At 47.4% G+C, this 556,841-nt stretch overlaps 27 protein-coding genes, 2 long non-coding RNA genes, 54 other non-coding genes and 4 pseudogenes across 112 annotated transcripts in view; 49 read left to right on the top strand and 38 right to left on the bottom strand.

The window, feature by feature from the left end:
* Nucleotides 1-5,461, bottom strand: part of PFDN2 (prefoldin subunit 2) — an 11,528-nt gene extending 6,067 nt beyond the window's left edge. The window contains exon 1 of the mRNA XM_004443666.3: nucleotides 5,346-5,461. Coding sequence (XP_004443723.1) covers nucleotides 5,346-5,420 — 75 coding nt within the window. The 5' untranslated portion in view covers nucleotides 5,421-5,461. The remainder of the gene's footprint in view (nucleotides 1-5,345) is intronic.
* A 6-nt stretch (nucleotides 5,462-5,467) lies between these two features.
* Nucleotides 5,468-8,469, top strand: NIT1 (nitrilase 1). Of its 2 annotated transcripts, XM_004443673.3 has the most exons (7): nucleotides 5,468-5,604; nucleotides 6,166-6,264; nucleotides 6,516-6,770; nucleotides 6,880-6,983; nucleotides 7,209-7,342; nucleotides 7,510-7,635; nucleotides 7,911-8,469. In XM_004443673.3, the coding sequence occupies exons 1-7, from the start codon at nucleotides 5,552-5,554 to the stop codon at nucleotides 8,175-8,177; spliced, it is 1,038 nt and encodes a 345-aa protein (XP_004443730.1). In that variant the 5' UTR covers nucleotides 5,468-5,551; the 3' UTR covers nucleotides 8,178-8,469. The 2 variants fall into 2 exon arrangements, with proteins under 2 accessions (XP_004443730.1, XP_087296675.1); XM_087440549.1 differs by lacking the exon at nucleotides 5,468-5,604 and having other exon boundaries at nucleotides 5,606-6,264; nucleotides 6,412-6,770.
* A 263-nt stretch (nucleotides 8,470-8,732) lies between these two features.
* DEDD (death effector domain containing) lies at nucleotides 8,733-20,584 on the bottom strand. Of its 5 annotated transcripts, XM_087440541.1 has the most exons (7): nucleotides 20,477-20,584; nucleotides 18,666-18,698; nucleotides 11,441-11,627; nucleotides 11,239-11,311; nucleotides 10,928-11,035; nucleotides 10,483-10,629; nucleotides 8,733-9,931 (listed from the first exon to the last, which is right to left on the bottom strand). In XM_087440541.1, the coding sequence occupies exons 3-7, from the start codon at nucleotides 11,561-11,563 to the stop codon at nucleotides 9,555-9,557; spliced, it is 828 nt and encodes a 275-aa protein (XP_087296667.1). In that variant the 5' UTR covers nucleotides 11,564-11,627; nucleotides 18,666-18,698; nucleotides 20,477-20,584; the 3' UTR covers nucleotides 8,733-9,554. The 5 variants fall into 5 exon arrangements, with proteins under 5 accessions (XP_087296667.1, XP_004443726.2, XP_087296659.1 ...); XM_004443669.3 differs by having other exon boundaries at nucleotides 11,239-11,627; XM_087440533.1 differs by having other exon boundaries at nucleotides 10,483-10,590; nucleotides 11,239-11,627.
* A 15,027-nt stretch (nucleotides 20,585-35,611) lies between these two features.
* On the top strand, nucleotides 35,612-39,365 carry UFC1 (ubiquitin-fold modifier conjugating enzyme 1). The gene is made up of 6 exons (XM_004443678.3): nucleotides 35,612-35,754; nucleotides 37,643-37,710; nucleotides 37,951-38,014; nucleotides 38,302-38,378; nucleotides 38,628-38,718; nucleotides 38,922-39,365. The coding sequence occupies exons 1-6, from the start codon at nucleotides 35,632-35,634 to the stop codon at nucleotides 39,000-39,002; spliced, it is 504 nt and encodes a 167-aa protein (XP_004443735.1). The 5' UTR covers nucleotides 35,612-35,631; the 3' UTR covers nucleotides 39,003-39,365.
* Nucleotides 35,748-47,689, bottom strand: LOC147917871 (uncharacterized). The gene is made up of 3 exons (XR_015554637.1): nucleotides 47,552-47,689; nucleotides 37,137-37,200; nucleotides 35,748-36,338 (listed from the first exon to the last, which is right to left on the bottom strand). It is a non-coding gene; the product is annotated as an uncharacterized LOC147917871 (long non-coding RNA).
* Nucleotides 40,018-46,166, top strand: USP21 (ubiquitin specific peptidase 21). Of its 2 annotated transcripts, XM_004443679.3 has the most exons (13): nucleotides 40,019-40,200; nucleotides 41,026-41,646; nucleotides 42,447-42,506; nucleotides 42,651-42,771; nucleotides 42,994-43,105; nucleotides 43,295-43,450; nucleotides 43,956-44,020; nucleotides 44,275-44,378; nucleotides 44,563-44,649; nucleotides 44,934-45,012; nucleotides 45,243-45,350; nucleotides 45,452-45,566; nucleotides 45,779-46,165. In XM_004443679.3, exons 2-13 carry the CDS (start codon nucleotides 41,047-41,049, stop codon nucleotides 45,867-45,869), a joined length of 1,698 nt encoding a protein of 565 aa, XP_004443736.1. In that variant the 5' UTR covers nucleotides 40,019-40,200; nucleotides 41,026-41,046; the 3' UTR covers nucleotides 45,870-46,165. The 2 variants fall into 2 exon arrangements, with proteins under 2 accessions (XP_087296553.1, XP_004443736.1); XM_087440427.1 differs by lacking the exon at nucleotides 44,563-44,649 and having other exon boundaries at nucleotides 40,018-40,200; nucleotides 45,779-46,166.
* On the top strand, nucleotides 46,882-51,027 carry PPOX (protoporphyrinogen oxidase). 6 transcript variants are annotated; one of them, XM_014779675.2, is made up of 13 exons: nucleotides 46,895-47,169; nucleotides 47,343-47,437; nucleotides 47,597-47,731; nucleotides 47,870-47,985; nucleotides 48,168-48,300; nucleotides 48,597-48,741; nucleotides 48,851-49,041; nucleotides 49,499-49,559; nucleotides 49,757-49,875; nucleotides 49,953-50,063; nucleotides 50,163-50,312; nucleotides 50,681-50,723; nucleotides 50,808-51,027. In XM_014779675.2, exons 2-13 carry the CDS (start codon nucleotides 47,351-47,353, stop codon nucleotides 50,948-50,950), a joined length of 1,434 nt encoding a protein of 477 aa, XP_014635161.1. In that variant the 5' UTR covers nucleotides 46,895-47,169; nucleotides 47,343-47,350; the 3' UTR covers nucleotides 50,951-51,027. The 6 variants fall into 6 exon arrangements, with proteins under 6 accessions (XP_087296577.1, XP_087296562.1, XP_014635161.1 ...); XM_087440451.1 differs by having other exon boundaries at nucleotides 46,882-47,169; nucleotides 47,343-47,731; nucleotides 50,144-50,312; XM_087440436.1 differs by having other exon boundaries at nucleotides 46,888-47,169; nucleotides 47,343-47,731.
* Nucleotides 51,028-51,118: 91 nt separating this feature from the next.
* Nucleotides 51,119-56,876, bottom strand: B4GALT3 (beta-1,4-galactosyltransferase 3). 3 transcript variants are annotated; one of them, XM_087440487.1, is made up of 8 exons: nucleotides 56,790-56,876; nucleotides 55,821-55,895; nucleotides 55,179-55,527; nucleotides 54,370-54,605; nucleotides 53,601-53,791; nucleotides 53,350-53,472; nucleotides 52,029-52,133; nucleotides 51,119-51,895 (listed from the first exon to the last, which is right to left on the bottom strand). In XM_087440487.1, the coding sequence occupies exons 3-8, from the start codon at nucleotides 55,438-55,440 to the stop codon at nucleotides 51,622-51,624; spliced, it is 1,191 nt and encodes a 396-aa protein (XP_087296613.1). In that variant the 5' UTR covers nucleotides 55,441-55,527; nucleotides 55,821-55,895; nucleotides 56,790-56,876; the 3' UTR covers nucleotides 51,119-51,621. The 3 variants fall into 3 exon arrangements, with proteins under 3 accessions (XP_087296613.1, XP_014635166.1, XP_004443740.1); XM_014779680.2 differs by having other exon boundaries at nucleotides 55,179-55,453; XM_004443683.3 differs by lacking the exon at nucleotides 56,790-56,876 and having other exon boundaries at nucleotides 55,179-55,453; nucleotides 55,821-55,978.
* Nucleotides 56,877-64,157: 7,281 nt separating this feature from the next.
* Nucleotides 64,158-73,187, bottom strand: ADAMTS4 (ADAM metallopeptidase with thrombospondin type 1 motif 4). The gene is made up of 9 exons (XM_004443685.3): nucleotides 71,398-73,187; nucleotides 69,973-70,296; nucleotides 69,584-69,716; nucleotides 68,849-69,019; nucleotides 67,780-68,066; nucleotides 67,487-67,673; nucleotides 67,057-67,232; nucleotides 65,895-66,070; nucleotides 64,158-65,381 (listed from the first exon to the last, which is right to left on the bottom strand). Exons 1-9 carry the CDS (start codon nucleotides 72,133-72,135, stop codon nucleotides 64,955-64,957), a joined length of 2,619 nt encoding a protein of 872 aa, XP_004443742.1. The 5' UTR covers nucleotides 72,136-73,187; the 3' UTR covers nucleotides 64,158-64,954.
* Nucleotides 73,188-75,546: 2,359 nt separating this feature from the next.
* On the top strand, nucleotides 75,547-83,829 carry NDUFS2 (NADH:ubiquinone oxidoreductase core subunit S2). Its single transcript, XM_004443686.3, has 14 exons — nucleotides 75,547-75,877; nucleotides 76,638-76,744; nucleotides 78,182-78,372; nucleotides 79,948-80,068; nucleotides 80,248-80,360; nucleotides 80,622-80,696; nucleotides 80,873-80,950; nucleotides 81,094-81,179; nucleotides 81,392-81,511; nucleotides 82,205-82,334; nucleotides 82,877-82,972; nucleotides 83,146-83,229; nucleotides 83,370-83,427; nucleotides 83,614-83,829. Exons 1-14 carry the CDS (start codon nucleotides 75,783-75,785, stop codon nucleotides 83,649-83,651), a joined length of 1,392 nt encoding a protein of 463 aa, XP_004443743.1. The 5' UTR covers nucleotides 75,547-75,782; the 3' UTR covers nucleotides 83,652-83,829.
* A 536-nt stretch (nucleotides 83,830-84,365) lies between these two features.
* FCER1G (Fc epsilon receptor Ig) lies at nucleotides 84,366-87,703 on the top strand. The gene is made up of 5 exons (XM_004443688.3): nucleotides 84,366-84,520; nucleotides 86,416-86,507; nucleotides 86,669-86,704; nucleotides 87,162-87,182; nucleotides 87,343-87,703. Exons 1-5 carry the CDS (start codon nucleotides 84,472-84,474, stop codon nucleotides 87,403-87,405), a joined length of 261 nt encoding a protein of 86 aa, XP_004443745.1. The 5' UTR covers nucleotides 84,366-84,471; the 3' UTR covers nucleotides 87,406-87,703.
* A 5,217-nt stretch (nucleotides 87,704-92,920) lies between these two features.
* On the top strand, nucleotides 92,921-97,475 carry TOMM40L (translocase of outer mitochondrial membrane 40 like). 4 transcript variants are annotated; one of them, XM_004443690.3, is made up of 10 exons: nucleotides 92,921-92,995; nucleotides 93,216-93,466; nucleotides 93,757-93,824; nucleotides 94,113-94,205; nucleotides 94,487-94,588; nucleotides 94,737-94,842; nucleotides 95,038-95,160; nucleotides 95,274-95,350; nucleotides 95,556-95,658; nucleotides 95,796-97,475. In XM_004443690.3, exons 2-10 carry the CDS (start codon nucleotides 93,352-93,354, stop codon nucleotides 95,933-95,935), a joined length of 927 nt encoding a protein of 308 aa, XP_004443747.1. In that variant the 5' UTR covers nucleotides 92,921-92,995; nucleotides 93,216-93,351; the 3' UTR covers nucleotides 95,936-97,475. The 4 variants fall into 4 exon arrangements, with proteins under 4 accessions (XP_004443747.1, XP_087296497.1, XP_087296503.1 ...); XM_087440371.1 differs by having other exon boundaries at nucleotides 92,940-92,995; nucleotides 93,316-93,466; XM_087440377.1 differs by lacking the exons at nucleotides 92,921-92,995; nucleotides 94,487-94,588 and having other exon boundaries at nucleotides 93,148-93,466.
* On the bottom strand, nucleotides 96,632-100,973 carry NR1I3 (nuclear receptor subfamily 1 group I member 3). 2 transcript variants are annotated; one of them, XM_004443691.3, is made up of 8 exons: nucleotides 100,825-100,973; nucleotides 100,234-100,364; nucleotides 98,899-99,068; nucleotides 98,536-98,675; nucleotides 98,160-98,305; nucleotides 97,948-98,064; nucleotides 97,653-97,758; nucleotides 96,632-96,782 (listed from the first exon to the last, which is right to left on the bottom strand). In XM_004443691.3, exons 1-8 carry the CDS (start codon nucleotides 100,929-100,931, stop codon nucleotides 96,653-96,655), a joined length of 1,047 nt encoding a protein of 348 aa, XP_004443748.1. In that variant the 5' UTR covers nucleotides 100,932-100,973; the 3' UTR covers nucleotides 96,632-96,652. The 2 variants fall into 2 exon arrangements, with proteins under 2 accessions (XP_004443748.1, XP_087296522.1); XM_087440396.1 differs by having other exon boundaries at nucleotides 97,653-97,781; nucleotides 97,956-98,076; nucleotides 100,825-100,948.
* Nucleotides 100,974-111,363: 10,390 nt separating this feature from the next.
* On the top strand, nucleotides 111,364-132,985 carry PCP4L1 (Purkinje cell protein 4 like 1). The gene is made up of 3 exons (XM_014779659.2): nucleotides 111,364-111,588; nucleotides 130,735-130,789; nucleotides 131,405-132,985. Exons 1-3 carry the CDS (start codon nucleotides 111,580-111,582, stop codon nucleotides 131,545-131,547), a joined length of 207 nt encoding a protein of 68 aa, XP_014635145.2. The 5' UTR covers nucleotides 111,364-111,579; the 3' UTR covers nucleotides 131,548-132,985.
* Nucleotides 132,986-145,754: 12,769 nt separating this feature from the next.
* Nucleotides 145,755-150,156, bottom strand: MPZ (myelin protein zero). Its single transcript, XM_004443696.3, is given in 6 exon segments — nucleotides 145,755-146,093; nucleotides 146,221-146,281; nucleotides 146,443-146,578; nucleotides 146,821-147,034; nucleotides 147,287-147,453; nucleotides 150,090-150,156. Coding segments are annotated over 6 exon segments (939 nt in total). The 3' UTR covers nucleotides 145,755-145,799.
* A 3,593-nt stretch (nucleotides 150,157-153,749) lies between these two features.
* On the top strand, nucleotides 153,750-182,759 carry SDHC (succinate dehydrogenase complex subunit C). Its single transcript, XM_004443697.3, has 6 exons — nucleotides 153,750-153,793; nucleotides 157,822-157,878; nucleotides 160,029-160,130; nucleotides 167,326-167,387; nucleotides 179,664-179,827; nucleotides 181,900-182,759. Exons 1-6 carry the CDS (start codon nucleotides 153,774-153,776, stop codon nucleotides 182,002-182,004), a joined length of 510 nt encoding a protein of 169 aa, XP_004443754.1. The 5' UTR covers nucleotides 153,750-153,773; the 3' UTR covers nucleotides 182,005-182,759.
* LOC101400324 (large ribosomal subunit protein P1 pseudogene) lies at nucleotides 176,587-176,925 on the bottom strand (annotated as a pseudogene).
* Nucleotides 182,760-184,840: 2,081 nt separating the features above from the next.
* Nucleotides 184,841-259,232, bottom strand: CFAP126 (cilia and flagella associated protein 126). Of its 4 annotated transcripts, XM_087440298.1 has the most exons (6): nucleotides 259,144-259,232; nucleotides 240,748-240,886; nucleotides 186,571-186,633; nucleotides 186,284-186,364; nucleotides 185,588-185,764; nucleotides 184,841-185,225 (listed from the first exon to the last, which is right to left on the bottom strand). In XM_087440298.1, the coding sequence occupies exons 2-6, from the start codon at nucleotides 240,751-240,753 to the stop codon at nucleotides 184,932-184,934; spliced, it is 621 nt and encodes a 206-aa protein (XP_087296424.1). In that variant the 5' UTR covers nucleotides 240,754-240,886; nucleotides 259,144-259,232; the 3' UTR covers nucleotides 184,841-184,931. The 4 variants fall into 4 exon arrangements, 2 of the variants coding, with proteins under 2 accessions (XP_087296424.1, XP_087296432.1); XM_087440306.1 differs by lacking the exon at nucleotides 184,841-185,225 and having other exon boundaries at nucleotides 185,376-185,764; XR_015554609.1 differs by lacking the exons at nucleotides 184,841-185,225; nucleotides 185,588-185,764; nucleotides 186,284-186,364; nucleotides 186,571-186,633 and adding exons at nucleotides 229,366-230,122; nucleotides 232,040-232,204.
* Nucleotides 199,663-201,691, top strand: LOC147917870 (uncharacterized). Its single transcript, XR_015548896.1, has 2 exons — nucleotides 199,663-200,055; nucleotides 201,440-201,691. It is a non-coding gene; the product is annotated as an uncharacterized LOC147917870 (long non-coding RNA).
* Nucleotides 228,734-228,806, bottom strand: TRNAV-CAC (transfer RNA valine (anticodon CAC)). Its single transcript has one exon. It is a non-coding gene; the product is annotated as a tRNA-Val (tRNA).
* Nucleotides 244,099-244,170, top strand: TRNAE-UUC (transfer RNA glutamic acid (anticodon UUC)). Its single transcript has one exon. It is a non-coding gene; the product is annotated as a tRNA-Glu (tRNA).
* TRNAE-UUC (transfer RNA glutamic acid (anticodon UUC)) lies at nucleotides 244,956-245,027 on the bottom strand. Its single transcript has one exon. It is a non-coding gene; the product is annotated as a tRNA-Glu (tRNA).
* Nucleotides 259,233-259,552: 320 nt separating the features above from the next.
* Nucleotides 259,553-259,624, bottom strand: TRNAE-CUC (transfer RNA glutamic acid (anticodon CUC)). Its single transcript has one exon. It is a non-coding gene; the product is annotated as a tRNA-Glu (tRNA).
* A 302-nt stretch (nucleotides 259,625-259,926) lies between these two features.
* TRNAG-UCC (transfer RNA glycine (anticodon UCC)) lies at nucleotides 259,927-259,998 on the bottom strand. The gene has a single exon. It is a non-coding gene; the product is annotated as a tRNA-Gly (tRNA).
* A 680-nt stretch (nucleotides 259,999-260,678) lies between these two features.
* TRNAD-GUC (transfer RNA aspartic acid (anticodon GUC)) lies at nucleotides 260,679-260,750 on the bottom strand. Its single transcript has one exon. It is a non-coding gene; the product is annotated as a tRNA-Asp (tRNA).
* A 576-nt stretch (nucleotides 260,751-261,326) lies between these two features.
* Nucleotides 261,327-261,407, top strand: TRNAL-CAG (transfer RNA leucine (anticodon CAG)). Its single transcript has one exon. It is a non-coding gene; the product is annotated as a tRNA-Leu (tRNA).
* A 1,720-nt stretch (nucleotides 261,408-263,127) lies between these two features.
* TRNAG-GCC (transfer RNA glycine (anticodon GCC)) lies at nucleotides 263,128-263,198 on the top strand. Its single transcript has one exon. It is a non-coding gene; the product is annotated as a tRNA-Gly (tRNA).
* Nucleotides 263,199-266,201: 3,003 nt separating this feature from the next.
* Nucleotides 266,202-266,273, bottom strand: TRNAE-CUC (transfer RNA glutamic acid (anticodon CUC)). The gene has a single exon. It is a non-coding gene; the product is annotated as a tRNA-Glu (tRNA).
* Nucleotides 266,274-266,579: 306 nt separating this feature from the next.
* TRNAG-UCC (transfer RNA glycine (anticodon UCC)) lies at nucleotides 266,580-266,651 on the bottom strand. The gene has a single exon. It is a non-coding gene; the product is annotated as a tRNA-Gly (tRNA).
* A 679-nt stretch (nucleotides 266,652-267,330) lies between these two features.
* On the bottom strand, nucleotides 267,331-267,402 carry TRNAD-GUC (transfer RNA aspartic acid (anticodon GUC)). The gene has a single exon. It is a non-coding gene; the product is annotated as a tRNA-Asp (tRNA).
* A 582-nt stretch (nucleotides 267,403-267,984) lies between these two features.
* TRNAL-CAG (transfer RNA leucine (anticodon CAG)) lies at nucleotides 267,985-268,067 on the top strand. The gene has a single exon. It is a non-coding gene; the product is annotated as a tRNA-Leu (tRNA).
* A 1,714-nt stretch (nucleotides 268,068-269,781) lies between these two features.
* TRNAG-GCC (transfer RNA glycine (anticodon GCC)) lies at nucleotides 269,782-269,852 on the top strand. Its single transcript has one exon. It is a non-coding gene; the product is annotated as a tRNA-Gly (tRNA).
* Nucleotides 269,853-273,225: 3,373 nt separating this feature from the next.
* TRNAG-UCC (transfer RNA glycine (anticodon UCC)) lies at nucleotides 273,226-273,297 on the bottom strand. Its single transcript has one exon. It is a non-coding gene; the product is annotated as a tRNA-Gly (tRNA).
* A 680-nt stretch (nucleotides 273,298-273,977) lies between these two features.
* TRNAD-GUC (transfer RNA aspartic acid (anticodon GUC)) lies at nucleotides 273,978-274,049 on the bottom strand. Its single transcript has one exon. It is a non-coding gene; the product is annotated as a tRNA-Asp (tRNA).
* A 582-nt stretch (nucleotides 274,050-274,631) lies between these two features.
* On the top strand, nucleotides 274,632-274,714 carry TRNAL-CAG (transfer RNA leucine (anticodon CAG)). Its single transcript has one exon. It is a non-coding gene; the product is annotated as a tRNA-Leu (tRNA).
* A 1,712-nt stretch (nucleotides 274,715-276,426) lies between these two features.
* Nucleotides 276,427-276,497, top strand: TRNAG-GCC (transfer RNA glycine (anticodon GCC)). The gene has a single exon. It is a non-coding gene; the product is annotated as a tRNA-Gly (tRNA).
* A 2,974-nt stretch (nucleotides 276,498-279,471) lies between these two features.
* On the bottom strand, nucleotides 279,472-279,542 carry TRNAE-CUC (transfer RNA glutamic acid (anticodon CUC)). Its single transcript has one exon. It is a non-coding gene; the product is annotated as a tRNA-Glu (tRNA).
* A 308-nt stretch (nucleotides 279,543-279,850) lies between these two features.
* Nucleotides 279,851-279,922, bottom strand: TRNAG-UCC (transfer RNA glycine (anticodon UCC)). Its single transcript has one exon. It is a non-coding gene; the product is annotated as a tRNA-Gly (tRNA).
* A 680-nt stretch (nucleotides 279,923-280,602) lies between these two features.
* Nucleotides 280,603-280,674, bottom strand: TRNAD-GUC (transfer RNA aspartic acid (anticodon GUC)). The gene has a single exon. It is a non-coding gene; the product is annotated as a tRNA-Asp (tRNA).
* A 577-nt stretch (nucleotides 280,675-281,251) lies between these two features.
* TRNAL-CAG (transfer RNA leucine (anticodon CAG)) lies at nucleotides 281,252-281,334 on the top strand. Its single transcript has one exon. It is a non-coding gene; the product is annotated as a tRNA-Leu (tRNA).
* A 1,722-nt stretch (nucleotides 281,335-283,056) lies between these two features.
* On the top strand, nucleotides 283,057-283,127 carry TRNAG-GCC (transfer RNA glycine (anticodon GCC)). Its single transcript has one exon. It is a non-coding gene; the product is annotated as a tRNA-Gly (tRNA).
* Nucleotides 283,128-286,146: 3,019 nt separating this feature from the next.
* On the bottom strand, nucleotides 286,147-286,218 carry TRNAE-CUC (transfer RNA glutamic acid (anticodon CUC)). The gene has a single exon. It is a non-coding gene; the product is annotated as a tRNA-Glu (tRNA).
* Nucleotides 286,219-286,520: 302 nt separating this feature from the next.
* TRNAG-UCC (transfer RNA glycine (anticodon UCC)) lies at nucleotides 286,521-286,592 on the bottom strand. Its single transcript has one exon. It is a non-coding gene; the product is annotated as a tRNA-Gly (tRNA).
* Nucleotides 286,593-287,275: 683 nt separating this feature from the next.
* On the bottom strand, nucleotides 287,276-287,347 carry TRNAD-GUC (transfer RNA aspartic acid (anticodon GUC)). Its single transcript has one exon. It is a non-coding gene; the product is annotated as a tRNA-Asp (tRNA).
* Nucleotides 287,348-287,928: 581 nt separating this feature from the next.
* On the top strand, nucleotides 287,929-288,010 carry TRNAL-CAG (transfer RNA leucine (anticodon CAG)). The gene has a single exon. It is a non-coding gene; the product is annotated as a tRNA-Leu (tRNA).
* Nucleotides 288,011-289,718: 1,708 nt separating this feature from the next.
* Nucleotides 289,719-289,789, top strand: TRNAG-GCC (transfer RNA glycine (anticodon GCC)). The gene has a single exon. It is a non-coding gene; the product is annotated as a tRNA-Gly (tRNA).
* A 2,134-nt stretch (nucleotides 289,790-291,923) lies between these two features.
* LOC147917840 (uncharacterized) lies at nucleotides 291,924-294,193 on the top strand. Its single transcript, XM_087417307.1, has 3 exons — nucleotides 291,924-292,653; nucleotides 293,545-293,813; nucleotides 293,938-294,193. The coding sequence occupies exons 1-3, from the start codon at nucleotides 291,991-291,993 to the stop codon at nucleotides 294,191-294,193; spliced, it is 1,188 nt and encodes a 395-aa protein (XP_087273433.1). The 5' UTR covers nucleotides 291,924-291,990.
* TRNAE-CUC (transfer RNA glutamic acid (anticodon CUC)) lies at nucleotides 292,815-292,886 on the bottom strand. The gene has a single exon. It is a non-coding gene; the product is annotated as a tRNA-Glu (tRNA).
* On the bottom strand, nucleotides 293,196-293,267 carry TRNAG-UCC (transfer RNA glycine (anticodon UCC)). The gene has a single exon. It is a non-coding gene; the product is annotated as a tRNA-Gly (tRNA).
* A 404-nt stretch (nucleotides 294,194-294,597) lies between the features above and the next one.
* TRNAL-CAG (transfer RNA leucine (anticodon CAG)) lies at nucleotides 294,598-294,679 on the top strand. The gene has a single exon. It is a non-coding gene; the product is annotated as a tRNA-Leu (tRNA).
* A 1,705-nt stretch (nucleotides 294,680-296,384) lies between these two features.
* Nucleotides 296,385-296,455, top strand: TRNAG-GCC (transfer RNA glycine (anticodon GCC)). The gene has a single exon. It is a non-coding gene; the product is annotated as a tRNA-Gly (tRNA).
* A 3,005-nt stretch (nucleotides 296,456-299,460) lies between these two features.
* TRNAE-CUC (transfer RNA glutamic acid (anticodon CUC)) lies at nucleotides 299,461-299,532 on the bottom strand. The gene has a single exon. It is a non-coding gene; the product is annotated as a tRNA-Glu (tRNA).
* A 299-nt stretch (nucleotides 299,533-299,831) lies between these two features.
* Nucleotides 299,832-299,903, bottom strand: TRNAG-UCC (transfer RNA glycine (anticodon UCC)). The gene has a single exon. It is a non-coding gene; the product is annotated as a tRNA-Gly (tRNA).
* A 1,327-nt stretch (nucleotides 299,904-301,230) lies between these two features.
* On the top strand, nucleotides 301,231-301,313 carry TRNAL-CAG (transfer RNA leucine (anticodon CAG)). Its single transcript has one exon. It is a non-coding gene; the product is annotated as a tRNA-Leu (tRNA).
* A 1,702-nt stretch (nucleotides 301,314-303,015) lies between these two features.
* Nucleotides 303,016-303,086, top strand: TRNAG-GCC (transfer RNA glycine (anticodon GCC)). The gene has a single exon. It is a non-coding gene; the product is annotated as a tRNA-Gly (tRNA).
* A 2,997-nt stretch (nucleotides 303,087-306,083) lies between these two features.
* Nucleotides 306,084-306,155, bottom strand: TRNAE-CUC (transfer RNA glutamic acid (anticodon CUC)). The gene has a single exon. It is a non-coding gene; the product is annotated as a tRNA-Glu (tRNA).
* Nucleotides 306,156-306,471: 316 nt separating this feature from the next.
* On the bottom strand, nucleotides 306,472-306,543 carry TRNAG-UCC (transfer RNA glycine (anticodon UCC)). Its single transcript has one exon. It is a non-coding gene; the product is annotated as a tRNA-Gly (tRNA).
* Nucleotides 306,544-307,872: 1,329 nt separating this feature from the next.
* TRNAL-CAG (transfer RNA leucine (anticodon CAG)) lies at nucleotides 307,873-307,954 on the top strand. Its single transcript has one exon. It is a non-coding gene; the product is annotated as a tRNA-Leu (tRNA).
* Nucleotides 307,955-309,660: 1,706 nt separating this feature from the next.
* On the top strand, nucleotides 309,661-309,731 carry TRNAG-GCC (transfer RNA glycine (anticodon GCC)). The gene has a single exon. It is a non-coding gene; the product is annotated as a tRNA-Gly (tRNA).
* A 2,145-nt stretch (nucleotides 309,732-311,876) lies between these two features.
* LOC147917827 (uncharacterized) lies at nucleotides 311,877-314,159 on the top strand. Its single transcript, XM_087417302.1, has 2 exons — nucleotides 311,877-312,602; nucleotides 313,478-314,159. Exons 1-2 carry the CDS (start codon nucleotides 311,941-311,943, stop codon nucleotides 314,157-314,159), a joined length of 1,344 nt encoding a protein of 447 aa, XP_087273428.1. The 5' UTR covers nucleotides 311,877-311,940.
* On the bottom strand, nucleotides 312,764-312,835 carry TRNAE-CUC (transfer RNA glutamic acid (anticodon CUC)). The gene has a single exon. It is a non-coding gene; the product is annotated as a tRNA-Glu (tRNA).
* TRNAG-UCC (transfer RNA glycine (anticodon UCC)) lies at nucleotides 313,131-313,202 on the bottom strand. Its single transcript has one exon. It is a non-coding gene; the product is annotated as a tRNA-Gly (tRNA).
* A 7,056-nt stretch (nucleotides 314,160-321,215) lies between the features above and the next one.
* TRNAG-GCC (transfer RNA glycine (anticodon GCC)) lies at nucleotides 321,216-321,286 on the bottom strand. Its single transcript has one exon. It is a non-coding gene; the product is annotated as a tRNA-Gly (tRNA).
* Nucleotides 321,287-321,949: 663 nt separating this feature from the next.
* On the top strand, nucleotides 321,950-322,021 carry TRNAD-GUC (transfer RNA aspartic acid (anticodon GUC)). Its single transcript has one exon. It is a non-coding gene; the product is annotated as a tRNA-Asp (tRNA).
* A 680-nt stretch (nucleotides 322,022-322,701) lies between these two features.
* Nucleotides 322,702-322,773, top strand: TRNAG-UCC (transfer RNA glycine (anticodon UCC)). The gene has a single exon. It is a non-coding gene; the product is annotated as a tRNA-Gly (tRNA).
* A 293-nt stretch (nucleotides 322,774-323,066) lies between these two features.
* On the top strand, nucleotides 323,067-323,138 carry TRNAE-CUC (transfer RNA glutamic acid (anticodon CUC)). Its single transcript has one exon. It is a non-coding gene; the product is annotated as a tRNA-Glu (tRNA).
* Nucleotides 323,139-326,136: 2,998 nt separating this feature from the next.
* On the bottom strand, nucleotides 326,137-326,207 carry TRNAG-GCC (transfer RNA glycine (anticodon GCC)). The gene has a single exon. It is a non-coding gene; the product is annotated as a tRNA-Gly (tRNA).
* Nucleotides 326,208-327,922: 1,715 nt separating this feature from the next.
* TRNAL-CAG (transfer RNA leucine (anticodon CAG)) lies at nucleotides 327,923-328,004 on the bottom strand. The gene has a single exon. It is a non-coding gene; the product is annotated as a tRNA-Leu (tRNA).
* A 570-nt stretch (nucleotides 328,005-328,574) lies between these two features.
* TRNAD-GUC (transfer RNA aspartic acid (anticodon GUC)) lies at nucleotides 328,575-328,646 on the top strand. The gene has a single exon. It is a non-coding gene; the product is annotated as a tRNA-Asp (tRNA).
* A 680-nt stretch (nucleotides 328,647-329,326) lies between these two features.
* Nucleotides 329,327-329,398, top strand: TRNAG-UCC (transfer RNA glycine (anticodon UCC)). The gene has a single exon. It is a non-coding gene; the product is annotated as a tRNA-Gly (tRNA).
* A 309-nt stretch (nucleotides 329,399-329,707) lies between these two features.
* TRNAE-CUC (transfer RNA glutamic acid (anticodon CUC)) lies at nucleotides 329,708-329,779 on the top strand. Its single transcript has one exon. It is a non-coding gene; the product is annotated as a tRNA-Glu (tRNA).
* A 13,410-nt stretch (nucleotides 329,780-343,189) lies between these two features.
* Nucleotides 343,190-370,134, top strand: LOC101392866 (low affinity immunoglobulin gamma Fc region receptor III-like). Its single transcript, XM_087440291.1, is given in 8 exon segments — nucleotides 343,190-343,409; nucleotides 343,485-343,676; nucleotides 344,121-344,141; nucleotides 344,487-344,744; nucleotides 348,424-348,543; nucleotides 348,546-348,692; nucleotides 364,579-364,836; nucleotides 368,255-370,134. Coding segments are annotated over 7 exon segments (1,194 nt in total). The 5' UTR covers nucleotides 343,190-343,409; nucleotides 343,485-343,591; the 3' UTR covers nucleotides 368,560-370,134.
* LOC101407761 (heat shock 70 kDa protein 6-like) lies at nucleotides 352,562-355,874 on the top strand (annotated as a pseudogene).
* Nucleotides 370,135-372,385: 2,251 nt separating the features above from the next.
* On the top strand, nucleotides 372,386-375,710 carry LOC101408018 (heat shock 70 kDa protein 6-like; annotated as a pseudogene).
* A 7,894-nt stretch (nucleotides 375,711-383,604) lies between these two features.
* On the top strand, nucleotides 383,605-391,238 carry FCGR2A (Fc gamma receptor IIa). The gene is given in 5 exon segments (XM_087440279.1): nucleotides 383,605-383,774; nucleotides 384,219-384,239; nucleotides 384,585-384,842; nucleotides 388,261-388,516; nucleotides 389,624-391,238. Coding segments are annotated over 5 exon segments (798 nt in total). The 5' UTR covers nucleotides 383,605-383,689; the 3' UTR covers nucleotides 389,802-391,238.
* Nucleotides 391,239-395,489: 4,251 nt separating this feature from the next.
* Nucleotides 395,490-429,908, top strand: LOC101393362 (uncharacterized). The gene is made up of 8 exons (XM_087440273.1): nucleotides 395,490-395,592; nucleotides 396,036-396,056; nucleotides 396,402-396,659; nucleotides 400,077-400,331; nucleotides 415,884-415,904; nucleotides 416,249-416,506; nucleotides 419,927-420,181; nucleotides 428,844-429,908. Exons 1-8 carry the CDS (start codon nucleotides 395,508-395,510, stop codon nucleotides 429,038-429,040), a joined length of 1,350 nt encoding a protein of 449 aa, XP_087296399.1. The 5' UTR covers nucleotides 395,490-395,507; the 3' UTR covers nucleotides 429,041-429,908.
* Nucleotides 405,108-408,040, top strand: LOC147917816 (heat shock 70 kDa protein 6-like; the record flags this gene model as incomplete). The annotated part of the gene is given in 4 exon segments (XM_087420395.1): nucleotides 405,108-405,813; nucleotides 405,816-406,268; nucleotides 406,271-406,684; nucleotides 406,687-408,040. Coding segments are annotated over 4 exon segments (2,082 nt in total), but the record flags the coding sequence as incomplete, so codon positions are not given.
* A 1,381-nt stretch (nucleotides 429,909-431,289) lies between the features above and the next one.
* On the bottom strand, nucleotides 431,290-431,372 carry TRNAL-CAG (transfer RNA leucine (anticodon CAG)). The gene has a single exon. It is a non-coding gene; the product is annotated as a tRNA-Leu (tRNA).
* A 662-nt stretch (nucleotides 431,373-432,034) lies between these two features.
* Nucleotides 432,035-432,106, top strand: TRNAG-UCC (transfer RNA glycine (anticodon UCC)). Its single transcript has one exon. It is a non-coding gene; the product is annotated as a tRNA-Gly (tRNA).
* Nucleotides 432,107-433,055: 949 nt separating this feature from the next.
* Nucleotides 433,056-433,127, top strand: TRNAD-GUC (transfer RNA aspartic acid (anticodon GUC)). The gene has a single exon. It is a non-coding gene; the product is annotated as a tRNA-Asp (tRNA).
* Nucleotides 433,128-437,996: 4,869 nt separating this feature from the next.
* TRNAN-GUU (transfer RNA asparagine (anticodon GUU)) lies at nucleotides 437,997-438,070 on the top strand. The gene has a single exon. It is a non-coding gene; the product is annotated as a tRNA-Asn (tRNA).
* Nucleotides 438,071-439,507: 1,437 nt separating this feature from the next.
* On the bottom strand, nucleotides 439,508-446,966 carry LOC101393618 (low affinity immunoglobulin gamma Fc region receptor III-A-like). The gene is made up of 5 exons (XM_014783274.2): nucleotides 446,829-446,966; nucleotides 446,141-446,161; nucleotides 445,540-445,797; nucleotides 442,637-442,891; nucleotides 439,508-440,907 (listed from the first exon to the last, which is right to left on the bottom strand). Exons 1-5 carry the CDS (start codon nucleotides 446,866-446,868, stop codon nucleotides 440,765-440,767), a joined length of 717 nt encoding a protein of 238 aa, XP_014638760.1. The 5' UTR covers nucleotides 446,869-446,966; the 3' UTR covers nucleotides 439,508-440,764.
* Nucleotides 446,967-473,620: 26,654 nt separating this feature from the next.
* LOC101393878 (low affinity immunoglobulin gamma Fc region receptor II-b) lies at nucleotides 473,621-493,086 on the top strand. Of its 4 annotated transcripts, none has more exons than XM_087440245.1 (8): nucleotides 473,621-477,193; nucleotides 481,234-481,254; nucleotides 482,430-482,687; nucleotides 487,621-487,875; nucleotides 488,630-488,746; nucleotides 490,358-490,414; nucleotides 492,352-492,389; nucleotides 492,505-493,086. In XM_087440245.1, exons 1-8 carry the CDS (start codon nucleotides 477,082-477,084, stop codon nucleotides 492,589-492,591), a joined length of 945 nt encoding a protein of 314 aa, XP_087296371.1. In that variant the 5' UTR covers nucleotides 473,621-477,081; the 3' UTR covers nucleotides 492,592-493,086. The 4 variants fall into 4 exon arrangements, with proteins under 4 accessions (XP_087296371.1, XP_087296368.1, XP_087296377.1 ...); XM_087440242.1 differs by having other exon boundaries at nucleotides 490,358-490,498; XM_087440251.1 differs by lacking the exon at nucleotides 482,430-482,687 and having other exon boundaries at nucleotides 490,358-490,498.
* LOC106800985 (polyhomeotic-like protein 1) lies at nucleotides 483,748-487,599 on the top strand (annotated as a pseudogene).
* Nucleotides 493,087-512,796: 19,710 nt separating the features above from the next.
* FCRLA (Fc receptor like A) lies at nucleotides 512,797-522,611 on the top strand. Of its 5 annotated transcripts, XM_087440234.1 has the most exons (7): nucleotides 512,818-512,923; nucleotides 515,834-515,851; nucleotides 516,092-516,283; nucleotides 516,606-516,872; nucleotides 517,338-517,622; nucleotides 518,475-518,623; nucleotides 520,023-522,611. In XM_087440234.1, the coding sequence occupies exons 1-7, from the start codon at nucleotides 512,845-512,847 to the stop codon at nucleotides 520,053-520,055; spliced, it is 1,023 nt and encodes a 340-aa protein (XP_087296360.1). In that variant the 5' UTR covers nucleotides 512,818-512,844; the 3' UTR covers nucleotides 520,056-522,611. The 5 variants fall into 5 exon arrangements, with proteins under 5 accessions (XP_004425213.1, XP_087296363.1, XP_087296360.1 ...); XM_004425156.3 differs by lacking the exon at nucleotides 520,023-522,611 and having other exon boundaries at nucleotides 512,797-512,923; nucleotides 516,131-516,283; nucleotides 518,475-519,989; XM_087440237.1 differs by lacking the exon at nucleotides 520,023-522,611 and having other exon boundaries at nucleotides 512,797-512,923; nucleotides 518,475-519,989.
* A 4,385-nt stretch (nucleotides 522,612-526,996) lies between these two features.
* FCRLB (Fc receptor like B) lies at nucleotides 526,997-531,636 on the top strand. Of its 3 annotated transcripts, none has more exons than XM_087418677.1 (6): nucleotides 526,997-527,150; nucleotides 527,436-527,456; nucleotides 527,820-528,074; nucleotides 529,671-529,937; nucleotides 530,628-530,906; nucleotides 531,221-531,636. In XM_087418677.1, exons 1-6 carry the CDS (start codon nucleotides 526,997-526,999, stop codon nucleotides 531,634-531,636), a joined length of 1,392 nt encoding a protein of 463 aa, XP_087274803.1. The 3 variants fall into 3 exon arrangements, with proteins under 3 accessions (XP_087274803.1, XP_087274813.1, XP_087274821.1); XM_087418687.1 differs by having other exon boundaries at nucleotides 527,120-527,150; nucleotides 530,761-530,906; nucleotides 531,221-531,537; XM_087418695.1 differs by lacking the exon at nucleotides 527,436-527,456 and having other exon boundaries at nucleotides 527,120-527,150; nucleotides 530,761-530,906; nucleotides 531,221-531,537.
* Nucleotides 531,637-546,458: 14,822 nt separating this feature from the next.
* DUSP12 (dual specificity phosphatase 12) lies at nucleotides 546,459-551,722 on the top strand. The gene is made up of 6 exons (XM_004424821.3): nucleotides 546,459-546,817; nucleotides 547,882-547,995; nucleotides 548,081-548,199; nucleotides 548,591-548,687; nucleotides 548,991-549,177; nucleotides 551,299-551,722. Exons 1-6 carry the CDS (start codon nucleotides 546,474-546,476, stop codon nucleotides 551,458-551,460), a joined length of 1,023 nt encoding a protein of 340 aa, XP_004424878.2. The 5' UTR covers nucleotides 546,459-546,473; the 3' UTR covers nucleotides 551,461-551,722.
* Nucleotides 551,723-556,841: the final 5,119 nt, after the last annotated feature.

Genomic DNA, 556,841 nt, shown 5'->3' with positions numbered 1-556,841 from the left:
GTAAAGGAACACTACTATGTGCTAGGCACTGTGCTAGACTCTTTATCTCATTCAACTCTAACACAAACAAAAAAACACTATTATAAGACATGTACCTTGATTTTACAGATTAGGAGACCAAGACTGGTGGAGTAGTGGGGGGGTAAAATAACACAGTGAGTTGAAGAACTGGTAATGGTACCCAGGTTTGTCTAATTCTAAGCATCCATTTCTTTTTTTTTTTGTGACAAAGATTAGTCCTGAGCTAACCTCTGTTGCTAATCTTTCTCTTTTTGCTGAGGAAGATTGGCCCTGAGCTAACACCTGTGCCCATCGTCCTCTACTTTATGTGGGACGCCTGCCACAGCATGGCTTGATAAGTAGTGCGTAGGTCCACGCCCGGGATCTGAACCTGTGAACCCCTGCCGCCGAAGCACAGTGCGCGAACTTAACCACTACGCCACCAGGCTGGCCCCCTAAGAATCCATTTCTATTGATGCATTACTCCTGGCTGCCATATATAATCTCTTATAAAAGTCAAACTATTTCCATTTGACTTATTTTCTTGTTTTCTTTTTTGTTTAATCAATACCATATAGTTTGGATAACTTCAGGAAAAATCTACAATCATTACCTTGATCCCCAAAACGTCCTCTGGCCTTCTTTCCTACATATTTACTCTTATTGGGTTCAACAGCAGAATAGATAGAAGAGGTAGAGAATTATGATTGGATGCATCGGGAAAAGCATTTTATGGGGTATTGCTCCACTAAACATCTTCTTTTCAATTCAGTACCCCCTTTCTGACAAACATACTCAACTCTAAAAACTTCTCTGACCTTACTACTCACTCCATCCACTATTCCATCAATAATGCTTCTCATCCCTTTTCTTCATCAAATTTTTTTAGGACTAGTCTATACTCACTGCCTCTACTTCCTTACCTCCCATTCACTCCTAACCCACTTTAAATTCCCTTTTAATTGTCTTCTATCTATACCAGTTATTAAACTATTGTTAGTTATTAAACTATCTTCTCAAAGATCATGAATGGGCTGCTACCTAACTGCATGATCCAACGACCTTTTCTCAATCTTCAATCTGCTTCTTGAAATTCTCTTCCTTAAGTAGCACCATGATATGGTGGAAAGAGCTCAAACTTTAGAGTCGACCTGGGTTCAAATAGTTTTGCCATTTACTTGCTAGATAACTGAGTTACTTAACTCCTCTTGGTTTCCTCATTTATAAAACGAAGCTAATATACCATAGAGCAGGGTTTCTCAACATCAGCACTACTGATATTTTGGGCTGGATAATTCTTTGTTATGGGGGGCTGTCCTGTGCATTGTAGGATATTTAGCAACATCCCTGGCTTCTACCCACTAAAAGCCAGTAGCAACTCCTACTTGTGACAACCAAAATGTCTCCAGGCATCGCCAAATGCTTCCTAGGGGGTAAAATCACACCCGGCTGAGAACCACTGCCAAATGGTAACAATGATAACTAAATTGAGATAACATGGCAAGTGCCTGACACAATGCAGGTCCCCTACTCTCCTGTAGTTTCCAGGACCCTTCAGTTCTCTGGTTCTGTTACTTCTCTCAACTCTCCTTTCTCCCTTCTGAACGTTCTTCCGCTCACTCCTACAATGGAGACAGGATCTAAGATTCTGTTCATAATATTTCTCCCTTTATTACCTACACTACTTCAACTGGTATTCTTAGCTACTTCTATGGTTTCAACAATTGCCTTTACTATAATTGCCTGCAAACCCAAGCCTTCTCAGAAATTCTAAACCCAATTTCCAAGTTAGAGGAAGGAGCTTTGGAGTCAGACAGAAATGGCTTCCAAGTCTGACCATGAGCAAGTTACTTCTTTTTTGAATCTAAGTTTCTTTACCAATAAAGTAGAGATAATATCTGTCTCACAGGATGTTGTGAGGATTAATTAATTACATCAAGGACTTAGGACAACATCCAGCATATAACAAGTTGTCAATAAATAGTAGCTGCTATTATTACAGAACATCTCCACCTAAATGTCCTATGGATACCTTAAACTCAGGTCATTCAAAAGCTGAACTGATCGTCTTTTACCTTGTTTTAACTGTTGCTCTTCTTGTCTCCCCTATTTCTGCTAACGACACCACTTTAGCCCTTCAGGTAGGAAACCCTGGTTTCATCTTCGAACACACCTTTATCCCATCAACTGCTAGATTTATTGCATCAGCAATTTTTCCTAGGCTCACTGACATCACCCTAGTTCAGGTCTTCATCACCTCTTGTCTGAACTACTGCAAGAGTCTTCTAAATTATCTCCCTATTTTTGGACTCTCCAAATCCATCCTACACACTACTGCTAATTTAATTTTCCTAACACTTGGATGACACAGAAAAATGTTCATGATATATTATTAGGCTTAAAAAGTAGATTACAAAACAGTATATACTGTATAATACTAATTTTATAAAACAAAATATATAAATACATAAAATACACATGCCTTCTCTTTCCATCTACACACACATATACCAAAATATAAAGGAGGGAGGAAAAACCTCTCAAAGGATATACTCCAAAATGGTAAGAACAGTTATCTCTGGATACTACTAGTACCATCATGGGTAATTTATTTCTTATTTTGTACTTTTTCCTGTGCTTTTACATTTTCTACAATGAACATGTATTATTTTATGTAATAGGGAAAAAAAGTCAATAGTATAATATATATCGTTCTGTGACTCCCTCACTGCTTACATTAAAAAGTCCTAAATTCTCTGCCATGCAAAGACTCAGCTTGCCTTAATGGCCACATCTTTCTGACTTATACCTCATGATTTAGCTAAACAAATTTAGCAGTCACTGCACTTTGTGTCAAGTTAAGCTTTCCCTAGCTCTCCTCTTCCTACTCTGTCCCTACATTCTATTTCCATTGCCACCTGTTCAAATCTATCCAATCCTTCAGGCTCAGCCCAAATATCTCTAATATGATCATAGTATAGACGGAAAAAATAGGTCTGCTTCTCAAGTCCCTCAATTAAAAGCCCTGCACTTCCAGTTACTGACTTTGGGTAAATTCACTGAAGCCCCTGAAACTCAAATGTCCTTATCTATAAAGGGAGGACAATACAACCTACTTCAAATGGCTGTAATTAAATAACAGAAGATAAAACAAGTGAAGAGCCTAGCACAATGTTACTTGCTTCCATCTTGTTTATAAGGGACATATGTGGATCAAACTTGCAGCAGTGATAAATCTTCTATTTTTTACCCAGTGTTCTCTCTGGAACACAAGCACAAAGGCAAGAGAATGTTAAGCAAGGAACAGCCTCAGAGCTCAATTATCACAACTCCTCAGTCCCTTCTGAGGGCTCTCTTTCTTTAACCCCTTAAATATTCGTTCCACCCTTGTTCTGCTTCTTTTTTCACTTTCTGTACAAATCCCAGATGACTTCATCAACAATCATGGTTTCATCTACCATTCATAAACTCATAGTTCTCTAATCTGAATCTCCAACTCAGATTTCTTTCTGTAATTCAAGATTTATAAATCAAACCGCCTTCTAAATGTCTCTACCAGGATGTCCCACAAGAAACCCAAACTCAAAATCCTAAAATGAACTTATTTTCCCCCCAAACTGGTCCATCTTCCTACATTCCCTATGGCACCAGCATCCATCAAAGACAAAAACTTGAGACACATCCTAGATTCCTCTTTTATCCCTTTTTCTCCACATTCAAGTCTGGTAGTCCATCCTAAACTTTAACTCCACCTGCACTCCAAACATGTCAGGCAGTTTCATGCCTTAGTGCTCTTAAACACATTATTCTCTCTAGCTAGAAAATCCTTCACTTCCTTCTTTGCTTGACTAACTTCTCTCATCCTTTAGAATTGAGCTGAAGGATTATTTCCTCTAGAAAACAAAATAACTAGCACTTATTAAATACACAGTATATTACAGTCACTGTGCAAAACACTGCATGCATTGTCTTGCCTAATAATCAAACGCAGTGATGAGGTAGGTACCATTATGTTTTTATAGGAGGGGAAGGTGGAGAGAATTAACTCATGGGAGGTCATCTATAGACAGTAAACAGGAGAAATGTGATTCAAACACAGGTTTGACCGACCCCACTGACCCCAGTGCACTTCTGACACTCTTGGCCACCCCACTATACCACAGCTTGCCTTCTCCACCCATGCCTCAAATCCCATAACCTCCTGCTTAGTTAGAGGTCCCTCCTCTAGCTGCCATAAAGAAGGGCCTTTGTGTAACCCTGTACATCTTATTGTTTCGTTTGTCTTTTCTCAAATGAGTCTGGAGCTAACTTGAAAACAAAGTCTATTTCATTTATCTGTTTCCCTGTACCCACCAGAGCTCCTGGCACATGGCAGACCCTCAAAAAGGGTATTAGGTTCCCTCTCCCTTCCCTTTTTTCCCTTAAGCCAGAAACTCTCTCTTTCCCCCCTCCCCAAAACCCCATAGCACTTTATACCTCTCTTACAAAATTTATCTTCTGCCTCATATTAGCATTTTGTATGTCTTATTTTCCCACCAGACTATGAGCTCTTTGACTGCATAGGTCAGTTTGAAAAATCTTTATGCAGATACCCTCGCCTGTAGTAATTGTTCAACAAATAACTGATAAATAAAACTATAATTTAAAGAGCTGTTGTTTAACTGTGTTTTTCTTTATATTATGTAGGTTTCTTACCTCTATTAAACACTAGCCCCACTATCAGCAAACCATGGTTTCCCAAGCCATAAAGGGCTTTCTAATTAATTTATCAAACGTTTCTCGATGTCAGGCACTGGGGGAGATGCAAACTCGGATTAAAAACGGTTTCCGGTCTCTAAAGAAATTCAATCTAACAATGACTCCCAAATTAAAATAGTATGGAACACTAGACTTATCGAGTATGTGAGTCACGCACGTGGCTCTGCAGAGTGACGGCGACTGTCAACGTGGTTTCAGGGTCACGTAACAAACTACACAACCAGCCCGTTGACTAATACCCTGAGATCCGTTACCAGCTGCCTTGCCCTGCCATACACACCCTGTCTGAGGGTGCGGAGAGGTGGGGAAAGTGACGACTATCTCCCCTCAGACCTGTGCATCCTCCCAGACCCTGCATCTCAGGGCTTTCCCCTCCCCCACGCTCACCAACACCCCAAGGGGGGCGTGGCTTTCACCCACCAACCCGCCCACTCTCTCCCCGGGGGTTCGGCTAGCTTCTCCAAGTACCCTCCCCTCTCTCGGCGGCCACGCAAATGTGGGCCTGCACCAGCCTCAGGCTCCCCGCTCTTCTCGCATCGACTCCGCGCCCAGCCGCGTTGGCCCCCTCCGCGTTCTCCGCGCCTCACCTGCTCTGCCGACACCGCCCCCTTCCCCGCGCCACTCCCGCTGCTCTTGCCGGCGCGACCGCTGCTCTCCGCCATCTTCGCCGCCTGCTGGCTTCCCGGCGTGCGCAGCTCAGCCCCCGCCTTGCGTCACGTCCGGTCTCGGAGTTACCGCCCACTCGCCCCCGGCGCCTCTGCTTCCAGGCCGCTTTTCGGTTCGGATCCTGCGAATGGTTTTGGCAGTACCTTCATGTAGGACGTACTTCCTAGCCCGCTGGCCGCGGTGAATTCCACCTGTGGTGCTTTAACTTGTGCAGCAGAGACGCTACCCCTGAGGGAGGCGGGGAAGAACGGGCCAACTGGAGAGTGGGGGCGCGGGTTGGGATTCGGGTGCCGGTGCCCCTTGCCTACCACGGGGTGGTGGGGAACCAGGGAGGGTGAACTTCCACTCAGAGATTGTGGTGTAATGGGGGAAATATGCTTTGAGTCAGTAAGGCTGTGCAGGTGCACAGTCAAGGAGAGAGGCTGGGAAAACCAAGGAAATTTCTCGGGGGTGACTTTTGAACTGCAGAAACGTTTGGCAGAGGACAAGGGCTTCAGGTTAATGTGAGATCACTAGAAGTCGAGGTATTCAGGTGCCGAGCAGAGCCCTTTTCTCCATCTTCCCACTTTATGATCTCTTCCTGTAGCCCATAATTATTTATAGTAAAGAGTGTTTTGAAGACGGGAGTTTTTACTGGCAGAGCCCTGATTTAGCCTCACAGTATGAAGAGAGAAGTCAGAAAATCCCAGAGATTTATCGCTTGAGGGACGGGTTGGTTTCCTGATTTCTCATCTTCCTCAGGCTGGGCTTCATCATCAGGCCTCCTCACCAGCTCCTGTCCCTTCTTTTGTGTCCTGGACTCCGGCTACCTCGACTCTCAGTACTTTGTGCTCAGCCCAGGTAACCGTGTTTTGTTGTGTCCTCAATGCCTGGCGCATCGCAGATGCTCAATAAATGTTTGTTAAATGAATGGATGGTGGGAAACACTGGGGTACCAGCCATCCACAGAACATTTGATTGGTGGGTCATTGTGCCTTGTGAGAACAGAATCAAAGGGCAGTCCAGCCTTCCTTCCTCCCCATTTGATCCCTTCATCATCAAACTTGGATTTCCCCATGCTGGGAAGTGAGTCCTGCCTGTGCCATCCACAGACCCAGAGCCATGGCTATCTCTTCCTCCTCCTGTGAACTGCCCCTTGTGGCTGTGTGCCAGGTAACATCGACACCTGACAAACAGCAGAACTTTAAAACTTGTGCTGAGCTAGTTCGAGAGGCTGCCAGACTGGGCTCTTGCCTGGCTTTTCTGCCTGAGGCATTTGACTTCATTGCACGAGATCCTGCAGAGACGCTACGCCTGTCTGAGCCACTGGATGGGAACCTTTTGGGAGAATATACCCAGCTTGCCAGGTATCAGGGAAAGGGGGAGGGAGAGGTAGTTTCTTTGTTGGGCAGTGTCCCTGGATTGCCAGATATGAGTAGAGCCTTGAGAAGAGTTGTCAGTGTCCCTTCCTCCCAGGGAATGTGGACTCTGGCTGTCCTTGGGTGGTTTCCATGAGCGTGGCCAAGACTGGGAGCAGACTCAGAAAATCTACAATTGTCATGTGCTTCTGAACAGCAAGGGTGAGACTTCATAACTCTTTAGCCTGCCTCTTCGCAGGCTCTTCTACCTAAACTAAGATTCTCCAGAATTCTGTTTTGTTTCTCCACTCTATTTCCTCGGCCTAGGGTTTTAGGGTGTTTGTACTTCTGTTCATACCTATAAACTGTCTCCTCCTTGGGAGAAGAACAACTAAGCTGGGCTTCTAAAGCACCAGCACTGAGTATTCCTTCTCTCTCTTATTCTAGGGTCAGTAGTGGCCACTTACAGGAAGACACATCTGTGTGACGTAGAGATTCCAGGGCAGGGGCCTATGCGTGAAAGCAATTCTACCCTGCCTGGGCCCAGTCTTGAGTCACCTGTCAGCACACCAGCAGGCAAGGTGGGAGTTGTGAAAGGATAAGGGTGGGCAAACAAGAGGGAGGGGAATTAGGAATACTTTGACCTGGTAGTAGAGGATAGGAAGCCCTAAGGAATGGGTAGCAGGGGTATAACTAGATGCTGTGACACACAGGACAGGGGGGCTAAGTAAGCTCGTTTTCTTTCCAGGTTGGTCTAGCTATCTGCTATGACATGCGGTTCCCTGAACTGTCTCTGGCATTGGCTCAGGCTGGAGCAGAAATACTTACCTACCCTTCAGCTTTTGGATCTGTAACAGGCCCAGCCCACTGGGAGGTAAGAGGACACCTCTTCAAAATATAAGGGCCTTCTCTTGACCTCATTCTTCTCCCTTGGCCCTACCAGTTGAAAGACTTTCCTCCCCTTCCCAGCTAGTGAGAAAATTCATTCCCCAAATCGTTGCCTAACTTATGTTAAAGAATAAATAAATCATTCCTAAACAATTATCAGAATGGCCCCGATGGGTATATTGGCCTGTAATGTCCATTGCTTATCACTTCCCCACTAGCACCTGTGTCTACTTACGCGAACACACATCTCCTCATCCCCAGGTGTTGCTGCGGGCACGTGCCATTGAAACCCAGTGCTATGTAGTGGCAGCAGCACAGTGTGGACGCCACCATGAGAAGAGATCAAGTTATGGCCAGAGCATGGTGGTGGATCCCTGGGGAACAGTGGTGGCCCGCTGCTCTGAGGGACAAGGCCTCTGCCTTGCCCGAATTGACCTCAATTATCTGCGACAGTTGCGCCAACACCTGCCTGTATTCCAGCATCGCAGGCCTGACCTCTATGGCAATCTGGGTCACCCACGGTCTTAAGACTTTTGACTTCTGTGAGTTGAGACCCCCATTGTGAGCTGGTGTTGCTGTGACTTGTAGGCAGGACCCAGGCACAGCTCCCCTCACTTGGGGAACCTTGACTCTCTTGATGGAACACAGGCTCAGCTTCTTGGGAAAGAAGAAACTTGCACCTGAGCTCAGATTTCAGTTTCAGAAAAGTGGAATTTTATGTAGTCACTGTTTATTTCATGAAAACTGAAGTTACGCTGAGGGCTGAGCAGCACTGGCATTGAAAAAAATATAATCATAAAGTCTGTGTCTGGACATCTCCTCTGGGAGCTGAAAGGGAGGTGGTATTGTACCAGCTGGACTGGGCTCCAGTTCTAGGCTTCCTGGCTCACTCAACATGCCTCCCCACCTAAATAAAAGTGCAACACTCAGTGCATGTCCCAGCCCCATGCTCCCAAGCTTGGGAGTGGGATTGGGGGTAGAGGATGGGGAAGGAAAAAGAAGAAAGGAGTTGATATTGAATTACTTCACTTTCACCTATGATGCCCTTTGCCCAAGTCATAAGAAAGCAAAGGGGAAAAGGGCTGCAGGGTACATTATTTATTTTCACTTGAACATGGAAGGAAAGTGTCACACTCCCCCTTCCCCTTTTTAGGGGGAGTGTATTTTAATTAGCAACAACTTCTCCATCCACCCTGTGTATGTGTGTACACACACACACCACAGTTGGGAGAGGTGACTAGGCTGACCTAGTCCTCTTACCTATTACTCCCTTGAAGAGGGTTTGACAAAGGAAGAAAAGGAACCACACCAGGCAGAGGTTTCAAGCCATGGAATGGAGGAAACAAGGCAGAGAGGAGCAGCACCAGAGGCCAGGAGAGTGGAAAGGGCCACAGCTTCTTTGTTTTTTAAAAATTCTATAATTTGGGAGAGGGTGGTGATTAATTTCCAAAATACACTTCAGAGTCCCACCTTCCACATAGCTCCCTTACTCACAGCCCTTTGGTTTTTCAGACAAAATTTAAGAGCCCCCATAAAGCCAGAAGTACTGATAACCCCTCAATGCACCCAAAAGCAGTGTTCACTTCAATCCCTTACAAAGACTATGTTCTATAGACTTTGCTTCTCTCTATACATTTGTCTTACGGCTCAGTGGCAAGGTGGCTGTAGAGACATACATTAGGGGGATAAGTGGAAAAGGGGAACAAAGGGGAAGCCCAGGCACATGGGTGCAGGGAGGGGTGGGGAACACCACTTCCATTTTCCTTTGTCTTTTCCTTTAAAAAAAAAAAAAAAGGCAGGGGTGTGATTGGTTGAAAGGGTAGAGAACAAACCCCAGAACAGTATGTAAGCTCCAGAGGTGGGTGGTGGGAACAGTCCCCCAGAGAAGTGAGAAGGGGGAAAAGGTCAGGGCAATGCTTGCAGCATCAAGTTCCTCAGGAGTTTCTGTCGGCCCAGCTCATAGTCCTCCTCATCCACATTCACCAGCAGCTTAATGGCTTCATGGCCCACAGCCTGCTTGAGGGAGTCTGTGATAAAGACACCTTTAAGTGCCTCTAGTAATGAGCCATTGATGTAGTCGCGCCAGAATGCATCGAGGTAGGTGAGCTCAGAGAACTTGATATCACAGATGATGGAGCCCAGGTCCCGGGACTTGAGGATGGTGTTGGCCTGGTTAAAGCGCTCAAACTGGCGCTCAAGTGGGTCCTGCTTGTTAGAGAAGACATTGCCCTGCAGAGCAGTCTCGTGCTGGCAGTATTCAGCTCGAACCCGCAGTCTGATGTCTGTGGGGAAGAGAAGATACATAAGAGTGGTTGCAGTAAGGGGTGAGTTTACAACCCAAGTTTGAAAGGTTAAACAGCAGAGTAGCACAGTCGGGAACATCACCGGACAGCAGCTCTACCTCTTCCCCAGGACTAGTTCTTTTCTATGTACCTCTGAAATCCTTGCCTGAATGCAGAAGGTTCCCTTGATTGGGCCATGCCCAAGTCAGGTTATTCCCATCACTCAAACAGCACCTTTTGCTTCTAGGAGATATCTTCCCAATTAACAGGCACAGAAGTTCATTTTAATACTCTAGCATGACTTGGTTCACCCTACCATAAGGATATCATAACGGCATCCTTTGGATCTAGTATTAACTAAAACAGCTGAAATGTACTCTGCCACAAAGATAGAGGAATTCTCCCCCCAGAGACTAAACCACTCAACCTCACTTTGCAACAGCAATCAAAGTGAACCTTGCACTGAATAGCATAAACTGCCCAGCATCCCAGCAGTTCTTTACATTTCCCCTCAAGTCTACTCCACCTCTGGAACCTCTGAACTTCCTCACCACATGTCTGCTTTTCCTTGGGATCTGGTGTCACTGACTTCCGGCGTTTTCGCTGGCTCCCAAGTGTGGCTCTCCCTCGAGCTGGCCGCTTGCTACACATCTGAGGGCCTGAAGTGGGGCAGCACACCACAGGATAGTGGGGAGGCACTGACCAGAGGGCAAAAGGGGAGAAGATATAGTAGGGTAAAGGCAGCACTTCAAACACTTCTCTTGGAATGAGGAAGGAATCATTTACACTTAGCATTAAAAGCAATAGCAATAATGTGATCGAAAGGCAGACACACTGTGGGAATAATTATAGGACCTAAGTGAAGCATTAACGCCTCACCTGATTTTTATGGGGCTAGATATGGGGGGACAGTGTCCTTTAAGCTGGCAAAGCTAGGAATATGATGGGTTCAGTGTCCTCTTTCTTGATTATGGAAATAAGTTAATGTCTTCTCACCTGTTTTAGGAGGTTGGGGAGGCCTCGGTTCTGGATTGCTGAGGGCTCTGGGGGTCACATAGCGAATTGATGTCTCCTCCAGATACTTGTCTACAAGATCAGGGCACACTGTAGGGGGAGAGGGAGTCATTCAGGAAAAGATACACCCCTCCCTTCTCCTAGTCCAACTGTCCAACGGGCCTCATAACTTACTCTCCTAGGTACTCCCCAGAATCAATGTCTCCTCCCACTTGGACTCCTATGCTGCTCACTCCTGGGTTCCCACAACTCTTGCCTGATTCCTGTGTCCCCAGCCCCCAGTGCACCCTCACCAGCCCGTCTCCTCTTGAGGGTGACGTAGGGAAGCAGGTCATGGCGAGTGATGATGCGCAGCAGCTGCAGCACCTGGCGGAAGTTACTCTCATCACAGCGGCCCTGGCGCTCCAGTGCCAATAAGAAGTCACGTCCATTTCGGATGAGGCCACGCTCGTGGTCATCAATGACGTCAACAAAGAGGAAGGAAAGAACACGCACATCTCTGTGTGTCAGGTGGGTGCCCACGATGTCAAACATGCGGTGCAGGCTATACAGCCCATGCTCCTGCTCACCATGCTCTTCTGGCCACACCTGGCTTGCCCGCCGCTTTAGGCCCGCCATGCTGGGGGCTCAGGTACGCAATGCTTTCCAGAATCCCTGCTCAGCAGCTGCAATCCCCACTATACTGTAAGGAAAGGAAAAAACCTATGAGCCACTCAATGGCAAGAACTGGTCTTGTTCATTCCTATATTCCCATTGCCTAACACAATGCCTGGTGCAGTGTAGTGCTTAGTAAGTATTTATTAAATTTTAAAAAGTGTTTATTGGGGGCCAGCCCAGTGGCATAGTGGTTAAGTTCACGTGCTCTGCTTTGGTGGCCTGGGGTTCACAGGTTCGGATCCCGGGCACAGACCTACACATGGCTTATCAAGCCATGCTGCGGCAGGCGTCCCACATATAAAGTAGAGGAAGATAGGCACTGATGTTAGCCCAGGGCCAATCTTCCTCAGCAAAAAGAGGAGGATTGGCAGCAGATGTTAGCTCAGGGCTAATCTTCCTTACCCCCCCCCAAAAATGTGTTTATTAAAAAAAGCCTAGAGCTCTCCATACCCAGCAGATGCTACTGCAGAAATATAGTCCAAACCCTACTGGAGAAATATAGTCACTTCCTCTAAGTGAGACTGTTATATGCAATTTTAGTGCTATATATCCAGCAGAAGGTGCTATTAGACATTACCTCAATTGTTCCTCCTGCCACCAAAACACTGCTTTTGGTCCCTTGAGAACTGTGCTCTCCCCACCGCCCCCAACCAGTTCACGTCTTAAATGTAGGCAAAATTGAGTAGTAGAAGAGAATTCACTCTCATTTCTAATATGAAAGCTGCAGCAGACGAACTTAAGGACCGATAGTAGGGAAACTGAAAATCTTTAGGGTTAGAACTAGTTTCAGGGCAAGCCCGGTGGCGTAGCGGTTAAGTGCGCACACTCTGCTTCTGGCAGCCCGGGGTTCACAGGTTCGGATGCCCGGCACGCACCAATGCACCCCTTGTCGAGCCATGCTGTGGCAGTGTCCCATATAAAGTAAAGGAAGATGGGCACGGATGTTAGCCCAGGGCCAATCTTCCTCAGCAAAAAAGAGGAGGATAGGCATCAGATGTTAGCTCAGGGCTGATCTTCCTCACACACACACACACACACACAAAAAAACTAGTTTCAATTCTGTCTGTATCATTAACAAGCTGTGTGACCGTAAGCAAGTCACTTAACTTCAAAGTCTCACTGCCCTCATCTACAAAACAGGGATGAAACAAACCACTACTCAGACTTGTTAGGAATCCAATGAGAAAATACATGTGAAATCACCTTGTAAGCCTTATATAAATGGTGGTGAAAGAGATTTCAAAGAGATAAGCATCCTTGACCTCTGCAGCCCAGACCCATCCTTCCACAAACCTATCCTCATTTTTCCCATAATCCAACCAAATCCAGAAGCATAACTGCTCAGGTTATTAATATTCACCAAAACTCATAGATTTAAATCAAATGTTATTAAGCTTCTATGTTGAGCATGCTTATAATCCTCCTATGCCACTTGTACACCCTTGATGTTCAGACACCATTTGGATATACCACCTTCTAATCTTTCCTCATGGTTGTCATTTACCAATCTGTCAATGACCAATCAGGGCCAGCCCGGTGGCACAAACGGTTAAGTGCACGCGCTCCGCTGCGGCAGCCCGGGGTTCACAGGTTCGGATCCCGGGAGTGCCCCGACACACCGCTTGGCAAGCCATGCTGTGGCGGCGTCCCATATAAAGTGGAGGAGGATAGAGGGCCAGCCCCGTGGCTTAGCGGTTAAGTGAGCGCGCTCCACTGCTGGCGACCCAGGTTCGGATCCCAGGCGCGCACCGACGCACCGCTTCTCCGGCCATGCTGAGGCCGTGTCCCACATACAGCAACCAGAAGGATGTGCAGCTATGACATACAACTATCTACTGGGGCTTTGGGGGGAAAAATAAATAAATAAATAAAATCTTTAAAAATAAAAAAAAATAAAAAAGAAAAAAAAAGTGGAGGAGGATAGGCATGGATGTTAGCCCAGGGCCAGTCTTCCTCAGCAAAAAAAAAGAGGAGGATTGGCAAATGTTAGCTCAGGGCCGATCTTCCTCATTAAAAAAAAAAAATGACCAATCATAGCCCTACATTCATTATATAATTTGGGACTTGATTCACAAAGTTCCTCCATCATCCTGGGTAATGTCAATGACCCAGCCAATATCCAATCCTGAAGTCCAACAACTTTCACCTCCACTGCAGTCACTTATACTGGCCAGCCCTTGTGGTCTAATGGTTAAGATTCAGCACTCTCACTGCCATGGCCCTGGTTCATTTCCCAGTCAGGGAACCACACCTCCCATCTGTCAGTTGTCATACTGTGGCAGCTGCGTGTTACTGTGATGCTGAAAGCTATGCCACTGGTATTTCAAATACCAGCAGGATCACCCATGATGGACAGATTTCAGCAAAGCTTCCAGACTAAGAAGAAGGACCTCACCACCCACTTCTGAAAAAATTGGCCATGAAAACCCTATGAATAGCAGCGGAGCATTGTCTGACATAGCGCCAGAAGGTGAGAGGATGGAACAAAAAGACTTGGCAGAGTTCCGCTCTACTATACCCAGGATCACTACAAGTCAGAATCAATTCAACGGCACTAATAACAACTAGTCAGTCATACTTACTGCCCCACCAGATAGTACTACCCAACACTGCTCCACCCTCTGACCACAACCTTCAGTCACCCAATCAATTATAAATTCCTGTTGATGCTACTTCCAAATATTCCTTAAACTGCCTCACCCTTCTACCTCCACTGCCACTGCCCTGGTTCAGGTCCAATAATGTCTCACCTGGACTATTACCACAGCTTCTTTAAGGGCTCTCCATACCACCAGTCTTAGCCCACCTAAATCCATCCTCCACATCCAGCTGAATTAGCTATCCAAAATGCACAACTGATCACATCACTTTTCTGCTTAAGACCTATAAGAACACTCCCAAGTCCTTACACAACACACTAAACCTTCCAAGATTGGGCCTTGCCTACCTTTCAACCTCATAACCCACTTTTTATTCTCTAACTTTATCAGCTTGTTTATCATTCACATACATCATACAATTCATTTCTCTTTACCTTTCTTCAGGCTACTCCCTTTGCCTGAATGCCCCTCTCCCTTCTCTATTCCTCACCCCCATCACCACCCTTTTTCAGATGGCTAACTCCTACTCATCCTTTAAGAGTCAGCTCACAAGCCATCTTCAAATTCATTCTCTACACCCCCATGCTGGTATAAGTAGACCTCCTCTGTGTGCCTATGGAACACTGCATAATTCCTTTAAACCATTTATCAAAGTGTACTAGAATCATTTGTGTATTTATTATCCCATTAGATCTGAAGCAACTCATGTAGAGGAACTAAGTCATATTCATCTTTATATCCCTAGTGCCTAGTAATGGATAGAGGCTGGCACATAGTAGGAGCAACCTATTTTTGAACTGAACTTAATCTCCAAGAGATCACCATGAACGATACCAATTAAGAAACAAACTCACATAGGTCCAAAAATGAGAGGACCCCATTAAAAATAGATACCTGCAACTCACTTACCATGCATATACAGTCATGCACCACATAATGACATTTTGGTCAATGATGGACCACATGGACAATGGTGGTCCCATAAGATTAGTACCAGACAGCCTTGGTGTGTAGTAGGCTATACCACCTAGGTTCAGGTAAGTACATTCTATGATGTTCCCATGACAAAATCGCCTAATGACCCATTTCTCAGAAAATAACCCTATTGTTAAGTGATATATGACTGTACTGTACTCTAGCTATAACCTCCCCTACACTGTGCAGAACTACCCACACCACAGCACCCTACTCAACAATGACACAGGCTGTTCTGTCCATTTTAAGCACCAAGAAACTGAGGCTAGGTTAAGAAAGAGAATAAAATGATTAAGTTACGAAGAACCAAGCTGACGGAGTCTTGGAAAACTGAAGAGCAAGTAGGACCTGGTCCTCTCTGAAGAGCAAGTAGGACCTGGTCCTCTCTTCCTCAGTAATCCTCAAGTGGAAGCACAGAAAGACTTGTACCCTTAAGAAAAGGGGAGGTCCACCCTGGAATCACTTAGCCCCATACCATGGGTTCTGATATGTGGACAGGAAATATAGCCCATGTCTAGCTATGAGAGCCCAAATGCCCCACCCAGAGCATGAGAAATAGCTGGGAAAATAGCTATTCAACTATAGACTGGTCTTCCCTGTCTCTTCCTTTCTTGTTTCACCTGCTACAGTCACTGGGTACAAATGGAAGGGACTGAAGGAAGATAACTTCTAGCTCATAGCAGGCAACATGAGAAACCTGAGCCTCCTTAGAGCCCCTACAATTTCTCGTTGTTCCCTATGCCACCTGTTCCCTTTGGCCAGCTGTTGATTATGAGGATCCCAGAAAAAGCAGATGGGCAGATTTTATATTCAACCAATCAGAAGAGCAGGTTGCTCCAGAGCTCCCTAATTCAAAGTGTACTGACTATAAACCCCAGGAAAGGAATAAATATTGTCCCCACATACCTGGCCACTGGAAAATGAGGCACAACACAGGAAAGCACTATGGTCCTAATTATTCATCAATGGATACAATTCTACAATAGGCCTCAATCCTCTCAGGATTAACTCCCTACATTTGAGGGGAAAAGAAAAACAGCCACTTTTAAGGCCTAGATTCCCAGGCTGGACCATTCAAGGTGCCAGGAATTATCAGAGCTTCTAGGTCAGTAGTTCTCAACGAGGAGTGACTCTGCCCCCTAGGAGACATTTGCCAATGTCTGGAGATATTTTAGATTGTCCTGACTAGGGGGGTTAGGGAGGGTGCTACTAGCATACAGTAAGTAGAGACCATGGATGCCACTAAACATCCTATAACGCACAGGACAGTCCCCCACAACAAAAAATTATCCAGCCCAAAATGTCAATAATGCTGAGGATGAGAAACTGTTCTACATGGAGCATGATGACAGGTCAAAAGGAAAAGAGACAGCATTGTCACTTGCCACCCTAGATCTGGAGAAGGAAGCCATTTGGTCCCTCTGACCCTAACTCATCAAACAATATTCCGGAAGTAAAGAAAAGCCAGTCAGACATAGGCTCATTTAACTCTTAAGTCCAACTAGCACTAATGAGTTCCATCCCACTCCAACCCTGGCTTCTCTATCACCTGCTGTTGCCATTCAGGTGAACAGCAGGTTGATAGGGCTACACTCCCTTCTGCCCCATCCCAGGAGGTCTCATTTGACCTAGTTCAATCTGGATCTCTGTGAAGATAAGAAAAATGCCATCCTCTGCAAGACAGACAAAAAGGATCCTGCACTTAACCCTCACAGCCATCTTTAAAGTCCTGAAACTAGATCAGTAGCAGACCCTCCCTTGTTAGGTTACTAAACAGACTTATACTGCTTATTCAATAAGGGGCATAAGTTTCCCAAGGCCATGTCCTTGGGAGAACTGTCAGAAGGCTGGCATATAGGCTAGTAGGCAGCCTTCCCCACTTAATTATCGTCTAGGATGGTGAGTTCACTCACTCAGCAATCCAGATAGGGGTTCCAAGAATCTACTGAACTTCAGCATTAAAAGAACGAGGCCAACTTCCTCTTAAACCAAAATATACTCAGCTTTCTGTGGCAGTGAAGTAAGGGAACTCAGCTTAAATTATACAGTGATCCTAGATGAAAGGTATCAGAGTAGCGAGAAGAATGTACCCCCTCTAAACAGAAGATCAGGAGGCCGGCTCGGCGGCGCAAGTGGTTAAGTGCGCGCGCTCTGCTTCGGCGGCCTGGGTTCGCAGGTTTGGATCCCGGGCGTGCACCGATGCACCGCTTGGTAGGCCATGCTGTGGCAGCGTCCCATATAAAGTGGAGGAAGATGGGCACGGATGTTAGCTCAGGGCCACTCTTCCTCGAGAAAAAAGGGGAGGATTGGCATCGAATGTTAGCTCAGGGCTAGTCCTCCTCACAAAAAAATAAAAATAAAAAAATAAACAGAAGATCAAAAGGAACTCTTGAGTCTTGGTGTCTGAAATATTGCCAGATACCAAGAGACAAACACTCCAGTAGACAAGAGTTCTGATCCCGCTGGCTGGTTTGAGTCCATTTGAGATCCTAACATATGGGTCCCCCCTACAGTTTCCCAAGAATAATTCTTTATTCTGATGAATTGCAGCATTTCCTAGAGTTGTAGTTTGTTTGTTTGTTTGTTTGTTTTCTTTAGGAAGCTCCAAGCCAGTCAAGGGCCAATGGACAGTCTGTATGTATCTACAGGATTTCCTCTTGATTGGTCATTCTGTATTAGGTTTCTATTTCCAAGCAAAGTGTAGTCTCACCCCAACCAGGGAGGATATCTGTATTTTTTGAGGTATCTGACTGTCTCGGAAGCCCTTAGAGGAAAGTCCTGTGGAAGAAATAATCAAGAGTGATGCCTTGAAATGAAAACGATAGTCTAGTTTCATCCCAACAGGGGTGATATCTGTATCTTCACAGGACTAGAGGTATTTGACTCTCTCAGAAGCTCTTAAAGAGGAAAGTCATGTGGAAGAACTAAAAAAGAGTTATGTCTTGAAACTTGAAATGAAAACAACATGGAAAACTTAAAGATGGCTAAGAGTACATAAAGAACCCTCTTCCTGGTGGGATAGGAAAATGTAACCAAGTATCTGGAAGTCAGAATTACATAAGTATGTTTTCAAAAGGAAGATTCCAGGAACCCTGAACAACTAGAAAAAGAGTAAGCTAGAGGAAAAGCCTTCCCATCGAAGGCACCTCAGCGACCCTCCAAGGGTAGTATTTAGTAGACACTGTACTAGAGAGTACAATGTTGCATATGTTAAAATAAAAATAAATGTTTCTCTCAGAGCTAACCAAGAAGACTAGATAACAACAAAACAAAGCTGGGGGCTTGCCCCCAAACACCTAATTTCTGCTCTTCTTTCCCTCCTACCAATCTCTAGTAACCCAAAGAGACAGTGACTGCAACAGATCTTACGCCCTCAGCTAGGTGGCTGAAACTCATTTTCCCCGGCATCTACCCCATTACTGGGCTGAACTGCCATGCATTTCTATTCCCTTCCATCGTTTGAAAGCAATAAAAAGTTCCAGACTTACCTCGGCAAGAAACTTAATTTCCCAGGTCTCTTCCTAGCACAAGGTTCAAAGCCAGCAGCAAAACAAAAACAAATAAGGGGGAAAAGAGAGTCAATTTTCAAGCTTTATTTTGAAACCTCACAGGCCCAAAGCGTTAGTCAATCTCAGTTGCCAAAAATACACAGACAAGCCTAAAGCCGTTTCTGTTGAAATGATCTACTCCAAGCTAAATGAGAGAACTCACCCTCAACAAAGTCCCAGGCTTCCCTACCTCTCTACTAGCCAATTCACAAGACAATACCAACTCTGAGAATTTCCAGCCTCAATGGCTCATAGCAACAACGGTCCCAAATTCAACAACTTGTGGGAAAACCAATTATCCTCTGACAGCTTCTCACCTGACTCCTCAATTCCTTATGAAACTCACCTATTTTGTTACAATATTAACCTTGACTTTCAACTTTAGGTAGAAGTGGGAGGAAAGTGGTTACAGCAAAAGAAAGCACTTTCTTTCCATCACCTCCCTTTTCAGACCAGAACTATCCTCCAAATTCTATCTTTGCCCTTTCCCTTACCTAGCACACAGTGAGAACAAAATATCCACCAGGGCAGCATCCCCTCATACATCTACATTTCACCAGGAAATGTTTTCTGTCTATGAATACCGATCCCTCCCTCCTAGCACTTAAGCAGCAAAAGAAGGGTCTGGAAACTAAAACACTCATTTAATTAGCCTGGCTGCCTAGATGCCATCCTGTGTTTTCTGCTCCCTTTCTCAGACTTCCAGAGCCTCCACCTTAGCGTATACGGCTCCAACAGAGCATGGCTGTTTCCCCATTCTTGCATTGCTAATTGCTAAAAACTACAAAAGTCCTTTACTCCTTCCACACACTGGCGGCGACACCAGCTTCCCCATTTTCCGTTCTTCTCGTAACCAGGAAAAACAAGGGAGCAGTAAGCTAGAGAGCCTTTGGAAAGCAAATCCAGTTGAACCCTCATCCAACCCCAATTCTCCAAACCCACATGACCATTCCTTTCTGCCCTTCCCACCCCATTAAAAGCTAAAGGCCTAGCAATTAGAATTGGCTGCAACCGATGGTGCTTAACTCTGCTCTCTCTTCCTTTCCACAGGGGAAAGGGAAACCCCCGAACCTCTACCACCCGTGCAGCTCCACTGTCCTATCTCCCATCCCATTCCCTTTCCTCCCAAACTTTCCTCCTAGTCTCTCACTTTCTCCATTACCTCGTCACACCGACACGCTCTCCATTCCCCAAACCTCCGTTCTCTCGTTTTCCACCCAAATTCTCCCCTAGGCCCTTCCCCCTCCCACCTCCAATTTAACACTTTCAAAACCTCCCCCAAACGTCTTAAGTCCAATTCTCACCTCTTCCCACCTCTTCCCAACACCCTTCAGAGTCCCGTCCTCCTCCCAACCACAAGCCACAAGCCCCTTCCCCTTCTCACCCTCAGCCCCTCAATCCCGCTCCTACCCCCTCAACCCGCCGGGATCGCAGCCCCACTCCCCACCTCGGCCTCTCTAATACCCCCAGCCTGGCCCAGCCTCGGCCCTTGTTTACGCCCCTCCCCATGCCCCCTCCTCCGCCTCGACCCCTGCCCTCTGCCACAGTTGCCACCTCCCCGCACGCCCCCTCGGCCGCTCCCCTCCCCCCCCTCGCCGCCTCCCGTCACCTCCCTCTCTTGAGGTGCTCAGGCTGGACGTCGCCACCGCCTCCCCCTCCACTTTCCTTCCCCAAGCCCTTTGCGGCCCCGCCCGGCCCCGCCCCGTCCCGCTCGACTCCCCCTCCCCACTCCGGCCGCCCCGCCGCCTCACTCTCGGCTCAGACTCGGCGCCGCCATGTTGGATCCATCCGCGCCGCTCTCCCGGGGCTGTCTCACCGCGCCGCATCCGGGCTCCAGCCGCCGCCGCCGCCGCCGCCGCCGCGGGCGTGGGGGAGGGGAGAGGCGGGCGGGGGTGGCTGCATCCTGAACAGCGCCTCCCGGAACCTGGCCGGTTCGTGGTGGCTTCGAGACCATAGTGAGGCATGAGCTGGAGTAGCCATGCTAGGTGAGGGCAGCCTGGCAGCGGCGTTAAACGGGGAGTGGATAGCTTCACTTCGGGAGGAGAGAATAGACAATGGCAGCCATCTTGCTTTGGGGCAAGCTGGCAACGCAAGTTTTTCTGGACGGCGGCTTCAGGGCCGTAGTAATGAGAGAGGATTGCATTCTTGAGTTTAGAAACATTGGTGGCGCCAGAGCTGGTTGGTGTCGACTTCAAGACCCATCGAAAGACTGGCATTGGCAGCCATGACGCATAAGGGCGGAATATTACGGGGGTCGGCTGGCCCCGCGAACTTGGGGGAAGGTTCATGATCTGGATTTGACCTTTGCTCTGAGCTTCCTGGTAACCCGGACGTTCCATAAACCTGGGTCTGGAGCAGAAAGCGCTGCTCAGGTGCCCTCTCGGATTTCATGCTTTGAGCATTTGCTTTTTGAGCACTAGCTTCCTGAAGGAAGTGTCTCCTAAGCTGAATCCTGGACTATTGGGATTGGGGGGTGGGGGCTGGGTACTTTCTGGAGCCGCTAGTATCCTGGTGTGGTTTTAAGAGAGATAATAGATGAGGCCTGTGAGATTGAGAGGGGCCGGTTTACGCAAGGCCTTGTAAATTAGTTGATTTTATCCTAAGGGCAATGAATAGGCATTGAAGAGTCTTAGCAGAGGTGTGACAAATTATATTTGGATTTTGGAAAGATCACTGGTTGCCGTGGGGAGAATGGATTAGAAGGGACGAAGTTAGAGACAAGGAGAACAATTGGGAAGATCTTTTCTAGGCAAGAGACGACTGTGTTCTCTCCAATAGAAAGGGAAGTGCAGACGGGGAAAATAGATGGGAAATGAGAATAAGGCAGAGGGAGGAATCCCAGATATTTCCCGCTGTTCTGACTTGAGCAACTGAGCAATAATGATGCCATTTTCTTTTTTGTTTGGGGGAGAGAATGAGTTTTAGGTGCCTGTGAGATATCTATTAGACGACTGAATATTAGATAATTTGGGTTGGGGACCCAAAAGAAAGGTTTGAGGGGTGTGCGCTCGAGTGCCTGTGAATATGGATGGTTGTTGAAGTCGTGGAAGTGGATAAGATGGCCTAGTGAGAGGAATATCTGCCTTTGAGGGATGAGATGAGGGAAAGAAGCCGAAAAGAGAACACTGAGCAGGGGCAAACAGAAAGGAAAGAATGTAACCAGGAGAGAAATATCAAAGAAACTGGTCAAAGTGTTAAACGTTACAGATCAGGTAAGATGTGGACTAAAATGTGTCCATTGGATTTTGCAACAAGGAAGTCATTTAGTAATTTTGGAGAAAGCTGTTTCAGAGATACGGTGGGCTGGAAACCAGACTGAGGTAAAGTGTGTCTGGAAAGGCACAATGTATAAAGACAATTTTTTTAATGGTGTTGACTGTAAAAAGAGGCTAACAGTAGAATGAGGGAGAATTCCAGAGAAAGGGAAGGAGTTTTAGGTGCCTGTGGGGCAGCCAGATGGAGATGTCTTAATGGCAGTTGAATATACAGATCTAAAATGTAGGAGAGGGCCGGCTCCGTGGCTTAGCGGTTAAGTGAGCGCGCTCTGATGCTGGCGGCCCGGGTTCGGATCCCGGGCAAGCCCCAAGGCGCCACTTCTCGGTCCAACGCGAGGCCGAGTCCCACGTGCAGCAACTAGAAGGATGTGAACCTATGACATACAACTGTCTACTGGGGCTTTGGGGGGAAAAAGTGAATAAATAAAATCTTAAAAAAAAAAAAAAAAAAAAATGTAGGAGAGGGCCGGCCCCGTGGCTTAGAGGTTAAGTGCGTGGGTTCCGCTGCTGGCGGCCCTGGTTCGGTCCCCGGGGCGCACACTGCACACGACGCACTGCTTCTCCGGCCATGCTGAGGCCGTGTCCCACATACAGCAACTAGAAGGATGTGCAGCTATGACATACAACTATCTACTGGAGCTTTGGGGGAAAAGTAAATAAATAAAATTTTTTTAAATAAAAAATAAAATGTAGGAGAAAAAATATATTAAACCGGAAAAAAGCTAGTGCAGAAGAATACATATGGCACATTTACATGGGCATTGAAAAGTTAACCATGAAGAGTGGGCCTAGGAGGGATGAAACGTATACTTTTTATTTTAGATGTGTCTTTACAGTTGGGATTGGTTTTACTGTGTATGTATATTACTTTTATAGAAAAGTACTTTTTAAAAACTTCAATGTATATAGCCAGAAATTCTGATGAGATCAGATGTATCAGAGTAGTATGGCCATAGGCTGTAGCCAGAAATTTTGAATCACGAACATCTCAGTGGTAGTTGAAGCCATAGATTTATAGAAGCTCCCCAGAGAACAGCAGAGGGCTAAGAAGAGTGCTCTGGGGAATTCCAACATTTAAGGCACGAGTAGAAGAAGAGCCACTGGAGAATCTTTGAAAAGGAATAGCCAATAAGGAAGAACAAAAACTGGGTGATAAATTGGCACAAAATCAGAGGGAAGAGAGTGTTTCAAGAGGATGGAAGTTGTTAAAAGTGTTAGATGGCTCCAGAAAGACAGCTAACAGGAAAGGTGCTTTTAGCTCCAGACCCAGGTTTCCTGGAAGCTTGGCACAAAGGTGAAATCCAGATCTTGAACCTTCCCCCAAGTATCATGTGGAATCTGACCCCCATGCTATTCCACCCTTATGCATCGTGGCTGCCAGTCCCAGTCTTTCAATGGGTTTTGAAGTCAACACCAGCCAGCTCTGGCATCATCAGTGTTTCCACACTCAAGAATGCTACCTCTCCCATTCCTTACTATGGCCTTGAAGCTGCCATCAAGAAAAACCTGTGTTGCCAAAATGTGAAGTTAAGGATTTGAAAGTAGGAGTATAAATTGGAGTTGAGGAGGTCAGGAAGTAACTAGGGATCACATGGATTTTCCTAAAACCACCTTGAAAGATAGGAAGAGTTGGCACAGAGAGGTTATTTAATAGGTGCTGAAGTCCTCAGTAAGCTTGAGGGCTAAAGGGTAGTTGAGCCAAATGGCATAAGCTTAAAGAGGGAAGAGTTTTTGCAAGAGGATGGAAGCACAGTAGTCTAAAAGTAGCAGTGGATAGCAAAGAGAAGGATGATACTCTGTCACCCTTTCCTACAGGAGTGCTAGAATGAACAGCCTCTATTTTAGAAGGTTGAGGGAAGAAGTGTCCGTTAGAAAAAGCCAAAAATTTCTACCCTACCCATCTTTCCCCCTATACCCACTGCAACTCTGTTCCTTTGTAAACAACCTCCCCTATATCCTAATTTTCCTCACAGATTGCTCCCTAGCTTTTCCTAGAGGAAGAGTCATCAGGACAGAGGTAGCCATGGTGTATGGAAGTGGGATGTGCCCCACCCACATAAGTCCACGAAAGAGGCAGGCACAGGCACTACTTCCTAAAATAGAATCATATTCTCTCCGTATCCATATTCTGAAGTGGTTTGACACGTAGTAATCTTGGCATCATGGTAGTAATTCCTTTCTGTGAGCCCACCTCTCCTCTCCAAAGCTAACCCAACCCCATTTAGAGGATTAGAAAGAAAAGTCCATACTGAAGACGGCCTTCTCTAATAGTGTGGTGTCCAGTCCACTCATTGCAGCCTATGGGGGCAAAAACACATTGCCCTCTTCACTCAGAATGGAAAGGTAAAGGAAGGGCTGGGATTTGTCTTCATCAGCCTTTCAAAATAATCCCTCTGCCTTTACAGGACTCGTAGGACTCAATCTTTTTCCCTGGAGCTATACCTTAACAACTAAATTTTACGAATTCCAGACAGTTGGGACAGACATTGTCTGGCCAGCTGTTCCTAAGCTAATCAGTCCACTCATGGTTGCATTTGTAGGAGTGTTTTCTGTTTGAGTGGCCCTGGGAGTTCACTTGAGATTTAATAGGTGCTGAAGAGATCATAATGCCAATAAGAGAGCTGAGCAGATTTCCTGAGGTGAAATGGAGTAACAACTAGCTAAACCAAGGAGACCTGTGTAGAGATGGGCATAGAAATCTTTCAAACACTTTAAAGATTTTTCATTAGCCATAGCTAAACACCTGTTCCCCCTTGGCTTAAACTATACATCAATAGTTACAGCAAAAACTTCCTCTTTTGCCTTATGTTCTTTTTCCATCCTCTCCTTGATTCATCTAAAAACTTGAGAAAACTCCACTGAGAAGATTGAGAACCCTGTGTATGATTTTCTTGTTACTCAAAGTCCTCTGTCTTTCACATCCCTTCCTTTACATCAATTCCTGTCTCTTCCTTGGAACCTCAGTGGAGAAAACTCCCTCCAGCTTTCAAAGACTGGCCCCTTCAGCCTGACGCTGATTCCCATGCTTTTCTGCTTCTCAACACACTCTATTCCCACCATTATCTCTTCCTTCACTAACTCTTTAACCTGACATCCTTCAGCTACCTTTCACATGCTCTATTTCCACTACGTCCTGTGCTATAGTTCTCAACTAACTGTAATTCTCAGTGATTAGAAAAGCCCCTTTCTGTACTTAGAAAAATCTATCTCTTTGTAACTTCCATTTATTGGTCCTATTTTTTCTCTGTGGATCAACATATCATAGCTATATGTCAACCCTTAAGATAACTACTGTGTCCTTACTAAATATTTTTTTCCACAGCAGTGGTAGTACCAATTCAAAGTATAGTAGATCCGTTATCTTTCTTGATCTGAATACTCTATTAAGGCTACTTGTCCCAGTTCATGCTGTTCTCCAGCTCTGCCAGAATTAAGATCATTTCAAACCAGACATTCCCTTAAAAAAGTCTATACCCTGTTAGCAACCTGTGCGGACGAGTATCCTCTTGATGCTTCCAGGCCCACTCTGATCCCTGTGTCCCTGCCTGGGCTTTCCTCTTGAACTTTATCCTACAGTGACTTATTGACCTGACATTCCTCTCTAGTTCTTGGCTCCCCGTTAACTCCAAGCTGCTCTGGTTATTCATTTTCACCCAGACTTCGTACTGGCTCCTAATTTCAGTTGAGCTTCAAACCTAGCTGTAAGCCCTTAGCTAGAATTCTGATGTCTCCTGGCTCCTGAATAGAATAGGGACCACAATCAGTCACTGAATCCTAATGATCTGCTGTCTAGAATTCTCCTTAACCTGTTTTATTTTCTTCATTCACCAGCTCTGACCCTCACTAATATGACTTTGGGCAAATTCCTTAACTTCTCTGAGCTTGTTTTCTTACCTGTAAAAGGGGCAAATATAACATCCACCTCATAGGTCATTGTTTTAATGATTATGTTAAATAATATATATGAATTGTTAACACAGGGCCTAACTTATTGTAAGTGCTCGATAACTGTTACCTAGTATTTATATGTAACAGTATATATGTTTCAGGTTTCAGAAATTCAGTAGGTTCTTTATCAATGCTCTCTGCTGCCCCCATGGGGATGACTTTTCAAGTCCTGCAGGCCCCGACAAAAACAGCCCTGTCTCACCAACCCCACCAGCTAATTAGGAAATTAATCAGTTCTTCTTTGGTTTGTTGTTCAATCAAATAAAAATGCTTCTATATTCTATCCCATTGTCTATGTTTTTCAAAAAACATCAGGAAACTGTTATGTTTTTCTGCAATCAGGATATACTGTCTCTATGATGTTCTCCTAGTTTGCTTATAGAGTAACACTGGCAAGGAAAGTCACTCAGTCATTCACTTAATTAATATATGTGAAGCATTTACTAATGTCAGGTACTGTGATAGACATATAGGATAGGATACACAGTGGTGAACAAAACAGACATGTCGTCTTGGAGCTCACTCTTTACATAGGTAGACAGACACTAAGAAAATAACAAATATATCATTCTGAGTTGAGATAGGTGCTATGAAGGAAAAGAACAGCATGCTGTGACAGAAAAATGAATGATCAGGGAAAGCGTCTCTTTGAGGAGGTGACATGGAAGCTGAGACGCAAAGGACATGAAGGAGCCAGCCATCTTTCGGAGAATGGGGAGGAGTATCCTGGGCTGAAAGGACATCTGCAAAAAACCTGGACGCAAGGAAGATCTGACGCCCTGGGAGACTGAATCACATCATGATGAACCACTGTAGACATCTGGGGATCGCTGCTTGCTTTTCTCATTGCTCATAAATTGCTCTTTAATAATTGTCCTATAGTTTTACTAAGAATTAATCTTAGTTTTTTAGTTTCCAGAATTCACCATCTAGAATTTCCCTCTTTGCAATGTGGACATTTGCCATATTGTGAGTTCCTCAGATTACTTAAAGGGGACACAATTTCACTTATGTAATACTTCTTATTTCTAGAATACCATGTGTCCAGGCCCTGAACTCATTTAAAATGCTAAGAATCCTGTTACTATTTTAGTTAATCATTAATGAACTTATAACTAACAAAAAGAATTTTCCTAACTCCTTGCGTTACCTCATTTCTTCATGTGTTCTTCCAAGCTTTAGCTATTTATACATTTTTATGTAGCTAAAATAATAATATAATTATCATTATAGCAGATGATAGCTTATTTACCTACATAACTCATGAGAATCAACTTAAAAATTATTGCAAATAATAACAGAATTTAGTAAGGTGGGGGGAAGTAACATGCAGAAATAAATATCCTTTATATATACAAACAGTAAGTTAAAGATATAATTGAAGAAAATACCCAATAGCAACAAAACAAAATGCCTAGGAATAACCTTAACAAGAATGTGAAATATCTATATGAATGAAATTTTAAAATGCTACCCGTATAAGAGAAAACTTGAACAAATGGAAAGTAACACCTGTCCTTGGATACAGAGAACATATAATGATGTTAATTTATAGATTTATATGATCTAGATCAAAATACCTGCAAGATTTTTAAAAATAAAACAAGCTTGTTTTAAGTTCACATGGAAAAATAAGGAAGAATTAAAAGGAAAATTCTGAAAAAGACAAGCGATGAATAGAAGCCAGCCCAACCAGATATAAGATGTGTTATAGAGCCGGCCAGGTGGCGTAGTGGTTAAGTGCGCACGCTCCGCTGCACCGGCCCAGGGTTTGGATCCCAGGCACGCACCAATGCACCGATTGTCAAGCCATGCTGTGACAGGTGTCCCACATATAAAGTGGAGGAAGATGGGCACAGATGTTAGCCCAGGGCCAGTCTTCCTCAGCAAAAAGAGGAAGATTGGCAACAGATGTTAGCTCGGGGCTAACCTTCCTCACAAAAAAAAAAACACAAAAAACAGATGTGTTATAAAGCTACAATGATTACAACAGTAGAGTAATGCCCTGTGAATAGACAAATTGATGGCAGAGAATAGAAGGCCCAGTGACAGGCCCAAATACGTATGGAAATTTTGTATTGACAAAGGTGTCACCTTAGATCAGTGGAAAGAATATGCAGTATTTAATAAATGGTGTTGAAACAACTGAATAGACATCTAAGGAAAAAATGTTGGATCCCTTGATCATACCCTTCACCAAAATTAATTCCATATGGATTAATAGCCAGTCATAATTAATATAAAATACTTATATATAACATATAAAATAGCATCTAAAACATAAGGGTACAAAAAGGTTGAAAGTAAAAGTGGGAAAAGATATACTATGTAAACATAAACCAAAAGAAAATTATATAATAACAGATATAGTAGACTTGCAGGCAAAAAGCATTACTAGAAATAAAGAAGGACATTCATATCAATAAGTGCAATTTACCAAGAAGTTATAAATTTGTATGCACTTAATAGAATAACCTCAAATTATATAGAGCTACGGAACTACAAGAAAAAATAGACAAATTCATGATCATAATAGGAGATTTAACACATCTGTCATTCACTGATAGAGCATGCCTCTTTCAGAACCAAGAGACCCCCCAAAAAAAAAAATCAGTGAGGATATAAAAAAAATAACATCTGAGCAGAAAATTGGATTCAACAAGCATATATAGTCCACTGTACCCAACAACTGCAAATTACAAATTATTTTCAGGCACACTTGGAACATTTTAAAAACTGACCATGTTGTGCTATAAAGCAAGTTTCAACAAATTTCAAAGGACTGAAATTATACAAAGTTCCTTGCCTTCATTGCAGTTAAGCTAGAAATCAGTAACAAAAAGATAACTATAAAGTCTCTGTATTTAGAAGTTATAAAATACACTTCTAAATAACCCCCCCCAAAAAAAGAAAAGAAATCACAATTGGAGTTAGAAAATAATTTGAATTGAATGATGATAAAAATACTACATACCAAAACTTATGGGATGTGGCTAAAGCTGTGCTTACAAGAAAATGTATAGTAAGTGTACATATTTGAGAAAAAGAAAAGCTGAAAATTCAAGAGTTTTGCATCCATCTCAAGAATGTGTAACAGTCAAACCCCCCAAAAAAATAGAAGAAAGGAAATGTGCACATAGAAGTATCTGGAAGGATATATACTTAAAATGATAGCAGTTTTTCTCTCGTAGGGAAGGAATATGAATTAATTTTATTTTTCTGTATTGTTTAAATAAGCTGGAACAAACAAAACCATTTTCATTTTAGGGGAAAAAGTACTAGAGGAAAACATAATATAATTTTTTTTTAATTCTAGACTATTCTGGTGACACACACCAGAAGCTATAAGCAAAAAGACTGATAAACTCAACTTCATATATGAAAATTTTCCATGTGGTTAAAAATACCATGAATTGGGGCCAGCCTGGTGGCGCAAGCAGTTAAGTGCACGGTGCTCCGCTGCGGGGGCCGGGGGTTCGCTGGTTCGGATCCCAGGCATGCACCGACGCACCGCTTGTTAAGCCATGCTGTGGTGGAGTCCCATATAAAGTGGAGGAAGATGGGCATGGATGTTAGCCCAGGGCCAGTCTTCCTCAGCAAAAAAGAGGAGGATTGGCATTGGATGTTAGCTCAGGGCTGGTCCTCCTCACAAAAAAAAAAAAAAAAAAAAAAAAAATACCAGGAACAAAAGCAAAAAGACAAATGACAAACTGGGAAAAATATTTACAACTTATCACAAATGGCTAATCTCTTTCATTAAAAAAAAAAAACCTCATACAAATCAGTAAGAAAAAAAATCAATGACAATTTATAAGGAGCAAAGGATACAAGAATTTACAGAAAAGGAAATACAAAATGGATACCAAACCTATGAAAAGATATTCAGCCTTACTCATAATAAGAGAAATGGATGTTAAAATCGTCTTCAAATTCTATTTCTGTCATGGAATCGGCAAAAACAACTCTGTTGTTAATACTCTGATTTGCTTTTGGGGAAACCTCGTCATTTTATATATTGCTAATAGTAATACAAATTGGTTTAATCTTTATGGAGGGCAATTTGGCAACATTTGGCAATTTGGCAAATCTAAAATGCATAAGTTTTTTGAGGCAACAGTTCCATATCTAAGTATTTATTGCACATGTACAAAATGATGAGATGACATGGCTATTAACTGCAGCACTGTTTGTAATAGCAAAAGACTGAACATAATCTAAATATCCATCCATGTGCATCTGGTTGAATAAATTATGGTAGATCCATATAATGGGATGCATCTGTTAAAGAAGGAAGAAAGGGAGGGAGAGAAGGAAAAAAGAATGAGGTAGTTCTATATGCATTGCTATGGAGCAGCCTCCAAGATACATTATTCAGTGAAAAAGCAAGGTGCAGAAACGTGTATAGTATGCTACCGTTTGTATAAAAAGTTTTAAAAGAATGTATATGTGTAAATGGTAAATGCATTGATATGTGTATTGGTAAATGCATAGAATATACCTGGAAGGATATACAAAAAACTAGCTGGAGGGGAGGGGGCCCTGGGGAAGGGAACTAAGCAGCTAAGGAATGGGGTTAAGAGGGAAACTTATGTTTCACTCTACATCCTTTTGCACCTTTTGAATTTTGAGCAGGTGCATGGGTTACCTATTCAAAAATAAATATTTTAAAACCACATGTATGTAAAATTTTGTTCTGATTTTATATTTATCTTGCAAATATTTCCATATAGCATATTGCATAGAATTGATACTATAACATTAATGGTTTCTAGGAGCTTTTTTCCCGTCTCTTATAAGTAATGCACTGGATATTTGCTTTTATTAATATAATACTATATTCCTTCATGCCTTCCTGCCTTATACATGCTCTTTTGTCTGCCTAGAATGCTGTACTTCCCCTGATCTCTCCTTGCCTGCATGTCCAATGGACGCATCCTAAGAGTTCCAGTTCAAATGCTATCAGCCTTACTCAATTCTCTTAGGCATACTTACTCAGACAGTACTTTGTATGCCTCCAGAATAGAGATTTCTTATTTTATGGTAATTCTCTGCATATTAGTTTCTCCTCCCCAAAGACTATGTCTTTCCATCTTTGTTAACCAAACCTTCTGGCACCCCCAACCCTTGCCCAGATCTTACTAGCTAGTCAGTAGAGGTGAAATCACATTAACAGTTCAACTCAGAGTCCACAGTTCCACCCTGTGGGTGATACCAACACCTCAGAGGGTCCTGTGCACACTTTAGCCCATTCCAGGGAGGGGGTTGGTTGTCTCATATGTGTTCCTGAAGCTCTACTCTGCTTGCTTTAGAATCACCAGTGACTCTTTGTGTTTTCAGAAACAGGTTCATTACTGATAGCTGTCTGCCCTTTGAGGGCCATCATTAGTCCCCCGCCGCCACCTCCAACCCCTCAGACTCCTGCTGCTAATTTCACATTGGCCTGGAAATGATAAAAAGGCATATCAGCTGGTTAAGGATGTGATCTCTAGAGCCCAACTATGCCTGGGATTGAATTCCAGTTCTACTATTTACCGGCTGTGTGATATAAGGCTTTCTTTCATTTGACCTTGTTGTTTCTCAAATGTTGTTCCTCAAAAATTATTTCTTCAAATGTAAATGAGGATAACGAGAGTACCTATCTTAAGGTTGTTGCCAGAATTAAAGGAGCTAATTTTGTAAAATGTTTAGGACAGTGTCTAGCACATAGTAAGCACTGTTAGTGTTTATCATTCTCTTTACCAAGTTCTTCTAAATGTGGACCTAATTCCCCACAGTGTAACAGAAGCCAAGTTATAATTTACAATAACTCTTTGCTGAAGTCTCCAGAATAATTAAAGGAAATAACAAAAGAGAACATTTTCCAAAACTGGCTACCCATCTACATTGATCCTCTATAGGGTGGCTCCCTCCCTGCAGTAGAGCCGGCATTTCCCTCACCATTCTGAGGTATCTTCCAGCATATTGGAGTCCAGACCAACTCTTTAAAGACCAGAGGGAGAGGGGCCGGCTGGGTGGGGTAGTGGTTGAGTTCGCACGCTCTGCTTTGCTGGCCTGGGGTTTGCAGGTTCAGATCCCAGGCACAGACCTACATACAACTTATCAAGCCATGCTGTGGCAGGCGTCCCACATATAAAGTAGAGGAAGATGGGCACGGATGTTAGCCCAGGGCCAATCTTCCTCAGCAAAAAGAGGAGGATTGGCAACAGATGTTAGCTCAGGGCTAATCTTCCTCACCAAAATTAGATAAAATAAAATAAAGACCAGAGGGAGGAGGGCCGGCCCTGTGGCTTAGCGGTTAAGTGCACGTGCTCTGCTACTGGCGGCCCGGGTTCGGATCCCAGGCGCACACCGACGCACTGCTTGTTTGGCTATGCTGAGGCCGCGTCCCACATACAGCAACTAGGAGGATGTGCAGCTATGACCTACAACTATCTACTGGGGCTTTGGGGGAAAAAAAAAGGAGGAGGATTGGCAATAGATGTTAGTTCAGAGCCGGTCTTCCTCAGCAAAAAGAAGAGGATTAGCATGGATGTTAGCTCAGGGCTGATCTTCCTCAAAAAAAAAAAAGACCAGATGGAGGAAAATTTTCAATTCCTTCCGTAATCCAGGGTTTATTTCCCTAATCCAGTGTTTATTTCTCCTTCTGTCCCAGGGCTACCTTTTCCCATGGTGACTGACGGTGGGAACTTAAACTACTTTCAGGGGCTCCCCCATACTCAATTGTACTATCCCATCAAAACAATGGTCTGACATCAGTGTATTTCCGAGAATTGAGTTATCTGATCAGTCCTGCCCAATTCCTTTTTATAACTGTTTTAGGATAATTTCCATGAGGGCAAGGACTCTGCCTGCCTTGTGCACTACATATTTCCAATGCCTGGATGTAGTAGGAACCCCATAAACATTTGCTTATGAATGAGCTCTTCCTTTGAAAAAGGATGCAGTTCAGGCCTACACACTCTTCTTTAAGTCTTCTTGATCTTAGCTTCTGATCTCTTGTGAGAACTAATTAAGCTAGATCCATAATTTAAAAATAAACACTTATCTAAAAGAAATATACTCTACAGAGACACGACTATGCCTACAATAGAGACAGCCATATGTTCATAATAGAAACAGCCCTTTGTATTATCATACATATTATGAGCTCTGCTTTACTAAGGTGGTCTAATAAGGCAATTTTCCAAAACAATGCAAGAAAAATAAAATGCAGATTTAAAAAGACAGATTTTCTGGCGCATACCTTACTCATCAAGCTATTCATTTATTTTTAAAATATTGATTACTTCCTTTGTACCAGGCATTACAGTATTAGGTTTTAGAAATACAGCAATGAATAAGATACACACAATCCCTACCCTGAGCTTCCAGTCTTTCAAGACAATTAAACAATTAATAAAGTGTGATGAGTGGTTACCATAGGAGAAGTATTCTTTTTTTATTATTTTATTTATTTATTTTCCCCCCAAAGCCCCAGTAGATAGTTGCATGTCATAGATGCACATCCTTCCAGCTGCTGTAGGTGGGACTTGGCCTCAGCATGGCCGGAGAAGTGGTGCATCGGCGCGCGCCGATCCGGGATCCGAACCCGGGGCGCCAGCAGCAGAGCGCGCGCACTCAACTGCTAAGCCACGGGGTCGGCCCAGGGGAAGTATTCTAAGGAATGGAGGTTTTCTGCCTGCGCTTGAATGAGAGCAGCTCTGCATTGATCACTTTTGTATTTTGAGATTCCAAGTAAGATTTTGTTTATAAACCTGGCTCCACTACTAAAAAACGTTTGAAAATTACTGCCATATATTGAATCTGAATTTCATCCTGAAAGTCTATTGTGTGACTGAATGAAAAGACATTGTATATATAGTTACAACTAACCCTATAAGCATTACTATCCTCCTTTTATAGGTGAGAAAATGCATTTCACAGAGTTAAAGTAATTCTCCAAAGTCTTTTTTCGCCCCAACTTTGAGGAATAATTAACAAATATAATTGTATATATTTAAAGTGATGATTTGATATACATGTACATGTATATCATATACATATACACCTGATGATTTTATAGACATAACATTGTGGAATGATTACTAAGATCAAGATAATTAACACATCAATCACCACACATAGTTAACTCTTTTTTGTGTGTGTATCTGTGGTGAGAAAGCTTAAGATCTACTCTCAGCAACTTTCAAATATACAATACCGTATTATTAACTGTAGTCACTATGCTGTACAGTAGATCCTCAGAATTTATTCTTCTTATAACTGAAAGTTTGTATCGTTTGACCTACATTTACCCATTTCTCCCTCCCCCATCTCCAAATTCTTATGACGTTTAAATCAAAAAGTCTCATTCCAAATTTCTGCACTCTGTAGCACACCACAGTGCCTACACCCAAAAGGGAATAAATCTTTTTTTCCCATAGGAGAGAGATCTCTAGTGAGATATTACAAAGCTTTGCCTTAGCCTTATCTAATAACCAATATTTTTAAGAAAGAAATATATAGCATGCCAATAAAAGACAAAAACCACATCATCTCAATGAAAAAAAAATTTGGAAAAGAATCCAACATCCATTCACGATAAAAACCCTCAACACTAGGAACAGAAGAGAACTTTCTTAACCTGATAAAGGGCATCTATGAAAAGCCTACAGCTAAAATTGTACTTGATGAAGAAAGGCAATGTTTTCCCCCCTCAAATCAGAACAAGACAAGAATATCTGCTCCCAACACTTTTATTCAACATTGTACTGGAGGTCTCAGCCATTAGAAATTAAGATATAATATGCTTATCAAATTTGTAGATGGACTATAGAATTTGATGATTAATAGAATCTGATCCAAAATTACTGCCACAGGCTGGAAGGATTAACGGAGTAAACAAGATATTAAATTAAAGCCAAAATTAATGTATTTAGGGTTAAAAACCAACTAAAAGATACAAAATTCTGCAAAAGGATTACTGGGTACCGACTGCGTGCCATTCACTAGAGATAGAGATATGATTCCTTCCTAGGTGAGTTAATTCCAGACCCGAACATGTCTAGGCTAGACTAAGGCAAGCCTTCCTGTGACCTCTAAACTCCTTTGGCACTTAAGAATTCTCTAATTCGATTGTGTTAATTTTTCAGGGCCGAGAATATATATTATACTTTGATTCTTCATGGTTTCCAATAATGATCAGGAGTACAATACCCTTCCATCAGACGAGTGCATTGGCCTCTGCTAATTCAGCCGGACTACATGGAAGCTAAGTAAGCTTATTCCAAGCGGAAACATAAGAATCGCGCGTTTTAGGAAACCAGTGCCCGGAACAGCGCCTAGAACAGCCTGCAATTCTAACGGCTCTCCAAGTTTGGGAAGGTGTCCGGAAGGGTTTTCTGAGGTTACTTCTCTGAGCATGAGCGGAAGTCAGCCTTGGAGTAGTCTGCGTTTTGTTTTTTTTTAAATGATAGGTGCCATATTCAGGACAGAGCAATCCGTTTCCATTCTGTTCTTCCTGTTGTACCCACAAGCAGGTGATCAGGTGACGAATTTGCCTTTGTTACTAGAATATAAAGATCGAATTCAAAGACGTCTTAAGGTAGCCCAACTACTCATCTTCCCATAGTAAAGATGGCGGCACCTCCAATGTAAACCACACGTAATACCACTTCCGCATTTCTCTTACGCCCTCGTCCAAGATGGCGGACGAGGCTACCCGGCGTGTCGTGTCCGAGATCCCGGTGCTGAAGACTAACGCCGGACCTCGAGATCGGGAGTTGTGGGTGCAGCGACTCAAGGAGGAATATCAGTCTCTTATCCGGGTCAGTTGTGCTTCCGCGCCCGACTGCGTCTCAGAAGTTTTGGGGGTAATCAGGTGTCCTTAGGAATAGGCTCCGTGTGGAAGCCGCTTCCGGTTTTAAAGTTTATCTCCACAAATCATAGAAACTGGACGATTGCGGGGCTGGGGGACTGAGTGGGGAATGGTAGGGAGGTGGCAGAAGAGACTCAGTTTAGAAGTCACAGTGGGGCCAGACTTGCTGGCTGAAAGCAGCAGTTATTCTAGGGATATGCCTCCACAGAAGGTGACGTGTCCCTCTGGCTCCAGGTGTTCGCTCTCCTGGATGTAGGGGAGGTGGTCAGAAGGAATTTCTGGGGCCCTAAGTCCCGGTCTGCATCTCTCTGCTCCCTCCTTCGCTCTTCCTGAGGGAGAGAGACACGTTATAGTTGAAAATTCAAGTAGGTCTTGGTTGCAGAGAGTTGAGAGTTGAGGAGCTGAGCATACAGGAGCGAGACATCTTCTCTGCTAATCTCCCTTCTGTGGACGGAGAAGAAGTTTGTCTTCCTTGCAGTGGTCTCTGTCTGTTTCAAAAGCCAGCAGCTCTCCTGCTGCATGTATTCATATTCACTAAAAAAAAAAAAAAAAAAAGACACATTTATTGTAGACCTAGTCCTAGGAAGAGGATCCAAAGCCGACTAAGGTGGAGCCTACTGAGGTAGACAGAAATCATTATAATACAGGAGGTGGCAAGAGACAGGGAGAGGGAGACAGAGAAATTGCTAGGATGTTTTGAAGTAGGAGGTGAGATACTTAATCCAGCTTGGGTCTAGTCAGAGAAGGCTTTCTAAAAGAGGCAATGCTTGAGCTGAGACTTAAAGGGTAAACGTAAATCAACCTGATAAAACATGAGGGTAAGAGAAGGACATTCAAGTCAAAAGGAACAGCATGAGCAAAGGCATAGAAGCTAGAAATACCATGATGTGTACAAAGAAACACAAGTAGTTCAGAGTTGCTAGAGCATCAAATGTGTGGCAGGGAGTGGTAGACAAGGCTTGAGAGAGAGGTTTGAGCACTTGAATTTTATCTTGGAGGCATTGGGATACCTTTAAAGGATTTTAAGCTGAGGAGTGACATGGTCAGATTTGGGTTTAGATCAATCACAGTGGCGGTAAAGAGGAAAATAGAATTGACAGGGAGAAGATTGAAGGTAGACAAGTTAGGAGGCTGTCATTAATCCAGGCAAAAGAAAGATGATATCTAAACTCAGCAGTTATGGTGAGGATAGAGAGGAAAGGTCGATTTGAAGAATATTCAGAAGATAAAATCAGCAGGACGTCATGAAGGATTGATGAAGTAGAGAGAGAGGGTCAAGGATGATTCCAAGGTTTTTGGCTTGAGTGACTGAGTGAATATTAATACTGCTACCTGAGATTGATGCAATGAAGAAACCGGTCTGAAGGATGAGGAGGAAATGCTGAGTTTGAGGTATCTGTGAAATAAAGGTAGAAATTTCGATATATAGTTGGATACTAGAGCCTGAAGCTCTAAGAAAATGTCTGGATTAAAGATAAAGATTTGGAAGTCATCAGCATGTGGGTGCTAGTCAAAACCAGGACTATATGGTCCTCTGTGGAGGGGATATACCATAAAATGAGTTGTGGGCTGAGGGCAGACACTATCAGAAGGGAGAAAAGAACCCAGGCGATATCATCGAGTCTTTTGGGCCTGCTAAATTGAGTGGAACCCAAGCATTCTCTTCTCTGCCCAGGGCAAATCCACTACTTATCAGCATAGCTTTGTCTTCAGGTTTGCTTATGTCAGAAAAGTTGGGTAAACATATTGAGAGAAAGTAATCACACTTTTCTTTTGAGGGAAGGGGGACTGCCTTTGGCCCCAACTCCTTCCTCAAAGACCTCATTCTCTGCTTTTAGTATGTGGAAAACAACAAGAATGCGGACAATGATTGGTTCCGACTGGAGTCCAACAAGGAAGGGACTCGGTAGGCAGACCCTCTCGGGAGGTGTGGGGGTGGGAATCTTACATGGCTTGAGCATTTTAGTGTCCCAAAGCCCACTGCCAGGCCTTCTCTGCCTGATATTAGCTGTCTCCACTCCCACGGCTCCGGAGTTCTCCAATTCCCATCCCATAAGTCTCCCAGGCTGGTCGCCTAAGTGAAGAACATGTCATTTGAGTATGAGAAGAATGGGCAAATTGGACTGAGGTTTGGTCTTTGTTACAGGTGGTTTGGAAAATGCTGGTACATCCATGACCTCCTCAAATATGAGTTTGACATCGAGTTTGACGTGAGTATGATAGAGTGGGAAACATGGAGGGGAGAGATTAGGTGATTGTTAACAAGCTAACCTTTCTTGGAGGGACCAAAGAAAACTTTTAAAATGGGAGGGAAAAGCTGAGATTCGAAGCAAGCATAGGTTACAGTTACTCATCTCCATGTCCAGAATCCTAGTGTGTACATGCTGCTTGGGGAGTTTGCCAGACATTTCAGTTCAACCAAGAAATGTGTATGTCTGATTAGATTAGTTCCTTTCTATCCTGATTCTATTTTATTGAGGCTTTATAATTCCTCCAGATTCCTATCACATATCCCACTACTGCTCCAGAAATTGCTGTCCCTGAACTGGATGGAAAAACAGCAAAGATGTACAGGTAGGACTGAATAGGAGATGGGAAAAGGTCAAAGAAGGCCTTAGGGAAGAACTGTGGGAGGCAGGAATTTTCCCAGAGTCTGCTGACCTAGAGGGGCTCCAGGCCTCCCTCTGCTAAGCCTGGGCAAACTACTTAGCAGACTTTGTTCTCAATTCTGATTACAAGTAGTCTTCCTGTGCTCCCAAGAGGCTGCTATGCTATATGGTAAACCTTGCATGTCAACACCTTCTTCTCTTGTCCCTCTCATAGGGGTGGCAAAATATGCCTGACAGATCACTTTAAGCCTTTGTGGGCCAGGAACGTGCCCAAGTTTGGACTAGCTCATCTCATGGCTCTGGGGGTAAGTTTGGAGTATTTGGTATATAAGGGGACAAATAGGTTAGAGCCTGAGTGGTGTAAGAAAAGTATCTGAGAGTAAACAAAGAATAACAGTGTCTTCCTTTGGGCATGTTCCCCTAGAATCTCTCTAGGAAGGAGCTTCTGATGAAATAAAAGGCATTGACTCGGTGGTAGTAATCTCACAGGGTCTCCCTTGTATTTCAGCTGGGTCCATGGCTGGCAGTGGAAATCCCGGATCTGATTCAGAAGGGTGTGATTCAGCATAAAGAGAAATGCAACCAATGAAGGATCAAGCCACTGAGGCAGGACAGAGGGACCTTTGATTGGCTACGTTCCTGTTTTCCTGTACATTACTCTTCTTGCTCATCTAGCTGCTTCCCCCCACACCCATTCACTCGTAATTGTTATGAAGTGGCTGCAGCAGGCAGTGCTGGGAAAAAAAACCCAACAGTGTTCCTACTGAATTTCTAAGTTTGGCTACACAGGGAGGAGAAGGACTGGGACTTTGGAAAACCAAAAGGCAATTTATATCCCTTTCCCAGGTGGAACAATGTGAGATCCTGGAGGGACAGGGGATGACTGAAAGTGGGTACATAGTCTTTTTGGTTTCTGAAGATAACTCATCAATAAAAGCTGCTTCCTCTGGTGGCCTATGGTTCTCATTGGTGGCTGTTGACAGAGGGTGAGCAGGTTAAGGGTGAGCAGGCCAAGACCCAAAGCACATGTACAACTACACTAGTTTGGGAGGGAGGGGGAAATGGAGGATGTTCCTGTCAGGAGCTGGGGAATGAAAGGAAATCTTGACTGCTCTCCCTGCTGCTGAGATCTGCCTCTGTCCTTTAGCAAGGAGCCTGCTTTGGCCTGCAAGGTGCCTGATGAATGATTTTGCAGGGCCAACATTCCCTGCCCTCCAGGGATCTTCCCATTCCTGTGTGGAGTGCTGGATGCTTCCCCAGGGGTCCGCTGGCTGGACCCGGGCCCTGCAGCCTCCCACACTCGCACCCCTGCTCCCTGGGAAGGATCTGTGCTGCAAGCCTGGGGGCCATACTACGATTGTCAGATCTACGTCCCTATGGACTACAGGATGGGGCGACGGAAACCTATCCTTCAGGAACTTGCTTTGGAGCGATGGTTTAAAGAAATCCCGGGCAGAGCTGGGAACTGGCTGTCCTAAAGTTGGCTGCGTTTCCATGGTGTCGGCAGCGAAGCCAAGGGGGCGGGCTCACGCAAGCGCCAAGGAAGCAGGTGGGTGGAGTCCGAGTGTGGGTGCGCAGGCGCTGTGAGAGACGGTGAAGCCGGTGGCCGGTGGCTGGGCGGGACCAGCAAAGATGGCGGCGGCCCCTGCGGCGGGAGAGATCTGGGCAAGAGCTGCGGCTAAAGCTGCAGCCGGGCCCGCGGGGGGGCTGCACAGGGGTAGTAGGGGGTGGCCCTGAGCTGGGGCCTGGTCCTGGCTGGCCTCCCCCGCCGCCTCACCGGGGGACAGGTACGGGCCGGGGCGCTATGGCGTGGGGGGCCGAGGGAAGACTGCTCCAGACCCGAGGCGACGCCCTCCACAAAGGCAGATGCGCGGGGGGCCCAGCAGGCCTGGGAGAACTGGGCTGGAGGGACAGCGTCCATGGACCGCGGGGAATACGCCGCCAGATCCCGTAGCCAATCAGCGGCCTCGGCCTTTCTGCCCTCGAGGGGGGCGGACCCGACTAAAGCACTGCTGTGGTGGGAGATGTGCAGAGATAAGGGGCCAGGGAGTTGTTTGTCCTCCCTCTCCGCCACTGCCCCTGAGCCCCGACAACACGTAGGCGCTCAAAGGTGGGGGAGGGAGTGATTCGCAAGTCACCCATTTAGTCAGCTTCATTTGCAACCCGGGGTGGGGGTCCGGGGTTTGAGGGTGGAATGCTGTCTTTTGGACTCTTATCCTTGCATCCACACCCCCATTTGGCCAGAGGTCTTAAGTGACCCAGGGCACATCCCACTTGACTAGCCAGGTATGGGGGCCCTTGTCATGAGTGTTTAGATTATAGACAGACAAGATAGGGACTATCAGTCATTGGCTTTTCAGTAAAGATGTATTTTGCAGGAAGGGGGTGAGGAATATAAAGTCAAAGCCATGGGCTGCTATCTTTCATTCATTTATTTACTCAATGGATACTGAGTATTTACTTTGTGCCACATACTATGCTAGGTACTGGGGAATGCAATGACTGATATGGTACACGTGGTTCCTACCCTCAGTGCCTGTAGAAGCTAATATGGTAGCCTAGGTTCTTACCTCCCTCCATATTCAAATTCTGACCCTCTCTTCTCCTCCCAGGTCCAGCCTGTGGTGTCCGCAATGCCCCAGGCCTCTGAGCACCGCCTGGGCCGGACCCGAGAGCCACCTGTTAATGTCCAGCCCAGAGTGGGATCCAAGCTACCATTTGCCCCCCGGGCCCGCAGCAAGGAGCGCCGAAACCCAGCCCCTGGGCCGAACCCCGTGTTCCGACCTCTGCCTCCCCGGCCAGGTCCTCCTGAGGAACGGCTCAAGAAACTGGAGCTGGGACGAGGACGGACCTCAGGCCCTCGTCCCAGAGGCCCCCTTCGGGCAGATCATGGAGTTCCCCTTCCTGGCTCACCACCCCCAACTGTGGCTCTGCCTGTCCCATCCAGGACCAACCTAGCCCGTTCCAAGTCTGTGAGCAGTGGAGACTTGCGTCCAATGGGGATTGCCTTGGGAGGGCACCGTGGCGCTGGAGAGCTAGGGGCTGCACTGAGCCGCTTGGCACTCCGACCTGAGCCACCCACTTTGAGACGTAGCACCTCTCTCCGCCGCCTCGGGGGCTTTCCTGGGCCCCCCACCTTGCTCAGCATACGGACGGAGCCCCCTACTTCCCATGGCTCCTTCCATGTGATATCTGCCCGGCCCTCTGAGCCTTTCTACTTCGATGACAAGATGGTGAGGACTTGCCAACACATGTGGCCTTCCATGCCGGTGTTCCTCCATGCCTCCAGCTTTCTTGCCATCATATGGCTTTCCTTTCCCCCTTTACTCCAAGCTCCTTTCTCAACCCCTAGTTACAGCAGTTTGGACTCTCTTCTCCCTTACTTAAGTACTCTGGAGCCTCATAGACCCTTTTCGGGGTTGTCTGTGACTTCCCAGCATGGTGTGCCATTTTAGTCCCCAGGGAATTAACCCAGCTGTTTGGAATTCTTCTTTGGGTCTCCGGGCCCTTACTTTCCCTTGCTGCACCTTCTCTCCTAGGACGCTGCCTAGGCCTAATTAATCTCTGGAGCTGAAGAGGGGCGGGCTCAGAACAGCTGAGATAGTGTGGTTGCCCATTTCCCGAGCTAAGTGAGCAAGGCTGATTGCAGTCGGAGCCATCAGGAAAGGGTGCAGGAAGGGGCCACGGGGGCAGGAGGGGGCCTTGGGGGCAGCAAGGTGGGGGTGGGGAGCAGCTGGGCAACCATGCCAGTGCTTGGGGAGTTGCCCCAGGAGCTGCAACGCCGGCTAGCTGGGCAGAGGAGTAAGTGGTGGACAGGTGGGACAGCCATGGCTGAGTCCGTGGTACACTCAGCTGTGATGGGCTTACTGCTCATGGCCAGTGAGGTAGGGAGACCCCAATACCCAGTGAGGGAAAGAGGGTAGAGTTTGGGGGTGAAGTAGGGGTGGGGGAGGCAGTGGGCAATGTGCTGTTGAAAGGGTGAAGTGCCAGCTGGGACATATGGGAACCTGCTGACTGTACTCTGACCTTCCAGGCTCACCACACACTGCTTCTGGGCTCTGGCCATGTTGGCCTCCGAAATCTGGGAAACACGGTGAGAGTCATTCTCCTGTCCTTCCTCTCTAACAGGAATGTGAAATGGTGCTGGGGGCAGGGGGAAGGAGAGCACTGAAGCTCTTCTGAGGCTTCCTGGGCACTGGTCTGGAGAGATAATGGCAGTGTCTCTGCTGCTCCCCAGTGCTTCCTGAATGCTGTGCTACAGTGTTTGAGCAGCACTCGGCCTCTTCGGGACTTCTGTCTGCGAAGGGACTTCCGGCAAGAGGTGCCTGGAGGGGGCCGAGCCCAAGAGCTCACTGAAGGTGGGGCAACAACTCCTGCGCCTCCTTTCAAGTCCTCTTTTCCCCAGCCCCTTTCAGATCCATCTGCCAGTGCTAGTGGCCCCAACCCTTAAATCTGGCATTTGCATCTGTTTTTCCCAATACCTGCTTTCCTAGAGGTTGTTTTCCACCCTCTGAGCCTCCTCTTGCTTGTCTCTTCCAGTCATTAACCTTTGTTTCCCTTCCCTACTCCCACCCCAATAGCCTTTGCAGATGTGATTGGTGCCCTGTGGCACCCTGACTCCTGCGAAGCTGTGAATCCTACTCGATTCCGAGCTGTCTTCCAGAAATACGTTCCCTCCTTCTCTGGATACAGGTGGGAGAGCTGAAGGGTATGGGATTTCTCTCTGGCCATATCTGGGGGTAGGGCCGATCAGGGGCCCTGGCAGCATTGTTCTGAGCCTTGAGATGTTCTTCATCCAGGAAGTGGGGACCAATGTCTAGGTAGGGGATAGTGTCTGTGGACTAGGCAGGGGCCAGTTGCCCATACTTTGTCCGGCTGTAGCCAGCAGGATGCCCAAGAGTTCCTGAAGCTCCTCATGGAGCGTCTACACCTTGAAATCAACCGACGAGGCCGCCGGGCTCCACCAATCTTGGCCAACAGTCCAGCTCCCTCTGCACCCCGCCGTGGAGGGGCTCTGCTAGAAGAACCTGAGTTAAGGTAAGGTTGCCCTCCCTCCCTCTTCTCCCCAGTAGTTTATCAGCAGCATTCATATTCACAGAACTGAGCTAGTCAAGATTGAGGAGGTAGGGTCTAGGGAAACACTTTGCCTAGGAAATGGTTTGAGAAGCAGTGCAGAAGTAGGAGGAAGCTAGGAGGAGGAGGGAGGCTGAGGGGTGCAGATGGAGGCAGAGGAGAGTGCTAGGGATGTCACCATATTGAGGGAGGAGGGGATAATTAATTTACAACCGGGTACATAAAGGGTTTGAGGCCAGGTAGAGGAAGACAGCACGTTCTTCCTTTGTCTACATGCCTTTCTCTTCTTCTCACCTTGGATTCCCCCAAAGTCCTCCAAAGCATTACTCCTTTGACTCTTCCTTGAAATTTAGAGAAGGAGCTGGGGTATGGATGGGGTACAGGGCTCTGTGGATCATTTCAGTGGTGTTGGGGGCCCAGTGTTCCTGCTGTCTCATGGGTGCTCCCCACTTCCCTTGATCTGTGGTAGTGATGATGACCGAGCCAACCTAATGTGGAAGCGTTACCTGGAGCGAGAGGACAGCAAGATTGTGGGTATGGAATGGGGCAGAGCAGTGGCGGAAAATTAGTGTGTGGGGATGCAGGCTTGGGAGAAAAACTGCTGCTGTTAAGGGGTGTGAGAACAAGACTGGATGATGAAAATGTGGAAAAGGTGTGAGGGCTTTGTTAGGAGTGGTGGTGGTGGGAAAGGAAGGGTCAGGCGGAGGGATGGGAAGAGGCGGGAATCCAAGGAAGCATCTTAGGCATCCCACAGTGACTGTTTCTCCTGCCTGTTTGCTTCTGTCTAGACCTGTTTGTGGGCCAGTTGAAAAGTTGTCTCAAGTGCCAGGCCTGTGGGTATCGCTCCACGACCTTCGAGGTTTTTTGTGACCTGTCCCTGCCCATCCCCAAGGTGGGATTCCAGAGGATTCCAGGGGTGGATGGGACATGGGCTCTGTGACCCAACCCTACCCACCCCCAGAGTGTGGGAGGGAACCCTGTGGGTCTCTGAAGCAGAATCGAATCCTGGATTGATTGAGAAGAGTTGGAAAAGGAAATTCAGAACATGCTGACCCTTCATTCCCCTTCCCCCCCAGAAAGGATTTGCTGGGGGCAAGGTGTCTCTGCGGGATTGTTTCAGCCTTTTCACCAAGGAAGAAGAGCTAGAGTCGGAGAATGCCCCAGTATGTGGGGGTTCACAAGGGATATAGTAGGGGTGGGAGACCTGGGGTAGGGAGCTGCATATGGGTAAAAGGGATTCCATGATGCTTTAGTATAGGGAATAATATATGTCTGGATTTGTGTTGGAGTCTCAGATATGTCCTCATACTTCTAGGGCAAAGGGGGAGTGGCCCAGAGGATACAGAAGTATTGGGGAGCATAGTAAATTGGTATGTGAGTCAGGGTGTTGGAAAAGCCAATTGAAGTGAGGAGTACATTAACGGAACCTTATTTGACATTTATTCAGGTGTGTGACCGATGTCGGCAGAAAACACGAAGTACCAAAAAGTTGACAGTACAAAGATTCCCCCGAATCCTCGTGCTCCGTATCCTAATCTTCAAATTCTTATTTCTCCCATCCATTCTTTTTTCTCATTCTCCACGTTTGCGGAGGCTGGACATTTGGGCATTGAAATTTCCTTAGGAAAAGCCTGCCACTCCACCTTTCCCTACCGTGCTCCCAGTGTGTGTTCAGGGAGGGGAGTGGGCAGCATTCAAGACCTCAGTCCTCCTCAGGGGCCCTCTGCCTCCCAGATGCTCCTTAACCAGGGCTTAGATCTTAATCGATTTTCAGCCTCCCGAGGCTCCATCAAGAAAAGTTCAATAGGTGTAGACTTCCCGTTGCAGCGACTGAGCCTAGGGGACTTTGCTAGTGACAAAGCCGGTGAGTCTGGTAGGGAAGGTCCTAAGGAGCCCCACGAAGGGGAGGGAGAGAGTGGGAGTGGGGCACAGCTCTGAGGAATTTGACCATCTCTAACCCTGCAGGAAGCCCCATATATCAGCTGTACGCCCTTTGCAACCACTCGGGCAGTGTCCACTATGGCCACTACACAGCCCTGTGCCGGTGCCAGTCTGGTTGGCATGTCTACAATGACTCTCGGTGAGAACAGCCTCCTATTCAACTCCTGTCCCGTTCCCACTGCAGCCCTCACCCCTCTCCCTAATATGAAGCCCCAGGAGAACAGAGTGCCTGGTGAAAGGACAGGTGGGGTCTCTCCTGATCTCTTCCTGTTTACTGTGAGATTGATCTTGTGGGGAGGAGGGAATATACAGGAATGATCACAACCCCCTCCCCATCTCCCTTCTTCCTAGTGTCTCCCCTGTCAGTGAAAACCAGGTGGCATCCAGTGAAGGCTACGTGCTGTTCTACCAACTGATGCAGGAGCCACCCCGGTGCCTGTGACACCCCCTTTAAGCCCTGGCACCTGTGAAACCCTTTCAACACTCTTAAGCCCCAGGCTCCCCGTTTACCTCAGAGACGTCTATTTTTGTGTCTTTTTAATCGGGGAGGGGGGAGGGGGTGGTTGTAGCTCCCATTATTTTTATTAAAAAGTACCTTTCCATCTGGAGGGTCCTTTGTCTCCCGGCCCCATCTACAGAGCTCCCCAGGCCCCTGCCCGTGTACAGCCCCCAGAACCTCTACAATCTCACTTTTTGTGAATAAATTTATTAAGAAAAAATGATGTCACTTATGTTTGTGCTTAGGGTGTGGAGATACAGAACTGGGCCGAATTGGAGTCTTCCTGGGACCCAGTTCCCTCTCTGAACAGATGGGGGTGCTCTCGGAGCCGGGCGGGCGTGGGGATGGTGGTGCCGGACCCGGACACGTTTATGCCAACGTTTGCCCAAGCAATGAATGTTTACGTTGGGAGGAAAAAAGGGAAGGCAAACTTGAGACTTGTGAAGCTGCGGGAAAGCCTGGAACTAGAGTGCAGGCACTGGGGCGACGGGTTTTGCAGGTAAAGGGGCTGCCCCTCGAGGGCGAGCCACCCAAGGACCCATGTTGACAAACACTGGGTACGTTGCCGGGCGGCCCTGGCTCCCGTAGGCCCAGGCTGTTGCTAATATCAAGGAGCTGTTTATGGAGCCGCCTCCCCACGGACCAGCCTCCAGTGCCCCTATCCACTCTCCCTACAACCAAAGCTCATGAGGCCCTCCCTCCAGGGTTCTCACCCTAGCTGGGCCTGGGAAGTTTGAGCTGGGGAATGCTAACCCCGATTCAGCTCTCCCCGCCCCAGCCCTGGGGGAGGGCAGCGCCAGATACAGCTGCTCACTCTAACCCGGCACGGAACCAGTTAAGCTCCAGCTCCACCGAGCAGCCCCTTGCAGACGCCGTCCCTCCGCCTACGCTGGGGCACTGGCAGCCTAGCGTTTTCATTGGTGAATGTGATCCGGGGCTTTCCAGGACCCACCAATGGAGGAGCAGGAAAGACAGCGGCGGGAGCGTGCCGCGAGAATAGAGTGGACGGAATGTCGGAGAGGCCGAAAGGGTTGGGGGAGGAGGTAGCGGACTCAAAGCACTAGGCCTAGTGAGGCGCGGCAGGCAGAGCGCCTCAGAGCTCAGGCGGCCGATCGGCGCCCCGAGCCCCGCGCCGGCAGATAGCGTGGGTGTGGCCCTTATCGGCCTCCCCGCGGAGTGCCGGCTGGGTGAAGTCTTGAGACTTCTACCTCTTTCTCCTTCCTTTTCTCTCGTCCCTCTCGTGGTGAGTCATGGGCTCTGGGCGGGGACTTCACCGTTCCACCACCCCGTTCTCCGGCTCTGCCTTAGTTTCCCCTAAAGCAGTGAATGACCGGGGGTGGAACGCGGTATCGGCCGGGCTTCTGGAGAGCAGGGTGTCCCCCGGTCAGCCTGTCTTTATCGCTCCTTCTCCCTCAGGCTTCCCAATGGGTCGGACTGTGGTCGTGCTGGGCGGAGGCATCAGCGGCTTGGCCGCCAGTTACCACCTGAGCCGGGCCCCCTGTCCACCCAAGGTGAGTGCCCTACTGTGCCCGAGGGAGGCCCCTTTAATACCCTTCTCCCATTTCCAGCAAAAGGTGGATCCTGGCCCGCGGAATCGCCGCCCCCTTCCCCTCCACACTTTTTACCCCACGGCTGTAGGCGGTGCTGCAGTGGCTCCGTCTCGTCCCCAGGTGGTCCTGGTGGAGGGCAGCGAGCGTCTGGGAGGCTGGATCCGCTCAGTACGAGGTCCGGATGGTGCTATCTTTGAACTTGGACCTCGAGGAATTCGGCCGGCGGGAGCCCTGGGAGCCCGGACCTTGCTCATGGTGAGAGGCTTCTGGAATGCCAGGAGAGGTTCCCAAGGGCCTTCACTAGAGGATAGAGGTGAGGGGAGGCGAAAAAGTATATTTGGTGGTCAGTCGTTTCCTTAGTTTCTCCTCTTCTTGAGGATGTGCGGAGAGCAGATTTCTGAGCTTGGCTTGGACTCAGAAGTGTTACCTGTCCGGGGAGACCATCCAGCTGCCCAGAACAGGTTCCTGTATGTAGGCGGTGCCCTGCACGCCCTGCCCACTGGTCTCAGGTAACACTATCACCTCCTTACTGCACATTCTTCTACTGTGCCCCCATCCTCATATTCCTTCCATTTTCTCATCTCCCAGTTTGTCAGCCCTCCCAGCAAAAGGGGCCAAGTGAATGGAAATGACCCCCTGGAGCTGGGAGGTAAATCAGAGCTCCCTCCTCATTATGCCTTCCTCCATGCAGGGGGCTACTCCGCCCTTCACCTCCCTTCTCCAAACCTCTGTTCTGGGCTGGACTGAGGGAGTTGATCACGCCCCGAGGCAAAGACCCTGATGAGACTGTGCACAGTTTTACCCAGCGCCGCCTTGGACCTGAGGTGATGCTGCCAGGAGGCCCCAAATCCCTCCCCTCCTAAACCAGCTGCAGAGCCCCCTGCTCAAACCTGCTACCTAGGAGCTCTTCTGTATCATTTGGGAATGCCATCTTCTCTTTCTACCCAGTAGTCCCCAAAACTCAGTGGTAGCAGTGAATGCCTTCACTTCCTTCTCATAAGTTATAGTGGGACTGCTCCCCAAACCAAACCCTACCCCACCCCCATTCCCTACCAAGTAGGGGCAGTGGAAACCAGTGTAGCTTATTCCTTGGCCTCTCAGTCCCAGTCTCACCCTTAAGGTGGCGTCTCTAGCCATGGACAGTCTTTGCCGTGGAGTGTTTGCAGGCAACAGCCGTGAGCTCAGCATCAGGTCCTGCTTTCCCAGTCTCTTCCAAGCTGAGCAAACCCATCGTTCCGTGTTACTGGGGCTGCTGCTGGGGGCAGGTGAGGGGGGGATTGGTTCAAGGGGTGAAGATATTAAGGACTGCCAGAGTGAGGGAATGAAGGCAAGGGATGCTATTTTATTGATTCTTCTCTGCTTCCTCCTCTGCAGGGCGGAGCCCACAGCCAGACTCAGCACTCATTCGCCAGGCCCGAGCTGAGCGCTGGAGCCAGTGGTCACTCCGTGGAGGATTGGAGACGTTGCCCCAGGCCCTTAACACCCACCTGACTAGTAGGGGGGTCAGTGTTCTCAGAGGCCGGCCGGTCTGTGGGCTCAGCCTCCAGGCAGAAGGGCGCTGGAAGGTAGGAGAGCCCCCTTGAGTGTAATGAACCTGTGTGTTAGAGTTTCCATCTTTGCCTAAATGTTTTAACCAGGCCAGGGCTGGCAGGACCAGGCTTACTCATTGTTTTCTTGCCCTAGAAACTATTTAACATGGGCTCCCCCAGGTTCTTAGGCCTTACTGTTGGACCTTCCTCCAAGACCTGTATGATCCAAGTCTGTGGATAGAAGTAGTGCTTATAAGTGGCTCAGAGATAGGGGAAGAAACAACCCAGCTCCATTAAACATTTCAGAGTGGCCACACTGGCCTCAGTCTGGCCCACTTCCTAGAGTAATAGGGGAGTGATTTTTGTGCTGACTGCACATCACTTATCTCTTCATCCTGGGTCAGTACCAGTCTGTCCTGCCACTTGGGTGCCTGGGAAACTGAGGCAAAATTTCCATTATCTCTGTCTCTCTCAAATGTTTTCATCCTCTTAGGTGTCTCTAGGGGACAGCAGTCTGGATGCTGACCACATCATTAGTGCTGTTCCAGCTTCAGGTAATGGGGTAGCTGCCCCACCCCCCACCCCCCACCCCCGCCATTGCCAGGTTGAGGCAAGCTGTAGCTCTCTGGGCCAGCAGGACCATACCATGCCCCTGAATTGGTCATCCCTATGGGAGTCTCATCCCAAGGAGGGTTGATGAAACTGCAGTGTGAATGCCTTCTAAGGCAGGTCTCTGCCTGCTCTCTTCCAGTGTTGAGCCAGCTACTCCCTGTTGAGGCTGCGCCTCTGGCTCGTGCCCTGAGTACCATCACTGCTGTGTCTGTGGCTGTGGTGAATCTGCAGTACCGAGGAGCTCGTCTGCCTGTCCAGGTGTGACCCAGAGGAAGGGGAGACATGGGCTCAACTGGGACCCTCCCCACTTGACCCGGTCTCTTCCTTTTCTCCAGGGATTTGGACATTTGGTGCCATCCTCAGAAGACCCAAGCACCCTGGGAATTGTGTACGACTCAGTTGCTTTCCCTGAGCAGGATGGGAGCCCCCCTGGCCTCAGAGTGACTGTGAGAGAAGGCAGCTTTGTTTATGGGGGTTTCCCAAGGGACCTTCTGTGCCCCAGTGTAGGTAAGGCCAGGCTGGTCAGTGCTATATTCCCTCCCTAGGTGATGCTGGGAGGTTCCTGGTTACAGACACTGGAAGCCAGGGGCTGTGTATTATCTCGGGAGCTATTCCAACAGCAAGCACAGGAAGCAGCTGCCACACAATTAGGACTGAAGGAGCCACCAAGTCACTGTTTGGTCCATCTACACAAGGTGAGTTGGGGTAAACGCCCCTCAGCTCCCCACTGAAGGCCTTGAAGGCAGGGACTGGTATCTTTGTCACTGTCCACCAAGACCTGGGACATCAATAATAAACTTTTCCCGGGCCGGCCCCGTGGGTTAGCGGTTAAGTGCGTGCGCTCTGCTGCTGGTGGCCTGGGTTCAGATCCTGGGTGCGTACCAACACACCGCTTCTCCGGCCATGCTGAGGCCGCGTCCCACATACAGCAAATAGAAGGATGTGCAGCTATGACATACAACTATCTACTGGGGCTTTGGGGGAAAAAATAAATAAATAAAATTATTTAAAAAAAATAATAATAATAATAAATTTTTCCCTGTATCTCCTCTTCTTCCCGCAGAACTGCATCCCCCAGTATACACTAGGCCACTGGCAAAAACTAGGTAAGTTGGGAAAGCACCTGGGTTGTGGAGGACCAAGGAAATTAGACCCCCAGCTGTAACTTTCCTTTTATCCTTTCTTTCCAGAGTCAGCTACCCAATTCCTGGCTGCTCAAAGGCTGCCCCTGACTCTGGCTGGAGCCTCCTATGAGGGGGTTGCTGTCAATGACTGTATAGAGAGTGGGCGCCAGGCAGCATTTCGAGTCCTGGGCACAGAACCTAATAGCTAATCCGCAGCTCTCACCTCTTCCTGCCCCTGCTGGCGGGGATTCTCTCACCCATGAAAATAAAAGTTGCTGGAACTTGGCGTGGTCTGGCTGTTCTGTCACCCGTAGGCTTGTGGGGTGGGGGGCAAAGACAGGCAAAGGGTGCCTGGGACTCACAAAGCAGGAGCAGAGGCGAGACCAAGTCCTTTATTAGAAAATATATCAAAATCCCAGCCCCCTGAGCCAGGTCCAGAAGAGGGAGCTATTCCAGCACTGGCAGAAAGTACCCAGGGAGGGGCTTCCTTCAACAAACACACTTCCTGGGAACCATAAATAGAATAAATATTCACAGAGGTCCCTCCAGAAGCCAGATCACTCTTCTCTCCACTGAAGAGGAAGGGACTTGGGGTCCAGCCCTCCTTCTGCCCCAGGGGCAGGAGACTCCCAGGAGTCATCACATAAAATCATGACACCAAGGATTCACAGTCTTAAGCCCTGGCAAGTGACCCTAGAAAGAGGGACTCCCAGGTCTAGAGGAGCCCAGCTCCAGTCCAGCAGTGGGGAGAGGCCCCTGCCCCCAGCACAGCACTAGAGTTCAGTTCCCCCACATCTCTCTGAGCAGTGAGGAGCTGAGGGTGGGGAGAATACAACCCCTCTGATTCGGTTTCATGATTAAGGTAGGCAGGAAGGAGGAGTCAGTGTGAACCATGGGGGGCTGTGTGGTTGGCAGTAGGTGGCGGGTCAGGCCTGGCTGGGGGCCGGCGCTGCAGCATCTCTTGACGGAAGGCCTGGGAGGAACCAGGTGGATAACGGGGACCAGAGAGAGTCCGAGGACCCCGAGGGTCTGTTCCAATGTCTGCTGTGATGTTAGTATAGAGAGGGCCCAGCTCTCGAGCCAGCAATCGGTAGGTCAGTGAGTTCATCCCATCTTGCGTCCATGAATTCTGGGTACGGACCAGGAGGTCAAATCTGAGGGTTAGAGGTTGGAGACTAAGACCCAGAAAGGAATAGCCAGGAATCTAGGGACCTTTAGGAACTTCCTGGCTAGGATGCAGAACCCCAAGGATCCAGAAACAATTCCCAGGCAGTCCTCCCTTCCTACCTGTGTGGATTTTCCTCGTTGCCCTTATCTCCTCGGTGCTTCACCATCTTATAGTGTCCCACAGACGTGGGGGGGCGAGAGATCTTCATCCCAGCCAGGCGTACCCTATGGGAAAAGTGAGGGCACCTTGGAGGATCCAGAGTGGAGGAAAGCTGCTGACAGGCGAGCAAGAAGAACTAATGCCAGCAAGGAAGGGATGGCATGTTTCTGTACACAAAGAGCAACTCTTACTAGTTAGACAAAAAAGTGCCCAGTACTGGAAGGGGAGAGAGTTAAACAAAGAAGGAAATGGCTGAAGAGAATGTAAAAGCTGGATGTATCGAAATCCTCAGGGCCTAGTGCCAGGCACCCTGGGGCCTTTAAACAATTGGCAGAGGTAGGTTTGCACCTCCCATCTTTGTTTCCTAACTGGCGCCCAGAGCTGCCCTTGCAGTCTGGGAAGGACAGGGAGAGGAGCCATTTTGTCAAAAGGACAGGACAAGACTGAGAGTTTAAGACCCAAGCTCAGCAATTCTTATTTAGAATAGTGGCTGGTCTGCCTCAACTCCTCTGCCCAGCAGCCCCTGCCCGCCCCCCCCCCCACCCCGGCCCCACCACAATGTTAAGAAAAGCGCGGAAGCAGGTAATCAGGACCGAGAAACAAATCCCAACTCTGACACACAGAAGCAAGACGTGAAGATGGCCTGGGAAGGTACTGAAAGAATACATACATTTAGAAATTGCTGGGTACTTTACACACATACAGAGGACCAGAATTCACAGAGATGTCATCCCAAAGGACACAGGGAGAGGGCAGGCAATGGATCCACCATATCAAGCCCAAATATTCACACCACACCACAGATATGAAATTAGGTCAGCTGAGGCTGAAGGTCAAAATGTTTCACATGCTAAAAATGAGTTGACATTATGACAATGGCACAGGCTTAAAAAAAAAAAGTGATTCTGGGCTCTATGGAGGAGAGCCCTTCCTCCCCCAGCCCCATAGGAAGTGCTCTGGATGCAACCCTAGCAGAAGGCAGGACTAAACTATCTCTAGGCCCCTTTCCAGCTCTGGAATCCCATGACACTATAGCCTATTGATCTTATCCTTTCTCGTAGGAACATAATTAACCAGATCTGGGAGACTGAAGGATGACAGAATGGGGGGCTGCATGCAAAGCCTGACCTGGGTAGACTGAAAAGACTAAGAAGGAGGAATGGGCACAGTGCAGGATCAGGGAGCTAAAAGTTAGTGTTAAAAGGCTATGGCCAGGGGTGGTCTCAGAGGACAGGGATCCAGGCTGGGGTGAGGGAGGGAGGCCATGGCAGGAAGTCTGACCTGGTAGCAATGTCGTCATCTTCACCACCCCAGCCCCAATATTCATTGGGGAAGCCATTTATCTTCAGGTACTGGTCAGGAGTGAGCGCCGAGACCCCTCCAAAGTACTGGGGGTACGGGAGGCTAGAGAGAGAAAGATCCTTGAATTCCACAAGTCTGGGGAGACACTCCTACCCACAATCCCCTCGGCTCTCCTCCTTCCAATGGATAGTGGGTTTACCTCCTTTCCAGCACCCTCTCATGCCCTCTACCTGTATCCAAACTTGTTCATGGCAACAGCAACATGCCGGGGTCCCCGGGGATCACACACATACAGATTGTGGTCATTCTCTGGCAGGAGGTCAACATCATGCAAGAACAGGCAGTCCCACTCTTCATCACGCAGGGCCTCCCGCACTCCAACGTTCAGCAGCTTTGCCCTGTTAAATGTTCCATTTCCAGCCTGGAATATAATAATGGAAGAGGACCAGACTATGTCTGTAGGTAGCAGGGAGAAGAGGGGGCAGAGTATAAAAGTGAAAAGAGAGAAACCAAAGTGGGCTGTGGGGCAAGGAGAATCAAGAGAAAGACAAACTATCTTTCATTTTTTTATTCAACAAAATTTTTTTGAGCATCGTTATGTGCCTGATACTTACATGCTGCTGTTTAGCATTTAATCCTGACAACCATGGGAAACAGATGTATATTAGTTATCGTTCTTTGCCTCATTTTAGGGGGTTAAACGTCTTGCTCAAGGTCACATATGGGACAAATGGAAGAAATAGAATTTTAGCCCAAATCTGTCCAATTCCAAATTTGCACAATTCCAAATTCAACAAAGGAAAAATCATGGGAGAGTACAGGACAGTGGGAATACCCTAAACAGAATAACTAACAAGTCGGCAGAGCAGTGCCAGGTGCTTTCCCACATTCAACAGTCTGACTTTTAAAATTATTCCCGGGACCCACTATATGAGAGTGGAGTGGCATTTACTTGAAGTTGCCTTACAAAAAAGAGAGTGGAGTGGGGACTGGGGATACCTGGTGGATGACATAGATGCCGTAAGCAAGCTGCTGGCGCTGCAAGAAGGGGTGCAGGTGGTAGAGCAGCAGGCGCAGGTGGTGCTCCCGGGCACGGTGGGGCACAATGATGGCTGTTCTGGAGCGGGGCTCACACCCTGCGGGGTGGTACCGGCCCCCCGGTTCCACTCGGGGATTCCTCTCCACAATCTCTGCCAGCGACGGCACTGGACTAAAGGACACGGACACGGGACCCACTGTTGGGAGGGAATGGCAAGGTCAGGGATTAGAGGGGCAGGGAGAAAAGAAGGACCGCCAGGGCCTGGGAACACCTCAGGCCCCCACAGTCTGGTTCTGAGGCTCAGCTCCCCTAAGGGCTGACTCAGAAATTTCACAGCCTTGAGTTCACCATCATTGGGAGAGCTTTGCAAAGTCTGGAAGATGCAGGCTCCTTAACCTAGTCTACCTTTGTATTTTAGGGTTCCATAACTCTCTCCTGCCTCACAAGGTTGGAAGCTATAGTTAAGGGATGGAGAGAACAGAAGGACTTCCAACTAACTAACTAAGCCTGGGCTCATCTACTAAGGAAGCAATTCTTAACCCAAGGCAGGAAGAGCTCATAAATGGGCAGGCAATAGAAAGTTGTGGCTCAATCCAAGAGCCCAATCTAAACTCTAAATTCAGAGTCCACTATATCTCAGCCTCGGCCCATCTTGCAATTGCATTAACCTCCTGTTCTGAGTCCTACTTCTGCCACCCTCTGCCTGCCCAAGCCTCCTTGCCCCCACATCTCGGCTTTCCCTTCACTTCCTCGTTCCTTCCGCACTCACCTAAGAGAGGAGATCGTTCTGGACAGTATGGCAGACCTTGAGGAGCTGGAGGGCCCCCTGGGGCAGCAGGGGCTCCAGGCAGGTGACTGAGGTTACTGTAGACATCATGGGGATGAGAATAGTCAAATGTCGGCCCCTGCTCTCGGCCAAATAGGGCACTGAGGCTTCGGAAGCCCCCCAGTGACAGGTACATCATGACGGCCAGCTGGGAGCCCACAAGCAGGGCCAGTGTACAGGGCCTCTCCAACAGCCTCCGCAACATCCTGGGGTGAGGTCTGAAGAGGGAGAGAGGAGAGTTCTGGAGGTGGGCAGGAAGAGATCAAGCCAGCACAGAAATCATCGGGTAGGGCTGAAGGTGGTGCCAGGGGTAAAGAGGAAAAAGAAGCAAAAAATAAAGTCACAGAAGGGACCACAAAGGTGTCCGGTCATGCAAGAAAAAGAAATAGAATGTAACCACCAGCAGCCCTACCACCTGTCACTTCAGCCCAAGTTTCACTCTCCTCCACCCCCTTCTCAAACCACTCCTGCATCTACTCAGTCCCCACTCTCAAGAATGCTTACATCATTCAGGTCCCAAGTCCATATCAGAGGAGTCTCTGGAGAACCTCTCTTCCAGTTTTAGAGGGGAAGAGAAAGACTCACCTAGGTTCAAGCTGTCTTCTTCTGGATCATGGGGGCTCCAGGAGGTCCCGGGGGGACAGAGATGTGAGGCATTATCTAAAATTGGGAATGTCACAGAGGACAGAGAAAGGCTCCATCTAGCACTCCAACAGTGATCCTGGGACCAGCTGGAACAGAAGCTGGTCAAGGATAACCAGCCACCCACAGAGGGGCAGAGATCAGGATCAGGGTGAAGCCGGTTTCCCAGCAGGGGATGTGAGGGAAAGTGGTTGGAAAGAAAAGAGGGGGGAGCAGGAGAGGTTAGGTCGCTGGCCTCTCCCCGGGGCTATCCTGGAGTGTCAGGTTCAATCGGTACTTAACCATTCCCCTACCCCAACAGGACCAACCTGTTTGGGGAGTGGGGACAGGGCAGCTAATGGAGACATTTTCGACAGGGGGTGAGGCAGTCATGACAGGACTGTAGAGTGGCCTCAAGAGAACCCAGGGTGGAGTAGGAAACAGGCTCCTTTCCGTTCTTCACGTGCCTGGGAGCTAGCTCCGCAGGTGCAGGGAGTGTGACCACCTGGGAGCTGCAAGCAAACAGCCCTGGAGCGCGGCGGGGAGTAGGGTGGGGGAGGCGTCCTCTACCTTTTCTACCCTTCCTCAGTCCTGGGGGGTGGGGAGGAGGGTTACTGCTAAAGGAAGATAGGGAGAGGGCGGGCTGGACAGAACCTGTCCAGAGTACCTGGGCTAACTCTCCTAGAGGGGCGTGGTCAGCGCTCTGCAGCGGGTTACAGCCCAGTTCTTTCGCAGCACCCCCATTCCACCCCAACCTCCTCTTGCGTTTGCCCTACCTTGCAATGTGAGCCCACCCGGCCTCTGTCCATACTTCCATCTGGGACCCCCTCCCTGCTCAAGCTTGTCTTCAGCCTTTACCCAAAACTTCTCATCCTCCCAATCGCCCGAACCTTTCTCCCGGGCCCCTCACCCCACCACCCCGAGCCCACATACCTGATTTTCAGCTTCCCGTCGTCACCGCCACTCTGACAGCCGGGCAGGCATCGCTGCCGCCATCTTGGAAGCTGGCGCTGCGGGGGCGGGGCCTCGCGTCACGGGGCGGGGCCTCGGGTGGGGCCGCCCGGGCTGGTGGAGCGCGGGATCTGAGCATCCCGCGGCCGGGCATGGGGGTGGCGGAGCGCTGCCCGGCGGGGCTGGGAGGAGGCTGGTCCGCGGGCCGGAAAGGGCTCGACCCCTTGGGGAGGCTGCGCGGCGGCTCATCCCCACAGGACCGACTCCTAGGGGGATTCCATTTCCCACCCCGCAGACTTGTAAAAACAGCAGCTCAAACCAGGACTTTCCTCTGGGCCGAGACTGACCGAGAGGCCGGTGGGACAATTTCGGGCGCTTCCCAAGGCCTCACTATCACCCCGGGCTTGCAACCAAGCGCCACTTAGTTTCAAAATTGTTTCTTGTCAGGGTGCATCACTGCTGACTGCTCTGGAGCGTTTTTGTATCCCATGGTATTCTGCAGGCCTTAAAATAGAAACAGTTAATAAAACAAGGAAACATTGAGTGTGGAGAGAAGAAGCGCGTCTGCTTTAATGTAAAAATGTGTTTCCCCAGATATTAGAGTAAAATGGACACTCCATTAATATGCAATATGTTTATCTTGTGGCTTCCACTACTCCGTTAGCATATTGTGTTCCTTAGAAGCAGATGTTCACACTGAGGAAACTTGAATAACTCACAGTGTCTGCCTCAGAAAGCTCATGGTCTTGTGTGCTTGTATGGGAGGAACGGAGTGTTGTAACCAATAGTGTGATAAATATGATAGCCCAGAAGTTGCACTTCATTCACATGTGGAAATCCGGAAAGCCTTCCCAGAAGAAGTGATGGCTAATGGGAAACCTGAAGGACTTGTCTATTGCACATCCTTATGCTTTATAAGATTCAGTTTCTAGTTTCCATGGGGATTTTACAGCTCTATGTAGGAAATTGATAGACATGCAAATTCCAGTCCTGTCTCATAGAGGTTCAGTTAACCCCCTACTCCCCACATTGTGGAAAAAAGTTTTTGCCTCCATTTTCATATTGGTTTCTGTATTCTCGATCTGTAAATGTGTCTCTTCTTTAGATATTCTTTTGAACCAGTAATAACATCGTCCAGTTCCTCACAAGTTAAATAAAATCTTTATGGGGCAGGCCCGTGGCTTAGCGGTTAAGTGCGGGCCTCTACTGCTGGCGGCACCGGTTTGGATCCCACGTAGCCACCGACGTACCGCGTCTCTGGCCATGCTGAGGCCGCGACCCACATACAGCAACTAGAAGGATGTGCAGCTATGACATACAACTATCTACTGGGGCTTTGGGGGAAAAAATAAATAAAATTATAAAAAAATTTTTTTTCAAAAATAAATAAATAAAATCTTTAATATGTGTTCTTTTTTATGTAAGTATTGACAAAAACTCTCCTTGACCAAACTTTAGACAGGCTCCTTTGAGCCCTGCTTTCAACAGGACTCGTCTTTGGGCCCCTAGCCACTTTTAGCTAGAATCCTGCTGAGTCAGTTTAGTGAGAATCACCCACCCTTAACATCTAATCACCCTGGCCTGCTGTCAGCAAGAATTTTAAGTCAGTTTAGCAAGAATTTCCCTACCCTTGATGTAATTTTCCATCCATTGACTCTCATTTTGTTCATTGGCTATAAATATCTACTTATCCGTGCTGTGTTCAGAGTTGAGCCCAATTTCTCTGCGACTGGGACAGTCTTGACACCTATGGCAACACCCCTGAATGAAGTCTTCCCTACCATTTTAACAAGTGTCAGAATAATTCTTCCTTTAACAGTGTGAGAGTCATAATTTTACCTTTTTCTGAAAATTGCATTTCGACAGATGAATAGTGTTCTGGGCAGAGGAAACCATAAACCTCATTTCCTGGAAATGAGGAAGAAATTAAGGAGTTTGGTAAATTAAAAATGGATCAGTAAGGCTGGACAATAGAGTGAAGGGAATAGAGAGTTGAGACTGGAGAGGCAAATAGGTGCCAGATAATGAAAGACTCCATAAATCACATTAAAAGAGTTTGAGTTTGATCCTGAGGGCAAGAGGAAGGCATTAAAGTGCTCTAAACAGAGAGTATGCTCAGAACTTTAGGAAGTTAACTCTGGTGGAAATGTGGAGCGTTAATTAAAGTGGTCAAGACCGGAAGCAGGGACACCATTTAGGAGGTTACTGCGGAAATCCAGAAGTGAGGTGAAGCTAATGCAAAATAAGGTAATATCAGTGGGACTAGAGGAAAGAGGATGTCTTTGAGAGTTTTTAGGAGGCAAACAGGATTTGGTGACTGTCTGGATGTGCCACATCAGGCAGTTAGAGGACTCCAAGATGACTCCCAGATTTCTATTGTGGACCACTGGATGGATGATGGTGCCATTTAATGAGAAACAAAACTTAGAAAAGGCACATTTAGGGGGAAATGGTAGAGATGACAAGTAAATTTTGGACTTCGTGAGTCTGAGGTAACTGTGGAGGCTCAAAATGAGATAATACTGGGTTTGAGTACAATGCCAGCTTTGGAATCCACTGGCTGTGTGATGCTGAGCAATACACTCTCTGGGTTTCATCTGTAAAATGCACCCCACCTTAAAGGGTTTTGTGATAATTAGTGAGAACTATGGAAAAGTGCCAACAGGCAGCAGATATTCAGTACATCTGAATTTTGAAGACAAAGTAGGAGTTGAGTAAAAGCCCTGATTTTTTTTAAGGAGCTCACTGTGTAGTGGAAAAGACAGACCCATACAGATAGTTGAAATGTGGTTCTCCTAGAGGACCCTTCTTCTGAGCCTCTACTCCTCCATAGTGTTCTGTTCTTATAAAACTGACCTTCACCTTCTATCCCTCCTCTGTATCTACCATTTTCTGATAACTCCCCTACCTTCATTTGTAAGCTCCCAGTTTTCAAGAAACTTCACCTCCATTCCATCTCACCCTGGCCACACCCTGGACTTAGTCATCATCTAGAATTGCTACATTTCTGAAAACTTAAATTCTAGTATGCTGGTTTCCACCACAACATCCTGTATTTCTATATTCTGAATAAATCCTGGGGCCCCTAGTGGCCCAGTCATGACACACAACACAATAGAAGAAACCCAGTCTAGTAATCAAAAACTATTTTAAAATAATATAAATCTCTACTTAGTTTCTCAAGGAAACATCAGAGGCGTGGGGGAGGGCAGAGTGGAGCAGGAGCACATTTTAATGCACAGCCCAATGTCTTTAAAATCCTCTCTCTCCCATTCAACATTGTCCACCTAGATGGTAGCTTCTCCCCAAACCTATCCCTTTGAATCCCACTCAAGTCCTTACAGTATTATCTTCCAGCTTCAAGTATGTTGTCTTTACTTCACTTTGGTTTTGCGTAACAGAGAAAGGCACTGGAGCTGACCTAGCAAGCTGAAATTCTTTATTCCTCCACATCACCCTACTCTCCAGGGGGTCCCTGCAGGTTTACAGCTTACTTCTAAAAGGGGAGGCAGACACCTTCTCCAGGAACACTTCTGTGAGCCCATATTCTATGCTAGGTGTGCCTCCTTTATCATGGCATCTATCACACAGGTTTGGAATTTTTGTCTTACCTGTCTCAGCCACCAGATCGTGAACTCTCTGAGGACAGGGACAGTGTCTTCCCTTTTATCATCTCCTGAATGTAACTCAGACCTTTTGCACACAAAATAGCCCACCTTAGATCCAACAGTTCCTTGGTATAATTATTTTCTCATGCTAATACAGGAGTGGGAAGGGGACAAAGGAAGAGATTTTGAAAAAGAGAATCAGCATGTATTGACACTTACTGGAAGCCAGACATAGGGCCAAGTATTTACATCATTATATTCTTAAATTCTGACAGCCTCTCCATAAGACAGGTAGTAATATACCTGTTTTACAGATAAAGAAACTGAAGCTCACAGAGATCAAGTAATTTAAGATCACATTACATGTAAGTAGCAAAGCTTAGACTCAGTCTGACTCCAAAAATCTGTGTCCTTTCCAGATGCTGAGAGAGCATGATTTGATTCCAATTTGTAACCCAATGGTTTATTTATTGAGCAAATAAATGGAATAAACAGTTAATTCTAATTGGGAAATTAGGTCAATTAATATAGTTTCCTCAGACTCATTTTCAGGCCAAAATTCTCAGCTTCTCAGTGCTTATTTGCATCTACATTATCAATGTGCCAGTGTATCTCTATGAAGTGGGACATGTGTATGTCAATGTGTTTCGCTGTTTGTATACTTGTTTATTACTGGGTTTGTAGGGCCTGCTGCTGGTTGCCCAAAGACTGTGGAGGATGCCTGAAATCTACTTCCTCCCCTCCCTTTCTTTCCTAAGGCTGCTTAAGTAGTCTGGGCCTGTCCCCATATAAGGTCCTGTCTGGGGAAGTTGCTCAGTATAGCTGCTCTGCTCCCTCCCTCCCCTCACCCGCCTCTTTCTGAGCATTTTTTAGAACTGGTGGTTTCTCCCAGCTGTCAGCTGGTTACTCTTGCTGCCAAAGATTTTGGCTTCCCCCCAGCAACAGTCAATGGGGAAGGTATTCAATTGGTTCAGAAGCAACCTCTTAGCCAATAAAATGTTAATACATTGAGTTCCACTTTCTTCTCTCTTCCTCCCCCACAAGCCCTGACCAATGAGATGCTGGTTTTGTCACTTACTGTCAATCTGCTATTTTAGAAAACAAAATACTGTAATACTATATGGAGATTAAAGGAGTGGGGCTAGTGATGGAGTAGAAGTGTAAATGAGTAGCCCATTCCACAACACCCTCCAGAAAAGCTGGCTCTCCCACCTCCACCGCAAAAATAGTCTTTGGACAAATGCCCAGATTTCCTCTGCTTGAACCACAGAGGCAGAGAATCTCAGAGGCAGAAAGAGCTTCAAGAAATTGGCCCAACTCACAGTTATTGCTTCAACCTCCTCTCCCACTTCAAATGCACATGCACGGTACTTGCCATCACATAAAATGGTAGTCCAAACTCTGCTTAAACTTCTCCAGGGACAGGGCACTCACTGCCTCAGCAGTCATTGGTTCTTCTTTCTCCACCTCGTCATTGTTCCCTCTTTTCCCCTCTAAGACCAGACCAGATACTTGAACTGTCTTGGTGCCACTTTCCTGCCTGTTATTCTTGTTACTCCTCCTGTTGATACACCCACACCCCAGCTTAGGCCCATGAAGGCAATAAGTAGGCAGACAGGAGAAAAAGAGCTCATCTTGGCTCTTGGAGGGAGGTATGCACTCCCCACATCCATAGCAAGAACTTGTTGGACCCCTGACTTCAGGATATTAGGCAGAGTCTATAGTCTGGGTCTGGGAAGGGTGATATGGGGCAGAGCACTCCCAAAAGGGGTCAGGCTTTGCCTGGGCCTGAGGGCTGGGACACCCATCACTTCTCTTTGAGGAGCTAGTTCACTCTCTCCTCCTCTTTCACCCACCTAAGCAATCACAGACGTGGCCTCTAAGCTCAGTCCTTTTCTAGGAAAAACTTCTTTATGCCAGTCAGTGAATAAAGAGCTTCCTCTTAAAATAACACATATGAAAGTGATTTACAAAGGGTGAATTACCATGAGCACTAAAGAAAGGTAAGAAGGGCTATCATGATGACGTGTTGCTCAGGGCCCAGCCCAAGACTCACCCTCCAGAAGCCTCATAGCCCTTTAAGCCCAGGCTCAGTCTCTGCACAGTTCATTTGGCCCTTATCAGACAGTTCTTTGTACTATCTCATTGTTTCTCTTCGTGGAGGTACAGTACACAACCTCCCCAGGCACACAGTGAGTTTCTTTGGTCATATCTTGTGTTTGTACCTCACATCTACTTAGCACAGAGCTCTGCTTACTGGACCATGAGCTCATAGTATTAAGGTCTGTAAACATGTTATGGGTGGTCCAATTTTGCTAACTAGATGAAACAGTTGAAGATCACTCTGGCCTTGTCCACTCTCCTCTTTCTACCTCTTCTGGCCTGGTTGGTAGGAGGACAGGAGGAAGGGCCAGGGGCCAAGAACAGCAGTGGAGGCCATGTATACCGGAGAGAGGAGAGGGTGTGGCCCTGTTCCCATTGCTGCCGAGGGAGTAGGCGCTGTGTTGGGTGGCGTAACGTACAGGGCACTGTGTAAGGCACTGCCTGGTACAGAACTTGATCAGCAAAGCCCAGCCCCAGTGCACACAGCACACACAACCGCCACAACCTCCACAGCCTGCCTCAACCCCCTAGTCCCAGCTCCAGATCCCAAGCAATGTTTGGCAGCCCAGCCAGGAGCTGTTAACGGCAGAGTGAAGCATTCTATTCCCCCACTCTCCCCTCTTCCATCCCCAACTCAGGGTCTTCTTTACCTCCTCGTTCCCTCACCTCCACATTCAGTCCCTTCCCGAATCCCTAGCAGTCCCGGTACCGCCACTCAAGAATTTTTGCAGGGTCCACCTGCCCCCCTTTCCCAACCCTGTTCCCACCATGACACACACAGGACTGCCCAAGTTCTTTCTTAAGCAAAGTCACCTGCTCAGAAGGAAAAGTAGACCAGTTTCTAGTACCCTACTGCCCTTCAGGTGTTCTGCCACCACTGAACACCTGGCTCCCCCTCACCTCAGATCCTTCTCCATGCCATTCTTCTTACCCTCCTGACTATCCCCTACCAAACCATGTCCTGTTCCTCTTATTAAATTCCATTCTAATCTCACATCTTCAAAGTCTGCTGGGTTTACAATGGCTGATTCTGGGGATCCTGTCCCAGGCACTCAGTAGTCCTAGTGCCCATGGGTAACCTGACCCATGGGCACAGCCTGTACTATTTTGAAAATATTGTAACATTTGTTCCCAGAACACCCTGTGGGAACAGGTGTTATTAGCCCCCTTGCACATATGAGCAACCTAAGGCACAGCATCAGTGACTTCCCAACACTACCAGCTAATAAGATGCTGAACCCCAACTCAAATTCAGACCCAGCGGCTCCCACTCCGGTGCTCTTGCTACCACAACAGTTCCCCCAGAGCCCTTGACTCGCACTCACTACGCTGCTTGTTTGTGTTGAAGTAGTTGTTCTTGTTATCTTTGCACCTTCACCGTTCTTATCAATTGTGCTTGTAGCCAAGTGTTTATCATGTCTCCATGATCAGGAGCCTCCAGAGATCAGGACAGAATCGTCCTTTTCTGACAGTCCCTTAGAACCCACGATAGCGTTCTGCCAACCAAAGGAACTGAGCCTGGGGTAAAGGCAGGCACCACTGAAGTGGATCTTCACCACCTTCAAGTGCATTGCAAACTCCATGGACAGTGAAGGTGGACAGAAAGGTGACGACAATAACTAACGGTACCTGCTATCTGTTGAGCACTTATCAAGTGCAAGGCATTATGCTAGTTCTTTATTTACATTATTTAATCCTCACAACAAATTTCCAAGGGAGGTATTATTATTGACAAGTAAGAAAACTAATCTTCAGAGATGAGGAGCCAGGGTACAACCCACATCTGTCTGACTCCAAAAGGAGAACATAAATAGCAGAATTCAATTTATACTTTAAAAATATGATAATCTCTTACTCCCTGAAGGCCTATCCTACCCTTGACTCTTCCTTTCCCAGAAAATAAAATTCAGGGAGAGGAAAGCAGGGCAGGATGTACCTCATACCTAAACATACACCCACCCACATACACACACACACATTTTCTCACACGCAAACACACACAGATCACTTATGCCTATCATTACCACCCTGGATTTCCTAGCCAGAGTGAGGGCTATGAGGGGTGGGGGTCAGTTTTCCCAGGACCGTAGCCCTCATCTCCTTCCCTGGCGCTAAATAAAAGTGAATAAATACTAAATAAATACAACTGGGGCCCACCCTGCCTTCCCCCTCCCTCCTGTGACCAGCAGGGCAGAGGGGGCAGTTTAGATAGAAGACTGTCTCCCAGCCGCTTCCATCCATCACCCATCACTGCCTTCCAGGGCAGAAAACCAGGGCAGGACCAGCCTGCGAATTAGGAATAGAGGAGGGGCGGGGCTCACCCTCACAGTCCCTCCCCCCACTGAGTCGTAGCGTGAGGCAGCTGCAGAAGCCCCTTCTTTCTCCCAGCTAAGTCCGAGGCCCCGGTGCCCAGAAAGGGCAGCCGGGATGGTGAGGTTATTTCCTGCCCGCCCAGGGGCGCCGCCGGAGGATCTCCAGAATCTGTGCCTTGCGGTGCAGCCAGTCCTGGGGAGGGGGGCGTGGCGTTGAAGGGGCTGGCCGGGGCACGAAGAAGCTGTATCGGAGGCGTGCCTTCTGGGGGTTGCCAGCCACCAGGACCTGCAGTGTTAAGGGCTGGGCCAGTGGCCCGTGGCCTGACAATGTCTCGGAGGCTGCAGTGGCCCCACTGTAGCGCAAGCTGACTGCTCCGGGCAGTGCCACGTCTGTGGGGGAGGGCATCAGCGTGTATTCACCATTGAGTGCATAGGAGCCATCTGCGAGCTTCAGGGCCAGGTAGAGGCTCCGGAGACCAGGGGTCCCCTGCTGCCGGACAAGGATGTGGGTGGCCCCCGCAGGAATAGTGACCACATCATTGTATCCGTACCTATGTGGAAGGAGTAGAGGGGGGCTCAGCATCTTCCTAGGTCTCCTCAGCCTTTCTGAGCTGTGTTTGTATGATCATATGCATGTATATGGGTTTTGTAGAGGGTTGTCTCCCCAGACCTATGTGGGCCATCCAGCCTAGATCTGAGCTACATGCAAATATGCCCTCCTCCCTCTCCTTCTTATCTCTGGGGCTTTACACCTGCTGCCTCCTTATTGAGATGCCCTTCTAAGCCCACTTTCTTGGTGCCTGTCCAATTCCCACTCTCCCTCCAGGAAGAAGGTCACCTCTTGGGGAAGCCTTCCCTGATGCTCACAAGGGCCCTCACAGCAGCCCAGGCTGACACCTGTTGAATAGGTGGGACATTGTGCCGAACCTGCTTATTTGCCTGTGTCCCCCACCCCAGATTTTAAGCTCTTTGAGAGGACAAACAGTGTTGAGTTCACCTCTGTATCCCCAGGGCCCAGAACAGTGTCCAGGAAGGTGGGAGGAGGAAACAAATAGTGAACGAACCTGAATTTTTTGAAGGAGCCAGACTGCTTGCTGCAGCCAGAACCATCCCCACCGCACACCATGCACTTGTCAAACTTCTTTTTGGAGCCAATGACGCGATCACAGCCGGCATGGATACAACGGCCCTGGACACAGACCGAGGAGCTGTCCGGGGAACAGGGGGTCCCGTCTACCACCTGAGGAGAAGAGAAAAAGTGATGCAAAAGGTTATTGCTAAGTCAAGAGGGGATGGTAAGCCAAGCAAGACCCACATCCCATCAGGCAGAGGATGTCAGGAAAGTCGGGTGAGGGAGGGGATGTGGACGGAGTGTGTGGAGTGAGCGGCAGTCACTAAAGGATGATAATTGTAATGACAATAATGATGATAAAAGCTGCCATTTTCAGAGCACTCACTATGAATCAGGCACTGTGCTAAGGGCTTTATAAACATGAATATAAATCTCACAACCACTATTTGAGGTTTCTAGAGACGGAACACTGAGGTTTAGAAAGATTAAGGAACTTGCAGGCAACTGGCAAGTGGAGGAGCCAAGATGGGAACAGCAGGTCTGTCTGAGTCTGAATACCAAGCCCTAAACCTTGATGGTAGCATCCCAGATGGACACTAGAGGGCAGCCAACATGTAGGAATTCTCCCCAGGGAAGGGGTGAGGGAGCAAAACTGCTAGGGCTTGTTCTTTCTTCTTCAGCCTCCAACCTCCCACCCTATCACAGAGAGGGAGTACAGGGACTGTCTCCAACAGGCCTGTCCAGTGAGGGGCGGGCCGTCCCTGAGCTGAATGAGACCACCACTGTAATTTGACAGAGGAGCCCAAGGAAAGGGGGTTGAAGACTTGCCCAGAAAGGTACATACTTCCCTTCTCACTGGAAGTGAGATAGAGCACTGGAGATAGAGCACTGGAAGATAGGGAGAGAGAGGAAAAGAAACCGAGGGAGATGGGGCAGGCAAGAGCAGCCTGACTGGCAACTTCTCCAGAGTCCCGGGCTAACAGGTTTTCCAAATACCCATGGATGGATGAGTCTGAGTGGCCCCCCGGGCTGGCCTGGCCTGGTTGTGGGAATGCCAGCAGTGATGCTGTTTGGGAGGATCTTTACCAACAGAAAGCAGAGGGACTGCTGGGGAATGTGTGAGCAGAGGGGCCTGGGGGCATCTTGGTCCTCACCCGTGGCTCCAGCACATAATAGTAGCCCAGTGCCTGGGCCTGGCAGGTGAGTTTGCACTGGTCCCGGGGGGCCACACCCGCATAGCGAGGGACCCAGTCCATAGGCCCTGGGAAGCTCTTGAAGAGGTCAGTGCGGTGGTTGTAGGCAGCACACTGCTCTTCACGGAAGGTCAATGCTGTAGGGGTAGAATGCACAGTCAGAATCCTCTCTCCTCACACTGCCCCACCAGCGCCTCCAGCTCGCCCCTCAGACCTCCAGACAGCATGGCACCTCTCTCTCCCCCAAACTGCCAGGGAAGGTTCCTGAAGGGTAGAGTCACTCCCCTCAACAGCAGGGACAGTCAATACCTCCTTGGTCCCCACACTCAAGCAACAATCGTTCCTGCTCTACCAATCCCTCTCAAGGGCTCCCAGGCCTCCCATTCCTCACCTGAGCCAGTTGGGCAGTCCTGGGTGTTGCAGGAACGGAAGCGGGTTCGGCGACCCTCACAGTACTTGCCACCATTTCGGGGGACGGGCCGCGTGCAGTCGCGGGAGGAGAACTGGACACCACCCCCACAGCTCCGAGAGCAGTCGCCCCATGATCCCCAGGGACCCCAGCCACCAGCCTGTGGGATCTGCAAAAGCACAGAAGGGAAGGGTGGGATAAATATACTCTTCTGGGCTCAGGGCCAGTCCCCACTCCCCCAGGCCCTCTGCCCCACCCCTGCCCTGGGATCTCACATTGAAGTCCTGCAGCTGGTCCATGTGGAGGCAGCGGCCACCCATGCAAGCCTGTGCAGGCCCGCAGGGGGTGCCATCGGCCCAGGGTGAATGCTTGGTCTGGCACATGGCATGGCCATTGAGATGGCCAGAGCACCAGAGGGCAGCACAGGGCGGTGGCAGCTGCGGACAATGGCGTGAGTCAGGCCCAAAAGTCAGCTGGCACTGGCGGTCAGCATCATAGTCCTTGCCAGGGAAAGTCACCGGCAGATGCAGGGGAGCCTCTGGCTTGTCTAAGAGACAGTGCCCTGGGAAGGAGGTAGGGGTATGATGTCAGCGATGGGTTGAGGGGTGTCAACTGATTGCCACCAAAGGCTTGGGCTCCCTGGGGCCTGAGGGATCCTAAAATCCAAATCCTAGGGCTGGAAGAAGCTTAAAATAGCAGCTACAATTTATTGGTTACTTATTATGTGATAAGCATTGGCTAAATGCTTGACCAACACTATTTCATTTAATCATGGCCAACACTTATGAGGTAGTTACCATTATAATGCCTATTGTATAGACCAGCTACACAGGGATGAAGTAACTTACTCACAGTCACATCTACACAGTCACACATCTACACATTCACACATCTACACAGTCACACAGCTAAAGGACAGAATCAGGATAGGAGCCCAAAGCACTAAGTCTCCCAACCTCTTCTAACCAGCTACAGAATTCTTGAGTCTGCTTCTCATCAACAACCCCGCCCAGTAGTAGTCATCCTGCTGGGCTTGCACACCTCAAGTGACAAGGCAGTCACCTCCTTCACAGCCAGCCCAGTCCAGTGTTGGATAGTTCTGGCCCTTAGAAAGTCAGTTCTAATTCTATTGAGCCAAATTTTGCCTCCTTTAGCTGTGCTATTTATTCTGGGAGGAAGTGGGAACCACGCAATGACAGTAGCATTTGTCACTCCAGCCCATACTGCAGAGGGAGCACATTTGAGGGAGTCAATTTGGCTTAGGAAAAATGCAGCGGAAGAGACAGTACAGTGGGGGCCATGAACTGAGTCCTGCACAGGGAAAGGGGAGTGCCATCTACTTACCATAGCCATTGTCCAGGAAGTCAGTGATGAAGCGGGCACTGCAGGGGGACCAAGGCTCCTCAGGATCCACATGAGCCATCACAGGAGCCATGACATGGCGGGAGGTGCCCCCAGGCCCATTCAGACCGACACATGGCTTTGAGTTGTCATGGAGCATGTTGAAGACGTGGCCTGTGAGAGCAGGGGCTCTGTTAGGGTCCAAGGGTCCCATCCCTGTGCCCTCAGGTGGCTGCAGGCCCATCATAAACCTGGTTGCAGCTGTGGACAGTCAGATCCATTCCCCATCCCACCCTGATCCCAATCCCCTTCTGGTGCTCTGAGGGCTCCTCAATATGTAGCCCCCACTGCTCTGTCTCCTGTTCCTCCAACATACACTCAGGGCCTTTTCTACCAACTTTTCCTTGTAGTCAACATTACCAACGCTGAACCCATCCATTTCCATCACTGACTCTTGTGAATAATATCTCTCTCAATACTATGCCATCCCCCTCCAAACACATATACACACAGAACTCACAGTAGGTTTCCATACACTATCTCATTTAATAGAAAAATCTAAATGTTTGTCTACACCCAGAACAGAGAAGGATAATGGCCCTGGACCTAGGCCTGGGGAGGAGAAAGAAACACCATGTGATCCCCATTTGCACTCTGGTGAGCTCACTGTCTCCTCACCTCACCCCTGATACCTCTCCCATCCATCCCAGGTGCCCACTGACCCCACCCCCACCTTACCCAGTTCATGAGCAGCAGTGAAGGCCGATTGGAGCCCATCATCCTCCACAATAGCACAGCTCCGAGCTGGGTCACACACAGTGCCCACATCAGCCATGCCCAGAGTGTCACAAGTAGAGACCCCACACAGGTCCTGTGGAGAGGGATCATAGAAGATGCATGAGGAACCAAGACACTATTGGGTTCAGTCCATTGGGCTGGGATCCTGATTAATGGGGACCTGGGCACTGAGTACCCAGCACCGCCAGGGCCCAGACAGCATTGGTGGTATGGCTGGGCCCAGGCACTATGTTGCACAACTCCAGGGGCACCATTTACATCACAGTCTACGCAGTGGTGCTTCTTGGAGTTGTGCAGTGGGTGGCCTGTGATGCTGATGGGGGCCTCACCTGACGGGTAAACAGAATGGCTGTGTCAAAGTGGTCAGGGTCCGAGTCCTCAGGGGTGTTGAGACCTCGCTGCCAGGCACAGAAGCTGCGCAGGGTCTGGGCGGCACTGGGTCCCACTTGGGGCCCTTCCTCGCCAGGTCCCAGAATCACTAGCCGAGTCACCACCAAGCTGACAGGGTTGCGGATGCTTGGGTGCTTGAAGGCCTTGGCTGCTGCTGCCATAACTGTCAGCAGGTAGCGCTTTAGCCCCGCACCGTGAAATGCTGCCATCTTGTCATCTGCCACCACCAGGGTCTCCACAAACCTGCTCAGTGAAGCAAAGCGCTGGAGAGACAAAAGGAGAGGAAGATCCTGAAATAGCCTTCCAGACCCATGGATCGCTTCTCCCCTCCCTTACTCCCTGGGTCTGGAACTCAGCAGAGCCAGCTGGGCTGCACATACCCCACAGGATTCTTGATGGGTCTTGGTTGGGCCCTCCCCCCAACCCCAAATCCCAGGGCTTCTGTGGTAACTCTGAGAAATCAGCTGTTGCTTCTGAGAAGGGGAGGAGGGGGAGGTGCCACGTCCCAGGGCTGTGTGGGCCCCAGAGGTGAAAAGCAGCTGGGACTGCCTCTAGGAGGGGCTTTGGGGTCCCCCAGGCCTGAATGTGGCTGGGGGCCTGCAGGACTGGGGCTAGAGGGCTGGGCTGCAACGTGTCTGCTCTGTGTGGTTGGAGGAACAATTCAGTCAGCAGCTAGGGCGAGGGCCAGATCTCAGCGTGGCGGGTGTAGAGGGAGCGTCTGGTCTGGATTAAAGCTAGAGAGGGAGGGAGGGAAGAAGGGGGAGACCGGCAGCGGGAGAGAGGAAAGGATGGAGCCTCAGGCAGCCCTGCAGTCAGTCCACAGTGTGGGAAAGGGACCGACCAGAAGGGGGAATGGGATGCCTTTCCTGCTCTGTTCACTCCTACCCTAGTTTGCAGTTTGTCAAAGCAATTTTGAAGGCAGCATCAGAAGCCAGAGGCTAATCCCTTGGGCCTCAAACTTCACTTCTTTAGCTGGTGGGGTAAAAATCAAATCTGGGGCATAGAAAAGAGTCAAGGCCAATGGGCCGTTAGGAGAGCCTTATGCTGGGGACTGTGCCGGTAGGATGCCATGGCCAGGCAGAGGAGGGGTGGGGAGAGGGAGCAGTCATTCCCAGCACAGAGGCTCTGACCCACCTCTGGGAACCCTCCTTGGAATCAGTGGTCTCGCCAGGAGAAGGGTTGGGCCAGGGAGAAGCCAGAGCCTTCCCAAGAAAGGAAACTAGTGCAAAGAGGAAAGGCAGGCAGAAGGGAGGGAAGCAGCAGAATGGCCAGAAGTGGAAGTGGGTGGAGAGAGGGTGAATAGGGGTCAGTAGGACAGATATGGCGGGAGGACACTGCAGGACACAGACTCCAGGGCTGCCTACCTTGGCTCTTCGGGGCCTGGGACTGGGGTTCCCGTGAGGAGCCTGGACGTTGCACATGGGGCCCTGGTCGCTGGCAGGACTCTTCCGGCGTAGAATGTGAGCCCCAGGTCCCCCGGCAGAGTTCGGGGTGCCTCCGTCCAGGGGCTGGATGTGGAGTTCGGTCCCCCGATACTGCAGCACCCCTAACAGGGCTCCCCCATCCCAGTGCAGAGATGCCACTGACTCCGGATCTCCGTTGATGGTGCCGGTGAGGTAGGTGCCCGGCTCTGCCCCGCCAAGCAGCTCAGGTGCCCGGCCCAGGTACTGCACCGTCAGCCCCTCGACCCGCACGCCGGGATCCTGCTCCAGCTCTAGTAGCAGCGTCTCCCCAAAGGCAGGCAAGCGGTACAACAGCCTGGCAGGGGCACCCAAACCAGGCAGGACGCTACCGTTGAGCTTCTCTGGAAACACGATCTCCTCCTCCCGGGGGAGGGGGCTGGCTGGCCGGGCTGAGGGCAGGAGGCAGGCCAGCAGCAGCAGAAGCAGCTGCGCCAGCCCAGAGACGGGCACGGTGGGGAGCAGCAGGCAGGGTTGGACTCCCCACAGCCAGCAGCCCGCCAAGCCCCTCCCGGGATGCGAGTCCGACCGGGACATGGCACTGATGCTGCAGCTGGGAGGGACCGAGGCCGTCTGGGCACTAAGTCCTTCACACCCTGGCTTTGGAAAGCTCCTCTCTGCAGGTTGGGGGCTCAGACTCATGCCAGAGTCAGAGACAGAGTTTTCAGAAGGGCTGGGGACCTTCAGAGGAGATGGAGAAAACTTAGCCCTTAGGCTTAGGAGCAGTGCCTAGTGGCCTTACTCCTCCAAACTCTCTTCCCACACCCTCCTCTCCTGGATCTTTGTCTCTCCCTGCCTGTGCCTTCTGCAGCTTCTCTGGCCTCTCCCTCTGTACTCCCTCAGACTCTTTCTGGCTTCGCCTCTGTGCCTGCCCTTTCTCTGCCTCCTTCCGCTGTGCCTTTGTCTCTGTCTCTCTCCTCCTCTCTCTCCCGTGTCTATGTGTCTGTGGGTCTCCCTGTAGGTCCTTCCCAGCCTCTCTCCGCGCCAGCTCTTTTAAGCACACTGAGCCTCTGCGATTGGCTGAGCTATAAGCCATTCAGCCAGGAGCTCTGCTGGTAGGACTCAGATGGGTGTCTCATTGCTTCCCAAAAATCCTAGTTTTTGTTTTCCTTTAAAAAAAAAATGGGACTTGCCCAGGGGAGGGGAATCTCTAGCAGCCGGATGGATCATAGGCACTGGGCCAACTGATGACATAGGCTTTTCCCAAACCCCACAGTCGGCTCTCAGCTGTCTCTTTCCCTTTTTGGTGGGACAGAGCCCCAGGAGGAGTAGGATGTCAGGGAAAGGGCCTGGCCAACACGCACAGAAAGGACCATGGTCCTGGGAGAATTCTTGCTCCCACTGTCTAACCTGGCATGGCCTCCCTTTTCCCAGGGCTCCCTCAAGCTGCCCTCTGCCCTGAGAGACTGGTGTCCAGGGCTGAGGCAACTGAGTGAGCTGCAAGGGAAAGACAGTGGGGAACAGGTAAGGAAGCATCAAGGGGGCAGAACAAAGAAAGGAGGTGGTCTGATATGGCTCAGGATGGGACCAGGCAGTTGGAGAGAGTACAGGAGGCAGGAGATGGGACAGGCAAGGAGACAGTGATCGGGGAGTACTGCCCAAGGGTAGGATGAGTCTGCTTAGAATGGGCATGTGGAGTGGGCAGAGGATAAGGCGGGAGGGGTTAATCACTTTTCCTTTTATAGGAGGATCCAGGGTGGCACCTCCTCTTTTCTAATGTCCAGTCCCTTCTCTCCCTCAGGCTCCCCCTTCCTGAGTTACCACTACCTGCCCCCTCCAAAGCCTGAACAGCCATTCCGCCTCCACTCCCCCCAAAGCTCCCCCTCCCCACTTCCTGACTCCCCATTTCCCTGGCCCAGCTCCCAGTAGCTTCCCCCAGGCTCTTGGCCCTGCTCCTACCCACTCCCAACTGCCCTAAACCCTCCCCCAGCCTCAAGTCAGCCAGCCCTCAGCACCGGAAAGACTTGCTTTCTCAGGAACCCAGAGGCACCAAGTGTCAATCTATCTGAGGGAATCCCCATCTGGCTCCTTTTTCTGGCCCCACCTCGTCCTGAGAACCCAATCGTTCCTGGAATATCTAGTAATCTTTTATTTCTCATTCCCAATGGGACAAGGAGAGGGTGGAGGCAGCATTGTGTATACAGGGAAATTAGGGTACTGAGAGAAATGGAACCCAGTGCCCGGGATGGGGACAGTGCCTGGGGAGGAAGAGGTAGTGCTACGGAGAAGAAGCAAACTGATTCCCTTGGTTCTGGAGCAGAGAGAACTCAGCAAAGAGGTCTTGGGGGCGGACTATCAAGGCAAGGAAGGAAAGGGTTCAGAAGTAGGGGCACTTTCTGCTCACCCCATGCTCTGGCCACTCCTTTCCCCAGGATATCCCCAGGAAGGAGAGGGCAGTCAGCAGTCCCTTTCCTTTCCCAGAGGCAGACCACCTGTCCCTGCCCCCATTCCTCTAGTCACTCTCTGCCTTGTCACCTCCTGTCCCCCACATCATATCCGCCAGAATACTTCCCTTTCCCCTCCTTTCCTGCTCAGGTCACTAATATCTGCCCTGGTGCCCATCACTTCCTGTATCACCCACCCCCTTGTAACTGCCAGACCCACCTCTTGACCCACCACACGCCCTGACCCTGGCCCTAAGTGGAGGGGGTTGGGGCTTCACGAGTCAGACAAAGGATGGGAGACCAGAAGGGGCAGGGGCAAGAGGAGCTATCACCAGAGGACTCTTATGGCCTCTTTCCACCCCCCCATCTGAGATGAGGACAAAGGGGGTGACTAAGCAGTGAGAGACAAAGGGTCTTAGAGTTGCAGCAGCAGTGTGTGGGGGGGTGTTGGCAGCAGGGAGAAGGCACAAAAGATGCAGTGTCCTAGGCAGCCCCCCCAGGAGCCCTCACCCCAGTCCCAGCTCAAGTTGCCCCCACGGCCAAGCAGCCCAGAGTCTATCCTGACTTCTCTCAGGCTGGCTTAGGGCAAATAAATGCAGTCCCCCCATCGCCCTCCCCCACCATCACATTTACTGTGTTCCAACTACAGAGGGAGAGAAGGCCCAGGGAAGGGGGGATGAGAGGTCCAGGGAGGCAGAGCCTCTGCAGGGCTCTGTGGGGGCTGCCCAGTCTACCCAGGTCCCAGTCAGTTCCCACAGCCAGGGATATGGCCTCACCCTTTGGTACGGTTCCCATTAGGTCAACTCCCAGGCTAGAAGTCTGGCTTTCCCCTCTTTCCCGGTAGCTAAGAGTTCCCTGTCTCTGCCACTTGCCTGGTTTGTCTGCCCCACCCTGCTGCACTGCTGGTGGGCTGTGTCCCAGGGACCCTGTTGGGGGAGATCTGGGGAAGGCCTCTTTCCAGGCTCAGAGTGGGAGGGCTGTGCAAACTCAACGGGTGGCCCAGCTGGAGCTGGGCTTGGAGGCAGAGGGCAAGAACAGGAACTAGCCTCCAAGGCTGGAAAACTCTTTGTACCTTCCATACAGAATTGGGATCAGACTCCTGGTGCTACCACATTTCTATGCCTTTGGCCAGGACTGAGACAGAGTCAGAAAGACAGGAGGGAAAAGAGACTGACCCAGGATGGAATTGGGGTGCGAGGCATTTCTAAGGGCACTTCCTGGGTCTGTAATTCTGTAGGTTCTGGAAGCCTGGCAGGTATTAGGGTCACCCATAGGGGACCTCCCCGCCTCATCTGGGGAGCGGTGGCCCCTACACACCCCGGCAGCCCGCTTCAATGCTGGTGGCCTTGGCTTCCTACTTTTTTCGTTGGTTTGACGGGAGCTCTCGGACTCGCCCAGCTCCACTTTGGCCCTTTTCCCTAACCTATTAAGCCATCTGGAAATTAGCTAGCTTCCCCTGCTCCGAATCTTTTGGGTTCGGGGACGAGGAGGTAATTGGCAAGGCCTGGGGCTACCCCGCGCTTGCTCGGACACAACGCGAAAGCAGGACTACAACACAAGGCGGCCAGGCGGGGGAGTGGGGAAGGACTCTGCGCGCGTGCGCCGGGCCGGCGCCGGGCACTTTCTAAGGCACACGGGCGGGCTCTGCGGGAGAGCGCGGTGCAGCGTTGCTCCTGGCAGCAGTGCCTCGAGCTCACGCTTGGAAAAGCCAGTCGGAGGAGTGCGCAGAACCGCCCTCAGCCTCCGGTATTTAAACGAAAGTGACGCCGAGGCGCAGAACCCGGTCGGCGACCCCGCCAGCTTCCAAGAGGGCGGCTGCATTGTGCCAATAGACGAGAAGCCCTCAGGGAGGCGCGCAGGAGGCACTTCCGGCCGGTTCTCCTCCCCTCAGTCTGCAGCGGTAAGATGGCGGCGCTGCGGGCTCTGTGCAGCCTCCGCGGCATCGCGGCCCAAGGGCTGCGGCCCGGGGCTGGGGCCAGACTGCCGCTTCAGCCCAGCAGGTGAGACCCAGGGCAGCCCTCGACGCGCTGTCCCCAAGGCTAGAGTTTCTCGAATCTGGGGGCTGCACAGGCCCTGTGACCCCCTAGGAAAGAATGACTCAGGCCTGTGACCCCTCGCCCAGGTCGGCTGTCTCGAGCTCCAGGATGCAGTGGCGCCTGCTCTGGTTGAGGGAGGGAAGAGGGTCTTGAGCTCGTCCTGCCAGGGGTGAAATCAGTTGAGCGGAGACCCTGCCCCTCAATGTTAGTGATGGTGTCACCTTCACCTTACTCTCTGCTGCTTCTCGCAAACCCCGAACTCCATCACGGGCGGGTTGCGGCTGGTGAAAAGTCTCCTTAAACACTGTGGGAGAAGAGGAAAGCACCGCTGCTGCTCTGGGCGGACTTGAGCTGAGCCAAGGAGCCAGCATGCCCCACCCCCCGTTTCTTTTCTTAGTCTTCGGTTGACCTTGACTAAACACCTTTCTCGCATTCATATTCACCAGAAGGAAATATGAATATGAGGAGAATTTGAAGGAGCTAGGATTCCCAGCCTTGCACGCACAGGGATGAGGGGTGAGGAGATTCCAGGAATAAGTTGTTTGTAGGAATGGAACCTCCAGAGTTGCAGCTTGTTCTGCCAAAGCTACACTAACTCTGTGTGACTGACTTGGCGTTGACGAATCCAAGACACCCTTCCCTGGGCCGACTTGCGAGTGAATGGGAATAGAGGAACCAAGAACTGTTCAGGCCCTTTGTCTAGGATCTGTCTTTAACTCCCCAGAGGTGCTCGGCAATGGCAGCCAGATGTGGAATGGGCAGAGCAGTTTGGGGGAGCTGTCATGTATCCCACCAAGGAAACAGCCCACTGGAAGCCTCCACCTTGGAATGGTAAGTGCCCACAGCTGCTGTCCCAACCCACACCGACGCCGGCCCGAGATGATTTGTAAGCGCTCTTGAGCTCTCTGTCTTAGGCAAGTTTTAGCCCCCACCCTTTTTGCTTCTTTCACCATGCAATTCAACAAACATAATAATACTGATACTAGAAAGTATTTGTCAAGTAGAGAAGGAAAGGAAGAACATTCCAGGAGAAAAGAAAGAGTAGATTCCAGCCAACCCTTGAAGGTACCTACTAAATTTATACCTTTAGCTTTATCTTTTTCCAGAGGTTCAGTATATTTCCATTTCCCTCAATGGACAAGGTGATTTTCCCGCTGGCACCCAAATGAAACCTTCCTGAATACAAAACATTTTTTTCCCCATCAAAACTAGCTCTTCCTTGTGACTTTTTGATTTTGATCTGTGGCACCCCCTTTCTTCTATTCCCTCAGGATTGAAACTTTTTAGTCATCTTTGGCTCTTTTCTCTCTCTTGCCCTCCATGTCTACGTCCAATAAGTCACCAAACCATGCAGATTCTTTCATAATATTTCACATCTGGTCATCTCTGCCTCTCTTGTTCAGATTTATTTGTATTAGACCTTCATTTTTTGAGGAGTCTTTTCCTTGCGTTCCTGCCATTGATCTAGTCCCCCTCCAGCTATCCTATACAATGTCGTCACCTTCATCTTCCCCAAACATCATTTTACCATGTCAGTCATTCTCTTGCTAAAAAACTTTCAAAGGCATTTCCAGTTACCTTTCAATACGTACTAGCTAGGCCGCTTACTTGGTAACTTGTAAATTGGACCTGTGTTACTAGTTTCTCACGTGTACTTATTTCCCAAATTAAATTATAAGCTTCTTGAGGGTAAAAACTGTCATTTGGTAGTGGTAAGAATTAAGTATACATTTTGTGCTTGGTTGGCCATTCATCAAATACATTTGGAGGGCAGTATATCATAATGGTTACGAGTGTGGACCCTGGAGCTGAACAGACTAGTTAAATCCTGGCTCTGCCACTTACTAACTCTATGAGAAGTCACTTACCCTTCCTGGCCTTAGTTTCTCCAATAAAATGGGGATAATAATAGTACCTACTACTCATATGATTGTTGTGAGAATTAAATTAATTAAAATAAGTAAGTGCTTAGATTAGTACCTGGCATGTAATAAGGGCTATATAAGTTTTATCTATTATCATTATTATTATTATTTTTAAAAAAGTATTCTGGGAGACATGGAAAGATGTTCATGGTCCCCCTCATCAGAAAGCTTAGATCTCCCTTCCCTTTTTCCCATCTAATGGGCTTCCTGGTTATGTTGGAGATGAGGAAATTAACAGAGTATGGAATGGTGAGATGGAAGATCTATAGGGAGAGGTCCTGCTGTCTCTTGGGGGTTCTCAAGGGAATTACCATTTGGCTCTGAACTATTTCCCACTTCTCAGATGTGGACCCTCCAAAGGACACAATGGTGTCGAACCTGACCCTGAACTTTGGCCCCCAGCACCCAGCAGCCCATGGAGTCCTGCGACTAGTGATGGAATTGAGTGGGGAAATGGTGCGGAAGTGTGACCCTCACATCGGGCTGCTGCACCGAGGCACTGAGAAGCTCATTGAATACAAGACCTATCTGCAGGTGTGGGGGGTGCACAGGGGCCTGTTGACACGACCTGGGGATGCTTTAGCCTGGGACTTTGCCAGTTTGCTGCCCCAAAACCCCAGAGGAGGAAGGTGTTGAGGGGAGTAGCCCGTTGAGGTTATTAGGACGGTCTTGGTTGGGAAGATGAAGGGATGTGGCAGGCGATGATGCTTGACTTGAATCATCTGGATTTGATTTATCCAGCGGAAATGCTTGGAGTCAGAGCTACATGCCCAGCTTTTCTCTGGCTGACTTTTGGCTGGCCCCGTTACCCTTACTCTAGTGCCTCAGTTTCCCTGCTCTTCTGTCATACTAGTACGTCAAAGCTGGCGTCCCTAGGGGCAGGGAAAGAGGAGAGAGACGTCAGCTTCCAAGGATTAACAGCTGATTCTTGTATCTTCCAGCTGTCTAAGTTTGTTTTCGAAATACTCAGTGAGTCAGAGTGACCGGGAGGGAGTTTATGACAGAGTTTGCCGTTTTTAAGAGAACTCTGTGACCCTAGTGGTGAGGGTCAGATTTGAAGGAATTGAATCTGGGATAGGAATCTGAAGTTTTTTTCTTACTGTCATGAAGAAAGTTCTTGATAACAGAGGATGATGGGGTTAAGATTTAGAATGAGCTGACTAGAATGTGATTCCCCCAGAGAGTCCAGGCAGTGATGGTTTCTGGTCCCAGAGTCCATGGAGTTAACCCCAGTAGCATTATCCCATGTCACAATGACATCAGGACGAGAACTGGCTGTCCCAAAGAAGGATGTCTTAGATCCGCCTCCTTCCTGTAAGCTGAAGCTAGTTTGGCGCACAATGAGGACTTAGCTTTTCTTGGCATTCTGGGGGAAGAACCATTTCTACCCAACCATTCCTACCAGAAACCAATCCCATCCTTCTCGGTGCTCTGTTTTCCTCAAGTCCCTCACTTCCAGATAGTCCTAAGACTGATTAACCTTTCTCCTTCAGTATCTCAGAGGAGCACTCCTCTTTGACAGAGGCGTCACTCGGACCAGGACTGTTGGCAGTGGTGTACTGGAGCCAGCTCATCCTGGCTTATAAGAACAGATTGTTAATTTTCAGGAATTTTGTGAGTCAATTGTTAAACACAGCCATTATTAAAAAGTAAATTATATTAGCTTACGATTTAATACATGATATTAAAAACCAAAGTAAGAAGTACTCAAAACTTATCACTTCCTTATTTTACTACATTTTACTATGCTGTGCTCTTGAGATATTTACTTTTATTGTATTTGTATGGTGGAAATACTTTATAACAGTGTGCTACTCTGCCCAGTGCTGTGTTCAGTTATGTAATCTTGGTAGCTTAAAATTGGCTCTGGTAGGAGTATTTTCACCATGGAAATTGGCAAACACGACCTCTTTGGAGAGCTGGCTTTTAAACATTTACTAGTATACCACTGGATATTGGGATGTTTCATCTGGCCTTGCCAGGGCTCCTGAGACTGGGAAGGCTTGTGCAGTACCGACCTTTTATGCCCACTGAGAGCAATGCTTCTGGCAGCCAGGCTGAGGGCTCCTGGGCCTGTTATATGTGACCCAGACTTCCCCCTCTTCACAGGCCCTTCCATACTTTGACCGGCTAGACTATGTGTCCATGATGTGTAATGAACAGGCCTACTCACTGGCTGTGGAGAAGTTGCTTAACATCCAGCCTCCACCCCGGGCACAGTGGATCCGAGGTATGCCCCATCCCCTTCTACGGTCCACTATGAGTACAGCAGTGCCCCCACCACCCTTCCATTCTCCGTCTTAGGAGCACTGAACTCAAGCTTAGTATGCAGACCCCGGGCTCTTACCCAGAACTGCTCTGTCAGCCTGGATCCTTGGCTCCTATATCCTTGTCTTCACCTCTCTACAGTGCTGTTTGGAGAAATCACACGACTTTTGAACCACATCATGGCTGTGACCACACATGCCCTGGACATTGGGGCCATGACTCCTTTCTTCTGGATGTTTGAAGAAAGGGAGAAGGTAAGAGGAGGAAAGGGTAGAAACAGGGAAGGAGATAAGGGAAATGGAGAAGGTATGAAGGAGACAAGATTAAAAAGAGAGAGAGAACATAGGGAGAACATTTAGGAGGAGAAGATATTTAACCTGGGTTATATTCTTAAGGAACTCTGTCCTGAGGGGTTGGTTGGGCACAAGAAGGCAGGGGGCGGAGAAGTGCACCACCATGTTGTTGGACTTAGGGGGCCAGGACTTTGTCACTAATTCCCAGTGTGTCCTATCAAGATGTTTGAATTCTACGAGCGAGTGTCTGGGGCGCGGATGCATGCTGCTTACATCCGGCCAGGAGGTGTGCACCAGGTGAGCAGGCTCCCCTGCCTCCCTGAACTTCCAGTCCATGCCTGTATCCTCTGTGGCCACTGGAGGGCAGTGCTGGCTGATGGAACTGCTAATCTTGTAGCCCTGGGCTGGGAGGCTGAGCTGGCCCTCAGTGGAGGCTCTGCTGTACTCACTATCATCCTTCATTTGGCTTCTAGGACCTACCTCTTGGGCTTATGGATGACATTTATGAGTTTTCTAAGAACTTCTCTCTTCGAATTGATGAGTTAGAGGAGGTAAGAGAGGAGTCAGTGGGAAAAATCCCCCTTTTCCCCTCAAGAAGGGCTTGTGGGGTTTTAGTCCCCAGTTGTAAAGAAATACAGAGGTGTTTGAAGGGAGTTATGAAGAGTGTTCACACACCAATTTTCTTGATCAACAGATGCTGACCAACAATAGAATCTGGCGAAATCGGACAGTCGACATTGGGGTTGTAACAGCAGAAGACGCACTTAACTATGGTTTTAGGTGGGAGGAATAAGACTTCCCTCCTTAGGGATGGGGGGTGGTTCCGGCCTGACATTTTGGCTTCAGGAGTATGTGGCACCTTCCTTGCCATGTTCTGAGTTTGTATCCCATGCCCAGAGTATGGGGGAGGGAAAGGGAAGACCAAGGAAGACAGTGTGCCTCTTTTCCTGGTTTGTGGAAAGTGACCCTTGTTCCCATTATACTCTCTACAGTGGAGTGATGCTCCGGGGTTCAGGCATCCAGTGGGACCTGCGGAAGACCCAGCCCTATGATGTTTATGACCAAGTGGAGTTTGATGTTCCTCTTGGCTCTAGAGGGGACTGCTATGATAGGTGAGGCCCAAATCCTTTCTTAGCTCATTGTCGAGCTAGTTGCCCCTATTTAATTTTTCTCTTGGCTACTTTCTTCTTTCCCATACATTCCAATATCTATTGGAGCTCTTATGTGTGTTAAACTAGGTTGCTTTTCAAAGCACTTTGACATATGTGATGCCTTATTTTACCCTCACGTTATCCTTATGTCTTAGATAGAACTAGTTTTGGCTGCACTTGATAGCTAAGAAAGCTGAGGCATAAAAGTTCGAGATTAGCCTGGAATTATTCTGTCAGTAGTGCTTGAGACTAGAATCCTCCTGATCCAGTACTCTTTCCACTAGATTCTAAGCTTCAAATTCCATTCTTGTTTACTGGCCCTGAATAAGACTTGCTACTGTTTTCTTTAAGCATCAGTTTTTCTCTCACCCATTCCGTAGTCCAGAAAGTGTTTGAGGGTAATTAAAGTGGGGAAATACTACAGGACATGGCCTGAGAAAATTAGGAGAGGATTTGGGGAAGGACCCAAAACTAGAATCAGAAGACTGTTGGTTTTATATGGGTGTCCAAGCCAAGCAGAGATGCTGTTGTAGGAGAAAAAAATGAGGCAAGTTAACTAGCACTTTTCAGGTTGGCCAAGGGCATCCCTCCCAGCCTCATATCTGATCCTCTGACAGTTGTTCTCTTGTTCTGAATCTGTCTCATCTACTTCAGGTACCTGTGTCGGGTGGAGGAGATGCGCCAGTCTCTTCGAATCATCTCACAGTGTCTGAACAAGATGCCTGCTGGAGAGATCAAAGTTGATGATGCCAAAGTGTCTCCACCTAAGCGAGCGGAGATGAAGGTTGGCTACAGGGAGAGGGAAAAGAGGTCTTGGAAAGGGGCCAGCAACCGGGGAGAAGTATCTTTGGATTAAATCCTACTTTTCAGTTTTGTTTTTTCAAAGAACCCACTGTATAAGATTCTTAACCTCCCATAGTCTCCTCTCTTATTCTGATCTTCTCTGCTCACTGACTTACATGTGGGTTTTGAGTCTCCCTAAGGGTAGAGATTATTTCCTGTGCTGGGGGAAGGCCTACGAAACAGTTTGGATATGGCTTGTCTTTTTTTTGTGAGGAAGATCAGCCCTGAGCTAACATCCAATGCCAGTCCTCCTCTTTTTGCCGAGGAAGATTGGCCCTGGGCTAACATCCGTGCCCATCTTCCTCTACTTTATATGGGACGCCGCCACGGGATGGCTTGACAAGCCGTGCGTAGGTGCGTGCCTGGGATCCGAACCTGTGACCCCTCGGGCCGCCGTAGCGGAGCACACACACTTAACCGCTATATTACCGGTCCGGCCCTTGGATCTGGCTTATTGATGCTCTTGTTTTTCTCTCTCTCCAGACTTCTATGGAGTCACTGATTCATCACTTTAAGTTGTATACTGAGGGCTACCAAGTTCCTCCAGGGGCCACATACACTGCCATTGAGGCTCCTAAGGTGAGGAGAAAAGGGAAGAAAAAGACAGTATGTGGAGTTGGTGACTGGAGACAGATGTTCAAATAAATGCTTGTTCATCAGTGACAGGACATGAGGGTGAAAGGAGAGGTTTTGTTGGCAGAGAAAAATGTTCTTCCTGTTGATGGAGGCAGCCAACCTTCTTTCTTGGACAGGGAGAGTTTGGGGTGTACCTGGTGTCTGATGGCAGCAGCCGCCCTTATCGGTGCAAGATCAAGGCTCCTGGTTTTGCCCATCTGGTAAGAACCAACCCAAATGACTCTAACTCCAATAAAGGAATCCAATAATTACTGACCTCGGTTGAGATTTTTATGAACCTTCCTTCCTTCTCCGACCCTGCTAATCTTGCCTAACATTGTTGCTATCTCAATCTCTCCAGGCCGGTTTGGACAAGATGTCTAAGGGACACATGTTGGCAGACGTCGTTGCCATCATAGGTACAAGGCCTATTGTAGAGATGTCCTAGACAAGGGGTTTGAGACCCTAATTGGGAACAGAAACTGAACACTTCCTGTTCAGCAGAGACTATGGGCATGGCCTTAGATCCTTAATCTTTTGGGCACAGTATTGAGTTCTGGATTCTTTGTAACACCACTTTTTCTCTCCTCCCCCTGACCTCCTAGGTACCCAAGATATTGTGTTTGGAGAAGTAGATCGGTGAGCAGAGGAAAGCATTTGATCTCCCTGCCCGTCAGCTTCCTCTGTGGAGCCTGCCTGTCGTTGGAAATGGGACTCTGTGTGTACATGTACGTGAACATGAGCACTGAGCTGTCAGGCTTTCTGTGCATGTATTAGAAAAGGAGACATTAAAATAAATTAGCCACCTTCTGGCCCCTATGCCCAAACTTCTAGTATGTCTTTTTCAGTATCTTATTGTCTTTCATTTTGATGGAAAACTTAGTGTTGTTTGACCCTCCACTTCTCTGTTAGACTGAGTTCTTAGCAGTTTTTCCTGTTCATCTCCGCCCCTTTCTCTGACTCTTGTCCTTTCCACTTCTCCATTCTCCATTTCCTCTTTTCCCCTTAGTTCCCCCCTGCCCAAGCTCTGCTGTCTATACAAATTGGTAAACTCAAATCAAGACTGGGGGTAAAGTTCCAGGGGGTAGGGATAGGGCTATCGTGGGGTCTCAGGGAATCTCGAGGGGCAGTTTATCACATGAGTGATAACATGTGGTACAGGGCTGGAGAGAGATGGCAGATTTAGACAGCCTTTCCCAAGCACGGGAGTCCCCGCTTTCTGTGGCAGTAGGACCTTGGTCACTGAAGGACTGAGGCGTGAGAGCTCAGATCTAGCTCCCTTAGTTGGCCCTTCCGGGAGCCGCCCGGCCTCTAGTGCAGGAAGGGGAAGGGGCCAAAGCTTGGGGGAAGGCGTGGCAGGAAGGGGGGAACTCTGTGGTCAGGGAGGCGCTCGCCGAGCACAGCTGCGCAGTGCCAGCAGAGCGTCCGATCCTGGCTCTCGGCCCTTCAGCCGCCTGCCCAAGATGGTTCCAGCAGTGGTCTTGCTCTTACTCCTTTTGGTTGACCAAGCAGGTGAGAGGGTTTGGTGAGGGACAGTGAGCTGGGCTCCAGGGTGGGAATCGAGGGCATGTTTCTGAGGGCCAAGGCAGGGAAAGACAGAGGAAGGCGGGCAGTGGGCCAATGGGCCCAGAGACCCTGAGCCTGGTCATATCGAGTCCCCGTCAGGGTGCAAGAGACATAGTTCCCTCCTTTCTTGTCCCCTTAACTTTTTCAGGATTGATGTGTAAGGCTTCCATTTGGCAAGGGAGGAGAGTGGTGGTATGACTTGAAAAGCTGGTCTGGGGAAAAGCTCCATTTCCCATGACCAGCATTTCCTGTGGGTGCCTTTGGTCTTGTCCACTGGGAGCTGACCTCTAGCTGGTTAAATAATATTTATAAAACCCCCTTTAGGAAGGCAGGGGCCTGTCCTTGTGCTTGGGAGTGAGGCAAGGATAGTCAAGATGCACAGATGGTATTGCTGCTTCTGTGGGTCATCACTAACATACCATCCTGTCAAGAGCTGATGTGAGGGTGGGCAGCGTGAAGTGCCCAATTCTAGTGACCTGAGCACCAGCTGAGAAATAGAGGCAGAAATGGGAAGGTCTCAACAGCTCTAAGGCTCCGCTCCTCTATTTACAAACTCTCACTTCTTGCTCTCTGGGTTGTCTATACTGGAAGGGCGTGTGTGTATGTGTTTTGAAGAGGGATCGTTACAGCTGGGTGTTGGGGAGGAAGGGTTAGTGAAACTTAAGGGAAACTGGGGAGATTGAAAGAGATCGACTGGGGAGATCCACCAGGCCAGCTGTGAAGCTAGAGGGAAGGGCTAAGTGAGCAGCCAGTCTGCTGCCATGAGATGAGGAGGGAGCAGGGGCTCTGAGGCATGAAGGAAAAGGCACGAGCTTTGAAAGCAGAAAACCTGGATTTGAGTTCCAGCTCTGTTACTAACTCTGGCCCCAAATGAGTTACTTAGCTTTTCCCGGCCTTGGTTTCGTCATCGGTAAAATGGCGATGATGTTTCCCTCACAGGGTAGTTTTGAGATTTATGCAATAGCGTATGTGAAGGAACGTCACAGGATAAAAAGTACTCTACCGATATCAGTCACATGACCATGAGCCCTGATAGGGGCCTGCAGCAGATAGGGGCTGGAGCTCAGACCCTATTTGATTTTTTTCATTGCACAAAACTTCCTCTCTCAGTGGCCCAGAATGAGTAACAGGGCAGAGTACCCAGAGACGGAATCCATACAGCTTGTGGTCATTCCCTGGAGCCTGGGCTAAGACACTCGCCCAGCCTTGTGTGCAGAGCCATCAGCATCTGTAAGGCCTGGGAAAGCAGACACCTTGTTTTTACACATTTATGTGTCTTGTGGTGGGACAGAAAGCAATAAGGGTGAGGCTATGAGGTGACCAATAATAGAGTAATTGCCTTCCCTCTCTTCCCCAGCTCACATCCTTCCTGTCCAGCCCTCAGCCACAGGTCACAGGACTTAGCAGAGACACTCCTGTGGTTTCTTTGCTGAAATTTATCACTGCCTCCCCTCACCCTACCCCTCTGGGCTGAGGTTTTGGTCTTAGGCCATTGAACTCAGATGTGTCCCTTGAGGGCTGTGAAGTGCTCAATGGTGCCTGAGGAACCAGCAGTGCAAAAAGGGGAGAGAGGGGGCTGAGAGGGAAGTCCTCAACACTTAGTACATGTCAGCCCCATCCCAACAGAACCCTTCACAATTCCTGCCCTACCCCTACCCTAGGGTGAGAGAGAAGAGGGATAGGTCAGAGAAATAGGAAGCCAGAGGGGAAGATCAAGTTTTCTCCTTTGGAACGCTCCCCTCCAGGCCGTGTCCTACCTCCCAGAACCCTTTCCCTCTCTCCTCTGGGCACTAGATCTTCCCTGATTCCTCTGACCCCATGGACACTCTCTTTCCCCTCAGCGGCCCTGGGAGAGCCTCAGCTCTGCTATATCCTGGATGCCATCCTGTTTTTGTATGGTATTGTCCTCACCCTGCTCTACTGTCGACTCAAGGTAAAGCTGGGGGAGGGTGGGGTGACGGCTGGAAGGAGAAGTCGGAGGGTGGTGGCAGCATGGCTTCAAGGAGAGGGAATAAAAGAGATTTCCCCACAGTTTTGAGGGGAGGGGGATGGGCCGCTAACTTCGCCTTACTCATTACCTTTCCCCTACTCCAGATCCAGGTGCGAAAGGCAGCTGTAGCCAACTATGAGGTATGGACCCTCCCACACCTGGGTATCAACAATTTTGCAGATTCTCAGCCCTTTTGGGGTTCAGCCTTGGGGTCTGGGGCCTCTGGGAGGGCATGAGTCTCAGGTGCTGATCTGCATAAGTTTCAAAGGAAGCTTTCTCCCTCCCACCCTCCCCCTGCCACATTACCCTACCCACCCTGCCACCTAGCAAAGTCACAAGTAAAATATTCAGCAGGTAACAAGGACGAGTCAAGTGCAGAGTGACACTGAGTATGTGAGAGAGTTGTATGTTGTGTGTATATGTGTGTTTGTGGCCCTGTGGACAAATGTGCATTCACACCCCAGAGTATCCATGTGAGTGCCTTCTAGCCCAAGGGGGCTAGCTACCCCTGGCCAGATAGCTCCCTGGGTGAAGAAGATGCTGAGGGGCCCTGAAGGAGGTGTGGGTGTCTAATGCCTTGCCCTTTTGCCTCTGCAGAAATCAGATGGCATTTACACGGTGAGTAAACCTGCCTCCCCCTCCTACCCCCCAGTCGCAGGAAGTCAGTAGAAGAGGGTGGGATTTTGAGTGACCTTCAGAAGGGGTAGGGTCTGTGGGGGTGGGTGGGAGCCCTGTGATGGGCTGAAGTTCCTGACTATCCTCTGGCCTCCACCTCCAGGGCTTGAGCACCCGGAACCAGGAGACATATGAGACCCTGAAGCATGAGAAACCGTCACAGTAACTTTAGAACAGATGCCCTTGGTCACATCCTTCTTCCGCTCCTGGTTCTCCTCCCAGCCCTCATGGTTGGCATCACACGTCTCCCTGCTGGTAATGCCAGCTGACCCTACCCCTGTAATGACGCTATGCCCCCATTAATGGACATCAGTGGTTCCTCCTCCCTGTCAAAGACCTATGCTCAGATGCTATTCATTAATGTTTATATTCTAGTCTCACCCCCGCACTCCACCCTTCCCCATCCCCAACTCGCTGTAAACAATGTAAAGGGAGTACCACCAATAAAGCCACCACAGACTGGACTCTATTCTTTCATTCATTTATTGTATATTTATTCAGTCTCCACTAGGCACTAGGCTAGATACTGTTTTGAGTAAGGCAGACTCAGTTCCTGACCTTGCAGAGCTCAAGTCTAATAGACTTCAGGCCTATTTTGCTCAATTGAGGGATGAATGCTGACTGTGACTGGGGGAAGGATGAGATCCTTGACCCCCAGGTTCTCTAGCCTGGAGCTGGAGCGGGGAGTAATGTGTTGGGCATCTAGGCACATTCAGAGACATTCGAACCTAACAAATGACTTCTGCATCCAGTTGGGCCTTCTGTGTCTGGCAACTGAACCAAGGTTGAGTTGTGAGGAAGCCTGGCTGTCCAACCCCAAATAGTCACCAATCTGGATCAGAGTGGGCTTCAGCACAGCTCACAATGTACATGCATAGGGGCATGAGCGTAGCTGAAAAGCCAAATGTGCAGAAGGGGTGGTATGACAAAGGCTTGTGTGATGTTCCTAATGGAAGGTTTTACGGGAACAATGAGTTTTCAGTGGGTTCTGGGGCAAGAGGGACCTTAGAGGGCCAGGTAGGGGTTGGAGGTGAGTAAGGCAAAGGGGAACAAGTCAGGTTCAGATGGGAGATTGGCTCCTCCAAGCACATAGGTGAGGGGCTAAGGAATCCCCCTTGTCAGTGCCTATCCTGTTTCCAGCTCTGCCAGGAGGCAGGATTCCTTGGAAGTATTTGAATCCCATCAGATGCTGCCAGTCCTCCCTCTGACCCAGCAGCCCTGTCAGAATGGGTCAGGAGTCCCCAGGCTTACCCCTGACAACACCCTGTGCTGGACAATACTTTGCACTGCATAGTGACTTCAACTTTTCAGTCTATTTTCCAGCTTATTGTACCATTTGATCTGCTCACTAACCCTGTGAGGAAATTCAGGGTCTTTGAAGTTAATTAACCTGTCCAAGTGACAGACTGAGATCTCTTTGTCCCCATACGTTTTGCCACATGAGAAAAAAATGGATACTGGGAAAGAAAGGGGAGGCAAGTAATTATAAGTGGTAAGGGTTTTGAAGGCCAGACTGAAGAGACTGATCAATATACAGAAGAAATTGGAGCCATCTCCAGTATTCGAAGAAAATATCTCATCTCAGATGAGATATGAGCAATGAGACAGGGTAGGGAAGTAACTATTTTAAAGGTAAAGTGGGAATAAACTTTTATTGGAAAATGCCTCATTTTCCCTTGCCCTACATTTTGGGATTGTGAGTCTCCTGCGTCAACCCAGACCGATTTCTATTCCATTTTGATTTAATCCAGGTATCACAGCTCCCAAAGTTTTTCTACTCCCACATGTCCACCAAGTTGGAGACCTGTCAGGCCTTTAACTGGCTATCATGTCTACTAGTTCCAGGCTCTAAGATGGCTACCAGGCCCGTTCTATGAATAGCACCCAGATAATAATGGGAGAGAGGCTTGGAATGGGTGTTCCCCAGACGGGGTCTAGGTGAGAGGTTTTTAATGGAAGGATTAGAGCACTTTTAGGGAGAGGAGTGAACCTACCACATCTTTTATTGTCAGATGGGGGAAAGCACAGTGTTCCCCTGGCTCAGAAGGGAAGGGAGGGTCTTGGGTGACACTTTTGGGTTCATTTTTTTGGGAAGCTTTCTCCTCTTCATAGAATAATGAAGAGGAAATTCTGAGGGGTGCCCTTATTTCCTGTGACCTCCAGGAGTCCAGAGAGTCAGTTCGTGAATCTTTCATGCCTTTCACAGTTCCATGTCCAATGCAAAGGCTCTTTAGTCTCCACTGCAGAGCCGTTCCCAGGCCTGTAGGAAGATTCCTCGGGTTTGGAGAATTGCAGGCACTTCCACCCTGTCATTTCCATCCTTTGTCTCTTCAACCCTTTCTCTACCCTTTCATACCAAAACCCCTCTCCTACTAGAAGCAGATTTCTTCTTGTCCTCCCTCCTACTCCTCCCCCACTACCCTGACTTCTCCCAGTCCCCAAGCACACCAGGCTCACAAATTGACTCCTTCAATATTTATTGTAGAAAACAAGGAGTGGGTAGGGAGACGGGCTCTAGGCCTGGCCACTGGGTGTTCTAGGGCCCAGCTGGGGATGGAAGACAATAGTCTGGATACCTCACTTGGTGGCAGGCTGTGTTTTGAGTTCCATGAAACTGCTCAAGAAGTTAATCAGATCATTTCCAGCCTTCTTGACCAAGGGTGTCAGCTGCTCCTGTGTCTTCTCAAAGTAAGCCCTGGATAGATGAGGGATTAGAGGTCAGTATGAGGGATCCTAGGCACTGGCAGGGGCCTTGGTGGTGGTGGAAAGTGAGACCCAAGTCCCCAAACTCTAGTGCCTGCTCCATCCTGGCATGGCAAAGCTCCTAGGAGGAGATGCAAGCCCTCCACTGGGCAGAAGAACAGACTCTAGAGATAGAAATTCAAAGCCCAGTTCCTGCTGCCCCTATCGGTCCAAGAGGTCAGTGGGATCTGTGGAGTGACGAAGGAATTTTTATCTCCAATTTAAATTTCATCCTTCCTAAACCTCACCCCCAAGCTCAGTCTTCTGTGGGACCTCCCATCTTCCCTTCTTTCTCTCTACAGCCCCCCAGTCCCTGAACCCCTTTCACTGAGACTTACTTGGCACGAGCCTGGAGCTCCGGGGTCTTGGCCTTCTCCACTAGGTCCTTGCCATAGTCGGTCACGATGTGCAAGTATTGAGAGATCAGGCTCTGCAGACTCTGCTCCTCCACCTGTCTCCGAACCAAAGACCCTGTACACACAGAGAAACATACACGCATACGTCGTCTCAGCTGGGTCCCCAGCAATGAGTCCTGGCCTCCCTGCCACACTTCTGCCAGTACCCAGCCACGGCTCTCAGCACCCTCCCCAAACAGGTTTCTAGTTCCAGGTCTTTGGAAGGCTTTCTGGGCTTTAGAGAGGAAAGGATCTTCCTTTCGAGCCCTCTAGTTGCCAGACCTGGGCATAGGAGCACAGACAGATGGGTAGCCAGGACCCCTAGCATCTTCTTCCCCTTGGCACCCCCTCCATATCACACCCACCTTCAAGGCTGCAGATGGTGAGGAGCAGCACGGTCACTGCAAGCAGCTTCATGGTGGTAATGGTGGGAAAGGTGGCCTGGGGAGAGTCAGGCATAGGGGAGAACACTGAAGCCAAATGGACTTCAGCCCCTCCGCAGTGATCCCTACCTAGGTGCCCACTCCAACCTGGTTCCCTCCCTTCCCACAATTAAAACTTGGTCCTCTTTGGATGCTGCCCACACCTCTTGCTCCCTTACCCTACCTTGTCAGTGTCTCTGTCCTTGCTGTCTGTGCCTGGCCTGGCTGGGGAGGAAGGGGCTATATACCTGTCTGCTTCCCCACTCCCTGTCAAGTGATAAGGACTGTGGAGGGGTCAGGTGGGGCAGAGGCCATGTTGGAGTAAACAAGTTGGAGAAATGGGGGAGGAGAGGACAAGCACATGGGGGACTTGTGATGGGTGGGAGGCAGGGAAGTCTTCCTGGAGGCCAAGGGAGAAATACTTCACGCCTATTTGAGATTCATTCTTTTGGGGTCTGGGGCTAGCAGTCCTTGGATTTGAATGCTGCAGGAAGCAGGCTTCCTAGTTTTTCTCTGGAAAGCTCTGACATATCAAGCCCTCTGTCCTTGGTATCTTTGTCCCATTATGGGTAGATTTCATCTCCCCAACCGTACCCCCCTTCACTGCAACTTGTTAGAGAGGTATTGGGGAACAGAAGAAAGGAGAAAGGAGTTGAAATCAGGGGCAGGGGCGAAGGAGATGAGGGTTAGGGGAATAAGTATTAGGGTCAGAGGGCAGGAGTGGTTGACTTTGTCCCTGTTTGAGTTAATGTGTAATGAGATGGGGAAGAAAACATGAGAGCCCAGAGTGACCCTCCTGAGTACAGATCAATGAGTACACCCTACCTCCAATAAAATAAATTCAGAAAACAGCCTCTGCCCTCTCCCTCCCAATTGGAGGGCTCTGGCAGAAGAAGAGGTGAATGAGAGGCTTCCACCAAGAACAAAGGTTGAAGGTGTCTGGTGATTGGATCCCCTTATCAGTTCTAGGTGGTGGTCAGCCAATATGAGCCAGCAGAGACCATAGCATCCCTCTGACCAAGGTCCCAGCCCTTCTTCCACCCCTGATTGTGAGGGGGGGCAGAGGTACATTCTCCAGGCCCAAGGCATTTGGGTGAAATCAGCTAATTAGATATCAGAAGCATCTGTATCTTCACCCTTTGCCCTCAAAGTGTATGTAGAACATTTCTGAGAGATGGGGGTGGAGATGTGAGGGCTAGTGAGGGAGGTGACCAGAACCCAAGAAATCTTATTCCATCTTCAATTATTCCCCTGTGGAGCGCTTAGTACTTGAAGGGCTCTCCATTGTCTTGTCCCTGGCTCTAGAGTGGAGCACATTTCGGGGCGGGAGTCCATATCGCTAGATTTTATTTGCCAACTCTGCCTGGGGAATCAAGGAAGGAAGGACTAACTGCAGGGGGCAGATGTTTCAGTGAGTAGTTCCGCTAGAACTTTGGCTGCAGCCCCTGCTCCTCCACCCCAAACTCTCATGCCCGTTCCCATTCCACCAAGAGGAGGAGAGGGCCAACTTTGAGAGGTGTAGATCTCCAGGAGGGAGGTGTGGGTCCATGTCTTAGGGAAAGCCGTACTTGTGAGTAGTACTTATTTGGAGGTGTACTGCGGACTGTGGTGTACCGTAGAGGGCTGTGAGGAGTTCTCAGGGTTTCGTGGGGAGAGGGAGGGAGCGCCTAGGAGCTATATGAACCAGGGTTCGAAAGAAGTTTTCTCAGTTGTTTCCTCTGCCACCCTTCACAAAACGAGTCTCCAGGCTGTACGGTGGATGCAGCCTCAGTGGCCCAAGCTCCAAGATGCTCCCTCTAGTGTCTTGTACGCTCACAGGTTTTTCCCGACCTTGGAGAGGCCGGGCGATCTAAGGCCACCTACTACAGTAAATCTAAGGAGCTTCCAATCAAGTCCCGCGCGCCTCTGCAGTGCCGGGGTTGGAGCTCTCTGGACGTAAGGTCTGCCATTCGTTTGCTTCCTCCCCTCCCATTGGCCCCTGGGAGATCGAGGCAGCTTTTTTTTACCGATTGGGCGGGGCCCAACCGAGGGAGGGTCGGGTCTTTGATATCTTTTTTGCCCGGTTCCAAGATGGCGTTCAGGACCACGCTGGGAATGCAGCGTGAAGCCGCAGTGCTGCCATCACTCAAGATGGCTGCCCCCATCAAGATGACCGGGGTGTGCCGGGGGGAAAGGGGTAGCATGATGGTCTGAGACGGTAAGGGCTACTGCTCCATTGCAAGCCTCGTCTTGGGGCCTAGGAATGAAGTGTGGAAAGATTAGGAAGCTGGATGAGGTCTGTGGTGGGAGCTAGGATTAGAGAGTGGGGGAGGGAACAGTGGTGACTGGTGGGGGTGAAGGATTAAAGATGGGACGGGGGAGTGCCTGGGGTTCACTCTCCCCATCGGTGCCCTCTCCCCCCACTCTTCCTGTTCCAGGTCTAGCGTCGGACCATGTGGAAGTTTCTGGGAGTGGGGAGTCGGATGATGGCGGGTGGGGCCCGTGGGGGGTAGCGGGAGCAATAGCGTCCTTTCCCAGGATAACCACGGCCCATCCCTTGTCCTCTGGACTGAAATGGGGAACACGTTGGGCCTGGCACCGATGGGGGCTTTGCCCCGGCGGAGCCCCCGTCGAGAGGAACCTCTGCCCAACCCTGGGAGCTTCGATGAGCTGCACCGGCTATGCAAAGGTGAGAACTTGGTATTTGAGCGTCTCAAGTTGAAGGGGCAGAGGAGGGGAGGGTCTTGAATGCTGGGTGTCCAGTGATGGGAGTAGGAAAGGGGAGATCACAGCCAGGGCATCCAGCCTCAGGGAGGATCAGGTGCCAGAATGGAGTGGAGCGTTTCATGACAGGACTTGAAAGGAGGTCAGTTCCTTCAAAGCGCTTTCTGTGGGATTGAAAGGGGAGACTATTTCTGGGGGTAGGGGTTCCTTGTCTGTGCTTATTCCTTCCCTTCCCCTCCCCTCCACCCCCTTCAGATGTATTCCCAGCACAGATGGAGGGAGTGAAGCTCGTTGTCAACAAGGTTCTGAGCAGCCATTTCCAGGTGCTCCCACTTCTCTGGCCCCTCCTTACTATTCCTCCCGCCTGTCCCTGGATCCTCTTCTCCTTTCCTTTCTACTCCAGCCTTAGCCAGGCTATATGGCACAAATGAGGGAGGATTAGGGGCTCTCTTTACTTCCCTTGCCTGTGGGACTTGTTGCTTTTAACCTGTATATGTTGGAATATTTGGGATTCTTAAAAGGCCTTCTGGATGGGGAGAAGATGAAGGGTGGGATGGGGGATTGAAATGGAGCAGGAATGCTCTCTCCTCCATTGACTTCTCTTTCCTCAGGTGGCTCACACTGTGCACATGAGTGCTCTGGGCTTGCCCGGCTATCACCTCCATGCGGCCTATGCAGGGGACTGGCAACTTAGCCCCACAGAGGTGAGGGCTTCACACACCTGGGTCATCTCGCTAAAAGCTCACTGGGACACAGGCCCAGAGGAGGAGAAAATATGTGTGTTACGGGGAAGAATGGGCAGGGCACCTGCTTCTCTGTGTTTCTTCTGAATGGGAGAGGGTGGGGAAACATTTCTCTGTAGTGAGTAGGAGTTTGTCTTTGTGGCTCCACTAGGGGGCGCTGGGTACTGTTAAAGAAATCCTACATTGGCTTTTGGCTGAGTGGTGCCACCCACCTCAGTCTTACTGTCTGCACTCTTCAACAGGTGTTCCCCACTGTGGTAGGGGATATGGACAGCAGTGGCAGCCTCAACGCCCAGGTCCTGCTCCTCTTGGCAGAGCGGCTCCGAGCCAAGGCTGTCTTCCAGGTGACCCATGGTTCCTGCCTCCATCCACTAAAGCATTTCCTCTTTCTCCTCCATGAGTGTCCTGCTCTGGGGGCTCCAGGGAGACGAGCAGAGGCAATAGTGATGGTAAAAAGGGAGGGAGATTTTACTTCTTGCTCTCCCTACCCAGACACAGCAGGCCAAGTTCCTGACGTGGCAGTTTGATGGCGAGTATCGGGGAGATGACTACACAGCCACTCTGACCCTAGGAAATCCTGACCTGATTGGGGAATCAGGTGAGGAATTGGGACAGGGTTCTTTTTATCTTGGCTGCCACTTGCTAATGTTGCCTATGCCTCTTGATGGTTTGTACAGTTCAGGGATTAGAAAAGAAACGTCTTGGGCAGGCTGGGATGGGGGCTACTCGGGGTGAGGGAACGGCCTAGGTGTTGTTTCTGTGACTGATTCCATGTCTCCCCACTCCCCCACAGTGATCATGGTCGCTCACTTCCTGCAGAGCCTCACTCATCGGCTGGTGCTGGGAGGAGAGCTAGTTTATCACCGGCGGCCAGGCGAAGAGGGGGCCATCTTGACACTGGCTGGGAAGTACTCAGGTATGGGTGAGGAGGAATAGTGATGGGGAGGGAAAATTCTGGACTTGGCTGGGTTCCTGGCCTGTGTCCTACTACAGTAACGCTCCTTTTCTCCTGTACTTTGGTTTTTACAGCTGTACACTGGGTAGCTACATTGAATGTGGGATCAGGTGGGGCCCATGCAAGTTATTACCACAGAGCAAATGAACAGGTGAGACTACCGATCCCATCTCCCACACCACAAGTCAGTCATGAACGTTTGCCCCTCCAGGCCTCCACAGGCCTTGCTGACCTACTATTCTTCCTACCCATACTACACATACATTTCATGTATGCCTTCACTCTGCTGATCCCCTGTGAGGACTCTAGTCTTCACTGAGACAGATCCCTCTCCCATCTTTGCCCATGGTTCTCAGGTTCAGGTTGGAGTGGAGTTTGAGGCAAACACGAGGCTACAAGACACAACCTTCTCCTTTGGTTACCACCTGACTCTGCCCCAGGCCAACATGGTGTTTAGAGGTAAGGGTTATTAAGATGACATTCAGAGGTGCTGAGGGATTGGGAGGGACAGTGAGAGGGAAGCTCCACCTTACTTCTGCTGATCCCTTTCTCCAAGCCCTGTTAAGTAACCTAGTCTATATTCTCTTCCCCAACAGGCTTGGTGGATAGTAACTGGTGTGTGGGTGCTGTGCTGGAGAAGAAGATGCCCCCGCTGCCTGTCACCCTAGCCCTCGGAGCCTTCCTTAATCACTGGCGCAACAGATTCCATTGTGGCTTCAGCATCACTGTGGGCTGAGGTTGTCCTAGAGCCTCCCCTCACAGCAGCTGGAACCTCTGAGTCAGGTGCCCTAGGGCCAGAGACTAGGCCTCTTTCCAGAGCCCACCTTGCTGGGTGACCTTTAGGTCCCAGGACCAGAGTGGGGGACAGGACCATGCCCTCCTCAGAACTGGAGCTGCCACAGGGACAGCTGACGAGGCAATGGTTTGAGGCTCCCACATCTGCCACCAGCCCTGATATCATCTTCCCAGGCTCTTGTGGCTCTAAAGACTAAGGGAGAAGGATTAAGGGGTATGTCTGGCTGAATTGTCTCCCCTCACTCGCCCCTTCTTCGTTTCCCTGTCAATTAAAGCTCCTAGCCTCTTCCTCTTCAGAGCAGAAAATTCTGCATGGGATTAGCTGCCCATCCTGTTTTCCATCCCAGAGCCTCCCAAGGCTGGGAAAGAAGGGCTGACCTTTGACCTCAGAAAGTGGGGCCCACCCATTCCCAGAAGGAGCTTCTTTACCTCTTAGCACTGAGGCTTCCTCCTTCCCCATCTTCTGTGCTTCCAGAGAACAACTTTGTCCCCAAGGTCACCCCCTCTCCTCCCCATGACTGCATGAAGAGGCAGTTATTACTTTAATCTTTCATTGCAACCACTGGGCTTTCTCCTGGTCCCAACCTCTGGTCCCAGCCTTTTCCCCTTTCCAGTCCAGTGTGTCCAGATGGGCTGGGGAAGGAGGTGAGCTGGGGCCTCAGCTGAAGATCTCCTGGAGCAGTGGCATCATGGCGAACAGTCCCTGGATGTGCTGGATTTGGTATCCATATGCGTTGTTAAGGCTCCGGAGCTCAGCCAACAGGCCCAGCAGTTTTGCATACAGAAACCTTGGAGGAAGTAGTGGGATCACCAGGGAAAGAGGAAAGAAATAAGGCAGCTGAGGGTCTTGTCCTGAGGCCCAGATCCCTTGAACCCCTCAGTGAAGCTAGGTTTGAACACTAAAGAAAATCATGCTCTGGTATGACAAATTTATCAAAGCTTCCCAAGGTCCCCAAGGGAGCCTCTGTCTGACATTGTCTTATCTCACCACGCCCAGTTTTTCTTGAACACAGAGCTCTGAGGACCAAGTGTGAAGAAAGCCTCAGACTTTCCAGAACTTCAATGGTGTGGAATCTGGGGGTCCGGCCTTCTAGAGCAGGTTCTAGAATGTGGGTGTGTTCTATGGTATAAAGCATTCCTCTTCTGGCCGAACTGGCTCATTGAGGGATGAGGGAGAACAGAAGTGGAGCATACCTCAGAGCCTGGAGAGATCATGAACTGTTGAGCCAGGGACTGGCTTTGGCCATGAAACTGTGAATGACTATAACCTCAAGGGGAATGAAAAAGGAATTGTCCCAATGGAGAGGAGGGGAAGGGCCAAAGAAAGAGTGAGGAAGAGTCATGAAAGCCTGCTTTGGTCTGGAGAAGTTGGATTGGTGAGGAGATGGATGTCATCAATCTCAGGAATGCTATTATACAGAGCCTGTGAGCTACTACTTTGCATCTACTGAATAAAAAAATCTGGAAGGAGTGAGATGAAACAGTGGTAGGAGCAATTTGGATGCTGGAACCATATGAGATGGGAGGGGAGGACTAGACCCCCAAGGGACCTGGTTTCCCAAAGGAAAGGACAGGAAAAGCATTCATTCTCGGCTCAGCATTTCCCCAACCCCTTCCTGCCCTGGTGCAGCCTCCAAGCCCCCAGTCTCCCACTGTACCGATCCTGGGGCCTTGGCTGCTGGTCTTTGATGTAGCTGTACAGAGTGAGTGCCATCTCCTCTTGGAGCTGACCAATCTCCTCCCTCTGGGTAACCCCAGGCCGGTCTGTAAGATAGGGAGCAGGGGAAGGACAAGGTAGGGACTGGGGGCGGGCCTGCACTGTGCTCCAGGGGCTGGGATAGACCCATTCCACAGGTTTGAAGATTAAAAGGCCTGGGATGGATGGATTCAAGGAGCTGAGAGTTTGGGCAGACGTGGTGGAACAAAAGCTTCTGGGCTTTGGGGGATGCTCACCAGGAGAGAAGAGGGCCATGGCAGCCATGAGAACATACTCAGGCTCCTGGAGCTGCAGCCGGCGCAGTGTCCCGTGGAAGCGAAAGAACAACTCGAGATATTCTTCCTGGAACCCCACTGCGGGAGATACTAGGCTTAGGAGCCTTCAGGTCACCTTGCCACATACCGTACCACAGGGACACATGCCCTCTACTGTTCTAGCACCATCTCACCTTGGGCTCCATCTTCTATTGTGTAGCGAAGAGGCCCACAGAGAAAGTTTTGTGTTTGGAGACAGAAAGTGGTATTGAGTGCAATCTGACAGATTTCTAGAGCTGCTCCCTTGAGAAGGGAGATCTGGTCCTCCATGGGCAAGGACCTGTGGGGAACATTCAACAAGGGCACTTTAGATTCTAGCCTGAACTTCAGAGAGGGAGAGGAACTCCCAGTTCTGATTGAGATACTTAGAAAGAAAGTTGGGAATTCAAGACCTGGTGCGTGGAAAGGCTGAGGGATGGGTTAGTATGGTCAGTGACTTTTTTGGCAGTGGGGAGGGATTATAATTTGCTGGAGTGTTTTCTTCTTGAGAGGAAAGGGAAGGTCACGCACCGGAAGAGGGGTAGATCCTTGGTGAACTTGATGACTTGCTGTACCATGAAAGTGTTGATGTCTGCAAAGTGTATGAGGAGAGGCAGTCCAGGGACCAGGGTGGGCAAGCGTTGGTGATGGATGAACAGATGAGCCGGAGGCTGCAGAGATCAGAGCCTGAGTCTGAGGCCCTGGTCCTAGGGGCCTCCTTTAGGCCTCTCCAGCCTTATCTTGGAAGGGTTCTGGGCTGAGGAGCCTGCATAGGCTGGGGTTCTGAAGTCCTGTCCTCTGTATTGGTGCATGGTACACAGCCCCCTCCCTCAGGCTAGCCTCCTTGGGCACCGTTTTGATCACATTCCAGCCCAAATACCGTTAAGTGCTCACCCTGAACTGCACAAACTGGTCAAACATGGTGCCCACGTGGCGGTTGTGGGCTCCCAGGAGTATCTGGACTAGCTCTTTCTGCTCCTTACTCAGCTGCGTAGGTGCTTGCTGTGCCCGCCGCTGGGCCTGCTTTGCTCGCCGCAATGCCAGGGCTTCTGCCGACAGGATCACTGTGCCCAGGCAAGAGATGTGACAAAGCTATTGAGACTGGCAGAGAGCACCTCTCTCTGTCAGCCTCTGGTCTGGGACCCCTCAGGCACCCTGCACAATGAAGGATGCAGGGAGGGAGGAGAGTTCCCGAGTCCTCCTTGGGATTGGCTGAAGTCCCAGAGGCTCCAGGTGGTAGGGGATTCCTGTGCACTTTCCCCAACCTGTGAGGCACTGCAGCAGAAAACAATGCACTGTGGGAGAGAAAGGAAGGGTGGAGAGTCAAGTGGGAATAGTGTAAGGAGAAGTTTGGCTTCTGGGGGAACATTGAAGAGGGAGGGCTCTTATACCTAAAACATCATCTTATGTTTGCATGGCATTAGACAAAGGTTCTGAGGTTAAATCTCGCTGGATGAAACAATCCTGTGGGTAGACAGGGCAGGTATTATTATCCATATTTTTAAGAAATGTAAACAGGCTGAGATTCCAGTAATAGGTTCAAGGTCACAAAATCCTTAAGTGATGTAGATTGAATTCAAACCAAGATTTTTTGACTTTTACAGTGTCCTTTTCACTGCTGCATATTGAAAAGTAGTGTGATGTCATGAAAAAAGCAAGAGTTTGGCAGTCAGACAAGTTTGAATACTGACTGTATAACTTTTTAGCTGAGTGAACTTGGGCAAGTTGACTTCTGTGAGCCCCAGTTACATTATCTGTTGGGAGCATAGCCTGATTACCAGGCACAGAGAAAAGGCATTAAATAAGTAATTCAACAGTTATTAAATACCTGTATGACAGGCACTATGCTTGAAAGAAAGAAGAGAAAGAGCCAGCCATGTGGATATCTGGGGGAAGAGCGTTCCTGGTAGAGGGAATGGCAGGTGCAATTGTGAAAGTACTGAAGAGAGTGTGCTTGGTGTGTCTGATGATGGCATTGCAGTCAGTGTGGCTGGGATGGATTGAGCAAGGGAGAAAGAGTAGTAAATAAAATTGGAGAGGTGGTCTGGGGGAGCTAGACCGGGAGGTCATGGACTGCAAGAGAGATGAGCCATTGGAGGTTTTGAGCAGAATAGTGACATCGTCTGACTTCTTTCAAAAAGCTGCCTGCTGTGTGGAAAATACACCGTGGGAACAAGGGCAAAGCAGAGAGACATAGTGATTTCTTGGGATGGTAGGGGGCCAACTCACTGTCCTTCTTCATGCCAGCATCTAGGCACTTCTGCAACCTGCAGGCTGGGCAGTGGCGCCTCTGGGCCTTGCTGACCTTACAGCTTCCAGCAAAGGGGCAGGTGAGATCAATTTTTTTGTTGACTGTTCGTCTGTGAGAGACAGACATTGTGAGGGTTGGAGATGGCAGTGAACAGTGGGTCTGTGAGGGGCTGAGATGGCATGGTCTGAAAGAATCTATGGTGACATGGGCTAATCTGAGCTATGCCCAAAGGATAGGGTACAACACATCTCAAGCATTTCCATGGGGGCACAGGATCACTCAGGAAAGCCTAGTTGACATAGTACTAGCTTGGGGCCCCGTAGGCAGTGAGTACATGCTAAGTGCTCTTGACTAATGAGTTGTGTCCACCGGACAAACACTCGGCCTTTCCTCTATTTATACAGTGTTGAGGTCGGCAAGGGTAGCTGCTCAACCACTTTAGCCATGGGGTAGTTAGGCTCTAGGATGCAGGAGTAATATAGTGGGATAAGCCTGGGCGTGTGCCAGGGCTTAAAGGCAGGCTGGCAGGTGGTTTGGGAGGTGGTTTCTATTGGGGAGGGGGCTCTTACCTGAAGAAACTCTTGCAGCCCTCACAAGTCAGGGCATGGAAGTGATAGCCTGTGGCTCGGTCCCCACATACCACACAGTTCCTGGGCTCATCTTCCTCACTGGCCATGGCTTCAGATGTTGGGGTGGCTGTCACAGGCCCCTGAATGTAGGAGGAGTTAGCAGTCAGCTCTGGGCCACCCTTGACCCTCTTCTCCCCCTTCTGCAGAGCTTCTTCCCAAACCTGCCCTGGGCCTGAGCCCCTGCATTCAGTATCTATATTGCTTTTAGTCTCTGGCCCCCAAAAGATTTCCTACCTGCTCCTCTTAGGCAGCATGTCACCTGCAGTCCACGGAATCTGGTGTGGGATGCCTCTCCCTAAACTCCCACTCAGCTGCTGCTTTCCCCTTGATCTCAGGAGCTGTCAGTGTTTGGAGTGAGGGATTATGACCCTCAGTACCTGGAAAACAGAACTTCTGCTGTGTGTGGCCTCCAGTTGTCCTCAGTGACTACCTAGATAGGGCACAGCCTCTGGACCCAGGGCAAAGGCCTGGGTGAGAGGTTTTCCCAGAATGCCCATGGTGCTGGTTGCTGGCACATGGGGAGGGACTCTGGTGGGTGGGGACCTCGTGGCTCATTAGAAACTGCTCCTTTTGAGACCCATGGAGATTTTCCCTAATGCTTAGCTTCAGGCTAGATCTGTAGCCTCCTCTGTACATGGATCCTGGACAAACTGGGAAGAGAGAGGGAGAGAGCAAGCTTTTTCACATGCAGTATGTCAATAGTAAAAGAATATGTGTAACAATTACACAAGGACCCCAAAAGGAAAGTTCTTAAAAAGAGACTGGAGTCTAATTAAGAACTTATGCAAGAGCTAAAAGAGGTCTGACTTCTTCACTAAAAAAGGCTGAAAATTAAATCAGAGAGGCCTCCAATCAATTAGAGGTGAGTGAGATTGATTTGGGGACTCTGGTGCCAGAGCTGGTTTCATGGGTGTGTGACCTGTGCAGTCACACAAGGCCCTCCGCTCAGAGGAGTCTTAGGCTTGGTTTAATGCCTGCTGTTGCTCTTTTGAAATTCATAATGATTTTTGGACAAGAAGCTCTGCATTTTTGTACCTGGTGCTGTCTGGAGCCAAGACAAAGGACTTCTGATTAATAAGTTTAAGGATCAGAAGTAAGAGTCTTCACTGGGGTTGTCTAGTGCTCCATTGACATTGAAGAACATTTTTGCAAGTGTGAAAAATACATATATATACTCTCCCAACATTTATGAACAGAAAAAGTAATTTCAAAAGCTATTTGGATGTTTTGGGGATGGGCAATATGTTGGATATGTCTATTTGGATAAATATCCCCCACACACTGGAATATAAAAATAATTAATGTTGCTCTAAAAGTGAGTTAAAAACCCAAGTGCAGGCTAGAGTCATAAAAACACATACAGAGAGAGACAGAGACAGAGAGAAGAGACTGAGTTAACAGGAGCCTTGTTTAGGTTCCTAGAATGAGTTGGTGAAACCCTTAATCTTATGTGGTACAACATCCAACTATGCAAAACTTATTGCATTTTGAAAGAAGCTGAGTTCTGGAGAGCACAGGTGCTTAGATCTGGTCCCTGGAAGATGGTAAGTGTATTGATGTGTATGCATCTGGTGGTATCTTTGCTTGAGTGTGACTGAGAATTCATACTTATTCATTCAATCAACAAATATCGACTGAGAGTCTACTATGTGTTAGATACTATGGATAAAAAGATGAATAAGATGCTCTCCTTCCCTCATAGGGTTTAACCACACTAGTTGGAGAGATAGACCTTTAAACAGATATAAAGAAATATAGTCAGATTAATGACGGTGCTCTGCACAGAGCATTATGGGACCACAGGTGAGGGGCACCTAATGCTGCTATGGCAAAGGGATGTTGAGGAGGAGGCAGGAAAGGCTTCCTGGAGGAATGACGACTGAGTTAATTTTTAAAGGATAATGAGGAGTTAGGAGAAAAGTAAAAGGCAGCTCAGGCAGAGGGTGCAACCTGAGAAGTTCAAGAAGCCAGATATGAAAAAGTGGACATGGTAGCACTACAAACAGGCCTCTCTTGCTAGAGCATTAACATTTCAGTCTGGGAGTGGGAAGAGAGAAGTTTAGAGAGAGGGGGTTTGAGGTTGAGACGTAGGCAGGGCCAGTTTATGGGAGACCTCATGTGCCAGACTAAGCAGCTTGAGGCTATCAGAAAGCTTTTAAAGGGTAACTTGGGAAATGACATGGTCAGATCTATTCTAGATAGATTTATCTTATTCTAGATATCTTACTCTGCTGGCTGTTTGGAAGATGGATTTGAGGGGGCAGGACTGGAGGCAAAGAGAAACAGTTAGAAAGCTATTGCCGGGCCCGCCCCGTGGCTTAGCGGTTAAGTGCGCGCACTCCGCTGCTGGCGGCCTGGGTTCGGATCCTGGGCGCGCACTGACGCACCGCTTCTCCGGCCATGCTGAGGCTGCGTCCCACATACAGCGACTAGAAGGATATGCAGCTATGACATACAACTATCTACTGGGGCTTTGGAGGAAAAATAAATAAATAAATAAAATTATTAAAAAAAAAAAAAAAAAGAAAGCTATTGCCATAAGGTAGGTGAGAGAAGATTAAGCTTGAGCTCGGATGGTGGAAGGATGTAGAGGAGGAGAGGGTTTTGAGAAATACATGGGAGGTGAAATAATTGGAACTTGGTGACTACTAGAATTTCTGGGTTGAGAAAGAGGAAAAGGAGTTAAAGTTGACACCAGGTTTCTAGCACCGGGTGATCGACTGGATGGTGGTACCACCAACTGGGAGAGAGACTACAGGAGGAGAACAGGGTCCTCCATACTTGGGCCCCTATCCACTTCCATGGTTGCTAACTTACTCTAGCAATCAGCTATTAAGTGCCCACTCCGTTGAGAGGCACTATAGGGAGGGACAAAGGAGAGGGTCCCTATTACCGAGGAATTTACTGTCTAATTAGGGAGACCGCATAAACAAATTGAACTCCTAGATCTTAAGAGGAAATATATAATTAAACTCTAAATTGTGTGGTAAAGATTATAATATTATAGGCATTAATTGCTTAATTAATTTTTTCTTATTGAGTGCCCAATATGAACAGAGTACTGTGTAAGAATCCTTACCTGTGTTAACGTGATATGATAGGTATCACCATTTTACAGATGAGGAAACTGAGGCTCAGAGAGTTGAAATAACTTGTACAAGGATCAATATACCCAACAGTTTATTAGATGACTTCATTTGGATATCACAGAGGCATCTCAAATTCGGTATGTCTAAAATGGAGTTCTATGATACCTAAAGCACAAGCAACAAAATAAAAAATAAACAAATGGGACTGCATCAAACTAAAAAGCTTCTGCACAGCAAAAGAAATGATCAACCAACATGATAAGGCAGCCTACTGAAGGGGAGAAAATATTTGCAAATCACACATCTGATAAGGAGATAATATCCAAAATATGTAAGAACTCATACAACTCAATAGCAAAAAAACAAATAATCCAATTTAAAAAAATGGGCAAAGGACCTGAATAGACATTTTCCCAAAGAAGATATTCAAATGGCCAACAGGTACATGAAAAGGTGCTCAACATTACTAATCATCAGGGAAATGCAAATCAAAATCACAATGAGATATCGCCTCACACCTGTTAGAATGGCTATCATTGAAAAGACGAGATAACAAATGCTGGCAAGGATGTGGAGAAAAGGGAACTCTTGTGCACTGGGAAGGTGAAAATTTGGTGGGAATGTAAATTGGTGCAACCACTACGGAATACAGTATGGAGGTTCCTCAAAAACTTGAAAATAGGACTACCATATGATCGAGCAATTCCACTTCTGGGTATATAGCTGAAGGAAATAAAATCACTGTCTCAGATATCTGCACCCCCATATTCATTGCAGCATTGTTTACAATAGCCAAGACGTGAAAACAACTTAAGTGTTCACCAGTGGATGAATAAAGGAGATGTGAGATCAATTGATCTATCTATGTATCTATCTATCTATCCATCCATCTAATGGAATACTATTCAGTCATAAAAAAGAAGGAAACCCTGCCATTTGTGAAAACCTGGATGGACCTAGAGGACATTATGCTAAGTGAAATAAGTTAGAGAAAGACAAATACTATATGATCTCACTTATATGTGGAATCTAGAAAGAACCCAAACACACAGAAAAGAGATCAGATTTGTGGTTGCCAGATGTGGGCGGTGAATGGGGGATAATTGGGTGAAGGGGGTCAAAAGGTACAAGCTCCCAGTTATAAGATTAATAAGTTCTGAGGATGTAATGTACAACATGATGGCTCTAGTTAACAAGACTGTATTGTATGTTTGAAAGTTGCTAAAAGAGTAGATCTTAAAAGTTTTCATCACAAAGAAAAACATTTATTAACAATATGAGATGAATCATTTCACAATATATACATATATCAAATCATTGTGTTGTACACCTTAAACTTATACAATGTCATATGTCAGTTGTATTTCAATGAAACTGGAAAAAATAGAACAGAAATCATTGCCACCCTTCCACAAACTAACTTCTATATTACCTAACTTGGTAACTATCCCAATATGAGAAGGTGGAGAATATGGGCTCTGGAGTCATACAGACTTAGGTTCAAATTCTGATGCTGGCTCTTGCTAGCTGCCTTACTTTTATTGCTCCTTCCCTAATTATTTGACATCGCTGAGATCCAGCTCCGCGCGAGTCAGATATCATCAGGCTGGGCCAATCCCATATGGGGAGTGGGAGGCTAACTTCCTCTCCCTAAATCAGTTTTGAATACTTAGGGAGGAGTTCAGGCTGGAGGAGGGATGCTCTTGTCCAGGACTGACCCTTCACCTGGGGCCCAAGGATTGCCCTGAGCCTTATTCTTCAAGGAGAAATCCACCTGGCAGTTCTTTGAGATGGGGTTGCCTTGGGGACACACCTCTCTGAGCTTGCTCTTCTATGTACAGAAATGCTCCCTCAGCCTCAGGATCTCTCCCATAGAGTAGACTGAGACTGGGATCTGCTGCAGGATGTCCCTAGCATCCACAGTGTACAGGCTTTCAGAGTTAACTGATGTCCCTACACTCTTCCAACATGCCCATTCCAGGTCAGGGTCTGAAAAACATCTGTGTTGGTTGTGGCCTGGTGGGTTAAATTCTCTGAACTCCAGTTTTCTTATCTGGAAAAGGGGGTTAATAAAACCCACTAGCCAGGTCTGTTGTGAAGATTAAATAAAGTAATATATGTAGAGTTTCTTACACAGTGCTTCGAACATGGAAGGAAGTTGATACATATTCATTCTTTTACCCTCTTCCTTTTCTTCCTCTCCACTGCCATCCTGTCCCAGATGCCAAGCCAAAATCTTGGGAGTCACCTAGCCTAGCCCTAAAAATGATCAAATGCTATGTCCTGTCCTTCCTGTCTCCTGACCCCTACATGCCCACTACTTCTTAGCTGAGTTCAAGCCCTCATCATTTTCCACTTATTACTGCAGGAGCCTATTAAATTATTCTCCCTACAACCAGCCTCATCTCCTTCCAACCCATCCTCCACGCTGTTGCTATTTCTAAAATGCAAATTTGATCATGTCTCTCCCCTGCTTAAAATTCTTCATTTGCTTCACATCACCTTCAGGGTAAAATCCAATCCCTTTAGCATGTCACACAAAGTCCTTTGTGATCTGGCCCCTATTTATCACTTTGGTCTCACCTATTCCAACCCCACTTCCCTCCCCTGACCTAACACATCACACTTTGGCTCTAGATATGCTTAAGCATTTAGAGTTCCCTGAACAAGCTGCGTTCACTCACCCCTGAACATCTGCCCTTGTTATTCTGTCTGGTTGGAATTGCCACATATCCCCTCTCCTGGTCCTCCTGATCCTCTTGGCCCTTCAGGCCTGAGCACAACAGATCACCTCTGGGAGCCTGTGGGTTAGAGCTACATCTCTGCACACACATTTGTCATAGCACTTATCACATTGCAGAGCACTTGTCTGTTTCTTTCTGATCTGTCCATCAACTGTGAGTTGTTGAAGTCAAGAGCTGCCTCTTTTATTTTTGGATCCTTAGGGTCTTGTATACTCCAGGCACATATAATAAATATTTATGGAATTAATAAATGGTCTAGGATATGAATTAAGGTCTGATTCCAAACTCATGTTCTTTCCATGTGGCATCGTATGGTATTATTTGTGAAAGCATCCGTTCATTCAACAAATGTTTAATGGGTATCTTCTTTATGCCAGGCATTTTCTAGCAATGTAGGTTCCATGGTTTCATCTGGTTACATTCCTGTTTCCCTTTTAGCTGCTGTCTTCCACAGCTGATTATCCTTTGCTGTCCTGACTCTCTGACAGGATACCCATTAGTTTTCTAGTCTGATTCCTGACTCTTCTGACTTCTGAACCATTGCTACCTGCTGTTCCTACCTGCCGTATTTGCATTTGACATCTGGCCAACCTCCCACAGGTGTCCACTGAGCCAAATTTCCAGTGTGGGCCTGCTCTATCCTGTTTGGCTTCCCAGGTTCTGGCACAAACACTTCTTCGACCAGAAAGGGTTCAGGCTACCTCTTTTTCTTTCCACCTTGTAATTTGGTTTTAATCTTCTTTCTCTAAACTCACCAATGGTCTCCTGTGGCCTGTTGAATTCAATGGGCTTTCTCTTATGTTTCTCCCAATCAACCTCCCTACTGCTTTTGACTCTGTAACAACCACCTTATCTCCTTTGAAACTCTTTTTCTCCCTAGCCTCTAGGATGTTATGCATTCCTGGTTCACCACCTGCATTTCTAATAGCTATTTTTCCTTTCTCCTCTATTGGAGTCTCCTTTTTTCCTAAACCTATGGATTAGGAAAAACTATGGGTTTCTCTCTCTCTCTTTTTTTTTTTTGCTGAGGAGGATCAGCCCTGGGCTAACATTCATGCCCATCTTCCTCTACTTTATGGGATGCTGCCACGGCGTGGCTTGACAAGCGGTGCATCTGTGCGCACCCAGGATCTGAACCTGCGAACCCCAGGCCGCCAAAGCGGTGCGTGTGCACTTACCCGTTGAGCCACAGGCCAGCCCCTCTGGGTGTTTCTCTAAGGCTCAATTTCAACCTCTCTACCTTTCTTCTTCTATGTTCCTCCCTAACAGTTCATGTATTCACAAGGCTCCAGTAAAATGTAAAAATAGCTAACATTTTAACATTACAAGTGTACGGAGCACATTTGCATACCTGATTTCATTCATCCTCATTCTAGTACGTGAGTGTCTCCAAAATCTACAACTCCAGTTCCATGGGATCTTCCTATTCCTAGTAGTTCCTTCTGATGCCTGTTCAGGTTAAATCTCATTCTATTCCCTTCTCTGGACTCCCACTGCGCTTGCCCAGACTTCTATCACAGCATCTATAACAATATTGCACCTTTGTGTTCACGTGACTGTCTCTAGGGAGACTGTAAGCTCTGTTTCATGTGGATTTTCTTTTCCCAACACCCAGTATAGGTCCTGCCATAACATGTGCTTAATAGCCAACGAATAATTAAATAACATTCCCAATTTCCTTGTCCTGAATTCCAAGAGTCACTTTGAATCCTCTCCTAAATCTTGTTAGTTACCAAGTATTATTGATTCCTTATGCCTTATGTTTCTTGATGTTGTCTCTTCTCTTCTGTTGCTATCACTACGCTCGCCCAGGCTCTTACACTTTGTACAACTGCAATATCCCCATCTTGGTTTCCCTGCTCTTAGTCCTTCTTTTGTCAGATCAGTCCTATATTTCCACTACAAGAATAATCTAAAAATGCTATTTGTCCCAGGGTCAGGTTTATTTTTTATTTATTTATTTATTTTGTGAGGCAGATCAGCCCTGAGCTAACATTCATGCTAATCCTCCTCTTTTTGCTGAGGAAGACCGGCTCTGAGCTAACATCTATTGCCAATCCTCCTTTTTTTTTCCCCCCAAAGCCCCAGTAGATAGTTGTATGTCATAGTTGCACATCCTTCTAGTTGCTGTATGTGGGACGCAGCCTCAGCATGGCCGGAGAAACGGTGCGTCTGTCGGCATGCGCCTGGGATCCGAACCCGGGCTGCCGGTAGTGGAGCAGGCGCACTTAACTGCCAAGCCACGGGGCCAGCCCCAGGGTCAGGTTTAAATTCCTTATTCTGATATTTAAGGCCTTCACACATCTCCTGCAACTTCCCCATCATAAACCTCAGTCTTCTTTCATCATTTTTCTCTTATTATCACCCAAATGCTAGATAGACACATCTTTTTACCTTCCTCCCTTCCTTCCACCATTTTTCTAAATTTTACCCTTTCTTTAAAGCCCAACCCAAATCCCATTTCCCCCCAGGAAGCTTTTGACTCTTTTGGTCCTAGACAATGTCTTTCTTCTCTGACCTACTATTATTTACTATTATACAACTTACTGCTGTTGCATACTTGGGCATTTAATCATCTATGTCAGGGATTGGCAATTTATGGCCTGTGAGCCAAAACTGGCCTGCTGCCTGTTTTTGCACAGCCTGTGAGCTAAGAATGGTTTTTACATTAAAATTTAAAAAGAAGAAAAAGAATATTTCATGACACATGAAAATGATAGGAAATTCACACTTTAGTGTCTACGAGTAAAGTTTTATTAGAATATAGCCACATCTATTTGTTTACATATTGTCTATGACTGCTTTCAAGATATAATGGGAGACTTGAGTAGTTTCAACAGAGACCATAAGGCCTGCAAAGCCTAAAATATTTACTATCTGGCTGTTACAGAAAAAGCTTGCTGACCTCTGATCTAGGATCTTGAATTCTCTTTATAATCTTGCATAGCTGTTTGAGAACTTTGGAGAGGTCTGCTTCACAAAAGACAATATTTTCAATGCTAATTGACTGTTCATTAAAAAGATGGGGGAAGCCACAAGAGTAGGCTGCATAGAGTGAGTAGGAGCTAGCCTAGTTAGAAACTTAGTAACTTAGGCAACCAGATTCCCACTGGAAAGTGCGAGTCAGAGGATCTCAGGTGGATGGGGGAAAAGATGTGATCTTTTTTCCATCTTCTCTGTTTCTGACCCAGCAGAGAAAATGTCAAAGCACAGAGAGTCTAGCTAGAGAAAGGGCTATTTGAGGTCTTATCTGAATCTGGTTGTTGAGAACAGATCAGTGGTTGCTGGCTGAGAGAAGCTCAGCTATTAGTGACTCAGTTATTACAGACCATGAAAGAAACTACCAAAAGAGGGTAACAGCTGAAGGTGAAAGTGTTTAGCTTTGGCTGACTGAAGATTTAAGTAGGCTAAGAGGTTTTACAATGCCTAGAAATATCACAGGCCAGAAAATTTAAAGCATTTTCTTAAAGTAGAAATGAAAGCTAGATATCTGATAAACAGGAATAGCAGTTAAAGTTATCAGAAAGTTTACGACTTTTACCTAGGTGTTCTATTGTTTTTCATCTTGCTCTAATCATGTATTTTTTGTAAAACTTATACAACATAGTAATTATTTAGTAAAGTTCCATCTTGTTGAAAAATAATATATATAGATTGGACTGTGGGCTTCATCTTTCACATCTGCTCCCTACACCTGGGCAGAATCCACTTGGCTAGCTTTGGTACTCAGATGTGGACCACCAAATGGGTTGCTACCTGAATTGTAGGAAGAAACAAGCTAGACTCTAGGAAATAGAACTTGCATATCGATACCTATTTTAATGTTAACAATAGGTACAAGGTCATAAGTGTGTTTCCTTTTTTTATAGCTTCACCACCACACCTGGCACAGTGCAGGGCACATTGTCAGATTGAGATCGAATGAATAAGCAGCTGTAAGTTAAATTGGGGGGGGAGCTCATTACCTATTCAAGTGGACACTAGGGGACCATCATTTTGTTGGAGAGGAATTTTTGCATTATGTGGGAGGTAGGATTGATGAATCCTAAAATGTCTTTCAACTCCTAAGATCTATGATCTTCCAAATCAAACAGGCACTTCACAGTTTCCCTCTTTGCCACGGAATATCGTCCACTTGCTTCTCTCTCTCTCTCTCCCCTCTCTTTTTCTCTCTCTCTCCTTCCCTTCCTCCCTTGAGCCCTTCTCTTGTCCAGACTGCCATCCTATTACTAAATCTTAATCTGCAACATCTCTTGGCTTTACCCCTTTCAATCACTGTCTCCTGCTTCTGATGTACCCTCTTGATTTCCTTCCAGCTCTTCTTTCTTCGCTTTCTCAAACTCACATGCCCCTTCCTTCCCTCTCCCTCCTTCCCTCCTTCGTGTGCTACTCCTTCCTCTCCCTCCTTTGCTCCCCCTACTTCATTTTCCGTGCTTTCATCCACCGGCGGTCTCCCCCTCCTTCCCGCTCTCTGTCTGTCTTACCCTAGTTTGGAAATACAGCAGACCTCTAAGCCTGCCACCATTGGATGCAAGAGGCTGTCACTCTGCGGCAGAAGGGGCTCCTATTGGTCGGGCTAGAGGAGGACGAGCTGACTATAAAAGGTGGGGCAGGAGGAGGCGCGCGGAGAGCCTCTGACAGGACCGGGTCGCAAGGAGACGCCTGGCGGGAAGCTGAGCGCCGAGAGCCGGGGTGCGGGCACCGGAGCACCGGCTCTCCGCACTAACTCTCCTCCGCTTGTCAGCCGGGGCCCCTGCCTCGGAGCCCGGCAACTCTCGGCCGTCGCCCGCGCAGCCCCGAGGGCCCCTCGCCTCGCCTCACCTGCACGTGCCGCGCCCCGCGCGCCCCGTCTGGCCGCAGCAATGAGCGAGGTGAGCGGCGCTGCCCGGCCCCCTGCTCCGGGCGAGGGCTGTGGCGGGGGCAAGCCGCGGCTCCGGGTCCCAGGGAGGGAGCGGCAGCCCAGAGCGGCGGAGAACCCTCCGAGGGCGCTCCACTGCCCCCCTGGGAATGCTCCCACCTCGGGCCGCTGGGAAGCGATAGAAGAGGGAGGCTTTAAGTCTCCCGGCTGTGGATGGCGCTTCTGGGGGGACTGGAATCGGGTGTAAAGTGGGGAGGCTGAGGTGTTGGGTGTAAGTCGTCTCCTCGGGATACTGTCCTCTCCATCTCGCTTACTGCTCCGAGGTTACTCAGGCTTCCCACTCCCCTGACTTCTGAGAAAACGTTCGCCTCTATCCTTCCTCTTTTAGGGCTGTATTGCTCTTCACTCCTTAGCATTCAACAAGAACCCCAGCCCTCGCCCCGTGGGGTGTCCACTTTTCCCCTTTTAGGAAGGCGGCATCCTAACCCTCCACTCATTCAGTCTAACGGGACCAACCATTGGAAGGACCATTTCTGATATTCAGAAGCCCCAGTGAAGAGGGCATGTTCAGCTCCTGGGGAGATGTCCCCTTCGAGAGCAGACCTCCCTCTGCAGTGCTGGCTACATCCTAGGTCTTTTGGCAGGCTGCGTCGTGTTCATCCGAGCCAGACCCAGTCCATTAACTGTGATTTCCTCTTTTCAGAGAACACTGTCCATTGGTGGGGGTCAAAGCAGAGACTTGGAAAGATCTCTCCCATTGTTTGATTGCATTTGTAGGCATCCAGAAACAAGGATCTTCCTTCCTAAGTGAAGTCAGTCTGGGCAGTGGCATCAGAAGCTTGCTCTCTGCAATCCCTTTCCTAGTGCCCAGGATCTTGTGTTAAACCCAACCTCTCAGCTATATGCCAGATCCCAGCTCTGCAACGTACTAGCTATGTGGCCTTAGGCAGGTTACTAAACTTTTCTCTGCTTCAGTGCTTTATCAGTAAAATGGGGATAATACTGGTTGTTCTAATGATTAAATGAGATAATATATACAAAGTACTTAGAACAGTACCTGGCACAGAGTAGGCACTCAAACTATGTTAGCTATTGTTATTATCTCCCTGTCCTTTTTTCTCTTTTAGAGTGTTACAGAAAGCTAGCGCAAGAATTCTCAAGGATACCAGGTTAGTGAAGGGATAGGACCCTGGAAACTGGGTCTCAGTTTCGATCTTCATTTTTAGTAGGAGCTCTGCTGGCTCCTACCAAAAGTTGTCACCCAGGGAGCCAATTAGTGACAACTTCTGTGTTTTCTTGGTTGCCATGTCCACTAAGTGTATCCTGGAAAATTCAGCTAGTCTGGGGGCTGCAGAAGAACTCAGGTGGTTTCTAGTCCCTCAGCTAGTTGTGACTGTGACCATGGCAGCCTTTCAGAAAGAAAAGAAAAAAAAAAATAGTTCAATCTTTTTCCCTCTTGCCTCTTTCAGCCCTACTATGAGAAGAGAGGTTTTCTTTGCCCTCTTTTCACTGAGGTCTAGAGTTCAGCACCCCCTCTAGTGTTTCTAAATCTGAAAGTTGCAATTCAAGCCATCCCCTGGGAGTTTGTGATCTGAAGGCTATGCCAACAGGAAGACGTGTGGTTAGCCTGTGCTTTTTGGGGGAAGTGCTCAGCCTCTCTGTAGGACACGCTACAGGGGCTGGCGTTTAGGGTGGCATGTGGTGGGGTGACAAAGGTGTTTCAATGACAAGGAAAGCAATTTGGTGTTTGAGAGGAAGGGTCAAGTCTTGACTTAGCAGCTGAACTTGGTTAGCCTCAATCAGGAGCTCAGTAGAAAGATGAAAGTAGGATCCTTGGATGGGGACTAGCTGTCAGTGTTTGTAGGGCTGCCCAGCCCCCCAGGCTGTCAGAGTGAACTGGTTCTAACTAGCAATTTAGCCGTGGAAGCTGCCTCCTAACATGGAGCTGAGCCTGGCTTCAGGGATGAGTATTTATAAGATCCAGAAGCAGCCACCTGGGTGTACACAGAGACGAGCTGTCTCTGAACCAGATCCCCAAAGGGACCCTGCTTCCCTAGAGGCCAAGACCCAGCCTGTTTTCTTCCTCTTGTAAAAGCTATGAGGAAAAGCGGAAGTATTGCCCAGAGCTCTGGAACTCTGGGGAGACTCCAAACTGCTTCATTTCTCTCAGCCCAGCCCCAGGGGTCTCCTCTTTCAGGCCGAAGTGCCTAGCCCAGTAAAGCCCTGTGCACCCTGAATCTTATATAAGCTTCACCTCCCCCACCCCTATTTTCTTGCTTCAGAGAACCTGCATGAAATGAGAGGATTTGGGATCTCTTTAAGCGATTCCCATTTCAACTGAAGGAGAAAAACTAGGAAGGAGTCTCCAGACCTAGAACAACTAAAATTGTAGGGGCTCTGGTGGGGCTGCTTGGGAGGATCTCCAGCCCTACTTCGCCTTGGTGGCTCTTTGCTGTCACTCAGTACTGCAGCAGAGCGTTTCCCTGTAAGTGTGTGTGTTCCTGAGCAGAGGAGCTGCAGGGGCTCATCACCAGCAGGGGCTCATCACCAGCTTGTCTGCATTCACAGCTGCAGGCAGGACTTGATTGCTGTGAATCACAGTCTAGCTCTGATAGTTTAATAACTTTTTGCTAGTTTCAGTGAAGGATGGGAGTGAGAGATGCATTCAGAACCTGAGGGCTCTTTCCTATAATCCTTTGTCATAGCGGGTAGCTGGCTGCTTAAAGCACAATTGCAAGTTCTTCTGTGATCCTGTTGCTTGTCTCAACTGTGAGGAGCCTAGCTGGAGGAATCCCTTGGTTCAGCAGTCATTCTGTTGAAATGCGGGTCATGGATGACTAGTGATTATCCTCCTAGTGTCTGTCCGGTGTTTTGGCTGGCAGGGGCTGGAGCAAGGGACAGATCAATTAGAAATCTCATTAGGGGAGAACTTAGAACTGGTGCTCCCTCCTTTATTATTCTGCTTGCTGTCCTCTTAGGTAGTAGGAATGGGGATCCCACACCTTGGGGATCACAGTCTCTTCCCTTTGCATGTCTGTCTGAATCTGCAACCTTCCCCTCAATGAAAGTTTGGTCAGGGTGAAATCATTCTGTTATGTCTTCTGTGACCCAGTTGTTAGGGAACCTGGTAGGGACTTGGAGGAAATCCCAGTTTATTATGGTAATATTGGACATATGAAATTGAAGGGCTAGCTACTTGATATTGGAATGCCTTCCACCTCTGGAAATATCTGTCTTCCGAAGTAAGGGAAATGAGAACTTGGTTTTCGAAATTGCTCATCTTTTTGTTAGTCACCATTCAGGTTGTTGGCTTTTGCTGCTTGAGCAGGAGCCTCTGGCTGGTAGAAGTGGATGACTTTGTCACCCTGTGACCTGGGAATATGGATGACTTTTTCCTAAGCTGCAGCTGTGATCAGTTACCTCTTAGGATGTCAAGTCTCTATAGGCTGCAGGCACCCATAAGTAATGTGGCTGGAGTCCAAATACGCAAACCTGATGCATCTTTCATGTTGGCCTGTGGAGGGTCTTAACTGATGCAAGCGAAGGAGATAGGATTGCAGAGGGAGAGGAGGAAGAAGGATCAGGTCAATACTTGTCTTTTCAAGGTAGTGTTCTATGAATGTCTCCTCCCGCTTTCTTTCTATTTTTCTGTAGTTCCAAATTGTCTTTCATGAGTCTATTTTATCATGGAAAAAAAATAAACTTAGTTTTGCAAAAATTCTTCAAGAAAGAAATACAAGTATATCTTTCACCAAGAAAATCTCAAATAATATATCAAAACATTTTAGTGATATAATTTTAGATTTGTTAAGGAACCCTAAAGATCATCTGGTCCAATCTTCTCATTTTACAGATGAGGAAACTGAGGCCCAAAGTTTATCCAAGTTTACACACTACTAGAACCAAGACTAGGGCACAGAATTGCTGACTTCTCATCACAAAAGAACTTTCCATAAGACTCTAACATGTTACCCCAATGAATATAGAATGATTTAATTTACATGCAACTTTTAAAGTATATTAATTATTATAATTTAAGTATATTACAAATACTTTCTATAGGGAATCTAAGCAGTGTGATTTAGTAAATGCTGAGCAAGAGGATAGAGAGAGAGGAGAGACCAACATGGGATGATATTTATCAACGGGGTACATTTTGGTAGAATAATAGGCGGGGCAAGTACTATCCTTCCTTATCCGTATGCCAAGTCACCTTAAAAATAGGTGTGATGAACGTGATGCAGTGGAGTTGGTAAGCTAATAGGAATGAAGGAAAGGGGAAGCCTGGGGGCCCTTTTGTCGTGGGTTCTTAGTTTCTGGTGTCCATTATTGACTCACATAACTGCAGAGCATCAGGGACCAAAAGGAGAGGTTTTCTTTTTGAAAAGAAAGAAATGAAAGCAATTCTCTTAACTCGAAAGTATTTGACTTGGAGGATCCAGGGCAGGACTGGTTCAAAATGGCTTGACTTGCCTCAGAATTATGTTATTATTTTACCTGCAAGAGTAAGCTAAATCAGAAGCACATCCAAAACTACTTTTTCTAAGAGAGCCACAACCCTGCAGGTGCCTATAAACAAGTGCCTAAAAACCTAGACCATGTCACCTTCTCCTCCCTGAGCCTGATTATTGCTTCATTCCAGGCTAACTCCTGACTGAGTGCCCAGCCAGGTTTCCCAAACCCCCACCCAGGGAAAAGAGGTGCCATTTACAGTTCTCTTGTCTTTGGTGCTGCCTCCCTCCCACACAAAGCCCTCCAGCTGAGTGTTTGCTTTGTAGGCTGTGGGGGGATTAATACCTTTATTTTGGGACATTAACGCCATGGGTGGGATGCACATTGGAGATTATAGTAGTAAATGATACTTTGACACATACTCTCTCTCCCCCACTGCTACCCCCAGTATGGGGTGAAGGCACAGCTCCAAGCTGTGTGCAAAGCACCACAAATAACCACTCATTAAACCGTGGCAGCCCATGCTGGGGGGAAAGGGCCGGGGCTGTTGACTCACTGCATACCATGAGCTGGCGTGGCCAAGGAATTCTGCCTCTGACTCCAGTGGGGGGTACTGCTATTCCAGGCAACGGGTGTGGTTGCCAAGGGGAGTGGGACAGACCAGGGGGCTTGGGAACTCGGACTGCTTAGATTCTGTTCCTGGCTTAGGAGGCATCTGAGATATGGGGTATTTGGGTTATATTCCATATATGAGGAGAGGAATGTGTGCATGTAGAACCCTGAGGAAGGATTCCTGGTTCTTTTTCTGTTATTATCTTGAGGGTGACCTTGAGCAAGTCTTTCTGAAGCTGTTTGAGGACTGCAGCTGGTTGCTGCACTGAAAGAATTGAAACAGTTCCAACAGTGCTCCAAAAACAGCAGTCTAGGGTCTTTCAGGGGCACCAGGGGATCCCAGAGGCTCTCTAAGGTGCTTGAGCAGTGACTTTCATTTAACATTGGGAAAGAATATGTCAGCAGGGATAGGAGGGTCCCTGGGGGACCGAAGTCTCTTTGGCACCACTTGAAAGCAGATGCACTAACTCCTGTCTCCCTTCACTTTCCGCGCCTCTCAAGCAAGCAGGGAGCTTACAAAGCCTGGAATTTATGTCAATACAAAGGCAAGAAAGGAGTCTTTTGGGGCTCATATTTAGGATTTTTAGGATTCAGGCCGTTTTTAGGTTTCCCTGCCCGGGCCTGTAGGACAGGATTCTGAGTGCCTGTGCCTATTCATCTGGACTAAGTGATTCTGGCAGTACTGTAATGTGTTTATGCTGTGTTTTCACTTGCACAGCATCCAGGCTGTGTCATGCAAATGCAGGGTATATGTGGTCCAGGTATTGGGCCTTTGTTCTTGTCTGTGGCTGCTGTTAACAGCCTATGATCCCTCTTTAAAGAGTTGGATGAGGAGTGTGGGGACATCTGGGTAGTTTACCTTTCCCTAGGTTAGGTCTCACTTGCTGCTTGGAGTGGAAGAGGTGACACTATCTTGCCTGTTCTGGTGACAATGGTTGCTGTGGCAACATCATTAAAGATAAAAGAGATAAAAAGGAAGGAAGAAATGTCAGCCCGAAAAGGGGGCAGGGTGAGTTGGGCCTGGAGTTATAGGGTACTTATTCCCCAATAGTGGCAGCAGGAGACAGCACCTAAGTTGCTACTGCTTTGACAGTTTTTAGGTGCTTTGCCAAGACAATACTCACAAACTGTCCTTCTGAGGCAAAGAACAGATTTACACAATCACGTTTGTGATGCAAAGGTGGGTGAAAGAACTTGATCAAGGAGATACGGTTTGTTTGCTCCTGAGCACTAATCTCCTTCTCCCTGTGGTCTAGAACTGAAAAAAAAAAAAAATTGTGTCTAAGGGTTCTCTGAAATGAAACATGAACATGTTTGGAGGTGCTGTACTGGAGGGCCCCTCCTATACACCCCTAACCCGGGAGTGGTTCCAGGAGGCTCCAGGGCTACAGACCTGGACACTTGCAGTGACTGTACAGAATATGGTTTCTGTCCAAGCAGACTATTTTGGGGCCCTTTACCAGAGATTTAGAGCCATTGTCAGCATTTGGGGGACAGGCATTGGGAAGAAAGGGAGTTTGTGATTTCCAGGGTTGGTTTAGAGTAAAAACAGATCAGCTATGAAGCTCCTATGGTGGCAGAAAAAGCCTCAAGGGCCCTTAGAGCAATCCCAGGTATTCTCTTCCTCCTTCAGTTCCACTTAGTGGAAATGTACTCTGGCATCTCCACTCTTTGACTCCAGGACTTCAACCATGCAATACCCCAGGAACTTGACCTAGTCTTTTGCTCAACCCAGAGTTACATTACTTCAAAATAATAACTACTTACTTTAATATGTGCTAGGTGTTTTATATACCTTTTCTCTAGTTCTTTTCACCCTTCAGGATAAATATTATCTCTCTTCTGCAGATGAGAGGTGTGAGCACAGCAAGGCTAAGTGATTTACCCGATGTCACACAGCTAGGAATGGCAGAGCTGGGATTTGAACAGATAGTCAATGTAGATCTAGGGTATCAACCCAGATCTGTCTGACTCCACCTAATATGCCATATTGCTTCTCCTAGGAATTTGAGGCTTGAGAAAATTTTAATTCACATAAACAGATATCTATTGTGTACTTACTATGTGCGAGACGTGTTGCAGTTACTGTAAGTGATACACAAATAAATGGGAAATATGGACTGTGCTTTCGAGGAAATAGAATCTGGTGGGGTGGTGAGGGTGGGGAAGGGAAGGCAAGACAATGGTAATATGAAATACACTTCTAGAGAAGTTCTTCCCCATCATCCTCAGCTTTTTATGGCACATATGCTGAAGTGAGGAAAAGCAATGACCTGTCTCCTGAAACCGTTTTCACCATCTCTGAACTAGCTACAGAATGGAGGCCCTCAGCTCTCTGAAAACAAATTTGATTTCAGAAATCTAGACAAGGTGGCAAATAAAGCAGAGTGGGAGCTCCCGTCATTCTTTCAACAAATACTGAGTGTGTATCATGTATAAGGCATTGTGCTAGACCCTGGGAATACGCTAGTGAATAAGATAGACACTACCCCTACCCTAATGGGAACTTGCACAGAAATGGAGAAGACAGACGTTCAATATCTAACCACAAAATTATTATTTAATTACATTACATATGTGCTACCAAGGAGAAATACCAGATGCTGTGAAGACTTGTAATGAGGGCCCTCGCCTAGTCAGGGGAACTAAGAGTTTCCTGGAAGAAGGAACCCTTGAAGAGAATGCTGAAGGATAAGCAGGAATTAACTAGATAAAAGGGAAGCAGAGATAAGAGAACCATGTACCAAGGTCCTGAGGTGGGAAGGAACCTGGTATGTTCCAGAGATGAGGTTACTGAGGTGATCAGAGGCTGCATAATATAGGGCCTGTAGACCATGTTAAGAATTTTGTTCTTTATCCTGAGAGCATTGGTAACCACTCGGGCTATTGTGGTGGTTCCCATAAGAAACAACTGTATTAGGCTGGTAGCGGTAGAGAGAAGTGAATGGATAAGAGATGTTTGGGAGATAAAGTTAACAGGACTTAGTATTTACATTGGATATGCAATGTGAAGGAAAGAAAGGTGTCAAGAACAATTCCAGGTTTCTGGCTGGATGAGATAGAGAATACTTATAGAGGATGAGGTTGGGTAGCATTATAAATTCCATTTGAGACACATAGAGTTTGAGGTTTCGGGAAAACATCCAAATGGAGAAGTTTTAAAGCTTAGAGGAGAGGTCTGGGATGGAGATATACATTCGAGTCCTCAGTGGCATTCTGTGCTGTTCGGTATGGTAGCCACTGACCACATGTAGCTATTCAACTTATTAATTATTAATTAAAATTAAATAAAATTATAAATTTTATTCCTCAGTCACATTAGCCACATTTCAAAGTACTCAATAGCCACATGTCCTTGTTGTTGTTAGTGCCATCAAGTGGATTCCAACTCCCTGAGTACAGCAGAACGGAACCCTGCCCAGTCTTCTTGTGCCATCCTCTCACCTTCCAGCACTATATCAGACAATGCTCCACTGCTATCCATAGGGTTTTCATGAGCGATTTTTTTGGAAGTGGGTGGCCAGCTTCTTCTTCCTGGTCTGCCCTAGTTTGGAAGCTCTTCTGAAACCTGTCCACCATGGGTGGCCCTGCTGGTACTTGAAATACTGGTGGCATAGCTTTCATGCATCACAGCAACATGCAGCTGCCAAGATATGACAACTGACAGACAGGTAGTGGTTCCCTGACCAGGAAACAACCCTGGGCCCTGGCAGTGAGAGCACTGAATCTTAACCACTAGACCACCAGAGCTAGCTACATGTGCCTAGTGGATACCATGTATTGGACCGCACAAATATAAAACATTTCTATCATTGCACAAAGTTCTATTGCCGGTGTCTACAAATGTTTTCTGTAATGGGCCAGGTAGTAAATATTTTTGGCTTTGTGGGCCATATGGTTTCTGTTGCAACTACTCAACTCTGCTGTTGTAGTGCCAGAGCAGCCACAGATAATATGTAAACAATGGGCATGGCTGTGTTCTAATAAAACTTTATTTACAGAAACAGGCTGTGGACCAATTTGGCAGTGGGCTATAGTTTTCCCACCCCTGTTCTATTGGATGGTGCTGGTATAAATGATAACTGAAGTCATAGGTACAGATAAGATCATCTAGGAAGAGAGAACAAGAGAGAGCCCTAAACCTTGAGAGCCTCCAATACTTAAATGTTGGACAGAAGTGTCCAGAAAGATAGGAGTAAAACCAGAAAAAACCATGATGTCCCAGGAGCCGAGGAAAGAATATGTGTCAAGAAAGGTGAAATGATTGAGTGTCAAATGCTTCAAGAGATCAAGGCAGATGGAGCTGAAACTTCTGCATTTGATTTAGTATCATAGAGAGCATTGGTTATCTAAAGAAGACTCAGTTAAGTGGAGGAGGAGTACAAGCTAGGATTTCAGTGGGTTGGAGGATGTGTGGGAGGCGAGGAAATGGAGACAGTGTTCTCAGAGGTCTAGCTATGAAAAGAAGAGAGACATGAGAGGCCCTGGCACCCCACCCCCACCACAGTCACCTTTGTGCCTACCTGCCTGCCTTCCTTCCTTCTTCCTTTCTTCCTTTCTTAGCTCTGAGCTAACATCTGTTGCCAATCCTCCTCTTTTTGTTGAGGAAGATTGACCCTGGGCTAACATCCATGCCCATCTTCCTCTACTTTTTTTTTTTTAAGTGTGGGATGCCTGCCACAGCATGGCTTGATAACCTGCCACAGCATGGCTTGATAAGCGGTGCGTAGGTCTGCGCCCGGGATCTGAACCTGCGAACCCCAGGCTGCCAAAGCTGAGTGTGCAAACTTAACCACTACGCCACTGGGCCGCCCCCCTACCCTGCCTTTCTAACTGCTCCTTCTCAGTCTTCGCTAGCTTCTTGACCTCTCCCTAACCTTTTTCCCTGTTTTAAAAATTGGGGTATAATTTACATGCAGTAAAATGTACCCGTATCAGTGTATGGTTCTGTGAATTTTGACAAACCTATACAGTCCTGTAACCACCACCACAATCAAGATATAGAGCGGTTGCATTATCCAAAAATTCCCTCATTCAACTTTGTAGTCACCCTTTCCATGATCTCAGCCCTTAGCAGCCACTGATCAGTCTGCTGTCCCTACAATTTTGCCTTTACAAGAAATGTCATATAATCGGAATCATATAATATATATGTAGCCTTTAGGGTCTGGCTTCTTTTACTTAGCATAATGTATTTGAGGTTCACCCATATTGTTGTGTGTTTCAGTAGTTCATTCCCTCTTTCAATTGCTGAATAGTATTACATTGTATGGACGTACCAAAATCTGTTTATTCATTCCTCAGTTGAGGGACATTTGGCTTGTTTCCAGTTTTTGGTGATTACAGGTAAAGCTGTTATAAACATTCACTTAGAGGTTTACACGTAGACATAAGTTTTAATATCCCTTGGGTAAATACCTAGGAGTAGATTGCTGGGTTGAATGATAAACATATGCTTAAGAAACTGCCAAAGTAGCTATACCATTTTGCAGTCCCACCAGCAATGTAGGAGAGTGCCAGACGCTCCATATCTTTGCCAGCACATGGTATTGTCATTTTAAAAAAATGTTCTAATAGGTGTGTAATGGTATCTCATTGTGGTTTTAATTTGAATTTCCCAAATGACTAATGATGTTATACATCTTATCATGTCCTTATTTGCCATCCATGTATCTTCTTTGGTGAAGTGTCCAAATATCTTGCCCATTTTTACAAATTGTATTCATATTATTGAGATTTGAAAGTTCTTTATATATTCTGGATATAAGTCCTTTATCAGATATGTGATTTGCAAATATTTTCTTCCAGTCTGTAGCTTGTCTCTTCATTCTCTTAGGAGTGTCTTTTAAAGGGGAGTTCTTAATTTTGATGAGGTCTAATTTATAATTTTTTTTGTTTTATATATTGTGCTTTTGGTATATCCAAGAAATCTTTGCCTACCCCAAAGTCGCAAACATTTTTTTTCCTATATTTTCTTCTAGAAGTTTTACAATTTTGGGTTTTATATCCATTTTGAGTTAATTTTTGTATAGGGTACAATGTATGGATTGAGGTTTTTTGTGTGTGGCTGCCCAATCATTTCAGCACTATTTGTTGAAAAGATCTCCCTAACCTTTTGATATGGGGGTTCAAGCCTTGGTCCTAGACCTGCTTCTTTTCACTTTAATGGTAGTTGAAGAAGCAATTCAGATTGAGAAAGCCTTTTTTTTTTTTTTTAAGAAAGGGAGAGGTGTTATATATAAGAGAGTGAAGGGAATTGATTGTAAAGATTCCCAAGAAGCAGAAAAGGAGAATGGGATCTAAAGGGCAGATGGAAGGAAAAGACATCATCTGAATGCTGATAAATGCCCTGGGAGGATGTATCAGATAGGGAAAGGGAGGATATTGCTGTATCACATCCCTCTCTGCAATCTTAAAGCCTGAAGAAAAAACACCCCTAAGCCAGCAGGCCTCTCCTTTTCCTCCTTCCCCATGGGAAGGGAGAGTCCACATCTTTGAACTGCAGAGGAAACAAAAGTAGACTCATGGGGAATTGGCAGGTACCGCCAAGATGGTGGAATGGAACATTGGAGTACCTCAGGCCCAGAGGTGAGGAGAAAAGGAATACAGGATGGTAGGCAAGGAAAGAAACTAGGGCCCTCTGGGGAAAGGCAAGAGTTGATGGGCCTCACAGTTGCTAATTAGTGTTTGGTGTGTGTTAGGAAGTGAGAAACATTTAATCCTATATGGGCAGTGAGGCTGAACTGAACCAAGCTTCAAGCTCACTAGAAACTTGGAATAATAGGCTTGAAGGTAAGCGAGGGAGTCATTAGAAATGGAAACCAGTGAGATGATCCTGCACATGGAATTCTCAGAATCTGAAGGGCTAGCATCTGGCCCTGGGAGTGAAGAACACACACATAGGCTATGGCTATCCCTCAGGGTCAGCCTGGTGTGTGTCAGGAGGCCCACTGAGCAAACGGCAAGATAAAAGCCAGTATCAGGGTGTTTAGCTCAACTAGCAGAGCAAGAATCTGAGTCAGTAGGCATGGTCTGGGATCAGGTTCTTAAATAACATAAGATTTCCCCATAATGGGAGGACAGAACCTTGTTCCCCATGTTCCCTGTAGAGTGTACATGAAGAAAGTGTTGGAGACTGTGGATTGAGAGACTGGTCCTTGAATACAATTTCCTTATCCATAAAATGAGAATAGTAACAATACCTGTCTTATAGGGCTGTTATAAGGATTCAATGTGTTAATGTTTATAAAGTGCTTAGAAAAGTGACTGGCACATAGTAAGTATTATATATGTGATTATTAATCAAATAAGGTTAGGAGCGTTCTGAAATTCTTGATTTCTTCCAGTTCTCCAAGCTGGGTCCTATAGGGAAAAGGCAGGATTTGCTAAACCATGGCACTGCTGTTATTTCTTGTCGGAAGAGCTCAGTATTGAAGGAAGTAGAAGAGCACCTGAGAGTTTGTAATCCATACCTGGCTAGAATGAGAGCCGAGAGAGAGAGTCTGAGAAATGCTCATCTGTCAGAGCTCTTGTGGGTTAGCTTCAATCCTCTGGAGGTGTGAGTTTTTGTAAGAGATACTCTTATACAGCATATGGTTTCTGGTTCACCCAGAGTGGACCTCCCTGGCTCCTTGGTTTACCTGAAGTATGGTTAGTCTGATGGCTTTCAGATGGATATACCAGAGGATCTTGATTCACCTAAAATTGCTGAGTTTCTGGAAAACAAACAGGAGAGTTGGGGCAGAAACCAGGGACCAGTAAAGGGCTGATTGCTATATACAGGGTGGGAGCTAACAACCTGTGATCTAACTGCCTCCATCCCCAACCTCAGCAAATCGCTAACAACTAAATCCAGAAATTCAGAGTGTCCAGAGTGGCTATTTTGAGTATTGGCTGGAGAGGGTGGAGGTAGGAGGGGCAGGAGGTTACAGCCCCAGTGTACTACATTTTAGCAGAAGGTGCGAGGGAGATTTCAAGGGGCATTGTGAGTAGTAGGGGTTTTCTTCCCCTTACAGCATCCTTTTCTGGTCTTCCCAGCGACCGCTCATAAATTTAAGCCAAATGGAGCTGGGAACCCCTGGGGGGCCAGACAGCAGCTGAGCCATGGCTCCATTCCAGGGTCAGCAATCTTGGGAGAGACTCAGGAAGGGGCACAGCTGGCAGGGCAGAGGGGAAGGGGTGGCCTGTGTGGTGCAGTCTTGACACATATTCCCACTTAGAGGATTCTCAAGGTTAGCTGATCTGAGGAGGAAAATAGAGGAAGAGACAGCCACCTGAGGGGAGATATTTAGAATTGGAGTCCAGATTTTCCTCCTAAGGGGAGGGGGTGGGGTGAGAGAAAAGAACTGATGGATTAAGGGAACACGCTTAGAGTCAGACAGAGGGATAATGGTTAAAGCAAGGGTCAGAATCAGGGATTTGCTGGCAATAGAGAAAGTAGCATTTGAAGTCAGAGATTGTGGCACTGTAGAACTTGCCTCTTGACCCCATGACCCTCTTGTCTGGACTGTTGACGGTTATCCTATTACCAAACACCCCATCCATGTCCTGCTTTTGCAGTGTGGACTAAACTCTTGTGATGATGTTATACCAGAGTGGAAGGTGTCGCCTATGTAACTACTGGGCCATTATTATTGATTATAATTATATAATTATATATAATTATTGATTATATAAAAAAATTTTTTTGACCACAGGAGGATCATGAGGAAAGAAAGAGTAATGACTGGCCAGTCTCCCAAGAGTCTCAGGAACAACATTTCCTCTCATGGAACCTTTCTTTTTGGTCAAAGGGGGACTAGCAGGAATTCCATAGGGTTTCAGGAATACTTTTGTGCATGTTCTTCCAGATTGTTAAATAAAAATTTATATATACATAGATAAGCAATCTATATCTTTTCAAAAATTGGGCCTTATCAATTTATAACCTACTTTAAAAAAATATTGGATAATTATTTTATAACTGTCTGCTATCTCCAGGACTTTGCGAGATGCTAGGAATACACAAATAAATCACAAGACTTGAAAAAGTGGTAAAAATGTGACCAATATATCCTTTGAAAATCACATGTGATCAATGAAGCCATCTTGGTTTGGCCCCAGATTTTCACAGTAACATCCAAAAGGATGGGATTGTCCATCTACCTAACAATTTTTAAATTTGTAACCTACTTTTAAAGACACTTTCCCTGTCAAATACAGCTCTGTATCAGCATTTTTTATCTTAATAATTTTTGTTTTTCTTTATATTATTATTTTTTTATTTCTAACTTTTTATTAGAAAAGCTTACCAGAGTTGAAAGAATAATTCAATGCACATCCATATGCTTTCCACCTAGATTCAGTAATTGTTAACATATTAGCATATTTATGTCAGCATGTGACAATATTCCATCTTGTGGAGATAATACAGCCTGGTGGTTAAGAGTGTGGAGTCAGGGCCGGCCCCGTGGCTTAGCGGTTAAGTGTGCGCACTCCGCCGCTGGCGGCCCAGGTTCGGATCCCGGGCGCGCACCGACGCACTGCTTCTCCGGCCAAGCTGAGGCTGCGTCCCACATACAGCAACTAGAAGGATGTGCAGCTATGACATACAACTATCTACTGGGGCTTTGGGGGGAAAAATAAATAAATAAAAAAAGTCTTTAAAAAAAAAAAAAAGAGTGTGGAGTCAGTCGGCCTGGGTCCCAAACCAGTTCCACTGTTTTCTAGTACTGTGACTTGACCTTGGGCAAGATTTTTAACATCTCTAAGTCTGTTTCCTCAACTATAAAATAGGGATGACGTCTCAGAGATTTCAGAGGATTAAATGGGATAATGTTTGGCACATGATAAATGCTCAGTAAATATTATTTGGGTACTTGTCTTATCTCCTCCCTGAGCCTGGAAGAGAGAGATAATATCTTGACTGGTTTCACTTTAAATCCATGTCCGTTAACCTCAAGTGGGCTGCCTGGTAATCCTACCACATCTCACCAGTCATTTACTCTCTTACTTTCTTAGATGATTATTCCACTCATTCTCTTCTCTCCTCAAACCTTTAATAATTCCTGCCTCTTCTTCTCTCTTAGCTGACAACTGTGCTTTTTGTTTCACTGAGAAGATAGAAGCAATTCAAGAGAAACTTCATACATTCACATTACATCTGCCACTTTGCTTGCATCTATACCCATATTCTATGCCTTCATTCCTATATTGTGGATGAACTGTCCATATTTCTATTTAAGGCTATCCCCTCTACTTGTGCACTAGATCCATTCCCTTTTGCCTATTCAAGACTCACTCTAGTAATTGTGCCCTCTCTCTCCTGCATCATCAATTTTTCCTTCTCTACTAAATCATTCCCATTTTACCAAAACACTCCTCAAGCTACTGTCTAATTTCACTGCTGCTCTTTAAAGCAAAGCTCTTTGAAAGAGCTGTCTTTACTCACACATCCATCAAAAAATCCAACTTATTCTACCATGAAAATTGTCTCAAGTCCGAATACTTCCTATCACCTCCATCACTACCACTCTCATCTAAACCGCCATGATCTGGCTTGTACCACTGCAGGACCTTCATGATTGTTTTCCCTGGTTTCTCACTTGCCTCCCTATAGTCTATTCTGCACCCAACAGTCGAAGTGATCCTTTAAAAACATGTCAGACCATCTTTCCCTCTGCCTCAAACCTTGTAATGCCTTTCTACCAACTCAGAAGAAAATCCAAAGTCTTTGCCCTGCGTCCAAAGACATTCATATTCTGACTACCTACTCAACTTCATTCCTTATATTCTTTCCCTTACTCACTCAGCTCCAGCCATGCTGATTTTCTTACTCTTCCTTGAACATACCAGGCACAAAACCTGCCTCGGGGACTTTCCGCTTGATGTCTTATCTGCCTGGAAGGCTCTTCTCCCAGACATTCACATGGCTTGCTCTTATATGTCATTCAAACCTCTATTCAAATATCATTTATCAGAGAGCCTTCCTAGACTACTCTGTTTTATTTTCCTTCTTGGCACTTATCACTCACTGGCATAATTGTTTAATGAGTTCAGGGACTTTATTTTGCTCACTGCTATATCACCATGTCTAGAACAATTTTTGGCATGTGTTAGCCACTGATATATTTGTTGAATGAATGAATCTGTGTTTCTTCTATACCCTGTTAGTGCACAGAACAGTGCTGAACACAAGTAAGTGCTTGATAAGCATTTATCAAAATAGGGTAGAAACAGCATAATCTACATAACATAAACTGGATTCTATCAGTTTCTTAAAGCAGAACACATATCTGGCAGTCATTCAACAAAGGTTTGCATCTATAAAATGAGGGCTAATACTTTATACTTCATTGAGCAAATGTTCCAAGAATGAGATGAGAAAACATTTATGGAAGCATCCAGTTCCTGGATTTTGGCAAATATCAAGTACTTAAAATTGTGAAATGGGGGCCAGCCTAGTGGCATAGTGGTTAAGTTCGTGCTCCCTGCTTTGGTCATCTGGGGTTTGCGGTTTGGATCCCTGGAACGGACCTACACACCACTCATCAAGCCATACTGTGGGAGCGTCCCACATATAAAGTGGAGGAAGATTGGCACAGATGTTAGCTCAGGACCAATCTTCCTCACACACAAAAATAAATAAATAAATAAATAAAAATTGTGAAATGAATAAACAGACTCCAAGGGCACCCAGGAGCCTACAGAAGTGACTCTGTCTCACGAGGAATTGTACCTTGAGACTGAGGAATGTCCAGATGAAGTAGCTCCATTGATATGATTCTGCAGAAAGGGAATTACTATTATGTTAAATCTAACACTCCATCTGAGCAGAGAGGCTGGAAAAAAGCACACATATCAATTGACTAGTCTCACTTCAAATTCATGACCTTGGGCTTGTGAGGGGCCTTAATGCTTCCCAGCAATCTTATTACTGTTCCCTAGTCCATTCACTCTCCTATTTTCCTAGATGAGTATTTCATACCTTCTTTCTCCCTCCTTCCTTCAATAATTCTTCCTTCCTCCTCTTAGACAATGACCTTGTTACCTATTTTACTTCAAAAACAGAAGCAACTGGAGGAGACCTTGCAAATGTTCCCACCTGCCTACATCTGGGCCTCTATGCTCTGCCTTCCCTCCAGTTATTGTGGATGTTCTGTTCTTGGCTCCTATTCAAGGCCACCCTTCTACTTACCACACTAGATCTCATCCCCTTTCTCCTTTCCAGCAATGATCCTCTTTCTCTCCTATAGTTTTTCCTTCTCCACTGGATTATTTCCATAAGAACACAAACATTCTGGGCTGGCCCTGTGGCTTAGGGTTAAGTGCGCGCGCTCCGCTTCTGGCGGCCTGGGTTCGGATCCCGGGCGCGCACCGAGGCACCGCTTCTCCCGCCATGCTGAGGCCGCGTCCCACATACAGCAACTAGAAGGATGTGCAACTGTGACATACAACTATCTACTGGGGCTTTGTGGAAGGAAAAAAAAAAAAAGAACACAAACATTCTGCAATTTCTGCCATCTTAAATAAAATCTTGTGACCCCATATCCTGCTCAAGCCACACGCCCCATCCTCATTTCTTTGGAACTCCTATGTTTGCTGCTTCGCTTCCTTTCCTCCTTTTCTCTCATGAGTCCACTACAGACTTTTGCTCCCTTCCTGTACTGTAACTTCTCTTGTCAATGTCTCCAGTGATCTCCATGTAGCAAAACCGGGTGGTCAATTCTCAGTCCTCATCTTACTAGGCCTACTTACAGAGCTTGACGCAATTAATCACTCTCTTCTCCTTGAAATAGTTTCTTTACATGACTTCTAAACTATAATCTCTTGGCTTTTCTCCTACCTGACTTCTCAATTTTCCTTGTTGATTTTTTTCTCATTTCTACAACCTCTAATCCCTGGAATGTCACCAGGATTTGACCCTTTTCTTTATCTGAACTCACACCTTTGGTGATCTCACCCAGTCTCATGGCTTTTAATACCATCCATATATTACTAACGCCCTCATTTATATCTCTAGGCCAGATCCTTCTCCTTAGCTCCTCTTGAATATCCAACAGCTTTATAAAAGCATCTCCTCTCGGATAATTGATAGGCATCTCCAACTTGTCCAAAAACAAGCTCCTGATCCTTTCTCTAAAATCTGTTCCTCCTGCTGTCTTCTCCATTTCAGGAAATGGCAACTCAATTTTTAACGGTTCCTCAGGCCAAATACTTTGGAGTTATTCTTGACTCCTTTCTCACAATACCACTTATCCAATCAACCAATCATGTTGGTCATAGCTTGAAAATATACCCAAAGATTGAACCACTTCTCACCACCTCCACTGCTGCCATGCTGATCCAAGCAGCCATTATCTCGTGCCTAGTTTTCTACAATAACCTCATAACAGGTTTTTCTGCTTCCTCCCTCATGCCCCTTTTGTGCAAATTGAAGATCTCCGATGGCTTCCCATCTCACTGGTAGTAAAAGTCAGAGTCTTTAAAAAAGACTTCCAAGGCCCTACATAATCTGCCCCCACCCCAAGTTATCTCTGATCTCATCTCCATCCGTCTTTCCTCCTTCCTCTCTCCACTCCAGTTACACTGGTCTCTTGCTATTCCTCAAGCAGGCTAGTCCCACTTCCACCCCAGGCCCTTGCAGGTTCTTGCCTGGACAACCACAACCTTTACCCCCTGAGCCCCTTCAGCTCTTGGCTCAAATGCCATCTTTCAGAGAGGCTTCTCCTGACCACTCTGTGTAAAACTATATTTTCCCATTCACACCCCAGCACTTACTACCTCCCTTCCCTATATTTTCTCTACAGCACTTATCACCACTTAACATAATAATCATTTTCTTTATTCATTTGTCTATGTATAGACCAGAATGCAAACTCCATAAGGGCGGGGTTTTTATCTGTTTTGTCCTCTACAATTTCCCTAGCACCAATAAATACTTGTTGAATGAATTGTGATGACTTTTCCCCCGCTCTATGATCTCAAGACCCACTTCTTCAAAAGACTAAGGAATGTACCTGGTAACAGGAGGGCTTGAAAGTAATGATGGTGAGTTTACGGAGATGGTACCTTAATACTTCCATGAATATCTAATATTCTGATTTTTCTCTTCCAGCTTAACACCAAAACATCCCCAGCAACCAACCAGGCACCTGGCCCGGAGGAGAAGGGTGAGTGGGGTTGGGCTACGCAGTTTGTAGAACAGGTAAATATAGGGACATGAAGACAAGTAGGGCTGTAAGTCTAGAAGCTCCTAAAGTCAGATGTAATAGGAAGAGGAACATGGATAAGTGAAATGAAGCACTAGGTTAGAACTACTATATCTATAGTCTTCCTTCTGCTTTTTCCTAAGACGTAAATCTACCAGTATTTACTCTTTGATTCTAGAAACTGGCTCTGGAGTGCTTGGAAACAAGCACAATGATAGGAAGAAACTCATCGGATAATCCCAGCCACTGTTGCAATCAGAAATTGAGGGAAAGCTGGGGAAAGTGAGTGTGCCCTGGGACTCTGAATTGTAAGATTTAGGAATAAGCAGTGATAGAAGACATTTGTCGTCTTGGTCCAAAAGTAGCAAAGCTCCTAATTAACGACAGTGAATTCTCAGCCTAGGTGCCCTGACTCATACTTCTAAGAGAGTTACCAGGCATTCTTAGTCCTAGCAAAGATTAGGGGACCTCACAGAGTCCAGCAGAAAGTGGACTTGACCACTGTATTTGGGGCCTGGAGAAAGGGGCTGGGGCAATTCAGGTTTACTCATTAATGAATCTCTCCACTATCTGCAGGGAAAGCTGGCAATGCCAAGAAGGCTGAGGAGGAGGAGGAGATTGACATTGATCTGACGGCTCCGGAAACAGAGAAGGCTGCTCTTGCTATTCAGGGCAAGTTCCGGCGATTCCAGAAAAGGAAAAAGGATCCCAGCTCCTGAATAATCAGCCTTGCCCTTCACCCTGCTCCCTTTCTCCCCTTCTCCACAGCTCTGACTCCCATGTTTCTTTGTCTCTTTGTCCCTCTAGACTCTCGTTGAGGCAAGTTCAACCCTTATATATTATTTTCTCTGGCCCCCTCAAGCAATCACAGCAGTAGAGGCACAAGGAACATGGGGAAGGTGAAGAATTCAATTGGCAGCCACTTGCCTAAGGGTGGACCAGTTTCTCCTTGGGTTAAGGCTCCTTGATCAGTACCTATGCCTGCCCTATGAGGCTGAAGAGCAAGAGGCTTTGAGGTTGAGAGAGGGACCCCTGACAATGTGGGGGGAGGGGAAAGCCTTCAGAGCAGGGCACCCAAGGGTGGGGCATATGCACTATTCTGCTGGTTACAACATTCACACTTCAGGTCACATTTTTCCCCCTTCATATCTTTCTGCACCACCACCTCCAATTTCCCTCCTATGAGCTAAGCCAGTGGGGACTGGAGTCTCCCTTTTCCCTAGGCAGACCTAAATCGAGCAGCTTCCACATTAGTGCATGCTGAGTAGATTAGTTCCAAGGAAGGGAGATTGGGACGAGTAGAGGCAAGAAGTTTCCTTCATCATCTAGTCTAAGATCGTAAGGGCCAGAGGTGGAAGAGGTTCAAGGGGCCACAGGCAGGAAATGGAGCTAGAGTAGATTTGAGAAGGAAAGAAAAACAAAGGAGGGGGAGATCTCTGAAGACACAAGTTACTGCTGGTAAAAGTGTATTATATGAGGGATTCTTGGGGCTTTGCTAACCTGCCTACCTCTAACCCCCCAAGTCCAGCCATCCCCAGAGGTCACACAAACCAAGTGACCCCTGTAGTTCCTACCTGCCCCACTGTGGAGTCAGGGCAGAAGTGGAATAGACACTCTATGTGATTTTAGCATGTTTAATAATTATTAAAAAAACCAACCAACCCTCAAGTGGGGCCATTTAACCTCTACTTCTGTTTTTCTTGGGAGGAATATAAATGTAAGCCTGAGCTGGCCTCAGGGAGGGTGGTAGAGCAACTACGTGGATTCCATGGAGGCTCGGGAAACTGACACTGCCCGAGCCACTTTCAGACTGAAGCCCACCCCTGCCTTCCTATCCCCGACCTCACCCTCACCTTGACTCACCACCCACATTGTCTTTATCTGCTGCTGTCACCACCGCAGGGGCACACCTGCAAGGGTGCTCCTCTCCTTCTCTTTCCCCTCCCAGCTAAGAGCACACTTGGTGTATATCCCTCTGAAAACAAACCCAGTCTTCCTTGCTCCCTATCCTCAAATGACCTACCCTGGCTGTCCCTCCTGCTTTGTCTTCCTCCCACTGTTTATCAAACTTAGGTGACTCTAGGTCAATAGAGAGCACCACTGTCACACTGAAGATTTTAAACCATGAGTTAAATAAAATGGTGGCTTTCAAATGAAGCTTACATTGCTGAGAAATGATCTCTATATATTGAAACCAGAAGCCAAATGCTTGAAGATCAAGCGAGGAACGTTCTCTCTTCCCCACTCTTTTCACTTCTCAGTGTTCACAATACAGAAATTGAAACCATGTAGCAGGTAGTAGGACGCAACGGACAATATCCCTGGAGGGCAACCTCTATCCCAAAGTTCACCCATGCCTGGCAAGCTCGTGGCTCGTGGATATTGGGAGGATTGAACAGTAATTCATGGGAAGGCCCTGTGTGTTTTGTTTTGTTTTTTTTTTTTTTTTTTGTGAGGACAATTAGCCCTGAGCTAACATCCGATGCCAATCCTCCTCTTTTTGCTGAGGAAGATTGGCCCTGGGCTAACATCCGTGCCCATCTTCCTCTACTTTATACGGGACGCCACCACAGCATGGCTTGACAAGCAGTGCCTTGGTGCGCACCCGGGATCTGAACCTGCGAACCCCAGGCCACCAAAGCAAAGTGCGTGCACTTAACCGCTACGCCACCGGGCTGGCCCGGGAAGGGCCCTGTGTTAAAGGAAGTACTTTCTCCTCCTGATGCCAAAGAAAAGAAGGAAATTTTACATTTGGAATCTATTCTGAGTGCAGTATAGTAATGATGGTGGCTTTTAGTCCTGGCCTCATGGGCAGATAAGAGGATAACCTCATTGCCACACCTGGAGTGTGTCCAGTGTGTCCTGGTAAGACAGGAGAATTCCCTGTTTCCTTGCTGCATGGACATGAGATGGGGATTGACTGTGCTACACGTTGGTTGCCCCTATGGACGCTGAGGTAAAACAAGTGCTCCCTGTTCTTGGTGATGGGATTTTGAGAGCCAGCTGGTGCTAGGGCAGTGGTGGAGTTCTCCGTCCCCGGCCCTCTCCTGTAAGTTCCACTGCTTGGAGGTATCTGCTGATTTGCATTTTGCCACACTGATCTGGAGCATGGTGCTGAAATGGTTTTTTCTCTTCACCATTACTTGCTGCAAAAGTATTACACTTGTCCTCATACATATTTTAAAGAAAGGGCATGGTAGCAAAAACATAGTCTGTAGCTTTGGGAAAGATGGTTCCAACCAGAAAGATTTAAGCATCTTTTGTGTAACAACTGTAGTTCTCAGTAAAGTTTCTGAAAGCTGGTTTCTCTCTGCCAGGCTGCTTACTCCTACCATGGGGCACTCAAATTGAATCTCTTCTCTCTGGCACACGTGTAACTCCTCCTGGAGCCCCGGGCTTGGGCCCAGAACCCTGTTTCTCTTCCCTGTCCTGGTTCCTACTGTTGGAGACATAATCTTTGAGTACTGATCACTAAGGAATTATTCTTGAGTGCTTTGTTTTGTGGAGCAAAAACTGCAAGTCTTTGGGAGATTGGTGACTGTTCTTATAACAAATGGCTTAGCAGAAGAGACAGGCATTAGAAATAGTCAAGGCAGAAAGCAAATGCTGTTATCACATCTATATCCCTGATCTCTCTTTCGGTGCTGTTTCAACTGTGTAGGGGTGGCAGAGCTGGGAGTATAGTCCTGACAAAAGTGGAAGAAGCCTGGAGATCTGAGCAGGGGATACTTTGGAATATGTTTCCAAGCCCAAACTTGGAGGTGAAGGTCTTGGGAGAAATTCAGGCAGCTAAAGAGACAAAGATCCTGCTTCCCTGGACAACCTGCTTTCAGGGACTTGGTGTCATTGCTGGGTAGGATTCTTGACCACTCCTTGATCTTGCTCCATTATAGATCCAGCTTTTTCCACTTCCATCTCTTACTCTTGCACTTAACCCCTGCCCTAATGTCCTTTTTGGGAGCTTCCCTGCCTGCCCACCTCTGCCTCTCTGCCCCTCTTGCCCTTGCTGAGTTTCCTTTATTTCTGGAGTTGTTTGCAGTGGGAGTGGCTCCTAGCAGCTTTCTTGTCCCTTCTTTACTCAGCCCGCCGAGAACCAGTCCTCACTGGAATCACTCTCCAGTGCACTGCTCTCTTCCTGTTCTTCACCATCTTCTCTCTAAATGTAGCCCCTCTGCTGTCTGTGCCTCTGAAGATGGGGGTTTGGGTGTCAGGAGGTTTGTCTTTTGTATTCAGACAGACATCACTGGTGCCTTCGTTTCTGGTTGTTTGGGTGGCAGCTCTGACTCCAGATCCACAAAGGTAGAGACTTACAGTCACGGATGATCAGAAAGTCAGCCTGTTCACAAGTCTGCAGGAAATGCTTCCTCATTCCCTCCTTGGCTACTTCCCTTCTCTGCCATTGGGTTAGGGTGACACTGGCAGCCCTCCTTCTTCCTCCCAGCATTCTATTCTCCCCTTGGTATGATGATGATGATGATGATGGTGGTGATGATAGGCCTTTCTTACTTCCTCAATCACCTCAAGAATGAAGCAAAGGGATCCGCTGGATTGCCTGCAAGTATTCTTACGTGCACATAACTCTCTGTTGACTTAGGTTTCATCTTAGTTAGCGTCCTCAGGGATGCTCATCTCCCCAGTTGGGGTAACTTACTAGCCTTATGCTACCTGCAGGGCTTGAATGGTGATGACAATAGTAATATTTAAGATTTGTAAAGTACTATGTGCCAGACACTGTTCTAAGCACCTTTATGTATATTAACTCATTTAATTCTTAAAACCCTGTGACATAGATACTATATTATTCCCATTTTACACCTGAAGAAACTGAGGCACAGCTAGATTAAATAACCTTCCCAAAGCAAAGTGGGTGCTTGAGGTAGGACCAGAACTCATGTAATCTGGCTCCAGAATCTGTGCCCCTTATACAACCTTGATAAGAGACTGGATGAGTCAAGGATGTTGTCCAGCCTAGTTCAGAGGGTGGAGCTTCTCTTAGCTGAGCTCAGGCACACGTACTTGGTCCCTCATAGCCCACATGGGTAAGATCTGGACCCTCTCTGGTCCCCCATCCTTCCAGGGGTGGACCAGATCTGGCTTTACCTGGTTGCTCTGCCAGACTTCTCCCAGAATTCTGTCAGTGCCTGATCTCCTCATCCAGCTGCCTCCCCTGGTGCTCCAGGGAACGTGTGGCCAGGCTTTCTGGAATTAAGTGGTTTGAAGTGAAGTGGGTAGAGAAATGGGGCTCAGAACTTGGAAAGTGGGGCTGATATGTGGGCCTAGAAAGGAGGAATAGTCAACAGGCTCACTGGGGTATAAAGGTGGAATAGATGTGGGCATCATGAAATGAGACCAAACTCTAACTCATGGGAGGGCTCCAGGTCTCATTTATTCCCCTAAGTCAGTTCTCAACAGGGGGATGTACTGCCTTCTAGAGAATGTTTTGGAAATCCATGGGGGTATTTTTTGGTTGTTATATGTTGGGAGGGTGGGGTGGGAATGGGGGAGGGTTTCCTGGTACTTAGTGTCCATGGGCCAAAGATACTAGATACACTGCCAAGACCAGGACAGTGGTGCACAAAATACAATTGTCCCACATCTCACATGTCTTTTAAAAGTCCTGTCAGATATTAATGTAGGCAAAAAACCTGTTATTATCTGAGGGAGCCTAGAACCCAACTTCATTTTACATATAAAGTATTTTTTGCACTGTTTTAAACACTGAATTTCCTAGAAATGCAACCAACCAATGTAGATTGAAGGAACTTATAATTGGTTTTGTCTAGAACTTTACCAAGAGTTGCTTACCATTTCAGAAATCCATGCATCAATGACGATGCTACTTATGGTAGTTGAGTCACTGATACCTATGCCTTTATTAGTTTGCATTTGTTGCTGTTGCAATCACAGTGATTCTTTGTATAGGTTCAAGGCTCTGACTGCTACATTATATGCTTCCAGTGTAGTCATGCCTGAACATTACATGTTAAAATGCTTATAATTTTATTATAAATTAATATTTTATTTTACCTTTAAAATATAGTTCATTATATTTAATTCTTGAAATTATGTATATAGTTTATATTACATGTGAATATCATTTCAGGGAAGTAAAGGGCACAGGGTCTGAGGAGGTTGGGAACTACTGCCCTAAGCTTTTGGAAAGCCATGCCCAGCACTAACCTGAAGATTCAGGAATCTGTCTTTCTCCTGCCTCCACCTCTTTTCTCTGTAAAAGAGTCCCCCAAAACTTACTGTCAAGTTATAAGTCTTTAGTATGGACTGGACGCTCAGAGAGGGACTGAAGGATAAACAATGGGGGCTCAGCTGGGAGCCACGCTTAATGCCTAAAGAAAGCCTTTGCAGGGCAAAAGGATTGTGTCTGTGTCATGATGTGTCTGAATTGTGAAGCAGATAGTGACAGATCTGGACCACTAGACAATGAGTTAGGCCCTCCTTCCTGAGCCTGTGTTGAGGAAGAAGTTTCCCCCTTCCTTCAACTGAACAGAGGTAGAGGATGGCTAGGAACTAGGAACTGGCCTGGATGGGGCTTCTGCTTTATGCCAAGTATTTAGTGACATGGTTTACATATTCTCAATTTCTTCTTTTAAATGCACCATAAGATAGATACTAACTTAACAAAACTCAAGGTTCTGCAGTCAGGTGATTTTTCCTAGGTCGCAGAGAGCTACAGCAGAAACTTAAGCCAGGTCTGGTTTGATCCCTGTTTTAGGTCTTGCCGAAAACAGGTGTGAGTTCCTTCTCTAGATCATTCCTAACTTTTGGTTCTTTTAGAATAAGCAAAGAGATTTAAGTGGATCAGAGATTTTGTTGAATCTTTATTCTACCCTAAAGCAATATTAAACAACATTCACATACACTAGAGTCAACCCTCTGCTTATGAGATTTCTCTCTCAATCTGCGTGTGTCTGTGTGTGTGTGTGTACACATCCGCTCAGTCCCAGACTCCCTAGTTTTGTGGGGGAAGCACATACATTTGGCTTCATCCACACTGGGTGACTGCTTCCTAAGGAGAAGGTGTTCTGATCGCTTTTATTTCCTGAGCATGAATAACCGGGAGTGAAAAGATCCAGTGAAAACTCCACTATCCTGGTGGAGCCTGGCTCAGTGCATAAGACATCTCTGCTCTTTAGCAGTAATTTCTCACAAGAACTTTGCAAGCATTGCATGTTCCATTTATTTCAATACATAAAAACTGTCTTCTGGGAAGGAATATATAATATGGATGTTGGTATAACTTATTTTTTTCCCCCAACTTTATTGAGATATAATTAACACAACATGGTGTAAGTTTAAGGTGTACAACATGTTTATTTGATACATTTATAAATTGCAAAATGATTACCACCATAGTGTACCTCCATCCCATGACATAATTACCATTTCTTTTCTGTGGTGAGAACATTTAAGATCTACTCTCTTAGTAACATTGAAGTATATGATATAGTATTATTAGCTATTATCACCATGCTGTACATTAGATCCCCAGACTTGTTCATCTTAAATTGGTATAACTTGTTAATAGCCATGTTCATTAATTCCATTTTTCTAAGAGAAAAATACACTAAATCACACAGTAAGTGTTAGGAGGGCTTCAGGATTAGAAAGAAAAGTCTTCTAAAATCTTCTAGATCAAAGCACTTTCCAAGGAAGGAAGGTATTACTGAAGGCTATTCTGAACCAGGCATATTCATGGGCAATAACTCTTTATTCTAACACCAATCTAATAATTTGACATTCAATATTTCCCTCGTAAGTGTTCTGCTCCCAATTCCAGTGTGTGTGTGTGTGGTTTTCCCACACCACCAAGCAATTCTCCGACACCAGCTGGTTGTCCTACAATTCAACTCAATTCTGACACTATCTACCTGGAGATAGCATCAGATCCCATAGGTTAGGGTCTGAGTCCTGCTCCCGTCCTTCATATGCCAGTCACAAGTCCAGGTTGTCACCTGTGCTTCTGACCAACCTGCTAATAGATGGTAGGTTACAACAATCCCCTCCTGGGGTGCGATTAATTTGCTAGAGCGGCTCACAGAACTCAGAGAAACATTTTACTTACTATATTACTGGTTTATTGTAAAAGGATATAACTTCGGAACAGCCAGATGGAAGAGATGTGTAGGGCGAGGTATGAGGAAATGGCACCAGGCCCCCAGGCTTTCTCCAGGCACACCACTCTCCCCAAATCTCCGCGTATTCACCAACCCAGAAGCTCTCCAAACCACATCCTCTTGGGTTTTTATGTAGGCTTCATTATATAGTTATGATTGATTAATTCATTAGCCATTGGCAACTGATTCAACCTCCAGCCTGGAGGTCAGGGGGATGGGACTGAAAGTTCCAAACCTCTAATCACATGGTTTGTTCCCTTGGCATTCAGCCCCCATCCTTAGGAGACCTAGGGACTATCCAAACGTCACCTCATTAATATAAGACACCTTTATCACTATTACCACAGGAAATTCCAAGGATTTTAAGAGCTCTGTGCCAGAAGCAAGGACTAAGACCAAATACATATTTCTTATTATAAATGACAATATCACACCTGATTCTCATTAACAATTATATATTATCACACCCATCTTATAAATTCAGAGCGGTTCAGAGGCGTTAAATAACTCTCTTAAAACTTCAGGCCTGTCTGACTCCATAACTCACATTTTATTCTGCTCCCCTAATGCTCCCCTCTTGGACTCCTGCATTCAAAAATCAACTGTGCTTGATACGTGACTCTGACTCGTAGACCAGAGTAGTACATTCAGCTCCCTTGGGTGAGCTAAGCAGGAAAAGAAGATTATAAGACATTAGATGACTGTGGGACCTGAGCTTCCCATCGTGAGTTGGGTATTGTTTAACCCACCTAGCCATAAGATTAGGTGTACACAGCATCAATTTGTCATTAAATGGAAATGGTATATAACAAACTAAGCTCGAGCAGGTCCAGAGGGCAAGTTGTATGAGCAGGTGGCCCAGGCTCCTTCAGCACTGCTCCTGTTGCCTCCTCTTTCTCAGTGCGTGACTATGCGGTGTTCCTTATCAGTTGATTGAAAAAACAAAAACAAAAATTTTAGCCTGGTTTATAGATGGGTGTGGACCACATGCTGGTATCTCCCAAAAGTGAAGAGCTATAGCGTTATAATGCTCAGTGGTGACACTGAAGGACAATAGTAAAGGAAAATTCTCTTGGTGGGCAGTACTTTGAGCAGTGCATTTGATTATCCTCTATGTCTGGAGTGAGAGATGGCCAGAGGTACAGATATACCCCGATTAAAGGGTAGTTGCTAATGGTTTGGATGGATAGTCAGAGATTTGGAAGGAATAGGATTGGGAGATTGGTGATGAGGAAGTCTGAGGAAGAGATAATATGAATGGAATCCTGAGAATGGACTCAGACTGTGAATGCCCACCAAAGGCCTCTTTCCATGTCCACCTCAGTGCTTGCTCAATAGTCCTTTGAACAAAGTGGCCACGTTGGCAGGCATGGAAGCTATGCATGAGCTCAACAACGTAGACTTCTCCTTATCAAGGCTGATCGGTTAATGCTACTGCTGAGTGCCTAACATGTCAACAACAGAAACCAACACTGACTCCCTCATGTGCACTATTCCCTGGTAGGACCAGCTAGCCACTTCATGGAAGGTTAATTACAGTTGGACCTCTTTCATCCTGGAGTGGGCATAGATTTGTGCTCACTGGAATAGACACATTCTGGACATGGATTTGCCTTCCTCGCTCATAATGCTTCTGCCAGCACCACCACTGGTAGGTTCACAGAATGCTTTATCCTAGTTGTGCCATTCCCCACAGCATTGTGTCTAATCAAGGAACTTATTCATAGCAAAATAAGTGCAATAATGGTCTTATGGCCATAGAATTAAGTTGTCTTATATACCCCATCACCTGGAAGCAGAGGCCTATTTGAAACATGGAATGGCTTACTGAAGACTCACAGCAACAGTTGGGAGGCACTTTCCTGAAAGAATGGAGTTTCTGTCTTACAAGATACAATATATTCTTTGAATCAGAGACCATTATATGGTGTTGTTTCCCCCAAAGCCAAAATAAATGGGTTCCGAGAGTCAGGTAGAAGTGGGAGTGGCTCTTTCATCATTACACCTAACAACCCACTCTCAGAATTTTTGTTTCTCCCGGCAACTTTTAGTTCTGCTGGTTTGGAAGACTACTTAGGCCCCAAGGGAGAATGCTTCTACCAGTGAACACAATGGTTCCATTGAACTGGAAGATGAGACTGCCACCAGGTCATTATGGGCTCTATATACCACTGAACCAATAGGCAAAAAAAGGATGACTTGGCTGGCTGGTGTGACTGATCCTGATTACCTAGGGGAAATTGGATTGGGGCTACACAATGGGAGCAAGGAGTGCTATTTTTGGAACCCAGTGTATTCTCTGGGGCACCACTTAGTGCTTCCATGCCTAATAGTAAAGATTAATGGAAAAATGTAGCAGCCAAAAAAAGGCAAGACAACTGAGAGCTCAGATCTTGAGTCAGAAATGGAAGTTTGGGTCACCCTACCAGGTAAAGAACTCTGACCATCTGAGGTTCTGGCTGAGGGCAGGGGAAATATGGAATGAGTAGTGGAAGCAGTTCATAGATATCTATTATGGCTTCTTGATCAATTACAGAAAGGAGGATATAGTAACTTGGTATATTTTCTATTCGCTTGTTTTAGATATGTGTTTATTTGTCTAAGTTAACCATTTTATTCATCTATCTCCCTCCCATTTTTATTTTATTATACAAGTTATTAGAAGTTAACTTCAAAATTTAGTCTTTAGATAACAGAATATTCAGTGGGACTATGACTGAGTTTGAGGAGTAACTAATATAGCCAGAGATGAACACAAGGACTGTTGGCCTATTTGAGGAACTGTGACAAGCTCTGTGTATGCAGTCTGACTGCACACTCCCTTCCCCAACCTCACTCCCACACATTAACATTTGTCCAATTTCTTAGATGTTTTGAGGCAGGGTAGCAAATTCATATGTTAAGAGTGGTCGGGCAGGTAGGGAAATGAGAGTGGTGAGAACGCAGGCCCCATCTAAAGGGAGAAAACAATATTCAGTTCAAGAGGATTGTTGCCCTGTAACAGTCAAATGTAGCTTTCATTTGAATAAACAAACACATGATGTGGGACAAACAAAAGACATCTTCCAGGTTGTTTCAATCTCTGCTTTAAAATTAATTCATACATTTCTCAAATAGGTAGGAGAAAAGCTAGGATAATGTGTTTCAAAGGAATGAAGAGACAAAGTGTCACCAGAAAGAGGAAGTGGCCAATAATGTTGAATGCTGCTGAGAGGCTGAGGAAGACTGAAAAGTGAACATTGAACTTGGCAAAATGGACACCATAAACGCCCTTTGGCAAGATTGAAGGCAGAATGGGAGTTACTGGAGATAGCACTCTAGACTTGTTCAGGAGTTTTGCTACAGAGGGAAACAGAGAAATGGGGCAGTAGCTAGAGACGGGAATATGGGAGATATTAGAATGTGTTATGTGTAGGAAGATATTTCATTTGTGTTGTATTTTTCTCCATGATTACCAATTGTCCTTTGATTTTATTTCTAATATATTCTGCCATTAAAGAGCTTCAAGATTTTATGTATTTCCTTTATGATTTTTGGATGTCCTGTCTTAAAGCCCTTCCCCATTTGCAGATTAAACAAGTATTCTTATTTCCTTCTAATATTTCTATTTTATTTTTTATACACAGATTTTATTTTTGTACACGGGTGAGATAAAGATCTTACTTTGTTTTCTTCCAGACATATAAGTCAACTATGTCAATATCTTTTCTTAAATAATCCATTCATTTACCACTGAACTGGAATGTTATTTTTTTGGTGAGGAAGATTGGCCCTGAGCTAATATTTGTTGCCAATCTTCCTCTTTTTTTACTGAGGATGATTGTCTCTGAGCTAACATCTGTGCCTATCTTCCTCTATTTTGCATGTGGGACACCACCACAGCATGGCTTGATGAGCAGTGCGTTGGTCCACACCCAGGATTTGAACCTGTGAACCCCAGGCCACCAAAGCAGAGCACACGAACTTAACCAGTACGTCACCAGGCTGGCCCCTGGGATGTTATTTTTATAATATAATATGTTCTCACACTTATTGGCATGTTCCTGGCCTTTGTATTCTGTTCCACTGATAAGGAATTTTTAGCTTAGATAATCCCAACTATACTGAGTTGTGACTAAGCTTTCTCTCTCACCCTGAAAAAGCTATATAGACTCTATTAGCTTTTATTTTCTACCATTTTTTATTGTGGTAAAATACACTGAACATAACATTTACCATCTTAACCATTTTTAGGTGTATAGTTCAGTGGTATTAAGTACATTGATACTGTTGTGTAACCATCACCATTATCCATCTCCATAACTCTTCATCTTGGAAAACTGAAAATCTATACCTATTAAACAATAACTCCCCATTCTCCCCTTCCCCCCAGCCTCTGGCAATCACCATTCTACTTTCTGGCTCTATGATTATGACTACTCTAAGTACCTCATATAAGTGGAATAATACAGTATTTCTTTTTGTGACTGTCTTATTTCACTTAGCACAATGTCCTCAAGTTCACTCATGTTGTAGCATATGTCAGAATTTCCTTCCTTTTTATGGCTGAATAATATTCCATTGTATGCATATACCACATTTGCTTATCCATTCATCTGTAGATGAATACGGGGGTTGCTTCCATGTTTTAGCTGTTGTGAATAATGCTGCTATGAATGTTGGTGTATAAATACCTCTTCAAGACTCTGCTTTCAAGTCTTTTGGGTATATACCCAGAAGTGGAACTGCTGGATCATATGGTAATTCTATATTTAATTTTTTGAGGAACCTCCATACTGTTTTCCACAGGGGCTGTACCATTTTACATTCCCACTAAAAGTGCACAGGGTTCCAATTTCTCCATATCCTCGCCAACATTTGTTTTCTGTTTTTTTGATAGTAGACATCCTAATAGGTATGAAGTAGTATCTCATTGTAGTTTTGATTTGCGTTTACCTAACGGAATCTATTAGCTTTTATATTAAGATGAATTTGGGTTAATTTTTCTTTTAAAAGAAGTGGATGACACTCCTTGAAATAAATGTAGGCACTCTGGATTTTGGCAAAGATGGTGTTAAAAATCTTATCTTTAACCTCTTAGCAAGGTGAAGAAATGACTTGTGGGTGTTTTTTTGCCATCAGTGACCCCCAGGGAAAATGATACATATATGTCTTTTCCACAATCATTTAAGGATTCCAGGATATTAATAGCATACCTAAATTAGCATACCAACAAACTAGCTAATGAGCTATTAATAGTCTACCTAAAATAGTGTACCAACAAAACAAAGTTGTGTGTGCATGTTTGTGGGGGTGAATGGGATTTGTGCTAGTTTATAAAGTGTAATCCTTCAGGCAGATCTAGAAACATCTTTAAAGGACTGACCCTTAATAACTTAGTTGTATATCAATTTATAGTTTACAAAGGTTTCCATAACCAGGATCTCATTTGATTCTCACAAAAATCCTACGAATTAAGCAGGGCAGGTATCATTATCTCAGTTGTTTACCAATGCAGAAATAGGCTTACCAAAGTCAGGCAACTAGCCCTGGGTCACATAGCTAGTGAGTGGCTGAGATGTTTTAAGAATTCAGATCTTGGTGAAGAGAGAGCCTATGTTTTAATCCATGTAAATGCAGAGTTTGACACAGTTTAGCACACAGTATAAGCTCATTGGATATTTGTTGAATGTGTGAATGTGTCTTGTGAGCCTATTTCAGAGTTCTTTCCACTATACTATGTAAGCCCATACCAGAAAACCGAATTCTTAACAACTGAAACCAGTTGAGAAGGAGGTGGAGTGGGGGAGGGAATGGATGGGAGAAGGTGGGAGGTTGGGGATGGAGTAAAGAGCAGAGATTATTCCCAAGAGAATGAGGAAATTGGAGATGGAGGCAGCAGCTTCTGGAAATGTCAGTGTTTATTAAACATTTAAGGATGTTGGGGGATTTGAGAAGAAATATACAGAATGTAGAAAAATCCTAAGAATCCCTTGTGGCTGGGAGTACAGCCTCTTCCCTTTTCCCCCATTTCCCATTTGTATTTCCTACTTTCTGTTTGGTTGTTTAAAAACCATTTCTGAAGGCTCATTTGCCCCCTCCTCAACCCCCTGACCTGTGAGGATCCATTGTCTTTCTCTCTCTCTCCTTTCCTGTGACCTTGAGTCCCAGAACAGTGCTCCAAAGTGGTCAGGGGGCACCAATCCTCTAGCTGAGGTTTGAGGATCAGGGGCCCCTCGGCTTGGGCTGGCTCTCCATTAAGGATTTAATGAAGGGGGGCGGGCTGCAAAAACCACATGACGTCATTGGTACTCAGTCATGGGGGGGAGGGCAAAGCATGGACACAGGCAAACAAACAAACAAAAAAGAATGGATTAAAAAATAAAAAATAACCAACAACCTAAATAAACCCTGAAGGAGAGTCTGATCTGGGTGATCTGGGTGATCTGGGTGTTAGCTGGGAGGACAGTATGGAGCCGGGCCACCTGATGGAGGGGAGAGAGGGTCAGAGACGGACAGAGGGATAGACTGGGGGGTGCAGGAGATGGGAATGCCAGGTGGCCTGGATTTGAGGCACGGGGTATCAAGGTCCCTTTCTTCTCGGCGCCAGAGGGACAGGCACCAAACACACAGTCCTTGGGGCCGGTGAAGGGTAGGATCAGGCCCTGGGCTCCCAGAAAGCCAGGGGGTGAAGGTGGGGGAGAATATGAAGTACCTGGGGAATGAATTTTGGAATGAAACTTACATCTCAAAGGGAAATGAGGGCAGGGCAGGGCTGGGGAGCTAAGGAGGAAAGCACCTAGACGGAGGATAAGAGGAGCCTAGGTCCCCCTGCTCTGGCAGGGCCTGGGGCCGGGTGATCACTTGTCCGAGTCCAGGCCTATCATGTTCTTGAGGGCGTTCTTGAGGCTGGTTCTGCTGGGGGACTTGACAGCGGGCCGGAGCTCCGAGCTCTGCTCATCTTTTCGTAGCTCCATCTCGATGACCACCACCTTAGAGACTTTGGAGGGCTCAGCCCCTAACCCCCGAACCCCCGCCCGGCCCGCTAACCGCTATTTCTTATCCTTGCGAGACTCCCCCAGCCCCTTGGGCTTCTTTTCACTGGCAGCTTTGGTGCTTCTGCTGTGGTCCAGCATGGCATACAGCACTGGCGTCTGAGGGGAGGGGTGCACACATCAGTCACGGGTCTGGTGGGGCCTGACTGTTCCCATCCCACCCCTCACTGATGCCTGCTCCCAGAGTTCTCCTCCCCAGCTTGTCTAGGCCCCAAGTCCCGCTAACCTGCCGGCCACGCTTCGTCGTGTCCTTCCCAGGCTTGTGCAATTTCCCTTTCTCCACGGCACTGCAGGGAAAGCGGGTGCTGTGGGCTTGGCCCCACCAGGGCCCCTCGCAGAGTGGACAGAGCTTCCCCTTCCCTTTGGCCCTCCTACCCACTGGAGTAGTCTCCGCCCAGATGGGCAAGAGTGGGCTTAAGGGGAAGAGGAGTCAGGCTCCTACACTTACCTGAGCCTTCTCTGCAGGGCCGCCTGCCTGCGTAGCCAGCAGTACCGAACCACGTAGAAAAGCAGCAGCAGCAATAGCACCACCCCCAAGACACCCCCGATCACGGCTCCCAGCACCACCCCGTACCTAGTTGGCACTAGGAGGGGAGGGAAAGGAAGTGAAGGAATGAGCAAGGACATGCATCTTTGGTGCCTAGCCCCACACCTATTCCCTGCCGTTGGGGATGTAGGGCTCCCAGCCAAGGCTGCCTTCTGCCCACCCTCCCAGAGCCTGAAGGGCATTAGCTAGGACATTTTGGCTCTTCCCCCAGCCTCTCAGTCTTCCCTAATCCCCTCCCTGTACTGCCTCCCAGACCCCCTGTCCCGTCTCCTCTCACACCTTTTTCAAAGACATAGAGTGTGACCTGAGAGGTCTTGCCCACTATGTCTGGTGGGTTTTTGACGTCACAGGTGAAAGTGCCGTTGTCACTATAGTCCAGGTTGTGTATGACAATGGAGCCATCCTTCCATTGAGGGTCCCCTACCCACTGGATGCGCTCTTTGAAGGTCCCCACCTCGTCAATGTATGGTTGTCCCTTGGCATAGTGGAAGATCTGTGAGGAATGAGGGGAAGAATGTAGATCTAGCCTCAGGGTACAGGATCCTGGGCTAGAAAGGGTGGTGCTGGGGGAGGGGGACAGGGTAGGTAGGCTCTAGTCAGGGTGACAAAGATTGCCACTTACCTTGCCAAAGTTGGGGTTATGTCTCATAAAGGATTTCCCCCTCCTTAGCCCACGTGCTATTTTCTGTTGTTCTCTGAAGCGCCCTTTCTGTTATCCAATCCCAAGATTCCCCCAGGCACTCACCGAGATGGCATCACGGCCCCCTTCAGGCTGGTAGCGCCAAGTGAAGGAGATGTCATCTGAGACCCACTCGCTGGACCAGAAGGAGCAGTGCAGGGTCACCTTAGAGCCCACAGCGCCATAGACCTCCTTGTCTGTGTAAACCACAATGGCCTGGGCTGGGGAGAGCACTGCAAGCACAGAGGGGGAATCAGATGCACATCAGATGCACAGGGCCCAGCAAGGGCTACAGAGAAAGTGAGATCAATAAGAAGTCAAGGGCTGCGTCAGAGGCCAGATCAAAGATTAGGGCAGAAATTCTGAGGTCCAAATCTCTCCAGACTAACTGAGCAGATGAGTGGAAATGCTGTGTCAGTTCAAGCTCCTCAGCATGTTCAATGGAGGAAATGAAACCAGCAGTAACAGAACTCTCATGAGGACTTCCAGAAGTTGGAGTCTCACTCCAAGTCTCTTAAGTCATCCCTTAGATGCAGGCTTTAAAATTTTTTAAATTTATTGTAAATGATATAGGTAATACATATTATATTCTTCTTACAAACTATTCAAGCAATAGATATAAAGCTAAAGTCTCTCTTGATGCCTCCCCCCAGCCAATTCCTTTCCTGTAGTCCTCTCCCAGATATAACCACTGTTATCAGTTTAATGTGTAACCTTTCTTTATGTATCAAATTTGATATAAAATCAATAGACTCAAAATATACATGTACTTATATGAAATAGATGGTTTTGTTTTGTTGGGTTTCCTTTTTTTTTTTTTACATACATTGCATTATATTCTACTTGTTTTCTTTGCTTAAGAATATATGTATAAAAAAGGAATATTTCTGGGAGTGCTTTGCATGTTGATTCTTAGAGATCAATCTTATTTTTAACAGCTGTGTAGTATTTCACAGTATGGCAAACTCAAATTTCTTGCAGAAAAAAAAAATGAAGATAACTAGAGAATGTAAGTCTTCTTCTCTGGCCCAACTGTCCTCACTGCTGAATCCCTGGTTGCCATACAGCTTTCTCTTGACTGGGGGTTCAGGGACCAAAGGACCTCATACCCCTCTCAGGGGAAGCTGGGTGCAGAGGAAGACCCCCAAGCCCAGAGCTTAGATGGCTCTACACGTGAGCCCTCTGTGGTTGGACCCTCCTCACCCTCCTCTGGGCCATTCTGGCCCAGTGCCGCTCCCAAGACTCACCCACACAGGAAGGCCATTCCAGGGAGATTATGTGTGTGGGCTGGCCACTGGTGGGGGCAACTGTAGACCCTTTTGTTCTATGGGAGGGGGAGGAAGCGACCGAACAAACAGAGACCCATTGTCTGACCAATGCTGGGGGCTCATGCCCACCCCCCGCCCCGTCCTCTTCTCCATAGTCCTGAATCTCCCACCTCAGCATGCAATAATATCAGTGACTGGCCTCCTGGGACCTCAGCCTTAGAGCCTTCTTGGGAATTCCAAATGTAACAAGGAAGGTTATTCATTGGATCTAACTTCTTCTTCTTTTTTTTTTTTGTGAGGAAGATCAGCCCTGAGCTAACATCCATGCCAATCCTCCTCTTTTTGCTGAGGAAGACCGGCCCTGAGCTAACATCTATTGCCAATCCTCCTCCTTTTTTTCCCCCCTTTTTCTCCCCAAAGCCCCAATAGATAGTTGTATGTCATAGTTGCACATCCTTCTTAGTTGCTGTATGTGGGACGCCGCCTCAGCACGGCCGGACAAGCGGTGCGTCGATGCGCACACGGGATCCGAACCCGGGCCGCCAGTAGCAGAGCGTGTGCACTTAACTGATAAGCCACAGGGCTGGCCCTGGATCTAACTTCTATTCCTCCTGTTCTAATATCAGCCACTGCCCTTCAGCTTTGCTCAGTGGTTCTAAGAGTGGGACCGGTGATGGGATAGAACTCTCTCTCCTTATACTCTAAGATTCCCTCTCCCCATCTGCCTCCCCAGGCCTTTTTCCAATTTCCTATCCTTTTCTCTGAGTATCCCAGAATAGTCCAGTGCAGCCCAGAAGAGTCTAGGTTCTGGGTTTACGATTCAAGGAGCTGACAGCAGAGAACCTTGGACATTCTGACCACCCCGTCCCATTTGCCTGCTGTTCACCCATTGCGCTAGGCTTCAAGGCAGTTTGGAGAAGGGAAGGATCCATTCAAATAACCTTGCTTTGACCTTCTCTTGCTCACCCAACATCTGCCATGGAGCAAGGGAGGGGCTAGTCAACTTATGAAGGAAAACAGCTTTAGATGGACAAGATCCTAGAATATCATAGAACCTCCCTTCTACTCCTTTCATCCACATAATGGATCCACAGAGAGAAACTGAGGCACCAAGAGACAAAGGATCCGAGGAGGTGGGACGACAAACCTTGGGCTCCTTCCTTAGATCACATTCCCTTACTTTGATCACATTCCCTTACTTTTCTCTTCAGGGAAACTAAGGTTAGGTACCCCCTGCACTACAAGGGGATGGGTAGAGACCAGAACCGAGGTGTCTGATTCTCTTCCTTACCACACTGTAACGTTGCTTCCTACCAGGCCCTGAGCACGGCTCTCGGGGCATGTTACTGGTTACCAACCTGAGCCCAGTCAGGTCCACCTCAGGGAAGCTCTCTACATTCTATTTTACCTTCTCCCTTCACAGAATACCTTTACTACTTCTTGCCAAACTATATAGTCTTTTTCCTCTAAATATAATATCACCTTCCTGCTCTTGCTCACTCTTTCTTTGATTGCAGTGGGCAGTGCCGTGTAGGCAGTGGGAAAGTTGCTGAGAGACAACCTGAGCCCCAGGGCCCCCAGACTGGGGTGGCTCCACTTACCCAAAGAGGAGAAGAGCAGCGCAGCCAGGATAGGACTGGGGCTGGACGAGGGAGCCCCAGGAGCCATAGCTGGGGCAGGGGCTAGGGCTCAGAGCGTCTGCGGGGTTGGGAGAGTGGGGGACGAGGAACTGAGCGGGGGGTTCCTGGAACCCGCTTAAAATCCCCCGGGGCCCTAGTATGAGGGGGTTGTCCTGAGCCAGTAACCAATTGCAGCCTGGCATGTGCAGTTCAGAGGTGGTGGGGAGCGGGGCAGAGTGCAGGGAGCAGAAGGGGCATTGTGTCCTCTGGGTGGAGGGGTGGGGGGACACATACCACCCCATACACAGAGGGCTTTGTGTCTGCTGGCCTCCCCCTGCCCTAGGCTGGAATGTTGGTGGGGGGGGGTGGTGAGGGAAGAGGGACAGAAAAAGGGACACAAACACACTTCTCTGAGGGATAAATGGGCAGGGGAACCTGAATCCTGAGGCTATGAAAAGGGATTCCTCCCTAGGCTCCTCGCCTGAGAGTGGCTCCCCCAGAGCCCTAGGAGCTAGAGGCGGGTTTCCCCCAGAGAACTTTGAAACCATAATAGCCCTTGTTATCTTGATTACCCTGGGCTGCACTACTGGGTTCTTGAGATGACCAGGTCCTTTGGGAGTCTTTTTTTTTCTTTCCATCTCCTTGTATCCTGGGTGATTCTTCCCAGACAGAAGCTTTCTCCATGGGAAAATATCCAGGGAAGAATCCCCTGAACTTTCCCTCTGTCAGGAAGTCTTTCAATGCGTCATGCTGCAGTTTAAGCCCATTTCAATTTAGAACAAGACCACAAAATTGTATTGGGTGCCAACTACATGTAAAGTATGGGTATGCCAGTAATAGAAAGAGGAATAAAAATTAAAACCCTCCTTCAAGGAGTTCTAAATCTACTTTGGGGAGGCAGAGACAGGAGGATCAGAGGACAAACCCATCAACAACCAAATATAATAAACCACGGTGCTCGCTATAGTGGAGGGATGAACAGAGTGCTGGGAGTGCAAAGGAGGGCACATAGAGCTGAAACATCAGGAAGGCTGAGTAGATTATGTAACAGAGATTAAAAACAAAAGTAAATTTCATTTAATAAATGAAGTTCGGAGGAAGGGGGAGTCATGTCTAGAAGGCAGCATTAGATGTGGACCAACCTTCAACGATGTGTGCCATTTTGAAAAGGAGAAGTGAGTTGTGAGGGTATCTAGGCAGATAGAACAACAAAAGCAAAGACAAAGAGACAAGAAAACGTGTGCACGCGTGCGCGCGTGCATGCGCATGCTCGGGTGCACGCATGTAGGGTAGGTTTGTGAAGCACTTGGCGTATTCAAGGCAGATCTGGCGCCCTCCAGATTTAGGTTCATTTGGGTGAACTTAAAGGGGCATCATAGGAAACCAATCTGTATAGGAAAGTTGAAACTTGTTTGTGGGGGGCCTTAAACTTCAGACTAAAGAGGGTGGGTTTTGGTACATCAAAAGAACTTCCTGAAGGTTTTGGGTGGTGTTTGGGGTTAGGGATGGGAGTGTCTACATGGCCAGAGCTGAGTTTTGAAACACACCTAGCAGAAAAGTCAATCAGACCAGAGTTCTCTTGATTGTTGCCTCCTTTCTTTCCCTCCTTGGGATCATATGAAGTGATTTAGCTTTTCACTGAACCTCTCAGACTCCTATCTGGAATGTTTTCCCTTCTCTCTTCCCCTTCTTTTCTACCTCAGGCCTTGGCTAGACCCTGCTTCTCCCTCCTGCTTATTTTTAAGATAATCCCTGGTGATAAGGGGTTTGACAATGTTTGGTTTGAATCTCAATGTGATTCATTTCCAACAATTATGGGCTCCAGAGGTTAACTGAGGGGAGAGGTCACTGTTGTTCCTGCTATGGGACCACTGCAGGCTCACCTGGAAAGCCACAGGCTCCTGGGAGCTTCCTGACATCTCCTTACACCACAGTCTTAGTTCGGTGATTAGTATTGGATTTGGGTTGTGGAGCTCTAAATATGGGGCTTGACCATAAACTCCACAGGCAAAATCATTATCATCAGTAAGTGTTTCCAGAATGTTGTAGTCACATTCCTCTGTAATCCTACCTCCCCACCTCTAACTAATCACTTTTTCCTTCTGTCTACCCATACCTTTTACCTATACCCCTTTCATGGGGTTGCTACTTTCTTTATTGTATTTATTTATTTATATACTGAGCCTGTTAAGGCTATAAGCTTCTTGAGGACAATATACATGTTTGTATCTTTGAATCCCCTAAAGCACTTTCACAGACTCTGGCAAAAATTCAATACATATATGTTAAATGAAATTATTTAAAGAGCTAAGTGCAAGAAGCATTCATTGGATTTGTTAATATGAAGCTCCAGAGGACCAAAGTAGGATCAGTGAGTGGAAGTTCAACAGCACAAAACTGCATTTTAATATAACAACTTTCTAATGATTAAGCTGTTCACTAAATGAAACTTGTTTTTTGAGGTACTCGTTACTGAATGCGTTAGAGCAGAGTCTTGAAGATCAGCTGTCAGCGATGTTGCAGAGGAAATCCCTGCACTGGGTAGAAAATCGGGTTGGAGAGCCTCTAAGGTCTCTTCCAATCCAAAGTCTATGAAAGTGCTTTCTTTGTCAAGCATTATAAAAATGCAAAACAGTATTTTCATTTGATACAGAAATAAATGAATGTGTTATTTAAATCCTGAAAGGAAAAGTGCAGGAGTGCTAACTATAAATAAGATCTGAATATTAATATAATGAACATATTTTATTGTAGAACAGGAGTTGCTCTGGCCTGTCTCCTTCACTCCTCCTGACCCTACCCTCCCAAAAGAGACTCAAGAAATTTTGCCCTCTTCTGTTCCTTTCTCTCTCGTTTTTTCTCTTAAGTCATAAGTGCTCTGGAAGTGGCTGCTGTGTTTGGGTTCCTCAAAACTGTTTCTATATATCTATATATAAATCAAAGAGAGTTCTCCCCTACTCCCACCCCAGGTTCTTTTGGCCATGGGTGTCACCCACATAGCCCTGAAACAAGGAATAAGGGAGCGTTGTCTTTGGTTAGTGGACGTCTAGCTCACGCTGCAGCTGAAGCCCAGGAATTGCGGGGAATAAAGCTAATCGAGGTGGTTAGAGGAGGCTCCTCGTCCTTGGAAATGGTGGTCTGCGAGGTTCTCTCCCCCACGGCCCAGTCTCACACTCCCCAACTTGGGTCTCAATTTGTGTATCTCTGTATGATGAAGCTTCACAATAGAATGAGAGGAAGGCCAAAGTATCATTTCCCCCGGGTGTCTCAGCCGGCTTACGAAGCCGTTTTTAGTCCCACCTGTGAGGGAGAGGGACTGAAACGAGACTGAGGTCCTCAGTGAAGAATCTGGGAAAGTCCTCTGTTCAGTGGTGCGAAACATAATGAGTATGTACGCAGGCGAAACGTAGACTGCCGAGTTTGAGCCAGCAGCATTTCTGCCGAAACTCTGGCAAATTCGCGTTGAAGTCAGCAGAGGGACGCAAGGCAGAGCCCAAAACACAACACAAAATCAGCAGTCTGAACAGGGCTGAGCCGCAGACGCTCTCGATCCTTTTAAAGAGCCCCGTGTTGTCACGTGACAGAAGCACTGCGCGCACTGCCGCCGCCGCCCAGAGGTGGGGGGTGGGGCGTTTGGCGTCACTTCCGTCCAGGCCTGAATCCAAGATGGCTGCGCTCTTATTGAGGTGACTTTAGTGTGGGGCTGGGAGTCGGTGCCCGCGGCCCTCTGGAGACCTGCGCTGGTCTCTCACATCTTGTTGACAGCTGTTTAGCCTGTGCCTGGAGAGAGAAAGGACCCGTGGGAGTAGGGGCCACGCGCCCTGGCGTTCTCGAGACCCCTCCCCTCCCCCAGCCGCTCCGGTGCCTCCGTAGAGCTTCGGGGTCACCGGCCCGTTATCTTTTCCTTACTCCCTACTGAGGGGTCGCACGGCTCTCGCCCCTTCTGCTTCCCCCACCTCTAATACTTCTTCCCCAGATTGCTCTCGAGACCGCACCCAGAACCAAGCTACGAGAAAATAAATAGTTCTAACTTCGAGGTCAGCGGACCATAGGTCCTACAATCTCGAGATCTTATTTAGGAATTGGGCCTCGGGGAGAGAGATCTTGGTGAACTTTGCCTTTGCTTCTAACTCCTGCAAACACTAGCTGCTGGCAATGAGTGGGCACTGTCCGAGTTCCTGACGGGCCTCTGGCACCTACTGGGACACCTACCGGGCTGGTGATTGGCAGTAGCGCCCATAGCGGTCACGGTGCTGCCCCAGAGGGGCCCCGGGTATTGAGTTGTGGTTTCTTTTTATTTGCGGGGAGTGGGTGTCTCAGTTTTTCTCTGCAGTGTCAATTCACTATCCGGAGAAACACCCTAGATGTCCTTCCATTCTGAACTGTGTGCTGTCTAGGCGCCATTCTCAGAGCCTTTCTAGCCGTAGCGACTTTAGTGACTTTAGACACTCCTGGTGCAAATCCCAGCATAGTTTCATGCCAGCACTATTTTTGGAGACTATTTGTTTTGGAAAGTTAGCTTTAATGCTGTTGAGATTTAATTCCTGATTTCCCCAAACGTCTTGTCATTTCCCTTTCCATTTCACTCACCCAGTTTAAAAATAGAGGGACTTTGTTTAGTTTTTCTCTGTGACAAAAGATTTCTCTTGGAGTTGACATCAGGAATGGGTTATCTTAATCCTCCATTTTTCTCCCTGCCTCTCATTTCCAAACGTATCTTTTTTTTAAGGTATGCCAGGGCCAGTCTTGCCAGAACTGACTCCTGTGTTCTGGGTAGTTGACCATAAATGAATGCTTTTGAATTCTTTGATATAGCATATTTTGGTAGATGTAGGGGCTTTTGGTATAATTTACATTTAGCTTGAAATGATCATATTGGTTCTAAACGGTTTATTTTAGGAGTTTCAGGATTAACGTTTAGAAGCTGAGGATCATTATACTTGTTAAGTGTGTCCGGACAGTATCATGTTCAGTTGTGTAGGACTGTCACCACTAGGATTCAATGCCAAGAAACGGACTTCTTTTTCGTTAGTGGTAATCTGAAGCTCTCATGGGAAGGGGACCTCTCTGTTCATTTCTCACAAGGGCTTTTTTTAGGAGAAGAAATGGAGAATTAAAAAAAAAATTTTTTTTTCCTGATTGAAGTTCTGGGTCTACTTCCATTTCACTGGGGGGATTTGGAGCTATTTATAATGTGCTGATTTAACCTCAAAGGAAAATACCTTCTAAGAAAGTCTAAGAGCTGGTTTCTAGTTCTAGTAGTATCACTAATTCCGTTTATTTTGGACAAGTCAAGGTCATTGATTATGACCTATTATACGTCTGTTTTAGTGTTGCTGTTACCCCAGGCATTTATGAAACTTTTTGGCATACCATCAGGTCAACTTTAGAGGTGATATAAGAGAAACTCATTATATTATAGTCACATCTCATTTTGGCCCAAAGGAGTTTTATTTAATTTGATCACATGGACTTGGCTTTGAATAACTTTTGTTTTTTTTCAAAAGTCAAATCCATTTTCAGCAGATGAATATTTTTATCACCACTGAGGGTTTTAAAAAGAATGTGATGTGAATTCTAAAGACCTTGAGGAGACCAATGAAATATTAATAATATCATACATATATGTGGTATACTGGAGTTTAGAGAATGCTTTCCTGTAGATTTTCTATTGTAATCCTCCCAGCAACCAATACGGTAGGTATTATCAATCCCATTTTATAAAAGCTGAAGTTCAATGCCTCTCTAAAGTTACACAACTTATACAGATCTAGAACTCCAGTCTGGCTTTTTTACTTGGTCCAGTGTTCTTTTTACATTACTGTTGTTGCCCCAATCCAGAGGAGAATTTCAAAAATGGTTTGAGCAATGATTACATTTTTGGGAAGACGTATATAGTACATCAGAAGGGAACAACACTAACTAGAAATTATAAGTTCTGGCTTGTTAATTAAAAAAAAAAAATACTATTACTTTTTAGCTATAAGATATAAAGCACTATTCCTGGGTGAAAAAAGAGAAATCTTTTCAGAGTTCCTGGTTTCACATGAAAGACAAGGATAGATACCTACTTTTGTCGTATTTCAAATAAGGTTATGGAGTTTGTGCAGCTAGTTTCTGTTAGGGCCTTGTGGAAAGTTTACATTGGTATTTGTCTGGGGAACAATAGCACTAGACAGAGAGCGCTGTAGATTCCAACCCACATCTGCAAACTCTTGCTGGGTAGCTGAGTGACTCGACCTAGCCTCATGTGAGGAATGCGTGCCCTGCAACTTCAGAGTGACAATTACTTCAATTGATTTAAAGAGATTTGTTCCCACTTCTTTCTTTCTGGGAGCCTTGGGTACACAATGTCTTTATTCAGCCCTTGCCTCCAAAGCTGGAAAGAGGGAAGAGCTGAAGGAAGTGTTGGTTGGATTATTTTTCCTTCCAATAGTAGGTCCTTCTGGAGTCCTAATGGAAAGCATGAGGTTCTTGAAATGTTTTTGCGTCTAATATCAGTGGTATGAGGGACATCATGAGCTGTTTTAGAAAATCATTGAATCTTAATGAGATCTTATATCCCCACAGTGCCTTGCACATAGTGGATACATAATAAACTTTTGTAGAATCAATGTATTTTTAATTTTAGTTCCAGAGCTTCACTCTAATAACCTTCTTAAATACTTTTGGAAAGATTTGATATAATAATGTGAGTAAAGGAGTATGGTGGTCATGTGTTTGTCATAATACCGTGTAAACTCTGGATCAGTTAAATTCTTTTTAGATAGAATGCCTGGGCACATCTTAGTTTTAGGCTTGAAAAGCAGTTCTGGAACTGATAACGTACATTTCAAAAATAGCAACTTTTTAGTAGAAAACTTGTGTATCCTCTTCAAGTACCTTTTCATGTGGGTAGTGAAGAAATCTTTGCATTCTCATATATTTTGCACTATTATATGAGAGACTTTTTGACCTGAAGTTCATTGAGGTTGTCTGGAACTTAGTTCCTAAAATGACAGGTTCATATTTAATACCCTCCTTCCACAAACTCCTTGTTCTTCAACCTTTTTAATTCATCCATTTGCAACAGGTGTCTGCTGTAGCTCAGCTGTATACTTGGTGTTGCCGGTAGCTTATTCTGGTGTTTGTTTGTTTGTTTGTTTTTACCCCTGTTTTAACCATCATCTCCTTTAAGATCTAGCTTAAAAAAATCACTTTCTGTATTTCTTTGTTGAACATTACCAACTCTGATTATTCTTTTACCTTGTATTATTTGTGTTCAGTTAAATTTATTTTGCATTTGTAAGTAATATTTCTGATTATTCTCAAGTTATTTAAAGTTGTAGCTTTCCAACTAGAAAATAATCTCAAGGACACTGATACTGTCAATGTTTTCATCTTATTCTTAATTTATCCCTCCTCGGCCGGCCCTGTGGCTTGGTGGTTAAGTGCGCGCGCTGCGATGCTGGCGGCCCGGGTTCGGATCCCGGGTGCGCATCGAGGCACCACTTCTCCGTTCATCCTGGGGCCGAGTCCCACATGCAGCAACTAGAAGGATGTGCAGCTGCGACAAACAACTATCCACTGGAGCTTTGGGGGGGAAAAAATAAAATAAATAAAATCTTTAATTTATCCCTCCACCCCTAAGTCTAATATGGTACAAAAATAGAGAGGTTGATATACTGAAATTGATCTCTAAATGTCTGTTGATTCTGATTCTCTTATCTTGCAGACATGTTGGCCGTCATTGCCTCCGTGCCCACCTTAGTCCTCAGCTCTATATCAGAAAGTAAGTTTCTAAATCTGTGGAGATTGTTATTACTTAACATTTTTTTTTCCTCAGAGAAAAGCAATAGGTTGTTAACTTAGGTTTTGGGGATGTGTATGAAAGCAGGTAGTCGTAGATGGCTGAAAATTTAGTGATTGTGGTCACTGTTTTTCTAATCTGGTAGTAGAAGGAAGGAAGGATAAGAATATTTCTTTGGTCTTTTCTTAATTTTCCTCACTTTCAGCTTTTCTGCTATGTTTAATTTCATTGCTTTGCTCTAATTCTTGATTCCTTCCTTGATATCTAATTCTCCTTTTTCCTTTCTGTTTAATCTTTCTTTTAATGCTTTTTTTTCCCTTGTAACCTTTAATTTGGGGCAGCTCCCAGGACTTAGTCTTTAAATATATTTTTTCCTGCTATATTCATTCCTAGTCTGTTGACTTCAGCAATTGCCTCTGTGTTATATTTTTATTTTATTTTTTTTTTTGAGGAAGATCAGCCCTGAGCTAACATCCGATGCCAATCCTCCTCTCTTTTTGCTGAGGAAGATTGGCCCTGGGCTAACATCCGTGCCCATCTTCTTCTACTTTATATGGGACGCCACCACAGCATGGCTTGACAAGCAGTGCGCAGTGCGTGCCTGGGATCTGAACCCACGACCCCCCGGGTCGCTGAAGTGGAATGCGTGTGCTTAACTGCTACGCCACCCGGCTGGCCCCTGTTATTTTTTTATAACTTTTAATTTTGGAAATATTTTATGCTTTCAGAAAAGTTGGAAGAATAGTGCAATGAAGTAAGTTCTGTATGCCATTCACCTAGATTCATCAGTTGTTAACATTTTGCTATGTTTACTTATCACTCTATGTATTTTAGCTTTTGCAATATGAAATTGTTATTTTTGTAGGTCAAAAAACTGGTCTAATATTGACAATTTAGTGTGGTTCAGCCTGATATATATTTAATTATTATTATTTTCTATGAATTCTTTGAGATTAAGTTGCAGGTATTATGACACTTTACTTGTAAATACTTCTAAGAACAAGAACATTATCTTATATAACCATTGTAGTTATACAAACACAATTGTTGAATTCAGGAAATTTAACATTGATGTATCTGATATATAGTTGATTTGTATATCTTATCTGATATACAGTTGATTTTCAGGTTTTCCATTTGTCCCAAATAATGTACTTTTTAGAAATACTACAGTCACCCTTGCCCCCATCCAGGATCTAATTAGGCTCATATATTGTATCCAGTTTTCATATTTCTTTAGTATCCGTTAATCTAGAGATGTTTTTTAGTTTTCCTTTGTCTTTTATGACATTAATGTTTTTGAAAAATACAGGCCAGTTGTTTTCTAGACTGTCTCTCAAGTTGGATTTGTTTGATTATTTCCTAATGATTAGATTCAGGTTTATGCATTTTTGGCAGGAGTAATACATAAGTGATGTTATATCCTCAGTACATCATATCAGGGGCATATGATGCCATTTGTCCCATTATCAGTGATTGTAACTTTGATCATTTGAATGAGGAAATGTCTGCTAGTTTTTTTCCCACTATGAATTTACTGTTTTTTCCTTTTACAATTAATAAGTAATCTGTGGGGAGATAGTTTTTTGAGGGAGATGGAATCATGTTTAATATAGGCACATAATAAATTGTTGAGCATAGCTTTTAACAGTTGGCCTCAATCTAGCCCAGTGACAAGGGAAATCAAGAAACTATTCAGAGGTACTGAGCTGAATCCAGTTCTTGATTTTTGAGAACCTGAAGGCGTCTTGAAGAGCCAGCTGAGAGCAGATGGTAATGTATGAGATAGCATCCGTGGCCTGGGAAAAGGGTAATCCATTTATGTGAATGGTTTTGACATATTGTACTTGCCCTGCTGCCCAACAAGAAAGAAGTTGAGCTTCCATTGCTGGACCTGAGTGTTGAGGGGATTGGAAAGAGGAGGTATCCTCTGATATGACCTCATTGAGTGATTGAGGTTATTAATAACTGAGTCAGACTTTGGCATAAAGATAAGGTGAGTGGACGAACGTGTTTTCCCGATACAGTGAGTTCATTCAGCCCAGCTTACCTTTTTTTATTTTAACTTTCTGTTATGTAAAAATTTAAACCAAGCTTAGTTTTAATCATTTTAAAACCTGATTTTATTTTAGTGCTGTTCCTTTGGGAACCACAGCCAGAGAAGAGATGGAAAGGTTCTGGAATAAGAACATTGGTTCAAACCGTCCTTTGTCTCCCCATATCACTATCTACAGGTAAGGTCTCTGGAGCCAGGGAATCTAGAAGTAGTGGGTGGAAGTTCTGGAGGTTGACCCATAGCCTCCCTCCTTTTTTATAAGAAGATGGCTAAATTCTATCTTCTGGTCTTAGAAGGTTAATCTATCCTGTAAACCACCCTTCGGAAAATTCTGGTAAGTCAAAATGTAATTCCTATTAATTAAAAAAAATTATTTTGAGACAATTTCAAATTTACGTAAATATTGCGGAAATAGTACACAGAGTTCCTATATACCTTTATGTAGATCCCCAACTTGTTAACATGTCTGAATAATTTGAGAATGCGTTACAAAGATGATGATGCCCCATTACTCCTGTATTAGTTTTCTATTGCTGCTATAACAAGTTATCATAAACTTTGTGGCTTAAAACAGTACATTTATTATCTTACAGTTCTGTAGGTCAGAAGTCTGACGTAGGTCTCACTGGGCTATAATTAAGGTATTGGCAGGGCTGTGTTCCCTTCTGGAATCTCTCGGAGAGAGTGTTTCCTTGCCTTTTCCAGCTTCTAGAGGCTGCTCTGAATTCCTTGGCTCGTGGCCTCCTTCCTCCATCTTCAAAAACAGCAATGAGTCAGATTCTTCTTGCATCCCATCACTTTGACCCTACTTCCATTGTCACATTTCTTCTCTGACTCCCTTCTTCTGCCAGCCTCTTACACTTTTAAGGACCCTTGTGATTAAATTGGGCCCATCCAGATAATCCAGTATAGTCTTTTTATCTTATGGTGAGTTTATTAGCAAACTTAATTTCATCTGCAACCTTAATTTCCCTTTGCCGTATAAGGTAAAATACTCACAGGTGCCAGGGGTTATAATGTGGACATCTTTAGGGAGGCCATTATTCTGCCTACCACAGTTCCTTAATACTTGAGTGTGTTTCCTAAATGCAAGGACACTCCTCATAGTACAACCATCACAATCAGAAAGTTAACATTGATCCAGTGTTACTGTCTAATCCTCAAATCCCATTCAAATTTTGCCAGTTGTCCCAATAATGTCCTTATACATCCAAGATCCGACCCAGGAACATGTATTGCATTTAGTTGTCTGTTTAATCTCCTTTGGTGTGGAATAGTTTTTTAGTCTTTCCTTATCTTTTATGACCTAGACATTTTTAGAATGTTCTCAGTTTGCGTTTTCCTGAGGTTTTCTTGTGATTTTTTTCCCACACCAACCAATTTTCCAACTCTCTGGACACCGACTGGGTGTCCTGCAATTCAGTTATGACGCTAACTACCTAGAGTCAGCACAGACCCCACAGGTTAGGGGCTCAGTCCAACAAGACTGCCCCCACTTCAGATGCCAGTTGCAAGTTCCAGGTTGTCACTTGTACTTCTTACTAACCAGCTGTAAATCAAGGGTTCCCACAACTCCCTCCTTGGATACAATAATCTTATAGAATGAGTCACAGAAGTTGGAAACATTTACTTACATTTACTAGTTTATTATAAAGGATATTACAAATGATATAGATGAACAGCTAGGTACCCTTTTAGGTACCTCTATGTCTGGAAGAGTCCTGAGCACAGGAACTTCTGTCCTCATGGAGTTGGGGTAAGCCACCGTCCTGACATATGGATTTATTTACCAACCTGGAAACTCTCTGAACCCTGTACTTTTGGGATTGTTATGGAGGTTTGTCACATAGGTGTGATCAATTATTAACTCAATCTCTAGCCTGTTTCCCCTCCCGGGCAAAAGGGGTAGGGGCTGAAAGTTCAAGCTTCTAATCGTATCTTGGTCTTTTTGGTGACCAGCCCCCATCCAGAGTCACCTCATTAGAACAAAGGACGCTCTTACCTCTGAGGAAATTCCAAGGGATTTAGGAACTGTGTATCAGGAACCAGGGTCGAAGACCAAGTATTAGAATAAAAGATGCTCCTGGCACCCTTATCACTCAGGAGATTATAAGGGTTTTAGGAGCTCTGTATCAGGAACCAGGAACAGAGACCAATATATATATACATATATTTCTTATTATTTGCCCAAAGGGTTACACTGTTACTCTCATTTATTTTGATGTTCCAGTTGTCCCAGACTTGGCTAGTGGGAGTTCTTCAAGATGACTCCTGTGAAATCAAGGTCTGGGTGCTAGATGTGCTCATTGCTACCAGGATGTCATTGCTTCTAGGCCCTTTCAGTAGATAGAGCTAGGATATATGTATGTGTATGCAAACACACAGGTACATGTATGTATGGGAGTATATACATATACATACATGCATCTATATGTTTATCTGTTGTCCTCAGAAGTAGCACTGATAGCTGTTATACTGGTGTCTTCTAAGAAAAACCCCTGTAGATCTACTCGTTTCTAGCTAACCCAGCAAAGCCTCTTGAGCTCTGCTACCCTCTTTACTTGGGTTTCTGCCAGGGAGGCTGGCCATTTTTTAACCACCTCCACAAATACCACAACCCTTCAGATTTTTCTCCAAGCCAGATTCCAGAAATAATTCTGATTGCAGAAATTGGACATTCTGCTACAACAGAAGGAGACTAATAGGTGATCCTCAATCCTTGCTACTTTATGGTGAAACTTTTTTTTAAGAGATAAAACATTTGGGGGAGGATTATAATGATGAAGAACTTCTCAAATTATTCTGAATCTGTATTTAAAGCCCTGGCCTTTTTTCATGGGTCGTATAACAAATGGTTGTAAGCTAGTGAGGGGAGTCTTGCACTACCTTGTTTGCTCTTCCAGTTATGAAACTCTGTACATACTTGTGGGGAAAAAAGAAACAGCAGGGAACATGGGGCTGTTTCCAAGGTGACATATCCAGGAAAGATGTCTGAGATATCTGGAATCATATTTTCTATTCCTACTAACTTTTAGAGTTTTTTTGGAGGAGGCATGGAAGTAAATGATTAAGTTAGCACTTTATGAAGTACTCTTTATCTCAGTAAATTGAGTCAGTTTATCAAAGCAAAAGTGTATACAGGGGTTAAGTTATCAGGAGAATGAGTCATTCAAAAGGATATTAGAAAACTTTTTTAAAAACTTAGGAAGGATTCTTTAAATTTAGTCATCAACCTCATTGGTTTTAAGAGTACTCCTTGGGGCTTTTGATATTCCACTAAGCTTCTGTGGATAGTTGTGTGGGGCTGGCCAACATGCAGATTGCACTGTAGGCCCCCAGTGGTAGCCAAAGCAACTTTACTTTGATCTCTTTTATTTATTGGTTTTTGCATTTGAAGAAAAGGTGCTGCTCAAAATATATATATATTTAAAAGCCACCGTTGTACCTAATGAGTGAATTTCCTCTGCAATATTTTCATAAATGGTTGCTTGCCTATGCTTGTACACCTCTAGTGACAAGGAACTCACTACTGCCATTTCCCAATTTGGGAATTTCTCTTATCATCAGAAAGACCCTTTTTTTAGTTGAATTTACTACATCTTCTATCTGGTGGCTCTAGTTCTACCTTGAACCGTATAAAATAGATCTAAGCCCCTCCCCTTTTTTTGACAACCTCTATTGATTTTGAATATCTTTTCATGTGCTTATTGGCCATTTGTATATCTTCTTTGGAGAAATGTATGTTCAAGTCCTATGCTCATTTTTTAATTGGGTTGTCTTTTTACTTTTTTTTTTAACTTTTTTTTATGGTGGTGAAATATACATAACAAAATTTGCCATTTTAACCATTTTTAAGTGTACAGTTCAGTGGCGTTAAGTACATTCACATTGTTGTGCTACCATCACAACTGTCCATCTTGATAATCCTTTCATATTCTCAAACTGAAACTCTGTACTCCATTAAACAATAATTCCCATTCCCTTCTGCTCCCAGCCCCTGGCAATCACCATTCAATTTTCTGTCTCTATAAATTTGACTACTCTAGATATCTCATAAAGTGGAATCATACAGTGTTTGTCCTTTTGCATCTGGCTTATTTCACTTGGCATATGTCTTCAAGGTTCATCCATGTTGCATGTGTCAGAATTCCATTGCTTTTTTTAAGGCTGAATAATACTCCATTGTATGTATATACTACATTTTGCTTATCCACTCATCCATCCATGAACATTTGAGTTGTTTCCACCTTTTGGCTGTTGTGAATAATGCTTCTATGAACATTGGTGTACAAATATCTCTTTGAGTTCCTGCTTTCAATTCTCTTGGGTGTATACCCAGAAGTGGAACTGCTGGATCATATGGTAGTTCTATATTTAATTTTTTGAGGAACTGGTGTACTGTTTTTCACAGTGACTGCACTGTTTTATGTTCCCACCAGCAGTGAACTCCATATCCTGCCTGGCCAACTCTTGTTATTTGGTGTTTAAAAAAATTTTTTTTACAATAGCCATCTTAATGGATGTGCAGGAGTATCTCATTGTGGTGTTGATTTGCATTTCCCTAATGATTAGTGGTTTTGAGCATCTTTTCACATACTTATTGGTCATTTGTGTATCTTCTTTGGAGAAATGCTTATTACTTTCTTGATGGTATTGTTTGCAGCATAATTATTAGATTACTTGCTGAAATTCATATAGCCTATGTCTCTAGCTTTTCCTTGATTACCATTCTACTAACAGTCAAAAAAGGAAATAAAATTAATATATTTCAAATCAGTAGATGTTTGTTGATTGCTCAGTGTACTTGGTACTCCCCTTAGGAGTTGGAAATACAGAGATGAATAAGATATAATCTGTGTTCAAAAGGATCTCAGTATTTCCTGAAAAAAATTTTTCCTAAGGCAAATTATACTGGCTCCTAGTTTTCATCTTTTCTAGTAAGTGAATTAAAACAATCTTGATTTTCTATACTAGACTCTTACCTAATGTTTGAACAGGAGATGGGATGATTTGTCTCTGCTCCATGATGTCTGAGGCCTCAGCTAGAAGACACAAAGGCTAGGGCTGAATTAAGTATGCAAGATCAGTACTCGCATGTCTTGGGTTGATTCTAGCTGTTAGAGAGGCCCTCATTTTCTCTCCGTATGGGCCTGTCTACGTGATCTCTCTGCCTAGGCTACTTTGGGCTTTCTCATAGCAGGAGAGAAGGAGGGAGGGGAAGTGATTTGAAAGTCGTGCAGTGCCCTTCTGTTTCTTGAGGCAATCAGTCATGAAGTCCTGCCCAGGTTCAAGGGGCTAAATGCTTGCCTGATGGGGAGTGACAAGATTCTGGAAGATCATGTGGGACTGGAAATAATATTGTGGTTATTATTTTATTTTCTGAATCACTTTTTTTTTTTTTTTTTTTGCTGAGGAAGATTGGCCCTGGGCTACCATCCATGCCCATTTTCCTCTACTTTATATGGGTTGCTGCCACAGCATAGCTTGACAAGCAGTGTGTTGGTCTGCGCCTGGGATCCAAACCTGTGAACGTCGGGCCACCGAAGCGGAGCGCGCGAACTTAACCACTACGCCACTGGGCTGGCCTCATGGTTATTATGTTGAAAATAAAATCTCCCTTACCTACTCAGTACTAGACTAGCCAGGCTATGGTTTTAACCATTTTTGAAAATTAGGTTAACATTTGGCTTCAGTGGTTTCTCATATTACTCCCATTTTCTATTTTAGTATTTCTAAAAGACTACCAGCACAGTACATATGTTTTATCTGTTAGCTCTTTCAGTCATGAGATTTAATTCATCTGGCCAGGAGCCCTAAGTGCATTTGGAATGCTAAGCAATGTCTTACAATTTCCCCACCCCTTTTTTTTCAGTTCTCTCAAATCAATATTTGTTCTCTCTTTTTCAGTCTGATAATCATTCTCTTTGACAAATAAAATAGTTGAGCAATTTGCTTTGCACTCTGTCATCCATTAACATAAAATTGTCCATCCCAGTTAGGAGGCTTTCTTTCCCTGAATACAATTTTAAAAGACCCTTTTTGTTGTCCTTGACATTTTTGCAAGCCTCAGCTCATTCTGGGTTTTAGTCTCCTGATTCATCTAACCAAATTATGCTGTTGTTCTCTGCTTGTCCTTTGTTAAGTGGCTCTTCTTCCGCCTTTTATATTTATCCTGTTAAGTCTGAGTTAATCAGAGTAGTGTCTAGCCAGTTTTTTTGGTTTCTTTGGACATTATTCCTTTTTTACTGTGAACATTTTCATTATATAGTTAGAATTTCTTTTTGAGATCTTTGCAACCTACTTGAGTTGCTTCCCTTTAGAGTGTTGAACATGTGGCCTGATTATGCTCAGCGTTCCCTATCTAAGCTGACTTTCCAGGGTGAATGTTAACTTTATCCAAAGACTCCTGTTCTTTCCATTTCACTAACCCATTCCCTCTTGAGCTTGAGAACTAGGTCCAGAATATAGCAGTGTTCATTGTTCTTCTGTGAAATGCTTTGGCAAATTGACGATTCAGAACATGATTTAAAAAGGAGTTTGGTGACAAAGTATTTCAAAACCACTGTGGATTAAGAAACATATACTAAATCCAGCTAAACTGGACTTAAAAATTTGGGATAGATAATTTATTAGGGAATAAATGGTATGCTCAATTTGGATATTTTGGGGGCATATAATAGGAGAGAGTTCAAGGATGACCAAAATTATATGAAACAGTGGATAAATAAAACTCACTTAGGTTTCCTTCTACTTGAAACTTATGACTGGAGAAACAGAACGACCCAGGTGGTTGTATTCTAGTGATTCTTTTGTCCCTCTCTCTCTCTCTTTTTTTTTTTTTTTTGCTGAGGAAGATTAGCCCTGAGCCAACATCTGCTGCCAGTGTTCCTCTTTTTGCTCTTTTTGTATGTGAACTCCTGCCACAGCATGGCCACCCACAGACAAGTGGTGTAGGTCCGCACCTGGGAACTGAATCCTGGCCACCAAAGTGGAGTGCGCCGAACTTAACCACTAAGCCACCAGGACTGGCCTCTAGTGGTTATTTTCTAACTGTATGCCACTTTAATTGGTGTCTTTGACCCATGTTGTCTCCTATGAATGGAGGAGTTTGAGTTATAACTGATTCCTTCTTTTAGCTCTATCTACCAGATGCAGCGTGGTAAAAGGGAGGGATGCTTCTCCTTAAATAAATCAGTTTTCTTATTTTGAAACCAGAAAGTGGAAACATAGGCATGTGAAAGCTATTAGTTTTTGTTTTTGTGTTTAAATAGTGCCTATTTCCAAAGTAGTTTATGTTCTCTTTGCCAAATTGGACTCTCTACTATAGTGTCATCTTTTCCTTTTTTTAATTGCCTTTGTGTATTTCTTTGCAGTTGGTCTCTTCCTATGGTGATGTCCATTTGCCACCGTGGCACTGGTGTTGCCTTGAGTGCAGGTATGTCTGTGTGTTTTTACGTGTATGTGCATACACACACACTTCTATGAAGAACGTTGCTGTTTCTGTGGCTCTAGGCACTGCTTCCTTTACAACTCAGCTACTTGATTTAGAGAAAATGATGAGTTCATTTAAGCTTATTGTTCATTCTGTCCTTTAACAATTAATTATGAGTTCCCACTATGCTTAGGTTCTTTTCTTAGCCGATGTTTAAATCATCCCTAGCATGTCCTGATACTATATTTATTGAAATTATAGAGAGCAGAGATAGAAACGTAATAGAGATGGGCTGGCAGACTGAACATTGACAGAACACAGTCCAAGATTAGTCATCAGCCTTATTCTTCCAGAAACTCAGTTTTAGCACCCATTCTTTGTCACCTAGAATTGATTAGGCCCAAAAAGCCCAACTCACATTCTAATCTCACAAAATCTTGGTTTACAGACCAGAATGTCTATTTATTTAGTTATTTAATATGAAATACAGCTGCAGAGTGAATTGTCTGCTGGTCTTAGATAGTGCATCCTTTTCAAGTAATAAGGTTTATTACAGATAGAAAGTGCAGATTATAATCAGGTTTCTGAGATCTGATGCATCTTTCCCTGGTAGGGATACTTTATGAGAAGATCAACTATATTTTAAATTTTTCCATGGCTGGTGCTGGAGACATGGACATATTTTTGTTTTTCATAATATCCTACAGGGCCCTCCTAGGCTTCTTATTTTTTTTTGTGAGGAAGATCAGCCCTGAGCTAACATCCATGCTAATCCTCCTCTTTTTGCTAAGGAAGACCAGCTCTGAGCTAACATCTATTGCCAGTCCTCCTCCTCCTTTCTCCCCAAAGCCCCAGTAGATAGTTGTATGTCATAGTTGCACATCCTTCTCGTTGCCGTATGTGGGACGCGGCCTCAGCATGGCCAGAGAAGCAGTGCGTCGGTGAGCACCCAGGATCCGAATCCGGGCCACCAGTAGCGGAGCGTGCGCACCTAACCGCTAAGCCATGGGGCCAGCCCCCCTCCTAGGCTTCTGTGGACTGAATTTTTACTGAAGTGGTCATCAGCAAGAGCAGCACCGGTGGCTCAAGTGTAGGGGTCCTGTATGTAGGGAGCTACTACTGAGACATTGGCAGAAATTATCTAAAGCTGTGTCTCTGCTATTCGCAATCAGGTTAGTTTTGTTGATAATCAAGTAAGGATGGAAATTCCTATCTAAGGTCTGATGTTACCATTCCTATGTTATCATTCCTTTGCTTGGTAAAGGAACGATGGAATCCAGCTATAAAGATGATGGGTGTTGCCTGAGATTTCCTGTATATTTCTGGTTTTTAACCTACTTGCAGTGAAATAACACAATAAAATTCAAGACTAGGCTATTCTAACTGTAAATTCATAATTACTTTATTTCTCCTTACTTAGAATCTTAAAATTTTTAGATTGATACTTTCTGCTTAGTTTGGTGTTATCGATGAGCAGATTTAATCCTAAAAATCATTGGAAGAACAAGAGCAGTTTATTTATTAGGCTGTTGTTTCCCTTATTATCTCAGTGTATTTATCAACACTGAATGAAAGAAAGAATGTTGACTCTTTCATAGAGGTCCCTCTTTCAGAACTGGAAGGGAACAGATTTTGGCTAGGTGGACTTAGGCAACTTAAACTCTCTAAACCTCAGTTTATACCTTGTAAAATGGGTATTTAACAATGTCTATCCCAGAATTGATGGGATTTCAAGAAACTGTACTCTGGATGTTGACTTATGGAAACAGGAATGAGAAGCATGATAAACTTAATAACAACAGCCTTTTGGAAGATGATGTCCATTGAACCAAATGGTGAGAAGACCTGGATCATTTGGCCTGAAATGAAGTCAGTCCCATCAACTGTGATCTTTGTGTTCTTTTTTTTTTTTTTTTCCCGGTGAGGAAGATTAGCCCTGAGCTAACATCTGCCAATCCTCCTCTCTTTTTTTTTGCTGAGGAAGACTGGCCGTGGGCTAACATCCAGGCCCATCTTCCTCCACTTTATATGGGACGCCGCCACAGCATGGCTTGCCAAGCAGTGCGTCGGTGCGCGCCTGGGATCCGAACCAGCGAACCCCGGGCCACCGCAGGGAAGTGCGTGCACTTAACCGCTTGCGCCACGGGGCCAGCCCCTGTCTTTGCATTCTTGTGGCTCCTCTCCAATCTATTTTTCACACAACAGCAAGAAAAATAAAACCCTTTTGAAAATAAATTGAATCATGTCATGCTTAGAATCTTCCTATTACTGTATTTGCCTTTGCACTTAGATTAAAATTCAAATCTCCACCATGGCCTAAAATGCCCTGTCTGATCTGGCTTTTGCCTAACTCATCTCTACCATTCCTCCCCTGGCTTACTCTGCTCTAGTCACACTGGTCTTTGAATTCTTGGGAACAGGCAAAACTCTTCCTCACCACAGAGCCATTGCATGTTTTATTTCCTTGATCTGAAATGTCCATTCCTACCCCTTGCTCCACTGTGCATGGTTAGTTCCTTCTTATCCTTTAGATCTCAACAAAATTGTCACTCAAAGAGTACTTTGCTTACCACCATATCTAAAGTAGTAGCTTCTATTTCTAGTTCTATTGTTAATTTTCTGTTTCACAGCACTAGTCCTTCATCATTCTTATTGCACTGGTTGTTTCTTTCATAGTTTATATTATATAATTTGTAATTATTTTGATTGCTTTTTATAAATCTATCTCTTTTATTAGACTAATCTCTTCAGAGAGTGGGATTGCGTCTATCTTATTTACCATTCATACCCTCTAGCACTCAGTAGGTGCTTAGTAAATCTTCATTTACTAAATGAATACACCCATGTAAATCACTTTGCTCATAGTGGTCATTTCAGAAACGTTCATTCCTCCTACTTTCTAATTAATCTCTTGTTATGCGTTAGAAATTGGAGAGTGATAATAATAGCCTCTACCCTTAAGGTTGGAAGAGTCTAAGGAGTAAGACAAATACATATTTATATTGCATTATGATTACTTTTTAATAGAGATATGAGATCCCAGAGGAGAGACCAACTCTAAGGAGTGAAGAGCATGAAAGAAGTATGGGTAGGAAAGTTCATAAAGAGGAGGTAGAGGAGGGCATTCCAACAGAGAAACTACCTGATGCTGCGCAAAAGCATAGGGATTGGAAAGTGTCCAGAGTCACTGGATAATGATGACTGGGTCTGGTTGTTTGAGAGTAGTGTTTATGCGAGAAGTGACGAAAGATAAGGCTGGAAAGTGTGCCAGACAGTGAAGGACTTTGACTGGCATTCTGAGAAGTTGGAACTTGACCATCGGAAATCTTAAAAGGTTTGTGTTCTTGTTTGTTCCAGTAACAGAACAAACTGGCCTAGACAAATCCATGATAAGGTATTTATTCAGACTGTAGAGATTTTGTGGCCAATATATAAATTCTAAAAAGCATATTGAACTGAAAAGCATGATGACACTAGTTTGACTTTAAAATAGAATTTATTGAAAAAGAACTTTACAAATAATCCTTTAAAAGATAGAAAGAGGGCCGGCCCCATGGCTTTGAGGTTAAGTGCGCGCGCTCTGCTACTGGCAGTCCTGGTTCGGATCCCGGGCGTGCACCGATGCACCGCTTCTCCGGCCATGCTGAGGCCGCGTCCCACATACAGCAACTGGAAGGATGTGCAGCTATGACATACAACTATCTACTGGGGCTTTGGGGGGAAAAAAAAAGATAGAAAGAGATGGCTAGTAACACTCTTCCATTGCTTTGGTTCTGTAGGGATTAAAATACTCATGGTTTTTCACAGTGACAGATGGTATAAGAATCTAGGTGAAATTAGGTAAATTCCTTGAGAACAGCAGGTAGCTGAAGCTGCAGTATGAATGTGACTGCAAAGGGTAATCAACAAGATGCAGCATACGACAATAAAAAGAATGAAATTAGAACAAGAAAATATGGATGCTAAACAACAGATATTTTAGAGGAATGCAACTATAAATGAATTATACAGTTAACTTGAATGAGTATAAGAATGGTACTGAATGTTTTGGATAGTCTTTAAAACCAGGGGGATTGAAGAATCAGAACTTCTTGAGAGATGAGAGATGCGTGAATGCATAGGCAAACCTACTGCTCAGGCAGTAAGCTTCTTTTCTAGAAAAGCCAAAGAACTTACAGATTTCTAAAGTAACTAATGGAACTCTGAAATGGCTGTTCTTTTCTTCTGGGCTTTTCATGAGATGGGACCTTAGTTATTGATTCTCAAATGTGATGTGTTAGACATACAGTAGGAATCCTGGTCATTCCAGACTGAGGCACAAACTTTGGAGTAAGACAGATCTGAGTTCAGTTCCAACGCTGTCACTAACTAGCTACTATATCATCACTTCCTTTTCTGCTTATACTAATGCCTAGTTAGGATTGTGAGAACTAAATTAAATCAATGTTCCCATGACCCCTTCCTCAGGTTCGATAATTTGCTAGAACAGCTTACCAGAACTCGGGAAAACACTGTAGTTACGTTGACTATTTTTTTAAATAAAGGATGCAACTCAGAACAGCTAAATGGAAGAGATACATAGGGCCAAGTATTGGGGAGAGGTGAGGGGAGAAGTGCACCTGGAGCTTCCATGCCCTCTCTGGGCATACCACCCTCCCAGCGCATGGATGTGTTCAACAACCTGGAAGCTGTCTGGACCTGGTAGTTTAGGGATTTTTATGGAGGTTTCATTGCCTAGGCTGGAGTGATTAAATCATTGGCTGTTGGTGATTAACTTAATTACCAGCCACTCTCCTCCCCAGAGGTGTGGGGGGCTGGGAAGGAGAGGGGAGTATGGGGCTGAAAGTTCCAACCCACAAATCATGCCTTGGTCTTTCTGGCAACTAGCCCCCATCCTGAAGTTATCTAGGAGCCCCCAGCCACCAGTCGTCTCATTAGCATACAGAGGACACTTATGACTTCAGAGATTCCAAGGGCTTTTAGGAGCTGTGTGCCAGGAAACTGGGGAAAAAGACCAAGTATTTATTTCTCATATCACATCTTCAAGGAATATCAGTTAATTCAGTCAAAGGTGACTTTGGCCAAGACTCTCCTCATTACAAGTGAAAAATATACGAGAAGAAAATAAATATGAGATTTCCTAAATCCTCCTCTGATGTCTTGTGTACTGGGAAGCAGGAAATAGCCTCTCCTAGAACCTGAGAGCTTGAGGAGCACTCTTCTAACAGCTAAACAATTTAAATTGGGAAAACAAAGTCACTGAAGCTGTCCTATCTAATCACTAAGAAAAATTAAATGGTGCTTTCACTTGGCTGCCAAGACCAGCTCTGGCCTGCTGCACCTCAGTTAGGTGCTATATACAGAACTGTGCAGATTGTCAGTGAGTCCTATTGCCGCTTCCAGAAGCCATCATAAGCTCTTTCAGATACTTCTTCCCAGCAAGCCTGTGCAGATGTCACTGCAAATGAAAATGAAAACATCTAAAAGAGCCTTGGTGGAGCTGTCCAAGTGATGATTAAAACTGAGGTTGACAGCACCTGATTGCTCTTTTATCTAAAGTGTTTTCACACTAATGTCATCGTAGTGTGTTCTGCCTGTCTGTTTTCCTGCAGCCTCGGTGGGTGGGGAGGGGTCGGGAGTTTTCATGCACTGAGGAAAAATGAAGCATTTCTGAGAAGCATTTTCTCTTCTGGTAACAATCAATTTTTCCAGGTCATCCCTGGTAATGCAAGGATTAAGATGTAGCAGTCGTGAAGTAGGAAGGGCTGAGAATGAGATTTTTAGCTACTAATCATCAGACATTTTCTGAAAGGTGTAGGATGAAATATTCCTATTGTTAATGTAAATAATAATCACTACCATACCTGTGTTAGGAACTTTAGATATAGTATTTAATTTAGTTCTCACAGTCCTAACTAGGCATTAGTATAAGCAGAAAAGGAAGTGATGATATAGTAGCTAGTTAGCGACAGCATTGGAACTGAACTCAGATCTGTCTTACTCCAAAGTTTGTGCCTCAGTCTGGAATGACCAGGATTCCTACCGTATGTCTAACACATCACATTTGAGAATCAATAACTAAGGTCCCATCTCATGAAAAGCCCAGAAGAAAAAAATGGCCATTTCAGAGTTCCATTAGTTACTTTAGAGATCCATAAGTTCTTTGGCTTTTCTAGAAAAGAAGCTTACTGCCTGAGCAATAGGTTTGCTTATGGATTCAGGTGATCTCTCAGTGAAGGTCTAATTCTCCAATCTGACCTGTGTGAAAATCAATGTGGAATAGGAAATGAGGGTGGTGATGTCCAATCTGATTTCCAGGGTTTGAGGTGTTGTACAGTATCTAACAATGTATACATCCCATTAGTAAGTAATTGTGGTTATTTAAGAATGAAATAAAAATTTTTCTTTCCATTTATGTGGATAATTTTTTTCAAATGGCTACTAAATTTTAGAACATAAATACTTAAGTTGTTTGGATCTAACTACTTAATAAACAAAACTGTTAGGCATTTCTTTTGGCTTAGGGACACCGTGAAAAAAATTACTGCAAACACCAAGGTACCATGAACGGAGATAGTTTGAGAAGGTGTGGGAGGAAGATATGACCCAAGAGTGTTAAAGAATCTTCGACAGTCTGGATAGATAGGAAGTTAAAAGATCACAGGAGCCCCTCCACTATCCCTTTGAATTTCAGTGCAAGCCCAAAGCTCTGAAACTTCAACAGCCACACATATGCTTTAGATATCAGGGCAGGCTCAGCCCTGATCTGTACACCAAATGTGACAACAGTCTAATAGCTGAGTCCTAGGAATGGCCACTCATAGCAACCCTAACCCATAGAAGAAAAGACTCTGATATGTCTGCCTCATCCTAGGATAACACCGTCTACTCTCATTAACTACCACAGAGTCAAAACTGATGGAAGTCCTGGGATGTGAACAGCAGCGTTTTCAGCCTTTGCTTCTCCTATGAATGTCATAGAATTCTGTCAATTAGTTTAATCAATTCAAAAGGAAAAGACTGTTTCTAGATAAATCAAATGTTTTCAAAAACCATTCTACTACATAATCCCAAGCCAATTTTTTCAATATCAGTATTTTTTAAAAGATGAAAACACCAACAAATCTAAAAGCAGTTAAGAATCAGGAGTTTATAAGTGCTTAAGAAAAAAGTGTGGTATTAGTAGAAAGAATCTGAATGTAGTGTTCAAATCCCAGCCCAGTCACTTCATGCTGAGTAAACTTCGATATGCTTCTTAGTGTTTCTGAGCTTCAGTTTCTTCACCTGCTACATGAGGGTAGTACTAGTTTTCAGATTGTTATGACGATTAAATAATTATGTAAATTTTCAGTAAAAGATGGCTGTAGTAGTAATTGTATTTGAAGTAGGTGGTATTTTTCTGATGGGTTAGGTACTTCAAAAAAAACCATAAAATGAAACATAGTCTCAGGATATACACAAAATAGTGGTTATCTCTGAGTAGTGGGATTATGGGGAACTTTTCTAAACCATACATTTCTATAATGTTATAATTCTTTGCAATATGTTTTTGTAATCAGAAAAAAAATTTAAACAATGTCTCTGAGAGGTTAAGGAGATTTGGAAATGAATTCACAAATTCCAACCCAGATATAATTAAAAGAGAGAGTGTGTTGGCTGGCTGCCTTTCTGTGCTTTCAAAAAATACTCTCCTCTTCTGAACTGTTTTTACTCACAACACTTCTGACACCAAATGTGTGTTTTTCCCAATACCAGCAAATTCTCCAATTCTCTGGACACCAACTGGGTTTCCTGCAGTTCAATTCAATTCTGATACTGACTACCCAGAGTTGGTGCAGACCCCACAGGTGAAGGGTTCAGTCCCACAAGACTGCCCCCATATCAGACTCCACTTGCAAGTCCCAGGTTGCCACCTGTGCTTCTTGACCCAGTAAACATGAGGGACTGGTTTGTGCTGACCAGTGTGTTGTGATGTGGTTACAAACCTTGCCCCGAAGGACTTTATAGTCAAGTGGATTTTCTTCCTATTTCTCTTTTAACTATACTCTCCCCAAGTTACCCCACCCACATTTAAAACTTCACTTATCACTTACATGCAGATGATCCTCAAATCCATATCTTTGAATCAGAGCTCAGCTAGCTTTAGACCTTTATCCAGTTGTTTATTGAATATCTTCACTTGGATCTTCCTTAGGCGCCTCAAACTCAAATATACTCTAAATTGAAACTATCTTTCCTTCCTTCCAAATTATCAACATCAATCTTCCAACAAATCAAAACTGAACTAAACTAAAAACAACTTGCATTTCCTTTGCTCTCTATCTGCATGAATGGCATTATCTAGTCAGTAGTCCATGCAAACCACCATCAGTGATATCTCATTTACCCCCTACCCCAAAACTTTACCTCCTTTATATCTTTTTTAGTTGTCCCTTTTTCTCTATTCTTCCTGTTATTATCTTCGGTCAAGCTATTACCACTTTATCAACTGGAGACTTGAAGTTGACCTGGCCTCCTATTCAAACTTCTTGCCTCCATTCTGACTCCTCTCCAGTCCATCCCACTATTGCTGCCAGGTTGATCTTTTTAAAGGCATATCTGACCATATCATTCTACAGTTTAAAACTCTTTAATGACTCTCCAGTTTGATTAGGAATGGCAATATTTGGCCCAGGTAACCCTCTCCTCCTTCTGAGGCCAGGGCAGATCATTTTTTCTATATATGATATGGCCTAAGACTCCTTCTCACTATATCACTTCAGGCAGCCATTATTAATTGATATGGATTGGCACTGAGATGAAATCTATTTGTCATCCTTAACCGACAGGATTACGTTTAAACTTTGTAGTTTAGCACGTAAAGCCCTTTATGATTGAGCCTTGTATCCTGCCACTCCCTGCTTACCTGCCACACAATCTATTTCCTCAAAACTCAGCTTAAGTTTACCTCTGAGAAAAAGCTTTTCAGGATACTCTCCCCCTCCTACCAGATGGATTTTGATTCTTCTACTTTGTGTTCCAGAGCACCCTATGCACACACAGACCTTTGTTATAGTGCTTAGTTATGGTGCTAGTACACTCTAGCACCATACCCTGGACTGTAGATTGATTTATTTAAGTGTCTCTTCTACTAGACTGTAAGCTTCTTTATATTTATTATTTTTTGAGAGTTTAGCTTTTCATTGAACATGTTACAAGAGGTTTAGTCAAAAAGACCAAAGCCCATGTCGTCATCAAACTCCAATTCTTCTTTCTTTGCTTCCACTTTCTTCTCAGCTGGGGCAGCAGTGGTGGAGGGGGCAGGACCTCCTGCTGGTGCAGTGCCAGCTGCTGGGGCAGGTCCGCCAGCCCGCAGGTTGCAGACAAGGCTCCCAATGTTGACATTGGCCAGGGCCTTTGCAAACAAACCTGGCCAGAAAGGTTCAATATTTACACCAGCTGCTTTAATGAGAGCATTGATCTTATCCTCCATGACCGTCACCTCATCATTGTGCAGAATGAGGGCCAGGTAGATGCAGGCGAGCTCCAAGTCAGAGGCCATGGTGTGGGCGAGTGCTGGGCAGGCACTGCTGGGTGCGGTGCTAGTCACTGGATGAAATGAGGGTCTCACCCCAACTTGGCTTTAGCTTCGGAAGGACTGAGCACCTTAGCAGCATCTTAAAATTGCTCCCAGCTGTGAAGCGCTGTGGCTAAAATATGGCTTTTTCCTCTCAAGAAAGGAATTTCTGCCTCTTCTACCTCAATCACACAGTCCCTTGTTGTGGGGGTTCTTTTTAATCCAGTTTTCAGTTCTCTCAGGGGTAATTGTTCCAAGAGTAGTTGTAAATTTGTTGTGTCCTTGGGAGGAGGTGAGTTCAGAGACCACTTACGCTGCCATCTTGACACCAGATCCCTTAGACTGTAAGCTTCTTAAGGGCAGAGGCCATGTCTTGGTTTTTCTCACCCCAAGTTTAGCACAGGTTACATAGGATGCTTTCAATAAATGACTATGAAAGAAATGAGTGCATGTTTGCTACGTTTGACATCAGTAGAATAGAATGGACTTCTAGAAGTTATACTCTCTGCATGCTGTTTTCCATGCCCTACTACTATAAATGTTTCATGTTCTTTAAGATTTTCTTGGAAAGAGTTTGCATAACCATCTCAATGACCTTACTATTAGAAGATTCCTTCCAGTGATGAATTGTCATGATTCTAACCACTCTTCTGCCTTGAGTGGAAATGGAGAATTAAACTCGTATTAAAATAATCCTGTGTATTTTCAACAGGTGTGTCCTTTCACCCTACTGTTTAGAATCACTATAATGAACCACGGTTACTGATGGAAATGTGTAGAAGTAGAAACTAGGTAGCAACTATTGTGGTAGAGATTGTTTCTTAACAGCTTTATTGAGATATAATTCACATACCATGCAGTTCACTTATTTAAAGTTTATAATTCAGTGGTTTTTAGTATATTTCACAGAGTTGTGCCACAATCACCACCATCAATTTTAGAACATTTTAATCACCCCAAAAGGAAACCCCATATCCATTAACAGTCACTCCCTATTTCCCCCCAATCCTCCAGCCCAAGGCAACCACTTATCTACTTTGTCTCTATAGATTTGCCCATACTGAGCATTTCATATAAATGGAATTATACAATATAATTCCTTTGTGACTGGTGTCTTTTGCTTAGCATGATGTTTTCAGAGTTCATCCATGTTGTAGCGTGTATCACTACTTCATTTTTTTTATTGCTGAATAATATTCCATTGTATGGATATACCATGTTTAATTTACCCATTCATCAATTGATGGATGTTTGGGTTGTTTCCATTTTTTGACTATTGTGAATAATGCTACCGTTAATATTTGTGTACAGATTTTTGTGTGGACTTATGTTTCATTTCTTTTGGGTATGTACCTAGACGTGGAATTGCTGGATCATACGGTAACTCTGTTAACATTTTGAGGAACTACCAGACTGTTTTCTAAAATGGCTGCACCATTTCACATTCCCACCAGCAATGTATGAGGGTTCCAGTTTCTCTACATCCTTGCCAAAACTTACTACTTTTCTTTTTATATTTATATATATAAAACATAATTTATTTGTTTTATTATTAAATACATTTGATATTTATGTAATTATGTATATTTTATATAAATGTACATATAATTTTATATTTAGCTATAGCATCCTAGTTGGTATGAAGTGGCTTCTCATTATGGTTTTGATTTGCGTTTCCCTAATGGCTAATAGTGTTGAACATCTTTTCATATACTTAGTGGCCATGTATTTTTCTTCTTTGGAGAGATATCTATTTGGATCCTTTGCCCAATTTTATTTTATTTATTTATTTATTTTTAAAGATTTTATTTATTTTATTTTTTCCCCTCAAAGCCACAGTAGTTACTTGTATGTCATAGCTGCACATCCTTCCAGTTGCTGCATGTGGGACGCGGCCTCAGCATGGCCGGAGAAGCGGTGCGTCGGTGCGTGCCCGGGATCCGAACCTGGGCCGCCAGCAGCAGAGCACATGCACTCAACCACCAAGCCACAGGGCCAGCCCTTTGCCCAATTTTAAATTGGATTGTGTTTTTATTATTGAGTTCTAAGAGTCTTTAATATATTCTGGATACAAGTCCCTTATCAGACATATGATTTGCAAATATTTTCTCTCATTGTGTGTATTGTCTTTTTACTTTCTTGATGGCACGGTTTACAGCACAAAAATTTTTAATTTTGATGAAGTTCAATATATCTGTTTTGTTGCTTATCGTTTTGGTGTCCCCTCTAAGAAACCACTGCCTGATCCAAGGCCATAAAGATTTACTGCTATGTTTTTTTCTAAGAGTTTTATAGTTTTAGCTCTTACACTTAGGTCTCTGACTTATTTTGAGTTAAATTTTTGTGTGGTAGAGATTTGAATGATTTAAAATTTTTTCTCAGTCTTTCCCTTGGACTGCATTACTTATTTTTACTGAGGTGATGATACAGATGCAGCCAGAGGTGACTTCTTAAGTGGCAGGCGAAGTTTTTATAGAGAGGGATACTAAAAGGAGGAATGATAAACTTTTTAAAAAATATATAGCAAATTTAAGAGATTAGAGTCAGATCCCAAGTAGCCTATCTCCCACTACAAAACATGAATATTAGTTTAAATCTGCCTGATTTCAGAATGGTTTAGAATTGTATGAGTTTCCAGGGGCTGTCATAGAACCCAGTTTTATGTGTTATATTGGTTGTAGCTGGTGGGCAGCTGTGATGGGCTTACTTGGTTTTCTCCTCAGGCGTCTCTCTTTTTGGCTTGTCTGCCCTACTGGTCCCTGGGAACTTTGAGTCTCATTTGGAACTTGTGAAATCCCTGTGTCTGGGGCCAGCGCTGATCCACACAGCCAAGTTTGCACTTGTCTTCCCTCTCATGTATCACACCTGGAATGGGATCCGACACTTGGTAAGTTAATTGTAGATTTGTACATTTTCTAGGTGAAGGGAATGGAGAGGCTGGGAGGATTTTCTCCTTCATTGTCTGAGTTTAGTGCTGTTCTTAAAGTTAGTTGTACTGGACCTTTGCTCAGGAACCTCTTGGGGAAAGCTAAACTAGACCCCCTGTGCATTCCTTGGCAGCCCTCCTGGTGATGTAGCTGAGCCCTGGATGTAGGCCTGGCAGATACTTTGCAGGGTCTCAGTGTGAACTCTTCCAGTTTTAAGAGGGATGTTACTAACAGAAACCCAGAAGCCAGGTCATACATCTGGCATAGAAGGCATATTTATTAGGCAAATAATTAATTGGTACCTGTTGTGTAAGGCACACTTCTAGACAGTGAGATTCAATTATGAGCTAGATAAACATGGTTGCTGCCTTCAGTCTAACATTCCTGTCAACCCAGAGTGACAAGTCTGGCTGGAGTCAAATATACTAGCTTTTGTTATCTTGACATCTTAGCTGTTTTTGTTATTTGTTTGTTTATTTTGAGCTATTGGAGAGAATAAGGCCAACTTTAACAGAAACTGGGTACCTAGGATCCCAGATTTTAATATTGGGTTTAGGAATCTTTTGATGGCCTGAAAACTGTTCATGTTGCCTCCTGTATGACCTTGGGGTCAATTCAAACTGATGTCTCTTTCTCTTTATAAAGGAATTAAAGCTTAATCAAACCTGCCCCAGTCAGAGATGAGTCCCTTCTCCAGCATTTTAAGATTTCATGTGTTGTGGTCTCCCTACCCCTATCTTGCTTCCTTTCCCAGGAAAACAGTTACAATTATGTTTACATTATTTCTGGTTTCCATTCATACTTCTCATCCTGAGCTATTTGTCAGATGTGGATGCTTTTGCCTTAATTTGACCTTTTATAACTTCCACATCAGAGCCTAGAGACTAGGACTTACTGAATTTCAATCTGGTCCAATAGAGAGTTTAATGGAATCAGAAAAGTGAGAGACTAAATGACCTGTTAAATTAAGTATATCTATCAGCTGTTCTCTGGGGCAGTGTTCCGTTTGATTCAAAGTGACTTCACTTCCCTCAGGGGGAGGGGATGGAGAGGGAGGACATTTCCATTAATGACTTCTTATCCACAGAACAAAGCTCTAATGAAAATCAGCTGATCAGCTTTTCTGTTCACATCCTGGCTCAAGCGGGGACTTGCTGTGTATTTGCTTTTGTCTCACTATGGGGCGAAGGGCGGGGAAGAAGTTCTACAAAATCTCAGAACTCGGTCAAGGCTTTTCTTAAATCCTTAAATCTGCTTTTAGTTTTTCTTCTAGCAAGTTCTGGCTCTGAGTATGGGACAGGATTTTATCTGTTCTCTTGACAGTCCGTAGTTCTTGCCCTCTAAGCTTGATCATTGCCTTGCCAGAAGCTCTAATGGGGGAGTGGAGAGTGGGATTGATGTAAGAGAGTAGGAAGTGATAAATATCTTCAAGATATTTCTTATTGGGGGTCACAGTCAAAACAAAATTGAGAAATAGTGTTCTGATCCCAAAGAGTATTTTTTTAGAATAGTAGTCCTCTGATGGACAGATGTTCCTTCTCAAAAGAGATTCTGTGATTGACTATATCTAGGAAATCTTGTATATTATATCCCCATTTTGCAGATTCACAGTGTTTATTAATAAATTGAGAAGTCTTGTAGTTAAATGTTTACCAAATTTATTTGACCACAGAACTTTCTTCCCTCATGTAATGCCTTTCAACATTCTGAGGAATTAGTTTTGGGAGGAACACACTTTAGGAAACATCAATGTAGTTTTGTTGTCATCAGAAAAAGTTTAATCTCTTTAGTCTGGAAGCTTTAGTATATAGGGGCTGAGAATGCCTTTTCTGTCATTGGAAAAGTGGGTGGTAGGTACCATATTGTGGTTTTGAGAAAGGTGATGGGGCACAAGGGAAGAAGTGCTTTTCTCTAGGATTATGCTGTGATGAATTGCCTGTTCCATTAGGTGGAGTTCCTTTCTGAGAAAAGAGCTGTGAGAGTGACCAAGGATCTGATTGCTGAAATTCTTCTTCTTTTTTTTTTCGTACAGATGTGGGACCTAGGAAAAGGCCTGAAGATTCCCCAGCTGTACCAGTCTGGAGTGGTTGTCTTGGTTCTTACTGTGTTGTCCTCTGTAGGGCTGGCAGCCATGTGAAGAGCTGAAGTTTCCAACATCATCATCTTATAAATGATTGCATTAACCTGTCTTCCTGTTTGTCACTCTTATCTCTAGCCAGGGCAAAGTTCTCCTGATTTGTTTAGTCCCTTTTGTGCTTGCAGAGCCCCTTGGAGCTCGGCAGTAGAGTACCTTATAGAATCATAGTAGTGGAAAAGGGTCCAGTTTTCCCCTTGTTTCTAAAGATGGAATGACTGCAAAACTCCCTTTTCCTACTCCCAGCTTGCAGCCTACTCTGGGCCTAGGAGCCCTTATTCTCTCTCCATATTGGGCCTTGATTTGTGCTGAGGGTCAGCTTTTGGCTCCTTCTTCCTGAGACAGTGGAAACAATGCCAGCTCTGTGGCCTCTGCCATGAGGACCGGGAGTGGGGCTTTGGGTGCCACTGCCTGTGGGTTGCTGGCTTAAAGGACAATTTTGTTCATTGGTCAGAGCCCAGGGTCTTTAGCACCCACACAATGTGACTGAAAGAAGAGGGGTGGGAGTGGAGGGGAATTAGCCTGTCCCAGCTAGAGGGAGATAGAGAGAGTTGGCTCTTGGAGCAGGTGCTTTGGGGAGAAGATATATAGCTTTTGATGCAACAGGAAAATCCAGAAAATTATCATTGAACTTATTAAGGGTTATTTCTTTTCCTTGCATTTCTGGAAAAACAAGCCTCTTATTGTCATGTTTTCTAATCCAAATTCATGTGACATCTTTTTCTGAAACTGAATTAAAATACTCATTTTGTCTTGGACTCTCCTTGAAATCTAGAGAAACCAAGAGAATGGCGGTTGGGGAGGAGCCAATTTCCTCCCCCTCCCTCTGGTCTCAGGCATTTACGTCCCCCAATCTGACCTTTCTCAGGAGGGAAACAGTTTCTCCTACAACTGACCACTGAAAAAATTTTCAGAGAATCAAATATAAGTAGCCAGAGACTTAATATCATGCAGAAGCCTCAGAGAAGGAAGGAGCAAGAAAAAGGAAGTTAAGCATGTGGAGAGCTTTTGAGTTGTTAACAGGCTCCAAAATCCCACTGAGAATTGATTATAAGCCTCATGGTACAGATCAGCCAATTATGATCCAGTCAAGGGAGGTGGGGGACCAGTGAAGGTGACAGCTAAGGGATGATGAGCTAAGTATGTAGATTTGGAGAGAGAAGAGTGTAGAGATAAGAAAGGAGGCATTGTTGAAAACCTGGCAAACATTTATCATTTAATGAGAAAACTGTGCTTTTATAATCCATATAAGCCAGGCTTTTGGGTCTCTTACTCCCTCGGTAGGAATGCTGTTTTGATAGTCTTTGGAAGCTGTGGGATGACAGATCTATCTTGTCTGTCTTTCTGAGTTGTTGGCCAACCAGTTAAAGCTGTGGGTTGGAAAGGAGTAACAGTGACTGTAGTTGGTGTCAGAGAGGAAGACCTTACTTAAGCTAAGACAGTGGGGACCTGCTGCCTCAATAGTCTTCATCCGGGCCGGGCCTCTGGTGTAGTGGTTAAGTTCTGGGTGCTCTGCTTCAGTGGCCTGGGGTTTGCAGGTTTGGATCCTGGGCGGAGACCTACACCACTTGTCAGCCATGCTGTGTTGGTGATCCGCATACAAAATCGAGGAAGCTTGGCACAGATGTTAGCTCAGGGCGAATCTTCCTCAGCAAAAAAAATTTTTAAAAATAGGTGAACTTTAAAAAAAAAAAATGTCTTCATCCCAGTTCCCAGGTGGTCTTTGGCTTTAAGTAATGATCACTTCTCCCTGTTTGCTAAACTGGCACTGGGAAGTCTTTGTAGCCATCCTTCAGCTTAAACCACTTGTCCTTGGTGTGAGGGACAAGTGTGTTCTTGAGAGAACACTTTGGCATTGGGACTGGGAAAGGTTTGGCAAGGGCATTAAATATAACACCCAGTGCCGGGAAGATGCAGAATGGGGACGGGGATGAACAGAAGTCGAAGGCTGTGAAACAGGAGTTCTTGACTTTTGGTGGCTTCTTACCATTCAGGTGATTGGGGTTGGGGAAGTGGCAGAGTGGTCATCATGTTTGTTATTCTGCCCTGTATTTCTACTTACCATCTCACTTTGTTTTTCTTTGTCTTCTAATCACTTTTATATCTTCAGTTTTCAAACTATGTTTGTACTTTTGCTTGAGTTTTGCTTTTGTAACTCTTTCTAATTTGTTTTCCCCATGCATTCTGTCATCAGATATGAAGTCTTAGACAAGGAGAGTGTCTTCTACTGTGGCTTCCCATACCTTTTCTTCCCCACCTCCTCCGAACGCACATAAACATGCTCTACTAAATGATTGTACTTCTGACCTGAAGTTGTAGTTGTGCATGCTCAGGATGTAAAATGAGGAAGTGGGGGTGAGGGACTGGTTCTTTGAGTTTTCTTTTTTTTTTTTTTTTTTGTGAGGAGATCAGCCCTGTGCTAACATCCGCCAATCCTCCTCTTTTTTTTGCTGAGGAAGACGGCCCTGGGCTAACATCTGCGCCCATCTTCCTCCACTTTTTATATGGGACGCCGCCACAGCATGGCTTGCCAAGCAGCGCGTCAGTGCGCGCCCGGGATCCGAACCAGCGAACCCCGGGCCGCCGCAGCGGAGCGCGCGCACTTAACCGCTTGTGCCACCGGGCCGGCCCCTCTTTGAGTTTTCTTTTGCTGTGATTCAGACCAACTTCCTCTTGGTCATTTCTGGAGTATAACTAACTCAGTCCTTCTAAAAACGTGTTCCACCCCAAGCCACTATCATATTCTATTTCCCCCAACCCTTCTTCTACTAGTTATAGGTTACAAGAGGCAGCCATAGCAGGAGGAAAAAATCCAAAGCAGTAAAAGATTGAACAAACGATGTTTATTTTCCAAATTTACCTTTGTCCCCACCCCATAATTTCCCTGACTGGGGGTCTGCTTACTTCACTCAGTCTCTAGACTGGTTTTCTCAGTGTGGTCCCTTGGTCCTTTCTAGAGTTCCAGGTTTGCATTTCTGGACCTCGGCTAGATTAGGACCTGACCAGTGTTCCAGCATACATGGGCTTCCAGGTGGGCTCTTAAGAGAGTTGGCTGGGGTTTGGGGACCTGGAGTGTGACCTGCTGAGGGGTGTGAGCTTTGGAGTTGATCCGGGGAATTGAGATTTGAGGCTGGGGAGCTTGGAATTATGGTTGGACTTGGTGCTTGTTGTACAGTCTTTGTGATAGACTTCCTCAGTTTCTTCTGACTGTCTGGATCATGGGGCTGTTGAGGGGAATAGAAGAGACGTTGTTTCTGCTCATGTCTAGATCATTTCCAATCCATCAGAATTCTAAGTCTCTTTCTCCTCATACCATGGACTAAAGGTCAGGTCTCAAATAAAAAGAGTTAAATTTGATTTTGCCAACTTCTCCCTTGAGATCAAATCATTTTGTGCTGGGGGGAGGCCAGTAAGATGTCCTTAGCTCATCCCTTCAGGCCTCAGAAGGTGATTAGGGACTAGACAGGATAAGACAGAATTGGTTAGAGGTTCCCCCTGCTGGGATAATGGTAGTATAACAATATGCGTTTTTGAAGTTGAAGAGAAATGACAATAGGGTTTGAGGTTAGGTGGGAGGAACAGATACCTTGCCTAAGATTTCAGGACGCAGCCCATTGGAGGCCTTGAGTAAATCAGGATTTTTCTGTATCCATTTGGTGAGGGAGGCAGCACCAGCCACTGTACGGGAGGTCAGGGTCACCCGAGCAGGGGGTACCTTCAGAGGCATTTGCCAGGTGCCCATGAAGGAACCCCAGGGGTTTGCCTAAAAGGAAAAAAGATGGGGTTCCTCAACAGGGCTTGTCACTCCCAGTAACTGACCTATTGGCAGGACCTCTATTCATCTTATTTCCATCTTTTACCTTTGGGAATGCGTGCTGGTAATGAAATAAGACTGACAGCATAATCTCCCCTCTTCCTTTTTCCCCCCTCTCTTATTTAGATCACCCTAATTTTTTCATCCTCTTAACCTCTGCCAGCTTAAATTTTGCATCCTTAGGCTAACTTGGGCAGAGTACCCACTGCATAAGTATCATCACCTGAAGGTGTTTATTTTATACAAATCATTCATCAGTTTAAGGAATTCTGGGTGCTAAACACAACTCTATCCTATTGGATAAACTGGCTGGAAGTTTGGGGGCACTCATGTTACAAGGTGAATTAGATTGAACTTTAATTTTCCAGATAGTAGCTGCAGGAGATTGCAAGTCTCCCCTCTCTGTTATTCCAGTTCTATGCCTCAGTTCTTTACCTTTCTTAATAGGAATGGAGATGAATATCTCACCTTGGAACGGGGCACTGAAGGCAACAGATGACCACGATCATTGGCGATAATCTGAGTGTAGCCTTCATGGGAAGAAATGCTCTGGGGTAGAGGTGGGGAGACAAGTGCTTATGAAAATGGGGTGGAAAAGAGGCAGAAAGTATCTGAAGGACTTGAATTAAGGGCTGAGGGACAGGAGGATATGAGAATTTAAAGAAGGCTGAAAGGAGTTAGGTGCCAGTGCATTACACAGAACATGACATAAAGAACCAGAAATTGGCCTTGTGGATGCACTGAACGTGGAATACCTGTTTTGTTGGCTTGGCGGGAGACCAGTTCTGCAGATACTTGGGTGAGAAAGCTTTTTCATACTGTGGAGAGAAAGATGAGAACCCCTCTGAGGCTCAAAGGCCCCAAGCCCGGGAAATGATAACTAGGCACAGTTCTTTAGATTTGAAGACCAAAGGCCTGAAAGACCATGCTAGGCTTTAATTCACTATAGAGAGGATGTAGCTTGTTTAGTCTGTGTGCTGTCCTACCTACATGGAACCACTAGCCATATGTGGCTATTGAGCACTAGAAATGTGAGAGTCTAAATTGAGGTGCTTTATAAGTATAAAATACACTGGATTTTAAGACTTAGTACCAAAAAGGAGAATGTAAAGCATCTGATTACAACTTTTAAAATATTAATTAGGGGCCAGCCCCATGGCCTAGTGGTTAAGTTTAGCGCACATTGCTTTGGCAGCCCACGTTGGTGGGTTCGGATTCCAGGCGCAGACCTACATGACTCGTCAGCCATGCTGTGGTGGCAACCCACATACAAAATAGAGGAAGATTGGTGCAGATGTTAGCTCAGGGCTAATCTTCCTCAAAAAAAGAGGAAGATTGGCAACAGATGTTAGGTCAGGGCTAATCTTCATCAAGCAAAAAAGAGCAAGATTGGCAACAGATGTTAGCTCAGGGCGACTCTTCCTCAGCAAAAAACATAAAATTAATTAAATGTTGAAGTAAGGGCCGGCCCTGTGGCTTAGCTGTTAAGTGCGCGAGCTCCGCTACTGGCGGCCCGGGTTCGGATCCCGGGCGCGCACCGACACACCGCTTCTCCGGCCATGCTGAGGCCGTGTCCCACATACAGCAACTAGAAGGATGTGCAGTATGATATACAACTATCTACTGGGGCTTTGGGGGAAAAATAAATAAAATTATAAAAAAAAATAAATAACATAAAAAAATGTTGAAGTAATATTCTGGATGTATTGGGCTAGATTAAATATATTATTATTATTTTTTCATGTAGCTACCAGAAAACTTAAAACTACATTTCTGACTTGCATTATCTTTTAATTGGGCAGCGCTGGTCTAGACCAGCAAACTATGGGCCAAGTTCATCCTCCTGTTTTGGGATGGCCTGAGAAAGCTAAGAATGGTTTTTCTAGATGAACACTTGTAATTGACTTGATAAAAGGGAACACCAACTTTGTATCCCAATTAAGTAAAATGTTTTCTCATCCCAAAAGAATTCTATTCTTTTCATTAGTAGTATAAAAAATTGCACTGTTATTATATTTTGAATTTTGTCAAAAATTTTATGGAAAAATGTTTTCTCTCGTTATGTAAATACCTATATAAGATCTCTTGATTTTGTCACTTGGCCCACAAAGCCTGAAAGTATTTACTTTCTGGACCTTTACAGAAAAAATTTGCTGACCCCTGGTTTAGACCCTACAGACTTAGTCCGGAGATACCTTTTGCTTGTCCCTGGGCCCTCCCTACCCTGAGGAGCTGAGGAGGTGAAAAATACTATCTCACCCCACTCTCAGCTATCTGTTCACTGGCCAGAATCCTGTGGGAGGGGGCAGTCCAAAGATAGAATCTGGAAGGCAAAATTAAACATCAAAGAGATGGAAAAAGAATTTACCTGGTTGGCGCTGTAGTTAGTGGCCATGATCCTGCCACTTGCTGCTGTTTACCTTTGTTGCCTGGCAACTGCAGAAGGCAGACCTTCCGGGACTGCCTCCCAATTAGCAGGGACTGCCTTTCCTCTCTACTTGTTATTCACTTTCTTGGCTGACACAACCTTTTCTGCTGAAACTGAGGTTCACTTTCGTTTTAGAGATGTTAGAGACAGAGTAAATATAAAATTAGCTGAATAGCGGCCCTGTCTTTTTTCTAACATTATCCTGCTTCAGAACTTCCAGGTTGTCTTTGACTGGGGTCTTTAACCACTGTAACAAACCATGGAACCCCAAAAGCTGTGTTCTTTGGGCAGTGTGGTGTAATGTACCATGGACTTTAGAGCCAAACACTGGGATTTGAGTCCTTACTCAACATAGGAACATAGGAGTTGTATAACATTAAGTAGTTGGCTTCCCCTCTCTAAATTTCTGTAGACTCCTTTGTATTGTGGAGATAATAGAGCCTGCCTTTACAGTATAAGTGAAGTAAAGTGAATCAAGTGTCAAGATAATGTCACAGCATGGTAGGTACTCAATACTGGTGAGACCCTGTTTGTAGGGTCCGCTACTTCATCTTCTCAGGCAGAATAACAAAGGAATAAATGTTTTAAAAAGCCACTGACTCAAGTTTGTCCCCAGAAAGAAAAACATATCTTGTCCTTGGTCCTTAAATGACTCCTGTCTCCCCCATCACTCTCCAGAATCACAGGGCCTAAGAACACAGGTGCTTGGTGTTGGCTGGGGTGAGGTAGAATCAGGAGCTAGTACCGGGAAACTGAGCAGGGATAATGAGAGGAAGTCATAGTGTGAAAAGCACCAGATTTGGAGAGTTAAGCGGTGGTGGCAGGTGCCAGGACACAAACCTAATATTTGTGGGACTGGGCAATGTTTCTGAGATTCATCTATCCTGGTATTATCATACCCATCTACTGGGTTATTAGAACTAAGGAGAAAGTAGAACTGTGCTTTATGAGTTGTAAAGTCTATGTATATGTAAGATGTTAAGATGAAAGGAAAAAACTAAGAAATAAGTTGTCCAAAGAAATAGATCATTGAGAACCCTGAGAGCATTATAAGGGATAATTCCCAGTCCCTTCTCCCTTCCTTTTTCCCCCAAAGTCCTCATCCCAACCTATACACCAAGTATAAGAAGACTCCTAAACTTCCAGAATTGGAGGTAAAAACAGCTTGTTTTATAGGTAGTTAACAGCTAGATAATGTGAGGTCTGGAAAGGGGACTCGTGTGCTTAGTCCCAGTGGTTTTCATGTCTCTCTAGAGCGATGACTTTAAGGACCAAGGACTTGGCTCTAGGATATCCATTTTGGTCTTTAAAGCCACAATGATAGTTAAGCAAGCATCATTTCTCTTGGAACCTTCTGTCTTCAGCTGGTATGCTTTTCTGATAGAGATGTAATGTTATATGATGATTGTGCTCTTATTTTTAAAAAATAACTAGTTTTTGTTTAATTGAAAAAGTAATATTCAGGGGAAAAAAGCTCTATTTTCAGAAGGGTGTTTAATGAAAAGCAAATGTGCATCTGACCTGAGCTTGCAGTCTTGCTCCTCAGAGGAAACTAATGTTACTATTTTCTTGTGTCTCCTTCTAGAAGTATTCTATGCATTCTGACATTAATGGGAGCAAGCTGTCCGCATTGTTTTGTGACTTGTTTTTTTTAATATCTTGGGGATTGTTTTTTTTTATGACAGTATGTTATTCCATTTTAGGATGCTCCATCATGTATTTATTCAGTCCCATTTGGATGACCATTTAGGTTATATCTAGTCTTTTGCTGTTGGAGACATTGCTGCAATGAAAATCTATATCTACATATATATCTTTACGGATATCTCTATAGACATAGATATATATGTGATTAGCAGGATACATTTCTAAAAGTGAATTTCAGAGTCAAAGTGTTTGTGCATTTAGAACGTTAATAGATAATGTGAAATTGCTGAAGACATTGCGCCAGTTTATACATCCACTGACAGTGTGTGTGAGTTCCTAGTTCTCCACTCTCTTTCCAACACTATTACCAATGTCTTTCCTGTTTTTGTCAATCTGATAATAAGAACTAATGTAGTTACTATATGTCAGCCAGTTCTAATTGTTTTTTATTACATTTTTCATTTGGTTCTCACAACAAACCCAGCCAAGGAAACTGGAGCATACACAGTAAGGAGTAGAGCCAGGATTTAATCTCAAGTATTCTGACCCTAGAGCCATCAGTTTTAACCATTACACTATATTGCCTCTTAAGCTGTAGGTGAAACATAGTGTATCATTGTTTTAAATTTGCGTTTCTTTAATTATGAGAGTTTTTCCGTATATTTGTGAGCCTCTTTTATTTCTTTTATTTTTTTCCTGAAAATAGCCTTTAGTGTCTTTTGCCTTTTGCTCTTGGGCTGTTCATCATTTTTATTAATCTGTTTGAACTCTTTATATATTAAGGAAATAAGCCCTCTGTCATATATGTTGCAAACATTTTCCCCCAGTTTACCTGTCATTTAATTTTGTTTATTTGTGGGTTTTTGGGCCATGGATGTGTTTTTAATATTTATGTAGTTAAATTTATTATTCTTTCTATGCTTCTGGATCTTATGCTTTGAATGGCTTTTTGTAAGTTCCAATATTTAAAAAATAATTCACATGGTCTCAGTTTTCATAAATTTTTTTTTTTTTACTTTTTTTTTTTGTGTGTGTGTGAGGAAGATCAGCCCTGAGCTAACATCCATGCCAATCCTCCTCTTTTTGCTGAGGAAGACTGGCCCTGGGCTAAGATCCGTGCCCATCTTCCTCTACTTTTTTATATGGGACGCCGCCACAGCATGACTTGAGAAGCAGTGCGTTGGTGTGCGCCTGGGATCCGAACCAGCGGACCCTGGGCCACCGCAGCAGAGCGTGCGCACTTAACCGCTTGCGCCACCGCATATTTAAATTTTTGCTCCTGCTGGAATTTATTTGGTGACTAGACCGAAGTCAGGCTCCAGATGCCTGACTAGTTTTCTTGGCATCGTTTATTGAATAAGCCGTCTTTTCCCCACTGATTTGAAATGCCACCTTTATTGTATTCTCTCACATATTTGGGTCTGTTTCTGGATCCTCTAACCCATTGTTCTGGGGGAGAGGTGACCATTTTAGATTATTTGTCTCTTTAAAATCTAAGGTACAATCCTGGCTTGGTCCGGTTGAATTATACAGTTAGAATTTCACAGACACTGGGAAATGATAATATAAATAGTAGCAGGCAATTTTAAGCTTCTAATAAAATTGTATTGAATGTTAGCCTTTCTTCAGATTGACTGGTTGCCTTCAGGTACAGCTGATGGTCTTTCATGGGACCAGATTTAAGTCTTTCAAAATTGTAAGGGCTCATAAAGGCCCCACTCACAAAATATGCCTCAAGATATTTTCATCATTTGCTTCAGTTCTCTGATGTCTGAAATTAGGAAATCTTTTATTTGTGTTGACATCATCTGCCATTGAAGCACAAGTTTACTTTGTGTCAATAGGTAATGTATAAACTACCTAATTGAGGGCAACCACCAGCATGAGCGCTGGAGTCAGATTGCCTGGGTTAAAGTCTGGCTCTGCCTAAATGTGTGACCTCAGACAAGTTACTTAATTTTTCTGGGTCTCAGTGCCCTTATGGTGTGAAATGGGGATAATCTTAGTTTTCAGCATTGAACATATGTAACATGCTTAGTAGGGTTCCTGATGCATAGTGAGTGCTCAATAATTTTAGCATTATTATTAGCTCAAGACTGCCCAGTAAGAAGAAGCCTATTCAGGTTACCTTAAACAGAAAGGGGGATATTTCTTATAAAGTTATAGGAGATTTATAACAGGTTTCAAAGATTAAAAGTATAGTTTGAGCCTCAAAGGATAAGAGAATCTGAAAGGTAGAACATGATCTGGAAGAGAGATTTTTTTTCTCTTTCTCTGTTTCTCACTGCAGTACTTTATTCTTATTTCTCTGCAAGTCAGCCAACATGATTTGCTTCCTAGTTGAGAACAACTCTCCTGAGATAACTTGGGCTTGTACCTTTCTTGCAGCCTAGTAAAAGTCTTACTAATATAACAGGAGAGAATGGAAAGATCAAAAAGAACGCTGGTCACTTGAAGTGGAGAGAGACCATAGAGGATAAAGTTTTCCTGTTTTTGCTTTGAACCAGTGGATCTTTTTTTTTTAAATAGAAATAAATTTTCCCATGACCAATTGTCAGTTTTTGTGTAGTTTTCCAAAGGTTTTGTGCATATACAAAAAATAGAAATATATATTTTATTCATCACCATTACCTTTTACACAAATTATAACATACTACTTACTTTTTTAAGATTTAAAAAATGTATTTTGGATATCATTACATATTAGTGGCTACAGAGCTTCCTTTTTTTTTTATAGTTTTATAGTATTACATTGATGATGTATTATAATTTATCTAATCAGTTTCCTATTGTTGAACATTTAGTTTGCGTCCAGACTTCTGCTATTACAACAATGCAGCAATGAAGAACTTTGTACGTGTGTTATTTTGCGTGTGTGAGAGTATATTTGTAGGATAAATTTCTAGAAATGAAAAAGTGAAGTCAAAGGGTATGTGCATCTTGACAGATATTGCCAGTTGCCTTCCAAAGAGTACGCCTTCTCCAGCTATGTATCAGAGTTCTCTGGCAGATCTTGAAGCCTTGGTAGATTGATTAGATCTCCAAGTTGTTTGCTTTCATCCCATACCCCTTCCCAGATACTAAAGGGATTCACAGCAACTTCTCCCTCAAAAATTTGCATTGTTAGATAAACTACCTTACTTAGTACTTTCTAATCTATAATAGCCAAAAATCAGCAACTTGAACTTTCAATGTATTTTTCTTCCCATGGCAATTTTTAAAACCAGAAAAATCTTTCGTAACCCCTTACTAGTGAAAACATGGGCATCTCACCTACTACACAGTTTGACCTCCTGAATCACTGTCTCTAGTCATACCATCAGCTCTCCAAGGTTTCTTCCAGATAGCTCCAAGTAGCCCTGCATGCGACTCCATCGGGACAGGTGGAGGTGGGTCTTGGAGACCTGGCCTTTGCCTGTTTTCCTGGATCTTATCCAACCAAGCTACTGGCCCAACTTTGAGCTAGTCATAGCCCGTGGCTTCAGTATATTCCCATATAGGAACTGAAGACACAGTTCTGTACTCAGTAAGCACTGGAGAGATGGATGGCTGTGAATATAAAAGCTGTTTCAAAACTTCTCTATAGATTACAAATTTCAGATCCAATTTTCTTTCCTATGAGAAATCTAAGGCTCCCTCTGTTGGAGACTCTATTACATCTCCTCCCATACACCACAAAAGAAGAATATTCTTGATAAGAACCCTTCTTGAGAACGAGCTGTAGACAACCAAAATGACTGAAGAGACATCAATATCTCTCACTAGTGCTGAGAATTAAATTTATGTTTACTTGTATAACTAAGAACAATCAATAATATAATGGGAACAGGGTAGTATGTGATGGCTGTGTGCTTGGACAATATATGAGGTGACTGGAAGTAGAGAAGTCTAGAAATAGATAATTATCGTGTGTTGAAATGTAATGTCAATAAACCCTTAATATGTATTCATTTATGTTTCCAGATTTTTTTGCAACCCTGTAAATATAGGACAACTATCAATGAGGCGAGATTAGGGAGAGTCTGCGAGAAGTAGAATAAGCTCTGATTGTCATATGCAGATATTAACTATGAGTAAAAGGATTTTACCTCAAATTAGGTGCTGGGGGGAGCAACAGAAGGGGGATTAAGAGAGTACTAGATAATTTCAATATTGCTTTCTATTAGGAAAAACTCCAGTGTTCCTCCTGTGTTTCTCCTTTACTGTCACACTGCTATCACATTCCCAACACTTCTGACACCACATGTATGGGGGTTTCCCCACACCAAGCAATTCTGTGATACTAGCTGGGTGTCCTACAATTTAACTCAACTCTTACTCTATCTCCCTTGGGATAGCATCAGATCTCACAAGTTAAGGGCTCCGTCCTACAAGACCGCCCCCCAAATCTACTTCAGATTCCAATCGAAAGTTCAGGCTGTTACCTGTGCTTCTGACCAATCAGCTATAAATCAGAGGTTCCCTGACCCACTCCTCAGGTTCAATTAATGTGCTAGAGCAGCTCACAGAACTCAGAAAAACAGTTTGCCAGTTTATTATAAGTACCTCACGCTAACTGATCGCACCACTGGAACTCCTATCGGTTTATCATAAAACAATATGATAAAGGATACAGATTAACATCCAGATGAAAGAGATGCCTAGGGCAAGGTATGTGGGAAGGAGCACAGAGCTTCCCTGTCTTCTCCAGGTGCGCCACTCTCCCAGCACTTGCATGTGTTCACCAACCCAGAAGCTCTCCAAACCTCATACTTTTGGGATTTTTATGGAGGTTTCATCACATAGGCATGATTGATCATTATCCATTTCCAGCCCCTCTCCCCTCTCGAGGATGGGACGTGGGGCCGAAAATTCCAAGCTTCTAATCATGGCTTGGTTTTTCTGGTGACCAGTCCCCATCTAGGAGCCCACCAAGAGTCACCTCAGTAGAATAAAAGACACTGCTATCACTATGAAAATTCCAAGGGATTTAGGAGCTCTGTGTCAGGAACTGAGGTCAAAGACCAAATATTAGAGGAAAAGATGCTCCTAGTGCTCTTATCCCTTAGGGAATTACAAGGTTTTAGGAACTCTGTGTTGGGAACCAGGGGCATAGACCAATATATATATTTTCTATTATCTCACGTGCTCACATAGACAATAGTCAAAAAAAGAGTGAACTTATGTATTGTATAAAGGTATTAGGGTAAAGGTAACCATTAGAACTAAAATACAAACTCTTCCTAAATACCAGAAGGTATGTTAAAAAAAGAGGAGGGGGAGGAAGCAAATGAAATAGATCACACTGTGAAAGACATAAATACATAAAAATATAAACTAGTAAGGCAGATCTAAGGCCAAACATATTGATTACATCAATAAATATATGTATACAGTCATGCGTTGCTTAACGATGTTTTAGTCAACAACAAACCGCATATACCATGGTGGTCCCATAAGATTAGTACCATACAGCCTAGGTGTGTAGTAGGCTACACCATCTAGGTTTTTGTAAGCACACTCTTTGATGTTCACACAATGACGAAATCACCTAACAATGTATTTCTCAGAACTTATACCTGTCGTTAAGAGATGCATGACTGTAAATGGGGTTACCACATCTGTTAAAACAAAATAATTTTCACATTGACTAACAAAGCAAAATCCAACACTACGCTGTATAAAAGAAACATCTAAAATGAAGAGATTCAGGAAGACTAAAACGACTGAAACAAAAATGTACCACAATTTTTTTTTTAATTTAAGCAGGGGTTGCAATTGTAATTATCCAAGAAAGTAGAATTCTGACTAAAAAGTTTTATTTTATTTATTTATTTATTTTTTTGTGTGAGGAAGATCAGCCCTGAGCTAACATCCATGCCAATCTTCCTCTTTTTTTGCTGAGGAAGACTGACCCTGGGCTAACATCCGTGCCCATCTTCCTCCACTTTGTATGGGACGCCACCACAGCATGGCTTGACAAGCGGTGCGTTGGTGCACGCCCAGGATCCGAATCCCGGGCACCCGCAGTGGAGCGTGCACGCTTAACCGCTACACGACGGAGGCCCAGATAGTTTCACTAGAGGAGTCTATCAAACTTTATAAAATAAATCCTTAATTTCTTAAACTATTCTAAAGTATGGCAAAAGAAGGAAAACTCCCAAATTCTTGTTATGAGGTGAGTGTAAGATTGATTCCCAAACCTGAATTTTGGAACCATGACAAAGACTATAACAAAAACCCCCCACTATAGATCAATTTCACTTATTAATACTGATCCAACAGCATATTTAAAAAATATTTATCATGCCCAAGTGGATGATACTCCATAAATGCAAGGATGGATACTCAAATTAGGAAATCCATTAATGTAATCTACCATATTAATTGATCCAAGGTGGAAAAAAATGTATGATTATTTCCATAGATGCAGATTGATAAGTTTTAATACATAACAACAAAAAGCAAAGTAAAAAGACAACTGGAAAAAATAAGTTATAAATTACATTACAGATAGAGTTACTATCTCTGATTTAAAAACTTCTAAAAATACCAAAGAAAAAGACTAATAACCCTGTAGAAAATTGGGCTAGAAATATAATCAGACATATCACAAGAAAGGAATACAAATTGCTGTTAACCATATGAAAAGATGTTCAACATTGTTCATAATTTTTAAAAAATGCAAATTAAAACTACATGGAGATATCATAGCTCACCCATGAGATTGGCATAAGTCCAAAACTTTGATAACGTACTGTTTGTTAGCAGGGCTGTGAGGAAACAGGCACTTTAATATTGCGGGAGATCAAAACTGGCACCCTCAAAATATGTCTTTTTACCTTGGTTATTTTATCGATAGGCTGGGAAGGTCCTTGCTAAGACCAAACATTTACATTTATAAGGGAAATCTCCGTTTGTAAAGGTGTCTCCCTCTCTGTACCAGGAAGAAGGGGAGATGACCTTATCTCTAGAAACTCTTATCAGTGCGGAAGGCAAGGACTTAAATCTGCATACTTTTGATTACTGTGCTTTCTGGTCATCTCCCATTGCTGACTCCCACATCCCCAACATCCTCCTTTGTCTACTGGGATATGCTATTTAAGGTGAAAACCTCCACCATTTGTTGAGAAATTCACTTTCCCTGGTTTCTCCCATGTATACATGTTATAAAGCTTTGTTTGATTTTCTCCTGCTATTCGGTCTCATGTCAACATAATTTGTAGCCCAGCAAGAAAGGACCCAGAGCGGGTAGAGGATAGTCTTCCTCCCCTTCAATATGTTGTGTGGAAATGCAAAATGGTACAACCTTCACAATGGGGAATTTGACAAAATCTAGCTAGCACAATTAGTGATGCCTTTTGATTAATCAATCCCACTGCTAGAAATCTATCCCAAAGATACTCTGGCAAAAATATGAAAAGAAGTGTACACTGTTAAATGCAGCATTATTTGTAATAGCTACACCTTGGAAACAACCCAGATGTCTGTCAATAGAAGTCTATGGAACTGGACAGCCACTTGCAAAAGAATGAAAGTAGACCATCTTCTTTCACCACACACAAAAATTAACTCAAAATGGATCAAAGACCTGAAGGTGAGACCTGAAACTATAAAACTCCTGGAGGAAAATATAGGTAGTACACTACTCGCCATCAGCCCTAAAGAGATCTTCTTGAATTCCATGTCTACTCAGACAAGGGAAACAAAAGAAAAAATAAACAAGTGGGACTTGATCAGATTAAAGAGCTTCTACAAGGCAAATGAAACCAGGATCAAAATGAATAGGGAACCCACCAGCTGGGAAAAAGTATTTGCAAACCATATATCTCCATAATATATAAAGAACTCACACAACTGAATAACAAAAAAACAAACAACCCAATCAAAAAATGGGCAGAGGAAATGAACAGACACTTCTCCAAAGAAGATATACAGATGGCCAATAGGCACATGAAAAGATGCTCAACATCACTAATCATCAGGGAAATGCAAATCAAAACCACACTAAGATATCATCTTACACCCGTTAGAATGGCTATAATCACCAAGACAAAAAGCAAAAATGCTGGAGAGGCTGTGGAGAAACGGGAACCCTAATCCACTGCTGGTGGGAATGCAAACTGGTGCAGCCTCTATGGAAAACAGTATGGAGATTCCTCAAAAAATTAAAAATAGAAATACCTTATGATCCAGCTATCCCACTAGTGGGTATCTACCCAACGAACCTGAAATCAACAATCCAAAGAGACTGATGCACCCCTATGTTCATCGCAGCCTTATTCACTATAGCTGAGACATGGAAGCAACCCAAGTGTCCCTCGACTGATGAATGGATAAAGAAGATGTGGTCTATATATACCATGGAATACTACTCAGGCATAAAGAAAGATAAAATCGTCCCATTTGCAACAACATGGATGGACCTGGAGGGTATTATGTTAAGTGAAATAAGCCAGAAAGAGAAAGGCAAACAGGCATGATTTCACTCATATGTGGAAGATAAACCAACACACGCACAGACAGAACTTTTTGGTGGTTACCAGGGGCTAGCGGGCTGGAGGGTGGGCACAAGGGGTGGAGGGATGCATTTATATGGTGATTGATAAACAATAATGTACAACAAAAATTTCACACACACACACACAAAAGGAAAAAAACCTAAAAAAAAAAGACTATGGTACTTCCACACAATGAGTATCATGCAACTGTAAAATGCAATGAGGAATACGCTACTAGGGAGTGATTATCAAGAAATACTTTTATATGAATACAGCAAGGTGTAGGAGATATGAATACCATGCTCTCGTTTATCTAAAAAAGGAGATATGAATATATGTATTTCTAATATTAAAAGGTTGGAAAAATAAATGATATGATTAAAGAGAGAGAAGAAATAAGGTGGGAAGGACAGGGGTAGAAGATAAACTTCTCTGAATACACTTCTTTGCAGAGTTGATTTTGGAACCATGTAAATATTTTACGTAATTATAAAATAAAATTAAGTTAAAAGCAAAAGCAAGTCCTAAAATAAAAAAACAAGTGAATTCTCATTGTTTTCACAACAAAGAGTTTGTTTTTTTTAAAAAAAGAGATATTTGGGGCCGCTCCGGTGTTGCAAGCGGTTAAGTGCGCACACTCTGCTGCAGCGGCCCGGGGTTCACCGGTTAGCATCCCGGGCGCACACCGACGCACTGCTTGTCAGGCTATGCTGTGGCAGGCGTCCCATATAAAGTGGAGGAAGATGGACATGGATGTTAGCCCAGGGCCAGTCTTCCTCAGCAAAAAGAGGAGGATTGGCAGATGTTAGCTCAGGGCTGATCTTTCTCACAAAAAAAAAAAAAAAGAGAGAGAGATATTTGGCTACAATACAAAAGCTATACATAAACACCTTTACTTCCTCTCATCTCAAATTTCATATCCAGTTTTCTTTCTTGAGACTAAGTCTCCCTCTAGTGGAGGGAGACTTAGTATAACTATTCCCCCACACCCTGCACCACAAAGGAAAACATCTTTTGCCCATTATCTCCTGCCCCATATGCTTAAATTACATAGGTATAAGAGTCATGAGCAAAAGGATGTGGTGGAAGGTACTGAGCAGTGGGATAGCAAGCAGTCAGGGACAGAGTCAAATTTTAGAAGGAAGTGGGAGGATGGGAGACATGAGAGGCTCTAGGAGCCAACAAGATTTAGGTTATTCAACTCAAAATGGGGAAGGAACTTCAGCTTCCTGTTGCTGGAGGATTCCCACCACCTCTGGCCAAAAAGAGGTGATTAACATGCTGATGTCACAGCGTACTCAGGGAAATAGCTCCCCATAATGCATTGTCTTAGGGAGAAACCCTGGTGAGAAACATTGATGAGTAGGGAAGGAAGAGCGATTCTTCTGAGCCAGATAAGGTGTGATGCCGGTGAACTCCTCCCACCCCTCAGGACTCTCCCAGAGTTTCACTGACCATTGAAGTCAGATGCGTAAAAGCTTTGCTTCTCGGAGACCCACCGCTCAGGCGGAAAGGTACTGGCACAGCCTCTTCAGTTCCTGGTAGGGAGCGCCAGAGATTAGCCCACATTGAAAGTGCCCTCTGGGGGGAATGATGGGAGGGTCCTTGTGTCCTGGGCTGAACTACCCTAGGTCTCATCTGACCTCACATGGTGGAAACTACTCAGTGGAAAACTCCCTTAGCAGGTAAGCCTTTAGAGTGGAACCTCTCCTAACATCTACTTCTGTGTTTTTTTTTTTTTTTTAACTTTTTTTTTTGTGTGTGAGGAAGATCAGCCCTGAGCTAACATCCATGCTAATCCTCCTCTTTTTGCTGAGGAAGACCAGCTCTGAGCTAACATCTATTGCCAATGCTCCTCCTTTTTTTTCCCCAAAGCCCCAGTAGATAGTTGTATGTCATAGCTGCACATCCTTCTAGTTGCTGTATGTGGGACGCGGCCTCAGCATGGCCAGAGAAGCGATGCGTCGGTGCGCACCCAGGATCCGAACCTGGGCCGCCAGTAACGGAGCGCACGCACTTAACCGCTAAGCCATAGGGCCAGCCCTCTACATCTGTTTTTAAGATTACGAAACTGCGGGCCCTCCAGGACCAGTTCAACCTACCCCATCTCTTATCAACAAAGTGGTTAAGAATTGTCTTTCAGAAAATCTGCAGAGTCATGTAGCCAGAGCATGTGCAAAAGAAGAAATCTTGACCTGAAATGACCTCGGAACCAAAGATCCTCCTCCTCATGAATCTCAAGAACTGGGACATGACCAGAACTTGAAAGTGGGACTCTTATCAGAAGCGAGGGGTCCCTCATTCAGGAAGATCCGGTGTAAAAATTCCTTCCCCACCTCTTCAAAAATGTTTAGAACCCTGTCATAAATATTTAAAACCTTACCATAAATGTTTGAAGCCCACCAATCAAAACCTGTCCCACCAGCATTTCCACATGCCAACCTGTTCTCCCTAACCTCTTAAATTTCACCCCAAATCCTGAATTGGGGAGACAGATCTGAGGGCACACACTGCCTGTTCTCCCTGCAGATAGATCTCGCAAATAAAGCTCTTCTCTTTTCCCAAAGGCTGATGCCATAATTAATCAGCCGTTTATGCAACGGCCGTTATGGGGGCAAGTGAACCCCAATTTCGTGTGGTAACAATATATGCCATTCTTCCCCAAGTATCACACTGTGGTCTTACTCTCTGTAGAGAACGTTTGAGGGCTGCCACTTCAATATGTATTTCCAATCTCCTTTACAGTTTTCAATAAGAATACAAAAAGAAATGAACCCTAAAAACAGTGTAGTTTCCTAAGTTCATTTTCTAGTCCTATAAAAATCTAACCCCTTAATTAGCTCTGTGGTCCTGCTTTTTTACATACCTAGCTTGAGAATGTTTGTAAGTGAGCATAAATGAGGCCATCTTGTTACACTAAATGGCCCCAGCCCCTCCTCTGTGTGACTACTCGCTGCTCTGCACATACTCTAAAAAATTCGCATGCTTTCCTGATTTATGGCCTCCACTGACTTGTACTCCCCACTACCTTGATAAATTAAAAACTTTGTTGTATGAGTTTCTCTCCAGGAACAGGCTGACCACAGGCGGGAAACACCACTACAACATATCCATCACAGCTGACAGAAGAAAGGAACAATGTGGTGCCTGGAGCCCATCCCGCCTGGAGACCAACATCCCTGGACCCCCTCCTTACGGCCCATTTTCCCTATATAACTGCCTCAAGATTCTGTAATCTTTGAAGATGGGTCTTTGAGACATTAGTCACCTGTCTTCTGATTTGCCGGCTAATCTAATTAAACTTTATTTCTCGATCTCTAACTCGTTGTGATTAATTGGCTAAGAGTTCAGTGAGTAGAGCAAGCACGTTGCTCAGTATCAAATTCTGGCGACCCAGATGGGATGAGGCTCTGCCTGTGGCTAATTGACTTGGAGGAAGATGTTTTGGGATTTTTCCCCGAAGCTGCCAGGTGGCCAAGCTCCATCTGGTTCATGTGCTGTTGTTTAGGGAGAAAGGAAAGTACAGACTGCCTAGTATATTATCTGGAAGACTAGTCTCTGTTTTTTTTTGTGGTGTGCAGGCCTGTATGGTCTGTTCTCCTGTTGAGTGCGTGTGTTGTTCCACTAGTCTGTCTGTCAGTTTTTCTCTGTGTCAGAATCCCACAGCATAATACCGATGCTTGTTACATCACCCGCGGTGACATGAAGTTTGCGACCTTTTCTGTCAAGTGTCAAGCCAAAATTGTACACCTTGATGCGGGTACTGCTGTTTATGTGTTAACACTTGGGTAGAAGCCGTGAGAGCACAGCCCAACCATCTTTTCCCCCTCTTTGTTTATCTTGTCCAGGACCTTCTTTGCTGTCATTGTGTGAAGTTAGGTTTGGGCTTAAAGTTGGACTCGGACTTCCTGCAAAATAGAAACTTTCTGCCAGGCATCTGACTTCCTACACTGGCGCTGGGAAATTAGATCTTACCTCTTGCCTCTTTGGCTTGTTTAGCGCTGGTGTGAGAACTGTATGCTTGGGTGGAATAGGATTTGGATAAGTCAGTCCCCTAGTTATCTGGATGCCCGGAGGCAAGCCCTACACCCTTTTCCTGGTCCATTAATTGTCAGACAAAAATTTTACTGCCATCGGCACCACTCAGTCTGTTCCAAAAAAAGGGCTCACCAGGGTGCATACTGGCCAGTTGGGCTGATTTCAGTTATGAGCCCACGACAAAAAAAAAGGGACGATCTTTTACTATAATGTAGCCTGGGATCAGGAGAAAAATGGTCCCCAAACAGGTTGCTCAATTATGATATGATCTTGCAGCTTAAGTTGTTCTACAAGAAGGAAACAAAATAAAATAAAATTCCCTATGTTTAAGCCTTTATGCTGTTGTATCTAGATCAGGGAAAGGAGGGACAATGGACCAAGGAGTCCCCTGGCTCCGCCTCCTCCTCCCTCTAATCCCAGGCCCACTGCTTGTCCAGGGGAAAATGCCTAAAGGATTGCCAGGTCTAAGAGAGGGACTCTCTCCTTCTCGAACCCGGCAAGGGACACAATTCGGTCAGGGGGCCCTTCCCGGAGCGGGGCAATTTCCACTGCGACAATAGGCCATAGGCATAAATGGACAAGAGCAACTGGCTGGCTTCATTTGGATGCACTCTCCTTTGTCTACCTCAGATCTTTTTAATTGGAAAAACTTTATATGCCTGAATGTCTTGTTCTCCTCCTGGGATGAACCTTCTATGTAAATTGAATGCTCAAGCGACTTTTGCTCCAGGCCAGCTAGAGATGCAAGTGCCACCAGAACAATCTTTACGGTTCCAGATGGCCCTGCTAGGTGTTCAAACACCACTGCCGGACCTGCTGCCGCCGGAGATCTCCAAGGAGGTAAGACTGGACGTGTGGGCAGATGGGAAGCCTGGGAAAGCAAAGACTGTCCAACCGATACATTTATCCTTGAAAATCCAAAAGGTAAAGCCTAGCCTGAAACAATATCTGCTAAAACAGGAGGCTCAGAAGGGCATTCAGCCAGTGCTGCAGAAATTCCTGGCGGCAGAATTAATCAGACCTGGCCAGTTGCCATATAATACTCCCATTCTCCCGGTCAAAAAAAAAAAAAAAAACCCATTCAGAGGAATATCAATTTGTTCGAGACCTTCGTGCCATAAATGAGGTGGTTCAGGACCTGCACCCTGTGGTGCCCAGAACTTACACCTTGCTAACCAATATTCTGGGTGAATATGGCTCGTTTTCAGTTTTGAACTTAAAAGATACATTCTTCTGCATACTGCTCACAGAAGAATCACAACAACTCTTCACCTTTAAATGGTGTGACCCAGACTCTCAGACCACTCAATAATAGCATTGGACAGTGCTCCCTTAGGGCTTCAAAAACTCCCCTGCACTATTTGGGGAGGCCCTAGCTAAAGACGTGAGCCACTTAAATTACAAGGATCACTGTTACAATATGTGGATGACTCACTGATAGCGAGCTCCACATTATGAGAGTGTCTGGCCAACACAATAAAGACCTTAAAGCATTTGGCTAAATGTGGGTATAAGGTCTCACAAAAGAAAGCACAGATCTGTAAACAAAAAGTTACATACTTAGGATTTACCTTATCAAAAAGCCAGAGGGGGAACGTCAGCATCGTGGCGGAGTGAGCTTCCCCCATTGAACTCTCCCCCTCTAAGACACAACAAAAAGCATATTCATATTCCAACGGAAGCTATTCACGGGATGTCTGAGGCACCCAGGCAGCCATACACCAGAGGACTGAGGTGCTGGAATCTCCAGAGTAAGTGGAAGGAGGTAAGACGAGCTCCCTTCCTTCCCCAAGGACTGCGAACCAGAGTCTGAGACCATGCGGCTCTCAGAGGAGGGGGAGGGGTAGCTCGCCGCGTGAAAAATGGCGCTCTCCAAGACCACTCACAGCCTGAGGGGATCCCCCTACGGAGAGAGCGGAACTGTTGCAAGGGTGGTTTCAACAAGCTAGCCCCTCAGAAGAGCAGAGAGCCACAGTGAGGCGAGAAACCTCTGGGACTGGGGAGGCGAAAGTAAGCGCCCCCCACCCGGCCCGCCCGACTGGTGCTTCAGCACAACAGCGCTTCAGCTCAGCCCCATCCCCAGAGGCAGCGGGCCCCCAGGCGCCCAGCCCGACCAGCAGTGGGGCGAGCCTGCACCCCTGCACCAGAGGCAGCGGCAGCTTAGTCCCCACCACGCCACAGCCCCAGCTGCTCCAGCTGGACCAAGCCACGGCCCCAGTTTCCCCGGCTCCACTGTGCCACGGCCCCAGCTCTTTCGGCTGGAATGTGCCCCACCCCCAGCTCCTTCTGCTTGACCCCCCACCCCCAGCTCCAGCTGCTTCCGCTTGGCCTGTGCGCAGGCTCCAGCGGACTTTGTGTGGCAATTTCGGCCCACCACACTCCAGTTCCAGCTTCTTTGGCCCAGTGGCACTCCAGTTCCTTCTTCTTTGGCCCAGTGCACTCCAGTTCCAGCTTCTTTGGCCCAGCGCACTCCAGTTCCTCCTTCTTTGGCCCAGCGCACTCCAGTTCCAGCTTCTTTGGCCCAGCAGTGCTCCAGTTCCAGCTTCTTTGGCCCAGCGCACTCCAATTCCAGCTTCTTTGGCCCAGCGCACTCCAGTTCCAGCTTCTTTGGCCCAGCGCACTCCAGTTCCAGCTTCTTTGGCCCAGCAGTGCTCCAGTTCCAGCTTCTTTGGCCCAGCGCACTCCAGTTCCAGCTTCTTTGGCCCAGCGCACTCCAGTTCCTCCTTCTTTGGCCCAGCAGTGCTCCAGTTCCAGCTTCTTTGGCCCAGCGCACTCCAGTTCCAGCTTCTTTGGCCCAGCACACTCCAGTTCCAGCTTCTTTGGCCCAGCGCACTCCAGTTCCAGCTTCTTTGGCCCAGCAGTGCTCCAGTTCCAGCTTCTTTGGCCCAGCACACTCCAGTTCCAGCTTCTTTGGCCCAGCGCACTCCAGTTCCAGCTTCTTTGGCCCAGCAGTGCTCCAGTTCCAGCTTCTTTGGCCCAGCACACCTCAGTTCCAGCTTCTTCAGCCCAGCGGCGCTCCAGCTTTTCCTTCTTCAGCCCAGTGCATACCAGTTCCAGCTTCTTTGGCCCAGTGGTGCTCCAGCTTTTCCTTCTTCAGCCCAGTGCACTCCAGTTCCAGCTTCTTTGGCCCAGGGGCACTTCAGCTGCAGCTGCTTCAAACCACCTGCACCCCAGCCCCAGCTGCTTTGGCCTAGCTTCACTCCAGCTCCAGCTGTTTCCACGCTTCCCCCGCAGCAGCCTCCACTCAGCCACACTGCAGATCAGCCGGGGGCCAACAAGAGTGCCCACAGATTGAGGCAGGCCAGAATACACAGCCCTTAACCCCCACCCAGCGGCAGCAAGAGGAAACTGTGACCATATAGTTTCACTGTGAGGAAAGGTAAGCCAACACCAACAGGCACCATGCAAAAATATATTAAATATCCAGACCAAAAGGAAAATGACAAGCACCCAGAAGTCAACCCGGAAAGCACAGAAATGTATAACCTTAATGACAGAGAATTCAAAATAGGCATCATAAAAAAGCTTAATGAAATACAAGAAAACACAGGCAGACAATTCAGTGAAATCAGGAGTTTCTTCACAAAAGAGGTTGAAACTATAAAAAAAAAACCAATCAGAAATCTTAGAGATGAAAAATACAATAGAGGAGATAAAGACAAATCTGGAAGCTTTAAGCACCAGAGCTGACAATATGGAGGAAAGAATTAGCAATATTGAGGACAGCAATGCAGAAATGCTCCAGATGGAGGATGAAAGAGAACTAAGACTAAAAAGAAATGAAGAAACCCTCTGAGAAATATCAGACTCAATTAGGAAATCCAACATAAGGATTATAGGTATTCCAGAGGGAGAAGAGAGAGAAAAAGGAACAGAGAACTTGTTCAAAGAAATAATATCTGAGAACTTCCCAAACCTGGAGAAGGAGCTGGAAATACCAGTGAATGAAATCAATAGATCTCCTAAATATATCAATATGAAAAGACCCTCTCCAAGGCATATAGTAGTAAAGCTGGCAAAAGTCAACGCCAAACAAACAATATTAAGGGCAGCTAGACAAAAAAAAAATAACATACAAAGGATTTCCTGTCAGGCTCTCAGTCGATTTCTTGACAGAAACTTTACAGGCTAGGAGAGAGAGGAACGATATATTCAAAATTCTAAAGGACAAAAACTTTCAGCCAAGAATACTCTATCCAGCAAAAATATCCTTCAGATATGATGGAGAAATAATAACTATCCCAGATAAACAAAAGCTAAGGGCGTTCATTACCACGAGACCCGCACTACAAGAAGTGCTCAAGAAGGCCCTCATCCCTGAGGAAAAAAAGAGGTAGGGGAATCAAAATTTTGAATGAGGAGGAAAATAGGCCATCAAAACCAGAAAAATTGCAGTCCTTTATCAAAATAGATTAGCAAACACTTAATTATAAAACCAAAGATTAAGGGAAGGTAAGCATCAAGCATAAATATAACCTCATCACGTTAAACCCGAACTCACAACACAAGAAGGAATATGATGTGACAACAATAACATAGAAGAGGAAGAGGAAAGGGGTCAAATCGACTTAGTCTAAGGGAATAAGAGGCACCAAAAATGGACTATCACATCCACGAGATTTTTTATACAAACTTCATTGTAACCACTAACCAAATAATCATAAGAGAATCGCACACAATAAAGAAAGAGAAAACTAAGAGAACCCCCTGTCTTGACATGAGTACAGCCATGTTTGGCCGCTCCATTGACCTACAGCCACCAGCACAAAAAGAAATATAAAAGCTGCTTTCTGCGTGGTGGGAACTGGCCTTTTCCCGGGAACCGGCCTTTCTCCCACGGAGAGAGTTACAAGTTGTAACATTTCAAGGCTCTTGGAGCGTCGTAGCCCGGAATGGACTGGCCATCTGTGCCGGGCTGAGACGATAACCAAAGAGAACAATGCACGTACACAACTACCGGGCTGGGACGTTAGCCAGGGGGCTCAGTGCACGTATGCCACTGATAACCATTTTGTGCATGGAAACACTAAATGCTTGCTCTGCAAACTCTGTAATTGCTTACTCTGAAAATTACTGATGGTATAAAAACTGCTGGAAACTGAGACCCGGGGAGAGTTCCACCTGTGGAAGGGACACCTTGCCCAGGATGTGTGATCCTTGCCCAGCCGCGTCGATTGACAGGGCTCTCCCGGCAGTGGGGCGTGGATGTTGTGAGTAACTGATTTGATGTGAAGTAACTGATTTGATATGAAGTAATTGATTTGATGTGTTCTCTTTTCGGTCAACCTGGTGTTTCTCCTTCCGGTTGATTTGTGTCATTTCTCTTCAGCTGATGTGGGTGTTTTCCCTTTCCAGTCGGGCTGATGTTTTTTCCCTCTTAATATTTGACCTATTTAGATCTGTTTGCAGACTGTCACCTTTACTATCCTCTATATAATAAAATATACCTTAAGTCCATTTGTTAGGAGTGGAAAGTGTCTTTTACGTCTCCAATCAAATCCCCGAACCTCTCATAACACCCCCATACAGAACTACCAAACTGCATTGGTAGTCCAAAACACATGGGAAGAGAAACAAAAGAAATGCAAAAGAACTGGAAAAAGAGTGATAAAATAACAACAACAAGCCCCCATATATCAATAATTACTCTAAACATAAATAGACTGAACGCTCCAATCAAAAGACATAGAGTGGTGGGATGGATTAAAAAACAAGACTCAACAATATGCTGCCTCCAGGAAACACATCTCAGCTCTAAAGACAAACACAGGCTCAGAGTGAAAGGATGGAAGACAATACTCCAAGCTAATGGCAAACAAAAGAAAGCAGGTATTGCCATACTTATATCAGACAAAGTTGACTTCAAGATAAAACAGGTAATGAGAGACAAAGAGGGGAATTATATAATAATAAAAGAGACACTCCACCAAGAAGACATATCACTTTTAAACATATATGCACCCAATACAGGAGCACCAAGGTACATAAAGCAACTATTAACAAACCTAAAAGGAGATATTAACAACAACACAATAATAGTAGGGGATCTTAACACCCCACTCTCATCAATGGACAGATCATCCAGACAGAAAAGAAATAAGGAAACAATGGACCTAAATGAAAAACTAGATGAGATAGACTTAATAGACATATACAGAGCACTCCATCCAAACACAGCAGATTACACATTCTTCTCAAGTGCGCATGGAACATTCTCAAGAATAGACCATATGTTGGGAAACAAGGCATGCTTATATAAATTTAAGAAGATTGAAATCATAACAAACATCTTTTCAGACCATAATGCCATGAAGTTAGAAATCAACTACAAGGAAGAAAACCGGGAAAGTGACAAAGATGTGGAGACTCAACAACATGCTACTAAACCACCAATGGATCACTGATGAAATTAAAGGAGAAATCAAAGCATATCTGGAGACAAATGAAAATGAAAATACACCGTACCAACTCATATGGGATGCAGCAAAAGCAGTCCTGAGAGGGAAATTCATAGCAATACAGGCCCACCTTAACAAACAAAAAGCCCAAATAAGCAACCTCAAACTACACCTAACAATTAGAAAAAGAGGAACAAACTAAGCCTAAAGTCAGCAGAAGGAGGGAAATAATAAAAGAGCAGAAATAAATGAAATTGAAATTTAAAAAAAAACAGTAGAAAGGATCAATGAAACAGAGAGCTAGTTCTTTGAGAAGATAAACAAAGTTGACAAACCCTTAGCCAGACTCACCAAGAAAAAAAGAAAGAAGGCTCAAATAAATAAAGTTAGAAATGAAAAAGGAGAAATTACAACAGATACCACAGAAATACAAAAGATTATAAGAGAACACTATGAAAAACTATATTCCAACAAATTGGACAATCTAGAAGAAATGGATAAATTCCTAGACTCATACAACCTCCCAAAACTGAATCAAGAAGAAATAGAGAACCTGAATAGACCAATTACAAGTAAAGAGATTGAAACAGTAGTCAAAAACCTCCCAAAAAATAAAAGTCCAGGACCAGATGGGCTCTCTGGAGAATTTTACCAAACATTCAAAGAAGACTTAATACCTATCCTTCTCAAACTATTCCAAAAAATAGAGGAAGATGGAACACTTCCCAACACATTCTACGAGGCGAACATCATCCTGATACCAAAGCCAAGCAAAGACAATACTGAGAAGGAAAACTACAGACCAATATCCCTGATGAACATAGATGCAAAAATCCTCAACAAAATATTGGCAAACCAAATACAGTAATACATGAAAAAGATCATACACCATGATCAAATGGGATTTATACCAGGGACACAGGGATGGTTCAACATCCACAAATCAATCAATGTGATGCACCACATTAACAAAACGAGGAATAAAAACCATATGATCATCTCAATAGATGCAGAGAAGGCTTTTGACAAGATCCAACATACATTTATCATAAAAACTCTCAACAAAATGGGTATAGAAGGAAAGTACCTTAACATAATAAAGGCCATATATAACAAACCCACAGCCAACATCATACTCAATGGGGAAAAACTGAAAGCCATCCCTCTGAAAATAGGGACAAGACAAGGGTGCCCACTCTCGCCACTCTTATTCAACACAGTACTGGAGGTTCTGGCCAGAGCAATTAGGCAAGAAAAAGGAATAAAAAGAATCCAAATAGGCAACAAAGAGGTGAAACTCTCGCTGTTTGCAGATGACATGATCTTATATATAGAAAACCCTAAAGAATCCCTTGGAAAACTATTAGAAATAATCAACAACTACAGCCAAGTGGCAGGGTACAAAATCAACTTACAGAAATCAGTTGCATTTCTATATACCAACAAAGAACTAACAGAAAGAGAACTCAAGAAGACAATCCCATTTACAATTGCAACAAAAAGAAGAAATTATCTAGGAGTAAATTTAACCAAGGAAGCGAAAGACCTATACAATGAAAACTATAAGACATTATTGAGTGAAATCAGTGATGACATAAAGAAGTGGAAAAATATTCCATGCACTTGGATTGGAAGAATAAACATGGTTAAAATGTCCATACTACCTAAAGCAATCTACAGATTCAATGCAATCCCAATCAGAATCCCAAGGACATTCTTCACAGAAATAGAACAAAGAATACTAACATTCATATGGGGCAACAAAAGACCCCGAATAGCTAAAGCAATCCTGAAAAAGAAGAACAAAGCTGGAGGAATCACAATCCCTGACTTCAAAACACACTACAAAGAGAGAGTAATTAAAATAGCGTGGTACTGGTACAAAAACAGACACACAGATCAATGGAACAGAATTGAAAGTCCAGAAATAAAACCTCCTATCTATGGGCAGCTACTCTTGACAAAGGAGCTAAGGACATACAGTGGAGAAAGGAAAGTCTCTTCAATAAATGGTGCTGGGAAAACTGGACGGCCACTTGCAAAAGAATGAAAGTAGACCACTTCTTTCACTATACACAAAAATTAACTCAAAATGGATCAAAGACCTGAAGGTGAGACCTGAAACTATAAAACTTCTGGAGGAAAATATAGGTAGTACGCTACTCGCCATCAGCCATAAAGGGATCTTCTTGAATTCCACGTCTACTCAGACAAGGGAAACAAAAGAAAAAATAAACAAGTGGGACTTGATCAGATTAAAGAGCTTCTACAAGGCAAATGAAACCAGGATCAAAATGAATAGGGAACCCACCAGCTGGGAAAAAATATTTGCAAACCATATATCTGACAAGGGATTAATCTCCATAATATATAAAGAACTCACACAACTGAATAACAAAAAAACAAACAACCCAATCAAAAAATGGGCAGAGGAAATGAACAGACACTTCTCCAAAGAAGATATACAGATGGCCAATAGGCACATGAAAAGATGCTCAACATCACTAATCATCAGGGAAATGCAAATCAAAACCACACTAAGATATCATCTTACACCCGTTAGAATGGCTATAATCACCAAGACAAAAAGCAAAAATGCTGGAGAGGCTGTGGAGAAACGGGAACCCTAATCCACTGCTGGTGGGAATGCAAACTGGTGCAGCCTCTATGGAAAACAGTATGGAGAGTCCTCAAAAAATTAAAAATAGAAATACCTTATGATCCAGCTATCCCACTACTGGGTATCTACCCAACGAACCTGAAATCAACAATCCAAAGAGGCTGATGCACCCCTATGTTCATCGCAGCCTTATTCACTATAGCTGAGACATGGAAGCAACCCAAGTGTCCCTCGACTGATGAATGGATAAAGAAGATGTGGTCTATATATACCATGGAATACTACTCAGGCATAAAGAAAGATAAAATCGTCCCATTTGCAACAACATGGATGGACCTGGAGGGTATTATGTTAAATGAAATTAGCCAGAAAGAGAAACACAAACAGGCATGATTTCACTCATATGTGGAAGATAAACCAACACACGCACAGACAGAACTTTTTGGTGGTTACCAGGGGCTGGGGGCTGGGGGGTGGGCACAAGGGGTGGAGGGATGCACTTAGACGGTGACTGATAAACAATAATGTACAACAAAAATTTCACACACACAAAAAAAGTTAACAAAAAAACAAAAACAAAAACAAAAGGCTAGAGGGAACTGCTGCCAGACCAAAAAAACAGGGCTATAGCATGCCTGAGCCCTCCCACCACCCGGCAACAACTATGAGGATTCCTGGGCATAGCTGGTTTCTGTTGGATCTGGATTCCTAGCTATGGTCTCATAGTAAAACTCCTCTATGAGGCTCTAAACGGCCTAGACCGGGAGCTGCCAGAATAGACAAAGGAATGTCATGTGGCCTTTGATACCATCAAGGCAAAGTTCACTTCAGCCCCAGCTTTGGGACTTCCTAACTTGGACAAGCCCTTCAGCCTATATGTATGTGAAAGGCAGGGAATGAGCTTGGAGGTTTTAACTCAAAAACTGGGCATAAGCCCCCTGCCAATGGCTCATTTTTCCAAGCAATTGGACCAGACTTTCAAAGACTGGGGCCCCTGCCTCAGGGCAGTGGCTACTACCTGTGACATCCTGCAGGAAGCTCAAAAATTTACTCTGGGCCAACTCACCATGGTATATGTGCCACATCAGGTACTTACATTATTAAAACAAAAGGAGGGATACTGGCTCACTTCAGGAAGGATGGACATATACTAGGCCATCCTTTTGGACAATCCAAATGTATGGATGCAAGTATCATCCTCCCTAAACCCAGCCACCTTGCTCCCTAATGAGACATCAGAAGCTTTAGAACATGACTGCTTACAAGTTATTGAGACAGTGTATTCTAGCCCACCTGATTTGTTGGACTGTCCGCTGGAAGAACTGGACTTGGAACTCTTTACAGATGGCAGCAGCTTTATAGGTCAAGGTAAGAGACGCGCGTGATACGCGGTCATAACTTCACAAGAGACTTTAGAGGCTAAAGCTCTACCCCCAGTGACATCGGATCAAAAGGCAGAAATCATCCCTCTCACTCGGGCTCTATATCTAGCTCGAGGGAAGAGAGTAAATATACACACAGATTCTCGTTATGCCTTTGGTGTAGTTCATGCTCATGGGGCAATCTGGAAGGAAAGGGGACTCTTTTTTTTTTTTTTTTTTGTGAGTAAGATCAGCACTGAGCTAACATCCATGCTAATCCTCCTCTTTTTTTGCTGAGGAAGACCAGCTCTGAGCTAACATCTATTGCCAATCCCCCTCCTTTTTTTCCCCCAATGCCCCAGCAGATAGTTGTACCTCATAGTTGCACATCCTTCTAGTTGCTGTATGTGGGACGCGGCCTCAGCATGGCCGGAGAAGTGGTGCGTTGGTGCGCGCCCGGGATCCGAACCCGGGCCACCAGCAGCGGAGCGCATGCACTTAACCGCTAAGCCACAGGGCCGGCCCAGGGGACTCTTAACGGGGGGGAACAATCAAACATGGCCCTGAAATTTTAAAACTGCTTGATGCTATTAATGAGCCTGCTCAGGTAGCTATCATGCATTGCCCTGGCCACCAGAGGGACAATACCCCTGTTGCCCAAGGAAACAGACTGGCTGACCAAGCGGCCAAACTGGCTGCTAAGAGACAGCCCTGCTATGATGGGATCCCTACAGATAGACCTTATTACCTACAAGTCGATATATTCTGAAAAGGATAAGGCCTGGGCTAAAAAATGGGGATATGACATTGAACACCCAGGAGGCTGGACAGGGGATGCCTGCGGGGTGATTCTAATACTTGAGGCCCTCTTAAATCCTATCTTGAGACAAGTACATGTGAATACGCATTATGGAAGAGACACCACCCTCCAATGGGTTCAAAAATACATCATAGGGCCTCACCTACCAAAGACTATACAAGAGGTGATCAAAAATTGCATAATCTGTGCAAAGAACAACCCCAAGACTGCTTCTGGTCCCCCACATCTGGACACCCAACATAAAGGAAATTGGCCTACTGAAGACTGGCAAATAGACTATACCCAGATACCCCGGGCAGTTGGAAATTTTAGGTTTTTGTTAGTGCTTGTGGACACTCGCACCAGGTGGGTAGAAGCCTTTCCCACTAGGACTGAGAAAGCATCAAAAGTCACTCGCATGTTGCTAAAGTCATCCCTAGGTTTGGTCTGCCTCATACCTTATAGAATGATAACGGACCAGCTTTTGTCTCCCAAATAACCCAACAAGTGTCCAGAAACTTAGACATCTGATGAATACTGCACTCAGCTTGGAAACCTCAGTCAACTGGAAAGATGGAAAAAAAAATGAATCACACCTTAAAGAAAACCATTGCAAAAATCTGTCAGGAAACACAACTAACTTGGGATAAGACACTGCCCCTTGCCCTGCCAAGGGTTACAGTAGCTCCCCGAAGTGGGCTTAAATTGAGTCCTTTTGAAATTCTGTATGGGAAACTCTTTCAGGCATCTTCCCCTGGGACTGAATATCTGGACATTTTAAGGAATGTTATGATTACTAATTATATTAAATCATTAAGCTCTGTCTGAACTTCTGTCCATGAGTTTGCTTGTCATAGGTCTGCATATCCATCTGACATCCCTCCACACGCCTTATGACCTGGTGATCATGTTTTGCTGAAAACTTGGAAAGACCAGGGACCCGAAAACCAGTTGTTACCCAAATGTCTGGTCCCTTTGAAATTCTTCTCACCACTCACTCATCCACAAAACTTGCAGGCAGGAAACCCTGGATACATCACTCCCGGATCAAGACAGCCTCCAAATCACAGGAAAGTATCCCACCTGTATTGAGGGAAAAGTGGGTGGCGAAACTCCCTGGAGAGCTTAGATATGTCTTTAAAAGATAAACTTTGATCTCTTCTATCTAACCCTTCTTCTCACAGTTCTATTTATTGGGGTCAAAAAAAAGTAACTCTTTTCCACGCTATGGTCCCCCTACGACGTCCTGATTCAGCAGAAAGTAGCTAGAGGAATTACGATGCCCTGTCTCCCCCCGACCATAAGATTATGGGTTACTAGTGATGGGGGGAAAATTGTAAGTGAGCATAAATGAGGCCATCTTGTTACACTAAATGGCCCCAGCCCCTCCTCTGTGTGACTACTCGCTGCTCAGCACGTACTCCAGAAATTCACATGCTCTCCTGATTAATGGCCTCCGCTTACGTATGTACTCCCCAATAGCTTGATAAATTAAAAACTTTGTTCTATGAGTTTCTCTCCAGGAACAGGCTGACCACAGGCGGGAAACACCACTACAACGTATCCATCACAGCTGACAGAAGAATGGAACAATATGATGCCTGAAGCCCATCACACCTGGAGACCAACATCCCTGGACCCCCTCCTTACGGCCAATTTTCCTATATAACTGCCTCAAGATTCTGTAATCTTTGAAGATGGGTCTTTGAGACATTAGTCACCTGTCTTCTGATTTGCCAGCTAATCTAATTAAACTTCATTTCTTGATCTCTAACTCTTTGTAATTAATTGGCTCAGATCACACCATTGCTCGGTATCATGCTGTCCAGGAAATTACTCATTTGAATAATTATTTCTGCCAATTCCCACACCTTTCTTTTTCCTGCCTTACTTCCTCCCTTTAAAAGTTGAATTTCCAGGCACATTGAAATTCTGAAGGGAAAAAATTGGGATAACTAGGTGTGGTGACTCTTCCTAAAATGTAAACGGGTATAAAATGTAAGATATTTCTCTAGGAGTCTGTCAACAAAGAAGATAGATAAGGGAGAAAGAATATCTCTTTCCCCAAACATGTTGCTCAAGGCCAGCTCCCAGACCATAATTCTCTTTTTTAAGGCCATAATTCTTAATATAACAAAAAGTAATATGAACCTTATACAATGGAATTATTCAGCCTTAAAAAGGCAGGAAATTGTGATATATGCTACAATATGGATGAATCTTGAGGACATTATACTAAGTGAAATAAGCCAGACACAAAAAGACAAATACCAAAGGATTCCATTTATATGAGGTCCTTAGAGCAATCAAAATCATAGAGGCAGAAAGTAGAGTTGTGGTGGCCATTCTACTGAGGGGAGGGGGAACGGAGAGTTATTGTTTAATAGGTACACAGTTTCAGTTTTGCAAGATGAAAAGAATTTTGGAAATGGATAATGATGATGGTTGCCCAACAATATGAATGTACTTAATACCACTGAACTGTACTCTTAAAAAGGGTTAAGATGGTAAATTTTATGTTATGTGTATTTTACCACAATAAAAAAATCGAAGGAAAAAAAGTAATGTGTAATGTGAACTTTACTGAAGATTGCCAAGGAGTAATGCAACTAGGTGCCAATGACTGATGCTTGGATGAGACCTCCTGTCTCATTTTAACAAGTGCCAGGAGGAACACTTCTCTCCAGAGCTTCTGTGTCCCTCCTTTTTACATGCATAAATCACTCAATCACCATTCATACCTCTTGTCTGAGAACCTCTTGACTCAAACCACTCCCAAATTTTACCCTCTCCTTTTTCTTTTGTTAGAAACAGGCACAGAATCTGTAATTTCCTAAAAAGTCTAGATCAGAGTTATTGCTCTCATCATTTTCATCATCATTTTTTATTTTTTATTTTATCTTTGTGAGGAAGATCAGCACTGAGCTAACATCCATGCTAATCCTCCTCTTTTTGCTGAGGAAGACCGGCTCTGACCTAACATCTATTACCGATCCTCCTCCTTTCCTCACCCCCCGCCCCAAAGCCCCAGTAGATAGTTGTATGTCATAGTTGCACATCCTTCTAGTTGCTGTATGTGGGATGAGGCCTCAGCATGGCCGGAGAAGCAGTGCATCGGTGCGAGCCTGGGATCTGAACCCAGGCCGCCAGTAGCGGAGTGCATGCACTTAACTGCTAAGCCATGGGGCCGGCCCCATCATCATTTTTTGATTAAAATGTAGCCAAAGTATTTTTAACTTATTTTCACAAAAACTCCATGTAAAATGCTAATAATACTAGTACATTTTAGATATGAGAAAACTGAAGAATAGGAAGGTTAAATAATTTGTCCAAGATCTCACAGCCAGTAAGTTGTGGAACCAGTTTTCAAACTAAAACTCCCAAATTGGCCTGTTCCTGAGAGTCCAGACACTGAGATCTGAAATCTCTAGCCCTCATTTAATCTGATTGGGTTAATGAAATGAGACAGGTTTCTTTCCCCTTGGGAATTCTCAGATGTTTAATTTCTTAACGTGCATTGAGACTTCAAGAGTGGGAGAGAGGTATAATATAGAGCATTGCCTCAACTTATTTGACCTGTGGACTTATTTTTCATGGAGCATCTCCAGAAACTTTCTCAGCTGAAATTTTGCAAAACTCTACCTGTAACATGCAACATTGCTTTTGTCTTTTTCAACTACTTTAAGAAAATATTTGAATTATTCTCTCTCATTTGCAGAATTTTAAAAATTGAGATATTGAAAACCTTAATGATTTTCCCTGGCCATAACTAGTTAATATTGGCACTGGAATGAGAATGTAGATCTTTTGGCCACAATTTCAGGGGTCTTTAAAAAAATTTTTTTTTAAATTACTGAATGAATACATTCTTATTCTAGCAAATCAAAGAAATCAAACAGATATATAAAGAAACACACACACAGCACTCCAATCTCATCTTCCTTGGGCAAAAAAAACTATTCTGGTTAAAGTATATTTGGCTGCAAGTGACAGAAAATCCAAAATGAGTGGCTTTAAAATATTTAGAAGTTTATTTTGCTCCCATGTAAAAGTCCAGGGTTGTTAGGGCAGTTCTGCTGTGTGAAGGCCTCAGGGTCTTAGGTTCCTTCCAGCTCACTCTTCGTCCATCCTAAGAGTGGGACCCTGATCCTCACAATCCAAGGTGGCAGTAGTTTCAAAGGGCACACAGCAGCTGTCTTTTAAGGAATGATCCTTGAAGCTGTCATACAAAGAATTTCCACTTACATCTCATTGGCCTGAACTTAGTCACATGGCCATCTAGCTGCAAATATAGCAGGCTAGGAAATATAATTTTTACTCTGAGAGGCTATGTGCCCAACTAAAAATTATATTACTGTAGAAGTGTGGGGGAAATTATGCCAGGGAACTGTTTTCGGCACTAAAGAATCTTTTTTCTTTTTTTTTGAGGTCACATTGGTTTATAATATTATATAAATTTCAGGTGTACATCATTATATTTCAACTTCTGTATAGACCGCTTTGTGTTCACCATCAAAAGTCTAGTTGCCATCCGTCACCATACACATGTGCCCCTTTACCCCTTTCACCCTCCCCCACCCCCTTCCCCTCTGGTAGCCACCAATCTGTTCTCCATATCTATGTGTTTGTTTGTTTATCTTCCACACATGAGTGAAGTCATACAGTAATTGTCTTTCTCCATCTGACTTATTTTGCTTAGCATAATACCCTCAAGGTCCATCCGTCTTGTTGCAAATGGCACGATTTGTCCTTTTTTTTACAGTGGCACTAAATAATCTTAAGCTCTTGTTATGTATTCTTCCAGATTGTTTTCTCTCCCTGTACTATACACATCACTCTGCAGCTTGCCTTTTTCTTTTAATATATCATTGAGGTATCAGAATCCTTAGTTGAAAGAAACATAAACCAACTCTGGCTAATTCAGCAGAAAAGTAACTTATTAAAGGACATTGAGTAGTTCATACAATTTCTGGGAAGGCTGGAGAATTAGACTTGTATTTTAAGTTATCCCTGATAGTTCTGCAGAATTGGTACCCTAAACTGCCACTGCCACTGCACACAACCAGTGCAGCTTGCGTATCTGACTCACTGGCAGTCTCCCGGCTGGCTCCATGGGCACGATCCATGCAGTCGCATAGGGCCCTGCACTTAGAAAAGTCGTGCTCTTGGTTTAATGCTCCGCTGTCGCCGTCTTGAAATTCTCAATAACTTTTTAACAGGGGCCCCGCATTTTCATTTTGAATTGGGCCCCACAAATCATGAACTGGGTTCAGGACACTGGGTGCTGCTATTAGAGTCACTGTCACCACTACCTCTAGAAACTGGATGAAGCTGTCCGTCTTGCCATAATCCTCACTAGGATGGATTTACCACCTTCCCTGCTTCTTCCCGTCACCTGTTTCCAATTCAAGATGTGGGACTGGTGCATCTAATCTGCAGATTTTTCAGCTGCAATGGAAGCTAGAAAAGTGAATATTTGGCATTTTATGGTGTGAGGAGAGCCGTACCTTATAAGATGGAGGGGAGGATCTCCCAAATATAGGCAGTAGGTTCAGAGGCTCACTAGTCAAAAGGAATCATAAATGCTATAAAATAGGATTATATGACTATATATAGATTTATCTCATTCTGTTAAATAGCTACCTAGTATTCCATAGTAGAGACATACTATAATTTATTCAGTCATTATCCTGTTGATGGGCATTCAAGATATTTCCACTTTTTTGATGCCACAATATTGTAATAGACATCTTTATACATTTGGCCTTATGTACTGATGGTTTTATTTCAGTAGTGTAGATTCTTAAAAGTGGAGATGCTGGACAAAAGTGAATGTGTTTCTATTTTTCAGTATATATTGCCAGATTACTTTTTAAAAAAATATAGTAATATATATTCCCACCAGCAAGATACAAAAGTGCCATTTTCTTCCATCTTTTCAGTCCCTGAATACTATCACTCTTTTTCTTTTTATCAGTCTGTTGGGGTGAAAAATGATATATCATTATTTTCTTAATTTCCATTTTCTTGACTACTAACCTCTTTTCATATGGTTATTGACTACATGGAATTCCTTTTTTTAACGAATTGCATATTCATATCCTTTGCTCATTTTTCTATTGGTTTGTTTCTTTTTCTTATCAATTTTTAGCCACTCGGTGTATTAGAGTGGCTTTATCAGTCATACGTGTTGGCATTATTTCTGGAGCCTGCTTCTAGTTTTTTTACTTTATTTGTGGTATTAAATTTTTTTAAAAGATAGTTAAATATGTCTTTTCTTTTATAGCTTCTCTGTTTCATTATTCTTGCTTAAGAAGATTTCACGATACATTTCTGTGTTGATTGGTTACAATAAGCACATATTTCTTTTGTAATAAAAATAATTTTTAAAAAGGAGAAATTTTTAAAAATGCTGAAAGAGTAGCCTGAAGACTTTTATTCTTAGGTCCAATTCTCTTACCAACTAGTTATGGCCTTGGATAAGTCACCCAGCCTCTCAGTATTTCCACGTCTTAATTTTACAGATGGAGGATAATAACATCTACCCTGCCTATTTCACAGGGTTGTTATAAAGATAAAATCATATTTTAAAAAAGTAAAGGTTTGAAAAGTATAAATATGGGTTATAAAAATATAAGGTATTATTATTGTGTTTTCCCTCTTTCCTTGAAAGGTAACGTGATGGTCAAAAGATTACTAGATTAGGAAGTCATGTTCCCTCTTATGCCGATTACTAACCAGTATGCCAATTTATTTAGCTGGCAGAAGCAACTTATTTAGCTTCTTCGAGATTCAGTTTCCTTATCCTTAAAATGAAAGAGTTGGTCTCTAAGTTCCCTTCCAGCATTAAGGATCTAAAAACATTATAGTGAAATCCCTAACAAGAAAGTTATGTAAAGGCCCGGCCCCTTGGCTTAGTGGTTAAGTGCACGCACTCCGCTGCTGGCGGCCAGGGTTCAGATCCCGGGCGCGCACCGGCGCACCGACACACCGCTTCTCTGGCCATGCTGAGGCCGCGTCCCACATGCAGCAACTAGAAAGATGTGCAGCTATGACATACAACTATCTACTGGGGCTTTGGGGGAAAATAAATAAATAAAATAAATTAAATAAAAAAAGAAAGTTATGTAAATATATATATATTTTTGGTATTAAAGGTATATTCTTCAGATTAGTTGTTTAAATATGTATCTTAAAGATGCATAAATGGAGAATGGATTGGAAGATGACAACTGTGTATGCACTGAAACTCGTTAGGTCTTCTGCAGTAATTTAGATGAGAGATGATGGCAGACTGAACCAGGACGAGAACAAAGGAAATGGAGAGCAAGGGAATTAGGTGGCAAAGTCTCAGTTGCTCTTTTGGCCCACCTTGGGGTGTTTCAGTCACAGCAAGCATTCATGTGATAGATAGATGCAGGTGCCAAAGCTTTTGTAGCAAAACCAAAATTAATCTTCCTATTTTCCATCCTGATGCAAATTTGTTCTCCAACTATTTCTTAAGACTAAGACTCTTTCTAGTGCAGACCAGTATTTTGACATATGTAGTGGTTCACAATTTACTCTCAGATATGTGGCTCACAATTACACTCAGATTTGCAGGGGGAAAAATGTAGCATATTTTATAACTGCTCTAACCTTGTTCTTAAGCCTCTATCCTACAAGATGGGGAGAAATGGGGGAAAATTTAACTGCCCAGTTAAAGATCTCTCAGTTTCTTCTTGTGTGAGTGTAGTGGTGATTGTGTTTTCAAAGAGGACCACAACAATATCTCCCATCCCACAAGCTCTTTTGCAATGTGACCTGGACAATTACCCTTCAAGAGGTGGAGCCTGTTTCCCCTCCCTTTGAATTGGGGTTGGCCCCGTGACCTGTTTTGACAAACACAATGGGATGGAAGTGCTGATATGTAACTTCCAGAGTGGAGCCTTAACAGACCTGTAGCTTCTGTCTATCCTGGTTGGAACATTCCCTCTTGGAAGTCAGTTGCCATGTAAGAAGTCCAGTTACTTTGCTAGAGATAAAGGCCATGTGGAGAGAGGCCTAAGCTATCTTGATCATTCCAGCTCCAGCCAAACTCCCATCAGAACAGCCCAGGTGAGCCCCAGCCAACTAACAGAACCATGAGAAATAATAAATTGTTACTTTAAGCCACTAAATTTTGAAGTTATACAGAAATAGATAATCAAAATGTAGTGTTCTGGAGTTAACTCAGTCCCTCTAGGTAAATGCTTGGTCTTTCATTATTCCTCTTACTTTTTCAAGAGGGTTGTAGCAAGATATTCCACACCAAGCTCTTCTTAAATGTGATGTTGATACTCTTCCCACTGAGGGGTGGAGTCTATATTCTCTCATCTTGAATTTGGGTGGGCCTATGACTAAGGTGGAAGTGATACAAAGTCAAAAAAAAGAAAAAGATGATAGCTTCTGCTTGGTTCTCTTGAGATGCTTTCTCTTGGAATCCAGCCACAGTGATGTGAGGAAGCAGAGAGACCTCATGGAGAGGCCACATGTAAGTGTACCTGCTGACAGCCCCAGCTGAGATCCCAGCCAATAGCCAGCATAAACTCCAGACATATGAATGAGTGATTCTAGATGATTCCAACCTCCAGCCGTCAAGTCACCTCTAGCCTCCAAGTCTTCCCAGCTGAAGTCTCAGAGGTTTTAGAGCAGAGACAAGCTGTTCCCACTATACCCTTTCCAAATTCTTGACCCTGGGGTAGTTTTGATACCAAACCTCTTAATCTTGAGTTCGTGTGTCTGATGCTCAATAAGCCAATCATTGAGACACTGGTGCTTGGAGATGGAGAAAGGTTTACTCGAACTGGCCAAAATGAGAAGGCAGGAGGATAGGTTCTCTCATATCTGTCTTAACAAAAGAAGAAAACCAGGGGTCTTTATAGAGCTAAAGGATTTAGGAGGAGGAGTTTTTACGAGATTTAGGAGAAACAAAGGGGAAATCTATGTTTCTTTCACTCCAGATAAGCTGTTGGGCAATCAGACTTCTGGGCATCATCTGGTGATCATAACTTCCTTAAAGGCGTTCTTTTTCTTCTGCAAAACAAGCTCATAACTCTTTGTGACCCCTGAGTCACCCCTCAGGTTAAACGAGAAAACAGCAAGTTAACAAGATCAACTTCTTTTCATCTGTGTCTGTGTTGGGAACAAGGTCGAAGGGTAATCATGTTCTTATTGAATATTTATAGTAACTCTCATGTACCCGGCTTCAGTTTCTTACATAGCAATAGATAAATCAACACTCCCTTATCCTCCTCAAGGTGGCATCTAGGTGAAAGTGGAACTACCATGACCTAGAGGTAGCAGAAAAAGGAGGCAACCTCAGGTCACCGTGGTGGGCCTCTGGGACCTTACCGCTCTCAGATGTGCTGGGCCAGCCTTGTTCTGGGTACCTTGCGCTGACTAAGGTGCACTAAGTTGGGCCTTCTGGAGTATCATCCTGATATTAACTGCTCAAATCCATGGACCCAACCCATCTATTTGCCTCTAGTTGCAAAGTCTCTGCCCAATGGGCTGCTTTGTCTTATTCCCAAACTTCTACAAAAGACATTTATTTTTGTCTAGGTTTCTTCCCTTGGAAGGAGATGGAAGTTAAATTTATTCAGAATCCATTTCTCTCTCCATCCTCTCAACAACTCCCAGTGTGGCTGGATTAGACCCATAGCTGGGTGAGGTTCTCACCTCCTACTCCTAGGGTTTTCTATCCATTCTCTCAGGAGCAGGAGCTCAGATTCCTTCCAGCACTGACCCACATTCAGGGTTTCATGGGACTATTTCGGAGTGTCTTGCAAAGGGAGTAGGGAGGAGCAGCGTGTCTGTTTAAGGCAGCAGGAAGTAGTGTTGGCACTCCAACCCCAATCTCCTGCATAGTTTCCCCCCTGCCTCATCTTGTGGTCAGAACACAGGCAATCCACCTCTGCCATGGTAGGGTGGGGGCTCACATTCCCTTGTTTAACTTGGACCTCACAGCTGCCCCCTCCAAGGACTCCTAGACAAAGTGCATTCTTTGTAGGACTGGTCTCAAGTGATGCTCCAATTTAAAAAGAGATTTGTGGACAATCAGTATAAAGCACCTGAGTTCGGATCTAGCTCCATCACTAAAATGGGACCTCAGGCATGTCTCTTCACAACTTTATTTCTTCATCTGTAACATTTTGATAATAATCTCACAAGATTGTTAAAATGATTAAATAACATTGTAAATTACTAGTGTGACACAAAGTAAATGTAAGACAAATGTTAGTCGTTATGATTAGGAAGCGTATATTAGCAAATTAAAGACTCTGAAAGCTATTTAATTAGAGAACTACTGCAGCCTGTTGAACCAGAATTTTTCTGGTTGATACGTCCACAGAACCCTTTTAAATAGCACACCTATAATTGGGATAAGAAAAGATCAGGGTGGACCCGGTGGAACAGGCCCACGCGTGAGTGCGAGGTGTTGAGGTCTATGGGAACCCCCGCCCCCCCTCGGGGGCAAGGACAAGGCCCGGTCTTTTTCAGCTTCTGGGGCCGAGCTGGGGACGCCTATGGGAGGCTGCCCGGCTGCCCGTTGGATCTGCCCTTCTCCCCACCCCACGCGCCACCCCGCGCTCTGCTCCGCTTCCCTCCCACCGGCGTGTGGCCGTTATGGTGTCATCCTGCCCTCACTGTCGGGAACCGAGGTCACCCTTCCGGTCCTGACTCAGGCCTGACTTACGGGAAGGCTCCCGACCGCTGCGGGCGGGCACACGATGGGGCGGGGACGTCAGCGGGCGCGGGGCGGGGGTGAGACTGGGGGCGGGTGTGGGGGTGGGGGTGGGACAGGGGATGGGGCCGGGGGTGAGACTGGGGACGAGGATGGGGGGTGGGACAGGGGGTGGGGGGGCGGAGGTGGGACTGGGGACGGCGACGTCGGCGGGCCGGAGGCGGGCGGGGCGCGGACGTGACGGGGGCTTTGGGGAGCGGGGACGTCGGCGGGCTCCGGCCATGGGACCTGCTCAGACTTCCCGGAAGCCCTGGCTCGCCTCTCCCCCGGACTTCAGGCGGCCCGCCTCGGATTTGGATTCTCCGGGATGTGTGGTTAAGGCCAGCGAGCTTGGCCGATGTGCAGGGTCGATGTCCCAGAGACGTTCCGTGGGGCTCGGCGGCCAGGCTCGGGGACCCGGAGCCCAGGTCTGGGGGTCCCCGGGCACGCCGGCGTGGCTCGCGCGCTGCCGGGCCCAGCTCTTGGCCCTCGGAGCCGGGGGAGAGGAGGAGGGGCTGGGGGAAGCCAGGACGCCCCCAGGAGGAGGAAGGCGAAATCACCATGTGACGAATTGATTTTGGGAAAATGCGAATTAACGTGTCCATATTTTGTCTTTGTAATGTGAATTTACTCATAATCCCGTCTTTACCTAACTGGACTGCTCTTTTCTCGACACCTCATGTCTTTTCACCGCGCTTGAGGTTTGTGTTGCGCTGACGTTTTCACTTAGGTCACATATACTTCCAGTTTTAACCATTTAGTTTTAATGTTTTGTTTTGTTTTTTCATTTTAAAAACATTTGACATTTTTTTTGGATAGGTAATATATGGACGTAATAAAAATTAATTCAGACACTAAGAAAGTACATGCAAGGAAAAGTCTCCTTTCCAGCTCTACCCTCAGGTTCCCAGAAGCAACCACCGTTACGTTTCTTGTATGCCCTTCATAGATAGTCTATACATGTACATATTTACACGTGCATTTTCCTTACCCAAATGCCGTGTATTATACACACTGCTCTGCACCCGAGTCTTTTTCAATTATCAATATATCTTGGAGACTTTGAACAAGTACAGAAGTGAGATGGTATGCAAGAAGAAGAGTGATTAAAAACTGTTGTTCTATGGTTGGGCTTTACAGTACTTCCAGGTTTTTGCCAATAAAGGCAGAGGGCCCAACTGTGGCAATTATAGGTGCGTTTCTGGCCCTTGCCATGCATTGGCTGTTTCTGAACACAGGGAAAAGTTTGTCCAGTATTCTTACTGAAGTTGGGCAGGATGGTGATGCCTGAGACTCCCGACTCAGCCAGATGGAGCCCATTTCCCCAGCACTGCGTGTAGCTCTTGCCTGAAGTACCTAATCTTGAGTAGAATTACTGGTCTGTGTAGTGGCCTCTTTGAAAGCCAAGGCTGCTTTGTATCAGTGGGAGATCCCTGGGGCCTCCCCACATAGGAAGCAGTTGTGCAGACCATGCCTTTCAGGCCCAGAGTGCCTGGGACCCAGCCATTTTCTTATTTCTTAGCCAAGCCTCACTGATTCTATCCTGAAACTCTTCAGAAGGCTCATCATACTGTCCTAGGACCTGGAGTGACAGCAGCCTGGGCTCTGCATGACAGCAGAGAAGGGAGCAGGATGAGAAAACCACCTGTGCCCTTAGGGAAATGCTGACTAAGCTCAGGGCCAGTGCTTAGTGAAATTCACCTTAAAACCTCCATGGGAAGCCATGGTCTTGTTTGCTCACATAAACAAGGCCTGCCGCCCTGCCCCTGGACTTCCCTTTTGCGTCCCACCAAGGGTCAGACTTTGGAAGATCCTGGCCAGTCCGGGTGGTGCAGGCCTATCACCCTACTATTTCTTTGTACTCCCCATATAGCCCTGAAATATTCTTACCACCAGGGATGGACTCTTTTGAAGGTCCACAAAGCTCTGAGGAATTTGCCCATCCTCTTCCTCCCCATCTGCCCCAGGTTACTGGCATCTACTCAGAAAGGAGCTAGTGGAAGCATAACCTAGGAGTGCTAGAGTAGCTGGTCTGGGACAAGGGTGAGGAAGAATAATCAACCACTTTAGGCTCAGGATAGAGAAGAAAGCAGGGCCCCAAGGGAGCTGTAGTTAATCCTTCCATGCTGCTATTTGGCTGTAGTTTCTCTCTCCCATACCATCAATAAGCCCCAATGAAACCACATGGTGGGCCAGTTATTTGCATTTTTTCTCTCAGATCTAGTCTCTTCCCTACCTCTGCCGTGTTCTGCATTGTAGGGAAATGCATTTACCAGGTTCCCACCTCATGCAAGGTGGAAGCCAAATTCTTCACTGTGTCCTACAAGGCACTCTACCTCCCTCTAGCTTGTTCTGATCCAGGTACACTGGTCTTTTTGCTGTTTCTGGAACACAACAGCTAGCTCCTGCCATAGGAAGCTTGCTGCCCCTCAGCCTGGAAGCTTGTCCCCCAGATATCTACATGGCTAGTTCCCTCACTTCTTTCAGGTTTTAACTCAAAAGTCACTTTCTCAGGGGCCCATCCTTGGCCACACTATCTAAAATTTCACGCCCCGCTCCCCACCACCACCCCAGACATTTCATATCCTGCTGTCCTCTTTATTTCTCCTTAGTACTTATCATCATTGAACATGCTATATATTACATCTTGTTATTGTCTGCCTCACTCACTAGAATGTAAACTCCATGCAGGCAGGGATTTGTTGTTGTCTTTTCGTCATTACAGTAGTCTCCCCCCTTATCTGTGGTTTCATTTTCTGTGGTTTCAGTTATCCTCAATCAACTGAAATCGGAAAATATTAAATGGAAAATTCCAGAAATAAACAATTCATAACTTGTAAATTGTACGCTGTTTTGAATAGTGTGATAAAATCTCTCTCCGTCTTGTCTGGGAGGTGAATCATCCCTTTGTCCAGAGTACCCAAGCTGTATTCTGCACCTGCCTGTGAGTCACTTAGTAGCTGTCTCAGTTATCAGATCGACTGTCATAGTCTCTCAGTGCTTGTGTTCAAATAACCCTTATTTTACTTAACAATGGCTCCAAAGTGCAAGAGTAGTGGATGCTGGCAATTCAGATATGTCAAAGAGAAATTATTGTTGTTAATCTCTTACTGTGCCTAATTTATAAATTAAACTTTATCATGGGTATGTATATTTGGAAAAAACATAGCATATATAGGGTTTGGTACTATCTGAAGTTTCAAGCATCCACTGGGGGGTCTTGGAACGTATCCCTCAAGGATAAAGGGGGACTACTGTACTGAATTCCCAGATTCAGTACCTGGTACATAGTAGGCACTCTATAAACATTTGTTTAATAAAGAATGTATGACGGCATTGTTTGTCACAGCAGGGAGTGGGTGACTATCTGGTATCCATCATGGGGGAAAGAAAAGTAAAATGGGTGGGTGCCCACTATGAAGTTATTTACAGCAGTTAGAAATAAACGACTAAACGTGCAGCCAGCAGCTTGAGTGGACCATAAAGTCACAGTGCTGAGTGGAAAAAATTACATGCAAAAGTAAGAAACAATTACACAAAAAACAACTACACATTTTACAAGGATACATACAAATTCAAGATATATATCAAACACATTAGAGAGGGGGTGGAAGTAGGGAACGGGGATAAAAAAAGAAGACAAAAATAAATAAATCAAGAGAAGAGTCTTGTACCCATCCATGCAGATAGAAGGCAATGAATTGAGATTACCCTGTACCCGAGGTCCACCCAAAAATTGTTTAATATTGTGAAATACATTTTGTTTCATACAAACTTTTTAATAAGAAACTTGGAAATATGTATTTATATGAGTATCCAGAACAAGCTTCAAATATGTGTTTATTTTTTCCTAAGGGATACTAAAATAATTTTTAACAGCTATATTAAGGCATAATTGACACAATAAATTGGATATATTTAAAATGTACAAGTTGTTAAGTTTTGACACATGTACAGACCTGTGAAATCATCCTCACAATCTGGGGCTGACTTACCCCTCAGACACAATAGGCATACACCTACAAAAATGTTTTAATTTATTTTAAATTCAAAATGCTTCAATTTTTAAAAAGTTCTTTTAAATTCAAAGGAAATAATAAACTTCTATATCAAAGAAAATATTTTCTATAATATTACACACTCATCTTTATACCAATGCAGCTGTATTTTTGTATTAATGTATATTTAAAGATTTTTAATATTTAGAAAATATATTTTATGAAGGAAGGGACCCACAAAGGTGAAAGTACCAAGGACCAATGAAAATCATAATGCAACCCTGCCACAATTAAGATAATGAACATATTCACCCATTCCCCAACTTCTACAGGATTCCAACGGAGCCGGAAAAAAAAAGGAAAAGGAGAAACTCCAAGAAAAAAAAAAACAAAAGCAAAGCTAGTTGTTTCCGCCCGGTTTCGAACCGGGGACCTTTCGCGTGTGAGGCGAACGTGATAACCACTACACTACGGAAACCAGCTGACACCAAGGTCTCTGAAAATCACCCTTCAAACATAGCACGCTGTCCCTGACCTGACAGAAAAGTACTCGGGGGACCAACCACAGCCCCGCCTCACCCACGCGCCCGGAGGTAGCCGGCAGGGCCCGGACTGCTGGCCAGGCATCGTGGCCACCGGCACTCGGCGAACTCGGTGGTGCCTCCTCAGGAAACTTCCGGCACTAGTGGGGCTCCACCCAGCGTCGTTGCTGTTCAAAGCCGGTCTGTGGGCCCGGGCTCCAGGCCTCCGCAAAGGCTCGGCGTGCAGTTTTCTCGATCCCGCAGGTCCCGGAGGGACGCTTGGCGGGGAGCGTGGCCGGCCCTGGGGTCAGGCCACCCGCTCGCACTTAGCGCGTGCCCCCTGCCCCGGGACTGGAGAAAAATGGTGCAGTAACTACAGGTAGGAAGAGACTTAGGTGATGGACTCGGGCAAAATAAGGGAAACCACTCATATCTGAAACAATAAAAACACACCTTCCGTTTGCCCAGCACTTAATTTAGAAAGCACTTGTAAACGAAAAGCTCCCTTTTTCCCTTCCTATGTTTTTCTTCCCTGTGAGTCTCCTTTACTACTCACACAAACACTTCACTTCTGGTCACCAAATGTGTGGAGGATTCTCCCCACCCCAAGCAATTCTCTGTGACACCAGCTGGAGGTCCTACAATTTAATTCCTTTCTGACACTATTTACTCAGAGATAGCGTCAGATCCCACAGGTTAAGGACTCAGTCCTACAAGACTGCCCCCCACCACACACACATTTCAGAGGACAGTTGCAAAAACCAGCTTATCACCTGTACTTCTGACCCAGCAGGGCTACAGATTGGGGGTTCCAACCATCCCCTCCTCACGTTCCATTAATTTGCTGGAGTGGGTCACAGAACTCAGGGAAACACTTACTTCATGTTCACCAGTTTATTGAAGGATATGATAAAGGATACAGATGAACAGTCAGATGAAGACACACATAGGGTAAGGTCAGGGATGGTGGCAAGCACAGAAGCTTCTGTCCCCGTGGAGGTGGGGTGCATCAGCCTCCCAGCGTGGATGTGTTCACAAACATGGAAGCTCTCTGAACCCCATACTTTTGGGATTCTATGGAGGCTTCATTATGATCATTAACTCCATTTCCAGTCCCTCTTCCCACTCTGGAGGGTGGGGTGTGCGGCTGAAAATCCCAAGCTTCTAATCATGGCTTGGTCTTTCTGGTGACCAGCCCTCATTCAGGAGCCATCCAGGAGCCCACCCAGAGTCGCCTCAATAGAACAAAATATGCTCCTCGTGCTCTTAACACCTAGGAATTTACAAGGTTTTTAGGAACCTTTGTCAGGGATGAGGTCAAAGACAAGTATTAGAACAAGAGATGCTCCTAGGGTTCTTATCACTTAGGAAACTACAAGGGTTTTAGAAGCTCTGTGCCAGGAACTGGGGGTGAGGGGAGTGCAGCCAGAGACCAATATACATAGTTTACATTTTCTATATTTTCTATTCTCTCAAGCCCACCCCTGGTCTCTGGCCATGGACCCCTTACAGCAAAATGATTTGACACAAGTCAAAAGATACTGGCACATTACTAGAACCCCAGCAGTCATTAATAATCATTCCAGTCCATCATCCTATTGTATGAGAATGCCCCCCGGGGTGAGGTTTTCGGGTTTCCATTTGATCTCGTCAGGTTCCCAAAGCAGGAGTGGTCTCGGCAATACATGGCTTCATCCTTCCAGGCATCTGATATAATTGAGCTAAGAGACAGTATCATCTCTTGCTCTGAGCCTCTTTTGAGGTGTTCGTGTAATATTGGATTTCCCTTATTACATAACTCATTTATTGACTACTTAACCCTTAGCTACTATTTCTTCTTCTCTCCATTTATACCCAAACTCTTCCACCTTTGGAAGGGACAATGGTTCAGCCACTGTGTTGGTCTAGATTGTAGGCAGTAATACTAGTCTATTAAGTCCTCCCCCTCAGTTCACTTCTATTCAGATAAGGTAAGGTTATCTGGTGCAGAACTAGCGGGCTGTCTTTACCAGCAGGCAGTGTAGCTGCATTCACTGTTAGCCTCAGTTTTGCCAGATGGAGTGAAAGCAGACCCTGCCCCACCAGGCCCTTAGGAATTCTGACATAAAGATTAAAAACATAGTTACAGTGTTTGCTTAGGAGTCATCCCTGTTTCCAGCCTTTGTAGTTGTAGCCCTGGTCCTGTGACCACTGCATCAGGTACGGGGAAAAAGTTGAGGTGATGCGGGGAAGAAAAAATACTAGCACCTTCCCTACCCCCTCTTCCCCAGGTCCACCAGAAAAATAGACAAATCTACACTCCTTTAGCTCCCCCTCATGTTGAGTGTGAGCACACACTCATGAAGGTGTGTAAGCCAGCTCTTCGTGCCTTTATCTCCCCCTACTTTAGACAACCAATGTTTTAATGGCCAATTTCAATTATCTGTCAAACTAGTATTCTGAGCAGGATTATCTCTCTGCCCATTGTTGGACATTTTGGGCTGTATAGTGTGTTCCTTGGTCTAAAGAAATGACAGTCAGCAATCCAAATTGGTGCAACATCTTCTATTCTGGTTCTTTTATAGTATTCTGAGCATTTGCATCCACCACTGGATAAGCAAAGCCCAGTCCCGAGTCGGTGTCTATTCCTGTCAGGACCCATTTGTAGCCCCCCAGGGATACCAGCATCAGTCTCATGTGCCAGCTATGATCAGGGCCTTCCCATCAGGGAATCTGCCACATAGCCATCTGCAGTCTCTGTCTCTCTTGTTGGCAGACAGGACGGCTCTTATTGGCGTTTTGTGCCTCACAGGGTGCAAGAGGACTATGTTGAGACTCAGCCCATCTCTGCATTGCTGCAGTGCCCCCCTGTCCACTCAAATCATAGACCCGGGTGGCCATCTCAAGGGGGCACACAGGAATATCTACTTGTTGATTCTAATCACCTTCTGAACCTGGGAGGGGCTTCTTCTGATGGGCATTGACATGTCCTACTTTAATGCACCCCTCAAATTTCCATAGGGCTGGGCCCCAAGCCGGCATCCCTTTAATAGGCCAGGTTTCCACTGCCCTTCTACCTGACCATATGGCCAGGCCATTGGCCACTGCCCAGGAGTCAGTAAAAGCCCAAACATAGGGGCTTTCCCACTATTCAATTCTTCCATCGCTGCTAGGAAAACAGCATGCAAACACTGAGCTGATTTGTTTTTACCTTCTTCTATCAGAGTGGTGGCCTTCCAAACAAGACGTCCATTCACCACAGGACTGCTGTCCACAAACCAAGCAGCTCTTTGTTGGTCAGTTGAGAGCTGTTTGTAGGGCACTGTCCAAGTAACGACAGAATCCAGCAGCTCCTCACACAGTTCCAGAGTCAGTCCTAGGGGAATAAATGCTCCCTGCTTATTAGTGTCTCCTCCTTGCACTCCCCAGGCAGCACGATCCTGTACAAACCATCTCCATATTATTATGGAACTCTTCTGGGCATCACCATCCCCATTAGAGCATTCCTCTGACATCACCTGAAGCATTGTGGGTATTTCCAGTTTCAGGATCATTTTATGTCCTTCAGTCATAGGGATAGCTTCAATTAGTGTCTGAGAGCAAGGTAATAAATGTCCCTCAAATGGAAATTCTGTAGTCCAAAGGACAAGTAGTCATCGCTGGGAGGCACGCCCAGGCTCTTGTCATAAGCCCCAGTCTACACTCCACATAGGCCTATTGCACAGACAATCTGTCCCTACCAGTGCTCCAGCTTCTATTCCACACTGTGTGGGCTTGGGCATTCTTTCTGACTCCCATTTAGCATGTCTAATTAATATTGCTTGAAGGGAGGACTTATATGCCTTCTGTTTTATAATACTAGGTAGGGGAGATGTTCCCCAGTCAGATACAATGTCTGTCCCCATAATACAATCAGGTTAAAAAGAGACACAACCACTTCACAAAAAGCCTGTTCAAACATTCCGGTTCTCCTATAAAGTTTTAATGTAATTCCATCAACCTTTACCTTCCTAACTGTAGTCTCCATTAAGACTTCATCAACAGGTTTTGGTTTTATAATACTAGGTAGGAGAAATGTTCCTCAGCCAGACATAATATCCATTCCCAGAAAACATTCAGGTAAAGGAGACATAACTTTACACAAAGCTTGTTTAAACATTCCCACTTTCATAATCTTATCCATGCTCACATTTTTACGTTCTCTCAATCTAATTGCAGTCCGCATCAGGGTCTCACCAATAGGTTTTGGTACCATAGTGCATGGGACGCCTGTATCAAGGGGTTCTGGAAACTTCTTTTGTCTATCCCCTGACCATTTTACCCACTCTTGTGCAAAGGCCTTAGGTCCCCAGTGAGGGGTCGAGCCAAGGAACCCTGGCCCTTTTATCTACCTTTAACACACATTTGGTGATCAGAAGTGCTGTGTGAGAAGTGAAGGAGACTCACTCTTTCACACAGTAGGGAAGAACTAGGGTTTTTCCCTACACAGAAGAAGGAGAACTGAAGTTTTGCATTTTTAGCACTTTCACATTCAATTTGTTTTTGTAATACTGCTATGAGGAAGTATTAAAGATGTTTTGAAATTTGTAAAGATGAAGAGACTGAGCTAAGAAAATTTGACTTGCTTAAGATGGAACAAAGTTAACAATAACAGATAGGGACAAGATATGACATCTAAAATGAACAAAGGATTAATATCTAGATTCTAGAAAATACAAGAAACTTCTTTTTTTTTTAGTGAGATATAATTGACATAGGAAAGACTTCTGAAACTAGAAACAACAACAACAAAAAGCCAACAGGAAACCCAATAGAAAAAATGGGCAAAGAATGTGATTAGTCAGTTCATAGAAGGGGAAAGCTAGGTGGCTAAAAATATGCAGAGATGGTAAACCTCATTAGTAATCAGAGAAATGCAAATACAACAGTGAGATACCACTTTACATCTTTGACTGGGAAACCTTAGGAAGTTAGTTAATAAGTCTTGTCTAGAATATAGAGAAACAAGAATACTCACATCCTGCTGATAGAGTTCAAACAGGTACAGCATATTGGAAAGCGTCCTGGAAGTACTTAAGTCACTGCATACTGTATGACTCAGCAATCCTTCTAGCTACATACCACAGAGAAACTAGCACCTAGGTCTATAAAGTGACACGTATCAGGATATTCATGACAGGATTGTGAGTGATAGTGAGAATCGGAGGTAGTCCAGATGTCCATCACTAATGCACAGATTTACCAATGCTTGGTTTACTTATGCGACATGTAGAGAACACAAAATACACTGTATTCACAAAAACACAGTCAAAAGGAGTAAGAAACAGCATAAAATTCATAGCACAAACCCATTTTTGTATATACACTATATTTTCATTTTATAAAATAAACGCATGCTCTCACATACACAAATAGTAATATTATCTATATTTCCAGAACTCAAATATATTTAAATAGACACAATAAATACACTACACAGGTGCATTCTGAGGGAGTGGAATGGGTGTGTGGATGAGAGATGAAGAGAAAAAATGAAAAAAGTATAATAGAAGAGGAATCTCACCCAATCAGTGATTATAGTGTGCAAGAAAGTGAGGGAGATGATTAACTTGATTTTGTGCACCAGGGGGTGACGAGAGACGAAAAAGTGAAAGTACCCAATGCACTTTAAGGCAAAAGGCAGAGGAGTGACTCTGATGAAAAGATTCACAACATACTATCAAAAGTGCTCCTACAAATCTGTAAGACAAAGACAACTCAAGAAAAATAAGCATTTTATAGAAGGGAATAGGTGGCCAATAAGCATATGAAGTAATGTTCAAACTCACTAGCTTTTATAGAGAAAAAATTGGTTACATACAAAGAAATGGGAATCAGAGTGGCAGTGAGTTTCTCAATAGCAACACTAACTTCCTGTCTTAGTCCATTGGGGCTGTTATAACATAATACCACAGACTGGGTAGCTTACAAACAACCATCTCTGTGGTTTATGTGTTTTTAAAATTCATAGTGTTGTTTTATTAAGGTTTGAAGAGGGAGTGAAATTGGATACATGTATTCAATCGACTGTCTTCATGTGGAACTTTCCCTTGCTGCTTGTCTTAGTCCATTAAGGCTGCTATAACAAAATGCCATAGAGTAGATGGCTTATAAACAGCACAAATTTATTGCTCACAGTTCTGAAGGATGGGAGGTCCAAGATCAAGTTGCCAGCATGGTCGAAGTCTGGTGAAGGCCCTCTTCCTGGCTCACAGCCAGTGCCTTCTTGCTGCATGCTCACGTGGTGGAAGGGACTAGGGGTCTCTCTGGAGCCTCTTTTATAAGGCACTAATCCCATTCATGAGGGCACCACCTCCAGGACCAAAGCACTTCCCAAGTCCCCACCTCCTAACACCATCATCTTTGGGGGTTAAGATGTCAACATATGAATTTTGGGGGGGTCATAAACATTCAGACTATAGCAATGCCACTGTATTTACATAGTCAATTGGTGCCATTTGATTTTTCATTTAACTACTTAAACAACTATTATTTATGGAGCACTTATGTGCCAGGCACAGGGTAATGCTATGGACCAGACCAAAGGGTGGGTAGCTATAAGAAAGTTCAAGGAATAGTACCACGGCCCAGAGAAAGGGCCATGACCACCATGAACAGATCTGATGAAATAGAACTAAGCAATTTTGAATTTTTTTTTTGTCATAGACCAGTGCTATGGTCTGAATGTTTGTGTCCTCCCAAGTTGAGATCTTAACCCCCAAAGATGATGGTATGAGGAGGTGGTGCCCTCATGATCTGTCCCTATGTGGAGTGTAGACTGGGGCTTATGGCTTATGGCTTATGGCTTATCTCCTGTAATCTCTCAGTACTTGGGAGACAGAGTACCAGAGGGAGTGGCCTGCAATAAATATATATCAGATTTCACTCTGGAGACCATTGATATCAGAGTTGGTCTGAATGTGACTAGAATTGTACCTATCCATGACCCAGACTAATTCCCAATAGGATTGAGGTGATCAACTCTTATCCTCTCTGCCTGACAAAGAAAAGGGAAAACCCTCTGGGAGAAAACATCTACTTCAGTCTCTACAGTTATTTTGTACACAATGTCCAGCATACAATAAAAATTAGGAGATGTGAAGACAAAGGAAAATGTGACCAATAATCAAGAGAAAAAGCAAACAATAGAAGCAGAAATAATGATGATCCAATTGTTTAAGGTCACAGACAAGAACTTTAAAAAGAATTATGATTATTATTTAAAGAAAGTAGAGGAGAACATGGAAAATATGTGAAAGATGGAGAATTTCAATAGAGATGTAAGAACCCCTACAGAGAGGTAAATGGACTTCTAGAACTGAATTCTCTGGATGGGTTTAACAGCAAATTGGACACACACGACAGAAGACAGGATTAGTGAATTCAAAGGCAGGTCAATAGAAAATACTCAAATTGAAGCACACACATATGCAAAGAAAAAAAAAGGAAAAGAAGAAAATATAACAGAGATGTTTAATTGATTCATAAAGGAGAGAAGAAAGATAATGGGTAGAAGCAAAATTTGAAGAGATAATGATGAGAACTTGCCAGATGAATGACTCCATCTTCAGATTCAAGGAGCTCAGCAAATCCCAAGCAGGACAAATACAAGAAAACCACCTCTCAGTTTTCTACATCATTACATTACTAAAAAATCAAAGTTAAATTACTAGGAATCAAAGATAAAGATAAAATCAAAAAAGTAGATAGAGAAAAAAGATATTACTTTCAAAGGGCAACATAAAAATGATGTTTGATTTTCCAACAGAAACCATGGAAGCCAGAAGACATGTAATGGCATGTTTAAAATGCTGAAAAACAGAAGAAATACCTGCCATCCTAGAATTATGTAATCAGCGAAAATATCCTTAATATGAAAGCAAAATAAAGACATTTTCAGACAAACAAAAGCTGCACAATATATTTCCAGCAGACAGGAGGGAGTTTTCCAGGCTGAAGGAAAATGACTCCATGTAGAAACACATATGCGCAAGAAAAAATAAAGAGCACTGGCAAGGGTAAATATATGAATAAATATGAAAGAATATTTTTGAAGTAACAATGATAACCACGTCTTGTGGGCTTTATGATGTATAATAAATTAAAATATATGACAACAATAGCACACATGGCAGGAGAGGTAAATAGAATTGAACTATTGAAAGACTCTTGCATCATTCATGAAGTGGTAAATATACTAATTAAGTTAGACTGTAAGAAGTCAAGGATGCCTATTGTAATCTCTAGGGTGATCACTAAAAGAATAATATAAAAATATATAACTAAAAAACTAATAGAGGAGAATAACAAAACACATAATTAACACAAAATTGGAAAGTAGTAATAGAGAAATAAAGAACATATGGAGTAAATAGAAAACAAATAGCAAGATGTAAGACTTAACTGTATGAGTAATCACATTAAATGTAAATAGACTATATTCTCCAATTTAAAAATAAAAATTGTCAGACTGAATAAAAAAAAAACCAAACCCAAGACCCAACTATATGCTGTTTACAATACATACGGTAAGTACACCTCAAGTATTATTAATAGACACAAATTGGTTGAAAGTAAAAGGATGGAAAATAATGTACTATGAAAATACTAATCAAAAGAAAACTGGTGTGACAATATTAAAATCTGAGAAAAACACCCAAATGTCCATTATCAAGAGAGTGGATAAATAAATTGTGATATATTTACATAATGGAATACTCACAGCAATAAAAATAACTATCTACTTATATATGCAATAATATGGATGTATTTAATAATCATTATGTGAGTGAAAGAAGCTATACACAGAAGAGAACTTACTGTGCACTTTCATTTATATGAAGTTTCAAGAACTAATTGATTGTGATAAATGTCAGAATAGTGGCTTCCTCTGGTGGGGAGTATAGATTTGAGAAGGAGAAGGAGAGAACCATCTAGATGCTGGAAATGTTCTATATCTTGATTTGAGTGGTGATTACACAGGTGTATGCATATGTAAAAACTCATCAAGCTGTAAGTTTAATATTAGTGCATTTTAAATCTCAATAAAAAGAAAAAAGTAATAAAATAAAATACTATTTCCTAAAAATGAATAAATTGAATAAAATAAAATTTCTTTAAAGTTGCAAATGCACGTCTTTTGACTCAGCAAATCCTCTTCTATGAATCTATTCTCCAGATATATGAGCACATTTTCAAAATGATACATGTACAAGATTATCCATAGGAGCATCATTTGTAATAGCAAAAGATTGGAAACAGCCTAAATGTCTATTAATAGGGGATTGATGAAATAAATTATGAACATCTATGTAGTGGAACATTATACAGCCACAAAAAGAAATGAAGAAGATCATTTAAATGAAAAAAGGCAAAATGTAGAAAAATATATATAGTATGACACCATTTGTGGGAAAGGGGAGTACAATTACAGACATTAGGTATAAAACCATGAAATATTTCTGGGAAGATAAACAAGAAATTGGTAAAAGTTCATTGTCTCTGGATAGAACTGGGTGGCAGAAGATAGGCATGTGAAGAATGTTCACAGTACCTTTTGAAGTGTGAACTTTGAACCATGCAAATTGATCATCCATTAAAAAAAAGTCAAAAACAAACAAACACCAGGTGAAAAGTTAAAAGTGGCTCAGTTTAATTTGCTACACTGGGAAAAAGAATATATGGCTCATAAGGAAAAGGACTATGAAGTGGGAGAAAAAACAACTAAGTGTAGGTTTCAAATCAAATTTCCCCAGACAGTTTTGCTTAGAATCTGGGTTACGATTTGATGGCTTACAATTTGATGAGAATACACCAATTACAATAAGACAGGAACTTACCAAAAGGATTAAATAAACATTATTACTCCTTATCAACAAATGGCGAGATATGGGTTAAGTCTTCAGAAGCTAAGCTGCTCAAGACAGAAGTAGGGTCTGTGGGCCATGGTATTGTATACATCGCTGAACAAGACTAGGAAAATGTAATTGAAGACCCCAAATTAAATTGAAATGAAGGCACCTTTAGGCTTTTCCTACTCCTGGTTGGCTCTCATCATCCCTCACTTCTTATCATGGCCTCTGACCCCACTTGTGTGAAGACACAGAAACTTCGGTGTGCCCACGACCCTTCAAGCCACTGTCTGGGGCACTTGGAACACGTAGCAGCCTCTCTGCAAGAGTGGGGTGTTTGAAACAATTGTATCAGATGATGTTAAAGGCTCTACTGTAAGCTTTTCTTAACAGGCAAGTTTTATTCAAGCCATTTAAAAGGTTGATTAACCTTAGTATTGTTATATGAATGACTTAAGATTTGTCTTGAACTACAATAGAAATAAAATTGGTGGTAGTTAATTTTCTCAAAAACCCAAATACAATGCAACATTTGTGTTTTTTATTTATTTGTTTTTATAACTTAATCTTTCACAGACACAAAGGGCTGAAATGAATTGGAAACTACATCTATTTGTAGATTATTTTCGTTTGACTCTAACTGAAGTGAAACATCTTGTCTGGAACTATTTAATCAGTTAATCCAGGATGGCAAGTGTACAGAACAGGAAATTGAAATAACCCAGAAAAAAAGGCAATATGTTACGCAAGTTGGTAACCAATTTTTAAAATATGCAAAGATGGTTTCTGAACTGCTGGGATAAGAGTATCTTATCTGAAAAGCTCTATTCCTCTACACAGTGAATACTTCTGACAGAGGTGTGTGGGTTTTTTCCCCACATGGACCAGTTCTCTAATACCAGCTGGGTATCCTAGAATTCAATTCAATTCTGACACTATCTGCTTGAGGTTAGTGCAGACCCCACAGCTTAAGGGCTCAGTCTCACAAGATTGCCCCCACCCTTACTTCAGACACCTATGGCAAATCCAGGTTGTCACCTGTGCTTCTGACAAATGGCTGTGAATCTGAGGTTCCCATGGCCCCCTCCTCTGGCTTGACAATTTGCTAGAATGACTCACAGAACTCAGGAAAACAGTTTACTTAATATTATCAGTTTATTATAAAAGAATACAACTCAGGAACAGCCAGGTGGAAGAAATGCATAGGGCAAGGTATTTGGGAAGATGTTCCATGTCCTCTCCAGGCGCATCACCCTCCCAGCACCTCCATGTGTTCACCAACCCAGAAGCTCTCCAAACCACCTAGTTCAGGGATTTTTATGGGGGCTTCATCCAATAGGCATGATCAAGTATTAACTCAATCTCCAGTCCTTCTCCAGAGGATGGGAGATGGGGCTGAAAGTTCTAAGCTTCTAATCACAGCTTGGTCTTTCTGGTGACCAGCCTCCATCCTGGACCAGCTATCCAGGAGCCCACCAAGACTTGCTTCGTTAGAACACAAGACGGTCCTATCATCCAGGAAATTCTATGGGATTTAGGAGCTCTGTGACAAGAACTGGCTCAAAGACCAAATATTAGAAGAAAAGAAGCTCCTAGCCTTTACCTCTTAGGAAATTACAAGATTTTAGGAGCTCTGGCCAGGATCCTGGGATGACTCACCAAAATATGTATTTTTTATCACAGTACCTATACAGGGTGTCTCAGACACTTGGCATAATGGGACTGGGCATCAAAATTTTACAAATCCTAGCACTAACTATTAAGCCAGACAGGCACTAGCCCCTTCTCTCACTTTTCACTGGGGGAGTTGGGGAGAAGGGGCCCGCAGCCAAGACTAGGAAACATCTCTTACTACCTCCTGATACTTAACACACTAAGACTCTGAAAGTTGGGCAACTGGTGAAGGCAAACTGAAACACAGACGGTAGCAGGATAGTCGCTTCAAAAGAGGTTGTCCAGGGATAGGATCTGCACCACTGAACACTCCATTAAAAGCTGACCGTGCAACCCCTGTGCCACAGGTACTCACCAGCATAGCTTCATGGGTAAGTCCTGTTGAGACATTCACCACCGAGAGGTAGAGCTTTACTTTGTCCTCAGTCCTGCCAGGCTTTAGCTCCAGCACCAGAACTCACCACCGCCAAGGACCCAGTGCTGTGATCCTGAGCCTGGAAGCAGGACAGATTTGGGTGATTCCAAAAGCCCAAACCTGAAATCACTGCCACCGCCTCCCTACGCCCCGGGCTTCCCTCCCAAATCCCTGTTCCAGCCGAAGGCGACCGCCTTTTTCCCTTAGACTTGAGACCCGAGTCGAGAATTAAGCTGAACTCCGTGCTGGCTGAAGGGGAGGCCCTTCCCTTGGACGGAGGAAGGGGGCGGCCGGGGGGTTGGGGTGGGGGAAAGCCCACTTGAGAGCCCTTAGCCTGATGACCACACATCTCAGCAACCTCTTCTGTAGGCCAGTTTTATCACTTTTTCTAAAACATATTTTAAAAATAAAAATGCTGATTGTTTACCCAGAGGTGTAAATTAAGAATGGCAGTGAGCTCCTGATCTCTCTAGCCATAATTCTCAGGAGAAACTAAGGGCAGGGCCAGTCACCCAGTCGCTAGGCTGATAGCACCTGAAGTGCAGGGAGCCTGTGAAGTTGAAGATGTCTTTCAAGTAATTCCAAAATGCCCCATCCTCTGCTGAGACTCACTGATTTATAATTTTTTAAATTAATTTTCACACTGAAGCATGCACAATAGTATTTCAGATATATTCTAAATCTAGAATAGCTATATTATAGTATAGGTGCAGTATCCATAATTATGAAACTTTCTCCCATTTTGACATCCTAAAAGTAGTTAAAATTAGAGTTGGTAAAATTACTGGCAGCCCAGTAATTTTACCTTTTTGTTCTTTCCACTGGTGGCTGTCACCAGGTGTTCAAGGTGCCTCAAAGGGAAGTCCAGAGCCACTCGATACACTTACTGGGCGTGCAAAATCAGGGATGTCGTACTTCATCTGTTTGGATTTCTTGTAAAATAAGAACGTATTTCTATACGGTAACTAATTGGGTAATTTTACTTGTAAACCAGGAAATAAAAGGAATGAACAAAAGCGATGTGGTAACAAATTAGTTAAATGGTTGAGGAATCAAATCCTAATCTCCCACGACAGATGGGAATAATCACCACTATACTAATAAGGAAGGAGATGGGGCTTTTCATCAAAGTCATTTATCTTCTTCAACTGCCTAGTTCTACCCTGGGCCCAACTAGCTACAAGGCATTGAAAGCTCTTGTCCCCTTTGCTCCCAGGCTACCATTGGTGTCCAATTCCCTGCCAGCAGGAGTGAGTGAGACCAGCACAGGAGTGGCACATGGTGGAAATGCCAGAAACATTGTTGACTCTCCACACCCACTCCAACCCCTCTGCACCCTTCAACGTTGTGGTAGGTGGTCATAGACAGCCCCCTCTCCCACCAGGGATGAAGAGATTGTGCCAGAGCAGCCTGGGAAGTGTGAGGCTGCTGCACCCACCGGTGGGAGCGGGTGGAGTAGAGGCGAGGTTCAGCCTTGCAGAAGCAATGGGTCAGGACAATCCAACCACTTGCTCTGGCAAGATGCCTGCCCGGCTGAGCTCCTGCCTGAAGGAGGGGGAGTGAGGCCACTGAAAAGAATGGTGTGGGAAGAAGCTGTTGACCTCTATCCCACAGGCAAAGCAGAAAAGCTATCAGTTGGGCACAGGGCCCAGCTGGATGCCTGGATGGGCAGTGCAGCCTGGGTGTTCTCAGGGTCTTTGGCTGCTTGAGCCCCAGAACAGTGAAAAATGTTGGTGGCACAGTATCAGAAGCTTAGTAGTAGGAAGAAAGAAAAATGGTTAACAAAACCAAGACTCAAACTCCAGTTGGGAAGTTCGAGAAAGAAGCCTTAACCGCTAAAATGCAAATGTATACCAGGAAACTCATCTTAACTTCTGGTACCAGGATCAGCTACATCAATTGTGGAGCCCAGTACAAAATGAAAATGTGAGTCCCTTGTTCAGAAAGCAGCAAGAAAAAAGTGCTGTTAAAGGTAGTGAAATATAAAGCTTTTTCCTTTCTTCCGTGGTCGCTCTCTTGACTTGTCACGTTTTTTATTTGCTATTTAATGTCATTCGATGTAAAGAAAAATTAAGAATTTAAATAATCAGCATGAATTTTTACCCGTTATCCTTATATTGTGCAATGCCAGTTTTAAATGTTGACCAAGTGCTCACTATTGCCCATTTCTTATCCTCTGCTTTGTTTTGACCTAACTTTAGTCAGGCTTCCCTCCTCCCCACAGGCCCTTGAATTTTGGCTTGCCCTCGAGATTAAGCAAGTGCTAAAATGCAGAACATGTCCCCCTTGCCAGCTTATCCTGAGAATCAGTTGACCAAAGGGAGACACATTTCCTGGGAAACTGCTCTGATTATGCTGTCTGTTCACTCTCCCTCGCTTCCTCAACTTCCCTTAAAAGTTTCTGCTAAGCTCTGCTTACCCCTCCCTATGAAAGAAACATCTTTTTCTGTTTGATTTTGAGATGTCATAGATTTCTGAGACTGGAGCATTCTCCTTACTGCAATAGTCTTTTTGAAAAGTCTTATCTAAGTCTGGATTTGTTTTTATTTGACAATGCAAATATAAAAGCATTTAATTCATATGAGGTATCACTGAAATCACAATCCATATTTCATAGCTGCTACGTGCACGTGAATTTTTGTCCTTACCAGAACAGTGGAAATGATGCACAGAACTCACTCAACTGTTTTAATTTTACTTCTTGATACACACATTCTACCAACATTTTCTACCTTCGGCTTGTTGATAAGTAAGGAAGGACAGGAAGGAAAAGGAACTATGAGTTGTTCCGCCTTTCTCTTTCCTTCTGTGTCATCGTTTTCAGCATAAGTGGTTGGCTAATACAGGGAACTAAGGAAGGATATGACAGGATTCCTTGGTCATCATTTCTCTTAGAACACCATTGCTTTCTTTTTGCATTTGAACAAACTTCTGCTGTGAATGGAGAGTGTGGCCTCTGGGGCTGTCAGGCCAACTTATTCTGTCATAGAGGCAACGTGCTTACTTTATACTCGCCTTAAGTCTCTGAATAGTGGGTCCACCTGGAATTCTGTGTTCATCAAGTATAGCAAATGCTGTATACAAACGGGCAACAAGGCAGGCAGAGAAGAATATTGCTATCTTCCCTGCTCATGTGCAGGCTGCATCAGATTTCAGTTACAAAACGCATGTTCAAAGATAAAATCATTTAAAATTTCAAGGACACTTTTCAGACCTCCCTAAAAATTTCTGTGCTCAAATCATTCTCGAGATCTTTTTCTAGAAGATGCTGGGTGCATTTTCCTGCATCTATCCCTGGTGGTCTAGTGGCTAGGATTCGGCGCTTTCACCGCCGCGGCCCGGGTTCGATTCCCGGTCAGGGAAGTCAGTTTTCTTTCTGATTACCGACGTTCTTTTGTTGCTGTGGCTTTGAATGCCTCGATTTTAACCAAGGCTCGCTTGCGCGCACCCCACATGTCATCCCACCTTGGGGTACATCTGTACCGAGGGAACAAGGTGCGTGTGAAGAATGAAAAATTCCTGTACGCAGATTCAAACTCACTTGCCTCTGCCTCACTCTATCGGAAATTACCTATTTATGGTTTTTTTTCAATATAAGTAATTTCTACACGAAACGAGTTATATCAAATGACTTCTAAATCTATTAAGGTTTGATTGGCATAGGTACAGTTTTAGTAATGAGTGTAATTTTTCCCCGCGTTCATTGAAACCCTATGAGCAGTTACATTGCAGAGATGTAGACAGCCCAGGTAATTTTACCATTGCCATTTGGTCTTTTGTAAAAATAAGAACACATTTCTATATGGTAATTAGTTAAATTTACCTGTAAAACAGGAACTATGAAAATAGATCAAGAATGATCTTATTAAAATAGCAAGTTATATGACAATAGTCCTTGGCTCCCCAGTGACCTCGCCCCGCGGTTCTCAAAATTGACTTCAGGTCACCTGGGAGAAGTTTGAGAGGCATGCAGACTTCGCGTGCCATCGTCCTAACCTGATGATGCCGTAGCTTGGCTTTAGGGGACAAGAAGAGCCATGTGATCACTTGCCAGTCTCAAAGATTGCGCTCAAGCAAGCTTTGGTTAAAATCCAGGTGTTCCCAGCAGCAACAATAATAGAATGTCGGTGATCCGGAGGAAAACTAGCTTCCCTGACCGGGAATCGAACCCGGGCCGCAGCGGTGAAAGCGCCGAATCCTAACCACTAGACCACCAGGGAAAGGTATAGGAATGGGCTCCCAGCACCTTCTAGAAAAAGATCTTAGGACTGATTCAGACACCTGTGAGAGACATTTAGGGGCGTCTGAAGAATGTTTTGAAGTGGTGTGTGTGGTGCTGGGTGCGGTGACCCTCACCTGGGTTAGAAGGTGAAAGGAGACTTTCGTGGCAGAAAAAATTGGAAGAAAGATTGTCACAAGTTAAACCAGGGAAGAGAACAATTTTTCCTACAACATTTTTGTCACTGACTCCTTCTGACCACAAGGATTTGTCATATTTTTTTCTTTCTTTTTTCCCCCTTTCATTCCTAAAATCTCTATGCCACTCTCACTTCTATGGTTTCCCCACGGTTGGTTGATGAAAACATGTCCCTCTTTTGCTCTCCCACCCTCCAAAAAGGATCCTATTCCTGATCTCCTCTGAATATGCCCCTCCCTAGGATAGAGGGAGGAACATTCAGGGCCAATCAGACATGCCCACCTGAAGCTACACCCCTCTTCTAGGCCATGCTCTGTTATTTGAGACCTACACAAACGCCTGAAGTCTGATCAGGCCTCTTCCCCCATCAGTATTGCTGAGGTGGATTAGGCCTCCAGTGTGTGCAGGCAAGGATCGGCATCTGGCCTCATGGGTCCTTAAGAAAGTATTTTACCAAGGTAGTAGGAAAGATCTCATCTTATTTTACTGTTTATTAGCTTAATTTATAAGTTCAACATATTTAGACATGTGGAATGTAGGCCTCCATTTGTTCTCTTCCTCACAGCTTCAGATAGAAGGATACATCTACTTCTCGACCTTCCAGGCCCGCCCAGGTATCCAGCTGTCAGCTCCTCCCTCCACCACTTGGATCTAAGGTCACTCTCACTCAGACTGAGTCATCTTTCTTCCTCCCCCAACCAGGCAACTTTCCTCAGGCCTCACCCCTCGTGAATCACAGCACCCTTGGAAATAAGCCTTTCCTACCCAGCATATCCAGTAAGCATAGAGTCCTTTCTGTTTTAACCTCTGTGGCTCCCTCTCTAGTGAGGACACTGCGAAGTTCTTTGAGGAGTGTTTTCACCTCGGCAGCTCAAGCGGCCCCTATGTGGCTTAAAGGTATAGATTTAAGGTATAAAAGTAGCTTAAAGGGCTGACAAGTATGAATTTTCTCCTTAAAATTGTACTCAGCATGTTTCCAATTAAAAAAAAATGATAAAACCGTTTCTGCTTCCTTAAACTCGAGGAACACTCAGATTTCCTGCTTGGAGTTAATGAGAGGAGGAAGAAGAAGGGGACTGTAAATTTTCTTGCATGTTGGACTAGACAGATGGTGTATTAGGCAGGGTTCTCCAGAGAGACAGAACCAATAGGAGATCTATATCTATATAAAGAGAGACAAAAAGAGAAAGAGAGAGAGATTTATTATAAAGAATTGGCTCATGTGATTATGGAGTCCCAGTATCTGCAGGATGAGCTGCCAAGCTGGAGACCCAGGAGAGCTAGCGGTTTTTAGTTCCAGTTGGAGTCTGAAGGCCTGAGAACCAGGAGAGCTGCTAGTGTAGTTCAAGTGCAAAGGCGAAGGCCGGCAGGCTTGAGACCCAGGAAAAGCTGATGTTCCTGTCCAAGTCTGAAGGCAGGAAAAACCCAATGTCCCAGTTCCAAGGCAATCAGGCAGGAGGAGTTCTCTCTTACTAGGGGAAGTAAGTAGTATTTTTGTTCTATTCAGGTCTCCAACAGATTGGATGAGGTCCATCTACATTAGGGAGGGCAATCTACTTTACTCAGTCCACTGATTTAAATGTTAATCCCATCCAAATACATCCTCACAGAAACACTCAGAATAATGTTTGACCAAATATCTGGGCACCCAATGGCCCAGTCAAGTTGCTACATAAAATTAACCGTCACAGATGGTGACACCTTACTAAGCACATGGAAGAGAAAACTGCCTTGGCTGGGCTTTAGTTTAGGACAACTGCTTTTTCAGAGCACTTTTGCTTCTGCCCTATCTGGATGTAGTGCAAAGACGTTTTCATCTGGCTATATAAGACGAATTAAGAGAGAAAAAGTCTCTTCTGGCAGAGAAGCAGCGGGGCTGGGGAACAGTAGGCTAAAAACACACCTCACCTGGGAGGGTCTGAATCACCACTATATTGATTCACAGTCAAATCTGCTGACCACTGGACTTCAGGGACCATGCTGAGTTTTTTTTTTTTTAAGTGAAATTCACATAACATAAAATTAACCATTTTATTATTATTTTTTTTATTTATTTTCCCCCCAAAGCCCCAGTAGATAGTTGTATGTCATAGCTGCACATCCTTCTAGTTGCTGTATGTGGGACACGGCCTCAGCATGGCCGGACAAGCGGTGCGTCGGTGCGCGCCCGGGATCCAAACCCGGGCCGCCAGCAGCAGAGCGTGCGCACTTAACCGCTAAGCCACGGGGCCGGCCCAAATTAACCATTTTAAAGTGAACAATTCAGTGGTGTTTAGTATATTCACAAGGTTGTGCAATTGCCACCTCTATCTAGTTCCAAAATATCCCAAAATAAAACTCCATATCCATTAAGCAATTACTCCGCACTTGACCCTCCTCCCAGCCCTTGAAGCTACCAATCTGTTTTCTGTTTCTAGGGATTTAACTATTCTATATATTTCATATAAATGGAGTCACACAATATGTGACATTTTGTGTCTGGCTTCTTTCACTTGGCATAATATTTTTGGAGTTCATTCATGTTGTAGCGTGTACCAGTACTTCATTCCTTTCTATTGCTGAATAATATTCCATTGTATGTATATACCACATTTTGTTTATCCATTCCTCTGTTGATGGACATTTGGGTTGTTTCCACCTTTGGCTGTTGTGAATAGCACTGCTACTAACATTCATGTACAAGTATTTGTTTGAGTACCTGTTTTTAATTCTTTTGGGCATATACCTAGCAGTGGAATTGCTGGGTCATTTACATTCCCACCAGCAATGCACGGTGATTCCAATCTCTCCACATCCCTGACAACATTTTTTATTTTCTATTGTTGTTGTTTTTTTAAATTATAGTCATCCTAGTGGGTATGAAGGTATCACTACACATGTATTAGAACGACTAAAATTAAAGACTTACAATACCAAACAAAAAAAGAGGACTTATTTTATGATTTCATTTATGCAAAGTTTTAGAAAATGCCAACTAATCTATAGTAACAATAAGCAGATCAGTGGTTGCTTGAGATGTGCAGGTCAGTGGGGGTGTGAGGTAGTGAGGGGCAGAAGGGAGGAATTACAAAGGGCTATAAGGAAACTTCTGGGAGTGATGCATATGTTATCTTGATTGTAATAATGGTTTCAATGGTGTATACATATGTCAAAATATCATATTGTACATTTTTTTAAAAAATTTTTTGTGAGGAATATCAGCCCTGAGCTAACATTCATGCCAATCCTCCTCTTTTTGCTGAGGAAGACTGGCCCTGGGCTAACATCTGTGTCCATCTTCCTCCCCTTTATATGGGAGGCCGCCACAGCATGGCCTGATAAGCGGTGCTTTGGTGTGCACCTGGGATCCGAACCTGGGCAGCCAGCAGCGGAGCATGCACACTGAACTGCTACGCCACGGGGCCAGCCCCTGTACATTTTAAATACGGGCAGTTTGTTGTATGTTAAGTAATTGTTAAAAAAAGAATACAGATTCTGAAACAATTTGGTATATCTCTTTTGGCTAAAGTATGGATACACACGCACGGGTGCATTTCTATCTGGTATATACCTAGGAACAAAATTACTGGAACATGTGTGCGTATGTCCAGCTTTAGCAGGTATTGTCAAACAGCTTTCCAAAGTGGTTGTGACAACTTACATTCCCAAGATCAGTATACTACTTTCCATCAAGAGTTCTAATTGTTCCCTCAAATTTTAGGGGGAAGAATATATCCACAGATTCTACAATTCTTAATTCTGCAACTGGCCAAGAGGCTGTGGTTGGCAATTACAGCTTTCTTCTTCACTACCCAGCACATTAGCTGGTCATAGTTCTTTATGTGTAGAGTCCCCAAAGTGCTCATTCTTGAAGGATCTGAGTGCAGCCTGAATTGAGTTGCTATAGTCTTCCACTTATGTTTACCACTGGAGATGAAAGTACTAAGGGGCACTCCTACAGAATCCTCTGGATTCCAGATATACTCATCCTTTTCCTCTCTGGGTACCACCAATCCTATTTCTCTTTGACTATCATGATCAATTTTTCCAGACAATTCAGGAATCTCCTTTATTGCTTGATGGTCCAGTTAAATGAAGAGCCCTATTTCTTCAGGTGACAGTATCAACTCCCAGTTCAGTGGTACCAGTATTGTGTACTTTCTTCCGGATGCATTTCACATTTGAGAATTAGGAACTCCAAACTATCAGAACCCAAAGTTGGAATGGGAAGCAAAACTTACAATTATTTCATATGCATCCTATCTTTTCTCAAGACAGACCTTATGATCAATCTTTTTTTTGTTCTGATGGTATCTGACTCAAATTGCTGGTCTGAAGGAAATCGGGAAATAAGTCAGCATTTCCTTACAATGTAACTACTTCTGGTGTTATTATAAACGATCTTCATGCAAGAGGAAGCCAACTTATTCACATAGGGAAGGACAGGACTCTTTTGCTAGCAAGGACAGCTCAGTGGGATTTGTGGATTCAAGGCACTCAGATTCATAATAATCTACCCAAATATCCCCATTTCACTTCCCATTTTTTCAAATGAATGCCCCAACTTTCATAGAAGAGACATGTTTGGCCTGTGAATTTAACTTGGGTTTTAGTTTTCTAACCTGTGAGATCAAATTTTAGGTTCATATCTTTGCTATATCTAAGCTGCGGTAACAAATGATGAATGGTTCTTTTAGTGCAATCATAGAAAATCTCTGATTGTTTGTCCATGCCTTCATATGAGACTGTAAATCCATTCCTGATTAGACAGAGGAAGATGGACCACTTCATCTCGTAATGGGGATCAGTTCCAATGGAGTTGGGGTAAGCTGAGTCCTCCCAATTCTCCTAATGTCCCCATTCCAATTCCAGGGGTACCACCTTTCTATCAATGCCCCAAATTTCTGTAAAAGCTGAAAATTCAATTCACATAGTGCCCTGACGACCTACAAAGTCAAACTTCTTGTTTATTTTTCATATATCTTATTCCTGCAGCTGCAAGTGGTAAAAGTCTCTTAGCACAGTCACTAAAGTCTCTTTGTTTTAAATTGTGCCATAAATTGAAATTTTGGGGGATTGATTACATTATTCTCTATTTTAAAGCTGTATTAAAAGCAGACACTCTGAGCCTTTAAATTTGTCACACCTGTGACACAGTTCTAAGTCTACAGCAATGCAGATCTCCAGGTGACAACAGATGACCGTTAACTGCTATACAGTAGAACTTGGGTTGTTAAATTCCCTTTCCAGAATGTTCAAGGTATCTTGCCTGCCTTCCACTCCCAAAAAAACCCTTTCAGCTATTTCAGATACCCATATTTTTCTGTTACCAATGTCTAAATTTTAGTGGTCTTGGATTTAAACAGCATAAATAAACTCTAGCAAATTAAGCAGAAAAGGAATTCATTGAGAGATTATTCGGTTGGTCATAGAATTATGAGAATTGACAACCAGATTCAGATAAAGGGAATATTTAAAGGGGAGCTAGGAGATCAGAAATACAGCCGAACTTACGCCAAAGAGAGTCTAGTAAGGAAACTATAGAAACTGCCATAACTGAATTTTGGCTTTGACTTTCTGGATAAATAAATTCTAAACTGTCTATAATTCTATGTATCATTGCTTCTTGAATCAGAGTCTAGGGAAGTAGTTTACAGCTTGCTGAACTAAAATCACATATTAAAGTAGAAAATTCCCCCACTTTGTCTTTCTTTAGAGGAAGGAGGGTACCTGACCTCATCCATACTCACATTCATATTCCCCAAGCTTTGAGGTCCACAAAATAAGAAAAATCTACTGCCACTGGTTTTGATCTGGGGACCAATCATTCCCTTTGTTTCCCTTAGTAGGTTACATAATCTCTTTTAAATTTATTGGTATTACAGATATTTTAGTTTTATCATTTTAATGTAGGCTAACTTTTATATTATTACATTATTTTAAAAATATTTTACTATGTGGTCTATGTTTTCTTTGATTTGTTGCATTTTCTTTCTGTGAATTCAAAGGTTTAGCATCTCTTTTTATTTCTTCCAGTGGTAATCTATAAAATTACAATACCATATAGATCTTTAACTCTCTATTTTTTTGGCAGTGTGGGTTGACTTCTGACAAAGACTCTCTCCTTGACCAAACTTTAGTCAGCCCTCCAAGTCCTCTTCTTACCTAGGCTTCTACCTTGGGCTTCAGTGTTCATCCTTGTCCAGCCTGCATTGCCCAGTTTTAGCAAGAATCCTGTTAAGTCAGTTTAGACAGCATCTCACACTCTCAGCATCCAATAACCCTGGCCAGCCTTCTGCAAGAATTCTTCCTTACCCCTGATGTTTTCTTTTAGTAATTTTACATCCACTGACTCCTCCCCACCCTGCTCCTTTGCTATAAGTCCCTACTTGTTGGAATTGAGCCCAGTACTATACTGAGATCTCTTTTCCCCTGTTGCAATATTTCCTGAATAAAATCTGTTTTTGCTGCTTTAACTACCCTCCAGCTCTGGTTTTTCTTTAACACTTTCCAACCTAAAGTGTGAGGAACTTAACACACTTCCACTTCCCCCAAGGCTCCCCCACAATGCCCATCACAATCCGAGTGAGCTTTAATATGATGACAATTGTGTTAGTTTCCTAGGGCTGCCATAACAAAGTACCACAAACAGGGTGACTTAAAACAACAGAAATTTATTCTCTCACAGTTCTGGAGGCTAGAAGTCCAACATCAAGGTGTTGGCGGAGCCATACTCTCTGAAAACTGTAAGGGAGAATCTTTCCTCGCCTCTTCCTGACTTCTCTGCAACCCTTGGCATTCCTTCGCTAATAGCTGCAACATTCCAAGCTCTGTGTGTGTCTTCACAAGGCCTTCTTCCCTGTGTCTTATATGTCCTCTCCTCTTCTTATAAGGGCAGTAGTCATTGGATTTAGGGTCCACCCTAATCCAGTATGACCTCATCTTAACTTGATTACATCTGTAAAGACTATTTCCAAATAAGGTCACATTCACAGGTACTGGCAGTTAAGACTTGAGCATAAATCATTTTGAGGGACACGATTTGATTCCGTACAGTAATGATGGTAAGTTTTAATTTCTTTTAGTTTTTGTTTTCTTTTTTATTATATTTAAAATATGCACATTGACAGTTGGCAATGAAAAGTGAGGAAATCACCATACTTATCCCCATCAACTCTCCGCCAAACTTGAATGAACTGAAATCTATTATAAACATAAATCTATAAGGAGCATAAATGCATAGTATAAAGAATTTTTTTAAAAACCTAAATGTTCCCCCTATGCTAATATGGAATATAATATTACCAGTGCCTCTGAAACCCTCTATTATTCTCACCAAATCATTCCCCTCATTTCCCCCAGAGGTAACTACTATACCTGTATTTTTTCTCTTTCTTACTGTGCTTGAAGTGGCTTTCAACCAGGTTATATTAACCGCCTAGAGTGATGCTCCCTTTTTTCTAGACTCTCAGAGATTTTGTGTGAAATGAAAGTTGTTTCTTGAATGGTTGTTAGAAATTACATCTGAATCCTGACTCACAGAGTCCATGAGCATAATACAATTCACATTGTTTTATGCCACTACATTCGAGTGGTTTTTATGTGCAGCAATAGATAATCAAAACACAATTTGGTGCCTGGAAGTGGGATGCTACCATAACAATAGCTAAAACATGTAGTGCTGTTTTGGGGACTGGCTGGCAGTCAGAAGCCTGACGGCTGATAGTGACGGCTTGAAGTATAATGAAGAATATATTATTGGAAACCAGATGAAGAGGGACCTTTGTTTTGTAGTGGTGGAAAGCACCTCAGCACTGTTGCCTGTAGCAATGTGGGAAACAGGAAATGTACCTAATGAATTCAGTGATCTAGCCAAGTAATTTTCCATGCAGAGTACTGAAGGAGCTGCTTCAATTCTTCTAGCTGCTGTAGGGGACCAGAACATGCCACCCCACAATATGCCACTTTGGCATAAGGATTATTTTGAGCTGGAGGCAAATGAGAATCACCAGATGCAGACAGAAGCCTTTCCGGAGCTTCCTTATCTGACTAAAAGCAGAAACTGCTGAAAAATGAGGACTGTCATACATCTCCTCTGCCAGGGAAGCTTTATAGCCATGAAGAAGACACAAAGTCAGTGCCAAGATGGACCTGCACAAACAAACCTTACTCCACTAGTTCCCCCATGTGTTCACCTTCCTACAGTTTGCTGCCCTTGAAAGTCTAAAACCCTTTTCTTTTGTCTTGTCACTAAATAAATAAATTTATTTTTCTTTTAAGATGCTACATAAGGCCAAGTTCTACCACCCCTTTAAGTTACTCATCATGAGTTTCCTCCTGCGTGATGTGTCCTGCATGTGTTAATAAACTTTAATCTCTTGTTAATCTGTCTTTTGTCAGTCTAATTTTACAGGGCTCCAGCTGGAGAACCTAAGAGGGTATAAGGAGAAAGTTTCTCCTCCCCTATACTACCTATAACAAAACACTAGAAAAGAGAGATGAATGAAAGAACTAACTGCTCAGTTTGCAATTGGAACTTGGAGGAAATGTAAGGCTTGGGACAGTTTCCATCTAGCAAGTGCTTCTCAAAGAAAGAGAGGGCTTCCACACAAAGATCAAACCCAGGCACATGTTGTCAGCAAACGTGGTCCCAGGGGAAAGACGGAGCTAAGGCTATACCTATGGAACAGTTTATTGAGACCTCAGGAAGATTGAAGTAGTGCCTCACAGACTCTTTCAGAAAGAAAGAAGGCATTCTATCAATCTTAAGGGCATACCTCAAAGATCTTTCCTGTTAATGAGGCTTTTAAGAATCTTAAGGGCATTGACCCCCAGCAACCTCACCAGGAGCCCAAAGTAGAAAAGGGCTTATCTCAAAGAGATTTGTGAGTGTGGCTTTTGTCTAATAAGTGGAATATATATTGATATATAAGAAACTCTCCAATCTTTTAAAGGAAGTATATCAGCTTAGACTGAAAGGGACAGAGACAGTATAAAATTAAAAGAAGGCTTTGGCCCTCCAAACTTCTACGGGCAGGAAGCAGGCTAAGAAAATGCTCAGCTGCAAACTAATGCTGGCTATTCTTATGGAAAAGTAAGGATAACTCAGGAGGTGGAATTGAGAGCCAGAGGGAATGATTCCCAGTGAGCAGTAATGGGCCTTAAGGACCTGGCAACATGTACCTGACTGGATGTCAGAATTGCTATGGACCAGTGATTGCTGTGTGTCTCCACTTGCCCCCTTTTGAATGGGAATGTCTGTCCCAACACTGTATGTTGGATACACGGGCGCCAGATAACTCGTTCTTTTACTCAAGTCTTTTGACCAAGAAGAAACTACCCAAGGAGCCTCATCTATACCAAGAACAACTCAGAAATGAGATGAGTAGCTTATGAAGAGGTGGAGAACGTAAAGTTCTGGGGGCAAAGGAAGGGTGTTTTGCGGCCCAAAGGACAGCAGTCTCTGAGGGGACTGTGAACACCAAGCTTTAAACTAACAGCAGAAAGCCTAACTCACTACATTACAAAGATCAAGTAGAGGCCATGGGCTGGCAGTTCCTCTTGAATTATTTGTGGCCAAATCCTAGAGTGTACCCTGGGTTAACCTCCAGGTTCCAGTTCCAGCACTTGGAGGAGAGCTTGATTCTCTGCAGCCAAGGACCCCACTCTGATATCCTGGGCCTGAGAGCCTGGAAGCACAACAGATTTGGGTGATTCCAAAAGCCAGTTTCCTTCAGCCAGTATGGGGTGAGTGCATAGCGTAGCCTTGTAGCCTTCACAGCTTTGTAAATGGAAGAACAGGAGGAAGAACTAAGGATCATGGTGCCCCACTTGTACTGGAATTTCCCCAAGGAGCACAATCAGTTCACACTGTTCTCGTTGTCAGGAATTCCAGGAAGTAGGTTATGAGCTGAATAACCATGGTAACCGTATCTGTTTTCTTGCTCATCATTTTATTTGCAGCTCCTTGCAAAGTGCCTGGCATATAACAGTTGTCAATATATGTTTGATGAATGAATGAATGAATAAATGCACGCATGAGTAAATAGATGAATAACAGGTACATATTCACAGACTAGGGACAAGCCAAGATTTTGTGTTTTTCTAAAAGCCTTCAGAAAGACCAGCCAATTACAAAAAAGTTTGCTTTACCCAACAGAGAATTTCCTCTCCGTGGTCTTCCTGTCCTGACTTCTGAGCTAAGAAGGACGTCTGAGAGGATGAAATGTCAGCTTTGGCTGAAGGGAAAGGCCAGCTCACTGGTGTGAGAACAAACACAGACTGGAGTCCTGGCAACATGTTCCTCATACTACATCAGAACTTCTCAAGCTGACCTGAGTCCACTACCCAAGGAGCCTTGGCAGTGGGCCAACAGGAGGGGAAGCCAGAGAAGTTAAAATAGGAAGAACTTGATGACTAATGGATTTTCTAGCTGAGGGGACTTCCTTGAAGTCCCCTTCCTATATGGTTTGTTTCCCACAAGGGATGGTACCACCATTCGTTGAGAGAGGGAACATTGGAAAAGACTCCTGCTTATGGAGTGGGAAGAAGATGGACTCAGTTTGGAAGAGGATGACCCTGAGGGCCGAGGGGTCATGTAGAGCAGGCAAGTGGATGCATGGATAGATTTAGAACTCAGAAAGTACTGGAGACACAAATTTGACAGTTGTCTGCATTACTGCAGACACGAGATCACCTAAATAGACTGTAATATGAAACGAGAAGAGTTAGGGCCAGTGGTAAAGCACATAAAGGGTTATTTCTAGAACCTTCACCGCAGCCCTATGTATAAGAGGAGTGTCCAACTATGAGTGAGTAGCTGGATAAATTAGAACACATTAATGTGTGAAATACTGGGCTGCCGTTTAAAATTGGCCAGAGGGCATTGGGTTTCTCCAGCTGTTTAGCATCTGCTGCAAGAATTAACTGTGTGGAAAAGAGCCTTAGCTGTTTTCTGCAGTAGCAGCGGCCACTTGCAAAGGCCCTTTGGCTGTGAGATTCTTTAGGAAAGCAGCTCTCAAAGGATTCACTTCTAGAGAGAAAAGAAGTACAGGAACCTCTAGTTTGGTCATAGATGACTCCTCAATAGGTAGGATGGGAGAAACTGGGAACCGTCTCTCACTAGACAAGTAATTCATAGAACTTTGGATTAGGAGTAGAACTTCGATATCTAAGAGGAAGGATCGGGAAAAAGGAAGACTATGGGGACAAGAGAAGACTATTTGGTGATTGTGACTCAAAATCTCAAGCGTCCCTGAGTGGGATTGAACCACCAACCTTTCAGTTAATACCAGAATGCACTAACCGATCACACCACAGAGACCAGGTTGGCATCTTGCTTCTTGCTTATCATACTTAGATATCTTTAATCAAACACTACCATTCCTCTGCCTGGATTCCAGCCTTTTCACCCTGAGATTACAAGTAGGCCTGAGTTGTGTGACTCTAAAAGCCACAACGTGAAACCATTCCCTCCAAGCGACACTAAGGTCCTGGCTTCCTTTCTTCCCAATTCCTCACCAACAGTAGGAAGGAAATGCCTCTTTCTCCCAAAGTTGAGACCCACACACAAGTAAAACCAAATCCACTACTTGAGGGAAATGAGAATGGCTTGAGGGAGTGGAGCAGGGGTGGGTGAGTAGTGGGGAAATAGCTCACCACTAATTTAAACTAACAATCCCTGCTTGGGAAGTGAGGCTGATGTCCTTATTTCAGTAAATTCCTTTGAAGCCCAGTTTCATGATCTCTTTATGAATTTTAAACTCAGATATTGAGCATTTATTCAAAGACGTAAATTCGATATGGCAGTGAGTTCCGAAGCTCTACCTGAGTATGATTCTCAAGAAGTACTAAGTATCCCATGGGGAGGCAAAACAACATTGGGGGACCTGAGAGACAGGGTACGTTAAACAGTTCCCCCAACATGCCCCCCACCCCCCACATATAGTGATTCAAAAATATCACTAATGAGCCATAGCTTTTGATAGAGAATCACTAATTTATGAGTACAACTATAGTTTTTTACATGAAACGTGAAACCGACCTGCAAGTTACTTTGAAACAAGAATATTAGTTTTAGTAATAAATGTACTTTCCCCAGGATCTTTGGAATTCTAAAGCAGTTAACTTTTGAAAGTTCTGTAGAGCCTGGGAAATTCTACTAAACCCTCCAACATTTCCATTGGTGGATCCCGCCATTCAGAAGTTCCTAGCTAGAGAAATTCAGACCATCCTCTACACTTACTTAAGGTCAGAAAAACAACTAACATTCTTAGTCTTAATACAGTTAGTCTTTCTAGATGCAACAGTTTAGTTGATGCTACTTGTAAAAGCAGATCAGAAGCAATCTTCATAAAATGGAAAATATTAGGATGTCATTTCCTGGCTAGGCAGTAAAGTAGATACACCGGAAGAAGAGATTTTCTCCAGAGTACATGTTGGGTTGATTTAAAGTTTTTTGTAAAAATTCCACAGACGAGGTTTACTAGAGGTACAAGAGCCATGGCAGAAAGTCTGAGTCCACAAAGCAGAGACGCATCTTTTCTTTCTTCAAATTTTCTTACAAGATCTGATGATACACTCCTATAAGAAAGGAGAAGGCCCCGGCCGGCTCGTGGCTTAGTGGTTAAGTGCGCGTGCTCCGCTACTGGAGGCCCGGGGTTGGGATCCTGGGCACACAACGACGCACCACTTGTCCCGCCATGCTGAGGCCGCGTCCCACATACAGCAACTACAAGGATGTGCTACTATCACATACGACTATCTACTGGGGCACTGGGGGGGAAAAAAAGGAGGAGGATTGGCAATAGATGTTAGCTCAGAGCCGGTCTTCCTCAGCAAAAAGAGGAGGATTAGCATGGATGTTAGCTCAGGACTGATCTGCCTCACGAAAAAAAAAAAAAGAAAGAAAAGAAAGGAGAAGGCCCTTTCAGAGCCTGAAAGGGGTGTTGATTGAACGACATTCTCAACATTCTCACATAACAAGAGCAGAAATGACCCAGGAAAATATTAAGAGACCTGACAGAACAAGGGACTTGAACTCTGAGAAACTGAGCACCAATGGGATCAGCCATTTACTGGAATGTAAGGATCAGGACAGAGAAAAAATGTCAAGAAGAGTGCAAAGAGAGAAAAAGAGTGAAAAACGGGAGCACTTCTTCAGGAACCAAGTCTACAAAAGGCAGGCGCAATTGAGAACGGGAGAACAGAAGTCAAGGGAAAAAGCGGAAAGAAAGAACATTTATAAAATGCTCTTTAATATAGTGAACTGACGACAGGGATGCAGAGATTAGCTAAGTTGACGAAGGAGATATGCGATTGAAACTGGGGAGCATCGAAAGAAGAAAATGGGTACAGGGTTGGAGACAGGGATGGCGTCCATCCTGGGTGGCTGGATGGTCGGTAAGGCGGGAACGGGAACACATCGGACGGTCCAATCTAGGTGGCGGGTGGGGGGAGGGGTGTGTCGGGCAGGGAAGCGTTCCCGGTAACCTTCTGGCCACTTGGTGAGAGGACTGAGAGCGTCGGTGATGCCAGTCGAATATAATGTTGGCCAGAAGTCCACTCTGTCATCCCTCTGCCTCCAGCCCCCCACCCCCCCTGCTTGGCCAGACTGGCCTCCTCCATCTCCCTGCTCTGTCTCCTCCGCCGCCGCCGGGTGGTCTAGCTACCCGGACAGACGGACGGGTCCAGGTTCATTCTGACTTCTCCGCCTCCCGGGCGCCAGGCTCCGGCTCTCGGCTCCCCTCGGCGCACGAGACCACGACGCACTTGGCGCCCAATCGGCGGCCCCGGGGAGACGCAGCCGGCACGGGACCTGGCCGGCGGCGGCGGGTAAGCTGCCCGCGCCTTCGCCGGCAGGAGGCGCCAAGTGAAGGACCACGCCACAGGCCCTGGCCGGTGGCCGGACCTGTCGACGTAGACCCCAACCGGAGCCGCACCTCAGGAGGCAGGAAGGGGTGGCTTGGGGGCCGCGAGGTTTGTCCCGGCCGAAGGCGTGCCGCTGGAGAGTCGAAGCACGTGCGGTGGCCACGGCGGGCGAGAGTGGCTGCCCGGGCCACTGTGGTTTGGGGCTGAGGAAGAGCGGGAGCGAGGCGAGCGTCCGACGAGGAGGAGGAGGAGAGACGTCGGGTGGGCGAGGCGAGGCGAGGCGAGGCGAGCGAGGGCCAAAAGGTTGGCAGGGGCGCAGGTGAGGTGGCAGGGCTTGGGCTGGCCGTGGAGGGTGCCGGGTGGCCTTGTCGGGGGTCCGGGGCCGAGGCCGAGGGGTAAGGGGCGAAGCGAGCGAGCTCTGGCGTGGGCTAAAAGGGGGTTGTGGAGGTGCTGGGGAGGCGGAGAGAAAGAAGATAAGGCTTCCCTGACCGGGAATCGAACCCGGGCCGCGGCGGTGAGAGCGCCGAATCCTAACCACTAGACCACCAGGGAGCGTCAGGCCTCGCGCCTGGCCTGCGCCTCCTGGACCCGGGGCCTCCATCCCGCCCGCTCGGCGCTCCCTTGGCGCCAGCCCCCTGCCTTTGGCAGGCCAGCCGCGCGCGGCCCCTGGCAATGCACGCGCCCTAGCGTTCTTCCTGCCCGGCTGCACCCTCAAAACACTACTGCGCGCGCCTCCTTCTCACACACACGCACACGCACACGCGCACGGCCGCGGGCCCGGCTCCCGGCTCCCGGCTCCCGGCTCCCGGCTCCGGGCACGGAGGGCCCTGCGGTTCCGCAAAAGGTCGGCCCGCTGCGTTGGCCGGGAATCGAACCCGGGTCAACTGCTTGGAAGGCAGCTATGCTCACCACTATACCACCAACGCTGCACAGCCCGGGCTGCCCCGAGATGCCGGCCCGGGGCTCGCGCCGGCGCCGTCACGCCGCCGCCGCTGCCGCCGCCCGGCGCAGCCCTGCCCCGACGCCCCGCCCGCTCGCAGCTCGGCGCTGCCCCAGGCGCCGCCAACGGCCGCCCCGCGCCAGACGCAGCGGCCCTCGTCCGCCGGCCCGACCGCCTCTGGGGGGCGCCCTGGCCGCCGTTCGACCCGACCAAAGCCAAAGCCGACCCCGACCCCGTCACGTCCCCCCTCCTCCTCCCTCTCAGGTCCTGCGGCAGCGGGCTCGGCCAAGCCCTTCTCCACCCGCGGCTCCGCGAGGCCACTTCCCGCACCGAGGCGGGGACCCATCCGACCCCGACCCGTCCCGGCAGCTGTGCAGCTGTGCGTCGCGTCGCAAAGGCCCATTGCGCCAGCCACCTTGGCAGGGCCGCTCGTCGGGCGCCGTGGGGAGGAGCAGAGGAAGCCCTCGCTCGGCTGTGGCGAGCAAGCGCCCGGCGAGGAGGAGGACAAGGAGGAGGGGAGAAGGGTCCGGGTGGGCGAGGGTGGGCAGCCGGGGCACGAGTCGGCGGCCTGCGCCTCGCTGGAGGGCGGGGGAGGGAGAAGAAGGGCCCTTGGGCGCAAGCGGCTGGACGGAGAGCGCTGCCGGCGACCAAAAGAGGGCGTCTTGCCTCCCCGTCGGGGAATCGAACCCCGGTCTCCCGCGTGACAGGCGGGGATACTCACCACTATACTAACGAGGACGGCGGCGGCCGCCCCGGCGCGCGACCGCTGTCCGGCTGCCCGCCGACGCCTACCCTGCCCTCGACCTTCTGCCCACCACGGCTGCCCGGCGCGTGCCCGGCCCGACCCGACCCGACCCCTAAACAATCGCGTCATTCGACAAAGCAGATCGCGACCTCGATCCGGACCCGGACCCGGACCCGGACCCGGACCCGGGGCTGCTCAAAGCTCCGAGTGCGCGCTGCCTGTTGCCTCCAGTGCGGGGATCGCGCCGGCAGGAAGAGGCCCGAGAGGGCGAGCAAGGCGGCGGGGAGAAGGTGGGCGCGCGCCGTGCCGCGTCCGCCGCGAGGGGAGGCGCGGGTGGGGGGGCTGGCGGCAGAGGACGGCCGCACCCCGGGGACGCGGCCCGGCGGGGGCCGGGGGTGGGCGAGGGGGTGTGGGCGGCGGAGCCCGGCGAGTCTCCCCGCCGGTCGGCGCGCGGGTCCCGTCCCTTGCGCGCCCACACAGCGGCCCGCCAGGCGCCGCGTGCGGCCAGGGTGGCACCGCTCTGCGCGTCGGGTCCCAGCCAGGTGAGCGGACACGCGCCCAGGCCCGCCGTCAGGATGGCCGAGCGGTCTAAGGCGCTGCGTTCAGGTCGCAGTCTCCTGGAGGCGTGGGTTCGAATCCCACTCCTGACACGCCCACCTTTTGGCCCGCCCAACAAATGCCCGGGTCCCGGGCCTCCGCGACACCCCGTCGCAGCTCTTCACCGCCTTACCGTCCGTCGCTGGCTTGCGCTCTTGCCGCCTCTCCAAAGTCCAGCCCCTACACCCACGCCTCTCGCCCCACCAGCTGCTCAGGCACGGCCACCTTTCCTGCCGACCCGTGCGCCGGCCTGGCAGAAATAGCCCAGGAGGGTGCTCCGGCGCCTTGAACCCCCTGGCAACTGGCTTCCTGGACGCACGCGCTCCCCCACCCACTCACACACCCTTCCTACCTGACCCCCCGCACGCGGAAGCTTCAGGACTTTGCACCACATCTTTCCCTCCCCTGCTTCCCCTCCCCGTCCCCGCGCCCCCACCTCCCTCCGACCCCATCCCTGCGGCCCCCCCGCCCCCGCCCACGCCCCCGCTCCGTGCTTGTGGCTTTCCCCCTCCCCAACTGCCTCCCTCCCACTCCCGTCTCCGCTCCCACTGCCGCTCCCTCACCGCGCCCTGCGTGAAGAAAGCCCTCCACGGGTCACCCTCCGACTTCTGCCTGGTGAACAGCGACTCCCTCTTAGAGCCTGACACTCGCGCAACCAGCAGCACACCGTCCGACGTTCTGTCCTTGCCGCCAGCCCCGCCCGCCTGCCCGCCCATGCCATTCTCTCCACACCCTACTGAGGTCGCGGTCCCCATCTTGCTGGCCTGTGCTACCCACCGCGATTTTTCACCTCGGGGCCTCGCCCTGGCCACACCTGCCTGCCTCCAGGGACACGCGCAGCGCAGCCATCTGCTCGCCAGCCAACGACAGAGCCCTCCCTGCACAGGGCCTGCCTGGCACCTGAGCCCAAGCCGGGAAGGTTGCTCCAGTGAGGAGCCAGCGGAAGCCCTGGACCCCCCGTCACGCACCCGCCAACGTCCGGCCCCCAGCCGGGGCCACCCCCCTCGGCGGCCACACCGCGTCTCGAAGCGGGAAACCGCAGCCGGGGCCGAACCCCACCACACCGGCGCGCTCCCTCAGCGGGCTGCCCGCGAGCCGGCAGCCACTCCGCCACAGCGCTCCTCCGATCCGAGACCGCGCTCCTGCCTCGCCACCGACGCACCGGAGCCGGACCCTGGCCGGGAGGCCGTCGGCCAGAGCGCAGAAGCCAGGCTCGGGCACTTGGCCTGGCCTCTTGGCCTGAGGCCCGCTCGGCGGCGGGCGGCGGCGGAGGCCGCGCTCCCGGGCCTCCAGCTCCGACGGCTCCCCCCACGCCCCGCCGCCCGCGCCCTCGCACAGCCGGAGCACCGTGCCCGCCCGTGCCCGCCCTCGCGCCCAGCGCACCGGCAAGAAAGCCAGCCGCCCAAGGCACTTTGGGACCGGGCTGTGGGTCGTCGAAGGAACGTCGGCCTTCAGCTGCACCCGCCCACAGATCGCCTACCCTGACTGGCATTCGGGCGCGGGCCCGGCTTGGTCCGGCTCCCGGCTGCCTCTGGCGACGCCGGCCATCTCGCCGCGGCCCTGGGCGGCAGAGAAGGCGCGGCACGGGCCGAGCCTGCCTCGGTGCCTCGGTGCCTCCTCGCCCGCCCCCTTGCGTCCGCGCCTGCGCCCTAGCGCCCTCCACGTACCTGGAGCCTCTCTTGGAGCCCACCAGTCCGCCGCCTGCTCAGACGGAGCAGGTGGCCGCGGAGGGCGGCGACCAGCGTCGGGCGGCTGGTGGCGGCGGCCATCGGTGCATGGGTGGTTCAGTGGTAGAATTCTCGCCTGCCACGCGGGAGGCCCGGGTTCGATTCCCGGCCCATGCAGCACCGCGTTCCCCTTTTGGTCCCGCCGCCCCAACGCCGAAGCGAGGCTTCCTCTCTCCCGCGCTCAAGGCACCTGTCCCACACCGGCTCTGCGGCCCACCGCAGCACATTCCACGTGCTCTCGTCTCCCCCGCCCCCACCCCCAAGCCCCCTCTCTCGCCCTGGAGACAGAAAGTCCACGCGGGGAACCAAGCCCCCGTGCCCAGACACCTCGACCGCTCAGCCACTCTTGTGCCCACACGCCTTCCTTGTCCCTCTGCTCTTCGCTCCCGTGACCCCGCTCGGCTCACGCCTTTCGCTTCGAGGAAGGCTACCCTGCACCACACACTGGACCCCGCACGCCCCGCTCCGTCACGGGGGTTCGCCCCCGCTCTCTGGCTCGCTCTACCCGCACTCCGAGAATCAGACCGTGTCGGTTCCTACCACCAGTAGGAGGCAACTTGCCACTCCTACGAGTGATGCACCGCATTCTCCCCGACGGTCACCGAGTCGTGATGGCGCGCGCTCCACTCATTCCGAAGAGTTCCGCGATATCATCACGATGCACACACACAGCGAGCGTTCATTCACCTTCTCCCGCTTGGCCGCTCTATTTCCCAAACGCTGGCCCGCCCCTCCACCACTAAAACCACCTCCGCCGCCGCCACCACCAAGTCCGCCGAGTCACCTCCACCAGGGCCAGCACCGAGTCCACCGCCATCAGCGCCAGCACCACCACTATCGTCACCGCCGCCGCCAGGAACACCCCCGTCGCAGGCAGCACCACCACCCCGAGAACCAGCGCGCACACTCCCGGGTCCAACAGCACCACAGCCTGCAAACCCCAAGCGGCACCGCCAGCCCCAGCACCACCTCCTCCACCCCTCACCACCCTCCTACTCCACCAGACACCCCTACTCCTCTCCTGCCCCACCCTCCCCTCCCCCCTCCGCCCCCACCCGCGGCCCCCACCTTCCAAATTCTGCTTGGCCGGGGACCGCGGGTTGCATTCGTCCCTTTGGCCTCTTTTCAACTCAAGCCCAGACACACACCTGAGACCCGACTCTTTGTCGTGGGGAGAGGTCACTTGTGTCTCTGGGGCAGTTCAATTCCCCCCCCTTGCCTGCTGCCTCCCCCTCCTCTCACCCTACTCCTTAGCCTGACCACCTCGCAGCACAGCACACCAGTCTCGCCGGCCTGGGTCCTCTCCCACCACGGGGCCTTCCACCTTCCTCGCGCCAGGGCCCACGGCCTGCCCGCCACCTGCTGTTCCTTCCAGCCTCCAGGCTCACCCCCTCCATCCCTCCGCCACCAACCCCGTGGACCCCGGGCCCCTCTTCGCACACTTCCACCGGTCCTGTCCTCCTCCCTCCGGCCCCTCTGACAAACCCCTGCTCCGTCCCCACCCGCACCTAAACCTCGCCCCCACCCCACCCCACCCACGCGGCACCCGTGCCGGGCAAGGTGCGCCACCGCCCGGAGCCTGCGCAGAGCCCCTGCCTGAGCGGCCAGCCGCACTCCCGGCCACATCCCGCAAGCCCCGCACCTCCCGCCCACGCTCCACTCCGACCCACCCGGGACGCCCTCCCACACCTCCCCCGTGAGCAGCACGACGCTCACGGCCGTCCCCTCTTTTCGGGGTCATTTGGCCCTGTGCCCTGACCCGCGTGGGAGGCCACCCACGGGAACAGACACCTTCATCCTGCTCTGTCACCCGCCCACCCACACTCACCCCCAGCACCCCGGCCAGGCCGGTGAGGGAACTTCCTGCGCTGGCGGTGAGCACCCCCATGCCGACAGGGGCTCCTCGGCACACGTGAGAACGGCTCTGTCTAAACCCGGGGAGTGTGCCGCCGCCGCCGCCGCCGCAGGTCTCTGCCCTTCCTGGGCTCCGCTCTCCACTTTTGCCTCTGAAGGAGCCAGTCGGCGAAGAGGTGTTCAACTCGCTGACAGCGGCCCGGCTGTCGTGGCGGGAAGGAGACCGAGAGCTGCCATCTACTTCGGGGAGTGTCCACAGAAGGAGATGGATCCCAGGGTGGAGACAGGGATGGCGTCCATCCTGGGTGGCTGGATGGTCGGTAAGGCGGGAACGGGAACACATCGGACGGTCCAATCTAGGTGGCGGGTGGGGGGAGGGGTGTGTCGGGCAGGGAAGCGTTCCCGGTAACCTTCTGGCCACTTGGTGAGAGGACTGAGAGCGTCGGTGATGCCAGTCGAATACAATGTTGGCCAGAAGTCCACTCTGTCATCCCTCTGCCTCCAGCCCCCCACCCCCCCTGCTTGGCCAGACTGGCCTCCTCCATCTCCCTGCTCTGTCTCCTCCGCCGCCGCCGGGTGGTCTAGCTACCCGGACAGACGGACGGGTCCAGGTTCATTCTGACTTCTCCGCCTCCCGGGCGCCAGGCTCCGGCTCTCGGCTCCCCTCGGCGCACGAGACCACGACGCACTTGGCGCCCAATCGGCGGCCCCCGGGAGACGCAGCCGGCACGGGACCTGGCCGGCGGCGGCGGGTAAGCTGCCCGCGCCTTCGCCGGCAGGAGGCGCCAAGTGAAGGACCACGCCACAGGCCCTGGCCGGTGGCCGGACCTGTCGACGTAGACCCCAACCGGAGCCGCACCTCAGGAGGCAGGAAGGGGTGGCTTGGGGGCCGCGAGGTTTGTCCCGGCCGAAGGCGTGCCGCTGGAGAGTCGAAGCACGTGCGGTGGCCACGGCGGGCGAGAGTGGCTGCCCGGGCCACTGTGGTTTGGGGCTGAGGAAGAGCGGGAGCGAGGCGAGCGTCCGACGAGGAGGAGGAGGAGAGACGTCGGGTGGGCGAGGCGAGGCGAGGCGAGGCGAGCGAGGGCCAAAAGGTTGGCAGGGGCGCAGGTGAGGTGGCAGGGCTTGGGCTGGCCGTGGAGGGTGCCGGGTGGCCTTGTCGGGGTCAGGGGCCGAGGCCGAGGGTAAGGGGCGAAGCGAGCGAGCTCTGGCGTGGGCTAAAAGGGGGTTGTGGAGGTGCTGGGGAGGCGGAGAGAAAGAAGATAAGGCTTCCCTGACCGGGAATCGAACCCGGGCCGCGGCGGTGAGAGCGCCGAATCCTAACCACTAGACCACCAGGGAGCGTCAGGCCTCGCGCCTGGCCTGCGCCTCCTGGACCCGGGGCCTCCATCCCGCCCGCTCGGCGCTCCCTTGGAGCCAGCCCCCTGCCTTTGGCAGGCCCGCCCGCGGCCCCTGGCAATGCACGCGCCCTAGCGTTCTTCCTGCCCGGCTGCACCCTCAAAACACTACTGCGCGCGCCTCCTTCTCACACACACGCACACGCACACGCGCACGGCCGCGGGCCCGGCTCCCGGCTCCCGGCTCCCGGCTCCCGGCTCCCGGCTCCGGGCACGGAGGGCCCTGCGGTTCCGCAAAAGGTCGGCCCGCTGCGTTGGCCGGGAATCGAACCCGGGTCAACTGCTTGGAAGGCAGCTATGCTCACCACTATACCACCAACGCTGCACAGCCCGGGCTGCCCCGAGATGCCGGCCCGGGGCTCGCGCCGGCGCCGTCACGCCGCCGCCGCTGCCGCCGCCCGGCGCAGCCCTGCCCCGACGCCCCGCCCGCTCGCAGCTCGGCGCTGCCCCAGGCGCCGCCAACGGCCGCCCCGCGCCAGACGCAGCGGCCCTCGTCCGCCGGCCCGACCGCCTCTGGGGGGCGCCCTGGCCGCCGTTCGACCCGACCAAAGCCAAAGCCGACCCCGACCCCGTCACGTCCCCCCTCCTCCTCCCCCTCAGGTCCTGCGGCAGCGGCTCGGCCAAGCCCTTCTCCACCCGCGGCTCCGCGAGGCCACTTCCCGCACCGAGGCGGGGACCCATCCGACCCCGACCCGTCCCGGCAGCTGTGCAGCTGTGCGTCGCGTCGCAAGGAGCCCATTGCGCCAGCCACCTTGGCAGGGCCGCTCGTCGGGCGCCGTGGGGAGGAGCAGAGGAAGCCCTCGCTCGGCTGTGGCGAGCAAGCGCCCGGCGAGGAGGAGGACAAGGAGGAGGGAGAAGGGTCCGGGTGGGCGAGGGTGGGCAGCCGGGGCACGAGTCGGCGGCCTGCGCCTCGCTGGAGGGCGGGGGAGGGAGAAGAAGGGCCCTTGGGCGCAAGCGGGTGGGCGGAGAGCGCTGCCCGGCGCCCAAAGAGGGCGTCTTGCCTCCCCATCGGGGAATCGAACCCCGGTCTCCCGCGTGACAGGCGGGAATACTCACCACTATACTAACGAGGATGGCGGCGGTCGCCCCGGCGCGCGACCGCTGTCCGGCTGCCCGCCGACGCCTACCCTGCCCTCGACCTTCTGCCCACCACGGCTGCCCGGCGCGTGCCCGGCCCGACCCGACCCGACCCCTAAACAATCGCGTCATTCGACAAAGCAGATCGCGACCTCGATCCGGACCCGGACCCGGACCCGGACCCGGACCCGGACCCGGGGCTGCTCAAAGCTCCGAGTGCGCGCTGCCTGTTGCCTCCAGTGCGGGGATCGCGCCGGCAGGAAGAGGCCCGAGAGGGCGAGCAAGGCGGCGGGGAGAAGGTGGGCGCGCGCCGTGCCGCGTCCGCCGCGAGGGGAGGCGCGGGTGGGGGGGCTGGCGGCAGAGGACGGCCGCACCCCGGGGACGCGGCCCGGCGGGGGCCGGGGGTGGGCGAGGGGGTGTGGGCGGCGGAGCCCGGCGAGTCTCCCCGCCGGTCGGCGCGCGGGTCCCGTCCCTTGCGCGCCCACACAGCGGCCCGCCAGGCGCCGCGTGCGGCCAGGGTGGCACCGCTCTGCGCGTCGGGTCCCAGCCAGGTGAGCGGACACGCGCCCAGGCCCGCCGTCAGGATGGCCGAGCGGTCTAAGGCGCTGCGTTCAGGTCGCAGTCTCCCCTGGAGGCGTGGGTTCGAATCCCACTCCTGACACGCCCACCTTTTGGCCCGCCCAACAAATGCCCGGGTCCCGGGCCTCCGCGACACCCCGTCGCAGCTCTTCACCGCCTTACCGTCCGTCGCTGGCTTGCGCTCTTGCCGCCTCTCCAAAGTCCAGCCCCTACACCCACGCCTCTCGCCCCACCAGCTGCTCAGGCACGGCCACCTTTCCTGCCGACCCGTGCGCCGGCCTGGCAGAAATAGCCCAGGAGGGTGCTCCGGCGCCTTGAACCCCCTGGCAACTGGCTTCCTGGACGCACGCGCTCCCCCACCCACTCACACACCCTTCCTACCTGACCCCCCGCACGCGGAAGCTTCAGGACTTTGCACCACATCTTTCCCTCCCCTGCTTCCCCTCCCCGTCCCCGCGCCCCCCACCTCCCTCCGACCCCATCCCTGCGGCCCCCCCCGCCCCCGCCCACGCCCCCGCTCCGTGCTTGTGGCTTTCCCCCTCCCCAACTGCCTCCCTCCACTCCCGTCTCCGCTCCCACTGCCGCTCCCTCACCGCGCCCTGCGTGAAGAAAGCCCTCCACGGGTCACCCTCCGACTTCTGCCTGGTGAACAGCGACTCCCTCTTAGAGCCTGACACTCGCGCAACCAGCAGCACACCGTCCGACGTTCTGTCCTTGCCGCCAGCCCCGCCCGCCTGCCCGCCCATGCCATTCTCTCCACACCCTACTGAGGTCGCGGTCCCCATCTTGCTGGCCTGTGCTACCCACCGCGATTTTTCACCTCGGGGCCTCGCCCTGGCCACACCTGCCTGCCTCCAGGGACACGCGCAGCGCAGCCATCTGCTCGCCAGCCAACGACAGAGCCCTCCTGCACAGGGCCTGCCTGGCACCTGAGCCCAAGCCGGGAAGGTTGCTCCAGTGAGGAGCCAGCGGAAGCCCTGGACCCCCCGTCACGCACCCGCCACCGGCCGGCCCCAGCCGGTCACCCCCTCGGCGGCCACACCGCGTCTCGAAGCGGAAACCGCAGCCGGGGCCGAACCCCACCACACCGGCGCGCTCCCTCAGCGGGCTGCCCGCGAGCCGGCAGCCACTCCGCCACAGCGCTCCTCCGATCCGAGACCGCGCTCCTGCCTCGCCACCGACGCACCGGAGCCGGACCCTGGCCGGGAGGCCGTCGGCCAGAGCGCGGAAGCCAGGCTCGGGCACTTGGCCTGGCCTCTTGGCCTGAGGCCCGCTCGGCGGCGGGCGGCGGCGGAGGCCGCGCTCCCGGGCCTCCAGCTCCGACGGCTCCCCCCACGCCCCGCCGCCCGCGCCCTCGCACAGCCGGAGCACCGTGCCCGCCCGTGCCCGCCCTCGCGCCCAGCGCACCGGCAAGAAAGCCAGCCGCCCAAGGCACTTTGGGACCGGGCTGTGGGTCGTCGAAGGGAACGTCGGCCTTCAGCTGCACCCGCCCACAGATCGCCTACCCTGACTGGCATTCGGGCGCGGGCCCGGCAGTCCGGCTCCCGGCTGCCTCTGGCGACGCCGGCCATCTCGCCGCGGCCCTGGGCGGCAGAGAAGGCGCGGCACGGGCCGAGCCTGCCTCGGTGCCTCGGTGCCTCCTCGCCCGCCCCCTTGCGTCCGCGCCTGCGCCCTAGCGCCCTCCACGTACCTGGAGCCTCTCTTGGAGCCCACCAGTCCGCCGCCTGCTCAGACGGAGCAGGTGGCCGCGGAGGGCGGCGACCAGCGTCGGGCGGCTGGTGGCGGCGGCCATCGGTGCATGGGTGGTTCAGTGGTAGAATTCTCGCCTGCCACGCGGGAGGCCCGGGTTCGATTCCCGGCCCATGCAGCACCGCGTTCCCCTTTTGGTCCCGCCGCCCCAACGCCGAAGCGAGGCTTCCTCTCTCCCGCGCTCAAGGCACCTGTCCCACACCGGCTCTGCGGCCCACCGCAGCACATTCCACGTGCTCTCGTCTCCCCCGCCCCCACCCCCAAGCCCCCTCTCTCGCCCTGGAGACAGAAAGTCCACGCGGGGAACCAAGCCCCCGTGCCCAGACACCTCGACCGCTCAGCCACTCTTGTGCCCACACGCCTTCCTTGTCCCTCTGCTCTTCGCTCCCGTGACCCCGCTCGGCTCACGCCTTTCGCCGAGGAAGGCTACCCTGCACCACACACTGGACCCCGCACGCCCCGCTCCGTCACGGGGTTCGCCCCGCTCTCTGCCTCGCTCTACCCCACTCCGAGAATCAGACCGTGTCGGTTCCTACCACCAGTAGGAGGCAACTTGCCACTCCTACGAGTGATGCACCGCATTCTCCCGACGGTCACCGAGTCGTGATGGCGCGCGCTCCACTCATTCCGAAGAGTTCCGCGATATCATCACGATGCACACACACAGCGAGCGTTCATTCACCTTCTCCCGCTTGGCCGCTCTATTTCCCAAACGCTGGCCCGCCCCTCCACCACTAAAACCACCTCCGCCGCCGCCACCACCAAGTCCGCCGAGTCACCTCCACCAGGGCCAGCACCGAGTCCACCGCCATCAGCGCCAGCACCACCACTATCGTCACCGCCGCCGCCAGAACACCCCCGTCGCAGGCAGCACCACCACCCGAGAACCAGCGCGCACACTCCCGGGTCCAACAGCACCACAGCCTGCAAACCCCAAGCGGCACCGCCAGCCCCAGCACCACCTCCTCCACCCCTCACCACCCTCCTACTCCACCAGACACCCCTACTCCTCTCCTGCCCCACACTCCCCTCCCCGCTCCGCCCCACCCGCGGCCCCCACCTTCCAAATTCTGCTTGGCCGGGGACCGCGGGTTGCATTCGTCCCTTTGGCCTCTTTTCAACTCAAGCCCAGACACACACCTGAGACCCGACTCTTTGTCGTGGGGAGAGGTCACTTGTGTCTCTGGGGCAGTTGAATTCCCCACCCTTGCCTGCTGCCTACCCCTCCTCTCACCCTACTCCTTAGCCTGACCACCTCGCAGCACAGCACACCAGTCTCGCCGGCCTGGGTCCTCTCCCACCACGGGGCCTTCCACCTTCCTCGCGCCAGGGCCCACGGCCCCTGCCCGCCACCTGCTGTTCCTTCCAGCCTCCAGGCTCACCCCCTCCATCCCTCCGCCACCAACCCCGTGGACCCCGGGCCCCTCTACGCACACTTCCACCGGTCCTGTCCTCCTCCCTCGGGCCCCTCGGACAAACCCCTGCTCCGTCCCCACCCGCACCTAAACCTCGCCCCCCACCCCCCCGCGGCACCCGTGCCGGGCAAGGTGCGCCACCGCCCGGAGCCTGCGCAGAGCCCCTGCCTGAGCGGCCAGCCGCACTCCCGGCCACATCCCGCAAGCCCCGCACCTCCCCGCCCACGCTCCACTCCGACCCACCCGGGACGCCCTCCCACACCTCCCCCGTGAGCAGCACGACGCTCACGGCCGTCCCCTCTTTTCGGGGTCATTTGGCCCTGTGCCCTGACCCGCGTGGGAGGCCACCCACGGGAACAGACACCTTCATCCTGCTCTGTCACCCGCCCACCCACACTCACCCCCAGCACCCCGGCCAGGCCGGTGAGGGAACTTCCTGCGCTGGCGGTGAGCACCCCCATGCCGACAGGGGCTCCTCGGCACACGTGAGAACGGCTCTGTCTAAACCCGGGGAGTGTGCCGCCGCCGCCGCCGCCGCCGCAGGTCTCTGCCCTTCCTGGGCTCCGCTCTCCACTTTTGCCTCTGAAGGAGCCAGTCGGCGAAGAGGTGTTCAACTCGCTGACAGCGGCCCGGCTGTCGTGGCGGGAAGGAGACCGAGAGCTGCCATCTACTTCGGGGAGTGTCCACAGAAGGAGATGGATCCCAGGGTGGAGACAGGGATGGCGTCCATCCTGGGTGGCTGGATGGTCGGTAAGGCGGGAACAGGAACACATCGGACGGTCCAATCTAGGTGGCGGGTGGGGAGGGGTGTGTCGGGCAGGAAGCGTTCCCGGTAACCTTCTGGCCACTTGGTGAGAGGACTGAGAGCGTCGGTGATGCCAGTCGAATACAATGTTGGCCAGAAGTCCACTCTGTCATCCCTCTGCCTCCAGCCCCCCCCCCCTGCTTGGCCAGACTGGCCTCCTCCATCTCCCTGCTCTGTCTCCTCCGCCGCCGCCGGGTGGTCTAGCTACCCGGACAGACGGACGGGTCCAGGTTCATTCTGACTTCTCCGCCTCCCGGGCGCCAGGCTCCGGCTCTCGGCTCCCCTCGGCGCACGAGACCACGACGCACTTGGCGCCCAATCGGCGGCCCCGGGGAGACGCAGCCGGCACGGGACCTGGCCGGCGGCGGCGGGTAAGCTGCCCGCGCCTTCGCCGGCAGGAGGCGCCAAGTGAAGGACCACGCCACAGGCCCTGGCCGGTGGCCGGACCTGTCGACGTAGACCCCGGCCCCTCCCCACCCCAACCGGGCCGCACCTCAGGAGGCAGGAAGGGGTGGCAGGGGCCGCGAGGTTTGTCCCGGCCGAAGGCGTGCCGCTGGAGAGTCGAAGCACGTGCGGTGGCCACGGCGGGCGAGTGGCTGCCCGGGCCACTGTGGTGTGGGGCGGAGGAAGAGGGGGAGCGAGGCGAGCGTCCGACGAGGAGGAGGAGGAGAGACGTCGGGTGGGCGAGGCGAGGCGAGGCGAGGCGAGCGAGGGCCAAAAGGTTGGCAGGGGCGCAGGTGAGGTGGCAGGGCTTGGGCTGGCCGTGGAGGGTGCCGGGTGGCCTTGTCGGGGTCGGGGCCGAGGCCGAGGGTAAGGGGCGAAGCGAGCGAGCTCTGGCGTGGGCTAAAGGGGTTGTGGAGGTGCTGGGGAGGCGGAGAGAAAGAAGATAAGGCTTCCCTGACCGGGAATCGAACCCGGGCCGCGGCGGTGAGCGCCGAATCCTAACCACTAGACCACCAGGGAGCGTCAGGCCTCGCGCCTGGCCTGCGCCTCCTGGACCCGGGGCCTCCATCCCGCCCGCTCGGCGCTCGCTTGGAGCCAGCCCCTGCCTTTGGCAGGCCAGCCGCGCGCGGCCCCTGGCAATGCACGCGCCCTGGCGTTCTTCCTGCCCGGCTGCACCCTCAAAACACTACTGCGCGCGCCTCCTTCTCACACACACGCACACGCACACGCGCACGGCCGCGGGCCCGGCTCCCGGCTCCCGGCTCCCGGCTCCCGGCTCCCGGCTCCGGGCACGGAGGGCCCTGCGGTTCCGCAAAAGGTCGGCCCGCTGCGTTGGCCGGGAATCGAACCCGGGTCAACTGCTTGGAAGGCAGCTATGCTCACCACTATACCACCAACGCTGCACAGCCCGGGCTGCCCCGAGATGCCGGCCCGGGGCTCGCGCCGGCGCCGTCACGCCGCCGCCGCTGCCGCCGCCCGGCGCAGCCCTGCCCCGACGCCCCGCCCGCTCGCAGCTCGGCGCTGCCCCAGGCGCCGCCAACGGCCGCCCCGCGCCAGACGCAGCGGCCCTCGTCCGCCGGCCCGACCGCCTCTGGGGGGCGCCCTGGCCGCCGTTCGACCCGACCAAAGCCAAAGCCGACCCCGACCCCGTCACGTCCCCCCTCCTCCTCCCTCTCAGGTCCTGCGGCAGCGGCTCGGCCAAGCCCTTCTCCACCCGCGGCTCCGCGAGGCCACTTCCCGCACCGAGGCGGGGACCCATCCGACCCCCGACCCGTCCCGGCAGCTGTGCAGCTGTGCGTCGCGTCGCAAGGAGCCCATTGCGCCAGCCACCTTGGCAGGGCCGCTCGTCGGGCGCCGTGGGGAGGAGCAGAGGAAGCCCTCGCTCGGCTGTGGCGAGCAAGCGCCCGGCGAGGAGGAGGACAAGGAGGAGGGAGAAGGGTCCGGGTGGGCGAGGGTGGGCAGCCGGGGCACGAGTCGGCGGCCTGCGCCTCGCTGGAGGGCGGGGGAGGGAGAAGAAGGGCCCTTGGGCGCAAGCGGCTGGACGGAGAGCGCTGCCGGCGACCAAAAGAGGGCGTCTTGCCTCCCCGTCGGGGAATCGAACCCCGGTCTCCCGCGTGACAGGCGGGGATACTCACCACTATACTAACGAGGACGGCGGCGGCCGCCCCGGCGCGCGACCGCTGTCCGGCTGCCCGCCGACGCCTACCCTGCCCTCGACCTTCTGCCCACCACGGCTGCCCGGCGCGTGCCCGGCCCGACCCGACCCGACCCCTAAACAATCGCGTCATTCGACAAAGCAGATCGCGACCTCGATCCGGACCCGGACCCGGACCCGGACCCGGACCCGGACCCGGGGCTGCTCAAAGCTCCGAGTGCGCGCTGCCTGTTGCCTCCAGTGCGGGGATCGCGCCGGCAGGAAGAGGCCCGGGGGGGCGAGCAAGGCGGCGGGGGGAAGGGGGGGGCGCGCCGTGCCGCGCCCGCCGCGAGGGGAGGCGGGGGGGGGGGGGCTGGCGGCAGAGGACGGCCGCACCCCGGGGACGCGGCCCGGCGGGGGCCGGGGGTGGGCGAGGGGGTGTGGGCGGCGGAGCCCGGCGAGTCTCCCCGCCGGTCGGCGCGCGGGTCCCGTCCCTTGCGCGCCCACACAGCGGCCCGCCAGGCGCCGCGTGCGGCCAGAGTGGCACCGCTCTGCGCGTCGGGTCCCAGCCAGGTGAGCGGACACGCGCCCAGGCCCGCCGTCAGGATGGCCGAGCGGTCTAAGGCGCTGCGTTCAGGTCGCAGTCTCCCCTGGAGGCGTGGGTTCGAATCCCACTCCTGACACGCCCACCTTTTGGCCCGCCCAACAAATGCCCGGGTCCCGGGCCTCCGCGACACCCCGTCGCAGCTCTTCACCGCCTTACCGTCCGTCGCTGGCTTGCGCTCTTGCCGCCTCTCCAAAGTCCAGCCCCTACACCCACGCCTCTCGCCCCACCAGCTGCTCAGGCACGGCCACCTTTCCTGCCGACCCGTGCGCCGGCCTGGCAGAAATAGCCCAGGAGGGTGCTCCGGCGCCTTGAACCCCTGGCACCTGGCTTCCTGGACGCACGCGCTCCCCCACCCACTCACACACCCTTCCTACCTGACCCCCCGCACGCGGAAGCTTCAGGACTTTGCACCACATCTTTCCCTCCTGCTTCCCCTCCCCGTCCCCGCGCCCCCACCTCCCTCCGACCCCATCCCTGCGGCCCCCGCCCCCGCCCACGCCCCGCTCCGTGCTTGTGGGTTTCCCCTCCCCAACTGCCTCCCTCCCACTCCCGTCTCCGCTCCCACTGCCGCTCCCTCACCGCGCCCTGCGTGAAGAAAGCCCTCCACGGGTCACCCTCCGACTTCTGCCTGGTGAACAGCGACTCCCTCTTAGAGCCTGACACTCGCGCAACCAGCAGCACACCGTCCGACGTTCTGTCCTTGCCGCCAGCCCCGCCCGCCTGCCCGCCCATGCCATTCTCTCCACACCCTACTGAGGTCGCGGTCCCCATCTTGCTGGCCTGTGCTACCCACCGCGATTTTTCACCTCGGGGCCTCGCCCTGGCCACACCTGCCTGCCTCCAGGGACACGCGCAGCGCAGCCATCTGCTCGCCAGCCAACGACAGAGCCCTCCCTGCACAGGGCCTGCCTGGCACCTGAGCCCAAGCCGGGAAGGTTGCTCCAGTGAGGAGCCAGCGGAAGCCCTGGACCCCCCGTCACGCACCCGCCAACGTCCGGCCCCCAGCCGGGGCCACCCCCCTCGGCGGCCACACCGCGTCTCGAAGCGGGAAACCGCAGCCGGGGCCGAACCCCACCACACCGGCGCGCTCCCTCAGCGGGCTGCCCGCGAGCCGGCAGCCACTCCGCCACAGCGCTCCTCCGATCCGAGACCGCGCTCCTGCCTCGCCACCGACGCACCGGAGCCGGACCCTGGCCGGGAGGCCGTCGGCCAGAGCGCGGAAGCCAGGCTCGGGCACTTGGCCTGGCCTCTTGGCCTGAGGCCCGCTCGGCGGCGGGCGGCGGCGGAGGCCGCGCTCCCGGGCCTCCAGCTCCGACGGCTCCCCCCACGCCCCGCCGCCCGCGCCCTCGCACAGCCGGAGCCCCGTGCCCGCCCGTGCCCGCCCTCCCGCCCAGCGCACCGGCAAGAAAGCCAGCCTCCCAAGGCACTTTGGGACCGGGCTGTGGGCGGTCGGAAGGAGCGTCGGCCTTCAGCTGGACCCGCCCACAGGTCGCCTACCCTGACGGGTATTCGGGCGCGGGCCCGGCAGTCCGGCTCCCGGCTGCCTCTGGCGACGCCGGCCATCTCGCCGCGGCCCTGGGCGGCAGAGAAGGCGCGGCACGGGCCGAGCCTGCCTCGGTGCCTCGGTGCCTCCTCGCCCGCCCCCTTGCGTCCGCGCCTGCGCCCTAGCGCCCTCCACGTACCTGGAGCCTCTCTTGGAGCCCACCAGTCCGCCGCCTGCCCACGCGGAGCAGGTGGCCGCGGAGGGCGGCGACCAGCGTCGGGCGGCTGGTGGCGGCGGCCATCGGTGCATGGGTGGTTCAGTGGTAGAATTCTCGCCTGCCACGCGGGAGGCCCGGGTTCGATTCCCGGCCCATGCAGCACCGCGTTCCCCTTTTGGTCCCGCCGCCCCAACGCCGAAGCGAGGCTTCCTCTCTCCCGCGCTCAAGGCACCTGTCCCACACCGGCTCTGCGGCCCACCGCAGCACATTCCACGTGCTCTCGTCTCCCCCGCCCCCACCCCCAAGCCCCCTCTCTCGCCCTGGAGACAGAAAGTCCACGCGGGGAACCAAGCCCCGTGCCCAGACACCTCGACCGCTCAGCCATTCTTCTCCCCACCCGCCTTCCTTGTCCCTCTCCTCTTCGCTCCCGTGCCCCCGCTCGGCTCACGCCTTTCGCTTCGAGGAAGGCTACCCTGCACCACACACTGGACCCCACGCCCCGCTCCGTCACGGGGTTCGCCCCGCTCTCTGCCTCGCTCTACCCCCACTCCGAGAATCAGACCGTGGCGGTTCCTACCACCAGGAGGAGGCAACTTGCCACTCCTACGAGTGATGCACCGCATTCTCCCCGACGGTCACCGAGTCGTGATGGCGCGCGCTCCACTCATTCCGAAGAGTTCCGCGATATCATCACGATGCACACACACAGCGAGCGTTCATTCACCTTCTCCCGCTTGGCCGCTCTATTTCCCAAACGCTGGCCCGCCCCTCCACCACTAAAACCACCTCCGCCGCCGCCACCACCAAGTCCGCCGAGTCACCTCCACCAGGGCCAGCACCGAGTCCACCGCCATCAGCGCCAGCACCACCACTATCGTCACCGCCGCCGCCAGGAACACCCCCGTCGCAGGCAGCACCACCACCCCGAGAACCAGCGCGCACACTCCCGGGTCCAACAGCACCACAGCCTGCAAACCCCAAGCGGCACCGCCAGCCCCAGCACCACCTCCTCCACCCCTCACCACCCTCCTACTCCACCAGACACCCCTACTCCTCTCCTGCCCCACACTCCCCTCCCCGCTCCGCCCCACCCGCGGCCCCCACCTTCCAAATTCTGCTTGGCCGGGGACCGCGGGTTGCATTCGTCCCTTTGGCCTCTTTTCAACTCAAGCCCAGACACACACCTGAGACCCGACTCTTTGTCGTGGGGAGAGGTCACTTGTGTCTCTGGGGCAGTTGAATTCCCCACCCTTGCCTGCTGCCTACCCCTCCTCTCCCCCTACTCCTTAGCCTGTCCACCTCCCAGCACAGCACACCAGCCTGGCCGGCCCGGGTCCTCTCCCACCACAGGGCCTTCCACCTTCCTCGCGCCAGGGCCCACGGCCTGCCCGCCACCTGCTGTTCCTTCCAGCCTCCAGGCTCCCCCCCTCCATCCCTCCGCCACCAACCCCGTGGACGCCGGGCCCCTCTACGCACACTTCCACCGGTCCTGTCCTCCTCCCTCGGGCCCCTCGGACAAACCCCTGCTCCGTCCCCACCCGCACCTAAACCTCGCCCCCCACCCCCGCGGCACCCGTGCCGGGCAAGGTGCGCCACCGCCCGGAGCCTGCGCAGAGCCCCTGCCTGAGCGGCCAGCCGCACTCCCGGCCACATCCGCAAGCCCGCACCTCCCCGCCCACGCTCCACTCCGACCCACCCGGGACGCCCTCCCACACCTCCCCGTGAGCAGCACGACGCTCACGGCCGTCCCTCTTTCGGGGTCATTTGGCCCTGTGCCTGACCCGCGTGGGAGGCCACCCACGGGAACAGACACCTTCATCCTGCTCTGTCACCCGCCCACCCACACTCACCCCAGCACCCCGGCCAGGCCGGTGAGGGAACTTCCTGCGCTGGCGGTGAGCACCCCATGCCGACAGGGGCTCCTCGGCACACGTGAGAACGGCTCTGTCTAAACCCGGGGAGTGTGCCGCCGCCGCCGCCGCCGCCGCAGGTCTCTGCCCTTCCTGGGCTCCGCTCTCCACTTTTGCCTCTGAAGGAGCCAGTCGGCGAAGAGGTGTTCAACTCGCTGACAGCGGCCCGGCTGTCGTGGCGGGAAGGAGGCCGAGGGCTGCCATCTACTTCGGAGTGTCCCCAGAAGGAGATGGATCCCAGGGTGGAGACAGGCATGGCGTCCATCCTGGGTGGCTGGATGGTCGGTAAGGCGGGAACAGGAACACATCGGACGGTCCAATCTGGGTGGCGGGTGGGGAGGGGTGTGTCGGGCAGGAAGCGTTCCCGGTAACCTTCTGGCCACTTGGTGAGAGGACTGAGAGCGTCGGTGATGCCAGTCGAATACAATGTTGGCCAGAAGTCCACTCTGTCATCCCTCTGCCTCCAGCCCCCACCCCCTGCTTGGCCAGACTGGCCTCCTCCATCTCCCTGCTCTGTCTCCTCCGCCGCCGCCGGGTGGTCTAGCTACCCGGACAGACGGACGGGTCCAGGTTCATTCTGACTTCTCCGCCTCCCGGGCGCCAGGCTCCGGCTCTCGGCTCCCCTCGGCGCACGAGACCACGACGCACTTGGCGCCCAATCGGCGGCCCCGGGGAGACGCAGCCGGCACGGGACCTGGCCGGCGGCGGCGGGTAAGCTGCCCGCGCCTTCGCCGGCAGGAGGCGCCAAGTGAAGGACCACGCCACAGGCCCTGGCCGGTGGCCGGACCTGTCGACGTAGACCCCAACCGGAGCCGCACCTCAGGAGGCAGGAAGGGGTGGCTTGGGGGCCGCGAGGTTTGTCCCGGCCGAAGGCGTGCCGCTGGAGAGTCGAAGCACGTGCGGTGGCCACGGCGGGCGAGAGTGGCTGCCCGGGCCACTGTGGTTTGGGGCTGAGGAAGAGCGGGAGCGAGGCGAGCGTCCGACGAGGAGGAGGAGGAGAGACGTCGGGTGGGCGAGGCGAGGCGAGGCGAGGCGAGCGAGGGCCAAAAGGTTGGCAGGGGCGCAGGTGAGGTGGCAGGGCTTGGGCTGGCCGTGGAGGGTGCCGGGTGGCCTTGTCGGGGGTCCGGGGCCGAGGCCGAGGGTAAGGGCGAAGCGAGCGAGCTCTGGCGTGGGCTAAAGGGGTTGTGGAGGTGCTGGGGAGGCGGAGAGAAAGAAGATAAGGCTTCCCTGACCGGGAATCGAACCCGGGCCGCGGCGGTGAGAGCGCCGAATCTAACCACTAGACCACCAGGGAGCGTCAGGCCTCGCGCCTGGCCTGCGCCTCCTGGACCCGGGGCCTCCATCCCGCCCGCTCGGCGCTCCTTGGAGCCAGCCCCCTGCCTTTGGCAGGCCAGCCGCGCGCGGCCCCTGGCAATGCACGCGCCCTAGCGTTCTTCCTGCCCGGCTGCACCCTCAAAACACTACTGCGCGCGCCTCCTTCTCACACACACGCACACGCACACGCGCACGGCCGCGGGCCCGGCTCCCGGCTCCCGGCTCCCGGCTCCCGGCTCCCGGCTCCGGGCACGGAGGGCCCTGCGGTTCCGCAAAAGGTCGGCCCGCTGCGTTGGCCGGGAATCGAACCCGGGTCAACTGCTTGGAAGGCAGCTATGCTCACCACTATACCACCAACGCTGCACAGCCCGGGCTGCCCCGAGATGCCGGCCCGGGGCTCGCGCCGGCGCCGTCACGCCGCCGCCGCTGCCGCCGCCCGGCGCAGCCCTGCCCCGACGCCCCGCCCGCTCGCAGCTCGGCGCTGCCCCAGGCGCCGCCAACGGCCGCCCCGCGCCAGACGCAGCGGCCCTCGTCCGCCGGCCCGACCGCCTCTGGGGGGCGCCCTGGCCGCCGTTCGACCCGACCAAAGCCAAAGCCGACCCCGACCCCGTCACGTCCCCCCTCCTCCTCCCTCTCAGGTCCTGCGGCAGCGGGCTCGGCCAAGCCCTTCTCCACCCGCGGCTCCGCGAGGCCACTTCCCGCACCGAGGCGGGGACCCATCCGACCCCCGACCCGTCCCGGCAGCTGTGCAGCTGTGCGTCGCGTCGCAAGGAGCCCATTGCGCCAGCCACCTTGGCAGGGCCGCTCGTCGGGCGCCGTGGGGAGGAGCAGAGGAAGCCCTCGCTCGGCTGTGGCGAGCAAGCGCCCGGCGAGGAGGAGGACAAGGAGGAGGGAGAAGGGTCCGGGTGGGCGAGGGTGGGCAGCCGGGGCACGAGGCGGCGGCCTGCGCCTCGCTGGAGGGCGGGGGAGGGAGAAGAAGGGCCCTTGGGCGCGAGCGGGTGGACGGAGAGCGCTGCCGGCGACCAAAGAGGGCGTCTTGCCTCCCCATCGGGGAATCGAACCCCGGTCTCCCGCGTGACAGGCGGGGATACTCACCACTATACTAACGAGGACGGCGGCGGCCGCCCCGGCGCGCGACCGCTGTCCGGCTGCCCGCCGACGCCTACCCTGCCCTCGACCTTCTGCCCACCACGGCTGCCCGGCGCGTGCCCGGCCCGGCCCCACCCCACCCCTACACACTCGCGCCCTCCGACAAAGCAGATCGCGACCTCGATCCGGACCCGGACCCGGACCCGGACCCGGACCCGGACCCGGGGCTGCTCAAAGCTCCGAGTGCGCGCTGCCTGTTGCCTCCAGTGCGGGGATCGCGCCGGCAGGAAGAGGCCCGAGAGGGCGAGCAAGGCGGCGGGGAGAAGGTGGGCGCGCGCCGTGCCGCGTCCGCCGCGAGGAGGCGCGGGTGGGGGCTGGCGGCAGAGGACGGCCGCACCCGGGGACGCGGCCCGGCGGGGGCCGGGGGTGGGCGAGGGGGTGTGGGCGGCGGAGCCCGGCGAGTCTCCCCGCCGGTCGGCGCGCGGGTCCCGTCCCTTGCGCGCCCACACAGCGGCCCGCCAGGCGCCGCGTGCGGCCAGGGTGGCACCGCTCTGCGCGTCGGGTCCCAGCCAGGTGAGCGGACACGCGCCCAGGCCCGCCGTCAGGATGGCCGAGCGGTCTAAGGCGCTGCGTTCAGGTCGCAGTCTCCCCTGGAGGCGTGGGTTCGAATCCCACTCCTGACACGCCCACCTTTTGGCCCGCCCAACAAATGCCCGGGTCCCGGGCCTCCGCGACACCCCGTCGCAGCTCTTCACCGCCTTACCGTCCGTCGCTGGCTTGCGCTCTTGCCGCCTCTCCAAAGTCCAGCCCCTACACCCACGCCTCTCGCCCCACCAGCTGCTCAGGCACGGCCACCTTTCCTGCCGACCCGTGCGCCGGCCTGGCAGAAATAGCCCAGGAGGGTGCTCCGGCGCCTTGAACCCCCTGGCAACTGGCTTCCTGGACGCACGCGCTCCCCCACCCACTCACACACCCTTCCTACCTGACCCCCCGCACGCGGAAGCTTCAGGACTTTGCACCACATCTTTCCCTCCCCTGCTTCCCCTCCCCGTCCCCGCGCCCCCCACCTCCCTCCGACCCCATCCCTGCGGCCCCCCCCGCCCCCGCCCACGCCCCCGCTCCGTGCTTGTGGGTTTCCCCCTCCCCAACTGCCTCCCTCCCACTCCCGTCTCCGCTCCCACTGCCGCTCCCTCACCGCGCCCTGCGTGAAGAAAGCCCTCCACGGGTCACCCTCCGACTTCTGCCTGGTGAACAGCGACTCCCTCTTAGAGCCTGACACTCGCGCAACCAGCAGCACACCGTCCGACGTTCTGTCCTTGCCGCCAGCCCCGCCCGCCTGCCCGCCCATGCCATTCTCTCCACACCCTACTGAGGTCGCGGTCCCCATCTTGCTGGCCTGTGCTACCCACCGCGATTTTTCACCTCGGGGCCTCGCCCTGGCCACACCTGCCTGCCTCCAGGGACACGCGCAGCGCAGCCATCTGCTCGCCAGCCAACGACAGAGCCCTCCCTGCACAGGGCCTGCCTGGCACCTGAGCCCAAGCCGGGAAGGTTGCTCCAGTGAGGAGCCAGCGGAAGCCCTGGACCCCCCGTCACGCACCCGCCAACGTCCGGCCCCCAGCCGGGGCCACCCCCCTCGGCGGCCACACCGCGTCTCGAAGCGGGAAACCGCAGCCGGGGCCGAACCCCACCACACCGGCGCGCTCCCTCAGCGGGCTGCCCGCGAGCCGGCAGCCACTCCGCCACAGCGCTCCTCCGATCCGAGACCGCGCTCCTGCCTCGCCACCGACGCACCGGAGCCGGACCCTGGCCGGGAGGCCGTCGGCCAGAGCGCGGAAGCCAGGCTCGGGCACTTGGCCTGGCCTCTTGGCCTGAGGCCCGCTCGGCGGCGGGCGGCGGCGGAGGCCGCGCTCCCGGGCCTCCAGCTCCGACGGCTCCCCCCACGCCCCGCCGCCCGCGCCCTCGCACAGCCGGAGCACCGTGCCCGCCCGTGCCCGCCCTCGCGCCCAGCGCACCGGCAAGAAAGCCAGCCGCCCAAGGCACTTTGGGACCGGGCTGTGGGTCGTCGAAGGGAACGTCGGCCTTCAGCTGCACCCGCCCACAGATCGCCTACCCTGACTGGCATTCGGGCGCGGGCCCGGCTTGGTCCGGCTCCCGGCTGCCTCTGGCGACGCCGGCCATCTCGCCGCGGCCCTGGGCGGCAGAGAAGGCGCGGCACGGGCCGAGCCTGCCTCGGTGCCTCGGTGCCTCCTCGCCCGCCCCTTGCGTCCGCGCCTGCGCCCTAGCGCCCTCCACGTACCTGGAGCCTCTCTTGGAGCCCACCAGTCCGCCGCCTGCTCAGACGGAGCAGGTGGCCGCGGAGGGCGGCGACCAGCGTCGGGCGGCTGGTGGCGGCGGCCATCGGTGCATGGGTGGTTCAGTGGTAGAATTCTCGCCTGCCACGCGGGAGGCCCGGGTTCGATTCCCGGCCCATGCAGCACCGCGTTCCCCTTTTGGTCCCGCCGCCCCAACGCCGAAGCGAGGCTTCCTCTCCCGCGCTCAAGGCACCTGTCCCACACCGGCTCTGCGGCCCACCGCAGCACATTCCACGTGCTCTCGTCTCCCCCGCCCCCACCCCCAAGCCCCCTCTCTCGCCCTGGAGACAGAAAGTCCACGCGGGGAACCAAGCCCCCGTGCCCAGACACCTCGACCGCTCAGCCACTCTTGTGCCCACACGCCTTCCTTGTCCCTCTGCTCTTCGCTCCCGTGACCCCGCTCGGCTCACGCCTTTCGCTTCGAGGAAGGCTACCCTGCACCACACACTGGACCCCGCACGCCCCGCTCCGTCACGGGGGTTCGCCCCCGCTCTCTGCCTCGCTCTACCCCCACTCCGAGAATCAGACCGTGTCGGTTCCTACCACCAGTAGGAGGCAACTTGCCACTCCTACGAGTGATGCACCGCATTCTCCCGACGGTCACCGAGTCGTGATGGCGCGCGCTCCACTCATTCGAAGAGTTCCGCGATACCATCACGATGCACACACACAGCGAGCGTTCATTCACCTTCTCCCGCTTGGCCGCTCTATTTCCCAAACGCTGGCCCGCCCCTCCACCACTAAAACCACCTCCGCCGCCGCCACCACCAAGTCCGCCGAGTCACCTCCACCAGGGCCAGCACCGAGTCCACCGCCATCAGCGCCAGCACCACCACTATCGTCACCGCCGCCGCCAGGAACACCCCGTCGCAGGCAGCACCACCACCCCGAGAACCAGCGCGCACACTCCCGGGTCCAACAGCACCACAGCCTGCAAACCCCAAGCGGCACCGCCAGCCCCAGCACCACCTCCTCCACCCCTCACCACCCTCCTACTCCACCAGACACCCCCACTCCTCTCCTGCCCCACACTCCCTCCCGCTCCGCCCCACCCGCGGCCCCCACCTTCCAAATTCTGCTTGGCCGGGGACCGCGGGTTGCATTCGTCCCTTTGGCCTCTTTTCAACTCAAGCCCAGACACACACCTGAGACCCGACTCTTTGTCGTGGGGAGAGGTCACTTGTGTCTCTGGGGCAGTTGAATTCCCCACCCTTGCCTGCTGCCTACCCCTCCTCTCACCCTACTCCTTAGCCTGACCACCTCGCAGCACAGCACACCAGTCTCGCCGGCCTGGGTCCTCTCCCACCACGGGGCCTTCCACCTTCCTCGCGCCAGGGCCCACGGCCCCTGCCCGCCACCTGCTGTTCCTTCCAGCCTCCAGGCTCACCCCCTCCATCCCTCCGCCACCAACCCCGTGGACCCCGGGCCCCTCTACGCACACTTCCACCGGTCCTGTCCTCCTCCCTCGGGCCCCTCGGACAAACCCCTGCTCCGTCCCCACCCGCACCCTAAACCTCGCCCCCCCCACCCCCCCGCGGCACCCGTGCCGGGCAAGGTGCGCCACCGCCCGGAGCCTGCGCAGAGCCCCTGCCTGAGCGGCCAGCCGCACTCCCGGCCACATCCCGCAAGCCCCGCACCTCCCCGCCCCCGCTCCCCCCCCGCCCACCCGGGACGCCCTCCCACACCTCCCCCGTGAGCAGCACGACGCTCACGGCCGTCCCCTCTTTTCGGGGTCATTTGGCCCTGTGCCCTGACCCGCGTGGGAGGCCACCCACGGGAACAGACACCTTCATCCTGCTCTGTCACCCGCCCACCCACACTCACCCCCAGCACCCCGGCCAGGCCGGTGAGGGAACTTCCTGCGCTGGCGGTGAGCACCCCCATGCCGACAGGGGCTCCTCGGCACACGTGAGAACGGCTCTGTCTAAACCCGGGGAGTGTGCCGCCGCCGCCGCCGCCGCCGCAGGTCTCTGCCCTTCCTGGGCTCCGCTCTCCACTTTTGCCTCTGAAGGAGCCAGTCGGCGAAGAGGTGTTCAACTCGCTGACAGCGGCCCGGCTGTCGTGGCGGGAAGGAGACCGAGAGCTGCCATCTACTTCGGGGAGTGTCCACAGAAGGAGATGGATCCCAGGGTGGAGACAGGGATGGCGTCCATCCTGGGTGGCTGGATGGTCGGTAAGGCGGGAACGGGAACACATCGGACGGTCCAATCTAGGTGGCGGGTGGGGGGAGGGGTGTGTCGGGCAGGGAAGCGTTCCCGGTAACCTTCTGGCCACTTGGTGAGAGGACTGAGAGCGTCGGTGATGCCAGTCGAATACAATGTTGGCCAGAAGTCCACTCTGTCATCCCTCTGCCTCCAGCCCCCCCCCCCCCCTGCTTGGCCAGACTGGCCTCCTCCATCTCCCTGCTCTGTCTCCTCCGCCGCCGCCGGGTGGTCTAGCTACCCGGACAGACGGACGGGTCCAGGTTCATTCTGACTTCTCCGCCTCCCGGGCGCCAGGCTCCGGCTCTCGGCTCCCCTCGGCGCACGAGACCACGACGCACTTGGCGCCCAATCGGCGGCCCCGGGGAGACGCAGCCGGCACGGGACCTGGCCGGCGGCGGCGGGTAAGCTGCCCGCGCCTTCGCCGGCAGGAGGCGCCAAGTGAAGGACCACGCCACAGGCCCTGGCCGGTGGCCGGACCTGTCGACGTAGACCCCGGCCCCTCCCCCCCCACCCCAACCGGAGCCGCACCTCAGGAGGCAGGAAGGGGGGGCTTGGGGGCCGCGAGGTTTGTCCCGGCCGAAGGCGTGCCGCTGGAGAGTCGAAGCACGTGCGGTGGCCACGGCGGGCGAGAGTGGCTGCCCGGGCCACTGTGGTTTGGGGCTGAGGAAGAGCGGGAGCGAGGCGAGCGTCCGACGAGGAGGAGGAGGAGAGACGTCGGGTGGGCGAGGCGAGGCGAGGCGAGGCGAGCGAGGGCCAAAAGGTTGGCAGGGGCGCAGGTGAGGTGGCAGGGCTTGGGCTGGCCGTGGAGGGTGCCGGGTGGCCTTGTCGGGGGTCCGGGGCCGAGGCCGAGGGGTAAGGGGCGAAGCGAGCGAGCTCTGGCGTGGGCTAAAAGGGGGTTGTGGAGGTGCTGGGGAGGCGGAGAGAAAGAAGATAAGGCTTCCCTGACCGGGAATCGAACCCGGGCCGCGGCGGTGAGAGCGCCGAATCCTAACCACTAGACCACCAGGGAGCGTCAGGCCTCGCGCCTGGCCTGCGCCTCCTGGACCCGGGGCCTCCATCCCGCCCGCTCGGCGCTCCCTTGGAGCCAGCCCCCTGCCTTTGGCAGGCCAGCCGCGCGCGGCCCCTGGCAATGCACGCGCCCTAGCGTTCTTCCTGCCCGGCTGCACCCTCAAAACACTACTGCGCGCGCCTCCTTCTCACACACACGCACACGCACACGCGCACGGCCGCGGGCCCGGCTCCCGGCTCCCGGCTCCCGGCTCCCGGCTCCGGGCACGGAGGGCCCTGCGGTTCCGCAAAAGGTCGGCCCGCTGCGTTGGCCGGGAATCGAACCCGGGTCAACTGCTTGGAAGGCAGCTATGCTCACCACTATACCACCAACGCTGCACAGCCCGGGCTGCCCCGAGATGCCGGCCCGGGGCTCGCGCCGGCGCCGTCACGCCGCCGCCGCTGCCGCCGCCCGGCGCAGCCCTGCCCCGACGCCCCGCCCGCTCGCAGCTCGGCGCTGCCCCAGGCGCCGCCAACGGCCGCCCCGCGCCAGACGCAGCGGCCCTCGTCCGCCGGCCCGACCGCCTCTGGGGGGCGCCCTGGCCGCCGTTCGACCCGACCAAAGCCAAAGCCGACCCCGACCCCGTCACGTCCCCCCTCCTCCTCCCTCTCAGGTCCTGCGGCAGCGGGCTCGGCCAAGCCCTTCTCCACCCGCGGCTCCGCGAGGCCACTTCCCGCACCGAGGCGGGGGACCCATCCGGCCCCCGACCCGTCCCGGCAGCTGTGCAGCTGTGCGTCGCGTCGCAAGGAGCCCATTGCGCCAGCCACCTTGGCAGGGCCGCTCGTCGGGCGCCGTGGGGAGGAGCAGAGGAAGCCCTCGCTCGGCTGTGGCGAGCAAGCGCCCGGCGAGGAGGAGGACAAGGAGGAGGGGAGAAGGGTCCGGGTGGGCGAGGGTGGGCAGCCGGGGCACGAGTCGGCGGCCTGCGCCTCGCTGGAGGGCGGGGGAGGGAGAAGAAGGGCCCTTGGGCGCAAGCGGCTGGACGGAGAGCGCTGCCGGCGACCAAAAGAGGGCGTCTTGCCTCCCCGTCGGGGAATCGAACCCCGGTCTCCCGCGTGACAGGCGGGGATACTCACCACTATACTAACGAGGACGGCGGCGGCCGCCCCGGCGCGCGACCGCTGTCCGGCTGCCCGCCGACGCCTACCCTGCCCTCGACCTTCTGCCCACCACGGCTGCCCGGCGCGTGCCCGGCCCGACCCGACCCGACCCCTAAACAATCGCGTCATTCGACAAAGCAGATCGCGACCTCGATCCGGACCCGGACCCGGACCCGGACCCGGACCCGGACCCGGGGCTGCTCAAAGCTCCGAGTGCGCGCTGCCTGTTGCCTCCAGTGCGGGGATCGCGCCGGCAGGAAGAGGCCCGAGAGGGCGAGCAAGGCGGCGGGGAGAAGGTGGGCGCGCGCCGTGCCGCGTCCGCCGCGAGGGGAGGCGCGGGTGGGGGGGCTGGCGGCAGAGGACGGCCGCACCCCGGGGACGCGGCCCGGCGGGGGCCGGGGGTGGGCGAGGGGGTGTGGGCGGCGGAGCCCGGCGAGTCTCCCGCCGGTCCGCGCGCGGCCCCCGTCCCTTGCGCGCCCACCCAGCGGCCCGCCAGGCGCCGCGTGCGGCCAGGGTGGCACCGCTCTGCGCGTCGGGTCCCAGCCAGGTGAGCGGACACGCGCCCAGGCCCGCCGTCAGGATGGCCGAGCGGTCTAAGGCGCTGCGTTCAGGTCGCAGTCTCCCTGGAGGCGTGGGTTCGAATCCCACTCCTGACACGCCCACCTTTGGCCCGCCCAACAAATGCCCGGGTCCCGGGCCTCCGCGACACCCCGTCGCAGCTCTTTACCGCCTTACCGTCCGTCGCTGGCTTGCGCTCTTGCCGCCTCTCCAAAGTCCAGCCCCTACACCCACGCCTCTCGCCCCACCAGCTGCTCAGGCACGGCCACCTTTCCTGCCGACCCGTGCGCCGGCCTGGCAGAAATAGCCCAGGAGGGTGCTCCGGCGCCTTGAACCCCTGGCAACTGGCTTCCTGGACGCACGCGCTCCCCACCCACTCACACACCCTTCCTACCTGACCCCCGCACGCGGAAGCTTCAGGACTTTGCACCACATCTTTCCCTCCCCTGCTTCCCTCCCCGTCCCCGCGCCCCCACCTCCCTCCGACCCCATCCCTGCGGCCCCCTGCCCCCGCCCACGCCCCGCTCCGTGCTTGTGGCTTTCCTCCCCAACTGCCTCCCTCCCACTCCCGTCTCCGCTCCCACTGCCGCTCCCTCACCGCGCCCTGCGTGAAGAAAGCCCTCCACGGGTCACCCTCCGACTTCTGCCTGGTGAACAGCGACTCCCTCTTAGAGCCTGACACTCGCGCAACCAGCAGCACACCGTCCGACGTTCTGTCCTTGCCGCCAGCCCCGCCCGCCTGCCCGCCCATGCCATTCTCTCCACACCCTACTGAGGTCGCGGTCCCCATCTTGCTGGCCTGTGCTACCCACCGCGATTTTTCACCTCGGGGCCTCGCCCTGGCCACACCTGCCTGCCTCCAGGGACACGCGCAGCGCAGCCATCTGCTCGCCAGCCAACGACAGAGCCCTCCCTGCACAGGGCCTGCCTGGCACCTGAGCCCAAGCCGGGAAGGTTGCTCCAGTGAGGAGCCAGCGGAAGCCCTGGTCCCCGTCACGCACCCGCCAACGTCCGGCCCCCAGCCGGGGCCACCCCCCTCGGCGGCCACACCGCGTCTCGAAGCGGGAAACCGCAGCCGGGGCCGAACCCCACCACACCGGCGCGCTCCTCAGCGGGCTGCCCGCGAGCCGGCAGCCACTCCGCCACAGCGCTCCTCCGATCCGAGACCGCGCTCCTGCCTCGCCACCGACGCACCGGAGCCGGACCCTGGCCGGGAGGCCGTCGGCCAGAGCGCGGAAGCCAGGCTCGGGCACTTGGCCTGGCCTCTTGGCCTGAGGCCCGCTCGGCGGGGGGCGGCGGGGGGGGCCGCGCTCCCGGGCCTCCAGCTCCGACGGCTCCCCCCACGCCCCGCCGCCCGCGCCCTCGCACAGCCGGAGCACCGTGCCCGCCCGTGCCCGCCCTCGCGCCCAGCGCACCGGCAAGAAAGCCAGCCGCCCAAGGCACTTTGGGACCGGGCTGTGGGTCGTCGAAGGGAACGTCGGCCTTCAGCTGCACCCGCCCACAGATCGCCTACCCTGACTGGCATTCGGGCGCGGGCCCGGCTTGGTCCGGCTCCCGGCTGCCTCTGGCGACGCCGGCCATCTCGCCGCGGCCCTGGGCGGCAGAGAAGGCGCGGCACGGGCCGAGCCTGCCTCGGTGCCTCGGTGCCTCCTCGCCCGCCCCCTTGCGTCCGCGCCTGCGCCCTAGCGCCCTCCACGTACCTGGAGCCTCTCTTGGAGCCCACCAGTCCGCCGCCTGCTCAGACGGAGCAGGTGGCCGCGGAGGGCGGCGACCAGCGTCGGGCGGCTGGTGGCGGCGGCCATCGGTGCATGGGTGGTTCAGTGGTAGAATTCTCGCCTGCCACGCGGGAGGCCCGGGTTCGATTCCCGGCCCATGCAGCACCGCGTTCCCCTTTTGGTCCCGCCGCCCCACCGCCGCAGCGAGGCTTCCTCTCTCCCGCCCCCCAGGCCCCTGTCGCCCACCGGCTCTTCGGCCCCCGGCAGCACATTCCTCGTGCTCTCGTCTCCCCGCCCCACCCCCAAGCCCCCTCTCTCGCCCTGGAGACAGAAAGTCCACGCGGGGAACCAAGCCCCCGTGCCCAGACACCTCGACCGCTCAGCCACTCTTGTGCCCACACGCCTTCCTTGTCCCTCTGCTCTTCGCTCCCGTGACCCCGCTCGGCTCACGCCTTTCGCTTCGAGGAAGGCTACCCTGCACCACACACTGGACCCCGCACGCCCCGCTCCGTCACGGGGGTTCGCCCCCGCTCTCTGCCTCGCTCTACCCCCACTCCGAGAATCAGACCGTGTCGGTTCCTACCACCAGTAGGAGGCAACTTGCCACTCCTACGAGTGATGCACCGCATTCTCCCCGACGGTCACCGAGTCGTGATGGCGCGCGCTCCACTCATTCCGAAGAGTTCCGCGATATCATCACGATGCACACACACAGCGAGCGTTCATTCACCTTCTCCCGCTTGGCCGCTCTATTTCCCAAACGCTGGCCCGCCCCTCCACCACTAAAACCACCTCCGCCGCCGCCACCACCAAGTCCGCCGAGTCACCTCCACCAGGGCCAGCACCGAGTCCACCGCCATCAGCGCCAGCACCACCACTATCGTCACCGCCGCCGCCAGGAACACCCCCGTCGCAGGCAGCACCACCACCCCGAGAACCAGCGCGCACACTCCCGGGTCCAACAGCACCACAGCCTGCAAACCCCAAGCGGCACCGCCAGCCCCAGCACCACCTCCTCCACCCCTCACCACCCTCCTACTCCACCAGACACCCCTACTCCTCTCCTGCCCCACACTCCCCTCCCCGCTCCGCCCCCACCCGCGGCCCCCACCTTCCAAATTCTGCTTGGCCGGGGACCGCGGGTTGCATTCGTCCCTTTGGCCTCTTTTCAACTCAAGCCCAGACACACACCTGAGACCCGACTCTTTGTCGTGGGGAGAGGTCACTTGTGTCTCTGGGGCAGTTGAATTCCCCACCCTTGCCTGCTGCCTACCCCTCCTCTCACCCTACTCCTTAGCCTGACCACCTCGCAGCACAGCACACCAGTCTCGCCGGCCTGGGTCCTCTCCCACCACGGGGCCTTCCACCTTCCTCGCGCCAGGGCCCACGGCCCCTGCCCGCCACCTGCTGTTCCTTCCAGCCTCCAGGCTCACCCCCTCCATCCCTCCGCCACCAACCCCGTGGACCCCGGGCCCCTCTACGCACACTTCCACCGGTCCTGTCCTCCTCCCTCGGGCCCCTCGGACAAACCCCTGCTCCGTCCCCACCCGCACCCTAAACCTCGCCCCCCCCACCCCCCCGCGGCACCCGTGCCGGGCAAGGTGCGCCACCGCCCGGAGCCTGCGCAGAGCCCCTGCCTGAGCGGCCAGCCGCACTCCCGGCCACATCCCGCAAGCCCCGCACCTCCCCGCCCACGCTCCACTCCGACCCACCCGGGACGCCCTCCCACACCTCCCCCGTGAGCAGCACGACGCTCACGGCCGTCCCCTCTTTTCGGGGTCATTTGGCCCTGTGCCCTGACCCGCGTGGGAGGCCACCCACGGGAACAGACACCTTCATCCTGCTCTGTCACCCGCCCACCCACACTCACCCCCAGCACCCCGGCCAGGCCGGTGAGGGAACTTCCTGCGCTGGCGGTGAGCACCCCCATGCCGACAGGGGCTCCTCGGCACACGTGAGAACGGCTCTGTCTAAACCCGGGGAGTGTGCCGCCGCCGCCGCCGCCGCCGCAGGTCTCTGCCCTTCCTGGGCTCCGCTCTCCACTTTTGCCTCTGAAGGAGCCAGTCGGCGAAGAGGTGTTCAACTCGCTGACAGCGGCCCGGCTGTCGTGGCGGGAAGGAGACCGAGAGCTGCCATCTACTTCGGGGAGTGTCCACAGAAGGAGATGGATCCCAGGGTGGAGACAGGGATGGCGTCCATCCTGGGTGGCTGGATGGTCGGTAAGGCGGGAACGGGAACACATCGGACGGTCCAATCTAGGTGGCGGGTGGGGGGAGGGGTGTGTCGGGCAGGGAAGCGTTCCCGGTAACCTTCTGGCCACTTGGTGAGAGGACTGAGAGCGTCGGTGATGCCAGTCGAATACAATGTTGGCCAGAAGTCCACTCTGTCATCCCTCTGCCTCCAGCCCCCCGCCCCCCCTGCTTGGCCAGACTGGCCTCCTCCATCTCCCTGCTCTGTCTCCTCCGCCGCCGCCGGGTGGTCTAGCTACCCGGACAGACGGACGGGTCCAGGTTCATTCTGACTTCTCCGCCTCCCGGGCGCCAGGCTCCGGCTCTCGGCTCCCCTCGGCGCACGAGACCACGACGCACTTGGCGCCCAATCGGCGGCCCCGGGGAGACGCAGCCGGCACGGGACCTGGCCGGCGGCGGCGGGTAAGCTGCCCGCGCCTTCGCCGGCAGGAGGCGCCAAGTGAAGGACCACGCCACAGGCCCTGGCCGGTGGCCGGACCTGTCGACGTAGACCCCGGCCCCTCCCCCCCCACCCCAACCGGAGCCGCACCTCAGGAGGCAGGAAGGGGTGGCTTGGGGGCCGCGAGGTTTGTCCCGGCCGAAGGCGTGCCGCTGGAGAGTCGAAGCACGTGCGGTGGCCACGGCGGGCGAGAGTGGCTGCCCGGGCCACTGTGGTTTGGGGCTGAGGAAGAGCGGGAGCGAGGCGAGCGTCCGACGAGGAGGAGGAGGAGAGACGTCGGGTGGGCGAGGCGAGGCGAGGCGAGGCGAGCGAGGGCCAAAAGGTTGGCAGGGGCGCAGGTGAGGTGGCAGGGCTTGGGCTGGCCGTGGAGGGTGCCGGGTGGCCTTGTCGGGGGTCCGGGGCCGAGGCCGAGGGGTAAGGGGCGAAGCGAGCGAGCTCTGGCGTGGGCTAAAAGGGGGTTGTGGAGGTGCTGGGGAGGCGGAGAGAAAGAAGATAAGGCTTCCCTGACCGGGAATCGAACCCGGGCCGCGGCGGTGAGAGCGCCGAATCCTAACCACTAGACCACCAGGGAGCGTCAGGCCTCGCGCCTGGCCTGCGCCTCCTGGACCCGGGGCCTCCATCCCGCCCGCTCGGCGCTCCCTTGGAGCCAGCCCCCTGCCTTTGGCAGGCCAGCCGCGCGCGGCCCCTGGCAATGCACGCGCCCTAGCGTTCTTCCTGCCCGGCTGCACCCTCAAAACACTACTGCGCGCGCCTCCTTCTCACACACACGCACACGCACACGCGCACGGCCGCGGGCCCGGCTCCCGGCTCCCGGCTCCCGGCTCCCGGCTCCCGGCTCCGGGCACGGAGGGCCCTGCGGTTCCGCAAAAGGTCGGCCCGCTGCGTTGGCCGGGAATCGAACCCGGGTCAACTGCTTGGAAGGCAGCTATGCTCACCACTATACCACCAACGCTGCACAGCCCGGGCTGCCCCGAGATGCCGGCCTGGGCTCGCGCCGGCGCCGTCACGCCGCCGCCGCTGCCGCCGCCCGGCGCAGCCCTGCCCCGACGCCCCGCCCGCTCGCAGCTCGGCGCTGCCCCAGGCGCCGCCAACGGCCGCCCCGCGCCAGACGCAGCGGCCCTCGTCCGCCGGCCCGACCGCCTCTGGGGGGCGCCCTGGCCGCCGTTCGACCCGACCAAAGCCAAAGCCGACCCCGACCCCGTCACGTCCCCCCTCCTCCTCCCTCTCAGGTCCTGCGGCAGCGGGCTCGGCCAAGCCCTTCTCCACCCGCGGCTCCGCGAGGCCACTTCCCGCACCGAGGCGGGGGACCCATCCGACCCCCGACCCGTCCCGGCAGCTGTGCAGCTGTGCGTCGCGTCGCAAGGAGCCCATTGCGCCAGCCACCTTGGCAGGGCCGCTCGTCGGGCGCCGTGGGGAGGAGCAGAGGAAGCCCTCGCTCGGCTGTGGCGAGCAAGCGCCCGGCGAGGAGGAGGACAAGGAGGAGGGGAGAAGGGTCCGGGTGGGCGAGGGTGGGCAGCCGGGGCACGAGTCGGCGGCCTGCGCCTCGCTGGAGGGCGGGGGAGGGAGAAGAAGGGCCCTTGGGCGCAAGCGGCTGGACGGAGAGCGCTGCCGGCGACCAAAAGAGGGCGTCTTGCCTCCCCGTCGGGGAATCGAACCCCGGTCTCCCGCGTGACAGGCGGGGATACTCACCACTATACTAACGAGGACGGCGGCGGCCGCCCCGGCGCGCGACCGCTGTCCGGCTGCCCGCCGACGCCTACCCTGCCCTCGACCTTCTGCCCACCACGGCTGCCCGGCGCGTGCCCGGCCCGACCCGACCCGACCCCTAAACAATCGCGTCATTCGACAAAGCAGATCGCGACCTCGATCCGGACCTGACCCGGACCCGACCCGGACCCGGACCCGGGGCTGCTCAAAGCTCCGAGTGCGCGCTGCCTGTTGCCTCCAGTGCGGGATCGCGCCGGCAGGAAGGGGCCCGAGAGGGGGACCAAGGCGGGGGGGAGAAGGTGGGCGCGCGCCGTGCCGCGTCCGCCGCGAGGGGAGGCGCGGGTGGGGGGGCTGGCGGCAGAGGACGGCCGCACCCTGGGGACGCGGCCCGGCGGGGGCCGGGGTGGGCGAGGGGTGTGGGCGGCGGAGCCCGGCGAGTCTCCCGCCGGTCGGCGCGCGGGTCCCGTCCCTTGCGCGCCCACACAGCGGCCCGCCAGGCGCCGCGTGCGGCCAGGGTGGCACCGCTCTGCGCGTCGGGTCCCAGCCAGGTGAGCGGACACGCGCCCAGGCCCGCCGTCAGGATGGCCGAGCGGTCTAAGGCGCTGCGTTCAGGTCGCAGTCTCCCTGGAGGCGTGGGTTCGAATCCCACTCCTGACACGCCCACCTTTGGCCCGCCCAACAAATGCCCGGGTCCTGGGCCTCCGCGACACCCCGTCGCAGCTCTTCACCGCCTTACCGTCCGTCGCTGGCTTGCGCTCTTGCCGCCTCTCCAAAGTCCAGCCCCTACACCCACGCCTCTCGCCCCACCAGCTGCTCAGGCACGGCCACCTTTCCTGCCGACCCGTGCGCCGGCCTGGCAGAAATAGCCCAGGAGGGTGCTCCGGCGCCTTGAACCCCTGGCAACTGGCTTCCTGGACGCACGCGCTCCCCACCCACTCACACACCCTTCCTACCTGACCCCCGCACGCGGAAGCTTCAGGACTTTGCACCACATCTTTCCCTCCCCTGCTTCCTCCCCGTCCCCGCGCCCCCACCTCCCTCCGACCCCATCCCTGCGGCCCCCTGCCCCCGCCCACGCCCCTGCTCCGTGCTTGTGGCTTTCCTCCCCAACTGCCTCCCTCCCACTCCCGTCTCCGCTCCCACTGCCGCTCCCTCACCGCGCCCTGCGTGAAGAAAGCCCTCCACGGGTCACCCTCCGACTTCTGCCTGGTGAACAGCGACTCTCTTAGAGCCTGACACTCGCGCAACCAGCAGCACACCGTCCGACGTTCTGTCCTTGCCGCCAGCCCCGCCCGCCTGCCCGCCCATGCCATTCTCTCCACACCCTACTGAGGTCGCGGTCCCCATCTTGCTGGCCTGTGCTACCCACCGCGATTTTTCACCTCGGGGCCTCGCCCTGGCCACACCTGCCTGCCTCCAGGGACACGCGCAGCGCAGCCATCTGCTCGCCAGCCAACGACAGAGCCCTCCCTGCACAGGGCCTGCCTGGCACCTGAGCCCAAGCCGGGAAGGTTGCTCCAGTGAGGAGCCAGCGGAAGCCCTGGACCCCCCGTCACGCACCCGCCAACGTCCGGCCCCCAGCCGGGGCCACCCCCCTCGGCGGCCACACCGCGTCTCGAAGCGGGAAACCGCAGCCGGGGCCGAACCCCACCACACCGGCGCGCTCCCTCAGCGGGCTGCCCGCGAGCCGGCAGCCCCTCCGCCACAGCGCTCCTCCGATCCGAGACCGCGCTCCTGCCTCGCCACCGACGCACCGGAGCCGGACCCTGGCCGGGAGGCCGTCGGCCAGAGCGCGGAAGCCAGGCTCGGGCACTTGGCCTGGCCTCTTGGCCTGAGGCCCGCTCGGCGGCGGGCGGCGGCGGAGGCCGCGCTCCCGGGCCTCCAGCTCCGACGGCTCCCCACGCCCCGCCGCCCGCGCCCTCGCACAGCCGGAGCACCGTGCCCGCCCGTGCCCGCCCTCGCGCCCAGCGCACCGGCAAGAAAGCCAGCCGCCCAAGGCACTTTGGGACCGGGCTGTGGGTCGTCGAAGGGAACGTCGGCCTTCAGCTGCACCCGCCCACAGATCGCCTACCCTGACTGGCATTCGGGCGCGGGCCCGGCTTGGTCCGGCTCCCGGCTGCCTCTGGCGACGCCGGCCATCTCGCCGCGGCCCTGGGCGGCAGAGAAGGCGCGGCACGGGCCGAGCCTGCCTCGGTGCCTCGGTGCCTCCTCGCCCGCCCTTGCGTCCGCGCCTGCGCCCTAGCGCCCTCCACGTACCTGGAGCCTCTCTTGGAGCCCACCAGTCCGCCGCCTGCTCAGACGGAGCAGGTGGCCGCGGAGGGCGGCGACCAGCGTCGGGCGGCTGGTGGCGGCGGCCATCGGTGCATGGGTGGTTCAGTGGTAGAATTCTCGCCTGCCACGCGGGAGGCCCGGGTTCGATTCCCGGCCCATGCAGCACCGCGTTCCCCTTTTGGTCCCGCCGCCCCAACGCCGAAGCGAGGCTTCCTCTCCCGCGCTCAAGGCACCTGTCCCACACCGGCTCTGCGGCCCACCGCAGCACATTCCACGTGCTCTCGTCTCCCCCGCCCCCACCCCCAAGCCCCCTCTCTCGCCCTGGAGACAGAAAGTCCACGCGGGGAACCAAGCCCCCGTGCCCAGACACCTCGACCGCTCAGCCACTCTTGTGCCCACACGCCTTCCTTGTCCCTCTGCTCTTCGCTCCCGTGACCCCGCTCGGCTCACGCCTTTCGCTTCGAGGAAGGCTACCCTGCACCACACACTGGACCCCGCACGCCCCGCCCGTCACGGGGTTCGCCCCGCTCTCTGCCTCGCTCTACCCCCACTCCGAGAATCAGACCGTGTCGGTTCCTACCACCAGTAGGAGGCAACTTGCCACTCCTACGAGTGATGCACCGCATTCTCCCGACGGTCACCGAAGTCGTGATGGCGCGCGCTCCACTCATTCCGAAGAGTTCCGCGATATCATCACGATGCACACACACAGCGAGCGTTCATTCACCTTCTCCCGCTTGGCCGCTCTATTTCCCAAACGCTGGCCCGCCCTCCACCACTAAAACCACCTCCGCCGCCGCCACCACCAAGTCCGCCGAGTCACCTCCACCAGGGCCAGCACCGAGTCCACCGCCATCAGCGCCAGCACCACCACTATCGTCACCGCCGCCGCCAGGAACACCCCCGTCGCAGGCAGCACCACCACCCCGAGAACCAGCGCGCACACTCCCGGGTCCAACAGCACCACAGCCTGCAAACCCCAAGCGGCACCGCCAGCCCCAGCACCACCTCCTCCCCCCCCCACCACCCTCCTACTCCACCACACACCCCTACTCCTCTCCTGCCCCACACTCCCTCCCTGCTCCGCCCCCACCCGCGGCCCCCACCTTCCAAATTCTGCTTGGCCGGGGACCGCGGGTTGCATTCGTCCCTTTGGCCTCTTTTCAACTCAAGCCCAGACACACACCTGAGACCCGACTCTTTGTCGTGGGGAGAGGTCACTTGTGTCTCTGGGGCAGTTGAATTCCCCACCCTTGCCTGCTGCCTACCCCTCCTCTCACCCTACTCCTTAGCCTGACCACCTCGCAGCACAGCACACCAGTCTCGCCGGCCTGGGTCCTCTCCCACCACGGGGCCTTCCACCTTCCTCGCGCCAGGGCCCACGGCCCCTGCCCGCCACCTGCTGTTCCTTCCAGCCTCCAGGCTCACCCCCTCCATCCCTCCGCCACCAACCCCGTGGACCCCGGGCCCCTCTACGCACACTTCCACCGGTCCTGTCCTCCTCCCTCGGGCCCCTCGGACAAACCCCTGCTCCGGCCCCACCCGCTCCCTCAACCTCACCCCCGCCCCCCCGCGGCACCCGTGCCGGGCAAGGTGCGCCACCGCCCGGAGCCTGCGCAGAGCCCCTGCCTGAGCGGCCAGCCGCACTCCCGGCCACATCCCGCAAGCCCCGCACCTCCCCGCCCACGCTCCACTCCGACCCACCCGGGACGCCCTCCCACACCTCCCCCGTGAGCAGCACGACGCTCACGGCCGTCCCCTCTTTTCGGGGTCATTTGGCCCTGTGCCCTGACCCGCGTGGGAGCCCCCCCCGCGCAACAGACACCTTCATCCTCCTCTGTCACCCGCCCACCCACACTCACCCCCAGCACCCCGGCCAGGCCGGTGAGGGAACTTCCTGCGCTGGCGGTGAGCACCCCATGCCGACAGGGGCCTCGGCACACGTGAGAACGGCTCTGTCTAAACCCGGGGAGTGTGCCGCCGCCGCCGCCGCCGCCGCAGGTCTCTGCCCTTCCTGGGCTCCGCTCTCCACTTTTGCCTCTGAAGGAGCCAGTCGGCGAAGAGGTGTTCAACTCGCTGACAGCGGCCCGGCTGTCGTGGCGGGAAGGAGACCGAGAGCTGCCATCTACTTCGGGGAGTGTCCACAGAAGGAGATGGATCCCAGGGTGGAGACAGGGATGGCGTCCATCCTGGGTGGCTGGATGGTCGGTAAGGCGGGAACGGGAACACATCGGACGGTCCAATCTAGGTGGCGGGTGGGGGGAGGGGTGTGTCGGGCAGGGAAGCGTTCCCGGTAACCTTCTGGCCACTTGGTGAGAGGACTGAGAGCGTCGGTGATGCCAGTCGAATACAATGTTGGCCAGAAGTCCACTCTGTCATCCCTCTGCCTCCAGCCCCCACCCCCTGCTTGGCCAGACTGGCCTCCTCCATCTCCCTGCTCTGTCCCCTCCCCCCCCGCCGGGTGGCCTAGCTACCCGGACAGACGGACGGGTCCAGGTTCATTCTGACTTCTCCGCCTCCCGGGCGCCAGGCTCCGGCTCGGCTCCTCGGCGCACGAGCCCACGACGCCCCTGGCGCCCAATCGGCGGCCGCGGGGAGCCGCAGCCGGCACGGGACCTGGCCGGCGGCGGCGGGTAAGCTGCCCGCGCCTTCGCCGGCAGGAGGCGCCAAGTGAAGGACCACGCCACAGGCCCTGGCCGGTGGCCGGTCCTGTCGACGTAGACCCCGGCCCCTCCCCTCCACCCCAACCGGAGCCGCACCTCAGGAGGCAGGAAGGGGTGGCTTGGGGGCCGCGAGGTTTGTCCCGGCCGAAGGCGTGCCGCTGGAGAGTCGAAGCACGTGCGGTGGCCACGGCGGGCGAGAGTGGCTGCCCGGGCCACTGTGGTTTGGGGCTGAGGAAGAGCGGGAGCGAGGCGAGCGTCCGACGAGGAGGAGGAGGAGAGACGTCGGGTGGGCGAGGCGAGGCGAGGCGAGGCGAGCGAGGGCCAAAAGGTTGGCAGGGGCGCAGGTGAGGTGGCAGGGCTTGGGCTGGCCGTGGAGGGTGCCGGGTGGCCTTGTCGGGGGTCCGGGGCCGAGGCCGAGGGGTAAGGGGCGAAGCGAGCGAGCTCTGGCGTGGGCTAAAAGGGGGTTGTGGAGGTGCTGGGGAGGCGGAGAGAAAGAAGATAAGGCTTCCTGACCGGGAATCGAACCCGGGCCGCGGCGGTGAGAGCGCCGAATCCAAACCACTAGACCACCAGGGAGCGCCAGGCCTCGCGCCCCGCCTGCGCCTCCTGGACCCGGGGCCTCCATCCCGCCCGCTCGGCGCTCCCTTGAGCCAGCCCCTGCCTTTGGCAGGCCAGCCGCGCGCGGCCCTGGCAATGCACGCGCCCTAGCGTTCTTCCTGCCCGGCTGCACCCTCAAAACACTACTGCGCGCGCCTCCTTCTCACACACACGCACACGCACACGCGCACGGCCGCGGGCCCGGCTCCCGGCTCCCGGCTCCCGGCTCCCGGCTCCGGGCACGGAGGGCCCTGCGGTTCCGCAAAAGGTCGGCCCGCTGCGTTGGCCGGGAATCGAACCCGGGTCAACTGCTTGGAAGGCAGCTATGCTCACCACTATACCACCAACGCTGCACAGCCCGGGCTGCCCTGAGATGCCGGCCTGGGGCTCGCGCCGGCGCCGTCACGCCGCCGCCGCTGCCGCCGCCCGGCGCAGCCCTGCCCCGACGCCCCGCCCGCTCGCAGCTCGGCGCTGCCCCAGGCGCCGCCAACGGCCGCCCCGCGCCAGACGCAGCGGCCCTCGTCCGCCGGCCCGACCGCCTCTGGGGGGCGCCCTGGCCGCCGGTCGACCCGACCAAAGCCAAAGCCGACCCCGACCCCGTCACGTCCCCCCTCCTCCTCCCTCTCAGGTCCTGCGGCAGCGGGCTCGGCCAAGCCCTTCTCCACCCGCGGCTCCGCGAGGCCACTTCCCGCACCGAGGCGGGGGACCCATCCGACCCCGCCCCGTCCCGGCAGCTGTGCAGCTGTGCGTCGCGTCGCAAGGAGCCCATTGCGCCAGCCACCTTGGCAGGGCCGCTCGTCGGGCGCCGTGGGGAGGAGCAGAGGAAGCCCTCGCTCGGCTGTGGCGAGCAAGCGCCCGGCGAGGAGGAGGACAAGGAGGAGGGAGAAGGGTCCGGGTGGGCGAGGGTGGGCAGCCGGGGCACGAGTCGGCGGGCTGCGCCTCGCTGGTGGGCGGGGGAGGGAGGAGAAGGGCCCTTGGGGGCAGGGGGGGGGACGGAGGGGGCGGCCGGCGACGAGAAGAGGGCGGCTTGGCTCCCGTCGGGGAATCGAACCCCGGTCTCCCGCGTGACAGGCGGGGATCCTCACCACTATACTAACGAGGACGGCGGCGGCCGCCCCGGCGCGCGACCGCTGTCCGGCTGCCCGCCGACGCCTACCCTGCCCTCGACCTTCTGCCCACCACGGCTGCCCGGCGCGTGCCCGGCCCGACCCGACCCGACCCCTAAACAATCGCGTCATTCGACAAAGCAGATCGCGACCTCGATCCGGACCTGACCCGACCCGACCCGACCCGGACCCGGGGCTGCTCAAAGCTCCGAGTGCGCGCTGCCTGTTGCCTCCAGTGCGGGATCGCGCCGGCAGGAAGAGGCCCGAGAGGGCGAGCAAGGCGGCGGGGAGAGGGTGGGCGCGCGCCGTGCCGCGTCCGCCGCGAGGGGAGGCGCGGGTGGGGGGGCTGGCGGCAGAGGGGGGCCGCACCCCGGGGACGCGACCCGGCGGGGGCCGGGGTGGGCGAGGGGTGTGGGCGGCGGAGCCCGGCGAGTCTCCCCGCCGGTCGGCGCGCGGGTCCCGTCCCTTGCGCGCCCACACAGCGGCCCGCCAGGCGCCGCGTGCGGCCAGGGTGGCACCGCTCTGCGCGTCGGGTCCCAGCCAGGTGAGCGGACACGCGCCCAGGCCCGCCGTCAGGATGGCCGAGCGGTCTAAGGCGCTGCGTTCAGGTCGCAGTCTCCCCTGGAGGCGTGGGTTCGAATCCCACTCCTGACACGCCCACCTTTGGCCCGCCCAACAAATGCCCGGCTCCCGGCCCTCCGCGACCCCCCCTCGCAGCTCTTCCCCGCCTTACCGTCCGTCGCTGGCTTGCGCTCTTGCCGCCTCTCCAAAGTCCAGCCCCTACACCCACGCCTCTCGCCCCACCAGCTGCTCAGGCACGGCCACCTTTCCTGCCGACCCGTGCGCCGGCCTGGCAGAAATAGCCCAGGAGGGTGCTCCGGCGCCTTGAACCCCTGGCAACTGGCTTCCTGGACGCACGCGCTCCCCACCCACTCACACACCCTTCCTACCTGACCCCGCACGCGGAAGCTTCAGGACTTTGCACCACATCTTTCCCTCCCCTGCTTCCCTCCCCGTCCCCGCGCCCCCACCTCCCTCCGACCCCATCCCTGCGGCCCCCTGCCCCCGCCCACGCCCCCTGCTCCGTGCTTGTGGCTTTCCTCCCCAACTGCCTCCCTCCCACTCCCGTCTCCGCTCCCACTGCCGCTCCCTCACCGCGCCCTGCGTGAAAAAAGCCCTCCACGGGTCACCCTCCGACTTCTGCCTGGTGAACAGCGACTCTCTTAGAGCCTGACACTCGCGCAACCAGCAGCACACCGTCCGACGTTCTGTCCTTGCCGCCAGCCCCGCCCGCCTGCCCGCCCATGCCATTCTCTCCACACCCTACTGAGGTCGCGGTCCCCATCTTGCTGGCCTGTGCTACCCACCGCGATTTTTCACCTCGGGGCCTCGCCCTGGCCACACCTGCCTGCCTCCAGGGACACGCGCAGCGCAGCCATCTGCTCGCCAGCCAACGACAGAGCCCTCCCTGCACAGGGCCTGCCTGGCACCTGAGCCCAAGCCGGGAAGGTTGCTCCAGTGAGGAGCCAGCGGAAGCCCTGACCCCGTCACGCACCCGCCAACGTCCGGCCCCAGCCGGGGCCACCCTCGGCGGCCACACCGCGTCTCGGAAGCGGGAAACCGCAGCCGGGGCCGAACCCCACCACACCGGCGCGCTCCTCAGCGGGCTGCCCGCGAGCCGGCAGCCACTCCGCCACAGCGCTCCTCCGATCCGAGACCGCGCTCCTGCCTCGCCACCGACGCACCGGAGCCGGACTCCTGGCCGGGAGGCCGTCGGCCAGAGCGCGGAAGCCAGGCTCGGGCACTTGGCCTGGCCTTCTGGCCTGAGGCCCGCTCGGCGGCGGGCGGCGGCGGAGGCCGCGCTCCCGGGCCTCCAGCCCGACGCCTCCCCCCACGCCCCGCCGCCCGCGCCCTCGCACAGCCGGAGCACCGTGCCCGCCCGTGCCCGCCCTCGCGCCCAGCGCACCGGCAAGAAAGCCAGCCGCCCAAGGCACTTTGGGACCGGGCTGTGGGTCGTCGAAGGGAACGTCGGCCTTCAGCTGCACCCGCCCACAGATCGCCTACCCTGACTGGCATTCGGGCGCGGGCCCGGCTTGGTCCGGCTCCCGGCTGCCTCTGGCGACGCCGGCCATCTCGCCGCGGCCCTGGGCGGCAGAGAAGGCGCGGCACGGGCCGAGCCTGCCTCGGTGCCTCGGTGCCTCCTCGCCCGCCCCCTTGCGTCCGCGCCTGCGCCCTAGCGCCCTCCACGTACCTGGAGCCTCTCTTGAGCCCACCAGTCCCCCGCCTGCTCAGACGGAGCAGGTGGCCGCGGAGGGCGGCGACCAGCGTCGGGCGGCTGGTGGCGGCGGCCATCGGTGCATGGGTGGTTCAGTGGTAGAATTCTCGCCTGCCACGCGGGAGGCCCGGGTTCGATTCCCGGCCCATGCAGCACCGCGTTCTCTTTGGTCCCGCTGCCCCAACGCCGAAGCGAGGCTTCCTCTCTCCCGCGCTCAAGGCACCTGTCCCACACCGGCTCTGCGGCCCACCGCAGCACATTCCACGTGCTCTCGTCTCCCCGCCCCCACCCCCAAGCCCCCTCTCTCGCCCTGAGACAGAAAGTCCACGCGGGGAACCAAGCCCCGTGCCCAGACACCTCGACCGCTCAGCCACTCTTGTGCCCACACGCCTTCCTTGTCCCTCTGCTCTTCGCTCCTGTGACCCCGCTCGGCTCACGCCTTTCGCTTCGAGGAAGGCTACCCTGCACCACACACTGGACCCCGCACGCCCCGCTCCGTCACGGGGGTTCGCCCCCGCTCTCTGCCTCGCTCTACCCCCACTCCGAGAATCAGACCGTGTCGGTTCCTACCACCAGTAGGAGGCAACTTGCCACTCCTACGAGTGATGCACCGCATTCTCCCCGACGGTCACCGAGTCGTGATGGCGCGCGCTCCACTCATTCCGAAGAGTTCCGCGATATCATCACGATGCACACACACAGCGAGCGTTCATTCACCTTCTCCCGCTTGGCCGCTCTATTTCCCAAACGCTGGCCCGCCCCTCCACCACTAAAACCACCTCCGCCGCCGCCACCACCAAGTCCGCCGAGTCACCTCCACCAGGGCCAGCACCGAGTCCACCGCCATCAGCGCCAGCACCACCACTATCGTCACCGCCGCCGCCAGGAACACCCCGTCGCAGGCAGCACCACCACCCCGAGAACCACCGCGCACCCTCCCGGGTCCAACAGCACCACAGCCTGCAAACCCCAAGCGGCACCGCCAGCCCCAGCACCACCTCCTCCCCCCCTCACCACCCTCCTACTCCACCAGACACCCCTACTCCTCTCCTGCCCCACACTCCCCTCCCCGCTCCGCCCCCACCCGCGGCCCCCACCTTCCAAATTCTGCTTGGCCGGGGACCGCGGGTTGCATTCGTCCCTTTGGCCTCTTTTTCAACTCAAGCCCAGACACACACCTGAGACCCGACTCTTGTCGTGGGGAGAGGTCACTTGTGTCTCTGGGGCAGTTGAATTCCCACCCTTGCCTGCTGCCTACCCCTCCTCTCACCCTACTCCTTAGCCTGACCACCTCGCAGCACAGCACACCAGTCTCGCCGGCCTGGGTCCTCTCCCCACCACGGGGCCTTCCACCTTCCTCGCGCCAGGGCCCACGGCCCTGCCCGCCACCTGCTGTTCCTTCCAGCCTCCAGGCTCACCCCTCCATCCCTCCGCCACCAACCCCGTGGACCCCGGGCCCTCTACGCACACTTCCACCGGTCCTGTCCTCCTCCCTCGGGCCCCTCCGACAAACCCCTGCTCCGTCCCCACCCGCACCCTAAACCTCGCCCCCACCCCCGCGGCACCCGTGCCGGGCAAGGTGCGCCACCGCCCGGAGCCTGCGCAGAGCTCCCTGCCTGAGCGGCCAGCCGCACTCCCGGCCACATCCCGCAAGCCCCGCACCTCCCCGCCCACGCTCCACTCCGACCCACCCGGGACGCCCTCCCACACCTCCCCGTGAGCAGCACGACGCTCACGGCCGTCCCCTCTTTCGGGGTCATTTGGCCCTGTGCCCTGACCCGCGTGGGAGGCCACCCACGGAACAGACACCTTCATCCTGCTCTGTCACCCGCCCACCCACACTCACCCCCAGCACCCCGGCCAGGCCGGTGAGGGAACTTCCTGCGCTGGCGGTGAGCACCCCATGCCGACAGGGGCCTCGGCACACGTGAGAACGGCTCTGTCTAAACCCGGGGAGTGTGCCGCCGCCGCCGCCGCCGCCGCAGGTCTCTGCCCTTCCTGGGCTCCGCTCTCCACTTTTGCCTCTGAAGGAGCCAGTCGGCGAAGAGGTGTTCAACTCGCTGACAGCGGCCCGGCTGTCGTGGCGGGAAGGAGACCGAGAGCTGCCATCTACTTCGGGGAGTGTCCACAGAAGGAGATGGATCCCAGGGTGGAGACAGGGATGGCGTCCATCCTGGGTGGCTGGATGGTCGGTAAGGCGGGAACGGGAACACATCGGACGGTCCAATCTAGGTGGCGGGTGGGGGGAGGGGTGTGTCGGGCAGGGAAGCGTTCCCGGTAACCTTCTGGCCACTTGGTGAGAGGACTGAGAGCGTCGGTGATGCCAGTCGAATACAATGTTGGCCAGAAGTCCACTCTGTCATCCCTCTGCCTCCAGCCCCCACCCCCTGCTTGGCCAGACTGGCCTCCTCCATCTCCCTGCTCTGTCTCCTCCGCCGCGGCCGGGTGCTCTAGCTACCCGGACAGACGGACGGGTCCAGGTTCATTCTCTCTTCTCCGCCTCCCGGGCGCCAGGCTCCGGCTCTCGGCCCCCTCGGCGCACGAGACCACGACGCACTTGGCGCCCAATCGGCGGCCCCGGGAGACGCAGCCGGCACGGGACCTGGCCGGCGGCGGCGGGTAAGCTGCCCGCGCCTTCGCCGGCAGGAGGCGCCAAGTGAAGGACCACGCCACAGGCCCTGGCCGGTGGCCGGACCTGGCGACGTAGGCCCCGACCCTCCCCCACCCCAACCGGAGCCGCACCTCAGGAGGCAGGAAGGGTGGCTTGGGGGCCGCGAGGTTTGTCCCGGCCGAAGGCGTGCCGCTGGAGAGTCGAAGCACGTGCGGTGGCCACGGCGGGCGAGAGTGGCTGCCCGGGCCACTGTGGTTTGGGGCTGAGGAAGAGCGGAGCGAGGCGAGCGTCCGACGAGGAGGAGGAGGAGAGACGTCGGGTGGGCGAGGCGAGGCGAGGCGAGGCGAGCGAGGGCCAAAAGGTTGGCAGGGGCGCAGGTGAGGTGGCAGGGCTTGGGCTGGCCGTGGAGGGTGCCGGGTGGCCTTGTCGGGGGTCCGGGGCCGAGGCCGAGGGGTAAGGGGCGAAGCGAGCGAGCTCTGGCGTGGGCTAAAAGGGGGTTGTGGAGGTGCTGGGGAGGCGGAGAGAAAGAAGATAAGGCTTCCCTGACCGGGAATCGAACCCGGGCCGCGGCGGTGAGAGCGCCGAATCCTAACCACTAGACCACCAGGGAGCGTCAGGCCTCGCGCCTGGCCTGCGCCTCCTGGACCCGGGGCCTCCATCCCGCCCGCTCGGCGCTCCCTTGGAGCCAGCCCCCTGCCTTTGGCAGGCCAGCCGCGCGCGGCCCCTGGCAATGCACGCGCCCTAGCGTTCTTCCTGCCCGGCTGCACCCTCAAAACACTACTGCGCGCGCCTCCTTCTCACACACACGCACACGCACACGCGCACGGCCGCGGGCCCGGCTCCCGGCTCCCGGCTCCCGGCTCCCGGCTCCCGGCTCCCGGCTCCGGGCACGGAGGGCCCTGCGGTTCCGCAAAAGGTCGGCCCGCTGCGTTGGCCGGGAATCGAACCCGGGTCAACTGCTTGGAAGGCAGCTATGCTCACCACTATACCACCAACGCTGCACAGCCCGGGCTGCCCCGAGATGCCGGCCCGGGGCTCGCGCCGGCGCCGTCACGCCGCCGCCGCTGCCGCCGCCCGGCGCAGCCCTGCCCCGACGCCCCGCCCGCTCGCAGCTCGGCGCTGCCCCAGGCGCCGCCAACGGCCGCCCCGCGCCAGACGCAGCGGCCCTCGTCCGCCGGCCCGACCGCCTCTGGGGGGCGCCCTGGCCGCCGTTCGACCCGACCAAAGCCAAAGCCGACCCCGACCCCGTCACGTCCCCCCTCCTCCTCCCTCTCAGGTCCTGCGGCAGCGGGCTCGGCCAAGCCCTTCTCCACCCGCGGCTCCGCGAGGCCACTTCCCGCACCGAGGCGGGGGACCCATCCGACCCCGACCCGTCCCGGCAGCTGTGCAGCTGTGCGTCGCGTCGCAAGGAGCCCATTGCGCCAGCCACCTTGGCAGGGCCGCTCGTCGGGCGCCGTGGGGAGGAGCAGAGGAAGCCCTCGCTCGGCTGTGGCGAGCAAGCGCCCGGCGAGGAGGAGGACAAGGAGGAGGGGAGAAGGGTCCGGGTGGGCGAGGGTGGGCAGCCGGGGCACGAGTCGGCGGCCTGCGCCTCGCTGGAGGGCGGGGGAGGGAGAAGAAGGGCCCTTGGGCGCAAGCGGCTGGACGGAGAGCGCTGCCGGCGACCAAAAGAGGGCGTCTTGCCTCCCGTCGGGGAATCGAACCCCGGTCTCCCGCGTGACAGGCGGGGATACTCACCACTATACTAACGAGGACGGCGGCGGCCGCCCCGGCGCGCGACCGCTGTCCGGCTGCCCGCCGACGCCTACCCTGCCCTCGACCTTCTGCCCACCACGGCTGCCCGGCGCGTGCCCGGCCCGACCCGACCCGACCCCTAAACAATCGCGTCATTCGACAAAGCAGATCGCGACCTCGATCCGGACCCGGACCCGGACCCGGACCCGGACCCGGACCCGGGGCTGCTCAAAGCTCCGAGTGCGCGCTGCCTGTTGCCTCCAGTGCGGGGATCGCGCCGGCAGGAAGAGGCCCGAGAGGGCGAGCAAGGCGGCGGGGAGAAGGTGGGCGCGCGCCGTGCCGCGTCCGCCGCGAGGGAGGCGCGGGTGGGGGCTGGCGGCAGAGGACGGCCGCACCTGGGGACGCGACCCGGCGGGGGCCGGGGTGGGCGAGGGGTGTGGGCGGCGGAGCCCGGCGAGTCACCCCGCCGGTCGGCGCGCGGGTCCCGTCCCTTGCGCGCCCACACAGCGGCCCGCCAGGCGCCGCGTGCGGCCAGGGTGGCACCGCTCTGCGCGTCGGGTCCCAGCCAGGTGAGCGGACACGCGCCCAGGCCCGCCGTCAGGATGGCCGAGCGGTCTAAGGCGCTGCGTTCAGGTCGCAGTCTCCCTGGAGGCGTGGGTTCGAATCCCACTCCTGACACGCCCACCTTTGGCCCGCCCAACAAATGCCCGGGTCCTGGGCCTCCGCGACACCCCGTCGCAGCTCTTCACCGCCTTACCGTCCGTCGCTGGCTTGCGCTCTTGCCGCCTCTCCAAAGTCCAGCCCCTACACTCCACGCCTCTCGCCCCACCAGCTGCTCAGGCACGGCCACCTTTCCTGCCGACCCGTGCGCCGGCCTGGCAGAAATAGCCCAGGAGGGTGCTCCGGCGCCTTGAACCCCTGGCAACTGGCTTCCTGGACGCACGCGCTCCCCACCCACTCACACACCCTTCCTACCTGACCCCGCACGCGGAAGCTTCAGGACTTTGCACCACATCTTTCCCTCCCCTGCTTCCCCTCCCTGTCCCCGCGCCCCCACCTCCCTCCGACCCCATCCCTGCGGCCCCCGCCCCCGCCCACGCCCCTGCTCCGTGCTTGTGGGTTTCCTCCCCAACTGCCTCCCTCCCACTCCCGTCTCCGCTCCCACTGCCGCTCCCTCACCGCGCCCTGCGTGAAGAAAGCCCTCCACGGGTCACCCTCCGACTTCTGCCTGGTGAACAGCGACTCTCTTAGAGCCTGACACTCGCGCAACCAGCAGCACACCGTCCGACGTTCTGTCCTTGCCGCCAGCCCCGCCCGCCTGCCCGCCCATGCCATTCTCTCCACACCCTACTGAGGTCGCGGTCCCCATCTTGCTGGCCTGTGCTACCCACCGCGATTTTTCACCTCGGGGCCTCGCCCTGGCCACACCTGCCTGCCTCCAGGGACACGCGCAGCGCAGCCATCTGCTCGCCAGCCAACGACAGAGCCCTCCCTGCACAGGGCCTGCCTGGCACCTGAGCCCAAGCCGGGAAGGTTGCTCCAGTGAGGAGCCAGCGGAAGCCCTGGACCCCCCGTCACGCACCCGCCAACGTCCGGCCCCCAGCCGGGGCCACCCTCGGCGGCCACACCGCGTCTCGAAGCGGGAAACCGCAGCCGGGGCCGAACCCCACCACACCGGCGCGCTCCTCAGCGGGCTGCCCGCGAGCCGGCAGCCACTCCGCCACAGCGCTCCTCCGATCCGAGACCGCGCTCCTGCCTCGCCACCGACGCACCGGAGCCGGACCCTGGCCGGGAGGCCGTCGGCCAGAGCGCGGAAGCCAGGCTCGGGCACTTGGCCTGGCCTCTTGGCCTGAGGCCCGCTCGGCGGCGGGCGGCGGCGGAGGCCGCGCTCCCGGGCCTCCAGCTCCGACGGCTCCCCCCACGCCCCGCCGCCCGCGCCCTCGCACAGCCGGAGCACCGTGCCCGCCCGTGCCCGCCCTCGCGCCCAGCGCACCGGCAAGAAAGCCAGCCGCCCAAGGCACTTTGGGACCGGGCTGTGGGTCGTCGAAGGGAACGTCGGCCTTCAGCTGCACCCGCCCACAGATCGCCTACCCTGACTGGCATTCGGGCGCGGGCCCGGCTTGGTCCGGCTCCCGGCTGCCTCTGGCGACGCCGGCCATCTCGCCGCGGCCCTGGGCGGCAGAGAAGGCGCGGCACGGGCCGAGCCTGCCTCGGTGCCTCGGTGCCTCCTCGCCCGCCCCCTTGCGTCCGCGCCTGCGCCCTAGCGCCCTCCACGTACCTGGAGCCTCTCTTGGAGCCCACCAGTCCGCCGCCTGCTCAGACGGAGCAGGTGGCCGCGGAGGGCGGCGACCAGCGTCGGGCGGCTGGTGGCGGCGGCCATCGGTGCATGGGTGGTTCAGTGGTAGAATTCTCGCCTGCCACGCGGGAGGCCCGGGTTCGATTCCCGGCCCATGCAGCACCGCGTTCCCCTTTTGGTCCCGCCGCCCCAACGCCGAAGCGAGGCTTCCTCTCTCCCGCGCTCAAGGCACCTGTCCCACACCGGCTCTGCGGCCCACCGCAGCACATTCCACGTGCTCTCGTCTCCCCCGCCCCCACCCCCAAGCCCCCTCTCTCGCCCTGGAGACAGAAAGTCCACGCGGGGAACCAAGCCCCCGTGCCCAGACACCTCGACCGCTCAGCCACTCTTGTGCCCACACGCCTTCCTTGTCCCTCTGCTCTTCGCTCCCGTGACCCCGCTCGGCTCACGCCTTTCGCTTCGAGGAAGGCTACCCTGCACCACACACTGGACCCCGCACGCCCCGCTCCGTCACGGGGGTTCGCCCCCGCTCTCTGCCTCGCTCTACCCCCACTCCGAGAATCAGACCGTGTCGGTTCCTACCACCAGTAGGAGGCAACTTGCCACTCCTACGAGTGATGCACCGCATTCTCCCCGACGGTCACCGAGTCGTGATGGCGCGCGCTCCACTCATTCCGAAGAGTTCCGCGATATCATCACGATGCACACACACAGCGAGCGTTCATTCACCTTCTCCCGCTTGGCCGCTCTATTTCCCAAACGCTGGCCCGCCCCTCCACCACTAAAACCACCTCCGCCGCCGCCACCACCAAGTCCGCCGAGTCACCTCCACCAGGGCCAGCACCGAGTCCACCGCCATCAGCGCCAGCACCACCACTATCGTCACCGCCGCCGCCAGGAACACCCCGTCGCAGGCAGCACCACCACCCCGAGAACCAGCGCGCACACTCCCGGGTCCAACAGCACCACAGCCTGCAAACCCCAAGCGGCACCGCCAGCCCCAGCACCACCTCCTCCACCCCTCACCACCCTCCTACTCCACCAGACACCCCTACTCCTCTCCTGCCCCACACTCCCCTCCCCGCTCCGCCCCCACCCGCGGCCCCCACCTTCCAAATTCTGCTTGGCCGGGGACCGCGGGTTGCATTCGTCCCTTTGGCCTCTTTTCAACTCAAGCCCAGACACACACCTGAGACCCGACTCTTTGTCGTGGGGAGAGGTCACTTGTGTCTCTGGGGCAGTTGAATTCCCCACCCTTGCCTGCTGCCTACCCCTCCTCTCACCCTACTCCTTAGCCTGACCACCTCGCAGCACAGCACACCAGTCTCGCCGGCCTGGGTCCTCTCCCACCACGGGGCCTTCCACCTTCCTCGCGCCAGGGCCCACGGCCCCTGCCCGCCACCTGCTGTTCCTTCCAGCCTCCAGGCTCACCCTCCATCCCTCCGCCACCAACCCCGTGGACCCCGGGCCCTCTACGCACACTTCCACCGGTCCTGTCCTCCTCCCTCGGGCCCTCGGACAAACCCCTGCTCCGTCCCCACCCGCACCCTAAACCTCGCCCCCACCCCCACCCCCACCTACCCCCGCGGCACCCGTGCCGGGCAAGGTGCGCCACCGCCCGGAGCCTGCGCAGAGCCCCTGCCTGAGCGGCCAGCCGCACTCCCGGCCACATCCCGCAAGCCCCGCACCTCCCCGCCCACGCTCCACTCCGACCCACCCGGGACGCCCTCCCACACCTCCCCCGTGAGCAGCACGACGCTCACGGCCGTCCCCTCTTTTCGGGGTCATTTGGCCCTGTGCCCTGACCCGCGTGGGAGGCCACCCACGGGAACAGACACCTTCATCCTGCTCTGTCACCCGCCCACCCACACTCACCCCCAGCACCCCGGCCAGGCCGGTGAGGGAACTTCCTGCGCTGGCGGTGAGCACCCCCATGCCGACAGGGGCTCCTCGGCACACGTGAGAACGGCTCTGTCTAAACCCGGGGAGTGTGCCGCCGCCGCCGCCGCCGCCGCAGGTCTCTGCCCTTCCTGGGCTCCGCTCTCCACTTTTGCCTCTGAAGGAGCCAGTCGGCGAAGAGGTGTTCAACTCGCTGACAGCGGCCCGGCTGTCGTGGCGGGAAGGAGACCGAGAGCTGCCATCTACTTCGGGGAGTGTCCACAGAAGGAGATGGATCCCAGGGTGGAGACAGGGATGGCGTCCATCCTGGGTGGCTGGATGGTCGGTAAGGCGGGAACGGGAACACATCGGACGGTCCAATCTAGGTGGCGGGTGGGGGGAGGGGTGTGTCGGGCAGGGAAGCGTTCCCGGTAACCTTCTGGCCACTTGGTGAGAGGACTGAGAGCGTCGGTGATGCCAGTCGAATACAATGTTGGCCAGAAGTCCACTCTGTCATCCCTCTGCCTCCAGCCCCCCACCCCCCCTGCTTGGCCAGACTGGCCTCCTCCATCTCCCTGCTCTGTCTCCTCCGCCGCCGCCGGGTGGTCTAGCTACCCGGACAGACGGACGGGTCCAGGTTCATTCTGACTTCTCCGCCTCCCGGGCGCCAGGCTCCGGCTCTCGGCTCCCCTCGGCGCACGAGACCACGACGCACTTGGCGCCCAATCGGCGGCCCCGGGGAGACGCAGCCGGCACGGGACCTGGCCGGCGGCGGCGGGTAAGCTGCCCGCGCCTTCGCCGGCAGGAGGCGCCAAGTGAAGGACCACGCCACAGGCCCTGGCCGGTGGCCGGTCCTGTCGACGTAGACCCCGGCCCCTCCCCTCCACCCCAACCGGAGCCGCACCTCAGGAGGCAGGAAGGGGTGGCTTGGGGGCCGCGAGGTTTGTCCCGGCCGAAGGCGTGCCGCTGGAGAGTCGAAGCACGTGCGGTGGCCACGGCGGGCGAGAGTGGCTGCCCGGGCCACTGTGGTTTGGGGCTGAGGAAGAGCGGGAGCGAGGCGAGCGTCCGACGAGGAGGAGGAGGAGAGACGTCGGGTGGGCGAGGCGAGGCGAGGCGAGGCGAGCGAGGGCCAAAAGGTTGGCAGGGGCGCAGGTGAGGTGGCAGGGCTTGGGCTGGCCGTGGAGGGTGCCGGGTGGCCTTGTCGGGGGTCCGGGGCCGAGGCCGAGGGGTAAGGGGCGAAGCGAGCGAGCTCTGGCGTGGGCTAAAAGGGGGTTGTGGAGGTGCTGGGGAGGCGGAGAGAAAGAAGATAAGGCTTCCCTGACCGGGAATCGAACCCGGGCCGCGGCGGTGAGAGCGCCGAATCCTAACCACTAGACCACCAGGGAGCGTCAGGCCTCGCGCCTGGCCTGCGCCTCCTGGACCCGGGGCCTCCATCCTGCCCGCTCGGCGCTCCCTTGGCGCCAGCCCCCTGCCTTTGGCAGGCCAGCCGCGCGCGGCCCCTGGCAATGCACGCGCCCTAGCGTTCTTCCTGCCCGGCTGCACCCTCAAAACACTACTGCGCGCGCCTCCTTCTCACACACACGCACACGCACACGCGCACGGCCGCGGGCCCGGCTCCCGGCTCCCGGCTCCCGGCTCCGGGCACGGAGGGCCCTGCGGTTCCGCAAAAGGTCGGCCCGCTGCGTTGGCCGGGAATCGAACCCGGGTCAACTGCTTGGAAGGCAGCTATGCTCACCACTATACCACCAACGCTGCACAGCCCGGGCTGCCCCGATGTGCCGGCCCGGGGCTCGCGCCGGCGCCGTCACGCCGCCGCCGCTGCCGCCGCCCGGCGCAGCCCTGCCCCGACGCCCCGCCCGCTCGCAGCTCGGCGCTGCCCCAGGCGCCGCCAACGGCCGCCCCGCGCCAGACGCAGCGGCCCTCGTCCGCCGGCCCGGCCGCCTCTGGGGGGCGCCCTGGCCGCCGGTCGACCCGGCCAAAGCCAAAGCCGACCCCGGCCCCGTCACGGCCCCCCTCCCCCCTCTCAGGTCCTGCGGCAGCGGGCTCGGCCAAGCCCTTCTCCACCCGCGGCTCCGCGAGGCCACTTCCCGCACCGAGGCGGGGGACCCATCCGACCCCCGACCCGTCCCGGCAGCTGTGCAGCTGTGCGTCGCGTCGCAAGGAGCCCATTGCGCCAGCCACCTTGGCAGGGCCGCTCGTCGGGCGCCGTGGGGAGGAGCAGAGGAAGCCCTCGCTCGGCTGTGGCGAGCAAGCGCCCGGCGAGGAGGAGGACAAGGAGGAGGGGAGAAGGGTCCGGGTGGGCGAGGGTGGGCAGCCGGGGCACGAGTCGGCGGCCTGCGCCTCGCTGGAGGGCGGGGGAGGGAGAAGAAGGGCCCTTGGGCGCAAGCGGCTGGACGGAGAGCGCTGCCGGCGACCAAAAGAGGGCGTCTTGCCTCCCCGTCGGGGAATCGAACCCCGGTCTCCCGCGTGACAGGCGGGGATACTCACCACTATACTAACGAGGACGGCGGCGGCCGCCCCGGCGCGCGACCGCTGTCCGGCTGCCCGCCGACGCCTACCCTGCCGTCGACCGCCTGCCCACGACAGGTGCTGAGCACGTGCCCCACTCGACTCCACACCCAAACTATCGCGTCATTCGACAAGCAGACCTCGTCCCGTTCCGAATCTGGACTCTCACCCGGAGTCGTAACTGGACCATGGCCTGCTTAAAACCTCAAGTCTGCGGTGCCCATTGCTTCCAATCCGAGTATGACGTTGATAGGTAGAAGCCCTTTAGACCTACTGCCTCAGTGTCCTTTTCGTGCTTGTATCCTACCCTACGTCTTTTTAAAGAGACTTTAGCAAGTAGCTTTAAGGATGTAGGTCCTGCTCAGAAGTATGGGAGATCCCTTGTTTTTCATTGGAGAGAAAAGGATCTTCTTGGGCAGCCTTGCTCAGCCGTTTTAGATACAAGAGTGTCTGCATGCCTCATAACATATCATCTCATCTGGGAAAACAATTACTTTAAGTGTGAAATTATTAACACAAAATTTCGTTTCTGCATGTCAAGTGGAATTGTAGTTTTTTGCACTGTATTTTTGTTATTGTGCATATGTCTTGACAACGATATTTTTTAATTATCCAGTTTACTAGGAATATTATAAATGGAATTATTATGCTAATATGAAATAACTTCATCAGAAGCCGATTACATGTATGGTTATAATAAAATATATTTAATGGTTTTACTTCACTTAAGATTATTTTCAAATAAAACTTCAAATATATTACCCTCTGGTGTATAAAACTGACACACTCCTAAAATGATACACAGTGTTAACAATTGACAGATATATTTATAGTAAGTATTTATCCTTGGCCAGAGAGAGATTTTGTCTTGTCCTTGGCCCTTGGTGGCAGTATTCAAGCCCTCAGAATGTCTGGCCTGATAAGATTGTCTTTAATTAGAGTGATGGTAGTCCATGCTCTAATGTCTAACAACCTAATTTATGCTTAGGTTTTGGGTTTCCTCTTATCATCTCATACCACTTGACCTCCACAGGGCTGGGACTGAGAGCAGCCACATAAGAACTCAACCCTGCCTAGGTGATGAAGCCCCAGTATGATATCTGGACCAAAGCTCAGTGAACCTCTCTATTCGAGTGTAAGCCATGGGTGTTGTCACACATCGATGCTAGGAAAGTAATTTTGTCCATGACTTCAAGGTGAGAGGCCAGGTGAAATCTCTAAGTCTCGTTCTTTCGTTGATTATTCCCTATCTGCTTCTTTCCTTGTGTGATTTTAATCTGTATCCTTTCTCTGTATTAAACCATAACTGTGAGTATAATAACTTTCAGTGAGTTCTGTGAGTTCTTCTAATGACCTTTTGAACCTAAGTGTGGTCTCACAGATGGGAAGTGGTAAACCCAGAGAATACAAACATGAAAAAATCTGGGTTCATGATCATATCAGATATACAAGCCAAAAAGCACTAAATGAGGCAAAGAAGAGTACTTTGTAATGCTAAAGACTACAATTAATGGTGAAGATATTTAATAAGTATTTATGTTCCAGATAACACAATACAAACTTTTAAGAATGTACATTTTATGTAAGGAGAAATAATAGAAACACTGTAATGTTGGTGGACTTGAATACACCTCTCTCTGTCCAAAACAATCAAGCAGAAAAAATAAGTGAGGATATAGTATATTAAGGTAGATAATATGAATATATAATCTCTCTACCCCAATAACAGAAATACATCTTCAGCATGCAGTGCAGCATGCTGACTTCTGTAGAAAGGTCAGGAAGATATCAAGGGAACGTGTAGGGGGCTTTATGCATGAGTCAGAATAAGGAGCACCAAGTTTTGAGGGTCTTGAAACAAGCAGGAAAGCCATGAAATGGTGGGTTTGTAGAGGACGCCCAAGACTGCAGCAGGATAGTAAACTGGGGCTAAGTCTTGAGGATTCTGATTCTCAGGTGGGTGGTGTTCAGGAAACGCAGACTGGAAGCTCTCTTGCTGCTAGGGGTCAAGTATCTAGACTGGGTTAAATTATTTTTTTTAGCCAAGGCTCCTTCATGTGCTTCCTGCACAGTCCAATGACTGGCTCTTTGTACATCATGGACCATCTCCGAAGGCAAGGACTCTGGCTAGCTGTTTGCAGGACAAAATGAAGGCACCATTTCTCACCTATGTTTTCTGGTCTCCTTCCTTGGTCACTCCTGGAGCTGAGCAGAGCAGGTAGACAGGAGACAGGTAAATTTTGGCTTCCGAGACTGGACCACACTGCGTGTTATCCACTCTGCCCTAGCACATGGCAGGAGTCTCTGCTGCTGTTTTCTCCATTACCCGAACTGGCCTCTGCTCCTGTGTTGCGTCTCCATCCAGGATGCTCACCTGCACATTCTGCTGCCCCTGGACCACCCTGGTGTGCATGCAGCCGGGTGGAGACTGCGGCCAGAATTCTGGGCACCTGCTAGAGCCTGGCATGGGGTGTGGAGGTGGACAAGAGCCAGCCAAACCACATAGGGCCCTTTTCCTTAAGAATCTCACCACTCATTCCAGCAACGTTTCTGGCTTTTCCAACATGTGCCTGTGCTTGGCACTCACTGTCTGGTACACAAGCTGAATGTGTGTGTATACATACACACACATACAACAAAGGGCATAAAACCAAGAACAAAAAAGAGGAGGGCCATTTGTTGAGTGCTGGGAGGTGGGGAGAAGGAGTCCAGTGTGTCCAAGTGGACTTCGGGCACAGAAGTGTCAGGCTTGCTGAGAGTGGCTGGGAGTGTGGTTCGCTAGTCAGGGAGGGGCTCTGTAGAGGCTTCAGGGCATAGAGACACCATGCCTGGCGTGTGCTGGGCCATGAAGGGGGGAGGGCGGGGGGGGCATGCATCTAAGAAGCCTATAGGTGGCTAGGATAAGTGGTTTGCATTCTCAGGTCAGGCATGTGAGAGAAGTATATTGTAGCCAGCTGGAGGACTGCCAGATTGCAAGCTAGGAGTCAGTTCTGGGCCAAAAAAAGCAGAATGGAACAGATGGGTGGCTAGGACAGGTAGGAATGGTGTGGAGCAAGGCAGTGAAGCTTAGGGGTAGGGGGGGAGGCAGGCAAGGGTGCAGTTGGCAGAGTCTCAGCAAAGTTAGAAAGAGGTAGTGAAGATAACTTGACCGGACTTTTCCAAAACCCAATGTAGTGGCAAACAAAGTGATGAAAGCTTAGGGAACTCTTTGAGATTGAGAGAGTAACCACTCAATGCAGTACATGATCCTAAATCAGAGGGGAAAACAGTTATAAATATCACCACCACTTCACATACTACAGTCAAAATTAAAATTGTACCCCGAGATGAAACTGAGATAACAAGATCATCTTGACTAGTTCTGGTCCTCCGAAAAACAAAACCTGGACTATTTCCTGTCAACTTGAGTTCCCTAATAAAACAATTTTATCCCTAATTTTTGTAATTCTGATATCTGAGATATGTTGTGACTTGTAAATATGATGATCACGTGGTAAATCTGCTGTTTTGCCGTCATGAACAGACTAACATAAACTTGGTAACCTTGGTAATTTTGGGTTTGTGTGTTTAGTTAAATACCTGTATTTGTATTAGATGACGGACTTTTTTCTTTTAAAATACTTCTGTGTCTAAGTTTTCTTTTATAATTGTTTCAGGGAGTCAGAGCATCTACTGCACCACAGATTACCCACTAGTGTTGTTAAGGGGAAAGGTCTAGTTTTGGAGGTATGGAGGTATCAGGCTCCCACCACCACCTGAATACGTTAATTAATCTTAGCATCACTAAAAGTGGAACAATTCTGTAATATGTGCCTCCTGAAATGATACAATGTAATACATGTAGCATCATCTATGAAGTGTTCTTTCCAAAATGTCAAATCTGGATCTAATGAAGCCTTAATAACTAACTTCCAGTTTACTGGAAATACATAGAAATTCATTAGAAAACAAGGTAAAAGACATCATGGGGAAGCAATTAGACAAATTCAGAGTGCAGACATTCTGAAGGAGAACAGAACCCATTTCTTTAACAAAGCAAGTGGTTGAACTATTCTCAATTAAAAGAGACTAAAAGGGCCTTAAAACACACCAACAAAATACAATATTGGGACATGTGGTAGAGTGCATTTTCCAATGCTCCTGGCAACATTTTTGCCCATCTCTCATATATCTTCATTAATATGACTTTGCCACTCCCCCAATAAAAGGTGTAGTTTAATTCCCCTCTCCTTGAACCTGGGCTGGCTTTAATGACTGCTTATAACCAATAGATTGGGTCACAAGAGATGCTAGGTGACTTCTGACGCTCAGCCAGAAGATGGCTTGCAGCCTTTGCCTTGGTGTCTTGAAACTCTCCATCTCTAGATGTCCCTCTCACTCTCTCCCACAGCCTAGTCAGCATGCTGGGAGAAGTTCAACCAACGTGGAGAAGTGAGGTGTAGGTGCTCCAGTAGATAGTTCCAGCTGAGTCCAGATTTGAGGCACTTCAGCCTATGAGTCAGACATGTTCCATCCTGTAGACATTCCAGTCTCACATAGCCATTTGAATCAATTCCTCAGAAGTTAGGGAAGAGAGACAAGTTTCCCCTGCTGTGCCATGCCTGAATTCCTGACCCACAGAATCAATGAGTTTAATAAAATAGCTGTTGTTTTAAGTTACTAAATAGGGGGTGGTGTGTTACACAATAACAAATAACTGGAACAGGACCTTGTTTGGATTAAAAAGCCTCTGATATCTGGGAACTCGCCTGATTCTAAGAGCTGGGCCTTGGTGTTGTTAGAAGCTGATCTGGCATTCACAGATAGCCAATGGGTTGATGTAAAGAAGCCATTCAATGAAATTGCTGCAAACCTAAAAGTTATGATAGCAATTTAAAAAGCTGGTCTCTGGACATTCTGCTCTGGAATCAGATGAAGTGGCTGGGACTGTGAGTGGCAGAATGGTCAGTGCTTAGAGCATTAGCTTTGCTGAGGAGGCCTTGAGCCTTCACTTGGAATCTGGTGAGAGCCAGGGAAAGTGGGGGTAACCAACAGAATCTTGCATTTGAGAAAGGCTATAATATTGCATGCTGGAACTCGACAATAAAAAAACAAACAACTCAATTCAAAAATGGGCAAAGGACTTAAATAGACATTTCTCCAAAGAAGATAAACAAATGGCCAAGCAGCACGTGAAAAGATGCTCAACATCACTAATCATTAGGGAATTGCAAATCAAAACTACAATGAGATACCACCTCACACCCACTGGGGGCTACTATCAAAAAATACACGCACACACACAAGAACAGAAAACAACAAATGTTGGCAAGCATGTGGTGAATTGGAACACTTGTGCATTGTTGGTGGGAATGTAAAATGGTACAGCTACTCTGGAAAATAGTATGACGGCTCCTCAAAAAATTAAAAATAGATTTACCATATGACCCAGCAATTCCACTTCTGGGTATATACCAAAAAGAATTGAAAGCAAGGTCTTGAAGAGATATTTGTATACCTATGTTCATAGCAGATTATTCACAGTAGCTAAAACATGGAAGCAACCCAAATGTCCATCGACAGATGAATGGATAAGCAAAATGCGGTATATACACACGATAGAATATCATTCAGTCTTTAAAAGGAAGGAAATTCTGACATGTGCTACAACACAGATGAATCTTGAGGATGTTATGCTAAGCGAAATAAGCCAGTCAAAAAAAGACAAACACTGTGTGATTCCACTTATATGAGGTACTTAGAGTAGTCAGAATCATAGAGAAGAGCGAGAAAGTAGCTTGGTGGTTTCCAAGGGCTGGGGAGAAGGGCGCATGGGTAGTTATTGTTTAATAGATATAGAGGTTCAGTTTTATAAGAGGAAAAGAGTTATGGGGATGGATGATGCTGATGGTTGTGCAGCAGTGTGAATGTAATTAATACCACCAAACTGTACACTTAAAAATGCTTAAGATGGTAAATTTTATGTTATGTGTATTTTAACACACAAACACACAAAGATTTCATGCTGGAAGTTGACTGGAAGAGAGAGGCCAAAAGAAGTCAAGACCATCAAGAAAAGCAGTGTTCCCATGTTGGGAGGTGAGCTTGCTGAGGACAAGTCTGGAAATGGGGTCGTCTAGGGTAAATGGTGGTGTTTAAGAGAATGTGAGTATCAGTCTTGGAAAATATCTTGCAGGTGTTCAGCCAGCAAAGGTCAATTCAAATGCACTCAGAGCCCTATACCACTGTTAACCATCCCTCCACTCCTCATAGCATGGTATTGCAGGCTGCCCAGAGCATATCCTTGTTGTGAGGTGAGTTCAGTTGAAGGTGAGATGATTTGAGTGTTGAGCCAACAGACAGCAGAGGTTGAATAGAGGAGAAATCTCCACTTTCCTAATGCCTTAGATAGCGGGGCCCACCTGGCCTGATAACTTAGTGAGCTGGTGCTGTCCTGGCTGGTACATTTCCCTGTCAGACCATTTCCCAACCAGACTGCCTGAGTCACCTCCCTCTGGGATCTCCATGCCAAGTCTTGTGACCTCCAAGGATGTGACCTCCTTGTGACTTCCAAGAATGAGCATTGAGGCCATGTAGTCCAACTGTGGATTCCTGGGCTTTCCCTGCTGGAAACCTCAGAATGCAGAAAAGTCCCTGTCAGTGCCTCCACCCAGGTGTTTCTCCCAGAGCAGAGGTGTCAGGGCCCACACCAGAGTATTCACTGCCCTGCTCACTAGCCCACCCGCTCTCACCATGCTCAATCCCTGTGTTCTGTGGCAGTAGGATCGAGCACTCTGTTCAGGCCTCAGTTACTCCCTAATTCAAACTACCAGAGTCAGTGCCTGGGAGGAGAAAGCCCTATCACTGGTGGCGGGTGTCTGAGAGACAGGAACAGCCAATGACAAAAGACTGGAACCAGGGTCATGCCCATCCGGGCTAGGTGGGGGAAGAAAGCAAATCACATTTGACAGCCAAGCAGGATAAAATGAATACAGAGTATGCATCGTGATGATGCTGTGGGACTAATTTGAATTACTTGTGGGCGATAGTGACTTTGTGACCATCCAGGAGAATGCAATGTATCAATTTCTTGTTACTGGTTGTGCCAACAGAGTTTAACGTTGTTCCCAGGACGAAAGAGTCCATTCTGATGGACAGAATGTGTGGCCATGGGCTGCGGTGGGCGCCACAGCAGGTGTGGGACAGGTGCCTTGAGCGCGGGAGAGAGGAAGCCTCTCTCGGCGTTGGGGCGGCGGGACCAAAAGGGGAACAGGGTGCTGCATGGGCCGGGATTCGAACCCGGGACTCCTGCGTGGCAGGCGAGAATTCTACCATTGAACCACCCATGAACCGATGCGCGCCGCCACCAGCCACGCGATGCTGGCCGCCGCCCTCCGCGGCCACCTGCTCCATCTGAGCAGGCGGCGGACTGGTGGGCTCCAAGAGAGGCTCCAGGTAGGTGGAGGGCGCTAGGGCGCAGGCGCGGTCGCAAGGGGGCGGGCGAGGAGGCACCGAGGCACCGAGGCAGGCTCGGCCCGTGCCGCGCCTTCTCTGCCGCTCAGGGCCGCGGCGAGATGGCCGGCGTCGCCAGAGGCAGCCGGGAGCCGGACCAAGCCTGGCCCGCGCTGGAATGCCGGTCAGGGTAGGCGATCTGCTTTGTTCTCTGCCGCCAGCCCCCACCCGCGCCTCTCCTCGCGCCGGACGCGGCACGGCGCGCGCCCACCTCCTCCCCGCCGCCTTGCTCGCCCTCTCGGGCCTCTTCCTGCCGGCGCGATCCCCGCACTGGAGGCGACAGGCAGCGAGCCTGGAGTTTTGAGCAGCCCCCGGTCCGCGTCCGGGTCCGGGTACGGATCGGGGTCGCGATCTGCTTTGTCGAATGACGCGATTGTTTAGGGGTCGGGTCGGGTCGGGCCGGGCACGCGCCGGGCAGCCGTGGTGGGCAGAAGGTCGAGGGCAGGGTAGGCGTCGGCGGGCAGCCGGACAGCGGTCGCGCGCCGGGGCGGCCGCCGCCGTCCTCGTTAGTATAGTGGTGAGTATCCCCGCCTGTCACGCGGGAGACCGGGGTTCGATTCCCCGACGGGGAGGCAAGACGCCCTCTTTTGGTCGCCGGCAGCGCTCTCCGTCCAGCCGCTTGCGCCCAAGGGCCCTTCTTCTCCCTCCCCCGCCCTCCAGCGAGGCGCAGGCCGCCGACTCGTGCCCCGGCTGCCCACCCTCGCCCACCCGGACCCCTCTCCCCTCCTTGTCCTCCTCCTCGCCGGGCGCTTGCTCGCCACAGCCGAGCGAGGGCTTCCTCTGCTCCTCCCCACGGCGCCCGACGAGCGGCCCTGCCAAGGTGGCTGGCGCAATGGGCTCCTTGCGACGCGACGCACAGCTGCACAGCTGCCGGGACGGGTCGGGGGTCGGATGGGTCCCCCGCCTCGGTGCGGGAAGTGGCCTCGCGGAGCCGCGGGTGGAGAAGGGCTTGGCCGAGCCCGCTGCCGCAGGACCTGAGAGGGAGGAGGAGGGGGGACGTGACGGGGTCGGGGTCGGCTTTGGCTTTGGTCGGGTCGAACGGCGGCCAGGGCGCCCCCCAGAGGCGGCCGGGCCGGCGGACGAGGGCCGCTGCGTCTGGCGCGGGGCGGCCGTTGGCGGCGCCTGGGGCAGCGCCGAGCTGCGAGCGGGCGGGGCGTCGGGGCAGGGCTGCGCCGGGCGGCGGCAGCGGCGGCGGCGTGACGGCGCCGGCGCGAGCCCCGGGCCGGCATCTCGGGGCAGCCCGGGCTGTGCAGCGTTGGTGGTATAGTGGTGAGCATAGCTGCCTTCCAAGCAGTTGACCCGGGTTCGATTCCCGGCCAACGCAGCGGGCCGACCTTTTGCGGAACCGCAGGGCCCTCCGTGCCCGGAGCCGGGAGCCGGGAGCCGGGAGCCGGGCCCGCGGCCGTGCGCGTGTGCGTGTGCGTGTGTGTGAGAAGGAGGCGCGCGCAGTAGTGTTTTGAGGGTGCAGCCGGGCAGGAAGAACGCTAGGGCGCGTGCATTGCCAGGGGCCGCGCGCGGCTGGCCTGCCAAAGGCAGGGGCTGGCGCCAAGGAGCGCCGCGCGGGCAGGATGGAGGCCCCGGGTCCAGGAGGCGCAGGCCAGGCGCGAGGCCTGACGCTCCCTGGTGGTCTAGTGGTTAGGATTCGGCGCTCTCACCGCCGCGGCCCGGGTTCGATTCCCGGTCAGGGAAGCCTTATCTTCTTTCTCTCCGCCTCCCCAGCACCTCCACAACCCCTTTAGCCCACGCCAGAGCTCGCTCGCTTCGCCCCTTACCCTCGGCCTCGGCCCCGGACCCCCGACAAGGCCACCCGGCACCCTCCACGGCCAGCCCAAGCCCTGCCACCTCACCTGCGCCCCTGCCAACCTTTTGGCCCTCGCTCGCCTCGCCTCGCCTCGCCTCGCCCACCCGACGTCTCTCCTCCTCCTCCTCGTCGGACGCTCGCCTCGCTCCCGCTCTTCCTCAGCCCCAAACCACAGTGGCCCGGGCAGCCACTCTCGCCCGCCGTGGCCACCGCACGTGCTTCGACTCTCCAGCGGCACGCCTTCGGCCGGGACAAACCTCGCGGCCCCCAAGCCACCCCTTCCTGCCTCCTGAGGTGCGGCTCCGGTTGGGGTCTACGTCGACAGGTCCGGCCACCGGCCAGGGCCTGTGGCGTGGTCCTTCACTTGGCGCCTCCTGCCGGCGAAGGCGCGGGCAGCATACCCGCCGCCGCCGGCCAGGTCCCGTGCCGGCTGCGTCTCCCAGGGCCGCCGATTGGGCGCCAAGTGCGTCGTGGTCTCGTGCGCCGAGGGGAGCCGAGAGCCGGAGCCTGGCGCCCGGGAGGCGGAGAAGTCAGAATGAACCTGGACCCGTCCGTCTGTCCGGGTAGCTAGACCACCCGGCGGCGGCGGAGGAGACAGAGCAGGGAGATGGAGGAGGCCAGTCTGGCCAAGCAGGGGGGGTGGGGGGCTGGAGGCAGAGGGATGACAGAGTGGACTTCTGGCCAACATTGTATTCGACTGGCATCACCGACGCTCTCAGTCCTCTCACCAAGTGGCCAGAAGGTTACCGGGAACGCTTCCCTGCCCGACACACCCCTCCCCCCACCCGCCACCTAGATTGGACCGTCCGATGTGTTCCCGTTCCCGCCTTACCGACCATCCAGCCACCCAGGATGGACGCCATCCCTGTCTCCACCCTGGGATCCATCTCCTTCTGTGGACACTCCCCGAAGTAGATGGCAGCTCTCGGTCTCCTTCCCGCCACGACAGCCGGGCCGCTGTCAGCGAGTTGAACACCTCTTCGCCGACTGGCTCCTTCAGAGGCAAAAGTGGAGAGCGGAGCCCAGGAAGGGCAGAGACCTGCGGCGGCGGCGGCGGCGGCACACTCCCCGGGTTTAGACAGAGCCGTTCTCACGTGTGCCGAGGAGCCCCTGTCGGCATGGGGGTGCTCACCGCCAGCGCAGGAAGTTCCCTCACCGGCCTGGCCGGGGTGCTGGGGGTGAGTGTGGGTGGGCGGGTGACAGAGCAGGATGAAGGTGTCTGTTCCCGTGGGTGGCCTCCCACGCGGGTCAGGGCACAGGGCCAAATGACCCCGAAAAGAGGGGACGGCCGTGAGCGTCGTGCTGCTCACGGGGGAGGTGTGGGAGGGCGTCCCGGGTGGGTCGGAGTGGAGCGTGGGCGGGGAGGTGCGGGGCTTGCGGGATGTGGCCGGGAGTGCGGCTGGCCGCTCAGGCAGGGGCTCTGCGCAGGCTCCGGGCGGTGGCGCACCTTGCCCGGCACGGGTGCCGCGGGGGGGTGGGGGGCGAGGTTTAGGGTGCGGGTGGGGACGGAGCAGGGGTTTGTCCGAGGGGCCCGAGGGAGGAGGACAGGACCGGTGGAAGTGTGCGTAGAGGGGCCCGGGGTCCACGGGGTTGGTGGCGGAGGGATGGAGGGGGGGAGCCTGGAGGGTGGAAGGAACAGCAGGTGGCGGGCAGGGGCCGTGGGCCCTGGCGCGAGGAAGGTGGAAGGCCCCGTGGTGGGAGAGGACCCAGGCCGGCGAGACTGGTGTGCTGTGCTGCGAGGTGGTCAGGCTAAGGAGTAGGGTGAGAGGAGGGGTAGGCAGCAGGCAAGGGTGGGGAATTCAACTGCCCCAGAGACACAAGTGACCTCTCCCCACGACAAAGAGTCGGGTCTCAGGTGTGTGTCTGGGCTTGAGTTGAAAAGAGGCCAAAGGGACGAATGCAACCCGCGGTCCCCGGCCAAGCAGAATTTGGAAGGTGGGGGCCGCGGGTGGGGGCGGAGCGGGGAGGGGAGTGTGGGGCAGGAGAGGAGTAGGGGTGTCTGGTGGAGTAGGAGGGTGGTGAGGGGTGGAGGAGGTGGTGCTGGGGCTGGCGGTGCCGCTTGGGGTTTGCAGGCTGTGGTGCTGTTGGACCCGGGAGTGTGCGCGCTGGTTCTCGGGGTGGTGGTGCTGCCTGCGACGGGGGTGTTCCTGGCGGCGGCGGTGACGATAGTGGTGGTGCTGGCGCTGATAGCGGTGGACTCGGTGCTGGCCCTGGTGGAGGTGACTCGGCGGACTTGGTGGTGGTGGCGGCGGAGGTGGTTTTAGTGGTGGAGGGGCGGGCCAGCGTTTGGGAAATAGAGCGGCCAAGCGGGAGAAGGTGAATGAACGCTCGCTGTGTGTGTGCATCGTGATGATATCGCGGAACTCTTCGGAATGAGTGGAGCGCGCGCCATCACGACTCGGTGACCGTCGGGGAGAATGCGGTGCATCACTCGTAGGAGTGGCAAGTTGCCTCCTACTGGTGGTAGGAACCGACACGGTCTGATTCTCGGAGTGGGGGTAGAGCGAGGCAGAGAGCGGGGGCGAACCCCCGTGACGGAGCGGGGCGTGCGGGGGCCAGTGTGTGGTGCAGGGTAGCCTTCCTCGAAGCGAAAGGCGTGAGCCGAGCGGGGTCACGGGAGCGAAGAGCAGAGGGACAAGGAAGGCGTGTGGGCACAAGAGTGGCTGAGCGGTCGAGGTGTCTGGGCACGGGGGCTTGGTTCCCCGCGTGGACTTTCTGTCTCCAGGGCGAGAGAGGGGGCTTGGGGGTGGGGGCGGGGGAGACGAGAGCACGTGGAATGTGCTGCGGTGGGCCGCAGAGCCGGTGTGGGACAGGTGCCTTGAGCGCGGGAGAGAGGAAGCCTCGCTTCGGCGTTGGGGCGGCGGGACCAAAAGGGGAACGCGGTGCTGCATGGGCCGGGAATCGAACCCGGGCCTCCCGCGTGGCAGGCGAGAATTCTACCACTGAACCACCCATGCACCGATGGCCGCCGCCACCAGCCGCCCGACGCTGGTCGCCGCCCTCCGCGGCCACCTGCTCCGTCTGAGCAGGCGGCGGACTGGTGGGCTCCAAGAGAGGCTCCAGGTACGTGGAGGGCGCTAGGGCGCAGGCGCGGACGCAAGGGGGCGGGCGAGGAGGCACCGAGGCACCGAGGCAGGCTCGGCCCGTGCCGCGCCTTCTCTGCCGCCCAGGGCCGCGGCGAGATGGCCGGCGTCGCCAGAGGCAGCCGGGAGCCGGACCAAGCCGGGCCCGCGCCCGAATGCCAGTCAGGGTAGGCGATCTGTGGGCGGGTGCAGCTGAAGGCCGACGTTCCCTTCGACGACCCACAGCCCGGTCCCAAAGTGCCTTGGGCGGCTGGCTTTCTTGCCGGTGCGCTGGGCGCGAGGGCGGGCACGGGCGGGCACGGTGCTCCGGCTGTGCGAGGGCGCGGGCGGCGGGGCGTGGGGGGAGCCGTCGGAGCTGGAGGCCCGGGAGCGCGGCCCCCGCCGCCGCCCCCCGCCGAGCGGGCCTCAGGCCAAGAGGCCAGGCCAAGTGCCCGAGCCTGGCTTCTGCGCTCTGGCCGACGGCCTCCCGGCCAGGGTCCGGCTCCGGTGCGTCGGTGGCGAGGCAGGAGCGCGGTCTCGGATCGGAGGAGCGCTGTGGCGGAGTGGCTGCCGGCTCGCGGGCAGCCCGCTGAGGGAGCGCGCCGGTGTGGTGGGGTTCGGCCCCGGCTGCGGTTTCCCGCTTCGAGACGCGGTGTGGCCGCCGAGGGGGGTGGCCCCGGCTGGGGGCCGGACGTTGGCGGGTGCGTGACGGGGGGTCCAGGGCTTCCGCTGGCTCCTCACTGGAGCAACCTTCCCGGCTTGGGCTCAGGTGCCAGGCAGGCCCTGTGCAGGGAGGGCTCTGTCGTTGGCTGGCGAGCAGATGGCTGCGCTGCGCGTGTCCCTGGAGGCAGGCAGGTGTGGCCAGGGCGAGGCCCCGAGGTGAAAAATCGCGGTGGGTAGCACAGGCCAGCAAGATGGGGACCGCGACCTCAGTAGGGTGTGGAGAGAATGGCATGGGCGGGCAGGCGGGCGGGGCTGGCGGCAAGGACAGAACGTCGGACGGTGTGCTGCTGGTTGCGCGAGTGTCAGGCTCTAAGAGGGAGTCGCTGTTCACCAGGCAGAAGTCGGAGGGTGACCCGTGGAGGGCTTTCTTCACGCAGGGCGCGGTGAGGGAGCGGCAGTGGGAGCGGAGACGGGAGTGGGAGGGAGGCAGTTGGGGAGGGGAAAGCCACAAGCACGGAGCGGGGCGGGGGCGGGGGCGGGGGCCGCAGGGATGGGGTCGGAGGGAGGTGGGGGCGCGGGGACGGGGAGGGAAGCAGGGGAGGGAAAGATGTGGTGCAAAGTCCTGAAGCTTCCGCGTGCGGGGGGTCAGGTAGGAAGGGTGTGTGAGTGGGTGGGGGAGCGCGTGCGTCCAGGAAGCCAGTTGCCAGGGGTTCAAGGCGCCGGAGCACCCTCCTGGGCTATTTCTGCCAGGCCGGCGCACGGGTCGGCAGGAAAGGTGGCCGTGCCTGAGCAGCTGGTGGGGCGAGAGGCGTGGGTGTAGGGGCTGGACTTTGGAGAGGCGGCAAGAGCGCAAGCCAGCGACGGACGGTAAGGCGGTGAAGAGCTGCGACGGGGTGTCGCGGAGGCCCGGGACCCGGGCATTTGTTGGGCGGGCCAAAAGGTGGGCGTGTCAGGAGTGGGATTCGAACCCACGCCTCCAGGGAGACTGCGACCTGAACGCAGCGCCTTAGACCGCTCGGCCATCCTGACGGCGGGCCTGGGCGCGTGTCCGCTCACCTGGCTGGGACCCGACGCGCAGAGCGGTGCCACCCTGGCCGCACGCGGCGCCTGGCGGGCCGCTGTGTGGGCGCGCAAGGGACGGGACCCGCGCGCCGACCGGCGGGGAGACTCGCCGGGCTCCGCCGCCCACACCCCCGCGCCCACCCCCGGCCCCCGCCGGGCCGCGTCCCCGGGGTGCGGCCGTCCTCTGCCGCCAGCCCCCCCACCCGCGCCTCCCCTCGCGGCGGACGCGGCACGGCGCGCGCCCACCTTCTCCCCGCCGCCTTGCTCGCCCTCTCGGGCCTCTTCCTGCCGGCGCGATCCCCGCACTGGAGGCGACAGGCAGCGCGCACTCGGAGCTTTGAGCAGCCCCGGGTCCGGGTCCGGGTCCGGGTCCGGATCGAGGTCGCGATCTGCTTTGTCGAATGACGCGATTGTTTAGGGGTCGGGTCGGGTCGGGCCGGGCACGCGCCGGGCAGCCGTGGTGGGCAGAAGGTCGAGGGCAGGGTAGGCGTCGGCGGGCAGCCGGACAGCGGTCGCGCGCCGGGGCGGCCGCCGCCGTCCTCGTTAGTATAGTGGTGAGTATCCCCGCCTGTCACGCGGGAGACCGGGGTTCGATTCCCCGACGGGGAGGCAAGACGCCCTCTTTTGGTCGCCGGCAGCGCTCTCCGTCCAGCCGCTTGCGCCCAAGGGCCCTTCTTCTCCCTCCCCCGCCCTCCAGCGAGGCGCAGGCCGCCGACTCGTGCCCCGGCTGCCCACCCTCGCCCACCCGGACCCTTCTCCTCCTCCTTGTCCTCCTCCTCGCCGGGCGCTTGCTCGCCACAGCCGAGCGAGGGCTTCCTCTGCTCCTCCCCACGGCGCCCGACGAGCGGCCCTGCCAAGGTGGCTGGCGCAATGGGCTCCTTGCGACGCGACGCACAGCTGCACAGCTGCCGGGGCGGGGCCGGGGTCCGATGGGTCCCCCGCCTCGGTGCGGGAAGTGGCCTCGCGGAGCCGCGGGTGGAGAAGGGCTTGGCCGAGCCCGCTGCCGCAGGACCTGAGAGGGAGGAGGAGGGGGGACGTGACGGGGTCGGGGTCGGCTTTGGCTTTGGTCGGGTCGAACGGCGGCCAGGGCGCCCCCCAGAGGCGGCCGGGCCGGCGGACGAGGGCCGCTGCGTCTGGCGCGGGGCGGCCGTTGGCGGCGCCTGGGGCAGCGCCGAGCTGCGAGCGGGCGGGGCGTCGGGGCAGGGCTGCGCCGGGCGGCGGCAGCGGCGGCGGCGTGACGGGGCCGGGGCGGGGCCCGGGCCGGCATCCGGGGCAGCCCGGGCTGTGCAGCGTTGGTGGTATAGTGGTGAGCATAGCTGCCTTCCAAGCAGTTGACCCGGGTTCGATTCCCGGCCAACGCAGCGGGCCGACCTTTTGCGGAACCGCAGGGCCCTCCGTGCCCGGAGCCGGGAGCCGGGAGCCGGGAGCCGGGAGCCGGGAGCCGGGCCCGCGGCCGTGCGCGTGTGCGTGTGCGTGTGTGTGAGAAGGAGGCGCGCGCAGTAGTGTTTTGAGGGTGCAGCCGGGCAGGAAGAACGCTAGGGCGCGTGCATTGCCAGGGGCCGCGCGCGGCTGGCCTGCCAAAGGCAGGGGGCTGGCGCCAAGGGAGCGCCGAGCGGGCGGGATGGAGGCCCCGGGTCCAGGAGGCGCAGGCCAGGCGCGAGGCCTGACGCTCCCTGGTGGTCTAGTGGTTAGGATTCGGCGCTCTCACCGCCGCGGCCCGGGTTCGATTCCCGGTCAGGGAAGCCTTATCTTCTTTCTCTCCGCCTCCCCAGCACCTCCACAACCCCCTTTTAGCCCACGCCAGAGCTCGCTCGCTTCGCCCCTTACCCCTCGGCCTCGGCCCCGGACCCCCGACAAGGCCACCCGGCACCCTCCACGGCCAGCCCAAGCCCTGCCACCTCACCTGCGCCCCTGCCAACCTTTTGGCCCTCGCTCGCCTCGCCTCGCCCACCCGACGTCTCTCCTCCTCCTCCTCGTCGGACGCTCGCCTCGCTCCCGCTCTTCCTCAGCCCCAAACCACAGTGGCCCGGGCAGCCACTCTCGCCCGCCGTGGCCACCGCACGTGCTTCGACTCTCCAGCGGCACGCCTTCGGCCGGGACAAACCTCGCGGCCCCCAAGCTACCCCTTCCTGCCTCCTGAGGTGCGGCTCCGGTTGGGGTGGGGGGGGAGGGGCCGGGGTCTACGTCGCCAGGTCGGGCCACCTGCCGGGGCCTGTGGTCCCTTGCTTGGCACCTGGTGCCGGCGAGGGTGCCGGTAGCTTTCCTTGCCACATGCCAGACCTTCACTTGTCTGTGTTAGTTGCATTTGGTTAATATTCTTTATAAATCATCTTTTCTTTTGGTAAATAAGTATAAGGTAATGATGAATCTCACAGGTACCTTTCATGAATTTTGATAGTCTCGTGCTCTCTGCTTCTCTGCAGACAGTTATGGGACATTGTAGGTCCTGGGCTGAGGTCCACTGAGGAGTGTAGCTTCCCTTCCTTTTCCTTATCCCGCGCTGACTCGGAAGTTTTGCAGCCTTAGGGTTGGCCTTACCCTTACCTTTACTGCCCTGTTTTTCATTTGCAAAGGATAGGTAGCGCTCACTCTGGTGTACTCACCACACTGTTGGCTTCTGAAGCCCAGTTTTTCATTGTCTGGCATATATCCAGGTAGCATCCAGGAGCTGGTGTATGGCTAATTTCCGGGGATTGAGTTTAGATTCCAGGTGTGAGAGTTGGCCTTGGCTGTCCTCATTTCTATAGTGGAAAGCTTCCACCTGGCCCTCCCCCACGTGGATACAGATGTTATTTTGTCATCTTAGAACGCTCTGCATTCCTTTTCATGTAGCATGGATGCTTCCTGATTTCTAGTTTGTTGCATGAATGTTAACTTTTCAAATATGTATTTTAAAAATTGAAAATAATTATAGAAGCTATTTCCTAATTTTGTAGATCTGTCCTTTAAAGTGGCTAGTATCATATTAAACATGCACTGTTTCTCTATGTTGCTGGTATGTTTCTTCTTTGATATTTTGACACCAGAACTATTACCTGTTTCTGGTTGGTCAGTTGCTTAGCCAATTACTGACACATATTGTGGGAATATCATTTGGTTCTTTGGGATCTGGCTTATGGGAGCCTTAGGCTCATCTCATTGTTTCTTTACTGCCTCTGTACACCTCAATACATTTGTGAGGTGTCAAATATTTAAACCTACATAATTCAAATCATGGTACCATAGCAATCATAATATTGGTGTGTGTAAATTCTTTCTTTGCATGACAAGTCACGTTTTTACATGAAACACTTGTAACTGCTTAAAGTCACCATATACAGTGTCAAATGATAAAAATAAAACAACAAAAACATTTGCAGTACTTGGACCAGGGAAATCAGTTTTATTCTTAACTCGTTTTCTCAGAAATCAATAAGAGAAGGAGACCAGAACAGTTGAAAAAACACATAAAGTCCATGAGGGCATTCATAGAAGAATTTCAAATAGACAATCTGTATGTGAACACTGTTCACTCTCGCGAATAATTTCAGCATTTCAGCTGATGAAAACAAGCTTGTGATATTTTAAATACCTCTTCCCATTTTAATATGAACACTTTCATACAAATAGCAAAAGTCAAAGTCTTTTACGGTGAACACTTGTGTAGTGTCCCCCTTAAATTCATGTCTACTTGGAACCTCACAATGTGACCTTATTAGGAATAGGGCCTTTGCAAGAGGATCTTGAGAGAAAACCATTCTGGATTTAGGGTGGGCCCTAAATCTAATAACTGGTGTCCTTATAAAAAGAGGAAAGGACACATAAAGACACACAAAGAGAAGGCCGTGTAAGCTGGAGATGGAGGCAGAGATTGGAGTTATGTTGTCACAAGCAAAGGAATCCTGGGAGTCACCAAAAGCTAGGAGGAGGCAAGGAAGGATTCTTCCCTAGAACCTTCAGAGGGAGCATGGCCCTGCTGACACCTTGATTGCAGACTTCTAGCCTCCAGAACTGTGAGAGAATAAATTTCTGTTGTTCTGAGCCAATCAGTGTGGTCATTTGTTCTAGCAGCCCTAGGAAACTAATGCAATTTGCATACCCACTATCTAGGTTTTACAAGTAACACTCTACTATACATCCTTTATCAAATATCCATCCATCTATTCAAACTTCTAGTTTGTGATATTTTTAGCCTTATCAGATATTATCAATATTTTAGATATTTAACAATGCCACGTTGCTGAGGGTCTGAGAAAATGGTCAATATTATCCACTTTGTTGGAAGTAAAATTATACTACAAAATTTTTAGAGAAAAATTTGGATCTCTCTAAATTTTAAATGTGTTTATCTTTTATCAAACAGTTTCACTGAAGAAATTTATCTCATCCAAATATTTGCCATAGTGGGCAAACTTGTATGTTCATTGTTTCATTATTTCTATTATAGAAAACTAGAAAATATCCCACATGTTCATAGTGAAGAGCCTGTTTATGAAATATACAACACAATGCAGCTGTTTAAAAGAGTAAGTAGATAAGTACATATGTCAGTTATACTTGTGTGGTAATCAGCTTCTAACACAGCTTCTAATGATTACCACTTCCTGGCTCCCAACCCTCTGCAGTCTCCTCCCACATTGTATAGGGATTTGTCTATGAGAACAATAGAATATAGTTAAAATGAAGGTATGTCACTTCCAAGATTAGGTTAGGAAAAGCTGTGGCTTCCACCTTGGGCTCTTTCTCTCTCTCCTAACTGTCTTTGGGAGAAGCCAGTTGACATTTTGTGAGGAGATACAGGCAGCCTATGGAGAGGCTCACAGGGGAGGAACCAAGCCTAAGTAAGTAAGCAACCACCTGAATGAGCTTGGGATTGGATTCTCCAGTCTAGTTGAAGCTTCAGATGGCTGCAGGCCCAAGGACAATCTCATAAGGACACTGAGCCAGAACCATGAAGTTAAGCTGCTCCCGGATTCCTGACTCCAGAAACTGTGTCATTATAAATGTTTGTTGTTGTTGTTGTTTTGTGAGGAAGATTAGCCCTGAGCTAACATCTGTTGCCAATCCTCCTGTTTTTGCTGAGGAAGATTGGCCCTGGGCTAACGTGTGCCTGTCTCACTCTACTTTATACGTGGGACACCTGCCACAGCATGGCTTGGTAAGCGGTGCATAGGTCCGTGCCTGGCATCCGGACCTGCGAACCCCAGACCTCCGAAGTGGAGCACACAAACAACCACTCCACCGCTGGGCTGGCCCCAAATGTTTGTTGTTTTAAGCTGCTAAGTTTTGCAGTAATATGTTATGCAATCATAGACAAGTAATGCAAATAGTATGTTAAAAAAGTAAATTTTACCGTAGTATAATCATATTATGATAAATCATATATACATAATTTTTTATATAAAAACTTGAAATTCATAACAGATAATAAAATGGTGAGTAAGAGCTACTGTATTACTTAAATATTTTTACAATTAACTTTTTTATTGCTGTATAATTGAGCTTTACTGATGTATAATTGACATACAATAAAATGTACACATTTAAGGTATACAATTTGATAAGTTTTGACACATAGAACCATCACTACAATCAAGATAATGAACATATTATCACCTGAAAAGTTTCCTCATGCCCCTTTGTAATCCCCTCCTTTTTGTCCCTCCCCAGGCAACAACTATTTGCTTTCTGTTACCATTGATTAGTTTATGTTTTCTAGAATGTGACTGTCCAATAGAATTTCTATGATAAGGAAAATGTCCTATATCTTCATTGTCTAATATGATAGCCACTAGTCACATAGGGCTATTGAGCACTTGAAAAGAGGCTTGTCCAAATTGAGAAATCTTGTAAGTGTAAAATACACTGGATTTCAAAAACTTAATATGAAAACAAGACTGTAAAATATCTCATTAATATACTGATTATATATTGAAATGATACTATATTGGATATATTGGGTGTTATGGATTACATTGTGTCCCCCAAAAATTCATATGTTGACGTCCTAACTCCCAGTACATCAGAATGTGAGCTTATTTAGAAACAGGTTGTTTATTTCCTATGTAATTAGTTAAGATGAGGTCGTACTGGAGTAGAGTGGGCCCCTAATCCAATACGACTAGCATCCATATCAAAAGGGGAAATTTGGATACAAAAACAGACACACACACAGGGAGAACACCATGTGAAGGTGGGAGTTAGGTTGCCACAAACCAAGAAACTATCAGAAGCTAGGAAAGAGGCCTAGAACAGATCCTTCTCTAGTGTCTTCAGATGGAGCACGGCCCTGCTGACACTGATCTGACTTCCAGCCTCTGAAACTGTGAAACAATAAATTTTGTGTTTAAGCCACTCAGTTTGTTGTACTTTGTTATGGCAGCCCTAGAAAACTAATATATTGGGTGAAATAAAATATGTTATTAAATTAATTTTACCTGTTCCATTTTATTTTTTTTATGTGGCTATTAGAAAATTAGAATTTATATATGTGGCTCACATTATGTTTCTCTTGGACAACACTGCGCCAGAGGTACACTTAGCAACAAATTCATCCTATCAGGTTTACCAGGAAGCTGTTTCTTCTTCTCCAAGCCCTTTATCTGGTGATGTCTGTCCACTCCACATCCCTAGTTAATATGGAAAGTCAATCCCTAATTAGCAAACAGCAACTGGTATTGCCTTTGGTATTCACCTAGAACACTCTCCCATTTATCTGTAATCTAGCTCTCAAACTCTCAAGCCCTCCTGATGACCTGTTAGGAAGAATTCTCTGACTGACACTTGGTCCCTCTCCTGAACACAATTTTTAATTTGCCCTTTAAATCTATGAAACTCCTGCCATAGCCGTTTTTGCTAATCAGTATACCAACAGCCATTCATCCATCCTGATCCCATTGGAACCATTTCTGTTGGGCTGGCCTGCTTGATTTTGCTACTAGGGGAGGAGCACTAAACAGATGCTATAGTATTCAAAATTCAGTCAATCAATGGCAACATTGGCATTGTTCTGTGAGTTACAGAGAGCACCTTACTGCCAGTTACTTTGATGGTTTTCTAGGTAAATATCATCTTGATTGTGCTCAATGGTGTTAAACTTCAGGGACTAAATTGTTGATTCATTTATCAATTGTTGCGGATGCAGTAATGCTCTTTAAAGTGCTGGCCTGCAAGGACGCCCTCATCGCATCTCCTGATGAAAGAAAATATAAAACACCTAAACTTTGGGGGAATATTTCTTTCCCAAAATATCATTTTAGAGAAGTTGGCACTGAGAGTTCTTTTTGACAGTTATTAGATAGAAGAATCAGTAATTGAGGCCACTCAGTTTAGAGTTAGGGTAATAAAGTCTGATGCTCAATAAATGTGCCCATTTACGCAATTCAGCCAAAATCAGCGTTATGCATCTATTAGGATCTCTGCCCTAGGGAAACTTTCAATCTGATGATCTTATTCTTGAATTATGGAAGGACAAATAACCGAGGCAATTAGAGAAACAAACATAGCCTGTAAGTCTTGAGTGGGAAGTGCAAATGAGTGAATGTAGGCAGTGAGGTGTAATGGGACCCAGACTTCAGCACTGGAGAGAGGTATGCCCTGGGTCAACTCACAGCCTTTTTCTGGGCTGTGGTTTCCTCATTTATAGAATGAAGGGATTGGACTTCAGCATTCTATTCGTGTGATTCTATAAATGAATCTTCTGCCCTTACATTCTGGTGTCGGCAGCTTGAATCAACTGTCGCCAGATGTCACATTTCACAGTTTTTTTTTTGCAAAGCAGAAACGTACCACGCAATTTGTCATAAATTCAAGTTTCGAAACAAGATTCATACACTTCAGTACCGTTGCATCCAGAGTGACTGAGAATGTTCTGGTGATTATTTAAGTGATGCTCATTTGAACCACCAAGATCCAAACTGTAGCAGTAACAATTTCATTATAATAAGTAATAACTGCAGCTGTTAAGAGGGATTGTGATGATAGTAAATTAACAATTCAGGCTATGCTAGTGAAATAATCCAAAAGGAGATTAGAAAGAAAGCTGGGACAAGAGAGTTTAGAAAGCCCGGTTGTACATGTGAAAGTGACCAGGTTACAACAAAGTAAGGGAGCTTTGTGCCCAAACTTCTACCTATAAACAAGCCTGGAGAGGGGGCAAAGGCGTTCAGGCTGGGGACTCTCAGAAGCCTGAAAGTTCTAAGATCTCTGACTCTAAGACAGAGAGATGAGATCACAAAATTCTGACCATATGGGAAAGGAGAGTAATCTTCTAAGAAGGGTTCAGCAGGATCTTACACACTCAGGTGACACTTGAATTTCTCAGATGTCTTCAATCCCATCAAGGGCATAGGGCAGCTCTGTTCAATAGAAATATGTGAAACATATATCTAATTTCTATATGAAATTTCTAGTAGCCAGATTTAAAAAGGTGAAAAGAACCAGGTGAGATTAATTTTAATATGTTTTATTTAACCCAATATATTAAAAACATTATCATTTCAACATGTAATAAGTATAAAAAATATTAATATTTTATATTCTTTTTTCATACAAAGTCTTAGAAAGCCAGTGTGTATTTTATACTTCCAACACATTTCAATTTGGACTAACCACATTTCAAGTCCTCCATAGCCATAGGTGACTGGTGCCTACTGTCATAATGAATAGCAAAGGTCTGGAGGAAGAACAATGGATAAAACTGTTAATTCCCCAAGAGAAGTCAAGATTGGACCCTGTGTACAGGCACTAAGATTTAGATCATCCAAGACTTCTACCCCTATCCCCTTTACCAGAGGTCAAGAATGGCCACATATTTGGAGCAATGTGTGACACCCAGGCAACCTCAACTATATCAACTGGGGTTAACACACTCGGAACTAACACAGGGCTTACAACCACTCTTTTGCTAACAGGGATCAAGGGGGAGCTGCAGATGACCACTCTCCTCTACACGCCAACTCTTATAGCTTCACTGGCATTATCCATCTCGAGTATATTATTATGTCCTTTATCCATGTTTGTGTCAGTCAACACAGGAAGCATCAATCTCCAGGTCACCTGAAATCTCCATGAGGCTCAGCACACCAATATCTGATTGCAAGAGCATAAGAGACCCCCAAGCAAGAAGTGCCTGGTTGAGCCCAGTCAATCTGCAGAACCATAAAAGATAATAAGAAATTGGTGGTTTTAGGCCATTAATTTTGAGGGTGGTTTGTTATGGTGCAATAAACAACTAAGACATTTAGGTTGAAAATCTTGGACGCATCCTTGACCCCTGTCTTTCTATCACTCCCCATATCCGATCTGTCAGGAAATCCTGTTGGTTCTATCTTAAAATAGACCCAGAATTTACCACTTCTCGCCACTTCTACTGCTACAACCCTGGTTCAGGCCTCCATCTTCTCTTGCCTGGATTACTGCAATAGCCTCTTCACTTGTCTCCCTGCTTCCACCCTCACCACCCTAAGTCTGTTTGCAACACAGCATTCACAATGATCCTTTTAAAACGTAAGTCAGATCACGTCACTCCTATGCTCAAAATCCTTCCGTGGTTCCCCGTTTTATTTAGAGTAAAAAGCTAACGATTTCACAATGCTTGCATGTGATCTGGTCTCCCTTGTTCCCTCTGACCTCGTCATTGACTACTCTCTCCCTTACTCAGTTCCACGCCTCCAAATAATTCCTTGAACATTCCAGACATAAAGCAGTTTCAATCTGTTAAACAACAAGACAACAGGCCCAAAATGGAGTTGCTTGTGCTAAGCCTCTAGTCACTAAACCGAGGCTTAATTACAGTTTTGGCTCTTCCAGAAATGGAATCTTAAACCAGTCAGTCAGGAATCGCCTGATCAGCGCTAGTTAGGTAATCTGCCTGATAGACCCCTGCCATCCCCTAAAGGAAAGTAATATTGCATTTACCAATCTGCTTCTTTGCCTGGTATAACTTGCTTGTGCCTGCTCCTTCTGGCTTTAAAAGTCTTTCATTTAGTACAGCTCTTTGGAGCTCCTTTCTGTCTGCTAGATTGGATACTGCCTGATTCAAATCGATTTTTGTTCAGATAAACTCTTAAAATGTTTAATATGCCTCAGTTTGTCTTTTAACAGATCCCTTGCCTGACTGTTCCATCTGTTTGGAATGTTCTTTTGCTAGATATCCACTAGCCCAGTTCCTCTCATCTTTCAAATCTTTGCTCAAATGTCACCTTCTCACCATATGCAAAATTGCAATCCACCCTCAACTTCAAATCCCCTTCCCTTGCTCTTTTTTCCCCCATACCCCTTCTATGATCCTATATACTCTACTTATTTAATAGGTTTGCTTTTTATTTTATATCTCTCTCCAATAGAGGGCAAGATCCCTGAATTCAGGGATTTTGTCTGTTTTATTCATGAATGTATCTCTGGTGTCTAGCACATAGTAAGCACCTAATAAATAATTGATGAATGAATAAAAATCTGTTGTTTGCTTGCTCTGAGGCTTTTACCCAGGCAATACTCACAGTTATATCTGAGGACACGCCTCTGAGGCTTTTTTTGTACTTTGCCATTCTAATGAGTCAGAAAAATGTATAATCACAGGAAAAATAATGGTGTGCAATTTTAATGAAAAAATATACTCTTTCCCATGGACAAACAATCATGCTCAGACACGTTTCAGCTCTCCTACCTCAGAGAGAGTTCCCTGCCTGTTCATGAACTCCTTCCTGAGAGGGGGGAAGGTTTTGCATCTATATTTTTGTGAGTCACACCACCTCTATTCTTGACCTTGTTCACAAGTAGTCTTAATCCTCGAACTGTTGTAGATCTTGTGTAAAGAGCGTCAAGTCCTCTTTAGCACCACAAAAATGCTGCTCCTGAGACTGGAATGCTGAATAGAATTTCTATAAGTTCTGATAAATGTGTCGGGGTAGGTGGCCAGGAAATCTTACAGAAGGCGTTGTTAAAACCCCAAGTCTGGGGTAGACACAGTTCTGTCAAATCTAATCTGAGATAACAGAAGGAGTTATCAAGAGATATGTGTACATGAAGGCCGTGGATCTTCTGGAAGGAATGGATCCCTCTTCCTCTGCCCATCACACACTTAAACATGAAGTTCAACACACATATACTTTCAAAATTCTACCTCAGACTGAATAGCAAATTCTTTTATTTTCTACACATTCTTCTCAAGAGCTCTTCTTCTACAAAACCTGTGACTGAAGCCTGAAAAAACAACTAATATTCATGGATTCTTTATGGATTCCATTGACTTCATTTCCTAAGAGAAACACACACACACACAATAAAACAAAAGAACAAGCAAGCAAGAAACCTCGGCCTCTGCTAGTATATTTGAGGAGTCGTCGTACTCTGTTAGGTCAAATTCACCGGCTCCTACCTGTGGCTGTGTGTATTTGTGCAGTTCCCTACTTCTCTCTAGAAGGGGCAAATATCCATCTATTGGCTTTTGATGTGCCATTTAAATTTTTAATGGGTTCTGAGGGTAAGGTTATTTTTTCCTTCTTAGATTTCCTCCTCAAAAGCTCCTTTTTCTTCCCTTCTTGAAGTCTGAATTCCAATTTCTTTCCTGTCTCTACTGCACAATGGGGGGAGACCATGTTGCGCTCTCAGCACAGTGTGGGTAGTAACAAGCCAAAACCAGGGGGTATGTCCAGGGTCAGATGCTGGGTGATGTGGGAGAGGTGAACTATTAGTGTATGGGGGTGAAAGCAGAGTTAGGGGCATGGCCAGGCTGGAGCTGAAGTTTTGGAAGATTTACTACTGATTGCTCAAAAGTCTTAGCGTGTTTAATTTGCCGGGACTTCATAATATCCAATTTCTCTCAGGTATCAAGCTTTGGTTCTCTGGGACTCCTTTTTGCTAGAAAGTCTGTAGCTATAGTTTTCTATCTACTTTAGTATCAAAAAAGAGCTTTTCTGATCTTCGGAGATGTAAGACAATATCACTTCCAGCTTAGATTTTCCGCTGTTTCTCAAGGCCTCAAAAACAGCACCCTGAAGGGATGTTGTTATTTGGGTGACCCAAAATTATCATTCATTTCTCACTTATGAGCAGAGAGTTGCCAGCTTTTATTTGCTGTATTAGGGTTTTTTTCAGGGAAACAGAACCAATAGGATATATGTAGATACATAGAAGGGGAGATTTATGATACAAATTGGCTCGTGCCGTTATGGAGGTTGAGAAGTCCCAAGACCTGCTGTCTACAAGCTGGAGAACCAGGAAAGCTGGTGGTGTTATTGAGTTAGAGTCCGAAGGCCTGAGAATCCCAGGCCTAGTGGTGTAAGTGCCCGTCTGAGTCTGAAAGCCCGAGAGCCAGGAGCTCTGACGTCTGAGGACAGGAGAAAATAGTTGTGTGAGTTCAAGCAGAGAGAGAGCTGGAATTTGCCCTTCCTCTGCCTTTTTGGTCTATACTGCCCTCAAAGGATTGGACGATGCCTGCCCACGTATAATTAATCATCACACGTGCATTACCACCTTTAATACTAACAACCATCTCCTGAGAGTGGAGGAGGGAGTGTGTAGTATAAAGCAGCGTGATTTCACAATTTTCCCTTTCTTTTCATTTAGGCTTTGTGTTTCCTTTTCATTATTCCGTAGCACCTCTTGAGCCCTGCTTCAGTGGTAAATCCCTCCTATCTGCCAGTCTTTGCCCCCAACTGAACCGAATCTGAAAAGTAACTTAATAAAATCCTAATCGTAGACTCCCTCCCTCTTTGGGCCAAAACAGAACCTCACAGAGGAAGGAACTCCTATAAATAACACAGCAAGAGTAGTCCTATCTTGAAATGGCTTGACATTATCAATTAATATGGTTGCCAATGCCCGAATCATCTCAAGGGGGAGACCTTGTTAATGAAAGGACAGAAAAAGAAGAACTGCCCTTTGAGAACATAAGCCAGCGTCGGATGTCCCGGGAATGTGATTTTCCCAGGATCCCGAAAGAGTGCTGAGGCGTTACATTATGGAAGTGAAAGGACATGCCTGCTTCCACGTTGAAACAGCCCAGAGCTTCATGCTTACAATTTCAATGGGAGAAAATTTCAGTGGGAGAAAATGTTCTGAAAACAGGGTAATCTATTTGGATTTTCTGTCCTTTGCACATGGAAAGTAGCAGGGCGCCACCGTCTTCCCCAGGCTCTGGTCCCCTCTTCTCCGGCAGGCTATATCGCTGGTTGTAGGTAATCCCTGTATCTTTGGCTCCGGCTGGAGGCAAACTACTCCAGTGCCTTCTTCTTCCTATTTTTGTGTTATATATACTTTTTTATAGCTTTACTGAGATATAATTGATATATAAAAAACTGTGCATATTTAATGTATGCAATTGGTTACGTTTGGACATAAGCATACACCCGTGACACCGTCATCATAATCAAGGTAATAAACATATCCATGACCTCCAAAAGTTTCCTTACGCCCCTCCAGTCTCTTCGCTTTTTTTTTTTTAAGAGCTAACATCTGTGCGCATCTTCCTCTATTTTGTATGTGGGTCACCGCCAGAGCATGACTGCTGATGAGTGGTGTAGGTCAGCGCCCAGGAACCAGGCCCAGGCGGCCAAAGCAAAGCACGCCAAACTTAACCACTAGGCCATGGGGCCGGTCCCACTTCCAGTGCCTTCTTGATGATATTTTAACCATAAAGACTTTGACAATAAAGAATCAATCCTTCAATAAAATTTCAATGTTAAAAACCTTGGTAATACTCATAAAAATATAAAGCTACTTTTATTTGAACATTTATTAGACACCAGACAGTGTCCATTTTACAGAGGAGGAAACTGAAGCTTTGACAATTTTAGGACCTTGTCCAAGATCTCATAGTCTGACTTTAAAAAATATTTTTTTTAACTATGGTAAAAAAACAACATAAAAATAATTTACCATCTTAACTATTTTTAAGTGTACAGTTCAGTAGTGTTATGTCTATTGTCATTGCTGTACAACAGATCTTTAGAATCTTTTATCTTGAAAAATTAAAACTTTGTACCTATCCAACAACAGCTCCCCATTTCCATCTCCTGCACCCACTGGCAACCACCATTCTATTTTCTGTTTCTGTCAGTTTGAGTACTTTAGATACTTCATATACAGTATTTGACTTTTTGGTGACTGGCTTATTTCACTTCTCATAATGTCCTCAGGGTCATCCATGTTGTAGCACGTGGCAGGATTTTTTACAAGGCTGAATAGTATTCCACTCGTTTTATGTATATACCACATTTTGTTGATCCATTCATCTGTCACTGGACACGCCGGTTGCATCTATCTGTTGGTGATTGTGAATAATGCTGCAATGAACATGAGCGTGCAAATATCTCTTCAAGATCTTGCTTTAGATTCTTTTGGATATATACCCAGAAGTGGAATTGCTGAATCATGTGGCAATTCTATTTTTAATTATTTGATAAACCTCCATACAGATTTCCATAACAGCTGCACCATTTTACATTCCCAACAGCAGTGTACAAGGGTTCCAATTTCTCTACATCTTCGCCAACACTTATTATTTTCTGGTGTTTTCGGTTTTGCTATAGTGCCATCCTAATGAGTGTGAGGTGATATCTGATTGTGGTTTTGATTTGCATTTCTTTAATGATTAGTGATGGTCAGTATCTTTTCATAGGCTTGTTTGCTATTTGTATACCTTCTTTGGAGAAATGCCTATTTAAGTCTTTAGCCCATTTTTAAATTGGGTTGTTTGTTTTTGTGTTTGTTGTTGAGTTGTAGAAGTTATTTATGCATTTAGGACATTAACCTCTTATCAGGTATATGACTTGCAAATATTTTATCCCATCCCATAGGTTATCTTTTCACTCTGTTGACTGATGTGCAGAAGTTTTTCAGTTTGATGTAATTCCATTTGTCTATTTTTGCCATTGTGGCCTCCTTAGACTGACTTTTAACCACTGTGACCATTTTATCATGTTGCTGAACCCAGGCATACTACACAGCCACATGCACAGAATATATAGCATTGGAAATAACTTCACGACTTTCTTACCAAAATTATTTCTTGCACGTTAAAACTTTCTTTTCTGTTAGGAGGGCCAGGGGTGAAGGGCAGGTGAAGGGACGACAGTCTTGCCTGTGGTGTACTTAGAGACTTCCTTGGGTTGAGTATTTCCGGAAGGGAACTACTCCATTTTGTTGTGGTTGTTTAGCAATAATTCTTAGTGGTTGCAGATTTAAATAGGCTTCTTTATCTTGTCTGGGTTGAAATTTATTTAAAACTTTCTGTACACCAGCCAGAAAGGCAGCACAGTGAGTGTAGTGGGAAGGGCACCTGAGAACTCAAGACAAAGGCTCCATTCTCGGTTCTGCTTCCTGGTGTTTCCTCTCATCAATTTCCTCACCAGCAGAAGAACCCTACCTAGTGTTTCACAAGGACAAAACAAGGTAATATAGGAAAGAGAGATTTGTCTGTAAAGCAGACTCAGCTTCTAGTTCGATTTGTTATTTATTGATTTGCAGAAATGGAGTCTGCTGACAGATGAGACCGTTTGAGAGGATGAAGCAATTTCCTTCCTATTCTCTAAGTTCATCTCCTAAACCCCACTGGACTCAAGCCCAGTTCTGGGATGAGTAGGGAGATCCGGACATTTCTGAATGTACATCCTGGTAGCCTGTGGCTGCTTCAACCACTGACAGTTTTGCTGCTGCTGGGTGAGTGAGGGTCATTCTGGAATAGGGTAATTTCAGTCACTTCTATGAGGACTCCAGGGATCAGTGTGGTGAGGAGCAGGCCTGGGCCCTGAACACCAGGGACAGATTGAAAGGCGAGAGAGAACCCTGAATTCTTACCATTTCACTGGTTCCTAAGGTCAGAATTCAGAGGTACTTTCACAGTCCCTGCACCACACATTCATGTTTTCTTTGTAGCCATGTGGAGAGACAGGGATGAGATGAGGAGGACATGAGAAATGAGTACTCTTATAAGAGTACTGGAAACTGCAAATAGAGTAAGCAGAAACAGGCTCTTGAGATGGGCCCTGGGGAAAGAAGGAGCCCACGATGGCCTCCCCTTGCCCCTCTCCACACACCTACAACTACATTTGCTCTCCTCATCTTCTCCTGCTCTACACTGATCCACTCTCTTCTCTTTCACAGCTTCTGCACGCAGGGGAGCTGGTGAGTTTGCTCTTTGTTTCCTAGGGTTTATGGCATTATTGTCTCACAATGTGAGGCTATATTTACCAAGTGGGGAAATATCTGTTCCACCAAGAACCAGGCTTGGGTTCGGCATGGGTGGTTCCCCCATTTACGTGGGACCTGGGATTTGATTCTTGGTAGGATTCCCACTGGATCCACCAAAGACCTAAAGGGAATGAGGCTGCTACAAGTACACAGATCTTTAATTGGGTCTACAATAAAGGGGAGACTCTCTGGCCCCTGATGTCCCCTGTGAACTCCTTTGGAATCTATGGTCCCTCCAAGGTTACTTATTCCCATCCCTTTCTGCTCATTGCCCCTCAGCAAATCTCCCAAAGGCTGTGGTGTGCCTTGAGCCCCCGTGGATCAATGTGCTCCGGGAGGATACCGTGACTCTGAAGTGCCAGGGGGCCCACACCCCTGGGAACGACTACACCCAATGGTTCCATAATGGGAGCTCCATCACAACCCAAGTCCAGCCTAGCTACAGCTTTAAGGCCAGAAACAACGACAGCGGAGACTACAAGTGCCAGACGGGCCAGACCAGCCTCAGCGACCCTGTGCATCTGGATGTGGTTTCGAGTCAGTGGATGAAGGTCCGGGGAGGATCTGGGAGGACAAGGAGAGATGATATCTGTTGACATGGCAGATGTTTTTAAGATACGGGAGATGCTTGTTTACTGAGAAGCATCACTGTGAGTTGTTTGAAGTAGTTTTTGCCCTCTCATTTCCCTTTTCACCAACGCCCTTTGCTTGGCGTGTTTGGTAATGTAACAGATTACATTATGTTCATCACCCGAGGACTAATTGGGTGGAAGCTCCTAAGAGAGTCCTCAGAATATGTTATGCTGTTTGGCCTCAGTCCTGATTGAGTAGGAAGGTTACAAAGCCACAAACAAGCAGCCGGGGGTGAGAGAAGCAGAAGGAAATTTCTGCTCCCTAAAACCATTCTACCCTCATGGCAGTGTGGTAAAACTCAGGGCTTGAAGGTAACCAGACTACAAAGGCCTGAAGCTGGGAGCGTGCCTGGCAGGCGTGAGTAGGTTGTTCTGCCCAGGGTGCAAGAGGCCAGAGGGAGCTATGGAATCTGGAAGATGAGGTCAGAGGGGAGGAGGACGGGCAGGGGTAGATCACGTGGAAGCTATTAGGGTAGTACGATGACTTTAAATTTTATTCCTGAATGAGATGAGAATTCATTAGATGGTTTCAATTAAAGAAGTCACATGATGGGACCTAGGTTTATGTATATATCTGACAGTGTTCAGTTGAATAGATTCTGTAGAAAAATGCTCCTAGACACTGTATTACCTGCCTCCCATGTCTGAAAATATGAGCAATTTATACTGTAATTGACTTCAACTGCCCCTTGGTGTATAAACCCTGAAGATGGTCACATGTAAGCTCTCAGTGTTTTATGTTTACCATTGGGAGGATGATATTTTTTGTAGTCTTTTAAGGTCCCAGTGCCAGAGATCCTGGTGGTGGAGTCACTTTCTGTTGATGGTGCTCAATGGAAAGGGAAATAAATATTGACTCAACCTCAAAAACTTGACCTCAACTACCCATCTCTTCTCTTTGTGCATTGCCACCTCAGAAACACTTGGTTGTACTTCTGAGTTGTCCTACAAAAATGTTAAAATATAGATTTAAGAAAACTTAGATCTGAAATGTCATTAGAGGGAAACCGCCTAGCCCCATCCTCCATTGTACAAAGAAATTAAGCCCATGAGACCTAACAGCCCAGAAGTAAATGGTGGAGCCAAAATCAGAATCCTGACTTCAGATTTCTGTCTCATGTTGTCTCAACAACGGTACCTTGCCTTTTGTATACAGGATACTGTTTTCTTAAATGAGTTTTCATTTAAATAAGATATACCAAATCTAAAATTTATTATTATAATAAGGCGAGCAATTTGATCTTTTTCTCTAGGAAGTTTATTGAAACATTCTTTTTTTTTATTGCAGTAACATTAGTTTATAACACTATATAAAGTTCAGGTGTACATCTTTATACTTCTATTTCTGTATAGATTACATTATGTTCACCACCCAAAGACTAATTACAATCCATCACGACACACATGTGCCTAATCATCTCTTTCGCCCTCCTCCCTCCCTCTTCCCCTCTGGCAACCACCAATCCAACCTCAGTCTCTATGTGTTTGTTTGTTGTTGTTTTCATCTTCTACTTATGAGTGAGATCATACGGTATTTGACCTCTTCCCTCTGACTTATTTCGCTGAGCATAATACCCTCAATGTCCCTCCATGTTGTCACATATGGCTGGATTTCATCTTTTCTTATGGCTTAGTAGTATTCCATTGTGTATATATACCACATCTTCCTTATCCATTCGTCCCTTGATGGGCACTTACGTTGCTTCGAAGTCTTGGCTATTGTGAATAATGCTGCAGTGAACACAGGGGTGCATGTATCTTTACACATTTGTGTTTTCACGTTCTTTGAAAACCCAGCAGTGGAATAGCTGGATCGTATGGTAGTTCTATTCTTAATTTTTTGAGGAATCTCCATACTGTTTTCCCTAGTGGCTGCCCCAGTTTGCTCTCCCACCAGCAGTGTATGAGACTTCCCTTCTCTCCACATCCTCTCCAACACTTGTTGTTTCCTGTGTTCTTAGTTATAGCCATGCTGACAGGGTGTGAGGTGATATCTCATTGTTTTGATTTGTATTTCTCTGATAATTAATGATGTTGAACATCTTTTCATGAGCCTGTTGGCCATCTGTATATCTTCTTTGGAGAAATGTCTGTTTAGGTCTTTTGCCCTTTTTTTTTTTTTTTTTTTTTTTTGTGAGGAGATCAGCCCTGTGCTAACATCCGCCAATCCTCCTCTTTTTTTTTTTTGCTGAGGAAGACGGCCCTGGGCTAACATCTGTGCCCATCTTCCTCCACTTTATATGGGACGCCGCCACAGCATGGCTTGCCAAGCAGTGCGTCGGTGCGCGCCCGGGATCCGAACCAGTGAACCCCGGGCCGCCGCAGCGGAGCGCGCGCACTTAACCGCTTGCGCCACCGGGCCGGCCCATCTTTTAATTGGGTTGTTAGTTTTTTTGTTGTTGAGATGTATGAGTTCTTTACATATTTTGGTGATTAACCCCTTATCAGACATATGGTTTAGAAATATCTTCTCCTAATTGTTAGGTTGTCTTTTCATTTCGTTGATGGTTTCCTTTGCTGTGCTCAAGCTTTTTAGTTTGATGTAGTCCCATTTCTTTATTTTTTCTATTGTTTCCCTCGCCCAGTCAGACATGGTGCTTGAAAATAAGTTGCTAAGACCGATGTTGAACAACGTACTGCCTATATTTTTTCTGGAAGTTTCTCGGTTTCGGGTCTTACATTCAAGCCTTAATCCATTTTGAGTTAATTTTTGTGTATGAGGTAAGATAATGATCCACTTTCCTTTTTTTGCATGTGGTTGTTCTGTTTCCCCAACATCATTTATTGAAGAGACTTTCCTTTCTCCATTGTATGTTCTTGGCTCCCTTGATGAAAATTAGCTGTCCATAGATGTGTGGGTTTGAAACACTCTTTATAGACTTGTCCTCCAAGGTAGCCAAACTCTGGAATCTGAATACCCTGCCATGAACGAAGTGAGGGGGTGGTTGGGAGTGGGAACGTTTGTAAGCAGGGAGGAAGACGTGATTTTAAGTTAAAAAGCTTCGTTCGTGCTCCTCTTGTTCAGTGTCACAACTGAATACTATATTCACAAGGTCACACATTTTCATTTCTTTTGTGGATGGAAATTCCATTCAGGGTGGGTGAGGCATTATTAAAGCTCCATTTTGTTGCTAATATGGAGAATGGCTCCCCACCCTCACTTCCCAAAACTTGTGGAAAAGTTGCCATTAAATTAGGAATCCCCAGACCACAAATGCTGTATCCACACAAACTGAGGGTTTCAGGTGCTGTTCAGCAACCCCTACAGTTACTGAAATGCCCTCATTTCCCTACTCCAGTATAGTGTTTTTAATGTCTCAGAATCACCCCACATCCCTGGGCCAGGGAGTGGTGTTCCTGCCATTCATCTTGGGAACTTCTGAAAACTGTCCTTCAGAGGTCCCACAGATAATGCCATAGTTTGCCTGTAAGAGAATGCTCACGCCTGCCTTGAAGCATCTTCAATTCCTCTGCTCCACATCTTTTCAAAAGTACTCAAATGAGTAATGTAGCCCCAAGCATGAGGCTCCAAGGGCCTTGGTATCCAGCCTTAGAACTTTTCCTTCCCATGTTGTGTCTTTCAGACTGGTTGCTGCTCCAGACCAGTCGCCTGGTGTTCCGGGAGGGGGAGCCCATCCACCTGAGGTGCCACAGCTGGGGAATCAACCGTCTGTCCAAGGTCACGTTCTACCAGAATGGAAAACCCAGACATTTTCTTACCTGAATTCCAGCTTCTCCATCAGACAAGCAAAACTCAGTCACAGTGGCGAGTACCACTGCACTGCAGTTATAGGGCTAATGCTGCATGCGTCACAGCCGGTGAACATCACTGTCCAAGGTGAGAACCGAGGCTGTTCAAGGGGCTTCAGAGCTTGGAAGGATGGGTAGGAAGAGGATTACTGATCTTTTTTGGACTTCAGTACCTGTCTTCTCCTGAGTGGGCCTCTTTGATGTCAACAGGAACCCTGAAAGTCCTAGCTTGACCTGATTGCTGTGTGGATGCGTAGCTCTGTTCCAGCTCATTCCTCGGGGATTATAGAAAGGGGTGTCATTCACTTGAAGTTTTAACTCTCAGGAGACAGAGTCATCCCCCCAAATCTGTCTACCAGACATAACCATCCTCCCTCTTTTCCACCTCATTCAAACCACTCCACTTTGTCATATGTCTCTCTTGTCTCTAGGATTCTGAGGCTTCTCGTGCCTCCCTACTAACCCTCTCAGGCTAGCCTCAAAGGTAAGCTTGGGGCAGCCATGTTGGCATGAGAGTCTCTCTGCACTTGCAAAGAACTAGGCTTCCATCAGTTCTTGAGAAATTGCGCATTGTGAAATCCATATCATGCCCTTTCAGGAGGCATCACAAGCTATTTATGCCAGACTAGCACTGGTCAGTGAATACCAGCCATCCTGGTCTCAGAGGAGGTGGCGATTGACCTTCTGTTGATGTGGTCTGTGGATGTCCTAGTTCAATGTTTCCCAAAGGCTGTTCCCCAGTCACATGACTCTTTGAGAGGCTTTTCAGAATGAACAATTCTGTGGCCAAATTAATGCAGAACATGCTGCATATTCTGTTCCTCTCCTTTCATATTCATAATGCACATTAAACACTTCCAGAAGTTCTATTATAAAAAACAAACTTTTAAAGTAAGTTTTATAAGGCATTTGCCAAACCTAGGTGACCACAAAACCTTTTTCCTCTATAACTTCTACTAATGTCCCTTAGAACAGATATGTCCAAGGTCACCCTTTGGGCAGTGCTGATCCAGAGCTTTATTTGGGAAGGCAGAGAGATGAAGAGATCCTATGAAGACTTCCTGGGCTACCTGTCTGTGCTTGGCCTTGGCCTTAGCTCCTGGCTTGGGTGACTTCACAAAGGCTCCCCAACAGGGCCCTGACTGTGTATTCCAAATTTCTGCCTTAACTATTGTCAATCTTCTCATCCCTGTGCCTCTCCTATTAGGTCGGGCAGTCTATTCGTCTTTCCACCTTGGTATCAAATCACTTTCTGCCTGGTGATGGCACTCCTGTTTGCAGTGGACACAGGGCTGTATTTTTCCGTGCTGAAAGACCTTCGAAGCTCAATGAGAGACTGGAAGAATTACGAAGTCAGATGGAGCCAGGCCCCTCAGGACAAATGACCCCTTATCCCATGGTATAACAGCAGCATCTCTTCAGGCCCTACATTTTCTCCTCCCCCAACCGCTATCTGACAGCATCCTGGGCTAAGGAGCCTCCAACCACCCTTTATTCTCCAGGGAAAAGAAGGACCTGTGACCTCCAGAGTTAAATTCCAACAGGCCCCACACTTACCGAGTTCCTGAAGGTCAAGGCACAGTCACAGCCCACCTGGCTCTACAAGGACTCACAGCAAACACTCACACTGTTTTCATAGACCCTAGACAGAGGCTCCTCAAATATACAAAACTCAGTGAATCCTGCTTCTACGTTCAAAATAAATAAAGCAATCTGACCCCTTCTCAGTACTCTACTATTGGCACCTTGGTCCAAGCTACCATCATCTCTCACTTGGGTTACTGCAATAGCTTCCTGATTGGTTTCCCTACACTCGCCCTTGCCACCCTATAGTCTGTTGTCAACACAACAGCCAAAGTGATCTTTCAAAAATGTGTGTTGTATCTGTCGCTTCTGTGCTCAAAGCCATGCAATAGCCCCTTGCTATTAAGAGTAAAGCTAAAGCCTTTGCAATGTTCTACAAGGAGCTACATGATCTTGCTCCTCACTGCCTCTCTGACCTCACCTACTGCTCTTCCTTGCTTCAATCAACACACCAATTATACTTCTGTCCAGGGCTTATGTTAGTTCCTGTTTCTGGAATGTTCTTTCTTACAGATCTCCACATCACGCTCCATCATGGTCTTGACTCAAATGACACCTTATCAGTGAGGTCTCCTTGATCGTTCAGTATAACCCCACTCTCCCACCACCCCCTAATGCCCCTCTCCTGCTTTATGTTTCCTCATTGTACTTATTACCTACTGATGTATCATTTGCAACTTGTTTAATTGTTTATTGTCTGACTACCCCTCCTCTCATCAGAATGTGAGCTCCAGGACAGCAGGGCCTTTGTCTATTTTGTTCACTAATGTATCCCTAGAGTCTGGGTCAGTGTGCAGCACACGACAAGCACTCACTAATTTGTGGAATGAGCAAATTATTGAGCATTCGATATCAGAGAATTTTAAACCTAGAAAGTCCTTAGAAATGATGTGGTCCAGTCTCCTCATTTTAAAATTGAGTAAGCTGTGGCCCAGATGGGTGAAATGACTTGTTCAAGGATATACAGGCAGCTGGTGTCACAGACCTTTATATAAACAGTTTTGGATCACACTGTATGTTTGTTCTACAACTTGCTTTTTGTACTCAGTGTTGAGTCATCAGCATCCCTCCACTTCACAATGTCTATTTAAGTTATCACTTTAGTATCTCTTCTACTTTTAAAGATACTCAAACTAAGCTACTAAACATAAATGGATACATGTAAGCGTATGTATAAAGTTAGCACTGCATACATAAACTCCTCTATACTTGAACCTCTCTGAACTCAAAAGTAAAGAGAATGACCTTGGAAGAATGCCTGTGTGAGGCTGTGGTTAATGTGCAGGCACAGAGGTGCTTGCTTTAGGGCTTTACCTGGAACTCTTGGGGCTGGGTGGGTAGGTGGGGCTTTGAGGCTGCTGAGGGCTGGGAGAGAAGGTTGGAGGAGCTTGGACAAGGCAGTCCCTGAACAGACCAGGGCACAGACCCCAGGCCAGGCCGCCTTTTCCCTTCTGAGGTGAGGACTCTTCTCTTGCAGGTTCTTGGCCAAAATGTCTGGACTCTCACATCCAGGCCTAGACTCTGAGAGTGAATGAGTTTAGAGCTGAAGCTTCTCTTCCTCCTGGAGTTATGAAATAGGTTCCTTCTTTTTGAGGATGGTTTGATTTTCCACTGTGGAAGTCATTCATTGCACACTTCTTCAAACATTCCCTTTTTTCCTCGGACTGATCACTTTCCCGGCATAGCTGGATCTCTGTCCCAGAAGACTTTGCCAGCTCTTTCTCACTGGCACACTGGGAGAGGGTTGAACAAGAAATCCAGTCCAGAAGGGGGACTGACCTCTGCATCCTGACTCCCTCCTCCCTCTTCAAAGGCCCCGAGAACTTTCCAAAGGATTCTGAGCCATTTGAGGAGAATAGAGCCACTTACCAAGCAAGGGTTTTTAGTTTCTCCCTGTAAAAATTAGTTTCCCTTGAATGAGGCAAATAACAATATATTACATACAATACACTACTACAGTTTAATGTTAGAAAGTATGCCGCTCCCCATAGATACCGTCCTCATTAGTATAGTGGTGAGTATCCCCGCCTGTCAGCCGGGAGACAGGTGGCTCCTCTTTCCTCCATTTCCACCCCCAGGTCTCCAAAAAGGCTCCCCCTTTTGGCTTCCGAGTAGAAGTCCACGCCAAGTAGAAACACTAGAAAACTCCAATAGGTTGTCCTGGATTAAAGAAAGTGAGACATGGCTAAGATTCAATTCGTAAGGCCGCAGAACTGACAGGAACTAGGATGGCTTTGCTGACCAATGGACTCCCCTCGCCCTCTGGCTTGCAGAGCATGGGATGGCCTGTGGCCTGCAGGAGTTTACTCCCCACCTGAGCCCTGGCTTCAGAGAAAAACGCACACTGTGCTTTCCAACCTGCCTTTGGGTACCATGCTCCTCGGGAATATGAGCGACAGGCATCGACAACAGGAGCGACATTCCACCACAGTTCATCTGCATCCTCCTTCCACGTGTGCTGAGTTCTCTCCAGGGTGGGGCGGCGATATCACACACGAGTCCGCCCGCCACAGCGCCAGGTCTCGTCTCCCTTCAAGAAAGCAACTTCGTAGAGGATGGGGAGCCAAATCAAAAGAACCTAGCCTTCAGCTAACTGGTTTCGTTTACTTTGGTGTTGTAAGTGCAGCAAAAGGAATAAAAAAAAAATTAAAATGACTATTTGGAAGGAAAAGATCAGGCAACATTAGGCTGTTAATCGAACCCAGGCCTACAAGGTGTCAGGCAGGAACCCTACCACGGAACCACCAATGCGACCCACAAACAGTACTTCCCGGGGCTCTCTCATCGCTGTCCCTAGCTTCATTCCGCAACCAGAATCAGGCCGCCCATCTGTCACAATTGCGAAAATACCGCTTTTATGTTTCAAGACAAAAAATGTTAAGACCTAAAAAATGACTATTTAAACTCCCGGCTTGGAGACCACGGCTCTATTCGCACGGTAACATACTTTCAGCTTTTCCCGAGCCGCCGGACTCAGGCCGGCTGTCTTCAGCCAACAGGGGGAGAACTAGTTCTCTTGGGAAGTTAGGCCTTCACTGGCTTCTGCCGCAACCCACGGCCCCTAGAACCAGCCAGGAGAAGCTGCCACTTTCTCCGCAGCTCCGAGTCAGGGGCGGGTGGGGCCAGCGCGGCCAACCCGCGCCCCGCCTCGCACGGCCGGAGCCGCGCGAACCTGCTCCCCGAGTCAGCGCGGCGCCCCCCCGGCTGAGTCAGCCCGCGCGGGGGGGGTGGGCGGCTCTGGGCTCTCCGCGAAAGCGCCGGCAGGTTCGCGGCGGCGCGGGCGGGCGGAGGCGCGTCCCCGGAAAGTGGATCTAAGGCTCGTGGACGCGGAGCCGGGCAGAGCCGAGCTGGGCTTGCAGGACAGAAGGCGAGCGGAGAGCGGCGCAGCGGAGCGCGCCTCGACGGTCGAGCAGCACCAAGTGCCGCAGTCTCGCGTATCAGACTGGTCCCCAGGAGCGCGAGAAGCCGCAGCCATGTGGGCCCGAGGGAAGTGGCGATAGGCATCGACCTGGGCACCACGTACTCATGTGTGGGCGTGTTCCGGCACGGCCGCGTGGACATCCTCGCCAATGACCAGGGCAGCCGCACGACGCCCAGCTGCGTGGCCTTCACCGACACCGAGCGGCTGGTCGGAGATGCGGCCAAGAGCCAGGCGGCGCTGAACCCGCGCAACACCGTGTTCGGCGACAAGCGGCTGATCGGGCGCAAGTCTGCGGACGCGACTCTGCAGGCGGACGCGAAGCACCGGCCCTTCCAGGTGGTGAGCGAGGGCGGCAAGCCCAAGGTGCGCGTGTCCTACCGCGGGGAGGACAAGGCGTTCTACCCCGAGGAGATCTCGTCCAGGGTGCTGAGCAAGATGAAGGAGACGGCCGAGGCGTACCTGGGCCAGCCGGTGAGCCACGCTGTGATCACGGTGCCCGCCTACTGCAACGACTCGCAGCGCCAGGCTACCAAGGACGCGGGTGCCATCGCGGGGCTCAACGTGCTGAGGATCATCAACGAGCCCACAGAGGCCGCCATCGCTATGGGCTGGGCCGGCGGGGCGCCGGAGAGCGCCGCGTGCTCATTCTCGACCCGGGTGGGGGCACCTTCGACGTGTCGGTCCTCACTATTTATGCCGGTCTCTTTGAGGTGAAGGCCAAGACTGGAGACACCCACTTGGGTGGAGAGGACTTTGACCTCCAGCTGCTGCACCACCTCACGGAGGAGTTGCGACAGAAGCGCGGGAAGGACCTGTGCGGGAACAAGCGGCCCCGTGCAGGCTTCACACGGCCTGTGAGCTCGCCAAGCGCACCCTGTCCTCCAGCACCCAGGCCACTCTGGAGATCGATTCCCTGTTCGAGGGCATGGACTTCTACACGTCCCTCACTCGAGCCCGCTTTGAGGAACTGTGCTCGGACCTTTTCCGCAGCACCCTGGAGCCAGTGGAGAAGGCCCAGCGGGACGCCAAGCTGGACAAGGCCCACATTCATGACTTGTTCCAGTGGGCGGCTTTACTCGCGTTCCCAAGGTGCAGAAGCTGCTGCAGGACTTCTTCAACCACAGGGAGCTGAGCAAGAGCATCAACCCGGATGAGCGGGTGGCCTATGGGGCTGCTGTGCAGGCAGCAGTGTTGATGGGGGACAAGTGTGAGAAAGTGCAGGATCTCCTGCTGCTGGACGTGGCTTCGCTGTCCCTGGGGCTGGAGACAGCAGGTGGAGTGATGACCACGTCGATCCAGAGGAATGCCACCATCCCTACCAAGCAGACCCAGACTTTCACCACCTATTCGGACAACCAGCCTGGGGTCCTGATCCAGGTGTATGAGGGTGAGAGGGCCATGACCGGGGACAACAACCTGCTGGGGCGCTTTGAGCTCGGTGGCATCCCTCCTGCCCCCCATGGGGTCCCCCAGATAAAGGTGACCTTTGACATCGATGCCAATGGCATCCTGAGTGTGGTGGCCACCGATAGGAGCACAGGCAAGGCCAACAAGATCACCATCACCAATGACAAGGGCCGGCTGAGCAAGGAAGAGGTGGAGAGGATGGTTCGTGAGGCTGAGCAGTCCAAGGCTGAGGATGAGGCCCAGAGGGACAGAGTGGCTGCCAAAAACTCCCTGGAGGCTCATGTCTTCCATGTGAAGAGCTCCTTGCAAGAGGAAAGCCTTAGAGACAAGATTCTTGAAGAGGACAGGAGCAAAGTACAAGACAAATGTCAGGAAGTCCTTGGCTGGCTGGAGCACACACAGTTGGCAGAGAAAGAGGAGTATGAGCATCAGAAGAGGGAGCTGGAGCAAATCTGTGGCCCCGTCTTCTCCAGGCTCTATGGGGGGGCCTGGTGTCCCTGGGGGTAGCAGTTGTGGAGCTCAAGCCCGCCAGGGAGCCCCCAGTACTGGCCCCGTCATGGAAGAGGTCGACTGAATTGCCCCTCCTGACAAGTCAGCTCTGACTGTAAGGGCTGGGCTTACGGGCCCCCTAGACTTCTGTGACCCTGCCCTGTCACTTCAGGAACGGGAGTGGAGGGGAATCTTCCCCCCAAACAGGGTGCTTTCTTCTCAGTATGTTTTATAATTGAGGTCTTTGTCCTTTGACTTTTTTTTTAATCCTCTTCTCTCACATTAAACAAGCAGAACTAATTATTATTCACATGTGTGTGGCATGTTAATATTGCTATTACCTACATTTTGTGTATTTTGTTACTTCCGTGTATGGATTTTGTTATGTGAAATATAGATCTAAGTAAACTTTTAAAGCTCCTTCTTAGTTTACATTCCAACCAATTATGTACATGAAGGGGCGAGGCTTTCAGAAGCAGAAAATGGTGATGGGTGTCTCAAGGAGGGATGTGAAGAAAATTCACAAGGCTGTGTGAGATTTCTGTTGGCAAAAACAGGGTAAGGGGAAGAGTTTGAGGCAGGCACATTGAACAGTAAGGAAATGTGAGGGCTGATAGGAGAACTGTGACTTGTGCTGTCGGGTTTACTAGGAAGCTGTTTCTTCTTCTCCAAGCCCTTTATCTCGTGATGTCTGTCCACTCCACATCCCTAGTTACAATGGAAAGTCAATCTCTAATTAGCATACCACAACTGGTATTGCCTTTGGTAGTCACCTAGAACACTCTCCCATTTATCTGTAATCTGCCTCTCAAAATATCAAGTCCTCCTGATGATCTGTCAGGAAGAATTCTCTGACCTTGGCACTTGCTGCCCTCTCCTGAACACAATGCTTAATTTGCCCTTTAAATCCATGAAACTCCTGCCATAGACATTTTGGCTAATCAGCATACCAACACCCATTCATCCATCCTGATCCCATTGGAACCCTTTCTGTTGGGCTGGCCTGCTTGGTTTTGCTACTAGTTGAGGAGCACTAAACAGATGCTATAGTATTCAAAATTCAGTCAATCAATGGCAACATTGATGTTGTTCTGTGAGTTACAGAGAGCACATTAGGGCCAGTTACTTTGATGGTTTTCTAGGTAAATATCATCTTTATTGTGCTCAATGGTGGTAAACTTCACGGACTAAATTGTTGATTCATTTATCAATTGTTTCAGATGCAGTAATGCTCTTTAAAGTGCTGGCCTGCAAGGACGCCCTTCTCCGATCTCCAGATGAAAGAAAATATAAAACAACTAAATTTTGGGGGAATATGTCTTTCCCAAAATATCATTTTAGAGAAGTTGGCGCTGAGCGTTCTTTTTGACAGTTATTAGATAGAAGAATCAGTAATTGAGGCCACTCAGTTTAGAGTTAGGGTAATAAAGTCTGATGCTCAATAAATGTGCCATTTACACAATTCAGCCAAAATCAGTGTTATGCATCTATTAGGATCTCTGCCCTAGGGAAACTTTCAATCTGATGATCTTATTCTTGAATTATGGAAGGACAAATAACTGAGGCAATTAGAGAAACAGACATAGCCTGTAAGTCTTGAGTGGGAAGTGCAGATGAGTGAATGCAGGCAGTGAGGTGTAATGGGACCCAGACATCAGCACTGGAGAGAGGTATGTCCTGGGTCAACTCACAGCCTTTGTCTGGGCTATGGTTTCCTCATTTATAGAATGAAGGGATTGGACTTCAGCATTCTATTCGTGTGATTCTATAAATGAATCTTCTGCCCTTACATTCTGGTGTTGGCAACTTGAATCACCTGTCACCAGCTGTCACATTTCACACTTTTTTTGCAAAGCAGAAACCTACCACACAATTTATCATAAATTCAAGTTTCAAAACAAGATTCAGACACGTCCGTACCCTTGCATCCAGAGTGAATGAGAATGTTCCGGTGATTATTTAATTGATGCTAATTTGAACCACCAAGATCCAAACTGTAGCAGTAACAATTTCATTATAATAAGTAATAAATGCAGCTACCCTGGTTCAGGCCTCCATCTTCTCTTGCCTGGATTACTGCAATAGCCTCTTCACTTGTCTCCCTGTTTCCACCCTCACCACCCTACAGTCTATTTGCAACACAGCATTTCAGAATGATCCTTTTAAAACGTATGTCAGATCTCGTCTCTCCTATGCTCAAAATACTTCCGTGGTTCCCCACTTTATTCAGAGTAAAAAGCTAACGATTTCACAGTGCTTGCATGTGATCTGGTCTCCCTTGTTCCCTCTGACCTCATCATTGACTACTCTCTCCCTTACTCAGTTCCACTCCTCCAAACAATTCCTTGAACATTCCAGACCTAAAGCAGTTTCAATCTGTTAAAAAACAAGACAACAGGCCCAAAATGGAGTTGCTTATGCTAAGCCCCTAGTCACTAAACCGAGTCTTAATTACAGTTTTTGCTCTTTCAGAAATGGAATCTTAAACCACTCGATCAGGACTCACTTGATCAGCACTAGTTAGGTAATCTGCCTCATAGACCCCTGCCATCCCCTAAAGGAAAGTAACGTTGCATTTACCAATCTGCTTCTTTGCCTGGTATAACTTCCTTGCGCCTGCTCCTTCTGGCTTTAAAAGTCTTTCATTTAGTACAGCTCCTTGGAGCTCCTTTCTGTCTGCTAGATTGGATACTGCCTGATACAGATCGATTTTTGTTCAGATAAACTCTTAAAATGTTTAATATGCCTCAGTTTGTCTTTTAACAGATCCCTTGCCTGACTGTTCCATCTGTTTGGAATGTTCTTTTGCTAGATATGACTAGCACAGTTCCTCCCATCTTTCAAATCTTTGCTCAAATGTCACCTTCTCACCATATGTAAAATTGCAATCCACCCCCAACTTCAAATCCCCTTCCCTTGCTCTTTTGTCCCCCAGACCCCTTATATGATGCTACATACTCTACTTATTTAATAGGTTTGCTTTTTATTTTATATCTCTCTCCAATAGAGGGCAAGATCCCTGAATTCAGGGATTTTGTCTGTTTTATTCATGAATGTATCTCAGGTGTCTAGACGAGTCTAGCACATAGTAAGCACCTAATAAATATTTGATGAATGAATGAAAATCTGTTGTTTGCTTGCTCTGAGGCTTTTTCCCAGGGAATACTCACAGTTATATCTGAGGACAGGCCTGTGAGGCTTGTTTGTACTTTGCCGTTCTAATGAGTCAGAAAACTGTATAATCATAGGAAAAATAATGGTGTGCAATTTATAATGAAAAAATATACTTTTCCCAAGGACAAACAATCATGCTCAGACACGTTTCAGCTCTCCTACCTCAGAGAGAGTTCCCTGCCTGTTCATGAACTCCTTCCTGAGAGGGGGGAAGGTTTTGCATCTATATTTTTGTGAGTCACACCACCTCTATTCTTGACCTTGTTCACAAGTAGTCTTAATCCTCGAACTGTTGTAGATCTTGTGTAAAGAGCGTCAAGTCCTCTTTAGCACCACAAAAATGCTGCTCCTGAGACTGGAATGCTGAATAGAATTTCTATAAGTTCTGATAAATGTGTCGGGGTAGGTGGCCAGGAAATCTTACAGAAGGCGTTGTTAAAACCCCAAGTCTGGGGTAGACACAGTTCTGTCAAATCTAATCTGAGATAACAGAAGGAGTTATCAAGAGATATGGGTACATGAAGGCTCTGGATCTTCTGGAAGGAATGGATCCCTCTTCCTCTGCCCATCACACACTTAAACATTAAGTTCAACACACATATACTTTCAAAATTCTACCTCAGACTGAATAGCAAATTCTTTTATTTTCTACACATTCTTCTCAAGAGCCGTTCTTCTACAAAGCCTGTCACTGAAGCCTGAAAAAACAACTAATATTCATGGATTCTTTATGAATTCCATTGACTTCATTTCCTAAGAGAAACACACACACACACAATAAAACAAAAGAACAAGCAAGCAAGAAACCTCGGCCTCTGCTAGTATATTTGAGGAGTCGTCGTACTCTGTTAGGTCAAATTCACCGGCTCCTACCTGTGGCTGTGTGTATTTGCGCAGTTCCCTACTTCTCTCTGGAAGGGGCAGATATCCATCTATTGGCTTTTGATGTGCCATTTAAATTTTTAATGGGTTCTGAGGGTAAGGTTATATTTTCCTTCTTAGATTTCCTCCTCAAAAGCTCCTTTTTCTTCCCTTCTTGAGGTCTGTATTCCAATTTCTTTCCTGTTTCTGCTGCACAGTGGGGCGAGACGATGCTGCACTCGCAGCACAGTGTGGGTAGTAACAAGCCAAAACGAGGGGGTATGTCCAGGGTCAGATGCTGCGTGATGTGGGAGAGGTGAACTATCAGTGTATGGGGGTGAAAGCAGAGTTAGGGGCATGGTCAGGCTGGAGCTGAAGTTTTGGAAGATTTACTACTGATTGCTCAAAAGTCTTAGCGTCTTTAATTTTCCAGGACTCCTTACTATCCAATTTCTCTCAGGTATCAAGCTTTGGTTCTCTGGGACTCCTTTTTGCTAGGAAGTCTGTAGCTATAGTTTTCTATCTACTTTAGTATCAAAAAAGAGCTTTTCTGATCTTCGGAGAAGTAAGATAATGTCACTTCCAGTGTAGATTTTCCCTTGTTTCTCAAGGCCTCAAAAACAGCACCCTCTAGGGATGTTGTTCTTTGGGTGACCCAAAATTATCATTCATTTCTCACTTATGAGCAGAGAGTTGCCAGCTTTTATTTGCTGTATTAGGGTTTTTTTCAGGGAAACAGAACCAATAGGATATATGTAGATACATAGAAGGGGAGATTTATGATACAAATTGGCTCGTGCCGTTATGGAGGTCGAGAAGTCCCAAGATCTGCTGTCTACAAGCTGGAGAACCAGGAAAGCTGGTCATGTTATTCAGTTAGAGTCCGAAGGCCTGAGAATCCCAGGCCTAGTGGTGTAAGTGCCCACCTGAGTCTGAAAGCCCGAGAGCCAGGAGCTCTGATGTCTGAGGGCAGGAGAAAATAGTTGTGTCAGCTGAAGCAGAGACAGAGCTGGAATTTGCCCTTCCTCTGCCTTTTTGGTCTATTCTGCCCTCAAAGGATTGAATGATGCCTGCCCATGTGTCAATTAACCATCACACTTGCCTTTCCTCTGCCCATCACACACTTAAACATTAAGTTCAACACACACATACTTTCAAAGTTCTACCTGAGGCTGAATAGAAAATTCTTTTATGTTCTATACAAGAATGTTTATGTTCTATAAAAATTCTTCTGTATATGCACTTACAACCATCTCCTGGGAGTGGAGGAGGGAGTGTGTATTATAAAGTAGCATTGTTTCACAATTTTCCATTTCTTCTCATTTAGGCTGTTTACGCAGTTTGTGTTTCCTTTTCATTATTCCATAGCACCTCTTGAGCCCTGCTTCAGTGGTAATTCCCTCTTACGTGCCAGTCTTTCCCCCCAACTGAACCAAATCTGAAAAGTAACTTAATAAAATCCTAATTGTCGACTTCCTCCCTCTTTGGGCCAAAACAGAACCTCACAGAGGAAGGAACTCCTATAAATAACAAAGCAAGAGTGGTCTTATCTTGAAATGGCTTGACATTATCAATTCTATATGGTTGCCAATGCCCCAGTCATCTCAAGGGGGAGACTTTGTTAATGAAAGGACAGAAAAAGATGAACTGCCCTTTGAGAACATAAGCCAGCGATGGATGTCCTGGGAATGTGATTTTCCCAGTATCCCTAAAGAGTGTTGAGGCGTTACATTATGGAAGTGAAAGGAAATGCCTGCTTCCACGTTGAAACAGCCCAGAGCTTCATGTTTACAATTTCAATGGGAGAAAATTTCAATGGGAGAAAATGTTCTGAAAAACAGGGTAATCTATTTCGATTTTCTGTACTTTGCGCATGGAAGGTAGCAGGGCGCCACCATCTTCTCCAGGCTCTGGTTCCCTCTTCTCCAGCAGGCTGCATTGCTGGTTGTAGGTAATGCCTGTATCTTTGGCTCCTGCTGGGGGCAAGCTACTCCAGTGCCTTCTTCTTCCTTTTTTTGTTTTATATATACATTTTTATAGCTTTACTGGGCTATAATTGATATATTAAAAAACTGTGCATATTTAATGTACGCAATTGGTTGCGTTTGGACATAAGCATACAGCCATGATACCATCATCATAATCAAGGTAATAAACATATCCATGACCTCCAAAAGTTTCCTTACGTCCCTTCCAGTCTCTTCGTTTTTTTTTTTCAGAGCTAACATCTGTGCGCATCTTCCTCTATTTTGTAAGTGTGTCACCGCCAGAGCATGACCGCTGATGAGTGGTGTAGGTCAGCGCCCAGGAACTGGGCCGAGGTCGCCAAAGCAGAGCACGCCAAACTTAACCACTAGGCCATGGGGCCGGGCCCCCTTCCAGTGCCTTCTTGATGGGATTTTAACCATAAAGACTTTGACAATAAAGAATCGATCCTTCAAGAAAAATTCGAATGTTAAAAACCTTGGGAATACTCATAAAAATATAAAGCTACTTTTATTTGAACATTTATTAGACACCAGACAGTGTCCATTTTACAGAGGAGGAAACTGAAGCTTTGACAATTTTAGGACCTTGTCCAAGATCTCATAGTCTGACTTTAAGAAATATTTTTTTTTAAGTATGGTAAAAAAAAAAAAAAACACATAAAAAATATTTTACCGTCTTAACCATGTTTAAGTGTACAGTTCAGTAGTGAGGAGTCTATTGTCATTGCTGTGCAATAGATCTTTGGAATTTTTTATCTTGAAAGATTAAAACTTTGTACCCATCCAACAACAGCTCCGCATTTCAACGTCCCCCAGCAACTGGCAACCACCATTCTATTTTCTGTTTCTGTCAGTTTGACTGCTTTAGATACTTCATATACAGTATTTGTTGTTTTTGTGACTGGCTTATTTCATTTAGCATAATGTCCTCAGGGTCATCCATGTTGTAGCACGTGGCAGGATTTTTTTTATAAGGCTGAATAATATTCTATTCATTGTATGTATATACCACATTTTGTTGATCCATTCGTCTGTCACTGAACACGCGGGTTGCTTCCATCTGTTGGTGATTGTGAATAATGCTGCAATGAACATGAGTGTGCAAATATCTCTTCAAGATCTTGCTTTGGATTCTTTTGGATATATACCCAGAAGTGGAATTGCTGAATCATGAGGCAATTCTATTTTTAATTATTTGATAAACCTCCATACAGATTTCCATAACAGCTGCACCATTTTACATTCCCAACAGCAGTGTACGAGGGTTCCAATTTCTCTACATCTTCGCCAACACTTATTATTTTCTGGTATTTTTGGTTTTGTTAAAGTGCCATCCTAATGAGTGTGACATGATATCTCATTGTGGTTTTGATTTGCATTTCTTTAATGATTAGTGATGTTCAGTATCTTTTCATAGGCTTGTTCGCTATTTGTATATCTTCTTTGGAGAAATGCCTATTTAAGTCTTTAGCCCATTTTTAAATTGGGTTGTTTGTTTTTGTGTTTGTTGTTGACTTGTAGAAGTTCTTTATATATTTGGGACATTAACTGCTTATCAGGTATATGACTTGCAAATATTTTATTCCAACTCATAGGTTATCTTTTGACTCTGTTGACTCATGTGCAGAAGTTTTTCAGTTTGATGTAATTCCATTTGTCTATTTTTGCCATTGTTGCCTCCATAGACTGACTTTTAACCACTGTGACCATTTTATCATGTTGCTGAACCCAGGCATACTAGACAGCCACCTGCACAGAATATACAACATTTGCAATAACTTCACGGCTTTCTTACCAAAATTATTTCTAATGCTTGAAAATTTTCTTTTCTGTTAGGAGGGCCGGGGGTGAAGGCAGGTGAAGGAACAACAGTCTTGCCTGTGGTGTACTTAGAGACTTCCTTGGGTTGAATCTTTCTGCAAGATAAATCTCCATTTTGTTGTGGTGTTTAATATTAATTCTTATTGGTTGCAGGTTTGACTAGGCTTCTTTATCTTGTCTTGGTTGAAATTTATTTAAAACTTTCTGTACACCAGCCAGAGAGGCAGCACAGGGAGTGTGGTGGGAAGGGCCCCTGAGAGCTGAGAACTCAAGACAAGGGCTCCATTCTTGGTTCTGCTTCCCGGTGTTTCCCTCATCAATTTCCTCACCAGCAGAAGAACCCTACCTAGGGTTTCACAAGGGCAAAACAAGGTAATATAGGACAGAGAGATTTGTCTGTAAAGCAGACTCAGCTTCTAGTTCGATTTGTTACTGATTGATTTGCAGAAATGGAGTCTGCTGACAGATGAGACCGTTTGAGAGGATGAAGCAATTTCCTTCCTCTTCTCTAAGTTCATCTCCTAAACCCCACTGGACTCAAGCCCAGTTCTGGGATGACTATGGAGATCCAGACATTTCTGAATGTACATCCTGGTAGCCTGTGGCTGCTTCAACCACTGACAGTTTTGCTGCTGCTGGGTGAGTGAGGGTCATTCTGGAATAGGGTAATTTCAGTCACTTCTATGAGGCCTCTAGAGTAACTCTATGAGTTACTCTATTATGAAATAGAGTAACTAGAAACAGGCTCTTGAGATGGGCACTGGGGAAAGAAGGAGCCCAAGATGGCCTCCCCTTGCCCCTCTCCACACACCTACAACTACATTTGCTCTCCTCATCTTCTCCTGCTCTACACTGATCCACTCTCTTCTCTTTCACAGCTTCTGTACGCGGGGGAGCTGGTGAGTTTGCTCTTTGTTTCCTTGGGTTTATGGCATTATTGTCTCACAATGTGAGGCTATATTTACCATGTAGGGAAATATCTGTTCTACCAAGAACCAGGCTTGGGTTCAGCATGGGTGCTTCCCCCATTTTAGAGGCACCTGGGATTTGATTCTTGGTAGGATTCCCACTGGATCCACCAAAGACCTAAAGGGAATGAGGCTGCTACAAGTACACAGATCTTTAATTGGGTCTACAATAAAGGGGAGACTCTTTGGCCCCTGGTCTCCCCTGTGAACTCCTTTGGAATCCATGGTCCCTCCAAGGTTACTTATTCCCATCCCTTTCTGCTCTCTGCCCCTCAGCAAATCTCCCAAAGGCTGTGGTGAGCCTTGAGCCCCCGTGGATCAATGTGCTCCGGGAGGATACCGTGACTCTGAAGTGCCAGGGGGCCCACACCCCTGGGAACGACTACACCCAATGGTTCCATAATGGGAGCTCCATCACAACCCAAGTCCAGCCCAGCTACAGCTTTAAGGCCAGAAACAACGACAGCGGAGACTACAAGTGCCAGACGGGCCAGACCAGCCTCAGCGACCCTGTGCATCTGGATGTGGTTTCTGGTCAGTGGAGGAAGTTCCCGGAAGGGCCTGGGAGGACAAGAGAGATGAAATCTGTTGGCGTGGCAGAAGTTTTTAGGAAACGGTGGTGGCTTGTTTACTGAGAAGCATCTCTGTGAGTTTTTTGAAGCAGTTTTTGCCCACTCCTTTCCTTTTTTACCAACGCCCTTTGCTTGCTGTGTTTGGTAATGTAACAGATTACATTATGTTGATCACCCAAGGACTAACTGAGTGAAAGTTCCTAAGAGAGTCCTCAGAATATGTTATGCTGTTTGGCCTCAGTCCTGATTGAGTAGGAAGGTTACAAAGCCACAAACAAGCAGCCGGGGGTGAGAGAAGCAGAAGGAAATTTCTGCTCCCTAAAACCATTCTACTCTCATGGCAGTGTGGTAAAACTCAGGGCCTGAAGGTAACCAGACTACAAAGGCCCTAAGCTGGGAGCGTGCCTGGCAGGCGTGAGTAGGTTGTTCTGCCCAGGGCGCAGGATGCCAGAGGGAGCTATGGATTCTGGAAGATGAAGTCAGAGGGGAGGGGGTCGGGAAAGGGTAGATCGTGTGGAGACTATTAGTCTGGTATGATGACTTTAACTTTTATTCCTGAATGAGATGAGAATTCATTAGATGGTTTTAATTAAAGAAGTCACATGATGGTACCTAGGTTTATGTATACATCTGACAGTGTTCAGGTTAATAGATTCTTTAGAAAAATTCTCCTAGACACTATATTACCCACCCCCCATGTCTGAAAATATGAGCAATTTATACTATAGTTGACTTCAACTGCACCTTGGTGTATAAACCCTGAAGATGGGCACATGTAAGCTTTCAGTGTTTTATGTTTACCATTGGGAGGATGATATTTTTTGTAGTCTTTTAAGGTCCCTGTGCCAGAGATCCTGGTGGTGGAGTCACTTTCTGTTGATGCTGCTCAATGGAAAGGGAAATAAATGTTGACTCAACCTCAAAAACTTGACCACAACTACCCATCTCTTCTCTTTGTGCATTGCCACCTCAGAAACAGCTGATTGTACTTCTGAGTTCTCCTACCAAAATGTTAATATATAGATTTAAGAAAGTTTAGATCTGAACGGTCATTAGAGGGAAACCGCCTAGTCCCATCCTCCATTGTACAAAGAAATTAAGCCCATGAGACCTAACAGCCCAGAAGTAAATGGTGGAGCCAAAATCAGAACCTGACTTCAGATTTCTGTCTCATGCTGTCTCAACAACAGTACCTTGCCTTTTGTATACAGGATACTGTTTTCTTAAATGAGTTTTCATTTAAATAAGATATACTAAATTCTAGAATTTATTTTTATAATAAATAGAGCAATTTGATTTTCTTCTCTAGGAAGTTTATTGAAACATTCTTGTTTTTTATTGTGGTAACAATGGTTTATAACATTATATAAAGTTCAGGGGTATATCTTTATACTTCTATTTCTGCATAGATTGCATTATGTTCACCACCCAAAGACTAATTACAATCCATCACGACATACATGCACCTAATCATCTCTTTCGCCCTCTTCCCTTCCCTTCCCCTCTGGTAACCACCAATCCAACCAAATTCTCTTTGTGTTTATTTTTTGTTGTTTTTATCTTCTACTTATGAGTGAGATCATATGGTATTTGTCCTTCTCCCTTGGAATTATTTCGCTTAGCATAATACCCTCAATGTCCATCCATGTTGTCACAAATGATTGGATTTCATCGTTTCTTATGGTTGAGTAGTATTCCATTGTGTATATATACCACATCTTCCTTATCCATTCAGCCTTGATGGGCACTTAGGTTGCTTCCAAGTCTTGGCTATTGTGAATAATGCTGCAGTGAACACAGGGATGCATGTTTCTTTACGCATTTGTGTTTTCATGTTCTTTGGATAAACAACCAGCAGTGGAATAGCTGCATCATATGGCAGTTCCTGATTTTTTGATGAATCTTCATACTGTTTTTCATGGTGGCTGCACCAGTTTGCACTCCCACCAGCAGTTGTATGAGTGTTCCCTTCGCTCCACATCCTCTCCAACACTTGCTGATTCCTGTGTTGTTAATTATAGCCATTCTGACAGGGCGTGAGGTGATATCTCATTGTTTTGATTTGCATTTCCCTGATAGTTAACGATGTTGAACATCTTTTCATGAGCCTGTTGGCCATCTGTATATCTTCTTTCGAGAAATGTCTGTTCAGGGCTTTTGCCCATTTTTTAATTGGGTTATTAGTTTTTTTGTTGTTGAGCTGTATGAGTTTTTTATATATTTTGGAGATTAACTCCTTATCAGGTATACGATTTGCAAATATTATCTCCCAATTGTTAGGTTGTCTTTTCATTTTGTAGATGGTTTCCTTTGCTGTGCAGAAGCTTTTTAGTTTGATGTAGTCCCATTTCTTTATTTTTTCTATTGTTTCCCTTGCCCAGTCAGACATGGTGCTTGAAAATATGTTGCTAAGACTCATGTCAAAGAATGTACTGCCTATGTTTTCTTCTAGATGTTTCATGGTTTCAGGTCTTACATTCAAGTCTTTAATCCATTTCGAGATAATGTTTGTGTATGGTGTAAGATAATGGTCTACTTTCCTTTTTTTGCATGTGGCTGTCCTGTTTTCCCCACATCATTTATTGAAGAGACTTTCCTTTCTCCGTTGTATGTTCTTGGCTTCTTTGTTGAAAATTAGCTGTCCATAGATGTGTGGGTTTGAAACATTCTTTATAGACTTGTCCTCCAAGATAGCCAAATTTTGGAATCTGATTACTCTGCCATCAGTGAAGGGAGGGGGTGGTTGTGACTGGGAATGTTTGTAAGCAGGGAGGAAGAATTGATTTTAAGTTAAAAGCTTTCTTTAATGCTCGTCTTGTTCAGAGTAACAATTGAATACTGAATTCACAAGGACACACATTTTCATTTCTTATGTGGATGGAAATTCCATTCAGGGTGGGTGAGGCATTATTAAAGCTCCATTTTGTTGCTAATATGGAGAATGGCTCCCCACCCTCATTTCCCAAAATTGTTCAAAAGTTGCCATTAAATTAGTAATTCCCCGACCACAAATGCTGTATCCACACAAACTGAAGGTTTCAGGTCCTGTTCAGCAACCTCTACAGTTACTGAAATGCCCTCATTTCCTTACTCCAGTATAGTGTTTTTAATGTCTCAAAATCACCCTGCACCCCTGGGCCAGAGAGTGGTGTTCCTGCCATTCATCTTTGGAACTTCTGAAAACTGTCCTTCAGAGGTCCCACAGATAATGCCATATTTGCCTGTAAGAGAATGCTCACACCTGCCATGAACCACCTTCAATTCCTCTGCTCCACATCTTTTCAAGAGTACTCAAATGAGTAATGTATCCCCAAGGACGAGGCTCCAAGTGCCTTGGTATCCAGCCTTAGAACTTTTCCTTCCCATGTTGTGTCTTTCAGACTGGTTGCTGCTCCAGACCACTCGCCTCGTGTTCCAGGATGGGGAGCCCATCCTCCTGAGGTGCCACAGCTGGAGAAGCAAGCCTCTGTACAAGGTCACATTCTACCAGAATGGAAAATCCAAGAAGTTTTCCCATCTGAATTCCAGCTTCTCCATCAGACAAGCAAACCTCAGTCACAGTGGCATGTACCACTGCACGGGAGTTATAGGGCAAATGCTGCACACGTCACAGCCTGTGAATATCATTGTCCAAGGTGAGAACCAAGGCTGTTCAAGGGGCTTCAGGCCTTGGAAGGATGGGTAGGGAGAGGATTACTGATCTTTTTTGGACTTCAGTACCTGTCTTCTCCTGAGTGGGCCTCTTTGATGTCAACAGGAACCCTTAAAGTCCTAGCTTGAACTGATTGCTGTGTGGATGCGTAGCTCTGTTCCAGCTCATTCCTCGGGGATTATAGAAATGGGTGTCATTCACTTGAAGTTTTAACTGTCAGGAGACAGAGTCATCCCCCCAAATCTGTCTACCAGACATAACCACCCTCCCTCTTTCCCACCTCATTCAAACCACTCCACCTTGTCATATGTCTCTCTTGTCTCTAGGATTCTGAGGCTTCTCGTGCCTCCCTACTAACCCTCTCAGGCTAGGCTCAAAGGTAAGCTGGGGGCAGCCATGTTGGCATGAGAGTCTCTCTGCACATGCAAAGAACTAGGCTTCCATCTGTTCTTGAGAAAGTGCGCATTGTGAAATCCATATCATGCCCTTTCAGGAGGCATCACAAGCTATTTATGCCAGACTAGCACTGGTCAGTGAATACCACCCATCCTGGGATCAGAGGAGGTGGCGAGTGACCATCTGTTGGTGTGGTCTGTGGATGTCCTAGTTCAATGTTTCCCAAAGGCTGTTCCCCAGTCACATGACTCTTTGAGAGGCTTTTCAGAATGAACAATTCTGTGGCCAAATTAATGCAGAACATGCTGCATATTCTGTTCCTCTCCTTTCATCTTCATAGTGCACATTCAATACTTCCTGAAGTCCTATTGTAAAAAATACTTTTAAAGTAAGTTTTATGAGGCATTTGCCAAACCTAGGTGACCACAAAACCTTTTTCCTCTATAACTTCTACTAATGTCCCTTAGAACAGATGTGTCCAAGGTCAGCCTTTGGGCAATGCTGATCCAGAGCTTTATTTGGGAAGGCAGAGAGATGAAGAAATGCTATGAAGACTTCCTGGGCTACCTGTCTGCGCTTGGCCTTGGCCTTAGCTCCTGGCTTGGGTGACTTCACAAAGGCTCCCCAACAGGCCCTGACTGTGTATTCCAAATTTCTGCCTTAACACTTGTCAATCTTCTCATCCCTGTGCCTCTCCTATTAGGTCCGGCAGCTCTATTCGTCTTTCCGCCTTGGTATCAAATCACTTTCTGCCTGGTGATGGCACTCCTGTTTGCAGTGGACACGGGGCTATATTTTTCTGTGCAGACAGACCTTTGAAGCTCAATGGGAGACTGGAGGAATTACAAAGTCAGATGGAGCCAGGCCCCTGAGAACAAATGACCCCTCATCCCATGGTGTAACAGCAGCATCTCTTCAGGCCCTACATTTTCTCCTCCCCCAACCGCTATCTGACAGCATCCTGGGCTAAGGAGCCTCCAACCACCATTTAGTCTCCAGGGAAAAGAAGGACCTGTATCTCCACAGTTAAATTCCAACAGACCCCACACTCACAGAGTTCCTGAAGGTCAAGGCACAGTCCAGCCCACCAGGCTCTACAAGGACTCACAGCAAACACCCACACTGTTTTCATAGACCCTAGACAGAGGCTCCTCAAATATACAAAACTCAGTGAATCCTGCTTCTACTTTCAAAATAAATCCAGCAATCTGACCGCTTCTCAGTACTCTACTGCTGGCACCTTGGTCCAAGCTACCATCATCTCTCACTTGGGTTACTGCAATAGCTTCCTCATTGGTTTCCCTACACTCACCCTTGCCACCCGACAGACTGTTGTCACCACAACAGCCAAAGTGATCTTTTAAAAATGTGTGTTGTATCTGTCACTTCTGTGCTCAAAGCCATGCAATAGCCCCTTGCTATTAAGAGTAAAGCTAAAGCCTTTGCAATGTTCTACAAGGAGCTACATGATCTTGCTCCTCACTGCCTCTCTGACCTCATCTACTGCTCTTCCTTGCTTCAATGAACACACCAATTATACTTCTGCCCAGGACTTATGTTATTACCTGTTTCTGGAACGTTCTTTCTTACAGATCTCCACATCACGCTCCATCATGGTCTTGACTCAAATGTCACCTTATCAGTGAGGTCTCCTTGATCATTCAGTATAACCCCACTCTCCCACCACCCCCTAATGCCCCTCTCCTGCTTTAATTTTCCTCATTGTACTTATTACCTACAGATGTATCATACGCTGACTTGTTTAATTGTTTATTGTCTCACTATGCCAACTGCCATCAGAATGTGAGCTCCAGGACAGCAGGCCTTTGTCTATTTTGTTCACTAATGTATAGCTAGAGTCTGGGTCAGTGTCCGGCACATGACAAAGTACTCACTAATTTGTGGCATGAGCAAACTCTTGAGCATTTGAAATCAGAGAATTTTAAAGCTAGAAAGTCCTTAGAAATGATGTGGTCCAGTCTCCTCATTTTAAAATTGAGTAAGCTGTGGCCCAGATGGGTGAAATGACTTGTTAAGGATATACAGGCAGTTGGTGTCACAGACCTTTATATAAACTGTTTTGGATCACACTGTATGTTTGTTCTACAACTTGCTTTTTGTACTCAGTGTTGAGTCATCAGCATCCCTCCACTTCAAAATGTCTATTTAAGTTATCACTTTAGTATCTGTTCTACTTTTAAAGATACTCAAACTAAGCTGCTAAACATAAATGGATACATGTAAGCATATGTATAAAGTTAGCACTGCATACATAAACTCCTCTGTACTTGAACCTCTCTGAATTAAAAAGTAAAGAGAATGACCTTGGAAGAATGCCTGTGTGATGCTGTGGTTAATGTGCAGGCACAGAGGTGCTTGCTTTAGGGCTTTACCTGGAACTCTTGGGGCTGCGAGGGTAGGTGGCGTTTTGAGGCTGCTGAGGGCTAGGAGAGAAGGTTGGAGGAGCTTGGACAAGGCAGTCCCTGAACAGACCAGTGCACAGACCCCAGGCCAGGCCGCCTTTTGCCTTCTGAGGTGAGGACCTTTCTCTTCCAGGTTCTTGGCCAAAATGTCTGGACTCTCACATCCAGGCTTAGACTCTGAGAGTGAATGAGTTTAAAGCTGAAGCTTCTCTTCCTCCTGGAGTTATGAAATAGGTTCCTTCTTTTTGAGGATGGCTTGATTTTCCACTGTGGAAGTCACTCATTGCACACTTCTTCAAACATGCCCTTTTTTCCTCAGACTGATCACCTTCCCGGCATAGTTGGATCTCTGTCCCAGCAGACTTTGCCAGCTCTTTCTCACTGGCACACTGGGAGAGGGTTGAACAAGAAATCCAGTCCAGAAGGGGGACTGACCTCTGCATCCTGACTCCCTCCTCCCTCTTCAACGGCCCCAAGAACTTTCCAAAGGATTCTGAGCCATTTGAGGAGAATAGAGCCACTTACCAAGCAAGGGTTTTAGTTTCTCTTTGTAAAAATTAGTTTACCTTGAATGAGGCAAATAATATATTACATCCAATACACTAGTAAAGTTTAACGTTAGAAAGTATGACGTTCCCCATAGATACCGCCCTCGTTAGTACAGCGGTGAGTATCCCCGCCTGTCAGCCGAGAGACAGGAGGCTCCTTTTTCCTCCATTTCCACCCTCTGGTCTCCGAAAAGGCTCCTCCTTTTGGCTTCTCAGTAGAAGTCCACGCCAAGTAGAAACACTAGAAAACTCCAATAGGTTGTTCTGGATTAAAGAAAGTGAGACATGGCTAAGATTCAATTCGTAAGGCTGCAGGACGGACGGGAACTAGGATGGCTTTGCTGACCAATCGACTCCCCTCGCCCTCTGGCTTGCAGAGCATGGGATGGCCTGTGGCCTGCAGGAGTTTACTCCCGACCTCAGCCCTGGCCTCAGAGGAAAACGCACACTGTGCTTCCCAATCTGCCTTTGGGTACCATGCTCCTCGGGAATATGAGCGATAGGCATCGACAACAGGAGCGACATTCCACCACAGTTCATCTGCATCCTCCTTCCCCGTGTGCTGAGTTCTCTCCAGGGTGGGGCGGCGACATCACCCCCGAGTCCACGCGCCACAGCGCCAGGTCTCGTCTCCCTTCAAGAAAGCGACTTCGTAGAGGATGGGGAGCCAAATCAAAAGAACCTAGCCTTCAGCTAACTGGTTCGTTTAGTTCAGTGTTGTAAGTCCTGCAACAGGAAAAAAAAAATTAAAATGAGTATTTGGAAGGAAAAGGTCACGGAACATTAGGCTGTTAATCGAACCCAGGCCTACAGGGTGTCAGGCGGGAACGCTATGACTGAACCAGCAATGCAACTCACAAACAGTACTTTCCGGCGCTCTCTCTTAACCTCATTGCCGTCCCTAGCTTCATTCCGCAACCAGAATCAGGCCGCCCATCTGTCACAATTGCGAAAATACTGCTTTTAAGTTTCAAGACAAAAAAATGTTGAGACAAAAAAAATAACTATTTAAACTCCCAGCTTGGAGACCACGGCTCTATTCGCACGGTAACATACTTTCAGCTTTTCCCGAGCCGCCGGACTCAGGCCGGCTGTCTTCAGCCAACAGGGGGAGAACTAGTTCTCTTGGGAAGTTAGGCCTTCACTGGCTTCTGCCGCAACCCACGGCCCCTAGAACCAGCCAGGAGAAGCTGCCACTTTCTCCGCAGCTCCGAGTCAGGGGCGGGTGGGGCCAGCGCGGCCAACCCGCGCCCCGCCTCGCACGGCCGGAGCCGCGCGAACCTGCTCCCCGAGTCAGCGCGGCGCCCCCCCGGCTGAGTCAGCCCGCGCGGGGGGGGTGGGCGGCTCTGGGCTCTCCGCGAAAGCGCCGGCAGGTTCGCGGCGGCGCGGGCGGGCGGAGGCGCGTCCCCGGAAAGTGGATCTAAGGCTCGTGGACGCGGAGCCGGGCAGAGCCGAGCTGGGCTTGCAGGACAGAAGGCGAGCGGAGAGCGGCGCAGCGGAGCGCGCCTCGACGGTCGAGCAGCACCAAGTGCCGCAGTCTCGCGTATCAGACTGGTCCCCAGGAGCGCGAGAAGCCGCAGCCATGTGGGCCCGAGGGAAGTGGCGATAGGCATCGACCTGGGCACCACGTACTCATGTGTGGGCGTGTTCCGGCACGGCCGCGTGGACATCCTCGCCAATGACCAGGGCAGCCGCACGACGCCCAGCTGCGTGGCCTTCACCGACACCGAGCGGCTGGTCGGAGATGCGGCCAAGAGCCAGGCGGCGCTGAACCCGCGCAACACCGTGTTCGGCGACAAGCGGCTGATCGGGCGCAAGTCTGCGGACGCGACTCTGCAGGCGGACGCGAAACACCGGCCCTTCCAGGTGGTGAGCGAGGGCGGCAAGCCCAAGGTGCGCGTGTCCTACCGCGGGGAGGACAAGGCGTTCTACCCCGAGGAGATCTCGTCCAGGGTGCTGAGCAAGATGAAGACGGCCGAGGCGTACCTGGGCCAGCCGGTGAGGCACGCTGTGATCACGGTGCCCGCCTACTGCAACGACTCGCAGCGCCAGGCTACCAAGGACGCGGGTGCCATCGCGGGGCTCAACGTGCTGAGGATCATCAACGACCCCACAGAGGCCGCCATCGCCTATGGGCTGGGCCGGCGGGGCGCCGGAGAGCGCCGCGTGCTCGTTTTCGATCTGGGCGGGGGCACCTTCGACGTGTGGGTCCTCACTATTGACGCTGGTCTCTCTGAGGTGAAAGCTACGGCTGGAGACACCCACTTGGGCGGGCAGGACTTTGACGACCGGCTGGTGCACCACTTGACAGAGGAGTTCCGACGGAAGCACGGGAAGGACCTGCGTGGGAACAAGCGGGCCCCACGCAGGCTTCGCACGACCTGTGAGCACGCCAAGCGCATCCTGTCCTCCAGCACCCGGGCCACTCTGGAGATCGATTCCCTGTTCGAGAGCGTGGACTTCTACACGTCCATCACTCGAGCCCGCTTTGAGGAACTGTGCTCGGACCTTTTCCAGAGCACCGTGGAGCCAGTGGAGAAGATCCTGCGGGACGCCAAGCTGGACAAGGCCCACATTCATGACTTGTTCCAGTGGGCGGCTCTACTCACGTTCCCAAAGTGCAGAAGCTGTTGCAGGACTTCTTCAACGGCAGGGAGCTGAGCAAGAGCATCAACCCGGATGAGGCAGTGGGCTATGGGGCTGCTGTGCAGGCAGCAGTGTTGATGGGGGACAAGTGTGAGAAAGTGCAGGATCTCCTACTGCTGGACGTGGCTCTGCTCTCCCTGGGGCTGGAGACAGCAGGTAGAGTGATGACCACGTCGATCCAGAGGAATGCCACCATCCCTACCAAGCAGACCCAGACTTTCACCACCTATTCAGACACCCAGCCTGGGGTTCTGATCCAGGTGTGTGAGGGTGAGAGGGCCATGACCGGGGACAACAACCTGCTGGGGCTCTTTGAGCTCAGTGGCATCCCTCCTGCCCCTCGTGGGGTCCCCCAGATCGAGGTGGCCTTTGACATCGATGCCAATGGCATCCTGAATGTGGTGGCCACCGATAGGAGCACAGGCAAGGCCAACAAGATCACCATCACCAATGACAAGGGCCGGCTGAGCAAGGAAGAGGTGGAGAGGATGGTTCATGAGGCTGAGCAGTCCAAGGCTGAGGATGAGGCCCAGAGGGACAGAGTGGCTGCCAAAAACTCCGTGGAGGCTCATGTCTTCCATGTGAAGAGCTCCTTGCAAGAGGAAAGCCTTAGAGACAAGATTCTTGAAGAGGACAGGAGCAAAGTACAAGACAAATGTCAGGAAGTCCTTGGCTGGCTGGGGCGCAATCAGTTGGCAGAGAAAGAGGAGTATGAGCATCAGAAGAGGGAGCTGCAGCAAATCTGTGGTCCCATCTCCTCCAGGCTCTATGGGGGGCTTGGTGTCCTTGGGGGTAGCAGTTGTGGAGCTCAAGCCGGCCAGGGTGCCCCCAGTACTGGCCCCGTCATTGAACAGGTCGACTGAATGGCCCCTCCTGACAAGTCAGCTCTGACTGTAAGGGCTGGGCTTATGGGCCCCCTAGACTTCTGTGACCCTGCCCTGTAACTACAGGAACGAAAGTGGAGGGGAATCTTCCCCCCAAACAGGATGCTTTCTTCTGACTATGTTTTATAACTGAGGTCTTTGTCCTTTGACTTTTTTTTAATCCTCTTCTCTCACATTAAACAAGCAGAACTAATTATTATTCATGTGTGTGGCATGTTAACATTGCTATTGCCTACATTTTGTGTATTTTGTTACTTGCGTGTATGGATTTTGTTATGTGAAATATAGTTCTAAGTAAACTTTTAAAGCTCCTTCTTAGTTTTCATTCCAACCAATTAAGTACATGAAGGGGCAAGGCTTTCAGAAGCAGAAAATGCTGGTGGGTGTCTGAAGGAGGGATGTGAAGAAAATTCACAAGGCTGTGTGAGATTTCTATTGGCGAAAACAGGGTAAGGGGAAGAGTTTGAGACAGGCACATTGAACAGTAAGGAAATGTGAGGGCTCATAGGAGAACTGTGACTTGTACTGTCAGGTTTACTAGGAAGCTGTTTCTTCTTCTCCAGGCCCTTTATCTGGTGATGTCTGTCCACTCCACATCCCTAGTTAATATGGAAAGTTCATGTCTAATTAGCAAACCACAACTGGTATTGCCTTTGGTATTCACATAGAACACTCTCCCATTTATGTGTAATCTGGTTCTCAAAATATCAAGTCCTCCTAATGATCTGTCAGGAAGAATTCTCTGACCTTGGCACTTGCTGCCCTCTCCTGAACACAATGCTTAATTTGCCCTTTAAATCCATGAAACTCCTGCCATAGACATTCTTGCTAATCAGCATATCAACACCCATTCATCCATCCTGATCCCATTGGAACCCTTTCTGTTGGGCTGGCCTGCTTGGTATTGCTACTGGGGGAGAAGCACTAAACAGATGCTATAGTATTCAAAATTCAGTCAATCAATGGCAACATTGCCATTGTTCTGTGAGTTACAGAGAGCACCTTAAAGCCAGTTACTTTGATGGTTTTCTAGGTAAATATCATCTTGATTGTGCTCAATGGTGGTAAACTTCAGGGACTAAATTGTTGATTCATTTATCAGTTGTTGTGGATGCGGTAATGCTCTTTAAGTTCTGGCCTGCAAGGACGCCCTCGTCGCATGTCCTGATGAAAGAAAATTTAAAACACCTAAACTTTGGGGGAATATTTCTTTCCCAAAATATAATTTTAATGAAGTTGGCAAGGAAATTCTTTTTGACAGTTATTAGATAGAAGAATCAGTAATTGAGGCCAGTCAGTTTAGAGTTAGAGTAATAAAGTCTGATGCTCAATAAATGTGCCATTTACACAATTCAGCCAAAATCAGTGTTATGCATCTATTAGGATCTCTGCCCTAGGGAAACTTTCAATCTGATGATCTTATTCTTGAATTATGGAAGGACAAATAACTGAGGCAATTAGAGAAACAGATATAGCCTGTAAGTCTTGAGGGGGAAGTGCAGATGAGTGAATGCAGGCAGTGAGGTGTAATGGGACCCAGACTTCAGCACTGGAGAGAGGTATGTCCTGGGTCAACTCACAGCCATTGTCCGCGCTATGGTTTCCTCATTTATAGAATGAAGGGAATGGACTTCATCATTCTATCCGTGTGATTCTATAAATGAATCTTCTGCCCTTACATTCTGGTGTCGGCAGCTTGAATCACCTGTCACCAGCTGTCACATTTCACACTTTTTTTGCAAAGCAGAAACCTACCACACAATTTATCATAAATTCAAGTTTCGAAACAAGATTCACACACGTTAGTACCCTTGCATCCAGAGTGACTGAGAATGTTCTGGTGATTATTTAAGTGATGCTAATTTGAACCACCAAGATCCAAACTGTAGCAGTAACAATTTCATTATAATAAGTAATAACTGCAGCTACCCTGGTTCAGGCCTCCATCTTCTCTTGCCTGAATTAGTGCAATAGCCTCTTCACTTGTCTGCCTGCTTCCCCCCTCACCACCCTACAGTCTATTTGCAACACAGCATTTCAGAATGATCCTTTTAAAACATAAGTCAGATCTCATCTCTCCTATGCTCAAAATCCTTCCGTGGTTCCCCTCTTTATTCAGAGTAAAAAGCTAACGATTTCACAGTGCTTGCATGTGATCTGGTCTCCCTTGTTCCCTCTGACCTCATCATTTACTACTCTCTCCCTTACTCAGTTCCACTCCTCCAAACAATTCCTTGAACATTCCAGACCTAAAGCAGTTTCAATCTGTTAAAAAACAAGACAACAGGCCCAAAATGGAGTTGCTTGTGCTAAGCTCCTCGTCACTAAACCGAGTCTTAATTACAGTTTTGGCTCTTTCAGAAATGGAATCTTAAACCAGTCAGTCAGGAATCACTTGATCAGCTCTTGTTAGGTAATTTGCCTGATAGACCTCTGTCGTCCCCTAAATGAAAGTAACATTGCTTTACCAATCTGCTTCTTTGCCTGGTATAACTTCCTTGTGCCTGCTCCTTCTGGCTTCAAAAGTCTTTCATTTTGTACAGCACCTTGGAGCTCCTTTCTGTCTGCTAGATTGGATACTGCCTCATTCAAATCGATTTTTGTTCAGATAAACTCTTAAAATGTTTAACATGCCTCAGTTTGTCTTTTAACAGATCCCCTGCCTGACTGTTCCATCTGTTTGGAATGTTCTTTTGCTAGATATGCACTAGCCCAGTTCCTCTCATCTTTCAAATCTTTGCACAAATGTCACCTTCTCACCATATGTAAAATTGCAATCCACCCCCAACTTCAAATCCCCTTCCCTTGCTCTTTTTTCCCCCATACCCCTTATATGATGCTATATACTCTACTTATTTAATAGGTTTGCTTTTTATTTTATATCTCTATCCAACAGAGGGGAAAATCCCTGAATTCAGGGATTTTGTCAGTTTTATTGATGAATGTGTCTCAGGTGTCTAGAAGAGTCTAGCACATAGTAAGCACCTAATAAATATTTGATGAATGAATGAAAATCTGTCGTGTGGTTGCTCTGAGGCTTTTTCCCAGGCAATACTCACAGTTATATCTGAGGACAGGCCTCTGAGGCTTTTTTTGTACTTTGCCATTCTAATGAGTCAGAAAAATGTATAATCATGGGAAAAATAATGGTGTGCAATTTATAATGAAAAAATATACTCTTTCCCATGGACAAACAATCATGCTCAGACACGTTTCAGCTCTCCTACCTCAGAGAGAGTTCCTTGCCTGTTCATGAACTCCTTCCTGAGAGGGAGGAAGGTTTTGCATCTATATTTTTGTGAGTCACACCACCTCTATTCTTGACCTTGTTCACAAGTAGTCTTAATCCTCGAACTGTTGTAGATCTTGCATAAAGAGCTTCAAGTCCTCCTTAGCACCACAAAAATGCTGCTCCTGAAACTGGAATGCTGAATAGAATTTCTATAAGTTCTGATAAATGTGTCGGGGTAGGTGGCCAGGAAATCATACAGAAGGCGTTGTTAAAACCCCAAGTCTGGGGTAGACACAGTTCTGTCAAATCTAATCTGAGATACAGAAGAAGATATCAAGAGATATGTGTACATGAAGGCCCTGGATCTTCTGGAAGGAATGGATCCCTCTTCCTCTGCCCATCACACACTTAAACATTAAGTTCAACACACATATACTTTCAAAATTCTACATCAGACTGAATAGCAAATTCTTTTATTTTCTGCACATTCTTCTCAAGAGCCATTCTTCTACAAAGCCTGTCACTGAAGCCTGAAGAAACAACTAATATTCATGGATTCTTTATGGATTACATTGACTTCATTTCCTAAGAGAAACACACACACACACAATAAAATAAAAAAAGAAGAAAGCAAGAAACCTCGGCCTCTCCTGGTACATTTGAGGAGTCATCGTACTCTTTTAGGTCAAATTCACTGGCTCCTACCTGTGGCTGTCTGTATTTGCACATTTCCCTACTTCTCTCTAGAAGGGGCAAATATCCATCTATTGGCTTTTGATGTGCCGTTTAAATTTTTAATGGGTTCTGAGGGTAAGGTTATATTTTCCTTCTTAGATTTCCTCCTCAAAAGCTCCTTTTTCTTCCCTTCTTGAAGTCTGAATTGCAATTTCTTTCCTGTCTCTACTGCACAGTGGGGCGAGACCATGCTGCACTCTCAGCACAGTGTGGGTAGTAACAAGCCAAAACGAGGGGGTATGTCCAGGGTCAGATGCTGGGTGATGTGGGAGAGGTGAAATATCCGTGTATGGGGGTGAAAGCAGAGTTAGGGGCATGGCCAGGCTGGAGCTGAAGTTTTGGAAGATTTACTACTGATTGCTCAAAAGTCTTTGCGTGTTTAATTTTCCAGGACTCCTTAATATCCAATTTCTCTCAGGTATCAAGCTGTGGTTCTCTGGAACTCCTTTTTGCTAGGAAGTCTGTAGCTATAGTTTTCTATCTACTTTAGTATCAAAAAAGAGCTTTTCTGATCTTCGGAGATGTAAGACAATATCACTTCCAGTTTAGATTTTCCCTTGTTTCTCAAGGCCTCAAAAACAGCACCCTCTAGGGATGTTGTTCTTTGGGTGACCCAAAATTATCATTCATTTCTCACTTATGAGCAGAGAGTTGCCAGCTTTTATTTGCTGTATTAGGGTTTTTTTCAGGGAAACAGAACCAATAGGATATATGTAGATATATAGAAGGGGAGATTTATGATACAAATTGGCTCATGCCGTTATGGAGGTCGAGAAGTCCCAAGATCTGCTGTCAAAAAGCTGGAGAACCAGGAAAGCTGGTCGTGTTATTCAGTTAGAATCCGAAGGCCTGAGAATCCCAGGCCTACTGGTGTAAGTGCCCACCTGAGTCTGAAAGCCCGAGAGCCAGGAGCTCTGATGTCTGAGGGCAGGAGAAAATAGTTGTGTCAGCTGAAGCAGAGAGAGAGCTGGAATTTGCCCTTCCTCTGCCCTTTTGGTCTATTCTGCCCTCAAAGGATTGAATGATGCCTGCCCATGTGGAAATTAACCATCACACTTGCCTTTCCTCTGCCCATCACACACTTAAACATTAAGTTCAACACACACATACTTTCAAAGTTCTACCTGAGGCTGAATAGCGAATTCTTTTATATTCTATACAAGAATGTTTATGTTCTATAAAAATTCTTCTGTATATGCACTTACAACCATCTCCTGGGAGTGGAGGAGGGAGTGTGTAGTATAAAGTAGCATGATTTCACAATTTTCCATTGCTTCTCATTTAGGCTGTTTACACAGTTTGTGTTTCCTTTTCATTATTCCATAGCACCTCTTGAGCCCTACTTCAGTGGTAAATCCTTCTTACGTGCTTAACCGAACTGAACCAAACCTGAAAAGTAACTTAATAAAATCCTAATTGTCGACTTCCTCCCTCTTTGAGCCAAAACAGAAACTTACAGAGGAAGGAAATCCTATAAATAACAAAGCAAGAGTGGTCTTGTCTAGAAATGGCTTGGCATTATCAATTAATATGGTTGCCAATGCCCCAATCATCTCAAGGAGGAGACCTTGTTAATGAAAGGACAGAAAAAGATGAACTGCCCTTTGAGAACATAAGCCAGCAACGGATGTCCTGGTAATGTGATTTTCCCAGGATCCCTAAAGAGTGCTGGGGCGTTACATTATGGAAGTGAAAGGAAATGCCTGCTTCCACGTTGAAACAGCCCAGAGCTTCATGCTTACAATTTCAATGGGAGAAAATTTCAGTGGGAGAATATGTTCTGAAAAAGAGGGTAATCTATTTTGATTTTCTGTCCTTTGCACATGGAAAGTAGCAGGGCGCCACCGTCTTCCCCAGGCTCTTGTCCCCTCTTCTCCGGCAGGCTGCATGGCTGGTTGTAGGTAATCCCTGTATCTTTGGCTCCTGCTGGGGGCAAACTACTCCAGTGCCTTCTTCTTCCTATTTTTGTGTTATATATACTTTTTTATAGCTTTACTGAGATATAATTGATATATAAAAAACTGTGCATATTTAATGTATGCAATTGCTTACGTTTGGATATAAGCATACACCCGTGATAACATCATCAGAATCAAGGTAATAAACATATCCATGACGTCCAAAAGTTTCCTTACGTCCCTTCCAGTCTCTTCTTTTTCTGTTTAAGAGCTAACATCTGTGCGCATATTCCTCTATTTCGTATGTGGGTCTACGCCAGAGCATGACAGGTGATGAGTGGTGTAGGTCAGCGCCCAGGAACCAGGCCGCCAAAGAGGAGCATGCCAAACTTAACCACTAGGCCATGGGGCCGGCACCCCTTCCAGTGCCTTCTTGACGAGATTTTAACCATAAAGACTTTGACAATAAAGAATTAATCCTTCAAGAAAAATTCGAATGTTAAAAACCTTGGTAATACTCATAAAAATATAAAGCTACTTTTATTTAACATTTATTAGATACCAGACAGTGTCCATTTTCAGAAGAGGAAACTGAAGCTTTGACAATTTAAGGACCTTGTCCAAGATCTCATAGTCTGACTTTAAAAAATATTTTTTTTAACTATGGTAACAAAAAAAAAACATAAAAAATAATTTACCATCTTAACCATTTTTAAGTGTACAGTTCAGTAGTGTTACGTCTATTGTCATTGCTGTACAACAGATCTTTAGAATTTTTTATCTTGAAAAAATAAAACTTTGTACCTATCCAACAACAGCTCCCCATTTCCATCTCCCGCCCCCACTGGCAACCACCATTCTATTTTCTGTTTCTGTCAGTTTGACTACTTTAGATACTTCATATACAGTATTTGACTTTTTGGTGACTGGCTTATTTCACTTCTCATAATGTCCTCAGGGTCATCCATGTTGTAGCACGTGGCAGGATTGTTTTAAAGGCTGAATAGTATTCCATTCGTTGTATGTATATACCACATTTTGTTGATCCATTCATCTGTCACTGGACACGCCGGTTGCATCTATCTGTTGGTGATTGTGAATAATGCTGCAATGAACATGAGCGTGCAAATATCTCTTCAAGATCTTGCTTTAGATTCTTTTGGATATATACCCAGAAGTGGAATTGCTGAATCATGTGGCAATTCTATTTTTAATTATTTGATAAACTTCCATACAGATTTCCATAACAGCTGCACCATTTTACATTCCCAACAGCAGTCTACAAGGGTTCCAATTTCTCTACATCTTTGCCAACACTTATTATTATCTGGTGCTTTCAGTTTTGCTATTTTGCCATCCTAATGAGCGTGAGGTAATATCTCATTGTGGTTTTGATTTGCATTTCTTTAATGATTAGTGATGGTCAGTATCTTTTCATAGGTTTGTTCGCTATTTCTATATCTTCTCTGGAGAAATGACTGTTTAAGTCTTTTGCCCATTTTTAAATTGGGTTCTTTGTTTTTGTGTTTCTTGTTGAGTTGTAGAAGTTCTTTATGTATTTGGGATATTAACCTCTTATCAGGTATATGACTTGCAAATATTTTATCCCATCCCATAGGTTATCTTTTCAGTCTGTTGACTGAGGTGCAGAAGTTTTTCAGTTTGATGTAATTCCATTTGTCTATTTTTGCCATTGTGGCCTCCTTAGACTGACTTTTAACCACTGTGACCATTTTATCATGTTGCTGAACCCAGGCATACTACACAGCCACCTGCACAGAATATATAACATTTGAAATAACTTCACGGCTTTCTTACCTAAATTATTTCTTGCGCGTGAAAACTTTCTTTTCTGTTAGGAGGGCCGGGGGTGAAGGGCAGGTGAAGGGACGACAGTCTTGTCTGTGGTGTACTTAGAGACTTCCTTGGGTTGAGTATTTCCGGAAGATAACTACTCCATTTTGTTGTGGTTGTTTAGCAATAATTCTTAGTGGTTGCAGATTTAAATAGGCTTCTTTATCTTGTCTGGGTTGAAATTTATTTAAAACTTTCTGTACACCAGCCAGAGAGGCAGCACAGGGAGTGTGGTGGGAAGGGCCCCTGAGAGCTGAGAACTCAAGACAAGGGCTCCATTCTCAGTTCTGCTTCCTGGTGTTTCCCTCATCAATTTCCTCACCAGCAGAAGAACACTACCTAGGGTTTCACAAGGACAAAACAAGGTAATATAGGAAAGAGAGATTTGTCTGTAAAGCAGACTCAGCTTCTAGTTCGATTTGTTACTGATTGATGCGCAGAAATGGAGTCTGCTGACAGATGAGACCGTTTGAGAGGATGAAGCAATTTCCTTCCTCTTCTCTAAGTTCATCTCCTAAACCCCACTGGACTCAAGCCCAGTTCTGGGATGACTATGGAGATCCAGACATTTCTGAATGTACATCCTGGTAGCCTGTGGCTGCTTCAACCACTGACAGTTTTGCTGCTGCTGGGTGAGTGAGGGTCATTCTGGAATAGGCTAATTTCAGTCACATCTATGAGGACTCCGGGGATCAGTGTGGTGAGGAGCAGGCCTGGGCCCTGGACGCCGGGGACAGATTGAAAGGCGAGAGAGAACCCTGAATTCTTACCATTCCTCTGGTTCCTAAGGTCAGAATTCAGAGGTACTTTCACAGTCCCTGCACCACACATTCATGTTTTCTTTGTAGCCATGTGGAGAGACAGGGATGAGATGAGGAGGACATGAGAAATGAGTACTCTTATAAGAGTACTGTAAACTGGAAATAGAGTAACTAGAAACAGGCTCTTGAGACGGGCCCTGGGGAAAGAAGGAGCCCAAGATGGCCTCCCCTTGCCCTTCTCCACACACCTACAACTACATTTGCTCTCCTCATCTTCTCCTGCTCTACACTGATCCACTCTCTTCTCTTTCACAGCTTCTGCACGCGGGCGAGCTGGTGAGTTTGCTCTTTGTTTCCTTGGGTTTATGGCATTATTTTCTTACAATGTGAGGCTATATTTACCATGTGGGGAAATATCTGTTCCACCTAGAACCAGGCTTGGGTTCAGCATGGGTGGTTCCCCCATTTTCGTGGGACCTGGGATTTGATTCTTGGTAGGATTCCCACTGGATCCACCAAAGACCTAAAGGGAATGAGGCTGCTACAAGTACACAGATCTTTAATTGATTCTACAATAAAGGGGAGACTCTCAGGCCCCTGCTGTCTCCTGTGAACTCTTTTGGAAACCATGGTCCCTCCAAGGTTACTTATTCCCATCCCTTTCTATTCTCTGCCCCTCAGCAAATCTCCCAAAGGCTGTGGTGAGCCTTGAGCCCCCGTGGATCAATGTGCTCCGGGAGGATACCGTGACTCTGAAGTGCCAGGGGGCTCACACCCCTGGGAACGACTACACCCAATGGTTCCATAATGGGAGCTCCATCACAACCCAAGTCCAGCCCAGCTACAGCTTTAAGGCCACACACAACGACAGTGGAGACTACAAGTGCCAGACGGGCCAGACCAGCCTCAGCGACCCTGTGCATCTGGATGTGGCTTCTGGTCAGTGGATGAAGGTCCGGGGAGGATCTGGGAGGACAAGGAGAGATGATAACTGTTGACATGGCAGACGTTTTTAAGAAACGGGGGTGGCTTGTTTACTGAGAAGCATCGCTGTGAGTTGTTTGAAGTAGTTTTTGCCCTCTCATTTCCCTTTTCACCAACGCCCTTTGCTTGGTGTGTTTGGTAATGTAACAGATTACATTGTGTTCATCACCCGAGGACTAATTGGGTGGAAGTTCCTAAGAGAGTCCTCAGAATATGTTATGCTGTTTGGCCTCAGTCCTGATTGAGTAGGAAGGCTACAAAGCCACAAACAAGCAGCTGGGGGTGAGAGAAGTAGAAGGAAATTTCTGCCCCGTAAACCATTCTACTCTCATGGCAGTGTGGTGAAACTCAGGGCTTGAAGGTAACCAAACTACAAAGGCCCTAAGCTGGGCGCGTGCCTGGCAGGCATGAGGAGGTTGTTCTGCCCAGGGTGCAGGAGGCCAGAGGGAGCTATGGAATCTGGAAGATGAGGTCAGAGGGCAGGAGGACGGGCAGGGGTAGATCATGTGGAAGCTGTTAGTCTGGTATGATGACTTTAAATTTTATTCCTGAATGAGATGAGAATTCATTAGATGGTTTTAATTAAAGAAGTCACATGATGGTACCTAGGTTTATGTATATATCTGACAGTGTTCAGTTGAATAGATTCTGTAGAAAAATGCTCCTAGACACTGTATTACTCGACCCCCATGTCTGAGAATATGAGCAATTTATACTGTAATTGACTTCAACTGCACCTTGGTCACAAACCCTGAAGATGGTCACATGTAAGCTTTCAGTGTTTTATGTTTACCATTGGGAGGATGATATTTTTTATAGTCTTTTAAGGTCCCTGTGCCAGAGATCCTGGAGGTGGAGTCACTTTCTGTTGATGGTGCTCAATGGAAAGGGAAATAAATATTGACTCAACCTCAAAAACTTGACCACAGCTACGCATCTCTTCTCTTTGTGCATTGCCACCTCAGAAACAGCTGGTTTTACTTCTGAGTTGTCCTACAAAAATGTTAAAATATACGTTTAAGAAAACTTAGATCTGAAAATTCCTTAGAGGGAAACCACCTAGTCCCATCCTCCGTGGTACAAAGAAATGAAGCCCATGAGACCTAACAGCCCGGAAGTAAATGGTGGAGCCAAAATCAGTACCCTGACTTCAGATTTCTGTCTCATGTTGTCTCAACAACAGTACCTTGCCTTTTGTATACAGGATACTGTTTTCTTAAATGAGTGTTCATTTAAATACGATATACCAAATCTAAAATTTATTATTATAATAAAGCGAGCAATTTGATCTTCTTCTCTAGAAAGTTTATTGAAACATTCTTTTTTTTATTGCAGTAACATTAGTTTATAACATTATATAAAGTGCAGGTGTACATCTTTATACTTCTATTTCTGTATAGATTACATTATGTTCACCACCCAAAGACTAATTACAATCTGTCATCACACACATGTGCCTAATCATCTCTTTCGCCCTCCTCCCTCCCTCTTCCCCTCTGGTAAACACCAATCCAACCACAGTCTCTATGTGTTTATTTGTTGTTGTTTTCATCTTCTACTTATGAGTGAGATCATATGGTATTTGACCTTTTCCCTCTGACTTATTTCGCTTAGCATAGTACCCTCAACGTCCCTCCATGTTGTCACATATGGCTGGATTTCATCGTTTCTTATAGATGAGTAGTATTCTGTTGAGTATATATAGCACATCGTCCTTATCCATTCGCCCCTTGATGGGGACTTAGGTTGCTTCCAAGTCTTGGCTATTGTGAACAATGCTGCAGTGAACACAGGGGTGCATGTATCTTTACACATTTGTGTTTTCACGTTCTTTGAATACCCAGCAGTGGAATAGCTGGATAGTATGGTAGTTCTATTCTCAATTTTTTGAGGAATTTCCATACTGTTTTCCATAGTGGCTGCCCCAGTTTGCACTCCCACCAGCAGTGTATGAGACTTCCCTTCTCTCCACATCCTCTCCAACACTTGTTGTTTCCTGTGTTGTTAGTTATAGCCATGCTGACAGGGCGTGAGGTGATATCTCATTGTTTTGATTTGTATTTCTATGATAGTCAATGATGTTGAACATCTTTTCATGAGCCTGTTGGCCATCTGTATATCTTTATTGGAGAAATGTCTGTTCAGGTCTTTTGCCCATTTTTTAATGGGGTTGTTAGTTTTTTTGTTGTTGAGATGTATGAGTTCTTATACATTTTGGTGATTAACCCCTTTCAGACATATGCTTTAGAAATATCTTCTCCTAATTGTTGGGCTGACTTTTCATTTCATTGATGGTTTTCTTTGCTGTGCAGAAGATTTTGAGTTTGATGTAGTCCCATTTCTTTATTTTTTCTATTGTTTCCCTTGCCCAGTCAGACATGGTGCTTGAAGATAAGTTGCTAAGACCGATGTTGAACAACGTACTGCCTATGTTTTCTTCTAGAAGTTTCTCGGTTTTGGGTCTTACATTCATGCCTTAATCCATTTTGAGTTCATTTTTCTGTATGGTGTAAGATAATGGTCTACTTTCCTTTTTTTGCATGTGCCTGTCCTGTTCTCCCAACATCATTTATTGAAGAGACTTTCCTTTCTCCATTTTATGTTCTTGGCTCCCTTGATGAAAATTAGCTGTCCGTAGATGTGTGGGTTTGAAACATTCTTTATAGACTTGTCCTCCAAGGTAGCCAAACTCTGGAATCTGATTACCCTGCCATCAATGAAGTGAGCGGGTAGTTGGGAGTGGGAACGTTTGTAAGCAGGGAGGAAGAAGTGATTTTAAGTTAAAAAGCTTCGTTTCATGCTCTTCTTGTTCAAAGTCACAAGTGAATACTGAATTCACAAGGTCACACATTTTCATTTCTTATGTGGATGGAAATTCCATTCAGGGTGGGTGAGGCGTTATTAAAGCTCCATTTTGTTGCTAATATGGAGAATGGCTCTCCACCCTCACTTCCCAAAAGTTGTGGAAAAGTTGCCATTAAATTAGGAATCCCCAGACCACAAATGCTGTATCCACACAAACTGAGGGTTTCAGGTGCTGTTCAGCAACCTCTACTGTTACTGAAATGCCCTCTTTTCCTTGCTCCAGTATAGTGTTTTTAATGTCTCAAAATCACCCCACACCCCTGGGCCAGGGAGTTCTATTCCTGCCATTCATCTTGGGAACTTCTGAAAACTGTCCTTCAGAGGTCCCACAGATAATGCCATAGTTTGCCTGTAAGAGAATGCTCACACCTGCCATGAAGCATCTTCAATTCCTCTGCTCCACATCTTTTCAAAAGTACTCAAATGAGCAATGTAGCCCCAAGCATGAGGCTCCAAGGGCCTTGATATTCAGCCTTAGAACTTTTCCTTCCCATGTTGTGTCTTTCAGACTGGTTGCTGCTCCAGACCACTCGCCTGGTGTTCCGGGAGGGGGAGCCCATCCACCTGAGGTGCCACAGCTGGAGAAGCACGCCTCTGTACAAGGTCACATTCTACCAGAATGGAAAACACCAGACATTTTCTCATCTGAATTCCAGCTTCTCCATCAGACAAGCAAAACTCAGTCACAGTGGCGAGTACCACTGCACGGGAGTTATAGGGGAAACGCTGCACACGTCACAGCATGTCAACATCACTGTCCAAGGTGAGAACCGAGGCTGTTCAAGGGGCTTCCGGCCTTGGAAGGATGGGTAGGGAGAGGATTACTGATCTTTTTTGGACTTCAGTACCTGTCTTCTCCTGAGTGGGCCTCATTGATGTCAACAGGAACCCTTAAAGTCCTAGCTTGACCTGATTGCTGTGTGGATGTGTAGCTCTGTTCCAGCTCATTCCTCGGGGATTATAGAAAGGGGTGTCATTCACTTGAAGTTTTAACTCTCAGGAGACAGAGTCATCCCCCCAAATCGGTCCACCAGACATAACCACCCTTCCTCTTTTCCACCTCATTCAAACCACTCCACTTTGTCATATGTCCCTCTTGTCTCTAGGATTCTGAGGCTTCTCGTGCCTCCCTACTAACACTCTCAGCCTAGCCTCAAACGTAAGCTGGGGGCAGCCATGTTGGCATGAGAGTCTCTCTGCTCATGCAAAGAACTAGGCTTCCATCTGTTCTTGAGAAATTGCGCGTTGTGAAATCCATATCATGCCCTTTCAGGAGGCATCATAAGCTATTTATGCCAGACTAGCACTGGTCAGTGAATACCACCCATCCTGGGCTCATAGGAGGTGGCGAGTGACCATCTGTTGATGTGGTCTGTGGATGCCCTAGTTCAATGTTTCCCAAAGGCTGTTCCCCAGTCACATGACTCTTTGAGAGGCTTTTCAAAATGAACAAATCTGTGGCCAAATTAATGCAGAACATGCTGCATATTCTGTTCCTCTCCTTTCATAATCATAATGCACATTAATGATTTCCAGAAGGCCTATTGTAAACAAAACTTTTAAAGTAAGATTTATGAGGCATTTGCCAAACCTAGGTGACCACAAAACCTTTTTCCTCTATAACTTCTACTAATGTCCCTTAGAACAGATGTGTCCAAGGTCACACTTTGGGAAATGCTCATCCAGAGCTTTATTTGGGAAGGCAGAGAGATGAAAAGATCCTATGAAGACTTCCTGGGCTACCTGTCTGCGCTTGGCCTTGGCCTTAGCTCCTGGCTTGGGTGACTTCACAAAGGCTCCCCAACAGGGCCCTGACTGTGTATTCCAAATTTCTGCCTTAACACTTGTCAATCTTCTCATCCCTGTGCCTCTCCGGCAGCTCTATTCGTCTTTCCACCTTGGTATCAAATCACCTTCTGCCTGGTGATGGCACTCCTGTTTGCAGTGGACACGGGGCTGTATTTTTCCGTGCAGACAGACCTTTGAAGCTCTAAGGGAGACTGGAGGAATTACAAAGTAAGATGGAGCCAGGCCCCTCAAGACAAATGACCCCTCATCCTATGGTGTAACAGCAACATCTCTTCAGGCCCTACATTTTCTCCTCCCCCAACCGCTATCTGACAGCATCCTGGGCTAAGGAGCCTCCAACCACCCTTTAGTCTCCAGGGAAAAGAAGGACCTGTGGTCTCCAGAGTTAAATTCCAACAGGCCCCACACTCACCGAGTTCCTGAAGGTCAAGGCTCTACAAGGACTCACAGCAAACACTCACACTGTTTTCATAGACCCTAGACAGAGGCTCCTCAAATATACAAAACTCAGTGAATCCTGCTTCTACTTTCAAAATGAATCCAGCAATCTGACCCCTTCTCAGTACTCTACTATTGGCACCTTGGTCCAAGCTACCATCATCTCTCACTTGGGTTACTGCAATAGCTTCCTGATTGGTTTCCCTACACTCACCCTTGCCACCCTACACTCTGTTGTCACCACAACAGCCAAAGTGGTCTTTCAAAAATGTGTGTTGTATCTGTCACTTCTGTGCTCAAAGCCATGCAATAGCCCCTTGCGATTAAGAGTAAAGCTAAAGCCTTTGCAATGTTCTACAAGGAACTACATGATCTTGCTCCTCACTGCCTCTCTGACCTCATCTACTGCTCTTCCTTGCTTCAATGAACACACCAATTATACTTCTGCCCAGGGCTTATGTTAGTTCCTGTTTCTGGAATGTTCTTTCTTACAGATCTCCACATCACGCTCCATCATGGTCTTGACTCAAATGTCACCTTATCAGTGAGGTCTCCTTGATCATTCAGTATAACTCCACTCTCCCACGGCCCCCTAATCCCCCTCTCCTGTTTTATCTTTCCTCATTGTACTTATTACCTACTGATGTATCATATGCTGACTTGTTTAATTGTTTATTGTCTCACTATCCCAACTCCCATCAGAATGTGAGCTCCAGGACAGCAGGGCCTTTGTCTATTTTGTTCACTAACGTATGCTTAGAGTCTGGGTCAGTGTCCGGCACATGAAAAAGCACTCAGTAATTCGTGGAATGAGCAAATTCTTGAGCATTTGAAATCAGAGAATTTTAAAGCTAGAAAGTCCTTAGAAATGATGTGGTCCAGTCTCCTCATTTTAAAACTGAGTAAGCTGTGGCCCAGATGGGTGAAATGACTTGTTAAGGATATACAGGCAGTTGGTGTCACAGACCTTTATATAAACTGTTTTGGATCACACTGTATGTTTGTTCTACAACTTGCTTTTTGTACTCAGTGTTGAGTCATCAGCATCCCTCCACTTCAAAATGTCTATTTAAGTTATCACTTTAGTATCTGTTCTACTTTTAAAGATACTCAAACTAAGCTACTAAACATAAATGGATACATGTAAGCGTATGTATAAAGTTAGCACTGCATACATAAACTCCTCTATACTTGAACCTCTCTGAATTCAAAAGTAAAGAGAATGACCTTGGAAGAATGCCTGTGTGATGCTGTGGGTAATGTGCAGGCACAGGGGTGCTTGCTTTAGGGCTTTACCTGGAACTCTTGGGGCTGGGTGGGTAGGTGGGGTGTGGAGGCCGCTGAGGGCTGGGAGAGAAGGTTGGAGGAGCTTGGACAAGGCAGTCCCCCAACAGACCAGGGCACAGACCCCAGGCCAGGCCGCCTTTTCCCTTCAGAGGTGAGGACTCTTCTCTTGCAGGTTCTTGGCCAAAATGTCTGGACTCTCACATCCAGGCCTAGACTCTGAGAGTGAATGAGTTTAGAGCTGAAGCTTCTCTTCCTCCTGGAGTTATGAAATAGGTTCCTTCTTTTTGAAGATGGTTTGATTTTCCACTGTGGAAGTTACTCATTGCACACTTCTTCAAACATTCCCTTTTTTCCTGAGACTGATCACCTTCCCAGCATAGTTGGATCTCTGTCCCAGAAGACTTTGCCAGCTCTTTCTCACTGGCACACTGGGAGAGGGTTGAACAAGAAATCCAGTCCAGAAGGGGGACTGACCTCTGCATCCTGACTCCCTCCTCCCTCTTCAAAGGCCCCAAGAACTTTCCAAAGGATTCTGAGCCATTAGAGGTGAAAAGAGCCACTTACCAAGCAAGGGTTTTTAGTTTCTCTTTTTAAAAATTAGTTTCCTTTGAAGGAGGCAAATAACAATATATTACATACAATACACTACTAAAGTTTAACGTTAGAAAGTATGACGTTCCCCATAGATACCATCCTCGTTAGTACAGCGGTGAGTATCCCCCCTGTCAGCGGGGAGACAGGAGGCTCCTCTTTCCTCCATTTGCACCCCCAGGTCTCCGAAAAGCCTCCTCCTTTTGGCTTCTCAGTAGAAGTCCACGCCAAGTAGAAACACTAGAAAACTCCAATAGGTTGTTCTGGATTAAAGAAAGTGAGACACGGCTAAGATTCAATTCGTAAGGCCGCAGGACTGACGGGAACTAGGGTGGCTTTGCTGACCAATGGACTCCCTTCGCCCTCAGGCTCTCAGAGCATGGGATGGCCTGTGGCCTGCAGGAGTTTACACCCCACCTGAGCCCTGGCCTCAGAGGAAAACGCACACAGTGCTTTCCAATCTGCCTTTGGGTACCATGCTCCTCGGGAATATGAGCGATAGGCATCGACAACAGGAGCGACATTCCACCACAGTTCATCTGCATCCTCCTTCCCCGTGTGCTGGGTTTTCTCCAGGGTGGGGCGGCGAGATCACCCCCGAGTCCGCCCGCCACAGCGCCAGGTCTCGTCTCCCTTCAAGAAAGCGACTTCGTAGAGGATGGGGAACCAAATCAAAAGAACCTAGCCTTCAGCTAACTGTTTCATTTACTTCAGTGTTGTAAGTGCTGCAGTAGAAAAAAAAAAAAATTAAAATGACTATTTGGAAGGAAAAGATCAGGCAACATTAGGCTAATAATCGAACCCAGGCCTGTAGGGTGTCAGGTGGGAACCCTACCGCTGAACCACCAATGAGACCCACAAACAGTACTTCCCGGGGCTCTCTCATCGCTGTCCCTAGCTTCATTCCGCAACCAGAATCAGGCCGCCCATCTGTGACAATTGCGAAAATACTGCTTTTATGTTTCAAGACAAAAAAATGTTGAGACAAAAAAAATAACTATTTAAACTCCCGGCTTGGAGACCACGGCTCTATTCGCACGGTAACATACTTTCAGCTTTTCCCGAGCCGCCGGACTCAGGCCGGCTGTCTTCAGCCAACAGGGGGAGAACTTGTTCTCTTGGGAAGTTAGGCCTTCACTGGCTTCTGCCGCAACCCACGGCCCCTAGAACCAGCCAGGAGAAGCTGCAACTTTCTCCCCTCTTCTCCGGCAGGCTGCATCGCTGGTTGTAGGTAATCCCTGTAGTTTGGCTCCTGTTGGGGGCAAACTACTCCAATGCCTTCTTCTTCCTATTTTTGTGTTATATATACTTTTTTATAGCTTTACTGAGATATAATTGATATGTAAAAAACTGTGCATATTTAATGTATGCAATTGGTTGCGTTTGGACATAAGCATACACCCATAATACCATCATCATAATCAAGGTAATAAACACATCCATGACCTCCAAAAGTTACCTTACATCCCTTCCAGTCTCTTCGTTTTTTTTTTAGAGCTAACATCTGTGCGAATCTTCCTCTGTTTTGTATGTGGGTCACCGCCAGAGCATGACCGCTGATGAGTGGTGTAGGTCAGCGCCCAGGAACCGGGTCCAGGCCGCCAAAGCGGAGCACGCCAAACTTAACCACTAGGCCATGGGGCCGGCCCCCCTTCCAGTTCCTTCTTGATGAGATTTTAACCATAAGGACTTTGACAATAAAGAATCAATCCTTCAAGAAAAATTCAAATGTTAAAAACCTTGGTAATACTCATAAAAATACAAAGCTACTTTTATTTGAACATTTATTAGACACCAGACAGTGTCCATTTTACAGAAGAGGAAACTGAAGCATTAAACATTTAAGGACCTTGTCCAAGATCTCATAGTCTGACTTGAAAAAATATATTTTTTAACTATGGTAAAAAAAACATAAAAAATAATTTACCATCTTAACCATTTTTAAGTGTACAGTTCAGTAGTGTTAAGTCTATTGTCATTGCTGTACAACAGATCTTTAGAACTTTTTACCTTGAAAAATTAAAACTTTGTACCTATCCAACAATAGCTCCCCATTTCCACCTCCTCCAGCCACTGGCAACCACCATTCTATTTTCTGTTTCTATCAGTTTGACTACTTTAGATACTTCATATACAGTATTTGACTTTTTTGTAACTGGCTTATTTCACTTAGCATAATGTCCTCAGTGTCATCCATGTTGTAGCACATGGCAGGATTTTTTTCAAGGCTGAATAGTATTCCATTCCTTGTATGTATATACCACATTTTGTTGATCCATTCCTCTGTCACTGGACACATGGGTTGCTTCTATCTGTTGGTGACTGTGAATAACGCTGCAATTAACATGAGCTTGCAAATATCTCTTCAAGATCTTGCTTTGGATTCTTTTGGATATATACCCAGAAGTGGAATTGCTGAATCATGTGGCAATTCTATTTTTAATTATTTGATAAACCTCCATACAGATTTCCATAACAACTGCACCATTTTACATTCCAAACAGCAGTCTACAAGGGTTCCAATTTCTCTACATCTTCGCCAACACTTATTATTTTCTGGTGTTTTCGGTTTTGCTATAGTGCCATCCTAATGCGTGTGAGGTGATATCTCATTGTGGTTTTGATTTGCATTTCTTTAATGATTAGTGATGGTCAGTATGTTTTCATACACTTGTTTGCTATTTGTATATCTTCTTTGGAGAAATGCCTGTTTAAGTCTTTTGCCCATTTTTAAATTGGGTTGTTTGTTTTTGTGTTTGTTGTTGAGTTGTAGAAGTTCTTTATGTATTTGGGACATTAACCTCTTATCAGGTATATGACTTGCAAATATTTTATCCCATCCCATAGGTTATCTTTTCACTCTGTTGACTGAGGTGCAGAAGTTTATCAGTTTGATGTAATTCCATTTGTCTATTTTTGCCATTGTTGCCTCCTTAGACTGACTTTTACCCACTGTGACCATTTTATCATGTTGCTGAACCCAGGCATACTACACAGCCACATGCACAGAATATATAACATTTGAAATAACTTCACGGCTTTCTTACCAAAATTATTTCTTGCGCGTGAAAACTTTCTTTTCTGTTAGGAGGGCCGGGGGTGAAGCGCAGGTGAAGGAACGACAGTCTTGCCTGTGGTGTACTTAGAGACTTCCTTGGGTTGAGTATTTCCGGAAGATAACTACTCCATTTTGTTGTTGTCGTTTAGCATTAATTCTCAGTGGTTGCAGATTTAAATAGGCTTCTTTATCTTGTCTGGGTTGAAATTTATTTAAAACTTTCTGTACACCAGCCAGAGAGGCAGCACAGGGAGTGTGGTGGGAAGGGCACCTGAGAACTGAGAACTCAAGACAAGGGCTCCATTCTTGGTTCTGCTTCCTGGTGTTTCCCTCATCAATTTCCTCACCAGCAGAGGAACGCTACCTAGGGTTTCACAAGGACAAAACAAGGTAATATAGGAAAGAGAGATTTGTCTGTAAAGCAGACTCAGCTTCTAGTTCGATTTGTTACTGATTGATGTGCAAAAATGGAGTCTGGTGACGAATGAGCCCGTTTGAGAGGATGAAGCAATTTCCTTCCTCTTCTCTAAGTTCATCTCCTAAACCCCACTGGACTCAAGCCCATTTCTGGGATGAGTAGGGAGATCCGGACATTTCTGAATGTACATCCTGGTAGCCTGTGGCTGCTTCAACCACTGACAGTTTTGCTGCTGCTGGGTGAGTGAGGGTCATTCTGGAATAGGGTAATTTCAGTCACTTCTATGAGGACTCCAGGGATCAGTGTGGTGAGGAGCAGGCCTGGGCCCTGGACGCCGGGGACAGATTGAAAGGCGAGAGAGAACCCTGAATTCTTATCATTCCACTGGTCCTAAGGTCAGAATTCAGAGGTACTTTCACAGTCCCTGCACCACACATTCATGTTTTCTTTGTAGCCATGTGGAGAGACAGGGATGAGATGAGGAGGACATGAGAAATGAGTACTCTTATAAGAGTACTGGAAACTGGAAATAGAGTAACTAGAAACAGGCTCTTGAGACGGGCCCTGGGGAAAGAAGGAGCCCAAGATGGCCTCCCCTTGCCCCTCTCCACACACCTACAACTACATTTGCTCTCCTCATCTTCTCCTGCTCTACACTGATCCACTCTCTTCTCTTTCACAGCTCCTGCACGCGGGCGAGCTGGTGAGTTTGCTCTTTGTTTCCTTGGGTTTATGGCACTATTTTCTCACAATGTGAGGCTATATTTACCATGTAGGGAAATATCTGTTCCACCTAGAACCAGGCTTGGGTTCAGCATGGGTGGTTCCCCCATTTTCGTGGGACCTGGGATTTGATTCTTGGTAGGATTCCCACTGGATCCACCAAAGACCTAAAGGGAATGAGGCTGCTACAAGTACACAGATCTTTAATTGGGTCTACAATAAAGGGGAGACTCTTTGGCCCCTGGTCTCCCCTGTGAACTCCTTTGGAATCCATGGTCCCTCCAAGGTTACTTATTCTCATCCCTTCCTATTCTCTGCCCCTCAGCAAATCTCCCAAAGGCTGTGGTGAGCCTTGAGCCCCCGTGGATCAATGTGTTCCGGGAGGATACCGTGACTCTGAAGTGCCAGGGGGCCCACACCCCTGGGAACGACTACACCCAATGGTTCCATAATGGGAGCTCCATCACAACCCAAGTCCAGCCCAGCTACAGCTTTAAGGCCACACACAACGACAGCGGAGACTACAAGTGCCAGACAGGCCAGACCAGCCTCAGCGACCCTGTGCATCTGGATGTGGCTTCTGGTCAGTGGATGAAGGTCCGGGGAGTATCTGGGAGGACAAGGAGAGATGATATCTGTTGACATGGCAGACGTTTTTAAGAAACGGGGGTGGCTTGTTTACTGAGAAGCATCGCTGTGAGTTGTTTGAAGTAGTTTTTGCCCTCTCATTTCCCTTTTCACCAACGCCCTTTGCTTGGTGTGTTTGGTAATGTAACAGATTACATTATGTTCATCACCCGAGGACTAATTGGGTGGAAGTTCCTAAGAGAGTCCTGAGAATACGTTATGCTGTTTGGCCTCAGTCCTGATTGAGTAGGAAGGCTACAAAGCCACAAACAAGCAGCCGGGGGTGAGAGAAGCAGAAGGAAATTTCTGCTCCCTAAAACCATTCTACTCTCATGGCAGTGTGGTAAAACTCAGGGCTTGAAGGTAACCAAACTACAAAGGCCCTAAGCTGGGAGCGTGCCTGGCAGGCGTGAGTAGGTTGTTCTGCCCAGGGTGCAGGAGGCCAGAGGGAGCTATGGAATCTGGAAGATGAGGTCAGAGGGCAGGAGGACGGGCAGGGGTAGATCATGTGGAAGCTGTTAGTCTGGTATGATGACTTTAAATTTTATTCCTGAATGAGATGAGAATTCATTAGATGGTTTTAATTAAAGAAGTCACATGATGGTACCTAGGTTTATGTATATATCTGACAGTGTTCAGTTTAATAGTTTCTGTAGAAAAATGCTCCTAGACACTGTATTACCACCCCCCATGTCTGAGAATATGAGCAATTTATACTGTAATTGACTTCAACTGCCCCTTGGTGTATAAACCCTGAAGATGGTCACATGTAAGCTTTCAGTGTTTTATGTTTACCATTGGGAGGAGGATATTTTTTGTAGTCCTTTAAGGTCCCTGTGCCAGAGATCCTGGAGGTGGAGTCACTTTCTGTTGATGGTGCTCAATGGAAAGGGAAATAAATATTGACTCAACCTCAAAAACTTGACCACAGCTACGCATCTCTTCTCTTTGTGCATTGCCACCTCAGAAACAGCTGGTTTTACTTCTGAGTTGTCCTACAAAAATGTTTAAATATATGTTTAGGAAAACTTAGATCCGAAAATTTCTTAGAGGGAAACCACCTAGTCCCATCCTCCATGGTACAAAGAAATTAAGCCCATGAGACCTAACAGCCCAGAAGTAAATGGTGGAGACAAATCAGAACCCTGACTTCAGATTTCTGACTCATGTTGTCTCAACAACAGTCCTTGCCTTTTGTATACAGGATACTGTTTTCTTAAATGAGTTTTCATTTAAATACGATATACCAAATCTAAAATTTATTATTATAATAAAGCGAGCAATTTGATCTTCTTCTCTAGGAAGTTTATTGAAACATTCTTTTTTTTATTGCAGTAACATTAGTTTATAACATTATATGAAGTTCAGGTGTACATCTTTATACTTCTATTTCTGTATAGATTACATTATGTTCACCACCCAAAGACTAATTACAATCCATCACCACACACATGTGCCTAATCATCTCTTTCGCCCTCCTCCCTCCCTCTTCCCCTCTGGTGACCACCAATCCAACCTCAGTCTCTATGTATTTATTTGTTGTTGTTTTCATCTTCTACTTATGAGTGAGATCGTATGGTATTTGATCTTTTCCCTCTGACTTATTTCGCTTAGCATAGTACCCTCAACTTCCCTCCATGTTGTCACATATGGCTGGATTTCATCGTTTCTTATAGATGAGTAGTATTCCGTTGAGTGTATATAGCACATCGTCCTTATCCATTCACCCCTTGATGGGAACTTAGCTTGCTTCCAAGTCTTGGCTATTGTGAACAATGCTGCAGTGAACACAGGGGTGCATGTATCTTTACACATTTGTGTTTTCACGTTCTTTGAATACCCAGCAGTGGACTAGCTGGATAGTATGGTAGTTCTATTCTTAATTTTTTGAGGAATTTCCATACTGTTTTCCATAGTGGCTGCCCCAGTTTGCACTCCCACCAGCAGTGTACGAGACTTCCCTTCTCTCCACATCCTCTCCAACACTTGTTGTTTCCTGTGTTGTTAGTTATAGCCATGCTGACAGGGCGTGAGGTGATATCTCATTGTTTTGATTTGTATTTCTCTGATAGTCAATGATGTTGAACATCTTTTCATGAGCCTGTTGGCAATCTGTATATCTTCTTTCGAGAAATGTCTGTTTAGGTCTTTTGCCCATTTTTTAATTGGGTTGTTAGTTTTTTTGTTGTTGAGATGTATGAGTTCTTTATATATTTTGGAGATTAACACCTTAGCAGACATATGGTTTAGAAATATCTTCTCCTAATTGTTAGGCTGACTTTTCATTTTGCTGATGGTTTCCTTTGCTATGCAGAAGGTTTTCAGTTTGATGTAGTCCCATTTCTTTATTTTTTCTATTGTTTCCCTTGCCCAGTCAGACATGGTGCTTGAAGATAAGTTGCTAAGACCGATGTTGAACAACGTACTGCCTATGTTTTCTTCTAGAAGTTTCTCGGTTTTGGGTCTTACATTCATGCCTTAATCCATTTTGAGTTCATTTTTCTGTATGGTGTAAGATAATGGTCTACTTTCCTTTTTTTGCATGTGCCTGTCCTGTTCTCCCAACATCATTTATTGAAGAGACTTTCCTTTCTCCATTTTATGTTCTTGGCTCCCTTGATGAAAATTAGCTGTCCATAGATGTGTGGGTTTGAAACATTCTTTATAGACTTGTCCTCCAAGGTAGCCAAACTCTGGAATCTGATTACGCTGCCATCAACGAAGTAGGCGGGTAGTTCGGAGTGGGAACGTTTGTAAGCAGGGAGGAAGAAGTGATTTTAAGTTAAAAAGCTTCGTTTCATGCTCTTCTTGTTCAAAGTCACAAGTGAATACTGAATTCACAAGGTCACACATTTTCATTTCTTTTGTGGATGGAAATTCCATTCAGGGTGGGTGAGGCATTTTTAAAGCTCCATTTTGCTGCTAATATGGAGAATGGTTCAACACCCTCACTTCCCAAGACTTGTGGAAAAGTTGCCATTAAATTAGGAATCCCCAGACCACAAATGCTGTATCCACACAAACTGAGGGTGTCAGGTGCTGTTCAGCAACCTCTACTGTTACTGAAATGCCCTCATTTCCTTGCTCCAGTATAGTGTTTTTAATGTCTCAAAATCACCCCACACCCCTGGGCCAGGGAGTTCTATTCCTGCCATTCATCTTTGGAACTTCTGAAAACTGTCATTCAGAGATCCTACAGATAATGCCATATTTGCCTGTAAGAGAATGCTCACACCTGCCATGAAGCATCTTCAATCCCTCTGCTCCACATCTTTTCAAAAGACTGAAATGAGTAATGTAGCCCCAAGCATGAGGCTCCAAGGGCCTTGGTATCCAGCCTTAGAACTTTTCCTTCCCATGTTTTGTCTTTCAGACTGGTTGCTGCTCCAGACCACTCGCCTGGTGTTCCGGGAGGGGGAGCCCATCCACCTGAGGTGCCACAGCTGGAGAAGCACGCCTCTGTACAAGGTCACATTCTACCAGAATGGAAAAGATCAGACATTTTCTCATCTGAATTCCAGCTTCTCCATCAGACAAGCAAACCTCAGTCACAGTGGCGAGTACCACTGCACGGGAGTTATAGGGGAAATGCTGCACGCGTCACAGCATGTCAACATCACTGTCCAAGGTGAGAACTGAGGCTGTTCAAGGGGCTTCCGGCCTTGGAAGGATGGGTAGGGAGAGGACTACTGATCTTTTTTGGACCTCAGTACCTGTCTTCTCCTGAGTGGGCCTCATTGATGTCAACAGGAACCCTTAAAGTCCTAGCTTGACCTGATTGCTGTGTGGATGTGTAGCTCTGTTCCAGCTCATTCCTCGGGGATTATAGAAAGGGGTGTCATTCACTTGAAGTTTTAACTCTCAGGAGACAGAGTCATCCCCCTAAATCCGTCCACCAGACAAAATCACCCTTCCTCTTTTCCACCTCATTCAAACCACTCCACTTTGTCATATGTCCCTCTTGTCTCTGGGATTCTGAGGCTTCTCGTGCCTCCCTACTAACACTCTCAGCCTAGGCTCAAAGGTAAGCTGGGGGCAGCCATGTTGGCATGAGAGTCTCTCTGCACATGCAAAGAACTGGGCTTCCATCTGTTCTTGAGAAATTGCGCATTGTGAAATCCATATCATGCCCTTTCAGGAGGCATCATAAGCTATTTATGCCAGACTAGCACTGGTCAGTGAATACCACCCATCCTGGGCTCATAGGAGGTGGCGAGTGACCATCTGTTGATGTGGTCTGTGGATGCCCTAGTTCAATGTTTCCCAAAAGCTGTTCCCCAGTCACATGACTCTTTGAGAGGCTTTTCAGAATGAACAATTCTGTGGCCAAATTAATGCAGAACATGCTGCATATTCTGTTCCTGTCCTTTCATCTTCATAATGCACATTAACGATGTCCAGAAGTCCTATTGTAAAAAAAACTTTTAAAGTAAGTTTTATGAGGCATTTGCCAAACCTAGGTGACCACAAAACCTTTTTCCTCTATAACTTCTACTAATGTCCCTTAGGACAGATGTGTCCAAGGTCACCCTTTGGGTAGTGCTGATCCAGAGCTTTATTTGGGAAGGCAGAGAGATGAAGAGCTCCTATGAAGACTTCCTGGGCTACCTGTCTGTGCTTGGCCTTGGCCTTAGCTCCTGGCTTGGGTGACTTCACAAAGGCTCCCCAACAGGGCCCTGACTGTGTATTCCAAATTTCTGCCTTAACACTTGTCAATCTTCTCATCCCTGTGCCTCTCCGGCAGCTCTATTCGTCTTTCCACCTTGGTATCAAATCACCTTCTGCCTGGTGATGGCACTCCTGTTTGCAGTGGACACGGGGCTGTATTTTTCCGTGCAGACAGACCTTTGAAGCTCTAAGGGAGACTGGAGGAATTACAAAGTAAGATGGAGCCAGGCCCCTCAAGACAAATGACCCCTCATCCTATGGTGTAACAGCAACATCTCTTCAGGCCCTACATTTTCTCCTCCCCCAACCGCTATCTGACAGCATCCTGGGCTAAGGAGCCTCCAACCACCCTTTAGTCTCCAGGGAAAAGAAGGACCTGTGGTCTCCAGAGTTAAATTCCAACAGGCCCCACACTCACCGAGTTCCTGAAGGTCAAGGCTCCGCAAGGACTCACAGCAAACACTCACACTGTTTTCATAGACCCTAGACAGAGGCTCCTCAAATATACAAAACTCAGTGAATCCTGCTTCTACTTTCAAAATGAATCCAGCAATCTGACCCCTTCTCAGTACTCTACCATTGGCACCTTGGTCCAAGCTACCATCATCTCTCACTTGGGTTACTGCAATAGCTTCCTGATTGGTTTCCCTACACTCACCCTTGCCACCCTACACTCTGTTGACACCACAACAGCCAAAGTGATCTTTCAAAAATGTCTGTTGTATCTGTCACTTCTCTGCTCAAAGCCATGCAATAGCCCCTTGCGATTAAGAGTAAAGCTAAAGCCTTTGCAATGTTCTACAAGGAGCTACATGATCTTGCTCCTCACTGCCTCTCTAACCTCATCTACTGCTCTTCCTTGGTTCAATGAACACACCAATTATACTTCTGCCCAGGGCTTATGTTAGTTCCTGTTTCTGGAATGTTCTTTCTTACAGATCTCCACATCACGCTCCATCATGGTCTTGACTCAAATGTCACCTTATCAGTGAGGTCTCCTTGATCATTCAGTATAACTCCACTCTCCCACGGCCCCCTAATCCCCCCTCCTGCTTTATGTTTCCTCATTGTACTTATTACCTACTGATGTATCATATGCTGACTTGTTTAATTGTTTATTGTCTCACTATCCCAACTCCCAACAGAATGTGAACTCCAGGACAGCAGGGCCTTTGTCTATTTTGTTCACTAACATATACTTAGAGTCTGGGTCAGTGTCCGGCACATGAAAAAGCACTCAGTAATTCGTGGAATGAGCAAATTCTTGAGCATTTGAAATCAGAGAATTTTAAAGCTAGAAATTCCTTAGAAATGATGTGGTCCAGTCTCCTCATTTTAAAATTGAGTAAGCTGTGGCCCAGATGGGTGAAATGACTTGTTAAGGATATACAGGCAGTTGGTGTCACAGACCTTTATATAAACAGTTTTGGATCACACTGTCTGTTTGTTCTACAACTTCCTTTTTGTACTCAGCGTTGAGTCATCAGCATCCCTCCACTTCACAATGTCTATTTAAGTTATCACTTTAGTATCTGTTCTACTTTTAAAGATACTCAAACTAAGCTATTAAAAATAAATGAATACATGTAAGCGTATGTATAAAGTTAGCACTGCATACATAAACTCCTCTATACTTGAACCTCTCTGAATTCAAAAGTAAAGAGAATGACCTTGGAAGAATGCCTCTGTGAGGTTGTGGTTAATGTGCAGGCACAGGGGTGCTTGCTTTAGGGCTTTACCTGGAACTCTTGGGGCTGGGTGGGTAGGTAGGGTTTTGAGGCCGCTGAGGGCTGGGGGAGTAGGTTGGAGGAGCTTGGACAAGGCAGTCCCTCAACAGACCAGGGCACAGACCCCAGGCCAGGCCGCCTTTTCCCTTCAGAGGTGAGGACTCTTCTCTTGCAGGTTCTTGGCCAAAATGTCTGGACTCTCACATCCAGGCCTAGACTCTGAGAGTGAATGAGTTTAGAGCTGAAGCTTCTCTTCCTCCTGGAGTTATGAAATAGGTTCCTTCTTTTTGAAGATGGTTTGATTTTCCACTGTGGAAGTCACTCATTGCACACTTCTTCAAACATTCCCTTTTTTCCTGAGACTGATCACCTTCCCAGCATAGTTGGATCTCTGTCCCAGAAGACTTTGCCAGCTCTTTCTCACTGGCACACTGGGAGAGGGTTGAACAAGAAATCCAGTCCAGAAGGGGGACTGACCTCTGCATCCTGACTCCCTCCTCCCTCTTCAAAGGCCCCAAGAACTTTCCAAAGGATTCTGAGCCATTAGAGGTGAAAAGAGCCACTTACCAAGCAAGGGTTTTTAGTTTCTCTTTTTAAAAATTAGTTTCCTTTGAAGGAGGCAAATAACAATATATTACATACAATACACTACTAAAGTTTAACGTTAGAAAGTATGACGTTCCCCATAGATACCATCCTCGTTAGTACAGCGGTGAGTATCCCCCCTGTCAGCGGGGAGACAGGAGGCTCCTCTTTCCTCCATTTGCACCCCCAGGTCTCCGAAAAGCCTCCTCCTTTTGGCTTCTCAGTAGAAGTCCACGCCAAGTAGAAACACTAGAAAACTCCAATAGGTTGTTCTGGATTAAAGAAAGTGAGACACGGCTAAGATTCAATTCGTAAGGCCGCAGGACTGACGGGAACTAGGGTGGCTTTGCTGACCAATGGACTCCCTTCGCCCTCAGGCTCTCAGAGCATGGGATGGCCTGTGGCCTGCAGGAGTTTACACCCCACCTGAGCCCTGGCCTCAGAGGAAAACGCACACTGTGCTTTCCAATCTGCCTTTGGGTACCATGCTCCTCGGGAATATGAGCGATAGGCATCGACAACAGGAGCGACATTCCACCACAGTTCATCTGCATCCTTCTTCCCCGTGTGCTGGGTTCTCTCCAGGGTGGGGCGGCGAGATAACCCCGGAGTCCGCCCGCCACAGCGCCAGGTCTCGTCTCCCTTCAAGAAAGCAACTTCGTAGAGGATGGAGAGCCAAATCAAAAGAACCTAGCCTTCAGCTAACTGGTTTCGTTTACTTCAGTGTTGTAAGTGCGGCAGTAGGAAAAAAAAAAGTTAAAATGACTATTTGGAAGGAAAAGATCAGGCAACATTAGGCTAATAATCGAACCCAGGCCTGTAGGGTGTCAGGTGGGAACCCTACCGCTGAACCACCAATGAGACCCACAAACAGTACTTCCCGGGGCTCTCTCATCGCTGTCCCTAGCTTCATTCCGCAACCAGAATCAGGCCGCCCATCTGTGACAATTGCGAAAATACTGCTTTTATGTTTCAAGACAAAAAAATGTTGAGACAAAAAAAATAACTATTTAAACTCCCGGCTTGGAGACCACGGCTCTATTCGCACGGTAACATACTTCCCGCTTTTCCCGAGCCGCCGGACTCAGGCCGGCTGTCTTCAGCCAACAGGGGGAGAACTAGTTCTCTTGGGAAGTTAGGCCTTCACTGGCTTCTGCCGCAACCCACGGCCCCTAGAACCAGCCAGGAGAAGCTGCCACTTTCTCCGCAGCTCCGAGTCAGGGGCGGGTGGGGCCAGCGCGGCCAACCCGCGCCCCGCCTCGCACGGCCGGAGCCGCGCGAACCTGCTCCCCGAGTCAGCGCGGCGCCCCCCCGGCTGAGTCAGCCCGCGCGGGGGGGGTGGGCGGCTCTGGGCTCTCCGCGAAAGCGCCGGCAGGTTCGCGGCGGCGCGGGCGGGCGGAGGCGCGTCCCCGGCAACTGGCTAAAAGGCTCGTGGACGCGGAGCCGGGCAGAGCCGAGCTGGGCTTGCAGGACAGAAGGCGAGCGCAGAGCGGCGCAGCGGAGCGCGCCTCGACGGTCGAGCAGCACCAAGTGCCGCAGTCTCGCGTATCAGACTGGTCCCCAGGAGCGCGAGAAGCCGCAGCCATGTGGGCCCGAGGGAAGTGGCGATAGGCATCGACCTGGGCACCACGTACTCATGCGTGGGCGTGTTCCGGCACGGCCGCGTGGACATCCCCGCCAATGACCAGGGCAGCCGCACGACGCCCAGCTACGTGGCCTTCACCGACACCGAGCGGCTGGTCGGAGATGCGGCCAAGAGCCAGGCGGCGCTGAACCCGCGCAACACCGTGTTCGGCGACAAGCGGCTGATCGGGCGCAAGTCTGCGGACGCGACTCTGCAGGCGGACGCGAAGCACCGGCCCTTCCAGGTGGTGAGCGAGGGCGGCAAGCCCAAGGTGCGCGTGTCCTACCGCGGGGAGGACAAGGCGTTCTACCCCGAGGAGATCTCGTCCAGGGTGCTGAGCAAGATGAAGGAGACGGCCGAGGCGTACCTGGGCCAGCCGGTGAGCCACGCTGTGATCACGGTGCCCGCCTACTGCAACGACTCGCAGCGCCAGGCTACCAAGGACGCGGGTGCCATCGCGGGGCTCAACGTGCTGAGGATCATCAACGAGCCCACAGAGGCCGCCATCGCTATGGGCTGGGCCGGCGGGGCGCCGGAGAGCGCCGCGTGCTCATTCTCGACCCGGGTGGGGGCACCTTCGACGTGTCGGTCCTCACTATTTATGCCGGTCTCTTTGAGGTGAAGGCCAAGGCTGGAGACACCCACTTGGGTGAAGAGGACTTTGACGACCAGCTGGTGCACCACTTGACAGAGGAGTTCCGACGGAAGCAAGGGAAGGACCTGCGCGGGAAGAAGCGGGCCCCGTGCAGGCTTTGCACGGCCTGTGAGCGCGCCAAGTGCACCCTGCCCTCCAGCACCCGGGCCACTCTGGAGATCGATTCCCTGTTCGAGGGCATGGACTTCTACACGTCCCTCACTCGAGCCCGCTTTGAGGAACTGTGTTCGGACATTTTCCGCAGCACCCTGGAGCCAGTGGAGAAGATCCTGCAGGACGCTAAGCTGGACAAGGCCCACATTCATGACTTGTTCCAGTGGGCGGCTCTACTCGCCTTCCCAAGGTGCAGAAGCTGCTGCAGGACTTCTTCAATGGCAGGGAGCTGAGCAAGAGCATCAACCCGGATGAGGCGGAGGCCTATGGGGCTGCTGTGCAGGCAGCAGTGTTGATGGGGGACAAGTGTGAGAAAGTGCAGGATCTCCTGCTGCTGGACGTGGCTCCGCTGTCCCTGGGGCTGGAGACAGCAGGTGGAGTGATGACCACGTCGATCCAGAGGAATGCCACCATCCCTACCAAGCAGACCCAGACTTTCACCACCTATTCAGACAACCAGCCTGGGGTTCTGATCCAGGTGTATGAGGGTGAGAGGGCCATGACCGGGGACAACAACCTGCTGGGGTGCTTTGAGCTCAGTGGCATCCCTCCTGCCCCTCGTGGGGTCCCCCGATTGAGGTGACCTTTGACATTGATGCCAGTGGCATCATGAGTGTGGTGGCCACCTATAGGAACACAGGCAAGGCCAACAAGATCACCATCACCAATGACAAGGGCCGGCTGAGCAAGGAAGAGGTGGAGAGGATGGTTCGTGAGGCTGAGCAGTACAAGGCTGAGGACGAGGCCCAGAGGGACAGAGTGGCTGCCAGAAACTCCCTGGAGGCTCATGTCTTCCATGTGAAGAGCTCCTTGCAAGAGGAAAGCCTTAGAGACAAGATTCTTGAAGAGGACAGGAGCAAAGTACAAGACAAATGTCAGGAAGTCCTTGGCTGGCTGGAGCGCAATCAGTTGGCAGAGAAAGAGGAGTATGAGCATCAGAAGAGGGAGCTGGAGCAAATCTGTGGCCCCGTCTTCTCCAGGCTCTATGGGGGGCCTGGTGTCCCTGGGGGTAGCAGTTGTGGAGCTCAAGCCCGCCAGAGAGCCCCCAGTACTGGCCCCGTCATTGAACAGGTCGACTGAATGGCCCCTCCTGACAAGTCAGCTCTGACTGTAAGGGCTGGGCTCATGGGCCCCCAGACTTCCGTGACCCTGCCCTGTATCTTCAGGAACGGGAGTGGAGGGGAATCTTCCTCCCGAACAGGGTGCTTTCTTCTCAGTATGTTTTATGACTGAGGTCTTTGTCCTTTGACTTTTTTTTAATACTCTTCTCTCACATTAAACAAGCAGAACTAATTATTATTCACATGTGTGTGGCATGTTAATATTGCTATTACCTATATTTTGTGTATTTTGTTACTTGCGTGTACGGATTTTGTTATGTGAAATATAGATCTACGTAAACTTTTAAAGCTCCTTCTTAGTTTCATTCCAACCAGTTAAGTACATGAAGGGGTGAGGCTTTCAGAAGCAGAAAATGCTGGTGGGTGTCTGAAGGATGGATGTGAAGAAAATTCACAAGGCTGTGTGAGATTTCTGTTGGCGAAAACAGGGTAAGGGGAAGAGTTTGAGGCAGGCACATTGAACAGTAAGGAAATGTGAGGGCTGATAGGAGAACTGTGACTTGTGCTGTCAGGTTTACTAGGAAGCTGTTTCTTCTTCTCCAAGCCCTTTATCTGGTGATGTCTGTCCACTCCACATCTCTAGTTAATATGGAAAGTCAATTTCTAATTACCAAACCACAACTGGTATTGCCTTTGGTATTCACCTAGAGCATTCTCCCATTTATCTGTAATCTGGCTCTCAAAATATCAAGTCCTCCTGATGCTATGTCGGGAAGAATTCTCTGACCTTGGCACTTGCTGCCCTCTCCTGAACACAATGCTTAATTTGCCCTTTAAATCCATGAAACTCCTGCCATAGACATTTTTACTAATCAGCATACCAACACCCATCCATCCATCCTGATCCCGTTGGAACCATTTCTGTTGGGCTGGCCTGCTTGATTTTGCTACTAGGGGAGGAGCACTAAACAGATGCTATTGTATTCAAAATTCAGTCAATCAATGGCAACATTGATGTTGTTCTGTGAGTTACAGAGAGCACCTTAGTGCCAGTTACTTTGATGGTTTTCTAGGTAAATATCATCTTGATTGTGCTCAATGGTGATAAACTTCAGGGACTAAATTGTTGATTCATTTATCAATTGTTTCGGATGCAGTAGTGCTCTTTAAAGTTCTGGCCTGCAAGGACGCCCTCGTCGCATGTCCTGATGAAAGAAAATTTAAAACACCTAATCTTTGGGGGAATATTTCTTTCCCAAAATATCATTTTAATGAAGTTGGCACTGAAAATTCTTTCTCACAGTTATTAGATAGAAGAATCAGTAATTGAGGCCAGTCAGTTTAGAGTTAGAGTAATAAAGTCTGATGCTCAATAAATGTGCCATTTACACAATTCAGCCAAAATCAGTGTTATGCATCTATTAGGATCTCTGCCCTAGGGAAACTTTCAATCTGATGATCTTATTCTTGAATTATGGAAGGACAAATAACTGAGGCAATTAGAGATAGCCTGTAAGTCTTGAGGGGGAAGTGCAGATGAGTGAATGCAGGCAGTGAGGTGTAATGGGACCCAGACATCAGCACTGGAGAGAGGTATGTCCTGGGTCAACTCACAGCCTTTGTCTGGGCTGTGGTTTCCTCATTTATAGAATGAAGGGAATGGACTTCATCATTCTATTCGTGTGATTCTATAAATGAATCTTCTGCCCTTACATTCTGGTGTCGGCAGCTTGAATCACCTGTCACCAGCTGTCACATTTCACACTTTTTTTGCAAAGCAGAAACCTACCACACAATTTATCATAAATTCAAGTTTCGAAACAAGATTCACACACGTCAGTACCCTTGCATCCAGAGTGACTGAGAATGTTCTGGTGATTATTTAAGTGATGCTAATTTGAACCACCAAGATCCAAACTGTAGCAGTAACAATTTCATTATAATAAGTAATAACTGCAGCTACCCTGGTTCAGGCCTCCGTCTTCTCTTGCCTGGATTACTGCAATAGCCTCTTCACTTGTCTGCCTGCTTCCACCCTCAACACCCTAGAGTCTATTTGCAACACAGCATTTCAGAATGATCCTTGTAAAACGTAAGTCAGATCACGTCACTCCTATGCTCAAAATCCTTCCATGGTTCCCCGTTTTATTTAGAGTAAAAAGCTAACGATTTCACCATGCTTGCATATTATCTGGTCTCCCTTGTTCCCTCTGACCTCATCATTTACTACTCTCTCCCTTACTCAGTTCCACTCCTCCAAACAATTCCTTGAACATTCCAGACCTAAAGCAGTTTCAATCTGTTAAAAAACAAGACAACAGGCCCAAAATGGAGTTGCTTGTGCTAAGCCCCTAGTCAAAACCGAGTCTTAATTACAGTTTTGGCTCTTTCAGAAATGGAATCTTAAACCAGTCAGTCAGGAATCACTTGATCAGCACTTGTTAGGTAATCTGCCTGATAGACCTCTGTCATCCCCTAAATGAAAGTAACATTGCTTTACCAATCTGCTTCTTTGCCTGGTATAACTTCCTTGTGCCTGCTCCTTCTGGTTTTAAAAGTCTTTCATTTAGTACGGCTTCTTGGAGCTCCTTTCTGTCTGCTAGATTGGATACTGCCTGATTCAAATCGATTTTTGTTCAGATAACTCTTAAAATATTTAATATGCCTCAGTTTGTCTTTTAACAGATCTCTTGCCTGATAGTTCCAGCTGTTTGGAATGTTCTTTTGCTAGATATGCACTAGCCCAGTTCCTCTCATCTTTCAAATCTTTGCTCAAATGTCACCTTCTCACCATATGTAAAATTGCAACCCACCCCCAACTTCAAATCCCCTTCCCTTGCTTTTTTTTCCCCCATATCCCTTATATGATGCTATATACTCTACTTATTTAATAGGTTTGCTTTTTATTTTATATCTCTCCCCAACAGAGTGGAAGATCCCTGAATTCAGGGATTTTGTCTGTTTTATTCATGAATGTATCTCAGGTGTCTAGAAGAGTGTAGCACATAGTAAGCGCCTAATAAATATTTGATGAATGAATGAAAATCTGTTGTTTGCTTGCTCTGAGGCTTTTACCCAGGCAATACTCACAGTTATATCTGAGGACACCCATCTGAGGCTTTTTTTGTACTTTGCCATTCTAATGAGTCAGAAAAATGTATAATCACAGGAAAAATAATGATGCGCAATGTATAATGAAAAAATATACTCTTGCCCATGGACAAACAATCATGCTCAGACACGTTTCAGCTCTCCTACCTCAGAGAGAGTTCCCTGACTGTTCATGAACTCCTTCCTGAGAGGGAGGAAGGTTTTGCATCTATATTTTTGTGAGTCACACCACCTCTATTCTTGACCTTGTTCACAAGTAGTCTTAATCCTCGAACTGTTGTAGATCTTGTGTAAAGAACTTCAAGTCCTCTTTAGCACCACAAAAATGCTGCTCCTGAGACTGGAATGCTGAATAGAATTTCTATAAGTTCTGATAAATGTGTCAGGGTAGGTGGCCAAGAAATCTTACAGAAGGCGTTGTTAAAACCCCAAGTCTGGGGTAGACACAGTTCTGTCAAATCTAATATGAGATGACAGAAGAAGTTATCAAGAGATATGTGTACACGAAGGCCCTGGATCTTCTGGAAGGAATGGATCCCTCTTCCTCTGCCCATCACACACTTAAACATTAATTTCAACACACATATACTTTCAAAATTCTACATCAGACTAAATAGCATATTCTTTTATTTTCTACACATTCTTCTCAAGAGCCGATCTTCTACAAAGCCTGTCACTGAAGCCTGAACAAACACCTAATATACATGGATTCTTTATGAATTCCACTGACTTCATTTCCCAAGAGAAACACACACACACACCATAAAACAAAAAAACAAGCAAGCAAGAAACCTCGGCCTCTCCTAGTATATTTGAGGAGTCATCGTACTCTGTTAGGTCAAATTCACTGGCTCCTACTTGTGGGTGTGTGTATTTGCACATTTCCCTAATTCTCTCTAGAAGGGGCAAATATCCATCTATTGGCTTTTGATGTACCATTTAAATTTTTAATGGGTTCTGAGGGTAAGGTTATATTTTCCTTCTTAGATTTCCTCCTCAAAAGCTCCTTTTTCTTCCCTTCTTGAAGTCTGAATTCCAATTTCTTTCCTGTTTCTGCTGCACAGTGGGGCGAGACCATGCTGCACTCTCAGCACAGTGTGGGTAGTAACAAGCCAAAACCAGGGGGTATGTCCAGGGTCAGATGCTGGGTGATGTGGGAGAGGTGAAATATTAGTGTATGGGGGTGAAAACAGAGTTAGGGGCATGGCCAGGCTGGAGCTGAAGTTTTGGAAGATTTACTACTGATTGCTGAAATGTCTTAGCGTGTTTAATTTGCCAGGACTCCTTAATATCCAATTTCTCTCAGGTATCAAGCTTTGGTTCTCTGGGACTCCTTTTTGCTAGGAAGTCTGTAGCTATAGTTTTCTATCTACTTTAGTACTAAAAAAGAGCTTTTCTGATCTTCTGAGAAGTAAAACCATATCACTTCCAGTTTAGATTTTCCCTTGTTTCTGAAGGCCTCAAACCCAGCACCCTATAGGGATGTTGTTATTTGGGTGACCCAAAATTATCATTCATTTCTCATTTATCAGCAGAGAGTTGCCAGCTTTTATTTGCTGTATTAGGGTTTTTTCAGAGAAACAGAACCAATAGGATACATATAGATATATAGAAGGGGAGATTTATGACACAAATTGGCTCATGCCGTTCTGGAGGTCGAGGAGTCCCAAGATCTACTGTCTACAAGCTGGAGAACGAGGAAAGCTGGTGGTGTTGTTGAGTTAGAATCCGAAGGCCTGAGAATCGCAGGCCTAGTGGTGTAAGTGCCCATCTGAGTCTGAAAGCCTGACAGGCAGGAGCTCTGACGTCTGTGAGCAGGAGAAAATGGATGTGTCAGCTGAAGCAGAGAGAGAGCTGGAATTTGCCCTTCCTCTGCCTTTTTGGTCTATTCTGCCCTCAAATGATTGGATGATGCCTGCCCACGTGTAAATTAACCATCACACTTGCCTTACCACCTTTAATACTTACAACCATCTCCTGAGAGTGGAGGAGGGAGTGTGTAGTATAAAGCAGTGTGATTTCACAATTTTCCCTTTCTTCTCATTCAGGCTTTGTGTTTCCTTTTCATTATTCCATAGCACCTCTTGAGCCCTGCTTCAGTGGTAAATCCCTGTTATCTGCCAGTCTTTGCCCCCAACTGAACCGAATCTGAAAAGTAACTTAATAAAATCCCAGTTGTAGACTCCCTCCCTCTTTGGGCCAAAACAGAGTCTCATAGAGGAAGGAACTCCTATAAATAAGACAGCAAGAGTGGTCCTATCTTGAAATGGCTTGACATTATCAATTCTATATGGTTGCCAAAGCCCCAATCATCTCAAGGGGGAGACCTTGTTAATGAAAGGACAGAAAAAGATGAACTGCCCTTTGAGAACATAAGCCAGCGATGGATGTCCTGGGAATGTGATTTTCCCAGGATCCCGAAAGAGTGCTGAGGCGTTACATTATGGAAGTGAAAGGACATGCCTGCTTCCACGGTGAAACAGCCCAGAGCTTCATGCTTACAATTTCAATGGGAGAAAATTTCAATGGGAGAAAATGTTCTGAAAAAGAGGGTAATCTATTTGGATTTTCTGTCCTTTGCACATGGAAAGTAGCAGGGCGCCACCGTCTTCCCCAGGCTCTTGTCCCCTCTTCTCCAGCAGGTTGCATCGCTGGTTGCAGGTAATCCCTGTATCTTTGGCTCCTGCTGGGGGCAAGCTACTCCAGTGCCATCTTCTTCCTATTTTTGTGTTATATATACTTTTTTATAGCTTTACTGAGATATAATTGATATGTAAAAAACTGTGCATATTTAATGTATGCAATTGGTTGCGTTTGGACATAAGCATACACCCATAATACCATCATCATAATCAAGGTAATAAACATATCCATGACCTCCAAAAGTTACCTTACATCCCTTCCAGTCTCTTCGTTTTTTTTTTTCAGAGCTAACATCTGTGCGAATCTTCCTCTGTTTTGTATGTGGGTCACCGCCAGAGCATGACCGCTGATGAGTGGTGTAGGTCAGCGCCCAGGAACCGGGTCCAGGCCGCCAAAGCGGAGCACGCCAAACTTAACCACTAGGCCATGGGGCCGGCCCCTCTTCCAGTGCCTTCTTGATGAGATTTTAACCATAAAGACTTTGACAATAAAGAATCAATCCTTCAAGAAAAATTCAAATGTTAAAAACCTTGGTAATACTCATAAAAATATAAAGCTACTTTTATTTGAACATTTATTAGACACCAGACAGTGTCCATTTTACAGAGGAGGAAACTGAAGCTTTAAAAATATAAGGACCTTGTCCAAGATCTCATAGTCTGACTATAAAAAATATTATTTTTAACTATGGTAAAAAAAAAAAAAACATAAAAAATAATTTACCATCTTAACCATTTTTAAGTGTACAGTTCAGTACTGTTAAGTCTATTGTCATTGCTGTACAACAGATCTTTAGAACTTTTTACCTTGAAAAATTAAAACTTTGTACCTATCCAACAATAGCTCCCCATTTCCACCTCCTCCAGCCACTGGCAACCACCATTCTATTTTCTGTTTCTATCAGTTTGACTCCTTTAGATACTTCATATACAGCATTTGACTTTTTTGTGACTGGCTTATTTCACTTAGCATAATGTCCTCAGGGTCATCCATGTTGTAGCACATGGCAGGATTTTTTTCAAGGCTGAATAGTATTCCATTCCTTGTATGTATATACCACATTTTGTTGATCCATTCATCTGTCACTGGACACACGGGTTGCTTCTATCTGTTGGTGACTGTGAATAATGCTGCAATTAACATGAGCGTGCAAATATCTCTTCAAGATCTTGCTTTAGATTCTTTTGGATATATACCCAGAAGTGGAATTGCTGAATCATGTGGCAATTCTATTTTTAATTATTTGATAAACCTCCATACAGATTTCCATAACAACTGCACCATTTTACATTCCAAACAGCAGTCTACAAGGGTTCCAATTTCTCTACATCTTCGCCAACACTTATTATTTTCTGGTGTTTTCGGTTTTGCTATAGTGCCATCCTAATGAGTGTGAGGTGATATCTCATTGTGGTTTTGATTTGCATTTCTTTAATGATTAGTGATGGTCAGTATCTTTTCATACGCTTGTTTGCTATTTGTATATCTTCTTTGGAGAAATGCCTGTTTAAGTCTTTTGCCCATTTTTAAATTGGGTTGTTTGTTTTTGTGTTTGTTGTTGAGTTGTAGAAGTTCTTTATGTATTTGGGATATTAACCTCTTATCAGGTATATGACTTGCAAATATTTTATCCCATCCCATAGGTTATCTTTTCACTCTGTTGACTGATGTGCAGAAGTTTTTCAGTTTGATGTAATTCCATTTGTCTATTTTTGCCATTGTTGCCTCCTTAGACTGACTTTTAACCACTGTGACCATTTTATCATGTTGCTGAACCCAGGCATACTACACAGCCACATGCTCAGAATATATAACATTTGAAATAACTTCACGGCTTTCTTACCTAAATTATTTCTTGCGCGTGAAAACTTTCTTTTCTGTTAGGAGGGCCGGGGATGAAGGGCAGGTGAAGGAACGACAGTCTTGCCTGTGGTGTACTTAGAGACTTCCTTGGGTTGAGTATTTCCGGAAGATAACTACTCCATTTTCTTGTGGTGTTTACCATTAATTCTTAGTGGTTGCAGATTTAAATAGGCTTCTTTATCTTCTCTGGGTTGAAATTTATTTAAAACTTTCTGTACACCAGCCAGAGAGGCAGCACAGGGAGTGTGGTGGGAAGGGCACCATAGAGCTGAGAACTCAAGACAAGGGCTCCATTCTCGGTTCTGCTTCCCGGTGTTTCCCTCATCAATTTCCGCACCAGCAGAAGAACCCTACCTAGGGTTTCACAAGGGCAAAACAAGGTAATATAGGACAGAGAGATTTGTCTGTAAAGCAGACTCAGCTTCTAGTTCGATTTGTTACTGATTGATGTGCAAAAATCGAGTCTGGTGACGAATGAGCCCGTATGAGAGGATGAAGCAATTTCCTTCCTCTTCTCTAAGTTCATCTCCTAAACCCCACTGGACTCAAGCCCAGTTCTGGGATGACTATGGAGATCCAGACATTTCTGAATGTACATCCTGGTAGCCTGTGGCTGCTTCAACCACTGACAGTTTTGCTGCTGCTGGGTGAGTGAGGGTCATTCTGGAATAGGGTAATTTCAGTCACTTCTATGAGGACTCCAGGGATCAGTGTGGTGAGGAGCAGGCCTGGGCCCTGGAGGCCGTGGATAGATTGAAAGGCGACAGAGAACCCTGAATTCTTATCATTCCACTGGTCCTAAGGCCAGAAATCAGAGGTACTTTCACAGTCCCTGCACCTCACATTCATATTTTCTTTGTAGCCATGTGGAGAGACAGGGATGAGATGAGGAGGACATGAGAAATGAGTACTCTTATAAGAGTACTGGAAACTGGAAATAGAGTAAGTAGAAACAGGCTCTTGAGATGGGCCCTGGGGAAAGAAGGAGCCCAAGATGGCCTCCCCTTGCCCCTCTCCACACACCTACAACTACATTTGCTCTCCTCATCTTCTCCTGCTCTACACTGATCCACTCTCTTCTCTTTCACAGCTTCTGCACGCGGGCAAGCTGGTGAGTTTGCTCTTTGTTTCCTTGGGTTTATGGCATTATTGTCTCACAATGCGCGGCTATATTTATCATGTAGGGAAATATCTGTTCCACCAAGAACCAGGCTTGGGTTCGGCATGGTTGGTTCCCCCATTTTCGTGGGACCTGGGATTTGATTCTTGGTAGGATTCCCACTGGATCCACCAAAGACCTTAAGGGAATGAGGCTGCTACAAGTACACAGATCTTTAATTGATTCGACAGTAAGGGGAGACTCTCTGGCCCCTGCTGTCTCCTGTGAACACCTTTGGAATCCATGGTCCCTCCAAGGTTACTTATTCCCATCCCTTTCTGTTCTCTGCCCCTCAGCACATCTCCCAAAGGCTGTGGTGAGCCTTGAGCCCCCGTGGATCAATGTGCTCCGGGAGGATACCGTGACTCTGAAGTGCCAGGGGGCCCACACCCCTGGGAACAACTACACCCAATGGTTCCATAATGGGAGCTCCATCACAACCCAAGTCCAGCCCAGCTACAGCTTTAAGGCCACACACAACGACAGCGGAGACTACAAGTGCCAGACGGGCCAGACCAGCCTCAGCGACCCTGTGCATCTGGATGTGGTTTCTGGTCAGTGGATGAAGGTCCGGGGAGGATCTGGGAGGACAAGGAGAGATGATAACTGTTGACATGGCAGACATTTTTAAGAAACGGGGGTGGCTTGTTTACTGAGAAGCATCGTTGTGAGTTGTTTGAAGTAGTTTTTGCCCTCTCATTTCCCTTTTCACCAACACACTTTGCTTGGTGTGTTTGGTAATGTAACAGATTACATTATGTTCATCACCCAAGGAATAATTGGGTGGAAGTTCCTAAGAGAGTCCTCAGAATATGTTATGCTGTTTGGCCTAAGTCCTGATTGAGTAGGAAAGTTACAAAGCCACAAACAAGCAACCGGGGGTGAGAGAAGCAGAAGGAAATTTCTGCTCCATAAAACCATTCTACTCTCATGGCAGTGTCTTAAAACACAGGTGTTGAAGGTAACCAGACTACAAAGGCCCTAAGCTGGGAGCGTGCCTGGCAGGCGTTAGGAGGTTGTTCTGCCCAGGGTGCAGGAGGCCAGAGGGAGCTATGGAATCTAGAAGATGAGGTCAGAGGGGAGGAAGACGGGCAGGGGTAGATCACGTGGAAGCTGTTAGTCTAGAATGATGACTTTAAATTTTATTCCTGAATGAGATGAGAATTCATTAGATGGTTTTAATTAAAGAAGTCACATGATGTGACCTAGGTTATGTATATATCTGACAGTGTTCAGTTTAATAGATTCTGTAGAAATATGCTCCAAGACACGGTATTATCGCCCCCCCATGTCTGAAAATATGAGCAATTTATACTGTAATTGACTTCAACTGCCCCTTGGTGTATAAACCCTGAAGATGGGCACATGTAAGCTTTCAGTGTTTTATGTTTACCATTGGGAGGATGATATTTTATGTAGTCTTTTAAGGTCCCTGTCCCAGAATTCCTGGTGGTGGAGTCCCTTTCTGTTGATGGTGCTCAATGGAAAGGGAAATATATATTGACTCAGCCTCAAAAACTTGACCACAGCTACGCATCTCTTCTCTTTGTGCCTTGCCACCTCAGAAACAGCTGATTTTACTTCTGAGTTGTCCTACAAAAATGTTAAAATATAGATTTAAGAAAACTTAGATCCAAAAGGTCATTAGAGGGAAACCACCTAGTCCCATCCTCCATTGTACAAAGAAATTAAGCCCATGAGACCTAACAGCCCAGAAGTAAATGGTGGAGCCAAAATCAGAACCCTGACTTCAGATTTCTGTCTCATGTTGTCTCAACAACAGTACCTTGCCTTTTGTATACAGGATACTGTTTTCTTAAATGAGTTTTCATTTAAATACGATATACCAAATCTAAAATTTATTATTATAATAAAGCGAGCAATTTGATCTTCTTCTCTAGGAAGTTTATTGAGACATTCTTTTTTTTATTGCAGTAACATTAGTTTATAACACTATATAAAGTTCAGGTGTACATCTTTATACTTCTATTTCTGTATAGATTACATTATGTTCACCACCCAAAGACTAATTACAACCCATCACCACACACATGTGCCTAATCATCTCTTTCGCCCTCCTCCCTCCCCCTTCCCCTCTGGTAACCACCAATCCAACCTCAGTCTCTATGTGTTTATTTGTTGTTGTTTTCATCTTCTACTTGTGAGTGAGACCATATGGTATTTGACCTATTCCCTCTGACTTATTTCACTTAGCATAATACCCTCAACGTCCCTCCATGTTGTCACATATGGCTGGATTTCATCGTTTCCTATGGCTGGGTAGTATTCCGTTCAGTATATATACCACATCATTCTTATCCATTCGACCCTTGATGGGGACTTAGGTTGCTTCCAAGTCTTGTCTATTGTGAACAATGCTGCAGTGAACACAGGGGTGCATGTATCTTTACACATTTGTGTTTTCACGTTCTTTGAATACCCAGCAGTGGAATAGCTGGATAGTATGGTAGTTCTATTCTCAATTTTTTGAGGAATTTCCATACTGTTTTCCATAGTGGCTGCCCCAGTTTGCACTCCCACCAGCAGTGTATGAGACTTCCCTTCTCTCCACATTCTCTCCAACACTTGTTGTTTCCTGTGTTGTTAATTATAGCCATGCTGACAGGGCGTGATGTGATATCTCATTGCTTTGATTTGTATTTCTCTGATAGTCAATGATGTTGAACATCTTTTCATGCGCCTGTTGGCCATCTGTATATCTTTATTGGAGAAATGTCTGTTCAGGTCTTTTGCCCATTTTTTAATTGGGTTGTTAGTTTTTTTGTTGTTGAGATGTATGAGTTCTTTATATATTTTGGAGATTAACACCGTAGCAGACATATGGTTTAGAAATATCTTCTCCTAATTGTTAGGTTGTCTTTTCATTTCGTTGATGGTTTCCTTTGCTGTGCAGAAGCTTTTGAGTTTGATGTAGTCCCATTTCTTTATTTTTTCTATTGTTTTCCTTGCCTGGTCTGACATGGTGCTTGAAAATAAGTTGCTAAGACCGATGTTGAACAACGTACTGCCTATGTTTTCTTCTAAAAGTTTCATGGTTTCCGGTCTTACATTCAAGCCTTAATCAATTTTGAGTTCATTTTTGTGTATGGTGTAAGATAATGGTCTACTTTCCTTTTTTTGCATGTGGCTGTCCTGTTCTCCCAACATCATTTATTGAAGAGACTTTCCTTTCTCCCTGTATGTTCTTGGCTCCCTTGATGAAAACTAGCTGTCCATAGATGTGTGGGTTTGAAACATTCTTTATAGACTTGTCCTCCAAGGTAGCCAAACTCTGGAATCTGATTACCCTGCCATCAACGAAGTGAGCGGGTGGTTGAGCGTGGGAACGTTTGTGAGCAGGGAGGAAGAAGTGATTTTAAGTTAAAAAGCTTCGTTTCATGCTCTTCTTGTTCAGAGTCACAATTGAATACCGAATTCACAAGGTCACACATTTTCATTTCTTATGTGGATGGAAATTCCATTCAGGGTGGGTGAGGCATTATTAAAGCTCCATTTTGTTGCTAATATGGAGAATGGCTCCCCACCCTCACTTCCCAAAACTTGTGGAAAAGTTGCCATTAAATTAGGAATCCCCAGACCACAAATGCTGTATCCACACAAACTGAGGGTGTCAGGTGCTGTTCAGCAACCTCTACTGTTACTGAAATGCCCTCATTTCCTTGCTCCAGTATAGTGTTTTTAATGTCTCAAAATCACCCCACACCCCTGGGCCAGGGAGTTTTATTCCTGCCATTCATCTTTGGAACTTCTGAAAACTGTCCTTCAGAGGTCCTACAGATAATGCCATATTTTGCCTGTAGGAGAATGCTCACACCTGCCATGAAGCATCTTCAATTCCTCTGCTCCACATCTTTTTAAAAGTACTCAAATGAGTAATGTAGCCCCAAGCATGAGGCACCAAGGGCCTTGGTATCCAGCCTTAGAACTTTCCCTTCCCATGTTTTGTCTTTCAGACTGGTTGTTACTCCAGACCACTCGCCTGGTGTTTGAGGAGGGGGAGCCCATCCACCTGAGGTGCCACAGCTGGAGAAGCAAGCCTCTGTACAAGGTCACATTCTACCAGAATGGAAAACACCAGACATTTTCTCATCTGAATTCCAGCTTCTCCATCAGACAAGCAAAACTCAGTCACAGTGGCGAGTACCACTGCACGGGAGTTATAGGGGAAATGCTGCACACGTCACAGCATGTCAACATCACTGTCCAAGGTGAGAACCGAGGCTGTTCAAGGGGCTTCCGGCCTTGGAAGGATGGGTAGGGAGAGGATTACTGATCTTTTTTGTACTTCAGTACCTGTCTTCTCCTGAGTGGGCCTCATTGATGTCAACAGGAACCCTTAAAGTCCTAGCTTGATCTGATTGCTGTGTGGATGTCTAGCTCTGTTCCAGCTCATTCCTCGGGGATTATAGAAAGGGGTGTCATTCACTTGAAGTTTCAACTCTCAGGAGACAGTGTCATCCCCACAAAACCGTCCACCAGACATAACCACCCTTCCTCTTTTCCACCTCATTCAAACCACTCCACTTTGTCATATGTCCCTCTTGTCTCTAGGATTCTGAGGCTTCTCGTGCCTCCCTACTAACACTCTCAGCCTAGGCTCAAAGGTAAGCTGGGGGCAGCCATGTTGGCATGAGAGTCTCTCTGCACACGCAAAGAACTGGGCTTCCATCTGTTCTTGAGAAATTGCGCATTGTGAAATCCATATCATGCCCTTTCAGGAGGCATCACGAGCTATTTATGCCACACTAGCACCGGTCAGTGAATACCGCCCATCCTGGGCTCAGAGGAGTTGGCAAGAGACAATCTGTTGATGTGGTCTGTGGATGCCCTAGTTCAATGTTTCCCAAAGGCTGTTCCCCAGTCACATGACTCTTTGAGAGGCTTTTCAGAATGAACAATTCTGTGGCCAAATTAATGCAGAACATGCTGCATATTCTGTTCCTCTCCTTTCATCTTCATAATGCACATTAAACACTTCCAGAAGTCCTATTGTAAACAAAACTTTTAAAGTAAATTTTATGAGGCATTTGCCAAACCTAGGTGACCACAAAACCTTTTTCCTCTATAACTTCTACTAATGTCCCTTAGAACAGATGTGTCCAAGGTCACCCTTTTGGCAATGCTGATCCAGAGCTTTATTTGGGAGGCAGAGAGATGAAGAGATCCTATGAAGACTTCCTGGGCTACCTGTCTGCGCTTGGCCTTGGCCTTAGCTCCTGGCTTGGGTGACTTCACAAAGGCTCCCCAACAGGGCCCTGACTGTGTATTCCAAATTTCTGCCTTAACACTTGTCAATCTTCTCATCCCTGTGCATCTCCTATTAGGTCCGGCAGCACTATTCGTCTTTCCGCCTTGGTATCAAATCACTTTCTGCCTGGTGATGGCGCTCCTGTTTGCAGTGGACACAGGGCTGTATTTTTCCGTGCAGACAGACCTTCGAAGCTGAATGAGAGACTGGAAGAATTACAAAGTCAGATGGAGCCAGGCCCCTCAGGACAAATGACCCCTCATCCCATGGTGTAACAGCAGCATCTCTTCAGGCCCTACATTTTCTCCTCCCCCAACCGCTATCCGACAGCATCCTGGGCTTAGGAGCCTCCAACCACCCTTTAGTCTCCAGGGAAAAGAAGGACCTGTGGTCTCCAGAGTTAAATTCCAACAGGCCCCACACTCACCGAGTTCCTGAAGGTCAAGGCTCTACAAGGACTCACAGCAAACACCCACACTGTTTTCATAGACCCTAGACAGAGGCTCCTCAAATATACAAAACTCAGTGAATCCTGCTTCTACTTTCAAAATAAATCCAGCAATCTGACCCCTTCTCAGTACTCTTCTACTGGCACCTTGGTCCAAGCTACCATCATCTCTCACTTGGGTTACTGCAATAGCTTCCTGATTGGTTTCCCTACACTCACCCTTGCCACCCTACAGTCTGTTGTCACCACAACAGCCAAAGTGATCTTTTAAAAATGTGTGTTGTATCTGTCACTTCTCTACTCCAAGCCATGCAATAGCCCCTTGCGATTAAGAGTAAAGCTAAAGCCTTTGCAATGTTCTACAAGGAGCTACATGATCTTGCTCCTCACTGCCTCTCTGACCTCACCTACTGCTCTTCCTTGGTTCAATCAACACACCAATTATACTTCTGCCCAGGGCTTATGTTATTTCCTGTTTCTGGAATGTTCTTTCTTACAGATCTCCACATCACGCTCCATCATGGTCTTGACTCAAATGTTACCTTATCAGTGAGGTCTCCTTGATCATTCAGTATAACCCCACTCTCCCACCACCCCCTAACACCCCTCTCCTGCTTTATATTTCCGCATTGTACTTATTACCTACTGATGTATCATATGCTGACTTGTTTAATTGTTTATTGTCTGACTACGCTTCCTCTCATCAGAATGTGAGCTCCAGGACAGCAGGGCCTTTGTCTATTTTGTTCACTAATGTATAGCTAGAGTCTGGGTCAGTGTCCGGCACATGACAAAGCACTCACTAATTTGTGGCATGAGCAAACTCTTGAGCATTTGAAATCAGAGAATTTTAAAGCTAGAAAGTCCTTAGAAATGATGTGATCCAGTCTCCTCATTTTAAAATTGAGTAAGCTGTGGCCCAGATGGGTGAAATGTCTTGTTAAGGATATACAGGCAGTTGGTGTCACAGACCTTTATATAAACAGTTTTGGATCACACTGTATGTTTGTTCTACAACTTGCTTTTTGTACTCAGTGTTGAGTCATCAGCATCCCTCCACTTCACAATGTCTATTTAAGTTATCACTTTAGTATCTCTTCTACTTTCAAAGATACTCCAACTAAGCTACTAAACATAAATGGATACATGTAAGCATATGTATAAAGTTAGCACTGCATACATAAACTCCTCTATACTTGAACCTCTCTGAATTCAAAAGTAAAGAGAATGACATTGGAAGAATGCCTGTGTGATGCTGTGGGTAATGTGCAGGCACAGAGGTGCTTGCTTTAGGGCTTTACCTGGAACTCTTGGGGCTGCGAGGGTAGGTGGGGTTTTGAGGCCGCTGAAGCCCAGGAGAGAAGGTTGGAGGAGCTTGGACAAGGCAGTCCCCCAACAGACCAGGGCACAGACCCCAGGCCAGGCCGCCTTTTCCCTTCTGAGGTGAGGACCCTTCTCTTCCAGGTTCTTGGCCAAAATGTCTGGACTCTCACATCCAGGCCTAGACTCTGAGAGTGAATGAGTTTAGAGCTGAAGCTTCTCTTCCTCCTGGAGTTATGAAATAGGTTCCTTCTTTTTGAAGATGGTTTGATTTTCCACTGTGAAAGTCATTCATTGCACACTTCTTCAAACATTCCCTTTTTTCCTTGGACTGATCACCTTCCCGGCATAGTTGGATCTAAGTCCCAGAAGACTTTGCCAGCTCTTTCTCACTGGCACACTGGGAGAGGGTTGAACAAGAAATCCAGTCCAGAAGGGGGACTGACCTCTGCATGCTGACTCCCTCCTCCCTCTTCAAAGGCCCCGGGGGGAACTTTCCAAAGGATTCTCAGCCATTAGAGGTGAAAAGAGCCACTTACCAAGCAAGGATTTACAGTTTCTCTTTTTAAAAATTAATTTCCCTTGAATGAGGCAAATAACAATATATTACATACAACACACTACTAAAGTTTAACATTAGAAAGTATGACGTTCCCCATAGATACCGCCCTCGTTAGTACAGCGGTGAGTATCCCCACCTGTCAGCCAGGAGACAGGAGGTTACAGAGACCTTTTGCTCCTCTTTCCTCCATTTCCACCCTCTGGTCTCCGAAAAGGCTCCTCCTTTTGGCTTCTCAGTAGAAGGCCATGCCAAGTAGAAACAGCAGAAAGCCCCAATAGGATGTTCTGGCATGAAGAAAGTGAGACATGGCTAAGATTCAATTCGTAAGGCCGCAGGACTGACGGGAACTAGGATGGCTTTGCTGCCCAATGGACTCCCCTCGCCCTCGGGCTTGCGGAGCATGGGATGGCCTGTGGCCTGCAGGAGTTTACTCCCCACCTGAGCCCTGGCCTCAGAGGAAAACGCACACTGTGCTTTCCAACCTACCTTTGGGTACCATCCTCGGGAATATGAGCGACAGGCATCGACAACAGGAGCGACATTCCACCACAGTTCATCTGCATCCTCCTTCCCCGTGTGCAGAGTTCATTCCGGAGGCGCGCGCGGGGGGGTGGCCAGATCACCCCTGAGTCCGCGCGCCACAGCGCCAGGTCTTGGCTCCCAAAGAAAGCGACTTCATAAGGGATGGGGAGCCAAATGAAAAGAACCTAGCCTTCAGCTAACTGGTTTCCTTTCAGTGTTATAAGCACTACAACAGGAAAAAAAAAAAAAAAGCAAGAGGTAGAGAGAGAAATCACTCCTTACAAGCATTGGCTGGGAATCGAAACCGGGCCTCTTGCGTGCCAGGGGAGAATTCTATCACCGAACCAGCAATGCGCCATGTGTTTTGTGTTTTACGGTACTCTGTAAACCTCATCGCTGTCCCTAGCTTCATTCAGCAACCAGAATCAGGCCGCCCATCTAAAATACTGCTTTGATGTTTCAAGACAAAAAAATGTTGACAAAAAAAATAACTATTTAAACTCCCGGCTTGGAGACCACGGCTCTATTCGCACGGTAACATACTTCCCGCTTTTCCCGAGCCGCCGGACTCAGGCCGGCTGTCTTCAGCCAACAGGGGGAGAACTAGTTCTCTTGGGAAGTTAGGCCTTCACTGGCTTCTGCCGCAACCCACGGCCCCTAGAACCAGCCAGGAGAAGCTGCAACTTTCTCCGCAGCTCCGAGTCAGGGGCGGGTGGGGCCAGCGCGGCCAACCCGCGCCCCGCCTCGCACGGCCGGAGCCGCGCGAACCTGCTCCCCGAGTCAGCGCGGCGCCCCCCCGGCTGAGTCAGCCCGCGCGGGGGGGGTGGGCGGCTCTGGGCTCTCCGCGAAAGCGCCGGCAGGTTCGCGGCGGCGCGGGCGGGCGGAGGCGCGTCCCCGGAAAGTGGATCTAAGGCTCGTGGACGCGGAGCCGGGCAGAGCCGAGCTGGGCTTGCAGGACAGAAGGCGAGCGGAGAGCGGCGCAGCGGAGCGCGCCTCGACGGTCGAGCAGCACCAAGTGCCGCAGTCTCGCGTATCAGACTGGTCCCCAGGAGCGCGAGAAGCCGCAGCCATGTGGGCCCGAGGGAAGTGGCGATAGGCATCGACCTGGGCACCACGTACTCATGTGTGGGCGTGTTCCGGCACGGCCGCGTGGACATCCTCGCCAATGACCAGGGCAGCCGCACGACGCCCAGCTGCGTGGCCTTCACCGACACCGAGCGGCTGGTCGGAGATGCGGCCAAGAGCCAGGCGGCGCTGAACCCGCGCAACACCGTGTTCGGCGACAAGCGGCTGATCGGGCGCAAGTCTGCGGACGCGACTCTGCAGGCGGACGCGAAACACCGGCCCTTCCAGGTGGTGAGCGAGGGCGGCAAGCCCAAGGTGCGCGTGTCCTACCGCGGGGAGGACAAGGCGTTCTACCCCGAGGAGATCTCGTCCAGGGTGCTGAGCAAGATGAAGGAGACGGCCGAGGCGTACCTGGGCCAGCCGGTGAGCCACGCTGTGATCACGGTGCCCGCCTACTGCAACGACTCGCAGCGCCAGGCTACCAAGGACGCGGGTGCCATCGCGGGGCTCAACGTGCTGAGGATCATCAACGAGCCCACAGCGGCCGCCATCGCTATGGGCTGGGCCGGCGGGGCGCCGGAGAGCGCGGCGTGCTCATTTTCGACCCGGGTGGGGGCACCTTCAACGTGTCGGTCCTCACTATTGACGCCGGTCTCTTTGAGGTGAAGGCCACGGCTGGAGACACCCACTTGGGTGGAGAGGACTTTGACGACCAGCTGGTGCACCACTTCACGGAGGAGTTGCGACAGAAGCACGGGAAGGACCTGCGCGGGAACAAGCGGGCCCCACGCAGGCTTCGCATGGCCTGTGAGCACGCCAAGCGCACCCTGTCCTCCAGCACCCAGGCCACTCTGGAGATCGATTCCCTGTTCGAGGGCATAGACTTCTACACGTCCATCACTCGAGCCTGCTTTGAGGAACTGTGCTCGGACCTTTTCCGCAGCACCCTGGAGCCAGTGGAGAAGGCCCTGCGGGACGCCAAGCTGGACAAGGCCCACATTCATGACGTTGTTCTAGTGGGCGGCTCTACTCGCGTTCCCAAGGTGCAGAAGCTGCTGCAGGACTTCTTCAACAGCAGGGAGCTGAGCAAGAGCATCAACCCGGATGAGCGGGTGGCCTATGGGGCTGCTGTGCAGGCAGCAGTGTTGATGGGGGACAAGTGTGAGAAAGTGCAGGATCTCCTGCTGCTGGACGTGGCTCCGCTGTCCCTGGGGCTGGAGACAGCAGGTGGAGTGATGACCACGTTGATGCAGAGGAATGCCACCATCCCTACCAAACAGACCCAGACTTTCACCACCTATTCAGACAACCAGCCTGGGGTCCTGATCCAGGTGTATGAGGGTGAGAGGGCCATGACCGGGGACAACAACCTGCTGGGGTGCTTTGAGCTCAGTGGCATCCCTCCTGCCCCTCGTGGGGTCCCTCAGATAAAGGTGACCTTTCACATCGATGCCAATGGCATCCTGAGTGTGGTGGCCACCGATAGGAGCACAGGCAAGGCCAACAAGATCACCATCACCAATGACAAGGGCCGGCTGAGCAAGGAAGAGGTGGAGAGGATGGTTCGTGAGGCTGAGCAGTACAAGGCTGAGGATGAGGCCCAGAGGGACAGAGTGGCTGCCAGAAACTCCCTGGAGGCTCATGTCTTCCATGTGAAGAGCTCCTTGCAAGAGGAAAGCCTTAGGGACAAGATTCTTGAAGAGGACAGGAGCAAAGTACAAGACAAATGTCGGGAAGTCCTTGGCTGGCTGGAGTGCAATCAGTTGGCAGAGAAAGAGGAGTATGAACATCAGAAGAGGCAGCTGGAGCAAATCTGTGGCCCCGTCTTCTCCAGGCTCTATGGGGGGCCTGGTGTCCCTCGGGGTAGCAGTTGTGGAGCTCAAGCCCGCCAGGGAGCCCCCAGTACTGGCCCCGTCATGGAAGAGGTCGACTGAATGGCCCCTCCTGACAAGTCAGCTCTGACTGTAAGGGCTGGGCTTATGGGCCCCCTAGACTTCTGTGACCCTGCCCTGTCACTTCAGGAACGGGAGTGGAGGGGAATCTTTCCCCCAAACAGGGTGCTTTCTTCTCAGTATGTTTCATAACTGATGTCTTTGTCCTTTGACTTTTTTTTAATCCTCTTCTCTCACATTAAACAAGCAGAACTAATTATTATTCACATGTGTGTGGCATGTTAATATTGCTATTACCTACATTTTGTGTATTTTGTTACTTGCGTGTACGGATTTTGTTATGTGAAATATAGATCTAAGTAAACTTTTAAAGCTCTTTCTTAGTTTTCATTCCAACCAATTAAGTACATGAAGGGGCAAGGCTTTCAGAAGCAGAAAATGCTGGTTGGTATCTGAAGGAGGGATGTGAAGAAAATTCACAAGGCTGTGTGAGATTTCTATTGGTGCAAACAGGGTAAGGGGAAGAGTTTGAGGCAGGCACATTGAGACAGTACCGAAATGTGAGGGCTGATAGGAGTCCTGTGACTTGTGCTTGAAGAGGGAGGGAGGTGAGTTGGAAAATCAGAGAACTGAGAGAAACTTAAGTCCTAGCAAGGTTCCCATATATGACCCTAAGATAAAAATTCTATTTTGTGAGCCTAGTGTAGCTGTCAGTCTATGTGTCCTAATACACTGACAAATAGTTTATATGCTAATTAGCTGTCTCTAATTATGTTACTTTATCCATTGTTCTTTTAGAGAACAGACCCCCAAGTCTTGGCTCTGGGAAATAGTACATGTTAGACTAAGATAGTAGGTCTAGAGATGTGATTCAAGATATTATTGATCTTATCTATGTGCGAGAAATAGCATGGTCCCATTCGATTTCTTCTGATGGACCCTAGGATAGTAACAATAATAGCAACCATGTAACATAATGTCTATACTGGAACCAAACTGCTTAGGTTTTCAGCTCTGCTACTTTATATATTTTGTAAGTTAAACTTTCTGAGCTTCCGTTTCCCCTTCCATATAGTGGAGATGATGATTATGATAATAGTACCTATCTCAGGATTGTTTTGAGGGTTCAATTATTAATATATGTAAGAGGTCAAGAAGAATGTTAGGCGTATAGTATATGAGCAACAAATATTAGCTATGACCAATTATTATTAGTTGAGTGTCAACTATGTACCAGGTACTTGAAATACCCAATCTAATTTAATCCTCACAGCGACATCACAGGGTATAATCCCTTTTTGAGGACGAGGATTCAGAGGTTCAAAGCGGTTAAATAATTTACTCAAAGTCACACAGCTATTAAGTGTGTGTGGGGGGGACGGTTGGCATTAAGAACCCTGTCCTGCCTGATTCTAGAGCCTGTGCATTGTCGCCTCACAAACAGGCCATAACTCCAATTATTACCAGTTCTTTTCCCAGATTTTGTGAAATTGGACATATTAAAACTTTAGAACACAGTTGGATACTGAGCCCTGAGAGAAAAAGCATATATTTACATTCTTCGTTAAGTGAATATTATGTGTTTTTTGCAGCAAGTGACTGACCTAGGAAATATCCTCAGGCTCAAGTTTACTGCCAGTTAAGTAAATGACATATAAGAGCAAGGATAAACTTGTGTGAGTTAGTTCCCAGTCAACGTAATCCACGCTGTTTCTTATTTGAGCAAAAGATGATTTATTTTTATCTCAGAAATGAAGGTGGGCTTGGCTAGAGCAATGCTACATTATATTTAGCTAAATGTAATCTCTTGCAGGTGGAGAGGAGGTTGCAGGAACGACCTACTTGTCCTCTGGATGTCATTTCACATTTTTAACACTTTTTTGCACCCGGCCTAAGTCCAATGCAACCTGGCTTCACATTGAAGGAACCTGCAAAAAAGAGATGGCATCATATATGCATTCTGTATTACACTTTCCCTTTCCTGAATTTCCTCCCAACTTCCAACATTGACCACCCAGCCTATTTGTACTTCCCAAGAGGAATGATAGTACTCACAGAGTTTAGATAGTTTCTTAGCATTTCAACAACATATGTCTTTCTCTCTCTCTCTCCTTAAAAACACGTATAGGGTGAAAGAAGGAAAATTTTATTGTGCTTAGTTGTGAAAACACTTCAGATCCTCACGTTTGGGTGGTATCTATTTTTCTATAGAGGAGTTTAAACAAAGTCACCACTTCATTTACTTTTAAATAACTATTGTTGGTTTAGTTTCTTTGGGGACTGTTTCCTGTATAACAGACATCTAAATATCCTTCTGTTGTATATAGTCTTAGTTTGAGTATTGTAATCACAACTATGTCACTCAGTTTCTCCTCTCCAAAACTGGAACAAATTAAATCAAAATACGTGCCCATTATTAAAAAATCAAATCTTGCTACAAGCCTTCTAATGAAAAACACAGCAGTTTCTTAGCCCACTCCCAATTCCTACTCCTTACAGGCAACCACTTTCAATTTTTTTTAAAAAAAGGCCTCTTTATTTTGCAATAATCTTCGATTGACGGAAGAGTTGTGAAGATTCTACAGAAAGTTACTGTATATCCTTCACCCAGCTTCTCCTAATGTTAAGATCTTACATAAGCACGGTACACTTATCAAACCTAAGAAATTGACATTGGTCAATACAATTAACTAAACTGTAGACTTTATTCAGATTTCATGTTTTTCTACTAATGTCCTTTTACTGTTTCAGAAGCTAATCCAGGATACCACGTTGCATTTAGTTATCATGTCTTCCTCACAACCTGTGACAGTTTCTCAATCTTCCATTGTTTTTCATGACCTTGACATTTTTAAAGAGTACTAGTCAGGTATTTGGTGGGTTGTCTCTCAATTTGGATTTGTCTAATGTTTTTTCACGATTAGGCTGAGGTTTTTGGGAAGAATGCCACAGGGTGAAGTGCCCATCTCATCACATATCAGGGCGTCTGTGATATTAATGTGACTAATTACTGGTGATGTTAACTTTGATCACGCTGTTAAGGTTCAACTTTATTTTTTTACATCTCTCTTATGAATGCACTATCATTGTCTTTAGTTTAGACACAGTTTTTAACGTAACTTTTTATTCTCTGTTCTAAGCACAGTGTCTGACATATTGTAAGTGCTCAAATGACACTGAGTAAAAGATGGCCTGGTGAGAAGCAAGGGAAAGGATATTCCAAGTTAAAGATCAACCATGCAAAGGCACCTAAATTAGATAGACCAGTGTTTCTCAAACTTTAATATGCATATGAATCACCTGAGGATCTCATAGAATTCAGATTTGATAGGTCTGAGGTTTGGCCTGAGATCAGGATTTCTAATAAGCTCCTAGGTTATCTCACTTAATCCTCACAACAATTCTATCTCCATTTAACTACAAGCAAACTAACGCTCAGAAAAGTCAAATGCATTTCCCAGCGTCAGAGTCTACTAAATAACAAAGACTGCACTTTGGCAAACTTTCACTAATCAATCTAAAGATCCTTCCATCCTCACATTTATGGACCTCACACAACAACCTCTTTGGCTTGACACTTCTTCCCTTTTCCCAAAAGGACAAAATTTTTCCATAACCAGTTCCCCCCACGTCAGAAAGTGCTTCTTTGCAATCTTCAAGAAAACAGAGTTCTTGCAACAACCAACTCCATGTGTTTATCTTTCCTCTCTATTACTTTCCCCCCATTTGGTCTGTTGATTTCTTTTCCTGGTTTTTGGCGACACAGCAAACCTACTGAATTAGAATTGGGGGTGGGAGTGTGTCGGGCAAGATGGTGGGGTGTCCGCAGCTTACCAAAGTTTGAACACTCAGGCCAATTATAGCAAATTAAGAGATCTAGGTTGAGGGCTTTTCCTCGTTCAGCCAACGGAGTCTTTGGTTTCTGCCTGCCCTAAGTGTTGTTGGCACATAGAAAGGGCTCAATGCATTGTTGTCGAGTAAAGGAATGAATAAATAGGAACTGAGAAGCTGGATCCTAAAGGAAAAAAACCTTTTTTCACAGTTAAGGATAGATCTTAGCCTCAACTAGTTCCTGATTTCATAGACCAGACTCTTGCCTACAATACAGAAAGAAATATATTCAGTTCCATATTCACTGTGAAGCACAATCTTCACCTGGAGATGCGCAGGATAAAAAGGTGTTGATTAATCAATGCTCATTTCTCCACGAATTCAACCTTATTTGTTGGCTCGGGAAAAGAGACGTTGAAAAAGCGTATTGTCAGGAGTGGGATTCGAACCCACGCCTCCAGGGGAGACTGCGACCTGAACGCAGCGCCTTAGACCGCTCGGCCATCCTGACACAGGCGCCATCTCTTTTCTTATTTCATTTTAACGTTATCATTTGGTGCTGTATCATGACGTAATGCTGTTTATTTTTTGTCTTAAATAAAACGGGAACTCTCCCTGGATTCCTTCGCACAGCAGGAAAAATAAAACTGTCTCCGACTTCCCTTTCCTATTTCTTCACCGTCCTAAACTGTAAAGATCCATTTTCTCTAGCGCCCTTTCGAGCGCTCCTCTCGCTCCTTCTCTAGCGGGGCGGAGCCGTGCCAGGGTGGACCCCTTCTCGGTCGGTCTCCTTCGGACCCTCCACCCCAAATCGCCTTTATCGAATCCGACACCCGGTGATCCAGTGCTGGGGCGCGCCAAGCGGCAGAGCTGGGAGTGCGGACTAGAGAAGGCGGCGGGAGAGATCCTCGGGCCGAGTGAGGCGTCAGCTTTCCCGCCCAGCTTCCCGCGTCCCCGCCCTCTGGCTCCCGGCACCGGATGGTCTCTGCTCTCCTGGCCCCGAGTCGTTAGCTGGCGGGATCATATAAGAGGAGTAAGGAGGGGATCCCTTCTCACCTAGAGAAGGCTCCATGTGCCTCGGGATCACAGATTCAGAGCCCTGCGAAGCGCGGTCGGTAAAGCCGTAGCCTGTACTTGTCTTGTATACAAAATTCCCAAACGCTCGCTGCCACGGCGTTGGTGGTATAGTGGTGAGCATAGCTGCCTTCCAAGCAGTTGACCCGGGTTCGATTCCCGGCCAACGCAAGCGCTGTTCTTTCACGTTTTCATTCTCGCTGTTAGCAAGTCCCCAACGAGAACAAGAGAAAGCGCGCGCGATGTATTTTTTTAAGCCTGAAGGAAACTGGGAGCTACACCCATACCTCACATTCTCTCCTGGCTTCCTGTATCGCCCCGGGGCCTCTTTCTCTACTCAGCCACACTATGGAGGGATTAGATTGTGAAGGTTTTCTTCTTTCTTCTCTTCCCTTCCTTCCGCCTTCCTTTTTAAACTTCCAACTTGAGAAATCTTGGGGATCTTCTGGATTCCGGGATATCTTGTCTGAAGCTCAGCCTCGGAAGAGGGCCGTTGTGTCTGTATCTGCGAGATTCATATGGTAACCACGGGCTATTGGGCACTTGAAATTGGCGAGTGCTCTAAGGAACTGCATTTTCAAGTCTATTTAATTTAATTTAATTAATTGAAATAAATAATTGGAAAATTTTAAACAGATACTCAATTCAGCTATTGGAGAACGTTTGATAACTACATTAGGAACAACTTGGGTATATGAATCCACTTTTTCAATTGTAAGTTTTATGAAATGTAAGTACTGATCAAGTTTTTCAGATGAAAATTTAAGGTCCGAGTTGAAGTGTGGTATCTGTAGCGTAAAATACATACCAGTTTGAAGACTAAATACGAAAAAAAACCCTAATTAATATTTTTATATTAGTTACATGTTGAAATAATATTTTGGATATATTGGGTTAAATAAGATAGTTATTAAAATTATCACCTGTTTCTTCTTACTTTTTAATGTGGCTATTAGAAAATTCAAGTCACATATAGAACTCCCATTACGTTTCCATTGTAACGCGCCAGATAGTAAAGATACAACCCCGCCGGCAGCTAGCAATCTTTCGCGGAATAAATTGCTCTGACAGCTTAGAAGTTACTTCCTAAGCAGCAAATCTCAAGCTGCCGTTGTGGTTTTCCTCGTTAGTATAGTGGTGAGTATCCCCGCCTGTCACGCGGGAGACCGGGGTTCGATTCCCCGACGGGGAGACAAAGCACGCTTTTTCTTCCTTGATGTGTAAGAAGTTCTCTCTTACTGCCGAAACAAAAATTATTCTTAAATAACTTTAGGTTCTCTCCAAGAGTACGTCTGTCGCATACGAATTTCGTGGATAATAGGCAAGAGTATAGTAAGTGAAGTTATTTTGACCCTGGTTCTGCGCTAAACGCGTTGTATCTTTAATACCGCAAGCAAGTTTCCACCTGATCTGCCATTGAATGGACCTACTACGGGTGTATCTTCTCTGATCCGCATACATTTCCTGCTGGCCACTGGAAGAGAATCCTAGGATCCAGGCTCTGCCTTAAGCCCTGTACTCCAAATTCCCACCTTTCTTTCTTGCCATCTCTCGCACCGATGACTCACTAGGCGCTCCTTCTCTCTTTCTCCCGTGTTTATTGCTATTCGGCAGTGGCCAGCCTAAGTTCTCCAGTCCGCTCTCTTTCCACTGCTATATTACACGAAAGTGTGCAAACTTGTGAAACAACCTCCCCTACAACGGATGATGGCGGATAAACTGAGATTTTATGTCTATACCAGATACAGAGAAGTGAGCACTGATCTGACCATCAGAAGACCTGTGTTTTTATTACCAACGAACGGTTTGTTTTTGCGCAAGTCATTTTACTTCTCTGGGCTTCGGATTCTTCATCTGTAACGCGGAAGAGCCAAACTCTGGTTTTTGAGACCCTTTGCGACTCTAAAGTTCTTTGAAGTAGTACCCTGCACTAGCACCTGGCACATAGTATATGCTCATTTTTTAAAAGGTTAATATTTTTCCTGAATATAAGAGTAATATATAGTCCTTGTAGAAAATATGGAGAATAAGCAAATCACAAGTAAATAAAAGTCACTCATATTTCCACCATCCGGGAAATTCCTGTTAGTATTTTGCTGTGTGTTTATCTCTTTGGCATTTTTTTTAATGCAAAGTTGAATCATACTGTGCATATTGTTTTTTAACCTACATGAGTGTTCACTTAAAAATGTGAATCTTTCTATATTCACTAAATATTAGTCTAAAACATTATTTTAATGATTTCATTGTATTATACTATACATCATAATTTCTTTAACAAATCTCCAATTTTTGAACATTTATGTCATTGCCAGTGTTTTTGTCTCCTCTGGTGAGGCAGCTCTTGAAAACTCTGCTGAGTACTCTAGCCTTCCAGCTATTGTTCTCCCCCCTCCTCCCTGGAATCTGCTCAGTACATACCTGGTTCAAGGGTGAGCCAAAGACATGAGAGGAGATTTATCTACAAATTTGGTTTTCCCAAATGGGGCTGTCTCCTTTCTGAAATGTACTCTTTCAATTTCCAGCCAAGCTGGCATCTCTAAACATTACCTTGATGCGTGAGGTATAAGACTGGTTTTCTGCATGCCTTTATATGCCTGAGTCTGGTTGACTTGTGAGTGCCCTCAGAATGAGGGTCTTACCCATTGTGGATCCTTCTTCCAAGGCTTGAATCCTCTTTGTTTCTATCCGATTTGATTGCTTTCCAGTACCTTCAAACAGATTTTTTTTAAAAAATATTTTGCCCTGAGTTTATAATTGTTATCTGTAGAGTGGTTAGTCCTGTGCAAGCTACTCAACCATTATGGAAACTGGAATTGCTTTTTAATTTTATTCATAGTATTTTTGAAGTTCAGGAAGTTTCTAATTTCTATGTAGTCGGATATTTTCCCTGGTAGTTTCTTTCTTAACTTTTTTTATATGTAGAAAAGTCTTTCCCACCCCAATATCAGATCAGTTTTTACCTTTATTTTCTTTAAGTTTATGTTTGTTTTTGGTTTTTGGCATTATCTCTTTAATTCTTTTTGAAATTATTTTGAGATATAACATGAGGTAAGTCTATAACTCAATTCCCATCCCTCCACATGGTGGTTCTCCATTCAGTTTATTGAATATTCCACCCCTCAATCACTGATATGAAATGACATTATTGATGGGTACTAACCCATCCACCCTCTCAAACAAAACCAAACAAAAACTCTTGGGCATTCTTGACTCCAGTCCCAGCTTGGATCCATGAGACAATGGTGAAACCAGATGATGTCAAGCTTCCTCTTGGATATTGTGGATGATTGGGAGTCAACGGCTTACACTCTTTTGCTCTGCTTTCCCTTGTGTCATTTCCTGCTCATGTTTTTTGCTATTCAACTAAGTGAGTGATGCCCCACTCTGATTTCCAAGACAGTTTTGACTCCAGGCCCACCTTGGATCATGAGATGTTAATCATGAACTCAGGAGATTGCAAGCTTTCTCTTAGATATTATGGATGATTGGGATGGTCTACACTTTTCTCTGTTACACTGTTTGGATCTTTTCCACAGGAATTTGGGAGGAGGAGTCCAAAACAAAGACTTGGTCACCCCTCCCCCACCCCACCTCCCAGGCCCAGGTTGTCATTTAAGAACAAAAACATGCACAGACCCTTGCCGCAGTTTATCACAATATACTCACATCTGTAGCCCCCTGTTACCTAGTTCTTTAGATCATTTCATCTCCTCCCTAACAGCCCGGTATTGGGGGTGGAGGTGGGAAGGTTATTTGGTTTTGGCTTTATTTTATTTTTATTTTTCAGTTTGCTCATTGCAGTGGATATGTGGATTGGCTTGCTCAACACCCATTCCAATGTCATTCTGGTCTGCTTTCCTGTGCTGTAGAAACTGGCAAGCTAAAAACTACGTTTTCTAGATTTCTCTGCAGCTGGGGTTCTATTTATGATTTAGGTTTCATCCAGATGTACTTGAGCGAGATTTTGATTTGGGACTGAGTGACATGGGAGAGAGGCAAGGATACAATTTTGCTGGTATAAATAGTGGCCTATGCAGGTTTGTTCTAGAATTGGAGATTGTGGAAGCTTTTTAATTTGTTTTGTAGCAGGTTCAGTGTATACTGTGGTAGCCCAGTATACAGAGTGGTTTTGGGGTTATTCCTGGAAGTCAGCCTGAGTCTGTTTCTTCGGTTTTCGGTCAATGCCTCGTCAAGTATCTGTACCCCTCAAAAAATCCTTTTGTATTTAAACAAGCTAGAGTAGATTCTCTTGTTTGCAGTTAAGAACACTACTGTGCTCATCCTTGAATGAGAAGTAATCCAAATAATCTATAAAGATCTGGGGTTTGTCCTTAAACACAGAGATAAATTCTTTCTGCTTCTCCCCCATTGTCCACTTAAATGCTATAATTTTCCTCCCAGATCTTAAGCAGGAGGGCTAGTTTGCAACAACAAAGAATAGATTTTAACAAAACAATTCACACAAATAAGCACATCACAAATATAAAATGTAGAAAATAATAAAATGAGCATCCCTGTATTTCAATACTCTGCTTAAGAATGAAACAGAACAGAGGAACAGAAGCCTCCTATATTCTTCTCTCTGATGCATTCCTCTCCCTCCCAGTAATGAGTAACCCTTATTCTGGATTTTATGGTTATTATTCCTTTGGCTTTTGCAATAGTTTCACTACATGTGTATGTATAATCATATAATATATTATTCAGATTTTCATGCTTTTAAAGTTTATATAACTGGTATCAAGCAGTATGTATTCTTCTGCGACTAGCATTTTTTTCACTAAATATTATTTTTATGGGATTCATTTATGTTGAAACACCAGGAATGGTATTCAGAAGATTTAAAACAGTTACAGGAATATATATTTCAAATATTTCCTATTATTCTTTAACTGTATATGTATATGTGTGTGTTTATGTAACTTATAAAACTGATTTCCAAGTAATGTAAGTTGTAGTGCAAATACTATGTCAAATCTTTCTAATCATCTCTAAAATTATTTTATTTTTAATAATCGTTGGTTTTGTTTGATACAGCTGTCACTAGCTAAATGATGCCTCTACCTGAGCCCTGGTTTAACATGGGGAACTACATCAAATTCCTCTAATTTCTTTCCAGTAAATTGATAGTCATTAGGTGACTTGTCTCACAAAGCAGAAAATTTTTTCCTAAAATTAGGAAAGGATCAGTGTTAATGATACTGAATCCTTTGTCATCATCTGTTGAACTAACAGCGATTGTATTAAAATTTTTTTCTAGCTTTTAAGATATTGTCTGAGGCTTTTATGTATCTGTTATATCTATTATACAAAAATCAGTTATTGGAATGACATATGTAATTAGGTTGACCTCAATCATTCAGGCTGGATGAGGCAGCCTAATATGGTGGTTAAGTGCATGGGCTCTGTTGTGCTTCCTGTGTTTGAACCTTGGCTGTCTTTGTCTCTGTTTCCTCATCTGCTGTAGGGGATAGTGATGATAACTATAATTCTAGAATAAGTTAATAAATGTTTAGAATGGTGCCTGGCAATGAGCAAGCATTAATTATCCTCCTTATTACTAAAACCAACTTAATGACCATGGTGGGAGGATGTCCGAGGTTCAAAAAAAAAAAAAAAAACTTGTCTCATGAAATGAAGATGAAATTGACATACAACACGGGTGGGAAAAAGGGACATTTGCACCTAAGTCATCCTTTACCCCCAAATTTCCCCTATGCTCCAGTCCACCTCACAGCCTTCATCCTGTCACAGGACGGCCAGCAGTACCAGCGAAGGTCACAACACCTGGCTGACGCCTTCAGTGTGACGTATTATTGCCTGCCTGCTCTTTCTGTTATTCCCTGACTCTCTTGGTACCAACGTTGCGTGGAGGCTGCAGTTCCCACAAGTGGCCATCTTCTGGGTTCTGCTTTGGCTTTCCTTAGACACCCCAGAAAGCCAACACCCACACCACCGCTTCTTGTGCCAGTGTCAACCACAGTTTTTTGCAGACGTAGAGAGCACTAAGAATTTATTCTTCAGTGAAGTGACTTGGCGGTGATCTTTCGCCCCGCCTGTCTCTGTGGCGCAATCGGTTAGCGCGTTCGGCTGTTAACCGAAAGGTTGGTGGTTCGAGCCCACCCAGGGACGGCAACCTAAGCGTTTTTACCCCGGCGTTGTGTGTCTTGAGACCTATCAATCGCACCGGAATCCTCTTGCCGTACACTGTGAGGTTTTCAATTCCTCACTCAGCCAGCGTCCACCCTGGGTGCTTCGCTGGCAGTTTCGATTCAGTCGGTCTGCGTCATTAGGGTTTCAATTAGTAATGAAATTTCTAGCTGCTGGATTTGGGTTCTGCTGAAATGACTCATGAAACTGATATTTTAAAAATATTTACCGACCGAAGGAAGTAAGTACTAATAATCCAAAGACGAATTCTTTTACCAAACCTGTGCCTGCTTTGCTTTTGTACTTGTATTTCGTAACTCGCGAAACGGGCATGTCTGGAACCTGGGCCCCTAGTCATGCTACACATCCTACCGGTTACCAATTTTTGAAGAGTCTGCCTTCTAAATATCTTCTGAATAGGCACCTTCCTCTCCAGCCTCGCTGCCATTTACTACCAGATTACTTCCCCCTTGGGTTACTGGAACAACTACCTAGCCGCCTAGCCGGTTTCCTGTCTTCAGCTCTCCTCTCCCTTCCATCCTCCAAGTAGCTGCCAGAGAGGCTTTCTAAAATGCAAACTGATGCTTAAAATCCCTCAATGGCTTGCAGTGTCGGCTACAGTCTCCTTATTTTGGAACGCAGTGCCTTTCATGATCTGGCCCCTGAACTCTCTCCTTGCCTTCACCGCCTCTTTAGACTCAAGCAGAACCAAACTACTTTCTTGAACCCCTTCTCTGGCTTTTCAATATTTGCTCACAGACCTTCAGCGTTTCTCCTCTTTGCCTGGCAAACTCCTACACATCCTTCACTGCCACGCCAAAAACTAAGCCTCTTCTCCTCAGTTTCTTCACTATCTTATTTACAGGTTTTTCTCACTAGTATGAAAGCTCCTCCAATGAATGATCTTGTGTTGTTCATCTTGATATCAGCACCTAAACTCAAGCTTGGCACATCACAGGTCCTAAATAAATGTGAGTTGAATGTTCGGGGTTTCCAAATGCACTTGTCTCATGTCTGAATCTCATCCAATATTCCTACACCAAGCTTGAATCATCTCGGCATATAGCTCATGATTGACGCAGTCTGACCCTACACCTCTGCCCTGCCCCCTCCCTCCTTCCTAGCTGTGCTTTCCCCTACCTGCCCCATGTTCTAAACTACTTGGAATTCCCAGTCACCCTGCTATCCCATACCACCTATAAAAGTCCCCCTTTGACCAATTGGTTCAGCAAGATTTGGTGAATTAGCAAGCTGACTAATTCATGTGAGTTGTGGTGAGAAGGTTGCTGAGAGGAGAGGGGTTTTTCATCAACCTAAACTAATCCCTGATACAGTTTTAGACAATGAGAGGAAAAGAGGATTTTGTCATTCATGTTTTATTACCATGGTTTTTCCACGTTCTGAGAGTAGCATGCAAGATCTTGTAAAATGCTTTATTGGAATCAAGAAATGATCTGTTTACAGCTTCTAAAACAGAAAGATAGTGCTAATGTTTTCCTCCACAAGCAACAATTGACTTCTCCATCCCCACTCCATTGTTACTGACATGCTGAGGGGTTTCAAAGTTTCATAATTTAACTCGGTGGAATGTAGTACATTTAGTGTTGGTTATCCAACATTTGTTTAATGAATAATATGAACAAAGCTATAGCTGAACTTGATACTGAAGCGGAAAAACAGGTTTTATAGTCCCCACCCCTCCTCTCGCTCATTCTTACTATCCTGGCCAACAAAAGCGTCCTCACCTCCTGCCCGTTCCTTCCTGTGCAGTTGTGGTTGACTCTTTCTTGTCATTCTTTCTCAGTTCTGACGCTGACATATCTCTGTTCACTGAGCTTAATCTGGGATGGCAATGCTGCTTTCCTTCGTATGGACACAGGGTTTGTTCTGCGCTTTCTTGTCCAAATCCCCCCGATCTCCAGCCTTCTTCCTAGGACCATTTTCTACTCATGACATTAAAAGGGTTCATCATTATAGACTCCCAGACCACCCCAATTCTGGCAAGGCCTCCCCTGAAAAACTCAATTCTACATCACCCCTGTGATCTTCTCTTACCTCCACCATGGCTCATGTTCTAGGAAGACAGCCTAGGCGGGTTTCTCCTCTGGTCTGTCCTGGACTACCCTGCTCTTTCCCAGCCACCCCCTTCATTCATTCTGCTGTCTCCCTTAGACCCCAAGCAGTCCCCACAGTCTGTCTGGAAAGAGTTTTAGGGTGCCTTGAAGGCAACTAGCCTTGCAGCAGTAGATGCAGACAACTACCCAGCTGGCCCTCAACCATTAATTTTCTTACCTACTTCTCCAGTTATTTCAGAACAATGTTCATACATCAAGGGTCACCATCCAGAGTCTGTATTGTTGCTTTGCTGTGATGAATGGTTGGGACAAAGAAAGTATCTGTGTAGCTCTGACACTTCAATTCCTGGTAATGCAGCTACTCAGTGGGGCTTCACTGTTGGCTCTTGAAGATCACAGGCCCTTTCTTTCCATTGGAGACTAAAAGAAAATGCAGTTGGGTGAAGGACCCTCAGGATAGACTCTGAGGTGTAGTTTTCCTTCTGCTCCCAGAGATGCGTGTTGGGGATGACAGGGTTGTGAATCCAGAGAGAGGTGCAGAGATGCTGCTTTTATTACATTTGTCCTAAGAGCCCTGGCTCCATGTGACTTTGCCATTTCTTCAGTCTCCCTTTGAGCTTCGAAGGTCTCTCTGCACGGAGAAGTACAGCCCCGTGTCCACTGCAAACAGGAGTCCCATTAGCAGGCAGAAAGTGATTTGGTGCCAAGGTAGAGAGGGTGGTGAGATGGATGGAATTGCTGGACCTAATAGAACAAGCCAAGGGATGAGAAAAATGACAGTTATTAAGGCAGAAATTTAGATTAACAGCAAAGTCATCAGTGGAGAGTCTTTCTGACACCTGGCAAGAGAGAGGTTCTAAGGAATGGTGGGGGCGTTGGTAGAAAGCCTTTACTTCCTCCCACCGAGTCCTGATCTTAGTGCTACCAGAGCAGAGCACAGCTCATCAAACACCTAGCAAAACCATCTTCACGTTTGATAGAGGTATGTGACAGGGAGTGTTGAGTAAGTTATGTTGTAACTGAGTTTTGTGTGAAATTATGAAATTTGTCGAAGTTTAAGTTGGTATGAGAACCTTTTTTCTTAATTCAGTAACTTTCTCTTGTGTCTCAACATCATGCTTATTGTTTTCACCTGGTATTGTTCATTATCACTAAAGGAAATCTAAAAAAAAAAGTGAACCATTGAAATTTGCTACTTACCGGCAGAAAAGTGATAATATTTCTTTACTGAGGCCCAGTGACTAATAACCCAAAAGGGAAAGAGGTAGAATTTGTTTGTTCTCAACCTCTTAGCCCTTATTATTGTTATTTTACAGTCATTCTTTGCTGTTGTCTATAAACTGGTAACATTAGAGTAGATTTTTAGTTTCAATTTGTTAATTCTTAATTTTGATTTAATTTCAAACTTAAACAAAATGTTACCAGAATAGTATAAATAACTCTCATACATTTTTTCCTAGATTTACTGTTTGCGTTTTGCCCCCTTTGTTTCATTATTTGCTCTTTTTCTCTAACCATTTGAGAGTATTTACTTTCAATTTAAATTGTAATGAAATTATTTTTTATCCAAATTGTGGCATTGTTTTGTTAACATCTCAAAAGGTATGTGTCTATCTTGCTGTCTTACATGTAAATTCCTTATGATGTACGTCTTGGTCTGGTCACAGGTGGAAGTTTTGTGAAATCAGGAAGTCCAGGAGCACTTTGGTAATGGACATCTGACCCTGGAGCATGGCACTTCATAAACTGGAGATGTTTTCCAGGTGACTTAATGGGATTCAAAACTCTATCATAGGACATTGATGCCTGTTCAATTCGTTCATTTTATCTAGTAGTTAAATATACAGGCTTTGAATCTTTGATGCGACCTTAGGAACAAATTAATTACCCTCTTTTTTTTTAATTCAGTTACTTCATCTGTAAAGTCAATATTTCATATTGTTGTTGTGAGGGGTCACAATGGTCATGAAACTAGGTGCATTTAAAGAAGCACTTAGCACAGTGTCTAGCACACTGAAAAGTGCCAATAAATGTCGGCTTGCCTTTGTTACAGAAGAGGAAATTGAGGTTCAGAGAGACTGAATGGCTTACCCACAGTGACACGGTTAATTAGTAGCAAACCCAGAACCCAGGTTCTGGGCCCTTTTTGTGAGGGAGTGAGGGGCTCCTGCCAGGTTGTCTGTTGGCTAAGACTCAAGGTTTGGAGAGGAAAGGAGGGCAGGTAAAGATGGGCCAGCGTGATAGGGACACATAACACTGTGGGTGTGGCTTGAATGGGGTAAATAAGGACAGGCATATTTATGGGCGAGGAAATATGGCTTCTGCTCCCACTGTCACATTGCAGACTGAATGACACCTCTCAGAACCCATGTAAAGAAGTCTGTGGAATAGTTAGGAATGTCCTCCCAGCTAGTGGGAATGCAGATTCCACACACAGGGGACTCTGAGCCCTCTAGGGCTGTGCATCTCTTACCTCGAATGATGATATTCACAGCCGTTGAAGACTCATTTTTTCTCCCGATAAGCCCCCTGCAAAAGTAGGAGCCACTGTGTTCTCGTGTTGCATTTGGAATGTAGAAGTCAGAATTCTCATGAAAAAACTTCTTGCCTCTGCCATCCTGGAAATATTGGACGTTATGCACAGGGGTGTTCTTCCAGCTGTGGCACCTCAGCCGAATGGGCTCCCCCTCCTGGAACACCCACCGAGTGGCCTGGAGCAACAGCCAGTCTGAAAGGCACAAAGAGACCACAGGCCCAGGAGGCCTCAGCGATCCTTGTGAAGGGGACACTCACCACCCAGATCCTAGGGCATAACAGAAAGCCAGACTGGAAGCCATCCCCACATTGCTCCCTGTGGGAAAAAGTCAACTGGGCCTTGCAAGAGAATTCAAGTCACATCAAGACCTTTTGTCTAATGAAGAAGAGGGACAGACACACACATGAGCAAAACATAAGGTTAGAGCAGAGTGATTAAGTGATGAGGTAGGTGAGACACAATCTGCAGAATCCTTAAGTGCTACACTTGGATTTGCTATGGCAGAAAATAAGGAGCCACAGTAAGTTCTAGATCAAAGACTAAAAATTGCATTTGAAAATGATAATTTGCCCTGTTAAAGAAAAGACAGACTTCAGAAGGAATAGGCAGTTGTAGGAATATTGAAAGACTCTTGCAGCCAGGCAGGAATAAGGTCATTGGATGGCCACAGGACTGGCTACAGAAATCATGAAGGAGAACTCAATATAGATGTCAAGGAGGGGAAAGAAAGGCACGCCTAGTAGTGCTCATGGAAACTGGTGGTTTCTGAAGGGCCACAGGGCCTCAGCGAGGCCATCTTCCTTACTGAGCATTGCCTTCAAGAGAGAAAATTCTTATATCACCAGGATACTTGTTCTCACAACTGTCTCGCCAAGAAATCAGACTCCACACAGAGAGAACATGAAGTCATGATCAGGAGGTTGACCTGAATAATTAAAAATGATATTGCAGATAAGTTTTAAAATGACATGAGAAAACATTCATGAGGCAATGTTAAGCTAAAAACACAGAAAACAAAAAGTATGTATGTGCAGGAAAAAAAAAGAAAGATCATGCACTTAAATATTAACAGGGGTTTTCTCTGGGGGATAAGACTACAGGTCATTTTAATTTTCTCCCTTTACTTTTATATATTTTTGAAATTGAACCCAAATGACTTTTGTAATAAGAACAAAACAATAAAACTTACTATAATTTAAAAAGTCTACTACCTTATGCTAAATAAAATTGGTAGAACAGGAAAATTCTCTACCAGGAAGATTTGCCAAACAGAAGGTAACTTAGGAGATGCCATTTACCAAAAAAAAGCCATGTGCCTATATATCCACTTACTTTTTCAGCAGAGAGATGAATCATTTATTAGCATAAGATTATGGTTATAAGATTATATATACATGTCTGGTAGCCTTTGGGGGAACACTCTTGTTCGAATCTGTTCTGTCCTGGACGTGATGAATGTCCATATGTACATTCATTCAATAAACGTTTTACTGAGCACTGACCATGTTCCAAGTGTTGTGCAGAATGGGGATACCCAGATGACTAAGACATGATCCCTAATCTCAAAGAATCTGTAGTCTAGACATAGAAACACACATACTCAGAAATAATTACAATAAGATGTAATAAGTGCTACAACAGGCTGAGAACAAAGAACTACAGGGCCAAAGAGAATGGAACAAAAAATTCTGCCTAAAGAAAGTAAAGAAAGCTTCTCAGAGGAGAAGATAAGTGAAATGGGTCCTAAAGGATGATCAGGAGTTTGCCTGGTGAAGTTAATGTCCATGGTCACAGTTTAATACAGTCCTCATTGAGTGGACTTCTAAAGCCGGTTTCTAGAGCAAAGTTCAAGGCAAACTAATAACTCTTAGACTTGATTTTTCTATTGCTTTCTGTTGGTAATTCTCCATTTTATTTGGTCTTAGGTGGCCATCTCTCACCTACCTAGGTAATAGACTTTCTTCTTTGTAACTCTGTAGAGTGAGGACCATGTCAGCTAAGTGGCACAGTCAGAGGCAAAGGAGCCACAGAAAAGTCAGCTTCAGAGGCCCAATTCTATGAAACTCTGTTGCAGGTCCACCTCCGTTAGGCCCTCGTTCCCCTCTAGGTTTGTTCCACCCATGTGTATTGTACAAATGGGGCAGCCATGGAAGTAGAGTCAGGCTTGCAAGGTGACACTGCAGGTACCAGGCTGTGTGGTGTGATTCCAGGGACGTCAGGAACAATCCTTGCCTCCAAAATACTTCTCCTACCTGTGTCTGATGCCTGGATTCTGTTAACAATACACATAGACTTTCACTCCATGATTAATGTGCAGGCTGAACATGTATATATCTCTATTAGGAGAGATATCACATTGCCAAATTTATGCTGAAGTGTAAGTTTGAGTGTAGCATTGATGGGGAGAGAGAGATAGACATGACATTAGGTGATTAGGGATAGTTAAGGGGGTAGCTTAGGGCATTGCATGTCTGAGAGTGAGAAGGAGATTGAGGTCCTAAAAACAGATTAATTTATTCAACAAATATTATTGAGCATCAATGTCATGCCCTGACCATCAGATGACACCACTGGTGTTGCATGTGTTCTATGTGAATGGTGATTCCTGGAATTGTGCAGTGTGCAGCAGTCCTGTATCTATTATATGCCAGGCTTTGACATTTTGCCTAAGGCTTACTTGTGACTAGGACTACAACTTTGATATAATTCATTGGGACCAAAAATTATCTCATCTTAGTTTTAACCCCCAAGTACATCATCTTCTGTGTCTTCCCAAGTCTTTCAGGGCTTCTTGTTTCACCTTTTATTGGTGATTTCCCTCTTCCCCCTCACCTACTCACCTGTGTGGACTTCTAGCTGCACCGGGTCACTGAGCGCAGAGAGGCCTGTCCGGCACCTGTACTCTCCACTGTCCTCAATTCTGGCAGCCGCAATGAGGTAGCTGGGGGATTGGTTTGAGATGAACTTTCCATTGTGAAGCCACTGTGTGGAATTGTCCCCAAGGGGGTAAGTCCCCTGGCACTTCAGAGTCACCTTGTCATTCCTGAGCACCCTGTTCCATTGAGGGTCTAGGCTCACCACAGCCTTGGAGGGATCTGCTGAGAGCCAAGAGAATGTGGATGAGGACAAGGAGATGAGCAGACCCCACGCTGACATACCCAGGGAGGCTCAAAGCCGGAGTGAGCCCATTGTAAACCCACAGTTGGTGACTCAGTCTTAGAGCATCTTGGCTTGGAGGCACTTGGCCCCATTTTTGGCCTCTCTTTATCTTGAGAAAAATTGGCCAGAGAAACGTAGTGCCAAGATCCACTGTGTTGGAGGAACTGTCCCTGAACCACCCCCATCAGCAGTTTCCCATGCAACGGACATTTCCCAACACCCTGTGGCTGTTGCACCCTACGTGCCTCACTTGGTTAATCCAAGACCATGAAGCAAACTCACCAGCTCGTGTGCCAGATGAAACTGCAAGAAAAAAGAGTGAAACAAATATTGAGCAGAAGCAGAGATCAAGGTGACTGGAGTGTGGAGTGAGTTTAAAATCCCCTGCCCACCCTGCTCTGGGAGTCCAGTGTTCCCAAGAATCAAGACATAAATACTGGATAGCTCTCCTGCTGCCTGCCCTCTGGTCTCCAATGTCTCTGCCTCTTGCCCACTGTCCACCCAAATCCCTGCTTTCAACACCATTCCCTTGCTCCTTGGTCCCTGTTCAAACTCCCAAGTTAAGGGTACAAATCGAATTTCCCTGAATCAAGCCATAGAAGCAACCTCAAACCAAGCTCCCCAGAAAGAGTAGAAATCAAAAGTCTTAGAGGGGAGCCCTGGTGTGTCAGACCTTGGGGACCACCTAGTCCATACTCTTCAATTTACAGATAGGGAAACTGAGACCCAGAGGGGTGAAGTAATGGAGACCTCACAGTCCCCCTTCACCTCTTCATTATGCCCAAATCAGAGCCAGCCTTCTCCTCATCTCTAGTCCCCAATGGTTTGTCCTAGGAGCTAAATCTAGGGCTATAGAAGTGGGAATGGGTCCTATCCCTTGGTAGAGGGTCTCATCCTTGGCCTGAAAATGGGTCTCTGCTGAACCCAGGCATCTTGAGCTTCTCCTTCAGCCATGGTGATTCTGACTTACCTAGAAGTAGCAAAGCCGTTGGTGGCAGCAGCTGCCACATGCTGCTGCACGAGAGTGGATAAGTCACCACAGATATCCGGAGCACTCAAGGGACTGATTTGAAGAGAGGAAGTCAACAGCCTTTTCTCTAACACCCCAGCCCATTAATCACCAGGTTCCTTTTTCGGAGAGTCATCTGATTCTTGAATCTGAACTCTGACAAGTGAGCCCCGTATAGGGCAGGAAGAGGAGGGAAAGAGCCTGAAGAGAATCTGAGGTGGATATGCCCCCTTTGCTCCATGTAGGTATGCAGCGGAGCATCTGGTGACGGAGTCTGTCAGGAGCACCCTCAGAAGTCTCAGGACATTTTCTTCCACCTCGTGAGTTTGGATCCACTCAGTGCCAAGAATGGGATAGCATGACCCTGGGGATGAGACTCAAGAGGGAGGGCATTCCCTGAGGGGTCTCTCGTTCTGCCTCAGAACTTCTCACTCTCCTCCCTGGCCCAGCCCCATTTCTATCCAGCCCGGGCCTGCCTACATACAGAAAGTAGTCATTTAAATCTTCAAGCCCCTAGAAGTGTCCCTCACCCCAATATTATCTACGCCAGCATTTTCTTTCAAAATTCAAAATGCATATGCCCCTGGGATCTGTAAACTACAGGAGCTGCTAACTTCTGAGTGTGAATTTGATCATGAGATTCACATCCTCTGTTAAAACAAACCCAGGCAATGGGAGAGAAATGGGCCCTGGGAGGAGGAGATACCACGGAAAGGTTGAAAGGAACATGGATTAGGCACATGTGCATGGTGATGGATTGCAATTAGTCTTTGGGTGGTGAACATGATGTAATCTACAAAGAAATCGAAATATAATGATGTACACCTGAAATTTATATAATGTTATAAACCAATGTTACCGCAATAAAAAAAGAAAGGAATGCAGAAAAGGTGGAGTGGAGGAGAGGGGGCCACAGCGAGGTGAGGACAGCTGCTCTTTACCTTCACCCCAGTGTTCCCAGGGCTATACTGAGCCACAGTATCTCAGGTTAGCTTGGGTGCGTCAGGGACCCACTGGGCTTGGGCTGGTCTGTGAACCTAGTAGCCAGGGTTCCAGGGCTCCTTGCTGGAAAAGGTGGAGGTGCAGTGACCAGGAAGTGATAAGCTTGTTAACCTCTTCTCCTTTCCCTAGATCTCCCCTCCCCCACCAACACATACACGCACATACTCACCCCCACCTTGTTAACTTCTCACATCACTCCAGGTCTCAGATAGAAAATCAAATAACTCTGCTTGGCAGTGCCACTCCCCCAGCGGGTTCCTGGACCCCTGGGACAGGTCTCAATTGGAAAAGCCCAGGAGGTAAGCAGTAGACAGATGTGGGCAAGTGATGTTTGGCAGGGGTAGAGTGGAGGCAGGGGCCGGCACAGGTGCCTGCTGTCCACCGCTTTGGACCGACGCCCCTTTCCACTCCAGAGTCATATAAAAACCACTTTCTCAGCTTTCAATTTTTGTTTTGTTTTGCTTTTGGGTAGAGTTAATTGATCATCCCCCATTCACATCCATCCACGCCCTACACATTTTCTTGCAGCAGCCAACAGGCTCTTGGATTAGATGTCTGATTAGGATGGACAATGGAAACGAACCAGGCAGCCATTCTCCAGAACTGTGAGAAAATAAATTTCTATTATTTAAGCCACCCAGTCTGTGGTACTTTGTTACGGCACACTGAGCTGACTCATACAGGAAGCCAAAGAGCAGGCTGTGATCTCGGTTTGGCCAATTTGTCTCTTCTGGGATGTTGAATCCTGAATAAGCGACACTTATTCACTTATAAGGGAGATTCACTTATAAGGGAGATTCACTTATAAGGGAGATTCACTTATAAGGGATGGTTGGGTCCCAGACATCACAGCAGTGGGATAGGCTGACCTATCGGATTTAAAGGAATCCAATAAATTCCTTTCCTTTACTTAATGTATCCAGATCCTGATACAGCTGCTTATAATCAAGAGTCCTGAGTGATACCATAGGAAAGGAGATCAGACGGTAACTAGAGGGGCCGGCCCCCTGGCTTAGCGGTTAAGTGCGCACGCTCCGCTGCTGGCAGCCGGGGTTTGGATCCCGGGACCGCACTGATGCACCGCTGCTGAGGCCGCGTCTCACATACAGCAACTAGAAGGATGTGCAGCTATGACAGACAACTATCTACTGGGGCTTTGGGGGGAAAATAAATAAATAAAATCTTTAAAAAAAAAAAGGTAACTAGAGGTGATCAAGGAAAGAAAGGGAGATTTTGTTTTGTTTTAAGTGAAACTCATTGAATTTGTTTAATGGCCATTATGATGAATGGCTTCACTTTCCACTGAACTCTACTTGTCAGACAGTTATAAGCCCACCCAGATTCGAGGGTAGGGGATGTAGATCCCATCTCTTGATGGAGAGAGTGTCAAAGAATTTGCAGCCTTTTTTTATCACTACCACAGCTAGCTACTCTAGTAACTTTTTGAGGATTTCCTGATATTTTGAGGTTGTAGTGATTAAAGTGAAATCCTTAAAATAGATAGGGCCTGTTAGACATGTATGGGAGACCATAAAATAGAGGGACGTAAAGAATTTTCATCCTATTCAAGGCCAGTCACAGGAAGAAGGGAGGTAGTTGGTATAACTGGAAAGAAAAAAGCTAGAAAGACATTACCCATCAATCTCCTCCCAGACCCAAGAGTTTGGGTAAGATTATAACAGCCAAGAAACAGTGTATTTCATGACACCATCTTAGCTCAGGGCTAAAGTGCAATGCTGAGCTATGTAAAAACAAGGACTTCTTGACCTTGAATCCATAGTAACCTCTGAGTTCTTTGCAACTCAAAAATTGCTATGACTCAGTTGACTTAACAAATACAATACAATGTACAAGAGAGGGTAGTACTACCCGATAGCCAGCCCCCTCCCTTCTTCCTAATACAGTTCTGATTTTATTCAGGAATCCACTCCATCCCATATACAGAGGTGGATCTTGATTTGTCTAAGCCACTCAGGGGTAGCATTCCCCTGGCTTTTATTGGTTAGGTGGGAGAAGAAGGGACACTGTCCAAAATAGGTCTAATCAGGCAGAAAGGAATGGCTTTTACATGTCGTGTTTGGGAGAGAGTGTCGGTCTTTTCCACTGGACTCATTTTGTCTCAAGTTCTGCTGGCAGCTATTTTTAAGACTTTGAGGGTGGCCAGCCTGAGGCCAAAGCCAAAATGTCAAGGAGGGCAGAGAGGAAAGAGGGGAGGGGTACAATGTGGCCTTGGTGACATTACTGAGCTTCCGAAGCAACCAATCCAGATTTCTTATAATTTGAGATATATTTTGTTTTGGGTTAACCCTGTTTACATCTGGGATTGTTACTTGCAACCAAAGGCATCCTAATGGACACATAGGTATTTACTGGGTACCTACTACAGGGGTAAGAAACTCTCTTTCTGAAAGGAGCTACTAATTAATAGGAGGGAAAACTTGGCATTTAATGAAGAAGAAAGAACACTGACCTGGAGGCCAGGAGCTCTGGACTTGGCTATGCGACCCTGAGCAAGTCACTGAATCTGACCAGATCTCAGTCTCTACATCCATGAAATGAGAAGGTGGACTGCGTGTTTGCTAAGATCCCCTCTGGTTAAACAATTCTGTCTTAACGTCCTTAAGGGAAGAAAGATGACTCCCTCATGTTTTTTTGTTAAGCATCAGTGGTCCACAAAGAAATGATCAATTAAGGCCCACAGAGAGGCAAAAAGAAATTTAATTGTCTCTTAAGAAAATATTCTACTTATTCATTTTAATAACAAAATATAGTAAAGTAACCTCGGAACTATAAATACAATAGATATCAAAATCACTTAATAAAAAATATTCACTGTTGCATGTCTAGTAAAGTGAGGAAAAGAAATAGGAAAGGAAATTGGCAGTATAAAAGAAAAGGGAGAGGAGGCAGAGAGTGAGACATGAAGACGTTAAATGGGGGCAGAAGGTAAAGAAGAACCAATGGGGAAAAGCTAAGGAGGGCACAGATGCTGGGAAAGTAAAAAATACTAAGAAAGATAGCCAGGTTCACAGACACCAAGTCTCAACCATAGATGAAAAATGCCCTCAAACAAGACACACACACAGAGGTCTGGAAACAGACACGCCTGCAGTGACACATACAAAGGCAGTCATGGGGCAGGGAGAAAACAACTGCAAAAAACAGGAAGAGATAGATGGACACAAGGGAAGAAAAGTACAAGGAACTGAAATCGATTCTGTGGTGTAACCCTAAGCCACAGCCTGTTTGCTTTGGCTACGGTCATTAAAATAATGTAGCCTATTGATATACAAGAGCTTTCCAGAAATTTGATGCTATCTGCTAGGATGACTTATAAATGCCCTACTTTGTTATCTCACATCAGAACACACTTAGACTTCCCCCAAACTTACAAAATTTTCAAGTTTTAAAAGAAACCGTGATGTGTTATGAGGAGGATACTGGTCAAGGAGGAAGGAAATCCAGGTTTTGGTTTCAGTCTGACAGTTGCTAGCTGTCAGGCCACTTCACTTCCCTAAACCTCCTCTGTTTCCTCAACCGTAAGTGAGGTAATTGGACCGGGTTATGTTTAGCTCTTTCCATCTTAGATATTTATAGTTCTGAATGCTGACTTCTGAAGGTAATTTCTAGACTTTGCAGAATGTAGTCGTCTTTGTCTTCTAAAAATCCTGATGAAGGCCATTGCACAACTTTTGGGAGCCAAAGGAATTTTCTAGCAGAGCTAGCAAATTAACATCTCTAAGATTTACAAGTCAATTATAAAAACTGAACTCGTGCTTTCATTCACATGCAAACTAGTCAGAACCTACTAGAAAAATAAAAGGAAATACCAAAAAGAAACCTTACTTTTGAAAAGGAAATAGAAATACTGTTGTTTTTTTTTAAATTAGTGCCATGCTTTTGGAGACAAGAGGAAGTTTGGAGCCATCAGTGGGAGTATGAGCAGAGCCCAGAACCATCCAGAGATTCAGTCCTTGTCTGTCTCACCAATATTTTGTTGTTGCTTTAAATAATTTTTTGTTTGAAAATACTCACATGAGCTATAATATATTCTTGCTGTTAAATAAGTGAGGTAATTCAGGGGAAAAAATGAGGTAAAAATGAAAGTGACACTTAATGTGCTCTCTTCCCCAATTTTACTCTCCTCCTCAGGGGTAACCACCGAGAAGTTTGTTTTGTCCTTCTGATACCAGCCCTGATATCAGTTCCCCTACATTAAACCCAGAATATATGGGGTTAAAACCAAAAGCACTCATCCTCTTTCCCTGCTTCTCTAAATTACATTCATATGTAACTATTGGGGTTTTTTTTTATCCCTGAACTTCACAAGGCAGACAGAAGTTACTAATTGTTAAAAGCCCAGGTGGCCTCAAGCTGGGCTCACACTGATGTTTTGGCTAATTACCAGTTCTTGAGGTTTGTTACAGGGAAACTGATATCAAGAAGCTAATGCTTCTCAGGGGCCTGCCGGGTGGCGCAAGCGGTTAAGTGCTCTCGCTCCACTGCAGAGGCCGGGGGGTTCGCGGGTTCGGATCACGGGTGTGTACCGACGCACTGCTTGGCAAGCCATGTTGTGGTGGCGTCCCATATAAAAAGTGGAGGAAGATGGGCATGGATGTTAGCCCAGGGCCAGTCTTCCTCAGCAAAAAAAAAAGAGGAGGATTGGCAGATGTTAGCACAGGGCTGATCTCCTCACACACACAAAAAAAGAAGCTAAAGCTTCTCAGACCTCAACTCCTTGGCTTCCTGGCACCGGAATCCATCATCCACCATGGAGACAGAGATAGAGATGGTTGAAGGACACCCTCCTGTGGATTCCCTTATCTCACCATCCTCCTCCCTGCTGGCAGCCTCACAAGGCCAAACGCAGGCTGATGGGAAAGTGCTGACTGGCAAGGCCACAGGCTCCCCCTCCCTACAAGCAACCACATTCCTCACAACCTTTAAAACCCCTTGCCTCCCAACTTTCGGGGAGACGGGACAAATTTGAGAGCTCTCGGCTCCCGGCTGACGTCACCCGAAGTAAAAACTCTTTCCTTGCCATAAGCCTGGCGTTCTAGTTTTATTTGGCCCCTCTTGTGTGGCGGGTAAAGAACCTGGGTACGTATCTGGTAACAATTTGGCCAGCCAGCCAGGAGGCTCTTTGCCTGTGGCTCCACGGCCTGGGCCGACTGGGATTTCCTGGGAAGCAGTCCAGCAGCTGCCTAGGTGATTTGCCCCAGGGACTGCCCCCAGTACTTTCCGTCTGACCTGGCGCCGCTGACCCTGGGCACATTTTCTTATGGCAAGGAAACAGGCTCTAGAATTGTTTGTTTGTTTGTTTGGTTGGTTGGTTGTTTTTGCTTCTGGTGAGTCGAGGGACTCAATCTGAAATTCAGTAAGTCGCCTTGGGGATGCCCAAGAACTTCCTTCCCCTCTATCTGGGGTCCCTCTGACGACAGGCAGGTGAGGGTGGTGGGAGGGGGCATCTGGGGTCCTTCCACTTGTGGGAGGGCCATCTGGGGTCCAATAGGACCGTCTGGGCGTGCACTGGGAGGGAGGATAGTTGTGGGACTTGACCTGAAATCTGGGAACTAGTTCGCTGGTGTCTGTTTTTTTTCTGGTGCTTGATTGTGTTTCTGTGTCTGCGTGTGCATGTGGGATGTGTCAACTTTATATAATAATGGGAAATTCACCATTGGTTCCCCGGAAAAGCCCCTTGGGGCAAATTTTGAATAATTGGTCTAATTATAGTTATAAGCCAATGTCTAAAAAGGAATGACTTTCTCTTGTAACACCACATGGCCACAATATTCTTTAGACTCCAGAAAGAAAAAAATGGCCAAACAATGGATCCTTAAGTTGGAAAAGTTTTAGAGAGCTCTCATCATAAACAACTGTTTTATTGATACCTATGAAAAGAAAATACAATGACTAGTCTTAAAAAACCTTAGGGCCGGCCCCATGGCTTAGCGGTTAAGTGCACGTGCTCTGCTGCTGGCGGCCCCGGGTTCGGATCCGGGAGCGCACCGACGCACCACTTCTCGGGCCATGCTGAGGCCGCGTCCCACATGCAGCAACTAGAAGGATGTGCAGCCATGACATACAACTATCTACTGGGGCTTTGGTGGAAAAATAAATAAATAAATAAAATTATTAAAAAAAAAAAAAACCTTAAACTAATATTGTGTAAAGAGGTTATGTCAACTTTGTCTGGATGTGTTTTTCTGGAAATGAATCTTATGTCTGGCTGGAAATGCTTCCCCTACACAGTACTATAAAACTGAAACTTGTTAACGGAATCTTAATAAAAGCGATAATTAGAGGTATAAGAGTGATAAAATTAAGATAATGCTTTATAAAAGTTGGTATATTTAATGGGCTTTGTGTAAAATGATTACATCTCTTTTGTCTGATTGTATTATAGATTATGTTATGGGGATAAACATTGTGTCTCACTGGCGAAAGAAAACATTTCCCCTGCCTGATATTGTAAGAGCAGATAAATCCAGGCAATGTTAATTAAACATACTAAAGGAGATCTCACTGTAAAATGGACAAAATGGGACGATCTCAGTTTACCCAAACTGGTGTATTTGCTTATACAATTGGAAAAAGCCAGCTACAAAGTTAAACAACCAGCAGGGAGCCTATTTTAATTTTTTTGAGGCTTCTACATTAGATCAGGAATAGGGTACTGCTGCTTTAAAAGAAAATAATTAAATAAACATGCCAGCAGCTAAAGCTGAATCTGCTGCTCCTCTCTCTTCCTGAGCCTTCCCTACGTCAACCCCCCCGAAATTCCTGATCTAAAATTAAACAAGTAAAAATAAGTAAACTTTTAAGATAATTTGGAATTGTAATGGCCATTCTGGAGAACTTCTGTTTCAGACAAGGCCACCTTAAGGAGGTGCTCTTAAAAGAGGATTCAAAACCCCTCACGGTGGGATGCAATCTTTAACTAATATACAGAAACTTCTAAAAGACAAAATTATTTCAAAGACAGCTGTAAAAAGGTCTTACAGCAAAAGGCAAAAACCTGTAGCAAACATTTTTGGCCATCTGAGCAGATCCACCTACTAGAAAAATAGTTTGGGTCTAATTATTCCTTTGAGTTTTTTACCTGAGACCTGGCTAAAATTTTGAAAATCTCTGTGTTTATCTGTCTCTATGTGTATTTGTTTGCTTCTGGATGTACAGTTTCTAAAGGAGCTCTAATTATTTGGCTTGGAGTAAACACTTTTATAAGTTATTTCTAAATGTAACAGAAACTAGCCCAGATGTCTTTCAAGTTAACATAATATAACATGATCTTTGGTAAATAAAAGCCTGTTTAAGATTGCTGGTTTAATTTAAAATAAATATGTTTTCAGAGTTATCAACATTGGATATGATGCAAAAGTGTTATCTTTGTTACAAAATTTGTCAACAAAAGTAATGACTTATAATAACTGTTTTTGATGTCTCGTGACGCTTTTGTAGACAATCTAATTATAATTATTAAGGACAGGTAAACTAAATAGATATATAAAAGATAAAAGTTTTTTAACTATTTGGCTTTCTTTGTTTGCTTTCAAGATCTTTGGTTGTCACCTTGTTTAAATGGATAGCTAAACGTTACTTCATGGAACCTACGATATTATGTTAATGAATGTTATCAATATAGGTGTTTTAAAATTGTATAGCATTCCTAAAATTCTGACCTGTCTTGGTTATCAGTCATAATTCTGGTTATTATTTTAAAATGTTGTATGTCACAAAATTAACCAAATTTCTTTGTCAACTGCCATTTTGGGGTTTTGTTTACAGACAGCTGTGTTACTCTGATACTTTTGCAAAATATGTTTCATCTTCGGAGAAATTCATGGAAAGGACTCTGACACTCTAAATACAGGTTTCTGATAAACTTTCAGATTATAAAACTGAACTGGGTAAGAAATTACAGAATTCTAAATAAACTGACAAAATGATTATAATTTTTTTATGACTTTTATGTTTGAAATATTGCTGATTTTTCTAGGGGTTTGGTTTTTACAGGTTTAAGGAAAACTTTTTCTCTTTCTCTTAAGGAGCTATGACTTGTACATTTTGTAGGCAGAATTAAAGCATTTATTTTTTCTCCCTACTTGATCCCTCCAGAATTTGAAAACTGTTAGTAAGTGAATGTTCTTATTTCATGGCAAGATAGTTGTTTGCATAAGTTCAATAAAAATCTGTTCTTCTTATAACAGGACATTTAAAAACAATGGTTATATTACCAAAGCTTTGACTGGAACATCATATTTAAAAAGCATATACAGGCTTGGATATGACCAGACAGCTTTTGAGGAATAAAAATTGGACTTTATGGAATAAAGCCACTTGGAAGTATTGGCCTGGTACCTTGTTTACAGCATACCCAAACAGCAACCTCACAGATAAGTAAAGAAGGTCACTTATCTGACAGGTGCCTGGAACCTCAATATTTTGGGAAACTTCAAAAGAAGAGAGGAATTCACCCAAATCTGTAGGTATTACAGGCAAGTCTGATGACAAGTCCTTGGCTTGGCTTTCCTGGCCTCGAGAGGCCTTAAAGTTCAATCTGAGATTCCTTATAAAAAGTTCCAGCAAAGCAGGTTTAAAAGAGCCTATATGATCAGTTGCTATTCTTGCTGTACTTATGTAAATAATTGGGCCAAGTTTATTAAAACTAGACTTATTTTATGAAGCAATGCGTCTTAATTTGGCTATCTTTGGTAAAAAGGAGGGTGATTTTAGAGAGAAAAATTATGTTTCAACAAAAACTATGATACATATTTGTGGATGTTAAATTCTGATTCTGTTAATTGTCTTTAAGATTTTTGTTATATCTGTTAACTGGACTGGATCATGAATTCTTCTAGTCTCCTGAAATATCTGGCTACAAATCTCCAAACTAACGTTTTCAATTCTTTCTGTCCTTTTCGTTTGGAATCATTGAGAACTGAATCTTCCCTTTTTCCTGAAGCCTTACAAATTGAAGCTGGAGGACTTAACATAAACTTAAGAGAGATTCATGTCTGTTACTATGTAAGCCACTCAGAAAGATACCTGAATACCGGATGACATCATCAGAGACATTTCAAACTGCAAAAGATGCTTTTACTCTGACACCTAAAAATCTTTTTGACTGGCTACACACTGTCCTCAGAAATTGGTTTATAATTTGCTCCAATCGTTAACCTTGTTTTTCTTTTTGTTTCTCTAGAAATACTTCTTATTAAATACCTGGTTACTTACTCACACAATATAGGCCTAACTTTGGGAGCCCACCTACATCACTGCCTTCCTAAGAGACTGGTTCAATGAAATGGAACCACCTATGTCGCTTATCAGCAGGTATCTCCAGAGGTACCACGTCCAAACTGGACTGTTTTCTTGGAATCCCCAAGGGATTAAGTCTATTTTTCAGGTACTGTTAAAATTTGGGTTGTCTATACTTCTTATCCTTTTGGTCAGATACTTAATATGCCTTTAGATGTTATTCCAAGCTGTTAAACAAGGTACAAAAGTTCTAATGATACAAAATGTCAACCTGAAACCGGAAACAAAAAAAAATGTTTCCAAATGAGTGCTAAACAGTCTCATTCCTCTAACCTGGACCTATGCCCCAATTCAGCAGGAAGTAACTAGATCAGTCATCAGCCTGAATCCCTCAAGATTGAGGAATGAACATAAATAGAGGGGAAATTGATACCAGCCCTGATATCAGTTCCCCTACATTAAACCCAGAATATATGGGGTTGAAACCAAAAGCACTCATCCTCTTTCCCTGCTTCTCTAAGTTACATTCATATATAACTATTGGGTTTTTTTTTTTAAATCCCTGAACTTCACAAGGCAGACAGAAGTTACTAATTGTTAAAAGCCCAGGTGGCCTCAAGCTGGGCTCACACTGATGTTTTGGCTAATTACCAGTTCTTGAGGTTTGTTACAGGGAAACTGATATCAAGAAGCTAAAGCTTCTCAGACCTCAACTCCTTGGCTTCCTGGCACTGGAATCCATCATCCACCGTGGAGACAGAGACAGAGATAGAGATGGTTGAAGGACACCCTCCTGTGGATTCCCTTATCTCACCATCCTCCTCCCTGCTGGCAGCCTCACAAGGCCAAACGCAGGCTGGTGGGAAAGTGCTGACTGGCAAGGCCACAGGCTCCCCCTCCCTACAAGCAACCACATTCCTCACAACCTTTAAAACCCCTTGCCTCCCAACTTTCGGGGAGACGTGATAAATTTGAGAGCTCTTGTCACCCGAAGTAAAAACTCTTTCCTTGCCATAAGCCTGGCATTCTAGTTTTATTTGGCCCCTCTTGTGTGGCAGGTAAAGAACCTGGGTATATATCTGGTAACACTTCCAGAACTTTCCCTATACATTCATATTTGTGTAAACACATATCTACCTATGCTTATTTATATTTTGTTCATTTTTGTTGTTATTGTTTACATATTATATTACATGATTTTTCTGCAACTTGATTTTTTCCAATACTTTCACATATGCATGGGCACACAAAGGCACACACGACTCAATATTTTTCACATTTTTTTAATTGGAGAAAGAATACTAAAAATATTTTTGAGGAATATGTGGAAAGGAAGGGACAGTGTTACTCGTACTTTCTCGTATCCTTAAAAGACTCAGGTAATTATAAGCAACAGAACAGGGGCTTTCTCCTATACAGAGGTTGTCTACTCCACAGCCGTTTCTCTGTTTCTCTGTTTCTTCCTTGCTGACAGAACACGATTTTGTTCAGATATGTGGTCAAAGGGACGAATGCAACCCGCAGTCCCCGGCCAAGCAGAATTTGGAAAGTGGGGGCCGCAGGTGGGGGTGGAGTGGGGAGGGGGGTATGGGGCAGGAGAGGAGTAGGGGTGTCTGCTGGAGTAGGAGGGTGGTGAGGGGTGGAGGAGGAGGTGCTGGGGCTGGCGGTGCTGCTTGGGGTTTGCAGGCTGTGGTGCTGTTGGATATGTGGTGGCCATGAGCGTTAGGGAAGACTAGACCTTTTCCCATTCCCAGGAGGTGACTTTTGGTTAGTCTAAGTCAGTGGTTTTCGAATTGAGCTACTTCAAAATCATCTGGAAGACTTGTTAAAATGCAAATTGGTGAGCCTCACTTTCAAATTTTCTGATTTTGGTGGGGTCCAAGAATTTGCATTTCTAACAAGTTTCCAGGTGATGCTGATGCTGCTGGTCCAAGGACCACACTTTGAGAACCAATTCACTTGCCAGTGATTAACTTAGGACTGAGCATGTAATACAGCTCTAGACAGTGAACTCTTAGGGACAATCTACTGGGGGGATTCTGGGGCACAAGAAGTAATGAATTCTCTGTCAGTTTTTGGACATGGTGATGTTTAAGGTATGATGCTGGGAGCTGCTGCAGCCATCTTGCTTTTATGAAGGAAGTGACTGACATGCTAATGATAGCAAAACAAAGAAAGAGAAGATTCTGGGTTACTGATGATATTACTGAGTTATAGATTAACCTGGAACTGCCCTATCTTCAGACAACTTGACATATTTCTTGTTTAAGCCACTTAAGTGGAATTTTCTGGCACTTGCTGCAGAAAGTCACCTAACTGATACATACGCCTCTATCTCAGTGCGCATGGAGAGTCCAGCTGATGTAGTTGCAGAACAATTTACCTAAAGCCAGATTTTGGACATTTTTAGGTTGTTCCTAGCTTTCAATAAAAGACTAACAGTATTTTTTTTTTATATTTTGGTGTATTTCCAAACGTCATTTTCCCAGAAGTGAAATTACAATGTCGAAAGTATGCACATTTCTAAGCTTTTGATAGTATTTCCACGTTTCTTTCCAAAACAATTGTTTTAATTTATACTCCATTCAGAAATCTATAATAATCCATTTAATCGTGTTCTTTTTCTTAGTCTTAGAAACTTAATCGATGAGAAATGGGTCTCATCATTTTAATTTGCATTTCTTTGTTTACTAGTGTGTCTGAACATTTCCCATGTACTTGTTTACTAGTTGCATTTCCTCTTTCTTATTTCTATTTGATGGAAACACTTAGCATAATGTCTGGCATGCCTAGACATTTAACGTTTGTTTAACCAGATGTTTTTGGATGTCTCTGTTGATATCCCCGCCCTTGCCTATTTATCAGGACTCTATGTTTTTCTCATTAATTGCTTGTATAATAAAAATACCTCTTTGGAGAAGTGTACTTTTTAAAAAAAACATTCTTTTTTCTAGTTTGCAGTTGGTAGTTTATTTTGGGTTGATTTAATTTTTGTATTATTCAGAAATTTAAAAGTTTTATGAGGATCTTTTACTTTTTTTTTCCCCTAAGCTTTGAAATCTTTCTTCCTTCAGAAAATTTGATCAACATTTAGTTCTATTATATTCTGGGTTTTCTATAGCTTGATTCTGAAACATATTTGTGTGTATTGAGAGGAGTTGTCTGCCTAACAACTTGCCCTATTAAAAGGGGCTTATTGATACTTCCAAGTCCCCGCCTCTCAGCTCTCTACTTTTTAAAAAAACTGTAGTAAAAAACACATGACACCCACCAGCTGGGAGAAAATATTTGCAAAACATATATCTGACAAGGAGTTAATCTCCATAATATATAAAGAACTCACACAACTGAACAACAAAAAAACAAACAACCCAATCAAAAAATAGGCAGAGGAAATGAACAGACACTTCTCCAAAGAAGATATACAGATGGCCAATAGGCACATGAAAAGATGTTCAACATCACTAAACTTCAGGGAAATGCAAATCAAAACAACACTGAGATATCACCTCACGCCCATTAGAATGGCTATAATCACCAAGACAAAAAACAACAAATGTTGGAGAGGATATGGAGAAACAGGAAGCCTCATACACAGCTGGTAGGAATGAAAACTGGTGCAGCCTCTATGGAAAACGGTATGGAGACTCCTCAAAGAATTAAAAACAGAAATACCCTATGATCCAGCTATCCCATTACTGGGAATCTATCCAACAAACCTGAAATCAACAATCCAAAGAGGCTTATGCACCCCTATGTTCATTGCAGCATTATTCACTATAGCCAGGAAGTGGAAGCAACCTAAGTGTCCCTCGACTGATGACTGGATCAAGAAGATGTGGTATACATATATAATGGAATACTACTCAGCCATAAAAAAAGACAAAATCATCCCATTTGCAACAACATGGATGGGCCTGGAGGGTATTATGTTAAGTGAAATAAGCCATAAAGAGAAAGACAAACACTGTATGATCTCACTCATATGTGGAATATAAACCAACACATGGACAGAGAAAACTGTATTGTGGTTGCCAGGGACAATGGGGTAGGGGGTGGGCACAAGGGGTGAAGGGAGACGTATATATGGTGATGGACAAACAAAAATGTACAACCCAAAATTTCACAATGTTATAAACTATTAAAACGTCAATTAAAAAACAAAAACACATGACATTAAATTTACCACCTTAACTATTTTAAAGTGTACAGTTGAGTAGTGTTAAGTCTATTCACATTGCTGTTTGACAGATCTCTAGAACTTTTTCATCTTGCAAAATTGAAACTCTATACCTAAATTAAATACTAATTCTCCCTCTCCCCCCGTCTAAGCCCTTGGCAACCACCTTTGCACTTTCTGTTTCTATGGCTTTGACTACTTTAGACACTTCCTATGAGTGGAATAATACAGTATTTGTCCTTTTGTGACTGGCTTATTTTGCCTGGTATAATGTCCTTGAGGTTCACAGATGTTGTAGCATGTGAAAGGATTTCCCTTTTTTTTTTTTTTTAAGGCTGCATAACATTCCATTGTACACATATGTCACATTTTCTTCGTCTATTCATCCGTTGATGGACATTTGGGTTGTTTCCACATCTTGGCTATTGTGAATAACGCTGCAATGAACATGGGAGGGCACATAGCTCTTCAAAATCCTGCTTTGAATTCTTTTGCTAAGGCAATGGTGGTGGGGTTGAGATTTTTAGCAAGGAGAACTGGCAAAACTGAATGTGGGTTATAAAAGAGAGGAAGGAAACCACGATGATATTCGGATTTCTGGCTTAGGAGGTGCCTTTCCCTGGGGTGGGAAATATGATGGGAAGAAGGTTAGCTGAGATGGAGCTGGGGAGACATGAAAAATTCAGGTTTGTATGTTCTGAGTTTGAGGTGCCTATGGGACGTAACAGTGGCGTGATCAGGATCATTGGATATCTGGAAGGATAGGTCTGGGCTAGAACAAGAGATGTGGACTCTGAATTGTGCTTTAGGAAATTAACTGGAAGCCATGGAAGTGATTCCTTTATTTTCCGAGGCCTTGAGGTGACAAGAAGATGACAAGAAGATGATGTTGAATCACTAGAACCTTATTTACAGTTCTTCAAATGGTCTTGCCAAATATTTACTTGCTACTGAGCAGGGCAGCTTCAGCCTTCCCCAGAAGGAGTTTCCAGCAGTTCTCAGCATGTTTGGCTTAGGACAGTATTCTTACCCTCCTGAATCTTCACCCATGCACTTCATACAGTTAAAGGACAAAGCAGGCCTGCGGGGGAGATTCTAAGCCATGAGTTGCAGACCCTAGATGTTGGGATCTAACTCCCAGCTTTCCACTACAACTTCGAACTCTCCCCTCACCACTAAAGGCCTAAAGCCAGAGTGCAGACGAATGAAAGCAAGACTATTCCTGAATGACACTGTCTTGGTCAAGAGTCGCTCAAGCAGAAGAGCAGAGCAAGTGGCTGAAAGCGAGAGCATCCCCAGGTTCTTCTTGCTCCTGAACCTGACTCTTGGTCCCCTGTCTCGTAAGCTGGCTGCTTCTTGTGTTAAACCACTCAGATCTTTCCTTTGTTTTCTTGAAAACTGGGTATCTTTGTCCTGCAGATGAGACTCACATTGCCCACCTTGTTTCAACAGAGGGCAGTAGAGAGCAGCAAACAGCCTACATTTCTAAACCCCGAAAAAAACAAGTCAGTCTACAACCTTATCTTAGTGTCAAGGTACCCAGAATATGGCATATTGTGCTTCATATGTTCATTAATAAAAGAGATCTTTGTGGAGGTATGGCAGCCCCTGGAAAGTCAACAACTCTTAGATGACACTCCCTCTTGCAAATAAGAGTTTAGCTATGTGCAACTTATGGAAGGCTTTATGGAGAAGGAGTTTTGTCTTGAAGAATGAGTATGAGTTGGGAAGATAGCTTTGTTGACAGAAAACAGCATGGGTGAAAACATGGCAAGACATGGCAAATTTGGGGAACAGCAAGAAGTTTGGTATTGGTGGAGCATAGGATTGGGATAGAGACAGCAGTGATAGATACACTCTCAGATGCTATGTGCCACCCTGAAGGGCTTAGATGTCATCTTGAAGGGATGAATATCCTGAAGGCAATGAGAAGTCACTGAAGAATTTTGAACAGGGCAGTAACCTGATCTGTTATGCAATTTTGTTTTTTTGTTTGTTTTGTTTTGAATTGAGATATATCTTGGTATTGTCAGACTTTTTAATTTTAGCCAATCAGGTGAGTGTATAGTGATATCTCATTGAGTTTTTAATTTGCATTCCCCTGATAAGTGTTGATGTTGAGTATTTTTTCACGTACTTATTTGGGCATTTGAATATCCTCTTTTGTGAAGTGTCTTTTTAAATCTTTTGCTCACTTTTTAATTGGGTTGTCTTCTTATTGATTAGTAGGAGTTCTTTATATATTTTAGGTATGACTCCTTTGTTAGAGATACCTATTACAAAAACAGGTATACCTGTTACAAAGCCTATTCTACGGTTACTCTTTTTTTTTTTTTTGTGAGAAAGACTAGCCCTGAGCTAACATCCGTGCCTATCTTCCTCTACTTTATATGGCACGCCACCACAGCATGGCTTGACAAGTGGTACGTTGGTCCACGCCCAGGATGCGAACCTGTGAACCCCGGGCCACCAAAGTGGAGCGTGAGAACTTAACTGCTCTGCCACCAAGCCAGCCCCCTCCAAACTGTTTTTTATCTCATTAACTGTGTTCTTAATATCCAGAATTTCTGTTGGTTTTTTTTTTTAGAGTTTCAATCTCTTTGGTGAAGTATTCCTTCTGCTCATTAATTTTATTCCTGAGCTCACTGAATTGTCTTTCTGAGTTCTCTTGTAACACATTGAGTTTCTTTATGACAACTGTTTTGAATTCTCTGTCATTTAGATTGTAAATTTCTGTGAATTCAGGATTGGTTTCTGGAGACTTGTCATTTTCCTTCTGCTCTGAAGTATTACTGTAGTTCATGGTTTGATGAATTGAGCCTTTGCTGGCACATTTGTGGTAGTATCAGGTCGCAGATTCCACCTGCCACCGCTGGGGGGAAGCAGGAGCTGTGTTTTCTGATCCTGCCCTGTCTGCTGGAAGTTGTGTGGGTAGGGCTAGTCTGCATTTGCAGAGGCTGGCCGTAGCTGCTCTGCAGGTTGTGCTCACGTGGGCAGGGCCTCTGTGCTGGGCAGGCGGGTCAGGCACCATAGGTGGGGCCTCTGTGCTCGGCAGGGGACCTGCTGAGCAGCAGTGTGCAAGGTGGGAGGGGCGCCTGCGTGGGGGCTGAGCCGCCTATTGGTTGGTCCTGTGGACTGCTGTGCTTGCGGGCAGGGGTGCCTTCTGAGTGGGAGGGGCACCTTCTTGCCTGTGCTGTGCTCAGCCGGTGGGCACCTTCACAGGGGCGCTGAGTGGCCATCACTTGGTGTGGAGTGTTCCCACCAGCAGGGCTGCTGTGGCTCAGTGGGTACTCCCACAGGCTGGACTGCAACTCCAAAAGCATTCACACGGGCTGGGCTGTCCCCACCTCCTCTTACAGTCGCCAGCCGCTGTGTGAGGATCCTGAGATCCGAGACCTGGCTCACTGCTGCTGGGGAGGGGAAGGAGTGCACTCACCTAGTTCCACTCCCTCCTGGGGATCTAGCCCACCCACCTTCAGATGTATAGCTGTGTGGATCTTTCAGCAGTCCTATTGTGCTGTGCAGGGAATCCTCTGCCGGTTAATGATTGCCCATTTAGTTGTAACTTAGGGGGAGAGACTAAGGGGACAACTCATTCTGCCATGATGCTGACATCATTCCCACTTTTAACTTATTTAATCCTCACATCAACCCTGTGAGGTAGTTGTACTAATATTGTCCCTATTTTACAGATGAAAAAAACAAGGCATGGAGAAATTAAGTGACTTACTCAAGGTTTTCTACCGCTAACAACTGGCAGGAGGCAAAGAAATTTGAGAGAACTTAATTATTGATTGGATAGGAATAATAAAGGAGAGTAAGGGACCCAAGATAACTTGAAGGATTTTGACTTAGGTAACGGAGTAGATCATAGAGAAAGAAATGCAAATTTGGGAGGAACAAGTGAATTTCATTTTGGAAAATAGTTTTTGAAGTGGAAATGCCTAATAAGTAGCTGAATATTTTCCACTTTTCTAGAATTCAGGAGAAAAGTGTTGAGTAAAGATAAAGATTTGGGAATCATTAGCATATAGGGAGCAGAGCAATTTCTTAACCTCAGCACTATTGACATTTGAGGCTAGGTAATTCTTTCTTGTGGGGGCCATTCTATCCATTGGAGGACATTTAGAAGAATTCTTGGCCTCTACCCAGTAGATGCCACGAGCATTTGGTTTGTAACAACCAAAAAATGTCTCTAGACATTGGCGACTGTCCCCAGGGGAACAAAATCACCCCAGTTGAGAACCAGTGGTATAGAAGAAGCCGTGGGTGTGGATAAAATCATTTAGAAGTGAGAAATGTACAGGATCATGTTTCTCAGTCCTTTAAAGTCCATTCTCAACCCTTTCAAACATAAAGATAAAGTTTTTTCCTCTTCCTTTAATTTTATCTTAAGTTTAAAAATTGGTTTGTCAAATTTACAACTATAAAATTGATTATAATGCTGAATAAGCTTTTCAAACTACACCTCTACTTCTCTTTCCCTCTCCTATTCTGATACACCCCTTGGAAGAGTCTCTTATTTATTTAGATAAGTACACCGAGGATAGGAAGTGAATAAACACCAATATTTTGTGGGTGAATGAAGATAGAGGAACATTCAGGGAGAGTAACAAGAACCATCAGAAGGGCAGCAGGAAGAGAACCCTAATAAGTCTTGATGAAAGGGATGAGGAACAACATCAAAGTATTTTGGCCCTGAAAACTGCAATGATATTTCACAATAGATTACATTCCGCCCCCCGGAGTTCATAAGTGACTTCTTAGAGAAGCGAGAGGATTCCGAGTGCTCCCTTGGCTTAGAGTGGAAGGAGCATTTCCTGTGACCCAGGGCAGCATCTAGGACAACTCAGAAGAGGAACCCTTGAGATTCAGAAAGAAAAGTGACTTCCTCTTCAAGGGAAGAGATAAGGAAGACTGCAGAGCAGCCACCTAGAGCCTGAGGAGAAGACCTAAAGTTTTAATCTTGAAGGGAAGACTGGAAAAAAAGGCTGGGCTCTACTGAGTTTCCCACCTATTGTGGAAGGAGAGTATTGCTTTGCAAGATGCTTTAGAAACTGGGCTCTGCCATTCTTCTTTTGCTCATCTCCATTTCTTTACAAAAAAAATTTTTTTTTAAACCTTCTAGCCAATTGTGAGTTAACCAAGAGAAAGATTTAGATGTCTTGACATTTCTACTAACATAGTCTCTGGAGCAGTCATGCCCTTGGTGGCTGGCTAGGGTGGTAGCACTAATATCCTAGCTCTCCAAGATTTTAAAAATAAAGGTCTATTGGTAGTTTAATGATTTTCTGTTTATCTTTGGTTTTCAGCAGTTTGAATATGATGTATTTAGGTGATGTGTGCATTTAGTCTGCCTATGGTTCTCTCAGCTTCTTGGATCTGTGGTTTGATGACATTCATTATTTTTGAAAAATTCTTGGCCATTATCTCTTCAAATGTTTCTTCTGCTCTATTCTTTCTTTCTTCTTTGGGATTTCAAATATACATATATTAGACCATTTTATATTGTTTCACAGTTTTTGGATGTTCTGTTCTATTTTCTTTTTTTTACTCTTTTTTTCTCTTTGAATTTCAGTTTGGGTAATTTCTACGAATGCATCTTCAAGGTACTGATTATTTCTCAGGTGTATGGAGTCTACTAATGAGCCTACTGAATATATTCTTCCTCTCTCTTACCACGTTTAAAAATTTTCTAACATTTCCATTCGCCTCTTCTTATAGTTTCTATCTCTCTGCTAAAATTTCCTATCTATTCATACATGTTGTCTATGTTTTCCACTAGATCTTTTAACATATTACTTATAGTTATTTTAACTTCCCTGTTTGATAGTACTAACATCTGGATCATTTCTAAGACAGTTTCTATTACTTGCATTGTCTTTTGATAGGGTTGTTTTTATCTTGCTTTTTTGTGTAGTTTCACAATTTTTAATTGAATTCTGAACATCATATGTAGGATAGTAGAGACTGAGGTAAATTATATTTATGCTTGGAAATGGACACCCCCTTCTTCCGTTAAGCTGTTGGTCTGCAGGTTTGAGGCAATTTAGTCAGGAGTTGAGCCAGGATTGGGTTGTGCTGTTGCCATAGTTACCTTCGATTCTTCTAGTGTTATCTTGTGCTTGGGGTGGGAGCTGATTTTCCTGGAGGGTTTTTTCTCAATGTTCCTGCTCCACCCTCAACTTTAGGCCTTTTCTTTGTGCCTGTACCTCAGAAGGTCTCTCTCCAGTGGTAGAGTGCTGTTGCTTCTCTTGAAAAGAGAGACGAAAGGCCCAAAATGGAGTCACTTGTGCTAAGCCCATGTCGTGAAACCATGACTTCATACCTAAGTTAGTTACAGTTTCAACCTCTCTCAGGAGTGGAACCTTAAACCTGTCGATCTGGAATTACCTGGTCAGCACTAGTGAGGTAATCTGCCTGATAGACCCCTGCTGTCCCTCAAAGGAACGTGACCTTGTCTGAAGCAATCTGCTTTTTGCTAGTACCTTCCTTGTCTTACCTGCTTCTACCTCTAAAGTCTTTCCTCTTGTACAGCTCTTTGGAGCTCCTTTCTATCTGCTAGATGGGATGCTGCCCGATTCATGAATCATTGAATAAAGCCAATAGATCTTTAAAATTTACTCAGATGAATTTTCTTTTTTAACACTTCTTATTCAGAACTTGCTAGCCTGGGACGTGTTATAGGGATTTCTCTGTTGTCCTGGTCTCAACATCAGTCGTAGGAAAGATAGGTGTTCCTGGAGCTTGACTTTTTCGGTGATTCTGCTCTTCTCCCAATTGTCTAAACCTGGAGTTGTTTCCAGGCCCTCCCCCAAGGGCTAGAGGGGTTTTTTCTGTTCTTTTCCTCCAGGTGAAATGGTCTTTTATGTGTGCCCTGGGCCCTTCTCCTAGTGACTTAAGGCTTTTGTTCATTAGAGAAAAGGGTTCAGGTGGGCTTCATGCCCTTCCCACAGTGGCAGTTGCTCTTGTTACCTAGGTATGCACCACCAGGGAGACATTCTCTGGTCTCTCTCCCACTGTTACAGAACCAGGCTCATTTTGCATGCCTCACAGTAGGCCAACCACCGAGATGATGAGTTTTGCAGCAGAGAAAGTGTTTATTCATGAGGCAGCCAGGCAAGGAGATGCAAGAACAAGTCTCAAATCCACCTCCCTGAAAATGAGGATTATGGATATTTATGGGATAGAGAGGCAGGGTTGTGTGAAGTGTGGGGATAGATGATTGGAGGTAAGGAGAAGTGAGGTAATTGATGTTCTGCATAAGCATAGTCAAGTTTCATGGCTCTTCATAGGATGCATGTTCACAAAATGGTGGCATTAGCATGATCTGAAGGGGGAGTTTTCAGCCCCCTGACATCAAAGGGTCACCTATTGGGCACCTGTGCAGGCCCAGTTTATGAGTCAGTGGTCTTTACCGGCCTGAATTGGGCAAGGAGTTGATTCAGTTCCTGAAAAGCTTAAGCACTCATTACCTTGGTGACCCAAGTGTCGGAGATGTTATCTATAGGGTGGGCATTAGTAATGCATTATCTAACTACTTTTGCAAACAGACAAGTGAGTATAGTGAAAGGAAATTGGCCCCTGGTTTCAACTGCCCCCAGTCTTTTCATGAGCAACCGAGTGGAGGTCCATGAAGAAAACCCTTCAAGTGGGTATGAACTCCGCTTGTATCAGCAGCTCCCAGTTCTTGGCCACACCTGGCTTTTAGCAGTTTGTTTAAAATGTTAGCTGAATTCTTTTAGCTCATTTGTATGGTAGCCCCATCTTCCTCCTATGCTCTGTTACAGGTGAGTCTGTGCTCATGTCCTAGCTCTCCTTGGAAACACCTATCTTTCCTTAGATTTCAAGGTAGTTGGTTGCCCTGCTACCTCAGCACTCTGATGGACTCAAGAAAGATTTTGTATATTATCTGTATATTTTATATATTATCTGGTTCTTTTTGTGGTTCTAATTAAGATATTTTAATGTGACTGATTTTCACAGCTGTTTTTACAACACTAAATCAAAATAGTCAAGTCCAAAATGAAAAATCACCAGGATGGCAAGTCATGATCAGTTTAGGCCAGGAATCGATACCGAACCTCTTAATCTCAAGTTCATGTGCATGATGCACAGGAAGCCAAACACTGAGACATCAGGGCTTAGAAATGGAGAAAGATTTATTCAAATTGGCCAGAACAAGTAGGTGGGAACCTGGGTTCACTCAAATCCACCTTCCCAAGAACAGAAAGCAGGGAGATTTTATAGAGCTAAGAGGCTTGGCAGGAGGACCTTCGGGAAACAAAGGGGTCACTCCCAGTAAGCCCCTGGGCAATCTGACTTCTGGGCTTCAATGGCTGCTGAGGGCCAGCCATCTGGTGATTGCAACCTCCCTGAAGGCATTCTCTTTCTTCTGCAAAACAAGCTCACAAATCCTCTAGAAAACAACCTAACAAATCCTTAAGACCCCTGAGTTGCCCATCAAGTTAAACAGGAAAACAGCAAATTGGTTTAATATCTATAGCACCCCTCAGGTACCCAGCGAGGATATCAATTTCAATCTTATGACTATCGTAACCATTTATGTTGCAAGCCTGCCTCTCTTAATGTGATATTGTGATTTCTAATAAGAAATATATATTTGTTCTTTGTTCCTTTTTTCTGGCACAGAGCTCCTAAAAGTCTTGCAATTTCCTGAGTGATGAGAGTGATAAAGGTGTTTTTGTTATGTTAATGAGGTGACTTTTTTACCTCACCTAAGGATGGGGGCTGGTTGCCAGGAGGACCAATCATGTGATTAGAGGGTTGGAACTTTCAGTTCCACTCCCCTGATTTCCAGGAAGGGAGAGGGGCTGAAGGTTGAATCAATTGCTAACGGCCAATGATTTAATCAATCATGCCTATATAATGAAGCCTCTGTAAAAACCCAAAAAGGACACGGTTCTGAGAGTTTCCAGGCTGGTCAACATGTTGAGATTTGGGGAGAATGGCATGCTCAGAGAGAGTTTGGAAGCTTCATGCCCCTTCCCCATACCTTGCCCCATGCATCTCTTCCATCTGACTGTTCCTGAGTTATATAACAAACTGATAATCTAGCAAGTAAAATATTTCTCTAAGTTCTGTGAGCTGCTCTAGCAAATTAATTGAACCCAAAGAGAGGGTCATGGAAACCTCTGATTTATAGCCAGTCAGTCAGAAGTACAGGTAACAATCTGGACTTGTTACTGGCATCTGAAGCGAAGGGCAGTCTTATAGGACTGAACCCTTAACCTGTGGAATCTGATGCTATCTCCAGATAGCATCAGATAATGTCAGGATTGAGTTGAGTTGTAGAACACCCAGCTGGCATCCTGAGAATTGATTGTTGGTGTGGGGAACCCTCTCCACACATTGAAAGTCAGTCCAGGAACTCAAAAGACTTAGCTGCTCTGTTCTTCAGTGTTGTCTCACATCTATGTTATTATTGCTTGATATTTAGATCTACTTTGCAGCTAACCTGCAGATGTGTCTGAAATCAAAACCCTTTTGATTAGATACTTTCACTCTACAATCGGTAATCATTTTTTCTAACACTTACACTTTTCTTCAAACTTTAATTCCAGTCACAAACTCAAAGCTCTTTCTGCCCTGCTAACACAGGTGAAGGACAGGATGTGTTCATGTTGTCTTTATATCTGTCTCCTGCATGTATTCTGTCTTGGTCTTTATAATGAGAGTTCCTCAGGGCAGAGACTCCTATCTTTTCTTATTTCTTCCTCTTCTTCTCTCACCTCCACCCCATCTCTTTTATCAGCAGAGTTAGATATGGTTAGAACACTGGGTGTTGACTTAATAATCACTTAGTCTCTAATTGGCCTCTTCCTCTTGGGCAAGTTCTCCCTTGCTCAGTGTTTAGTGCTATTGCCAGTGTCAGGGAGGGGGAAATTCTCCCTTCTACCCTTCTTGTGTTCTTATGGCTGGACTAATAATAAAATCAACCTTGCACTGGGTAAAATTGGAAATGAGTCAATGCTTACCTTCATTAGCCTTTTAGACATATAGGAACATGGTGGTTAGAACAGGAAGAGCTCTTAAAGAGCATCTGGTTATTGGCAAAAGAATAGGCAAATGAATGGAACAGACTAGAGAGCCCAGAAATAAACCCACATAAATATAGTCAACTGATCACTGATAAAGAATCAAAGGCAATACAGTGGATAAAAGATAATCTTTTCAACAAATGGTGCTGGAACAACTGGACATCCACATGCAAAAAAATGAATCTAGATACAGACCTTACACCCTTCACAGAAATTAACTCAAAAAGGATCATAGACTTAAATGTAAAATGCAAAACTATAAAACTCCTAGAAGGTAACAAAGGAGAAAAATCTAGATGACTTTGGATATGAGGATGACTTTTTAGATATAACACCAAACGTATGATCCATGAAAGAAAGAATCGACAAGCTGGACTTTATTAAAATTGAAAACTTCTGCTCTGCAAAAGACACTGTCAAGATAATGAGAAGACAAGCCACAAACTGGGAGAAAATATTTGCAAAAGTCATATCTGATAAAGAGCATCCTGTTCATCCCCCTCACTTTATGGAGGTCCAGAGAAGCAAAGTGCCTTGCCCAAGACTCCACAGTGGCATAGCTGGGTCTAAAATCAGGTCTTATCTCTCCCTTCCTGACCTAGGTCCTCAGTGATAAATAAGCCTCTGTTGTCTAAGCCCCTTACGTTGTCACAGAGTCTTGGCTTTCTGGGAAATAGCCCTTTTCCTGTTTTTTTTTTCCTGTGTTTTATACAGCTAAGGGGCTTGGCAGGAGGGGCTTCAGGGAGACAAAAGGGTCACTCCCGGTAAGCCTCTGGGCAATGTGACCTCTTAGCTTCAACAGCTGCTGAGGGCTGGATGGCCATCCAGTGATTGCAACTTCCTTGAAGGCATTCTCTTTCTCCTGCAAAACAAGCTCACAAATCCGCTAGATCCGAGTCACCCCTCAAGTTAAACAGGAAAAACAGCAAATTGGTTTAATATCTACAGTACCCCTCAGATACCCAGCTTCGCTCCCATATTATTTCTATCTCCTCCTCTCATCAAACTTTTTCAGCACTCTGCTGTTCTAAAAAAGAGTGACTGGTGAACAAATTTACACTCTGAAGTTAATGATCCACATAGTTTAGGGTATTTGCATTTCTAAAAAGTTGTTACAGATGACAACGCTTTAACACAAAGACATGAATTCCCTAAGGAAGTTTCCTGGCTAGACTGACGATGCTGGTGCATGGACCTGGCTTAGACCTCTCCAACCAGAACCTCCATAACTCAATCATTCTTTCTCCTGTCTTCTCCTTCTGTGGTTGCCTTCCTTCCCAGGCTTCCTCCTCCTTTGGGGTCAGCAGCTGATTTTAGTGCTGTCACAGGTGGCTCAGCTCTTGGGGAAGTGGCCATAATGAGGAAATCCTAAAGAGGACTGATAAAACAATCACAGAGATCCACTGAAAGGGTGGTCAGGGTATCAACAGGAAGAGAAACAAAACCCAATCAAGCAGAGAAAAGAGAAAAGAGCACCTTCTGAATCAAGTGGCTGTAATCTGAAAGTGTCTACAGTTGGAATCATTTGAGGTTATAGCATTTATCTGCTCTTCCCAAAGTGGGTCCGTAAACACCAGTCCCCACTGGAAGCAGTGGACTAGACTCTCCTAGTCTTTTATTTTTATTTACTTATTTATTTTTTGCTTGAGGAAGATTAGCCCTGAGCCAACATCTGTGCCAATCTTCCTCTACTTTTTATATGAGGGTCACCACCACAGCATGGATGATGAGTGGTGCAGGTCCACGCTGGCACCTGAACCTGCGAACTGGGGCTGCTGAAGTGGAACATGCCAAACTTAACCACTACACCACAGGGCAGGCCCTTCCTAGTCTTTTAATGATAATAATGATAAAGACCAAATTTATATGCCAGGTTCTGTGTTAAGCATTATTCATCGGTTTTCTCACTTAATCTTCACAACATTATAAGGTAAGTACTAATGTAATTTCCACTTTACAGATGAGGCAATGAAGCTTAGAAAGGATGAATAATATATCCAAGATTACACAGCTGGTGAGGGATGAGGCTTTTGGTCTGAGTCTATCTCCAAAGTTCATGCTGTTAATCATTGGGCTTTTCTGATTTTTGAATTATTCATACCTTTCCCATTTCCAGTCATATACATTTTATATCAAGCTGTCCCTTCCAAAGAATTCTCCTTTCTCACTGGCATATTTCAGTTTTCAATAAATAGTGTGCCCTTATATTTGAAATCATTTTCTTTTAGAAACATCACCTTGTATTTTGTTCTTTCTTTAGTCTTTTCCCAGTGTGACTGGAAAGAGAGACTCATATTTCTGTTTTTGTTTGTGTCCTTGGAAATGCCCTACCTGACTCTGTGAATACCTCCTTTTTATAAGTCATCCTAAAGGTTTTGTCTGGTACTTTTATCTCAGTGAAATGGCTAGCAGTAGTATCTGGTGCCTGAGACAGTTCAGGGAAGTAACATGTTCAGTGCAGAGCTTCCTGAATGGTTGTCACATCGTGGTGCACACAGAAAACCCAACGTGTACTGTGGTAAACAAACAAGGAAATTGGCCCCTCTCAGACATTTCTAGAGCCCAGGGAGATGCAGTGATTCAGCCCACCTGTAACTCACACAAGGCACATTGCAGGGTCCTTGCCCACTGTTGGGGAAGCTCTAGTGTAGAAAACATGAAGGCCTTAGAATCAGGCAGACATGGTTTCATATTCTGACACCCCTTACTAACCATGTGGCCTTGGACAAATCGTTTTAACTTCTCTGCAGCTAAGCTTTGTTAGATTAATTAAAGAAAGAGGCCATTAGACTGAAGTGGTTCTAATACCTTAGCAGCCTATGTAAGCAAACCGAAAGCTAAGCCTGTAAATGCCTCAGAGGTTAAGAAATCAAAACCTCAGGACAGCCAATCACAAACAGCCAATTGGGCTTTCAAGTAATGCAAATGCTTAAGCTGTAGCCAATCAAATCATTTCCTTGCTTTGCTTCCACCTTTTCTCTTTAAAAATATTTCTCCTAGCTCCTGTTGATGGAGCACTCCTAATCATTTTCAGTTTGGCGATGCCTGATTCAAATTGATTTTTGCTCAAATAAACTATTAAAAGTTTTAATATGCCTCAGTTTATCTTTTAACAGTTTCTTCATGCGCAAATGAGGATGATATAATTTACCTTCCGAAACTGTTCTAGTAGAGATAACGTTAAGTTGAGTGCCTCCTCCATAGTAAGCATTGACATGGTTACATTGTAACTATTAATTTTGGTCTCTTAGTGTGTTAACTATATATTGCTCTATACTTTTGTTTCTAATGATTTTTTTTTTGGTGACGAAGATTGGCCCTGAGCTAACAACCTTTGCCAATCTAACTCTTTTTGCTTGAGGAAGATTATCCCTGAGCTAACGTGAGCTAACATCAGCTAACATCCATGCCAGTCTTCCTATATTGTGTATGTGGGGCACCACCACAGCATGGCTTGATGAGCAGGGCGTAGGTCCAAGCTTGGGCTCCAAACCCGCAAACCCCAGGCCACTGAAGCGAAGCAGGAGAACTTAACCACCATGCCTCCGGGCTGGCCCCCCTAATGATCTTTTTAAAGTACTGATCAGCTCATTGGCCTCTTGTCACTGATAAAAAAAATTTCTCAGGGCCGGCCCCATGGCTTAGCGGTTAAGTGTGTGCACTCCGCTACTGGCAGCCCGGGTTCCGATCCCAGGCGCGCACCAATGAACCGCTTCTCCAGCCATGCTGAGGCCGCGTCCCACATACAGCAACTAGAAGGATGTGCAACTGTGACATACAACTATCTACTGGGGCTTTGGGGGGGGGAAAGGAGGAGGATTGGCAATAGATGTTAGCTCAGAGCTGGTCTTCGTCAGCAAAAAAAAAAAAAGGAGGATTAACATGGATGTTAGCTCAGGGCTGATCTTCCTCACAAAAAACAAAAAAGAAATAAACACATAATATAAAAAAAAAACTTCTCAGGCAACTAGACTTTTGGTGGTGAATGCAGTGTAGTCTATACAGAAGTCGAAATGTAATAATGTACAACTGAAATCTATATAATGTTATAAACGAATGTTACCTCAATTAAAAGAAAAATAGGAAAAGAAAAAATCAAATAAAGAAATTTTAAAGGTAAGGAGGGGAAAAAAAGAACATTTTTTATTTGTTAAGAAAAAATAAATTTAAAAAGGAAAGCAGTACTTAATACCACTAAACTGTACACTTAAAAATGGTTAAGATGGTAAATTTTATGTTATATGTATTTTACCACAGTAAAAAAATTTTTTAAAAATTTCTCACCTAAAAATAAGAAAAGGGCTGGAGGTAGATTGAATGGCTGATGATAGAATGCAGCAGGTATTAAAATCATGTGGCCCAGGGGTGGGGCTGTGAGGTTTCTGAAGACCACAGAGTCATTTCCTTGAGTATTACGGCTTGCTTCCTGAGAGGGCATTTGGGAAAGAGGCTCCAGCAGAGGGCCCCAAGAGAGATGCCAGCACATCTCGTGTTCTCGGGGCATTGAGGGTGAACAAATGGTGATGAGGATGATGACAGAAAGCAAGAAAAGGAAATTAGCATTCATTGGACACCCAGGATGCACGAGGCACTTTGCTAGTATACACATTCTCTTTTATTTTCCCAAAACCTTGAGTGCAGTTATTCTCAATCAGGGGCAATTTTGCCCCCAAGGGAATATTTGCCCGTGTCCAGAGATATTTTTAATTTCGAAACTGGGGGATGCCACTGACATCTAGTGGGTAGAGACCAGAGATGCTGCTAAACATTCTACAATGTACAGGACAGACCTTCACAACAAGAATTATTTGGCCCAAAATGTCAAGAGTACTGAGGCTGAGAAATCCTGCTTGAATGGTAGGCATGATAATCTTCATTTTTATGGATCAGAAACCTGAAGTTCTGAGAAGCTACCTGGCATTCAATCCTAGGCTTATACAGCTCCAATGCCATGCTCTTTCACCATGCCGTAGTGATAAGAAGAACAGTGATGGCAATGAAGGTGGCAAAGATAAAGAACTACGGCACAAATGGGTGCTCAATAGATATTTGTTGAAGAAGTAAAAGAGTGAATGACGGGGGGCAATAATGAGGATGAGTGTGATCATCCTCTCGCCACCCTGACACGCCTCCTTGTTCTTGTTCCACAATACAAAAGTGAGTCAGGGATTATGATAATAAATAAAATCAAATAATGGTGGGTGGCCTCAAGCCCCCAGGCTCAATTTCAGGAGGAGTCCAGATTCCAGTGTCTGGGGGTCCAAATGGAACTACAAGTACTAGAAGTTCTACAACTACGTGGAAGTACAAGAAGACTATCTGTACACTCTCCTCCTTCACCTTCTCTAAAGAGTTAGAGACAGATAAGAGGTTCTGAACTGAGTTTGGGTGACCATTCGCCTCTGTCTCCCAGAAGCGTGGCCCGGCTATGGCCCCAGAGGAAGAAGAGGAAGTTGCTTCCCAGCTTCTAAAATTTCTGTGAATTTGGAGTTGGGCTGAGCCAGATTTGTTCTGGGAAACCCTGAATCTTCTGGGAGGGAACAGTTGAAAGGAAAGAGGGTGGAAGGGGAGGAGCCTGTGATAAAAGAACATTTCATTTCACTTCCTCTTTTGGGCTCCAAAATTTGTCCTCTGGGGTGATCTGTCAAGCCTCCAGAGAAGCCTGTGCCTGCCGCCCTGGTGCTGTGGAGCCAGGTCACTCCAGGAGGTGATGGAGATTCCTTCATTCCTACCCATGCCTGCTGCTGAGAGGATCTGGGCTGACTGCACACTCTGCCGTCCTTTGGACCACATGCTACTGTGGACAGCTCTGCTATTCCTGGGTAAGTCAGAGTCCCCAGAAGAGAGAGAGGACCAGGAACAGAGGCAGGTGCACTTTCCTAACTCAGCTGCTGCTGCCTTGGTTGGGGCTGAGCTTGGGCAAGGATGAGGGGTGGCGTGGGAAGCGTGTGAGGAAAATCAGGAGGGTGAAGGCAGGCTAATGAAGACCAAATTCTGACAACCCTGCTGGCCCTTGGCAAATTGTGAAATTGGCAGAGTTTGAGTGTTGTTTTTTTTTTTTAGTGTCTTTCCCCAGTCTCACTGGGCACTCAGGTCCTGGATCCTCTGCCACCCTCCACATCAGAACCTGCTCTGAAGAAAATCTAGTGACCTAGACTTGAATGACTGATGAGGGGACAGGATGTTTCTCTTCCTTGGAAATTTGTGTTTCACAGGGACCAAATCTTATGTTGGAGGGCTAATGCTGTCTTAGACAAAGAGTGAAGAGGAAGCTGTAAGACACATTTGCGGGGGAGGCAGAGGCCAGTCTCTGTGCCCCTGAAACCACTTCATGCAGCAGAAGCCTATTCTCTTTATGTCTAAGGCGATTCCCCTAGGAAGAAGCACAAGAGGGTCTGGGTTATCCAGGGAACTGGGGCTCAGAAGATAAATAACCTGGGCAATTCTAGAATTATAAATTGTGGGACCAGAGAAATCACGCATGCCTCCTTACACTGCACAGACATAGGGACAGGTCCTGGCTCTGATCAGAAAGAAAGCCAGGGTCTTCAGCCAAGATGGAGGGCTAGTTTCTGACCACGTTCTTAGCTGTGGGCGAGGGGCCTGGGACAGGTGGTGCTGGGTAGGAGCAAGAGTCTAGTGGAGGCCAATTAGGGGAGTGCCACTGCCAGGACTGTCTCCTCAAGCTCAATTCCTGGAGTTTCCACCCTTACATTTGCCTCAAGATGGCCCCAAAGGAAGACATGCAGCCGCTCCCCCAAGTTATGTGCTATGACTCGTAGTAAAACCTGGTCAGCTCTGGTAGCCCTTGGCCCTCCATGCTGGATGATACTGGGACAGGAGCTGGAGGTGAGGAAGAGAGAATATTCCGCTATGAGCGGGATGAAATGGATTGAAGTAGAATAGCATGTAACATGAGCCCTGAACTACCTCGTTTTTCACGTCCAGAAGCTCAGGCCTGGAGAGATGATACGTTTCTCTGTCTCTGCTAATAGTGTTACCAATGTGCCGGTCACCTGGGCAAGACTCCTGGGAGAGACTTTTGGTGTTTTCTTCCATGTGTGCTTTTGCTAAGTCACCGAGGATCTACTCCATCTTTTCCCTTCTCATTTGGGCCCCCATATTTAGGTCTTCATCACTCAATGACTCAATTTTCACAGCACCCTCTGACCTGGTCTTGACTGCTCCTGTCCCCTCTTCCCTGAATCCATGCTGCACACTCAGGCCATGACATTTTCAGTACAGCTATGGCTGAGTCACTGCTCTTCATAAATGACTTCAAAGCTGCTCTAGTGCCTACTGAATAAAGCTCCAACTCTACCCTCCTAACCACGTTCCCCATTGCACCCCAAGTGGATCTTCCTCTATAGCCAGGTGACATGGGCACTGCACAGTCTGCTTTCCACATTTTCTGCAAACTGCCTTGTTTAAGCATTAAATGAATGCTGTGTGCAGGCACAAGTTCTAGGACTTGGGGATTTATCAGTGAACAAGACAGACAGCCTTCCTGACCTAAAGCACAAGGTTTTTGTCTCCCTCACACTGATACTTTGGTTGTGACCATATTTAATATTTGCTACTATTTGTTGAATGTGGAATAAATAACTGGTGACTTCTCTCTCCTTGTCTCATCTCTTCCTTGTTTCTTCTTTTCCTCCTCCTCCTCTTAGTCTCTACTTCTTTACTCGCTTTCCTCCTGCACTGTCTCTCTTGCTGATCCTACACACTCAGGTTTTTAGCTACCACTTCCATGTCAATAACTCTCAAACCTATCTCTGTTGCTTGTGTCAAGTACAATTTCATGTTTCCACCTGCTAGTTGGACACCTCCAGATCGATTTGCCAGCTCAGAAACAAAACATATTCACAATCCAACTTATCATCTTCCCCTTACAAATGTTCTTCCCCTCCTCACATTTATATTTGTGTGAGCACAACTAACCTTGTTCCTAGTTGCCCATTTTCACTACCCCCACGTTGTATCACATGCCAAGTTCTCGCAGTTCTGCCTCTTAAATTTCTCTCATATCCACGTCCTCTTCTTCACTTCCTATTGTCAACACAACTTTGGGCTCTCCTATCTCCCACCTTGATGCATTCAATGAATGATTTCCAGAACACTGGCAAATAAAATTAATTTGACTACTGCCATCTTTGAACTTACATCCTACTGAGGGATGTAAACAATAAATAAACAAACAAAATGGCATAAATATAAATTGAAAAGGGCTATGAAGATGTAAGGAGGATACTCTGTTAAGAATAGTTGTTGTTGGGGAGGTGAGAGAGCAGCCTGCTTAAAAAGGATGCTACAGAAAGACTTTTCTGAGGAGGTGACGTTTAAGCTGAGAGCTTAAGCAAGGTAAGAATTTAGCCACTTGAAGATACAAAGGAAGCATGTTTAGAGTAGAGGGACCAGCATACACAAAAGCCCCAAGTGTTAAGAATTTAAAGGTGGCTGTGTTACTGGAGCTCAGCGAGTAAGGGAAGAGGGTCTCAAGATGAGGCTGGAGAGGTGAGCAAGGGCCATGTCAGGTGGGGCCTTGTAAACTATTAACATTTTATTTTAAGAGCAAAGGAAGGCCATTGAACGCTTGTTAGCAGGGGAGTGACATTATCTGATCTGATTTTTTAAAAAGAACTCTAGCTTCTCTGTAGAAAATGGATTGCAGCGGGGACAGAAGAAGTGAGGAGACAAGAAAGGAGATGGGAGAAAGCACGTGGTAACCTAAACTAGAGTGACAGCCACGGAGATGGAGAGAAGTTGATGGATTCAAGAGCAGAGTTGGAAGCAGAATAATAAGATTTACTGATGTGAAGGGGGAGGAGGTTTGGTAGACAGAGAGGAATAAAAGATGACTTGTAGTTTTCAGGCATGAGTAACTGGGTAGATAGTGAAGATAGGTACTTATATGGGGAAGACTGGGAGAGAAATAGAATGTGTCCACTTGATTCGACAACATGGAGATCATTGGTGATTTTGACAAGAAAAGTTTGAGTGGACTGGTGACGGCAGAGTCCAAATTGCAGAGAATTCATAGTGAACGGGAGGAGAAGAAATGAAGACAGCCTACGTAGGAAAAAAATGGAGAAATCTGGCTGTGAAAGGAAGCAGAGAAATAATTCTGGAATTATACGTGGAGTTAAGGGAAAGTTTTTTTGTTTTTGTGTTTGTGGTTTGTTTTAATGAAAGCTCCTGGAATATATTTATGTTGATGGAAAAGATCCAGCTGAAAAGGAGAAACTGGTGATGCAGAAGAGAAAGGGAATTACAGAGAGAAGGAAATCCTTGAGAGGATGATAGGGAATGTGTTCCAAATTCCCTATCACAACCTGGGTGCTATCAGGATAGAGACTGACCATAGGTAGGAGAGATACTTTCCCCAGTGAAAAGCAAGAAAGGAAGACGGATAGAGATGCAAATAGGTTAGAAGATTTAGTTGGGGGAAGTTATGAGATGTCCTGTCTAACAGCTTTTGTATTCTCTGTGAAGTATGAAGGAAGGCATCAGCTTTAAGTGAGAGGGGAGTAGAGGCAGAGGAGGGGAAAGGTGGGGAGTGAGGAAAAGACGAGTTTCACTACCAACAGTAGCAGAGCAAATTTACCAGAGAAAAGTGTCAGAATAGCAGTTCAATGTCCTTTTGAATACGGTGACCATAAATTTATGGAGATACCAATCTGCCTGCTTGTGTGTTAATTTCAGTGACACACAGCTGAATAAGTAAAGGCCTGGATAACACAGGTGAATTTGCTGGAGACAGAAAGGCAAGGAAGTTAAGGGGATTTGCAAGGAGGTGATTATTTATAAGGATGAATCATCGAATCTAAACCCCCCGGGCTGATCTTTACTTTCTCTCTTACAGCTCCTGTTGCTGGGACACCTGGTAAGCGCTCCACCACATCCTCTCCCTCCCCCAGCTACCCTCTTCTTTTACTCCCAGTACCCTGTCTGGACTGCTATGAATGCACCAGTAACCCAGTCCTGAGGTAGAGCCAAAGAATAATTGCTCCCGGAAGATGCCCTGCCCCCTCTCCCTCACTCCTTCCTCCTTCCCCTCCCACCAGGGAGGCAGAGGAGGAGCAGCCATGATGCATAGGTGCTTCAACCCTTGTAGTTCTGTTATGGTGAGATGTCACAGATATTGTCACAGAATGTAACTCTGTCCTCTCCCTCAATCGCCTTCCTCTCCAAGTAAAATCAAGAGCCCAGGCGATTTAAATGTCAGCTGCATGCAAAATCACATGATCTGCTTAGGTTGTCCCCATGTGTTGATAAATCCTCTACTTTGCATGTATCTGAGGGCTTCAGGGCCTCTTTCCCTGAAGAGGAGATTCCACTGGTTGCAGCTTGGTGGAGGGAGCTCTGCTGGGCACTTCTTTCTCTGTACCACTACTCTCCCTACCACTCAGGACTGGTAGGGGGGCATGCTCTCCCTGGGACCCTGAACCCAGGGCTCCCTAGACTGGCCCTCCGGCCTTTCTCCTGCTCTCTTTAGCCTTCTGAGGCCACAGGGACTCCTCTGTGCTTGTATGTGAGGATAGGCCACCCTGGTCTCCTTTCTAAAGTGGTTAAGAATGACATCAGGTCAGAACAGAAAGCTGATGTCTGTCTTTCATGCACTTGCCTTCATCCAGCTCTGGAGAGAGTTTATCCACTAGCATCCAGATGCCTCAGTTTAGAGGGGAGGAAAGTGGGTCCCAAAAGTGTGTGTGTATGTGTGTGTGTGCGAGAGAGAGAGAAGAAACTGGTTAGATATCACTTGGTGAGGTATACGTGTAGTTCTAGAGTATTTGCCTTGCCCCCTCTCCCTTTCTCTTACCTCTTGCCCTCTCCTTCTGAGGAGCAGTCAAGCTCTCTGAGAGGACCCGGGATCTGTGGGGCCCCTATGGTGGGATGCACGAGTAAGAGGAATTGCCTTCAGTTGCAGAACAGTTCTGGGCCGGGTTCCACTCTTGATGTCCCCAGCAGGACCACAGTTTTTCACTGTCTGAGACTTGGGGCCTGCTTAGGCTCTTGGTGTCCCATTTCCTCACTCTGCCTCCTCTCTCTACCCCTCAGCAAATCTCCCAAAAGCTGTGGTGAGCCTTGAGCCCCCATGGATCAATGTGCTCCGGGAGGATACCGTGACTATGAAGTGCCAGGGGGCTCACACCCCTGGGAACGACTACACCCAGTGGTTCCATAATGGGAGCTCCATCAGAACCCAAGTCCAGCCCAGCTACAGCTTTAAGGCCAGAAACAACGACAGCGGGGACTACAGGTGCCAGACGGGCCAGACCAGCCTCAGCGACCCTGTGCATCTGGATGTGATTTCCGGTCAGTGGAGGAAGGTCCAGGAAGGGTCTGGGAGGACAAGGAGAGATGAAATCTGTTGATGTGGCAGAAGTTTTTAGGAAACAGTGATGGCTTGTTTACTGCGAAGCATGGCTGTGAGTTGTTTAAAGTAGTTTTTGCCCACTCATTTCCCTTTTCACCAACCCCCTTGGCTTGGTGTGTTTGGTGGGGGTGGAAGTTCCTAAGAGATTCCTCACAATATGTTAGGCTGTTTTGCCTCAGTCCTGATTGAGCAAGAAGCTTACAAGGCCACAGACAAGTAGCCGGGGAAGAGAAAAGCAGAAGGAAATCCCTACTTCATAAAAATCCTTCCATTTTTATGGCAGAGTCAAAAAGCACAGGCAAACCACACGTGAATCCTGGCCCTGGAAATTACTAGCCGTATAAACATGATGAATTCATTCACCCTGAGTCTCAGTTTCCTCGTCTGCTCAATGGGGATACTCATGCCTCCCTCATCAGATTCTGGTGAGAATCTGCATTTCCCTGCCCTCCAGCCCTCCGTGCAAATTGAGGTGAAAGTTGTGTTTTAACTATCTTTGCATTTCTAGCCCCTGACACAGGGCAGGGCTTAATAAATGTTTGCTAAACAGATCAATGATTTTACAGAGCCCCTGGCAAAAAGTAGGTTCTCCATAAAGAATAGCTACAATGTGATTATGATGAATGTCATTGTTACTCTTCACTTAGTCCCCTTCTCTCACCTGTTTCCCAAATTTTCCTCAAAAGTACATAGCAGGCTAGGCAGGCCCACAGCCCCGGGCCTGCTGCCCCCATCTTCTCAGCCCAGCAGGAAGTGACACCTGGAGGGAAGCCCTGGAGGCCTGGCAGAGCCCTGACCTCAGTGTCCCTGCCCCTCCAGGAAGGGGAGGAGGCGAGAGAATCCCTCCACCAGACTGAGCAAGTCCCCACTCAGCCGCCAAGTCTGGGGACTGGGGACTCTGGCATATGAGGCAGATGCCCCTCTGGAGGACTGGGGTGCAGAGTCAGATGTGAAGGTCTTGAGTCAGAGCACCAGCCTTGGGGACCCTGGGCCACCACTATGGAGAATGAGAGTCAACAGAACTCCAACTCCACCAATGGGAGTTCCAGCTCAGGGGGCAGCTCTCAGCCCCTGATAGCTCAAATGTCACTGCACAGTGGCACTGCTGCGGCAGCCCGGTAGGGCTCTCTACCAGTTCTTGCTCCAGCAGCGGCTCAGCAATGCCCAGCTGCATAGCTGGCTGCTGTCCAGCAGGCCACAATTGCTGCCAGTCAGCAGCCCAGCTCCCTAAAACACCAGCACTACCCAGCAGCAGACTACCGCCACCCAGGCGTCAGTCAGTCTGGCCACCACATCGGCCACCCAGCTCATCAGCCATGCCCAGAGTGTGGCACTACCACTTTGACCCACCCACTCTGTGCTACTGGGGACCACCACCTACTCACCCCTTCAACCAGTCCCAGGCCCAGATGTATCTAAGGCCACAGCTGGGAAACCTACTGCAAGTAAATTGGACCCTGGGCCGGAAGGTGCCTCTAGCCTCCCAAATCATCCTGATGCCTGTCGGGGCAGTAGCTGCAGTCCAGCAGGAGGTGCCATCTGCTCAGTCTCCTGAAGTCCATGCAGATGCAGATCAGGTGCAGAACTTGGCAGTGAGGAACCAACAGGCCCCAGTCCAAGGCTCCACTCAGAAGGCTATTCTCCTGTCTTTAGCCTCCTCCGTCTCCAGCCAGGCTCTAGCCGAGGCTCAGGCTTCCTCGGGGGCCTCAGGCCAGTCCTCAACCTTAGTCAAGCTGAGGGATGCAGTGAGAATAGCATCCCAGGTTCACAAGTCCAGGTGGCAGTGGCCACGCACCTGGGCATTTGGATCAGTTGCCTTCCTCAGGAACGGGTGGTGGTGGGAGCTGTCCCAAGATAGGCACAGGCGTGGTGGAGCCCTGGCCTGCAGCTCAGATAGTGACTGTGAGCCAGAGCAGCTAGACAGAGGATGAAAGTGCAGTGGGCCAAGAAGGTAGGAACAGATGGATGTGGACAGCAGGACGTGGTTATGAACCTGACACGGACAGCTACACCTGCTCCCAGCCAGACTCTTAGTGGCTCAGCCACCCACTCACAGATCCAGCCCCATTCACTGATTTAGCAGCAGCAGCAGATCCAGCTCCAGGAGAAACAGGTGGTGATCCAGCAGCAGATTGCCATCCACCCCTGGCAACAGCTCCAGCACCATCCATCCCAGTACTGCACACAGCTATGCACCTCCAGTTGGCACAGCAGCCACAACTCTCACTGTCCCTCAGCCACCAGAGCCCAGGCCCTTCTACATGCAGTTTGTGCATGTGCGGGCAAATCCAGACACTGGCTGTCAAACATAAGGTTGAGTCTGAGGAGAGAGAATGTCTCCGCATTGGGTTCAATGCTTCCTGCCAAGGTGTATCCAGCAGCAGAGAGCCCCAAGGCCGTTGAGGAGAAGAGCAGTCTTGGAGAGAAAGATGAACCGGTGACCAGTGGGAAGGCTAATACCCCAAGCAGTGAACGGCAGCAGTCGCCCCCACCCATCAGCATCATCGCCTACATTAGCCATGGTGTCCAGACAGATGGGTGACACAAAACCCCCACAGGCCACTGTGAAACCTCAGATTCTCACCCACATCTTTGAAGGCTTTGGTGTCCAGGAAGGAGCAGAACATTTCCTGGTGGGTTGTTCTTCATTACTGAAAGAGTCTGAGAAGCCACTACAAGCTGGCCTTCTGATAGGACTGAATGAGAGTCAGTCAGGTGACCTCTTGGGAGGGTACAGCCCATCTGCTGAGTAGACAAGAAGGCAAATCTCCTGAATTGTGAGCACTGTGGGAAGTATGCCCCTGCAGAACAGTTTTGTGGCTCCAAGAGGTTCTGCTCCATGAGTTGCACTAAAAGGTACAATGTGAGCTGTAGCTGCCAGTTCTAGCTGAAGAGGAAAAATATGAGAGTTTCAAGAAGCCAGCTAAGCTCATGTTCACCAGCGTGGACACCACCACAGCTCCTCTGACATTGCCCATGCCAAGATCCGGGGCAAGCACTGCCAGGGTCAAGAGGATTCTAGCAGGGGTTCAGAGAATTCCAGTTATGATGAAGCACTTTCTCCAACGTCTCCTGGGCCTTTATCAGTGAGAGCTGGGCATGGATAATGTGACCTCGGAAACCTCCATATGGCTCTGCCTACACCAGAATTACATGGCATCAACCCTGTGTTCCAGTCCAGTAATCCTAGCCATTGGAGTGTAGAGTAGGTATATGAGTTTATTGCTTCTCTACAAGGCTTCCAGGAGATTGCAGAGGAGTTTCGTTACCAGGAGATTGGTGGAAAGGCCCTTGTATTACTTAGAGAAGAACATCTCATGAGTGCCATGAACATGAAGTTGGGCCCTGCCCCCAAGATATGCACCAAGATAAATGTCCCCAAGGAGGCCTAAAGTGGCCCTTTTGCACAAACCAGCCTAAGGCAGACACTGCCTACTTTCTAGGTTATAACCTGGCACCAGCAGAGACTTTGCAGGAAAGAATGAGCTGTTCCAATGATGCACATCCTCTACAAAGGGGACTACCCAGACAGGGAAGAGAAGTGCAAGAATTGGCTGCTGGTGCTACGTGGCAGCAGCTTTGACATTTTCTCTGGGTTCTACTTTATTTTTAAAAAACTTGAACAATTCTCAGCATTCCCACCTACCCTAATCCAATCTTTATAAAAGAGGCAGTCTGGAGAACCAGGACTGCTCAGCCTTGTCCTGGAGTGGAGGGTCTAGCCAGGGTCTGAGTTCTGCAGGAGGAGGAGTATGCAGTATGGTAGGCAAGGAAATGGGTGGAAGGTAGGGGTGCCTCCCCAATGGGAGAGGTAGGGTTTTCTAGCTTGTGTGACACAAGTGGCAAGATCTGGTACTCCCCCCTCTTCCCTCTGGATTGTTCCACAGTAGCTGTAGCTCACAGTTTTCTCTTTCTTGTCACTCCCTCTCTTGTTATTGAACATTTTCTCCTGCCTCCATGGTAGGGTCACCAGCCAGTGCAGAGACTTATTTGGCCTCATTCTGATTTGCTGCAGGGACTAAGAGTGTTTGACTGCCACACATGTGGCTGTTGTCATTCTGTCTGCATCCCCTGCTCCCTTCCAATTTCTCTGTGGTCTTCTACCCTACCTTTCCTTCCAATTCCAACTCTCTTCTGTCCTAGGGCTTTAGAAAAATGGAGTGTATGGGGCTGAGGTCAGGAGTATAATACTCGCCTTAGGCTCTATTCCCTATACAACAAAAATATTAAATGTTTTTTTCTTTCTCAGTGAAATGATGAGAATTGGGGGAAAAAATGTACACAGCAGGCTAATGACCCACCCATGACACTGCTGCCTTCAGACAAAGACCCTGCTGAAGCAACGCTCCACATTTACTAACATTCATCCAATAAGCTAATATTTGTTGATGTCTGTGACTTTCTACTATCCCCAAAGACATATATCTCTGCTGTGTGCCCCTCACATGTCATCTCCTATGTCAGACTGGATCCCTCTCTCCCTCCCCCAGGGAAGGGACTGTACCTGGGGGTCTCTTGTATCCTTCCTGTGGAGGCCTGTTGGGCAGGACAGGGCTGCATCTGCCTTCTCCCAGGCCAGAAAAGAGAAGACAAGCATAGCCTGTACACCTACTATGTGCTTGAAACTATTGTAGATGCATGGTATTATTATGTCCGTTTTCACAGATGAGGAAACTGAGGCCCAGAAGTGTTAAATTACTTGCTCGAAATTACAGAGTTCATAAATGATGGAGCCAGAATTAGAGACCAGGATCATCTGATTCCATACTTAAGCTCTTCCCTCCACACATCATGTCCTACCACTAAGGATAGTCTGGGTCTCAGAGTTCAGTCAAGACCTGCTGGGTCCTGTGGTCCCTTTGTGTCTTTCAGACTGGTTGCTGCTCCAGACCCCTCACCTGGTGTTCCAGGAGGGGGAGCCCATCCTCCTGAGGTGCCACGGCTGGAGAAGCAAGCCTCTGTACAAGGTCACATTCTTCCAGAATGGAAAATCCAAGAAGTTTTCCCATCTGAATTCCAGCTTCTCCATCCGACAAGCAAACCTCAGTCACAGTGGCGAGTACCACTGCACGGGAGTTATAGGGCAAATGCTGCACACGTCACAGCCTGTGAACATCACTGTCCAAGGTGAGAACTCTGTCAAGATGGAAGGAGGGGAGAAAGGGGATGGACAATCAGGGCTAAGATCATTTGGGCCTACATGGAGATCTGAGGAACGCCACTGCAGTAAAATTGGGCACAGGGCAAAGAGGAGGGGTATGAGGGCTTTACTAAGCATTGGCGGTGGGCAGGAGTAGGGGCCAGAGCTCTGAGCCCTGAGTTTCTGGTAATAGGTGACAAGTGAAAAGGCTGTTGGGCCACTTTGAAATGCAGGCCCCCTACTAAGGAGGGCAGCAGAGCAGAGCTTCCTCATTGGAAGGAACCTCAGGGGTTCCTTAAGCTCCTGGACAACCCTAAGAACTGAGGTTTTCCTCATTTCTTCTCAGTTCTCGTGTTACACCCATTCACTCCCAAAGGCATGTTCCAGACAGTTCAAGGCTGTGCTAGATCCAGTGGTGGTGCCTCTAGCTATGGGAGGCTTCAGGTCACCCCTCCCTGCTATCCTCGAGGGCTAAGAGGAACCCTTCCCTCTGTCCCTACACACTCAACAGTGTGCCTTTATTAGATTAGTGGAGAAATCTAGGTATGGGGGAGGCACAAGTCCAGCTACAGAAACCTGTGCAGGTAAGGTTGGGGGAGGAAGCAAGTGTTGCCCCCGTGGGTGACCCAGACACAAAACAGCTCCAGGGGAGAAGCACTGGGGTATAACATTGGAGAAGGGCTGGGAGGGTGGAGGCGGGACTGGGAGAGTACTGCCTGTCCTGAGGTCTGTCTTCCCCAGGGCCTGGGGACTCTTCACTGGTGGTGATAATCGTGTCTGTGGTCGCCGTGATCACTGCAGTGGCCATTGGTGCTGCCGCAATAGGCTGGTTCCGCCTCAGGAAAAAGCAGATCTCAGGTTTGTGGCTTCTCTTGATCCTTCTTGTTATTAGTTCCTTTTTGGCCAAGGTCCTAACCCTAAATATTGCCAGAACCCTCCTCTTTGGGCTAGAGAATCCTTAGCACTCAGATAGAGCCCCATATTTTATTCAGTCATTTATTCATTCATTCATTCAACAAGGCTTGAACGAACTTGCTTATGTGTCAAGCACTGTGCGAGATACTGTGGATGATACCAAGATAAAGAAGTCCAGTCTCTGTCCTCAAGGAGTTCACAGGATGGTGGGGAAGACAGATGCACAATAATTAGATGGGATAAGAGCAACGAGAAGAGAAATGCAAAGGCTGTGATGTGCAGGGAAGAAGAGCCCACATAACCCAGCGTGGGCTGGTGCAGTTAGAGAAGCTTTCACTGGAGGCAGTGTTGTGTTGCACACGTGATGGGGCCTGAGTTCAAATCTCAGCTCCACAGCTCCCCAGTTGTATGATCCTGAGTGAGTTACTCAACTTCTCTGTGCCTTGGTTTCTTCATCTGGAAAGTGAGGACACTAGTAGAACTTACCTCATAGGGTTGTTATGAGGATGAATGAGGCTGAAGTTCTTATGCCTAGTACACAGCAAACAGCACATAAGTACTAGCCGTTATCATGAGGGAAGAGGTGATGTTTGAGGGTAGCAGTTAGCCAGGCAGAGACGGCTGGAAGAGCATTCCAAGCCTGGGGGCCGCAGCATGGAAATGAGGAACGTTGTGGCTAGGATGGGGGTGGAGGGAGGCGTAAGGAGGGTGCTGTAAACAGTCTGTTGAGACTGAAGCCGTAAATTGCAAGGCAGAAAAAGAAGAGATGAAGCAAGGCAGAAAGATGGGCAGGGGCCAGGTCGTGGAGACCATGTAGGCCACATTAAAGAACTAAGCTGTACTCCACTGGGGTTGGCAAGACCACAGGAGGGCAGTAACCATGTTTCCTCATTCTGCACTTATCCCCCTCTACCGAGCACAGCGCTTGCCATGCAGCAAGATGCTCAATAAATATTTGTTCACTGACTGATCAGCTGAAGAACTTCAACTCTTGGAAAGCAGTGTCTTTGCCTTAGTACTAATGTAAAAGAGCTGAGAGAGAAGGCAAGGTGCCATAGAAATTTAATAAGCAAATTGTTGTAATTCATCACACTGAAAAGTTAGATTGGTAGAGAGAGAAAGCACTAAAGACACCCAGACGCAGAGAAAGCAAAGGGGAAAAAAGACTCACAAAGCACTTTGCAATCGGTTTGTAGCCAGGACCTCAGGTACTGATGGTAAGTAAATACAGAGATACGGAGAGAGATACCACGAGGGAGAAAGAGGTGCATTTTAAAAGACAGAGCAAGCCTAAGAAAGATGCAATAGAGTGGCCTTTCTGACAGTCCCAGGAGGCCCAACGGTTAGCCTAGCTGACTTGCGTCTCTCTAGACCAGCCCTTTCATGGGCTAGGGCAGTCCCTGGGCAGGAGAGCTAGGGAGTGGGGAGGAGAGGAGACATCTGTGTGGGGGAAGGGTCTGTGTTGGTTCTAACCCAATCCTGCCCCTGGTCGTTTGTTCTGAGGACTCAAGCCCTACCCCATAATCCTACTAACCTCCTATGTGCCCCTCCTAGCTCTCTCAGGAACCCCTGAGCACAGGGATATGGGAGAGACTCTCCCTGAGGAACCAGGTGAGTGCAGCTCCCCTTCTGGGGGCTCAGTGACACCCCACCTGGGGCTGCTGTATGGATTGGAGCCAGCAAGAAATGGCTTGTGTGAGTTCAGCTGGGAGCACAGGAGAGGGAGGTGGCAGTGGGAGGAGGGCAGGGGCTCAAATCGCTTGGTCAGTTCTGAGACTAACTCCTGGGCCAAAAGAGGACCTCACTGGAGACGAGAAGACGAACACCTGTCCCAGATAGAGAGGGGAGGGCTATGTCTGAATTTCTGGGCCAGGGATATTTCCAGAACAGGAAATCAGAGATATTTGGGTCTTTCTCTGGGGCTTTGGTAGAGCTGGCACAGGGCAGGTGTTAGAAATTGTGACTGAGGCAAATAGGACTAAGGAGGTAGTATTCTAAGGAGAAAGGAGAAGGAGGCCTAGGGAAAAAACCCTGAAATTGTTGAGGAGCCTGTCTCTGTGGAGTGATAGGGATCAGGGTAACAGGTAATGTTTCTTAGTGAAACATGAAGAGATTTTGGCTTGAGAAAGTTCTGGGCAACCAGGAGTATTAGTGGGTTTTGTGGGCAAAGCTTGGTTCTAGGTTTATTGAATATGGGCCTGGCCCTAGCTCTGTCACCATCATACAATGGAATCTTTAACAAGTCATTCACCCCTCATGGAGTTCAGTCACCTCACTAAGGACATGAATGGGTTGACCTGGATGACCTCTAGGCCCTACCAGGTCTGACATTCTGACAGCCAGTTACCACCCAATCCCTGGCCCAGCTGGGAGTGTGTAAGAGGAGCAGGAATATTCCAGGAGACTTCCCCACTGTAGCTAAACCTGCTTTCTCTGGGGGCTCCCAGACGGCAGAAACAGGCAGCAAAAAGAGGTCCTCGAGGACTATGGCTGGGAGTATGACTCAGAGCAGAGCCAACAGATTTGAGAGCTTGAGCAAAGTGGCACTTGTCCAGCTGCGCTTTGAGCAAGGCCCCTATGTCCCTTGGCCAGGCCAAGTGGGGATACGGGCCTGAGTCCGCTCCAGGGCCAAGCCAGATCTAGAACAAAAGCCTAAACATAACTGGATTAGCCACTTTGACGTTCGGTTCATCTATACTGGCATAAATATATTTCACAAGTCATTTATGCAGCCAGACCCAAAAGGCATAGCAACGTTGTTGGGCTTGTTGAGGGAAGCATTAGAAGGAGAATTCAGGACCTGATTTGTTCCAGAACTTGGAGCATGGCAAACAAGGACTCTTTGTGTCCAGGGATGAGTTAAGAGACTAGATGCTTAGTCTCAGACTCCTCCCCCGCTTCCTGAGGAATGCTGCTTTGCAGGTACTGAGGCTGCTTTTCACATTGGCAAAGTGAGTTTACTGGCAAAAACATAAGGGAATTCGGTGTGTTTTAGATATTTACTAGGGAAAGTACTGGCTTGCTTTCTTGCTTCCTTCTTTCCCTCCCCAACCCTCCCTCCTTCACTCTCATGCTTTCTTTCTCTTTAATGTCACGGAGTATCTGATTCTTTAAAGTTCCAACAAAGATGCACTACAGCTGGCCAATGTGGAAATGGCCCTTGGTCTTCTCTCCCCGAAGTCTGTGGCTGGCAAAAATCTGGACTTGACTTTACTCTGATACTGAACACCCCCACCTCTTCCCCAATATCTCTGATCCCCGAAGCTGCCTTATTTGCTTCTAGGAAAACTCAGCAATTCTCTGAAAAGAATGCAGCGCAAATGACTGCCTCACTTTGCCAGTGTGGCCAGTGGAGGAGGCCATGTCTGGGATACCGAGGGGGTTGGGGGGTGGCTGAAGAACAAAGCCCTTGGCCTACAGGCCTGAGTTGGGGCTGGTGGTCCTTGCCTCAGGTCTGATTTAGGGCTTTGCTTTGCAGCCTCAGCAGCAGTGCGGGTAGGCCCTCTTCTACAGCAGTGCCCTGGCTGATCTATTCTTTTTGCCCACAGCCAATTTCACTGATGCTGAAGAGGCTGACAAAACTGAGGTGAGCCATCCCAGCCATCTCCTTCTCACCCCCACCCCCACGCCCTTTTCTCCTGCTGCCTCTTCTGTTCCTGACTCCTCTGAGGATCCCCATTGCTCTTTTCTGCTTTATCTAGGCTGAGAATACAATCACCTATTCACTTCTCTTGCACCCAGAAGCTCTGGAGGAAGAAACAGAGCCCCCAGATTACCAGAACATTTAGTCTTTGTTGTTTTGCCCGAGACTGGCAGAAGAAAACCAGAGAGGCCAGGATCTGGTGTCTTCTGAATTCTCCTTAGGGAGGCCAAGAGGATGCTGCAGTTCCGAAGGAGCAGGACTCTTCCAGAGTTATCTACATGAATTCTAAAGCTCCCTGTCCTAAAAGCCATAGACAATATGGCCCTAGATGACTGACTGTGCTGATTCCTTCTGTGCCTTAGCACTTCTCGCCATCAAGACTCTTCTGTTATACGTCCACACAGCCAATAAAAATTACTCTTATTAAGAGATTGTAGCAACATGGGAAATGCTTATGTGTTACATGAGAAAAATTATGTAAGTGTATATGATTTCAGAATTGTTGAAACAGACTAACATATGCTAACGTATTAAAAGTGATTGTTTTAAGGTGATGGAACTATTGGTACTTTTCATTTTCTTTCTTTATTTTTCTCTACAGATCATGTATTACTTTTATAATAAAATACTATAAATACAACATTCCCTTTACCTTTTAAAGGCTGTATTGGTTGAAGTGTAGACTGATCTGGGGTCTGTTTCTTTTCAATAATAAAAATCTTGGGGGCCGGCCCTGTGGCTTGGTGGTTAAGTGCGCGCGCTGCGATGCTGGCGGCCCGGGTTTGGATCCCGGGTGCGCATCGAGGCACCACTTCTCCGTTCATCCTGAGGCCGAGTCCCACATGCAGCAACTAGAAGGATGTGCAGCTACGACACACAACTATCCACTGGGGCTTTGGGGGGAAAAAATAAAATAAATAAAATCTAAAAAAAAAAAATCTTGGGAAGGTAGAAATGGGTAGGAGGTGGGAGAGAGGGGAGATGAGACATGCAGAGTGAGTGTCTCTCTTCTTAACACTGAATACTCTTCTTCCAGTGAATTTGTATTCTTGTTGTCGTGTCTTCTTCCTCATCCTCCCACGACAAATAAAACGATCATTTAGTTTTGCAACACCAGTTCTTAGGAAGCCAAACTTCAGATGAGTCCTCAGTGGAGACTGCTCCCTTTTCTTGCCCTGCTATTCTCCTATCATAGTTACTAGAAGGATGTGACCTTCTCAGAGAAGCCATCCTGGCAGGTTAGAAGCATGACTGACAGCTTCCTTAAGGGTTTGGTGGGTGCCCTTGGAGAAGCCTTGTTTTCCTGGGACTCTAACACAGCTCCATCGTGCAACATTCTTGCATTCAAGATTTAGTAGATTTCTTTGTTGGGTAGTTTCCATAGCTTTCCGTGATACTCATGTTTTATAATCCCACAATCAGATTCCATCCTCACATGTTGTTATAATAATAAGGAATAGTAATTGCAATTACTGGGTTATTGAGGGCTTACTTTATGCAAAACTGTGCTTTAGAATTAGAGAGTTTAAGAGTATCAGCCATTTGTATTTCTTCTTTTGTGATTTTCCTTTTCACATGCTCTTGCCCATTTTTAGAGCAACGTTTATGTCCCTTTATTTCTAAGTTACATAGTAGCAACTTATTTCCTTTTATTTATATGCAAATTATTTTACAACACTAATATTCTTTTTATAAAATTAAAATACAGATAAGCAAAAAAGATAAAGCCACAAACCAGAAATAATCAATGCTAACATTTAAAGAATGTCAAGTCACATTCCTCTCTGTAGCAATATGTATAAACACATGTATTTTAAAAATTGGATCACATTATATTTTTACATGTTCATAAATACACATAGGCATTGTAAGCATGTAAGCTCAAAGAATACAGAAACATAAAGAGTAAAGTGAAAGTGACCTTTTGTCTTTGCCGCCCCCCCACCCTCCCCCAAAGCCTGTTCCCCTTTCTATGGGTAACCACTGTTGAACATTGGGTGTATATTTCTGCATTTTTTTCGTGTACATCTAACACATATTTATAGTTTTTTAAAGGCCATAAATGGGATCATACTTTACATATGCTTCTGCAGTTGACTTATTTTGATTAGCAGTGTATTATAGAGCTCTTTATGGAAGTATTTTCTTTTTAAGGATTGTATAGTATTCCATAGTACAAATACTATACCATATTTTATTTAACCAACATTTTAAATGTTACTGATTTTGGGCCAGCCCGGTGGCATAGTGGTTAAGTTTTCATGCTCCACTTCAACGGCCCAGGGTTTGCTAGTTTGAATCCTGGGCACAGACCTATGTGCTGCTCATCAAGCCATGTGTGGAGGTGTCCAATGTACAAAATAGAGGAAGATGGGCACAGATGTTAGCTCAGGGATAATCTTCCTCAACAAAAAGAGGAGGATTGGCAACAGGTGTTAGCTGAGAATAAAATAAAATAAAAGTAAATGTTACCAATTTTTCATTGTTATACACAATACTGCAATGAACAACATTCTTGAATGATATTTTTGGCTGCACGTGTGAGTATTTCTGCAGGATAAATTCCTAGAAGGAGAGTCATTGGCTCAAAGGGTACTCGCACATTGTCTTTTAAAAAGCTGTTTACGGGGCCAGCATGGTGGCGTAGTGGTTAGGTTCCTCCCACTCCACTTTGGTGGCCCAGGTTCACCGCTTCAGATCCCGGGCACTGACTTTCACAACTCATCAAGCCATGCTGTGGTGGTGACCCACATACAAAAATAGAGGAAGATGGGCACAGATGTTAGCTCAGGGCCTCTCTTCCTCAAGCAAAAAGAGGAAGATTGGCAACAGGTGTTAGCTCAGGGCCACTCTTCCCCAACCAAAAAAAAAGAAAAAGCAGTTTACATGTCCTCCCAAAGTATATTAGGGTGCTCATTTCCTAACGCCCTTGTCAATGTCAGGCATTTTTAATTTTTGCCAATCTGATTATAATCGACTATGTTACTCTTCCCTACCCAGCATGAATTTCCCTTGATTCTAGTAACAGAGCCCAATTTTGTTTTGGCAAAATGGCTCTACTTCCCCTCTCAGTCCATGTGGGTAGGTGGGCTGACTGCACCCCTGATTCCAGAGGAGAGTGTGCACCCCAAGCTGGCCAATCAGGCACTGTTTCCCTGGAATTTAAATCCTGCGCAGAGTGACACGATGACTGAAAGCAGGTGAAGTTGGTTCATCCCAATGGCACTGCCCAGATGAGATCGACTTCGACATCCCTGAACCTGCCCTGTTTCTTGTAGTTTCTAAGGTCCTTCAACTTCTCCTTATATTAGTTAATTTATATCTGATAGAATTCTCCTATAATATTCTATGGTCTTGATACCTTTTTTAAGATAGATCTTTGACAAACATTTTTTTTTCCTGCATTATTGGTCTGATCGGGCTTTTTTATCTCTTTTGGAGTCAATTTTGAAAAATTTTACTTTCCTAGGAAATCATCTACTTTATTGGTATGCAGCTGTACACTGTATTTTCTTCCATTTTTTGTAATAATTTGTGTCTTTACTTACATCTCCTGCCTCACACCTAGCTCTTGGGCTTTCTTTCTTTTATCAGTTAGATGATGTCAGCTGGAAATAACAGGAAATCATGATTCAAACTGGCTTAAACAATAAGGAAACGTATTATCTCACATAACAAAAAGTCCAGAGACAGGGTGTCTCCAGTACATCAGAACTCTGGGTCCACTTTTTGCAATTCTCTGGGCATGGCTCTCAGGCTAGCAGCAAGATGATTACAGCAGTTCTAAGTGCCATACCCAAATATCTAGAGAAAGAAAGGCACTACCTACCTCTTCTATGTGTCTCTTAAAAGTGAGGAAACCTTTTTCCAACAATCTTTCCATCATATCATGTTGGTCAGGACTGGGTCACATGCCCATTCCTAAAACAATCACTAGAAAGGGAGGCGAGATTATTACCATAACTTACTTAGCTTAATCATTTAGAGGTGTAACAATTCTTGGAGAGTCAACCAACTTGACCACTATATCTGTTTATCTTAATCAGACTTGCCAAAGGTTTGTCTGTTTTATTAGTCTTGACACAGCTTTTGACCTATTGACCAAGTCTTTGCCTTTTGTTTGTTTTCTAACATATTATTTTTCTTCTACTTTATTTTGATTTACTGTATTATTCATTGATTTCTAAACTTCTGTTTTTAAACAAATTCACAAAAGGCTATAACTTTTCCTCTTATTGCTATTTTGGCCACATCCATTAGATTTTGATATGTACTCCTGTCATTGTTATTTGATTCTAAACAATCTGTAACTCTAATTTTATTTTTTCTTAATTCAAGGTTTATTTAGAAGAGTGTTTTATTTTGTTTGTTTTATTTCCAAGGGGAATGAGCACTATCTTTTTTGTTATTTTCCACTTTTGTTGCACAGTGATGTGGTCTGTATGATTTTTCTGCATGCGAATGTCTTAAACATATATGTGAAGACAATGCTTTATTTTGTTTTTAAATAAATTTTTTATTTTCTTTTAAAGTAATACACACACGTAATTTGAATTGTATAATAGAATACAAAGCATATCACAAGAAATAGCTATTTCTTGCCCCTTCCCTCACATCCCCTCAGTACTGTTCCCCAGAGGCAATCATTTTCAACAATTTTAACTATGTCTTCTGTTAATTTACCTCCATATTTCCAAATAATATAATACGCTATTTCTTGATTTTTCAACATTAGGTATTATCCATTTGATTTCCTACTATAGAATATGAAGACTATTCTTATTTTACCAGAGTACTCGCTTCCCACTTTCCTTACCCAGTGCTCCAATATATCTTTATCACAATTTTATGACTACTGTTCATTACTGAGACAAATAGTGTTCTCTGATTACATTTCCTTTCCTAAACAATCTTTTTTCCTTCTAAAGATAATAACTGTTTCATTTTTATTATTTGTTTAGTTTTCTATGTACCTATTATTAGCTTTTCCCAAATTTTTCAAAAACATTTGGAAGCAGCTTAATACTATTTCCCGTGTAGTCAAATGCGTCAACTAGTTTTTCAGTTTCTTTTTCTTTTTTCTCATCGATGAGAGGTCCCTCCTGGAATTCTCTGTTCTTCAACACTAATTTGGATTGTTTGACCCCTAGGCCCTCTGCACAGCTGTTGCCTGGGACTTCCCTTCATCTGTCTTTTGTATTAAACCTCCATTTTCTTGAATCTTATGTCTTCCTATTTCTTGGTTTACTTCTTTTCTTGGCTGGAGCACGTTTGCCAGGGTGGCCTCGGAAAGGATGTGGGAATGGGATAGCAGATGCAGTTGATTCCCCACCTCCTATTCACTCGACTCACCTGAGTTCAGCTGCACCTACTAGCTGGTTCAATTTCTCCTGAGAATTAAACTATTGTGGGGGAAAATTAGTCACCTGGAAACACCTACTCCCCTTGGGTAGGAGAGTGGCCCTAAGAGTCTAACTTCTCCTTATACAGACTTTTCAGCTATCCTCTTATTTTCAAAATCATTCCTGATCCATATCTTGTGTTGTATCTAATTCCTCTAATTCCTAAACATTTCCTGGGATCTTCCAGGAAAATTATTTTGCTTTTCATTAGCATTCTCCTCTTTAGGGAAATAAACTCAATTCCCTATAACTCAATTTTCTATAACAACATGACCAAGATTTGTGGTCATCTCAATGTTACTTTATCGATATTAAACAAAATATTGTTGTCCAAAAGTTGAATACTAAAGAGACATCTTTATGCCTCTGTTTATCTGAATCAGACTTGTCAAAGGTCTATTTTATTGATCTTTTCACGGATTTAGCTTTTGTTTTTTGTCAAGTCTTCTCTTATGTTGGCTTTCTATCTTGTACATTGTAATCTCTTCTATATTTGTAATAATTTTTAGTTTTGAATAATATCACCTTTCTTGTTTCTAATACTTTTGCATTTTTAATACCAAGGAATATATATATATTTAAAGTCATCTAAGATATTTGCCCCACCAGAGTAGTCTTTTTGTTTACTGTACTCCTGTGTCTGCTGGAGTTAAATATTTCTTATTTCTCTTCTTTTATTTTTGCAGAAAGCACCATGTCATATGAGTGTTTAAATTATACAGGCATTTATATCAACAAGATTACTTAAGATTTTTCATCAAACACCTTGTAACATACATTTCTATAACTACTCTTGGTCAAATAAATTAACTGTGTCAATTTATGATTTCCACATATCTGGTGAAAATCTCTGTCTTTTAATAGATCATGCTTTTGGTATCAAGTCTAAGAACTCTTTGCCTAGTACTATTTCTTGAAGAAATTTCTCCCATAATTTCTAAAAGTTTTATAGTTTTACACTTTATGTTTAAGCCCATGATCTATTTTGAGCTCATTTTTATGAGATTTGGGTTGAGGTTCATTTTTTTACCTATGGATGACCAATTGCTTCAGCAACTGTTTGTTAAAAAGACTGCCTTTCCTCAAGTTGAATTACTTTTGCACCTTTGTCAAAAATCAGTCTGGCATATTTGTGTGGGTCTGTTTCTGGTTCTCTGTTCTCTTCCTAATGGAAGAGTCTATGTGTCCATCTGTCTGCCAATACCACATAGTTTTGATTACTGTAACTATGTAGTAAGTTTTGAAACAGAGTAGAATGATTCCTCTCACTTTATTCTTCTTTTTCAAAATTATGTTTGTTATTCTAGTTCTCTTGTCTTTCCATATACATTGTAGAATAATTTTGTCTATATCTACAAAAAAATCTTGCTGGGATTTTGACAGGAATTGTGTTAAAACTTTTGGAGGGAAATGACTTCTTTACTATGTTGAGTTTTCTAATCCATGAACATGGTATATCTCTCCATTTATTTAATTTTTAAAATTTCTTTCATCAGTGTTATGTAGTTTTCATCATACAAATCCTGTACATGTTTTGTTAGATTTACACCTGTTGTTTCTTTTTATTGAATATAAATGGTATTGCATTTTAAATTTCAGAGTCAACGTGTTCACTGCTAAATATATAGAAATAAAATTGGAATTTGTATGTTTATCTTGTGTCCTGCAACCTTGTTGGATACTCATTTATTATTTCTAGGAGTTTTTTACGGATTCTTGAGATTTTCTATGTAGATGATCATATCATGTACAAGCAGGAATATTTTTATTTCTTTTTTCCCAATCCAAAAGCCTTTTACTTTATTTTCTTGCTTTACTGAACTGGCTGGAACTTCCAGCATTATGCTGAATAAGAGTGGTGAGAGCAGACATCTTTCCCTGGTTTCCTATCTTGGGGGAAAGCATGCAGTTTTTCACTGTTAAGCGTGATGTTAGCTGTAGGTCTTTTGTAGATGCTCTTTGTCAAGTTGAGGAAGTCCCTTTCTATTCCTTTTTTTTCCCAAGACTTTTTATCATGAATGTGTGTTGATTTTGTCAACTGCTTTTTTGTATGGATTGACATGGTCATGTGATTTTTCTTCTTTAGCCTGTTTATATGGTGGATTACATTGAATAATTTTGAAATATTGAACCATCCTTGCATCCCAAGAATAAACTCCACTTGGTCATGGTGTATAATTCTTTTAATGTGTTGCTAAATTCTATTTGCTAATATTTTGTTAAGGATTTTTGCATTTATATTCATGAGAGATATTAGTCTGTAATTTCCTTTTGTGTGTGTTAAAACTGTATTTCGTTTTGGCCCAGGATATGGTCTATTTTGGCGTATGTTCCACAGGCGCTTGAAAAGAATGCGTATTATTCTTTGTCTGGCTTTAGTATCAGAGTAATACTAACTTTCTAAAATGAATTGGGACATGTTCTTTTTTCTCCTATATTCTGGAATAGATTGTGTAGGATTGGTGTTAATTCTTTTTTAAATGTTTGATAGAATTCTCCAGTGACACGATCTGGGCCTGGAGATTTCTTTTGGGGGAGTTTTACAATTATGAATTCAATTTTCTATATAATTATAAGGCTATACAATTACCTATTTCATTTGGGTGAATTGTGGTAGTTTGTGCTTTTCAAGGATTTGGTCCATTTTGCCTAAGTTGTCAAATTTATGTGTATAAAATTATTTGTAGTATTCCCTTATTCTCCTTTTGATATCTGCAGGTTCTGTAGTGATATGCCATTTCATCCCAATATTGGTAACTTACGTCTTCTATGTTTTTTTTCTTTGTCAGTCTTGCTAGAGGTTTGTCAACTTAATCTTTTCAATAAAGATCAATTTTCTCTTTTTTTTAATTTCATTGATTGTCTCTACTGTTTTTCTACTTTCAATTTCATTGTTTTATGCTCTCATCTTTATTATTTCCTTCCTTTTGCTTGCTATGGATTTATTTTGCTTTTCTTTCTCTAGGTTCCTGAGGTGGGAGCTTAGACTATTGATTTGAGATTTTTCTTTTTTCTAATACATGCAGTTAGTGCTGTAAATTTCCCTCTCAGCACTGCTTTAACTGTGTCCCACAAATTTTTATATGTTGTATCTTCATTTTCATTCAGATCAGTGTATTCCTTAATTTCCTGTGAGACTTCCTCTTTGACCCATGATTATCTGGAAGTGTATTGTTTAATTTCCAAGTGTTTAGAGATTTTTCTGTTCTCTTGCTGTTATTGACTTCTAACTTGATTCCATTGTGGCTGGAAAACATACTGTGTATGATTTCAATTCTTTGAAATTTGTTGAGGTTTCTTTTTGGCCCCAGAGGTGATCTATTTTAGTGTATATTCCATGGACACTTGAAAAGAATGTGTGTTACGCTGCTATTGAGTGGAGTGTTCTGTACATTGATTAGATCCTGTTGGTTGATGATGTTGTTGAGTTCTTCTATATTCTTCTTGATTTTCTGTCTAGTTGGTTTATCAACTGTTGAGAGAGGGGTGTTGAAGCCTCCAACTATAATCATGGATTTGTCAACTTCTCCTTTCCATTCCATGGTTTTTGCTTCACATATTTTGCAGCTCTGCTGTTTGTTACATATACATATGGGATGTCTTTTCGGTGGATTGATCTTTTTATTATTATATAGTGTCCTTCTCTGTCTGTGGTAATTTTCTCTGCTCTGAAGTCTACTTTATCTGATGCTTTTGTTGGGGGGGGCAGTTTTTTCCTGTGATATTGCTACTGTAGAGCATATATTGTCTAAATATTTTCAGTCACACTAAGCTGTCCCTTTCCTAGTCTTTCAGCTAGAGACAGCAGGCTTTTACTGGTGCTTTTTTTTTAAATTATCTGTGCCATTGACATTGCTAGGTTGCTGGCTTGTTCAGCTCCAAGTCTGGGACGTATAAAGCAAAAAGAAAACCCGGTGGGAGTGGAGGGAGGGCCAGCTGGGTGGCGAAGTGGTTAAGTGTGCGCACTTGCTGCAGCGGCCAGGGTTTCGCTGGTTCAGATCCCAGGCGCGCACAGACGCACTGCTTGGCAAGCCATGCTGTGGCGGCCTCCCATATAAAGTGGAAGAAGATGGGCATGGATGTTAGCCCAGGGCCAGTCCTCCTCAGCAAAAAAAGAGGAGGATTGGCAGATGTTAGCACATGGCTGATCTCCTCACAAAAAAAAAAAAAAAATTAAAAAAAAAAACAGAAAACCCAGGGAACTCACCACCATGTTGTTCCTTGGGTCCCAAGGTCCCTAGCTGGTTTGCCTTCTTCTCTACATTTTTTGTTTGTTTGTTTTTGTGAGGAAGATCAGCCCTGAGCTAACATCCATGATAATCCTCCTCTTTTTGCTGAGGAAGACTGGTCCTGGGCTAACATCCATGCCCATCTTCCTCCACTTTATATGGGATGCCACCACAGCATGGCCTGACAAGCGGTGAGTGGGTGCGCGCCCGGGATCCGAACCCCGGGCCCGCCAGCAGCGGAGCGCGCGCACTTAACGACTATGCCACGGGGCTGGCCCCTCTACATTTTTTAAGAGTCTTATTTTTGTATATAATGTCCAGAATTTTTAGTTGTACTTAGCAGAAGAAATAAGGAAAAGTACCTCTACTCCACATTCCAGAAGGTATCTGGAGCCTTATATTTTTAGTATACGCATTTAAACTTATATTTTCTATTAATACATAGAATTAATCATAGTCTACATTTCCTCCTGAGCTTATTGCGGGAAAAACGTCCAAGAAGAAAATAAACCAAACTTTCAATAGGAAAAGTCTCTACATGGAAGAATTATGGATGCATTTTATTTCTTTACTTCATTTTTCAGTATTTTCTACACTATCTACAATTAGCATGTATCATTGTAAATAAGATTTGGAAGCTTTACACTCTATGTGCCTTATGTTATTATTCTTAAGTAAAATCCTATTCATTTCTACATCATTTCTACCAGTAAAATAGAGTTTTATAGGCCTTCTTTTTGTTTACAGTGCTAATGAATAAAATTGCAAGTTCTAACCTTAAAATGCAAGTCTTTATAACTAATAAAAGGAGTCTCAGAAAGAGATGTCCCCTCTCACCTGAATCAACAGAGGAAGGATTATCCTTCTCCATCATAAAGCTGGTTCAAAGAATCCAATGTGATGAGGTGTTAAACTAAAGACTTTTATAAGAATATCAATGTTGTTTTCTTGAGCAAAATAGAGACTTGTGTGACTGTTCATAATTGTTTACCAACTTGTTCTGTTAATATCAATCTGTTCTTGGTAGTAAAATTTGACTAAGGGGTTCTTGTAGAAGAACTTCTTAAAAATTGCCATATTCTATGAAAATTACCTTCAAAAGGAAAGCCATAATTCTATTCGGTTATTTCATAATTTGTTGTCTGGGCAATAATATTGTAATTGACATCTCTGTATTCCTGCACAGAATAAATACTTGTAAAATCGCTCTGTCAAATAAGAAGCAGTTACTGACACTTTCATTTTCTCAGTCATGTATGTTGGGGGAAAGAAGCTTATGGTTATGTTAAATCGTCTTCAGCAAAGATATTCAGAGACTTATTTCAATTAATTGACAAATTACATTAACAAATCCATGGAGGGGATGAGAGCTGAAGGCTGTGCTCTGTGCTGACAAGCCCAAATAAAGCAGCAAAGAGAAGGGAGATAGACCATCATGTTGGGCCCCAGCAGGAGCCTGCCTGCCTCTGTGATGTACCTCTTGCCAGTTTAGAATAACTCTGTTTTACTAAATTAATCTGCAGAGTCATTATGAAAAGGGTAAGAAAAAAATACACATATTTGTATTTTTTAATCATCCGTGGCCAAAGAAACTCAAGTTGTTTCAATTTCCCAGGGAGAAAGAGCCCAGGGCACTATGAAATAGGCTTAATTCTTTTATTTGCTGCCAGGATTCAGGTTAAAGGAATAGCTCAGGGCACTATCTTCTAGGAATACGTGACTTTTCCTTATGAAAATGAGGCCCATCTGGCAGCAGGGTGAGTTTCCCATACTTCTAGTGTCCGGGGGCTAAGGGATTGACTTTCCTTAGGAACTGGGAGCCACTCCCTGGAAGAGAAACAATAGAGTGAGAGGTCTGGTCCATGGGAGACTCAGAGCATCTTTGTGCATGCTTTCTGAATATGTGTTCTAAAAATTTAACTGTGGGTGAAACAGGCATCCAGAGAGGGGCATGTCAACTCATGTCTGGCTTGTCTGGAGACTTATAGCTTCTACCTGAGCAACCTGAAAGTTGACCTGAGTGTATTCTTTCTTTTTTCCTCCCCCTGCCTCTCTCCCTCCCTCCCCCCTTTCCTCCCTTATCTTCTCCCTCCCTTCTTTTTCCCTCCCTCCCTCCCTCCCTCCCTTCTTTCTCTTGGAAGACAGACACAAGCCAAGTCAAGATGTGAGGAATAGGGCCAGCCCCGGTGGCCTAGTTGTTAAGTTCAGCCAGGTTCCTGCGTGCAGACCTACACCACTTATCTGTCAGTGGCCATGCTGTGATGGCAGCTCACATACAAAAAGAGGAAGATTGGAAACAGATGTTAGCTCAGGGCAAATCTTCCTCAGCAAAAAAACAAAAACAAAACATGTGAGGAGTAACTGTGTACTGCAGTGCATTTTCAAATCTTAGGAATGACACAGGTGACATCACTATAGATCCTACAGATTTGCAACTAGCCATACAAGCACCCAGTAACCACAGTGCTGCTATAGACAGTAAAAAGATAATAAAGGAATAGTTTGAAAAACTTTATGCCAATAAATTTGACAGCTTAGACAAAATGGACAAATTCCTTGATAGACACAAAATACCAGAGTTTATTCAAGGAGAAATAGATAACCTTGATAGCCCTATATCTATATCTATTAAAGGAACTGAATTTATTATCACACTTTGCCACAAAGGAAACTCAAGACCCAGATGGCTTCACTGGTGAATTCTGACAAAAATTTAGGGACTAAATAATACTAATTCTACACAAAGTCTTCCAGAAAATAAGAGGGAAGAACACTTCCCAATTGAGACACCCAAGCAAAGACATAACAAGGAAAGAAACCTAGAGACCATATCTCCTATGAACATAGATACGAAAATTTAGCAAATTCAACAGTATAAAAAAGGGCAATATATCTTGACCAATGCAAGGTTGGTTTTATATCCAAAAACCAATGTGATTCACCATATTAACAGAGTGAAAAAGAAAAAACATAGGATCATTTCAATAGATGCAGAAAAAGCATTTGACATAATTTAACACCCATTAATGATTTAAAAAAGAAACAAACTAGGAGTAGAAGGAAACTTCTTTAACCTGACACAGGGAATATACAAAAAACCCACATCTAACATCATCAACAGAGAAAGACTGCATGCTTTCTCCCTAAGATTGGAAACAAGGTGAAGATGTCTGCTCTCACCACTCTTATTCAGCCTAGTGGTGGAAGTCCTAACCAGTGCAATAAGGCAATAAATAAGAAGATAAAAAATGTACAGATTGGAAAGGAAGAGATAAAATTGTCCCCATTTCAAAATGACATGATGGTCTATATAGGAAATCCCAATGAATCTATGTTTAAAAAAACTATAACTAATAAGTGAGTTCAACAAAGTTACAAAGTCAATATACAAAACTCAATTGTATTTCTATATACTAACAATGAGCAATCACAAATTTATTTTTTAATAACCATTTGCAATAGCATCAAGCATATGACATACTTAGGGATAAACTTGGCAAAACTTGCAAGATATATGTACTAAAAACTGCTGAGAGAAATTCAGGAAAACTTAAATAAGTTGAGAGGTATGTTGTGCTTGTGAATCAGAAGAGTTGATATTGTTAAGATGTCAATTCTCTCCAAATCGATCTACAGAATCAATATAGTCCTAATCAAAGTCCCAGTAGGCATTTTTTTTTTTAGAAATTGACATGTTGTTTCTAAAATTTGTGGAAGTATAAAAATATTTGTATGGAAATGCAAAATTTAGGTGAAATCGTTTTTGAAATTTTGAAAAGAAGAACAAAGTTGAAGAGAGTCCAGACACAGAATCACATATATACGGCCAATTTATTTTTGATAAAGATGTCAATGCAATTCAATGAAGAAAGTATAATCCTTTCAATAAATGGTGCTGAAACAATTGATAGCCATATGTAAAAATTAAGCCTTGGCCCTTAACTCATACCCTATATAAAAATTTACTTTAAATGGATCATGTATCTAAATGTAAGAGCTAAGCCAATACAACTTCCAGAAGAAAACAGCAGAAAATCTTAGCGACTTCAGGTTTGGCAGAGATTTCTTAAATAGGGTAAAAAAAAATCTCTAAAAGAAAAATTAATAAATTGGACTTCATAAAAATTTTAAACATTTTGCTTTTCAAAAGACTATGATAAGAAAATAAAAAGACAAGCCACAGATAGGGAGAAAATATTTGCAAAACATATACCTGACAAAGGACACAAATCTAGAATAAAGACAAACAAACAAAAAACTCTTACAACCCAATAATAAAAAAAACTCAACTTTTATACACAGGCAAAAGATTTGAATTGATACTTCATCAAAGTATATATATGATTAGTAAATAAGTGAATGAAAAGATGCTCCACATCATTAGTTATTAGAGAAATGCAAATTAAAGCCACAAGGAGATACCACAACACATCCATTTGAAGAGCTAAAAGTAACAAGACTGACTATACCAAGTATTGGTGAGGATGTCTAGCAACTGGAACTCTCCTGCACTGTTAGTAGGATTGTAAAATGGTTTAACAACTTGGAAAAAACAGTTTGGCAGTGTCTTAAAAATGTAAACATATTAGACCTAAAACTACAAAACTCTTAGAAGAAAACATAGGGCAAAAGTTTCATGGCATTGAATTTGGCAATGATTTCTTGGTTATGACACCATAGGCACAGGCAACAAAAGAAAAAGACAAATTGGACTTCATAAAAATTAAAAAATTTTGTGCACCAAAAGACATATCAACATAATAAAAAGACAACCTACAGAATGGATGAAAATATTTGCAAATAATAAATCCGATAAGGGATTAAAATCTAGAATATGTAGAGAATTCCTAAAACTTAACAACCATAAAACCATCAAATTCAAAAATGGGGAAAGGAGTGGAACAGACATTTCTCTAAAGAAGATAAACAAATGGCCAATAAGCACATGAAAAGATGCTCAGCATCACTAATCATTAGGGAAATGCAAATCAAAACTACAGTGAGACACCACCTCGTATCCATTAGCATGGCTACTATCAAAAAAAACAAAATAACAAGTGTTGGTAAAGATGTGGAAAAATTGGAATCCTTCTGCACTGTTGATGGGAATGTAAAATGGTATAGCCACTGTGGAAAACAGTATGGTGGCTTCTCAAAAAATTAAAAATAAAATTACCATATGATCCAGAAATTCCACTTCTGGGTATTTACCCAAAAGAATTGAAAGCAGGGTCTTGAAGAGATATTTGTACACCATATACTTAGCAACATTATTCACAATAGCTAAATTGTGGAAGCAGCCCAATTGTCCATCAATGGATAAGCAAAATGTGGTATATATATATATAAATATACAATGGAATATTTATTATTCAACCTTAAAAAAGAAGGAAATTCTGACATATGCTACAACATGGATGAATCTTAAGGATGTTATGAGCCAACCCAAATGTCAATCAACAGTGAACGGGTAAACAATATGTGTTATAGCCACACAATGGAATATTACTCTGCAATAGAATAGAAAGAACTATCCATAGGTACAACATGGATGAATCTGAAAATAACTATGCTGAGTGAAAGCCAGTCACAAAAACAAAACCAAATACTATGTGATTCTACTTCCATAAAGTACTTAGAGTAGTAAAAATTATAGAGGCAGAAAGTAGAATGGTGGTTGCCCTTCTACTGGGGGTGGGGATGGGGAGTTATTGTTTAATGGGTATAGAGTATCAGTTTTATAAAACGAGAAGTTATGGGGATGGATGGTTGTGATGGTTGTACAACATTATGAGTGTATTTAATACCACTGAACTGTACACTTAAAAATGTTTAAGATGATAAATTTTATGTTATATGTATTTTGCTACAATAAGAAAATTATAAACACACACACCTACATATTCACATAAATAAATACATTTTCAAAAATAAAAATAAAAAGTTAAACGCCTATACCTGTATGATCCAGCCAGTCCACTCCTAGGTACTCAAGAAAAATGAAAGTCAGTAAGTCCTGGGGATGTAATGTACAGCATGGTGACTGTAGTTAATAACACTGTATTGTATATTTGAAAGTTGCTATGAGAGTAAATCTTAAAAGTTCTCACCACAAGAAAAACAATTTGTAACTATGTGTAGTGATAGATGTTAATTAGACTTATTGTTGCCATCATTCTGCAATGTATACAAATATTGAGTCATTATGTTGTACACTTGAAACCAATAAAGTTATGTCAATTATATCTCAATATAAATAAATAAATAAAAAGAAATGAAAGCCTATGTCCATGCAGCAACTTGTACATGAATGTTCATAGTAGTTTTATTTGTGGTAGTCATAACTGGAACCAACCCAGATGTCAATCAACAGTGAATGGATAAACAATACGTGTTATAGCCACGCAATGGAATATTACTCTGCCATAGAACAGAAAAAACTATTGATAGATACAACACGGATGAATCTGAAAATAATTATGCTGAGTGAAAGAAGTCAGACGAAAAAGAGCACATGCTTTATGATTCTATTTACGTAAAATTTTAGAAAATGTGATCTAAATAACAGTGACATAAAACAGATTTTTGATGGCCTGGGGAAGGTGGCTCAGGAAGAAAGCATTACAAAGGGGCACAAGTGAATTTTCAAGAGTAATTCATCTGTTTATTATCTTAACTATGGTTATGGTTTCACAGGTACATACTTTTGTCAAAATTAATCAAATTTTAAAATTTAAATATGTGCCCTTTATGTATGTCATTATATCTTAATAAAGTGAACTTAAAAATCATATAAAGAAAGTGAAATGACAAGCCACAAATTGAAAAATACTTGCAACACATATAATTGACAAAGAATTTGTTTAGAATGTATACAGACCTTTAAAAGTCAATAAGAAAATTCCAGGGCCGGCCCCGTGGCTTAGCGGTTAAGTGCGCACGCTCCGCTGCTGGTGGCCCAGTTTCGGATCCCCGGCACGCACGGACGCACCACTTCTCCGGCCATGTTGAGGCCGCGTCCCATGTACAGCAACTAGAAGGATATGCAGCTATGACATACAACTATCTACTGGGGCTTTGGGGGAAATAAATAAATAAATAAAAATTATTTAAAAAAAAAGAAAATTCCATTCATATATGTGTCTTAGAGACACTCTTATACCTACAAGTTACGTAAGAGTATAGATGCACAATTTTTAATGGCAGAAACCTGAAAATAACTCACATGTCCATTGTCAGTAGAATAATTATGGCATAATCACATGATGGAATACTTCACAGTAGTGAAAATTAATTAACTATACCTACATAGAACATTTGTTTGAATCTCAGGAACATACCATTGAGTTTGGGGAAAAAATGCAAGTCTACTACTAAACGCCTATTAGAACGACCAAAATCTGGACCACTGACAACACCAAATGCTGGTGAGGATGTAGAGCAACAGGAACTCTCATTCATTGCTGGTGGGAATGCAAAATAATACAGCCATTTTGGAAAACAGTTTGGTGGTTTCTTACAAAACTAAACATACACTTACCACACAATCCAGCAAATGCACTCCTTAGTATTTACCTAAAGGAGTTGAAAACTACGTCCAAACAAAAACCTGCATACAATGTTTATAGCAGCTTTATTGATAATTGCCAAAACTTGGAAGCAACCAAGACATCCTTCAGCAGGCGAATGGCTAAATAAACTGTGGTACATCTAGACAATGGAATATTATTCAGAGTTAAAAAGAAATGAGGGCTGGCCCCGTGGCTTAGCGGTTAAGTGCGTGTGCTCTGCTGCTGGCGGCCTGGGTTTGGATCCCGGGCGCACACCGACGCACCACTTCTCCGGCCATGCTGAGGCCGCGTCCCACATACAGCAACTAGAAGGATGTGCAACTATGACATACAACTATCTACTGGGGCTTTGGGGGAAAAAATAAATAAAAAATAATGATAATAAAAAAAAAAAAAAAGAAATGAGCTATCAAGCCACGAAAAGACATGGAGAAACCCTAAATACCAATTGCTAAGTGAAAGAAGCCAATCTGAAAAGGCTACACACTGTATGATTCCAACTATATGACATTCTGGAAAAGGCAAAACTATGAAGACAATAAAAAGATCTGTGGTTGCCAAGGGTTGGGATGAATATACAGACAACAGAGGGTTTTTAGGGCAATGAAAATACTCTGTATGATACTATAATGATGGATACATGTCATTATGCGTTTGTCCAAACCCACAGAATGTACAACACCAAGAGTGAACCCTAATATAAACTATAAACTTTGGGTGATAATGATGTGTCAATGTAGGTTCATCAATTGTAACAAATGTACCACTATGGTGGGGGATGTTGATAATGGGGGAGGCTACAAATGTGTGAGGGCAGGAGGCATATGGAAACTCTCTGTGTCTTCACCTCAACTATTCTTAAAAAACAGTCTTTAAACATTAAACACACAAACACATTTGACCTGACGAGTGGCAGAAAAGGAATTAAGAATCTGCTGTCCAAGCCCAGCATAAGGCTAAAAAAGAAATTCACAGGAAAAAAAGAAAGCAATTCTCAGAACAATAAATACAATATGATTTCATTTATTAAAAATTCAAAAGCACAAAATTGTTACAACTATAAAATAAAGGAAGTGATAAATACAAGATCAGGATTTTGGTTGATTATCATGGGGAAAGAAGAGGATGTAATTAGAAGGAACCTACACAGTACTTCAAGGATAATGGTAATACCCTATTTTTTTAGCTGGGTGAGGGTACAAAAGTGCACATTGCACCATTATTCTTTATACTTTCACATTTTTAATAAATATTTTTTATCTACTCAATTAAAAATAAAGAAAAAATAGGCATCAGCCGACTAGTGACAAGCCAGGAGCAGTTGGGGTTGACATCAAAGGCCTAACTGGTATTGGGATGGGATGAGCGCAGGGACGTGCTCCATCTCCCTGTGAGAATTCTGGGATGATCTTGATGGCAGAACTAACTCAATGAACTGAATCTTAGTCTCCATAAGTACATAGCAGGCCCAATGTTGCTTTTTTCTCAGTGAAACTATTGTTCATTGATCAGGCTTCAAGTGAGTAAAATCTTCCAGAGGCTTAGTAGGAATTTAAGTGTAAAGAATATGGTAGCTTCACCGTAGATCTTCAGAGGCCGTCTTGCTTTCCATATTGAAAGTGGGGTCCTATGAGAGTTGATGCAGATGGTATAGAGGAGGGTCTCTATCCTGGTATGACAGGACGGTAAAGGCAGTTAAGGAGAAGGGATGGCATGAGAAGGGAAAGATTTTTGTGGTTACTTTAGAAGCCCCTTAAAAACCTGTCTAATCCTGAGATTCTGTTTTAGGGTGTGTTAGGGGTAGAGGTCCATCTAAAAACATTTCATTTTCTTAATTTTCATTAGGGCTGGCCTAGACTTTTCTTCCTCTTCTGAGGCTGCTGGGTCTTTTATATCACATCAGCTGCACAGCTTCCTGCCTCACTGCTTACCCCACACCCATAGTCAACCCCCCTGGATTCCTTGGGGCCACCTGCACAGAAACATGCCTCTCAGATAATGGAAAATTATTCTGAATGCTTATTTTAGATTGAGAAATATCCGCTCTCTCATGCTCATGCTGCTAATATGTCTGTTCTGATCTGTGGTTTTTGCACAGCTGAAGGGTCATGCCGGCCCTCCCTCTGCCTTCAAGCAGGACTGCCTTCTCCTATTTCTGATGGCTCATTTCATCTTCAAATAACTAACTGAAGGCCTGGTGGCTGTTATAATGGAGGGGAGAGGAGTGTGACTCTCATGAAAAGAAGTATGGGCCCTGCCATTGAGGAGGCCTCAATCAAATAGCAAACATTTAGAGGCAGGGACAATGGTTCCCATAAGGCTAACTGGAGCTGAAGAGAGGTGCTATAGCCTCCATATTGGCCCTATTCCTGAGTCTCCTCAGGTTTCTCAGGCTATCGAATGCCTCTTGTCTCTAATTTCCTCAGGATCAGTGGCTTGAGCTTTGGCCATGAGCCTGAGCTCCGGGCTTACTGCTGGGTCCTCTGGAAATCGATTTTCTTTTTTCCTCTGCTCTTTCCCAGGGGACTCTCTCTGCCTTGTACTCAGATTTCCACTGAGACTGAATAGACTTAGTCATGGTGCAGAAACAGAGAGCTGAAACATGAGTCCAGAGAAATTTGTGTACAAATTTGTGTGGGCTTTGGATGGTAGGAGATCATAAGGGACTAATCTAATATCTGATTTGGTGCCGTTACCAATCTTCTTCCCCTTCCTGTGTTGCTCCGGTCTGGTCACCAGAAACACGTAAGGCTTGGGTGAGGATAGGGCAAGATACTTGAATTCTCATCATTGCTCTCCCAGTGATTTTCCCTGTAGCCTTCAAGCAATTTCCTGCCTCTTGTCCCCAGTTGTTTCGCCAGTGAAGTGGAAGATTGTTGCACTGACCTTTCCCAGAGTGTTTGTGAAGGCCAGTGGGATATCAGACAATTACATGCTTTCAAAGGTCTCTGAGCTCTATGGGGGACTTCTGGAATAATTAGAGCACTATCGTTCCATCCACAACCCTAAGGATGCAGAAGATGCTGATGCCAACCTAGCCAATCTGAATGATGAAAGCCAGTCACAAAGTTGAAAATAGGCCCCAGATGCAAGGGGACGAGACAGTTAGATTTACTTCCTCTTTTCTAATTTGAGAGGTTTCATATTGAGCAAAATCAGTGTGTTAGAAGCTGCAGGACACTTAAACACCGTCACCATGAAGCTGAGCTGTGTCCTCATGGCTGGGGCCTTCTACTTCTCTCTTACTATGCTCTGGACAGCTCAGATACTACTGGGTAAGTGAAATGTTTGGATGTGTGGAAATGGAGATATGCCTGACTGTGGGAAGAGACCCAAACGAAAGAAACGCAGACTAACTTCTGCCCTCTAAAGAAGCAGTGTGCAGGTGGGATATGAAGGATAGATATTAGGAAGTTTGGTGTGCAGGATTGAATGGATCTTTCCGAATATAAAAACCTTCAAGACTTTTCCATCCTAAAAGTCCCCTTGACTATGACGCCCTCACTAGCTAAAATCTCAACTCTTTTCTTCCTTTTCTCAGATAAATTTCTTGAAAAAGAATTCTGTACTTGCTATCGCCACTTCCTCACTTTTCACTCACTCCTCAATGCTCACACTCTGGCTTCCATCAGAATCAATTTTGCTCAGGATGCAATGACCTCTGTATTGAGTGGGCCATTTCACACTCTTTAATTCTTAACCTGCTGGACTTCTCTGCTGCATTAGGCACTGTTGATCACTTATTCTTTCTTGGCATTCTCTACTCTGGCTTCCATGCACCATTTTCTCCTTGTATTCCATCTACCTGCCTTTGTCCCTTTGGTGGTTTCTCTTATCTTTCCCTTAAAGACTGGTATTTTCTACAATTGAATCCTTGTCTCCCTACTCTTCCTTCTTTACACAATCGTCTTAGTGAGCTTATTTGTCTGTATAATTTTCCCACTACAACTGTATAATTAAGAGTTCTAAATCATATCTCCAACCCTAATTATTCTTTTGAGTTTCACACTCAAATATCAAGGTTTGCACAAGACATATCTACCTACAAGTATCTCAGCACAATATGACCAGAGCTGAACTCATCTGTCCTCTTGGCCTCTACCTCTCCTAATTTCATCTTTTACTATTTCTGATCTCAGTTAATGGCATCCACCCAGACATCTAGGCCAGAAACTTGGGAGACAACCTAGACTCTTCCCTCTCCATCCTCTGCATATTACGAATCAGAAAGTTTGGCAAAATCTACCTTCTAAATTCCTCTTAGAGACAGTCCCTTCCTTGAAACATAGCTAATAGTATCCTAGGACAAGACCTCATCATTTCTGACTTGGGCTAGTCCAATAACTTTCTAACTAATCTCCCTGTCTCAGTCTTATGCCCTTGAAATGAATTCTGCACTCTGCAGCCAGAGTAATTTCTAAAATTCAGGTCTGCCAGCCCAAGCTCCTTATGATGGCACACAAGGCACACTCTAACCTGGCCTTTATTTAACCTCTTCAGCCTCTACTCTCACCCTTTGAGCCATGCAATTTATGCTCTAATAAATCCCAACAAGCTTATATTCGCACATTCACACACCAGATTCTCACCTGTCTCCAAAGCTTTGCTTCTACTGCTACCTCTCCCTGAAATGAGCTTTCCCCATTGTCCGCTACTCCCCTCTCACTTACAAACTTCTAGGCATCCCTAAAAACTCAGCTTAGGAAATCTTCCTTGAACCCTCCTCTCTGCTCTGATGGCTGCTTGCGACACCTCTTTCTTATTACTTTCCTCCTAATGCTGAAACAATCTCTTCATATGCCTGCGTCATCCACTAAACTGAAAGTTATTTGTAGACAAGGACAATGCCTTTTTGTTTTTGTTTTTTTAACCTTGTCTTATGTATCTTCGAATTCCCAGCACCTGCAGTGTCCCTGCACAATAATTTTGTTGAATTGTTTTATTGAACTCAAACAGGACTGGGTGACTGTATTGAGATACAGCAATGGTATTATGGCAAAAACTCTAGACATGACGTAACTCAGACACTCTGGTTCAAGCCCCTCTTCTTTTATTTACCACCTCTATGAAACTTAAGAAAAATCACTTTTTATATCTCTGAATTCAGTTTTATTATTCATAAAATGAGAATAATAATACCTACCACATAGTTTATTGAGTGAAAGTGCCTGGTAGCCCAATAAGATTTTATTTTCAAAAAGGTGAGGAGGCTGAATCCAGTTGAGTGACAGGGGAGGAAGTGAAAAGGGGTAGCAGAGTGGTGAAGGGAGTTGAGAGAGGATCTAAAGAAAGCACCTGGTTCTGACGTAATGAGAATTAGGAGGTAGAGAGGGGCCTTGCTAAGGGAAGTTACAAGGTCAAAGAAGAGTATTGGGCCAATGAGAGTGGAAACAAAGGCAAGTGGGACAAGAAAGGACAGAGTGAAAGATTGCGTGCACGTGAATGGCCATGGGCCTGGAAGAGGGGGAGAAGGATTAAGAGGGACAAGAAGCAGTTATGGAGATAGAAGAAATGGAATTTACCTTGCCTGGGTCAACCATGGAGCCAAGAGATATGTTGAGGAAATGTGGTGAGAAATCCGTAACTCTGTTTCAACTCGGAAGTAAAGAAAGAATTGTTCCATAGTTACCAGTACAGACTAGCAGTAGAGGGTCAGGGGTAGAGAGAAGGACATAGAAAGGGCTCTACATTGCCAGGGAAAGTTCAAGGTAGAGATGATTGAAAAACGAAGACCTGAAAGGGAGAGCAAGGAAGGAGGAGAGACACAACTAGGTACTGAAAGCTATTTGGTAGATAATATATTCAAAGGTGAAGAGCCAAGTGAATGTTGGGAAAATGAAAATATGGAAGAAATCCCCCAAGGAAGGTCTGAGGACTGAAGTAGATCGTGTGTGAACAGTGAAGGAAAAAGAACACTGATTTTCTTGCTTCATTCCCTACTCTCTTTTTAAACTTTGGCTAAGTTAATTGACTTTTCTAACCCTGTTTCTTTAAGATTTGTAAAATGGGAATGAAATCACATACCTAGAAATTTTGTGAAGATTTAATAGGATAATGTGTGAAAGTGTCTGGCACATGGTAAACACCTGATGAATGCTAGAATCTGATCATCTCCCTTCCCATCCTATCCTGTGTCTGCCTGCTCTGGGGTCATCATCATTTGGGACTCTGGTTTCCTGCATCAGCAGCTGGATGTCACGCTGGTGAGTTCACCATTCTGCCATTCTGTCCCTTCCCTCTTCCCCAAACCACAGTCCATTCACTGAGAGCACATGGAAGCCAGTAAATCAAGTCAAAACTATCCCTCTGAGAGACCCATATGGGTCTCTTGGAAAACAGGTTTTGATGTCTTCTTATTCTCACTCTAAAAAGGATGATTCCCCCCAGGAGAGGGAGGAACCCTTGTGGAGGGCAATTTCCTGTCCTCTTTCTCCAAATCACAGCATCATTTTCTGGTTCTTCTTGGGCCATACCCTCTTCAGCTGCCAGTTTTGAGACGCTACAATGTGAAAGACCTGTCAGCAGCCAGGACAGCAGCTGCCACACAGATGAAGACTTGACAGGCCCAAGAGAAGTTGACTTCCAGCTCAAGGGATACACTTTCAGTCAACCCTTCCATCTGATTGTGTCCTACGGTGAGGTCCCAGAAAGGACTGACCAGTGCAGGCCTGCTCTTTCTCCCATTTCCCAAACCTCTCCTTTCAGCCCTATAGCCCACTCAGTAAGGTGCCCCCAGGAAGCTGGCCATGGTATGAGATACCTTCTTCGCCATCTTCAGCCCACAGGAGCCAGGGTGCCCTCAGTCCCAGGCCCTAACAAAGTTGTTCCGCACTCCCAACCAGGAGTAAGAGTTACCTGGACCCTCAGAGAAAGTTTAGGGGGGTCTGGTGTGGGCAGCACTGGGGGAGCTCCCAAAGAAGGCAGTGGGTCACACTCAGCTCTTGCTTTGGGTCACAGACTGGCTCATCCTCCAAAGTCCAGCCAAGCCCATATTTGAAGGAGACCCACTGGTTCTGCGCTGCCAGGCTTGGCAAGACTGGCCACTGACCCAGGTCACCTTCTACCGAGATGGCTCAGCCCTGGGTCCCCCTGGACCTAACAGGGAATTTTCCATCGCCGTGGCACAAGAGACAGACAGCGGGAACTACCACTGCAGTGGCGTCTTCAGAAGCCCTGGTCCTGGGAGCCCAGAAACGGCATCTTCTGTGGCTATCATAGTCCAAGGTGAGCGCTAGAGGCTGTGTTTGTGGCAGAAGAAGGTGGGGAGAGACAGAGGGACCAAGAATGTCTCTCACTGGAGATAGTAAGATCACTGAAGTCCTCAGGAACATGTTGCTGGCAAATGCCCAAGTTAGGCTTCAGGAGAGGTAGCATCTCAGCACTGCTTTTCAAGTCATTCAGCCCTACTCCAAGTTCAGCATGTTTTCTACCACTCTGTCCCACAGATCTATGCTTCCCAATGTTCGCAGATTGGACATCTGACTATTGTCCAATTTGCCCATCTCTGGATCTTTTCTAGTCCTGTCTACTTGAGGAGAGAGAGGACTTGAAAGATTCAAACGGAACTTTTCTAAGACAGCTCATTACTGATGGAAATAGGGGGAAGGAAAGTGTGACTGGATTTCTTTGCCTGTCATGGGTCCCCTGATGTCAGATGGCTGAGCTCTTCTTTCTCACCTATCTCTCTAGAACTGTTTCCAGCTCCAGCTCTCAGAGCCACACCCTCAACTGAACCCCAAGAGGGAGGCCCAGTGACCCTGAGCTGTCAGACAAAGCTGCCCCTGCAGAGGTCAGCCACCCGTCTCCTCTTCTCCTTCTACAAGGACAGTAAGACAGTGCGCAGCAGGGGCCTCTCCTCAGAATTCCAGATCCTCACAGCTTCAGAGGCACACTCTGGGTCCTACTGGTGTGAAGCAGCCACTGAGGACAACCAAGTTTGGAAACAGAGCCCCAAGCTGGAGATCAGGGTGCAGGGTGAGTTAGTGTGTATTTGTCTGTTTGGTGTGTGTGAAAAGGCGGGGATAGGAAGATTGGGCTCATGAGCTGGGGTTCAGTGTAAGCAGGTTAAGAAAAGACACAGAAGAGGCAGGAACAATAAGGCAGAGTCCCTGGTTTTGGAAGAGAGCACAAATAGGGAACTTCTCCCTCACACCATGGTACATATCTCACCAAAACAAGACGTCAGCCAGCTCCACGGCTGCTGCCCCATAGACCTTACACTCCCTACATGAACTTGGGACATTGGTAGGAATATAGTATCTGAATGAGGTTGAGGTAGTCTGGAGTTTATGTTCTATTCTGGGAGCCTCCATTACAAAGGCTGCACTTGACCTGAAATATAGCCACAAGAGGTGTCCAAGGTAATGAGGGGACTTGAATCCACGTCATAAGAAAAGTAAGGGAAAGGATGGGAGATGCTCATCCTGAAGAAGAGATGACTTAAGGGGCCAGCAGAGAGTGTCCTAAAAATGCTGAAGGTTGGCACAAGGATGAGGAATTATACTAATGTCATATACAATAAAGAGGTTGACCTATGACCAGTTACCACATCTATGTGCTGGGAATTAGATTCTGCCTTGATAGAGGAGAAACTAGCTAATATCCATAGCCCTTTAATGATAACATCTCATTGCTGATGATTTTCAAGCAAAGGTAGCCAAGCTTCAGATTCAAATTTGGACCAGGAGGGACACTAGAGTTCTCAAGTCTCTGCTGCCATTGGGCCCTACAGCTACTTTCAGAGAACAAGAAAGCTTGACCAGGAATATGAGGGTGGGGATAGAGTCATACTTCTCTCTTGTATGTGCCTCCTATCCCATTATCCAGGTCCCTCCAGCTCTGCTGCATCCCCCACCTTGAATCCAGCTTCTCAGAAATCAGCTGCTCCAGAACCTACTCCTACAGAGCCCCGTGAGCCTCTGCCTCCACTGCCTACCCCTTCTTCTGAGGATCCAGGCTTCTCCTCTCCTCTGCAGGTACCAGACCCCCATCTGCATCACCGGATGGGTGTTCTTCTCAAACAAATGCAAGATGTGAGAGCTCTCCTTGGTCACCTGCTCATGGAGCTGAGGGACTTGTCTGGCCACCTAAAGCTTGAGACCACAAAGGGTCCTGCTAAATATGAGTAAACAATGCATCTGCAACTACCCCCAATAAATTCAACTCTTTCTATTTTTTGTCATTCTGTCCTATACATATGCATAAATAGTTTTATAAATTGCCCAATGTTTTGTTAGAGTTACAGAAATAGGTGAGTATAAATAAATTTGTACAACGTGATAATTGGAGTTTAGCTATAATTATGTACTCTCTCTTAACATGACAACATAATCCTGGCCCTCTCTAGACCAGGAATTGCCTTCTGCTGCCCAGACCAGAATCTGGTGATTGAAAAAGAAGCAATGAGATGGATTTAATGCAGCAGTCTCAACTGGGGGCAATCCCCCACCCCCAGGGGACATTTGGCAATGTCTGGAGACATTTTTGGTTATCACACTGCGGGGAAGGGTTGCTACTAGTGAGTAGAAGCCAGGGATGCCACTAAATATCCTGTAATACCCATGACAGCTCCACACAACAAAAGATTATCTGGCCCAAAATGTCAGTAGTCCCGAGACAGAAACCCCAGCCTTATGGAAGCTGGGTGTTGGACTCTGGGGTGGGTCTTTGTCTCTTCTGCTTACTCTCCCCTCCCAGCTTCATTCAGCAAATATACATGCTGATATTCTGTTGGCCTCTGCTACATGCTCAAGTTTATGCTAAGTATACTCACAAGACAGTGTTTCTGTTTATAGAGAGTTTAGACTTTGGGATGTAGGGGCAATAACACCCCTACCTAAAAAACAATTAAAGCAGGGTATATAAAAAATTCCCACAGGTCCTACCGGACTCAGAAATATGTGATTGAGCATAACATTGCTGGAGAAGCAATTATTTGTTTTAATTCATTTGTCTCTGAAATATTTTTCTTTAAAAACACACATAAATCTATTTTTGTACTATAATAATACTTTTTTCTGTGTTTGGACTGCTTTGGACATTCTCAGCAAATGAGGGCTAGCCTGACAGACTTTACAGTGATCTTTGGTCAATGAGTTAGCACACTATTTTACAATGACCTCAGCAAATTAGCATTCTACCGTGTTATCCTAAATCATGTGGTGTGATGTTATCCACTGTACTCTTTCATTGTGCCATTTATTCTGTGCATAGTTTTGACCCACAAAGTTTGCAAAAGGTGTATATGTGATCATTCCAACATGCCACAAAGAAACAAAGGAATAAAATCATGCTGGATGTTAAAAATTCGAGTTTTATGGTGGTTCCTAGAGCCCTCTAAAATCAAGTTTTATTGTGATTCCTAACACCTTCCAGGTGAAAGATCAGGAGGTAATTGGGAATTGGTAAAAGTCCATAAATATCACTGCAGCCTGAGAGGATTGATTAACAACGGTATGAACGAGAGTTGCAAGAAATGACGACCAGAGGTATGTCATGACTTTGGTGGATTTGAAAAAATGGAAGCTCAATTGCCAATGGACAGTGCTGGATGTACCTCCAAAGATACTATGTTATAACCATTCTACATGGAGTTGATTTCAGCTAATGGTACCATTTTCACGAATGCATCCTGCAAGCTCATGCTAAACAAGGAAATCATGTACAGATAATAAAAGCTATCAGAGATCAGAAAAGGAAGAAACAGAAGCAGCAGGCTGAGATAAGTGTCAACTCTGTGCTCCTCATCCATGTGTCTGTGTGCACCTCTATCATGACATTGCATTTGAATTTTTCATTACCTTTTTCTGTTCAGTAGATGGTGAGCTCTTTGAGAGCTCCTTGAGCTCTGTGTTCCACATTGACTCATTGGTGTCCAGTTTAATGAGGCATATTTAAGCTCTGAGTAAATTTGTTTAATTGAATTGAGTTGGGTCAGCATAATAAGGGAAGGCATCTTGATGAAGATGGGAATTAAGCTGGACCTTAAAGAATAAGTGGCATGTCTGGCATCAGCAAAATCTCCAGACTCTGCCCAGGGGACCCAGCCTGGGTCAAGGACTTGGAAGCTTCAGGGAGAGGATCTCCTATCATCAGGGATGAGGAAGGCAAGAACAGAGCTGAAAGAATGAGAGAGACAGAAAGAGAGGGGAGGAGGATCTTTTACCTGTCTCCATCTGTGTGTCTAGCCTGGGGAGGTTGGAAAGGGGGTGGGGAAGAGGAATTGTTGTGCTGGACTTGGTTTTTGGTCTGTACAGTTCAGGAGTCTGTAACCCACAGAGGTCCCAACGCAGCTGCGCTAGATATTGTCTCTGAAATAAACATTAGATAGTAAGCATGTCCATTGTCTTGTAAAGTTGAATACTTGCATACCCTATTACCCAGAATTCCATGCCTGGGTGTATATACCTATGAGAAATTTTAGTATATGTTCACTGGAAGACAGGTATAATGATGTTCACAATAACATTATTTGTAAAAGCAAAACTTTGGAGTCAATTCAGTTGTCCACCAACAGAAAAATGGATAAATTGTGCTATTTTTGTAGAATGGAATACAAAGCAACAGTAAAAATGAATGAATCATAGCTAAAATGTAGCAACATAAAAGAATATCAGGAATATAACAGTGAGTGAAAAAAGTAAGTCCCAGAAGATACTGTGTAGTGTGATGCCCTCTATACAAAGCTTAAAAAACAAGTAAAACAAAGGAATATATTGTGTAGGCATTCACACAGACATACGAGAAACCTTTAACAAAAGGCATGAAAATGGAAACACCAAGGTTGGGATAGTAGTTACCTCGGAGGGGCTGATCTGGGAGACCATGGAGGAAGAGCACATAGGTAGGTATAAATTATTAGTAATTTTTTTTTACCTTCTCTGAGTAGGAATTTAGACCTCCTTTAAATATATATATTTCTCTAAATCATCTTCAGATTACTTTATGTTTTCTGCCTTTATCTTTGCTTAGAGGTAATAAGAAGCCAAGTTTGTTACCTACAATGTGGAGTTGTTTTTCCTTTTATTGATCCTCAAGTAACAATATCAACCTATCAAAGACCGCTCCAGAATACTCTTAGTATTGCTGGATTTGGTGAACCTTTGTTTGTTTGTTGACCTTAAAGTCATGACTAGATATGTTTTACACATTTTCCCCAGCCTTAATCAGACCAGACAAGATAGCTAATTTTCTTCAGTACTGAAGCACCTTCATTTAATTTGACATTTATGTGCAAAGTATTGTGCAAGGTGCTGGAAGAAAAAATAAAGATGAATATAACGTGATCTCTGCCCTCACAGGAGCGTTCAATTGAAGTTTATGAGGAAAATCTGGCCTCATACAGATTTGTTGTTGGAAAAGGGAGGAGCATTTTAAGAGCCTTTTCATATAATTAAGGATATTCTTTGATTTTTCACAAAAACTCGACGAGGAGTGGTTTCTTAAAGATGAGTTGCGATATGGAATCTGAAACCATATCAATAAACATTTCTTACCCTGTTACATTAAAATCCATTGGTCCTTCCTGTACTTTAAATGAATCTTTTACCCATGCATTGGTCATTTGAAAATATTAGTTCACAAAGTTATGCGGATCTTTCAAACGTTGATACCATTTCATTATATACAGTATTTTAAAAATCACATTTAATATCATTGCCAATATCATCAGAAAAGTCTTTAATTACTGGGAAGCTGTCAAGCTCATGATGATGAATACAAATTGTCCAAAATTCTAATTTTCATTTGAAAGCTTGAATTTTATCATTGGCAATAATTACTGTCAGATATTTTCCTTGAAGTGACAGCATCACTTTGTTCACTTTTGAGAAAATGTCTGCGGAATACCCAAGTCTGAATGACCATAGTTTTCCAGTCATTCTTTCAATTAAAAGTGACATTCCGTGAAAAGAGCAGCTAGTTCTGCTCAGAACTCAAACAGTTGCACAACAGCTTTCCCCGAAGGTAGCCCTTATTTCAGTAGGAACAGAAGGGCATGCTTCCACTTCATCACACAGAATATTAAAAAGATTTATACTTGAGCTCAAATTTTAATAAAATTAACTTTTTTTTACTATTTTATCGAGGTTTTATTTTTGTTCTGTTTTTGTTTTTTTACTGTGAGTGCATGATGGTGAAAAAATAGTTTGGTGCCACTGCCTTAAACTGTGCTGAGGAGCCAGTAGTTTTACCCCCCACTGCTTTGCAAATCACTGCAAATGTCAACCTAGCGAGACAGGCAAATAACCTCTTACTATTGTTATAAAAATAGTTTTGACTTTGCAGACCCCCAAAAGGGTCGTGAGAACCCCCAGATATCTACAGACCAAACTTTGAGAATTACTGGATTAGATCGTTCTTATTTAGATCATTTCTCAGAAATCTCATTATTTACGCATTTCTGAAGAGAAGAACTCATTTATCTTTCCATTCCTAAGTGAGTTCTTTATGTGTAACAAAATAATTATTGACCTCCACTTCAGGTCAATCATTTTAATGTTTTTTATTGGATGCTTTTTAAAAGTCTAAGTTGATTATACTACATGTTCCTCTATTTTGTATTACATCTGTGAGAAAAAGCAACATCTTCTGCACAGCAAAGGAAACAATCAACAAAATGAAAAGGCAACCTATGGAAGGGGAGAAAATACCTGCAAACCAAATATCTGAAAAGGAGTTGATATCCAAAGTATATAGGGAGCCAGCCTTATATATATATATAACGAACTCATACAACTTAATCGCAAAAAAAAAATACAAATAACCTGATTTAAAAATAGGCAAAGGACCTGAATAGACATTTCTCCAAAGAAGACATACAAATGGCCAACGGGTATATGAAAAGGTGATCAACATCACTAATCATCGGAGCAAAGCAGATCAAAACCACAATGAGGGGCCAGCCTGGCGGCATAGCAGTTAAGTTCATGCTTTCCGCCTCGGCAGCCCAGGGTTCACGGGTTCAGATCCTGGGCATGGACCCACTCACCACTCATCAAGCCATGCTGAGGCGGTGTCCCACATAGAAGAGCTACAGTTCTACAACTATGATATACAACTATGTACTGGGGCTTTGGGGATAAAAAAGAAAAAGAGGAAGACTAGCAACAGATGTTAGCCCAGGGTCAATCTTCCTCAAAAAAAAAAAAAAATCACAATGAGCTATCACCTCACACCTGTTAGAATGACTATTATCAAAAAGACAAACGATAACAAGTGTTGGTGTGGCTGTGGAGAAAAGAGAACTCTTGTGCTCTGTTAGTGGGAATGTAAATTGGTGCAGCCACTATGGAAAATAGTATGGAGGTTCCTCAAAAAATTAAAAATAGAACTACCTTATGACCAGGAATCTCACTTCTGGGTATATATCCAAAGGAAATGAAATCAATATCTCAAAGAGACATCTGTACTCCCACGTCCATTGCAGCATTATTCACAATAGCTGAGATACGGAAACAACCTAAATGTCTGTCGATAGATGAATGGACAAAGAAAATGTGAGATAATTATATATATATTATACACTTACACACAATGAAATGTTATTCAGCCTTTAAAAAGATTCCTGCCATTTGCAACAATATGGGTGAACTTGGAAGACATTATGCTAAGTGAAATAAGCCAGACACAGAAAGACAAATATTGCATGATCTCATTTATGTATGAAATCTAAAATAGTCAAACTCATAGAAGCAGAAAGTAGAATGGTGGTCATCAGGGGCTGAGAGAGAGAGAGAGAGAGAGAGAGAGAGAGAATGAGGAATTGGCTCACAAAATTACGGAGGCTGAGGAGTCCCTCAATCTGCCATTTGCAAGCTGGAGACCCGGGAAAGTACAATTCAGTCCAAGTCCAAAGGCCTGAGAACCAGGGGGGCCAATGGCGTAAACCCCAGTCCAATGACCAGAGAAGATGAAATGAGATGACCCAGCTCTATCATCGAGGCAGGGAAAAAAAAGGAGCGAATTCCTCTTAACTCTGGCTTTTGTTCTAAAAGAGAAAATAATATCTAGAATACAATACTATTTATGTAAATTAATAACACTAAATATTTCTCAAGGATAAAAAGATGCATGTACATAGGAACATACAGTAAACATCGTAGAGTGGGTGCTTATGTGGAGGAGAGGATAACGGTAGTATAGATGAAGGGGAAAAATAATAAAGCAAGAGAAGGGACTTGAAAGGACTGGTGCTGACGGTCTGCCATGAGCGTGAGAGACATAGAGCAGATTTTGGAGAGACAGACTTCTATTCAATTTCCAGTTCTATCACCTCAGGGTCCTCATATGTGAAATGGAGATAATAATAATCCTTCCTCAAAGGGCCCTTGAGGGCATTAAGTGAAGTAGTATCTGTGAAGCACTTGGTATGGTGCCTGCCACACGCCATAGCGTTCATGCTACAGCCCTCGCTGAGAGTGAGCTGGTGTCATGACCATCAGCAACAGCAGTATTATCTTATTATTGTCATCATCATCACTGGAAACATTTTATTCATGAGAATTCTTATCAGACGATGGAATATCTTGTCCAGAAATTATGTTGTGAGAGGCTTCAAAGAATTTCTCAGGTAACAAATGATAATTGCTAAATTTCTCTCCATAGTAAAGGGGTGAAGAATTAGAAATTCTGCAGGGAAAAGTCCTGGATGGAGAAAAAGATCCAACTTGGGGAAAATGCAGAAGAAAGCCTAGAATAAAAAAATGTTGGGTGGGAGATTCTGCAAGCCAAATTCTGAGCATTGTATGATATGAACTCTATCGGTGATTCTAGAGATATTCAGGGAAGACTGTACACCTCATGAATTTTGGGTGTAATCAGGTTTCTTGTGGAATCTGATGAAGTGACTGAGATCTGTGTTCTGAGTGAGAAGCCAAAACAGCATCAGCTTGTGTAGACTAAGGGGACAGCTGATGGGTGTGTTACATTCCTGTCGCAGAGGTGGGGGCCTGGTGCAGAAGCCAGACCTCTGGGGCAGCTGTGGATGATGTGAAGACGCCCACACTGGCCCGGGATGAGGTGTCAGGCCGAGTGTGGGGGAGCCCGCGTGCATTGCCTAGCCCAGGCACCGCTAAAGAGCCAGTTTATGATCTCTGTTCTCAGTATCCGCTTCTTCTCTCCCTCTGCTGCTCCTGAGCACCTTATCAAACACCTCCCTACTTTTCAGACCCATATGACTCTCTCTCTTTTATCAAAATTTGCTCTCAAAACAGGATCTGAAGTGGCCAGCATAGTTTAAATGACCAATCATATTTCCCTAAGAGGCATTTGCATTTTTAACGAGGACTAGCACATTAAGAGAAACTATGAGAGAATTCTCAGAGTGAAGCTTTGGGCATCAGCAAGCAAGGGGGAAAGACACTGTCTTAAAGAGAGTCGACAGTGTCTGACAGTCGATCTCCTTCCTGCCAGAATTCCAAGGGAAGAAGGTGCCCCAGTACTGAACAGCCACAGGTGAGGACAGGAGACCATCCAAGGAGACATACAATCAGGTTGGAAAATTCATTAAGTATTTACATGAGAATTCAGGTTCCCCATTGCTCGGGGTATGATCATGTGTCTCGGAAAGCACAAGAAGTAGGGCCAGGAGGTCGGGTCTGAGAAGATTCTGAGGGACTGACGCAGTGACTTCTCTGCGACAGGTAAGGAGTCCTAGAACTGAGGTGTGGTTGGGCAGGTTTGCCGGGATGAATAGAAGGAAGGAAGGCATAAGTGAGTGGAGATGCCATAGGGTGAGATCATTGGGGTGCATAGGAAAGAAGAGTTTTCTAATTTCTGAGGGTTTTAGGTTTCAGGAAGGAAGAAAGAAGGGGAAACACATTACATTTCTATCCTTGACTGGGACACTGGAAGACAGTGACACAGAAGGTGGTTGGCGAGTCATGTCTTTCTGTCTACTCATCTGTGGGAGGATCTGTGTGTACCTCTGGGTGCAGGAAACCCAAAGTCAGCCTCACTAAAGGCCTCATACCAATGTCTGTTATCAAGGAATGAGCAGAATAAAGACCCTGGGTGGAGCTTGAGGACATGAAAATGTGTCCTCCTCAATTGAGGCTTACAGGGCTGACTGGAAGGTGGGGAGGAGGTGAAATGGGAGTGGGATGTCAACAGGAGCCTGAGGGTGGCAGGGTCACCTGCCAGAGCCTGGGGTTCTATTTGGTTCTCTTGGGCTGCTGAGGGCACAAGCTCTGCTCAGCAGGCCTTCACCACAGAAGTTGGGGCTGGCCTTAGATGTGAGGTGGTTGTAGGAGTGGAGGTGGGACAATGCCTGGTGCTTGGGACACCTGAGAGTTGACACATGTCCAGCCTGTCTCCTGCTCTCTGCAATCTACTATCTTCAGGAATTAGGAATGGGTGGGAGAAGCAGCAATGTCTCTCAGTACTCAGTGGTCAGCGTTGGTCACCTCTCTCTCCTTCCCCATCCCATGCCGGTGCATCTCCATCGTTCTGCAGCTGCTGCAGGGAAGCCCATCATGTGGGCACTGACAGCCCTCCTGCTCCTGAGTGAGTCCTCAATGAGGCAACAGCAGCATAAGGACTTTGGGTGTGGGGTGTGGGCCAGTGTCTGTGTGTGTGTGTTGGGGGGATATTCAATCCTCGATTCCAAACAATTCATTATCTATTTTTGGAGGGGCAAAGACGCGGGTTCTCAGAGCAGAGGAAACTAAAGGCAGAAGAAAAACAGGTCTTGAGACCTGTTGAGTCTTTCTTGTGGTCAATAGAGTCCCTTTCTTCCATCTCATCTCCAACATTCCCCTTCTTCTTCCTTCTTTAATTCTTGTTTTGCAGTTCCAAGCAATGGGCAAGCCGGTGAGTCTTATACATCCCTGATCCCAGTTTCCTACATCTTCCACTCCAGCCCCCCTAAGTGACCTGCTTGGGTACTCCCCACTTCTTGGCTGTTCTGGGATAGTGCCTTTTCCCACTCCTCCTCAATCCCTGTGACTCAGTTTGCCTGTAGGCACTTAGAAAGGAGTGCACTTAGAAATGTGTGCTAACTGAGGCACTGATAGTGTGTAGCCCAATGCGGCCTCTCCTCCCTGAGAGGTGGGTTAGTAACGTGGGCTGGGTCCCGAAGCTGGAGTTTTCTGAGATTTCTCAACCCTGGAACGCATCTTTGGGCACCTCACCTTGATTCTCTTTTCCACATTGCCCCCTCCCACACACCTCCAGCTACTCTAGAGAAGCCCATATTGTCTCTACACCCGCCTTGGACCACAATCTTCAAGGGGGAGCGGGTAACCTTGCGGTGTGATGGGTACCACCCTCTGCTCCTGGAGCTCCGGCCCATCAGCACTCTCTGGTATTTGGGACACCTACTCCTGCCCTCTCACAAGAAGAGCATCGAGGTGCAGACACCAGGGGTGTATCGATGCCAGACAAGGGGAGCACCTGTCAGTGACCCCATCCACCTCTCTGTGTCCAATGGTGAGTGGTCTGAGGAGGAGGGGAAGGACAGCACCTGTCCCCTCTGGCAGTACTGGCCCTCCCGTGGGAGAGGACACTGGGCCACTCCCATCGGGACAGGAACCAGGGGCTATCTCAAGTCTCTGGAGCAGGCAGGGGCCTGCATGGCACTATGCGAGGGATGCAGTAAAGCTTGTCTGCTCCCAAAGGTCCCCTCACCCTCCTGCCACTGTGGGCGGCAAATAAACATTTCTGTTTGTTTATGAGACTAGTCAGAAGAGCAGAGGCTCTGAGGACCTGGGATACTGGACAGAAAAGTTTGCCAGAGGGCAGGGAGAGAAAGGGCAGAGCAAAGCAGGAAAAGTGAGGGTCCCTGGGCAGGCTGCATGCAGCTGGGGGAATTACTCTTGATTGAACATTGTGGTGCCTCTCTGCACCTCCCATCAATAAAATAGGGACCATAATAGTATCTATCTCTTTGGTTGTTATGAAGATTATAAATGAACTACATCATATTGTTAAAGAAAAAAGCAGCAGTTGAACAGAGTACTTAATCAAAATTTTATTACAGACATGTACGTATGTGTACACGAGGGTCAATTAAGAAATTGACTTCCTGGGGATACTTACAGGGTTTCAAAACAGAATAAGAGAAATAACAATTTTTCATTAGGGCCCAGGATTGGCTACTTCATAGGGAATATAATATCTTAGCCTGGTAGGCCACAATTTGTATTCAGAATTTAAAGATCATCACTCAGTGTTCAGATTAGCACTTATACACACTTCACATCCACACTCTGGTTTCTCGTTTGGAAATCGATGGTGAGTACAGACAAGATACTGACCATGACAGACTGTGGTTACTGTTTGCGGAACTGAGAGTAGCATATAATTGTGGCTGTTACTTGCAGAATTCATTTTCAATGTAAAACACCTAAAATAGCATCTAGCACATGTTAGGGCTATGTGTTAGCTATGATGATGACGTTGATGGGTAAATACAGAATGCTGTGGGAAGTACCTAAGGCTGTCCTGGGGCTTAGGGACATTTCCTGGGGGAGATAAGGTCTAAGCCTAGACCTACAGGACAGGCAGACCTCAACTAAAACAGGTGAAGGGGAGTCTTCCTGGCAGGTACAAAGGCTCTGGGCTCCGAGCAGGGCCACTTCTCCCAGCGGTTCAGTATGGCCGCACTTAGTCTGCATTAGGAGTGGAGGGTGGAGAGGGTAAAGGAGAAATGGGGCAGGGGAGAATACTGAGATGATGCTGGAGTGGTAACCGGGGGCCAGGTCAGGAAGGCCCTGATGCCATCCTAACGAGTTTAAACTGCATTCTGATGGGCATTACTCTTTGAGGTGGGAACCAAGTCTCAGGCATCTTTGACTTCCTGGTACCTAATCAAAGACCAGTCCTCCCCTTTCCCTACTCACCAACTAATGCTCCCTGCTCTGAGGCTCCTGGGGTGCCTGCCGCTCAGTCAGAGGGGAGTGAGTTGGTGGGGGGGCGGGGGGGAAGGAGAGCAGCTCTACGGGGGAAGCAGGGAGGTGGAGAATGAGAGACCCCCAGGGCTGAACTTCCTCTTGGAGTCAGGCCTGTCTGTGGTGACTGTCGCAGACTGGCTGATCCTGCAAGTGCCCTATGCTGCGGTGTTCGAGGGCGAGCCGCTGGTCATGCGCTGCCGTGGCTGGTATGATAAAATGGTCTACAAGCTTCACTACTACCACGACGGCCAGGCCGTGCGCTACTTCCACTCCAGCGCCAACTACACAGTGCCGCAGGCGCGCGCCAGCGACAGCGGGCGCTACCAGTGCTCCGGCACCATGCGCATCCCAGTGGAGAGCGCGCCCATGTTCTCCTCCAAGGTGGCCGTGACCGTGCAAGGTGGGGGACACGTGGGGCCCGGGAGGGAGGCAAACGAGCGCTGGGAAGTTGTGGGACAGGAATCAGGCGGAGAAAGGAGAGGCGGAGATTCAAGTAGCTGCCACATGGCAGATTTCTCTGCTAGACCACTGACACTTTCTCCTCTCCTCCGCAGTGAAGGCGCCACTCGATCTGCAGCCTGCGTGGGGGCGGGTGTCCCTTCCCCCTGCCACACACCCCGGCTTCTTACTCCGGGTGGGCACTCCACATAGGGGGCAGCTCTGTCCACAGCCCCAGCCAGAATGGTGGCGGCAGTGGTAGGGGGTCGCTGTAGGACTGGGGCAAGGGAATGGCTCCTGTGCGTCCCGCGAGGCAGGCGCAGCGACCCCCTTCTGGGCTGGAGAAGAAGAGCTGGGTGTCAGCCGGGATGTGACATTAAGCATCTGGTCCGGTCCTGCCTCCTTCCAATCTTTTCCCGTCCCTTATGGACTCGGTCCCCCTACCCCACATTTCAGAAGGCTTTCCTTCCTCCCTCCACGCGTCCACACAGACTCCTCCCACACCTTCTTGGTCCCCTGGGTGGCAAGGAGCCCTCGCGGGAAACCGGAAGGAGAGAGGGGTTGCGGGGCCGTGGACAAGCGGGACCTGGTGCCCTGGGACCTTTGCTCCGGGCAAACGTGCATCCCAGCCACAGGGTCCCCCTCTCCGCAGAGCTGTTCCAGGACCCAGTGCTGAGGGTGATGGGCCCAGTGGAGGCCCGCGGCGGGGTGGTCGTGCGCTGCGACACGCGCCTGCACCCGCAGAAGCGCGACACGCCGCTGCAGTTCGCCTTCTACAAGTACAGCCGCGCCGTGCGCCGCTTCGACTGGGGCGCCGAGTACACGGTCCCGGAGCCCGAGGTCGAGGAGCTGGAATCGCACTGGTGCGAGGCGGCTACCGCCACCCGCAGCGTTCGGAAACGCAGCCCTTGGCTGCAGCTCCCGGGGCGGGGTGAGTGACCTCACGCCCTCCCGGGACGTCCAACCGGGCGGGCAGCCCTGTCTCAGCCTCTGGGCACCTACGAGTCTTCCCCGCACTCCTCCTCCTGCCACCTGCCCCTGCCTTCCCCTTTCACCGTCCCCGCCCTCTTCAACCCCTTCGGCTCCCTTCCCTCCTCTGCATTCCTAGTCCTGCCCTCCTCCCTCCCCTCCCTGGCCCAGTGCCTCCCTCCCACACACCCAACTGCTCGCCCCCTCCTTCCCCCCGCTGGCCGTGGGAGCCTTAAGGATTGCAGCCGCGCGGTACTCAGTGTGTTGCTTTCACAGGTTCTCCCCTGGACTTGGCGTCCACCACCGCCCCCGTCCCACAGGCCCCTGCCTTGGCGCCCAGTAACAAGCCGCTTTCCTTCAGAAAGTCCCCGGTGTCCAGATCTGTCCCATCGGTCACCTCCGTCTCGAACACCACCTCAGCGGGGCTGCAGTTCCCAGCGGGCAGAGCCCCCACTGCTGGACCACCGGCCTGCGCTCCGCCGACCTCCTTGGAACAATCAGCTGGAGCCCTGAAACCCGACGTGAACCTTCTGCTCCGAGAAATGCAGCTGCTCAAAGGCCTTCTGAGCCGGGTGGTCGTGGAATTAAAGGAGCCACAGGCCTTCCCAGAGCACAGGGAAACACTCGAGACCCTCACTTCCCACTTGGCTGCGAGCCCGGGAACACCGGAAACCGCTACTGTGGAGAGCTGAGGTGGGGGGAGGGGGCTACTGTCCCCTTTCCAGACTCATTCATCCCTGGTCTCTCCTGCTTCCCATCACCTGGAGACCTTTCAAAGCCGTCTCTGTTTGCATCCCTTTATTTTGCAGTGGTTTTTAAAGAAGCACGCATAAAGTGTGGTAGTTGATGATCTCAGTCTTACACAGCATATTTGAGCAGTTGGTAACCACAAGGCCTTCCCTCTGATCTCTTCCTTCCCCTCACAGGACTCAGTAAGAAGTTGAAACCTGTTATTTACTACTTAGAGGTTCATGTTTGGAAGTGAATTTAGTCATCCTTAGCTTTTCATATAAGCCCACCCAGCACATATTTCAGCACAGGCAATTTTTTGGTACTTAAGGTCATTGAGGTAACTGAGCCCTCTGGAACATTTTAGGGTCAAGTTGTAATTATTCATAATGAATTTAATGTTAATTTTAAAAAAACTTTCAGTTCTATTTCTGATGAGTTTATACCCTCAAAGTTCTGGGTTCTATTTAAATAGTTTTAGAGAGGGAAAGGTATTCGTGTGGGCCTCCCATTCCGGGTGATAAGGGTCAGAGTTCTGTTAGACTGGCCCAGATGCGCCTCCTGCCCCACTGTAGCTAGATAAACTGGTGGGCTCTGGTAACAGCAGATAGGCCATGCTCATTTTAGCCATAAATTAAACAAGCGGTACCATTTGCACTGACAAATCTCTTTGAAGAAAGTTTAAGTCAAATCCTCAAAATTGCTAAATTCCAGTTTTTTAGCAGTTTTTTTTACTTCCCTAAGAGCGATTCTAACACTAACACACCTAGACACACATGTGCACAATCTGTATCCCACCCTGCGTGGAGACTTGACTGTCACTTGAAGGAAAAAAACAAGGGGCCATTTCAATTGCAATTTCAGAGGTGTGCTCCCTACAAGTCCATTTTCATGAATCTCCCATCTGCCTACTACAGCCATTGGTTCTCTGCAGGTTGGTGTGACTTGTTCTCAGGAAGTCTCGCTCTCATTGGATCCATCAGTTAAGCTTCACTGTTACGCTTAGAACTGATAAGAACTCTACTCTCCCATTTACTTCTACATGATAGATCTTCAGTCACAACCCAATTTCCCATTTCTTTTTGAGTGATTAACCAGAATACATCAACATCCTTCCTCATTTTCTCCTTAGTATTATCTTCACCATGTTATTATTACAAAGTCACTAAAATTATACAGAGAGAGAGGCAGGCAGGTACACACATAAATTACAATGCAATTTGATAAGTACTCTATGAAACACTATGGGAATGCAGAGAAGGAAGCTGAATCTTGAAAGCAGAGCAAGAATTCACCAAGTGGAGATGCGAAAAAGATTGAGGGGAAGGGCATGTAGGCTGAGGCAGCAAAGGCATGGAGACGTGAAAGTGTGTGTTTACAGAGCTGCCAATAATTGGGAGTCGTTGGAGAATTATGTGTGTGTGGGTGTGTGTGTGTGTGTGTGTGTGTGTGTGGAGGGGGCGTATTTTAGGAAGAAGGTGGCAGGAGATGAATGTGAGGAAGTAGAAAGAGATCAGCATGTGAAAGTTTTCTTAAGTCCTTTAGCCTGTTGAGTATTTGGGATGGATATTTGTTTTTTTTTGTTTTTTTTTTTTTTTAAAGATTTTTTATTTATTTTTTGCCCCCCAAAGCCCCAGTAGATAGTTGTATGTCACAGCTGCACATCCTTCTAGTTGCTGTATGTGGGACTCGGCCTCAGGATGGACAGAGAAGTGGTGCCTCGATGCGCACCCGGGATCCGAACCCGCGCCGCCAGCATCGCAGCGCGCGCACTTAACCACCAAGCCACAGGGCCGGCCCTGGGATGGATATTTGGAAGCATTCCTTAGATGAGGGCATCAATAAGTCTTACTGGAGGAGATGCTAACTTAAAATGATAAAAGAAGAATCAGATAAACTGATCTCAGTGGACGCTTTCTGATCCCTGAGAAAGTATGTCCAGGCTCCTATAATCCAGTTCTGGGGTTCTAGTTTACAAGGGTCTTTGTGGCTCTGATTTCCAGCTTTCTAAAGCAGGCTCATCTCACTTCTCAGAACTCTCCTCCCAGGAAGCCTTCTATGCTAACCCCCCTCTACCCCAGTGGCCAGGATCCTTCCCCCTTCTGATTTTGTTCCCCTGATTTTCTGCCAGCCCTGATCTAGACAGGAAGTGGCAAGCATCAGTGCCCAGAGGCTTAGTAATCAAAGGATCACAAGTCATAAAAAAAATAAGTTGATCATTTTTTAAGAGAGCAAAAGAGTGAAATAGCCACTCACAAGACAGTTAGTGTGGCAGTATCGCCTTCATTTACACCTTGTTAACAGCCACGCTATCCTTCTTCCCGTCCTGCCACCTGCCTGCATTTAGAACTAGGGATGTGGGGGATGGGGAAGAAAAAGGTCTTATGAGTGAGAACAAAAATCATTCATGACAATTTTTCTGTAGGTGGAAGGAAGGGAATTGATGTTTACGCCCTCTAGACTCCACTGTCTCTAAGCCCCCCAGCTCTCATAGATCACCCCCTACAATATCTGTTAATGATTTCCCAGGAAAGCCTGCACTGAAGAAATAACAGCTTTGCCTCACCCAGCCTCTGTCTGAGTTTCCAACACGCATTGAGAGAAGCAGAAGGCTAGCTAGCCCAAGGAGAATTGCAGAGCTCATTCCCAAGCATCAAGCACAGCAATAAGATGCTGGAGAAGCCGGGGGAGGAAGCTGCTTCTCTCTGGTTCTCTGATCAGTTCTGTGGCTCAGACTCAGGCCTCAGACCCTAAACTTACTATGTCCATACCAGATACCAAACAAGGAACCCAAATGTCCTCCGTCAGAGAGCAAAAAGGATCCTGGCAGGTTCCATTTGGATCTCAGCCTTACTCTCTCATTCTGTCCTCCCCAAGTTTGTTGCTTATATCAACTTTACTTTACGGAAAGAGGGAACTCTTTGGGTTCCACATTTATGACTTTTTTCCTAAGACAGTGAATCTAATCCTCTAGGTTAAGGTCCAAACTCCCTATCATGGCATAGGGAGCCCATTCACCCTGTACTGCAGCCACACCAACCACTTGCTCTTTCCCCAGCACACCAGCCTCTTTTGTGCCTCTATGCCTTTGCATGTACTTTTGCCTCATCCTGTATGGGGAACTGCACAGGCCTTCTGAGCCCAAGCTTCCTCATCTGCAAAATGAGGGAAATAAATAAAAATAACCCCACAGGGAGAGAGAAACAAATAAACAGACTCTTTCATTAAGACAGGAGATGCTAATGTGCTTAGAAGCACAGAGGAAGGGCACTAAACCCAACATGGGGGTTCAGAAATCACTTCCTAGAGAGATGACATCTGCCGGTGCCTATTGATGGACTATTAGATTTTTCCTAAACTTTTGATGTTTCAAATTATGCCACAATGAATATCCTTACACCTATATCTTTATGCACATATTTGAATATATCTGTGGGATAAACTCCTAGAAGTAGAATTGCTGGATCAAAGGATATGAGTCTTTTTAATTTTAGTAGATATTGTCAAATTATCCCTCAAAGAGGTTGTACCAATTTGCACTTCCACTAATTATGCGTGAGAGAGCTTGTCTCTCCTACCCCAGTCAAGAGAGCACATCATCATACTTTTATTTCTTAATTAAACCCAGAGAACCTCTTGACTCTTTATCCACTGTTGAATGCCTCCAATTGGACCCTGATAGCATTACTAACGGTACATCATGCAGCAGCCCAGCAGTACAGTCCCCCTGGAGTCAATGGCCCTGTTTGTAATGCTAACCCGTCCATTTTCTGAATTCCTTGCTAGCTAGTTCACAGTTAACTAAGGGAAATGCACTCCTGACTATACTTCCTTATTAAACATGGACTTCGGCCAAGTAGAGCTCTTATTCTAAGCCAGATTATCCTAGTTCTTCACCAAATTTCCATGTACTACATGTAACACATGCTATAGTTCGCCCATACTGGTTTAGTTTGTTCCCCAGTCATTACTCCTGCAAAGATAATTGGCTTCAATGCTGACATCCTATTTATAATAAGAGGCCTCATATAATTGTACATCCCTGATTCAGCTAACATCTGAGGCTAAAGAATTGGTACAATACACTTTAGTCTTTTTCAGTTCCAAGGAGCCACTCTCGTTACCGTGATGTGGGAGATGACCATTCTCCGATCTCTTAACAGTAATGTGCCCCCAATGTAGCATGTTAAATAGGCAAGCTAATTAGCTTTGGACCTAAAGGTGGTAGAGTATAGAATTTAAAAACCCTGGCTTAGGAGTCAATAGATTTGGGTTCCAGTGTCACTTTTACTACTTACCAGCTATGTAGCCTTGGGCAGGATACTTTATCTCTGAGGTTCGGCTCCCTCATTGCAGGATTGTGGGATAAACCATTAAAGAAAACTCTAAGAAAGAAAAAGTAACCAAGTATTCACACAACGTCTTTTAGGCTTAATTAGAAATAGAATTTTTTTAAATCACAAATCACTCTTACATATGCATAAAAAGGAAAATATAAGGGAAATAAATTGAGTAAGGTATTCCTAAAAGTTTTTCACTTTCAGAGTCTGACTTTTCTCAATCACTTTTTGACTCAGATTTATCTATGTCAAAATCTGTGAATTATCTATGAATTTTCCCACTTTTGTAACATCTTCTTTCCTCTAAAGAGTATTAGTAATGCAGCATTTCTTAAAAGAAGTCATAAGAGTAACAGTCACTGTTTCCAGACTTTTTAACCGGCTTTGTAATTATCTGGAGCTAGCTTACTTTTGACTTCTCGTTCAGGTGTGTTGCTAAACACATCTGATTCACCACCCACTCCACCTCTCCCCACAACCTACAATTGTTTCACTGTTGTCTCTAGAAATTTCTTCCAAGCTGCTCACACTCACTCTGTAAATTTTGATACTGGCATTTTAATGTTCATGTTTATGTCAGCAATGAAAACTATGACAAGACAGCAATTATAAGATGCGTTATGATTTCAGAGATGTTAAAATATAGTTTTAAAAAATCTTAGAATTAATAAAATAGAAAATGTACCCTGAAAGCAAATCTCAAAATGTCTGGGAAAAAAGTTACATATGACCCTACAAGTAGCCAGAGACTAAAGGTGGACATCTTTAGAGATGAATTGGAGGTCCTCAAAAATCTGATGGAAATTTAAAGACTGTTTAGTTCAACCAAGAAACCACTTCTTGAGACCTTTCTAAACTTCTTCTGCCATATGACCATGCAGCCACACTTGACTTTTTGTGAGGATGTGGCTGGCCCTCATTACCTCCCAAGGACAGCCCACTTTATCTTTGGACATCTCTGGCAATTAGAAAGTTCTTCCTTATATACAAGAGCAAAATGATTTTGTTATAACTTCTACTCACTGTTCTTCCTAGGGTTAAACAGAAGAAATCTAATTCCTGGTCCTCTTGTTGGCTCTCCAAATGTTTAAAGACACTGCGTAGGTTACGCTTAGGTTTTCTTAGAGATAGACTCTTTTTTTTAAACTGTTTTTTCAGTGTTTTCAACTGTTTCTAATTTTGAGTTTCTTCTCCACCCTGGCGTTTCTGAGCACATCTCTAGTAGCTCTATATTTGGTTTCAAATGTGGGGCCCACAATGACTGCTCTGGTGGGTGTGTCCAGGGCGAATAAGGCAGGAAGGCATGATTTTATTTTTATTTTTTACAATTAAGCAATTGCACTTGTGACAGGATGTCAAAAGTGATATTCCATGAGACAATAGAAGTGAAATTCTGAAGCCAGATTATCATATGCAGAATTTACAAAGGAAATGGTTAGGGATCTGTTCCTTGACTTTTGGACTCTGAAATCACATCAAGGAGATAAAAAGGGGTCAAGGTACAGAAAGGAGAGAGGACATGTGAAGGGATTTCTTTGCCATGATGTGAGTCCCCATCACAATTTTTCCTCATAGTGGGGAGGTATGGGCAGCTTACCACCTCCTCCTCAAGCCTAATGAGGGAGACGCCCATAGAGTCACCCAGAGAGGTCTGAAATGTGTTCCCTGCAGTTGGCAGACAGAGGGAACTGGGCCTGACTCATGTCTGAGAAAGCTAAAGTGAGCTGCAGCTGCAGGATAGAAGAGCCTTTTTGGGGATCAGCCTGCATTACAGAATATCCTGGGGCAAAGCCTTGTGTGTGTATTTCCGTGGTTCATGAAAGACAAAGAGCCGGCATGGGGTTGTCTTGATTCCTATAAAATAAGGCCACCAGGAGGGATAGACAAAGGCACCCAAAAGCTGGAGGTGAATCTGGATGCCTAGGAGCGGAGGGAAGACGTGCAAGCGAACACGTGGAAGACAGATGCATGTGCCTTGAATACAGGACCGGAGGAGAGCAGTCCCCAGAGAAAAGCATCTCCCAACAGACCACAAAAGTGCCTGTGGGAGAAAGAGTTGGCTTTAGCTGCCTGCCAAGCTCAGAGAGCAGGAAGCTGCCCAGCCAAATAAGAACTTTCTGTTACTTTACCCCTTCTCCCTCCTTTCACTCTTCCCTCCAACTTTGGCTTTGGTGAGTAGCAAGGAAACAGATGCAAATGAGAGGGGGAGGAGATGTGGGGGGGGGGAAGGAGTGGGGAGAGAGAATGTGAGAGAGAGAGAGAGAGAGAGAAAGAAAGAGAGAGAGAGAGGGAATCCAATCAAACTCCTTCCCCAAGTCAGGACCTTAGCTGGGTAAGTAGGAGGACAAAGACTTAACTTTGAATAAAGATAAGAGGTCAAATTGAGATCTAGAACTGGGCATTCTAATTTATAAATTGAAACTATGCTTGTGACCTAAAGTCATTACAGGATTGTCCATTACCAAGAGAAGCAGAAAAATCATGGATCATCTCAAACTTTGACGTACACATGAATCACCCAGAGCTCTTCTGCAAATGCAGATTGTGATTCAGTGGCCCTGGAGTGGGGCTTGAGATTCTGCATTTCTAACAAGTTCCCAATTGATGCCAGTACTGCTGGTTCTCAGGCCACACTTTGAGTAGCAGGGTGCTGGGAGCAGGGGAAGATTACCCCATGGGATCAATTTTAAATGGATTATGAAAGATAAAAAAGCTGCATTTTGATCATGCCATGAATTGTGCTTTCAACATACAAGTCATCCACCTTATTTAATGTTTTAAACATAGCATTATTAATGAATATAGTCTTAACATATACATAAACAAATATAACACTACATATAAACATAATATATAGATGAACAAATATACCATTATTAATGAATATAATCTTCATTTGAGAAAAATCATACCGCCTAGAAAAATGTTCAAGTCTACTTTCAGATGCCACCCTCCCACTTGCTCAGTGACTATAGCGGTAACTACTGTTTGACAATTTGGTGTGCACTCTTCTAGATCTTTTATAAAAATCAACTTTTAAAGTATATTGTTATATTGATCTCTGAAAAACAGAATCCACTCTAGCCGGATTAAAGGAAGCCAGCTAGGAAGGAATTTATTACATGGTATCTAATAGTTTACAGAATAGTTGAGAGAGATGAAGCAATAGACTCCAGTTTGAGTTTCAGCAAAGTTTCCTAATATCAGGCCACTAAGGGAGTTGCTGCCTCTTCTGTGGTGAAAAAATCGCCAGTCAAGGACCACACAGCCACTGCTATGATCCAGGAAACAGCCATGATAAGGAAGAAGCTGCTATTTCTGGAGCACCAGGACTGTACTCTGTCTGCTGTCATCCAAGAAATGGATGCTCAGGCCCCTGTCTCTTAGCGCCACAGAGCTAGAGCCTGGACACTGGGATATGTGCTATTGTTGCTACAGAAAAACCCCAAACCTCCTTAGCCTGGTTTCCGGAAGCAACAGAAGCTGCAGAAGAACAGCCTCTACTTCACTTTCACTCCCCAAATATCCTTCACGGGGCTTCTGAGTGGCCAGACCTGAGTCACACCTGGCACCCAGCTGCAAGGGAATCTCAGTCCCTTTTAGCTTTCCAGGCTCTGCAGTTCTGAAGGCACTGGAGAAGGTAGTGAAGTGGATGTTGACCCCATTTCCACAGACAATAAGGAAGCGAGTCCTAGAATTTTACTGCTATAAAGGACCTAGAGATTTAGGTCCTTAATTTTAGAGATCAGGAGATTGAGACCCAGAGACTAAACAATCTGTTAGTGATGGGGTAGAAACAGAATTCAGGTCTTTTGACATGGAATTCATTGTAGCATAAAGGATAGCCGCTTTTCCAGAAGTCAAATGACATTGTCCAGCCTCATTAAGCTTATTGCCTGCAAACCAACTTGAGAAATTGTTTTCATCTAAGGCACACCTCTTTGCCCCCCAATTTATATTTATGTAGTTCATTTTGGGGACAAAAGTGCAGAACCTTATATCTATCTCTTTTGAATTTTGTCTTTGTTAGCTTAAGAAGACAATTTTGGATCCCTGTGTAGTCCCTCTCACCTATAACACATGCAAATTAGGTAAGCATGTCTTCTGTGCCCTACTCCAAATAACTCAAAAAAAGTTGAAGGAAACAGATTAAAGAAATTTGGGTGATGGCTTTTTCTCACTAGAAATCTCTCTCTTCATTGCCATTGATCCATTTCTCACCCTTTCAGTGCAATTATTTAACCAATTACCAACCTCCTCAGTTGTTCTAACATCCAGCCTGTATTTCTCAGCCTTGTCCACAAGGAAATGCGTCCAAAAGCCTGGGCAAGTAAAGAGTCAGTGTGTGAGCCTTCTCCCTAATCTGCCTGTCCAGTCATTCTGTCAGGGAAAAGACAGGCTATCAGGGCAAGACTCTTCTTGGTAGGCTCATGCTGGCCCCTAGTGGACGCTGCTTCCTTTTTGTTGTTGTGACTATTTTTTATTGAAGTATACTTGACATATAGCATCGTATTAGTTTCAAGTGTACAACATAATGATTCAATATTTTTATATATTGTGAAATGATCACCACAATAAGTCTCATTAACATCCATTACCATACATAGTTACAAAAATTTTTTTTCTTGTGATGAGAATTTTTAAGATGTACTCTTTTAGCAAGTGTGAAACATGCCATACAGTATTATTAACTATAGTCAGCATAATTAATAGAGCTGCTTCTTTTTCTCTGTGCTTACAAGCCATTCCTGCAGTAACCTGCTCTAGAATATCGTTTTAGATTGGAGGCAACCTTACTGGTTTAATAGCCTGAAGGTATAGAAGCAGATGGGGTTTCTCCATTTAGTACTCCGGTGGCCCCACTAAGGGATTCTGAGATCCTCTGTGAAAGGGGCTGTGGACACATGAGGCCTGTGAGGGACGTATAGGAGCCCCTTCCCTTGACAGGGGCTGCAACTCTGTGTGGCTGCTGTTAAAGCTGGATGTGGCTGGTGTGACGGAATGCATGTCCCAGGACAGCTTGTGAAGTCTCAGAACAAATCGTCCCGTTTGTCACATATATCAGGCACATTTAATGAAACAATCTCATGTCCTGGCCCTCACATCTCTGTGCCTTCACCCTCACTGCTCTCATCTTTCCGCCAGCCTTTCCAGGCCTTTCCGCCTCACTTCCTTCACCTGTGGGAAGACTCAACTCAAATGCCAACTTTTTGGAGAGTTTTTCACAGTTTCCTCTAGCCAAAATGAACTTTTTGTTTTGTCTGAGCCCCAGAGCATTTTGTTTGTACTGTCGGTTTAACATATGGTTTGGGTATTTGTACCCCTGTCTACATGGCAGAAACTTGACTCTAAGGTCCTCATTTTATTCCATACTGTATCCCCAGTGCTGAGCAACAACTAATAAACTGAGATAAAACCAAGGCGGGGGAGGTCTTTAAGGAATTTTAAAAAATTCATTGCTTTGGGACCCTATAAAAGTGCTTTCATTGAACATCAAAATCTGTTTTTTTTTTTTAATGCTTTGGGTGGTTTCCTCCTACCAATTTGAAGGTTTGTAAATGGCCCATCTCTATTTTCAGTTCTCATGGCTGGGGATGAGTAAATTATTGGTAAGAGTGGGCAAAGAAATACTTCTTGGAAGAGGTGAGATAGCGAATATGAAACACACTTAGAAGAAGAGTATATTTGGTGGTAAGGAGGGGCAAAAAACAGTATTTTAAAAGGATTTGGAAATATTCTGTGGACTGACCAAAAGTTTATAGCATTTCTGTTTATTATGGTTTAAAATCCTTTAAGGAATGTTAGAGCAGGCATTAATTATTAGCCTTGACTTTTTTGGATGGGGACACTGAATTCAGTGGGGACACTGCAATTCAGAGGGCTTAACTGGCTTGGCCAAGTCATACAACTAATACAGGACAGAACGGAAACTAAGTCTAGGACTTGCGCATACAAGTCCAAAGCTCTTTGCACTACAACACACTGGACTAAGTTTAGGCAGAAAAAGAGCCCCAAAGTATGTGCTATTGGGAAGAGGGAACCGTGGCCATTCTCTGCATTTTGTTTGTCTAGGGAAGGGTGGAGGGAGAGGATTTCTGCAAAATGTAACCCAGCAACCCCTTGATATGGAATAGGGAACATCTGTGGTATCCTTTGCTCCACTCATCTGACCCTTTGTTTATCAGTTTCTCTTTGAGTCAAAAAAGGAACTGAGAGCACAACCCAAATATCAATAACCAGTTCCTGCCAATGTTTCTCAGAAGGACAGCTGCACAATGTGATGAGTTTGCAAATGTTGGGGGGTGGGGTGCAGTTGGGAGTAAGGCATGGGGAGTTGTTGGGTCAGTCGACCAAGTTGTCCCCACACAATCAGGGTGCTGCAACTCCATTAAGTCATCTCTGGTCCCAGGGTTTGTGGAGCTGAAGTTACTTCCTCAGAATCTTAACAATAGGTCCTTCTAGGGAGGGAGCACACATCTTTACAGAGACAGACTCTGAACTAATAAATGGACTTACGGATGCGGTTGTAGCAACGTAGTTGGTTAGGATCTGCTTTCCCCCAATCCTCATGACCATTGAATTCCTGGACTGGTCCCCTCAGTGATTCATCTCTGCCTAACAGCTTCCTCAGCACACACCATCTGCCACTCGTCCCCAACCACAGCTTCTCCTGCTGTCCATCCCCTCTGAGCTGCTTTGGGCACAGTGGTTCAGCTTGAGAGTTCTTTCTCCCACCAATAAGACATGTTGATAAGTTAATCCTTATTACAACTCTGCAACATGGCTATAATTATTCCTATTTTGCAGATGAAGAAACTGGGACGTAGAGAAATCATAACTTTCTGAAGGCACATGATCACATAGTAGTAATAGCAGGGCCAGATGCAGCTTGGGACGGCTCAGATCTAGGTTTTCTCTGGCTTCAGACTGTGCCCCTCAAAGACAGTGCCAAATCTGAACTCATCACTTTCTCTCACATCTCACCTTCTACTCACAAACACAGACAAAATAATAGAATTATGTTATCATCCATTTATATTTTTGTTCAACATTTTTATTTGGGGGCTTCAAAGTACATTTCTTGTGTATCTTTATAACTGTCCTAGATCTTAAGTCCCATTAAGAACACAAATGACAAACATTTACTGATAATTTACTGGGTGGAGGAGGGCCTGGGCAATATGCTGGGGATAGAAAGAGGAACTTGTCTTTGGACCATGATGGGGAGGTTATGGGGCAGAAAAGGGGAAACTTTCCTGCTCATTGCTCAGCACAGAAAGGTACTTACAGCAAATATTTTTAAAAATGAAAGTGATAAATCCTACATGTGACTGTGGTCAAAAATCTTTGAGAAACAACCAAAGAGTAGAAAGGCTAGGTGATGTGTACATGTTCTCACCCAGTCATGCCATGTTACATAAAATGGGTGTCTTCTAAAAATGCAAGACACATACTTGATGATCTCTTAGCAATTATAAGAATTTTTGCTTAGTCCATATGTATCAAGGTTGCAGGTTTGCTGGTCATAAAATGAACAGATAAATTGTGCCTTTGTGTGTGTCTAACAATCCTAGGACATAGAGCTTTTTCTTCTTTCCCTGACAAGAAGCAATCCAGCTCCCTCTCCAAAGACAGCATTTCCTTCCCTAGGCCTGAGATCCTACTTTTTCTAGCAGGTTATTTTCATTTTTCCCTATTTTAAGGTAGGTGCAGAAAATATACCTTGCCAAAGGGCAAATGGTGCCACCTAGTGGCTAAAAGTACAACTACAGAAACTGGTCAAGTCACTTCAGCCTCAGGAGTTGAGGCATTTTTATTCACCCAGTTACAGGTACTTACTGAGCCCGGCTCTGTGGGTATTCAATAATAATTCAGATGTGTCTCCTACTCCCCCATCCTTGAAGGAGCTAATAGTCATTTTAGGGAGTTGAAGAAGAAAAGCTCATTTCCAACAGAAAAATGATAAAGCTGAGGGAATAATTAGGATACCTTAATAAAATATTCAGGAAATGAACCCTTAATAGTTTTTTTGCTCCTTTTTCCAGGATGTAAATATCTATAATTGTCAATAGTGAACAACTTTAATAATACTGGTTGAAAAAAATAAAAACTACGTAGAAAGAACCGTATAAAGCCTATCATGTTGGGCCGGCCCCGTGGCTTAGCGGTTAAGTGAGCGTGCTCCACTGCTGGCGACCCGGGTTCGGATCCCAGGCGTGCACCGACGCGCTGCTTCTCCGGCCACGCTGAGGCCGCATCCCACATACAGCAACTAGAGGGATGTGCAGCTGTGACACACAACTATCTACTGGGGCTTTGGGGAAAAATAAATAAATAAAATCTTAAAAAAAAAAAAAAAAGCCTATCATGTAAGTCTCCCTTGTGCCAGTTCCCAGAAATAACCACTAACAGTTTGATACATATCTTTCAATATTTTTCATAGATCAACCACTTACTTTGTTATCTTTTTAAATAGTAGCCTAGTATTTCATTGAATGGATAAAACAACTTATTTCACCAATCCATTACTTGTAGTCATTTAGATATTTCCAGTATTTCACTAGTCTAGACAATGGATTCTGTATCACGGGTCACCAAGATCACCCTCAGGCTCCTTCAGGATGGCTGATCCACTAGGACTAACAAAACTCAAAGGAGCTGCTATACAAAGTTATGGCTTATTACAGTGAAAGGATACAGATTAAAATCAGCAAGGAGAAAAGGCACATGGGTGAAATCCAGGAGAAACCAGGTGCAAGCATCCAAGGAAGTTTAAGCAGCAGAATAACACAGTTGGGAATGGGTTGGGGAGGACAATACTAGAGGGAGAGAGTCCAGTTAAGAGATTGGGGCAATCACAAGTCAATGGATGACAAGGGCTAGGGTACTGGCAGAGGGAATAGAGAGGAAGGGAATGTGTTTAAGAGCTATTAAGATGGAGGAGAGAAGGCTATAAGACTAAATGGATACGGGAGATGAAAGAGGAGGAATCAAAGATGACTCTGTTTCCGGTTTGGATGATTAATTGGGTGATGGCTTCATTCACCAAGATGGGGATTAAAGGAGGAGGATCAGTTTGGAGAAAAGTAAATCCATTGATATCCCAGAAGCTAAGGATCAGTGGCACCACAGAGAGGTATAGTGAAGCGAGGACTGAGAGCTCCCATTGGCTTTAACAATCACCTTTCATGTACCTGTTGGCCATTTGTATGTCTTCTTGGGAAAAATCTCTACTCAGTTCCTCTGCCCATTTTTTAATTGGATTGTTTGGGGGTTTTTTTTTTTGCAAATGAGTTGTATGAGTTCCTTATATATTTTGGATATTAACCCCTTATCAGATATGTGATTTGCAAATATTTTCTCCCATCCCATGGGTTGCCTTTTCATTTTGTTGATGGTTTCTTTTGCTGTGCAGAAGCTTTTTAATTTGATATAGTCCCACTTATTTTTTTCTTTTGTTACTTGTTCTTTTGGTATCATATCCAAAAAAACATTGCCAAGATCATTGTGTGGTCTTGGCACGCCTACTGAAGCTCATTTGAGCATACATGTGAGGGTCTATTTCTGGGCTCTCTATTCTGTTCCCTTGGTCCCTGGGTCTGTCTTTATGCCAGTACCATGACTGCTACTTCTTGACCAATTACAGCTTTAGCCTCTCTCTAGCCTTCCCTTCCTATAGGTAAGATTTATTAATATACCCAATCATAGAATCACCCCAACTTCCTGACAGCATCCAATCCAGAGCAAAGCCCTGCTTCCTTAGACCCTATCCAAAATCACCTAACACAAGCCCAAATCCTGTAATGGGATCTTCCTAACGCCCTCTTACTGAGATTTCCCCAAATTCTCCACAGTTTATGGTTGAGTAATAAACCCAATTTGTTTAACTACAGGTGGGTTCCTGGTGGTGGCTGGAGGGCATTGACATACAAAAACATAGGATTAATATCTTCAAAACATATAGAACAATTTACATCAACAAGGATTCACATATCAACAAAAAATTGGGCAAAAAGGAAAAATAGTCAGAAAAGAAGAACTACAAACAAATGGCTTTATAAGCATTGGAAAAAAATATTTTACTTCAAATGCATAAAATTATGCGGCTGATTCAGCTGGTGGGACCATCATTTCAAAATTGAGTCCAGCTGCTCCTGCAGAAAGTCCAGAAAGTCTCAACACTAAAAGCCTGAGAAACTCTGTATTTAGGGAAGTTTATCCTCCACTACCAAGTTGGGGAGCGGGGGCGGGATACTGGTCGAAAGGCCGCCCTGAATAGGGTCAGATCCGTCTCAGCAGCGGTAACACCCTCCCCAGTTAAGTCCACATTCCCACGGTCGACTTAGTCCTCCGAGGGAGCCGCTGCGCAGCTCAGGCCGGCTGGTCCCAGAGGAAGGACGTTCTAGCCGGCAGCCTACTCGATGGTAGGGCCCGCAGCTCCCCGGCCTCTGGGCGCCGCCATGTTGGAGGCGCGGGGCGGGAGCCATGGCTGCGAGCGCCCCATGCACAGCCAGAGCGGGGCCAGCTCCGCCGGGCAGATGCTGGAAGTGCGGCCAGGGCTATATCTGGGTGGAGCTGCGGCCGTCGCGGAGCCGGGCCACCTGAGGGAGGCGGGCATCACGGCCGTGCTGACGGTGGACTCGGAGGAGCCCGACTTCAAGGCGGAGGCTGGGGTCGAGGGTCTACGGAGCTTCTTCGTGCCAGCGCTGGACAAACCCGAGACCGACCTGCTCAGCCATCTGGACCGGTGCGTGGCCTTCATCGGCCAGGCCCGCGCCGAGGGCCGCGCGGTGTTGGTGCACTGGTGAGTGGCCCGGTCCGTGAGGGCAGCAGCCCCGCCTCGCTTCCATCCTGCCCGGCACCCTTGTCCTCCTAGGCCCCGGGAGAGGACGAAGGGGCGGTCAGACCGCAGGACCCTCCCTCCACTCCCTCCCGTGGCAGGCGTGTGTCCGGGAGAGGAGGGGCAGGAGGTGGGCCCCGATGGCATGCATGCTTTCAATCATTCATGTTTTGGTTGGTTCGTTTTGCAGCCGCCGAGTGTTTTTTTTTTTTGGAGGGGGAGAGTTGGGGGGGTGGGGTGAGAATAATCAGATAAATGACAAAGTCCCAGCACCTAAAGAGCTTAAAGCTCTTTTGGAGAAGCCAGACACATTCCCAGATGACTGTAATGCAGACTGGGATGCAAGGCGTGTACCAAGGGAGAAAGATTAACAAAGGTTAAGGTTATTCAAACTTCAGAGGAAGAGCGGATTATTTTCAATGGTTTTTTTGAGGGGACAGGGTGTGTTTGATGAAAAAGAGAAAGGGGAGAGAAAAATTGGTCAGGACATAAAGAATTTCTAAGCCATGCCCAGGGGAAAGATGGGATAGGTTGTAGCCATGGCAACAAGATAGAAAATCTTGACGGGTAATTGGAAATTCCCAAGTAGTCCTGTTCAGCTGGATTGGAGTGTAATAACAATAGTTTAAATTTCTTGAGTCAGCACTTTTACTGTGTGCCAGCGCTTGTTTTAAATATTTACATAAGGGACAAAAGGTGATAAAATGGAAAGAATCTGGGACTAGATCTCCAGGGCCCTTAAAGTCAAGAGCAAAGGAATTTGGATTTGTTCCAAAGCCATTGTAAAATTTTAAAAAACTAGTGTAATTATTTTGCAATAGGTAATACATTCACATCGTTCAGAATTCAAAAGGAATAAGGAAATAAAGGAATAGTTCTTTTTGTAGTATTTCAGAGGCAAAGGGTTTATTTGAAGAATAAGAAGCAGACATGAAGTGGCCCTGAATTTTACCATTAATAGGGGGCTGGGGTTTTTTTTTTTTTAATTGTTGCTATTTGCTATTTTATTTTAAAGGTCTCTTTTTCAGTCATGCAGGAGTCAGTCGAAGTGTGGCTGTAGTGACTGCTTTCATGATGAAGACTGACCAACTTACCTTTGAAAAAGCCTATGAAAACCTCCAGACTATCAAACCAGAGGCTAAGTGAGTTCTTTGTTATAGTAATAATTCTTCTTTTGTGATTTTATTTATTTAAAGAAAACTTAACTTTACACGTTTGTCCTCACAGGATGAATGAGGGGTTTGAGTGGCAACTGAAATTATACCAGGCAATGGAATATGAAGTAGATACCTCCAGTGCAATTTATAAGCAATATCGTTTACAAAAGGTCACCGAGAAGTATCCAGGTAAGTAATAATTGTTAGTATGTATTAGGCCCTGTCTGGATGCTGTTTACTCTGACACTAAATGCTTCAGGTGTATTATCTCACTTTTCTAGCAGTTCCTTGAGACAGGCACTATTATTTCCTTTTGAAACTGTGGTTTAGCAAGAAGTAATTTGTTCAAGGTCATATAGTTTGTAAGTGGCGGACTGGGATTTGAACTCGGACACTATGTGCCCAGAATCCAGGGCTTCTTCACTATTCTCTCCTGTCATCCTAATTTCTCAATACTGGAGTTTTTTTTTTTTAATTTCTGAAGTCAGCACTTGTTGCCTCAATTTGACGTTAACTGAATTTTGTCTGAAAATGCAGAGTTGATTTTGACAAATGGATACATTTTAATTATGTTGTGTAGAATTGCAGAACTTACCTCAAGAACTCTTTGCTGTTGACCCAACCACCATTTCACAAGGATTGAAAGATGAGGTTCTCTACAAATGTAGAAAGTGCAGGTAAAATATTTTGTATCTTCTGGAGATTTTGTCTTTTCCCAATAGTTGAAAGTAATGAAAGTTTCAATTTCTTAAAATCTGTAGGAAGAATTTGTTTAATTGAATAATACAGAAATTTCTAATTCACATCTCTTTTCAAGAAGAATATAAATTTTTAAAAGTAATCAGGTACTTGTAGAAGTTATTGAAAATTAAAATAGCGTAATCAATGTTATATTATTTGCCCCCTAAGAAATACTATATATTTCATCTATTTTTTCATCCTTTTGGAAGTCAATTTATCTTTTTGTTTGGGAGTTGCAGGCGATCTTTGTTTCGAAGTTCTAGCATTTTGGATCATAACGAAGGAAGTGGTCCTATAGCCTTTGCCCACAAGAGAATGACACCATCTTTCATGCTTACCACAGGGAGTCAGGCTCAATGTACGTCTTATTTCATTGAACCTGTACAGTGGATGGAATCTGCTTTGTTGGGAGTGATGGATGGACAGGTGGGAACACATTTTATTTTCTACGGTTTGATTATATCATCTACGTTTTGTTCCTTAGTCCATTTTAAACTATATTTTTAACTAGCGTTTTACTCCATCTTTACTTTGTTTCTGAAGATTATATCTTTTTAGTGTAGACAAGAATCTATCAAAAATAAATTAATTAAATAAAAACAGGCTGATCTAAAATAGCCACTTTTTGGTTGACAGCTGTTGGTTTAAGTCACTTAATTCCTTTTAAGGCTATTTATATATTTTTTTTTTTTTTTAAAGATTTTTATTTATTTTATTTTTTCCCCCCAAAGCCCCAGTAGATAGTTGTATGTCATAGCTGCACATCCTTCTAGTTGCTGTATGTGGGACTCGGCCTCAGGATGGACGGAGAAGTGGTGCCTCGATGCGCACCCGGGATCCGAACGTGGGCCACCAGCATTGCAGAGTGCGCACTTAACCACCAAGCCACAGGGCCGGCCCTATATTTTTTTAAATAAAAGACTAGCGTAAACTAATTAGAATATATTTAACAAAATGAACTTTGTAATAAGTAGGGCAAATCAAAGATTTTAAAATTAGATTTAAAATATCTTCCTTTTCTTCCCTTTTTCTCTTTTGGCTTCATGTATCTCTTTTATTCCCTGATCTTTTAGTTTAGTATGTTTGCTATGAAATTCTTTTTCATTTCCTGTTAATTCTAAAGAATGCAGCTCATATGAGCATCCTGTGACAGCCACATTTCTTCTTTAGGTTTACTTGATATTAATCTAAAGATAAGATATAATTAATCTTAATAATGATTTTTAAAGTCTGTATGTATTTTTAAAATCTGTATAAAAGTTTATATAAGTTTATATAATGAATATTTTATGAAACTCTTTCACTATATTATTTCATTTGAAGAATACAATAACTTTATAAAATAGGTAGAGCAGATATATTCACATGTTATACGTGAGGAAGTTTAGTTTACATTAGTTAGTGTCTTGCCTAGAAAGAGGTATCCTATATTCAAACTCATGTTTTCAGACAATGCTGCTTTATTGAGATATATAATTCACCCATTTACAGTATACATTTCAATGGTTTTTAGTATATTTACAGAGTTTTTTACAACCATCACCATTTTCATCATTCCCCAAATAAACCCTGTACTCATTAGCAGTCATTTCTGATTCTTGAGGTATTTGCAGCAGTAGGGTTTTTAATTTTGATAAAGTCTATTTCATCTATTTTTTTCTTTCGTGGATTGTGCTTTTGGCTTGCTGCTTTTATTTAACCTGGAAAATACACAAGGTAAAGGCATTTTTGTGAGAGATTTTTTTATCACATTTGTGCATACTTCTTTGTACACTTCTTTGAATTTTCTTGTAGAATATACACCTAAAAGTGGAATTCCTTGCTTGAAGAGTGTGTACATTTTAAATATTACTAATATTCTAGGCTGACATTAGAAATGCGCATACATATTTGCTTTTCACTAACACTGAATGCATGTACTCATTTCCCCATACCCTTGGCGTAATGGATATTATAAAACTGGTAGTTTTGTCCATCTGTGAGATGAAAAATGTTAATCCTAAAATGTTTTTTTTTGTGTGTGTGAGGAGATCAGCCCTGAGCTAACATCCGCCAATCCTCCTCTTTTTTTGCTGAGGACGACGGCCCTGGGCTAACGTCTGTGCCCATCTTCCTCCACTTTATATGGGACGCCGCCACAGCATGGCTTGCCAAGCAGTGCGTCGGTGCGCACCCGGGATCTGAACCAGCGAACCCCGGGCCGCCGCAGCAGAGCGCGCGCACTTTAACCACTTGCGCCACCGGGCCGGCCCCATTCCTAAAATGTTTTAATTTGAGTTTTCATGACTACTGAGGACCAACATCTTTATATATTTATCAGGCATTTATAGTTTCTTTTTCTGTAAATTTTCTTAACATCCTCGGCCCATTTTTCTATATATTTTGTCTTTTTCTTATTGATTTGTAGGAGCTCTTTAGATTATGATTAGATGATAAACTCCTTGAAGGTAGGGGCCATGTCTTACCTGTTTTTATATCCTGTATTGCCAAAGATAATTGTTTTATATAAAAGTGAATGAATGAAGTAACACTTTTGCTTTATTTCAGCTTCTTTGCCCCAAATGCAATGCCAAATTGGGTTCTTTCAATTGGTATGGTGAACAGTGCTCGTGTGGTAGATGGATAACACCTGCTTTTCAAATACATAAGAACAGAGTGGATGAAATGAAAACGCTGCCGGTTTTGGGATCACAAACAAGAAAAATATGAACTTGTGACATTTGATAGCTTGGAAAGAAACTTGCTGATGATATGTGCTACCCTTGCTTATTGTCATTCCTAGCAGATTGTCCAGTTTTTAAGCCATCAACATTTCATTTGAAATGTGAGAAGATAAAACCACTTGATGTGACTTGGAAACTATGCTTTGTTAGCTTCCTCCACTATTTAAGTAGAATACTTTGTATGGAAATCAAAACTTTTTAATCATGTAAATTATACTTTATTTGATATTAAAATATTCTATAGCCCAGATACTTTCTTTGTTTCATATATTTTAAAAAGTTCTCATGTTTGGATTGTTAGTTATGTGATCTTAAGGTCTGGATGGACAAAATTATGTACAAAAATTGGAAACTATCATGTTTAAATAGATAACCTTTTATTTCCAGAAATATAAAACAGATTTGTTGGGACATATTTTGATATTTATTTCTCTTTCTCTCTTTTAAGAGACACTAGTAAATCTATGTGTGTCTGGATTTTTCTTGGAGATGTAGAAGGAAAGGCCATTAGTAAAACACTGACTAACATGTGGTTTGCCTATTACTGTTCAGCAATCCCAGTTATCTAAATTTTTTTTTTTTTTTTGGTGAGGAAGATCAGCCCTGAGCTAACATACATGCTAATCCTCTTTTTGCTGAGGAAGACTGGCTCTGAACTAACATCTATTGCCAATCCTCCTCCTTTTTTTTTCCCCAAAGCCCCAGTAGATAGTTTTATGTCGTAGTTGCACATCCTTCTAGTTGCTGTATGTGGGACGCTGCCTCAGCATGGCCAGAGAAGCGGTGCGTGAGTGCGCGCCCGGGATCCAAACCCGGGCCGCCAGTAGTGGAGTGTGCACACTTAACCACTAAGCCATGGGGCCAGCCCTCAGTTATCTAAATTTTTAGAAAAGCATGTTTAAGATAGCTTTTGAAGTAATCTACTTAAAGAAATATATTAATCTTAAATGTGTTTCTAATGATGAAGAAAATAAAAGTGTAGTAACCACATATCCATTAGTTTTTTAGCCTATGTTAGAGTATTAGAAAAGGTAATATGTCCAGATTAGCTTTTTTTATTTATTTTTTTTTTTGTGAGTAAGATCAGCCCTGAGCTAACATCCATGCCAATCCTCTTTTTGCTGAGGAAGACTGGCCCTGAGCTAACATCTATTGCTACTCTTCCTCCTTTTTTTTTTCTTTTCCCCTTTTTCTCCCCAAAGCCCCAGTAGATAGTTGTATGTCATAGTTGTGCATCCTTCTAGTTGCTCTGTGAGACGCTGCCTCAGCATGGCCTGAAAAGCAGCACGTTGGTGTGCGCCTGGGATCCGAACCTGGGCCGCCCGTAGTGGAGCACGTGCACTTAACCGCTAAGCCATGGGCCGGCCCCCAGATTAGCTTTTTAAGATGCTCTCTGGAAACTAGAATTTATTTTACTCATTACTGAAGTTAGAATTGGACCTAATTAGATATTTGGACATTTACATGAAATCAGACTTAGCTAATAAAGAGAAATATAGTCCATGCTGTTAGGACATTTTGCATGTTTACATGTGTGTGTATATGTATATAAGCGCCAAAATGGGAATTATTTTAAATGCAAAAAAATAAATAATGATCCTCTTAAAAAATGCCTAACAATTTTTGAAATGTGTAGGAGTGTTATAGATGATTCTTGAGAATATCTCAACGTAAGGACGTGAAGCCTCTGGCAACTTTCATATAATAATTTTTTCTTCATAAAAATCGTATTTTTCTTCATAAAAAATCATTTTCTTCATAAAAATTATATTTTCTTATGAGAAAAAATTTCTCCATTTCTGTCTTAGCTTTCACAATATCTGTTTACTTCTTTATGTTATATTATACTCTAGAATGATTTATAAAAACAATTAGGTTGAACCATAGGAAATTGCCCCCTTTGTAGGTAAAAAGTAGTTGAGTAGCAGCAGTTTCATATGGTTGAGTTAATTACTATCTGTCATACACTGTAGCATCCAGCACAGACAAAATTACATAGATTTTATTTGAATTTACAATTGTCAATTTAGTAAAAATTTACTGAGCACCTATTTGCACAATTCTAGGTGATACAGTGAACAAACTAGATAAAACCCCTGCCTTCCTATAATTTATATTCTAGCTGAGAAAGACAAAATAATACCTTTTATGAAAGATAATTGCTATTTGCCAATTTGAAATGATTTTGGGGAAATGACTTCATTATGTAAATTTTGAAATTTTGTAAAACATCCACTAAGCAAAAATTTCAGATCTAAAGTCCTTTAATGTTTTAACTTTTGGGGGATAGATAGATCAATTATGCCTTTGTTCTCAAAACAAAACAAATGGAATCCTTTTTAATATTTAGGAATATCAACTTAGAACATTTGGAATTACACATTTGTTGAAAATAGCAATATTAACCTTATTTCAGAGGCCTGTGGTACAGTGAAAACAGTACTGCAGTAGAAGTCAGAGATTAGGCTCTAATTTCTGGCTCCACTGATCACCATCTTCCTGGAAGTGAGCAGGTCTTTTGAAAACTGAGGGTCGTTTTTCTTCACAAAATAGGATTAACATATGCTCTGCCCTCCTGAGAGGGTTGTTTTAAAGATCATTTGCATTAGCCTTAAGTCCTTCTTATATAAAGTAGAGATAACAGTATCCACATCTGGGTTATAATGGGTTATAATGAGGATTTTTGTGATACAATGCAGGTAAAGAACTTAGTATAGTGCCTAGCTAGTAGCATTCAACGTTTTTCCTTGAAATATCTGCAATTTACTGAGCACTTACAGGCCAGTCACTATGCTGAACACTTAATATGGATCATCTAATTTAATCCTCACAACAACCCTATGAAATAGATCACTGTTCAGTGTGATACATGTCTTAAAGATGTCATACTGAAAATGTCAATCATATTGTAAAATCTACTAGTACTGATGAAATGCAATTTTTAACTAAATTGTAAATTCACTAGTCAGGCACCCCACCAACATTTGCAGGGTTCTGACAAGAGTGCAGTTGAGGCCCACATTTGTCTTAATGTTTAAAAGTTATAAATCAAGCTACCAAATTATTAAATGAAATGTTTTATTCTCTTGTCTTGACCAGCATACCTTCACAACAACCTGGAAGACCAGGTTTGAGTTTAGAATTCTCTGAGTTTATGGTGTTTCACGACAAAACATGGCAATGCAGGGAGAGTTGGCCCCTGGCCCACAGGTGCACCCTTTCCCTCCCCTGGATTTGTTCATGAGAAGCCTGGTATGTATGCATATGTGGACTCCCCAGCTCACATTTCTAAGCTTTACACCATAGGGACAGTTCACCCTTAGGAAGTCAGAGGCCTGAGCAAGCCTTAGAAGCAGGCTTGAAGCTATTTGGACTGTTAGGGTGTCAGAAGCATATCTCCGAAGGGGGCAAATGTTCTGGTTGGGCACACCACCTTGGCACCATGGATTCTTACCCTGTGGGATGAGATTCTGCCAGATGCCAGAGCAGAGTCCTTTATAAAGTGTGGATTTAGGGATTTAGGCAAGGGGCTCCTTTACGTGTCTAGATATAAAACTCTTTCAAATTTCATTTCTCTTCCAAGGGTTTAAGTTGAAAGCAAATGAGGAATAAATTAAAGAAAAAGGATTCAATAACGTTCAACATTCATGATTTTTTTTAAAAAAGGCATGGTAACTAGAAGCGAAGGAAGCTTCCAGAATCAGAGTGTATATAAAAAATCTACAACAAATTTCTACAGCAAATTTCTTGATGAAAATTGAAAATAAAAGTTTCCTCATATTAAAAAAAACTGCAGAAAGAAATCTTATTTAATGGTAAAACTTTTCAAACTTTCACATTAAAGTTGGGAACAAGTTAAAAGATGCCTACCCTTGCCTCTACCTTCAATATTGGACTGGAGGTCCTAGCCATTGCAATAAAATAAGGGGAGAAGAAAGGTTTAAGGCTTAGAAAAGAAAAAACTTGAACTCACTGATAAAGTTTGACATCTCCAAAAGAGGGATAATTAGAAATTATGTGCCTCCTGAGACAATGCAAGGAAGTACCTATGAAGTATTCTTGCAAAAACAAATGAGGAAGCAAAAAACCATCCAATCAAGTCTCTAAATTTAACTGGCAGTTTACAGGAACAAATCGCTATGAAGATACAATCAGCAGAATCACAAAGGGAAATTCTACAGGACAAATGACAGATTCTTGTCTCTTGTGTTTATTTGAAATTTTCCATATTAAAGGTTAATTTAAAAAAAGATTACATGGTAAATAAAATAAATTTTAACATGTTAGTGTTTGCATACAATAACTTTTTCTATATAGAAAATCCTAGAGAACTTAGACAAAATATTAGAATCACAGAATTCAGCAGTTTTTGGATACAAAATTGCTGTATTAAAATCAATAGTGTTTCAGGGCCGGCCCATGGCTTAGCGGTTGGGTGCGCGCGCTCCGCTGCTGGCGGCCTGGGTTCGATCCCTGGCGCGCACCGACACACCGCTTCTCTGGCCATGCTGAGGCCGTGTCCCACGTACAGCAGCTAGAAGGATGTGCAGCTATGACATACAACTATCTACTGGGGCTTTGGGGGGAAAAAAATAAATAAATAAAATCTAAAAAAAAAAAAAAACAATAGTGTTTCTATACCCCAGCAAGAACCAAATTTAAAAAAAATGACGTCTAAGACAAAACTATAAAACTATGAAGAGAAAATCTTAAAAAATCTTAATGACCTCAGGAGAAGGAAGGATTTCTTAAGAAAGATACAGATAGCAGAGATCATAAACAAAAGATTGATGAGTTTGACTACATTGAAATTAAAACCTAGAGGACAAAAACCCCATAAACAAAGATAAGTGTCAACCTAGGAGAAGGTATTTGCAACATACATACGAGTTAAAGGAGTAGAGTAGGTTGTCTAAAGATGTACATATCCTTGAGAGAAAGAAAATCCAATAGCAAATTTTATAAAAGATAAGAACAGGTAATTCGGAGAAGAGGAAATAGGTTCAATAAACACGAAAAGATGCACTAACTCTTTAATTGTCAGGGAAATAGAAATTATAGCCACACCCTCACAGTGGCAAGAACTGTAAAAGTCTGAGCATATCTAGCGTTGGTGAGAATGTGAAGCAAAGAGAACTCAGCATTGCTAGCAAGGGTGTAAATTCGCATAATTTGGCAAATATTAATACTTCTATCCTCCACCTGGCATATATCTTAAAGATGTTCTTGCATATATGCACAAGAAGACCCACACAAGGATATATTTTATGTAACAGTAAAAAAGTGAAACAATCCAAATATCCATCAGCAGGGAAATGAAAAAAGACATTGTGATATAGATATTCAAGGAAATACCATATCACAGTT

This window comes from Ceratotherium simum, chromosome 2 (genome assembly GCF_057802395.1).
Source record: "Ceratotherium simum simum isolate JZ-2026a chromosome 2, ASM5780239v1, whole genome shotgun sequence".
Lineage (NCBI taxonomy): Eukaryota > Metazoa > Chordata > Mammalia > Perissodactyla > Rhinocerotidae > Ceratotherium > Ceratotherium simum.
The sequence above is the reverse complement of the archived record's forward strand: the minus strand, read 5'-3'. Positions and strand labels throughout refer to the sequence as shown.

Excerpts from the sequence above, each read along its gene's own strand:
- NDUFS2 (XM_004443686.3), top strand. The coding sequence starts at position 75,783 with ATGGCGGCGCTGCGGGCTCTGTGCAGCCTCCGCGGCATCGCGGCCCAA. Across the intron at positions 78,373-79,947 it reads AATACAAGACCTATCTGCAG|GCCCTTCCATACTTTGACCG; the intron begins GTGTGGGGGGTG and ends CCCTCTTCACAG. Across the intron at positions 81,180-81,391 it reads GCACTTAACTATGGTTTTAG|TGGAGTGATGCTCCGGGGTT; the intron begins GTGGGAGGAATA and ends TACTCTCTACAG.
- UFC1 (XM_004443678.3), top strand. The coding sequence starts at position 35,632 with ATGGCGGACGAGGCTACCCGGCGTGTCGTGTCCGAGATCCCGGTGCTG. Across the intron at positions 35,755-37,642 it reads AATATCAGTCTCTTATCCGG|TATGTGGAAAACAACAAGAA; the intron begins GTCAGTTGTGCT and ends CTCTGCTTTTAG. Across the intron at positions 37,711-37,950 it reads TCCAACAAGGAAGGGACTCG|GTGGTTTGGAAAATGCTGGT; the intron begins GTAGGCAGACCC and ends TCTTTGTTACAG.
- NIT1 (XM_004443673.3), top strand. The coding sequence starts at position 5,552 with ATGGTTTTGGCAGTACCTTCATGTAGGACGTACTTCCTAGCCCGCTGG. Across the intron at positions 6,265-6,515 it reads GTACTTTGTGCTCAGCCCAG|ACCCAGAGCCATGGCTATCT; the intron begins GTAACCGTGTTT and ends TGCCATCCACAG. Across the intron at positions 6,771-6,879 it reads GAATATACCCAGCTTGCCAG|GGAATGTGGACTCTGGCTGT; the intron begins GTATCAGGGAAA and ends CCTTCCTCCCAG.
- TOMM40L (XM_004443690.3), top strand. The coding sequence starts at position 93,352 with ATGGGGAACACGTTGGGCCTGGCACCGATGGGGGCTTTGCCCCGGCGG. Across the intron at positions 94,206-94,486 it reads GGCAACTTAGCCCCACAGAG|GTGTTCCCCACTGTGGTAGG; the intron begins GTGAGGGCTTCA and ends ACTCTTCAACAG. Across the intron at positions 95,161-95,273 it reads ACTGGCTGGGAAGTACTCAG|CTGTACACTGGGTAGCTACA; the intron begins GTATGGGTGAGG and ends TGGTTTTTACAG.
- PPOX (XM_087440436.1), top strand. The coding sequence starts at position 47,351 with ATGGGTCGGACTGTGGTCGTGCTGGGCGGAGGCATCAGCGGCTTGGCC. Across the intron at positions 49,560-49,756 it reads TAGTGCTGTTCCAGCTTCAG|TGTTGAGCCAGCTACTCCCT; the intron begins GTAATGGGGTAG and ends GCTCTCTTCCAG. Across the intron at positions 50,064-50,162 it reads CCCCTGGCCTCAGAGTGACT|GTGATGCTGGGAGGTTCCTG; the intron begins GTGAGAGAAGGC and ends TTCCCTCCCTAG.
- LOC101393878 (XM_087440242.1), top strand. The coding sequence starts at position 477,082 with ATGGAGATTCCTTCATTCCTACCCATGCCTGCTGCTGAGAGGATCTGG. Across the intron at positions 477,194-481,233 it reads GACAGCTCTGCTATTCCTGG|CTCCTGTTGCTGGGACACCT; the intron begins GTAAGTCAGAGT and ends TCTCTCTTACAG. Across the intron at positions 488,747-490,357 it reads CAGGAAAAAGCAGATCTCAG|CTCTCTCAGGAACCCCTGAG; the intron begins GTTTGTGGCTTC and ends TGCCCCTCCTAG.
- DEDD (XM_004443669.3), bottom strand. The coding sequence starts at position 11,563 with ATGGCGGGCCTAAAGCGGCGGGCAAGCCAGGTGTGGCCAGAAGAGCAT. Across the intron at positions 11,036-11,238 it reads CCTCAAGAGGAGACGGGCTG|TGTGCCCTGATCTTGTAGAC; the intron begins GTGAGGGTGCAC and ends CTCCCCCTACAG. Across the intron at positions 10,630-10,927 it reads TCCCCAACCTCCTAAAACAG|TGCCTCCCCACTATCCTGTG; the intron begins GTGAGAAGACAT and ends CCCTCTGGTCAG.
- USP21 (XM_004443679.3), top strand. The coding sequence starts at position 41,047 with ATGCCCCAGGCCTCTGAGCACCGCCTGGGCCGGACCCGAGAGCCACCT. Across the intron at positions 42,772-42,993 it reads AGCCCAAGAGCTCACTGAAG|CCTTTGCAGATGTGATTGGT; the intron begins GTGGGGCAACAA and ends CCACCCCAATAG. Across the intron at positions 45,567-45,778 it reads CATGTCTACAATGACTCTCG|TGTCTCCCCTGTCAGTGAAA; the intron begins GTGAGAACAGCC and ends CCTTCTTCCTAG.
- LOC101393618 (XM_014783274.2), bottom strand. The coding sequence starts at position 446,868 with ATGTGGCAGCTGCTGCCACCAACGGCTTTGCTACTTCTAG. Across the intron at positions 446,162-446,828 it reads AACGGCTTTGCTACTTCTAG|TTTCATCTGGCACACGAGCT; the intron begins GTAAGTCAGAAT and ends TTTTTCTTGCAG. Across the intron at positions 442,892-445,539 it reads GCAGCTAGAAGTCCACACAG|ACTGGCTGTTGCTCCAGGCC; the intron begins GTGAGTAGGTGA and ends TGTGCCTTTCAG.
- FCRLB (XM_087418677.1), top strand. The coding sequence starts at position 526,997 with ATGGGTGGGAGAAGCAGCAATGTCTCTCAGTACTCAGTGGTCAGCGTT. Across the intron at positions 527,151-527,435 it reads GACAGCCCTCCTGCTCCTGA|TTCCAAGCAATGGGCAAGCC; the intron begins GTGAGTCCTCAA and ends CTTGTTTTGCAG. Across the intron at positions 528,075-529,670 it reads CCACCTCTCTGTGTCCAATG|ACTGGCTGATCCTGCAAGTG; the intron begins GTGAGTGGTCTG and ends TGACTGTCGCAG.
- B4GALT3 (XM_087440487.1), bottom strand. The coding sequence starts at position 55,440 with ATGTTGCGGAGGCTGTTGGAGAGGCCCTGTACACTGGCCCTGCTTGTG. Across the intron at positions 53,792-54,369 it reads GCATCTATGTCATCCACCAG|GCTGGAAATGGAACATTTAA; the intron begins GTATCCCCAGTC and ends ATTATATTCCAG. Across the intron at positions 52,134-53,349 it reads GATGACGACATTGCTACCAG|GGTACGCCTGGCTGGGATGA; the intron begins GTCAGACTTCCT and ends CTTTTCCCATAG.
- FCRLA (XM_087440237.1), top strand. The coding sequence starts at position 512,845 with ATGAAGCTGAGCTGTGTCCTCATGGCTGGGGCCTTCTACTTCTCTCTT. Across the intron at positions 516,284-516,605 it reads CCATCTGATTGTGTCCTACG|ACTGGCTCATCCTCCAAAGT; the intron begins GTGAGGTCCCAG and ends TTTGGGTCACAG. Across the intron at positions 516,873-517,337 it reads TGTGGCTATCATAGTCCAAG|AACTGTTTCCAGCTCCAGCT; the intron begins GTGAGCGCTAGA and ends CTATCTCTCTAG.
- NR1I3 (XM_087440396.1), bottom strand. The coding sequence starts at position 100,931 with ATGGCCAGTGAGGAAGATGAGCCCAGGAACTGTGTGGTATGTGGGGAC. Across the intron at positions 98,306-98,535 it reads AAGGATCTACCCCTCTTCCG|GTCCTTGCCCATGGAGGACC; the intron begins GTGCGTGACCTT and ends TGTTCCCCACAG. Across the intron at positions 97,782-97,955 it reads ATGGCTGCCATGGCCCTCTT|TTCCCCTGCTCCCTATCTTA; the intron begins CTCTCCTGGTGA and ends CCTACCTTGTCC.
- SDHC (XM_004443697.3), top strand. The coding sequence starts at position 153,774 with ATGGCTGCGCTCTTATTGAG. Across the intron at positions 157,879-160,028 it reads CCTCAGCTCTATATCAGAAA|TGCTGTTCCTTTGGGAACCA; the intron begins GTAAGTTTCTAA and ends ATTTTATTTTAG. Across the intron at positions 179,828-181,899 it reads GGAATGGGATCCGACACTTG|ATGTGGGACCTAGGAAAAGG; the intron begins GTAAGTTAATTG and ends TTTTTCGTACAG.
- FCER1G (XM_004443688.3), top strand. The coding sequence starts at position 84,472 with ATGGTTCCAGCAGTGGTCTTGCTCTTACTCCTTTTGGTTGACCAAGCA. Across the intron at positions 86,508-86,668 it reads TGCTCTACTGTCGACTCAAG|ATCCAGGTGCGAAAGGCAGC; the intron begins GTAAAGCTGGGG and ends CCCCTACTCCAG. Across the intron at positions 86,705-87,161 it reads CAGCTGTAGCCAACTATGAG|AAATCAGATGGCATTTACAC; the intron begins GTATGGACCCTC and ends TTGCCTCTGCAG.
- CFAP126 (XM_087440298.1), bottom strand. Across the intron at positions 186,365-186,570 it reads CCGCCAAGCCAACAAAACAG|AGCATTTCTTCCCATGAAGG; the intron begins GTATTCCACGTT and ends CCTCTACCCCAG. Across the intron at positions 185,765-186,283 it reads CTTCAGTGCCCCGTTCCAAG|GCAAACCCCTGGGGTTCCTT; the intron begins GTGAGATATTCA and ends TTTTCCTTTTAG.
- LOC101393362 (XM_087440273.1), top strand. The coding sequence starts at position 395,508 with ATGAGTAGGGAGATCCGGACATTTCTGAATGTACATCCTGGTAGCCTG. Across the intron at positions 400,332-415,883 it reads TGTCAACATCACTGTCCAAG|CTTCTGCACGCGGGCAAGCT; the intron begins GTGAGAACTGAG and ends TCTCTTTCACAG. Across the intron at positions 416,507-419,926 it reads GCATCTGGATGTGGTTTCTG|ACTGGTTGTTACTCCAGACC; the intron begins GTCAGTGGATGA and ends TTTGTCTTTCAG.
- LOC147917840 (XM_087417307.1), top strand. The coding sequence starts at position 291,991 with ATGTTGGCCAGAAGTCCACTCTGTCATCCCTCTGCCTCCAGCCCCCCG. Across the intron at positions 292,654-293,544 it reads AAAGGTTGGCAGGGGCGCAG|GTCCTGCGGCAGCGGGCTCG; the intron begins GTGAGGTGGCAG and ends CCTCCCTCTCAG. Across the intron at positions 293,814-293,937 it reads AGGAGGGGAGAAGGGTCCGG|AGGGCGTCTTGCCTCCCCGT; the intron begins GTGGGCGAGGGT and ends GGCGACCAAAAG.
- DUSP12 (XM_004424821.3), top strand. The coding sequence starts at position 546,474 with ATGTTGGAGGCGCGGGGCGGGAGCCATGGCTGCGAGCGCCCCATGCAC. Across the intron at positions 548,200-548,590 it reads GGTCACCGAGAAGTATCCAG|AATTGCAGAACTTACCTCAA; the intron begins GTAAGTAATAAT and ends TATGTTGTGTAG. Across the intron at positions 549,178-551,298 it reads TGGGAGTGATGGATGGACAG|CTTCTTTGCCCCAAATGCAA; the intron begins GTGGGAACACAT and ends GCTTTATTTCAG.
- ADAMTS4 (XM_004443685.3), bottom strand. The coding sequence starts at position 72,135 with ATGAGTCTGAGCCCCCAACCTGCAGAGAGGAGCTTTCCAAAGCCAGGG. Across the intron at positions 68,067-68,848 it reads CTTCCTGGACAATGGCTATG|GGCACTGTCTCTTAGACAAG; the intron begins GTAAGTAGATGG and ends CCTCCTTCCCAG. Across the intron at positions 67,233-67,486 it reads GGACTGCCCAACTGGCTCAG|CATTGACCTTCCGTGAAGAG; the intron begins GTGAGGAATGGG and ends CTACCCCTACAG.
- LOC147917827 (XM_087417302.1), top strand. The coding sequence starts at position 311,941 with ATGTTGGCCAGAAGTCCACTCTGTCATCCCTCTGCCTCCAGCCCCCCA. Across the intron at positions 312,603-313,477 it reads AAAGGTTGGCAGGGGCGCAG|GTCCTGCGGCAGCGGGCTCG; the intron begins GTGAGGTGGCAG and ends CCCCCCTCTCAG.
- PCP4L1 (XM_014779659.2), top strand. Across the intron at positions 130,790-131,404 it reads ACCTGGCCCGGAGGAGAAGG|GGAAAGCTGGCAATGCCAAG; the intron begins GTGAGTGGGGTT and ends CACTATCTGCAG.